Source organism: Pelophylax lessonae (genome assembly GCF_965119305.1).
Source record: "Pelophylax lessonae genome assembly, chromosome: 4".
Taxonomy (NCBI): domain Eukaryota; kingdom Metazoa; phylum Chordata; class Amphibia; order Anura; family Ranidae; genus Pelophylax; species Pelophylax lessonae.
In genome coordinates, this window is record NC_138771.1 from 497,682,215 (window position 1) to 498,141,802 (window position 459,588).

The 459,588-nt window shown below is 46.9% G+C and overlaps 1 protein-coding gene across 1 annotated transcript; it reads left to right on the forward strand.

Moving 5' to 3' along the window:
* Nucleotides 1-6,273: 6,273 nt before the first annotated feature.
* On the forward strand, nt 6,274-349,442 carry RAD52 (RAD52 homolog, DNA repair protein). The gene is made up of 11 exons (XM_082255747.1): nt 6,274-6,335; nt 8,365-8,466; nt 64,036-64,129; nt 147,481-147,548; nt 198,156-198,274; nt 199,052-199,127; nt 218,412-218,635; nt 263,269-263,426; nt 311,793-311,894; nt 327,759-327,977; nt 349,164-349,442. Exons 1-11 carry the CDS (start codon nt 6,279-6,281, stop codon nt 349,229-349,231), a joined length of 1,287 nt encoding a protein of 428 aa, XP_082111873.1. The 5' UTR covers nt 6,274-6,278; the 3' UTR covers nt 349,232-349,442.
* Nucleotides 349,443-459,588: the final 110,146 nt, after the last annotated feature.

Below are 459,588 nucleotides of genomic sequence, written 5' to 3' on the forward strand. Positions count from 1 at the left end.
CCGCTTTTATATTTATTAACCGAGATCAGGGAAGTGACAGGGGAAGGAGCGGACATGAGGCATGATGCAGAGGAGCTGTTATAATGTAACCGCCGCAAGTTAAACTACCGTGAGAAATCCATACCCTCCGGAAGTGACGAGGGTATGGTTTTCTCACGGGTATGGTTTTTTCACGGAACACCGGCTCCTAGATTTCAGGCAAATTTGTCAAGCCCTGAGATAGTCATTATTATTATTATCTGCTCTGTGTCCCATGATTTACGATAGAGAAAATTTGATTTTTTCTACAGCTTACCTGTAAAATCCTTTTCTTGGAATTCATCACAGGAAACAGAGGTTCCTCCCCTCTTTTTCTGGGATCTTCATTGCTTGCTTTAAAAACTGAGGTTCTTCCTGTATGGGAGGGGTTATATGGGAGGAACTTCCTGTCTATTGGTTGTCAGTGTCCATTCATCTAAAGGTAGCTTATAACCCAGATAGTCATTATTACCTGCTCTGTGTCCCGTGATGTACTCCAAGAAAAGGATTTTAGTAATGTTACTGGTCCCCTGAAAAGTGTCAAAAATGTCAGTTCGGCCCCTTTCACACAGGCGGATCCGTTCAGATCCGCCTGTAAGTTTTTTTTGGCGGATCTGAACGGTCACCCCATGCATCTCTTTCCCCTAGTTTGTAGATGCGATAACTTTTGCGCAAACCAAAATACGCTTATTGCGATTTTTTTTTTTAACAAAAATATGTAGCAGGATACAAATTGGCCTAAAATGATGAAACAATTTGATTTTTTTTTTTTTTGTAAAGTTATCTAGCAGAATGTGAAAAATATTTTTTTTTTTTTTTTTTTTTTCAGAATTGTCGCTTTTTTTTTTTTGTTTATAGCGCAAAAAATAAAAATAGCACAGGTGATGAAATACCACCAAAAGAAAACTCTATTTGCAGGAAAAAAAAAAGGACATCGATTTTATTCAGGTACAGCGTCGAACGACCACGCAATTGTCCGTTAAAGTAACGCAGTGCCGAATCTCAAAAAAATGGCTTGGTCATTAAGGGGGCAAATCCTTCTGGTCCAGAAGTGGTTAAAGCAGTGGTCCTAAGCCTTTTTTGGCACTGGGGACTAGCTGTATGGAAGAAAATTATACCAAGGCCCAGGGGGGTGATGGAAATGCAGTTTTTCACCAGCAATTTGTCGGGGCAATGGCTAGTGTTGGCGCATCAAGCCTCACGCCACTATGGTTGATATGGTGTCAGGATGATTGAAGTGCATTACTTCTATTATTACATTGTTTTATAAAATGAAACAGTTTAACGCACCATAATGCAGAATCAGTGGGAGCCCTGAGCGTGTCACCTGCCACCAGATGCAGACGGTTAGAGATGATGTCATCACTCTGCTTGCTTGCCCGTCTGGCGCACATGTGACAGAGAAGGACCGCCCTGCATGGTCCCCCGCTTTAAAGGAGGAGTTCACTTAAAATTTTTTTTTTTTAGGAGCTTGGAAAGCATTGAACCAGTGATCAACAGATAGTCAGTGTGAGCTGTCTATCCGTACATCGTATGGCCAGGCAGTTTCACACTGACACAGCACCTTGGTAGTTCATTGAGAACTACAAGCTGTCAGCCCCAAAGAATTTCGGGACTTGTAGCTCATTCATACACGAAACTCTGTGAATGAATGATGCGGCCGTGTGGGCGAGCCCAGCACAGCCATGCTGTATTGAAAAAGTTACAGCTTATATAGGGAGCTTCTCCCCATACTGCTGTCACAGGGAGAAAGGGCAGTTGGGAGAATGTTCCCAAAGGTGAACTTATCCTTTAAAGCTAATTTCCATGTATCCTGTCACTTTAAATAGTGCATTAGGCCTAAGCTGGTCCAAACAAACTGTTTCCTTCACTAAGTGATGCAGTGTCTCTTAAGCCCTGTGTGTACTGCATGTAACTAAAGCTATATGCAGTACACAGTGCTAGTTTCAGCTGTGAGACAGAGACTTACCGTTCCACACCCGAAGAAAACAGAGCTGGGCTGAGCAGCGTTCAGCCATTCATTTGCGGCTTTGTATTCTGTGAATGAATAAAAAGCTTCCTCTAATTGGCTTAGGTTGTAGGGGCGATCTAATTACATCATGCTATTCGACTAAAACAGCATTCGCACTTCGTACTGCAACCGGTACCTTTCCTGGATGGAGGGGAGAATTTTTCCCTGGTGTTGCTGCTTACGGGCTAGAGTTTCCTTCCAGAGTTTCCATTGGACAGAATCATACCACCCCAGCAGGACCTGCATTGACACTGGTCACCTGTGCTGAATCTGCATCTCTCGCAACCTTCTTCCGAATTCTTCTTCTTTCATGGCGGCTGGTATCTATATCTCTCCTCTTCTGCTCTCCGGACCCTGGATCCAGGTGGAGGTTTGGATGTCCCAGACTGCAGGAAGCATCCCACCGCTTGCAACCAATGTGACGGAACCGTCCCACACTCTTGAGCTTGAGTGCTTTAGTCAGTATACTGCTTTCACCAGTTTGAACATAGATATCAGATATAGCTGCACCATACAAGACTAGTCGACAAACAGCTTGTATGAAACTTTAACCGTTTATTGAACAAACTCACACAGAATTTAAATCCCCTCCTGATCATATTACCCTAACAATACAACCTGTAACCAGAAACCTAATTAACATGAGCTAATTAACTAGTCACCTAGACAGGGTTGTGATTAATCAGATATCCTCACTTCAGGTCTGACTTTCTGGCATCGAGCTCACAAAGTACACTAAACATTATTACAAGTAAAAACACATCCCCAATGTAGTTTGCTAGCAGACAATAAGTGAGGTAATTTGCACAAATAACAATACAAACAGTGATCTCCCTCCTCCTCAGACTAGTAGACAACAGACTATAGCAGGAGACCTACTTACAATAAACACATTATGGCAGGGGACCCCAGTGGTTTGAGTGAACTGAATTAACATCTACAGTCCTTGCTGGTTTGAGGCATACAGGCCCCAAATATGGATATGGAACCCCCAGTTCCCAGAGTCTGTGTGTTTTCGGGAGACATGAACTTAAATCAGAAACAATACCACTCTACGGATCCCCAAGTCATAAACCTTCCAAAGAGTAGTGTTCCCTTAAATACCAAGGCCCATAGTCAGTGGGTAAGAGGCTTGCTCCCAGTCCTCTCCAAAAGCCCTTGTTCCGGCTAGGTCATTCACACCCTTCTCCAGCAATGAGCTTTGAAGTCCACTCATTACTCCAAGTCCACCACTTTCCCTACTGATTCTTCTAAATTTCTATACTCCTTTTTGGCTATTGGGTGACCATTGGCGTTGTAACTCCTGCACATGCTGCATTCATTTATATCTGCCTTGCGTTCAGCTTTAAACCAAGCTTTTATTAGCTTCTGGAACTGCAGTGGAGTGATTCAACCTTGAAGTTCACAATAGGAGCACTGTCATTCAAGTCTGGTCTCAGCTCTATACCCACCTTTTTTCCTGTGCTCCTGCTCTGTTTTACATTAGAGACTACAAGGCTGGTCAACCAGCCTGCTGGCAAAAGTTTTTTGGCATTTTAAATGATTAAAACTCATCAAAAAGTATGTCAACGAAAATACTTGAATGTGTATTGAGGAGCGTTCTGATGTACATTGACATTCCAAAGGAAGTGCGTTACAACACATGATGCAAGTTCACATGAATTTACATGCGAGTATGTGTATTTTAATGCGTTTCCATAGATGTCAAGGGTGAATAGGCCTTAAAACCGTTTTGCTGTAAACTTTGAAGATGAATTAGTCCACAATGCCTGCAGCTACAGAGGTCTGCGAGGGCTTTTTTTTTTTTTTTTGTATAATCTTTATTTTAATTTCAAATGTAAACAAACGAAAAAATACATAAAATCCAAAGACAATGAGTACAATAGGAGACACAGGGGAGACAACCCCTCAGTGGCATTTTAACCAAATAGTAACGTGAGGCCACGGAAATCGGAGAACAGAAAAACCTTGTGCATAGCAACAAGCAAATGTGAGTAAGGGCCGTGGCCTTTACGTGCAACAACTAAACATATCTATCACCATGTAAAAGAAAAGGAGGTATATGGCGCTGCCTATAAGTCACTTACTAATAAATATGGTGAACACTACATAAAGTGCAATAGTGCCAAAAAACAATAAAAATTATATAACTCCTTGGAAAAATGCAATGATATAAATAGTGGTGGTGACCTGGGGATAAATAATTCCCAAAAAAAAGGTGTGCAATCAATAAACTGAATAATTGCACTCAATGTTATAGTGTGCTAGGTGCTCTAATCTTGGTCTAGTGACAGAAACTTGTGCAACCATTGATGGTGCTTAATGCAATTCTATAAATCACTACAATAAAAAAATCAACCTAATGTTCCAAAGTATGACCTATAACCCTGTGCAGTGGTTAAATATATAATATGAAAAAGGTGGGTATAAATAATTCTGCTAATATTATAAATATAGGTGACACAACTAAAATGATGAACTAGTATAGTACATAAAATGCATCAGAGGAAACACTATGTATATTAAATCCAAACCATGGATTGCTGAATAGAAAACAAAAATCTAAAATACACAGTATAAAATCCGCAGGGGAACCACGTATAGAAAAACATATAAAGGAGTTATATAATTTTTATTGTTTTTTGGCACTATTGCACTTTATGTAGTGTTCACCATATTTATTAGTAAGTGACTTATAGGCAGCGCCATATACCTCCTTTTCTTTTACATTTTCTACTATATATCTTTGGATTATAGTTATAGAGGTAGGCTGCAGCCGGTTGTATTTGAGTTCTATTATATCCTAAGCGCGGATTCATTTACATACTCATATCTATCACCATGGTACGTGCTCTACGCTCCAAGGTTAAGTCAGGCGAAGTCAGAAAGCCAGGGCCAGAAATGAAGGGACGGCCAGGTGAGGGGGAGAGGGAAAAAAGGGAGATGATGAAGAAGAGGGCAGGGAGGGGGGGGGGGGGGTGGAGCAGGATGGAAGTACAGGGGGGAAGAAAGGGTGAGTCCAGAGGTCACAAGGCAAAATCATAATAAACAGGTATGACAACAGTGCAACAGCGTCTCAATGCTGGCAGGGCCAGCATGGGTCTGTGGAGGTAGAGATATATATTTATTAATTTTTAGTGATTAAAATATATCACTTGGCACATTTTTACCACTTATATATTTAATTATTAATATTTTCACTTGGATATCTACATTTGCCATTTTACACTAGCACTGCCACCTAGTGTTTATATTATTTATTACACCAGTCACTTTAACTTCTTTCTATTTATTCAAGATTCACACATTTTTTATCACTGGAACCATTTGCACTATATTTATTGCTTTAAGGCACTGTTCATAGTTTATCAATTTTGTGTATTTTTATCTTATTTATTGAACAGTAATTATTCAGTAGTGTTAATTGTTTACCAATTATTGTTTGTGACACAATTGTGGCTTAATACCATTACTATTGGGGATTTATAAGGACCATTATCTCTCCCATTTATCTATATCATTGGCAGTGCTAACATACATTACTACCTTCTACCATTCATATTTACCTAGTTCATGTAAGACACACTGCTCTCTCGTACATTTAATATAAGTATTGGCAGTGCCAACTTACCCTACCAATTCCCTAATATCTAGATATAGTCTATACTATATTTTTGGGGTAGGCTGCAGCCAACCAATAACTTGCATCCATTTGCGCGGAATTCCCTCTATACTACTCTTCCTATATCGGCTAAGAGGGATGGATGGCACGTGCAGCAGGAAGTGTCGTGGGTTATCGGGGACATCCACATCCAAGATCGCCAGGATCTGCGCTCGGATGTCCGTCCAGAACGGCCGCAGGAGCGGGCACTCCCACCAAATGTGTAGGAATGTACCCCGGTCCCCGCAGCCGTCTGCGAGGGCTTTTAAGTGTTATGTACTGCATTGTAGAATACGTAAATACTTGCAAGCCGGGACACATGTCAACTTTAAATATTGCTTTGCTTTCTAATATTTATTAAACGGTTTGGTTGGAGTAAGTTTTTTTTTTTAATGGTTAAATGACTTTCAGAAATGGGTCTCATTGTTTTAAATGTTGCTTAAGAACAGCCAATAGAACACTCTCTTTACAGTGTAAAGGTAGACTCTTATTGAGTGCTAAAGCCAGCACAATTTCAGAAAAATTTGATCTTTTTCCTTGTTTGCTTTTTGTCAGAGCTGGTCATAGGAAGCTATGGAGACTGGAGACATGGTAAAGCCTGGGCAGGTAGGATCAAGTGGAAATGGACCTTCATCATTTGGACAGGTAGGAAATTTCTACCATTTTGTAGTAGTTTTGAGAATAATAATCATATGTCAGTATTTTTATCTCTTGTTTTTAGGGATTACTGTGCATGGTTTCTTCGCTTTTAGTTAGCCGTTCCTGTGTGTTTCTTAGGGCAGTGCCACAAAAGTATATATATATTTTTTTTTGTTACAATAGTTTTTTTTAATTAGATTTTTCTCCATTAAAAAAAAATACAAAAGTGATTTTTACTTGTATGAAAAGAAATATTTGCAATCAATGAAAGGTTCAGGTTGCATTAAATCCCTAAATCTGTTGCTGACTAGCAAACTTTTGGCAAGCTACAGAACTGCCAACAACAGAAAGCCGCATGGCACACTTGAAACCTGTTGCTGGCAACATTTTTATGTGTAGCACCTTTTGTTTTTTTATGTAGCTATGGATGAAGTGGCAAAGGGCTAGGACTAGAACCCCTGCCCAGTTTGTGTTAGTGTCTGATTTCATGTCATTTGAAGAGATTTTCTCTCTTCCTGTTGTGCTTCCAGGAGACATTTTTAACTATTCCCAACGCTATCCAAAAAATTTAAGTTTTTGTTTTAGATATTTTAAAGTTTATCTATAGTTTACCACTTCTGGACCAGAAGGATTTCCCCCCTTAATGACCAGGCCATTTTTTGCGATTCGGCACAGCGTTACTTTAACGGACCATTGTGTGGTCGTTCAATGCTGTACCTACAAAAAAATTATGTTCTTTTTTTCCCCACAAACAGAGCTTTCTTTTGGTGGTATTTGATCACCTGTGCGATTTTTATTTTTTGCACTATAAACAAAAAAAGTGTGACAATTCTGAAAAACAAAACAAAACAATATTTTGCTATATAACATTCCCCCCCCCCCCCCAAAAAAAAATTAAAAAATCAAAATTTTTCATCATTTTAGGCCAATTTGTATTCTCCTACATATTTTTGGTAAACAAAAATCGCAATAAGCGTATTTTGATTAGTTTGGGCAAAAGTTATCGCGTCTACAAACTAGGGGAAAGATTTTTGTCATTTTTATTTATTTATTTTTACTAGTAATGGCGGTGATCTATGATTTTTAGCGGGACTGCGACACCTGGTCAGACAGATCGGACCCCTAACTGACATTTTTGACACTTTTGGGGGGGATCAGTGACATTACTACAGTAATCAGTGCTAAAAAATATGCACTGTTACTGTAATAATGACACTGGCAGGAAAGGGGTTAACCCACGGGTGATCAAAGAGTTAAGTGTATGCCTAGGGGAGTGTTTTCTAACCGTATGGGGGAGGGCCTTGTGGAATGAACATAGAGACCTGTGATCCTGTATAGGATGGATCACAGGCACTCTGTGATAATTTCAGAGCGAACAACGGTCTGCTGTGTTTACAACAGCTGACAGTTGTTCTCTCTCAGCAGGAAGCGATTGCGGGTGGCCGACAGCAGTCAGTGCTGCCGGTCCTGTGGATCAGCATCCCCGCTGCCTATTCCCCCCAGGACTGCTCCCATAGAATGTCGTAAAGGTACGGCGATTCGCGCAGCCGCGCCAGCCTGCCGCAGTATAAATGCGGCAGGCCGTCGGCAAACGGTTAAAACATTTTATTTTTTTTTTTTATTCCTGTCTTTGTCCTTGTTGGAGAGATTCACACTGTTTGTCCTGGTGACAGAGAGTAATAGTGAATTCAAAATTTTCACCACAACAGCAGATGCTTTGGAGTGATTTATTTTAACTTCCTGTTGAATCGCATTCAGTCTGGTTCCCATTCAGTCCCATTGGGACACTGGGGGCAAGAAATATGACATGAGAGTTTAACCCCCAATTTTAATTTCCACTCTATTTAAAACTAAAAAAAATGGTTATACATGCACATAAAAGGTAGCAGTAGACTTGCTTGTCTCCCCAAGGATGCAGGTTTTATAATGGTAATTGAGAAGCTTATTATGTCTACACCCAGCATTCAGTGTTTCCTTTATGGATTTTAAGCCGTCTGTCTGACATATTGATAGGTTTTGTTTTTTCATGTTACAGCACAAGTACACAGCGGAGGAGTACCAGGCTATCCAGAATGCTCTGCGGCAGAAGCTGGGACCAGAGTATATCAGCAGCAGACAGGCAGGAGGCGGACAGAAGGTACACACATCCTGTTACTGTGTCTTGCTGACATGTGTGGTGCTCACAATACCTACTGAATCCAAGACTGCCACATGAACCTAGATCATAGGTTTGGTCCATGTGTTGAAGCTGATTGCTATAGTCCTGTTGACAGCTAAACCTCTTGTACTTGTATGACAAACTCAGTTTTTCTATTTCACAGAAAAGATTCTTAGGCTCCATGTACACGGGATGTTGTAAATGGCCTTTTAGGAGCAGTTGGGCGTTTTTTTCAGAAGCCCCTGAACCCACCTGCATGTTATCTTATCTGTCCATGTACACAGGGTCGTTTACAGTCATTTACAGGCAGTTGAGTTCAGGGACTTTTTTTGGAACGCAATTATTTGCGTTCGAACGTGTGTTTCCCGGCGTTTCAAACGCAAAAACGGGACCGAACGCGATCGAACGTGATGAAGTACATTCAGCCACGTTATACGTTTTTTTTTCTTCCATTCAAAATCAATGGTTCCCTATGGGAGCCTATTGATTTGAATGGAAGTCGCACCGCAAGTCGGATCAGGATGATCCGACTTGCCGCGCGACTTGCGCTGTGAGAATCTTGAGGGGGAACTCCACGCCAAAAATGGGAAAAAAAACTGCGTGGGGGTCCCCCCCCAGGTTCCAAACCAGGCCCTTCGGGTCTGGTATGGAATTTGAGGGTAGCCCCACGCTGAAAAAACGGCGTGGGGCCCCCCCAAAATCTATACCAGACCCTTATCCGAGCACACAGCCCGGTAGGGCAGGAAGGGGGAGGGGACGAGTGAGCGGCCCCACCCCCCCCTGGACCATACCAGGCCACATGCCCTCAACATGGGGGGAGTGTTGGTGCTTTGGGGCAGGGGGGGCTCTGCACCCCCACCTCAAAGCACCTTGCCCCCGTGTTGATGGGGACAAGGGCCTCATCCCCACAACCTGCGGGCAGGGGGCTCATCGGAATCTGGAAGCCCCCTTTAACAAGGGTGGCCCCCCAGATCCCGGACCCCCTCCCTATGTGAATGGGTATGGAGTACACTGTACCCCTACCCATTCACCCCATAAAAGGCAGTGTATGTAAATAACGACAGTAGCCGTTTTGGAAAGTTTATTAAAAATCTTCATCCGGACTTCTCCACTCTGGTCTTCTCCCCTCTGCTCTTCTTGTCTTCTGCTGTCCGCTCTTCTGCTCTTTTTCCCTCGGCTCTTCTTCTTCTTCCTCTGGTCCTCCTCCGACGCTGTCCCCGGTGATTATGCCGGTCTCCGGTCTCTGCAGCTTGTTATATAGCCATTGTGGGCGTGGCCTCCCAATGATGTCATCGGAGGCCCCACCCCCTCATGTCACAGATGACGTCATCTGTGACATGAGGGGGCAGGGCCTCCCAATGACGTCGGGAGGCCACGCCCACAATGGCTATATAACAAGCTGCAGAGACCGGAGACCGACATAATCACCGGGGACAGCGTCGGAGGAGGACCAGAGGAAGAAGAAGAGCCGAGGGCAAAAGAGCAGAAGAGCGGACAGCAAAAGAGCAGAAGAGCGGACAGCAAAAGAGCAGAAGGCAAGAAAAGCGGAGAGGGAGAAGACAAGAGCAGAGAAGTCCGGATGAAGATTTTTAATAAACTTTCCAAAACGTCTCCTGTCGTTATTTACATACACTGCCTTTTATGGGGTGAATGGGTAGGGGTACAGTGTACCCCATACCCATTCACATAGGGAGGGGGTCCGGGATCTGGGGGGCCCCCTTGTTCAAGGGGGCTTCCAGATACCGATGAGCCCCCTGCCCGCAGACCCCCACAACCACCGGCCAGGGTTGTGGGGATGAGGCCCTTGTCCCCATCAACATGGGGGCAAGGTGCTTTGAGGTGGGGGGTGAAGAGCCCCCCCTGCGCCAAAGCACCAACACCCCCCCATGTTGAGGGCATGTGGCCTGGTATGGTCCAGGGGGGGTGGGGCTGCTCGCTCGTCCCCTCCCCCTTCCTGCCCTACCGGGCTGCGTGCTCGGATGAGGGTCTGGTATGAATTTTGGGGGGGACCCCACACCGTTTTTTTGGGCTGGGGCTACCCTCAAATTCCATACCAGACCCGAAGGGCATGGTTTGGAACCTGGGGGGGACCCCCCCACGCAGTTTTTTTCCCATTTGTGGCGTGGAGTTCCCCCTCAAGATTCTCACAGCGCAAGTCGGATCATCCTGATCCGACTTGCGGTGCGACTTCCATTCAAATCAATAGGCTCCCATAGGGAACCATTGATTTTGAATGGAGGCAGAAAAAACGCTGCTAAAAGCAACGTGGTGAAACGTGCAATAACGCCAATGGAAAAAGCTACTGAAAGCACGTTTTAACAGCTGCTTTTTCCCGGCGTCAGAACTAGCTTTGCAGCACGTTTTTTTCTAGCGTCCCGTGTACATGGAGCCTTAGTTGTACAGTACAGGAAAACAGGCTTCTGTATGTCTTAACCATGGGTTGTATGCTGCCACTTTCAGGCGAGGACACTGGCAAACAAAGTTGTTAGGACAGCCTACATAACCCCTCCCACTCCCACTTTCACCCTCTTTATTCCCAGATCAATTTTCAACTTTCAGTGCTCTCGCATTTTGAATGATAATTACTCAGTCATGCTACACTTTACCCAAATTAAATGTTTGTCATTTTGTTCACACAAACAGAGCTTTCATATGGTGTTTTTTTTTCACCACTGGGTTTTTTATTTTTTGCGATTTAAGGGAAAAAAGTGCAAACATTTAGAAAAAAAAAACATTATTTCTTTTACGTCCTCTAACAGTTGCAGCCTGTTCAGTATGCCTTCACCATTGGGTAATGGTGCTCTCTGCAGGAGTAAGCTAGGCAGTGAAAGGATTTAGCAAAAACTTTACACCAAGACACACCTCTAGGGGGCTGTCCCTCAGACATTACCCTGAACTAGTGATAGACCGATATCGGTTTTTCGTTGCCGATACCGATATTTCGCTGATTGCATATCGGTATTGGCCGATATTTTCACACATGTAAAATTTTCCAAAAGAAGCAAAAATTTTGACACTAATCTCAAACTGCATAAAAACTGATAGGAAAACTTAAATTGCAATAGTTGGACATTAGCATTTCACATCATCTGATGGTGCATTAGTGTATAATAAAGTGCTGCAGTAGTGGACTCACTCACTCACTGCAATATAAAAATTTAAATTCACTGCTGCAGTGCAGTCAGTGCAAAACTGCTAGGAAAAAAACTAGGCGGGAACAACAACAGCTACACAATAAAATACACATATACACTACACAACTGCTATAAAAAGAGCAGGGCAACAGCTACACATGTCACAGTGGATTGGACTGGACTGGACTCTGAGTCAGTGGAGGACTACCTCTGTGTGCACTGCAGTATGGCACTCACTGCAACTACTGCAGTGCAGTCAGTGCAATACTGCTAGAAGAAAAACAAGGCAATTAGGCAACAGCTACACAATGTCACAGTGGATTGGACTGGAGTCAGTGGACGACTATCTGCACTACAGTATGGCACTCACTGCAACTACTGCAGTCAGTGCAATACTGCTAGAAGAAAAGCAAGGCAACAGCTACACATGTCACAGTGGATTGGACTGGAGTCAGTGGAGGACTATCTGTCTGCAGTATGGCACTCACTCCAGCTACTGCAGTCAGTGCAATAATGCTAGAAGAAAAGCAAGGCAACAGCTACACAGTGGATTGGACTGTGTACTACCGCTGCAGTAGGGTACTCACTGGAATAATTTTAAATCACTACTGCAGTAATGATTTAAAATTATGTCAGCAGTGAGTGGCGTTCTACTGCAGCAGTAGTCCACTGGCACTGACTCCAATCCACTGTCTGTCTATTTTTTTACTAGCACTTTTGCACTGATGGCAGCGCAGTCAGTGCAAAACTGTTAGAAAAAAAATAGATAGACACAAGCTAGACAGAGGATTGGACATACTCAGTGGACTGGTGGACAGACACTACTATAGACTAGCTATTACACTTTCAAATCAATGCTCCCAGTTAAGTAGAACAATATTATAGTGCAGAAAGCATAACATTTCAGCATGTTCACCAGTTAAACGGCTTCTTTTCTTTTCATAAATTGCTGCCACTTCACTAAAAAACACGCTCAGTTGGTACTGAGGAAGGAGGAGCAGAAAAGTATCTTCTAGCATGGGAAGCAAGTCTTTTGTAGCATGCCTCATTTTCTTTCCACCACTGAAGAGGATCACTTCTTCTGTCAACTACTGGTTCCTTCAAATAGTGATGAAGTTCATCATCCAGGCTCATTATTGGTGATTCTGATGAATCCTCTGCATGAGGCCCCAATAAAACACTGAACAGTGCATCTAGTTGACCACAATGAATTTTCTCTCCTCACCTTTCCAGGACGGCCCAACATGAGAGATGATAGGCTCCTCCCTACCGGAAACACAATCAATTAAGCACATTTAAAAGGCCCCACCCTTCCCCTCTAGCCCCAGTTTAGATTGTGTTTCTTCCTACCAAAGAAATGCAGCACAAAGACTTACCTGCAGACTCGTAGGAGTCGACGAAGGTACCCTGTGAGCCAGGTTCGGCAGAAAGCCACGGGCTCCCCTCGCTGAAACTCTCTGGAGTGGAGGGGGACACCTTACGAGCGGAGCAGTCCCTGCACTCCCGTCCGAGGGAACTCACAGGTCGCCCATTGGCAAGCCCTCGGTCACTTCCTAGTGGTTCCAGGTCTTGTTCTCCGGCACTAGCAGCTCTCCTCCTATTTGAAGATTTGAATTTCCCGCCGCCGCAATCAAGAGGACGGGCGTTCCAGACCTCGCTATCAAACCGGAACTTCCGGCGCAGACGTCAGAGGAGCGCGACATGGGAAGGAAAAGAAGCATGGAGGAGACGCCGGAACCGCTAGACAGCAGTAAAGCAGATTCCAAGACTTCCACAGCTAGGATTCCTGCTTCGGAAATGAGGTCCTCCAAGACTCAACCTCCGGGGAAGGAGGAGGAGAGACAGTCCCAGGTGGCGGCAGCTAAGAACCAGGTCGGACAAGGTAAGTGATATTTCGTATCCTTACTGACCTAGGGAAAGCCTGCTAGTAGCCGACATGTGCCTGGAACTATTTCATTTCCTTGACCCTAGTAGTTTGTTTTACCTTCATGCTATGGTCCCTACTTTTTGATGTTATTTTAGGAAGGGTGATACTTAAATGTTTATTGTATCCTGTCTTCCAGAGTCCCAGGGCGGTTCACAAGAGGCTACTTCAGTACCTGCTGTGCATAAGAGATGTGGTTATTGTTCAGATAAGTTACCCAGTTCCCACACTAGACCATTCTGCTATAAGTGTATTCATAAATTGTCAGGAAGGGAAACTTCAGACTTTATGAAAGACTTTTTTATAGTATGCAAGAACAAATGCTTTCTACTATGTCAGCAGTGCGGTCTAGTTTAGTTACAGCTATCAGAGTGGAACAGGTAGATCCTTCAGCAAAAGCAGGGACTTCTCATCAGGAAAACCCTCTCAGTATAGCAGGGCCACTACAACAGCTAGTTGTCTTCCATCAGCACAGGTGGAAGATGAAGATAGTATATTCCCAGAAGATAACCGCTCAAATTCCCCATCCTGTTCAGAGGATGGAGATAATAGGGACTCAGATACCTCTCAGGAGATAGAGTCTACCAAAAACCTTTTTGGATTAGAAAACATGCAGAGTCTTCTTCAAGCTATATATGCTACAGAAGAGATTCCTGATTTACCTAAGGAGGTCTCAGCACAGGACAAGCTCTACAAGGGGATAGGAAGAAACCCTTCTAGGGTTTTTCACATTCATCATTCCCTAAAGAGTCTAATCCTTCACCAATGGCAAGTGCCTGAAAACAGGTTAAGCAAAGGGAATTCTTGGAAAAGAAGATTTCCCTTTAAAGATGAGGATGCAGATAAATTCCTTAAAAGGCCAAAAATAGATGCCCCCCTAGCACAGGTCTCCAGGAAATCAGACCTTTCCTTTCTTGATGCAGGTAGTATCAAAGATACTATGAATAGGAAAGTAGAGACATTGCTGGGAAAAGCTTGGGATTCCAATGCTAAAGCAATGGGGACAGCCCTAGCAGCTTCCTGTGTCGCTAGAAATGCCTTTTCCTGGGTAGAGAAATTAAATAGAAGTTTTACTCAACTAAAAGCCCAGGATATCCAAGACGCCCTGGCAACAATTGCCAAGGCAGTAGCATATCTAGCAGACGCCGGAGTAGACTCAGTAGAAGCCGCTGCAAAGACAGGGGCACTTATGAACTCGGCCAGAAGGGCCATTTGGCTTAAGGAATGGGAAGGAGACATCACGTCCAAGACCAAGCTCTGTGGTCTTCCATTCGAGGGATCTCTCTTGTTTGGTTCAGGGCTTGATGAAGTCCTTTCTAGATCCTCAGAAAAAGGGGTTAAATTTCCCACAAAAACAAAACAAACCAATAAAACGTTTTTTCGTGGCCCTAGGGATAATAAGCAGCCAAACAGGAGAAAAGCTACAAAAAATTGGAGCTTCCGGAGGGATAAGACAAGAAATTTTCCTTCTTCCTCCAACGCAGCTATTAGGGACAAAAAATGACTTGTCAGTCATAAGAAGGGTTGGACTGGATCCCTTTTTTCTAACAAAAAGAGTGACAACCTCCCTTTTCTCCCCCAACTCCCTGCAAACAGACTACAATCCAAAAACTGCTCTTATAGTCCCTCTAACGATCCCTATACACATTACCAAAAGAAAGGCAAGGGAAAAACCCAGGATGCTTCCAAGGATTCAAAGACTGGGGAAGTTACTGGTGCGCATACCAGCACCAAAAGCCCGGTGTTTCCGAGGGCCTTGTTCCCACTTCCTGGTGGCATCAAGACCCATGGAAAAACACTACCAGATCAAAACTCAAAAGAATACAGGAAGCATCCCGGCCACTTCAGGGGATCAACCCCTGACAGGAAAACTAAGATCCTTCCAAAAACGCCTCTGGGCAAGAAGGATAAAAACCTTGCACAAGGAACCCATCTTCCTTCCACAGGCCCAGAACTCTCTGAAGTGGGGGTCCAACCATGTCAGAAACAGACAGAGGCTACGCAAACCAGCCAATGTCTTCCCTCCTCTGATACCCTTTCCAGAAAGAATCCACAAGTGGACCGGGGATCAAGGACGGAATTTAATTCGGTCCACTCCCAGACCTCTCCAAAGAGCAGGATCCCTATCCCATGAGGTAATGCCCATGGCTCGCCAGTGGCATCTACCAGTTCCCTCGGACCTTACATCCCAGAGTCTAGTACAACATCAGTACCCAGAGTTCCGTCCTGTGACTCCTTGGTTACTGAAAGAAAAATACTCAAGGCAAAGGGATGCTCAGATAGAGTGATAGATACACTCTTACTGAGTAGAAAAACGGTAACCAGAAAAATCTACACTAAAATTTGGAAGAGATTCGGTACCTGGCGGAAACAAAATAATTTTGCTTCCACCTCTACTCCAATTATTTTAGAGTTTTTGCAAGATGGAGTAGATAAGGGTGTGGCAGTTAACACCCTCAAGGTGCAAATCGCAGCTCTTTCCGTTTTCCTTGACACCAGTTTGGCAAAAGATCCACTGGTTAAGAGATTTTTGTTAGCCAGGAGTAGAGTTACTCCTATTATAAAAGACAGGTTCCCTCCCTGGAACCTAAATAAGGTCTTAGAGACATTATCTAAAGATCCTTTTGAACCAATAAAAGAAATTTCTCTAAAGTTTCTATCCTTAAAAATAACCTTTTTGTTAGCTATCACTACAGCTAGAAGAATAGGTGATTTACAGGCTCTGTCTATTAAAGAGCCTTTTATGTTGGTTTTCCCAGATAGGATAGTCCTAAAACCAGATCCCTTATACTTACCTAAGGTAGCATCCTCCTTTCATAGGACGCAGGAGATAAATCTACCTTCCTTCTGTGATAGACCAAAAAATGACAAGGAAAAAACTTTCCATTGTATTGATGTGAGAAGAGCTCTCCTCTACTGGTCCTTCATTCAGGGCCTAGGAAGGGTTTGCAGGCTTCAAAGCCTTCACTAGCAAGGTGGATTAGGCAAACAATTACCACTTCTTATGAATTGTCAGGCCTTCCTGCTCCAACCAAGATAAAAGCGCACTCAACAAGAGCCGTCGCCACATCCTGGGCTGAGAAGGCAGGAGCCTCATGGGAACAAATCCGCACGGCAGCCACCTGGTCCAGTCATGACACCTTCCTGAAACATTACCGCATTGACATACTGTCTCAACAAGACCTAGCCTTTGGCCAAAAAGTCTTGCAGGCAGTGGTCCCACCCTAAGGTAGGCAGGTCTCTATTATCCTCTCATGTTGGGCCGTCCTGGAAAGGTGAGGAGAGAAAACCTACCGTTAGTTCACCGGTAACGGTCTTTTCTTACGAGCCTTTCCAGGACAGCCCGCCTACCCACCCTATTTAAAGGGGTGCATAATGTTATGCATGACTGTAGGTGATAAATGCCTATAATATTGTCTAAAACATTTCCCTCAATTAAATTTCGGTTGTTGGAAGTTACTCTATTACAACTGGGGCTAGAGGGGAAGGGTTGGGCTTTTTAAATGTGCTTAATTGATTGTGTTTCCGGTAGGGAGGAGCCTATCATCTCTCATGTTGGGCCGTCCTGGAAAGGCTCGTAAGAAAAGACCGTTACCGGTGAACTAACGGTAGGTTTTCTCTTCTGTCTGTGGTCTTTTGGGACATTTTTCTCCTGCATCCTGCTCTTAAACATCAGAAACCTTCTCTTCTTGTCCTTGACTTTTTTTTTTCTTCAGGAGGAACCTCCTGCACCTTCTGTTGAATATCTTCCGTAAGCCATTGCTTTGCCTTGGCCAATACATCATCAGAAGAGAGAGGATGGTTCTTGTATCGGGTATCCAAAAGACATGCAAGCACAACAGTTTTATTCTCCTCATGCTTTTCAAACCTTTTGGCGAGGCTGTCCCTCATGGCCTGCCTACATGCTTTGATGCCACGTGTGTTGGGTCCTTCATTCTGTTAAAGAAGCATCTTCAGGACTCTCACACATGGGATCACGGAGGAAACAGATGAGTCGTAATGACTCACCTCCAGTGTCACTTCCTCAATGGGTACGAGCGTCTCTATAATGTTGGCTACTATGTCCCACTGATCTGCAGTACGGCAAGAATGTCCTCTAAGTCCATATTCACCAGAATATATGGTGAGAGCTCGCTTCTGCTCCAGCATCCTCTGTAACATGTGTAGCGTTGAGTTGCATCGTGTTGGAACAGCCTGTATCAGGTTGTTTTTGGGTAGGCCAAGGTCTTCCTGAATGCACCTCAGTCGCTGCTTGGCAAGAACAGAATGGTGGAAATGGCCTGCGCACTTCTTCAGCATGGTAATAATGTCAAGCAAAGCTTTCTGGTTTGACAGACCATCATTTACCACCACTTGGAGGGTGTGTGCTGTGCAACTGAGGTATGACACTTTAGCAAGTCTCACACCTTTAACCATGTTCGCTCCACTGTCTCGCAGCACAAGCATCACTCGGTGTTTGCTGATTCCCCATTCTTCTAGCATGCCGAGAAACTTTTCTTTAATGTACTACCCAGTGTGGGATCCTTGCATCACTTTTGTATTCAACACCAAATGCCTTCTTGTCCACCCGCTGTCAATGTAGTGGCATGTAAATCCAATTAGTGACTCTGTTTGTCCTGACCAGCAGTCCGTCGTGAATGAGAGTTGGTTGCCAGCATTCTCTGGTTGCAGCATAGTCTTAACTTTGTCAACAACCTTTTGGTGAATCTTTTAACGCATTTCAGTTCGATAAAACTTGTGACTCTTCAGTGTGTACCTTGGCTTAACTATGGACATTAACCACTTAAATCCAGAGTCAGACACTATTGTAAATGGCTGGTTATCAGTGACCATCATCTCAGTGATTACTCGGTCCAGTAGTTGTGATCTTCCATCAGATTTTAGCCACCTGTTTTTTTTTCTGAAACATATCTGTTATTGTTGCCTGGGATGGTGATTATTCACCTTGTGATTAATTTAGTTTTTTCTGTGCAGCATTATACAATTCAAGATGATGAACTCTTAGATGGGCCCAAAGATTAGATGTATTTTTGTTTTTTGCAGCTATTGATCCCATGCTCACATTGTTTTTGCATGTGTTGTTGCACAGTGCTGCTGATTTTCCTGGAGATGAAGAAGAGAAATACTCCCAGACCACACTTCAATTTTTCTATCTCCATCCATCTCCATTGAAACAAGAAAGAGTAAGACACTAATATAGGCTTACACAAAATGGCTGGCTGGCACCCTGTGGTGGCTGTCTGGCACCCTGTTGTGGGTGGCTGTCTGGCTGGCAGGCATTGTGTGGTGGGTGGCTGGCTGGCACCCTGTGGTGTGTGGGTGGGTGGCTGGCTTGCACCCTGTGGTGGGTGGGTGGTTGGCTGTTTGACTGGCACCCTGTGGTGAGTGGCTGTCTGGCTGGCACCCTGTGGTAGGTGGCTGGCTGGCTTGCTGGCACCCTGTGGTGGGTGGCTGGCTTGCACCCTGTGGTGGGTGGGTGGCTGGGTGGCACCCTGTGGTGGGTTGGTGGCTGGCTGGCTTGCACCCTGTGGTGGGTGGCTGGCTGGCTTGCACCCTGTGGTGGGTGGCTGGCTGGCTTGCACCCTGTGGAGCGTGCGTGGCTGGCTTGCACCCTGTGGTGGGTGGGTGGCTGGCTTGAACCCTGTGGTGGGTGGGTGGCTGGCTGTCTGGCACCCTGTGGTGGCTGTCTGGCTGCCACCCTGTGGTGGGTGACTGTCTGGCTGGCATCCGGTGGTGGGTGGCTGGCTTGCTGGCACCCTGTGGTGGGTGGCTGGCTGGCTTGCACCTTGTGGTGGGGCACCCTGTGGTGGATGGCTGTCTGGCTTGCACTCTGTGGTGGGTGGCTGGCTTGCTGGCACCCTGTGGTGGGTGGCTGTCTGGCTAGCATCCTGTGGTGGGTGGGTGGGTGGCTGGCTGGCACCCTTTCGTGGCTGGCTGGCTGGCACCGGGTAGGTTGCTGGCTGTCATCAAGCTTTGGTGACTGGCTGGCACCCTTTTGTGGCTGGCTGGCACCTTTTTGTGTGGCTGGCTGGCACCCTGTGTGGTGGCTGGCCTGGCACGTACAGGCCCAGGGCCTGTGGCTGGAGAGCTGGTACAGTCAGGAGGAGGACTCAGGCAGGGCCTGTGGCTGGCTGGCTGGTACACTACACTGTGGACTGTGTGGGACTGGGTTGCTGGCTGGCACCGGGCAGCTGTGGGTGGTGGGGGCATAGCCGTGGCGGCTGTGTTACAGAACAGATACAGAACGTGTGAGAGAGAGAGTGTTTTTTGTTGGTCACTGTTATCAATTAACACAGAACGGATACAGAACGTGTGTCATACTGTTGGTCACTGCACTCACTAGATGTAGAAGAACTCTGTCCCGACCGACCGCCTGTGCCGCATGCAGACTCCAGTGTGGCAGTGGTGGGTAAAAGACACTGTAAGAAGGCGGCCTAAGAGCTGTCCAGTGCACGGAGGCGCGTGGCGCAACATACGCGATGACGTCACGAATATCAGTAATATCGGTAAATCCAAAGGCCGATTCCGATATATCGGGGAAAGTGCATAGCGGCCCCCGATATATCGGTTTTGCCGATAATCGGTCGATCTCTACCCTGAACTATTCATTACTGTTCTCCAGTTTCTTGCTGCCTAGCGTCGGGAGTAGGTTTAGGTTTCCCAGCTGGGACCTTTGTCTCAGATTTTTTTCTTTTTCTTTGAAATATTTTTTATTTTTTTTTTCCTCACTCACTATCGCTAGTTAGTCAGGGGGATCCTCCTGGAGGACTACAAGCGACAGCCGGGCTGGGCCTCGCACTGGATAATATAGATCTTTATGGTGTCCCAGCCTGCCAATGAGCCCGTGCAGGTTAATTGGTACACCCAGGCCTCGCCACGACGGTGCCCCTGTGGATGGGGACGAGCCTGCTGAGTGCCTTTCTTCACCGGGGTGTCTCAACTCCGGAACGCCCTGTGCTGTAGCATCCCTTCATGGCAGACGGTACCCCCACTCAGGGTGGGAGGAGTTCCGTATCGGAGCGGAGTCCACGATCCGTGCTATGGTGAGTGATGCTAACCCCATGCCCCAGTCGCCTCTGGGGGAGTCATGTGGGCCCACTCCTAGGGGAAGGCAGAATTTGCGGCCTCTGTAGTGTCCCCCCTGGCCGCTATGGACGGCCCCTACCTCCCTGCCCCTTTCAGGGCGCTCTGCGGTGAACACTGCCTGGTGGGGGGTGTAGGGGCTTATTACCTTATCCTGGGGGACTCTCTGAGGGATGCCCACGGTGGCCAGCTCCTGGGTTTCCTGACTTTTGGCACCGTTCGATTCGGCCGCCATTTTGGGTCTCTGAGGGCAGCAGCCATTTTCTGGTATATGGCACCTGATCCAGCGCCATCTTGGCTGTGGGCAGCCACCTAGTAAGGGCAGCAGCCATTTTGCGAGTGCTTTTGTTTCCATTGAATCTAATAGGCATCCATATTGCTGTGACTCAGGGCGCTACATTGGCCTCTAGTGCTTTTTACTTCTTCCTCCTCCTGCAGCAGCTTGTGAGAGGGTCTGGTAATTAACACTGTGGGGCTTTTATTCAGTTTTTTTCGGCCATTCTACCTTAAAACTGTGCTTTCCCTGTTTCTACATCATTAAAAGGGGGACTCCGGCGGTGCAGATTTGTGGTGCGAGCCCCGGGAATCGCAGATTTAAAGAGCCAGTGTCCAAAAATTGGTATTTTCACAAAATGGAGTCCCAAGATAGCAAATTCAGCACAGACCTGGTTGTTGCTTCGGGTACTCCTGAAACAATGTCCATGGCCTCCTTATCTGCTGCTCTTGTGACCTTGGCATCAAAGGTTGATCTGCTGATGTCTGAACGTACTGTTCAAAAACGGCCGATGCCCTCTCAGTCTTCTGACTCAGAGCCTGATTTGGTTGCTACGGACTTTGTCCCCCCTGCTGGGTCCCAATCTTTACATTCTGAAGGGGAGGAGAAGGAGTCCTCCTCCGCTGCGGCGTGGAAACGCGCTCTGGTAGAAGCACTTATTCACTCCGTCAGGGAGACTTTGCATGTTGATGATGAGCCCACCCAGTCAGGTAAACGGGTTTCCTTCGGGTCCCGCAAAGCCCGGAAGTCGGGTCAGGTTTTCCCCTGCCCGAGGAGTTTCACGAGATCATGAACGAACAATGGCGTCGCATCAAGCACATGCTGGTTGTGCCTAAGCGGTTTCAATGCCTCTTTCCCTTTGGGGACCAGGTCAACACTCGTTTGACGGTGTCGCCTAAGGTGGACCACACTGTTTCCCGGTTGAATTAATCCACGGTGATGCCCGTTGAGGACTCCCCGGTGTTAAGAGACCCGGTGGATAGGCACGTGTAAACGCTTTCTCGCAACATGTATTTTGCGGGCTCTCTACTCAAGCCTGTGTTCGCTTCTGTGATGGTTTCACAAACGGTCACTAAATGGTTCAAGGTGCTTAGGCACACCTTGGTGGCGGAGTCGGTCCCTCCAACTGCCCTTGACCTGGGGGATTAAATGGCCCAGGCCATGGTGTCACAGACTTAGGAGGCTTTTGGGAGAGGACTGCAAGCTAGACTTCTGGCCACTGTCTGTGTGTGTGGAGTAATCCTTATTGGTAATCTCATCAACTCAAGCCCAGTCCTCCTCCGCCTGAAGGGACGCCCTCACCATTTCCAGGGGTGGGGGGACTTCTGCGTTGCTTTCGAGAGCCTTGGCTGTCCCCAATCCGGGACAGGTGGGTTCACAAACTGATTCGCTCAGGGTACAAGGTCGAGTTTCGTTCTCGCCCTGCAGACAGGTTCTTTCCATAAAATCTCCATCTGTCTCCCGATCGTTTGCAGGATCTAACGGGGGCTATACAAGATCTTCTTGCCCAAGAAGTCATTGTACCTGTCCCTCGGCGGAACAGGTTTCAAGGGTTCTATTCCAACCTGTTCACGGTGCCCAGAAAAGAGGGAAAAGTGCGTCGGATTCTGGACCTCAAGTCTCTGAACCGCTTTGTGCGGGTGCAGAATTTCCCGGATGGAATCCATCCTGCCGGTGGTGGCGTCTTTAAGTCAGGGGGATTTTCTGGCCTCCATCGACTTAAAGGATGCGTATCTGCACATCTCTATCTACGAAGGTCATCAGCGGTATGGCCACCTCGCTGTGGCACAGGACCATTTTCAATTTGTGGCATTACTCTTTGGTCTAGCTTCGGCTCCCAGGTTATTCACCAAGGTTTTGGCCCCAGTGCTAGCTCTGCTGCGCAAGAGGGGGATTGCGGTCCTCTGTTATCTGGACGATCTCCTGTTGAGGGCGAGCTTGTGTGCCAATCTGTCAAGCGATCTGACAGTCCCGGTTCAGACGCTCCAGGAGTTCGGGTGGACCATCAACTTCCAGAAGTCGGCACTAACCCCGTCAGTGCGTCTCAGTTACTTGGGGATGGTCCTGGACTCCACTCAAGCAAAGGTTTTTCTCCCGGAGGAAAAACTTCTAACCTTTAAGGGCGAGATCAGGTCTCTCAGGGACAATGATCTTTCTTCTCTACGGACCTGCATGCGGTCCCTGGGTCTGATGGTTTCGGCCTTTGAAGCCATCCCATTTGCTCAGTTTCACACGAACACTCTGCAAGCAGAAATTCTTGCCAGGTGGAACAAGGATCCTCAGTCTTTGGACAGAAGGATATGTTTGAGTCATCTCACGAGGACGGACCTTTTCGTGGTGGCTCCTGTCACCCGCTCTGTGTGCCCAGGGGACGTGGTTGGCAGCGGAATCCTCCTTGCCGATTTATGTCTTGAAGCTCCGGGCGATCAAGCTATGCTTGTTCCATTGGTCGAATCGGCTGCACGGTCACCCGGTTCGTGTTCATACGGCCAACGCCACGGCGGTGGCTTACATCAATCACCAAGGGGGCACCAAGAGTGCCCAAGCGGTCAGGGAAGTGGCCGAGATCCTGTCTTGGGCCGAGGCGCATGTTCCAGCGCTTTCGACTGTTCACATTCCGGGAGTGGAAAACTGTCAGGCGGACTATCTGAGTCATCAGTCCTTGGATCAGGGGGAATAGTGCCTGCATCCGGGGGTGTTTCATCTCCTGTGTGCCCAGTGGGGGCCCCCGGATGTGGATCTGTTCACGTCCCGGCTCAACAAAAAGATGGGAAGGTTCGTGGCAAGAGCCCGCGATCCTCTGGCGAATGCCACGGACGTGTTGCTGGTGCTCTGGCACAGGTACCAGCTGATTTATGCCTTCCCTCTGATTCAACGATTGTCCAGGTTCCTCCGCAGGTTGGCAATCGAAGCAGGTGCAAGTCATTCTGGTCGCTCCAGACTGGCCTCGTCGGTCTTGGTCGTCAAGCCTCCCTGGCGGCTTCCGCTGAGAGACGATCTGCTGTCTCAAGGGCCAATCTTCCATCCTGCTTTACAGTCTATGGCTTTAATGGCGTGGCTGTTGAAAGCCAAGTGTTGAGAGACAAGGGTCTCTCGGCTGCTGTCATTCCTACCTTGCTGAAGGCTCAGAAGACTACCTCCAGGAAGATTTACCATCGTACCTGGAAGGCGTATATTACTTGGTGTGAGTCGCAAGGGTTTCATGCACGCTCCTTTTCAGTGGCGAGGGTTTTGGCCTTCCTGCAGGAAGGTGTGGACCAGCGTTTGGCACTGGGCACGATCAAAGTTCAGTTGTCGACCTTAGCCATTTTCTTTCAGCGTCCCTTGGCAACTAATTCCTTGATTCGCACCTTTGTTCAAGGGGTGCGTCATTTGGCTCCACCGCGGAGGGCTCCTTTAGCTCCGTATGACCTGAATTTGGTCTTGTCCGTTTTACAACAGCCCCCCTTTGAGAACATCAGAGAAATAGCTCTGCCTGTGTTGTCCTAGAAGGTGGCCTTTCTGGTGGCCATCACTTCTGCTCGCAGAGTGTCGGAACTGGCGGTTCTGTCTTGCCGCTCACCTTATCTGATGATTCATCGGGATAAAGTGGTCTTGCGACCTAATCCGTCTTTTGTCCCCAAGGTGTTGTCGGATTTCCAACTTACCGAGCATATTGTGTTGCCTTCACTTTGCGCGAAGCCCAAGCATCCAAAAGAATTTGCCTTACATTCTTTAGATGTGGTCCGGGCGATAAGGGTTTACCTGTCAGCCACGGAGTCCTTCCGTAAGTCTGTTTCACTGTTTGTCCTTCCCGAGGGACCTCGGAAGGGTTCGGCTGCATCCGCTGCAACCATTTCCAAATGGATCAGACAGACTATTGTTCAGGCCTATTCTCTTAAGGGTCAGGTGCCTCCTTTCCCTGTGAGGGCACACCCTACTAGAGCTGTTAGTGTCTTTTGGGCTTTTCCCCATCAGGCTTCTGTGGCTCAGGTATGCAAAGGGGCAACTTGGTCGTCTGTGCACACTTTCACAAAATTCTACAGAATTGATGTAATGGCATCCTCGTATGCTTCCTTTGGCCGCAAAGTTTGAAGAGCCGCAGTTGTTTGAGGAGACGGGTTGTTCTGTCTCTTCTTGGGGTGAATTTTGTATTGGGGTTGGCTCCTGTTGAGCTTCTGTTGCCCTGTTGACTCAGTTTTGTCTCTGGCCTTATCGACACGTTGCCTTTTTTCTTTGGTTGTGTATTTCCGACCCCTCACACCTGCACTGCTTTGGGAAATCCCAATGGTGAAGGCATACTGAACGGGCTGCGACTGTCAGAGGACGTAAGAGAAAATAGAGTTTTTGTAAGAACTTACCGTAAAACTCTTTACTCTGAGTCCTCTGACAGTCGCAGCCCCCGCCCCTCTATTTTTGGGGTTGATTGTCTTCCTGTACTGCTTGCTACGAAACTGGAGAACAGTACTGAATGGTTCAGGGTAATGTCTGAGGGACAGCCCCCCTAGAGATGTGTCTTGGTGTAAAGCTTTTTGCTAAATCTTTTCACTGCCTAGCTTACTCCTGCAGAGGGCGACATTACCCAATGGTGAAGGCATACTGAACGGGCTGCGACTGTCAGAGGACTTGGAGAAAAGAGTTTTACTGTAAGTTCTTACAAAAACTCTATTTTTCTACTTTCTGTTTCAAAAGAAATCGAATTAAATCTAATTTCGTCACACATTAAAGTGGAGTTCCACCCTAATTTTATACTTCCCTCCATCTTCTCGCTCCGGGTCACTTGAAAAACAAATGGATAATCGCAATTTTTTTTTTTTTATTTACTTACCTTGTAGAGAAAATATACTTACCTTACTTCCTTCTTCCTCCCCTCGGCGGCCGCGGCGATTCGTCACTTCCTGGCTTTTGCAATGATTCCTGGGCGCGTCATTCCCTTCTAAACAGCTTCTGGGCATGCCCAGAAGCTGTGGAGGGATGACGCGCGCGCACCGGAAGTGACGTCGGGGCCGGTGCAGTGCATCGTGGGACCGAAGAAGAAGGAAGAGGACGCCGAAGAGGATCGCGCTGGCTTCAAGCTGCCCACACCTGAGATGGCAGCGCTGGAGAATACTTTTTCAAGGTAAGTATTTCTCCTAAAAGGTAAGTGCAACCCGGGACAGATCAGAGGCTAGCCATTGTGGAATGTACTAGCCCTGACTGTCCCGGGGGTATTTTTTTTTTTTTAAAAATGTGCACTGGGTGGAACTCCGCTTTAAGACCAGAATGTACTTTGCTATATGTCTTTGGTAAAAAAAAAAATCCTGATGAGTGTATTATAATAGGTTTGTGTGAAAGGCTAGGCTACGTATCATTGAAAATTGATCAGTCTTGATGTACTGACTACCTATCTTATTTCTTGAGGCCCAAAAATGTAAGGACAGTACAAATACCCCCCAAATTACCCCTTTTTGTAAAGATGACAGTCCAAGGTATTTTTTTTCCCACAAAATTGTCATATTAAGTTATTTCTTACACGTGACATAGATAAACTTGCAGTTACATCCCAAAATCTTTTCTGCTACTCCTCTTGAGTATGGCAATACCACATATGTGAGACTTTTCCACAGCCTGGTCACATACAAAGGCTCAACATCTAAGTAGCGTTCTAAAGGCATAAATTACACATTTCATTTCCTTACTACATATCACCAGGACAATGGAATTACCCACAAAATGACCCAATTTTGGAAAGCAAACACCCAAATGTATATTCTACGAGGCATAATGAGTCTTTTGAACATGCTTTCTACTGGCTCATACTCACTACCTGAATGTGACAGATAGAGTTCCCTGCTACTCTCGTCCGACATACTCTGAGGTATATGGAAAGCCTCCTCTCTGCTAAATAATTTTTTAGCCATGTGGACAGATGTGCGCAGGTGATTCCTGGGGCAGGTGTGTCAGATGTGTTACACATGTTGATCACTGGGATGTGGAACATGTTCGCTGGGATCGATGTGGCAGATGTTCACTGGGACAGATGTGGCAGATGTGTGCCAGATGATCGCAGACAGATGTGGCAGATGATCACAGAAAGATTTGGCAGATCAGACAGATGTGGCAGATGATTACGGACAGGTGTGGCCGATGATTACAGGCAGGTGTGGTAGATGATGTGCGCCAGATGATTACGGACAGGTGTGGCAGATGATGTGCGCCAGATAATTACGGACAGGTGTGGCAGATGATGTGTGCCAGATGATTACGGGCAGGTGTGACAGATGATGTGCGCCAGATGATTACGGACAGGTGTGGCAGATGATGTGCGCCAGATGATTACGGACAGGTGTGGCAGATGATGTGCGCAAGATGATTACAGACAGGTGTGGCAGATGATGTGCGCCAGACTGTAACAGATTATTTTTTAGATGTGTTACAGGTGTTTTCACTGTTTTGGGGGACACTAGCTGGGTGATCAGTGTGTAAAAAGCAGTAAATAGCTCAAAACTCACTGATCCCCGGTTGACAGCACAGATCTGCTCTCCTTCTCCTTACTGACAGGCTCTGTGTGAGGAGAAGCAGAGCCGATCGCCGTTACAACGGCTGTGTTTACATTACATTACGGCTGTGACTGGACACAAAATATGTGCAAAGTGAGGGCTATGAATCTGTAACAAAAGCCACTAGCACGAAAAAAGATGAATATATAACCTTCTCATAAATGTATACAAAAATACGTGCAGTGCTATTGATATACAGTGGGTACGGAAAGTATTCAGACCCCCTTAAATTTTTCACTCTTTGTTATATTGCAGCCATTTGCTAAAATCATTTAGGTTCATTCTTCTTCCTCATGAATGTACACATAGCACCCCATATTGATGGAAAAACACAGAATTGTTGACATTGTTGCAGATTTATTAAAAAAGAAAAAAACTGAAATATCACATGGTCCTAAGTATTCAGACCCTTTGCTCAGTATTTAGTAGAAGCCCCCTTTTGATCTAATACAGCCAGGAGTCTTTTTGGGAAAGATGCAACAAGTCTTTCACACCTGGATTTGGGGATCCTCTGCCATTCCTCCTTGCAGATCCTCTCCAGTTCTGTCAGGTTGGATGGTAAACGTTGGTGGACAGCCATTTTTAGGTCTCTCCAGAGATGCTCAATTGGGTTTAAGTCAGGGCTCTGGCTGGGCCATTCAAGAACAGTCACGGAGTTGTTGTGAAGCCACTCCTTCGTTATTTTAGCTGTGTTCTTAGGGTCATTGTCTTGTTAGAAGGTAAACCTTCGGCCCAGTCTGAGGTCCAGAGCACTCTGGAGAAGGTTTTTGTCCAGGATATCCCTGTACTTGGCCGCATTGATCTTTCCCTCAATTGCAACCAGTCGTCCTGTCCCTGCAGCTGAAAAACACCCCCACAGCATGATGCTGCCACCACCATGCTTCACTGTTGGGACTGCATTGGACAGGTGATGAGCAGTGCCTGGTTTTCTCTACACATACCGCTTAGAATTAAGGCCAAAAAGTTCTATTTTGGTCTCATCAGACCAGAGAATCTTATTTCTCACCATCTTGGAGTCCTTCAGGTGTTTTTTTAGCAAACTCCATGCGGGTTTTCAAGTGTCTTACACTGAGGAGAGGCTTCTGTCGGGCCACTCTGCCATAAAGCCCCGACTGGTGGAGGGCTGCAGTGATGGTTGACTTTCTACAACTTTCTCCCATCTCCTGACTGCATCTCTGGAGCTCAGCCACAGTGATCTTTGGGTTCTTCTTTACCTCTCTCACCAAGGCTCTTCTCCCCTGATAGCTCAGTTTGGCCGGACGGCCAGCTCTAGGAAGGGTTCTGGTCGTCCCAAACGTCTTCCATTTGAGGATTATGGAGGCCACTGTGCTCTTAGGAACCTTAAGTGCAGCAGAAATCTTTTTGTAACCTTGGCCAGATCTGTGCCTTGCCACAATTCTGTCTCTGAGCTCTTCAGGCAGTTCCTTTGATCTCATGATTCTCATTTGCTCTGACATGCATTGTGATCTGGAAGGTCTTATATAGACAGGTGTGTGGCTTTCCTAATCAAGTCCAATCAGTATTATCAAACACAGCTGGACTCAAATGAAGGTGTAGAACCATCTCAAGGATGATCAGAAGAAATGGAAAGCACCTGTGTTAAATATATGAGTGTCACAGCAAAGGGTCTGAATACTTAGGACCATGTGATATTTCAGTTTTTCTTTTTTAATAAATCTGCAACAATATATAATATGACAGCTTAAATGCCCAACGAAAACCAAATAAAGGTATAAGCTATCCCAAGCGCTTCAAATGAGGCGTGGAGCCTGGACATCATCTCCCGAAGGGCATCCCTCCCCTATTCGTGACTGTTTTTTTGCGTTTGATGACATACAAGACATGTGAGTGTGTTACCTTATGTTTTATTTTTATTTAATAAAACCCTTTTAAACTGTATCACGCTATTGGGATTATGTTCTCTCCTCCCCATATGCTGCTGAGCTTTTTTTGACTGCGCTGGTGCGATTCCTGTTGTGGATACTCTGGACCAGTGACCATCATTATAAGCCTGAATGCTCAAACACGAAAGTGGGTTGGGCCACAGCATCTGGTGAGTGGGCAATTCTCCTCCCCCCTTGGAGCACGGTGGTGGTGGTGATCCTTTTGAGAAACACGTCTCCGTACATTATCATCCCAGGAGATAGAGTGAAGGATTATGGACTGTTTGAGTCATTTCTGAACTTTTTCCTGCTGCCTATGTGACATCTATTGCATTTCGGACTTTTGTGCAGTGGGCACAGTATTTTTTTGGCACTTGCTTCTTGACAAGTTTGCGCTACTATATATATATAGGGATATTGCTGAGTATCTATCTATTATATATCTTTCTCCAAATCTGCAACAATGTCAACAATTCTGTGTTTTTCTGTCAGTATGAGGAAGAAGAATGCACCTAAATGATTTTAGCAAATGGCTGCAATATAACAAAGAGTGAAAAATTTAAGGGGGTCTGAATACTTTCCGTACCCACTGTATATATATATATATATATATATATATATATATATATATATATATATATATGCAGTAGTGAAGTGATAAACACAATGTGCTTTATCCGTGATCCAAATCAATAGTTTCGTATTTCGTATACAAACACATTTTCACAGTGATCTGCCTATCACTGGCATCAAGTACTCACTGAAATTAAATAGCCAGAGACCCGGATACTGATCTGATTGCCGCCGGAAGTAGTCACACTGCCATTTTGTGGGAGACCGGAAGTAGTTCGGACGCCATCCTAATGATGACCGGAAATAGCAACAGCGCCATGATGTCATGGACCAGAAATGTGTCCATACAACCGCAGGATAAACAAATGATGTCACTAGTGTAAATCAAAACCGACCGGCTTAATGGGAAGCAAAAAAATGAATCAAACCAAATTAAATTAAATCAGAAAGCCTATGGGTAGGTCGGTATTAAATCGAAAATTGACACGACTGAAAAGTGTATCACTTAAAGTTATGAATCATCTCTTTAGCTGCAATCGGGGCATTTGTGTCTCTGGGTATCAAACATAAACATAAAATATGTACATACAATTTACATATTTAATTAATCCTCTAATTAGGAGGTTAATTATCTGAAGAAGTAAATTCCCTTTTCCACATAACCATCACAATCATAATGCAGTTAGATAAGGAGGTATACATAGTAACAACAATACCCAAGAAACGACATCATAAATTGATGCGTATATGCACCACCCTTAAAAGAGTATTAATATATGGGTATCTGTTAAATGGGCATATATTAGAGCCGGTTCACACTTGTGCGGTTGCGGTGATCGCATGTAATTCGGAGCGCACTGCTCCTAAATTACATGCGATCTGATGTGTGGTGCGAATTTCAGCCATACACTTTGTATGGCTGAATTCGCACTGTATCCGCACCAAACACGCACATGAGGCATTTTTTGAGCCGCATCAGAATCGGATCGCACAGTGGTTCACACTTGTGCGATCCGATTCTGTGCGAACTGTAAGATCACACTGCGATATGCGATCAAACTGGGGGTGTCAACATTTAATTGACACCCCCTGCGTATCGCATATGGCAGTGTGAACTGCCAGATGTGCGGATGCGATGCGGGATCACGCTGCATATTCGCAGCGTTCCCGCATCGCACAAATGTGAACCGAGCCTTAATATTTATATGTGTATGTGACAGGGAGATTCTGTTGCTCTAAGGTGGAATGGGGAAGGGGAAACCTTAGGGAACCAGGCAGTTGGTGCTAACTGTTATCCAGAAAGCAGTTGATATCTAGGTCTACATTGAGACCTCTTGGCACCAAACAGCCTATCTCATGTATCCATTCTGTTTCCCTCCTGGAGACATCCCTTTCCTTGTTATTGCCTCTCCAATGATGTTCCTCCTATATCAATAGCAACAAACTTAAGTATGCTCCACTCTCCTGAAATGGGCAGACAAATGATGGTCCCTAAAACCTCTTTATGTTGTATACATGTTCCCTTACAGACGGACGAGAAGACGCCTGATAGTTCTCCCTATATATTGCTTCCAGCAGAGACATTCCAAAATGTATACAACATATCTGATTTAGCACCCTCCTAGGTAGGTGCTAGGAAAACACATTTGGTGGCTCTCTTCTGCTTATCAGGAGAGCCAGATCTGTTAGTTTAGCCTGTCCCATGTTTCCAGGTGTGATTTATTGGGTCTAAGGGAAACTCCCCACAGTATCAAATAAGGGAGGTTGTTGGACAGTGGTGGAAACCTAACCAATAGTGCACCAGGGTTTATGGCTGTCTCAGTGAGTGGGCATTGCTGCAATGCATCCAGGGATTGGTTATAAATCTGGAGGGAGCACTTGACAGGGTGTCTTTTGGCGGGAGCAAAGTCCCAGGAGGACTGCTGAAGTGAGAAAGGTGGTTCGGGCAGTGGGTCTATGGAACCAGGTGTGGAGCTGGGCTGCAGAGGATCCAGTGTGCTGACCAGTGGAGCTGTTGGGCAGAAGACTTTGGGAAAAACGTGAGTACTAAGGGAACTGCTCAAGGGTCTGCCTAGAAAAGGAGACCACTCCAGAGAAGTCAGGGATTCAAGGAGCCAGCTCACACAGATTGTTACCGGAAAGGGGGTGCCAAGTAGTTAACCCTGAAGATCAGGGACAAAGGGGGTACCGGGAAGGGCCCTGAAGTTGTTTTGCAGTACAGTTTACCTCAGGATTCAGTTTACCTCAGAAAGTTCATTCAGTCCTGCGCCACAGCCTGTGACAGACTGAAGCAGCGGCCTAGCCGTGACTAGCTATATTCAGCAATGCTCAGCGTTGTACAGCATTAATCAGCGCTATTCAGTTCTATTCAAGTTTTCCCAGCCTATTGTGCATAGTTCTTTAAGTTGGAGTATCCCACTCATTCCCTTCTCCTATCCAAGTTCCAAATAAAAACCTAAAAACCAAAGATACTGGACTGCTTCTTGTCTGAGGTAAAACACTTGGAAAAATGCCAGACTGTTCTGTTGTTGCTAATGGTAACCCAGGGGAACCCACACACAGCAGCTCCCATGGGAGTAGTGCTACGCTTGTATTACAGGCGATGAAGGTGTTTACAGGGTAGATTTCATGTGTGGTATTGGAGTGGAGTGACGTACATTTACGTGTGGTAGTTCTAGTTTCTCTGCAGATAACACACTTTCTGCAGGGGAAAAAAACATTTCATGTCCGTGAAGAATGAAGTTCTAGTAGGGGGATCAACTATATTTGGCGCCAACTCTTCCCTTAAGGTTGGGACCTTCCTGAACACCACCTGGCAGGGTTCGTACGGTCATGAAAATCCTGGAAAAGTCATGGGATTTTGACATGACACTTTCCAGGCCTGGAAAAGTCATGGAAAATGAGTAAACCCCACTAAGTTTTGGAAAAGTCATGGAATTTTGTGCAACTATTTAATTTAGAAAATATTTGTCTCCGGGCCCCCTGTATTCTGTGGGAGCGGGGGACAGTAAGTGGACTATTTTCTCTGTTTCGGGTTTAGGCGGATTAATCTGCCGTAGCGTGCTGCACAGCTGAAGCCTGGTAACCGGCCTCTTCAATATGAATAGACCGTGAGAAGCAGTGCTCTTTAGCCCCCCCTCAGTGCTAACCCCTCAGTGATATTACCCCCCCAGTGCTCTTTAGCCCCCCCAGTGCTCTTTAGCCCCCCCAGTGTTCCTAACCCCCCCATGCTCTTAGCCCCCCCCGGTGCTCTTCAGCTCCCCACAGTGCTTTTCATCTCCCCCCCCCCATGCCTCCCCCTGTGCTCCCTGGCTCCCCCCTCAGTGATTTCCAGTTCCTCCCCAGAGAGTGCTCTCCAGTGCCCCCCCTACCCCCAGTGCTCTCCATCCCCCTGCGCCTTCCAACCCCCCTGCAATGCTTTCCAAACCCCCCCTTAATTCTCTCCAGTCCCCCCCCCCCGTGCCCTTCATCTCCTCCTGTGCTTTCTGCTTCCCCTGTGCTCTCCGGCCCCCCTAGTGCTCTTCTATCTTCTATCATGTCCGCAGTCTCTTACCTTCTCTTGTATCATGTCCGCAGTCTCTGACCATCTCTTGTATCATGTCCGCAGTCTCTGACCATCTCTTGTATCATGTCCGCAGTCTCTGACCATCTCTTGTATCATGTCCGCAGTCTCTGACCATCTCATGTGTGGTATTGGAGTGGAGTGACGTACATTTACGTGTGGTAGTTCTAGTTTCTCTGCAGATAACACACTTTCTACAAGGGAAAAAAACATTTCATGTCCGTGAAGAATGAAGTTCTAGTAGTGGAATGAACTATATTTGGTGCCAACTCTTCCCTTAAGGTTGGGACCTTCCTGAACACCACCTGGCAGGGTTCGTACGGTCATGAAAATCCTGGAAAAGTCATGGGATTTTGACATGACACTTTCCAGGCCTGGAAAAGTCATGGAAAATGAGTAAACCCCACTAAGTTTTGGAAAAGTCATGGAATTTTGTGCAACTATTTAATTTAGAAAATATATGTCTCCGGGCCCCCTGTATTCTGTGGGAGTGGGGGACAGTAAGTGGACTATTTTCTCTGTTTCGGGTTTAGGCGGATTAATCTGCCGTAGCGTGCTGCACAGCTGAAGCCTGGTAACCGGCCTCTTCAATATGAATAGACCGTGAGAAGCAGTGCTCTTTAGCCCCCCCCCTCAGTGCTATTAACCTCCCCCCTCAGTGCTATTAACCCCCCCAGTGCTATTAACCACCCCCTCAGTGCTATTAACCACCCCCTCAGTGCTATTAACCCCCCCAGTGCTATTAACCCCACCCCCCAGTGCTATTACCCCCCCAGTGCTCTTTAGCCCCCCCAGTGCTCTTTAGCCCCCCCCCAGTGTTCCTAACCCCCCATACTCTTAGCCCCCCCCCCCGGTGCTCTTCAGCTCCCCACAGTACTTTTCATCTCCCCCCCCATGGCTCCCCCTGTGCTCCCTGGCTCCCCCCTCAGTGATTTCCAGTTCCCCCCTCCCCCCAGTGCTCTCCATCCCCCTGCGCCTTCCAACCCCCCTGCAATGCTTTCCAAACCCCCCCTTAATTCTCTCCAGCCCCCCCCCGTGTCCTTCATCTCCTCCAGTGCTCTCTGCTTCCCCTGTGCTCTCCGGCCCCCCTAGTGCTCTTCTATCTTCTATCATGTCCACAGTCTCTGACCTCCTCTTGTATCATGTCCGCAGTCTCTGACCATCTCTTGTATCATGTCCGCTAGGGCTGTGCATCTTCACTTACCTCACGATTCGATGCGATTACGATTATTAGGGTCGCGATTCGATACGATTCGATTCCGCGATGCATCACGATGCATCACGATTACTGCCCAATGCCCATGCCCAGCCCACTGCCCAATGGTTTTCAAAACTTTATAAAAAAAAACAAACAATCAAGCAGTCACAAATAAAAGAATCCTTTTTATTTTAATTTGCTTCAAAGGACACTTTCCTGGACCCTGTCATGGCCTGCAAGCCCTGCATACTTTAGTGCACTTGCACTGCAAACATATAGGAAGGTCTGAAAATGCAAACAGCATAGCAGAGACAGACAACAACACTAGTATTTTACTAGAAGTAACAGTAAAATTATTAAAAAACTGTAGTAGTGCAGTTTACTGCTTCATAAAAGAAAATATTAATATAAGCCAGGCCTACCACCATTTAAAGTACAACTAAAGGCCAAACTTTTTGGATTTTGGATAGTTTGGCCTATAGTTGTACTTTAAGGCAAGCCAAGATAGAAGAAGCCAGCAAGCCAAGCTAATATTCTTGTGAAAATGGTCATCATAAATTCCCACAAAACATTATATATAAATCCTGTTATGTGAATATGCATTGCAATAAATTCCAGGTGTGCCATAACCTGTCCTCTACAAAACAGAGTACTTCCTGACTAGTAGCAAACATCAAGGGTGAACCTGGCAATAGTGCACTACTGCATAACTTCCATGGTTACCGTGATGTTTGTTTCCCTCTGCAACTGCCAGTCAACTCAAGTGAGTTGATGGATTGGCTGCTAGAGGGGAGTTACAAATATAAGCTTTAAGCTTATCAATTCACTTATGTCACTTTTATGTCACTTACTTTACAGAAAACATTACCTGTCCTGCAGACAGTCTCTGTCTCTACCACGATTAAACCCAACTGAAGCCAAGCCAAAGCCACCATTAGAGGAAGGAAAACCCTTGACAGAGTAAATCATCAACTAAAGCTTAAACCTTGAGTAAATCTTCATGGGATCACAAAAAAACACACAACACGATTGTCTGCATCAGAATCATGAGAACTGAAGAAAGGTTTGGCATTGCCACACTGGTACAACTCAAGGCATATAGGTTAGGTTAGGTCAGGTTTGTGTGTATTTGTGATCCAGTAAAGATTTAATCAAGGTTTTACGCTTCAATGTATGATTGATTTAATCTTTCAAGGATGTCCTTTCCTGTACCGTGGCTGCCTGGCTTGCCTTCAGTTGTCTAGATACACTTTTACCTTTAGTATTTGTTTGGTTGAGGGAACCCCCTACACTTGCTATTGCTACAGAGTACAACAGACCAGCAGACAGACATGCATTGCAATAATTTCCAGGTGTGTGCCATAACCTGTCCTCTACAAAACAGAGCACTTCCTGACTAGTAGCAAATATCAAAGGTGAACCTGGCAATAGTGCACTGCTGCATAACTTCCATGTTCACCGTGATGTTTGTTTCCCCCTGCAACTGCCAGTCAACTCAAGTGAAGTGAGTTGATGGCTGCTAGAGGGGAGTTATACAAATATAAGCTTAAGCTTAAATAATTATCAATTCACTTATGTGAATGGACCATTTTTGAAAACAAGCCATTCTCCATCTCTCCAGTGCTAGAAAAGCTGTAAAAAATATAAAATGTTCCAGGTTCACTGCGATTGTGTTTGCCCCTGCCATTGCCAGTCAACTAAACACAGTGTGTGTGTGTGTGTGTGTCATGACTACTCAAAAGCTTATACGCAGCCTCATCAGCATCAACTCAACACACACACACTCTGTGTGTGTGTGTGTTGAGTTAATGCTAGAGCTGCGTTATAAGCTCTTGAATTGTCACGACAGTCAGTCAGTCAGTCATGTTACAGAAAGAAAACTTTACCTGCACTGCACTGAGCAGCACTCTACCATGTCGATTACATCTGTAACTGAAGCCAAGCTAGCCAACAAGCCACCATTAGAGGAAGGAAAATCCTTGAGAGAATAAATTGTAAACTGAAGCTTAACCTTGAGGAAATCCTATGGGGGTCACATTCACAAACTCACAAATATAGTATATTACACAAGAATCCACAATTGGTGTTTGTAATCCAATAAGATAAGATTTACTCGAGGTTAAGCTTCAAATGTACAAGTTATTTCTCTCAATGATTTTCCTTCCTATAATGCTGCACCGTGGCTGGCTTGGTGTCAGTTGTCTAGAAGAAAATACACTTTAATATTATTTATTTGGTTGAGGGTTAAATGAACCCCTAGTACTTGCCTAGACACTTTTAGTGTGAAGCAACGGAACGGATTATGGATTGGAAATGGACACATTGGACAGGACAATCTTCAAAAACAAACCATCAGTGCTATAAAGCTATAAAACAAGACTGGTGATGTGACTGACTGGTGACTGGCGGCAGACTGAATTAGTAATTACTAATTCATTAAAAACATGAATTAGTAATTATTTCAGTGCTTAGCATTTGGGAACATGTAGGTTTTTCTGTAAGAACACTAGATGATCCACATGCTCAGGTTTAAGACTGCTTCTTTTCGCTGTTATAACATCTCCTGCAGTAGAGAAAACCCGCTCTGCAGATACACTTGTACCTGGGATACACAAGTATTGCTTTGACAGCTGAGAGAGGAGGGGGAATATGACCTCATGCTCACGCCACCATTTTAAAGGGTCCTCAGTGAGAGGCAGAGGTGGGGCTTTACAATATTTTTCCATTTCGTCTTCTGCCTTGGCATAGGGGGTCTTAGGTTCTATTGCACCATCAGTGAAAGACTGCCCCAGCAAAGTCATGAGCAGCGATGTTGTGGCCTTTTTTTTTGGGAGGAGAATGGCTGTCCTCAATGGGTGTTGTTTCTTCTTCCACAGTTGCTTTTTCCCTAGGCACTTCATCCACATTTGTCCTTCTATTAGATGTAATCTGTGTGTTTGAACAAAAGATAATAGTATAAGAAGAGCTGAACTGACTAAGAGTGTGATTCATTGATGAGGTGTGGGAAACTGCACGGTAATCCATACCATACAGTTCCACTTCCCACACCGCATCAGTGAATCAGGGCATGTTATTACACAACACAATGTAGCTGAGCTTCTAGCTGTCTGGCAGGAAACATGATGAAATTCTAATTACCTCCAAAGATGCAGCCTCCTCAGTCACTCCTCTGTATATCTCCGATCTCTCCTCCTCTGTAAGAATAAAAGGCAGTCCTTTAAAGCGAGGATCCAGAGCAGAGGCTGTATGAAGGATCTTCTTCTCTGCCTCACTACTGTACCTCTTCAGGAGATCTGTTTTGATTGCATTCTTGATCTCATGGGTCATGGCTGTGTCTCCCATGGTGTCTGTCATGCTCTGGAGCAGTTGTGCATTTAGAGGGGCAATGAGAGACACTGTTGGGTTGCGCTCTTCTGACATCAGCAAGGTTGCATCCTTCATTGGCTTTAATGCACTCACAGCATCCTCTGCATTTGACACATCTGTTTCCTTGAGAGTGCAGAGATCAGACTCTCCTTTTCTGACTTCTGGAGACAGCAAGGTGGCACAAACTGCAGGTTGTTCTAAGAACCTCTCGACCATGTCATATGCGCTGTTCCATCTTGTTGGCACATCAGTTATTAGCTTATGATTCTTCAGGCCCAGACATTTCTGTTTCTCTTTTAGACAGTGGCTTGCTCTAGTGCTGCGATGGAAGAATGTGGATATTCGTCGCACTCTGGCGAGAAGCCTGGAGAGCGTGGCCCCTTTCAGTGCCCGCTGACATGCAAGATTGAGTGTATGGGCAAAACATTTAACATGAGGAAATTTACCAACTTGAGCTGCAACTATCATGTTCGCCGCGTTGTCGGTCACAAGCACTACAGATTTATCAGACAGCTGCCATTCTTCCACAACATGAGACAGTAGCTCTGCCAGATGAGCACCTGTGTGAGACTCATAAATGGCTCTTATTTGCAACACATGTGACAAGACCTGCCAGTCCTTAGTAACGTAATGTGCTGTTATTGTAACATAGGACTCCGTTGTGACTGACGTCCATGAATCACACGTTATTGCGACTCGACTGGCTTGGTTCATTGACGCAAGTACCTGAGCTTTGGTGTCGTGGTAGAGTGCAGGTATAACGTTTTCTGTAAAGTGCCTGCGTGATGGGATCTTATAACGTGGCTCTAGCGTATTCACAAGGTAGCGAAACCCGGCGTTGTCCACAACTGAGTAAGGCCGTAGGTCCTTGGCGATGAAAGCTGCCACAGCTTTGGTTAGTTTCTTCCCTTTTTCTGAGTTGGGCGGATAAGTTGACAGTATGGCATCAATTCTTGGCTGATCTGGGTCTAGCAGTCTTTCCTTGGCAGTGGTGGCACTGCTGGTGGCGACAGGTGTTACTAACTCAGAGTGAAAACGGCTAACATGGTTTCTCAAGTTCGTAGTATTCCCTAGGTATTTAATTTTTGTGTGACAGGCTTTACATACGGCGTGTGTCTTGTCCAACTCACGCTTCCCTGTGTGTTCGTAAAATCCGAAATGTGCCCAGATGTTTGCTCTTAAAACGCTAGGTGCATTTTTTATCTCTCGATCTTTTTCTCCTTCTGCCATATTTACCACCATACTACCACGTATGTGACGGAGACGGATGACGTAAGTTGCCAAACTCTGTCAGTGTTTAAAAAAAAAAAAAACTTGTAAACTAAGCCGCAACAAATCAACCAAGCAACATCTTTCATAAAATATGACTGTCTGTCTGTCTGTCAGACTCCCTTCCTTGCATGCACTGAGCCAAAACCCCCGGGGCCCCCCCTTACCCCACAGCTGCCTGTGACAGTGACACTGACAGAGACCCCCCTCCCCCCACAGCTGAGCTGACTGCAGCCTGACACACTGACAGAGACCTGGAAGTCCCACACCTTCACCAATCCCCCACAGCACTGACAAACACTTGAGTGAGAGTGAGTCCCCCCCCCTTGCCCAGACCCCCACACTGACAGAGACCTGGATGTCCCCCACACCTTCCCCAATCCCCCACAGCACTGACAAACACTGAGTGAGTCCCCCCTTGCCCAGACCCCCATAGCTGACTGACACTGACAGAGACCCCCAGGCCCCCACTGACACTGACTGACCCCCCTGGCTGCCAGACTGCCACAGCAGAACAGTACCCCCGGGCCCCGACCGACCGTCCCCTGTCCCAGGCCCCCCCCCCATCACAGACATCCCCCAGAGATACAGACGAGAGACCCCCATGAATGATTACACAATTATTTGTTCGGACATACCTGCTGTGTGACTGTGTGGGTTGTTGTGCACTGCATTGCAGAGGAGGACAGGTGCTGTGCTGCTCTCTGGGCTCTGTGGCGGGCGGCTGGCGTCACTGGCAGTGGCGTGGCGGTTGGGCCTCCAGGGCCTGTCGGCTACGGTGAGGTGAGGCTGGCGGCGCTGGCTGGCTGCGATGGGGACGCACTTGGGGCTCCTCGCTCCTGTGTGTGGACTCACTGGACTGGCGGCTTCTGGCTTGGATGGCTGGCTGGCTGGCTTCTAGGCCGCAGGTGGGACGCCTATACACGCGGGGGATGTCTTGCTACGCCTCGGCCCGGGTCAAAGAGGCGGAAGGGGAGGGGCGGAGCCTTTTTATTAAGCTCCCGCCACTAACCCACCAATCAGCTGCCGATCTTGTGATTTTTTATTTTTTTTCCCTTGCGCGATAGGGCGTGGCCGCGGCTGATGACGTCATTTCGTATAATCGATTATGCCGGCAGCCCGCATCGATGCAGAATCGCGAAGGGTCAAATCGCGATGCATCGATCTTTCGATTATATTCCCCAGCCCTAATGTCCGCAGTCTCTGACCATCTCTTATATCATGTCCGCAGTCTCTGACCATCTCTTGTATCATGTCCTCAGTCTCTGACCATCTCTTGTATCATGTCCGCAGTCTCTGACCATCTCTTGTATCATGTCCGCAGTCTCTGACCATCTCTTCTACCATGTCTGCAGCCTTTGACCATCTCCTGTACCATGTCTGCAGCCTTTGACCACCTCCTGTATCATGTCCGCAGCCTCTAACCACCTCCTTTACCATGTCCATAACCTTTGAAAATCTCCTGTACCATGTCCGCATCCTCTGACCACCTCCTGTATCATTTATTTATAGGTATGGTTCCTGCGCTAACACAGAGAGAGGTCACAAATCACCCTAATGCTGCATATACTTAAACTAAACTTTTCACTACAGTGAAAAATGTGTAGGGGGTTGTATTGCGCTTCAGTTTTTAAACCAAAACTTCTTGCTCATACGTTCACTTTTCTTCTAGTCACAAATAGTGTATAAACGCTATATTATATATATCTTCATAATAAAACGATCAATAATATATATTATTTAAAGTGCTGGTGTGCTTCTATAAAGATTTATATTACAGATGAAGAGGGGTATTGTGTTTAAATAACTAGAAAATGCTTTTCTCTTACGTCCTCCTACAGTCGCCGCCCACTCATACAGTCTTCACCAATGGGGTATTGACTTAATCTCCGCAGGAGTAACTAGGCATACGACTTGTTAAAAAACAAAGCATTTACATAGACACACCTATGGGGGCTGTCCCACTGGTCCAATACCCCCCTGCGATCAGCCATCCCAACTCAGTTTGTCTTCTGCCTAGTTAAGGAGTAAGATAGGCTTCCCTGTGCTGGGGCTTCAGTCTCAGCCTTCTTCCTTTTTTTATGATTTTATTTGCTGCAAATGTGTTTTTTCTTGCACTACTAGCTGTTTATTTTGTCAGCGTTAGTTAGTCGGATCTTCGGATGAAGACGGCGTTTTTTTGCAGAGCTGGGAGTCGGACTGGTCGTCCTGGTTTTCCAGGACAGAGGGCCTTATGGAATCCCAGCCCGCCATTGAGCGTTTAGCAGGCTATGTGTTCGCCCTGGCCTCGCAAACGACCCATCCCTGTCCTCAGGGATGCAGCCTGCGAGGTGGCTACCTCGTCTGGACGCCTCATCCACGGTTCTCCGTACACGGTTGGCGTCCTGCGTTTTTTGGCTGATGGCACCCCTGCCATCTGAGGGTGGGCGGTTTCCCGTCTATGAGAGGCACCCCACGCCATCGAGTACAGGTAAGTACATTCTGTGTGGGGCCTCTGTCTGGGGCTGGCAGTCCTGTGTGTCTGTGTTATCCCTTCATGTCTGTTCGTTTTTGGGCTCCCTGATCCCGGTCCCTGCGGGGGTTCCTCTCACAGCCAGTGCGCTGTGTGGGTTTATAGGGGTCCCTCTCCTGTGTCACTTTAGGGTGTGTTTTGGAGGTACAGACACGTGTAGCGACTGCTGCAGGGTTAAACACCGCCGGTCCGCCATTTTAGGTGTGGGCAGCATGTCTGGCTTCACTGTGGGCTCTAATACAGCATGTATGTGGTGTGTTTTTGGCGCCTTGCGGCGCCATCTTGTGTGTGGCACAACATTCGTTCCGAGCACATGTCGGCGGCCATCTTCCCGAAGCCTCCCATTACTTTCTATAGGCAACCATTTTTCCTTGGCCTGCAGTCTCAGTTCAGTCTCTTGCGGTGACATCACTTCCTCCCTCTGTTCAGAAGAAATCGACTGCAGTGGTAACACTTGTGGTGGTCTGTCTGCTGTCCTTTTTTTGTGTGCTAATACTTCTGTTTTGTCACAGTCTTGTAGTGGTGTGCTGCGGGGGTCTGTGGCGCGCTTAAAGGGCCTGTACCTTAAAAAAAAAAAAAAAAAATTACTATGGAATCCCAGGACAGCAAATTTCCCTTAGTGGGGGATTCAGGTTCCTCTGAATCTTCTGCTCTGTCTACTCTGTCTGTTGCAGTGGCGACTTTGGTGTCCAAAGTGGATATTCTGATGACTGAACGTGCTGACAGAAAAAGGCCTCGCTTTTCCTTGTCTTCTGATTCTGAATTGGATATGGTTGCCATAGGTGGCGTGCCCCTTGAAGGGTCTCGCTCTTCTCTGTCTGAGGGGGAGGCGGAGGTTGCAGGGGTGGATGATTCCCCCCCTGGGACGGCCGGGGACAGCCGAGGACCGCGCAGCTATGGATGCGCTAATTCTTGCCATCAAGGAAACACTACATTTAGAGGATGAGCCCAATCCTCCGGGCATTGTGTCCTCTTTTGGTACACACAGAACCCACAAGGCGGCGCAGGCGTTCCCTTGCCCCGCTGAGTTTCACGCTACTGTGAATGATCAATGGCGTCATTTAAAACACACCTTTGTGGTGCCTAAGAGGTTTCAACTCCTTTATCCCTTTGTGTCTCCTACGGATTCGCGCTGGTGTGTGGCCCCTCAGGTGGATCACACTGTGGCCAGATTAAACAAGGCCACTCTGGTACCCACCGAATATTCTCCGGTGTTTAGGGATCCTACGGATAGGAGGATGGGATCCCTTGCCCGCCATGCCTTGGTGGCGGGTTCCCTGCTAAAGCCTATTTTTGCCTCTGTCATGGCAGCTCAGGCTGTGGCTGATTCTGCTCCCTCTACTACTGTGGCAATGGTGGACCAGATCTATCAGGGTGTCATGTATTTGTGCGATGCGGCCCTGAATGAGGCCCCTTTAGCTGCGCGCCTGTCCAGTGTTGCGGGGATTAACCGTCGCCTGATATGGTTGAAAAGCTGGTCGGCTGACCAGACTTCAAGGAAAACAGTGGCTGACATCCCCTATGCGGGGTCTCGCCTGTTTGGGGAATCCCTGGATGAATTGGTTAAAGGGGTCACTGGGGGCAAGAGCACTCTGCTGCCCCAGAATTCTAAGGGCAAGTTTTTCCGCGGTAAGCGGGGCCCTTCCTTTAAACCAAATCAGGGGTCCTTTCGTGCCTTCAAGGCACAGAACAAGGGGAAACCCTTCAAGGGCCAGGGTGGCCAGAGAAAGCCCTGGGCAGGCAAACCTAAATCCAGCCAAGCTGGTGCGGCGGCCCAGTCCACCTCTGCCTGATGGGGCGCCCTCACCCATTTCAGGGGTGGGGGGACGTTTGCGTGGTTTCCTCCAACCTTGGCTGCTCCGAATTCCGGACAGGTGGGTTCAGGAAATCATTAGATCAGGTTACAAGATCGAATTCCTTTCGCGTCCGGTGGACAGATTATTTCCCTCAAATCTTAATTTGACCCCAGGGCGGTTACAGGATCTGCATCAGGCGGTGTAAGATCTCCTCGCCCAGGGGGTGATCGTCCTGGTGACTCCTAGGGACAGGTTTCGGGGGTTTTACTCAAATCTGTTCACTGTGCCCAGAAAGGAGGGCAAGGTGCGTCCTATTCTGGACTTAAAAGCTCTGAACCGCTTTGTACGCGTTCGGAAGTTCCGCATGGAATCGCTCGGTGGTAGCCTCCCTGAGTCCAGGCGAGTTCCTGGCCTCAAACAGAATAAAATAGAGATAATTGCGCTAACTTTAAAAAATGTAAGCAGCTGACATCAATCACTGAACTAAGGAGGGTGATAAATCAATAAATACAAAAATATGTGCAGCGCTAGAAGAAAAAAATTCCCAACAAAATAAATTGTCCAATCGCAGGAAACATTCCACAAGTAACGTAAACAATTGATGGTGAGAAAAAGTCCAATATATAATGGTGCAAATCATATATAAGTGCAGCAAATCCCGTCACCAGTGAAGGTAGAAATATATTGCGCTCACCAGATGGATGGGACCCCAAAACACCTTATAGTGTAGGAGTCAAACAGGCTTAAAAATGATGGAGTGTCCCCACAGATTTTTCACCGATTCCAACGGCAACCATGCAAATCTCCGGTAGATGGAATAGTTCAGAGATTCCCCTTCCACATGGTGGGTGGTAAAACCGAAAAAAATGGAGGGACATATAGCGTAATATTGCTAAAATCAATTTAATATCAATAAAGCTGATACACTTACAGACATCCGTGAAAGACAGGCATATAAGATGTAAAACAGCTGGGCTGACCAAGTCCTCTTTACATGTTTCGGCATAAATGCCTTTTTCAAAAGATAAAGTCAGCAGGTAGCCAGTGTTCATATATATATAGAGGTAGAATTGATTGGGTACACCTGTAGGAAGTAGGCGGTGGACTGCATGGAAACCGGAAGTAAAACCGGCGTGCGTTCCAAGCCTCACTATGGTATAGCGCCAAAAATGAAGTCTATTAAATCATAAGGGGAAACAGGAAGTGATGAAATGCCTGGAGGGGATGGCATTAGCCATCGTACATCCCAAGCCTCTTTCTGAATTGTAAGACAGGAAGTGCTGACATCACATCCGGGAATAGGCGGAAGTGATGTCAGCGTCAAAACATCCAGGGGGGACGGCATTTAACCATCATCAACCCCAAGCCTCCATCTGAAGTGTAAGACCGGATATGCCGACATCACATCCGGGATTGGGCGGAAGTGATGTCAGCACGGCAAGGCGGACCGCCTTACCGGAAGTTGGAGCATATCAATGCACCAGGTCAACAAAACAGAAATGGAGACAGCTCAGATTGGCCGATTCAGCGAGTAGTGAATATCGCCAATAAGAGAACAAAAAAAGGGGGAGAATAAAAAGATGACGTTATAGTTAAACAGCGCCAACAAAAAGGGGAGAGGAAAAAATCGGTTTAGTTATCTAAACCATAATATATCAACATAGTGGGCTCATTTATTGAGAAACCAGTATATTGAAAAAAACAAAAATGTCAATTGTCCACAGTTAAAGGGACATAATAACAAATTTTGTCTATATACAGTCCATAGTCTATCTCCATATTAGGTGACCCTTAATACAGGATATCTATAACAAAAAAATTTTTTATTACATAACTACATGATGTATACAGCCAAAAGACAAATATAATAAAAATATTTTAAAAAATATCGTGAATAAAAATAATAAAATCACATAAAAGAACGAATGAGGATAAAGGGAACATATAAGGCTAAAGATAGCCAGAAAGGCAGATGGGAGTGGGATATTTAGTACGCTAAGCTGTGTTTATAAAGGCGTTTATATCCCACTCTATATTCAACCCAAAAGGATGGTAGGACTTCAAAGTATAGATCCAGTATGTCTCTCTCCTAGAGACACCACGAATTTTTGAGCCACCCCTCCAGGGAGGTACATACTGGTCTATGACCTGAAATAAAGTGCCAGTGGGATCTTTATGGTGATAAAGAAGGTAATGTTTACCTACAGTATGCTTATCCTTGCCTGTGAGAATGCTCGTAATATGTTCATTAACACGCACATTAAAGGACCTTATAGTGCGTCCCACGTACTGCTTTTTACAGGGGCACGTTAACAAATAAACAATATGAGTAGTTATGCAAGTGGCGAAAAATTTGATATGGTGAAGACTCCCTGTGACAGAAGATTGAAAGGATGTAAATTTCCTTCTTTTATCACAATTATATTCGCACACTCTGCACTTCCGGCAGGGATAAAAACCAATAAGATCAGCAAAAAATTTTTTTGGTTTAATTGGTTCATCCGGTACATTGGGAGCTAATTGTCCTCTTAATGCAGGTGCACCTCTGAAAGTGACCGAGGGTCGTACAGGTAAAACGGTACCCAAAATGGGGTCATTTCTAAGTACATCCCAATGTTTGGATATAATTCTCTTGATGGAATTATGCTGAATAGAAAAATTGGTAAAAAAGGACCATTTAGCAAAATCAGACTGGTTTTTTGTTTTATTTCTATTTTTAGACCCAGAAAGTAATTGTGCTCTATCAATCTGGGTTACTTCCCTTATAGTGGACTCAAGAGCATCAGAATTATAACCCTTAACTAAGAACCTATCCTTTAGCAGCTGGGCTTGTTGGAGGAATTCATGTTCATGAGTACAATTCCTCCTAAGTCTGATGAATTGACTCTTAGGTATTCCACCCAACCAAGCCTTGTGATGACAGCTGTCAACAGGCAGGTACGAGTTACGGTCTGTGTCCTTGAAAAAAGTACTGGTGACAAACTGATTGTCCACTATGGAAATATTGAGGTCTAGGAAATGGATATTGGTGGAACTATATTCAAAAGACAAATGAATACCTCTCGTGTTATCATTCAAGAATGACATGAATGTCTCGAGAGATGAGGTGTCCCCTTTCCACAGGAGGAGGATGTCGTCTATATAACGCACCCAGAGAACCAGCTCGGGTGCGTCATAAGGAAAGACGACATCCTCCTCCCATTTGGCCATAAAGAGGTTGGCCAAACTAGGGGCGAACTTCGCCCCCATGGCCACACCCCTTTGTTGTAAAAAGTATTGGTGATTGAACCAAAAGTAATTCCTCCCGGTGGCAAATATCAACAGATCTAGAATGAAATCTCGATGTGAAGAAGAGATAGATTTATCTGTCTTTAAGAAATGGTCAACAGCATTTAAACCCTGATCATGAGGGATACAAGTATAAAGAGAGGTGACATCTGCAGTCACCATCAGATGTTCACCTTCTAACTTGATATTTTTCAGCCTGTTGATAACATCACAGGTATCCTTAATGAAGGAAGGAGTTTCAATAACCAGCGGTTGTAGATAGAAATCAATGTATTTGCCAATACGTGATGTAATAGAATTGATGCCGCTAATAATAGGGCGACCAGGAGGATTTACCGGGTTTTTATGTACTTTCGGTAAATAGTACATGACTGGGATGCGAGGGGCTGTGGGAACCAAAAAAGACCTTTCTTTCTTGTTTATTAAGTTCCTTTCATAGCCTTTCTCCACCAGTCTCACCAATTCCTTCTTAAAAGAAGTAGTAGGGTTATTTTGTATTTTAATATAGGTGTCCTGATCGCCTAGGATTCTACCCATTTCATCATAGTAGTCCTGTTTATCAAGGACGACGATGCCGCCGCCCTTGTCTGCAGGGCGCACTATGAGGTCTTTCTGTTCACACAGAGATTTTAGACCCTTTTTCAGTTGAGGCTGTATATAGGGTTTCTTAACAGCTAACTCAGCCAGATCTTTAAACACCAAATCTTTAAACACCGCCACTGATGGAGCAACCGGACCAGGGGGGTTAAATAAAGATGGATTTGATAATCCGGAATGTTTAATAGAAGAGGTATATTCATGTGGTACTTCTGTTCTGGGTTTTGACAGAATGTACCTTTGTACATTTATTTTGCGTACATATTTGTGGACATCGATAAATGTACTAAATTTGTTAATGGGTTTGGGTGGAGCGAACTTCAAACCTCTATCCAAGGTGTATAGCTCATCAGGACTGAGTTCCACCTTGCTAAGGTTGAAGATACCGGATCCAATCAAGTTTTTATTCTTTTTTCTTTGGATCCGCCACCCCCCTCTGGTACCTCGCTTGAGTTCCTGGCCTCTATCGACCTGAAGGAAGCGTATCTACACATCCCCATTTTCGAGGGTCATCAGAGGTACCTCCGATTCGCTATCGCGGAGGAACGTTATCAGTTTGTGGCGTTACCTTTCGGTCTCGCTTCGGCTCCAAGGGTATTTACCAAAGTGCTGGCTCCCGTTCTGGGCCTGTTACGGGCACAGGGCATTGCGGTCTTGGGATATCTGTACGATCTCCTGTTAAGATCGAGTGCCAGTCAGAGCCTGCTGCGCGATCTGTCCACTACAGTTCAGACGCTTCAGGAGTTCAGATGGACCATCAACGTGCAGAAGTCGACCTTGTCTCCTTCGGTTCGCCTCCCATATTTGGGAATGGTTCTGTACTCTGCTCAAGCGAAGGTGTTCCTGCCGGAGGACAAGCTCCGGACCCTACAGAACGAGGTCAGGCCCTCAGGGACAACTAATCCTCGTCACTCAGGACCTGTATGCGGTCACTGGGGTTGATGGTGTCAGCCTTCGAGGCGATACCGTTTGCACAGTTTCACACGAGGTCTCTCCAAACGGAGATCCTCGCCAGATGGGGCAGGCTCCCTCAGTCCTTGGATCTGAGTGTCTCTGAGTCACCAAACCAGAATGGATCTTCTGTGGTGGCTTCAGTCCCCGGCTGTGGCGGACGGAAAATCCTTCCGGCCGTTGCTGTGGACAGTTCTTACCACGGATGCCAGCCTGTCGGGCTGGGGTGGAGTCCTGGGCAACTTGTCTGCTCAGGGCACTTGGTCGGTGGAGGAATCCTCACTCCCAATAAACATATTGGAATTGAGAGCGATCAGGCTGTGCCTGCTCCATTGGTCGGATTGTCTTCAGGGCCGCCCTGTACGGGTGCAGAAGGACAATGCCACTACAGTGGCTTACATCAATCACCAAGGGGGCACCAGGAGTGCCCGGGCGGCTCAGGAAGTGACCAGTATTCTGTCTTGGGCCGAGACTCATGTCCCGGCAATATCGGCAGTTCACATTCCGGGTGTAGAGAGTTGCCAGGCCGATTATCTGAGCCGCCAGACCCTGGACCAGGGGGAATGGTCCCTGCACCCGAAGGTATTTCAAATGCTGTGTGCGAAATGGGGATCCACAGATGTGGATCTGTTCGCGTCTCGGCTAAACCACAAGGTGGAAAGGTTCGTGGCAAGAACGCGCGATCCTCTGGCAGACGCCTCGGATGCGCTGGTGGTGCCTTGGCATCAGTATAATCTGATATATGCCTTTCCTCCGATTCAGTTGTTGTCCAGGTTCCTTCGCAGGTTGGCCTCGGAACCAACATTGGTGATTCTGGTGGCGCCGGACTGGCCACGCCGGTCCTGGTACGCGGACATCGTTCACCTGGCCGTCGAGCCTCCATGGCGGCTACCAATGCGAGAAGATCTGCTGTCTCAGGGACCAATCTTCCATCCTGCTTTACAGTCGCTGGCATTAACGGCATGGCTGTTGAAAGCCAGGTCCTGAGAGACAGGGGTCTCTCCTCAGAGGTCATTCCTACCTTACTCAAGGCTAGAAAAGCCTCGTCTGTTAAGATTTATTACCGTACATGGAAAGCTTATTTTGCCTGGTGTGAGTCCAGGGGTCTCTCTCCTCGTTCATACTCGGTGGCGAGAGTGTTGGCTTTCCTTCAGTCTGGTGTGGACCAGCGCCTTGCACTGGCCACGATTAAGGTCCAGGTATCTGCACTGGCTGTTCTTTTCCAGCGCCCCGTGGCATCTGATTCCTTGATTTGCACCTTCATTCAAGGTGTGCGTCACTTGGCCCCTCCTCGTAGGGAGCCCTTACCTCCATGGGACTTGAACTTGGTTCTGTCCGTGTTACAACGTTCCCTGTTTGAAAACATCAGGGAAATCTCGTTAACTCTGCTGTCTAAAAAGGTTGCCTTTCTTGTGGCGATCACTTCTGCTCGCAGAGTGTCGGAGTTGGCGGCCTTGTCTTGCCGCTCCCCTTACCTGGTGGTTCATAGGGATAAGGTGGTCTTGCGACCTAACCTATCCTTTCTTCCAAAGGTGGTTTCTGATTTTCACCTTAATGAGGACATTGTTTTGCCTTCGCTCTGTGCGAATCCTAAGCTTTACCCAAAAAAAGAGCAACAATTCTGGAAGAAATCAATATTTTTCACATGCTATATAACATTCCCTAAAAAAAAAAAAAAAATGTAAAAATCAAAATTTTTTAACATCTTCTTAGGCCAGTTTGTTTTCTGCTACATATTTTTGGTAAAAAAAAATCGCAATAAGCGTATTTTGATTGGTTTGCGCAAAAGTTATTGCATCTACTAACTACGGGAAAGATTTATGTAATTTTTATTGTTTTTTTTTTTTTTTTTACTAGTAATGGCGGAGATCTGCGATTTTTTTTTTTTTGCGGGACTGCGACATTGCGGCGTACAGATCAGACCCCTGACTGACATTTTTGACACTTTTGGGGGAACCAGTGACATTACTACAGTAATCAGAGCTAAAAATATGCACTTTTACTGTAATAATGACACTGGCAGGGAAGGGGTTAACATTGTGGATGATCAAGGAGTTAAATGTGAGCCTAGGGGAGTGATTCTAACTGTGGGGGGGGGCGTGGCTTGTGAAATGACCATAGAGACCTGTGTTTCTATATAGAAGGATCACAGGGGCTCTAAGATCATTCCAGGGAGAAGATTGGTCAGTTTCCCTGCTAATGAGCGGGGGCAGGAGCGCGCCAGCGCGTGCTCACCCCCTAGCCTCCTGCTCGCGACCACCGTACAGTTACGGCAGTTTGCGCAGGAGCGGCTGCCTGCATCCGCGGTGGGCGTACATCTGCGGTGGGCGGTTGTGAAGAGGTTAACCACTTTGGATGGTGACAACTATTAGATGGGATATACCCATTCCTGTCTGTGGGTTTGAAAAAGGACTTGGTGCTAATGAATGAACCCATGTTCATTAAGGTAAGATCCAAAAAATTAATTTCCACCTGACTACAGATGTAATTTATTTTTATGTTGGGTATGCTATTGTTTAAGGTACTCATAAAGTTGTTTAATGAAAATGTATCCCCCTGCCATAGGAGGAGGACATCATCAATGTACCTACGGTAGAACATGAGTTCCGGCCAGTCCCTGGCATAGATGATGTCCTCTTCCCATCTGGCCATAAAAAGATTGGCCAAGCCGGGGGCAAACATGGCCCCCATAGCTACTCCTTTGATTTGGAGGAAAAACTTACTATTGAACCAAAAGTAATTATGCAACATCGCAAAATCCAACAGTTCAATAAGGAACACTTTGCTCTACTGGAATATCCTCTGTCCTGTCTAAATAAAACCTGATTGCTTCCAAACCATCATGGTGAGCAATATTACCATATAAAGCAGCCATGTCTGCTGTGACCATATAGGTGGATGCATTGATCACTACATGCTTTAAATCATTAAGGACTTGTTTTGTGTCCTTAAGAAACGAAGGAGTGGAGAATACCAAAGGTTGAAGAAAGAAATCCAAATTTCTGCCAACTCTAGAGAGTAGGGAATTAATACCACTATTGGTCTGCCAGTAGGTTGTGTTAGACTTATGACTCTTGGGCAGACAATAAACAGCAGTAATCTGGGTGCTGATGGGCAAAGAACATCCCTTTCTTTTTTATTAAGGATCCCTCTTTCATACCCTGCACTAATCAGTTGTTTTAAATTAAGTTTGTATCTTTTGGTAGGATCATGGAGGAGCTGTGAGCCAATCACAGAGCCCTCCTGCCGAGTGGTGTTGCTCTGTGTCTGGGGGACACAGGCACACCGGGATCGCACAGTAAATTTTACTATGCTAAGCGTTTACGGGTTACCATTTTATATTTACACAGGAGGTCTGTTGCTTGAATTACTGCCCAAGATCTGATGTTTGCGGTGATTCCCTTACATGTGTGGGATGATCAGTGTTTGCGTGCATGAGAGACAGACGTGTGTGTGGGGGCACTTTATTTTTTCAATTATTTATTTTTACTCTGTTGCTTTATTATTTTTTTATCACTTTTATTGCTGTCACAATGAATGTAAACATCCTTTGTGACAGGTACTCTTTATGGAGAGATATGGGCACTATAAGACCCCAAATGCCTCATCACTAGTCGTCAAGTTAAAAAAAAAACCTCGCTCCCCCTCAGTTGTTTTGTGTTTCCGACCATCCAGGAATACACTTTGTCATGTTTGTTTCGCTCCCCCTGGCTTTTATAGCTGTGGTTGTCGGGCTCCCTCAGGTGACTAGATCCTGGGGTGCCTGTGTTCCTGATCAAATTGCTACCTGAAGAATTTTTCTCTAAAGACGTGCTGGACCTTGCCGCTTGACTGATTCAGGCAACTTCAGCAGCCCTTTGCTTTTTTTTTAGCCTGTTCATCCTGATGCGATAATGGCACTGGTGGTCATCGGTCCCCCTGTGGTGTTTCTTCCGCTTTTTGTCTCTGGGCAGTTCCCCTGTATGGTAGGTCAAGGAGGACTAAGATGACGCCGGTTCTGTTCTGGAACCAGATGATGACACACTTCCCAGTGCGCAGGATGTGTACTTCCTCCCGGCCGCTTAAGGTATAGGTGTCCACACCCTGGCGCCTTTCTATTCCAGGCTCTGATTGCCGAGAGGGACTGACATCAGAGCGGCATTGGGCCAGTGAATACTACAGGCCTCAAGTGTTAATTTTGGCAGCAAATTTTGATTTAGTTTTAGTTCTAGTCTTTTGACTAAAATTCCATTTTAGTTTTAGTCATATTTTAGTCATCTGAATTGTTTTAGTCATATTTTAGTCGACTAAAATCCCCAGTACATTTTAGTTGACTAAAAATCTCATACATTTTAGTCAACTTAAAATGGAATAGGTTTAGGTTAATTGTAATGCATTATTTAAACATTTCTCTAGCATTTTTAAAACGAATTGTATACTCCTGGAGTAAAAATCGAATAATCTAATATTATTTATGATATTAAGGTTTTAACACGTACTACAGGCACAGATTTAGCCATTGTGATATATAACATCTTTATAAATAAAACCGAGTTTCATAAACAAACAAAAATATTGCTTTTTGACAAACAGAAGTACAACTTTAAAATACAAAAACCCCCAAAACTGTAAACTATTGGCTGTAATGCCATTGCACATATTACCTGAATATATTACCAACTTTAAATGTTAAGAAAAAAATATAAGAAAAGCCTTTTTCTTAATTTTTTTCTCTTTCAGCAGCTTAGGAGATGCCCCTAAGGAGATGCTTTATGCGGTGGTGCTATACATGTTTAAACTTTAATGTGCTATTATTACAGGCGCTGGATGGAATTGTGTAACCGATTTAGAAATGGCCAGCAGAGGAGTGTTCATTTTTATGTCAATTTTCAATTTAGCTTTAGGGCTCTTTCACACGGGCGGTCCGATCAGATCCGCCTATCAGTTTTTTAGGCGGATCTGATCGGATCCTCCATGCAGCTCTATGGGGCAGCGGGTGTCAGCGGAGGTCACCTCCGCTGACACCCGCTGCCATCCGCATCCGATCCTGTGCTGAAATCTGGACGGATGGAAACCCTATTTTTCCATCCGTTCAGTAATCGGATCGGAGGGGATCTGATGAGAGCGGACAAGCGGTCCGCTCTCCTCCGATCCCCCATAGAGGGCAGCGGGTGCTGAGACACCTCCCTCTCCGCTCTGCAAGCGGAGACGGAGCTGTCATCCGCCCGGCTCAGCGGGGATCGCGGATCGATCCCCGCTGAGCAACACGGATCCGCCTGCGGAGGCGGACCGTGTGAAAGAGCCCTTAGTTATAGTCTTATGGCTAAAATGCCATTTTAGTTTGTTGTATTTTAGTCTTATGACTAAAATGCCATTTTTGTTTCAGTCGTATTTTAGTCATCTGAATTGTTTTAGTTTTAGTCGTATTTTAGTCAACTAAAATTGGGTTAATTTAGTCAAGGAAAACATCTTGGAGGTGTGTTTGGCGTCGTTATCGTGTTGGAATACTGCCCTGCGGCCCAGTCTCTGAAAGGAAGGAAATCCTGCTCTGCTTCAGTATGTCACAGTACATGTTGGCATTCATGGGTCCCTCAATGATCTGTAGCTCCCCAGTGCCGGCAGCACTCTTGCAGCCCCAGACCATGACACTCCCACCACCATGCTTGACTGTAGGCAAGACACACTTGTCCTTATACTCCTTACCTGGTTGCCGCCACACACGCTTGACACCATCTGAACCAAATAAGTTTATCTTGGTCTCTTTAGACCACAGGACATGGTTCCAGTAATCCATGTCCTCAATCTGCTTGTCTTCAGAAAACTGTTTGCGGACTTTTTTGTGCATCATCTTTAGAAGAGGCTTCCTTCTGGGACAACAGCTATGCAGACCAATTTGATGCAGTGTGCGGCGTATGGTCTGAACACTGACAGGCTGAACTTCCACCCCTTCAACCTTTGCAGCAATGCTAGCAGCACTCATACATCTATTTCCCAAAGCCAACCACTGGATATGACGCTTAGCACGTGCACTCAGCTTCTTTGGTCAACTATGGCGATTGACAAGGCCTGTTCTGAGTGGAACCCGTCCTTTTAAACCGCTGTATGGTCTTGGCCACCGTGCTGCAGCTCAGTTTCAGGGTCTTGGCAATCTTCTTATAGCCTAGGCAATCTTTATGTAGAGCAACCATCCTTTTTTTTTCAGATCCTCAGAGTTCTTTGCCATGAGGTGCCTTGTTCAACTTCCAGTGACCAGTATGAAAGAGTGAGAGCGATGACACCAAATTTAACAAACCTGCTCCCCATTCACTCCTGAGACCTTGTAACGCTAACGAGTCACATGACTCCAGGATGGGAAAATGGCTAATTGGGCCCAATTTGGACATTTTCACTTAGGGGTGTACTCACTTTTGTTGCCAGACTGGGCCCCAGGACAGTATTCCAACATGATAACCCCAAACACACCTCCAAGACAACCACTGCCTTGCCAAAGAAGCTGAGGGTAAAGGTGATGGACTGGCCAAGCATGTCTCCAGACCTGAACCCTATTGAGCATCTGTGGGGCAAATGGAAGGTGGGGGAGCGCAAGGTCTCTAACATTCACCAGCTCCGTGATGTCGTCATGGAGGAGTGGAAGAGGACTCCAGTGGCAACCTGTGAAGCTCTGGTGAACTCCATGCTCAAGAGGGTTAACGCAGTGCTGGAAAATAATTGTGGCCACACAAAATTTTGACGCTTTGGGCCCAATTTGGATGTTTTCACTTACGGGTGTACTCACTTTTGTTGCTAGTGGTTATTTTGAGGGAACAGCAAATTCACACTGTTGCAGGGATGCAGCCGTGAGGTGGCTACCTCACAGGACTCGTCTGCGATGCTGCAGCGTCATGTCCCTGGCTCACGGCACTCCCTGTCAGATGAGGACAGAGGTTTATCCGTGCATAGAGGCTCCCCCACGCCATCTGGTACAGGTAAGTACTTTTCTGTGTGGGGCCTCTGTCTGGGGTGGCAGTCTGTGTTGCTGTTTGTCCCCATGTCTGTGCCTGTGTGACTCCCTGTGCGATCCCTGCGGGGTTCGCTTGTGCAGATCTGTATGTTTGCCGGGGGTCCCTGTCCCTGTGTCACCTTAGGTGCATGTTTGGGGGTGCAGACGTCTGTGCTGGTGCGGCGACCGCTGTGGGTCAATTTCGCGCGGTCCGCCATCTTTACTGTGGGCACACGTGTATAGCTCCTCTGGGGCGATTGTACATGTCATTTTGGCGCCATCCGCCGCCATTTTGTGGGCGGTGGAACGATCGGTCCGACCGCATGTCGGCGGCCATTTTGGCGTAGCCTCCAATACATTCCTATGGGGCAGCCATTTTCCCGGGGTCTGGCTTATAGTCCAGCCCTCTCCAGCAGCACTTCCTTTCCATCAGCAGCAAGGACACTGGTAGCAACGCTCTGCGGGCTCTGCAGGTTATCACTCTCAATTTCCCTGTGTATATCGCTTCTGGCTCAGTTTCTTTTCGCCTTTGGGGGTCTTTCATAGCTGTGACAGTAGCGGTGGGCTGCGCACACCGCAGTGCTCTTAAAGGGGACAGTACACAGTTTTTTGCACTGTAGTTTATTTTGATAACTTGAGCCATGGATTCTCAGGATAGCAAGTTTCCTCCAGCTTTAGTGGGGGGCCCCAGTTCTCCTGTTGTCCCGCTGCGACCTGATCTGGCTGCTGTAGTAGCAACCTTGGTGGCAAATATGGAAATGCTGATGGCTGAACGGGCTGCGAGAAAGAGGCCCAGGTTGTGTCTCTCTTCTGATTCAGATGGGGATTTGGCTGCTGCTGCGAGCGTGCCCTTCTCAGGGTCCCGCTCATCCTTGGACCCCCCGGGGTCTGAGGGGGAGGCTGAACTGGAGGGTGTTGATACATCCTCCCCAGGGTCACCTGAAGAACGGGCGACCATGGATGAGTTGATTGTTTCTGTAAAAGAAACCTTACATTTGGAGGATGAGCCCAGTCCTCCGGGCGCTGTGTCCTCATTTGGAACGCACAGGACCCGCAAGTCTGCGCAGGTTTTTCCCTGCCCAGTGGAATTTCATTACACTGTTAATGAAGTGTGGCGCACGTTAAAACGTCCATTCCTGGTACCTAGTCGGTTCAAATTGCTTTATCCTTTTGCGCCGGCTACGGAATCACGATGGTGTGTGCCTCCACAGGTAGATCACACTGTGGCCGTGTTGAACAAGGCTACCTTGGTTCCTACTGAGGATACCCCAGTTTTCCGGGATCCCACGGACCGGCGGTTGGAGTCTTCAGCCCGCCATTCCTATACGGTGGCGGGTTTGTTGCTCAAACCCATTTTCGCGTCCGTTCTGGTGGCTCAGGCGGTGGCTGATTGGACTAAGATGCTTAGGAGCAATCTCGTGTCTGATGGTGTTCCGCCTGCCCGGCTGGAAATGGTGGATCAAATCCACCAAGGAGTCATGTATTTGTGTGATGCAGCCTTGAATGAGGCCCCCTTGGTGGCTCGCCTCTCTAGTGTCGCGGTACTTAACCGGCGACTGATATGGCTGAAGAGCTGGTCGGCCGACCAGTCCTCACGGAAAACAGTTGCTGATTTTCCCTATGCTGGCTCTCGCCTTTTTGGCGAGGCGTTGGATACCCTGGTGAAGGGCGTCACGGGGGGCAAGAGCACCATGCTGCCCCAGAACCCGAAGAACAAGTCTTTCCGAGGCAAGCGGGGTTCTGCGCCTAGATCCACTCAGGGGTCCTTTCGTGCCTTTCGGAACCAATCCAAGGGCAAGCCCTTCAAGGCCCAGGGCAACCAGAAGTAGCCCAGGGCGGGTAAGCAGAAGGCCGGCAATGCCGGCTCGGCGGGACAATCCGCCTCTGCCTGAAGGGGCGCCCTCACCCATTTCCGGGGTGGGGGGACGTCTGCGCGGTTTCCTCCAACCTTGGCTGCTCTGGATATCGGACAGGTGGGTTCAGGAAATCGTTCGATCAGGTTACAAGATCGAATTCCTTTCCCGGCCGGCGGACAGATTTTTTTCCCTCCAATCTCCATCTGCTTCCGGGGCGTCTGCAGGACTTGCATCAAGCGGTGCAGGACCTGCTTGCCCAGGGAGTGATTGTCTCGGTACCTCATCAGGACAGGTTTTAGGGGTTTTATTCAAATCTGTTCACTGTGCCCAGGAAGGAGGGCAAAGTGCGTCCTATTCTGGACCTAAAAGCGCTGAACTGCTTCGTGCGTGTTCGGAAATTTCTAATGGAGTCCCTCCGTTCGGTGGTGGCCTCCTTGAGCCCAGGAGAATTCCTGGCTTCGATAGATCTGAAGGATGCGTACCTGCACATCCCTTTCTTCGAGGGTCATCAGCGGTACCTTCGGTTTGCTATCGCAGAGGACCACTACCAGTTTGTGGCGTTACCTTTCGGTCTCGCTTCGGCACACAGGGTGTTTACCAAGGTGTTGGCACCGGTCCTGGGCCTACTGCGGGTCCAGGGCATTGCGGTCCTGGGTTACCTGGACGATCTGCTTCTGAGATCGCGTGCCAGTCAGGACCTTGTGCGCTACCTGTCCATCACGGTACAGACGCTCCAGGAGTTCGGATGGACCATCAACGTTCAAAAATCATCGTTGTCTACGTCGCTTTGCCTTCCCTATCTGGGAATGGTTCTGGACTCTGCTCAGGCAAAGGTGTTCTTGCCGGAGGACAAGCTCCGGGACTTTGCGGGACGAACTCAGGTCCCTCAGGGACAATCCGTCCTCGTCACTCAGGACCTGTATGCGGGGCCTGGGGTTGATGGTGTCGGCCTTCGAGGCGATCCCCTTTGATCAGTTCCACACGCGGGCTCTCCAGACGGAGATCCTGGCCAGGTGGGACAGACTTCCTCAGTCCTTGGATCTGGATGTGTCCCTGAGTCGCCAGACCTGATTGGCTCTTCTATGGTGGATCCAGTCCCCGTCGGTGGCGGAAGGCAAGTCCTTCCGTCCGTTGGTGTGGACAGTGGTTACCACGGATGCCAGCCTGTCGGGCTGGGGTGGGGTCCTGGGCAACCTGTCTGCCCAGGGCACTTGGGCGGAGGAGGAGTCCTCTCTCCCGATGAATGTACTGGAGCTACGAGCGATAAAACTCTGTCTCTTCTAGTGGTCGGAACGTCTCCAGGGCCTGCCTGTTCGCGTACAGACGGACAATGCTACCGCGGTGGCTTACATCAACCACCAGGGGGGCACCAAGAGTGCTCGTGCGGCCAGGGAGGTGTCCGACATTCTGTCTTGGGCCGAGACTCGGCAGTTCACATTCCGGGTGTGGAAAATTGGCAGGCCGACTATCTGAGCCGCCAGACCCTGGACCAGGGGGAATGGTCCCTACACCCGGAGGTCTTTCAGATGCTGTGTGCGAGGTGGGGATCCCCAGATGTGGATCTGTTCGCATCTCAGCTAAATCAAAAGGTGGAAAGGTTCGTGGCAAGAACGCGCGATCCGTTGGCGGACACCTCGGATGCGTTGGTGGCCCCTTGGCATCGGTATCGTCTGATGTACGCCTTTCCTCCAATTCAGTTGCTATCCCGGTTCCTGCGCAGATTGGCCTTGGAACCGCACATGGTGATTCTGGTGGCACTGGACTGGCCACGCCGGTCCTGGTACGCCGACGTTGTTCACCTGGCAGTGGCACCTTCGTGGCGCCTGCCTCTGCGGGAAGATCTCCTGTCTCAAGGTCAGATCTTCCATCCTGCTTTACAGTCGCTGGCTTTAACGGCCCGGCTGTTGAGACCCAGGTCTTGAAGGACAAGGGTCTATCCCCTGAGGTTATCCTTACCCTGATCAAGGCTAGGAAATCCTCCTCTGGTAAGATCTATTACCGTACCTGGAAAGCCTATTTCGCCTGGTGTGAGTCCAGGGGGTTCTCCCCTCGTTCTTACTCGGTGTCGAGAATCTTGGCTTTCCTCCAGTCTGGAGTGGATCAGCGCCTGGCGCTGGCCACGATAAAGGGACAGGTGTCCGCACTGGCTGTCCTTTTCCAACGCCCTGTGGCGTCTCATTCCTTGGTGCGCACCTTCATTCAAGGTGTGCGACATTTGGCTCCTCCCAGGAGGGAGCCCTTACCTCCGTGGGACTTGAACTTGGTTCTGTCCGCGTTGCAGCGTGCTCCCTTTGAATATATCAGGGAGATATCTTTGCCTCTGCTGTCGAAGAAGGTTGCCTTTCTGGTGGCGATCACTTCGGCTCGCAGGGTGTCGGAGCTGGCGGCGTTGTCTTTCCGCTCCCCTTACTTGATAATTCACAAGGATAAGGTGGTTTTGCGACCACCCCCATCCTTCCTTCCCAAGGTGATCTCTGAATATCACCTTAATGAGGACATTGTCCTGCCTTCGCTTTGTACGAAGCCTAAACATCCTAAGGAGATTGCTTTGCATTCCTTGGATGTTGTCAGGGCGATCAGAGTTTACCTGTCGTCTACATAGTCCTTTCGGAAGACAGACTCCCTCTTTGTCCTTCCTGAGGGACCTCGGAAGGGCATGGCTGCGTCCGCAGCGACTATTGCCAAATGGATCAGACAGACCATTGAGCAGGCTTACGCCTTGAAGGAACGGGTTCCGCCCTTCCCTGTTAAGGCGCACTCTACCAGGTCTTTGAGTACTTCCTGGGCCTATTGGCATCGGGCCTCGGTGGCCCAGGTGTGCAAGGCGGCGACTTGGTCGTCGGTGCACACTTTTTCCAAGTTCTACAAAGTAGACGTTCTGGCATCAGCTGATGCTTCTTTTGGCCGCAAAGTTCTCAGTGCGGCTGTGCCATGATGGACCCTTGAATTTTTCTCTGGGTCCCTGGCTGTTGGCATTTGCTTTCCTGGGCTCTTGCTCCTGTTGAGCATTGTTTTTTTCTGTTGCCCAGTTCTTACGGTGCATGTAAGATTCCTTTCTCTGATGTGGGTAATGCGTTGCCTTTTCTACGGTTGCGTCTCCCACCCCTCATGTCTATACTGCTTTGGGACATCCCAATAGTGATGACTTAGAGGAGGCGGCGACTGTCGGAGGACGTAAGAGAAAACTGAATTTTTGTAAAATCTTACCTGTAAAATTCCTTTCTCTGAGTCCTCCGACAGTCGCCGCCCCGCCCCTCTTTTGGGGTTCTTATTACCTACTGCTATGCTACCAAACTGAGTTGGGAGTGGTGATGCAGGGGGGGTATTGACCGGATGGGACAGCCCCCATGGGTGTGTATATGCTAATGCCTTTTGTCTTTGGACTATGTCTATATGCCTAGCTATTCCTATGGATAGGAAGACAATACCCAATAGTGATGACTTAGAGGAGGCGGCGACTGTCGGAGGACTCAGAGAAAGGAATTTTACTGGTAAGATTTTACAAAAATTCCATCTTCCAGCATGGTAAGCCTTTGTGATTGCTTTAACCTGCATCTAATCCAATGTCTTCTAACTACCATTTAGTCTTCACCAGACTGGAAGTCCCAGGAATTGTGGGACTTGTAGTTTCTTCACAGTTTTTAGCCTACAGATAGCGACCATGCATTACCTTGTACAGTGCCATGATGCTTGGCATATGTTTTAAAGAAAAATAAACATCTGACACTGGAATGTGAAGATTTATTCTACTATAGACTGTCTTAACAGACAAATTACCCCATAAATCTACATGGTCATTGTACATCTTAGTTGAAAAGCTGGTAGATTCATAATGCCTTTATGCGGGGATTCAGGTTAGGCTTTGCTTTTTCTCAATATCTTTGCTACCCCTAGTCATCAGGAAAATCATCCAAGACAGAGCAGAACGAATTTTGATAGCTCCATGGGTCCAAAAATAAGCTGGGTCTCAGCTCTGAAGTCTTTGGTAGTCGGTTCTCTCTGGATTCTACAGAATTGTCTGTATTTTTTATCGCAGGATCCGATGTGCCATCTGAATTCTTGGCTCTTCCACCTGAGGCCTGGAGACAGATAGCTGATAGCGGTGAAGTGAATACCAGGTACCTATACACTAAAATTTGGAAGACATTTTTTATTCCTGGCAAAAAAAAAAACCAAAACAAATTGGCATGTAGTCCTATTCAATTCCTACAGTTCTTGGTTAACTCTAGGAAGGACTTAAAAAGGGTTTGTTGCCCAATACCCTTAACCTCTTGGAGCTGGCGCCTCTGGCCATTTTAAGGAGTTTAGGGTCTCAGGAGGCGGGGTCTATGATTACGTGACCGCCGTGATTGGCTGTCACGACGGTCACATGATTGAAAAGCGCCTGATCGCAGGCAGCAATCGTGAACTTTCCTCTAGCCACCGGTTACTGTGCCAGGAGCGTGCAGGGCGCGCTCTCTTGGCACAGCTGCATTCCTCCAAATCACGCAGGGCCCACCCGCCCAGAGGCCGCATATTTACCTGCGGCCGGCACCAATGGGTTAAGGTGCAGGTGGTGGCCCTGGGTCTGCTGGAAATAAGATTGACAAAAATCTATCCAACTTCTAGTCTTATATAGTGTTCCCATCTAGGACTCAGTGCCTCCTAGAGTACCATGGTCTGATGGATTACAGATAATATTTCAGCATTCATCAGTTGTAACCAGTTATTACCTGCTAGCATTACACCTTGCTCCTCAAGGTCAATGGCCCCATCAGGAGCATGGAGGGCAGGCGATTCAAGGGAAGAAATCTCTACTGAGACAAGATATTCTGGCCTGATATTCTGATCTCTCTGAAAGATTGAAGACTAAGATTGGTTCTTCTGCCCCCTACTGCAGCAGTAGAATTGTACTGTCTGGACTGGTCAAGAAAACCATGGCCTAGTGTGTGCCACTTTCCACTTGCTAAGGATATTTTGGTGCAACCCCTGTAACATATTTCACAGCAACCTGTTTCTGTGTGTATAGTCATGCCATTTGTAGGAGGTAACACAGGTTTCATCCTGGCTCCAGGCGCCATCTTGAGCACATTGCTTTGTTACTTGCATGAACATTGCAGCTCCAGCAGCTGCCCTGCTTCAAATTTGGCACATATCTCTGCATCAGCCTTTAATAGGTTATCCAGCAGCCTTTAGTCGTGGGACAGAGATTCAGCCATTTCCTGCCTCAACAAATCCCTTGTGATTCTGATGGAGGATGTTTCAGTCTTCAGAGGCACAGTGGACAAAGTTTTTGGCCCTCCTCAAATCGCTTTTTGCCTTGTCGGGCTCAACCATGCAAGCATATGGTGCGCAACCCCAGAATGATTCTGACTAATTCAAAAATTGCAGCTCCTCCCAGTAGCTATGGGCTACTGTGTATAAATTCTTACCTGACTCTTAAGTCAGTTCATATGTGCATGATTCTCTAGTTGCAGAACTATTTTGAAAGTCTAAGAAATGGTCTGGAAAGGATTCTTTTTGATGGAGAATGACTCTTTGGAGAGTCCTTAGACAGCTTTCACAGGCTGAAAGTCTTCACAATGAGGGGTGTTCCCACTCTTGCAAGTGGGGAGGCTATCTGTTGGCCTTTTCTGCTGCTCTTACTCAGGTCGTTTGGAATCTAGGGGTCCGTGAAATGGTGTCCAAGGGATACATTAGTGGAATATAGTCTTTTGCGGTGTTTAATCTCTCAAGGCATTTTATTATTCACGTGACTCCTCCCAGGAGCCAGCCTATTGCTTGCATCAAGGCTGAGAGCTTTTGAGAGGGTTACTGAGCCCCACCCACCAGCCATGATCTGCATTTATTACATAGAGAAGCACATTGACCTGGGTGATTGAAATAAAAAGGTTTTAAATAAAAATAAAAGGTTTTATTTAAAAATGTATTTGGCTTTTGATGGACAGGAGGGAGGGCAAACTAGGGAAGGCATACTGTAAGCAGATTAAACTGTACTGACTGCTGTACTATTTTGTCTGTTCCATGGCAAAGAAAAAAAAGTAGTTCATAAAGAACTTCCTGCAAGGGAAGTATTACCTGAAATGCAGAGATATTTGACTTCTCTTTAATTCCGTTACAAAATCTCCCAGAGAGTACCCATGACTCATGACTAATTATTCTGTTTGTCAGGTTTGCTGGGGTGGGGGGAGTTAGATTTGCATATTAAGAAGTTAACAAGTTGGAACCTACCACTGCTGACCACCTGAAGATGCCAGTTGCCAGTCTTTAATGCTGATCTACTAAGTTCAAAACACAAATCACTGACCTTGAACAAGTATCTAGATCAGGAGTGTCAGAGAGCAGTTTGCAATCCTTATGTGCATGCTTTTTCCTTGAGAGTAACTCAGAATATATTGCTATAACAGGGTCAGTATGACATCCAGGCAACTATTGACAGTTTTTTTTGTGCTGACAGGTTCCCTTTATCTTACAGCCTTGTGGTGTTTTATTGTATCACAGTATAATTTGCTCTTTACATTTCCCAGAACAATCAATTGCTGTGTATGGAAGGTGACTAGGGAAGGTCAGTAGGGTTCCAATATGTAAGCAAACCACCTAATGTTGTGTGGAATATTGCACATGAAGGGAGGGGTTTCAAATTAATTTGATTTGTCATTGTGTGTAATGGCAAGGTATAGATCTAAGCACTAAAGAGCAGGATGTTGCAGAAATTCAAACAAAAGCTTCACTTAGAATGTGTGTTTTTCTAGGATCAGGTTTTTTTTTCAGTTGTGCTCCCTGAACACAAGAGGATGCATTATCAGCGTATCTTTCTCTCTTGTAAGGTCTGTTATATCGAAGGTCACCGAGTAATCAGCTTGGCGAATGAGATGTTTGGGTACAATGGCTGGTCGCACTCCATTACTCAGCAGAATGTGGGTGAGTTGCAACAACATAAAATGAAGATTGGACATGTTTTTAGATTTAAGAACTATACCCTGGTTATAGTTCCAGGAACCTTTTTCTATAGCGCTTAAACTTTTGTCAAACTTTGAATAAAGCCCAATGCAACAACAGAAATTTTCTTTGAAAGCTGGACTTTGAGACACCCACCTTATCAGCAGGTTGCTGTGCCTAAAGCGGATCTGGCCTATAATTGACATCTATGAGTTGTCTTGTTGGGTGTTAACTGCTTAAATCTGCAGTACAGTATAACTCTAACCCACTCCGAGAGTCCTCAGAATTTTGCTATTGTCCTAAGGTGATGGATCATTTCACTCCTACAGAAAAATCACTTAGCTTTTAAGTGTAACTAAAGGAAAACTTTTTTTTTTCTTAGGATGGAGTAGGGGGGGGGGGGTTTATAACGCTTAATTTCCTGTCCTGTAGCCAAAACAGGAAGTCAGAAGAAATCCCTCCAAAATATAAGTATCCCCGTGTGTTACCAGAATCATCAGAACTAGCATCCCCGTTGAAAGATTTCCCTTCTAGTAGTGTTCTGATTTCAACCCAAAATTTGGAGTTTTCTGTTACTTTAATTTTCTTTGATCATGGTAAACAGGACAAATAGAGTAAATCACCCTAAGGAGGGCACAGACACCGATACAAACTGACAGGTGTTCTAGTCCCTCTCCACTCTGTTCAAAAATGAAACAGAAGTTTTGCCTTTTGTTACATCTTAAAAAATGTATTATTTTCCAATTCTTTGATTGAAGAATTTGACTCTTGAATGGGCTTCACTGTCTACAATAATTTAACAACTGTATAAAACAGTAGAAGCAGTGCATCCAGATTGATGCAATCTTAATAAAACCTTGGAAACTGTACCTGGACCCCATTCTGTGGGCATGGCCTGTAATGTTGCTTTGGGGACTGGATCCTGCATGGGCGCTCATGCGTGTAGTTATCCGTAGGGTATTATACAGGTCCATTCCTATGGAACCCAGACCCTGATGACCCCATTCAGAGGTATGCACAAAGTGATGGCCAAAGCCTGGACCCTATATAGAGACCGGCAATGTGGACAGGTAATACAGGGTCTCCCTCTATCTGACCGTTGCTGTGTTTGGAATGTATTCACTTTACAGTGTAAACTTTGCAAACTTGGCACTAACACTCGGAGCTTGGTTTAAGAGCTTGAGGGTATCAACTCTGGGCACAGTTCCCATACCCACACCCAAAAATAGATAGGAACTAGAGAAATGACACAAGCATGCAATCACATAGTCCTAGGACCCAGTCGTGATGCTGCCTAGTTAAAGGACTTTTAAGGGTATGAGGCTGTCAAAATAAAGGTGAGCATGTATATAAAAGAATACATTTTATTGAGGTACAAATTACTTAAAAACAATATTCATCAATGACATTGGAAATTACATCATAATCACAGACTAGTATGAACTGTAAATGGTGACGTAAAAAGCCGGTTCAACGCGTTTTGCAAATTGGTATAACCAATGGCTGCTTTATGGAACACAAAGAAAGACGGCCATATAATCTATGCAGATTTAGAGAAAACAAAAAAAAAAAGAAAAAATCACAATAAATATAAATTATATAATGTAGAAAATATGTGTTGTATATAACTAAACATACAAACATACATGTATGCTCACCATATTTAAGACTTAAAAACATATATGAAGTAGTGATTCAGTCAGGTGTTCTCCAGACGCCCATACGGAAGTCATAGTCCCCGATTGTCTTCACAGGAGGCGTAAAAATACACCAACCATAAGGACACATGTAATTGGTATGGACTGGACCATGCCTCAACAGAGCAATAGGAAAAAGCAGGCAACAGACACTGTGGATCCTATAGATGGTGACCTCCAGGAAATATATGCAGCGTCTGGGTAAATGGATAATACCGAATGTTACTTTAAATTTGGCCAGAAAAAAAGGCATATATATATATATATATATATATACAGTGGGTACGGAAAGTATTCAGACCCCCTTAAATTTTTCACTCTTTGTTATATTGCAGCCATTTGCTAAAATCATTTAAGTTCATTCTTCTTCCTCATGAATGTACACATAGCACCCCATACTGACAGAAAAACACAGAATTGTTGACATTGTTGCAGATTTATTAAAAAAGAAAAACTGAAATATAACATGGTCCTAAGTATTCAGACCCTTTGCTGTGACACTCATATATTTAACTCAGGTGCTTTCCATTTCTTCTGATCATCCTTGAGATGGTTCTACACCTTCATTTGAGTCCAGCTGTGTTTGATTATACTGATTGGACTTGATTAGGAAAGCCACACACCTGTCTATATAAGACCTTCCAGATCACAATGCATGTCAGAGCAAATGAGAATCGTGAGGTCAAAGGAACTGCCTGAAGAGCTCAGAGACAGAATTGTGGCAAGGCACAGATCTGGCCAAGGTTACAAAAAGATTTCTGCTGCACTTAAGGTTCCTAAGAGCACAGTGGCCTCCATAATCCTCAAATGGAAGACGTTTGGGACGACCAGAACCCTTCCTAGAGCTGGCCGTCCGGCCAAACTGAGCTATCGGGGGAGAAGAGCCTTGGTGAGAGAGGTAAAGAAGAACCCAAAGATCACTGTGGCTGAGCTCCAGAGATGCAGTCAGGAGATGGGAGAAAGTTGTAGAAAGTCAGCCATCACTGCAGCCCTCCACCAGTCGGGGCTTTATGGCAGAGTGGCCCGACGGAAGCCTCTCCTCAGTGTAAGACACATGAAAGCCCGCATGGAGTTTGCTAAAAAACACCTGAAGGACTCCAAGATGGTGAGAAATAAGGTTCTCTGGTCTGATGAGACCAAAATAGAACTTTTTGGCCTTAATTCTAAGCGTGGAGAAAACCAGGCATTGCTCATCACCTGTCCAATGCAGTCCCAACAGTGAAGCATGGTGGTGGCAGCATCATGCTGTGGGGGTGTTTTTCAGCTGCAGGGACAGGACGACTGGTTGCAATCGAGGGAAAGATTAATGCGGCCAAGTACAGGGATATTCTGGACAAAAACCTTCTCCAGAGTGCTCTGGACCTCAGACTGGGCCGAAGGTTTACCTTCCAACAAGACAATGACCCTAAGCACACAGCTAAAATAACGAAGGAGTGGCTTCACAACAACTCCGTGACTGTTCTTGAATGGCCCAGCCAGAGCCCTGACTTAAACCCAATTGAGCATCTCTGGAGAGACCTAAAAATGGCTGTCCACCAACGTTTACCATCCAACCTGACAGAACTGGAGAGGATCTGCAAGGAGGAATGGCAGAGGATCCCCAAATCCAGGTGTGAAAGACTTGTTGCATCTTTCCCAAAAAGACTCCTGGCTGTATTAGATCAAAAGGGGCTTCTACTAAATACTGAGCAAAGGGTCTGAATACTTAGGACCATGTAATATTTCAGTTTTTCTTTTTTAATAAATCTGCAACAATGTCAACAATTCTGTGTTTTTCTGTCAGTATGGGGTGCTATGTGTACATTCATGAGGAAGAAGAATGAACTTAAACGATTTTAGCAAATGGCTGCAATATAACAAAGAGTGAAAAATTTAAGGGGGTCTGAATACTTTCCGTACCCACTGTATATGTATATATATATATATATATATATATATATATATATATATATATATATATATATATATATATATATATATAAACATATGAGCATCAAAGTAACCCCCACATGTTGAATATAGCTATCTTTATAATTATAAAAGGGGGCCGGAGAAAAAATATCCCAAACGATTAACTATGGGGGACAGAGTGATGACAACATGCATAAGTTAAATTACCATCCACTCACAGTTACCACCATTGTGAGTAGGGATGAGATAGTAGTGGTCAAAGATTAGAATGCTCTCAACTCAGAAGCAAGAGTCCAATAAATAGATAAGAGTATCCTCTCTAGGGGAGATATGAGTAATCTCTCAAACCCACCAAGGGACCTTACCTGCCGCTTGTAAATCACTCTGTTCCAGTGGCGCACAGAGAGGAGCCGACTGCCAGCGTCCTCTCCACGCTCGCCACTAAAGAGTCGGTCCTACCGGAAGCAACTGGACGTTGCCAGCCCCCTGTGTCACTTCCGGTGCGGGCGCAATGCGACTGCTCTCGCACCCGAAGCATAGCGAGCCACAAGAGAGACTCCCTGATCGTGACGCCGCGCAGTCCCGATCCCGGACTGGATCGAGAAGGGACACAGGCTAGAGACTACACTCCAAACCCTGTCCCTGCTTTGTGCCCGAATCCACAGCCATGTGAGCTGATGACTAACCGGGCAAGGCACACCTGGCTGAAAACGCAACAAACCAAAAACAACAGCAAACACCAATAGCTGAAAATATATCATATATTCTATGCATAGACATTTATCACTACTAACATTAACATCCATGTTGGAAAAAAAAAAGATATGTCAAATAAATATGTACACACCTATAAAAAGGGTTTGAAGGACATGACAGTGTTCAAGCCAGGCCATGATGTGGCTTGCAAGTTATATATTCATTTTGCCTCCTCTTAGGGGTGACTTTGATAACCGTATTTTACAAAAAGAGGCAAAATGAATATATACCTTGCAAGCCACATCATGGCCTGGCTTGAACACTGCCATGTCCTTCAAACCCTTTTTATAGGTGTGTACATATTTGACATATTTTTTTCAGTCAGATGGACAATATTTCTCTCTCCGTTCTCCCCCCCCCCTTTTTTTTTTTCCAATATGAATGTTAATGTTAGTAGTGATAAATGTACCCCTGAAGAATATGATTTTGTATCTTTTTATACATACATACATGATATTCTGTTTCCATCACTTGTCTACTAGTTACTTAATTGTTGGCCGATAAAGTCCCCTTTTTCAGAGGTCCCCTCTTGGTGGACAGCGAGGTGTGTCCTCCCAGGTTTTCCCATAAACCTGCTACCATATACTGCCAGCACTCTCTTCAGCCCAGGTACCTGAGTGGGGTTAAGATTGGAGTTTATCTGGAGGTCTGGGTCTACCTCCCTGGTGTCAGCTAGCAGGTCTAGAAGTGGATCAGCCTTCTCAGGCTCCGGCTAGTTGCAGACCAGTATGACATAGGCGGTGCCCTCATGATGGACTTTGATCATGTTCACATGAAAGGCCTTCTGCTGTCTACTCCCTTATCCCAACCTGACCAAGTAGGTGGTATCAGTCAGACGCTGGGTGATGATGTATGGGCCCTCCCGTGCTTCTTGGAGTTTGTTCTGCCGCAGGGGAAGCAGAACATAAATCTCCTGACCAGTGTTATATGTCCGCTCCTAGCATTACGGTCATACTAACGTTTCTGCCTGGTCTGACCTATGTCTTGTTTTCCCGTACAATATCAACCAGCATCTCCATTTTGTCTCTGAATTTTAGGATGTAATCCACAACAGAGACCTCTGGGTCAACAATTTTGCCCTTCCAGGTCTCACGGATTAGGTCCAGGAGCCCTCTTACATTCCGTCCGTACAGAAGTTCAGACGGCGAAAAGACTGTGGACTCCTGGGGCAGCTCTCTGTACGAAAACAGCAGATGAGGCAGATATCATTCCCAGTTCTTTCCTTGGGAATCCACAAAGGTGCACAACATTTGTTTTAGGGTACCATTGAAATGCTCGCACAAGCTGTTTGTAGATGATAAGGACTGGCCATTATATGCGTTATCTGTATTTTTTGACAGCTTGCTTCAAGTCTGTCACAAACTGGGGGCCTAGATAGCTAATGAGCTCAACCAGAAATCCCACTCTTGTGAAGATCCCCAGCAGGGCACCAGCGACCTTGTCTGCCCGAAGTCAGGAGAGAGCTACAGCCTCTGGATAATGCAAGGCATAGTCAACGACTGTCAGGATATAATGTTTGCCTAAACTGCTAAGGATGCCTAGAGATGGCTAGAGGCCCAACGATATCCACTTTCACCCTCTCAAAAGGTTAATCAATCACAGGCAAAGGTTGTAGTGGAGCCCTGTGTACATCTCCTACCTTGCCAACTCGCTGGCAGGTAACACAGAACCGACAGTAGACAGCTATGTCAGTAAGCATGGTAGGCCAATAAAAGTTGTATGTCAACCACCCCTGGGTCTTAGTGATCCCCAAGTGCCCTGTTAGGGGAATCCCATGAGCCACTTTCAGCAGCTGTCCCCTAAATTGACTGGGTACAACAAACTGCCTCCCACCTTTGTCAGTCTCATTCCCTTCTGCAGGAAAACCCTCTCTGTACAGTTTTAATTTGTCCCAGTAGACCTTTTGTTTGTCATTCTCTGCAGGGGGGCAATCAGCTACACTCCTGAGCTGCTCTAGTGTTTGGTCTGTCTGCAGTGCTGTCTCAAAGGCAGAACAAGTCCCAGCAAGCAGTCCTGTGGCACACAAAAACAGCTGCTGAGGCTCAGCAAAGGAGGAGAGACCTCCTCCTGCTGTTCTGCGACCAGGGCCTGCATCTCAGCTGCCTTTGCAGCACTGCAAGTTACCAGCACTATTGGCAATGCATCATCATCACATTTACATTTACAGTTGAAGCCTAATTGAAACCTACACCGTCACAGGCAAGGGGGTCTCCTCTTCTTCCTTGGAAGGAGGAGGACCTTGTACTTCCATTCCACCCTTCCCAGGTTGCCCAGATGTTAAACTTGCATCTTTACACAGTACCTTGGGAAGTCCAGAGGGTTCCGTGGGGGTGTCCTCAGAAGGGGAATAATATGAGACAAGGGTCCCTAAATCAGCACCCAACAACACAGCAAGTGGGGATTTCCTCAGAGACTCCCACCTCTCTCATCCCACTTTCTGCAACCCATTCAGTGAACACATATGCAGGGTGTATGCGGGAAAGGGTACCCCCCAACTCCAGTGAGGGTAAGAAACTTCTCTGGGATGATGTCTGTTTCGTCTATCACCTCTGATCTGACCAATGTGACTTCAGCTCTGGTATCACAAAAACCAGTTACAGTCCGGTTGCCTATGGTGTCTGGCTGTAAGTTGGTGTTGGTTCCCTGAGGTTTCCCACTGACGAACAGCACAGCACAAGGGTTGCTGGCCGGCTGGCCAGATGCTGCTTAGGGCACTGTTTCCTGAGATGGACGAGTTTTCCACAGGTGTAACATCTGCGGGTTGTCAGTCAGGAATGGCTTGGCACCTGGAACTGCAGGTTTGCAGGAACTGCAGGTTGTCAGTCAGGAATGGCTTGGCACTAGAACTTGCAGGCGGAGGAAGGGTTGCCATTGGTAATTTCCTTCCTTTCAAGCCATTCAGAGGAGCCTTGCGATGGTCAGATACCCGAGTGTTGATATACAGTGTCTCCAAAAAGTGAGTACACCCTCACGTTTTTGTAAATTATTTTATATTTTTTCATGTGACCGCACGGAAGAAATTACACTTTGCTACAATGTAAAGTAGTGAGTATACAGCTTGTAAAACCATGTAAATTTGCTGTCCTCTCAAAATAACTCAACACAAAGCCATTATTGTCTAAACTGCTGGCAACAAAAGTGAGTACACCCCTAAGTGATAATGTTCAAATTGGGCCCAAAGTGTCTATTTTGTGTGGCTACCATTATTTTCCAGCACTGCCTTAACCGTCTGGGACATGGAGTTCACCAGAGCTTCACAGGTTGCCACTGGAGTCCTCTTCCACTCCTCCATGACGACATCACAAAGCTGGTGGTTGTTAGAGACCTTACACTCCTCCGCCTTCCGTTTTAGGATGCCCCACAGATGCTCAATAGGGTTTAGGTCTGGAGACATGCCTGGCCAGTCCATCACCTTTACCCTCCGCTTCTTTAGCAAGGCAGTGGTTGTCTTGGAGGTGTGTTTGGTGTGGTTATCATGTTGGAATACTGCCCTGTGGCCCAGTCCCTGAAGGGAGAGGATCATGCTCTGCTTCAGAATGTCACAGTACATGTTGGCATTCATGGTTCCCTCAGTGAACTGTAGCTCCCCATTTGGCGGCAGCACTCATGAGGCCCCAGGCCATGGCACTCCCACCACCATGCAATTGCAGAGTTTTGCCCATTGGAACTTTAGATGAAGCGCCACTCAACCAGTAATAAAAACATAGTACAAGTCTATTAAATATATGCCAGCAATGAAACTGGGAAAGGGTGTCATAATGCCAAACAGTTGGCCAAAGTATACAAATCCATTACATTGGTACATACAGTAATCAAATAGTACATAGTAAATGTGTCGTAGCATCTTTGGTTGACTGTAGGCAAGACACACTTGTCTGTGTACTCCTCACCTGGTTGCCGTCACACACACTTGACACCATCTGAACCAAATAAGTTTATCTTGGTCTTATCAGACCACAGGACATGGTTCCAGTAATCCATGTCCTTAGTCTGCTTGTCTTCAGCAAACTGTTTGCAGGCTTTCTTGAGCATCATCTTTAGCAGAGGCTTCCTTCTGGGACAATAGCCATGCAGACCAGTTTGAGGCAGTGTGTGGCGTATGGTCTGAGCACTGACAGGCTGACCCCCCACCCCTTTAACCTCTGCAGCAATGCTGTCAGCACTCATACGTCTATTTCCCAAAGACAACCTCTGGATATGATGCTGAGCATGTGCACTCAACTTCTTTGGTTGAACATAGCGAGGCCTTTTCTGAGTGTAACCTGTCCTGTTAAACCGTTGCATGGTCTTGGCCACGTGCTGCAGCTCAGTTTCAGGGTCTTGGCAATCTTCTTATAGCCTAGGCCATCTTTATGTAGAGCAACAATTCTTTTTTTCAGATCCTCAGAGAGTTCTGTGCCATGAGGTGTCTTGTTGAACTTCCAGTGACCAGTATGAGAGAGTGAGAGCGATAACACCAAATTTACCATACCTGCTCCCTATTCACACCTGAGACCTTGTAACACTAACTAAGTCACATGACACCGGGGAGAGAAAATGGCTAATTGGGCACAATGTGAAAATGTTCACTTAGGGGTGTACTCACTTTTGTTGCCAACGGTTTAGACATTAATGGCTGTGTGTTGAGTTATTTTGAAGGGGCAATAAATTTACACTGTTATTCAAGCTTTACACTCACTACTTTACCTTGCAGCAAAGTATCATTCATTTGTCACATGAAAATATATAATAAAATATTTACAAAAATGTGAGGGTTGTACTCACTTTTGTGAGATACTGTAGGTATCTGCCAGTTCTGCTGCTGCTTTGGTAGAAGCTGGCTTCTGCTTTCACACAAACTGTCTGAGATCTGAAGGACAGATTTGCAAAAGTTGATCTTTAATCATAAGATCTTCTAGGGACTCAAAAGAATCAGCATCCAAGCCTCTAGTCCACTGCCGGAATGTGGTGCATAAGCTACTTACTACATCCATATATGAGTCCCCAGGCCCCTTTTGCAAGGACCTGAATCGCTTCCGGTACACTTCCAGGGTTAACTGATACTTTTGGATGAATATAAAAGGTGATATCACGCTACAATAAGGTGCTAATAGAAAAGATAGCAAAAATAGAAAAGAAAGAAGTTGCATAGAAGGCTCAAACAAAGGTATATGGTGTATAAAATTGCGTACTTTATTGAAACAGATAAAAACTGCAAAGGCAAAAAAATGATAACAAGATACACAGTACAAAAAGCTATTGGACATTGGATAAAACCATAGAATAAGAGGTCCGCCTCTAAGATGACACAGATACCCCACTATAGCTCCACCCACCACCCAGACCACACTGGGCCATCCAGATAATCCACCACCCCAGGACCCCAAAAGGACACCTTCCCCCTTCAAATCCACAGATAGAGGGTGAACTTGATAGTAACCCGGTCAGGAGTACGGATATAGAGCTTCACAGAAAGAACAAGCTATTAATGATGTTGGTGCCGGTTAAACTATGTAAAGTTCATCCAGGAGAAGGGAGGCAAACTTCATGATGAAGACTTCACAGAGGGGCGGGGGGGATCGGGCTAAATGTCACGGATTGAGAAGAACCAGTGTTCCAACCACCAAATCAAAAACAGAGGGCTTTATTTCTCCACAGCATCACATTCTGGTTTGGAGCACTTGTTTGTAATGAGACATTTCTGAATAGACACCTTGTAGTAATAAAAAAAAACGGAAATAATGGCAATGCAGGAAATTTTCAGCAGCATAACATGTAGCAGATGGCAATGCAGGCAATGCAGGAAATTTTCAGCAGCATAACATGTAGCAAATGGCAATGCAGGAAATTTTCAGCAGTATAACATGTAGCAGACAAACTGGCAGGATTTCACCAGCATAGCATATAGCGGACAAACCAACACTGTTCAAGCAGCATAACATATAGCAGACATAACAGTGTGAGTTCAAGCAGCATGTGATGCTCTACTACTCTCTACGCTCTTGGGTCAAGTGATTGGGAGGTACTGATCCACCTTTATATGGGAGCCATGACCAGGGTCCTCCTGAGTTCATTGAGGAAAATGCAGGTTGCCTGATATAGTATAGGCGGTATAGTGAGAAATAAGATTCTCTGTTCTGATGAGACCAAAATAGAACTTTTTGGCCTTAATTCTAAGCGGTATGTGTGGAGAAAACCAGGCACTGCTCATCACCTGTCCAATACAGTCCCAACAGTGAAGCATGGTGGTGGCAGCATCATGCTGTGGGGGTGTTTTTCAGCTGCAGGGACAGGACGACTGGTTGCAATCGAGGGAAAGATGAATGCGGCCAAGTACAGGGATATCCTGGACAAAAACCTTCTCCAGAGTGCTCTGGACCTCAGACTGGGCCAAAGGTTTATCTTCCAACAAGACAATGACCCTAAGCACACAGCTAAAATAACGAAGGAGTGGCTTCACAACAACTCCGTGACTGTTCTTGAATGGCCCAGCCAGAGCCCTGACTTAAACCCAATTGAGCATCTCTGGAGATACCTAAAAATGGCTGTCCACCAACGTTTACCATCCAACCTGACAGAACTGGAGATGATCTGCAAGGAGGAATGGCAGAGGATCCCCAAATCCAGGTGTGAAAGACTTGTTGCATCTTTCCCAAAAAGACTCCTGGCTGTATTAGATCAAAAGGGGGCTTCTACTAAATACTGAGCAAAGGGTCTGAATACTTAGGACCATGTGATATTTCAGTTTTTCTTTTTTAATAAATCTGCAACAATGTCAACAATTCTGTGTTTTTCTGTCAGTATGGGGTGCTATGTGTACATTCATGAGGAAGAAGAATGAACTTAAATGATTTTAGCAAATGGCTGCAATATAACAAAGAGTGAAAAATGTAAGGGGGTCTGAATACTTTCCGTACCCACTGTAAATAACATGTAAATATCAGCTGAATCGCCAGATATAAAAAGTGCAGTTACTACTGTGTCAATACATAACATGAATCACTCACAGCAGCGCTAAACCAAAAGCAATCCACTCTGAGTCACTACAGGTAAAAAATAATTAATCCTCTAAATGAATGCAAGTGTCCATGTGATATAACAAGCAGTCTCTACTAATCATAAGTGCAGTGTTTGGTAGCAGAGTGACATGGGGGTCCGTGGTATTAGATCGAAACAACAGTGGTACTTCAATCAAATGAAAAAACGATGGGTCCACCACCACACCTCCAGTGCTCCCCTCCAGATTTAACACTCACCAGATCAACATAGATCAGAAGCCTCTATATCACTGCCTTTCAGTTGTCTTTCAAAGCCCCTGGTTAAGCGATAGCGGTCACTGCAGACTGTAGCTTCCTGTTTCTCTAACCCAGACTTTCCAATAGCATGTAATCAGATCCACCAATGGGAAAAGACAAGAGTAGGGCTCGGATAGTGTGATATCGTTTTAACTTTTATTGCTCAATACCAATACATCCGTCCCCCCCTTTTAAAAATGCTTACACTCAAATGAAAAGTATTCAGCGTGTAAACAAATGGAGTACCGCCAGTGTGCTGCCCGATGCAGCCGCTCTGTCCGATCCCCGCAGGTATCCAACCTCTGCTAAGGAATACTCGGCTTTACGGTGAGGACATCCGGCTTCTGGCGTCTCCACAGTAGCGGCGTGCTGGCGTTCTGACGCTTTTCGTCGTAAGCGACTTCAACTGAGGACGTCAGCACGCTCCCCTGACGTCCAATTTATCCGCCCACAAGTCCAGCCTCCCAGACTCGATAGCCAATACGCATGTCAGGGCGGCACCTCGCAGTCTCCGTCTTGACATGTAGTAAAATAGACGGCATTGCAATGTACAACCACATACACTGCAATATCCACATGCAATCTTCGTTTATTCGTATTGCATTTTCTCGCAATTTCTTACTCTAGACATACTCCTGCATGGTACCGCACATGCATATATGTCCCTATGTAAGCCAATTACTAATTAATAGTTTATACGCTCAATAAACACATATAACATATCAGACAAATGTACAATAATTCCAATATTTACACTAATATTTAAAAAACACATAAGATAAATGAATAATATTAAAATGAAATACTGAGCTATATGCTCCTAAACACTCAATAAATATGTAAAATTTATATAAAAATAGCTATAATTGGTTACATATCCATATTAATTATCAGGAAGAAAAAGGAAGGGCTATTCCACTAAAAGCAATTAGTTAATTATCAACTGTTTAAAATATTAAAATATTGAAATATTAAAATATTAAAATATTAAAACATGACAATTAATAATTACTTAAAAAACAATTATGATCCAGATCTATGTTCAACCCATTAGGTGTAAGAGCATTTGTTAGATAGATCCACTGAGTTTCTTTTTTGTATAGCTCCCTCATTCTGTTTGCTCCTCGCCATGAGTGGGGCATCTTCTCTATCCCCCAAAACTTCAAACCCCATGGGTCCCTATTGTGTTTCTCTCTAAAGTGCAATGGTACACTGTGCTCTTTGAAACCTGTGGTAATCTTATAAATATGCTCTGAAATACGTTTTCCCAATCTCCTTTTCGTTTGGCCAATATATATAAGACCGCATGGGCATTCCATGCCATATACCACGTGGGTTGATGTACAAGAGGTACATAGACGACCTTTTTTTCATATGGGCGGGGACTGAATCATCCCTAAAAGAATTTGCCGAATGTTTGAATTCCAATGGGCAGAATATTCGGTTAGATTTTTCCTGGAGTCGGGACACGATCAATTATTTGGATGTGTGTATCAACTTAATAGATAAACAAATAACAACTAAAGCCTATTTTAAACCAACAGATAGGAATGGTTTTCTTCCTATTCAAAGTGGTCACCATCCAAGTTGGTTGAGGAACATACCCAAGGGACAAATGCTCAGAATTCTACGGAATTGTACAACGAATGAGGATTTCATTACTCAGTCAACGATCATAAAAAACAGATTCGTGGAGAAAGGGTATAGGCCAGATGTTATTGACCAAACGGTTGAAGAGGTATATGCTATATCACAGGATACCTGTCTGTTAACAACCAATAAAACATCTAATGATGGACACCAATGGGGGTTTATTACGGACTTTAATGTCCAATACAAAGACTTTGAGGATGTTGTTAAAAAACATTGGAATATCTTAAGATTGGATAAAACCTTGGGACCAGTATTGCCTGAACAACCTCGGTTTATATATCGCAAAGCACCATCTATCGGGTATAGAATAGTTAAAAAAGTGCTTGATCCTCCTAAGTTGCCTAAGATCTTTTGGAACATGACAGGCTTCCATGCGTGTAGAAGATGTAAGGCATGCCGGCAAGTGAATACCCATTATCGAGGACTTACATTCTTTACATCAAATGCAAATGGGAGAACTTTTGAGATTAAGGAATTCATTTCCTGCTTGTCAACCCACGTGGTAAATGGCATGGAATGCCCATGCGGTCTTATATATATTGGCCGAACGAAAAGGAGATTGGGAAAACGTATTTCAGAGCATATTTAAAAGATTACCACAGGTTTCAAAGAGCACAGTGTACCATTGCACTTTAGAGAGAAACACAATAGGGATCCAACGGGTTTGAAGTTTTGGGGGATAGAGAAGATGCCCCACTCATGGCGAGGAGCAAACAGAGTGAGGGAGCTATCCAAAAAAAACTCAGTGGATCTATCTAACAAATGCTCTTACACCTAATGGGTTGAACATAGATCTGGATCTTAATTGTTTTTTAAGTAATTATTAATTGTCATGGTTTAATATTTTAAACAGTTCATAATTAACTAATTGCTTTTAGTGGAATAGCCCTTCCTTTTTCTACCTGATAATTAGTATGGATATGTAACCAATTATAGCTATTTTTATATCAATTTTATAATTTTACATATTTATTGAGTGTTTAGGAGCATATAGCTCAGTATTTCATTTTAATATTATTCATTTATCTTATGTGTATTTTAAATATTAGTGTAAATATTGGAATTATTGTACATTTGTCTGATATGTTATATGTGTTGAGCGTATAAACTATTAATTAGTAATTGGCTTACATAGGGACATATATGCATGTGTGGTACCATGCAGGAGTATGTCTAGAGTAAGAAATTGCCAGAAAATGCAATACGAATAAACGAAGATTGCTTGCGGATATTGCAGTGTATGTGGTTGTACATTGCAATGCCGTCTATTTTACTACATGTCGGGACGGAGACTGCGAGGTGCCGCCCTGACATGCGTATTGGCTATCGAGTCTGGGAGGCTGGACTTGTGGGCGGATAAATTGGACGTCAGGGGAGCGTGCTGACGTCCTCAGTTGAAGTCGCTTACGACGAAACGCGTCAGGACGCCAGCACGCCGCTACTGTGGAGATGCCAGAAGCCGGATGTCCTCACCATAAAGCCGAGTCTTCCTTAGCAGAGGTTGGATACCTGCGGGGTGTAACGCTCCTGCGTTTTACGTATGATGTGGATTTTCAGCTGCAGAAATATTCCACTTCAGTAGTCATGTAGAGAAACGCTGAGACACCAATCCCAACTCTCAATGACTCATCATGTGTGGATGATCTCAATTCAGCAAGTAAATACACACACTCAATAAGATGTTTCCTAGAGTGACTTATGTATATAGTAACACAGCGATGATAGGCTGAAGAGACAGGTTGGGTAGAGATGGTAGATGACAGACACTTGAAAGGAAATGTTCTTGAAAGTAAGATAGTAGCAGATGGGATGCAGATAGGTTTAGCAATCATGTATGGTAGTAGATGACAGAGTAGCAGGTGGACATACAAGAGAGATCAACCCAGTGCAAGAACAGGTGGTAGTAGGCTCAAGAGCTAGCAATCTTAGATAATGCAGATGTAGTAATAGTCCTTAGTATGCAGAGCTAGATAGTGTAAGCTTTAGTATAAAGGTTATAGAGGTTTCCCCTGTGGGGTACTTATCACTAATAGCAATGTAGCAGAGGAGAGGTTCGGCAAGAGCGGATGATCCGGTAGCGGGATACAGGGATCAGCGCAGCGTGGTTCCGACAGCGAGGTATGCTTGCAAGCATGAGAGCTTCAAGTCAGGTTAGCATCAAGGCACAAAGCAGTTTGAACGAACACATGTGAGTGAGAGCCGGCGATCTAAATAGCCATCCAGTCCGGCGCTCAGTGATGACAGCATCAGTCTTAAAGGTGTATGCGCACCTTACCAAAAGAGAATGGTGGGGTGCATACACTTATGAAAGAGTAATTAGGGTACCCAAAGGTACCAGAAGATTACAGTACCCCCCCCTTAAGGCCGGCTCCTGAAGGCCTCTGGAGCTGGTTTGTCTGGGTACTTCGCATACAAATTGCGAATTAATCTAGAGGCATGTATGTCAGAGGTGTTTAGCCAGGTGTCGTCTTGGGGCCCATAGTTCTTCCATCGAACCAAGTACTGAAGTCTTCCTCTGTGGATACGAGAATCCAGAATCTCTTTTATCTCATATTCTTCTCCACCTTCAACTTGTACAGGAGGAGGAGGTGGGATAGTAGGCCTTATTCCTTGGTCAGGAACATGGGGCTTCAGTAGTGACACATGGAAAATGGGATGTATTTTGAGGTCTATTGGCAATGTAAGCTGTACTGCAGCTTTTCCAATAAGTTTCTTGATTGGGAAAGGTCCCAAGAACAGAGGTCCAAGCTTTTTGCTAGGGATTTTCAGTCTTAAATTTTTTGTTGAGAGCCAAACGAGGTCCCCGATAGCGTACTGAGGAGAAGGTCTTCTGCGAAGATCATAGTACTTCTTTTGTTGACTATGAGCGTGTGCAATGGTAGTATTAAGCAAACCCAGAGAGTCCTTTATTTGGGTAAGATAGTCTGAAGCTACTGGGTTATTTGAAGGAAGGATGCGTGGTGGAAGAATAGAGGGATGAAACCCATAGTTCAAGTAGAACGGACTCTGCTTGGTCGTACTGTGGGTTGCGTTGTTGTAGGCAAATTCTGCCAGAGGGAGAAGATCCACCCAATCATCCTGTTGGTAAGAAGTGTAACAACGTAAATATTGCTCGATGCATTGGTTGACTCTTTCAGTCTGTCCGTTGGTCTGCGGATGGTAAGGAGAAGTGAGCTTCCGCTCGATCCGTAGTATGTGACATAGTTCTTGCCAGAACTTGGAAATAAATTTTGATCCACGGTCAGACAGAGTTTTTGGGATACCATGTAACTTAAAGACATGTTTCATCAGGAGTTCTGCCGTTTGTTTAGACGAAGGTAGTCTGCGAATAGCAATGAAATGTGCCATTTTTGTCAGATGGTCCACTGACACTAAGATGGTATTAAATCCTTTGGAAGGAGGCAATTCCACTATAAAGTCCAAGGACACAACTTCCCATGGAGTTTGGGGTATTGGTAGACTGCATAGTAGACCGGATGGTCTCGTAGTGTCAATTTTGGACCTGGCACAGACATTGCATGAAGAGACGAATTTTTGTATAGATGTTTTCATGTCAGGCCACCAGAATTGCCTGGTAATCAGATTAAGAGTCTTTGTCATACCCATATGTCCTGCCATAGGCACATCATGCGATAATTCCAAGATCTTGGTGCGTATGGTAGGTGGTATGTAAAGTTTGTCGTCGTAGTAGAGGAAGCCTTCTGCATCAGTATTTAGTTGTGGTGGGGGTGAATCCAAACTTATACCATGCAAAACCTCTTCCTTCAAGGAACGGACAACTCCAATAATGCGTTTGTGAGGTTTTATAGGAACGGAAGGGATTTTGAAGTAGTTTTCTTCAGTTAGTCGTGATAGTGCATCCGCCTTTTTGTTCTTATCTGCAGGTGTGTAGGTCACTAGGAAGTTAAACCTTAGAAAGAATAGTGACCATCGTACCTGTCGGTGTGAGAGAGTTTTGTTAGTCTGAAGATATTGGAGATTTTTATGGTCCGTGTATATAAGTATTGGTAATTGGGTGCCTTCGAGTAGATGTCGCCAATTCTCCAGAGCCAATTTTATAGCAAGCAGTTCCTTTTCACCCACGGGGTAATTTATCTCTGGACTGCTTAGGGATTTAGAAAAAAAGGCGACTGGATGAAGTGGTGAAGTGTGAGTTGGTCGTTGGGAGAGTATTGCTCCTACTGCCATGTTTGACGCATCTACTTCCAGAATGTATTGGAGGGATGGGTCTGGATGGCGTAGTATGGGAGCAGAAGTAAACCTTGTCTTTAACAGGTGAAAAGCTTTATTTGCTTCATCTGACCATTTAAATGGTTTTTTAATGCTAGTGAGCTGTGTGAGGGGTCTCACAATGGCAGAGAAGTTTCTAATGAACTTCCTGTAGAAATTCGAAAATCCAAGGAATCGCTGTAGCGCTTTGCGTGTGGTTGGTGTAGGCCAATCCTGAATGCAGGATATCTTACTCATGTCCATCTCGATTCCTGTTTTGGATATGATGTAGCCTAGAAACAGTACCTCTTCTTTATGAAACAAGCATTTTTTCAGTTTCACATAAAGGTTGTGTGCAAGCAATCTCGATAATACTAGTCTTACATGTCTTATGTGTTCAGACAGGGATTGTGAATATATAAGTATATCGTCCAGATATACCACAACACAGACATCTAGTAAGTCTCTGAAAATATCGTTTATAAATCGTTGAAAAACTGCAGGGGCGTTGCATAGCCCGAATGGCATTACAAGATATTCGAACAATCCGTATCTGGTTCTGAATGCAGTCTTCCACTCGTGTCCATCACGGATTCGAATGAGATTGTATGCTCCTTTCAGGTCCAATTTTGAAAAATAGGTAGCTCCACGCACCTGCTCAATGAGCTCAGGGATAAGCGGTAGAGGATAGCGATCTTTTATTGTAATAGCATTCAATTGCCTATAGTCGATGATAGGCCTGAGACTTGAGTCCTTATTGCGGACAAAAAAGAGTCCTGCTGCTGTGGAAGAAGTGGAAGGTCTAATAAAACCTTTTTCCAAATTCTCATCCAAATAGTCTTTGAGATGGGAAAGTTCATCCTGTGAAAGAGGATAAACATGACCGAACGGCAATTTGCTATTTGGGAGTAGATCAATGCTACAATCATAGTCTCGATGGGGAGGTAGTGCTTGAGCATTTTTCTCAAGAAAAACCTCAGAGAGATCCTGATAACATAGTGGTGCAATCTCATCTGTCACCACAGACAGGATCTTCCCGAAAGACGGGAGGTTACACGTACCCTCGCAATAGCAAGAGAGGAAGGTCAGGGTCCGTTCCTTCCAATCTATGGTTGGTTGATGTGTGTGCAACCAGGGAAGTCCCAAAACAATGGGAAAGTGGGGTGAAGGTATTAGATCGAAGGTAGTGGTCTCCATATGAGACCCGTTAGTAGTGACTAGGAGTGCCTGTGTCTGATCAGTGATCGGACCAGAGGATAAAGGAACACCGTTAATAAGACTCACTGAGACAGGTTTAAGTTTAGAAATAATAGGAACTTTATTTAAAGCAGCAAAACGTATGTCAATATAATTTCCACAAGATCCTGTGTCAATCATGGCCTTAGTAGTAATCCTGTTCTGGTCCCACTGTAATGTTAAGCAAACAGAAAGATAAGGGTTAGTGATTGAAGTTGTCAATCCCCCTAGGAGGACATGTGAACACTCACCCTTCTTTTTGTAGACTAGGGGACAGACGTTTATCTTGTGATCCGGGGATGCACAGTACAAGCAGAGATTACCAGATCGTCTTCTGGCTCTTTCCATAATTGATAGAGGTGGGCGTATGGTTCCTACCTCCATAGGAACGGGGTCAACGGCCGAAATCCGAGAAGAACTGGATAATGGCATTCCCATTTTCTCAGCCTTTCTTTCTCGTAGTCTTCTATCTATGGTGATACTGAGTTGTATCAATGCATCCAGGGTTTTTGGCAGATCCGCTCCGGCGAGCTTGTCTTTAACGGCCTCTGATAGGCCAAGCCTAAATTGGGTTTTCAGAGATGCATCATTCCATTCTGAATCAAGGGTCCATCTCTTGAATTCTGCGACAAAGTCTTCTACAGGTCTCCCACTTTGTTTCAAGGATCTTAATTGAAGATCGGCAGTACTCTGCCTATTGGGATCATCATATAGGCTAGTGAGTTCTGCTAGGAACAAGGCATAGGAGGTGAGAAGCTGATCGCTTTTCTCAAAAAGAGAGTCTGCCCAGGCCCGAGGATCGCCTGTTAGGTAAGAAATAATAGTACAAACCTTAATGTGATCAGTAAGGTAGGTACGGGGTTTTAGCAAGAAAAGTAATTCACATGCGTTTTTAAATTCGCGAAATTTTTTGCGATCGCCTGTAAATACCAAAGGAGGATTTATTTTGGGTTCAGGGGACTGAGCAGTGGTAAGTTGTGTCAGTCTAATTACCTGCTGCGACAGAGCCTGATTGTGTTCTTTTAATTCAGCAAGTGCGTGTATTAACGCAGTTACTTGCTGTTTTAATTGTGTCATCTGAGTGGTTATTTCTGCTGAATCCATTTGTGGGTCGTTCAATCTGTAACGCTCCTGCATTTTACGTATGATGTGGATTTTCAGCTGCAGAAATATTCCACTTCAGTAGTCATGTAGAGCAGTGTTTCTCAACTCTGGTCCTCAGGGCACACTAACAGGCCAGATTTTAGGTATTACCTTGGGGAGATGCAGACTAGAATACTTCAATCACTGAGCAGCAAGTGATATCACCTGTGATGTATTTCAGTTTTCTTGCAAACCTGGCCTGTTAGTGTGCCCTGAGGACCGGAGTTGAGAAACCCTGATGTAGAGAAACGCTGAGACACCAATCCCAACTCTCAATGACTCATCATGTGTGGATGATCTCAATTCAGCAAGTAAATACACACACTCAATAAGATGTTTCCTAGAGTGACTTATGTATATAGTAACACAGAGATGATAGGCTGAAGAGACAGGTTGGGTAGAGATGGTAGATGACAGACACTTGAAAGGAAATGTTCTTGAAAGTAAGATAGTAGCAGATGGGATGCAGATAGGTTTAGCAATCATGTATGGTAGTAGATGACAGAGTAGCAGGTGGACATACAAGAGAGATCAACCCAGTGCAAGAACAGGTGGTAGTAGGCTCAAGAGCTAGCAATCTTAGATAATGCAGATGTAGTAATAGTCCTTAGTATGCAGAGCTAGATAGTGTAAGCTTTAGTATAAAGGTTATAGAGGTTTCCCCTGTGGGGTACTTATCACTAATAGCAATGTAGCAGAGGAGAGGTTCGGCAAGAGCGGATGATCCGGTAGCGGGATACAGGGATCAGCGCAGCGTGGTTCCGACAGCGAGGTATGCTTGCAAGCATGAGAGCTTCAAGACAGGTTAGCATCAAGGCACAAAGCAGTTTGAACGAACACATGTGAGTGAGAGCCGGCAATCTAAATAGCCATCCAGTCCGGCGCTCAGTGATGACAGCATCAGTCTTAAAGGTGTATGCGCACCTTACCAAAAGAGAATGGTGGGGCGCATACACTTATGAAAGAGTAATTAGGGTACCCAAAGGTACCAGAACATTACACGGGGATCGGACGGAGCGGCGGCATCGGGCAGCACACTGGCGGTACTCCATTTGTTTATACGCTGAATACTTTTCATTTGAATGTAAGCATTTTTAAACGGGGGGGGGGGGGCAGATGTATTGGTATTGAGCAATAAAAGTTAAAACTATATCACACTATCCGAGCCCTACTCTTGTCTTTTCCCATTGGTGGATCTGATCACATGCTATTGGAAAGTCTGGGCTAGAGAAACAGGAAGCTACAGTCTGCAGTGACCGCTATCGCTTAACCAAGGGCTTTGAAAGACAACTGAAAGGCAGTGATATAGAGGCTTCTGATCTTTGTTGATCTGGTGAGTGTTAAATCTGGAGGGGAGCACTGGAGGTGTGGTGGTGGACCCATCGTTTTTCCATTTGATTGAGGTACCACTGTTTCGATCTAATACCACGGACCCCCATGTCACTCTGCTAGCAAACACTGCACTTGGGATTAGTAGAGACTGCTTGTTATATCACATGGACACTTGCATTCATTTAACCACTTCCATACAGAGCAGTTAGACACCCTTCCTGGCCAGGCCAATTTTCAGCTTTCAGCACTCTCACACTTTGAATGACAATTGCTCAGTCATGCTACACTGTAACCAAACAAAATTTTTATCATTTTTTTCACACAAATAGAGCTTTCTTTTGGTGGTATTTGATCACAACTGGGGGTTTTTTTTTTCGTGATATATGCAAAAAAAGAGCAAAAATTTTGAAAAAAAAACACTTTTTTTTTAGTTTCAATTATAAAATTTTGCAAAAAATTAATTTTTCTTCATACATTTGGGCCAAAATGTATACTGCTACATGTCTCTAGTAAAATTAACCCAAATTAGTGTATATTATTTAGTCTGTGTGAAAGTTATTGAGTCTAGAAGCTATGGTACCAATTACTGAAAATTGATCACACCAGATGTACTGACGGCCTATCTCCTTTCTTGAGGCCCTGAAATGTCAGGACAGTACAAATACCGCCTAAATGACCCCTTTTTGTAAAGTAGACAGTCCAAGGTATTTAGTAAGAGGCATGGTGGGTTTTTTGAAGTTGTAATTTTTTCCCACAATTCTTGGGAAAATGAAGAAAAAAAATTTTTTTTCTTTTTTTTCCCACAAAGTTGTCAATTTATAAGCTATTTCTAACACATAGCATGTACACAGCAAAAATTACACACAAAAATACATTCTGCTACTCCTTCCGAGTATGGCGATACCACGTGTGAGACTTTTACACAGCCTGGCCACAAAAAGAGACTCCACGTCCAAGAAGCACCTTCAGGCGTTCTAGGAGCATAAATACACATAAAACTTTCTTACTACCTATCATACTTTTCAAGGCCCTAGAGCACCAATACAATGGAAAAGTCCACAAAATGACCCCATTTTGGAAAGCAAACACTCCAGCGTATATTCTATGAGGCATTATGGGTCGTTTGAACATATTTTTTTCCACAGGTTTTTGGAAAATGTGGGAAAAAAATGAAAACTTTTTTTTTTTACACAAAGTTGTCAATTTATAGGATATTCCTAACACATAGCATGTACACAGCAAAAATGACACCCCAAAATACATTCTGCTACTCCTCCTGAGTATGGCAATACCACATGTGTGAGACTTTTTCACAGCCTAGCCATATAGAGGGGCCCATCATCCAAGGCGCACCATCATGCATCCTAGCCACTTGCCTAGGCCTATTTTTGACATTTGGTGTTTACAAGCTAAAATCAGTTGTTTTGCTAGAAAACTGCTTAGAACCCCCAAACATTATATATATATTTTTTTTAGCAGAGACCCTAGAGAATAAAATGGAGATTATTGCAATATTTTTTATCACACCGTATTTGCGCAGCGGTCTTCCAAACATAATTTTTTTGGAAAAAATTCACTTTTTTTTATTAAAAAATAAGAAACCAGTAAAGTTAGCCCAGTTTTTTCCATAATGTGAAAGATAATGTTATGCCGAGTAAATAGATACCCAACATGTCATGTTTCAAAATTGCGCACGCTCACGGAATGGCGACAAACTTTGGTACTTAAAAATCCCCATAGGCGACAATTTAAAAATTTCTACAGGTTGCCATCTTTGAGTTACAGAGGAGGTCTAGGGCTCAAATTATTTCCCTTGCTCTAACGATCGCGACGATACCTCACATGTGTGGTTTGAACACCGTTTACATATGTGGGCGGGGTTTCTGTATGCGTTCGCTTCTGCGCGCGAGCTCACGGGGACAGGGCGCTTTAATTTTTTTTTTTACTATTTATTTTATTTATTATTTTTTATTTTTACACCGTTTAAAAAAAAAAAAAAAAAAAAAAAATGATCATTTTTATTTCTATTAAAAGGAATGTAAACATTCCTCGTAATAGAAATAGGCACGACAGGACCTCTTTTTTGTGAGATCTGGGGTCAAAAAGTCCTCAGATCTCACAAGTACACTAAAAGATAGAAAAAAAAAAATAAAAAATATTATATAAAATGAAAAAGAAAAAAAAAGGACCTTTAAACCGGTTGCTAGGCAACAACATTTTCCGTAGCTCCGGTCCTCCAAGACCATAGAGTCAAGTGAGGGCAAGCTTGCCCTCACTCGACATCCTGTCTGTGAGGATCTGGGACCGGATCGTTTTCCCCGCTGCCGGCGGGTCCGGTAAGCGGGGAAGAGGACCGAAACGTGGCGGGAGGGGGGGGGGCGCCTCTTCCGCCATCCCGGAAGGGTGATCCCACGGCGAATCCGCCGCTGGGACCACCCTTATCGGAAAGCCAACCGTCCACCGTTTAAAAAAATACCAGGGTTATGGCAGCTATCTGCTGCCATAACACCGGTATTTAGGTTTAAACGGAGGACGTATATAAACCTTTTTGGACTTGGACATGGTGGCTGTATGAAGGGTGATAGGTACTCGGGTACTTTGTTGGGCAGGTGACAGGTACTCTGGTACTGATGAGCAGGTGGCAGGTACTCGAGTACTCCGATAGGCAGGTGACAGGTACTCAGATACTCTGATGGGCAGGTGACAGGCAGGTAATAAGTACTGATGAGTAGTACTGATACTGATAGGTGATACTGTACTGATGGGTACTGATGATCAGTACTGATACGTGATAGGTACTGATGAGTAGTGATGGGTACTGATGAGCAGGCGGCAAGTACTCGGGTACTTCAGGCGTCAGGTACTCTGATGAGCAGGTGGAAGGTACTCGGGTACTCTGATGGGTAGGTGACAGGTACTCAGGTACTCTGATGACGGGTACTCCGTTGACAGGTACTCAAAGTACCCGAGTACCTGTCATCAGAGTACCCGAGTACCCGTCATCAGAGTACCCGAGTACCCGTCATCAGAGTACCCGAGTACCCGTCATCAGAGTACCCGAGTACCTGTCATCAGAGTACCCGAGTACCTGTCATCTGAGTACCCGCGTACCTGTCATCTGAGTACCTGATGGGCTGGTGACAGGTACTCGGGTACTTTGATGGGCTAGTGACAGGTGCTCTTTATTGGGGGGGGGGGGCAATCAGTGTGTTTGGGGTGCACTATGATTTGTAACTAGCTGTTACCACACTCTTCCTCACACAGAATCAGTGTGTGAGGAGGAGAACACGGTGACAGCTGGTTACCGTGTTCTCTGTTGACATTTGTGACCGGCTGTGATTGGACACAGCCGGTCACGTGGTAAAGAGCCAATTTCATTGGCTCTTTACCTAGATCGGGGATCGACTCTGTCCGAGGGACGAGCCTCGTCCCCGATCGCTGCTCTGTGCGCCCCAGGGGGCGCGCATTGCAGAGAGAACGAGCGGCTCGTGCTGGAGCCGCTCATGTGATCGGCTGTGATTGACAGACGATCACGTGGTAAACAGCTAATTTCTATTGGCTGTTTACCTTGATCAGGGATGGGCTATGTCCGAGGGACGAGCCTCACCCCCGATCGCCGCGCTGCGCGCCCTCGGGGGCGCGCAGTAGAGGGGAGATCCGGGCGACGTCATATGACGGCGGCCCGGATCCTCACAACCACTTTGCCGACGTCATTTTACATGACGCGGTATGGAAGTGGTTAAAGGATTATTTTTTACCTGTAGTGACTCAGAGTGGATTGCTTTGGGTTTAGAGCTGCTGAGTGTGATTCATGTTGTGTATTGACACAGTAGTAACTGCACTTTTTATATCTGGTTGTTTTACTCACAGCGGCTGCTAATTAGGTATTATATTTATATATATTTATTTATATTCATTGTTGCATCCAAATTGTTTTGCACATAATTGTATGAAGAATATATTTAATATTTCATAGTGACCACCAGCGCTGGGCGTGTCTTTTGACAGATATTGTATCATCAACCACAATTTTCCATACATCAGCTGAATCGCGTCAATTAAAATAGAAGTGATAAAATAAATAAAAAGTGCAGAGTGCTAGTCCATGAGGTGATTTTCAGTGTATAAACAGTCTCTAAGGTGCCAAAATGGGTGCAGCTGCCGCAATGGATCATTCAGGTTCTCACGATCCCACCACCAGTGAAGGATGGCCTCTCACCTTATAATTTGACCAGTGTTTTACCACTAGGTCAAAAACAGCTTTATAATATCCTCAGGTAAGTGGGTAGACTCGATCCTCTCATTAGGTCCTGAGTGCTCCCTGGTTGCTGCACAGATAATTAGGGTGGCTCTGTCCTCACTCTATTGCCCCAGTCTCAGTCATAAAACGGGAATAAATGGAAAAAATCTAGTGCTCTCTGTATGTAAAGTATTTATTAAATAATCCAAATAGTTAAACTCACATTCGTAGGCACATAAGTTGTGCGGGCTAGGTGAGGCGTTGAATCGGTTTGTTTGACGCAGGAAAGGTTTGTCCTGTAGCTGGATCTCGCCCGTGGTATCGCGTGTCGTCAGGCGCTAATGGGCGTGTGACTTCCTCAGTAGGGGTGTGGACCATACAGACTGACGGATCTAAATAACTAATTTCCTCTCATTGACACGCCCACTCGGCTGTGTCCCCTCGGCTGTGTCCCCAATCAACCAATTTCTGCTATTGCCATGATCGAATATTACCAATATTAATCGGTTTTTAAAAAAGATAAAATTAAGGAGCATTACACTGGGCTTTATCCAGCCATCCATCCCCGATGCATTGCCTCAAATTAAAATAAATGCATAAATACAATACAATAACAATAGATACCATTAATAACCAGTTAAAAAGACAAAATATAAAATGAAATCAAAAATATAAAAAATATATACAAAAAATATATATTAACCGGAGGAATTAGTCATATACAGTTGATTTATAGACGATCTTCTGATTGTATGGAAAGGGAGCCGTACCTCATTGGATCGATTCATTACACCTATGAATTCCAACCAGAAGAGCATAGTACTTACATGGAACATTAGTGATACATAGTTACATAGTTACATAGTTAGTGAGGTTGAAAAAAGACACAAGTCCATCCAGTTCAACCCATGATGCGTGTGTGTTTGCTTTTAACCGTACATTGTGTACCCCTGTATGTTGTGGTCTTTAAGGTGTACATCTAATAGTTTTTTGAAACTATCTATGCTCCCCGCTGATACGACTGCTTGTGGAAGAGAATTCCACATCCTTACCGCTCTTACAGTGAAGAACCCCTTACGCACTTTAAGGTTAAACCGCCTTTCCTCAAGTTTTAGTGAGTGGCCACGTGTCTTATTGTATTCCCTTTCTCTGAATAGTTTGTTCCTTATGCTAGGGTCGCCAGTACAGTATTTGTACATTGATATCATATCCCCCCTCAATCGTCTCTTCTCCAGAGAGAATAGGTTCAGTGCTTGTAGTCTTTCCTCATAGCCGATGTCCTCCATTCCCCTAATTATTTTTGTTGCCCTCCTCTGGACTTTCTCCAGTTCCAGCACATCCTTCCTGCGGACCGGTGCCCAGAACTGGACAGCATACTCCAGATGTGGCCGGACCAGAGTCTTGTAGAGCGGGAGAATAATCTCTTTATTTCTGGAGTGAATCCCCCTTTTTATACATCCCAGTATTCTGTTGGCTTTGCTTGCGGCGGCTTGGCATTGCATGCCACTGCCAAGCCTGTTGTCTACCAGTACCCCCAAGTCCTTTTCCATCCTAGACTCACCCAGAGGTTCACCCCCTAGTGAATAGCTTGCTTTCTGGTTTCTGGCACCCAAGTGCATTACTTTACATTTTTCTACATTAAACCTCATCTGCCATGTAGTTGCCCACCCCGTTATTTTGTTCAGGTCTGCTTGCAAGATTTCCACATCCTGCATAGAAGATATTGGCATGCCTAATTTAGTATCATCTGCAAATACTGAGATTGTACTAGATATCCCCTCCTCTAGATCATTTATGAATAAATTAAACAGGATTGGTCCCAGGACAGAACCCTGGGGGACCCCACTTTCCACACCCGCCCAATCCGAGTACTCCCCATTAATCACCACCCTCTGGACTCTCCCCTGGAGCCAGGTCTCTATCCAGGTACTCACCTTATGATCCATACCTACCTTCCTTAGTTTGTACAGTAAGCGTTTGTGAGGAACGGTGTCAAAGGCCTTTGCGAAGTCCAGATACACCACATCCACAGGCTTACCTTTATCTAGGTGGCAGCTCACTTCATCGTAGAAGGTTAACAGATTGGTTTGGCACGAACGATTTTTCATGAATCCATGCTGATTTCTACTTATAATACCATTTTCATTACTAAAGTCTTGTATGTGGTCCCTTATCATCCCCTCCAAAATTTTGCAGACTACTGATGTTAGGCTGACCGGCCTATAGTTACCCGGGATATATCTCGGCCCCTTTTTAAATATTGGTACCACGTTGGCTTTTTTCCAATCAGCTGGCACCATACCCGTCTGTAAACTATCCTTAAAGATCAAGAATAATGGTCTGGCAATCACCTGGCTGAGCTCATTAAGAACCCTCGGGTGCAAGCCATCCGGTCCCGGGGATTTATTTATGTTAAGTTTCTCTAGTTTAGCTCTAAGTCTATCCTCTGTTAGCCATGGCGGCACTTCCTGAGGTGTATTATTTAGTTCGGCCTTACAAGCGGGTTTCGTGTAGCCCCCCGATTCCTTTGTGAAGACTGAAGAAAAGAAATTATTTAACACTTCCGCCTTTTCTCTGTCCTCAGTGGCCATTTTTCCTTTATCATCTTTTATGGGGCCAATGTGCTCTGGCCTGGCTTTCTTACTGTTTATATACTTAAAGAACTTCTTGGGGTTCTTTTTGCTCTCCTCCGCTATATGTCTCTCGTGTTCTATTTTAGCCGCCCTGATTTCATCTTTACATTTCTTATTACACTCTTTGTAGTGCTTAAATGCTGCCAATGACCCCTCAGTCTTGTATTTTTTGAAGGCCTTTTCTTTAGCTCTAATATACATTTTAATGTTGGAGTTTAGCCACCCAGGGTTTAGTTTTGCTCTTTTAAATTTATTTCCCTGTGGAATGCACTGGCCCACTCCCTTGTTAAGTATGCTCTTGAAGCACTCCCATTTTTCCTCCGTGTTCTTTGTTCCCAGGGTTCTATCCCATTTGATATTTTCTAGCAGCGAGCGCAGTTTAGGGAAATTGGCTCTTGACAAAGGTCAATTTTTTAGATCTAGAAATCCACAATGAGATGGGAAAATTGGCAACCCAAAATCATTTCAAACCCACCGACCACAATGCTTATTTGCCGGTGTATAGTTGCCATCACAAAAACTGGCTTAAAAACATACCCAAAGGACAATTCATACAGATACGGAGGAATTGTTACACCATACCTGATTTTGTAGAACAGTCAGAGGTCCTGGTGAGGAGGTTTGATGAAAAGGGTTACAATATAGAGGAGGTGTATCATGTTCGAGATAAAGTGTCATTAATGGATAGAAACTTGCTTCTTAAGGATCGAACTAGAAATACCAATGGATTTGAACAAGGATTAGGCCTCAAAGTCCAGCTGAACTACAATGTTCAGCACAAACAAATTGAACACATTTTTAAAAAACATTGGAATTTACTACAAAGAGACAAAGTATTAAGACCACATATACCAACTACTCCGAAATTTATATACAAGAAAGCACCATCATTGAAGGAGAAAATTTCATCGGGTGCAATTGATGCCCCATTACCTATAAAGAACAATATGCTTAAATTCTTAAAAGTTTTTCATGCATGTGGAAAATGTTCTGCCTGTAAACACAGCAAGTGAATAGCCGTAAAATTACAAAATTCACAGCCACTACCACAGGAAAACAATACACCATTACAGAATTAATCACCTGCAGTACTATTGGTGTGGTGTACATGCTTGAATGTGGATGTGGCCTCCAAAATGTGGGGCCTACATCCAGAGAACTCAGAGTGAGACTAAGAGAGCATGTACTCAATATAAAAAAAGGGAAAAATACCCATAATGTCTCTAAACATTTTAAACTTGTGCACCACAAAGACCCCAGTTCATTGAAATTTTTGGGGGTAGAAGTAGTCAGACCACATTGGAGGGGAGGAAATTTTATTAGAGCCTTGAGCAGACGGGAGACAGTTTGGATTTATGAGACTAATGGGCCATACACACTATAAGATTTTCTGAAGACTTTTTCCTTTAGACTTACCAAAATCATATAATATGAGGTCAAACCTAAACACTTTCAATTTGTATGCAATCTGGTAGGCCCTTGCACTACATAGAAAAGGTAAATCTGAAGGAAATCTAACCACAAAAGTTGGATAGTGTGTATCCAGCTTAAGGTATTAGCGCCTAGAGCAGGGGTGTCAAACTCAATTTCATCGCGGGCCGCATTAGCATTATGGTTGCCCTCAAAGGGCCGGTTATATTTGTAAGATTAGATGTTCAGAGCACCCCACGCCCCCTTACACCCTTACATGAGATGTCAAGAGCCCCCCCACCATCAGAAGTCAAGAGTCACCCACCCTTCCTTACGTCACAATGCACTCCCTTACCTTGTGCTGCTGCCAGGAAGAAGATGCGGGTGGATCTGGGAGGAAGAAAGTACAGGGCCTGGAGGACCAGAGGAGGGCTGGAATCAGCTTCCAGAGTCTGCTGAATGCTGAGACCAGGGGAGGCAGAGACAAGGTGGTGCTGCGGCTGCACAGAGAGGTGCAGGATCTGTAGGAGTAGTTCTGCCCTCCTCTCTGCTGCGGACTGCTGAGAAGGGGGAGGGGTGGGCAAAGATGAGCCTTTCTGCAGCTGTACAGAAGAAAAGAAGCACTGGATCTGGCAAAGGAGTTCTGTCCTCTCTGCTGCCGACTACTGAGACAAGGTGGGGGCAGAGACAAGAGGTGTGCTGCAGCTTCAGGAGAGGTGCGAGGGCCACATGAAATGGCCTGGGGGGCCATATTCGGCCCGCGGGCCTTGTGTTTGACACCTGTGGCCTAGAGCAGTGGTCCTCAACCCTGGCCTACAGGGCCCACTAACAGGCCAGATTTGCAAGATAACTGAAATACATCCCAGGTGATATCATTTGCTGCTCAGTGATTGCAGTACTCTAGTCTGCATCTCCCCAAGGTAATACTTAAAATCTGGCCTGTTAGTGGGACCTGAGGACCGGAGTTGAGGACCACTGGCCTAGAGGATTGAATATAGAGGTTGATATCAACTGTTTTATTAGTGATAGATGAATAATGAATAGGTTTTTTTTTTTATATCTCTGCCATTTTACATGAAATATCTTGTATATAGATTTTTATCTTATACAATTATCTGGCAAATGTAGACCAGTAAACTAGGATATTACCCTGGTTATTTTAAATATTTTTTTTTTCTTTTTTGTTATATATTTTTTATATTTTTGTATTTTTCATTATATTTTGTCTTTCTAACTGGTTATTAATGGTATCTATTGTTGTTTTGTATTGATGTATCTATTTTAATGTGAGGCAATGCATCGGGGATTGATGGCTAGATCAAGTGTATTGATGGCTGGATCAATCAGTGTAATGCTTCTTAATTTGATCTTTTTTAAAAAACGATTAATATTGGTATTAATCGATCATGGCGATAGCAGAAATTGGTCGATTGGGGACACAGCCGAGGGGACACAGCCGAGTGGGCATGTCAATGATGGGAAATTAGTTATTTAGATCCGTCCGTCCGTATAGTCCACACCCCTACTGAGGAAGTCACACGGCCATCAGCGCCTGACGACACGCGCCTAGGGGGCGGAGATACCATGGGCGAGATCCAGCTACAGGACAAACCTTTCCTGCATCTCCTAAACCGATTCAACGCCTCACCTAGCCCGCACAATTTATGAATGTGAGTTTAACTATTTGGATTATTTAATAAATACTTTACATACAGAGAGCACTAGGTTTTTTCCATTTATTCCCGTTTTATGACTGAGACTGGGGCAATACAGTGAGGACAGAGCCACCCTAATTATCTGTGCAGCAACCAGGGAGCACTCAGGACCTAATGAGAGGATCGAGTCTACCCACTTACCTGAGGATATTATAAAGCTGTTTTTGACCTAGTGGTAAAACACTGGTCAAATCATAAGGTGAGAGGCCATCCTTCACTGGTGGTGGGATCGTGAGCACCTGAATGATCCATTGCGGCAGCTGCACCCATTTTGGCACCTTAGAGACTGTTTATACACTGAAAATCACCTCATGGACTAGCACTCTGCACTTTTTATTTATTTTATCACTTCTATTTTAATTGATGCGATTCAGCTGATATTGACATGTTATTTAAGTATTTTATGTGAAGGAATCATATGGACACATATGTATTTTGTTGATTTATTTTTTGATAAATTCAGTAATTTCTTTAACCCTTTAAATTATTGCACCTTTGCACAGCACTTGTGTTGTTCGATTAGAACAGCAATCTTTTCTATTAGCACCTTATTGTAGCGCGATATCACCTTATATATTTATTAATTTTATGTGTAGTGATTCACCACTTTGATATTGCAGCCACATTGGTTTTTGATACTTTTATTGATTTAGTTGCGCTGATATACATTACACCTCTTCGATACTTTTGGATGATTGCAGCCTTCATGGCCTCATAATCGTCATCCTGCTTCGCTGGCAAATCGACATACGCTGCCGTTCAAAAGTTTAGGGTCACACAGACAATTTCATGTTTTCCATGAAAACTCACACTTTTATTCATCAAATGAGTTGCAAAATGAATAGAAAATATAGTCAAGACATTGACGAGGTTAAAAATAATGATTTTTATTTGAAATAATAATTTTGTCCTCCAAACTTTGCTTTCATCAAATAATTCTCCATTTGAAGCAATTACAGCCTTGCAGACCTTTGTCATTTCAGCTGTCAATTTGTTGAGGTAATCTGAAGAAATTTCATCCCACGCTTCCTGAAGCACCTCCCACAAGTTGGATTGGCTTGATGGGCACTTCTTACATACCATACAGTCAAGCTGCTCCCGCAACAGCTCAATAGGGTTGAGATCTGATGACTGCACTGGTCACTCCATTACAGACAGAATACCAGCTGACTGCTTATTCCCTAAATAGTTCTTGCATAGTTTGGAGGTGTGCTTTGGATTGTTGTCCTGTTATAGTAGGAAATTGGCTCCAATCAAGGACTGTCTACAGGGTATGGCATGGCGTGGCAAAATGGAGTGATAGCCTTCCTTATTGCACCCCCAGACCATCACATTACCTTTACTATGCTTGACAGATAACGTCAGGCACTCCTCCAGCATCTGTTCACTTGTTCTGCGTCTCACAAATGTTCTTCTGTGTGATCCAAACACCTCAAACTTAGATTAGTCTGTCCATAACCCTTTTTTCCAATCTTCCTCTGTCCAGTGTCTGTGTTCTTTTGTCCATCTTTATCTTTTCCTTTTATTGGCCAGTCTCCGATATGGCTTTTTCTTTGCCACTCGTCCTAGAAGGCCAGCATCCCGGAGTCGCATATCTTCACTGTGGACGTTGAGAGTGGCGTTTTTGGGGGTACCATTTAATGAAGCTGCCAGTTGAGGACCTGTGAGGCGTCTATTTCTGAAACTAGAGACTCTAATGTACTTGTCCTCCTACTTAGTTGTGCACCGGGGGCCTCTAACTTCTCTTTCTATTCTGGTTAGAGCCCGTTTGTGCTGTTCTCTGAATGGAGAAGTACACACCATTGTAGGAAATCTTCAGTGCCTTGGCAATTTCTTGCATGGAACAGCCTTCATTTGTCAGAACAAGAATAGACTGTTGAGTTTCAGAAGTAAGTTCTCCTTTTCTGGCCGTTTTGAGAGTATAATCGAACCCACAAATGCTGATGCTCCAGGTACTCAACTAGCTCAAAGAAAGGCCAGTTTCATAGCTTCTCTAATCAGCACAACAGTTTTCAGCTGTGCTAACATAATTGCACAAGGGTTTTGTAATTAGCCTTTTAACACTATTAGCTAACACAATGTACCATTAGAACACAGGAGTGATGGTTGCTGGAAATTGGTCTCTGTACACGTATGTAGATATTCCTTTTTAAATCAGCCGTTTCCTGCTAGAATAGTCATTTACCACATTAACAATGTCTAGATTGTATTTCTGATTATTTAATGCTATCTTTATTGAAAAAAAACAGTGCTTTTCTATAAAAAATAAGGACATTTCTAAGTGACCCCAAACTTTTGAACGGTAGTGTAAGCATCTAGGGCTTTGCCTTGCAGCCCTGACATCAGGTACCGGGCCCATTGTGCTTGGTGATTCCTGATGACGTCATGCGTTTGATGACGAAACGCGTCGGATCCCGTGCTACGCCCCTACGTCACTTGCGGTTTCTGGAACGCAGCCGGAGCGAAAACCGGCTAATGCGCTGCTTCATTGAATCAGCTGTTCCTTCTTTACTGAAATGTAAGTGACTACTGTTTAATTACATTTTGGATTCATACATACTACACCATGAGCTTCCTTGCTTTTTTCATGGCATATTGAGACCACCATACTCTCGAACGGGGTACAGACTGGAATCCTACCCAGCCCTCTTCCAAATCTAAAGCAGGCATTCCCGGACACACTTTCAGCGGGGAGATGCAAGTCTGACAGAAACACTGGGAATCTTATAAAGAGACCATTTACCCACGCTAGACCCCAAGGGGTCGTCTGGTAAGTGGGCTGAATGCTTGGTGACGGATTCCTTCCCCTATATTGCATGAAGAAATGCACTTTTACTGAACACGAAGCACTTAAAAACAATCATTCAGATTTGATTGCTGCACCTTTTGCACTTGCACTTTGAAGGCACATGGACTGTATATGCAATATAATTTAAATAATTTATTATAAGCACAATCACTTTAAGGTTTGAAGCACTTTAGGGGGAACCTAATGGTTCATTCAATTGTGTTTTTGTAGTTTGTGTTTTATATTCACTTAGAAGTGATTGATTTGAATTTAACTTACATCTAAGGAATCAAATAGATTATTATTTGAGCGCTGTCCTTCTATTTGCACAATTTTCACAACCCACTGTTGTTTTTGACTAGCTGCTCATTTTTCTTAGTTTATTTACTTATATATATTTCTTCACTAATATTGATCAAATACCCAGGCGCGATCACGTGAGCATTTAAAACTCGCATCTTTTTTACAGATGGTACTGATGGCAAGTTTTTTTCAAATGACAGTAGATAGATGTCAATGTCACTGTCCTTTTTCATACCTGGAAATTTGGCTGCCTGGCTCACAGGCAGAGAGGTGTCCCTGTGCTCTAGGAATCCTAGGTTCTGAGTATGTTGCTGCTGCTGGAGCCTTGCCATCTCCAGTGCGTGCCGACGATTAGCCTCCCTCTGTGCAGTCTCTCTCTCAGCCGCAGCCCGGCATTCTACAGCCTCTCTCTCAGCCTGTTGCTCAAGAAAGTTCAGGTAAACCATAGAATCCATCTCCTTGATGCGTTGTAGTGTTTCCTGCATTTGAGGAGAGTCTATGCTGGTTGCAAGTAATCTGGGGCTGGCCTGCTGTGATGCTTTGGCTTGGAGGTGATATTCAGTGATACTCCAGTGTCAGGCTCTGCTTGCCTATTCTGCAAGCTGTCTCTGAACAACTGGGCTCTGAAGTAGCGGAAACCCTTTCAGGTTCAGGTTCCCCCAGATTTTGGTCTGCCTGGATATCATACTCCTTCCTCTAGGGCATGAATCATGCCTTCACGATTTTTGCACCGACGTCAATTCCTCTTAATGCACATCCAGCAGTCAGGTAATTTTTGTTAGAACAGATAGAACAGAAAGCAGAGATAGGAAGGAGCTGTTGGATGTAGCTGTTGCTGTATGTCTCTTTAAAAACAAAAAATATGTACCGGCTTGTCTCTAAGGACTGTTTCCACAAAGATTACAATCCTTCAGTGCAGAGATAATTCCTAACAATGGGCTGAATGCTCTAATGCAAAACTCTCCCACTTACGCTGCCAGCCAATATGTGACAGAGGCGGGTATCAGATCCCTACCCTTCTCACTAACTCGCGACAAAGGGCCATCCAATCTCACACCACGCTGTCATTTACGTAACAGTGCCAATCTCAGCTGCACCCTGCACAAAGATTTTCCAGCTCACAGGACCACAATTTGGGTACAAGCAGCCTGAGAGCGATTGTCACTGGGCTAATCAAGCAATTAACCCTTTAACTGCCACCACCCCCTTTGGGGAAACTCGTAATTGTAGCAATACCAATTATGAATTTAGAATAATCGTCTGTAACCCACATTGTCACCACAGACAGGTTTGTTCATAGGATTTATCCTATTCAGTAACACTCTTCAAGAGACAAGTTCTTTTTTTTTTTAGCTTGCATTAAGAGCTTAGGGACAAGGTTTTAACCACTTTAAGACCGGAAGGATTTTCCCCCTTAATGACCAGGACATATTTTGCGATTTGGCACTGTGTTACTTTAACGGACAATTGCTCTGTCGTGCGATGCTGTACCTAAATAAAATTGATGTCCTTTTTTCCCCACAAATAGAGCTTTCTTTTGGTGGTATTTGATCACCTGTGCGATTTTCTATTTTTTGCGCTTTAAACAAAACAAAAGCCGATCGATCCGTGGGTAGGCACGAGGGGGGTCCCCTTTTGGCGCAGTGGACCGCGTGGGCCGCCATTTTTCAGCGGGGCCACCATTTTCTTGTAGCCTACATGCGCTCTGCATGGCGGCGGCCATCTTGGTACACCCGGCTCATATGTCAGTGATTGGGTTCATTGTATGGGAGTTCCTGGAGGCGTGCAGAGCCCCTCCCCAGAACCGGGCACAATACTCTGCGGCAGGATCGCTGCTGATCTCCCCAGACCCAGGCGCAATACTCTGCAGCAGGATCGCTGCTGACCTCCCCAGACCCAGGCGCAATGCTCTGCAGCAGGATCGCTGCTGACCTCCCCAGATCCGGGCGCAATAATCTGCAGCGTGCTGCTGCGACAATCTGGGCCTTCTGGTGCATCTGGCTGTGGGTTGGTGAGCCTTGGGGGTCTCTCTCTCTCTTTGCGGGGGGGGGGGTCTCTTGTGAACGCTGCCTGGCCACTTGGGGGCGCTATAGAGCGGCGGGACGTTCAAAAAAAAAACAAAAAAACTTTTTTTCTCCAACTTTGCTAACGGGTCCCCCTAGTGTAAAATGGACCCTGCTGAACTTGAGTCCCTACCTGACCCCCTCGAGGTGGCCGCAGGGCTCCCAGCTTGCTATAGATGCACTTCGGTGGTCCTGGATTCATTCGTGTCCTGGCTGGGGGTGGCCTTTAAAGGACAAGGTGCTAATAAACACCCTCCGCCTACCCCTTCCTCATCTGATGCCTCAGACTCTGGGTCTGCATCAGTCGCTGCTGACACGGGTCTCCCTGTCGGGTCTTCTGTCCCCTTTTTGCCTTCACTGCCTCACAAGCCTAGGCGCTGGTGAACGCACTGTTGTGTCTGTGCGTGATACTGTTAGATGGAGGACGCGGCTGCGACTGAGGTGCAGGCTACATTGTTGCTCACGTGCCTTCCAGAGCAGCAAAGGTTTTTCCTGTGTACTTGGCAATATGCTCAAACAAAAGTGGGACCATCCAAAACGTTCCTCTGGGGTTTGGACACTGCTCCCAGCCTGAGGAGGTGCTAGACGCTATCTTTTTGCAGGGTCCCTCATTGCATAGTGGTCTGTGCCACTTACGGTGGATCCGCCGGTATGCAGACTGTATGGACCTGCTGTGATCCCGGTGGAGGTTCCCCCATCCTGTGCGGCTCCGGTGGATCAGAGGGCGGGATCTGTGTCCCGCACTGTGTTCTCTCTGGCGGGGCCTGCTTAAGACTGGTGTTGCTGGGTGCCCTGGTGTCACACACATTGGCTGCATGGGCTACACTACTATGCCGTGACCTGGAGGGGAGGCTGCTCCCCCTTGCTGTTTCAGAGCTGCTGGACCAACTGGTGCAAGGGCTGCAGTTGTTTGTGCTCCTGCATTGGTCACTGCTCCCATGCTAGGCTGTTGTCCTTTTTGGGCAGTGGTCCTCTGGCGCATGTTGTGGCTGAAGTGTTGGTCTGCGGATCAGCCTTGGATGCTTGCTTCCCTGATCTTTCCCTCTGGGGATCGTCTGTTTTGGACTTCCTTGGCTGACTTTTTTCAAGTCTCACTGGGGGTAAAGTACCTTTCTCCTGTAGTCTACTAAGGGTGTGGACCCCCGTCGCTGGTGAGGACCCTTCCTTTCAGCACACAGGGAGTTCTCGCGTCCTTCAGGGTCAGTCTATGGGGCAAAGTCCTTCAAGGCTCCCTCGGGGGGTTGCAAGCGACCCTGGTCTGGAAGAACGAGAATCAGTTCTCTCCAGACCTGCAGACATGGCCGCTTCGGTCTGAAGGATACCCCCACCCATATCTGGGGTGGGGGAATGTCTTTGCCGGTTCCCGGCCCCGTGGCTCTCCTCGATTCAAGACAGCGTCCTATACTGGACTTAAGGAGATGAACTGGTTCGTGCTGGTTCAAAGTTTCATGACGGAACCCATCACAAGGTGTTGGCCTCCCTGCATTGGTCTTCTGGCCTCCATGGCTGTCGATGAAGCCTTCACATCCTCTATGCGCAGGACATTGTTTTTTCTGCGCTTTGCAGTGGGAGTGGCCCATTATCTATTTGTGGCGTTACCCTTTGGTCTCGCTTCTGCTCCTCAGGTCTTCACATAGGTGGTTGGCTCTGGTTCTGGCGCTTTTGTGACTGCGGGGACTGTCTGCGCCCTTAGCCAGGGTGCTTCTTCCTTCGCACGCACTCCACGAGCTTCGGACTGCAATCAGCTGTTGCTGCCCAGCAAATGGTCGTCCCTTCGGGCCGGTATGTGTGTTCTGGGACTGCTGGTGTTGTCCTTCGCGGCGGCCCTTTTTCGCTCATTCCACATGAGAATCCTCCAGCAGGACACCCTTTTTGAGTGGAACAATTATCACATTTCCTTGGACAAATCCAATTCACTTGAGCCTGGTGCCCAGGGAGTCACTGATATGGTGGCTTCAGCCCCTGCTGCTTCTCCAGGGAAGTCCCTCCTTTTCTATGGTCTATGTTACCACGGATGTTGGTCTATCCGGGTGTGGGAAAATGGTCCCTGGAAGTGTCCAGGTTGGCCTCTTTCTGTGCTGGCACTGGGAGCGATCAGGCTTGCCTGTTTTGCTGGACCGCTCGTCTTTGGGATTGTCCAGTGCGCTTTCAATCGAACTATGCCACGGCCGTGGCTTGTGTCAATTGCTGAGGGGGTACCTTAATTGCCCCTGCGGCCTTGGAAGTGGCCGACATCCTCCGATGGGCGGAACGCTTGTTCCAGCCTTCTCCGCTGTTCCCTTTTCAAGAGTGGGAAATGGGCTGGCGGATTTCCTCGGTCGACGGACCTTGGATCTAGGAGAATGGTCTCTCCATCCGGAGGTGTTCCACCAGTTGTGCCCAAGTTGGGGTACTCCAGATGGGGCTCTGTTGGCGTCTCGTATCAACAGTGATGTACAGCGGATTGTGACCCGCTCCTGGGATTCTCAGGTAGACGCCGATGACGCGCTGGTGGGCCCGTGGGGTCTGTATCAGCTGCTGTATGCCTTTACTCCTCTCAGGTTACTACTGTGACTGCTTGCGGGATAGAGGTGGAAGGGATTCCGATCATTCTTGCGGTTCCAGACTGGTCTCGTTTGGTACGCCGACCTGGTTGGGCTGGTTGCGGACGCTCCCTGGGGAATTCCTCTCAGGGAGAACCTGCTGTCAGGGACCAAATCTTCCATCCTGTTTTATGGTTGATGGCTTTGATTGCTTGGCTGTTTATAGCCGGGTGTTGAAGAAAAGGGGATTGTCTACTTCAGTCATCCCTACTCTGCTCACACTACGGAAAGCGACTTCTGGAACGATGGATTATCGTACGTGGAAGTCATTTATTGTGTGGTGTGCGTCTTTTGGGGTTCCCCCAAGCTCTTGCTCTGTGGCTCGATTGTTTGCCTTCTTTCCACGGGGAGTTTTCTCAAGGTTGGCCTTCCGTATATCGAGGGTCATGTCTCGGCCTTGGCAATATTATTCCTCAGGCTATTGGCCATTTTTTTCCCTGGTGCATACTTCATCCAGGAGGTGCGACACCTGCAATCTCCGGTGCGACCTCCGTTACCACCTTGGGACCTTACTGGGTGATGTCGGTTCTTCAGACCCCTCCCTTTGCAAATTTTCAGGGAATTCCCCTGCTCACTTTGTCCCTGAAGGTGGCTTTTTTCTTTGTGGCTGTTACTGCTGCACACAGGGTGTTGGTACTGACAGCGTTGTCCTGTCGTTCTTCCTATCTGATGGTGCATAGGGATACAGGATGCTTCGTATGCTTTGCATGAAGTCGTCTTATTTGCCTCCTTATGTCCTCAGCCTACACATCCGAAGACTTGCATACATGCTTTGGTTGTGGTTCGGGCATTTTGGGTGTACCTGGCAACTGTTGATTTTTTTTTCGCAAGTCAGATTCCTTTTTTGTGCTCACGGATGGCCCTGGGAAAGGGTTGCCTGCGTCTGCTGCTACTGTTTCCAGAATGGGTCAGGCAGACTGTGGTACAGGATGGTTCAATAAGGGTGTGTTGTGCTGGCATCTGCAGATGCCTCTTTTTGCCGCAAAGTTTGCAGGCTGCTGTTTAAGGGGGCCCTTAGTCTCCCTTAAGGGGTTCTGTTTCTCAGATGGGTCTCGATGAGTCCTGTTTTACCTGGTGGGCTATGTTTAGCCTTGTGGATTTGTTTCTGCTGTCCCACCCCATTTATGGCACTGCTTTGGGCCGTCCCTACTGATATTAATCAAGAAGTCTGCGTCTGTCAATGAGCGACAGAGAAAACTGGATTTTTTAATTACCGTAAAATCCTTTTCTCTTAAGCTCATTGACAGACGCAGTACCCGCCCCTCTGTTTTTTTGAGTTGGGTTGGTATGATTTCTCTGACACTGCTTTGTTACAGAACTGGCATACTATAGCAGGAAGTGAAAGGGTATACCCCCTGGGACTGCCCATAGGTGTAGCCAGAACTTTTTTTCTGCCTAGTGTCCTACTCCTGTAGGGGGCAGTATAACCCTACTGATATTAATCAAGAAGTCTGCGTCTGTCAATGAGCTTAAGAGAGTGTCCCACTCCTGTAGGGGGCAGTATAACCCTACTGATATTAATCAAGAACTCTGCGTCTGTCAATGAGCTTAAGAGAAAAGGATTTTACGGTAAGTCAAAAATCCAGTTTTTTCACATTCTGCTATATACAGTCAGGTCCATAAATATTGTGACATCAACACCATTCTAATCTTTTTGGCTCTATACACCACACAATGGATTTGAAATGAAACAAACAAGATGTGCTTTAACCACTTACCGCATACTAACGTAGATCTACGTCTGCAGATTTTGCGGTAGTATACCGGGATGATGCCTCTAGCTAGAGACACCATCCCGGTACCGTGGTTTAGAGCCGACGGTCGGCTTTCCGTCGGTAACGACCGATGCGGCTCGGGAGCCACTCGATCGTTACCCGGGTGAGCGTGACTTTGCTCGGGGCTCCTGTCCCACAAGGAGCCCCGAGCACCCAGCCGACACGTCCGCCGGCTGGATGGAGTCCCGATCAAAGCCGGAAACGGCTTCGATCGGGTCTCTGATGACGTAACACGGAGGCGGCGTCCATGACGTCACTTCCGGGTTACTGTGCTGCAAAAGGCGGCAAATTTAAAAAACGGCTGTATGCAAAAACGCAGTTTTCGGCGTTTTGCATACATGGAAGTGTAGTGGAGGGGTCTAGGGTCTTTTAGACCCTCAATCCCTCCATAAAGAGTACCTGTCACTGCATATTGGTGTCACAAGGGATGTTTACATTGCTTGTGACAGCAATAAAAGTGATCAGATTTTTTTTTTTTTTAAAAAAACCTGTAATAAAGTAAAAAAAAAAAAATAAATAGGAAAAAAAAATAAAAATGTTAGCCGTCACCGTTAGCTCACGCACAAAAAAAAAAAACGTATACGGAAGTCGAGCCACAAATTAAATCGCTGTTCAAACCACACATGTGAGGTATCGCCGCGATCACCAGAGCGTGGGCAATAATAAAAAAAAGAGCTACACTCTAACTCTAAACTGGTAACCGTTAAATAAATTTAAAGCGTCGCCTATTGAGATCTCTATTGACCACAGTTTGTCGCCATCCCACGGGGGGGGGGGGGGGGGGTGTGCGCAATTTTAAACCATAACATGTTGGGTATCTATTTACTCGGCGTGACATCATCTTTCTCAATATACAAAAAAAATGGGCTAACTTTACTGTTTAGTATTTTTTTTAAATGCAGTGAAATGTGATTTTTCAAAATTTTCCCCAAAAAAATGGCGTTTTAAAGACCGCTGCGCAAATACCGCGTGACAAAAAATATTGCAATGACCAACATTTTATTCTCCAGAGTCTTTGCTAAAAAATATATATAATGTTTGGGGGTTCTAAGTAGTTTTCTTGGAAAAAATACTGGTTTTAACTTGTAAACAAAAAGTGTCCGAAATAGGGCTGGGGCTTAAGTGGTTAACTGCAGACTTTCAGCTTTAATTTGAGGGTATTTACATCCAAATCCTGTGAAAGGTGTAGGAATTACAACAGTTTGTATATGTGCCTCCCATTTTTTAAGGGATCAAAAGTAATGGGACAATTGGCTGCTCAGTTGTTCCATGGCCAGGTGTATGTTATTCCCTCCTTATCCAATTTACAAGGAGCAGATAAAAGGTCCAGAGTTCATTTCAAGTGTGCTATTTGCATTTTGAATCTGTTGCGGTCAACTCTCAATATGAGATCCAAAGAGCTGTCACTATCAGTGAAGCAAGCCATCATTAGGCTGAAAAAACAAAACAAACCCATCAGAGAGATAGCAAAAACATTAGGTGTGGCCAAATCAACTGTTTGGAACATCCTTAAAAAGTAAGAACGCACCGGTGAGCTCAGCAACACCAAAAGACCCGGAAGACCACGGAAAACAACTGTAATACAGCATTACTACAGCATTACTGCTTTTTACATTGCCTTCTAACCACCGTTTATTTGTGTAGAAGAAGAAAAATTGGGAGGTTTGGGACTTTAAATGAGAGACATTGCAAGGCTGGTTGGACAGAAGATAAAAACATTTATTGATACATACATACATGATTGGTAACGTAAGATACAGGATAATAAAATAATAAAGAAAACGGGTAAGTGGTCCCCAAATCCCAGTACATCTCAATCAACAAGGCAGAGATTCCAGAAGGTAAAAAAATTATTATACAAATCATGACATCATGGGACTCTACGCGTTTCGTGGACTTTGTGTATGCCACTTCTTCAGGAGTAGATGTGTGATATGTATCTAAAAAATAAATAAATATAAGGAAAATTGCAACTATGATGATGAAGGGAACTGGAAAGGGGAAGGAGGGAAAGGGGGAGGGACAAAGCCCCCAAAAATTCCAAACTTACATAGAAGTTCTCATAGCACCAGCATTGGATGTGAAGACACGACCATGGGTGCCTCCCATGGGAGCTGAGGGGACACAGGGCAGGCAGGCAGGGTGAGATGCCACATATGTGGTGAGTCTGGGTGATTCAGTAGTGTTGACAGTAGTAGCATCATAATATCTAATAACGATGAGGTGTATAAAATATATAAAGTGCATATGGATAAAAACATGATGTTGCTTTCAAGCAAGTGCATATTAGATGAATGAAAATGAGGTGGGTGATAAGGGAGAATGTGGTTTGTAAGAGAGAAGATAAAGAAGTCTAGCCCAATCCAAGGAGAGTGAATGAAAGCCCTTGTGGAAAAATCATGAGCCACTCATGATAGAGAAACCAGAAAAGGAAGGTGGGGGGGGGGGTGGACAAATTATATGAGAGTGTGGGACCTAGAGTGAACCAGAGTCCAGGTATCCCCAGGGGAAGTAACCAGTGGGGCATAGCCGTAGTGAAAGACAGAAGGCAAGTTACCAAGGGAAGTGTTGATCCCAGAACTCAGACCACACAGTGCCCAGAACATCGCAAACCGCCTCCAATCACTGTGTTCCCAGCGTCACGTCGGTGTAACATGGTAAGGAAGCCGCGGGAGCGGAGGAGACAGTAGCAGCACCGTCCCATGGGCCACCTATTGTACACTGTGATGGACAAACAGCCGTCAACGATTGGCGCCAAAATGACGTCAGACGTCGGCGCAGGACGTGGCGCCGATGCGCAGCGGGACCGCCCACCAACCAACCCACACCAGGAGGGCGGGGGGAGAGAAGGAGGACACCCGCTGCGCATCGCAGCTCCCGGGTGAGACATCATGCGGTAAGTCAAAACAGACAGTGCATGTCCAGGTGCACTGTAATAAATAGTTGGAAACATGAAAATTAATTCATGATGGTAAAAGTATCATTATTGTGCTGTATGTACATTCTGGTTGTAAATTGTAAAAAAGAGTATACACAATCCCCAAACTGTCTATGGGAAATATGTGAAACATCATGTGGGGCTGGGATATGTAGGCCATCACATGCGGTAACATAATGACTGTTTTATCAACCAATCGGCCAGAGCAATGTCTCTCCATCCCTATATTGCGTAGCAAAAGCAAAAGGGGGAAAGGTTTGGGACTTTGAGTGAGATGCACGAAGGGGCCTTGTATCGTGCAACTCCATCCCTATTCGTTTAGAAGAAGAAAAATTGGGAGGTTTGGGACTTTAAATGAGAGACATTGCAAGGCTGGTTGGACAGAAGATAAAAACATTTATTGATACATACATACATGATTGGTAACGTAAGATACAGGATAATAAAATAATAAAGAAAACGGGTAAGTGGTCCCCAAATCCCAGTACATCTCAATCAACAAGGCAGAGATTCCAGAAGGTAAAAAAATTATTATACAAATCATGACATCATGGGACTCTACGCGTTTCGTGGACTTTGTGTATGCCACTTCTTCAGGAGTAGATGTGTGATATGTATCTAAAAAATAAATAAATATAAGGAAAATTGCAACTATGATGATGAAGGGAACTGGAAAGGGGAAGGAGGGAAAGGGGGAGGGACAAAGCCCCCAAAAATTCCAAACTTACATAGAAGTTCTCATAGCACCAGCATTGGATGTGAAGACACGACCATGGGTGCCTCCCATGGGAGCTGAGGGGACACAGGGCAGGCAGGCAGGGTGAGATGCCACATATGTGGTGAGTCTGGGTGATTCAGTAGTGTTGACAGTAGTAGCATCATAATATCTAATAACGATGAGGTGTATAAAATATATAAAGTGCATATGGATAAAAACATGATGTTGCTTTCAAGCAAGTGCATATTAGATGAATGAAAATGAGGTGGGTGATAAGGGAGAATGTGGTTTGTAAGAGAGAAGATAAAGAAGTCTAGCCCAATCCAAGGAGAGTGAATGAAAGCCCTTGTGGAAAAATCATGAGCCACTCATGATAGAGAAACCAGAAAAGGAAGGTGGGGGGGGGGGTGGACAAATTATATGAGAGTGTGGGACCTAGAGTGAACCAGAGTCCAGGTATCCCCAGGGGAAGTAACCAGTGGGGCATAGCCGTAGTGAAAGACAGAAGGCAAGTTACCAAGGGAAGTGTTGATCCCAGAACTCAGACCACACAGTGCCCAGAACATCGCAAACCGCCTCCAATCACTGTGTTCCCAGCGTCACGTCGGTGTAACATGGTAAGGAAGCCGCGGGAGCGGAGGAGACAGTAGCAGCACCGTCCCATGGGCCACCTATTGTACACTGTGATGGACAAACAGCCGTCAACGATTGGCGCCAAAATGACGTCAGACGTCGGCGCAGGACGTGGCGGAATAAGGAATTTTCCTTATATTTATTTATTTTTTAGATACATATCACACATCTACTCCTGAAGAAGTGGCATACACAAAGTCCACGAAACGCGTAGAGTCCCATGATGTCATGATTTGTATAATAATTTTTTTACCTTCTGGAATCTCTGCCTTGTTGATTGAGATGTACTGGGATTTGGGGACCACTTACCCGTTTTCTTTATTATTTTATTATCCTGTATCTTACGTTACCAATCATGTATGTATGTATCAATAAATGTTTTTATCTTCTGTCCAACCAGCCTTGCAATGTCTCTCATTTAAAGTCCCAAACCTCCCAATTTTTCTTCTTCTAAACGAATAGGGATGGAGTTGCACGATACAAGGCCCCTTCGTGCATCTCACTCAAAGTCCCAAACCTTTCCCCCTTTTGCTTTTGCTACGCAATATAGGGATGGAGAGACATTGCTCTGGCCGATTGGTTGATAAAACAGTCATTATGTTACCGCATGTGATGGCCTACATATCCCAGCCCCACATGATGTTTCACATATTTCCCATAGACAGTTTGGGGATTGTGTATACTCTTTTTTACAATTTACAACCAGAATGTACATACAGCACAATAATGATACTTTTACCATCATGAATTAATTTTCATGTTTCCAACTATTTATTACAGTGCACCTGGACATGCACTGTCTGTTTTGACTGACCGCATGATGTCTCACCCGGGAGCTGCGATGCGCAGCGGGTGTCCTCCTTCTCTCCCCCCGCCCTCCTGGTGTGGGTTGGTTGGTGGGCGGTCCCGCTGCGCATCGGCGCCACGTCCTGCGCCGACGTCTGACGTCATTTTGGCGCCAATCGTTGACGGCTGTTTGTCCATCACAGTGTACAATAGGTGGCCCATGGGACGGTGCTGCTACTGTCTCCTCCGCTCCCGCAGCTTCCTTACCATGTTACACCGACGTGACGCTGGGAACACAGTGATTGGAGGCGGTTTGCGATGTTCTGGGCACTGTGTGGTCTGAGTTCTGGGATCAACACTTCCCTTGGTAACTTGCCTTCTGTCTTTCACTACGGCTATGCCCCACTGGTTACTTCCCCTGGGGATACCTGGACTCTGGTTCACTCTAGGTCCCACACTCTCATATAATTTGTCCACCCCCCCCCCCCACCTTCCTTTTCTGGTTTCTCTATCATGAGTGGCTCATGATTTTTCCACAAGGGCTTTCATTCACTCTCCTTGGATTGGGCTAGACTTCTTTATCTTCTCTCTTACAAACCACATTCTCCCTTATCACCCACCTCATTTTCATTCATCTAATATGCACTTGCTTGAAAGCAACATCATGTTTTTATCCATATGCACTTTATATATTTTATACACCTCATCGTTATTAGATATTATGATGCTACTACTGTCAACACTACTGAATCACCCAGACTCACCACATATGTGGCATCTCACCCTGCCTGCCTGCCCTGTGTCCCCTCAGCTCCCATGGGAGGCACCCATGGTCGTGTCTTCACATCCAATGCTGGTGCTATGAGAACTTCTATGTAAGTTTGGAATTTTTGGGGGCTTTGTCCCTCCCCCTTTCCCTCCTTCCCCTTTCCAGTTCCCTTCATCATCATAGTTGCAATTTTCCTTATATTTATTTATTTTTTAGATACATATCACACATCTACTCCTGAAGAAGTGGCATACACAAAGTCCACGAAACGCGTAGAGTCCCATGATGTCATGATTTGTATAATAATTTTTTTACCTTCTGGAATCTCTGCCTTGTTGATTGAGATGTACTGGGATTTGGGGACCACTTACCCGTTTTCTTTATTATTTTATTATCCTGTATCTTACGTTACCAATCATGTATGTATGTATCAATAAATGTTTTTATCTTCTGTCCAACCAGCCTTGCAATGTCTCTCATTTAAAGTCCCAAACCTCCCAATTTTTCTTCTTCTAAACGAATAGGGATGGAGTTGCACGATACAAGGCCCCTTCGTGCATCTCACTCAAAGTCCCAAACCTTTCCCCCTTTTGCTTTTGCTACGCAATATAGGGATGGAGAGACATTGCTCTGGCCGATTGGTTGATAAAACAGTCATTATGTTACCGCATGTGATGGCCTACATATCCCAGCCCCACATGATGTTTCACATATTTCCCATAGACAGTTTGGGGATTGTGTATACTCTTTTTTACAATTTACAACCAGAATGTACATACAGCACAATAATGATACTTTTACCATCATGAATTAATTTTCATGTTTCCAACTATTTATTACAGTGCACCTGGACATGCACTGTCTGTTTTGACTGACCGCATGATGTCTCACCCGGGAGCTGCGATGCGCAGCGGGTGTCCTCCTTCTCTCCCCCCGCCCTCCTGGTGTGGGTTGGTTGGTGGGCGGTCCCGCTGCGCATCGGCGCCACGTCCTGCGCCGACGTCTGACGTCATTTTGGCGCCAATCGTTGACGGCTGTTTGTCCATCACAGTGTACAATAGGTGGCCCATGGGACGGTGCTGCTACTGTCTCCTCCGCTCCCGCGGCTTCCTTACCATGTTACACCGACGTGACGCTGGGAACACAGTGATTGGAGGCGGTTTGCGATGTTCTGGGCACTGTGTGGTCTGAGTTCTGGGATCAACACTTCCCTTGGTAACTTGCCTTCTGTCTTTCACTACGGCTATGCCCCACTGGTTACTTCCCCTGGGGATACCTGGACTCTGGTTCACTCTAGGTCCCACACTCTCATATAATTTGTCCACCCCCCCCCCCACCTTCCTTTTCTGGTTTCTCTATCATGAGTGGCTCATGATTTTTCCACAAGGGCTTTCATTCACTCTCCTTGGATTGGGCTAGACTTCTTTATCTTCTCTCTTACAAACCACATTCTCCCTTATCACCCACCTCATTTTCATTCATCTAATATGCACTTGCTTGAAAGCAACATCATGTTTTTATCCATATGCACTTTATATATTTTATACACCTCATCGTTATTAGATATTATGATGCTACTACTGTCAACACTACTGAATCACCCAGACTCACCACATATGTGGCATCTCACCCTGCCTGCCTGCCCTGTGTCCCCTCAGCTCCCATGGGAGGCACCCATGGTCGTGTCTTCACATCCAATGCTGGTGCTATGAGAACTTCTATGTAAGTTTGGAATTTTTGGGGGCTTTGTCCCTCCCCCTTTCCCTCCTTCCCCTTTCCAGTTCCCTTCATCATCATAGTTGCAATTTTCCTTATATTTATTTATTTTTTAGATACATATCACACATCTACTCCTGAAGAAGTGGCATACACAAAGTCCACGAAACGCGTAGAGTCCCATGATGTCATGATTTGTATAATAATTTTTTTACCTTCTGGAATCTCTGCCTTGTTGATTGAGATGTACTGGGATTTGGGGACCACTTACCCGTTTTCTTTATTATTTTATTATCCTGTATCTTACGTTACCAATCATGTATGTATGTATCAATAAATGTTTTTATCTTCTGTCCAACCAGCCTTGCAATGTCTCTCATTTAAAGTCCCAAACCTCCCAATTTTTCTTCTTCTAAACGAATAGGGATGGAGTTGCACGATACAAGGCCCCTTCGTGCATCTCACTCAAAGTCCCAAACCTTTCCCCCTTTTGCTTTTGCTCCGTTTATTTGTGAGTACATTTTCAATAAAATTATATTTATTCTTGACGGTACTACACTATACGAGCACTTCTTCTCCCATATGCATACTCGGAAAATCCCTGGATTCTGAGGGGCCACGCTATCTGAGGAAATAAGACCCTGACGAGCTATACCTGCTGCCTAAGGGGACAGAACCCACATTGACCATAACATCCAGAGGAGCCGAGGGATAGGATTTGAGGACCATAGGAGACCATACACATCACAGATTACAGGCTTGTTACCCCTGTAGGGGTGATTATTTCTGGTAAGTGCGGTCCTGGGAGTGAGGGTAGCACCATTGACCCACCACACCGGCCACACTTTGAGAATTTTCGTTTACCTGCACTAAAGTCACCTTTGGTTGAGATACAACACGGAGACACACCGTCTTATCTTTGCACTAGGACACTTTAATGTGCGATTTGGACCATTTAACGACAGTACTGTATGCAACTCATTGTTGAGGATTGTACTCCATTTTTTGTGCGAATAGGACACTCTGTTTTTGAGCACTTTTTGCTGTGCGACTTGAATTTTTCCACTTTTTTGCATTTATGCTTATGCGACTTTGGATTTCAAATCGCATTTATTACCAAAAAATTTTGCAACACTTAGTTGCTTGTGGAATGATGTATATATATTAATTTTTTTCACCTAGTACTTTAGCTTATATCTACCTCTGATCTTTACACTTCATTCGAATATCTTTCACGCCCATTTGGGCCTATTTATTGGTCGTCATCACTTTATAGCACTTTTTATGCGCGATTTCAATTTGATTTAATATTTTGTCTGCACTTTCTGCTGATGCAATATTGGGATAATCATACCTACCTTTTGCAACAAGTAATTGCTTGTTGATTAACTGATTCTTACTCAGCACTTTATGTTTATACTTGTTCACTTGGTTTAGTTTACCCCACACACCTTAGTGGGCTTATTTGCCCTTTCCTGTATTTCTTCTACACGGTCACTGAAGCACTTTAGTCATAATTTTTTGATTTTAGTTTTTAATTTTAGTGGTGACCTTCACCACACTTCTGCAGCACCTGTCTCACAGTCACCTTATACCTTATACTTCACCAATTTATATATATATATATATAATATTGTTTATGATGAATATATGTTCCTGATATCTAGTATTTATTACTAAGTCATTTTTACTGTGTGTTTATGATATCGTGTCTGGTTTTTAACACTGTGAACTTTTTCACCTACACTGCAATTTTACATCTTTATTAGGCAGCGCCATTTAAGTCTCCCCTAATCACTTCATATGTAAAACCTTTATCTAAAAAAAAAAAACTGTTGCTGTAAGTGATTTTAATGACATTTAAAGTCCAAAGAGACACCCGTCTGTGGTATTCTCCATGAGCATTCTAGGTCATTTAAATCCTCTCCAACAGCATTTGTTTTGGCATGGAACAAGCATTCTGTTTTTCATGACCTACCCATGTTTCTTTCCAGCCAAGCAAGGAAATCCCTAGCTTGGTGGTGGATCTACAGCCCAGCCTTAAAAATGGGGAAGTCTTTATTTCCTTCCTTCTCACTGGACCTTTATATTGGCAAAAGCCAGTCTTTCAAGTAAAGGAGTATTCCAGTCTCACACAATTCAAGGAACATGGTGATCAGTGGAAGCCAAGCTACCCATTAACATCCTGGAGCTTGGAGCAATAAGGATAACCCTGCAACACTGGACTGCAAGGACACCCAATCAGTATGCAATCACACAACGCCACAGCTCTGGCCTTTATCAACCACCAAGGGGGCACCAGGAGTCATGCAGTCTTGAGGGAAGCAAGCCAGATAATCTCTTGGATGCAGAAACATTGTCCAGCGATATCTGCACTTCGTTTCCCATAAGTGAACACCTGGAAGCCGGATTACCTCAATCATCAATGCCTGGACCAAGGGGAATGGGCCCTTCACTGCGACATCTTTAACCCAATCTGTTGCTGATAGGGGACTTTGGACATGGGTATCTTGGCCTCCATATTCAACAAGTTACCTCTCTATGTGGCCATGATCAAGGATACTAGCGGATGTCATGATAATTGCTTAATCTCTAGTTAGGCTGATCTATGCTTTCCTTCCCATGGAAGGCACAAAATATAGAGCACGAAAAGAAACTTACTATCTTCATTGCATCAAACTGATCCAGAAGACCTTGATACATAAGACATACTTAGACGACTAGGAGACAACTCCTTGCCTCTTCCCAACAGCTCCCTAACCTCTTCCATCACGCTCTTCTGTCACTAGCTGTAATAGCATGGCTTTTAAAGCCTATGTTTTGAGGGAAAGCGAGATCCCTGAGTGTGTTGCTTCTACTTCTCCAAAACCAAGTAGAGCCCCTTCCAGAAAGGTCTACTATCGAACCTGGATATTCTTCTTTTGCCCGGTGTGAGCACAGTCACTTTAATCCAGAGATTACACTGTACCTCGCGATTTGGCCTTCCTAAAATCAGGACTTAACCTAAAGCACTCTGATAGGACAGCTTGTACAATTAGTTTTCAAGAATTCCTGATCTCGATACCCCTATTCAAAACCTATTATTTCTCTATCGTGCATCGACAGACGCAGCTCCGCTTAATCATAGACTATAGGGTTATGCTGCTCCTACTAGGGGTAGGCACTAGGCATAAAAAAAAACGTGTCCATGCCTATAGGGGCTGCACCCGTAGGCATAACCCCTCAGGCTCTGCTATACTCACAGTTCTGCGTAATGACAGGGATAGGACCTAGTTCCCTGCTGGGACTTCGGTCTCAGCTGTAACTGGAAAAGTTTTGTGAATTTTTATTTTCTAGTTAGTTCCCGAGGACCAAGATCCAGAGGAACTACAAGCAACAGCCAGCTGGTATTCACACTGAATAATCTAGATTCTTAAGGTCTCCAAGCCTGGCCTGCGAGCGTGAGCAGGTTATAGTCCAGAACTAGGCCTCGCCACAACAGTGCCCCTATGGATGGGGACGAGTCTGCGAGTGGATCATCTCTCCAGGATGTAGACGACCTGGAACGCCCTGAGTCGCAGCATCCCCTTGGCTAACAGCGACCCCATTCTGGGTGTGAGGTGATCTGTTTCGGAGTGACGCTCACCTTGTACCGTTGTATGGTGAGTAACATGTCCCCCCAAAACCCCTGGAGGTCGCAGGGTGGGCGCGGACCCCTCCCTGGAATGTTCGGACCTTAGGGGCTCCCTCGGTTCCCTGCCACCCCGGAAGCCTAATCTGGTATACCCCTTGCTTCTTCCTCCCCTAGTGGGTTTTCACCTTGGGGGGGCGTAATAATTCGGTTTTCGGCACTTTTGTGAGGGCGATGGATCGTCTGGTGGGGGTTCTTAAATGGGGACCCTTAGTTGCCTTTTGTTCTGGGACCCCTTTTGGGGTTCCGGAGACCGCATGGCGTGCATGGGGGCCCACCATTTTGCCGTGGTTCATGACCTCTGTGTTCCCATTCGTTTGTATGGGCAGCCATTTTCTAGGATTCCCCATTGAGAATGTATAGCAGGCATTTTCTTTTGGTTTTGGGTGGGACTGGCATGCAGCACTTTTTTTTTTATCTTTGCTTGAGGCAGAGTTGCTTCTTCTTCCTACTCCTCTGTGTTATTTTTTGACACTTTTTATATGGCCTCTGGTAATGTTTCTGGGGGTCCCCTGTAGGCTTTTCCTCTCCTGCTTTGCTATATTTATACATTGCTCAGGTTTTGGGGGTCCGCAGTAATAACCGGGAGACCGCGTTTTTCGTGGTCCAAAAGGGACATTGCAAACAAATTTTTTTTAATTGCAAAAGGAGTCCCAGGATAAAATATCACCTGCAAGCCCCCTGGAACTGATTGCGGGACCCTCCAGCTCGCAGTTGCAGCCAGAGATTGCGGTTTTTCTGCAAAGCCTGATGTCAAAAGTGTTCGGTTTGTTCTGGTGCTGCTAGCCGCAAAGGTCCCTTGTCCTCCCCTCCATCTGCAGGATCTTCGGATTCTGACACAGATATGGTTGCTGCAGACGCAGACCACCCTGAGGGGTCGGTGTTTTCACATTCTGACGGTGAAGAGGACTTGTTCTCCTCCGCTGCTGGGCGAGCACGCGTCTTGGTGAAAAATTAAATAGTTTCTATGCGCAAAACTCTTAAAATTGCTGATGAATCCACAGAGTCAGGTATGCAGGTGTCTTTTGGCTCCTGCAAATATCGCAAATTGGGTAAAGTATTCACTTGTGCTGACTTTTCACTCTAATGTGGATCAACAATGGCGACGCATTAAGCACATGGTGGTGGTGGTGTCTAAGCGTTTTGCACGCCGTTCTCCCTTTGCAGGGGTGGTGGATACCAGGTGGGCTGTACCACCGAAAGTGGATTCCCCGGTGGCCAGGTTGAATAAAGCGACTCTGGTGCCGGTGGAAGAATCGTCGACCTTTTCAGATTCCGTGGATAGACGGGTGGAATCCTTATCCCGCCATGTACATGTGGTAACAGGTCACATGTTAAAAGTTAACTTTGTGAATGTTCTTATAGCATAGACTGCTACTGAATGGGTGAAGTTGCGGAAGAGCAACTTGGAAACGACACATAATCCCCCTGCGGTTTTGGAACTGTTAGACCAGTTGGTTGACGCCCTAGTGTTCATGTGTGATACGTCCTTGGACTTGGCCTTATTGGTGGCCAGGATATCAGCAGTGGGAGTTGCTATTAGACGCCTGATATGGCTGAAATGCTGGTTGCTGACCAGGCTTCTAAAAAAGCCATTGCTGATCTCCCTTTTACAGGAGAGAAGCTATTTGGAGCCTCTCTAGGGGTACCTGGACAGTGAAAGAGTCAAAACTTCCGATCAATGTTTTGGAACTCAAAACTTTGACTGAGTCATTGGACGACTCGCCTACGTGGTTGTCTGGTTCGGGTTCAATCAGACAACACCATGGCTCTGGCTTACACCAATCACCAGGGGTGCACCAGGAGTGTCCTGGCGGCCAAGGAGGTGGCCGAGATTCTGACTTGTGCAGAAAGATTTGTTCCAGCCCTCTCTGCTGTGCACATCCCAGGTATGGAAAACTGGCAGGCGGATTACCTGAGTCGTCAGGTGTTGGATCAAGAGGAGTGGTCCCTACACCCAGAGGTGTTTCACATACTGTGTGTTCGGTGAGGGCCCCCTGAGGACGATCTGTTTGCCTCTCCTCTCAACAAGAAGGTGCAGAGATTTGAAGCCAGGTCTCGAGATCCTCTGGCCGACGCCACAGATGCCCTGATGGCTCCTTGGGATCAGTATCGGCTGATTTATGCATTTCCCTCGTTGAAACTTCTGCCGCGTCTTCTGCGCAGCATAGAGGTGGAAAACATTCCGGTCATTCTGGTGGCTCCAGACTGTTCTCCTCGGTTTTGGTACACAGACCTCATAAGATTGGCCACCGGTACCCCTTGGAGACTTCCTCTCAGGGAAGTTCTGTTTTCTCAAGGTCCGATCTTCAATCCTGCTTTACAGTCGCTGTCTTTAATGGCATGGCCGTTGAAAGTCAGGTGTTGAGAGATAGAGGTCTCTCTGAGTCTGTAATTCCCACTCTCTTGAAGACCAGGAAGTCAACTTCTAGAAAAATCTATCATCGTACGTGGAAATCGTACATTCCATGGTGCGAATTGCTGAAAGTGCACCCTCGCTTGTTTTCTATCGCCAGGGTTTTTCTGCAGAAAGGGGTTAAACAGCGGTTGGCTTTAGGTACTATCAAAGACCAAGTTTCGGTTTTGGCTATCTATTTTCAATGCCCATTTGCTATGCACACCCTTATCCGGACGTTTATTCAAGGTTTGCGCCATTTGGCGCCTCTGCGGCGATCCCCGTTACCGCCATGGGATCTCAATTTGCTGCTGTCTGTTCTTCAAAAGCCTCCTTTTGAGAAAATTCGGGAGATTTTGCTGCTTGCTTTGTCTCAGAAGGTTGCCTTCTTGGTTGCGATCACTTTTGCCCGCAGAGTATCTGAATTGGCGGCGTTGTCTTTCCGCTCACCTTATCTGGTGGTTCACAGAGATAAAGGGGTACTTCGACCCAATCAGTCATTCCTTCCTAAGGTGGTTTCTGATTTTCATTTAAATGAAGACATTGTACTGCCTTCCCTTTGTCTTAAACCTCAGCATCCTAAGGAGTATGCCTTACATTCTTTGGATGTGGTCGGGGCTATCAGGGTTTACTTGGAGACCACTGCGTCCTTAAAAAAATTGGACGCTCTTTTTGTCCTTACGGATGGACCTTGTAAGGGACTGGCTGCATATGCTGCCACATTTCCAGATGGATCAAACAGACAGTGGTACAGGCCTATTCACTGAAGGTTCAGGTGCCTCCTTTTCCAGTGAAGGCGCATTCTTTTAGAGCGCTGAGTGCCTCCTGGGCTTTTCACCATCAGGCGTCGGTGCTACAAGTTTGCAAGGCGGCAACTTGGTCGTCTGTGCATACATTCACTAAATTCTACAAGGTCGTGTTGGCATGAGCGGATGCTTCTTTTGGCCGCAAGGTTTTGCAGGCTGCAGTTTAAGTGAGAACCCCCTTTTCTGGTTTCTCTTTGAGGCTTCATTGTTTCGGGGGACCTCCAGTTGTTTCTGGTTGTGCTCTGTTTTGCCTGGTTGGCTACGCTGGCCATTGGGGCATTCAGGTTTTTTGTTCCCAACCCTCATGTTTTTACTGCTTTGGGACATCAGTCTGATTAAGCAGAGCTGCGTCTGTCGATAAATGGTAGAGAAAAATGGATTTTTTGTAAGCACTTACCATAAAATCCTTTTCTCTGAAGTTCATTGTCAGACGCAGCACCCACCCCTCTACTTTTTGAGGTATGGGGTCTGTCACTGCTTGCAACACAACTGTTTGAGTATATACAGTGCCTTGCGAAAGTATTCGGCCCCCTTGAACTTTGCGACCTTTTGCCACATTTCAGACTTCAAACATAAAGATATAAAACTGTAATTTTTTGTGAAGAATCAACAACAAGTGGGACACAATCATTAAGTGGAACAAAATTTATTGGATATTTCAAACTTTTTTAACAAATAAAAAACTAAAAAATTGGTCGTGCAAAATTATTCAGCCCCCTTAAGTTAATGCTTTGTAGCGCCACCTTTTGCTGCGATTACAGCTGTAAGTCGCTTGGGGTATGTCTCCATCAGTTTTGCACATTGAGAGACTGAAATTTTTGCCCATTCCTCCTTGCAAAACAGCTCGAGCTCAGTGAGGTTGGATGGAGAGCGTTTGTGAACAGCAGTTTTCAGTTCTTTCCACAGATTCTCGATTGGATTCAGGTCTGGACTTTGACTTGGCCATTCTAACACCTGGATATGTTTATTTGTGAACCATTCCATTGTAGATTTTGCTTTGTTTTGGATCATTGTCCTGTTGGAAGACAAATCTTTGTCCCAGTCTCAGGTCTTTTGCAGACTCCATTAGGTTTTCTTCCAGAATGGTCCTGTATTTGGCTCCATCCATCTTCCCATCAATTTTAACCGTCTTCCCTGTCCCTGATGAAGAAAAGCAGGCCCAAACAATGATGCTGCCACCGCCATGTTTGACAGTGGGGATGGTGTGTTCAGGGTGATGAGCTGTGTTGCTTTTACGCCAAACATAACGTTTTGCATTGTTGCCAAAAAGTTTGATTTTGGTTTCATCTGACCAGAGCACCTTCTTCCACATGTTTGGTGTGTCTCCCAAGTGGCTTGTGGCAAACTTTAAACAACACTTTTTATGGATATCTTTAAGAAATGGCTTTCTTCTTGCCACTCTTCCATAAAGGCCAGATTTGTGCAGTATACGACTGATTGTTGTCCTATGGACAGAGTCTCCCACCTCAGCTGTAGATCTCTGCAGTTCATCCAGAGTGATCATGGGCCTCTTGGCGCTGCATCTCTGATCAGTCTTCTCCTTGTATGAGCTGAAAGTTTAGAGGGACGGCCAGGTCTTCGTAGATTTGCAGTGGTCTGATACTCCTTCCATTTCAATATTATCACTTGCACAGTGCTCCTTGGGATGTTTAAAGCTTGTGAAATCTTTTTGTATCCAAATCCGGCTTTAAACTTCTCCACAACAGTATCTGGGACCTGCCTGGTGTGTTCCTTGTTCTTTATGATGCTCTCTGCGCTTTAAACTGACTTCTGAGACTATCACAGTGCAGGTGCATTTATACGGAGACTTGATTACACACAGGTGGATTCTATTTATCATCATTAGTCATTTAGGTCAACATTGGATCATTCAGAGATCCTCACTGAACTTCTGGAGAGAGTTTGCTGCACTGATAGTAAAGGGGCTGAATAATTTTGCACGCCCAATTTTTCAGTTTTTTATTTGTTAACAAAGTCTGAAATATCCAATAAATTTCGTTCCACTTCATGATTGTGTCCCACTTGTTGATTCTTCACAAAAAATTACAGTTTTATACCTTTATGTTTGAAGCCTGAAATGTGGCAAAAGGTCGCAAAGTTCAAGGGGGCCGAATACTTTCGCAAGGCACTGTAGCAGAGCCTGAGGGGTTATGCCTGCTGGGACAGCCCCTATAGGCATGGACACGTTTTTTTTATCCTAGTGCCTATCCCTAGTGGGAGGAGCATAACCCTATAGTATATGATTAAGCAGAGCTGCGTCTGTCGATGAACTTCAGAGAAAATAATTTTACGGTAAGTTCTTACAAAAATCCAGTTTTAGGGCGTATCTCGGATCAGCCCCCCTTTTCGGCACCCTGTGCTTTGTTAGATCCTCAGTCTGGTTCTCCTTGTTTTGAGGAAACCACTCTTTGAACCCATCAAGGGGATCCCCTTAGATAATCTCTCCTGCAAGACAGCCTTTTTTTTGTTTTCAAATAATTCAGACATGTCTTGAGTAGGCAGCTGTTTCTTGTAAGCTGCTTGTAACGTAATTCAGAAGTAGAAGGTATAAGATGAGGCTCCACTCAGAAGGTAGCACAGAAGTTATTGTATCATGTCATAAAGCCATTCGCCTTAGCACTAGCAATTTTGAATTGGAAGTACCATATACATATATATGCTTAGAGAAAAGTGTCAGACTATTCAGAGTTTAGTCCAGCGATGGACAGAGAGAAACTCATAGCTGCAGATCTCTCTAGAAGATTGGAAGGTGCTTAGATATGCAGTTCATATGGGTTGTGTGCTACTTTCTGTACACTGGGACTCCCCTTTCCCCCCACTTTGTAAACCCTTTCCTGTGGGAGCCACTTGCAGCCAGAACCTGTGCGGGCCCAAGACTGAAGCCAGACCCCGAGGATACTTTGACCCAGGAGCCTCTTCCTGGTGCCGTTTGGCCCTCACATCCTTCTTTGCCTCTACTGATGTTTGCCCATCTACCCAGTGAACCTGATGCTGCAGGGAGGTCAACCCAAACCTCCATTTTTTTTTTTTTTGACACCGCAACCTTCCCCAGCCAGACAATGGCTGTCATTCTTTAGATCACCTCGCTCTTTGGTCTGTGACCCTTGTGCTGCCCTTCTGCCTGGGTGCACTGCAAGCTGCAGCTGGATACTCATGACCTGCCCTGTCCGCTTCCCTGGATCCAGGAGTCTCCTGTGCCTTCTCTGACCCTTCACCTGCTGTTGGGCCCTCCATGATTGTCAGAAGCCACTAGTGTGAGTAGCCCCCTCTAATTCTTTATGATTCCTTCCTTGTGATCCATTTGCCTTTGATTGCTGCCTTGTGATCTGCTGTGGTGTGGCTACTATCCTGGGCTGACTGACCTGCATTCCTGCTGCTTGTTCCTCCCTAGATCGCCCCTTGTAAACTTGGACTTTTTGATTGATGTCATATTGCTGCTCAGAATTTACACTCTGCTGTGCATTATTGCTTTCCCATAATCCTTCTGTTTCTCCCATTGTGCCTTTCCTGGTTACCTGTGGACTCACCAATATGTTGTTACATCCCAGAGCTTGACAAACCCCAGGTGCTAGGTCAGCCCATTCACTGCAGAGAGGCACAAATTATATTGCCCAACATCCAGGACATGCAGATCCGGGCGACAGACAGGTATTTTTTGGTAACATTTAGCCCACGTTACTCAAAACTGGCTTGTGTAGATAGTAGGCAATTATGGGTTGAGGTGCTTGACACTTATGTTGGCACAGTTATCTCTTTGAGAGACAAAATGATACAAATATGATATTTACATCAAATGTATTATACGCCGTAACGTCTTTCAAATGGTAAATGTGACACTGCCACGTGTCATAAATGTCAAACTAGCGGGGGATCGTTTTTTCATATGGTTTGGGAGTGTGCTAAAATTAGGCATTTGTGGTCAAGGGTGACGGAATTTATAGCCGACATATTTAATTTACCAAACATATGTAGCCCGTTGTTCTTCCTTTTAGGGGTACTTGAAGATGAAACAATGGACACTAGTACTAGGCTTTTTTCTCTTACGTCCTCCGACAGTCGCCGCCTCTTCATATTCGTCACTATGGGGTTATTGACCTTTGCTCCGTAGGAGTAGCTAGGCAACAGAATATGTTAATATCAAAGCTTTTAGCATACCCCACCCCTAGGGGGTGGTCCCCTCAGTCAATACCATCCTGCTTCCTGCATTCCTACCCCAGTTTCTATTGTCTAGCTTAGGAGTTAGCAGGCTTATCCTGTGCTGGGATTTTCAGTCTCAGCCTCTATTCTATCTTTGATTTTATTTCAAGTGTTTTCTCTTTCTTTACTTAGCTGTTATTTTTCAGCACTAGTTTAGTTTCTTCGGATGAAGATGATCGTGCGGAGCTGGGTCTCGGGCTGGCCTCCCTGGTTATCCGGGGTTCAGGGCCAGTGGCTTCCCAGTCTGCCATCGAGCGTTCAGCTCAGGTTTTCCTGGCATGTATGAACGACCCATCCCTGTTCGCTGCAGGGATGCTGCGGTGAGGTGGCTACCTCACCGGACGCCATTTGCGGTTTCGCACCGCAGTTCCACTGCGTCCTGGCTGCGACTCTCCCTGTCCTTAGTGCAGCGGTTTGATTGCTTGTGCGGGCTCCCAAAGCCATCCGGATGGTAATTGTATTCTGTGTGGGGACCTGTCTGTTTTGGGTGTCAGTCTGGGACTGTGGGACCCTGCATGTCTGTGTAAAAATCGTTGAGCTCCCTGTCAATAGCTGCCTTTCTGTGGGCTGCAAGGGGGGGGGGGGCTCTCCTACTCTGCTCTGTGTGACAGGCTGTGTTTTCTGTGAGACATGCTGTATGCTGTGTGTGACATGCTTGTCCGACATGTTTGGGCATACTGTGCGGCGACCGCTGCTGCGGTCCGCCATTTTTTTACAGCAAGCTTATGCTGTCCGGTCCTGTGTGGAAAGAGCGGCGTTTTGGCACCAAGCGCCACCATTTTGGCGGCGATCGCTCAGGCCACATGTCAGCGCTATTCTATATCTGCCTATGGAGTCCTCAGCCAGCGGCCATGTTTGTGTAGCCTTACATAGGCTTTACAGGGGCGGTCAGTCATTGCATCACTTCCTTTTGCCCTGAGGACAGCGATCGGTGCAGCGGCCTATGTGATCTCTCCAGGTTTTACCTTTCTATATTCCTGTATTCCTTGCCTAGTATTCTTATCCCCGTGGGGGTCAGTGTATTCAGTGGGTGCGGTGGGCTACGCTCGCCGCGATCTTAAAGGGGCAGTACTCCTTTTTTTCCTACAACTACTGGGGCATGGATTCTCAGGAAAGCAAGTTTCCTCTCACCTTGGTGGGGGGCCAAGGGGCCGCTGCTTCCCCCGAGGGGACTGATTTGGCTGCTATTGTGGCAAATCTAGCTGCTCAGGTGCAGATGCTAGTGGCTGACCGATCCACAAAACGGCCCAGAGTGTATATTTCCTCTGATTCAGAGGACGATGGGGCTGCTATGGCTGGGGTGCCCTTCTCAGGGTCCCGTTCGTCTCTAGACCTTGTGGGGTCTGAGGGGGAGGCTGAGGTAGAAGGGGTTGATAATTCCCCCCCCTGGCTCGTCTGAAGAGCTTGCACTCATGGATGAGTTGGTTGCTGCTATCAAGCAAACACTGCATTTGCAGGATGAACCATGTCCTCCTGCTTTACTGTCCTCTTATGGGACGCAGAGGAAACGCAAAACATCGCAGGTTTTTCCTTGCTCTGCGGAGTTTCAGCGCGCTGTTGATGAACAATGGCGCAATTTAAAGAAACCTTTTGCTGTGCCGAGTAGGTTCAAGCTGCGTTATCCCTTTACGCCCGCTACTGATGAGCGTTGGTGTGTGCCGCCTCCGGTGGATCACGCGGTGGCTGTTTTGAATAAGTCTACTGCGATTCCGGCGGAGGATACCCCGGTGTTCCGGGACCCCACGGACAGGAGGTTAGAGTCTCTTGCCCGCCATACTTATAAGGTTACTGGTTCAATGCTGAAACCTATTTTTGCTTCCCTTATGGCTGTCGCGGATTGGACGCAGGTGCTCAGGCGCATCCTGGTGGCTGACTCTGCCCCGCCGACAACATTGGCTATGGTGGATCAAATTCATCAGGGTGTCATGTATTTGTCTGATGCGGACTTGGATTTACAGGGATTGCAGAATTATTAGGCAAATGAGTATTTTGACCACATCATCCTCTTTATGCATGTTGTCTTACTCCAAGCTGTATAGGCTCGAAAGCCTACTACCAATTAAGCATATTAGGTGATGTGCATCTCTGTAATGAGAAGGGGTGTGGTCTAATGACATCAACACCCTATATCAGGTGTGCATAATTATTAGGCAACTTCCTTTCCTTGGGCAAAATGGGTCAAAAGAAGGACTTGACAGCCTCAGAAAAGTCAAAAATAGTGAGATATCTTGCAGAGGGATGCAGCACTCTTAAAATTGCAAAGCTTCTGAAGCGTGATCATCGAACAATCAAGCATTTCATTCAAAATAGTCAACAGGGTCGCAAGAAGCGTGTGGAAAAACCAAGGCGCAAAATAACAGCCCATGAACTGAGAAAAGTCAAGCGTGCAGCTGCCAAGATGCCACTTGCCACCAGTTTGGCCATATTTCAGAGCTGCAACATCACTGGAGTGCCCAAAAGCACAAGGTGTGCAATACTCAGAGACATGGCCAAGGTAAGAAAGGCTGAAAGACGACCACCACTGAACAAGACACACAAGCTGAAACGTCAAGACTGGGCCAAGAAATATTTCAAGACTGATTTTTCAAAGGTTTTATGGACTGATGAAATGAGAGTGAGTCTTGATGGGCCAGATGGATGGGCTTGTGGCTGGATTGGTAAAGGGCAGAGAGCTCCAGTCCGACTCAGACGCCAGCAAGGTGGAGGTGGAGTACTGGTTTGGGCTGGTATCATCAAAGATGAGCTTGTGGGGCCTTTTCGGGTTGAGGATGGAGTCAAGCTCAACTCCCAGTCCTACTGCCAGTTTCTGGAAGACACCACCTTCAAGCAGTGGTACAGGAAGAAGTCTGCATCCTTCAAGAAAAACATGATTTTCATGCAGGACAATGCTCCATCACACGCGTCCAAGAACTCCACAGCGTGGCTGGCAAGAAAGGGTATAAAAGAAGATAAGCTAATGACATGGCCTCCTTGTTCACCTGATCTGAATCCCATTGAGAACCTGTGGTCCATCATCAAATGTGAGATTTACAAGGAGGGAAAACAGTACACCTCTCTGAACAGTGTCTGGGAGGCTGTGGTTGCTGCTGCACGCAATGTTGATGGTGAACAGATCAAAACACTGACAGAATCCATGGATGGCAGGCTTTTGAGTGTCCTTGCAAAGAAAGGTGGCTATATTGGTCACTGATTTGTTTTTGTTTTGTTTTTGATTGTCAGAAATGTATATTTGTGAATGTTGAGATGTTATATTATTTTCACTGGTAAAAATAATTGAAATGGGTATACTGTATATTTGATTTTTGTTAAGTTGCCTAATAATTATGCACAGTAATAGTCACCTGCACACACAGATATCCCCCTAAAATAGCTAAAACTAAAAACTACTTCCAAAAATTGTCAGCTTTGATATTAATGAGTTTTTTGGGTTCATTGAGAACATGGTTGTTGTTCAATAATAAAATTAATCCTCAAAAATACTCATTTGCCTAATAATTCTGCACTCCCTGTAGTACCTTTTGACTGTGTGCGTCCAAAGTGTGGCGGTGTTGACACGCCGTCTGATATGGCTGAAATGTTGGTCTGTTGACCTGTCATGGTCTTACCTTCTTGCTGTTCTCCTTCGTTTGACATGTGCTGGCGGCCATCTTGGTTTCTGGGTTTCTTGTAGCCTCCCACCCTGCGGCTCCTCCTTCCCACTGGGAGGAGCTGGATACCTAGCTCATATATATAGGAGGTCTGTGGCTTCAGTTCCCTGCTTGGTCCTCCTGTGTTCACATGCTACTAAGACTGCTGCTACTTCTGGTTCCTGTTCCTGGCTTCGTCTGACTACCCTGCTGGTTCCTGATCCTGGCTTCGTCTGACTACCCTGCTGGTTCCTGATCCTGGCTTCGTCTGACTACCCTGCTGGTTCCTGACCCCTGGCTTCGCAAAGACTCTGCATCGGTTTCGCCATCCGTTTGGACTTTTGCTTTATAGCTTGTTTTTCAATAAAGCTTTCTTATTTTCACTTATCTGTTGTTGTACGTCTGGTTCATGGTTCCGTGACATTAGGACCAAGCCATGAATTCTGACGGTACAGGGCCATCCTCGCTACCCACGCTGGTTGCCAGACTTGATCAGCAGGATCACCTGTTGGGTCGGTTCGCCGTGGTGTTGCAAACCCTGCTTGAACGCACGGTACCACAGGCCACGAATTCTGACGGTGCAGGGCCATCCTCACTACCCACGCTGGTTGCCAGACTTGATCAGCAGGATCACCTGTTGGGTCAGTTCGCCGTGGCGTTGCAAACCCTGCTTGAACGCACGGTTCATTTCGCTCCCGTTGCCGATGGGTCGGTTGTCGCTCCTGGGTCCGCTCCTACTGCCGCTCCGGTTGTTGCGCCAGAGTCTACCCCGACACCTGTTGTTGCGCCTGCGGTGTTTCGGGGTATGTCCGGTTCTGCCCCCCTTCCACAGCGCTTTGGGGGAGAGCCAACTCAGTGCCGAGGTTTCCTTAACCAGGTGGGCATTTATTTCGAGTTGCTGCCACATGCCTTTCCTACTGAGGGATCAAAGGTGGGCTTCTTAATCTCGCTGCTCTCGGACAAGGCCTTGGCCTGGGCCAGCCCTTTATGGGAGAACAACAATCCGGTGGTTGCCGAGTTTTCCGGTTTTGTTGCTTCTCTTCGGAAGGTATTCGATGTGCCGGCTCGTGCTGCCTCTGCTGCGAAGCTCCTTATGTCCATCAGACAGGGTTCACGATCCGTAGCTGAATACGCCATTGAGTTTCGTACCCTGGCAGCAGAGGTGGGCTGGAATAATGAGGCTCTGGTCGCTGCTTTCTCTCATGGTCTCTCGGATGCCTTGAAGGATGAGGTTGCAGCTAAGGACCTACCAGTGGAGCTCGAGTCTCTTATTTCTTTCCTGATTTTGATTGACACCAGACTCAGGGAGAGACCTTCCTTTAAGGAGAGTCTGCGGAGGCCTCCTAACAGATTGGCGCCTACCTTTGTTGTCCCACCCGTGCCTCCCTCTCCTCCCACGCCTCCTGGGGATGACTTGTCTGGGGGTGAACCCATGCAGCTGGGGTTTGCTCGCCTGTCCGAGGGGGAGAGGGTACTCCGGAGACGCGAGGGCCGATGCATGTACTGTGGTCTCGGTGGGCATTTTCGGTTGGCATGTCCGAACCGTCCAGGGAAACGCTCGCACCTGAGATCCTGTCGGGGGCAGATCTTGGGTGGAGTCTCCTCGTCCCCGGTTTCCCGTGTTGACAAACCACTGATCACTGTTGTCCTTTCCTGGGTCGGGGGCTCGGTGACGACCCAGGCGTTGGTGGACTCTGGTGCTGGTGGTTTGTTCATTGATAGTGTGTTCGCTGCCGCCAATTCCATTCCTCTGCAGGCTCGAGGTTCTCCTCTGGCTCTTGAGGCGATAGACGGCAGACCCCTTCTGCCGCCACACGTGACTCATGAGACCCTTCCAGTGGGGTTAGCCATTGGTGCCGTCCACAGAGAGTCGGTCTGCTTCCAGGTTATTTCGTCTCCACACTACTCGGTGGTCTTGGGGTACCCCTGGCTCCAGAAGCATAATCCGATTTTCGATTGGAGATCGGCCGAGATCCTCTCGTGGTCACCGCAGTGTGGGGCTAGTTGCATCCATGGGCCTGTCAAGTTGCTGTGTACTTCCTCGGACTCTCTGTTGCCCCCTGAATACGAGGAGTACCGGGATGTATTCGATAAGGTGCGCGCGGTTGCCCTACCTCCGCACCGCCCATACGATTGTGCCATCGAGTTACAATCTGGTGCCGTTCCTCCTCGTGGCAAAGTCTATCCACTGTCGGTAGCGGAGAATGAGGCCATGGAGGAGTACGTGAGGGAGGCGCTTTCACGTGGACACATTCGCAAATCCTCGTCCCCGGCAGGGGCTGGATTTTTCTTTGTGAAAAAGAAGGGCGGTGAGTTGAGGCCTTGCATCGATTACAGGGGTCTCAATCGCATCACGATCAAGAACGCTTACCCGATACCCTTGATTTCCGAGCTGTTCGATCGCCTTAAAGGGGCCACGGTCTTTACCAAACTCGACCTGAGGGCGGCATATAACTTCGTAAGGATCAAGGCGGGCGATGAGTGGAAGACCGCGTTTAACACCAGGACCGGTCATTATGAATCCTTGGTTATGCCCTTTGGGCTGTGCAATGCGCCCGCAGTCTTTCAGGAATTCATCAACGATGTTTTCCGTGACCTGTTGCAGCAGTGTGTGGTGGTCTACCTGGATGACATCTTGGTATATTCTGAGTCCATGGAGACCCACATTCTGGATGTCAAACGAGTGTTGCAACGGTTACGAGAGAACAAGCTGTTCGGTAAGCTTGAGAAATGCGAATTTCACCGATCCCAGGTAACCTTCTTAGGTTACATCATTTCCGCTGAGGGGTTCTCCATGGATCCTGAGAAGGTTTCGGCTGTCTTACAGTGGCCCCAGCCCAGTGGTCTTCGCTCCCTGCAGCGCTTTTTGGGCTTCGCCAATTATTATCGGAAGTTCATCAGGGACTTTTCCATGCTAGCCAAGCCTCTCACGGATCTGACCAGGAAGGGCAGTAATTCCCAGGTCTGGCCGCCCGAGGCCATCCGAGCTTTTGAGGCTCTAAAGTCCGCCTTTGTGTCGGCTCCGATTCTGTCGCATCCCAACCCTGGGTTGCCCTTTGTCCTCGAGGTGGACGCGTCTGAGACGGGAGTAGGCGCCCTTCTGTCTCAGCGTAGAACACCAGAGGGTCCTCTGCTTCCTTGTGGGTTTTACTCCCGGAAACTGTCTTCCGCGGAGTGCAACTACCAGATTGGTGACAGGGAGTTATTGGCCATCGTGCAGGCTCTTAAAGAATGGAGGCACTTGCTCGAGGGTTCGGTGGTTCCGGTCCTCATCCTGACGGACCACAAGAATCTGACCTACCTCTCTGAGGCCAAGAGATTGACACCACGTCAGGCCAGATGGGCTCTGTTCTTGTCACGTTTTAATTACGTGGTCTCCTACCTACCCGGTTCCAAGAACATCAGGGCTGATGCCTTATCACGGCAGTACTCCGACCTGTCCAGGGAGGAGTCGATTCCGACTTCGGTCATACCTCCGAATCAGATCCTGGCTGCCATTCGCACCAGCCTGACCTCTCCCCTGGGTGAGCAGATTTTGGCGGCTCAATCTGGTGCTCCCTCTGGGAGACCCAACGGCAGATGTTTTGTGCCTGAGGAGTTGCGCACTCGGTTGTTGCGAACCTACCATAACTCCAAGACCGCGGGGCATCCTGGAAAGAATCAGCTGTCCTGGGCTATTTCACGTCTGTTCTGGTGGCCTTCCCTACGTTCCGACATCGCCGCATATGTAGCGGCATGCTCCATTTGTGCCCAGAGTAAGTCCCCTCGGCACCTTCCGTTGGGCCTTCTGCAACCCTTAGCCACCGGGGAGCGCCCATGGTCACACCTGGGGATGGATTTCATTGTGGACCTCCCTGCATCCCGAGGCCATACGGTCATTCTCATGATTGTGGATCGGTTTTCCAAAATGTGTCACTGTGTTCCTCTCAAGAAGTTACCCTCTGCACAGGAGTTGGCCACGATTTTTGCCAGGGAGGTCTTCCGGTTGCACGGTTTGCCCAAGGAGATTGTGTCGGATCGGGGGAGTCAGTTTGTGTCCAGGTTCTGGCGCGCCTTTTGCTCCCAGTTGGGGATTCATCTCTCCTTCTCCTCGGCCTACCACCCTCAGTCCAATGGGGCCGCAGAACGTTCCAATCAGGCCTTGGAGCAATTCCTTCGTTGCTATGTCTCCGATCACCAAGACAATTGGGTTGACCTCCTGCCTTGGGCTGAGTTTGCCAGGAACACGGCGGTGAACTCTTCCTCTGGGACGTCTCCCTTCATGGCCAACTATGGGTTCCAACCTGCCGTGTTACCGGAGGTATTCTCTCCCCAGGATATTCCGGCTGTGGAGGATCACCTTTCCGTCCTACGTGCTTCTTGGGTACAGATCCAGAAGTCCCTTGAGGTCTCTGCGCAGCGCCAGAGACTCCAGGCTGATCGCAGACGAGCGCCTGCTCCTTCCTACCAGGCCGGAGACCGTGTATGGTTGTCCACCCGCAACCTCAACCTTCGAGTGCCCACTCCCAAGCTGGCGCCTCGCTTTGTTGGTCCCTTCCGAGTGCTTCGCAGGGTAAACCCGGTAGCCTATGCCCTTGCGCTTCCTCCTGGCATGCGGATCTCCAACGTGTTTCATGTCTCCCTGTTGAAGCCTCTGGTGTGTAATCGTTTCACTTCCTCGGTTCCTCGGCCTCGTCCGGTCCGAGTGGGCAATCGTGAGGAGTATGAGGTGAGCAATATCCTGGTCTCACGCCTGGTCCGCGGTCGGGTGCAGTTTTTGGTTCATTGGCGTGGTTATGGTCCAGAGGAGCGTTCCTGGGTTCCCTCCGCAGATGTCCATGCTCCTGCCTTGCTCCGAGCCTTCCACGCACGCTTCCCTCAGAAACCGTTCTTTACTCCGCGGAGGAGGGGCCCTTGAGGGGGAGGTACTGTCATGGTCTTACCTTCTTGCTGTTCTCCTTCGTTTGACATGTGCTGGCGGCCATCTTGGTTTCTGGGTTTCTTGTAGCCTCCCACCCTGCGGCTCCTCCTTCCCACTGGGAGGAGCTGGATACCTAGCTCATATATATAGGAGGTCTGTGGCTTCAGTTCCCTGCTTGGTCCTCCTGTGTTCACATGCTACTAAGACTGCTGCTACTTCTGGTTCCTGATCCTGGCTTCGTCTGACTACCCTGCTGGTTCCTGATCCTGGCTTCGTCTGACTACCCTGCTGGTTCCTGATCCTGGCTTCGTCTGACTACCCTGCTGGTTCCTGACCCCTGGCTTCGCAAAGACTCTGCATCGGTTTCGCCATCCGTTTGGACTTTTGCTTTATAGCTTGTTTTTCAATAAAGCTTTCTTATTTTCACTTATCTGTTGTTGTACGTCTGGTTCATGGTTCCGTGACATGACCAAGCTTCTCGCAAGACTTTAACTAATTTACCCTATGCGGGATCTCGCCTTTTTGGCGACTCTTTGGATACTCTGATAAAGGGTATTTCCGGGGGTAAGAGCACGCTCTTGCCCCAGACTCACAAGTCTACAGTTGTTCGTGGTAAGAAGACTGCCTCATTTAGACCCTCTCAGGGGTCCTTTCGTGCCTTTCGGTCGCACTACAAGGGCAAGCCCTTCAAAGGCCAAGGCTCCCAGAAGAAGCCGTGGACAGGTAAGCAGAAGTCCGGCCAGTCTGGGTCCGCTGCCCATAACAATGCGGCCTGAAGGGGCGTCCTCACCCAGTTCTGGGTGGGGGGACGTTTGCTCGGTTTTCTTCAACCCTGGCTGGACCGCATTCGGGACAGGTGGGTTCAGGAAATCGTTCGATCTGGATACAAGATCGAGTTTCTCTCTCGGCCGGCGAGCAGATTTTTTCCCTCAAATCTTCAGCTGTCTCCGGAGCGCTTGCGGGATCTGCACCTGGCGGTGCGGGACCTGCGGGCTCAGGGAGTGGTGGTTCCGGTGCCTCATCGGGACAGATTTCGGGGGTTCTATTCCAATCTGTTCATTGTGCCCAGAAAGGAGGGCAAGGTACGTCCAATTCTGGACTTGAAAGCTCTGAACCGCTTTGTGCGGGTTCGCAAGTTCCGCATGGAATCCCTGCGATCAGTGGTGGCTGCCCTGGTTCCGGGGGAATTCATGGCGTCCATCGATCTGAAGGATGCGTATCTTCACATCCCCATTTTCGAGGGTCACCAGAGGTACCTTCGATTCGCCATTGCGGAGGATCATTACCAATTAGTGGCGTTACCCTTTGGTCTCGCTTCGGCTCCGCGTGTTTTCACCAAGGTGCTTGCGCCGGTCCTGGCTTTGAGAGCCCAGTGCGTTTCTGTCTTGGGGTATCTGGACGATATCCTGATTCGGTCTGCGACCAGTCAGGGCCTGGTGAACGACCTGTCCGTCACGATGCAGACTCTACAGGAGTTTGGTTGGACGATAAATTTTCCGAAATCGACGCTGTGTCCGTCGGTTCGTCTTCCCTACCTGGGAATGATCCTGGACTCTGTTCAGGCAAAGGTCTTCCTGTCGGAAGACAAGCTCAGGATGCTTCAGGAAGAAGTCAGGTCCCTCAGGGACGTTCAGTGTTCGTCCCTCCGGACGTGCATGAGGTGTCTGGGATTCATGGTCTCGGCTTTCGAGGCGATTCCCTTCGCCCAGTTTCACACGCGGGGTCTCCAAAGGGAGATTCTGACCAGGTGGGACAGGCGACCGCAATCTCTGGATCTCCAGATTTCATTGAGCCATCGCACCAGAAGGGACCTTCTGTGGTGGCTCCAGTCCCCGGCGGTGTCGGGGGGCAAGTCCTTTCGCCCTTTCTCGTGGACGGTGATCACCACGGATGCCAGCCTGTCGGGCTGGGTTGGTGTTCTGGGCGTTCTGTCCGCCCAGGGTACTTGGTCGGAGGAGGAATCCTCCCTTCCGATCAACATTCTGGAATTGCGAGCGATAAATCTCTGCCTTCGGCGTTGGACGGATAGGCTGCAGGGCCGTCCGGTTCGGGTGCAGACAGACAATGCCACAGCGGTGGCCTACATCAACCACCAAGGGGGCACCAGGAGTGCCCGAGCGGCTCGGGAAGTGGCCGACATTCTGTCTTGGGCCGAGACGCACGTCCCGGCGATAACGGCGGTTCACATTCTGGGGGTGGAGAACTGGCAGGCAGATTAGCTGAGTCGCCAGGCCCTGGACCAGGGGGAATGGTCCCTTCACCCGGATGTCTTCCAGATGTTGTGCGCGAAGTGGGGTTCACCAGATGTGGACCTGTTCGCGTCTCGTCTAAACAACAAGGTGGTATGGTTCGTGGCAAGGTCCCGCGATCCTCGGGCAGACGCGTCAGACGCGTTAGTGGCTCCCTGGCATCAGTATCGTCTGATGTATGCCTTTCCACCGATTCAGCTACTATCCAGGTTCCTTCGCAGGTTGGCCTCGGAACCGCACACGGTGATTCTGGTGGCGCCAGACTGGCCTCGCCGGTCTTGGTACGCAGATCTCGTGAATCTGGCGGTCGACGCTCCGTGGCGTCTGCCTCTTCGAGATGATCTCCTGTTTCAAGGGCCGATATTCCATCCTGCTTTGCAGTCGCTGGCTTTGACGGCCTGGCTGTTGAAACCGAGGTCCTGAAGGATAGGGGTCTCTCCCCTGAGGTCATTCACACTTTGATCAAGGCTGGAAAGACCTCTTCGGGGAAGGTTTACTACCGTACTTGGAAGGCCTATTTTGCCTGGTGTGAGTCCAGGGGGTATTCCCCTCGCTCATACTCGGTATCAAGAGTGTTGGCTTTCCTTCAAACGGGCGTGGACCAGCGTTTGGCGTTGGCCACGATTAAGGGTTAGATTTCTGCGCTGGCCGTTCTCTTTCAACGCCCTGTGGCATCTAATTCTTTGGTTAGCACCTTTGTTCAAGGGGTGCGGCATCTGGTCCCTCCTAGGAGGGAGCCTTTACCTCCATGGGACTTGAACCTTGTTCTGTCCGTGTTGCAACATGCTCCTTTTGAAAAGATCAGGGAGATCTCGTTGTCTATGTTGTCCAGGAAGGTCGCGTTTTTGGTGGCGATCACTTCGGCTCGCAGAGTGTCGGAGCTGGCAGCTTTGTCCTGCAGATCTCCGCATTTGGTGGTTCATTTGGATAAGGTGGTCTTGCGACCTAACCCATCTTTCCTTCCGAAAAGGGTTTCGGAATTTCACCTCAATGAGGACATTGTCTTGCCTTCGCTTTGCGCGAAGCCTAAACATCCAAAGGAGGTGGCTTTGCATTCCTTGGATGTTGTTCGGGCGATCAGGGTTTACCTGTCATCTCTATTTGTCCTTCCAGAGGGGCCTCGGAAGGGCATGGCGGCGTCGGCTTCTACCATCGCCAAATGGATCAGACAGACCATTGAACAGGCCTATGCTTTGAAGGGAAAAGTTCCCCCCATGCCTGTGAAGGCGCACTCTACCAGATCTCTGAGTACGTCTTGGGCCTGTCATCATCGGGCTTCTGTGGCCCAGGTGAGTAAGGCGGCGACTTGGTCGTCCGTTCACACCTTCTCAAAATTCTACAAAGTGGATGTTCAGGCATCGGCAGATGCTTCCTTTGGCCGCAAGGTTCTTAGTGTGGCAGTGCCTTAGGGTTCCTTGTTTTTTGGACCCTTGGCTGTTGGGATGTTTTTATCCCTAGGTTATTTGTTTTCCTGGGTTGTTGCTCCTGTTGAGCAAGTTTTTTTCATGTTGCCCAGTTGGTTTCCTTCCTTTGGTAAGGTTCCTTTTTTCTGATGTGGGTTCTGCGTTGCCTTGGGCGCGGCTGCGTTTTTTCTCCCACCCCTCATGTCTACACTGCTTTGGGACGTCCCCATAGTGACGAATATGAAGAGGCGGCGACTGTCGGAGGACGTAAGAGAAAACAGAATTTTTGTAAAATCTTACCTGTAAAATTCCTTTCTCTGAGTCCTCCGACAGTCGCCGCCCCCGCCCCTCTTTTGGGGTTTGTTTATGTACTCTACTACTATGCTACTGAAACTGAGGTAGGAATGCAGGAAGCAGGAGGGTATTGACTGAGGGGACCACCACCTAGGGGTGGGGTATGCTAAAAGCTTTGATATTAACATATTCTGTTGCTTAGCTACTCCTACGGAGCAAAGGTCAATAACCCCATAGTGACGAATATGAAGAGGCGGCGACTGTCGGAGGACTCAGAGAAAGGAATTTTACAGGTAAGATTTTACAAAAATTCAGTTTTTTGAGGCTCTTGTTCTTCTATGTAAGAAAATTGATAGCATTGAACTGGGTGCGCACTGATACTCTGGAATTAGCAGCCTGGGTAAAATTGGTTAATTCAACTATCACACTTTACAAGAAGACTTATGAGGCTAGAGGATGCCCATGGCTATTAATTAATATAAAATGGTAGAGTCAATATTGCGGGTGCAGTGGTATGGAAATATATAACTAGTGGAGTGTTCTGCATGTTTCATAGGGTATATATGGGGTCAGGTCTTGAATTTATAGGGGGTGGTATGACTCTGGATCAGACAGTAGTTAGGGTGGATGGGGGGGGGGGGGTTTCTTTTTTTATATTGTTCATTCTGCCCTGAGGTGTGCATTTGAGGCTGGGTGGACAGTTTTTCACTTTCTGTCTTATACTTTTCTTTCTTGTTTATGGATAATCACACTAAAAAGCTATATGTGCTGGAGATAGTTTAGTTAATCCCTAAGGGGTGGCAATGTGGATAATGTAGGGGCTATATGTGCAGTTACCTATTGTAAGTATGTTTATTTTTCTTATCCAATGTATAGTGGTCATATGCTTTGAACTATGTAATTCCTTTTTTTTTTTTTTTTTCAAATGTTCTGTTGTATATCTACTTACATATGGCAATAAAAACCTTTTAAAAAATGATTAGCCCTACTCTGGGTAAGCATACGCCATGCATCTCAGGCTCCGCTTGCCCATCAGCAGGCCCAGGATCAACATAGCGAGTGCCGCCAGGTAGAGTGGTGGGAGGAAATTGGACACACATTCGCTCTCCTCCCTATCTTGTTCCTGATCGGGAAGCAACATGTATGACGTCACTTCCAGATCCCCGTTGTCAGTGTCCCCGGCCATTGAGGCCAGGAAAGAAATATAATGCAATGCAATCTGTACTGCATTACATTCAGTGGAGCATAGGGAGACCCTGGACGTCTCATTAAAAAGAACCTGTCTCCAAAAAATCATCACATAGGGGACTTTTTGACCCCTTTGTGATTGGAAAAGAAAAATTGTAATGAAAAAGAATGTTACAGCACATAAAATCTCCCCCCGAAAAAAAAAAATGGAAGCCCCCTCCACGTATACAAATATACAAACGTAAACTCTCGCGTTGGGGGCGACTACCCATGAAAACAGATTGCGATACACATGTTATATTAGAGACAAAAGGATGGTTTGGGACTTTGAGTGAGGTGTATGCATCAAACATGACCATATAGCATTGGAGTAAAAATACATGCAAAATAAACCAATACACATACGATAAAATAAAGAATGTGGGCCAATTTAATTGTATGCAAAATTTGGTAAAACATATATAATGTAGACATTGGATGCATTCAATGTGGTCAAAATTGACCAAATCATGTTAAAAAATATGCAATAATAGATGACAATGCAAGAACAAAAAATAAAATAGAATATATTAACAAAAAATACATAATCCATAGAGATTGTATCCATATATGCACATATGCTCTACGCGTTTCGTGTTTTGTACACTTCCTCAGGAGCTGGCACAATCGACAATCTACAAAAAGAGTATATGTAAAAGTAACAATAGTAATAACAAGTGTCAAAGCCTGTTGGGGCAATGTCTATCATAATTAATGCTTACAAATTAGTCCAGGCTGTTTCCTCATGGGACCTGCGCTGGAGGGTACTCTAGAACCGTCTAGCCCGGGAGCTGAGGGAGCCATATCAAGCGCACATGGGGTTAAAGGATAAAAAGGCAGTATAGAACCCATTGTCACTGGCAGGACAACAGTCCCCTCAATTGCCCATCCAATATTGTTTCTACAAATAAAGTAAGATTGGTATAATAATATATACAACAAAAAGATATATAATATATAGTAGTAAGACAATGACAGGTGTTGGAAGACTGAAGTAAGATCCCAAAGCCAGCAATGAAGACGAGAGAAAGACATAGCGAGTGCTACATTGTAAGTGCATAGGTGAGCAGTGATTTGAAAAAAAAAAAGAAAGGAAAAACAGTGAATAGGGGCTGGATGTGGACACAAAAAGTGTGAGTAAAGGCAAAAGAAAATGAGCCAAGATAAATAAAAATGGAGATAAGGAGAAAATGTTAGAAAAGAAAGTGGCCTGAATTGAAGGCAAGCCACTGGGGTAGAAAAGTAAAATACACCAGGTTGTGTTGAAAAAGTGAACATCCAAAAACAAAGCAAAAAAAAACTCTGGCACTCTTCACCCCCCCCTCCCCCCCAAAGACCCGCTTCCGCTGTGTGGAAAGGCTGCTTCACACTCCACCTTCCCTCTCGGCACCAGCCAATCTGCGCACTGTGGTCTATCCCTCCCCTTCCTCGCTAGTCCCCTCCCCCCCCCCCCCCCCCCGTGGGTGGCACGAGAGACAAGCAGGGAGGTGAGCAGAGTCAAACCCACACAGCATGCTACACACCACAACACACACCAAAGTTCCACCACAACAACCCTAAGTGTGAATTTCCCAAACCCCAGAGAGCCCCAAAGGGACATGCATCCCCTGAAACCACACCGTGAGAAAGCTGTCCCAACCAACAGCATCGCAACCGAATGTGACAGCCACCCGGCCCCAAAATAAATCAAAATTTTATTTTTTATCTGTTGAAAGGTGGCTTCTAACTATTTTAGCTGGCTGTTAGATTTAAAACAAATTTGTCAAGCCCTGTTGCACCTTGTTTTCCTTCTGTGGTCATGCTGAGTCTCTCTGGCCATACCTTACTGTTATCTTGCACTTTTTCAGTACACCAGAATACCCCAATGATTACTCTGTATTTTGGGTCCCTTTTGATTTGCCTCAGTATGATCTCTCTGCACTCCTAGTTCATCACCGAGCCACTCCTCGTTCTTCAAAAAGAAAGGTAGTCTTATGCCCAAGACCACCTTTTCATCCTAAATTGGTATCTTTCTTCCACCTTAATGAAGACCAAGTCCTGCCATTCTTGTGCCCTGCTCCTAAACACCCAAGGAAGTTGGTCTTTACTGCCTGGATATAGTCAGAGCGAATCAGTTTACTTCAAAACAATAGCTTCTATGAAAAGACAGACTCGCTATTTCTCCTACCCTCAGGACTTAACAAGGGTATCTTGCTTCCAAGTCGACCATTGCTAGATGGATAAGACAGCTCATCACCAGTGCTTTCAAGCCAAAAGACAAAGCTATTCCCCTAAGCTTTTTCACGCCCAATCCACCAGGTCAGTGGATATTTACTGGGCATTCCGGTATAAGTTTTGCAAGGCCACCACCAGGTCCTCTGTTCATACAGTATCTCAAAAAAGTGAGTACACCCCTCACATTTATGTAAATATTTTATTATATCTTTTCATGTGACAACACTGAAGAAATGACACTTTGCTACAATGTAAAGTAGTGAGTGTACAGCTTGTATAACAGTGTAAATTTGCTATCAAAAAGGTGTATAATGAGAAACGGAGGAAGCTCATATACACTAGCAGCGCTAATTATATTAACTTATGTAAACAATACCTCAAAAAAAAGGTTATAAAATTAAGGAGATCGTCGCATGCTGCAGTAGTAGACTGCAGTGTGAAGAAGAGAGGAAGACTCTGACTCGGTCACTTAGAGGAGCGAGCAAGCTAGACACCCACCCTGATTGAGGGTCCCTGTGTGTGTGAGTGAGGAAGGAGAGTCCCAGATCTGAGGTGTCTGGTGCAGTCTATGCTGAACGGAAGTCCTGATTATATATCAGATTTTGGTTAATCCGGAGAGGTATTACCTGGAATTCGTTTACCACATTGTGGAATACATCCCATATAAGGCGTCCCTTTTGCCATCCTGTGGTGTCTGGTGCAGTCTATGCTGAACGGAAGTCCTGATTATATATCAGATTTTGGTTAATCCGGAGAGGTATTACCTGGAATTCGTTTACCACATTGTGAAATACATCCCATATAAGGCGTCCCTTTTGCCATCCTGTGGTGAGTTTTTACTACCTAGGGGGGCACTTACTTTGAGGTGTGGTGACGGTGGTCCACCTTAACAGGAAGCACCATTGGGTGTTCATGGGCTTGCACTCCAGGAACCCACTCAGTATATGAACTGTATCACCTAACATTTACGGACAATACTCACTTTGCATGGACATCATATACAGAGAATTAATTGTTTTGATGTTTAATTTTATAACCTTTTTTTTGAGGTATTGTTTACATAAGTTAATATAATTAGCGCTGCTAGTGTATATGAGCTTCCTCCGTTTCTCATTATACACCTTTTTGATATCATTTGATTTTTATAGCGGCTGCTTTGTTTTTAGAATTTCTATTATATTAGCGCTGGGTTGAGTGGGTTTTTATATTCTTACTCCTATTATTTACAGTGTAAATTTGCTGTCCCCTCAAAATAACTCAACACACAGCCATTGATGTCTAAACCGCGAGCAACAAAAGTGAGTACACCCCTAAGTGCAAATTTGGCCCAATTAGCCATTTTCCCTCCCCAGTGTCATGTGACTCGTTAGTGTTACAAGGTCTCAGGTGTGAATGGGGAGCAGGTGTGTTAAATTTGTTGTTATCGCTCTCACTCTCTCATACTGGTCGCTGAAAGTTCAACATGGCACCTTATGGCAAATAACTCTGAGGATTTGAAAAAAAGAATTTTTGCTCTACATGAAGATGGCCTAGACTAGGGCTGAACGATAGTCGATGTGATATCGACTATCGTTCTGCGGGGGTGGGCGATATTCATATCGCCGAAGACGTGATATTTAGCATAGGCAGGGAGAAGTTGGGACTCGGGGGGAGGAGGAGGACCCACAGTGCTGGCAGCCGACACATCCGTTTTGCTTTCGGCTGTGATCGGAACTCCGCCCCTCCAGCCCAATGCAATCCAGCCCTCCCCGCTCTGCCTCTAGTATCCAGCCGACCATTACTCCGCCCTGCTCCGTCCATTGTCTCTCCTGGCTGCATCGGGGGCGGGATCAGGCTGTAATATTTTGTAAATAGATTCAATGGAGAGACAATGGGCGGAGCAGGGCGGAGTAATGGTCAGCTGGAGACTGAGGCAGAGCTGGATTGCATGGCGGCGGAGAGGCTGCAGAATGCTACAGTGCAAAGCAGCAGGAGAGGGGGGGAGAGACGTCCGGAGCATGGCGGAGGAGCACCAGGGGACAAAGGCTGCTACCGTACTACTGCTGGGGGGACACTTCACTCAGCCCGCTTCCTCTACACTCCGGCTCCGACACAAGGCTTGGGCTGTCCGGGCGGGAGAAGTTCTACAAGTGTGGCGGATCCCCTGGTGGAGAGCTGAGCTCTGCTCACTGATCGCTCCTCTGGAGACTGTCCGGGAGAAATATTGCGATATATATCAGTAAAAACAAAATATCGCAATGTACTTTTTTCCCCAATATCGTGCAGCCCTAGCCTAGACTATAAGAAGATTGCCAAGACCCTGAAACTGAGCTGCAGCACGGTGGCCAAGACCATACAGCGGTTTAACAGGACAGGTTCCTCTCAGAACAGGCCTTGCCAAGGTCGACCAAAGAAGTTGAGTGCACATGCTCAGCGTCATATGTAGAGGTTGTCTTTGGGAAATAGACGTATTTGTGCTGCCACAGGGTTGAAGGGGTGGGGGGGGTCAGGCTGTCAGTGCTCAGACCATACGCCGTACACTGCATCAAATTGGTCTGCATGACTGTCGTCCCAGAAGGAAGCCTCTTCTAAAGATGATGCACAAGAAAGCCCGCAAACAGTTTGCTGAAGACGAGCAGACTAAGGACATGGATTACTAGAACCATGTCCTGTGGTCTGATGAGACCAAGATAAAACGTATTTGGTTCAGATGGTGTCAAGCGTGTGTGGTGGCAACCAGATGAGGAGTTCAAAGACAAGTGTGTCACCTCCAAGACGTCGACCACTGCCTTGCTAAAGAAGCTGAGAGTAAAGGTGATGAACTAGCCAAGCATGTCTTCAGACTTAAACCCTATTGAGAAATTGTGGGGCATCCTCAAGCGGAAGGTGGAGGAGCGCAAGGTCTCTAACATCTACCAGCTCTGTGATGTCATCATGGAGGAGTGGAAGAGGACTCCAGTGGCAACCTGTGAAGCTCTGGTGAACGGCAATGCCCAAGAGGATTAAGGCAGTGCTGGAAAATAATGGTGGCCACACAAAATATTGGTAATTTGGGCCCATTTTGGACATTTCACTTTAGCGGTGTACTCACTTTTGTTGCCAGCAGTTTAGACATTAATGGCTGTGTGTTGAGTTATTTTGAGAGGACAGCAAATTTACACTGTTATACAAGCTGTACACTCACTACTTAACATTGTAGCAAAGTGTAATTTCTTCAGTGTTGTCACATGAAAAGATATAATAAAATATTTACAAAAATGTGAGGGGTGTATTCACTTTTGTGAGATACTGTATCTTTTCAAAGTTTTATCAGGTAGAATTCCAGTCACCTGTGATTGCAGCTTTCAGATGCAAGGTTCTAGCTGTGGCAATTTGAAGTTGGGGTTTGTTGACCCTTGTTTTTGTTGTTGGGCCCTTTGGCACAGTTTTGTTTGCCTGGTTTTTGCACACCCCTCTCATTTTCTGCGTTGGAATGTCCCCGGCTCTATGAATATTCAGCCTGTGTCCTGTACTCTACAATTAGAATAAGAATTTTGACTTACCTGTAAATTCCATATTTTGCAGTAGAGAACTGTAAGGTCACCTTTCCTTCTAATCCTGGGTTACTGTGTGCTGCTTGATACAAAACTGAGGACTCGCAGAATGGTGTAGACTTATATGGAGGATGCTTAGCGGGCCTTGTCTCCAAAAGCTGTGCCAGTGTCCAATCACCTGAAAGCATAAGCTTATAACCAAGGGTCTATGAATATTTAGCCTGTGTTTTGAACTGTACTCTAAGATATGGAATTCACAGGCAAGTCAAATATCATCCTATTGTTTAGGTTACAGTGGGTGATCGTCTGATAGCTGCATATATGCTGACCTGACTCCCCAAACATCTGCACCAAGGACCCTAGCTGTTTGATATCTCACCAAATATGCCTGTAATATCTTTTAGTTTTATACATTGGTTTATTATCGTCAAAAATGGGCTGCTTAGGTTTCATTCACACCACCGTAAAAAGCGCATATACAAGTTTTTTGTTAATTATGGATCTTAATGCAGCTTTATTATTTTCAATGAAGTCATTCACACAGGTGCCCAAGCATACACCGCATTCAGACCTGTAATACAGAATGACAAAAATCTGTGTCTAAGAACATGCCCCCTATGCGTATAAACTTATGCATACGCATTTGTAAGCGCGTAAAATAAATGTCTAAATCAGGGGTACTCAAATATAAAATTGAAAGGTCCACTTACCAATTTTCCATTCAGTTCGAGGTCCGGAAAAGTGACCATCAAATTCCAAATACAGAAAGCCAACAACAAAAAAAAGGCATTCCCCAAAACTTTTGAACTATACACAAATTTGGTAGACCTTAGTGTGAAAGGTGACACCTTTGTTAGACAGGGAGCTGTGCCATACCAAGCTGACCAAGATTTAAAATTGAGGCCAATGTTAAAAACTGGGAGTAGTGATATACCAAGCTGACCAAGATTTCTCATTGAGGCCAATGTTAAAAATCGGGACTACTGCCATACCAAGCTGTCCATAGTAGCGAATGTACGTAAATGCCTCTGTACTGCACCTCTTCCCTGCTGCTACAACCTCTGCAACACACACACCTCTCCTCTGCCCTCATCTTCCCCAAAGGTCCCCCATCTTCCACATGATTACCTTTCTAAAATACCTTTCTGTTGCTGGCTGCCATATCTTCCTTCTCCTTCTTCCCTATGCACGTGTTGCTTAACACAGGGGGCGGGTCTGGGTAGCAGTCCCACCCATTCCCGACATCACAGCTTGAATTTGATAGGTGCAGTCTCTCATTGTGGCTACACAGTGCCCTGAGTAGATGTCTCTTCACCGCCTGCCGCCGAAGCCCGGCTTCCCTCAGCTACATGTGTCCACAGACTACTACGGGGGAATTCAACTCCCGGAATGAAGCGCGGCGGGGTTGCTTAGACGCAAGGAGGAATACGTTCCTCCTTTGCTGTGAATGCTGGGCGGCGGGCGTGTGATGCCACTGGTTGCTAGACGCCGGGCGGCCGGTGATCTAGCAAGCAGTGATAAAAGGAATAGGCAGCTTCAGCACAGACCACCCTGGTCCAGATCTAAGTGCGTCTGGGTCCAGATGCGACCCAGAGTCCGCCTATTGATGACCCGGGGTCTAAATCATCATTCTGAACGCATACGCGTTTTAACGTATCTATAGGTAAGTATCATAGAGCAGGAATGTTTCTCCTAGAAACACATGGGTAATAACCTGAATGAAGCCTTAAAGAGGAAGTAAAGTCGAAAAAAAAAAATGAGAAAAAAAAGCCCTGTAAAGAGAAAGGCATAATGAGCTAGTATGCATCGCATACTAGCTCATTATGTAGTACTTACCTTAAAACGAAGCCCCCGCCGTGCCGCCACCTCAGCGACAGGACGGCGACATGTCCTGCTTCCGGGTTCGCGTCCTCCGGCCATTTGATGGGCCGGAGGCGCGATTACATCACTCCCGCGCATGGGCGCGGGAGCCGCCGTTCACGGCACTGAGCTCTGAAGGAACGGCACGGGTGGCCGTTCCCTCAGAGCGCCTGCGCCGATGACGTCATCGGCAGTTTGCACTGTAAATATCTCCTAAACGGTGCAAGTTTGGGAGATATTTATAGCACCTATAGGTAAGCCTTAATATAGGCTTACCTATAGGTAAAAGTTATACAAGTGGGTTTACAACCTCTTTAAGCTTGGTACACACTATAAATTTTTTTCACGGTCAACCAGCAGGCTGAACGAAAAAACTGACAGATTGTTGTACTAACACAAGCGATGTTAGTAAAGCGATCTCCCCTGCAGTGCAATTGTGTTCTGACAGAGGGACTGCCCTGCCAGGTTACACCAATCAGCCCTGGCAGCCATTGTCTGCCAGCGCTGATTGGATGCCGGTTTTCTAGCTTGCCCGTTTGACAGTAGCTGGTTGTGAGACCGACTTCTGTCAGACAGAGAGCTGCACAAATGGGGCCGAAAGTCAGACAGTTCCTGCCGAACTGGAAGTTTATGGCCAATTTTGGACCCTTGTGTACCCCTCATTATAGTCGGCTGGATGGCCACTTTCATGTTCTGTGTTCATAAGTAATTGACTCAATTCCATATTCTTATTAGTGCTAAGTAAATTGAGTTTATAAATGATGCTCTTACTTGGCCTAGCGACGGCTTCCATCCAGTGCTGCCAGTTGACATTGCATTACTCCTGAGAAATAGCCGCTCTGAGAGGGACACTTATCTGGCAAATTAGTGGCAAAACTAGATGCACATTTATTGAAAATCGTGCTGCCTAATGATTAGCAACAGTTTTTTGTGCGTGTATTTATGATCCCAGTTCTGGATAGGGAGCCACGACAGTTTAACAGATTTGGTATATGGTAGATGATAAATTTTATCTCAAACGTGCCTAATTCTAAAACTGCTTCGGTCCTAATTCACACATGGGTGATTTTTTTTTTTTTTTTTTTTTTTTTTTTTTTTATTGTCACATCCATTTTACAGCTATTTTAGAACAGCAACAGAGAAATTTCAAATCAAACTGTTTGATTCATTTATATTATTAATTTATTATATTTATTATAATACGTGATTATTAGATATCAGTCTAATAATCATTTGCAATGCTTCTTCTGAGCATCACCTTGCTGTAAAACTGAAGTAAAAAAATGTCTTCCATTGTGTTTAATTATGTAGAGTAGGGATGCACCGAAATGAAATTCTTGGCCGAAGCCGAATAATAATAAAATGTTTGGCCTAAGGCCGAATACCGAACGCGGTGTTTTGAATTTTTTCCATTTATTTTGCCAATTTTTTGTCCTCTCTCTTGTCCTCTCGTGTCTCTCTCTCTCTCTCTCTCTCTCTCTTGTCCTCTCACTCTCTCTTGTCCTCTCATGTCTCTCTCTCTCCCTAAATGTTACTGTAGGGAATGGGATTCAGTGCACACTGCAGCCTTGTACCATAGGGTTAATGTTAGTGACACTGTAGGGATTTGGAAGGATGCTGGGAATGGAAATCAGGAAGCATGCAGGCAGCATTGTAAATTTTAATTGCAGATACAGGGCACTGGGCAGGTCAGGGTTAATGTGGTAACATCAATTACTCAGTGACAGTCAGTCAGTGTCAGTGTGGACTCGATCAGATTATACAGTGACAGACAGTCTCTCATAGTGGTGGTAGTAGGAGGCTGGAGGTGGACTAGTAGTAGCCTGGAAAGGAGCACAGCCGCATACATACATTACTCACTCGTGCACTGCAGCCCGCCCCACACATTCAGTGAGTCTTACTCTCCTCCCTAGTTTTTTCAATGGCACATTCAGGAAGCCAATCACGCCGTGAGTAGCGGCACAGCGGAACCAATCAGTTGTGCAGGCACGCGTGATTGGTTCGCTGTGCAGCTAATCATGCCGAATGTGCCATTGAAAAAACTAGGGAGGAGAGTAAGACTCACTGAATGTGTGGGGCGGGCTGCAGTGCACGAGTGAGTAATGTATGTATGCTCACCGCTGAAGTGTCCCGGCTTCCCCTGCCTAACACGGAAGTCTGTGAGTCCTCCTGTCCTCCTCCGAGTCCCTTCCCCCTGTAAATATCGCCTACGGCCACAGAACGATAGTCAATATCATATCGACTATCGTTCAGCCCTATTATTCGGCACAAAATTATTCGGCCTTTTGACTTATTCGGCCGAACACCGAAAGTGCTATTTTTTCTATTTTCGGCCGAATAATGTTCGGCCGCCGATTATTCGGTGCATCCCTAATGTAGAGATTTGCTTTTTTCCAGATGTAGCACCACTTCTGCAAGTTAGAGGATGGCATCTTCCAGTACTGGATGGGAACCTCAGCTGTGACCAAAACCAGCTGTCCTGTCAGCTTCTGTAAAAGGGTTAAGACTGTTAGCTTCCATTTGCTAATAACATGAAAATACAACAGAATAGATATGCATGTACTGCAAAAGACAATGCCATTTGCACATAGTAGAATGCTTTCAGCTTTATTGAACCATTGAAACATAACCCTGTTGTAGTGCTAAATAATTCAAAGCGAGAGCATAGATCTTTTGCACTAATTTATGTTTTCTTTTCAGATTTTGTGGACCTGAGTAATGGAAAGTTCTATGTTGGAGTGTGTGCATTTGTCAAAGTCCAGCTAAAGGTAGTTCATTTCCATGATCAGACCAAGCTTGTACCTTGTCCTGTTTTGTTTTTATTTTATTTTTTTAGGCACTGTTCATATTAACTCCAGGCACAATATTTTCTCTTTCTCTTACGTCCTCTGACAGACGCAGCCTCTTCCAAGTTTCATCACTATTGGGTAATGGCACCCTATGCAGGAGCAGGCTAGGTAGTGAAACTTCATTAAAAAGCTTTAACTAGACACACCTTAGGGCTGTCCCTCTAGACCTTACCCTCAGACACTTAGAGCTTACTAATCAGTTTTCTCGCTGCCTAGCTCATGAGTAGGACCTAGAATACCTTGCTGGGACTCCGGTCTAAGTTTTTAATTTTTTCTTTGAAAATGTTTTCTTTTATTTTCTCACTCAGCAACGCTAGCTAGTCAGGGGGATCCTCCTTGAGAACTACAAGCGACAGACGTGCTGGGCTTCGCACTGGATAATCTAGATCCTTATGGTACCCCAGCCTGACCAACTAGCGTGCGCAGGTTGTGGTCCGCCCATGCCTCGCCACAACGATGCCCCGATGGATGGGGACGAGCCTTCGGGGAATTTTTTTCTTCGCCGGGACGCATCAACCCTGGATCACCTTCACTAGCTTATTTTATCTGCAGCCATTGAAACTTTGGGGTCCAAAGTTGATCTCATGATGTCACAAGGTAATGTTCAAAAACGGCGATGCTCTCTGTCTTTTGATTCAGAGCCTGACATGGTTGCCACGGACATTGCCCTCCCTGAGGGATCCATGTCTGCACACTCAGATGGGGAGAAGGAGGAGTCATCCTCCTCTGCAGGGTGGGCACGCGCTTTGGTTGAAGCACTTGTTCTCTGCGTTAGGGAGACTTTCAATATTGATGATGAGCCCACCCTGTCAGGTAAGCTGGTTTCCTTCGGGTTCCGCAAAGCCCAGAAGTCTGGTCAGGTTTTCCCCTGCCTCAAGGAGTTTCACAATATCATGAACGAACAGTGGCGTTGCATTAACCACTTAAGCCCCAGCCCTATTTTAAATTATTGCCCACTCTCTGGCGATCGCGGCGATACCTCACATGTGGGGTTTGAACAGCGATTTCATTCGCGGCTCGACTTCCGTATACATTTTTTTTTGTGTGCGAGCTAACGGTGACGGGGGCGGCTAAAATTATTATTTTTTTTTCCTATTTATTTTATTTTTTTAACTTTATTACAGGTTTAAAAAAAAAAAAAAAAAATCTGATCACTTTTATTGCTGTCACAAGCAATGTAAACATACATCCCTTGTGACACCAATAAGTAGTGACAGGTACTCTTTATGGAGGGATCGAGGGTCACTTCCATGTATGCAAAACGACGAAAACGGCGTTTTTGCATACAGCCGTTTTTTAAATTTGCCGCTTTTTGCAGCACAGTAACCCGGAAGTGACGTCATGGATGCCGCCTCCGTGTTACGTCATCGAAGACCCGATCAAAGCCGTTTCTGCCATTAATCGGGACTCCATCCAGCCGGCGGACATGCCATCTGGGTGCTCGGGGCTCCCGGTGGGACGGGAGCCCCGAGCAAAGTCACGGAAGGCGGCGGGAGGGGGGGGGGACGTCCTCTCCCGCTCACCCGGGTAACGATCGAGCAGCTCCCGAGCCGCATCGGTCATTACCGACGGAAAGCCGACCATTTCCTGTTAACCACAGTACCGAGATGGTGCCTCTAGCTAGAGGCATCATGCCGGTATTCCCCCGCAAAGTCTGCCGACGTAAATATACGTCGATATGCGGTAAGTGGTTAAGCATGTGCTGGCGGTGCCTAAGCGTTTTCAGCGCCGTTACCCCTTTGCGGACCCTGTTTCCAATCGCTGAACGGTGTCACCCAAAGTGGACCACACTGTTTCCAGGTTGAATAAATCCACGTGGTTCCAGTGGAGGACTCCCCGGTGTTTTAAGACCCGATGGATAGGTGCGTGGAGTCACTTTCCCGCCACCAAGTACTTGGTGGCGGGTTTACTCCTCGAGCCAGTGTTCGCTTCCGCGCTGGTCTCTCAGATGGTTACGGAATGGATTAAGGTGCTTAGGCGCAACTTGGTGGCTGAGTCGGTTCCTCCGAATCTCATTGAGCTCACGGACCAAATGGCCCAGGCCATGGTGTATCTGTGTGACGCGGCCCTGGACGAGGCTCCCCTGGTCGCAAGATTGTCTGCGGTGGGGGATTCCCTCTGCCGCATGGTGTGGCTAAAGAGCTGGTCGGCAGGCCATGCCTCTAAAAAGGCCATTTCTGATATCCCCTATTTAGGGGAACGTCTTTTTGGGGACTCCTTGGATGAGATTGTCAAGGGTCTCACAGGAGGTAAGAGTACCCTCCTGCCCCAATCCACAAAGTGGTAAATCGCCCCGCACGCGGCGGGGTCCTTCCTTCAAGGCTCATCAGGGGCCCTTTCCTTCCTCAGGGGCGCAGGAAAAAGGAAAATCCTTCAAGGCCTCCGGCGGTCACAAGAAGCCCTAGTCTGGTAAGCCCAAGGCCGGTCAGTCTGGTGCTGTCGCCCAGTCTTCTTCCGAATGAAAGGACGCCCTCACCCGTTTAAGGGGTGGGGGGATGTCTGCGTTACTTTCAGGAACCCTGGTTGTCCCTAATTAAGGACAAATGGGTTCACAAAATGATTCGTTCAGTTTACAAGATCGAATTTCGACCTCGCCCCGCAGACAGGTTCTTTCCATCAAATCTCCATCTGTCTCCCGATCGCCTGACAGCTCTCAAGGGGGCAGTACAAGATCATCTTGCGCATGGCATTATTGTCCCGGTTCCACAGCGGGAGAGATTTTGCTGGTTTTATTCAAATCTGTTCACAGTGCCCAGGAAGGAGGGCAAGGTTCGTCCGATTCTGGACCTCAAGTCACTGAACCGCTTTGTGTGGGTGCAGAAGTTTTGGATGGAATCCATCCGGTCGGTGGTGGCGTCTTTAAGTTAAGGGGATTTTCTGGCCTCCATCGATTTAACCACTTAAGCCCCGGAAGATTTTACCCCCTTCCTGACCAGGGGGTTTTTTGCGATTTTTTACTGCGTGACTTTGACGGACAATTGCGCGGTCGTGCGATGCTGTACCTAAACGAGTTTCACGTCCTTTTTTTCCCACAAACAGAGCTTTCTTTTGGTGGTATTTGATCACCTGTGCGATTTTTTGATCATGCGCTATAAACAAAAAAAGCGTAATTTTTGCAAAAATAACAATATTTTTCACTTTTTTTATATGAAATTCCCCCAAAAAAATGTAAAAATCTAAATTTTTTAACAATTTCGGCCAAATTGTTTTACGCTACATATGTTTGGTAAAAAAAATCGCATAAAGCGTATTTTGATTGGTTTGCGCAAAAGTTATCGAGTTTACTAACAAAGGGAAAGATTTTTGTCATTTTTGGTGTTTTTTTTTTAACGAGTAATGGCGGCGATCTGCTATTTTTTTTGCGGTACTGCGACATTGCGGCGGACAGATCGGACCCTTGACTGACATTTTTGACACTTTTGGGGGTACCAGTGACATTACTGCAGTAATCAGTGCTATATATATGCACTGTTACTGCAAAAATGACACTGGCAGGGAAGGGGTTAACTGTATTGGACAGGGAGGGGTTAAGTGTGTCCTAGGGGCGTGATTCTAACTGTAGGGGGACAGGTCTCCTAGTGTAAAAACAAAGATCAACGGTTCTACATAGTAGAACCGTCTGATCTTCATTTTTACACAGGGGAGAATGACAGGCGGCTTGTTTACATAAGCCGCTCTGTCTTTCTCCCGCTGTACCGGCGATCGTAGTGTGACCGGCGGACATTGGGTCCGCTGGTCACACGCCCGCACTCCTCTGTGAACGAGCCTCAGCGGGCGCGCGCCTCAGCGGGCGCGCGCTCGCCCGCTATTGGCTCTAAAAGGAGTGACAGGCGAGCGACGTAGACCTACGTCACTCTGCCTGGGCGGGGCTGACTGCCGCAGTAAATATACTGTGAGCAGTCGGCAACCGGTTAAAGGTTGCGTATCTGCACATCCCTGTCTACGAAGGTCATCAGCGGTATCTCCGCTTCGCAGTGGCAGAGGAGCACTTTCAATTGGTGGCATTACCCTTTGGTCTAGGTTCAGCTTCCAGGGTCTTCACCAAGGTTTTGGCCCCAATACTGGCTCTGCTGTGCAAGAAGGGGATTGCGGTCCTCGGTTATCTGGATGATCTCTTGTTGAGGGCGAGCTCGTGTGCCTCTCTGTCGGGCGATCTGACGGTCACGGTTCAGACGCTCTAGGAGTTCGGGTGGACCATCAACTTCCAGAAGTCGGCACTGACTCCGTCAGTACGTCTGCAATATCTGGGAATGGTCCTGGACTCCGCTCAAGAGAAGGTTTTTCTTCCGGAGGAACAACTTTGGACTTTGCAGGGCGAGATCAGGTCCCTCAGGTACAACGATCTCTCCTTCCTGCAGACCTGCATGAGGTCCCTGGGGCTGATGGTTTCGTCTTTCGAGGCAATCCTGTTTGCCCAGTTTCACCCAAGGACTCTGCAAGCAGAGATTTTTGTCAAATGGAACAGGGATCCCCAGTCCTTGGACAGGATGGTGTGTTTGAGCCGTCTCACGAGGACGGAGCTTTCCTGGTGGCTTCTGTCACCCACTCTGAACCAGGGCAAGTCCTTTCTGCCTCTGTTGTGGACTGTGATCACCACGGATGCCAGCCCGACGGGCTGGGATGGAGTACTGGACACTCTTTGTGCCCAGGGGATGTGGTTGTCGGAGGAATCCTTGCCGATAAATGTCCTGGAGCTCAGGGCGATAAAGCTTTGTCTGCTCCATTGGGCGACTCAGTTGCGCGGTCACCCGGTTCGGGTTCAATCCGACAATGCCACAGCTGTGGCTTACATAATGACCAAGGGGGCACCAGGAGTGCCCGGGCGGCCAAGGAAATGGCCGAGATTCTGTCTTGGGCCGAGGAGCCTGTTCCAGCTATCTCTGCTGTTAACATTCCTGGAGTGGAGAACTGGCAGGTGGACTATCTTAGTTGTCTGTCCTTGGATCAGGGGGAATGGTCCCTGCATCCGGAGGCGTTTTCGGGTCCTGTGTGCCCGGTGGGGGACTCCGGAACGTGGATCTGTTCACGTCTCGTCTCAACAAAAAAGGAGGAAAGGTTCGTGGCCAGGGCTCGAGATCCTCTGGCAGACGCCTTGGACGTGTTGGTGCCTTGACACCAGTATCAGCTGATTTATGCCTTTCCCCCGATTCAACTATTGTCCAGGTTCCTCCGCAGGTTAGCGCTGGAACAGGTTCAAGTGATTCTGGTGGCCCCAGACTGGCCTCGTCGGTCTTGGTACGCAGACCTCGTCAAGATGATCGTCGAGCCTCCCTGGCGGCAACCTCTGAGAGAGGATCTCTTTTCTCAAGGGCTGATCTTCCACCCTGCCTTACGGTCTCTGGCTTTAACGGCATGGCGGTTGAAGGCCAGGTGTTGAGAGACAGAGGTCTCTCTGATGCTGTTATTCCTATCTTGCTGAGAGCTCGGAAGGCTACCTCCAGGAACATTTTTCATCGTACCTGGAAGGCGTACATTGCCTGGAGTCAAAAGGGTTGCATCCTCGCTCCTTTTCAGGGGCGAGGGTCCTAGCCTTCTTGCAGAAAGGTGTGGAACAGCATTTGGCGCTGGGCATGATTAAAGGTCAGGTGTCGGCCTTGGCCATTTTCTTCCAGCGTCCCTTGGCGACTAATTCCCTGATTCGCACCTTTATTCAAGTGGTGCATCAATTGGCTCCTCCATGGAGGGCTCCTTTGCCTCTGTGGGATTTGAATCTGGTTTTGTCCGTTTTGCAACGACCTCCCTTTGAAAACATCAGAGACATACTTCTGCCTGTGTTGTCCCAGAAAGTTGCTTTTCTGGTGGCTATCACTTCTGCTCACAGAGTGTCTGAATTGGCGGCTCTGTCCTGCTGTTCGCCTTACCTGGTTGTTCATAGGGATAAGGTTGTTCTGCGACCCAACAAGTCTTTTCTCCCTAAGGGTGTGTGCCTTCCACCTCAATGAAATATTGTTTTGCCCTCGCTTTGTGCAAAGCCTAAACATCCAAAGTAATTTATAAAAAGAGGTACACTAGATAAAACATCAAATAAAATAAAAAGTCCAATATGTCCAATAGATTGGAGGAGGAAAAGTGGAGACAAGACCCCAATTCCCAGTTGTGCAGGTGAAAAGGAGCCAACACCCAGTCGTGATATATACACCATCTGCTTACCAGATACTGATAAATAGGGGGCGATGATTAGACTCAAACTGTATAACCAGGAAGTGATAAGCCACAAGGTTTGTTTCATAAAATCATGACTCCAATGCACCTGGACAAAAAAGGAGGACAATAGTACAGATTGCATGGATCAACATTTATTAGATCAAAAGAATCGTACTCACAGAGTTGCGAATAAAATCGAGCATATCAATGGTAGAAAACTGCGGTGTATGAGGCGTGCTGCTGGTTCCCAGGTCGCCTGACGCGTATGGTCAGAGTAATTGACATCATCAGAGGCGGACCTGGCTAGAACAACAGCACGCATATAAATGATTTGACCGGAAGTGATGAAAGCGGAACAACCCGCTTATGCGTTCCATTCGACCCTATCCATAAACCGGATGTTCCGAGATAGTAAACAAACACAGGTAGATCCCGGAAACCAGAAATAGATGCAATCCAGGCGCACCTCTGTCTGCATCCAAACACCGGATATCCTGCGGACCACCATTAACAAATGAACATCCCAGGAACCCGGACATAAAGATCGAGCGGAACACATAGCACACCACCGTCATAGAACCTATATTAAATTGCAAAAAAGTATAAAACCAACCATACCAATGCATATTAAATATAGACATATAAACAACTTAACATAACATAAAAATTGATAATTAAGAGTCAGATGTCATCACTGTCAGCAAGGACGGATTCATAGCTAAAACTGACACAGGGGACACTAAAACCTAACTTCATAAAAAATGTCAACACAATATGTGCAATTTAAAATACACATACCTATACACGAATATTGAAATATATAAATATTTTAAAAGATGTATCACTAAAACCTCAAATCAACTATTGTTATTGTAGCAGTTCACATCCCATTCAATATTCATTCCCCATGGAGCGTAAGTCTTCATGTTAAAAATCCATCGGGTTTCCAAACGGGAAATCTCACGGTGAATATGGCTACCTCTCCAATGGGGAGTGAATTTGTCAATTCCCCAAATTTTTGTACCAACAGGACTTTTATCATGACAATTAGCATAATGTCTCGAAACACTATGGTTGGGGAAACCCTTCCTAATGTTTTTAATATCCTCTTTGTGCGGCCAATGTACTGGCGGACATTGCAGAAGGTAAACCACATTTGTTGGAAGAACAGCCAATGAAGGGTTTAATGGGATGTATTTTAGAAGTGGCTGTAGTTGAAACTTCACAAAATTTTCTACCAATATGGGAATTAACCTTACATACTGAACACCTTCTACATGGGTAGAAGCCTGTTAGAGTATGGAAAAAAGGTAACTGTTCTGGTTTATCCAAAACGTTCGGAGCAATCTGAAGACGCAAAGGTTCTACCCCTCTGAAAACCACCGGGGGAACATCAGGGAGCTGGGGACCCAGCACTTTATCATTTTGGAGAACCTTCCAATGCTTCCTGAAAATACGCTTAACATCCCCAAACTGCTTTGAATACGTGGTGATAAAGGAAAAACCAAAACGATTAGGGTCTGCCTGTACCTTAGGTTTCTTCTGTAGTAGAGTAGACCTATCAATGTTCCCCACTTCATGAAGCACCACATTAAAATTTGCCTCGAAATATCCCTTATCAAGGAACTTGTCCTTCAGTGTTAGAGAGCCTGACTAAGGTAGTTATCCTTGTTGGTGCAGTTGCGGCGGAGGCGCAAGAACTGACTCCTAGGTACCAAGCTCAACCAGGAGGGGTGATGGCAGCTCCCCTGCTCGATGTACCCATTACAGTCAGTAGGTTTGAAGAAAGTGCTCGTCACAACTGCACCATCCTTGATTTCAATTGTTAGATCAAGAAAATTGATTTTTTCGTCACTAGCTTCATGTTGAAGGACAATTCCCAACGAATTAGAATTAAGATCGTTAATGAAACAATCAAGAGACAACCTGTCGCCATCCCACAGGAGGACGACGTCATCTATGTAACGCCGCCAAAGAACCAATTCGGGTCTTGGCCGGCTATAGATGACGTCCTCCTCCCATTTGGCCATAAACACATTGGCCATGCTCGGTGCATATTTGGCACCCATGGCGACTCCTCTCTTTTGCAAGAAAAAGGAGCCGCCGAACCAGAAATAATTGTGTCGCATGGCAAAAGTGAGCAGAGAAAGGATAAACTCCCTTTGTATCGAAACAAGGGAGCTATCTCTGTCTAAAAAAAGTTTGAACAGCATGATGTCCATGCTCATGCGAGATAATTGTATAGAGCGAAGTGACATCCGCTGTAGCCAGCAAATATCCCTCCTTCCACGCTATCTGGTCCAATAAGTTCAAAACCTGCGTGGAATCCCTCAGGTAAGATGGGGTATTGGTGACAAGTGGTTGTAGGTACCCGTCTATATACCTCCCAATTCTACTAGTAACGGAGTCTATTCCGCTTACTATCGGACGCCCCTGTGGATTGAGGGGATCCTTATGTACCTTTGGGAGATAATATAGAACGGGCTCCCTTGGAGCAACTGGAACCAGAAACGATCTCTCCTTCTTATTAAGGATGTGATCCTGATAGCCTTGATCAATCAAGGCAGTCAAATCCTTTTTAAACTTGGTGGTGGGATTATAAGGGAGTGGGCTGTAGGTGTCAGCGTCCGAGAGCAACCTGGTCATCTTCGTATAGTAAGAAGACTTATCCAGGACGACAATCCCCCCCCCCTTATCAGCGGGTCTGACTACAATATTGTTTCTTTTTTTGAGGGATTTTAGGCCCTCATTGAACCGTAGCTCATTTCTGTCCTTCCTAATCTGCAAAGCCTCTACATCCTTAAGGACTAATTCTTTAAAAACCCCAATAGAGGGGGCCACAAAACCAGGAGGGTTGAAAAGTGAGGCATTAGAAAGTCCAGAAAGTCTAATGCCGCTATTGACAAGTCAATTGTCTCTGATGGGATTAGACATAACGTACCATTTTATATTTATTTTACGGATGTACTTGTGCACATCCATAAAAAAAACAAACCTATCCAAAGGTTTGGTAGGGGCATATTTTAAGCCATGTCCAAGGACCAACTTTTCATTATCAGTGAGGGTGGCAGAACTAAGGTTAAAAATCCCTGTATCCCTCAGTGCATTTTTCTTTTTTTGCCTGGTCCTCTTCCCCCCTCTGGTCCCTCTCTTTGTCTTCTGTCCTGTTTTGGTCGGGATTGTGAAAATCCCCTTGCGTTCTTTGTTGTTGAAACCCCCGTCCACCACCATTCCATTGGTTAGTGTACTGTGGGTGATTAGTGATATATCTTTCATCATAATAATCATTTTCCCGATCTAAAGGGGCAAAACGATTATATGATGATCTGTCTTCCCTTCGTGGTGAGCCTTAATTATTATGGCCCTGGTGATAATCACCATGGTCCTGATGGTAACCATTATGTTGATAACCTGAATATTGGGGATTATTGGGAGGTCTAGCACCTTTTCCCCTTTTTGCTTTACCACGTCCTCTACCCCTCCCTGAGACTTGTGTCCATTCACGCTGAATAGATGTACGGGGTGTACGGGGTGATGAAACAGTGGGAAATGCAGACTGGGAAAGAGAAACAGGGACCGATGCAGTTGGTTGACTCAATGCTTCCGTCTGAACCAGGTCCTGTTTTTTCTGCCACTTAAAGACAAGGTTAGACTTATAGTCACCCAAGTCCCTAAGATATTTCTTTTTCTTTTTTGCTTTTTGATCCAATTCTTCCTTTTCAAGGACCTTTTTTAGGGCATTGGATCTATTAACAAATTCTAAACTCTCAGTTGAAGAGGCCATAGAGGTTTTGAGAGCTGAAATCTCCTCGTCCAATCTGATAAGTTTGACTTTTTTTCTACTAATTCAAAATCTAAGCATATTTAGTCCAGCATCATTGAAGTATTTGGCCCAGACAGAAACATCCTTTTCGTCCTCCTGTGGGCTAATTTCCCACCTGAGGCTACGAGGGACCATACCCAATTCGAGATATTTATCAAGAAGGGCAATGTCCCATTTTGTATGAATCTCAGACGTCATGATGTTCTTCACTCTAAGGAAGGTCCCCCCCCAAGTCCGTCACGGAAGGCTCTTCCAAATCATTGAAGACATCACTGGCATCAATGACATATTTACTCCTATAGGAGAAGATGTCCATTGCAACGTCCAGCAGCAGATATAAGTAATCAGACAACAGTAGGTAAAAAAAGGGGGATATTATCTGCGCTCGGACAGCTAAACACAATATACAATCAATAAAAACATGTATAAATACATAAATATGAATATATTAGTGAAGGCAGCCAACTAGATAGTGGATTACAAACTTGGTAGACCTTGGATGGATGGATTTTTAACATGAAGACTTAAGCTCCATGGGGAATGAATATTGAATGGGATGTGAACTGCTACATTAACAATAGTTGATTTGAGGTTTTAGTGATATATCTTTTAATATATTTATATATTTCAATATTCGTGTATAGGTATGTACCGTATTTATCGGCGTATAACACGCGCCGGCGTATAACACGCACTTCAATATTTGGAGAGAAATTTCAGGAAAAAATCTTAAATTTAAAATAAACCGCTTTGAACATTTTTTTTTTTAAATCAAATTACATCTCACCAGTGCCCATGAATGCAGCCTCATCAGCAGTGTCCATATATTCAGCCTCATCAGCAATGTCTGTCCCAATATGCAGCCTCATCAGCAGTGTCTGTCCCTATATGCAGCCTCATCCGCAGTGTCTGTCCCTATATGCAGCCTCATCAGCAGTGTCTGTCCAAATATGCAGCCTCATCAGCAGTGTCTGTCCCTATATGCAGCCTCATCAGCAGTGTCTGTCCCTATATGCAGCCTCATCAGCAGTGTCTGTCCATATATGCAGCCTCAAAAGCAGTGTCTGTCCCAATATGCAGCCTCATCAGCAGTGTCTGTCCCTATATGCAGCCTCATCAGCAGTGTCTGTCCCTATATGCAGCCTCATCAGCAGTGTCTGTCCAAATATGCAGCCTCATCAGCAGTGTCTGTCCCTATATGCAGCCTCATCAGCAGTGTCTGTCCAAATATGCAGCCTCATCAGCAGTGTCTGTCCAAATATGCAGCCTCCTCAGCAGTGTCTGTCCCTATATGCAGCCTCCTCAGCAGTGTCTGTCCCTATATGCAGCCTCATCAGCAGTGTCTGTCCATATATGCAGCCTCAAAAGCAGTGTCTGTCCCAATATGCAGCCTCATCAGCAGTGTCTGTCCCTATATGCAGCCTCATCAGCAGTGTCTGTCCCTATATGCAGCCTCATCAGCAGTGTCTGTCCCTATATGCAGCCTCATCAGCAGTGTCTGTCCCTATATGCAGCCTCATCAGCAGTGTCTGTCCCTATATGCAGCCTCATCAGCAGTGTCTCTCCAAATATGCAGCCTCATCAGCAGTGTCTGTCCAAATATGCAGCCTCATCAGCAGTGTCTGTCCCTATATGCAGCCTCATCAGCAGTGTCTGTCCCTATATGCAGCCTCATCAGCAGTGTCTGTCCCTATATGCAGCCTCATCAGCAGTGTCTGTCCCTATATGCAGCCTCATCAGCAGTGTCTGTCCCTATATGCAGCCTCATCAGCAGTGTCTGTCCCTATATGCAGCCTCATCAGCAGTGTCTGTCCCTATATGCAGCTTTATCAGCAGTGTCTGTCCCTATATGCAGCCTCATCAGCAGTGTCTGTCCCTATATGCAGCCTCATCAGCAGTGTCTGTCCATATATTATGCAGCCTCATCAGCAGTGAACTATCCGAATCTGTTTTTAAAAAAATCCGGGAAGCAGCACCGAGAGCAGAAGGGGCGGGCCGACCGAGGAGAAGGAAGGACGAGCTGTCATAAGAGCAGAAGGGGGCGGGCCGGGCCGAGGAGAAGGGAGAACGAGCGAGCGCAGTCATCGGAAGTCCCGCCTCCTCTGCCGAGACGTTTGACGTCTGTCATAGGCGGGACTTCCGATGACTGCGCTCGCTCGTTCTCCCTTCTCCTCGGCCCGGCCAGCCCCCTTCTCCTCTTATGACAGCTCGTCCTTCCTTCTCCTCGGCCGGCCCGCCCCTTCTGCTCTCGGCGCTGCTTCCTGGTGTTTTTTTTTTTTCATATCGGCGTATAACACGCACTGCTGCTTTTTCCTCCTTTTTTAGGAGGAATAAGTGCGTGTTATACGCAGATAAATACGGTATATTTAAATTGCACATATTGTGTTGACATTTTTATGAAGTTAGGTTTTAGTGTCCCCTGTGTCAGTTTTAGCTATGAATCCGTCCTTGCTGACAGTGATGACATCTGACTCTTAATTATCAATTTTTATGTTATGTTAAGTTCGCTCTTCGCTCTATATACAATTATCTCGCATGAGCATGGACATCATGCTGTTCAAACTTTTTTAGAGAGAGACAGCTCCCTTGTTTCGATACAAAGGGAGTTTATCCTTTCTCTGCTCACTTTTGCCATGCGACACAATTATTTCTGGTTCGGCGGCTCCTTTTTCTTGCAAAAGAGAAAAGTCGCCATGGGTGCCAAATATGCACCGAGCATGGCCAATTTGTTTATGGCCAAATGGGAGGAGGACGTCATCTATAGCTGGCCAAGACCCGAATTGGTTCTTTGGCGGCGTTACATAGATGACGTCCTCCTCCTGTGGGATGGCGACAGGTTGTCTCTTGATTGTTTCATTAACGATCTTAATTCTAATTCGTTGGGAATTGTCCTTCAACATGAAGCTAGTGACGAAAAAATCAATTTCTCTTACGTCCTCCGACAGTCGCCGCCTCCTCTAAGTCATCACTATTGGGTATTGTCCACCTATCCGTAGGAATAGCTAGGCATATAGACTTAGTCAAAAGACAAAAGGCATTAGCATATACACAACCACGGGGGCTGTCCCATCTGGTCAATACCCCCCCTGCATCACCACTCCCAACTCAGTTTTAGTTTTCCTAGCATCAGGAATAGTTCAGGCTACCTTGTGCTGGGGCTTCAGTCTCAGCCTTTCTAAATCTTTTATTTGATTTTCTTTTTAAATGTCAGTTTTTTTCTCTCACTTTACTAGCTGTTTATTTTGTCAGCTTTAGTGTTAGTTTATTCTTCGGATGAAGATGGATCATGCGGTGCTGGGATTCGGACTGACCGCCCTGGTTCCCCAGGGCACAGAGGGTCAGATGGACCCCCAGCCCGCCATTGAGCGTTCAGCTATGGTTCGCCCTGGCATTAAGAACGACCCGTCCCTGTTCACTGCAGGGATGCAGCCGTGAGGTGGCTACCTCACAGGACTCGTCTGCGGGGCTGCAGCGTCATGTCCCTGGCTCACGGCACTCCCTGTCAGAGGAGGACAGAGGTTTATCCGTGCATGGAGGCTCCCCACGCCATCGGGTACAGGTAAGTACTTTTCTGTGTGGGGCCTCTGTCTGGGGTGGCAGTCTGTGTTGCTGTGTGTCCTCATGTCTGTGCCTGTGTGACTCCCTGTGCGATCGTTTTGTGCAGATATGTATGTTTGCTGGGGGTCCCTGTCCCTGTGTCACCTTAGGTGCATGTTTGGGGGTACAGACTTGTGTGTTGTGCGGCGACCGCTGCGGGGGAAAATTTGCGCGGTCCGCCATGTTTCTGCTATGCACACTGTATGGCCCCTCTGGGGCGAGTATACAGATCGCTTTGGCGCTATCCGCCGCCATTTTAGGGGCGATAGAACGATCGGTTCGTCCGCATGTCGGCGGCCATCTTGGTGAAGCATCCCTATGGGGCAGCCATTTTCCCTGGGGTCTGGCTTAGGGCCAGCCCCCTCCAGCAGCATTTCCTTTTCCTCTCAAGCAGCAAGGACACAGGTAGCAACGATCTGCGGGCTCTGCAGTTCATCTCTCTCAGTCTCCTTCTGTATACTGCTTCTGGCTCAGTTTCTTTCTCCTTTTGGGGGTCTTCATAGCTGTGACAGTAGCGGTGGGCTGCGCACTCCGCAGCGCTATTTAAGGGGACAGTACACTACTTATTTGCACTGTAGTTTTTTTATATCTTGAGCCATGGATTCTCAGGAAAGCAAGTTTCCTCCAGCTTTAGTGGGGAGCCCCAGTTCTCCTGTGGCCCCGCTGCGACCTGATCTGGCTGCTGTAGTTGCGACTTTAGTGGCAAATATGGAAATGCTGATGTCTGAACGGGCTGCGAGAAAACGGCCCAGGCTGTCTCTCTTTTCTGATTCAGATGGGGATATGGCTGCTGCTGCTGCGGTTGCTGCTGCTGCGAGCGTGCCCTTTTCAGGGTCCCGCTCATCCTTAGACCCCCCGGCTTCTGAGGGGGAGGCTGAGGTGGAGGGTGTTGATACATCCTCCCCGGGGTCACCTGAAGAACGGGCGACCATGGATGAGCTGATTATTTCGGTTAAGGATATCTTACATTTGGAGGATGAGCCCAATCCTCCGGGCGTTGTGTCCTCATTTGGGACGCACAGAGCCCGCAAGTCTGTGCAGGTTTTTCCCTGCCCAGCTGAATTTCATTACACTGTTAATGAAATGTGGCGCACGTTAAAACGTCCATTCCTGGTACCTAGTCGGTTCAAATTGCTTTATCCTTTTGCGCCAGCTACGGAATCGCGATGGTGTGTGCCTCCACAGGTAGATCACACTGTGGCCGTGCTGAACAAGGCTACCTTGGTTCCTACTGAGGATACCCCGGTTTTCCGGGATCCCACGGATCGGCGGTTGGAGTCTCTAGCCCGCCATTCCTATACGGTGGCGGGTTCGTTGCTCAAACCCGTTTTCGCGTCCGTTATGGTGGTTCAGGCGGTGACTGACTGGATTAAGGTGCTTAGAAGCAACCTAGTGTCTGATGACGTGCCGCCTGCCCGCCTGGAAATGGTGGATCAGATCCACCAAGGGGTCATGTATTTGTGTGATGCTGCCCTGAATGAGGCTCCCTTGGTGGCTCGCCTCTCGAGTGTCGCGGTACTTAACCGGCGACTGATATGGCTGAAGAGCTGGTCGGCCGACCAGTCCTCGCGGAAAACTGTTGCTGATTTTCCCTATGCTGGCTCTCGCCTTTTTGGCGAGGCGTTGGATACCCTGGTGAAAGGCGTCACGGGGGGCAAGAGCACTATGCTACCCCAGAACCCGAAGAACAAGTCTTTCCGAGGCAAGCGGGGTTCTGCGCCTAGATCCACTCAGGGGTCCTTTCATGCCTTTCGGAACCTATCCAAGGGCAAGCCCTTCAAGGCCCAGGGCAACCAGAAGAAACCCTGGGCGGGTAAGCAGAAGACCGGCACTGCCGGCTCGGCGGGACACTCCGCCTCTGCCTGAAGGGGCGCCCTCACCCGTTTCTGAGGTGGGGGGACGTTTGCGTGGTTTCCTCCAGCCTTGGCTGCTCCGGATCTCGGACAGGTGGGTCCAGGAAATTGTTCGATCAGGTTACAAGATCGAATTCCTTTCCAGGCCGGCGGACAGATTCTTTCCCTCCAATCTTCATCTGCTTCCGGGGCGTTTGCAGGACTTGCACCAAGCGGTGCAGGACCTTCTTGCTCAGGGGGTGATTGTCCCGGTGCCTCATCGGGACAGATTTCAGGGGTTTTATTCGAATCCGTTCACTGTGCCCAGAAAGGAGGGCAAAGTGCGCCCTATTCTGGACCTGAAAGCGCTGAACCGCTTCGTGCGGGTTCTGAAGTTCTGTATGGAGTCTCTCCGTTCGGTGGTGGTTTCCTTAAGTCCAGGGGAATTCCTGGTCTCGATAGATCTGAAGGATGCGTACCTGCACATCCCCATTTTCGAGGGTCATCAGCGGTACCTTCGGTTTGCTATCGCAGACGATCACTACCAGTTTGTGGCGTTACCTTTCGGTCTCGCTTCGGCACCAAGGGTGTTTACCAGAGTGCTGGCGCTGGTTCTGGGCTTACTGAGGGCTCAGGGCATTGCGGTCTTGGGTTACCTGGACGATCTGCTTCTGAGATCGCGTGCCAGCCAGGACCTAGTGTGCGATCTGTCCATCACGGTACAGACGCTTCAGGAGTTCGGATGGACTATCAACGTTCAGAAATCGACGTTGTCTCCATCGCTGCGTCTTCCCTATCTGGGAATGATTCTGGACTCCGCTCAGGCGAAGGTGTTCTTGCCGGAGGACATGCTCCGGACTTTGCGGGACGAACTCAGGTCCCTCAGGGACAATCCGTCCTCGTCACTCAGGACCTGTATGCGGGGCCTGGGGTTGATGGTATCGGCCTTCGAGGCGATTCCCTTTGCTCAGTTCCACACGCGGGCTCTCCAGACGGAGATTCTGGCCAGGTGGGACAGACTGCCTCAGTCCTTGGTCGCCAGACCAGATTGACTCTTCTTTGGTGGATTCAGTCCCAGTCGGTGACTGAGGGCAAGTCCTTCCGTCCGTTGGTGTGGACAGTGGTTACCACGGATGCCAGCCTGTCTGGCTGGGATGGAGTCCTGGGCAACCTGTCTTCCCAGGGCACTTGGGCGGAGGAGGAGTTTTCCCTCCCGATAAATGTACTGGAGCTACGAGCGATAAAAATCTGTCTCTTCCAGTGGTCGGAACGTCTCCAGGGCTTGCCTGTTCACGTACAGACGGACAATGCTACCGCGGTGGCTTACATCAACCACCAGGGGGGCACCAGGAGTGCTCGTGCGGCCCGGGAGGTGTCCGACATTCTGTCTTGGGCCGAGACTCATGTCCTGGCGATCTCGGCAGTTCACGTTCCGGGTGTGGAAAATTGGCAGGCCGACTATCTGAGCCGCCAGACCCTGGACCAGGGGGAATGGTCCCTTCACCCGGAGGTCTTTCAGCTGCTGTGTGCGAAATGGGGATCCCCAGATGTGGATCTGTTCGCATCCCGGCTAAACCGAAAGGTGGAAAGCTTTGTGGCAAGAACGCGCGATCCGTTGGCGGACGCCTCTGATGCGTTGGTGGCCCCTTGGCATCAGTATCGTCTGATGTACGCCTTTCCTCCGATTCAGTTACTATCCCGGTTCCTTCGCAGGTTGGCCATGGAACCGCACATGGTGATTCTGGTGGCACCGGACTGCCCACGCCGGTCCTGGTACACCGACGTTGTTCACCTGGCAGTGGCACCTTCGTGGCACCTGCCTCTGCGGGAAGATCTCCTGTCTCAGGGTCCGATCTTCCATCCTGCTTTACAGTCGCTGGCTTTAACGGCCTGGCTGTTGAGACCCAGGTCTTGAAGGACAAGGGTCTATCCTCTGAGGTTATCCCTACCCTGATCAAGGCTAGGAAATCCTCCTCTGGTAAGATCTATTACCGTACCTGGAAAGCCTATTTCACCTGGTGTGAGTCCAGGGGATTTTCCCCTCGTTCTTACTCTGTGTCGAGAATCTTGGCTTTCCTCCAGTCTGGAGTGGATCAGCGCCTGGCGCTGGCCACAATAAAGGGCCAGGTGTCAGCACTGGCGGTCCTTTTCCAACGCCCTGTGTCGTCTCATTCCTTGGTGCGCACCTTCATTCAAGGTGTGTGACATTTGGCTCCTCCCAGGAAGGAGCCTTTACCTCCATGGGACTTGAACTTGGTCCTGTCCGCTTTGCAGTGTGCTCCCTTTGAAAATATCAGGGAGATATCGTTGCCTCTGCTGTCGAAAAAGGTTGCTTTTCTGGTGGCGATCACTTCGGCTCGCAGAGTGTCGGAGTTGGCGGCGTTGTCTTGCCGCTCCCCTTACTTGGTAATTCACAAGGATAAGGTGGTTTTGCGACCACCCCCTTCCTTTCTTCCCAAGGTGATCTCTGAATTTCACCTTAATGAGGACATTGTCCTGCCTTCGCTTTGTACGAAGCCTAAGCATCCAAAGGAGATTGCTTTGCATTCCTTGGATGTTGTCAGGGCGATCAGGGTTTACCTGAAGTCTACGGAATCCTTTCGGAAGACGGATTCTTTTTGTCCTTCCTGAGGGACCTCGGAAGGGCATGGCTGCATCCGCAGCGACTATTGCCAAGTGGATCAGACAGACCATTGAGCAGGCTTACGCCTTGAAGGAACGGGTTCCGCCCTTCCCTGTTAAGGCGCACTCTACCAGGTCTTTGAGTACTTCCTCGGCCTGTTGGCATCGGGCCTCAGTGGCTCCGGTGTGCAAGGCGGTGACTTGGTCGTCGGTGCACACTTTTTCCAAGTTCTATAAAGTAGACGTTCTGGCATCAGCTGATGCTTCTTTTGGCCGCAAAGTTCTCAGTGCAGCTGTGCCATGATGGACCCTTGAATTTTTCTCTGGGTCCCTGGCTGTTGGCATTTGCTTTCCTGGGCTGTTGCTCCTGTTGAGCATTGTTTTTTTCTGTTGCCCAGTTGGTTCTTACGGTGCATGTAAGATTCCTTTCTCTGATGTGGGTACTGCGTTGCCTTTTCTACAGTTGCGTCTCCCACCCCTCATGTCTATACTGCTTTGGGACATCCCAATAGTGATGACTTAGAGGAGGCGGCGACTGTCGGAGGACGTAAGAGAAAACTGAATTTTTGTAAAATCTTACCTGTAAAATTCCTTTCTCTGAGTCCTCCGACAGTCGCCGCCCCCGCCCCTCTTTTGGGGTTCTTAGTACCTACTGCGATGCTACCAAACTGAGTTGGGAGTGGGGATGCAGGGGGGGTATTGACCAAATGGGACAGCCCCCGTGGGTGTGTATATGCTAATGCCTTTTGTCTTTTGACTAAGTCTATATGCCTAGCTATTCCTACGGATAGGTGGACAATACCCAATAGTGATGACTTAGAGGAGGCGGCGACTGTCGGAGGACTCAGAAAAAGGAATTTTACAGGTAAGATTTTACAAAAATTTAGTTTTTCTTGATCTAACGATTGAAATCAAGGATGGTGCAGTTGTGACGAGCACTTTCTTCAAACCTACTGACCGTAATGGGTACATCGAGCAGGGGAGCTGCCATTACCCCTCCTGGTTGAGCTCGGTACCCAGGAGTCAGTTCTTGCGCCTCCGCCGCAACTGCACCAACAAGGATAACTACCTTAGTCAGGCTCTCTAACATTGAAGGACAAGTTCCTTGATAAGGGATATGATGAGGCCAATTTTAATGTGGTGCTTCATGAAGTGGGGAATATTGATAGGTCTACTCTACTACAGAAGCAACCTAAGGTACAGGCAGACCCTAATCATTTTGTTTTTTCCTTTATCACCATGTATTCAAAGCAGTTTGGGGATGTTAAGCGTATTTTCAGGAAGCATTGGAAGGTTCTCCAAAATGATAAAGTGCTGGGTCCCCAGCTCCCTGATGTTCCCCCGGTGGTTTTCAGAGGGGTAGAACCTTTGCGTCTTCAGATTGCTCCGAACGTTTTAGATAAACCAGAACAGTTACCTTTTTTCCATACTCTAACAGGCTTCTACCCATGTAGAAGGTGTTCGGTATGTAAGGTTAATTCCCTTATTGGTAGAAAATTTTGTGAAGTTTCATCTACAGCCACTTCTAAAATACATCCCATTAAACCCTTCATTGGCTGTTCTTCCACCAATGTGGTTTACCTTCTGCATTGGCCGCACAAAGAGGACTTTAACGGTAAGGGTGAGGGAACACATTAAAAACATTAGGAAGGGTTTCCCCAACCATAGTGTTTCGAGACATTATGCTAATTGTCATGATAAAAGTCCTGCTGGTACAAAAATTTGGGGAATTGACAAATTCACTCCCCATTGGAGAGGTAGCCATATTCACCGTGAGATTTCCCGTTTGGAAACCCGATGGATTTTTAACATGAAGACTTACGCTCCATGGGGAATGAATATTGAATGGGATGTGAACTGCTACATTAACAATAGTTGATTTGAGGTTTTAGTGATATATCTTTTAATATATTTATATATTTCAATATTCGTGTATAGGTATGTGTATTTTAACCACTTGCCTACAGTGCACTTTCACCCCCTTCCTGCCCAGACTGATTTTCAGCTTTCAGCGCTCTCACAATTTGAATGACAATTACTCAGTCATGCAACACTGTACCCATAAAAAATTTGTGTCCTTTTTTTCACACAAATAGAGCTTTCTTATGATGGTATTTAATCACTACTGGGTTCTTTATTTTTTGTGCTCTAAATAAAAAAAGACTGAAAATATTGTGAAAAAACGCAATTTTCTTTGTTTCTGTCATAAAATTTAGCAAATGAGTAATTTTTCTTCACAAATTTTGGCCAAAATTTATACTGCTACTTATCTTTGGTAAAAATAACCCAAATAAGTGTATATTATTTGGTCTTTGTGAAAGTTAGAGAGTCCACAAGTTATGGTGCTAATCATTAAAATTGATCACACTTGACCACACCTAATGTACTGAAGGCCTATCTCATTTCTTGAGACACTAAAAAGTCAGGAAAGTACAAATACCCCCCAAATGACCCCTTTTTGGAAAGTAGACATTCCAAGGTATTTAATAAGGGGCATGGTGAGTTTTTTGAAGTTGTATTTTTTTCCCACAACTCTTTGCAAAATGAAGATTTTTTTTTTTTTTTTTACAAATTGACGTATTAACAGGTTATTTCTCTCACACAGCATATGTATACTTGCAACTACACCCCAAAACACATTCTACTACTCCTCCTAAGTATGGCGATACCACATGTGTGAGACTTTTTCACAGCCTGGCCACATACAGAGGCCTAACATCCAAGTAGTACCGTCCGGCATTCTAGGAGCACAAATTACACATATAATTTCCTGACAACCTATCGCACTTTTGAAGGCTCTGGAGCACCAGGACAATGGAAACCCCCATAAAATGACTCCATTTTGGAAAGCAAACAGCCCAACGTATAATTTTTGAGGCATAATGAGTCTTTTGAACTTTGTCATTTTTTTCCACAAGTTTTTGGAAAATGTGGAAAGAAAATGAAAACACATTTTTTTTACACAAAGCTGTCCATTTATGCAATATTTCTAACACCTAGCATGTACATAGCAAAAATTGCACCCCAAAATACATTCTGCTATTCCTCCTGAGTATGGCGATACCACATGTGTAACACTTTTACACAGCCTAGCCACATACAGACGCCTAACATCCAAGTAGCACTTTTCACAAAGTTGTCCATTTATCCACTTTAACCACTTGCCGACCGCCGCACGCCGATCTACGTCGGCGGTCAGCCCCTCACAGGCAAAGTGACGTAGGGCTACGTCACTAGCTTGTGAGGGTCTAGGGAGCGAGCGCGCGCCGCCGGAGGCGCGCTCCCGCGTGGTCACGGACCCCCCCGCGCGTGTGACTGGCGGACCCGATGTCCGCCGGCCACTCTGCGATCGGCGGGGGAGAGGGAGAAAGTCAGGCAGCTTGTGTAAACAAGCTGCCTGTCATTCTCCCCTCTGTATGAGAGCTGATCATATGGATCTACTATGTAGATCCGTTGATCACTCTGCATACAGCTGAAGCCACAGCCAATCACAGTAAAATCACACCCCTAGGGACACACACAGCCCCTCCCTCTCAAATAAAGTTAACCCCTTCACTGCCAGTGTATTTTTACAGTAACAGTGCATATATATAGCACTGATTACTGTAGAAATGTCACTGGTAACCCCAAAAGTGTCAAAAATGTCAGTCAAGGGTCCGATCTGTCCGCCCCAATGTCGCAGTACCGCAAAAAAAATCGCAGATCGCCGCCATTACGCGTTAAAAAAAAAACCAACAAAAATGACAAAAATCTTTCCCTTAGTCAGTAAACGCCATAACTTTTGCGCAAACCAATCAAAATACGCTTTTTGCGATTTCTTTTTTTACCAAACATAGGTAGCATAAAACAAATTGGCCGAAAATTTTAAAAAATTTTGATTTTTACATTTTTTTGGGGGGGAATTTCATATAAAAAAAAGGGAAAAATATTGCTATTTTTGCAAAATTAACGCTCTTTTTTTGTTTATAGCGCGTGATCAAAAAATCGCACAGGTGATCAAATACCGCCAAAAGAAAGCTCTGTTTGTGGGAAAAAAAGGACGCCAAATTCGTTTAGGTACAGCGTCGCACGACCGCGCAATTGTCCGTTAAAGTCACGCAGTGCCGAATCGCAAAATACCCCCTGGTCGTTTAGCAGCCAAATCCTCCGGGGCTTAAGTGGTTAAGACTGGGCCTATTTTTGACACTTGGTGTTTACAAGCTAAAATCATTTTTTTTGCTAGAAAACTACTTAGAACCCCCAAACATTATATATTTTTTTTTAGCAGAGACCCTAGAAAATAAAATGAGATCGTTGCAATATTTCTTATCACACCATATTTGCGCAGCAGTCTTCCAAATGCGATTCTTTTGAAAAAAATTCACTTTTTTGAACTAAAAAATAAGAAAACAGTAAATTTAGCCCAATTCCATAATGTGAAAGATAAAGTTACGAGTAATTAGATACCCAACATGTCATGCTTCAAAATTGCGCATGCTCACAGAATGGCGCCAAACATTGGTACTTAAAAATCCCCATAGGCAACATTTTAAAAATTTCTGCAGGTTACTAGCTTAGAGTTACAGAGGAGGTCTAGGGCTCAAATTATTGCTCTCGCTCTAACGATCGCGTAGATACCTCACATGTATGGTTTGAACACCGTTTACATATGTGGGCGGGACTTGCGTATGCGTTTGCTTCTGCGCGCGAGCTAACGGGGACAGGGCGCTTTAATTTTTTTTTTTCCTATTTATTTTATTTATTATTTTTTTATTTTTACACAGTTAAAAAAAATCATTTTTGATCATTTTTATTCCTATTATGAGGAATGTAAACATCCCTTGTAATAGAAATAGGCATGACAGGTCCTCTTTATTGTGAGATCTGGGGTCAAAAAGTCCTCACACCTCACAACTACACTAAAAAAGAAAAAAAAAAAAAATTGTTGAAAAAGGAAAAAAAAAAAAAAAAGCGGCCCTTTAAACCGGTTGCTAGGCAACGTCTTTTGACGTAGCTCCGGTCCTCCAAGACCATAGAGTCGAGTGAGGGCCATCTTGCCCTCACTCGACTTCCTGTCTCTGAGGATCCGGGAGCGGATAGTTTTCCCCGCTGCCGGCGGGTCCGGTAAGCTGGGAAAACGTCTGGGACGCGGCAGGAGGGGGGGGGGCACCTCTTCCCCTGCACCGTAAGGGTAATTCCGCGGCGAATCCGCCACTGGGACCACCCTTATCTGAAAGCCGACCGCCCGCCGTTTCAAAAAATACCAGGGTTATGGCAGCTATCTGCTGCCATAACCCCAGTATTTAGCTTTTAATGGCCGACGCATATAGTCGTTAGTCGGTCAGTAAGTGATTGCATGCATATGGCAAACAGGTGACGATGACTGATGGGGTGACAGGTGACGATGACTGATGGGGGGACAGGTGACGATGACTGATGGGGTGACAGGTGACGATGACTGATGGGGGTGACAGGTGATGATGACTGATGGGGGTGACAGGTGACGATGATTGATGAGGTGATAGGTGACGATGATTGAGGTTACAAGTGACAATGATTGATGGGGTGACAGATGACAATCGCTGACAGGGTGACCAGTGACGATCACTGATGGGGTGACAAGTGACGATCACTGATGGGGTGACAAGTGACGATGATTGATAGGGTGACAGATGACGATGACTGATGGGGTGACAGGTGACGGTGATTGATGGGTTGACAGGTGACGGGCGATGGTCACTGATGGGTGACAGGTGACGGGCGATGGGGCACGGCGGTACTGATTGCAGTCTCTGGTGACCGGTGAACTTTAGGCTACGTTCACATGTGAGCGTAGCGATCGCTAGCAGAATCACTGCGATTCTGCCCGCGATCTAGAAATCATTGCAAATGACGGGATGCCTGTGCGTTGCCCGTGATTTGCAATAGCACCCCAAACGCTGTGCGATGTTGCTGCGATTTCCGCCTGCCGAATCGAGGTAACATCACCCAAACAACGCATGACGCCTCAAAGAAACTCTTGTACCTTTTTTGGGCATCATGCGTTGTTTGCGCGATGTTACCGCGATTCGGCAGGTGGAAATTGCGGCATCGCACAGCGTTTGGGGTGCTATTGCAAATCACGGGCAACGCACAGGCGTCCCGCAATTTGCAATGATTTCCGGATCAAGCTCAAATGTGAACGTAGCCTTATGGGTGTCAATTTCTGGGCACTGATGAGGTGACTGTTGGGTGACAGGTGCAATTGGGGGGGGGGCTGAGGACTGTGTGGGGACATTTATTTGTGTGATTTTTACTTTTACAGGTGTACAGAGCAGTAACTCACTGTTTCTAGCTCTGCTCTCCTCACACTGGAAACTGTGTGAGGGGAGAAGAGCTAGTAACAGTGAGTTACTGCTCTTTGTTTACATTTTGTGATCGGCTGTGAATAGATTCACAGCCGATCACTTAGTAAACAGTCACTGTCAGTGACTGTTTACTACTGCCGGTGACAGCTGTGTTCCTACGGAACACAGCGCCACCGACATGACCGCGCTGCGCGCTCCCGATCGCGCATGCGCGGTCATCTTCCGGGCTCCTCCATTGTGATCGGCTGTGTCATTGGAACGCAGCCGATCACGTGGGAAACAGCCACGCCCACTGGCTGTTTCCCCCCTGCCGGTGACGGGGGGTGTCCCGGGGACATCCCGACACCTGCAGTGCAGGGCGGCGCACACGCGCCTGCCCTGTTTTCTGGGATCACGTCATATGACGTCTTCCCAGAATAATGGTCGCACCGCTCCGCCGTCAATTGACGGCGGGCGGGCGGCAAGTGGTTAAATTGCACATATTGTGTTGACATTTTTATGAAGTTAGGTTTTAGTGTCCCCTGTGTCAGTTTAAGCTATGAATCCGTCCTTGCTGACAGTGATGACATCTGACTCTTGATTATCAATTTTTATGTTATGTTAAGTTGTTATGTCTATATTTAATATGCATTGGTATGGTTTGTTTTATACTTTTTTGCAATTTAATATAGGTTCTATGACGGTGGTGTGCTATGTGTTCCGCTCGCTCTTTATGTCCGGGTTCCTGGGATGTTCATTTGTTAATGGTGGTCCGCGGGATATCCAGTGTGTGGATGCAGACAGAGGTGCGCCTGGATTGCATCTATTTCCGGTTTCCGGGATCTACCTATGTTTGTTTACTATCTCGGAACATCCGGTTTCTGGATAGGGTCGAATGGAACGCATAAGCGGGTTGTTCCGCCTTCGTCACTTCCGGTCAAGTCATTTATATGCGTGCTGTTGTTCTAGCCATGTCCGCCACTGATGATATCAATTACTCTGACGACACGCGTCAGGCGACCTGGGAACAAGCAGCACGCCATATACACCGCGGTTTTCTACCATTGATATGCTTGATTTTATTCGCAACTCTGTGAGTACGATTCTTTTGATCTAATAAATGTTGATCCATGCATTCTGCACTATTGTCCTCCTTTTTTTGTCCAGGTGCATTGGAGTCATGATTTTATGAAACAAACCTTGTGGCTTATCACTTCCTGGTTATACAGTTTGAGTCTAACCATCGCCCCCTATTTATCAGTATCTGGTAAGCAGATAGTGTATATATCACAACTGGGTGTTGGCTCCTTTTCACCTGCACAACTGGGAATTGGGATCTTGTCTCCACTCTTCCTCCTCCAATCTATTGGACATATTGGACTTTTTATGGACACTTTTATTTGATGTTCTATCTAGTGTTTGGCGCTACTATACCTCTTTTTATATGTCTACCAAGTTTGTAATCCACTATCTAGTTGGCTGCCTTCACTAATATATTCATATTTATGTATTTATACATGTTTTTATTGATTGTATATTGTGTTTAGCTGTCTGAGCGCAGATAATATCCCCCCTTTTCTTATCCAAAGTAATTTGCCTTGCATTCGTTGGATGTGGTTCGGGTGATCAGGGTTTACCTGTCGGCCACGGAATCCTTTAGGAAGTCTGATTCCCTATTTGTCCTTCCTGAGGGACCTCCGCTGCAACCATTACTAAATGGATCAGGCAGACTATTGTTAAGGCCTATTCACTCAAGGGTCAGGTTCCTCCTTTCCCTGTGAGAGCACATTCTACGAGAGCCATGAGTGCCTCTTGGGCTTTTCGCCATCAGGCTTCTGTGGCTCAGGTGTGTAAATCGGCGACCTTGTCGTCTGTGTACACTTTTACCAAATTCTACAAGATTGACATGATGGCATCCTCGGGTGCTTCTTTTGGCCACAAAGTTTTGAGCGCTGCGGTTTGTTGAAGAGACATGTTTTCTCTTCTTGGGGTGAATTTGTTTTTCTGTGGGTAGCTCCTGTTGGTTGAGCTTTTGTTGCCCTGTTGTCCACGTTTTGTTCTGGCCTTGTTGGCACGTTACCGTTCTGTTGGTTGCGTCTTTTCCCACCCCTAACACCTGCACTGCTTTGGGACCTCCCAATAGTGATGAAACTTAGAAGAGGCTGCGTCTGTCAGAGGACGTAAGAGAAAATAGAATTTTTGTAAGAACTTACCGTCCTCTGACAGACGCAGCCCCCGCCCCTCTATTTTGTGGTTGTTTGTCTTCCTGTACTGCTTGCTACGAATCTGATTAATAAGCTCTAAGTTTCTGAGGGTAATGTCGAGAGGGACAGCCCCTAAGGTGTGTCTAGTTAAAGCTTTTTAATGAAGTTTCACTACCTAGCCTGCCCCTGCAGAGGGTGCCATTACCCGATAGTGATGAAACTTGGAAGAGGCTGTGTCTGTCAGAGGCCTCAGAGAAAATAGTTTTATGGTAAGTTCTTACAAAAAGTTCTATTTTCGTTCATTGACGGACACGGCTCCTGATCTTCTTAACCATTGGGTTATACTGCACCCTTCAGGAGTAGGACACTAGGGAGAAAAAAAAGTATGGCTACGCCTATGGGCAGTCCCGGGGGGTCTCTCTCTGCTATAGGTACTCAGTGTTTTTCTGCCTAGTCAGGAGTGAGGATGTAGTTCCTTGCTGGGATCTCTGGTTCTGGCAATTTTTTCTTTTTAGATAGAAAATGTTCTCCTGTTTCTTTCCTGTGAGATCTACAATCAACTGCCGGACTGGACAACAAGCTGGATAATCTAGATCCAGTGGTTAACCCAGTCTGGCCAGGGAGTGTGCGCAGACCTCAGCTCCGCACTAGGTCGGTCGTGACATAGCCCTACTGGACAGGGGCTGACCTGCGAGTTAAATGCCTTGCAAGGTCGCATGCGACCAGGTCTCGGCCGGAGTTGCAGAGTTCCTCCTGGCCGACAGCCCCCCATTTCGATGGAGAGGGGTTTTGTCTGGAGCGGTGCCCGCCTGGTTCCTGGTATGATGAGTAGATGTCCCCCCTCTCCCCCTGGAGGGTTTTGGGGTGGATGTGGGCCCCTCCTTGAGATGGCCGGACCCCCGGGTTCCCCTTCTTCTTGTCAGGCACCCCCCTTCATGTGTCTCTGCTGGGATGGGCGCAGGGTGCTATGCTGGCAATGGAAGGGAGGTGTGCCGAAGACAACCGGAAGATCGGCTTGTGTAGGGTGGGGTTGTACCTGGTGGGGGCTCCTGCCAGGGCTCCCTTTCCTGCCTGGGCCTGTCATTGAGGCCTAAGGATCCCTCCTTGGTCCCTGGGAGTCTTGTGCTGCAGCCTGTGTGCATTGTGGCCATGTTTGTGTAGTCCGGTGGCCATTTTGCGGTGGTTAGTCATTGAAAACAGCCGCAGCCATGACTGTGGAACCCTGTGGGTGGCAATTTTGTTTCTGCACGTGGAGTACAGGTGCCTGTTTCTGCTAGGTGGTGAGTCTGGTGGGGTCTTCTCCCTCTCTGCTGAGGATTGCTTGGTGCTTTGTGCCTGGCGACCAGGTGGTGCTGCCTGCGCGGTGGCGGTTGTCCCTTTGTTTTACACTTTTTGTGGGGTTCCCCTGGTGAATCATGAAGTCTTTGGAGCACATCTCCCCACCTGATCCCCTCTCTGAGGCTGCGGGTCCCTCCGGATCCCAACCATCCATCGATGCACTGACAACGGTCCTAGAGTTTCTCTTACGTCCTCTGACAGTCGCCGCCCACTCATACAGTCTTCACCAATGGGTATTGACCTCTTATCCACAGAAGCAAGCTAGGCATAAGATTTGTTAAAAACAAAGCAATTTACATAGACACACCTGTAGGGGGCTGTCCCTCTGGTCCAATACCCCCCTGCTATCAGCCTTCCCAACTCAGTTTGTCTTCTGCCTAGTTAAGGAGTAGGATAGGCTATCCCTGTGCTGGGGCTACATGTCTCAGCCTTTCTTCTGTTTTATTACTTTTATTTTCTGCAAATGTGTTTTTCTTTGCACTACTGCTTTTTATTTGTTTCTGCACTTAGTTAGTCGGATCTTCGGAAGACTACAGCGTTTGCGGAGCTGGGAATCGGACTGGTCATCCTGGCACTCCAGGACAGAGGATCTTATGGAATCCCAGCCCGCCATCGAGCGTTTAGCAGGCTATGCGTGCGCCCTGGCCTAGCAAACGACCTGCCCCTGTCCTCAGGGGCAAAAGCCTGCGAGGTGGCTACCTCGCCGGGATGCCTCAACATGTGGTTTTGACCGTGCGACGCATCCTATTTCGGCTGACGGCTCCCCCGCCATCTGGAGTGGGGGGTTCCCACGATATTGAGGCGCCCACACCATATGGAGCGGTAAGTAACTTCTGTGTGGGGCCTCTGTTTGGGGATGACAGTCTGCATGTGTCTGTGCTCTCCCCTCATGTCTGTGTCCGGGGCTCGCCTCCCTCCCGGCCCCTGCGGGGGCTTCTATGCGCAGGTATCGCCGTGTGGGGGTCCCTATCCCTGTCCGATCTATTAGTGTGTTTGGGGGTGCAGACATGGTGGTGCGGACCGCTGCGGTGCAAAAAAACGCGGGTCCGCCATTTTGGGTATGGGCAGCTGCTCTGGCCTCACTGTGGGCACTTTCTGCAGCTCTCTATGTAGTGTTTTTTGGCTCCTTCGGGCGCCATCTTGTGTGTGGCAAGGTGTTCTTCTTTGCACTTGTTTGGTGGCCATTTTCCCGGAGCCTCCCATTCAGATGCATTGGCAACCATTTTCCCTTAGACCAGTTCCTGTTCAGCCTCTAGCGGGTGACATCACTTCCTGTCCTGTATGCAGAGATCGTTTCCAGCAGCGTGGTAACACTTCTGGGGGCTCTTTTTGCTGGTTTTGGGGAATATTATTCTGTTTTCAGTGCCTTTCCCATCTCAGGGGGGTACCTTAGTGTGATCCCTATTGCGGCGCATTGCGGTGGGTCGCTGCAATCGCGTCTTAAAGGGCCAGCGCCATAGTATTTTTTCTCATGGAGTCCCAGGACTGCAAATTCCCCCCAGCCTTGGTGAAGGTTCATGGCAAGAACGCGCGATCCTCTGGCAGTCGCCTCGGATGCGCTGGTGGTGCCTTGGAATCAGTATCGCCTGATTTATGCCTTCCCTCCGATTCAGTTGTTGTCCTGGTTCCTTCGCAGGTTGGTCTCGGAACCGAAGTTGGTGATTCTGGTGGCCCCAGACTGGCCGCGCCGGTCTTGGTACGCGGGCATCGTACAACTGGTCGTCGAGCCTCCGTGGCGGCTCCCATTACGAGACGATCTGCTGTCTCAGGGGCCGATCTTCTATCCTGCTTTACGGTCGCTGGCTTTAACGGCGTGGCTGTTGAAAGGTCTTGAGAGATCGGGGTCTCTCGTCGGCGGTCATTCCTACCCTGCTCAAGGCTAGGAAGGCCTCATCCGGTAAGATTTATGAATCCAGGGGCATTCATCCTCGCTCCTTTTCGGTGGCGAGGGTGTAAGCCTTCCTGCAATCTGGTGTGGTGCATTGACCACGTTTAAGGGCCAGTTATCTGCACTGGCGATCCTTTTTTTAGCGCCCCTTGGCGTCAAATTCTTTGATACGCACCTTTGTTCAAGGTGTGCGTCATTTGGCTCCTCCTCGGAGAGGACCTTTATCTCCTTGGGACTTGAACTTGGTTCTGTCCGTTTTGCAACGTCCTCCCTTTGAAAACATCAGGGAAATTTCTCTGCCTCTGCTGTCACGAAAGGTTGACTTTCTGGTGGCGATCACATCTGCCCGCAGAGTGTCGGAGTTGGCGGCCCTGTCTTGCCGCTCCCCTTACCTGGTGGTTCATAGGGATAAGGTGGTCGTGCGACCTAACCAATCCTTCCTTCCTAAGGTGGTTTCTGATTTTCACCTTAATGAGGATATTGTCTTACCTTCGCTGTGTGCGAATCCTAAGCATCCTAAGGAGTTTGCCTTACATTCCTTGGATGTAGTCCGGGCGATCAGGGTTTACCTGTCGTCCACTGAATCCTTCAGAAAGTCGGATTCTCTTTTTGTCCTTCCTGAGGGACCTCAGAAGGGTACGGCTGCGTCTGCAGCAAGCATTTCAAGATGGATCAGACAGACGATTGTCTGGTGCCTGCCTCCAAAGACGCCCAAAAAATGCCCGATAAACGCCAAGGTGGAGCGGAGCCCCATCCCTGTGCTACTAAAATTTCTAAGAAAAATTATCTTTTTTTCTGATTCTGGACATGCTACAGAGCTGAAACTTCACAGGTACACTTTTTAGGACCCCCCCAGACACTAAATCCAAAAAAAGTCATGCCTGCCTCCAAAGACGCCCAAAAAATGCCCGATAAACGCCTGCAACAAAAACGCCCAGGTGGAGCGGAGCCCCATCCCTGTGCTACTAAAAATTCTAAGAAAAATTATATTTTTTTCTGCTTCTGGACATGCTACAGAGCTGAAACTTCACAGGTACACTTTTTAGACCCCCCCAGACACTAAATCCAAAGAAATCTCATTTTTTTTTTTTTCAATAATTTTTTAAATAATTGGCTCTCTATCAAAAACGACAATTTTTAAGAACTTTTTTTTGTGTGATTGAGCATGACCCAGAACCATCATATTCTGATTGGCCAAATAAAAAGTCGCCTATCATACAAGTCGCGCTGAATTCGCTGAAAGTCGCGCTAACAAGTCGCCCCTTATGAGGCGACTTTCTGGTCGCGGCAGTGTGAATGGGGTCTAAAAGTACACTAATATTATTAGGAAATAAACACAGCAAAACGTACAAAATTCCTGCTACATTGCTACAAAATCAAAAAGCTGAAACTGTATCAAGTTAATCAATAAATATTTGTACATTTTAATTTTTTCCTTTAGAGCCGGTTCACACTGAGGCGACACGACTTCGGGGGGCGACCTGTGAAGTCGCGTGCACCGCGACTTCGGCGCGACTTGCAGGGACCTCACATAATGGAAGTCTATGCAAGTCGCTCCGAGGTCGCCCCAAAGTAGTACAGGACCCTTTTTCTAAGTCGGAGCGACTTGTGTCGCTCCTATTAGAACGGGTCCTGTACTACTCAATGGACCGCGACTTGTCAGGCTGACAAGTCGCCTGACAAGTCGCGGCAGTGTGAATGGGCTCTTATGCTGCTGGAGCTGCATATAGACAGCCTCTGTTATTTTAGGAGGGTTCAGCCTCTGTACAAACACAGCCACAGGTCCTAATTCAACAGGTACATGGGAGCGGGTACCTGGCCTTGAACATAAACAATGTTCATTTGTGGTTGCTTACTTATACCCGCGCCTGCACACCTGTCAATTTAGGACCTCTTTATTTTTTTTAACAACCCCAAACTTCTCCTTTAATATTGCCAGAACACAATATGTCCTCTGAAAGCAGAAGACCCGTAGAATAAAAAGATGGTTGTTGCAATATGTTATGTCGCACGATGTTTGCACAACTGTTTATTAAACGCTTATTTTAAGGAGAAAATATAATAAAATGAATTATAGTGCAAACACACACCATGTAATGCCCAATTTTTTGGCAAGGCCTCAGGCACAGTGGATGTTTTCCAAACTCTCACGTTTGGTGAGATTGAAGTTTACATAAATGTATGACCCTGGGCGTGCATTTGCTTTTGATGGTGTGTAGGGTAGTGGTATATCCCACTGGGGTGCATGGCAGGAGGTTGGGTAACCTGTTTCCCTAATTCCCCCAGGCAAAACAGGGTGTTGTTGTGGGGAGTCTGGGCTGTGTTTGCCTGTGGCTGTCTCCCAGGTGGCCCTCGTCCATACCCCCCACCCCCAGATAGGTAGGCGGCCCCCTGGTCTAGGTCGGAGAAGGTCCATTGGTACCTGGTTGGTACTGCTGCTTGTGCGCCTTGCTCCCTCATTTCCCCCTCCTTCTCGGGTTAATTGAGAACTAGAAGGCTGAGGCAGGCCATGTGGGGAAGATAGCCAAAACTGTACCCTTTGGATGGACCCAGGATAATCGATGGTTGGGATGGTCCCGGCTCCCCTTCTTGCTTGGGGACTTTGTGTTGACCCCCCCCCCCTGCGGGTGTGTGCACTACATGTTTGGGCTGCCTACAGCCTTCAACTGTGGCCTTTTTGCTTATAGACAGTCGATCCTTTTGGTGTGTCGTCACCACTGGTAGGCCTACCTCCTTCCTCTAGACAGGCAGTGCTATGGGTGCAGACTCTGGGGAGGGTGGTTATGACTGCCATTTTACTTTAGTGCATTTGCCCTTTCTCTCCCACCACCTCTGCTGCACTCTTTTCCTGGGGGAGGGGATGGCTGAGGTAAGTAGAGGTTTCCCTAGGAGACTGAAGGTCAGTTTGCAGTTCAGAAGGGGCGATTCCCTGAGTTGGCCGTTGGCTGCAGCTGCTTTCTATCTTGGCTCAGCTGCTGCGGTTGGTTGGGGTCCCCCAGTGCCAGTGGCCACGCGAGCGCAGATGGATTCCATGCCCAGTTCATGGATGGATGTCCTTCCCAATGCTGCTTTTAGGTTGCATGCTCTGCGTTAGGGGTTGAGCGAATGCAGTCTAAGGCGTCAGATGGGGGGGTCACTGTGTTTTTACCCCCCAGACATTCCTGTATTTTCAGGATGATGTTAAAATATTCCTTTGCGGAAGAAAATGAGTCCCCTGCCTATGTTGCCACCCAAAAATTGGCGCTGGTAGCTGCGTGTTTGCTTTGGTGTGGGGTACATTAAAAATCGAACATACCTCACATGCTACCGGTACTGTAGCTGTCCCCTTTTGATATGCATAGACCTGCTTGGTGGCTATGGTTTCCTTATCCCATCTATTTGAAATATTAGTTTTGAAAGATTGGGAATGTTGGAAGCACTGCTTTGTGGTTTTGATGAAGTGTTTTCCGGTATGTTTCCCTTTTCAGGAGGCCCTTCTAAAATTGTGAATCTCTTCTCCTATAGTGGATCCCCCCATTTCTAGGTTGCTAATGGCAACCATGATAGTGGAGGAATCTCCTTCCTTTAAGATCCTCTGGACTGTAAGGCAGACTTGGTTGCCCTAAACTATGTTTACCATTCTTATTATAATGGATGCCACGCTATTTCCCAGCACTTATACACCTGCATTAAATCTCAGTTTTACCACAATTCATGTAATTGTAAATAAAATCCTTGTGCATAAGGGCTTTTTCACACACACTGTCCGTCGGACGGACTCCGTTTTTCTCAGCGGGGGATCGATCCGCCGATCCCCCGCTAAGCAGAACGATGACAGCTGTGTCTCCACGCTGTGTGCGGAGACACAGCTGTCAGTTCCCCATTCATCTCTATGGGGGAAATCGGATGGGAACGGACCATCGGATCTCATCCGATCCAATCCGCTGGACGGATGGAAAATAGGGTTTCCATCCGTCCAGATTTGACGGATCGGATGTCAGCACACATGTCTCCGCTGACATCCGATGCCCCATAGGAATGCACGGGGGGACCGTTCAGATCCGCCGAAAAAACTGACAGGCGGATCTGAATGGTCCGCCTGTGTGAAAGGGGCCTTAGACCCCGTTCACACTGGGGCGACCTGTCAGGCGACCTGGTCGCCTGACAGGTCGCTCGCCATAGAGAAGCTATGGACCCGTTCTAATAGGAGCGACACAAGTCGCTCCGACTTTGAAAAAGGGTTCGGAGCTTCTTTGGGGCGACCCGGAGCGACCTGCATAGACTTCAATGTTATGAAGTCCGTGCCGGCCACTCCGAGGTCGCGGTGCGAGCAGCGTGCCGCGACCTATGAGGTCGCCCCGGCAAGTCGGATCGCCCCAGTGTGAACGGGGCCTTAGTCTCTGTGTCTTATTTACAAATATCCGAATTAAATCACAATTCAACGTTTTTTTTTTACCATGTGCATCAATATCAAACATTCAATATAGACAATTAAAGTCCCATCTTATATGCAATGAAAACCATATACAGTATAATGTGTGTGTATATATACAGTATCTCACAAAAGTGAGTACACCCCTCACATTTTTGTAAATATTTTCATGTGACAGCACTGAAGAAATTACACTTTGCTATAATGTAAAGTAGTAAGTGTACAACTTATATAACAGTATAAATTTGCTGTCCTCTCAAAATAACTCAACACAGATTCACTTTTGTGAGATACTGTATATTGTGATCTAGGGTAGCTCCGGAATGGCCACCAGCCAGTTTGGTTAAAAGCAAAACCGTTAAATTATTTGAGTCACAGATAAACAAAAGGGTCTCTTCAGTGCTACTTTGGATGACATCATCAAGCACCGTCTTCCCACAGCCCAAACAGGGTGAAGGAATCGTGTTGTAAGCATGGTCCTTCTTTCTCTGCACGCTATAGTTTTTGTAGTGTTTTTTTTTTTTTTTTATTTCATTTTTCTGGCTTTTCAGACAAAAACTTCAACTCCTTCAAGGCATTTGTGGGTGATGCCAAGCATTTCTGGCCTCATATGGCCCCAAAGCGTGCAGACAAGTCCACCTCAATGTGAAGGTTTGTCCCCACCCATTTTCTGGGTGGGAGGTCGTCTTTACTGGTTTGCGGGCCCGTGGACTTGTCTGATAACTGACCCATAAACTGACTGTGTCTGGCTTCAAAACGGAATTGTTATTCTTATCCTCTAGAGAAATTATTTCTGTCAAAGCTTTATCTCGCCTGTGAAAAATATACAAAGAAAATTCCGCGATCCAAGTGTAAAGTAATAAAGTTCAAAGTAAGGCTGCCACAAATTCTGATATTGACAATTCAGATCAAGCATAAAAGTGTGTGAGGTTGCAGCGCTCAAATAACAGTCCGTGTTGATGATAGGGATTGTCCAGCCTGCTTACCAGATGGAAAATCAAAATGAGCCTGTCATCAAGTGAAGATGGTGTTGAATCTCTCTTTTCCAAATTAGCTCAGTCCACTCGGCGGAGACAGCAAGGTATATGTAAAATGACTGGCTGTAGCGGTGAATGCCTCCGCCTTCTTTTGCCTGATTAGCTGCTGAGGTTAAGGCCCCCGCTCCTCACATACGAGCTACGTCTCCGCTCTGCAGCTATTTTCAGTGACCACAGAGGGAAGATGATTCTAACAGCTGTTGAATAGGTTTAAGGCGTCCCTGATTGCTGGCATTATATAATGCTTGTCTATGCTGTAGGAGGGTACCTCAGACGACGGCTGATTGGCCGAAACGTGCCAGGTGACCCTCCTGCAGTTCCTGGGACACCCTATCTTGATTTTACACCGCTTTTATCCTTTGTGCACCTGCTGTTTTTACTGGTCTTATATGTAAGTGACTACAATAAATGTGAGTTTGTTTATATGTACTGCACCATGAGCCTCTTTCCTCTTTTTGGGTATCGAAATTTATCAGTGGTTAACCCCTCTGGTGGATTGGTTCATCTGGATATTGGATCACCCTTCATATGAGACCCCCTTTTTACCATTAAGGATCTACCTGGACCCCTGTGACTTGTATTCATGCAAACACATGAAGTGTCTTGTAAGCAGCCCATTTATTCACATACACAGAAGATTGCTTAAAGCTCACAGGGATCTTGGTGGTGGTTTCTCACTAGATGTTATCCTGGTGTCCAAACATACCACACTATGTTTATTCCTTTATGTTTTGAGTTTGTTCTACATCTTTGAGACCTGATTTCTGGAGTGTTTCTGCTATCGGACGTGGAGGGGAGTTACTACCTGCGTACAATTGTGTATTTCCCATCAGAGTCTGGTAAGCAGCTTGTTTGACTATCAGTGTGTGTTGATCTTTGAGGGATCCTGGTGACGGTCTCCTTTTGAATACATCACCTAAATCTATACATTTCTGGTGAGCGGCCTATCTAATTATGGGATAGTGTTGCACAGCAGGGGTTCTTGGTGGTGGACCTGTTCTTAACTTTTGAATAGTTGGAATATACTGCACCATGAGATCTCTTTTTGTTTGTTTACATATACCTTGCTGTCTCCGCCGACTGAGCTAATTTGGAAAAGAGATTCAACACCATTTTTACTTGCTGACAGGCTAATTTTGATTTTCCATCTGGTATGCAGGGTGGACTATCCCTATCATCAACACGGACTGTTATTTGAGCGCGGCAACCTCACATACTTTTATCTCGCCTGTCCCTGCCTGTACGGGCTGGTGTAGGATTTGCTGGTGCAGGATTTGCTACTCCAGGAAGTAATTGTCCCAGAGCTGGAGCGGTTTAGTTTTTTTTTTACTTCAACCTGTTTATGGTTCCAATGGTGGATGGTGTTCACCCAATTATGGTCCTCCAGGTGCTGGCCTTGGTACTGGCGTTTCTGGGACAAAGGGGGATCACCGGAATGGCTATCCTTCACTGCTGGCAGAGACTTATTCTGCACTTATGGACCACATGATAATCATGATGTACTCTGCACGGATTTGGATTGATCCTGAATTTCAAAAAATTCACCCTGACTGACCAGAAGGCTGGAGTGTCTGGGTCTGATCTTTGACTCAGTGATGGCCTTAGTGTTTCTCCCAATGTAAATGTTCCAGACGCTTTGGAAAGTGGTCCTGCTGCTCGTCCTGCGGACTGTTTTCACTGTGGTCTTGTATGCAGGTCCTGGACCCTATGATGTCCACTTTTGAAGTAGTCCTATATGTGTAGTTTAATGCAACGGTTCTGCAGAGAATTCCTAGTCAGTGGGACAAATCTTCTGTTTCCCTGGTCAGCCAGCTTCGTCTGAGCCAGTTAGCCAGGGCCTCTCTCCTCTGGTGGCTTTGGTCTCCCCTCCAGGGTTGTTGTACACCAAAGGTGGTTTGGCTGTCTATCCATGTCCTGGAGCTATATGCAGTCTGGCTGGGTCTGGATCCATACGTATCCTTTGGTCGGCAGACCTCTCCACCGTGTATGTTCCAGGTGTTTGAAACTGGCAGGCGGATTACCCTACACCCGGAAGTGTTCTGCCCGATCTGCTTCTGGTGAGGCATTCAAGATGTGAATCTTCTGTTGCCTTGCCTCAACAGGAAGGTGCCGGGATTTGGGGGGAGAGTGAGGTGCCCCCTAGTGGATGCAATAGGAGCACCACGGTGGTGCCATGGGGTCAGTATTGTGTCATTTTTGCGTTCCTCCTCTCAAGCTCCCTCCTTTGTTGGCTTTTCAGGATAGAGACGAAGGAATTCCTGTTAATTTATTGGCTGGCTGGACGCGAAAGCTTTCCGGCGGCTGCCTGTTTGTGAAGATGTCAAGGATAAATCTTCCTATCAATCTGTGCCAAGGATAACTCTTCGCCTGGATTACTATCTCTGGCTTTATTAACAGAAGTTTATTTGTTGGGTGTGTATAGGGGAGGGTGTCATCCTTGATAATACTTTTAACAAGGACGACACCCTCCACTGGAACATATTTAGTCGAAAACCTCCCTTATACACAGCCAACAAAAACACTTTAATATGCTACATGGTTTTACCCACCCAACCAAATTCCTTATTGTTGGAGGGGGAGGTATTGTCTATTTTTGAGTGTTTCATAGGTTAACAATAAATATCAAGTGTATATGGTTATCCTAGTGTCAAAATCATGATGGATTACAGTGGTGCTGTTTGGCAAGACCACATGCTAAAAATAAAATCTCAAATCCTTGGAGAAAGCTTAGAAACCAGTGTAACATCAGTCATCCTTTTCCAACTTTGAAGAATTACTGGAACACAAGTCACGTTCTCTCTGGCATAAAAACTATTTTCATTATTATTATTGTTATTCTTTCCAGACTAAACAAGTCTACTGTGGTTCTGGTGGAGAAGTCCCTGGTATTTACAGATCCCATGGATAGACGGATTGAGTCTCTGTCCCACCATTTGCATGTGATAGCGGGCTCAATACTGAAACCGGTCTGTGTGATCACTCTAGGGTCACAGACCATAACGGAATGAGCAAAATTGCTGAATGGTGACTTGGAAATGGAGCAGCTCTCATCGGGCCTGATAGAGCTAACGGACCAAATGGTCCAAGCCCTTTTGTATATATGCGATGCGTCGATGGATGCGGCTCCACTGGTAGCCAGAGTATCTACTGTGGGGGTTGCTATTAGAGGCATGGTGTGGCTAAAAAGCTAGTCTGCGGACCAGGCTTCCAAAAAGGCTCTTTCTGACCTTCCCTTTACGGGCTACAGGTTGTTTGGATCTTCCCTGGATGAGTTGATCAAAGGCCACACGCGTGGAAAGAGTATTCTTCTTCCCCAATCCACCAAAGGCAGGGCACCATGTAATAGAGGGGGGCCTTTATTTACTGCTCATAGGTGGCCCCTTTAATACGTCCAGGTCGCAGGAGAAAGGAGCTTAGCCATTCAGGTCTTCTGGGGGTTCCAAGAAGACATGGTCGGGTAAGCCGAGAGCAGGCCAATCCGGATCTGCGGACAAATCCTCATCTGCATGAAGGGACACCCTCACCCGTTTCTGGGGTGGGGGGGATGCCTTCTTTCCAGGACCATGGACTTCCTTAATTCATGACAAATGTGTTAACAAACTAATCCGAAAGGTTCATCCTGTCCAATCTCCGCCTATCTCCAGATCGGTTAACGGACTTATGAGAGGCGGTGCAAGATCTGCTGTCACAGGGAGTGATTATGCCGGTTCACTCTCGGGAACGTTTTTAGGGGTTTTATTCAAACCCGTTTAAATAAATAAAATAAATGAGCACTAAATTCAAAATAGTCTACATAAAAGCACCATAAAACCTAATTCGCAAAAATAGATATAATAAATCAAAAATTTCATGCGCGTAGCTCTCCGCAATCGCGGGACACAGATAAAATATGAACTTCCGGGTACCCTTGATAAAGTCACGGGGTGGTGTGACGCAACGCATCGGTAGGAGCGTCGGTAGGAGCCTGGTGATGTCACTTCCTGGTCTACGGCCGTGACCGGAAATTAATTTTTTTATCTGTGTCCCTCGATTGCGGAGAGCTACATCCTTGTCTGTTATGTAAGTTACTATTTTTTTCAATAAAACGTTTAAAATACTGCACCATGGGGCCCCTTCTTGTTCTATTCCTGTGAGGGAGAGTGACGAGCGGATCCTTTGGCCCATCTCTACCGTCCACCTTCCTGATTTCCTGATTGGAGCCATATAGGAGATTTGGTCTCCATACTAGCGTGTGCTGGCAGTCTTCCCCAGTGTATTGATAGTTTCATCCAACACATTGCGAATTAATCCAATCCCTCTGAAGCTGCGAGTAGGTCAGACTGGGATTTTAAATGTCCCTGAAATCCCAAATAACGTTCACTTCTATGATTAGTACCGAGGAAATGGCATATCCACAGACAATCAGATTTTAAGTTACGACACTTATGATGGCTCAAAGACAGAGGGGAAGAAATTCTTTAAGGAGGCCGAAACCCAACGCAACGGCTCCTTGGTGATTGTGAATGTCACAATGGAATTTCAGTATAAATACACCTTTTCTATCCTGGCAAATGGAATTCAAAATTAGGCGGTGATCCTGGTGGTGGATTGATTCATATTGAGCTGCCGCTGACCCTGGGAAATTATTTATACAGCCCCTGAACTGGTGTGCTGGATACGTGCTATATTGCCAGAGTTCTGGTAAGTTTATGACTTTAAGGGAGTGGTGGCACTTTCTCACGCGGTGTGGTGGACGTCAGTTTTCATCAAGTGTTTTCCGGATTAGATTTTATTATGTGAACTTTCTTGAACTGTTGATTTTCCACTTGTTATACCTCACCAACACTGGGTTATTTATGCGCTGCATGTCTTTCTCATCCCTGGGAGTTGGACTATTTTATATATTCTTTGGATGGTGTTCGGGCAATTAGGGTTTACTTGGCGGCTACTGAATCTTTCAGGAAATCAGATTCTCTTGTTGTCCTTACGGAAGGACCTAGAAAGGGATTAGTTGCGTCTGCTGTGACCATTTCTAGGAGGATTAGGCGGACAGTGGTTCAGGCTTATTCACTGAAAGGTCAGGTTACACCTTTCTCTGTGAAGGCGCATTCTACTAGGGCGCTTGGGCTTTTCGCCATCAGGCGTCAGTGATATAAGTTTGCAAGGCAGCAAATTGGTCGTCTGTTTGTCCAGATGAGCTCCTGGTTGAACTCTATATTCTCTGGTTGGCTAAAGTTTTAGCCTTGTTGGGAATTACGTTCTTTTTCTGCGTTTTTTCTACCCCCTCATGCAAATACTGCTTTGGGACGTCCCAATGCTCAAGAATTATATGGAGCTGCGTCTGTCAATGTACACCACTTAGCTGAGGTGGTTGAGTAGAAGAGAACGATAATATATAGCAAATGGATACACCTATTTATTGAATCTAAAAATATTGTTTTTTCAGTCCTATTTTTTATTTCTATTATCCTTTACCTTACATTTCTATTATCCATATGGTAGGGTTCTCTAGCCAGCCTGTGGGGATTTTTTCCATCATTTCCCAACTACCATTGTTTGTGGAGTCTAGACTTGTTGCAGCTGCGATTTGGATTGTCGCTTCCGGTTTGCGTTACACTTTGGAACGCTTTACCCACCGGAAGTGATGTCCCTCGAGTTGTAACTTCCGGCACACACCGGGATAATGCGGTTTTATCCACGTCATTCCCTGCACTCACCCCTGCCCAGCATACACGGGGACTCATGTCCCCATCAACCCTTTTTCCAGGGCATACCTTACCCCATTTCCATCAGGAGCCATCCCACTGCTATCGAGCCTAGCCTGGGACCATTGTATTGGTCCCAGCCTGACTGCTATGGGTGGCCTCCAGAGGTGATCACCTCCCCAGGTGGGGAATAAATATATATATATATACATACAGGCAGGTTTGGACGCCTCTCTTACTATCACATTTAGTGGTTGCTCAAGTGTTCTTCCACACACAGGTAAGCATTTCTCACTGCAGCATTTGCCATGCTATCATTTATGGAAAGGAGTCACTCTTAGATTATTTTACATTTAGCCTTTTTTACCACCATTCTATTTCTTTCTTCTATGACACTTGCTCACCCTTTACTTATTGATTTATCTATGTTATTGAGTTTATTTCACAGTTCTGTTTTTGTTTTTCACTCACATATAACCTTACAAACAGGTGCTCACAAACCTGTTCGTTTTTCACCTGTCAGGTCTTATATCTCAAGCTTACCTATCCACACCTGTTAAACCATCATTGTACTTCATTGCGTCATTATACACCCTCATTTACAAACCTCTCTCATAGGGATGCACCGAAATGAAATTCTTGGCCGAAGCCGAATAATAATGAAATGCTTGGCCGAAGGCCGAATACCGAACGCGGTGTTTCGCATTTTTTCCATTTATTTTGCCAATTTTTTGTCCTCTCTCTTGTCCTCTCGTGTCTCTCTCTCTTGTCCTCTCACTCTCTATCTTGTCCTCTCATGTCTCTCTCTCTCTCTCTCTTGTCCTCTCATGTCTCTCTCTCTCTCTCTCTCGTCCTCTCACTCTCTCTTGTCCTCTCACTCTCTCTCTCTCTTGTCCTCTCATGTCTCTCTCTCTCTTGTCCTCTCTCTCTCTTGTCCTCTCACTCTCTCTCTCTTGTCCTCTCATGTCTCTCTCTCTCTTGTCCTCTCATGTCTCTCTCTCTTGTCCTCTCACTCTCTCTCTTGTCCTCTCATGTCTCTCTCTCTATCTCTCTTGTCCTCTCAGGTCTCTCTCTCTCTCTCTCTCTCTCGTCCTCTCATGTCTCTCTCTCTCTCTCTTGTCCTCTCATGTCTCTCTCTCTCTCTCTCTCTTGTCCTCTCTCTCTTGTCCTCTCTCTCTCTCTCTTGTCCTCTCATGTCTCTCTTGTCCTCTCATGTCTCTCTCTCTCTCTCTTGTCCTCCCATGTCTCTCTCTCTCTCTTGTCCTCTCATGTCTCTCTCTCTCTCTTGTCCTCTCATGTCTCTCTCTCTCTTGTCCTCTCATGTCTCTCTCTCTCTTGTCCTCTCTCTCTCTCTCTCTCTCTCTCTCTTGTCCTCTCACTCTCTCTCTCTTGTCCTCTCTCTCTCTCTCTCTTGTCCTCTCATGTCTCTCTCTCTTGCTTGTCCTCTCACTCTCTCTCTCTCTTGTCCTCTCACTCTCTCTTTCTCTCTTGTCCTCTCACTCTCTCTCTCTCTCTTGTCCTCTCACGTCTCTCTCTCTCTCTCTTGTCCTCTCATGTCTCTCTCTCTTGTCCTCTCATGTCTCTTTCTCTCTCTCTTGTCCTCTCTTGTCCTCTCATGTCTCTCTCTTGTCCTCTCATGTCTCTCTCTCTCTCTCTCTTGTCCTCTCATGTCTCTCTCTCTTGTCCTCTCTCTTGTCCTCTCACTCTCTCTCTTGTCCTCTCACTCTCTCTCTTGTCCTCTCGTGTCTCTCTCTCTTGTCCTCTCGTGTCTCTCTCTCTTGTCCTCTCGTGTCTCTGTCCTCTCATGTCTCTCCTTACCTCCCTCCCTCCCTCCCATCTGCAGAGTCGATGTTTGCTGTATGGCTCCTGTGCCCTGTCACAGGCGGAGGCGGAGTACATTTGGTATCACTCCGCCTGTGACAGAAGCCGGCGCTAAGCGGCTATACAGGAAGCATCCGCTCTGCTTCCTGTAGTGCCTCCGGCTATGTTTACAGTGATGCTCGGGGATGGCGGGTCGCCGGTTGGGGACCCGCAATCTGGGCTTACCGACCCACCATCCGCGTCATTAAAAACGTCATTGTTCGGCACAAATTTATTCGGCCTTTTTACTTATTCGGGTGAACACCGAAAGTGCTTTTTTTGCTATTTTCGGCCGAATAATTTCGGTTGCCGAACATTCGGTGCATCCCTACTCTCTCACCCTTTAACACAATTTAAAATTTTTAATCTATCAGCCAGCTCTCATCATATTCTCCTTTATTTATTATATATTTTTTACATCCTCTATAGACCTTTACTCTGGGGATGATCACTCTCCCATTGGCCGGCGAGACCTTTACCAACACCACATGGTTTCCCACTATCATATCTCTGTATCGGCAGCTGAAAAATATATATTATACATGCATGAAATCATTCTGGAAAAAAGTAGAATATTTATATACCTGTATATTGTTCTCCTTTCCTCTCCACCACAAGCTTCTCTTCGGGGATAGATATCCTGTACCTTTCTAACTTAATGATTATTATAAACAAATTATATTTCTTGATGATTTGTAACTCATACATATGTTTCCTTTGTCTTTAGAATATATTTATTTGGTCATGTGCACTTATTTGAGAGAGAGGAGGTCCTGAGGAAGCAGTGTTTTCCGCAAAACGCGTCAACCTAAGCTCTCTCTTTCAGCCAATAACCATGCATATTTGCATTGGACAATGTTTGTTGGTATTATTATGACATTTGATATGGGTTTTTAGACATCCTATTGTCCGAAATAAAATGTTGTATGTTTCTATATATGAATGTATCTGCGTGTTTCCTGGAGGGGTATTTAAAGTCCTACCTTATACATTTCTGGCTTTAACAGCCAAGTTCTCATAATCGGGGGTTACCAGGTTCGGTAATCCCGACTATGTTAAGGCGTGCAGGTCTACTTCTTGGGAAATGTATTATTGCACTTGGAAGGCTTACATCACCTGGTGCGAGATTCTAGGTGTCGGATTTTGGACTTTTTGAAGGGAGCGTTGGAACAAAAGCTGCCTTGAGTACCGTTAGGGCCAGGTTTTCTCCCTGTGATCTTTCTATGACCCTTGACCACACTCTACTTTGATTTGTACCTTCATCCAAGTGGTTGGCCAGGTGGTGCCTTCTGTGTGCTTCCTGTTACCGCTGGGGGACCTGAAATTGGTTCTTTCAGTCCCCCGAAAGCCTCCTTTTGAGAGTATTCAGGATATTCCCCTACTTATGCTGTCTCAGGGAGTTTTCTTTTTGGTTGTCTTCAATTCTGCATGGTGGGTGTCAGGGCTAGCCTTATCTTGTATGTGATTCCTCTGTGGTCTTACACAGGGGTAAGAGGGTTCCCTCCTCTCTTCCGAAGTTAGTATGGAATTTCCATCAGGGGGGGGACTGATTGTTTGGGTGTTTGGCATGTTTCCCTAGTTGCCCAATCTTTTTGATTTGCCCCGTACACATTGAGGCACTACTTTGGGATATACCAATGGTAAAAAACAGGAGAGCTGTGTCAGTAATTAAACATAAGGGAAAATTCGATTTTTTCTTTTGCTACTCTCTCTAAATACCATATTTATTTCATTCATTGACAGACAAAGCTTCAGATCTTCATAACTTTTGGGTTTTACTGCCCCCTACAGGAGTAGCAAACTAGGCAGAAAAAAAACTCTGGCTACACCCATGGGTAGTCCCAGGGGGTATACTGCTTCTCTCTGTTATAGGCACTTCTTTTTCTGCCTAGTCAAGAGTAAGGACCAAGTGTTACCCCAGTCTGGCCGGCCGCGGCTTAGCCCCACTGGCCAGGGCCCTCCATCCCTCCTGGGTCCCTGTAAGCCTGGTGGTGACGCCATTTTGTTTTGTAGCCTGTGTGTTTCTATACACATCGGCCATTTTGCGTTGGTTTGCCATTGAAAATAGCAGCAGCCATGGCAGTGGAGCCCTGTGGGGGGCGATTTTTGTGGTGGGAGCCCCTCCTCATCCCCTAATGCTGACTCCTGGATCCTTTCACTTCCTGATCGCTGCACATGGAGTGCAGATTATCCTGGTGGCTGCAGGTGCCTGTTTCTACTGGGTGGTGATTCTGGTGGGGGTTCTCTCCCTCTCTGTTGAGGGTGGCTTGGGGCTTGTGCCTGGCGACTGGGTGGTGCTGCCAGCTTGGTGGGGGTCATCATTTGCAGTGTTTTACACTTTTTATGGGGTCCCCCTGGCGACTCATGGAGTCTTTGGAGCACATCTCCCCACCTGATCCCCTCTCTGAGGCTGCAGGGCCCTCCGGGTCCCAACCATCCATCGATGCACTGACGGCGGTCCTGGAGTCCTTTGTGTCTCAGGCGGAGGTGGTCTTCGGGCGATAGACTATCAAAAAGTGCCTCCTGCCTTCCCCTGCCTCATCTGTCTCATCAGATCCTGAATCTGATTCGGCTGCCGCGGACGTGGGTCACCCTGCTGGGTCTGCGAACATGCGCCCAAAATCTCAGATAGTGAGGATGGATTCCTCCATGTCTGCAACCACGCACGAAAAGGCACTGGTGGAAGCACTGATTGTATCTGTGTGTGAGACCTTGAAAATGGAGGCGTAGGTTCCCTTTGCCACTCACAAGCCGTCCAGAGCGGCAAAGGTGTTTTCCCGCCTCTTGTGATAGAATTTTTGCTAAGGAGTAGGGACTACCAAAGCGTTCCCATGGGGTCCCTAAGCGGTTTTCTAGGCGTTACCTCTATGAGGAATCCCTTCTCTTACCACTTGCCAACCGCCCGCTGTGGATTTACTGCGGCAGGCTGGCTCAGCTGTGTGAAACGAGGTAGAACTACGTTGGGTTTTGGGAGGCGAGCGCGCGCCCCCGGGCACCCGCGATCGCTCCTCGTTGCGTCAGCTGTTGTAAACACAGCTGAACGTTCTTCCCTCTGAAATGAAAACAGAACGCCTGTGATCCTTGTATATAGGATCACAGATCTCTGTGGTCATTTCACAAGCCAATCCCCCCCACAGTTAGAAAACACTCCCCTAGGCACACATTTAACCCTTTGATCACCACTGTGTTAACCCATTCCCTGCCAATGTCATTATTACAGTAACAGTGCATATTTTTAGCACTGATTACTGTAGTAATGTCACTGGTCCCCCCAAAAATGTCAGTTAAGGGTCCGATCTGTCCGCCGTAATGTCGCAGTCCCGATAAAAATCGCAGATCGCGGCCATTACTAGGTAAAAAAAAAAAAGACATAAATATTTCAACTAGTTTGTAGATGTGATAACTTTTGCGCAAGCCAATCAATATATGCTTATTGCGATTTTTCTTTTTTTTTTTTAATACCAAAAATATGTAGCAGAATACAAATTGGCCTAAAAGGATGAAAAATCTTGATTTTTAAATTTTTTTTTTTTGGGAATGTTCTATAGCAGAATGTGGAAAATGTTGTTTTTTTTCCAGAATTGTCGCTCCTTTTTTGTTTATAGCGCAATAAATAAAAATCAGAGTTGATCAAATACCACCAAAAGAAAGCTCTATTTGTGGGGAAAAAAATGGACATAAATTTTATTTCGGTACAGTGTCGCACGACCGTGCAATTTCCCGTTAAATTAACGCAGTGCCGAATCGCAAAAAATGGCCTGGTTATTCAGGGGGTAAATCCTTCCGGTCCAGAACTGGTTAAGAAGTTGGCTGTTCCACCGGTGGTGGACCCTCCGGTCTCCAGGTTGAACAAGGCAACCATGATTCCGGTTGAAGAGTCCCCGGCCTTTAAGGTTCTGGCTGACAGGAAAGCGGAGGCTTTGGCCTGCAATATGTACACACTGGCTGGTTCGGCACTGAGGCCGGTATTCACCATTACCCTGGTGTCGCAGACTCTGACCAAGTGGGCTAGGCTTTTATGCCGTGACCTGGAGGGAGAAGAGCTCCCCTCTGCCTTTGCTGAGCTGGGGGACCATTGGCTGCAGTTTATCTGTGATACCTCTTTGGATGCGGCTCCCCTAGTGTCTCGGCTCCCTGTCTTGGCAGTGGTCCTTCAGTGTGTGTTTTGGCTCAAATGCTGGTCTGTGGACTAGACTTCTAAAAAGGCCTTGAGTGATCTTCCCTTTCAAGGAGATCACCTGTTTTGAGCTACCCTGGATGACATCATAAAAGGTCACACATGGGGGAAGAGAACCTTTCTTCCACAGGCTACTAAAGGCAAGGAACCTCGTCGTAGACGTGGGCCTTCCTTTTTGGCTCATAAGAAGATTTTTCGTCCCTCAGGGTCATCTGAAACGGGCTCAACGCCTTATAAGGCCTCCTTAGGAGGATCCAAATGAACCTGGTCTGGCAAGCTGAGAACAGGCTTCTTCAGACCCATGGACAAGGCTTCCATCAGTATGAAGGTGCACCCTCACCTGTATTGGGGGTGGCTGGAGGGCTTCGCTGGTTTCTGGACCTGTGGGCTTTCCTGGTGCAAGACAAGTGGGTCCACAAAATCATTCGGTCCGGCTACAAGATCGAATTTCGCTCTTGTCCCCCGGCAAGGTTCTTTTCTTCCAACTTGCGCCTGTCCCTGGACCACCTACAGGGTCTGTTTGCAGCAGTGCAAGACCTTTTACATCAAGGGGTGATTGTCCCGGTTCTGACTTCGGAACGTTTTCAGGGTTTTTACTCAAACCTGTTTACAGGTCCCAGGAAGGAAGGCAAAGTGCGTCCAATCCTGGACCTCAAGGCACTGAACTGCTTTTTCTGCGGGTGCAGAAGTTCAGAATGGAGTCCATTCGCACGGTGGTGGCATCCCTGCGTCAAAGGGAATTGTTTGCACAGTTCCATACGAGGTACCTGCAAAGGGAAATTCTGACCAAATGGGACAAGACTCCGCAGTCTCTGGACAATCAGATCCGGCTGAGTCAAGGAACAAAGGAGTCCCTTTTATGGTGGCTTCATTCTCCGGCGCTCCGGCTGGACAAATCCTTCCTCCTCTTGTATTCGACAGTGGTCACCATGGATGCCAGCCCGTCCAGCTGGGGAGGCGTCCTCAGCAAGCATTCTGCTCAGGGGATCTGGACACTGAAAGAGTCCAGACTACCGATCAATGTCTTGGAACTATGAGCAATCAGACTGTGTCTGGGTCATTGGACAGATTGTCTTCAGGGTAGTCCAGCACGCATTCAATTAAACATTGCCATGGTCGTGGCTTATGTCAATCACCAAGGGGGCACAAAAAGTGTCCTGGTGGCTCTGGAGGTAGCCGGCATGCTAAGGTGGGCATAATGGTTCGTTCCAGCCCTCTCCGCCATCCACAACTGGCAGGCGGATTACCTCAGTCAGCAGGAGTTGGACCAAGGGGAGTAATCCCTTCATCCAAATGTGTTTCATCAGTTGTTTTTGTGTTGGGGAAACCCGAGGTAGATCTGTTGGCACCTCGGCTCAACAGAAAGGTGCAGAGTTTTGTGGCTCGGTCAAGGGATCCTCTGGCGGATGCCACAGACGCACTGGTGGCCCCATTGGGTCAGTATCATCTGATTTTTGCCTTCCCTCCTCTCAAGCTTCTGCCAAGAATTATACGCAGGATTGAAGCACAAGGGATTCAGGTCAACTTAGTGGCTCCAGACTGGCCTTGCCGTGCTTGGTACGCCAATCAGGTGCGGCTAGTTGATGATGTTCCTTGGAAGCTTCCTCTTAGGGAGAATCAGCTGTCCCAAGGACTGATCTTCCATCCTGCTTTACAATCGCTGGCTTTGACTTGTTTGCTGTTGAACGCCAGTTGCTGAAGGATAAAGGTTTGTCTGTGTCGGTGATTTCTACATGGTTAAAAACTAGGAAATCTACTTTGAGGAGGATCTACCATCGTACGTGGAAGATGTACATTGTGTGGTGTGGGTCTCTCTTGGGGTTCATAGTCGCTCTTTCTAGGTGGCTCGGATCTTGACCTTCCTTCAACTAGGGGGGTTGAACAGAAATTTGCCTTGAGTACCATCAAGGGCCAGCTGTCGGCTTTGTTAGTCTTCTTCCAATGACCCTTGGCCACACACTCCCTGGTGCGTACCTTTCTTTAGGGTGTCCGACATTTGGTTCCTCAAGTGTGGGCTCCATTGCTGCCTTGGGACCCCCCTTCGAGAATCTTTGGGAGATTCTCCTGCTTACGCTGTCCCAGTATGTGGCCTTTTTGGTGGCTATCACCTATGCGCGCAGGGTGTTGGAACTGGCTGCATTATCCTGTCGTTTACCATACCTGGTGATTCACAGAGATAAGGTGGTTCTTCGCCCCTGTCCGTCGTTCCTTCCAAAGGTTGTCTCTGATTTTCATTTGAATGAAGACATTGTGTTGCCTTCCCTGTGTCCAAGGCCTAAACATCCGAAGGAAATTGCCTTGCATGCCTTGGTTGTGGTCCAGGCAATTAGGGTGTACCTGGCAGCCACTGAGTCTTTCAGAATGTCAGACTCTTTGTGCTCACGGATGAACTTCGTAAAGGCTTGTCCGCTTCCTCTGCGACAATTTCTAGATGGATCAGACGAACAGTGATTCAGGCCTATTCCATCAAGGGTCAGGTTCCTCCTTTCCCTGTTAAGGTGCACACTTAGTGCCTCTTGGGCTTTCCGTCATCAGGCGTCAGTGACTCAGGTTTGCAAGGCGGCCACCTGGTTGTCGGTGCACACTTTCACAAAGTTTTATAAAGTGAATGTGTTGGCATCTGCGGATGCTTCTTTTGGTCGCAAGGTTTTGCAGGCTGCTGTTGAGAGCACCAGATCCTCTTTGAGGGTGTATTGTTTTTTTCAGGTGGGCTCCAGTTCTTTTGGTTGAGCTCCTGTTTCCTGGTTGGCTACTGTTTAGCCTTGGGAAATTTTTTTTGCTATTCCCACCCCTCATGTTTAACAATACTTTGGGACGTCCCAACGGTAATGAAGATCTGTAGCTGTGTCTGTCAATGAACAAAAGACAAAATGGGATTTTTTTACTTACCGTAAAATCCATTTCTCTGATGTTCATTGGCGGACACAGCACCCACCCCTTTATGGAGTTGTAATTCTTCTGACACTGCTTGTAACTAAACTGAGTGCCTATAGCAGAGAGAGGGAGTATAACCACAGGGACCACCTATGGGCATAGCTAGACCTTTTTTCTGCCTAGTGTTCTACTCTTGTAGGGGGCAGTATAATCCAATGGTTATGAAGATCTGCAGTTGCGTCCAATGATGAACATCAGAAAAATGGATTTTACGATAAGTCAAAAATCTAATTTTTCTGGGTTTTACAGATACAGCACCAAACAGTACTTTTTCTCCCTAGTGTCCTACTCCTGTAGGTGGTGCTATAGCCCTGTGGTCAAGGATTGAAGAGCTGTGTACATCAATTAACTCAGAGAAAGGGATTTTACAATGAGTAGCCAAAAATCCAGTTTTTATTGTTTATTGTTAACAAAACCCCATGTGATAGCATTGAGAAAGTAAAATTACACTCTATGGTTAGTCTCCCCTGCCCTCCATACTCGTTTTGCATTTAGTGTAGGGACCACACAAGCCTGTTGGATGTAACCACAGCCAGAGTCGCATCTCCACCCCCTTTATCTCTAGTACAGTACATATAGGAACCATAGTGTTGGATTGCTTTGATTTTAGTACATTTGCTATATTGTCTCACAAAAGTTTTCACATTTTTCTTCTCTATACCCCAACCAGGATGGCTCGTACCATGAAGATGTTGGCTACGGTGTTAGCGAGGGACTGAAATCTAAGGCTTTATCCTTGGAAAAGGCTCGCAAGGAGGCTGTCACTGATGGATTAAAGAGAGCGCTCAAGTAAGAGAGACACCTGAGTTGTGTGCTTAAGCCACACTTCTGAATTTACCAGCTGTTCTGTTTTACTGCGCTATCTAAGCAATGTTTAGCGTGCTTATATACATCAGTACATATGATATGCAGATATTTTAAAGAAAACATGATGTGAGGGGTGTGCCTATTCTGCTACTTTCTTTCTGAAAATGTTATTTGTGTGCTATCACATTTACCATGTCCAAATATCAGAAATTATGACTCGGCTGACTGCGGGCATGTTCAAGGCCATTGAATTGGAAATTAGTGAAGCCTGGGAACAGAAATTTTAGAAAGCTGTTTGCAATGGCAGATCACATTATATACTTTAATGTTTTGGATAGCAAAAGAAAGTGCTAAAACCCCTGTCAGGTATTTATTTCTATTGGATTTATGTGTTGATCGAATGCTGGTTTTCCAGCAGGACTGTTCAACAGAAGGCAGTCTAACCACTAGGTTCTGTTGAAAAGAGATGGGTAGACATGTACCCTAATTCGGCTGGTTCCTGTTGAGTACATGTGAAATGTAGCCAGCTTTAACCCATAGCTTGATGAATTTTAGGATCCCAGCAGCCATTATCACAGCTGGTCCTTTCATTTTAGAAGCCTTATTTTTGTTTTCTATGGAACACCTGTGCCAGGGTAAACCACATACATTTTTTTCATATCTGAATTCATCTAAATGTTTTTTTTTTTTTGGTCACTGCTTTATAAAAGGTTATCTCTTTAAAAACTAGTTATTATCCCCTTTCAATTTTGGTTCTAGGTGTTTTGGAAACTCTCTTGGCAACTGCATCCTGGACAAAGATTATCTTCGAGCCGTCAACAAGCTGCCCAAATTGGTCAGTCATAATCAAGATTGGTATTGTACCTGCTAATATGGCTCCTGTTCTTTTCTGAATCCCAAGTCTGTACCCATTCCTTGAATGCCCCTATATCAATTACTTTCAATTTGAATTTGGAGGTGGATGGGCAATAGGCAGTTAATGAGAGTCTAATAGAATTGATCACACATTTTAAAATGTGATTATACAATCTTCTAAAGTTAAAGTAGAACTATAGACAAAACGCTTTCATCAATTTGGATAGAGTAAGGGAAGGTTATAACCCCTGTCCCATTGCAGAGCTTTCCCTTCACTTGCTGTCCCATTGCAGAGCTTTCCCTTCACTTCCTGTCCCTTAGCCAAACAGGAAGTGAGAGGAAAACCCTGCAAATTAAGGGAATTCCTCAGGGACATTCAAAATCTGGAAACAAATATCAATCAGCGCAATCTAAAAACAAATAGGTATGAAGTGTATACTGTATAAATATCCGGCTGCCAACACTGTATGTGTAAACCACTTCACATAGACATAATGAATAAATATCAAATAGTGATGCGCCAGAAAAAACAGCAAAAAGTGCTAATAATTCAACAAAAATGGCATCAAATATTAATCGCATCTAAAATAATTGCATCAAATATTAATAAAGTGAAGAAATAGTCCATAAAGTGCAAAAAAATTGAAGGTTCTAGCAATAAAGATATTATTAAATACCATGAAAAATATTACAATAATGTGCAAAAAATAGTCCATAAAATCTCAGTTTGTGATACTCCAGTGCAAAAATCCATAAAGTGCTCTGTGCTTCTCCACCACCCTTATGGATGAGCCTCTCTCCTTACTATCTGACCCCTGTTTCACCAGCAGGTCAGATAAAGCAGTTCCCCAAGGAAAACGATCCATATATAAGTCAGAAAGAAAGAAATCGAGTGCTCTCTGTCATTTAGGAATCACCATGCAGTTTATTAAAAGCAGTGTATATTCACAAAATGGGCAGAAGCAGCTGTGCGGGTTTTACAGACTTTCAATGGCTACCATGGCCACAGTTTGAAATAGACAAACAGCCTCTGCCTCCCCTACTATGTGCAATGCATGTAGTCTTCCGCAGAGTTCTATACAAGTCCAGGGCAGTTGGCCATCCCTATGACACCCAGACCCTTCAGGGGGTATGCTCACCGTGATGCGTGAAGCTTGGAATTTATTTAGGGCCCAGCATCAGGGTCAAGTAAGACATGATCACTTTGTATCTCTGCCCATAACATGGGGATTATTAATTCACGGTACATTGTAAACTTTTCAAACTTGGCGCTAAAACTTAGCCACTTAGAGCTTTGTCTCAGGTGGATGACCAGGAGTTGCATCACACCACAAGTTGCACATTTTAACGCCAGTTTCACCTAGAGCCTTTTTACCATACTCAGGTGCTTCCACCCACCCATAAGTACCTCTCAAGGAAAAATACCCTCATCTGTAGCTATGGAGGAAGCCAGGGCAAAAACTCAGGCAAACATTTTCTCTGCTGAAAGCATGCCTCCCTTACACCAATGCAGGACAATTTTAATGCCAGTCTCTGCACCCGACTCAAGTTCTATTTAGGCATGTAACAAGCAGCTTACCTGACAAAGACATATTTTCTCTATCGTTCATTGATGGACACAGTTCTCTCTGATCTATATCATTAGGGTTATACTGCCCACTACAGGAGTAGGACAACTAGGCAGAAAAAAGTTATGGCTACGCCTATGGGCAGTCCTGGAGGGTACACCCTCTCTCTTCCTGCATAGGATGTCAGTTTTAATCTGCCTAGTCAGGAGTAAGGACCTAGTTCTTTGCTGGGATCTTTGGTCCTGGCATAACAGTGAGATCTTCAAGCAACTATGCCAGGCTGGGTGACGGGCTGGATCCCTATATCCAGTGGTCACCCCAGTCTGGCCAGCGAGCGCGTGCAGGCCTTAGCTCTGCGCTGGGTCGGCCGCGACATAGTCCCACTGGACGGGGACTGGCCTTGCGAGTTAAACGTCTCGCCAGGGCGCATATGACAGGGTCTAGGCTGATGTCTCAACGTTCCTATTTTGCCGACAGCCCCCCCACCCGGTGGCGTGGGGTCCTGTCAGGAGATGGTGCCCGCCTGTGTTCCTGGTATGGTGAGTAAAGGTTCCCCCCCCCCTCCCCTCCCTGACAGATTTTGGGTGGTCACGGCCTTCCTCCCTGGGATGGTCGGACCCTCACACTCCTGGGTTTCCATCTATCCTGTTGAGTGAGCCGGATTCCTGGCTCACTCCTTTCTCTGAGCTACAGCTGGGACCCTCCTATGGGGTGAGTGAATCTGATTGCTATCTGGGGACAGTGAGTTGCTGAGGGTAGTCTCTCTCTCTCTTTGGGGGGGTTAATTAGCGTGTTCCTGACCTCTGGGGTCAGCACTGTGGGGCTGCATCTTTAAAAAAAAAAAAAAATTTGATTTTTTTGCTGGTAGGTTCTTCAGGTTCCGTATGGACCCTGCAGGACATGTGTCCCCACCTGACCCTCTCACGAAGGCCGGAGAGCTTTCCGGATCTCCACTGTCCATCAATGCATTTTCCGCGGTTCGGGAATCATTTGGGCCCGGGTGAAGGTGGGAGGTGCGCTGAAACGTTTCCCCACCTACCCCTGCCTCATCTGATGTCTCGGATTCTGAGTCCGACTCAGCTGCCGCAGGCGTGGGCCTCCCTGCCAGGTCTGGTACCTCGCGCCCTGTCTCCTTGGATGATGAGGATGAAATTCCTACCTCCGCTGCCGCGCACGATCAGGCGCTGGTGGATGCATTGGTTGTTTCAGTGTGTGACACCCTGCATTTTGGAGGTCGCAGCGGCGGCTGCGCCTAGGGCGCAGGTAGCATCTGGCACTCACATGCCATCCGAAGCAGATTATTTTGCTAGCATGCTCATGTAGGATGGGACCGTCTGAGACGTTCCCCTGGGGTGTCTAAGCGGCTGCTAGATGTTACCCTTTTGAGGAGTCTCTGGTACAGTGGACTGTTCTAGAGATCGACCGATTATCGGCAACACCGATATATCGAGGGCCGATATGCACTTTCCCCGATATATCGGAATTGGCCTATGGATTTACCGATATTGCTGATATTTTCGTGATGTCTTTGCGTATGTTGCGCGCACACGTTCTGACTTCTAGCACCGTCTCCCATGCCTGCGCGGCCCATACGTGACGTCATTTCACTGTGCGCTGCACACGTTCTCTGCCTTAAGACCGCCTCCCACAGCCTCGTGTGCAGCCAGCTACAGTCCAGTCCGGTCACTGTGCCAGCCATCCACCCACAAGCCCTGACCTCAGCCACTCACTACAGGGTGCCAGCCGCCAGTCATCCGACCCACAACAGAACAGGGTGACAGCCGGACAGCATCCAGCCACAAGCCAGCCACCCGCCACCGTGACCAGTGACCACACCGTTTTCCAGCAAGCCAGCCACCCACAACAGGCCAGGGTGAGTGAGTGACACCAAGCCAGGCACCCACACAACAGGGAGACCCCAAGCCAGCCACCCACCACAGTTTTCCAGCAAGCCAGCCATCCACAACAGGGTGACACCAAGCCAGCCAGTCACCCACAACAGGGTGACACCAAGCCAGCCACCCACCACAGTGTTCCAGCAAGCCAGCCACCCACCACAGTGTTCCTGCAAGCCAGCCACCCACAACAGGTTGACACCAAGCCAGCTAGCCACCCACAACAGGGTGACACCAAGCCAGCCACCCACCACAGTGTTCCAACAAGCCAGCCACCCACAACAGGGTGACACCAGGCCAGCCACCCACCACAATGTTCCTGCAAGCCAGCCACCCACAACAGGGTGACACCAAGCCAGCCACCCACCCACCACAGTGTTCCTGCAAGTCAGCCACTCACCACAGGGTGACACCAAGCCAGACACCCACCACAGTGTTCCTGCAAGCCAGCCACCCATCACAGGGTGACACCAAGCCAGCCACCCACCCACCACAGTGTTCCAGCAAACCAGCCACCCACAATAGGGTGACACCAAGCCAGCCACCCACCACAGTGTTCCAGCAAGCCAGCCACCCACTACAGGGTGACTCCGAGCCAGCCAACAACCACAGTGTTCCTGCAAGCCAGCCACCCACAACAGGGTGACAGCAAGCAAGCCACCCACACTGCCAGGCGTCAGCCACCAACCCACAACAGGGTGCCAGCAAGCAACCCACACTGCCAGGCATCAGCCACCAACCCACAACAGGGTGCCAGCCACCCAAACCGCCAGGTGTCAGCCACCGACCCACAAGGGTGCCAGCTGTTCAGCAAGCCACCCACACTGCCAGGCGTCAGCCACCGACTCACAACAGGGTGACAGTAGCCAGCCACCCCACAACAGGATGCCAGCAAGCAAGCCACCCACACTGCCAGGCGTGAGCCACCAACCCACAACAGGGTGCCAGCAAGCAAGCCACCCACACTGCCAGGCGTCAGCCACCAACCCACAACAGGGTGCCAGCAAGCAAGCCACCCACACTGCCAGGCGTCAGCCACCGACCCACAACAGGGTGACAGCAAGCAAGCCACCCACACTGCCAGGCATCAGCCACCAACCCACAACAAGGTGCCAGCAAGCAACCCACACTGCCAGGTATCAGCCACCGACCCACAACAGGGTGCCAGCCACCCACCCAAACTGCCAGGCTTCAGCCACCGACCCACAAGGGTGCCAGCAACTCAGCAAGCCACCCACACTGCCAGGCGTCAGCCACCGACTCACAACAGGGTGACAGTAGCCAGCCACCCCACAACAGGATGCCAGCAAGCAAGCCACCCACACTGCCAGGCGTCAGCCACCAACCCACAACAGGGTGCCAGCAAGCAAGCCACCCACACTGCCAGGCGTCAACCACCGACCTACAACAGGGTGACAGCAAGCAAGCCACCCTAACTGCCAGGCATCAGCCACCAACCCACAACAAGGTGCCAGGAAGCAACCCACACTGCCAGGCGTCAGCCACCAACCCACAACAGAATGCCAGCCACCCACCCACCCAAACTGCCCTGCGTCAGCCACCGAGCCACAAGGGTGCCAGCAACTCAGCAAGCCACCCACACTGCCAGGCGTCAGCCACCGACCCACAACAGGGTGACAGCAGCCAGCCACCCCACAATAGGGTGCCAGCAAGCAAGCCACCCACACTGCCAGGCGTCAGCCACCGACCCACAACAGGGTGACAACAAGCAAGCCACCCACACTGCCATGCGTCAGCCACCAACCCACAACATTGTGCCAGCATTGCCAGCAACTTCAGCAAGCCATTTTTGTAATCTTTTTTGTTTCTTTCAAATTGAAATGGAGGTGGATGAGGAGAGAAAAAGTAAAAGTGTGGTCTGGGACTATTTCTCGTCTCATCCTTCTCCAGGAAAAGCAGCAGTGTGCAACACATGTACAAACAACATAAGCATGGGATCAGTAACTGTAAAAAACAAAAATACGTCATCAAATCTTTGGGCCCATCTAAGAGTTCATCATATTGATTTATATCATGCAGCACAGAAAAAAAAAATGAATATCAATGTGATTTTGAAATACCTCCTCCAATATCCCAGGCAACAATAACAGATATGCAAAACATGTGTCACTGTCTAGATTCAGATGGAAGATCCCAACTGCTGGACAGTGTAATCACAGACAGGATTGTCACTGATAACCAGCCATTTACGATGGTGTCTGACTCAGGATTTAAGCGGTTGATGTCCATACTTGAGTCAAGCTACACACTGAAGAGTGAGAAGTATTATCGAACAGAAATGCTGGGAAGGATTCACCAAAAGGTCGTTTACAAAGTAAAGGCTATGCTGCAACCAGAGAATGCTGGCAACTCAGAAGAGTGCTTTTCTTCCACAGGCTAACAAGGGTAAGGGCCTTCGTCGCGGACAGGGTCCCTCCCTTTCAGCTCACAACAGTTTCTTCGTCCCTCTGGGACAGTCGATGTGGCGAAGTCCTTCGAGACTTCCTCGGATGGTTCCAAACGACCCTAGTCTAGCGAACAAGAGATCGGTATTTTCCAGACCTGCAGACAGGTGCGTCCTCACCCATCTGTGGGGTGGGGGGTCGTCCTTGCCGGTCTCGGACCTACGGCTGGCCCGGATCCCAGGCAGCTGGGTTCAGGAGTTCATGCAGTTCAGTTGCAAGATCGAGTTTCGATCCATTTTTTCTGGTGAGGTTTTTCTCTTCCAATTTACGGCTGTCCCCGTTTGCTTGCAGGGGCTCTGTGGGGCAGTTCAGGCTCTGGTTCAACGAGCTGGACCTTCTGGCCCTTTTGATGATTCCGTGTGGATCAAATCTTCAAGGCGGTATCGGTTCGCATGATGGTGGCTTCCCTACATCAGGGGGATTCCTGGCCTCCATAGACATCAAGATGCCTACATTCACATCCCGTTGTGTTTAGGACACCAACGGGTTCTTCGTTTATTCCGTGGGGAAGGATCTCTATCGGTTTGTGGCGTTACTCCTTGGTCTCGCTTCTGCTACTCGGGTCTTCACAGACGTGTTGGCTCCAGTCCTGGCGCTGTTGCGGCAGCAAGGCGCATTGGTCCGGGTCACCTGGCCGATCCGCTTCTCTGTGTGGAGTTCCCTACGGTGCTGACAAACGAATTTGGAAGTCACAATGAGAACTCTGGAGGAGTCCAGGTGGGTTCTGAGCCTTCAGAAGTAATCCCTGGTACCTTTCCGTTAGACTGGACTGTCTGGGCCTGACTTTGGACTGTTAGGTCCTCAGTCAGGGGGTTTCCTCTTCCGGGGAAAGAACTCTTGGAACTTCAGACTGCGGTTCAACTGTTACTGTCCAGCACATGGCTGTCCCTTCGGATCTGCATGCAAGTGCTGGGACTGGTGGTGTCATCTTTCGAGATGGTCCTTTTCGCTCAATCCCTCTTCTGGATCCCCCTGAAGGCAATCCTTCTTGAATGGGACTAGAATCTGACTCTCTGGTCATTTGGATCCGGCTGAGCCGGGTGACCAGGGAGTTTTGATCTGGAATCCTTCTTCCCCTTTTTACTGGACGATTGTCACCGTGGTTCCAAGCCTGTCCGGATTGGGAGGAGTCCTCGGCAAGTTCTCATCTTCGGGAGTATAGTCCCTGGAGGATCCAGGTTACCGATCAATGTCCTGGAACTGAGAGAGATCCGGCTTTGCCTAGTTCACTGGATCGGGCACCTACAGCTGTCCAGTGCACATTCAATCTACTACGCCACAACCGTGGCTTATGTCATTCACCAAGGGGGCATCATGGCACCATGGGTGTCCTTGCAGCTTTGGAAGTGACAGGCATTCTTCGTTCGGCGAAACGCCTTATTCCAGCTCTCTCCGCTGTTCCCTTTCCAAGTGTGAAAAATTGTCAGGCCTAAGTCGACAGGCTTTGAATGCAGGGGAATGATTGCTATATCTGGAAGTTTTACAGCATTTGTTTCTTTGTTGGGGCACTCCAGACGTGAACCTGTTGTCGCATCTACTGAATAGTGCAGAAGTTTTTGGCCCGCTCCCAGGACCCTCTGGAGGATGCAATGGTGGCACCATGGGTTGTCATCGGCAGAACATTCGCTAAGTTCAACATGAACGATGCAGAGAAGTTTAGCATGGTTGCCTGTGCAAGGCTGACGCCGGCGTGGTCGTGTGAGAGTGCTCACGGATGGGCCAAGGTCAGTATCAGCTGCTGTCTGCCTTCCCTCCTCTCTAGTTGCTGCCAAGAATTCTTTGCAGGATTGAGGTGGAAGGGATTCTGGTCATTCTCGTGGCTCCGGTCTGGCCTCGCCGAGCTTGTACGCCGTCGTAGTCAGGTTTGCCGCCGACGCTTCTTGGAGGCTTCCTCTCAGGGAGGATTTATTGGAAGCCAGGTGCTGAAGGACAGGGGATTGTCTGCTTCGGTTATTCCCACCCTGCTTAAAGCGTGGGAAGCGACTTCTAGGATGATTTTTTCTTCATACGAGGAAGTCGTATATTGCGTGGTGTGAGTCTCTTTGGGTTCCCCCTCGCTCTTACTCGGTTGTCCGGATCTTGGCTTCCTTCAACAAGGAGTTGCTCACAAGTTTGCCTTGAGTACTGTCAGGGGTCAGGTTTTCGGCTTTGGCAATTTTTTTCCAAAGGCCGTGGTGGCCTGTTCCCTGGTGCGTTACTTCTTCCAGGGGGTGCGATACTTGGCATCTCCGATGTGACCTCCGTCGCCAACTGGGGCCCTTGATGGTGCAGTCGGTTCTTCCAGAACCTCCTTTTGCAAGTATTCAAGGGTGTTCCCTGCCTACCTTTTACAGAAGGTGGCCTTCTGGTTGCTTTCACTCTGTGTGCAGGGTGTCGGCACTGGTGACATTGTCCTGTCGTTCTCCCTATATGTTGGTTAATTGAGACAAGCAGTACTTCGTCCGGATCCGCCCTCCCCTCCGAGAGTGTTTTCTAGTGTTCACTTGATACCATTTTGTGTCCTAAGACCTTACATCCTGCGGAATGTGCATTGCATTCTCTGGATAGAGTTCGGGCATTCAAGGTGTACATGGCAACTACTGAGTCTTTTCATAAGTCAGGCTCGCTCTCTGTACTTATGGATGGCAAATGAACGGGACTGCCTGTGTCTGCGGCCACTGTTCCCAGATGGCTTAGACAGACGGTGGTGCAGGCTTATTTAATCAAGGGTCAGGTCCTGCCTTTCCCTGTTTCGGCGTGTTCTACTTGGGTGCCTAGTGCTCCTGGGCTTTTTTGCCATACTGGCATCTGTGCTCCAGGTTGCAAGACGGCTACCCGGTTGTCTGTTCACACCTTTGCCACATTTTATAAGGTTAATGTGCTGGCATCTGCAGGTGCCTCTTTTGGCCGCAAATTTTTTTGCTGGCTGCTCTCTGGATGGCTTTTGGCCTTCCTTGAGGGTGTTTACTGTTTGTTTCAGGTGGGCCTCCTCTTTTGTTCTGCTGAGTCCTATGTTGCCTGGTTGGCTATGTTTAGCCTTGGGGAATTGTTCTTTTCTGCTGTTCCCACCCCTCATTTTATGGCACTGCTTTGGGACATCCCTACTGATATGGATCAGAGAGAACTGCGTCCGTCAATAAACGATAGAGAAAACTGGATTTTTGACTTACCGTAAAATCATTTTCTCTTAAGTTCATTGACGGACGCAGTACCCGCCCCTCTTTTTTGAGTTGGGTTGGTATTACTTTCTGACACTGCTTTGATACAAAACTGACATCCTATGCAGGAAGAGATAGGGTGTACCCTCCGGGACTGCCCATAGACTTAGCCAGAACTTTATTCTGCCTAGTGTTCTACTCCTGTAGGGGGCAGTATAACCCTACTAATAGGGATCAGAGAGAACTACGTCCGTCAATGAACTTAAAGCGGAGTTCCACCCTGGATTTTTTTTTTTTTTTTTTTTTTAATACCCCCGGGACAGTCAGGGCTAGTGCATTCCACAATGGCTAGCCTCTGATCTGTCCCGGGTTGCACTTACCTGTTAGGACAAATACTTACCTTGCAAACGTCTTGTCCAGCGCTGCCATCTCAGATGTGGGCAGCTTGAAGCCAGCGCGTCCTCTTCGGCGTCTTCTTCCGCCTTCTTTGCTCCCACGATGCTCTGCGCCGGCCCCGACGTCACTTCCAGGTCGCGCGCGTCATCCCTCCACAGCTTCTGGGCATGCCCAGAAGCTGTTTAGAAGGGGATGACGCGCGCGACCCGGAACTGACGTCGGGGCCGGTGCAGGCGCAATGATTCCTGGGAGCTATGACGTCCAGCTCCCAGGAATCATTGCAGAGCCAGGAAGTGACGACGGGCCGCGGCCGAGGAAGGAGGAAGAAGGAAGTAAGGTAAGTATATTTTCTTCGCTACGAGGTAAGTAAAAAAAAAAAAAATATGCGATTATCCATTTCTTTTTCAGGTGACCCGGAGCGAGAAGATGGAGGTAAGTATAAAAATAGGGTGGAACTCCACTTTAAGAGAAAAGGATTTTACGGTAAGTTAAAAATCCAGTTTCTCTTACGTCCTCCGACAGTCGCCGTCACCTCTAAGTCATCACTATTGGGTATTGACTTCCGCTCCGCAGGAGTAGCTAGGCATAAGTCATAGTCAAAAGAACAAAGCATTTAGCATAGACACACCCATGGGGGCTGTCCCACTGGTCAATACCCCCCTGCAGTGATCCCTCCCAACTCAGTTTGTCTCTGCCTAGCATCAGGATTAGTCAGGCTTCCCTGTGCTGGGGCTTTCAGTCTCAGCCTTCTAATCTTTTCTTTTGATTTTTAGTTTTAAAATGTCAGTTTTTTCTTTGCTTTACTAGCTGTTTATTTTGTCAGCTTAGTTTAGTCGGATCTTCGGATGAAGATGGATTCTACGGAGCTGGGAATCGGACTGACCACCCTGGTTCTCCAGGGCAGAGGGTCAGAGGGATCCCCAGCCTGCCATCGAGCGTTCGGCCATGTGTTCGTCCTGGCATTATGAACGACCCATCCCTGCTTGCAGCAGGGATGCAGCGTGTGAGGTGGCTACCTCATTGGACACATCTGCGGTGCTGCAGTGTCCTTTGCTTGGCTAACGGCATTCCCTGTCAGATGAGGACAGCGGCTTTCCGTTCATAGAGGCACCCCACGCCCTCTGGTACAGGTAAGTACTTCTGTGTGGGGCCTCTGTCTGGGGTGGCAGTCCTGTGTTGCTGTGTGTTCCCCATGTCTGTGCCTGTGTGGGGCTCCCTGATGCGATCCCTGTGGGGGTTGCTTGTACATGCGCTGCGGTGCTGTGTGTTTTTGGGGCCCCTTCCCCTGTGTTACTTTGGTGATTTTAGGGGTGCAGACTGCGTGTGCGGCGGCCGCAGCGGGTGAAAACCGCGCGGTCCGCCATTTTTAGTATGGGCAAGCATGTCTGGCTTCACTATGGGCTTATCTGCATGCTGTTTTGGCACCATCCGGCGCCATCTTGTGGGTGGCAGAACGATCGTTCCGAGCACATGTTCGGCGGCCATCTTGCCAAAGCCTCCCATTCTGTTCTATGAGTAGCCACTTTCCCTGGGTCTTGCAGCTTATAGTTAAGCCTCTGATGACCTCACTTCCTTTTCCTGTGAAGCAGCGATCGATGTGATAGCACTCTGTGGGGGCTCTGCAGACTGTCTCTTCCATAACTCTGTTTTGTCCTTCCTGGCTCAGTTTCTTCTCCTTTTGGGGGTCTTTGGTCACTGTACATATAGCGGTGGGCTGCGCACTCCGCAACGATTTTAAAGGGCCAGTACCTTTTATTGCGCTGTTTTTTTCTAACTTGGGCAATGGAATCTCAGGACAGAAAATTCCCCCCAGCCCTGGTGGGGGACCCCAGTCCTGCTGTGGCCCCTGTTATACCTGATTTGGCCACCGTAGTGGCGTCTTTAGTGTCCAAAATGGAGGTGCTGATGGCTGAACGTGCTGCTAGGAAAAGGCCCAGATTATCTATCTCCTCTGATTCAGATGGTGATGTGGCTGCTGCGGCGGGCGTGCCCTTTTTAGGGTCTCGCTCATCTCTGGACCCTGTGGGGTCTGAGGGGGAGGTGGAGGGGGTTTATGATTCTCCCCCGGGGTCGCCTGAAGAACGCGCGACCATGGATGAGTTGATTTCTTCTGTGAAAGAAACACTACACTTGGAGGATGAGCCCAGTCCTCCGGGCATTGTGTCCTCTTTTGGTACACACAGGACCCGCAAGTCGGCGCAGGTTTTTCCCTGCCCCGCTGAGTTTCATTACACTGTGAATGAACTGTGGCGCACTTTAAAACGTCCATTCATGGTACCTAGTCGGTTTAAGTTGCTTTATCCCTTTGCGCCGGCTACGGAATCGCGATGGTGTGTGCCTCCACAGGTGGATCACACTGTGGCCGTGTTAAACAAAGCTACCTTGATTCCTACTGAGGAGACCCCGGTGTTCTGGGATCCCACGGATAGGAGGTTGGAGTCTCTTGCCCGCCATTCCTACACGGTGGCGGGTTCCTTGCTCAAACCTGTTTTCGCGTCTGTTCTGGTGGCTCAGGCGGTGGCTGATTGGACTAAGGTGCTTAGACGCAACCTCGCGTCTGATTCTGCTCCACCTGCCACTCTGGCTATGGTGAATCAAATTCTTCAAGGAGTCATGTATTTGTGCGATGCGACCTTAAATGAGACCCCTTTGGTAGCACGCCTATCTAGTGTTGCGGTGCTTAACAGTCGACTGATCTGTCTGAAGAGCTGGTCGGCTGACCAGACATCACAGTTGCTGATTTTCCCTATGCTGGTTCTCGCCTTTTCCGCGAGGCGTTGGATACCTTGGTAAAAGGCGTCACGGGGGGCAAGAGCACCATGCTGCCCCAGAACCCGAAGAACAAGTCCTTTCGTGGCAAGCGGGGTTCCGCCTCTCGACCCAATCAGGGGTCCTTTCGTGCCTTTAGGAATCAAACCACGGGCAAGCCCTTCAAGGGCCAAGGTAGCCAGAAGAAGCCCTGGGCGGGCAAGCAGAAGTCGGGCAATGCCGGTGCGGCGGGTCAATCCGCCTCTGCCTGAAGGGGCGCCCTCACCCATTTCAGGGGTGGGGGGATGTTTGCACGGTTTCTTCCAACCTTGGCTGCTCCGAATTCCGGACAGGTGGGTTCAGGAAATCATTCGATCAGGGTACAAGATCGAATTCCTTTCCCGGCCGGCAGACAGATTTTTTCCCTCAAATCTTCATTTGACCCCAGGGCGCCTGCAGGACCTGCATCAAGCGGTGCAGGACCTCCTTGCCCAGGGGGTGATTGTCCCGGTGCCCCATCGGGACAGGTTTCAGGGGTTTTATTCCAATCTGTTCACTGTGCCCAGAAAGGAGGGCAAGGTGCGTCCTATTCTGGACTTGAAAGCGCTGAACCGCAACGTTCGCGTTCGAAATTTCCATATGGAATCCCTCCGCTCGGTGGTGGCCTCCCTGAGTCCAGGGGAATTTCTGGCCTCTATAGACCTGAGGGATGCATACCTACACATCCCCATTTTCGAGGGTCACCAGAGGTACCTTCGATTCGCAATAGCGGAGGTCCACTATCAGTTTGTGGCGTTACCTTGCGGTCTCGCTTCGGCTCCAAGTCTTTACCAAAGTGTTGGCGCCTGTTCTGGGCCTGCTAAGGGCTCAGGGCATTGTGGTCTTGGGATATCTCGACGATGTCCTCTTAAGATCGAGTGCCAGCCAGGACCTACTGCGCGATCTGTCCACTACGGTACAGACGCTCCAGGAGTTCGGATGGACCATCAACGTACAGAAGTCGACCTTGTCTCCTTCGGTTCGTCTTCCCTATCTGGGAATGGTTCTGGATTCTGCTCAAAGGTGTTCTTGCCGGAGTACAAGCTCCGGACCTTGCAGGACGAGATCAGGTCCCTCTGGGACAAGCCATCCTCGTCACTCAGGACCCTAGGGTTGATGGTATCGGCCTTTGAGGCGATACCCTTTGCTCAGTTTCACACACGGTCTCTTCAAGCGGAGATCCTGGCCAGGTGGGACAGACTACCTCAGTCCTTGGATCTGAGTGTATCATTGAGTCGCCGGACCAGAATGGATCTTCTGTGGTGGCTTCAGTCCCCGGCTGTGTCAGAAGGAAAATCCTTCCGTCCGTTGCTGTGGATGGTGATTACCACGGATGCCAGCCTGTCGGGCTGGGGTGGAGTCCTGGGCAATCTGTCTGCCCAGGGCACTTGGTCGGGGAGGAATCCTCCCTTCCGATCAACATTGGAATTGACAGCGATCAAACTCTGTCTCTTCCAGTGGTCGGATCGACTTCGGGGCTGTCCTGTTTGGGTACAGACGGACAATGCTACCGCGGGGGCTTACATCAAGCACCAAGGGGGCACCAGGAGTGCCCGGGCGGCCCGGGAAGTGATTGACATTCTGTCTTGGGCCGAGACTCATGTCTCGGCAATTTCAGCAGTTCATATTCCGGGTGTGGAGAATTGGCAGGCCGACTATCTGAGCCGCCAGACCCTGGACCAGGGGGAATGGTCCCTACACCCGGAGGTCTTCCAAATGATGTGTGCGAAGTGGGGATCCCTGTACGTGGACAGGTTCATCTCCAGGCTTTTGCACTCTTTATGGGCACATCTCCTGATTGCACTTTTATGCACCCACTCCAACAGGTTGATGGGAGTTTCCTGGACATTCTGGCACTTGGCCTCTGTAGCCCAGCTTTGTAAGACCGCCACCTGGTCTTCCGTTTATACCTTTTACCAGGTGGTCGTCTGTGGATGCAACCTTTGGATGCAAGGTTCTTGCAGGAACATTCTTAAGTTGGGTCTCTTGACTCTTGTTATTGGGCCTGTTGGCACAGTTCTTGTTTGCCTAGTTTTTGACCACCCTTCTCAATCATTTCTTTGGGATATCCCTGGGTCTGTGAATACTCAGCCTGTGTCCTATACTGTGCGATTTAAGATAAGAACATTTTTGAATTACCTGTAATTTCCATATCTTGTAGTATAGTACGGGACACAGTCCACCCTCTCTTCTATTCCCGAGATACTCTGCAATTCTTGATAGAAACCGGAGTACATAAGGTACCTGCTCCCTCTTCCCATTTCTTCGCCTAGACGAGGATGATGTCTGCTCGGTCTGCACTCCCTTCTTCCCCCTGTTACTCTTGCTCACAGTCTTTTGGGATACATGACACATCCCAGGTGGCTTCAGGATAGTGTCCTCCAATCTTGCACATGTGCAGTGGGGAGATAACTGTGCCAACTTCCAAATCCAAGATTGCAGTTTGAGCCTAAAGACATCTCTATTGATATCAGGATGTACAAAGACCGCTCTGGACTCCATGGCCAGGTAGGCACCTGTTTTGTAAAAGTCAGAAGCTACGGTAATTGTAGCTATTAACCTTTACTTTTGCATACACAGCTGAAGTTCCTGTTTTAAAGGTTAACTGCTTCCTGCTAGCCTATAGTCAAATGACAGCTGAGTGGAGCTCGTCCATCCTGGGTGGATATCATATGTCATCCTCACAGGATTGCACCTCACGTGCCCCCTAGGTGATCACCACTGTTATAAGCAATCATAGGGGTTGACTTACTCAAACTGGAGAGTGCAACTCTGCTTAGAAACCAATCCAATTCCACGTTTTATTGTCAAAGTTTAATTGACACCGGGTTTTGAGTGCTCCAGAAAACAAAATCCTGATTACCGCTCTAGTCAAAGTATGTAAAAAAAAAAAGCATTAGAAAAATTTAGAAAAATTATCATTTCTCTTTCGTTCATTGACAGACACAGCTCCATATCTTCTTGACCATTGGGTTATGCAGCCCCCTTTAGGAGTAGGACAGCTTTACCATGCCTATGGGGCTGTCCCTGCAGGCATAACCCCACACACTCTGCTACAGCCATCAGTTTGTTTCTGCCTAGTTTAGGAGTAGGACCTAGTTCCCTGCTGGGACTTCGGTCTTAGTTATTTAATAGGGAAACTTTTGTTATATGTATTTTTTTATTTACTTGTTAGAGTTCCTAGAGAACTACAAGCAACAGCCGGCTGTGTTCCAGACTGGATAATCTGGATCCTTAAGGTCTCCAAGCCTGGCCAGCGTACGTGAGCAGGTTATAGTCCAACACTAGGCCTTACCACGCCAGAGCCCCAATGGCAGGGGACAAGCCTGCAAGTGGACCATCTCGCTGGGACGCGATCGACCTGGAATGCCCTTAGTTGCAGCGTACCCTCGACTGACAGCACCCCCATCCTGGGTGGGAGGGAGATAGTCTGTCTGGAGTGGCGCCCATCTGATTCCATGGTGTGGTGAGTAAAACGGTCACCCCAACTCTCTGGGAGTCTCGGAGTGTAGGTGGGCCCCCTCCATGGAATAGTCAAACCCTGCGGCATCCCTCCGTTCCCCTGGCCTCTTGGATATACCAGGGCCCCCTCAGCAGGTTTTCTCCCCTTCCCACAGTAGGTCCGGGAGACCGCATGGTATGCCGTGGGGGCAACCATTTTGCTGTAGATTCATGCTCATTCTTTTCCCATTGAAAATGCATTGGCAGCCATTTTTTGTTAGTTCCCCATAGGAATGCATGGGGCGCCCATTTTTTTGTAGTCCACGATCGCTGGACAAGCAAAAGGCATGACACTAAAAATCTAGCAATGACCCAGGCATTTTTCTATTTCCTATGTCAGGTCATTTTTTACTTTGTTACACAGAATGTTACAGCAAGCCTCCTGAGTGATTTGGTAATGTTTTTGGGATTCCCTGTAGGTTTTCCTCACTCACTCTCCTAACAGATTGTGCTTGATTGGGACTTGCAATACCGCTAGTGCAGCGGTGAGATCGCGTCTTTGCAACTTCTAAAGTGACACTGCATTATTTTATGTTCAGTGTAAATGGAGTCCCAGGACAAATTTTCACCTCCAGACCCCCTTGGTGCAGCTGCGGGAGCCTCTGGGTCGCAGCCCCTGTCTGCTTTTACAGCAGTTTTGGAAAGCCTGGTGTCCAAAGGGTGTTACTGCCGGTTCCCTCTCAAGAACGCTTTCAAGGGTTTTATTAAAACCTGTTTATTGTGCCCAGAAAAAGAAGGCAAGGTGCGTCATATCCTTGACCTCAAGGCTCTGTGTGCGGGTACAGACGTTTTGAATGGAATCCATTCGAACGGTAGTGGCGTCCTTACACCAGGGAGACTTTTTGGCCTCCATAGATATCAAGGATGCATATCTACACATCCCTTTCTAAGCTGGACACCAGCGGTTTCTTCACTTTGCTATAGCAGAGGAGCATTATCAATTTGTGGTGTTACCCTTTGGTCTCGCCTCAGCCCCCGGGGTTTTTACCAAGGTGCTGGCCCCGGTGTTGGCATTACTATGCCAACAGGAGATTTCGGTACTAGGGTATCTGGACGATCTCCTCTTGAGAGCGGCCTCTCATTCAGCCCTGCTGGACGACTTGACAATCACTGTCCGAACCCTGCAAGAGTTCGGTTGGAACATCAATTTCAAGAAATCCACCCCGATACCTTCCTTGAGACTGGATTATCTGGGCCTGACTCTGGATTCGGCTTTGGCGAGGGTCTTTCTTCCCCCTGACAAGCTGCAAAAGTTCCGGTTGCTGTTGGCAAACCATCTGTCCTTTCTGCGGATTTCCTTTCGGGCCTTGGGTCTGATGGTATCAACTTTCGAGGCGGTACCATTTGCTCAGTTGTATACAAGACCTTTGCAAAGGGAGATTCTTGACAAATGGAACAAGAATCCGAAGTCCTTGGACACTTTGATTCAGTTGAGTCACACCACAAAGTCTGCTTTATTGTGGTGGCTTCATTCACCAGCACTATGCCAGGCCAAGTCCTTCCTTCCATTGTTTTGGATGGTGGTAACCACGGACACCAGCCTTTCGGGCTAGGGAGGGGTGCTGGGGAAGCTCTGTGCCCAGGGAACCTGGATAGTAGAAGAGTCCAAACTGCCAATAAGTGTTTTGGAGCTCAAAGCAATAAAGCTTTTTCTGAGCCACTGGTCGACTCGTCTGCATGATTGTCCGGTTCAAATTCAATCGGACAATGCCATGGCTGTGGCTTACATCAATCACCAGGGGGGGCACCAAGAGTATCTTGGCGGCCAGGAAGGTGGCTGAGATTCTGGCCTGGGCCGAAAAGTTTGTTCCAGCTCTCTCTGCTGTGCACATCCCAGGTGTGGAAAACTGGCAAGCAGATTACCTGAGTCGTCAGGTGTTGGATCAAGGGGAGTGGTCCCTACACCCAGAGGTGTTTCATCTCCTGTGTGTTTGGTGGGGGACACCCAATGTCGATCTCTTTGCTTCTTGTCTCAACAAGAAAGTTCACAAGTTCATAGCCAGGTCTCGGGATCCTCTGGCTGACGCCAAAGACGCACTGGTGGCTCCTTGGGGTCAGTATCGGCTGATCCATGCATTTTAGCCTTTGGGGAATTGCGTTCTTCTTTGCATTGTTTTCCCACCCCTCATGCAAATACTGATTTGGGACATCCCAATGGTCACGAAGATATGGAGCTCTGTGAAAGAACGATAGAGAAAATTGGATTTTTGTACTTACCGTAAAATCCTTTTCTCTGAAGTTCATTGACAGATGCAGCACCCGCCCCTCTATTTATGGGTGGAATGTTTTTTTTTTTTTCCCTTCTAAACACTGCTTGCAACCAAACTGAGGGGTGTAGCAGAGTGTGTGGGGTTATGCCTGCATGTACAGCCCCATAGGCATGGTAAAGCTTTTTTATGCCTAGTGTCCTACTCCTGTAGGGGGCAGCATAACACAATTGTCAAGGAGATATGGTAGTTCCGCAACAGCTGGAGGGCCGAAGTTTGATGATCCCTGGCCTAAGCCTTTCATGCAGCTAAGCTACCTTGACTTTTAAAGTGCAATTTTCCAGATGGCCAGTAGATGTCAGAATAATATAAGAAATTGAATACGAAGTTGAACACCTACAAGCATATTCCAGGTTTAGCCAAAATTATTCTTTTGTATTGCTGATGGTATGCACAGGGACTGCCACATCAGTTCCACATTAAAGAGAACTTATCAGGAAATAAAATGTAGACTCTTTCCTTGTTAACCTTTTGAATGTGCTTCCTTTGGAGCTGTCATCTTGATACTGCCTTTGCTTCCGAGCGAGTCACTAACCTACTGTAGAACAGGTTAGCAGGATAGGATTTCAGATTTCAATTTCAGTGACTAATTAAACCAGGATCAGAATAACAGCTCCAGAACATGCATTTTTTTATTACAAGTCAGCAGCAACCGCTCCCATAATTCTGTATCCACTTCTAATCTTTTAAATGCTTTTAATCTGATACTTTATTGATTTCAGTTGCAGTGAGTTGTTTGTTTTTCACTTGTTGTGTGCAATAAAGATGAAAGTTAGTCCTGTTAAAGTGCTTGTAAACCCTCACATATACTCAGTGAAGTGACTAGCCTCAAATGATACACAGAGATGAAACAAATTTCCCTACATAAGATTTACAGGTATATCTGCTGTCTTTCCATTTGTACACTCTTTGGAAAGTTCAGATCGTGTTAGAAATCTTTCTTCCTCTTTCAGCAGTGGGTGGGGAGTCTGGGCTTACACTGTGTGAGAGCTGATCGGAGGGAAGGCACACACGCCCCTTCCACATAAGCAGAGAAATTAAAGCTCCCTCCTGACACAAATTTTCAGCTGCGGTTATCTCACGTGTCTGAGAATTTGTCAGAGGAACGAAGCATCAGAGAGAAATGACAGAGCTTTGGAGAGAGATAAGTAAACACTACAGATATGTACTTAGGTCAAATTTCATAAATGGGGTTTACAAACACTTTAAGCTTTTCAGTCACACTAATAACATGCCAATGCTTTTCAGCCTCGTCCGGATCTTGATGGGGCACAAACAAAGCGACAGGACTTTGATGCTTCCCTGGAAAAGGCTCGATATAACAGCCTGCTACAGCAGCAGAAAGACATAAACCAAAATCATCCAGAAATGGCTGAGTTGCAGCTGACATCATCATGTGAACAGTCTCCTCCCAAATTGCACCAAGGGGACAGTAAAAAGACTAGCCCGAGACCCAACATCTGTGGTTCTAGGTATGTGATTCTATCCTCTACTGTTTTTGTACATGGTTTGCATGGAATTGTTGCATGGCTGCTATATTAAAATCTGACTCTTCTGGATTTGCATGATCCAACATATTGTAAAATGTATCATCTTCCAGGACAGCAAACTGAGGAATGATTGGTTACTTCTTCTACAGAAAACACAAGCCAAAACAGTAAAAAAAATGTTCCACCCTCCTCCCCCCTCAGTTTAGATTGTGCTTCCTATAGTCCAGGAGCAGTGGCTGTTAGGTCAGCAGTCCCCCTCTTAACGCGTATCTGCCTAATTTGTCTTACCCCGGCCTTTTGCCTGGATCAGAGGGTTCCTTTTTTTTCTTTTCAAGATCTTGGCCCTCATGTGGCTTTAGGGGGTGGACTCCTGAAACTCCTGGCTGGTAAGCCCTGTCCCCCTTATTCCCTTTTTAAGGGCATTTGAGAGAGGCCAATGATGTGTCCTGGGAATAGGTAGAGTTTCGGGGCTTGTGGCCTAGTGGGCACATGTGGGCTAAACCTTCAGTTTCAAGTTGAATGTTGTCATGTCTGGCTGCCTGGAGTGACCCTTCTGGTTTCGCTGGGACTAGATCACCAAGGCCATGACAGTGGGGGGGGGGGGGGGGCTGTTAACCATCCAAAATGGAGAGATAGCATGGAGAGGGCTTTAAAGCTTAAACATTTTAGTTAAATGCTTTTGTGGTTAGATCCAGGACCCCCATCCTCTTATTTCTCACTGTTTTGAGGGAGGGGGTTACCCTGCGAGTGAGTTCTCCTACCTATATGCAGACTCCTCTTTTCTCAAGAGTCGGAAATGTTTATCAACAACATTGCTCAGCGCTGAAAGAGAGATAAAAAGAAACATATCTTTCTCTTATGTCCTCCGACAGTCGCCGCCCACTCACAAGTCTTCAACAATGGGTATTGACCTTTGCTCCGCAGGAGTAGCTAGGCAACAAGATTTGTTAATAACAAAAGCTTTTAGCATAGACACACCCCTAGGGGCTGTCCCCTCAGTCAATACCTCCCTGCACCAGCATTCCCAACTCAGTTTGATCTTGCCTAGCTTAGGAGTAGCAGGCTTTCCTGTGCTGGGGCTTCAGTCTCAGCCTTCTACCCTTTTTTGATTTTATTTCAAGTATTTTTCTTTCTTTACTAGCTGTTATTTTGTCAGCTTTAGTTTAGGGTTCTTTGGATGAAGATGTTCATGCGGAGCTGGGTCTCGGACTGGCCGCTCTGGATCCCAGGGCTGAGGGCCAGATGGATCCCCAGCCTGCCATCGAGCGTTCAGCTATGGTTTGCCCTGGCGCAATGAACGACCCATCCCTGTTCGTTGCAGGGATGCTGCCTGTGAGGTGGCTACCTCACTGGATGCCATTGCTGCGGTCTTGTGCTGCAGTCCACTGCGTCCTGGCTGCGGCACTTCCTGTCATCCTGATAGCGGTTTGTCGCTTGAGACGGCTCCCCACGCCATCCGGTACGGTAAGCACCTTCTGTGTGGGGACCATCTGTGTGGGTGTCAGTCTGTGGCTGTGTGTACCCCCATGTCTGTGTGCTATGCGGGCTCCCTGTCAGATCCCTGGATGGATGCATGCCTTTGGGGCTGCGAGGGGGGGGGGGGCCTCCCGCTCTGCTGTGAATTTCTGTTGGGCAGAATAGACAGACATGCTTGGGCGGCGACCGCTATTGCGGCCCGCCAATTTTTTGCAGAAATTGCTATGACCGGCCCTGTCCCTATACAGCGCTGTGTTTTGGCACCAATCGCCGCCATTTTGGCGGGCCGCGCTCGTTTGTGCACATGTCGGCGCCATTTTCTTGTAGCCTCGATCCCTCAGCCGAGCGGCCATGTTTGCGGAGCCTTCATAGGCTATATCAGTCAGCCGGTTATTGCATCACTTCCTCTTTCTCTGGGACAGCGATCGGTGGCAGCAGCCTGTTTGTGCTCTCTCCAGGTTTTTCCTTCATTGTCCTGTCATTCCTTGCTCAGTGTTCTCTATCCCTGCGGGATCGGTGCATACAGTAGTGTACGGTGGGCTGCGCTCGCCGTGGTGTTAAAGGGACAGTAACCTTTTTTTCCTTTCATTGCTGTGGGCATGGATTCTCAGGATAGCAAGTTTCCCCCCACCCTGGTGGGGGACCAGGGGGCTGCTGCACCCCCCGAGGGGGCTGATCTGGCCACTGTAGTGGCATCCTTAGTGTCTCAGGTGCATATGCTGATGGCTGACCATTCCGCAAAAAGGGCCAAGTTATCCATTTCCTCTGATTCAGAGGGTGATGTGGCTGCTGTGGCTGGCGTGCCCTTCTCAGGGTCTCGCTCATCTCTGGACCTCATGGGGTCTAAGGGGGAGGCGGAGGTGGAAGGGGTTGATGCTTCTCCCCCTGGCTCGCCTGAAGAGCTTGCACTCATGGATGAGCTGATCGCCTCCATTAAAGATACCTTGCACTTGGAGGATGAGCCCACTCCTCCTGCTAGGGTGTCTTCCTTTGGGACGCAAAGGACCCGCAAATCAGCGCAGGTTTTTCCCTGCCCTGCTAAATTTCACCATACTGTTAATGAGCAGTGGCGCAATTTAAAGAAGCCCTTTACAGTGCCGAATAAGTTTAAACTGCTTTATCCATTTGCGCCATCCACCGACGAGCGTTGGTGTGTGGCGCCTCAGGTGGATCACGCGGTAGCCGTCTTAAACAAAGCTACTGCGATTCCTTCTGAGGATACCCCGGTTTTCCGGGACCCTACGGAGAGGAGATTGGAGTCTCTTGCCCATCATGCCTATATGGTTGCTGGTTCTATGCTGAACCCAATTTTTGCTTCGGTTATGGCGGCCCAGGCGGTTGCCGATTGGACGAAGGTGCTCAGGCGCACCCTGGTGGCTGACTCGACTCCGCCTACCACGTTGGCCATGGTGGATCAGATCCACCAAGGTGTCATGTACTTGTGTGATGCGGACTTGAATTTAGCTCCGTTGGCTGCACGCCTGTCTGGCGTGGCGGTGCTCAACCGTCGCTTGATTTGGCTGAAGAATTGGTTGGTGGACCAATCCTCTCGCAAAACGTTGGCAGATTTTCCCTACGTGGGTTCTCGCCTTTTTTGGCGAGGCCTTGGATACTCTGATTAAGGGTGTTACGGGGGGCAAGAGTACTCTCTTACCCCAGAATCCCAAGCACAAATCCTTCCGTGGCAAACGGAATTCCTCGTTTAGGCCCTCCCAGGGGTCCTTTCGTGCCTTTCGGTCACAATCCAAGGGCAAGCCCTTCAAGGGCCAGGGCTCCCAGAAGAAGCCGTGGGCGGTTAAGCAAAAATCCGGCCAGTCTGGTTCGACGACCCACGCCAGTTCCGCCTGAAGGGGCGCCCTCACCCGTTCCTGGGGTGGGGGGACGTCTGCGCGGTTTCCTCCAACCTTGGCTGCTCCGCTTTCAGGACAGATGGGTTCAGGAAATCGTTCGATCTGGTTACAAGATCGAATTTCTCTCTCGGCCGGCGGGCAGATTTTTCCCCTCAAATCTTCAGCTGTCTCCGGAGCGTCTGCGGGATCTGCACCTGGCGGTGCGGGACCTGCGGGCCCAAGGAGTAGTGGTTCCGGTGCCTCATCGGGACAGATTTCGGGGGTTTTACTCCAATCTGTTCACTGTGCCCAGAAAGGAGGGCAAGGTGCGTCCGATTCTGGATTTGAAAGCTCTGAACCGCTTTGTGCGGGTTCGCAAGTTCCGCATGGAATCCCTGCGCTCAGTGGTGGCTGCCCTGAGTCCGGGGGAGTTCATGGCCTCCATCGATCTGAAGGATGCGTACCTACACATCCCCATCTTCGATGGTCATCAACGGTACCTTCGATTCGCCATTGCGGAGGAACACTACCAATTCGTGGCGTTGCCTTTCGGTCTCTCTTCGTCTCCGCGGGTTTTTACCAAGGTGCTGGCACCGGTCCTGGCCCTGTTGCGGGCACAGGGCATTGCGGTCTTGGGGTATCTGGACGATCTCCTCATACGGTCAAATGCCAGCCAGAGCCTGATGACCGACCTGTCCACCATGGTGCAGACGCTGCAGGAGTTCGGTTGGACCATAAACTTTCCGAAGTCGACTCTGTGTCCTTTGGTTCGCCTTCCCTATTTGGGGATGGTTCTGGACTCTGTTCAGGCGAAGGTTTTCCTTCCAGAGGACAAACTCCGGACGCTTCAGGAAGAGGTCAGGGCCCTCAGGGACAACCGCAGCTCGTCCCTCCGGACATGCATGCGATGTCTGGGGTTGATAGTCTCGGCCTTCGAGGCGATCCCCTTTGCCCAGTTTCACACGCGGGGTCTCCAGGCGGAGATTCTGGCCGAGTGGGACGGGCGTCCGCAGTCCTTGGATCTGCGTATCTCGTTGAGTCACCGCACCAGAGTCTTCTGTGGTGGCTCCAGTCCCCGGCGGTGTCGGGGGGCAAGTCTTTCCGTCCGTAGTTGTGGACGGTGGTCACCACGGATGCCAACCTGTCGAGCTGGGGTGGTGTCCTGGGCGTTCTGTCCGCCCAGGGAACTTGGTCGGAGGAGGAGTCCTCCTTTCCGATCAACATTCTGGAATTGCGAGTGATAAAGCTTTGCCTTCTGCATTGGTCGGAACGGCTTCAGGGCCGTCCGGTTCGGGTTCAGACGGACAATGCCACCGCGGTGGCATACATCAACCATCAAGGGGGCACCAGGAGTGCCCGAGCGGCTCGGGAAGTGACCGACATTCTGTCTTGGGCCGAGACGCACGTCCCGGCGATAACGGCAGTTCACATTCCGGGGGTGGAGAACTGGCAGGCGGATTATCTGAGTCGCCAGACCCTGGACCAGGGGGAATGGTCCCTTCACCCGGATGTCTTCCAGATGTTGTGCGCGAAGTGGGGTTCCCCAGATGTGGACCTGTTCGCGTCTCGTCTAAACAACAAGGTGGAAAGGTTCGTAGCAAGGACGCGCGACCCTCAGGCAGACGCCTCAGAAGCGTTAGTGGCGCCCTGGCATCAGTATCGTCTGATGTATGCCTTTCCACCGATTCAGCTGCTGTCCAGGCTCCTTCGCAGGTTGGCCTCGGAACCGCACACGGTGATTCTGGTGGCACCGGACTGGCCTCGCCGGTCTTGGTACGCAGACCTCGTCAATCTGGCGGTCGACGCTCCGTGGCGCCTGCCGCTTCGAGAAGACCTTCTGTCTCAAGGGCCGATATTCCATACTGCTTTACAGTCGCTGGCTTTAACGGCCTGGCTGTTGAAAGCCAGGTCCTGAAGGACAGGGGTCTCTCCCCTGAGGTCATTCCCTCTTTGATCAAGGCTAGAAAAGCCTCTTCGGGTAAGATTTACTACCGTACTTGGAAAGCATACTTTGCCTGGTGTGAGTCCAGGGGGTATTCCCCTCGCTCATACTCGGTGTCGAGAGTGTTTGCTTTCCTCCAAACTGGAGTGGACCAGCGTTTGGCGCTGGCCACGATTAAGGGCCAGATTTCTGCGTTGGTTGTTCTTTTTCAGCGCCCTGTGGCGTCAAATTCCTTGATTCGCACCTTCGTTCAGGGGGTACGACATTTAGCCCCTCCTAGGAGGGAGCCTTTGCCTCCATGGGACTTGAACCTAGTTCTGTCCGTGTTACAACAGGCTCCCTTTGAAAAGATCAGGGAGATCTCGTTGCCTCTGTTGTCTAAAAAGGTGGCTTTTTTGGTGGCGATCACTTCGGCTCGCAGGGTGTCGGAGCTGGCGGCTTTGTCCTGCAGCTCTCCCTACCTGGTGATTCACAAGGATAAGGTGGTCTTGCGACCTGTTCCGTCCTTTCTTCCGAAAGTGGTCTCGGATTTTCACCTCAATGAAGACATTGTCTTGCCTTCGCTCTGCGCGAAACCGAAGCATCCGAAGGAGGTTGCCTTGCATTCCTTGGATGTTGTCCGGGCGATCTGGGTTTACCTGTCGTCCACAAAGTCTTTTCGTAAGTCGGACTCCCTCTTTGTCCTTCCTGAGGGTCCTCGGAAGGGCATGGCGGCGTCGGCTGCGACCATCGCCAAATGGATTAGACAAACCATTGTGCAAGCCTATGCCTTGAAGGAGAGGGTTCCACCCTTCCCTGTGAAAGCGCACTCTACCAGGTCTTTGAGTACGTATTGGGCCTACCGGCATCAGGCTTCTGTGGCCCAGGTGTGTAAGGCGGCGACTTGGTCGTCCATTCACACCTTCTCCAAGTTTTATAAGGTGGATGTTCAGGCATCGGCCGATGCCTCCTTTGGCCGTAAAGTTCTCAGTGCGGCAGTGCCTTAGAGACCCTTGTTTTTGGGTCCTTGGCTGTTGGGGTGTTTTACCCCTGGGTTACTTGTTTTCCTGGGTTGTTGCTCCTGTTGAGCACGTTTTCCTGTTGCCCAGTTGGTTCTCTTACTATGGTAAGGTTCCTTTCTCTGATGTGGGTACTGCGTTGCTTGATATGCGGCTGCGTCTCCCACCCCTCATGTCTACACTGCTTTGGGACATCCCATTGGTGAAGACTTGTGAGTGGGCGGCGACTGTCGGAGGACGTAAGAGAAAACTGAATTTTTGTAAAATCTTACCGTAAAATTCCTTTCTCTGAGTCCTCCGACAGTCGCCGCCCCCCGCCCCTCTTTTGGGGTTTTTTTGTGTACTCTTACTGCTATGCTACCAAACTGAGTTGGGAATGCTGGTGCAGGGAGGTATTGACTGAGGGGACAGCCCCTAGGGGTGTGTCTATGCTAAAAGCTTTTGTTATTAACAAATCTTGTTGCCTAGCTACTCCTGCGGAGCAAAGGTCAATACCCATTGGTGGAGACTTGTGAGTGGGCGGCGACTGTCGGAGGACTCAGAGAAAGGAATTTTACGGTAAGATTTTACAAAAATTCAGTTTTCTGTTCATTTACAGATCAAAGGGCGAAACCTAGGTCTGAAAATAAAGTCACTTTAAAGCAACCTTGTTTTTGTTTTGGTTTTTATTAACCCTTTTCGCTGCCAGGCCCTGTGCTCCACTTTTAAACTTGGCTGGCCAGACCATTTTTACAATTTTTCCTTTGCTTTTTTATTTTTTCACTTATAGCTTTCAGAATTTGTAAAAGACCCCCCAAACCATATATTTTCTGAAAGCACATGACCAGTATAATAAAAAGAAGGTGCTTCTGATTTTTAAGGTCCCAAAATATTTGCAAAAATATTTAATAAAACAATATTTTTGCTAAAAATCCACTAAAATCATTTTTAGTAGGTAAAAACACAGCAAATTTGACTAAATTCTTACTAAATATAAAAGCTTAACCTGTATTGAGTTAATAAATAATAATTTCTCTTACGTCCTCTGACAGTCGCCGCCCACTCATACAGTCTGTACTTCTGGGAATTGGTCTCATCCACAGGAGTAAGCTAGGCATAACATTTTGTTAGAAAACATTCACAAAACCTTTGTATAGACACACCTACAGGGGGCTGTCCCTCTGGTCCAATACCCCCAGCTAGCAGCATTCCCAAATCAGTTTGTCTTTGCCTAGCATAGGAGTAGGCTGGCATTTCCCTGGCTGGGGCTGCAGTCTCAGCCTTTTTACTTCTTATTATTTTTTCTCTCTGAGAAAGTGATTTTTCTTTACAATAATAGCTTTTTATTTGTTCCTGCGCTTAGTTAGTCGGACTTCGGAAGACTACAGCGTTTGCGGGCTGGGAATTGCACTGGTTAAACTAGGGCCTTATGGAATCCCAGCCTGCCATTGAGCGTTAGCAGGCTATGCGTACGCCCAGGCCTCGCAAACGACCATGTCCCTGTCCTCCGGGACGAGCCTGCGAAGTGGCTACTTTGCTGGGATGTCTTAACTGCGGTACGCCTCGTGTTGCTAGCGTCCTTTTCGGCTGATGGCACCACCACCCAGAGTGGGAGGCTTCCTGTCACAGAGCGGTACCCACATTTCGCTGAACCGGTGAGTACCATGCTACCCCTCTGTTTATGGGGATGGCAGTGCACATGGATCTGTGATATCCCCCTCATGTCTGTCAGTTCGGTCCCTGTGTGTCCCTTCCCGGTCCCTGTGGGGGAGCTGTGGCCGTTCTACCGCTGTGTGGGGGGTTGCGGGGGTCCCTGATGTCCCTTAGGTTCTGCGACAAAGTTTTAGGGGTACAGGCATGGTGTGTGGGGGCAGCAATCAGTGTAAAACCGCGGGGCCGCCATTTTAGGTGTGGGCAGGCTGTTTGGCCTCATTGTGAGGGCAGCAGCCATTTTCTGCAATTCTGTTGGCGCCCTTCGGGCGCCATCTTTAGTGTGGGCACTATGTTCTTTATGTGAACAGCGGCCATTTTCCCAGAGCCTTCTCCATAGACTTGTATTGGCAACCATTTTCTTGTGGCTCAGAGCTGTGTTCTGCCTCTAGTGGCGTAAGGTCACTTCCTTTCTTCTCACATGCAGATCGAACTGGCAGCGTGTGGCAAGTGTAAGCACACTTTTTGGGGATTTTATGGTGTTTCCTGGGCTGCATTCCTGCTGGCATTCATTCTATTGCAGTTTTTAGTAGCACAGGGTTAGTTCCTCATTGTGGTGCATTTGCGGTGGGAACCGCGGTAATCACCGATTTAAAGGGCCAGCGCCATTTAAATTCTGAAGTGCTATATGGAGTCCCAGGATAGCAAATTCCCCCCTGCTCTGGTGGAGGGTTTAGGTACCCCTGAATCCTCTGCTATAGTCTCATTACTGCTGCGCTTGCGACTTTAACGTCTAAAGTGGATTTGTTAATGTCTGACCGGGCTTCTAGGAAAAGGCCCAGGCTGTCTCAGTCTTCTGATTCAGAGCCAGATATGGTTGCCACGGACAGTGTACCCCCTGAGGGGTCTCATTCCTCTCGGTCGGATATGGAGGAGGAGGATTCCACCTCCGGTTCAGCAAGAGAACGCGCTGCAATGTCTGCGCTTATTAGCTCTGTAAAAGACACGCTGAATTTAGATGATGAGCCCCACCTGTCGGGTAAGCGGTCTTCCTTTGGGACCCACAAAGCCCAGAAGTCGGGTCAAGTTTTTCCCTGCCCCGCTGAGTTTCACGAGACCGTGAATGACCAATGACACAATTTAAAGTGCAATTTTGTGGTGCCCAAGCAAATTCAGTACCGTTATCCCTTTGCGGCTCCGGTGGATTTGCGCTGGACTGTGGCTCCTAAGGTGGACCACACTGTGTTCAGGTTAAATAAAGCCACTTTAATGCCCGCGGAGGATTCTCCGGTGTTTAAACCCCCTGCAGATAGGTGGGTGGAAACTCTAACCCGCCACATCTACATGGTAGCCGGTTCCTTAACGAAACCCGTGTTCGCTTCCGTAATGGTCTCTCAGGCTGTTGTGGAGTGGGCCAAGGTGCTTAAACGCACCCTTATTGCTGACTCCGCCCCTCCTGCTACTCTGGAGATGGTGGATCAAATTATTCAGGCTGTTTTATACCTGTGTGACGCGGCCTTGGATGAGGCCCCTTTAGTCTCACGCCTGTCTGCAGTTGCAGTGACGATTCTTCGCATTGTTTGGTTGAAAAGCTGGTCGGCCGACCAGTCTTCCAAGAAGACAGTGTCTGACATCCCTTATGCGGGGAGTCGTTTTTTGGGGACTCTCTGGATGAACTGGTGAAGGGGGTCACTGGGTGTAAGAGCACGCTGCTGCCCCAGGTGTCCAGGGGAAGATCCTTCTGCGGTAAGCGGTGCCCTTCATTTAAACCTAACCAGGGGTCCTTTCGTGCCTTCAAGGCACAAGACAAGGGTAAGTCCTTCAAGGCCTCTGGTGGACAGAAGAAGCCTTGGGCGGGTAAGCCTAAAGCCGCCCACACGGGCACGGTGGCCCAGTCCGCCTCGACCTTAAGGGGCGCCCTCACCCATTTCATGGGTGTTGGGACGTCTGCGCTGTTTTCCCGAACCTTGGCTGGACAAGATTCAGGACAGGAGGGTTCAAGAAATAATTTGGTCAGGGTACAAGATCCAGTTTCGATCACGCCCAGCAGACAGATTCTTTCCCTCAAATCTTCATTTGACCCCAGATAATTTCCGAGCTCTCCATCGGGCGGTTCAGGATCTCCTCGCACAGGGGGTGGTTGTCCCGGTGCCACATCGGGACAGGTTTCAGGGTTTTTACTCAAATCTTTTCACAGTGCCCAGAAAAGAGGGCAAGGTGCGTCCGATTCTGGACTTAGTTTCTGAACCGTTTTGTGCGGGTCCAGAAATTCCAGATATAGTCCCTCCGGTCGGTGGTGGCACCCCTGAGTCCAGGGGATTTCCTGGCTTTCATCGACCTCAAGGATGCGTATCTACACATCCCTATATACAAGGGTCATCAGAGGTACCTCTGATTTGCAATTGCGGTGGAGCACTATCAGTTCATGGCTTTCCCTTTCGGCCTCGCTTCGGCTCCAAGGGTTTTTTTTTACCAAAGTGTTGGCTCCTGTTCTAGCCTTGTTGCGGGTACAGGGGATGGCCATCCTTTGGTACCTGGACGATCTCCTTTTAAGGTCGAGCTCTAGTGCCACTCTGTTGCGCGATCTGTCCACCACTGTTCAGACGCTCCAGGAGTTCAGGTGGACCATCAATTTTCAGAAGTCGACATTGTCCCCTTCTGTTCGTCTCCCTTACCTGGGGATGATTCTGGACTCCGCCCAGGCGAAAGTCTTTCTTCCGGAGGACAAACTCCGGACTCTGCAGGATGAGGTCAAGTCCCTCAGGGACAACGAGTTCTCTTCGCTCCGAACCTGCATGCATGCATGGTGTCGGCTTTCGAGGAGATACCATTTGCACAGTTCCACTCACGATCTCTGCAAGTGGAGATTCTGACCAGGTGGGACAGGCATCCTCACTCCTTGGAAAGGAGGATCTCTTTGAGCCCCCAAGTCAGATCGGATCTTCTGTGGTGGCTCCAGTCTCTGGCTCTGAAGGAAGGAAAATCTTTTCGACCGTTGCTATGGACTGTGGTAACCACGGACGCTAGCCTGTCAGGCTGGGGTGGCGTTCTGGGCAATTTCTCTGCCCAGGGCACTTGGTCGGAGGGGGAATCCTCCCTTCCGATAAATGTCTTGGAACTGCGAGCAATCAGGCTCTGTGTGCTCCGTTGGTCGGATCATCTTCAGGACCGCCCTGTGCGTGTGCAGACGGACAACGCAACTGCGGTGGCTTACATCAATCACCAAGGGGGCACCAGGACTGCCCGGGCAGCCAAGGAAGTGGCCGAGATTCTATATTGGGCCGAGACGCAGGTCCCGGCGATTTCGGCAGTTCACATTCCAGGTGTGAAGAACTGGCAGGCGGACTATCTGATTCGCCAGACCCTGGACCAGGGGGTCCCTACACCCGGAGGTGTTTCGAATTCCTTGGTCCGCACTTTCATTCAAGGGGTGCGTCATCTGGCTCCCCCTAGGAGGGCACCCTTGCCTCCTTGGGACCTGAATTTGGTTTTGTCCGTTTTGCAACGTCCTCCCTTTGAGAACATCCGGGAGATTCCTCTGCCGGTGCTGTCACGGAAAGTTGCCTTTCTGGTGGCGATCACATCTGCTCGCAGAGTGTCGGAGTTGGCGGCCCTGTCGTGCCACTCCCCCTATCTGGTTGTTCATAGGGACAAAGTGGTCTTGCGACCTCATCAGTCCTTTCTTCCGAAAGTGGTTTCGGATTTCCATCTCAACAAGGACATTGTCTTGCCTTCGCTGTGTGCAAAGCCTAAGCATCCTAAGGAGTTTGCCTTGCATTCCTTGGATGTGGTGAGGGCGATCAGTTGCGGCGCATTTGTCGGCAAAAAAAGGTTAAAACAAGCAGTGATGAGGCATTGCATCGCTTCCTTCACCGCCTGTCAGTAGCCTCTGGAGCAAAACTTTGGGGGGTCAGAGGCAGGGGCAATTTAGACGCCCGTCCTAATCTACCCTTAGGGCCCTTTCACACGGGCTGTCCGATCAGGTTCGCCTGTCAGTTTTTCAGACAGACTTGATCGGACCCTCCAGTCTCCCAGATGTCAGCAGTAACATGCCGCTATCCGATCCTGCCCGCAAAAAACTGATGGATGGTGGTCCTATTTTCCATCCATGTGGCGGATCGGATAGGGGGCGGATAAAAATGTACAGGCGATCCGTTTTCACCCGATCTTCCCATAGAGGAGAGCGGGACTGTGTCCGTCTCCCCTCCACACAGCGGAGCAGTGACAGACCTGTCGTTCACGGGGGATTAGCAGACCGATCCCCCGCTGATTCCATCCTATGGAGGTGCCTGTGTGAAAGTGGCCCTACTGTGATTTTTATTTTATTTTTTTTACAATTCTTTTTTTAGCCGATACAATTATTATACTTTTTTTTTTTTTTTTTTTCCTGTTATGTGCCTCCCCTGCAACAAATAAGCCGGCAGGAGGGCAGAGGTGGGAAGCCGCAAGCTGCAGGGGAGGATCGTGGTGCGGGGGGTTTGGTGTACAGCTAGTGAGAGGTGCTGCAGGAATTGATTAGGTGGGGAAGAGGTGTAAAGCAGGGAGAAGTGTTAGCATAGCAGCAGCGGCAGCCACGGGGGCACCTTTTTGGGGTTATAGCGGATTGTCATCTGCTTATCAGAGCTAAGGTTTTGTTCAGCAGAGTCTGGTGAACGATTCTGATATAAGCTCATGGTCACTAAAGTGACCATGAGCTTATAACACAAGGCGGAATGAGGTCCGTTCGGCGTACGGAGCTGGCCAGCTGCAAGCAGTTCTGTAGGTCCGTTCGCCATACGGACCTGGCAGTAGAAGGGTTAATTTTTTTTCTGTTTAACCCCTTATTGACCCTTAATTTACTCTAATCAGCCTTATTATTCTCCATCTCCATTTAATAATTATTTTCCTGCTGATTTTTTTTAGATTTACTTTTATTTTATAAACCATTAAGGCTCGGTTCACACTGATGCGATGCGGGAAGGCTGCGAATTCGCAGCCTGTTCCCGCATCGCACACGCACCCCCGGCAGTTCACACTGCCATATGCGATCCGCTGGGGGTGTCAATGTAATCTTAACAACACCCCCAGTTTGATCGCTTATGGCAGTGCGATCGTGCAGTTCGCACAGGATCGGATCGCACAAGTGTGAACCGCTGTGCGATCCGATCCTGATGCGGCAGCAAAAATGCCTCCTGTGCGTGTTTGCTGCGGGTGCGATGCGAATTTAGCCATACAAACTGTATGGCTAAACTCGCACCGCACAGCTGATTGCATGTCATGTCGGAGCAGTGCGCTCCGACATGACATGCGAACCCCGCACACGCAGTAGTGTGAACCGGGGCTTAGGGTCCTTTCACACGGCCGCTCCGTGTGTCCGCAAATCATCCAATCCGTTTGCGGATGATTTGCGGACATAATGTAAGTGAATGGCACTGCGGGTGTCAGCGGAATACCATCCGCTGACACCCGATTTTCCTCCTGTCAGTTCTGTTCCGTTTTTACGAATGGAACAGAACCCCATTTTTCCTTCCGTGTAAAAAACGGAAAGGAAGGAAAATCGGATGTCAGCGGTGTCATCCGCTGATATCCGCAGTGCCATATACTTACATTATGTCCGCATATCATCCGCAAACGGATGGGATGATATGCGGGCACACGGATCGGATGACAGAAATGTCATCCGCTCCGTGGAAAAAAAAAAAAAAAAGTCCCGCAGCGGACCTTTCACACGGAGCGGCCGTGTGAAAGGAGCCTAAAACTTTTTTTTTTCTTGTTTGTTCAATAATATTTTTACACCTTCAGCCCCCGTTCACACTAAGGCGACCTGGTCGCCTCACAGGTCGCCGTAGGTCGCCTCCCATAGGGAAGCTGCGGACCCGTTCTAATAGGAGCGACACAAGTCGCTCCGACTTAGAAAAAGGGTCCGAAGCTTCTTTGGGGCGACCAGGAGGCGACCGCCATAGACTTCAATGTTATGAAGTCCGTGGCGGCTGCTCCGAGGTCGCAGCCGAAGTCGGATCCCTTGCATGTGAACGGGGGCTTAGACATAAAAAAATCAATTTAGAAGGCGCATGCACGTGGCGGACGCATTCTGAGCCGGCTCAGTCGCGCCTTACTCAATCCGGCTGCATCCTGCTGATCAGAGGACCCAGGAATTCCAAAATTCATCCACAGCCCTCCATCACCTACCCAGCCACATTTATGTGGCAAATGGGAAGCCTAAAAACACTCTGGAAGAACCACAGGACATTGTGAAGCAGCCGCCCGGATCCACCAATATGGCGTCGCTGCCGGCACACAAGGCCTTACACCAGGGGGGCTATCTTGCAGCTCCCTAGACATCAGAACACTCCACAGACATAGAGGACTGCTCCGCCACTCCAGCAATCCTTTGTACTCCACGGGATGGTGATTTATCCGGTGGTGAGTCGACGTTTTTATCCAGCTCCTCATTAGACAAGGCCATCACTAGTCAGAACAGCCTTCAGGCCTCTCAGGAATTCCTCAGCCCCCAACCCATACACCACCAGCCTGCCTACTCGGGGGACGCTATAATCCTGGCAAGATTCTCTGCATTACTAGAACAGGGCCTAGAAAAAACTAGCAAGAGAATTACAGGGGATCTGAAACAGGAATTCCAGGAACTGGGTGCTTGGATCAATGCAAATGAAAATAAGCTCGATGCCACGGTGGGCAGAATAAATCAAAATACGGATTGCATCTGTGATCTTGAAGCGCGCCTTGAAGAGGCACTGTCCAAAATTGATGATTTGGAGGATTGGTTCCGCAGATACAATTTCCGCATCAGATGTCTACCAGAATCAATAACAGATGTCCAAGAGGCTACCACCACTTTACTAGAAAAATTTGGGCAGTTTTGGGACTTTAGATGAGACACCGGCGAGCACTGCTCAGCATCTCCATCCCTGTATATAACAAAACTGAAGAGAAAAAGGGGATTAAAGAAGGTGTGTGTGTGTGTGTGTGTGTGTGTGTGTGTGTGTGTGTGTGTGTAAACCAACACACATTTGCAAACGCATGTATAAGCTGCAGGCCACTCCACCTCACCCTGTGTATCCTGCAGTCCTAACAATACTCAAACTGAGTGTCTCAAACATGGAAATACATGAATGCTAATGGATGGATGGGAAACAGGTGAGCTTGGAGATGGCCCAATCCTCCCCCAACCTGCTCCCCTCCATGACTGGTATTGAAAAACTAATGGCTATGTAAAAGCCATAGGGTGCAAACTAAAAAATGACCAGCTGGGAAACATACACCCCCATCCCAATAGTATAGATGGTAAAGGCAAATTGGGACTTTAGATGAGACACCAGCCTGTAAAGCAAGCGTCTCCATCCCTGATAACATAGAAAAATGTGGGCAGTTTTGGGACTTTAGATGAGACACCGGCAAGCACTGCTCAGCGTCTCCATCCCTGTATATAACAAAACTGAAGAGAAAAAGGGGATTAAAGAAGGTGTGTGTGTGTGTGTGTGTGTGTGTGGAAACCAACCGGCTCTTAGTTTGCTATACTTACCCACCAGTCTGCTGACAAATCAAATAAACCTGTCTAACATAATAGGTTTAAAACAGGGGTTTAATTAACACACATTTGCAAACGCATGTATAAGCTGCAGGCCACTCCACCACTTTACTGACCTCACTGCTTCCAGATACTCCTGTCAGTAAATTAGATCTGGGCCGTGCTCAGAGAGCCCTTACAGCCCTGCGTCCTGATGGGCTCCCAAGGGACATTATTGTAAAGCCTCATTACTACATGGTGAAGGAAAGCATTATGCAAAAGGCCAGAGAGCCACCCCCAATCCAGCTGCTAGGCCACGAGGTGCAAATATTTGCTGGCATTTCACCTGCAACAGTGCAAAAACACCAGTCCTTTAAACCAATGCTCCAACCTTTACAACAAAAGGGTATTCAGTATCGATGGTCATTTCCATTTCGCCTTATGTTTCCCTACAAGGGCAAATCCTACTCGTTCTCCAGCTTCTCGGATGGAGAAACTTTACTGAAACGCCTGGGTCTCATCACCTCACCTCCCCCATCACCAGATTCTCATGCTTCTTCTACTTTTGGACGTAGCAGGAATGACTGAGGCCACCCAGTCTCACCTTTGTGGACATCTCCTAGAAATACCAGAAGTCTCACACGCCGCCAGTCCAGACCGCCATGAAAAGTTGTTGAGTAACTATCTGTGAATCACTCTTCAGAGAAATTTCTCTGCGGTTCCCTCTTCATATCCTGGGTTCGTCATACACAGTTGCTGAACGTTTGTTTTTAGGTGGTGTTTTCAACTTCCTCCACTGGAGGTCATTAGTCTACCACTGTTGCTTACACAAGCTCTATATTCCTAATGCTTTAGGTATAAACATGCTAATAGTCAGGACATATACTAGGTATTTAACATTCATTCATCGTTGACATTATGGTAATATTTAGCTTGGATTGGGTCGTTGAGTAATGCACCTCACCTATATTCTCACATGAGGCAAGAGCACCTTGCTTCTGCAGGTTAAAAAAAGCAGAGAGCCTCGCTGCAAACGTGGCTCTGTGTTCTCGGCCCACAAACGGCCCTTTCGTCCCCCAAGGTCACAGGACAAGGGTTCTCAGGAGGTTCTAAGAGACCCTGGGTTGGTAATTCAAAAATGGGCTCCGTTGGCCCCGCAGACAAGTCCTCCTCTGACTGAAGGGGCGCCCTCACCCGTACATGGGTTGGGGGAAGTCTTTGCTTCTTTCCGGACCCGTGGAACTTTTTCATTCAAGACAGATGGGTCCGCGAGTTGATCTGGTCTGGTGCAATATCAAGTTTTGGTCCTTGCACCCGGAAAGGTTTTTTCCTTCCAACCTGCGCCTGTCCCCGTATCTGCTTCAGGGCCTTCTCGGGGCGGTTCAGGATCTGTTATCACAAGGAGTCATTGTACCAGTCCCAGAGTCTGAAGGTTTTCAGGGCTTTATTCAAACCTATTTACTGTTCCCACGAAAGAGGGCAAGGTCCATCCAATCTTGGACCTAAAGGCCCTGAACCTCTCAGGCAGAGGGGAATAGCGGTGATGGGTTACCTGGACGATCTCCTTCTGTGTTTCCGTCTGTCATGAAGGACGATCTGGACATCCTGGTGTGAACTCTGCAAGAGTTTGGCTGGACTCTGAATTTTCAGAAATCAGCTCTAACTCCATCCAACAAGCTGGACTACCTGGGTCTGACTCTGAAATCAGCCTCAGCCTGGGTGTTTCTTCCATAAACAAAACTGCTGAAATTGTAGCATGCGAGTCAGCTACTGTTATCCAAACTCTGGTCATCTCTCAGGACTTGCATGCAAGTGCTGGGCCTGATGGTCTCCACCTTCCAAGCAGTTCCATTTGCTCAGTTCCATACCAAACCTCTGCAAAAAGAGATTCTAGCCAAATGGGACAAGAGTCCACGGTCCCTAGACAATCTGATCTTGTGAGCCGGGGTACGAGGGGAATCTCTAATTCGGTGGCTTCGCTCTCCAGTGCTTTGACAGGGAAAGTTCTTTCTTCCCCTGTACTGGATGGTGGTCTCCATTAACTCCAGCCTGTCTGGATGGGGAGATGTCCTGGGCACCGAATCAGCCCAGTGAGTCTGGTCTCAGAAAGAGTCCAGTCTCCCGATCATCCTGGAAATTCAGGCGATTAGGCTTTGCCTCTCCCAGTGGACGGATCGTCTGCAGGGGTGTCCTGTAAGGATTCAGTCGGACAACGCCACAGCCTTGGCATATGTCAGTCATCAAGGGGGCACCAAAAGTGCCCTAGCAGACAAAGAACGATTTGTTCCAGCCCTCTCTGCTATGCATCTTCTAGGGGTGGAAAATTGGCAGGCACATTACCTCAGTCGGCAGGCCCTGAGTCGAGGTTAATGGTCCCTTCACCCGGAGGTGAATTAACAACTGCATCTCCGGTGGGGGACCCTGATGTGGACCTGTTAGCCTCGCGCATGAACTGGAAGGTTCCCAGGTTTGTGACAAGGTCCCGAGACCCTCTAGCAGACCCCGCAGATGCTCTGGTGGCTCCTTGGGGCTAGTATCGTCTAATATATGCCTTTCCTCCGTTACAGCTTCTGCCAAGACTTCTGTGCAGAGTCGAAGCAGAAGGGATTCCAGTAATTCTGGTGGCCCCAGACTGGCCTCGACAGTTTTGGTACGCAAGCCTGGTAGGAGTGGTAGCCGTGCTCCGTGGCAACTCCCTCTCAGAGAAGATCTCTTGGCTCAAGGACCAATCTTCCACCCTGCTTTACAGTCACTGGCTTTAACGGCCTGGCTATTGAAAGGAAATCTACTTCTTGGAAAATTCCCCATCGCGTTTGGAAGGCATACATTGCTTGGTGTGAGTCTCGGGGGTGTGTTTCCCCCGTTCCTTTTCGGTGTCACATCTGCTGGAGTTTCTAGAAAGAGGTGTAGATCAACGTTTGGCCCTGCGCACCATCAAGGGCCAGATTTCAGCCTTGGCAATTTTCTTCCAAAGGCCGTTGGTCACAAATTCCTTGGTTCACACCTTCTTGCAGGGGGTTTGCCACCTGGCTCCTCCAGTATGGTCCCTTGTTCCCCCGTGGGATCCTAATCTAGTACTGTACTCTACTACTGGTACTGTACTACTACAGTAGCTGGCTAAGTTTAGCCCTTTTGAGAAATATGTTTATTGCTGTGTTTTTTCCCACCCCTCATGCTGACACTGCTTTAGGACGTCCCATCGGTCAAAGAAGATATGAAGCCTTGTCTGTCAATGAACGAAAAAGAAAACTGGATTTATGTCTTACTGTAAAATCCTTTTCTCTGATGTTCATCTCCAGACACAGCACCCACCCCTCTGTGGAGTTGGGTTATGTATTCTTCTGACACTGCTTGTTACAAAACTGAGATCCTATAGCAGGAAGTGGGAGTATACCCCCTGGGACTGCCCTATAGGCGTAGTCAAGCATTTTTAACTCTTTTCCGCCTAGTGTCCTACTCCTCAGGAGAGCAGCATAACCCATCTGTCAAAGAAGATATGAAGCTGTGTCCGTCAATGAACATCAGAGAAAAGGATTTTACAGTAAGACAAAAATCCAGTTATTTTATTTGTAAAAAAAAAAACTTTTCAATGCTTTGTACCAGAGAAGTTTAAACAAAAAAGTTGCGGTAGGTATCCATATTTGCTATCGGCAAGTAAGACCCTAAAATAACTTGTCATTTTTTTATTTCTTTACACATTACATTATAACAGTATTAGGTCTTATTTTATTGCCATCTTGTTTGATAACCTTTTCAAGGATTGTAAATCTTTAAAATAAAAAATTTCTTCAAAATATTGAGAGATTTGTGATCATTATTCTAAGCAAAACAATGTGATCTTTATTCTAAGCAAAACAAATTGCGATTCTCATATCCAGAATCGTGCAGCTCTAGGTTGCAGCCTTCTGCATCCAAAACATCTGTACACTTGTGTACAAGTTGTAATATCCAAGGGCGACTAGCTAGATTTTCTATCTCTACCTTTGCCTTGTTTCAGGTTGTTCTACTACCAGCCATACTCTGCCTAGCGACCTTCTGGCATAACTCTTCTCTCCAGGAGGTAGTGTCTTTATTCCACAATGGAAAAAGGTTTACATGTTTTTTTAGACCTTTTCACAGTTTCCTTAGCAGATGGGGGCTTGCGGCCATTCTGATTTTAGATTCACTTTGTCTGCATGTGCATGCCAAGATTTAATCTATGCCATAGCCTCCATCTGGGGGACCTCTTTTGGCCCTCAGTCATCAGGGATAGTTACAAACATTCCCTTCTTTCTGGCACATCTATGCTATCTGCTTTTCTGTGGACACTAAGCATTCCTGTCTGTTGTCCTTCAGTTAAGTCTATCCATTACATCTCAAACATTTCCTGTGGTGCTAGCCTGGCTACGGCCAAAGGACATTCCGAGATGACCACCTGCTAAGGAAGTGGTTGGCAATACTTTTCCAGATCCTGCGTAACAAACTGTTCAGGTTTTTAGAGATTTGTTTGCTGAAGGAATTGCTGTTTTGAAATTGTTCCTCCACTTGGAGTATTTCGGTCTCTGACCGTAATTCTTTCTTTTACGAGATAGCTCCTGACTCTCTGCTCCCATATCAGACTTGCAGTCCACAGACTGTCCAATCTTCTGTTTTTACTTGACAAGTATGGGTTTGTTGGTTGCCTCCCTTGAGGCAGTTTCGTATACGTCAATTCCACTTTGGATTGTTGAAACTCAACATTCTAGCAGAAGCCACAATCTCTGGGCTTGATATCCAGAACCAGGTTTCTTGCCTGGTTGTCTCAGGAATACGCCCCAGAAGCTGAAGTGGAAATCCTTCCTTCCATCAGTCTGGTAAGTTTTCACAATCGATGCCAGCCTGTTTGGCTAGTCCGAGGCTCTTCTTTTGTGCAAGAGATTCTGCTGGTCTCTGCTGAAAGCTCATTTCCACTTTCTACATTTTGATTGGGCATTCCTTTTCAGCGCTGGATCTTTTGACTACAGGTCACCTGATCAGGATTTTTTTTCCAATATTTTTTTTTATTGAAATTTTTGAAAAAGCGTACAAAAAGTTTGAAATTTGAACATTTATCAAAAAAGGGATTAGCGTCAGCAAAGTGTAACCGTAGTAAAATCAATTATTGGATTTCAAAAAATGATGTATACTAGGGATGCACCGAAATGAAATTCTTGGCCGAAGCCGAATAATAATGAAATGCTTGGCCGAAGGCCGAATACCGAATGCGGTGCTTCGCATTTTTTTCCATTTATTTTGCCAATTTTTTCACCATTACAATAATTAAATGGTAAAAATTAGCTTTTTACTATTTTGTGTTGCTTTTCAGATAAATAAATCAAATAACAAAAATACAATTTTAAAATATTCTGTAAATGGTAGCGGTGGCCAGCGAACCTCTCCATGTGGTCACTATGCAGCTGCTCAGGCACTGGACCCAGAAGACTGCGGTGATCAGTGGAGGAGGGGCATTTCCAGCTTCCCCAGGGATCCGTCAGGTATGTACACTGTGCCAGTCTGGACCAATACAAATCATACCCACATGTCGGCTTCAATGTTATTTATTCCTAACCGGAGTGTACTAGTATTACACACAGCGATCACTGTACACATGGAGCACACAGGGGCTCATACACAGTATCTGTGCTCCCTCTTACCAGGCTCCCCCTCGTCCTCCCACAACACATGCGCACACTGCATGCTCCGCTCTTCTCCAGCAGCTCTCTCTGCTCCTGGGGACTCAGCTGGGAGATGCCGAACCAGCAGCGTCCTTCCAACCTCCTCCCCCCCGCATCCATCTCTCTATCACTCTCAGGCTACAAACACAACTTCCGCCCAAACAGAAAGGGTTTCTTCAGGAAACATCGCAAGACTTGAGCCGTCCTCTGTTGTGTATAGAAGAGAGCAACCGGAAGTGACGAGGATATGTGGCGAAGTTTAACTGCCTGGTAAAGCCTGAGGTGTGCACTGTCGTCCTAGTGGTAAAAAGAAATAATTTACTACAGAACTTCATTGTTCGGCAAAATTTATTCGGCCTATTTACTTATTCGGCCGAACACCGGAAGTGCTTTTTTTGGCTATTTTCGGCCGAATAATTTCGGTTGCCGAACATTCGGTGCATCGCTAATGTATACAAATCTAAACATATAGCAATATGCATCTTATAACAGTATCTAGAATTAGCAATCACCAACAATATACATGTATCACATCAGTATGTTAAAAGTCAACTGGAGCCAATCTATCGTTTCCATACTGAACTATCCTGTTCAAGTAATACTCGGAATAACTAAGGAAGAATGAAAGAAAAAGAAAGAAGAGAAATAGGAATAGAGAGAGAGAAAAGAACAAATCAGATCTTGTCCCCCCAGACCCGTCACCTATCACAATTACCTCTCGACACTCAGATAGCCTGAAGATATGCTACCCAGGGCTTCCATACTTTCTCAAACTTAGTTTGACTATCTTTACGGATACTAGACAATTTTTCATTAATCATGATCCAGGAGATTTTATGTTTGACCATCACAATATGTAGCACCGGTGATTTCCATGAACGGGCTATGGTTATTTTAGCTGTTAGGAGGATAAAGAAGATGAGAGTAAGGAAATATCTGGGGGTCTCCTCCGCGAGGTCAGCAAACACCGCCCTGGGAATATTTTGCCCTGTCACCAAATGGATCATGTTGAACACCCTTATCCAAAAGCGCCGGACCCTCAGACAGGACTACCAGACATGATACATATAGCCCACCTGTCCACATCCCCTAAAACACAGGGACTAGGTGCCAGAATACAGCTTCGCCAATCTGGACGGAACCAGATCCCAGCGAGACATCACTTTGTAATTTGCTTTCACTAGGGAGGTGTTAAGTATTCCTCTGTGCACCATATTTGATCATTTTGTCCACTCCTCCTCTTCAAATATTTCGCCCCAGATCCGATTCCCACGCCTTTTGGTATATAAGTTTGTGACTTTGATCATTAAATAAGGCATATAGTGCCGTTATTCCCCCCACCCGGTTCTGACCCATGCAAACACCTGTTCTCGAAAAAAGCTTTCGTGGTTATATCAAACTGATCTTTCACTAAAGTTCGCAGGAAATGAGTAATTTGGTATTAGGTTTCCTAAGGGGGCATCTGTAGTGTTTCTCTAAAATAGCTGTGTGGTCTAATCCCCTTATTATCCAAAAAGTGAGCAATCCTATAAAGACCTTTGTCAGTCCACCAGGTGAACCGACAAGGCCGTTGACCTAGAGGAAAATGAGGATTGTTAAAGGGAGGGGCCGCAGGAGTATGAGGGGATTTTAGAGGGTACAATTTACATGCTATGTCCCAAAGCCGTAGGGAGTGGAACAAAGATGGACACATGACCGCTTTCCGTTCTCTCAGGGATAGCCATAGCAAGATTTGTCCCCAATGACCATGAAATAAAAGTACAACTTTATTTTACATCATCATTAAAAAAGATTTTAAAAAATCAAAGACAAAACCAGCTGGTAGTAACAATACATGCTTGGATAACATGCAAGCATTTACCCACAGATAGCTCCAAAGGAGGGAAGAATAACAATGATATATCATGCATACAGATTACTTAGTGGTGCAAACATAAACTACGCATTTTAAAAAATACTTATTTTCCCTCGTCCTCAAGGGTGTGCAGAGACAATTGAATCTGTTGAGTAGTCCCAATTAATGTTGACATACAGTATAAATAACACTGTGAAGCCTGGTGTATTTTCAAACGCTGTGACAATAAACGCTTAACACATGCATAAAAGAACATCCATGGACTAGAGGTCACCACTAAAAGAATCCCAGCATGTAGCATATAAAACTACAAATAGGGCAGACATGTATTAATGAAGGCCACAAAAGGGAACCCAGGCCGAGAGGCAAACCAGAGAGTCTAAAATAGTACCAAAAACAGGAGAGTAGTAAATAAAAATAACGATAGATTATGAAACCCTACCGTAGGGGGCAGCAACCCATCGATCGCGATCTTCTGGTCAACCGTGGCCAGATAAAGGGTAGATCGCGCCTCTGCAGTGCCAATCCTGGACAAAACCTCTCCTCCCCAGTGCTGTCAGAGTGAGAGCTGGGTGGAACAGAGTGAGAAGTTCCAGTGCCGGGTGGGTCATGTGGGGAGGAAACTTGCCCTGCCCATGCTGTAGGGGGCCTGTTTTGCCTCCCTGTCACACTCCCCATGCAAAATGCCGGAGTTAGACTTGGATCCCGCAGTGTCCCTCCATCTTGTGTCCCGCAACCGAGTGGTGGAATGCTTGCTCCTCTACTCAGCTTGCACCTTGTCTTTGGTTCCACGCTCCTCTGCTCTCAATTGGCTGGGACGAAGTTTTGAGTTTTTTGTGCGCTAAAGAGCAGAGTGGAAGAATGGGGTGAGAGCAGCCTGGGAATGTGGTGAGAATGGTTTGTGCTGACAATCGGGCGGAATGGACACTGAACTGTCACAGGGCTATGTGAGGCAGGAGGTGGAGAGCGCCGCCTGGTAGCCAAGACTGCTGTCACTGGTAAGGAAAGAAGCTGGTCGGGCCTGTGCCACTTATTAGGGACACTTATTAGGGACCCTCTGTACCCTCCACCCTGCTCACAACACTGATAGCTGGGAACAGAGACCCATTGCCCCCCATCCTTCTTCATAAGACACACTGACAGAAAAATCCTCAAAAAATGACTAGGATTGGGGGGGATCTGGATGAGTGAATCTGTCATTACCGGGAAGTAGAGCCTCCCTTTTTACATTAGGGTATTTGTTACTAGGGGGGTCATTTGTCATAACTGGGGGGGGGGCATTGCTCATGTGCCCTGGTTGCTGCCATCCCCATGCTCCAGGTGGCATGTGCTTCATTTTCTTCCTACAGCCACTGAAAGCCAATTTCTCCTCCTCTCCCTTGCTACATTAAGCAGCTGCAGGGGGAAAATACAGCCAGACGGTTCTAGTAGATGCCGCCCCTCCTCTCTTTCTGCCCCCCCCTTCCCTGTGTCCCCCCCCCCCCAATCCCTGCAGCGCTGCTGCCTTCCCTCTTCTCCCGCCGACTGCTGATTCTTCAGTTTGTGAACTAATAAGAAGCCGCTGGGCCCAGAGCACTTTCCATTCATTCACTGTCCAGTGCAGCTGTGGCTGCAGAGAAGGTGACTTGGGGAATCTCTGTCCTCACTCCCTGTCTCTCAAAATTAAAAATGTTTAGATCCCTGATATTTCACCAAAGCCCCCAATGGTGTTCCTAAAAAAATTGTAAAAAAAAATAAAATTATAATAAAAACTACTGACACCGTCCACTGCCCTACTGACACTTTCTATTGCCCTACTGACTGACACTGTCCACTTTTAGGGTAGGCTAAATTTATTTCTCTTTCCTCCATTGATTGACACAGCTCCTGATTCTTCTTAACCATTGGGTTATGCTGCCCCCTACAGGAGTAGGACACTAGGCAGGAAAAAGCTTGACTACGCCTATGGGCAGTCCCAGGGGTATACACCCACTCTCAGCTGTAGGCACTCTGTTTTTTTCTGCCTAGTCTGGAATAAGTAAACCAAAAAGTAGTGTTGCGCCAGTCATGTGCACACATAGTGTAATAAAACTCAAAATCAGTGTCCACTATATAAGACAGTTGAGTAGAAGAGAATCCTTTTGGGTGTACGAGACCAAAGTATTGTCTCAACATCGACTTCAACCTCAACTGCTTTATTAGTAATAAAGCATTCTGGTATTGTTTTAGACATCATTTTTTATTGATAGCTTTTTATCTGTATTTTTAATGATGATCTTCTGGTTCTGCAAGATTTGATGTATTTCTGTTTTAGTCATGGGGATTTTTCTGATATATGCATTTTATTGTTTTTTGCATTTATTGTTTTTTAATGCGTTTTAAAAGTTGATGCGTTTTTAGATTACAATATATGCACCTTTATAGATTTAATGCATTTTTAATCAATTAGAAGTTTTATCATGTATTTATATATTTATTATGAATTATCATTTAATAAAGTGTAATATTGGTAAAAGATCGGTATATACTAGGAAGAGATGAGCTCCGGCATGCAGTCTCTGATAAATGTAAAGCGATAGATGCATTGCATCTGCTCTATTCTCTATTCAATCCGGTATAGCGATGTGGCACCAGGGAATGAATGTGAATATTCTTATTTCCGGGGTCCTGAACTGCATAGAAGGCACAGGGAGGGCAATATGTAAATAGATCCAATCAGCTTCATGTGAGGGGATCCAGCCCGGCCACTTAAGGCGCAGCACACCATGCAGTCTCCACCCCTACCGAGGAAGTCAACGCCTGTGGTTGGGCTTCGACGTCACGCATATAGGGGACAGAGCCTGCGTGCTGGAAGCTGTCTCTTCCTAGATACCGTTTATGCTGATTGCTATGTGCTTTGGAAGCGCCACCTTTGTGAGTACTATTCCTTTTACTCAATAAAGCGGTTTACTGCAACCATACAAAGAGAACTAGATCTCTTCCTTTGTTCCCCCTTTATGTTTATCGGTGAGAATCCCTCTGGAGGTGATAGGCTATCCATAGCCTTTACTATCTGAAGGTCCCTGTGTATATACAACGCTGTGATTGACCCAGCAGTGGGTCTATAGTGGAGGTGAGAGACCAATTCACCTGGTGGTGGGATTGCACTAATCACGAAAGCACTAATTAAGTTTTGCACAAGATTCTTTTGGACACGTGGATTCACCGTTTATTTGATTGATTGTATGGACATTGGAACATGTATGGACACTGATTTTGAGTTTTATTACACTATGTGTGCACATGACTGGCGCAACACTACTTTTTGGTTTATTTAGTTTACATTGTGTGGTTTAGACACTTTTAGTGTGTGCAGCCAGTCTTTACATCATTTGATTATTGCACCATTCACTATTGATATTTTTTTGCTTTTGCATTTTTTTGTTATATAGTCTGGAATAAGGACCTAGTTCCTTGCTGGGATCTCTGATACTGGCATTTTTTTCATTTTAAACTGAATGTTTTTCCTCTTCTTATTTTGTACCTGTGAGAACTACAATCAAGTGCCGGACTGGGCGACTAACTGGATAATATAGGTCCTTAGGGTCGCCCAAGACCGGCCATCGAGCACGTGTAGACCATAGCTCTGCGCTAGGTTGGCCACGACATATCCCTACTGGACAGGGGCTGGCCTGCGGGTTTAACGTCTCGCGAGGACGCATACGAACTGGGTTCGGCCTGAGTCGCAGCGTTTCCTTCTGGACGACAGAACCCACATTACAATGGAGCGGTGTCCTGTCCAGAGCGGTGCCCATCCTGTTCCTTGTGTGGTAAGTAGCTGTCCCCCCCCCCACTACCGCTGAAAGGTTTTGGGAAGGTACGTGGGCCCCTGCCCCCTCCCCCCCCCCCCCCAGCTCTTCTAAAATTTCGGTCACTGTGGGTCTTTACGCCCTTAAAAATAGAGGCCGCAAACTACTAGTCCATGTGGCCGAGTCGGGCGTCGCCGTTGGGGGGTAGCCCCAATGTGCATAGCTGAAGCCCCCACTCTTTCTTTGATCTTCCGCCAGGCTGAGGATCCATGCAATTGCGGCTGGGCCCCTACAAAAAATTAAGCCATGGTTTGAGGCCTGCTGGGCCATATGATCAGCTTGGCACCTCCCTTGGACTGGGTGGTGCTGCGAGGGCGCTTTATTTTTATGACAGTCTTACCGCCATTATTGTGTGGGGCACCTGCCTTGTTTTAGCGAAGGCAAACGCCCCCCTTTTAACGGGGCTATGCCCTAATATGTTCTCTATGGAGTGCTCGGAGGGCGACCCCCTTGTTTTTTGTGGGGTCCAATAGGTGATCCATTTGTGGACCCTTGGCTGGCGTCCCCTTTGCGGGATCACAGTCCGCAGCTCAGTATATAGCTCCCCCCGAGGAAGACATGTGGTCCCTGTGTCGTCACGCGTAGGAGAAGGGCAAGGACGGACGGAGCACTGCACCGAAGCTCGGTGAGACTGATGGCATCCAGCGTGCGCTGTGTATCTAAGGCGGTGCTGATCGGTCTCCCCCGTTATACCACCACGATTTCCATCATCTCTAAAGGCGATTGTATATGTGCATGCTATGCACCTGCTAATGTGAGTGAGACCATTATATATCTTTTTCAATAAATGCTTGTTTGAAGGATTTCATGCACTATTGCAAGTCTCTGTTTCCATAATATGTCACATTGAATGATACTGCAAGCCGGTTCTCAGCTGTGGATAAGAGGAGTTTTAAAGTTACACTGAATGATATTGCAAGCCGGATCTCAGCTGTGGATAAGAGGAGTCTTAAAGATGCGGATGGTTGTCTCATAGGATCTTTTTACTCATGCGTTTTTTATAAAGAGCTGAGGTGAGCGTCCATTCACAAGGGGGTGCACGGTTGTGGCTGTCTACTGTGACACTCTGGTCACACATCTTTGGGAGCACAGATCACTTTTATGATTGTTTGGACTATATCCATTTATTAATTTTCAGCACGTTTATTTATCCTATGGTTGTCTCATAGGATCTTTTTACTCATACGTTTTTTATAAAGAGCTGAGGTGAGCACCCATTCACAAGGGGGTGCACGGTTGTGACTGTCTACTGTGACACTCTGGTCACATATCTTTGGGAGCACAGATCACTTTTATGATTGTTTGGACTATATCCATTTATTAAATTTCAGCACGTTTATTTATTATTTCACACTGGACTTTTTTACATCTTTTTCACTTTTATATACTTACCTTTATTTATATATATTTATTGGCACTATTTAGCACTTTAATATTGCATATTACACACGGATCTGATATATGTAGTGCAATTTATGATTATATATCCGTGCAGCACTGTTTATTTACTTAACGCCAATGCTCCTTGGCTTTAATGGCTTGGCTGTTGAACGCCAGGTGCCGAAAGTTTGAAAGGTGTGTTTGAATCAGTGATTCCTATGCAAATAAAAGCTTGGAAATCTGCCTCTAGGAAGACCATCATACGTGGAAGACATACATTGCGTGGTGTGAGTCTTTTGGAGTTCATCCTCGCTCCTTCTCGGTGGATCAGATCTTAACCTTTCTTTTATGGAGGGTTGAACAAAAATTGACTTTGAGTACCATCAAAGGCCAGGTATCGGGTTTTGGTGTTTTTTTTTTCCAACAACCTTTTTCCACACACTCCCTGGTGCGTACCTTTTCTTCAGGGTGTCTGACCTTTGGTTCCTTCAGTGCTGGCTCCGTTGCCACCCTGGAATCCTAATTTGGTGCTTTCAGCTCTACTAAAGCTTCTCTTTTAAAATATTTGGGAGGTTTCCTTGCTTACGTTGCCCCAGAAGGTGGCCTTCTTTGGGAGCTATCATCTCTGCATGCAGGGTGTTGGCACTGACGGCGTTATCCTGTCGTTCACCTTATGGTGCTTCACAAGAATAGGATGGTGCTTGCCTCTGTCCGTCATTCCTTCCCAAGGTGGTCTCTGACTGTCATTTGAATGAAGACATTGTATTGCCTTCCCTGTGTCCCAGGCCTTAACATCTGAAGGAAATTGCCTTGCATGTCTTGAATGTGGTCTGGGCAATTAGGGTGTACCTGGCAGCTATGGAGTCTGTTAGGAAGTCAGACTCTATTTGCACTCACAGACGGACCTCACAAAGGGTTGTCTGCTTCTTCTGCGACCACATCCAGACGCATCAGACAGACGGTGGTTCATGCCTATTGCATCAGAAGTCAGGTCCCTCTTTTCCCTGTTTAGGCACACTCTACTAGGGTGCTTAGTGTCTCCTGGGCTTCCCGTCTTCAAGCGTCAGTGACGCAGGTTTTGCAAAATGTCCACCTGGTCGTCGGTGAACACTTTTACAAATTTTTTTGTAACGTGGTTGTGTTGGCACCTGCGGATGCTTCTTTTGGCCGCAAGATTTTGCTGGGTGCTGTTTAGAGGACCTGGTCCTCTTTGAGGGTATATTGTTCTCCAGTTGTTTATGGTTGAAGTCTATTTTACCTGATTGGCTATGGTTAGCCTTGGGAATTTTTTTCTGATGTTTTCCCAACCCTCATGTTTAACACTGCTTTGGGACGACCCAATGGTTAAGAAGAATCAGGAGCTATGTTCGTAAATGAACGAAAGAAAAAATGGGATTTCTTCATCGTACATCACGGGACACAGAGCAGGTAATAATGACTATCTGGGTTATAAACGCTACCTTTAGGTGAATGGACACTGGCAACCAATAGACAGGAAGTTCCTCCCATATAACCCCTCCCATACAGGAAGAATCTCCGTTTTTTCCCCAGTATCTTGAAGGTGGTGGTCATGGCTGTTAAAGCTCTTCAATCCTAAGAATGATGTCCCAGCTTAGGGGCATTCTGATCGGATCCATTAGAATGGCTAAGCACTAAAAAGATGGTACCCGAGCCTCGGCTAAGAAGACCCAAGGTTTTCCCTGTAATGTGACCCATCTGGGCGCTGGACCCTCATAAATGGAACCCTGGTTATTTATTATCTCAAGGAGTTTACCAGCAGGGTGCTTTACAGGTCCAAGGGTGTGGACCCCATTAAAAAAAGAGGACTCGGTCCTTGAAGGTCCAATGACTGACAAAGCCCGCCATGATGGTTGAAGTTTGGGACCTCTAAGTATCCTGCGGCGGGACTGGTAAGTTTTTCCCTCTCTTTTAAAAAAAAAAAAAAAGAGAGATCTGTCGTTTTGTCTTTCTCCCAGTGGCCACTAAGGGCAGTGTACTGTTCATGTATTGTGTACTTCTCAGGAGTATTTGACGTGTCTCCTCCAGCCACTAGAGGGCGCAGGTTCATTCAGTATGTCCTACTCCTGTATAGACAGGAAGTAGGACGGCCATTTTTGATGAACCATGTGGGCTGAAGGATCAGCAAGGCATCTGAGACATAACTTCAACCCATGGATACATTTCTATGGGAGAGCTAGGTGACCAGTCAAGGCATAAAGGTATATTTGTATACTTCTGCTTAATCCGGTTGGCTTGTACAACTGTCGGTCGATACACCCCTGTACGGGTATCAGTGCACTTTAAGGAGTTATGTCCCCAGAATAGCGTGCATTTGGTCTGCAGGAACTTATTTTTAGGCTGTTTTTAAGCAGCATTAAGGCTGTATTGGCGGAAGAGGAGATTTTCTGGCTTCCATAGATATCAAGGATGCATACCTCCATGTACCAATTTTCTAGGCTCCCTTAGAGGTTCCGTGGTTTGCAGTAGGACAGTGACATTTCCAGTTTGTAGCTCTACCATTCGGTCTGGCTACAGCTCTCCGGGTGTTGACAAAAGTCTTGGCCCCGGTGTTAGCCTTTCTAAGGCCCCAATGCATCTTTGTCATCGGTTACCTGGACGACCTTCTGTTAAAGAATCGTTCAAGCTTAGGGCTAACAAAAGACGTGTCCCTAACGGATCAAGTGCCTAGAGGATTTGGGTTGGATTATCAATCTAGAGAAATCGACCTTAAAGCCTGTTCCAGTCTTGGAATATCTGGGTCTGGTTCTCGACACAGTTCAGGCAAAAGTTTTTTTTTTTTTTGCTGTCAAAAAAGGTTGTAGCCCTAAGAAGTCTGGTTTGGTTCGTAGGGAGGAAAAAGTTTCCCTCCATAAGACTATGCATGATACTATTGGGCAAAATGGTGGCCTCTTTCGAGGCAGTCCCTTATGCTCAATTCCACTCCTAAATGTTTCAGTACAGTATTCTCTCTGCTTTGAACAAGAAGGTCCAAGCGTTGGATTCCTCTATGTCTCTTGCTCCAGGGGTCAAGCAGGATCTGTCTTGGTGGATGGTTCTCATCAACCTAAGCAAAGGAAAATCTTTTTCGCCAGTAACCTGGCAGGTTGTAACCACAGACGCCAGCCTTATCAACTGGGACTGTTTTGGAGGGTCTTTCTGTTCAAGGGACTTTGTCTCAGGTAGAGACTCTTGCCCATCAACATCTTGGAAACCAGGGCAGCCCATATGGCGCTGTGTCATTGGACAACCAGGTTGCAGGGGTGTCCTGTCAGACTTCAGTCCGACAATGTGACCCTGGTGGCTTATATCAGCCATCAGGGGGGCACCAGGAGCCAATTGGTTCAAAAAGAGGTGAACCATATAATGACATGGGCAGAGAGGTATGTTCCATGTTTGTCAGCAGTATTCATCCCGGGTGCAGACTTTCTAAGTCAGCAATTGTGTCCAGGAGAATGGTCCTTGCATCCTGAGGTGTTTCAGCTGATCTGTCAACATTGGGGTACTCCCAACGTGGATCTATTGGCATCCAGGTTCAACAACAAGCTGGACAGTTTTGTGTCCAGAACCATGGATCCAATCGCTATCGGAACAGATACCTTGGTGAGCCCTTGGTCACAATTCACCCTGATATATGCATTTCCTCCGATCCAACTTCTGCCACGGTTGTTGAACAGAATTCAGGTGGAAGAGAAGCCAGTGGCTCCTGTGTGACCCAGGAGGCCTTGGTTCTCAGAGGTTGTGAGGTTTAGCAGTAGGGGAGCCATGGTTGCTTCCATGTCATTCAGATCTGCTCTCCCTAGATCCCATATTCCATCCTGCTTATGGTCGCTGAATTTGAAGGCCTGTGTATTGAAACCAGAATCTTGAAGGATCGGGGGATCTTGGGCTCTGATTTGGCTACATTAATTAATGCCAGTAAACCCGTCTCTAGGAGAATCTATTATAGAGTTTGGAAATCCTATATCACTTGGTGTGAATCCAAGAAATGGCATCCTTGTAAGAATGTAATTTTTGAAATTTTTGCTTTTCTTCAGGTAGGGGTGCTCCTAAAATTGGCATTAGGGACCATTAAAGGTCAAGTCTCAGCCTGGTCGTTTTTTTTTTCCAGAGACCTTTAGCGACGCACACTTTAGTGCGAACATTTTTACAAGGTGTGATTTGCATGGTTCAGCCAATTAAGCCACCCCTGTGTTCTTGGGATCTGAATCTTGTACTCTCTGCGCTGCACAGACAGCCCTTTGAACCTATCAGGCAGATTCCCTTGGTATTATTCTTAAGGAAATTGGTCTTTTTGGTTGCTATAACCTCGGCCAGGAGGGTCTCAGAGTTAACGGCTCTTTCTTGTAGAGAGCCATTTTTGATCCTTTATCAGGATAAAGTGGTCTTTTGGCCTCATCCATCCTTTTCGCCTAAAGTAATACTGTATCAGGTTTTCAGCTACCCAGGATATGGGGAGATCTAACTTGTCTGCCTTCCTTTTTTTCAAAATCCTCACACTCCAGAGGAAAGATTGTTGCATTCACTAGATGTGGTTCATGCAGTTAAAGTCTATTTGAAGTCATCTGCACTAATCCGTAATACCGATGCCTTTTTTGTATTGCCGGAAGGGCCTAGGAAAGGCCAAGTGGCAACTACTTCCACTATCTCTAGGTGGATTCGTCAAGTCATTCTTCAAGCTTATAGCTTAAAGGGAAAGATTCCGCCTTTTAGGTTAAAATCACATTTTACCAGGAGGGTGAGTGCTTCTTGGGCAGTACATCATCAAGTATCTATGGCTCAGATTTGCAAAGCTGCTACTTGGTCTTCAGTTCATACATTCACAAGGTTTTATCAAGTGGATGTTAGAGCTGGAGAAGGGGCTCAGCTTGGTATAAGCATTTTAAAAGCAGCACTATAAGTTCCTATTGTTCTTTGCCCAGGGGTGGTTAGGGGATTCTGTGTCCCCTCCCCTTAAGGGCATTGCTTTAGGACATCCCAGATAGTCATTTATACCTACTCTGTGTCCAGTGATGTACGATAAAGAAAATAGGATTTTTCCTACAGCTTACCTGTAAAATCCTTTTCTTGGAGTACTTCACGGGACACAGAGGTCCCTCCCCTCTTTTTTCTGGGATCTCCATTGCTTGCTTCAATAACAGAGGTTCTTCCTTTATGGGAGGGGTTATATGGAAGGAACTTCATGTCTATTGGTTGTCAGTGTCCATTCACCTAAAGGTAACGTATAACCCAGATAGTCATTACTACCTGCTCTGTGTCCTGTAATGTACGATAAAGAAATATGTACTGTTACTGTAATAATGACATTGGCAGGGAAGGGGTAAACCTAGGGGTGATCAAAGGGTTAAGTGTGAGCCTAGGGGAGTGTTTACTAACTGTAAAAGGGATGGGCTAGTGCTCTGTGTCCCATGATGTACTCCAAGAAAAGGATTTTACAGGTAAACTGTAGGAAAAATCCTATTTTCTTAACTTACCGTTAAATCCATTTCTCTGTTGTTCATTGACGGACACAGCACCCACCCCTCTGTGGAGTTGGCTTTCTTCTGACACTGCTTGTAACAAAACTTAGTGCCTATAGCTGAGAGTGGGTGTTTACCCCCTGGGACTGCCCATAGGTGTAGTCAAGCCTTTTCCTGCCAAGTGTCCTAATCCTGTAGGGGGCAGTATAACCCAATGGTTAAGAAGAATCAGGAGCTGTGTCCATCAATAAACATTGGAGAAATGGATTTTATGGTAAGTCAAAAATCCTATTATTTTTACAATGACATTTATTTTATTATATTTTTCTAAATTTTTCTTGCTATCTACTCAGGCCTTGCTAGCTAATTTCCTAAAAAAGAAAAGGCCACCAAACCCTGGTGATCTTTGAAGGCTGCTGAAACACGCAGGTGCCCGCCCCCGGATGAATAGACGTCGGGAAAGCATAGGGAGGCCCTCACATTCACCAAGAAAACCACAACCAAACTCAGGAGCCCCTTAAGCAGGAGCCACAAAAGAAGTACTCAGGGCTTCAATATCCCTACTGGTCAGTTTGAAAAAGGCAGACAAGTTAGATCTCAAACTAGGGTAGGAGAAAACATCAGATTTTTTTCTTAGGGTAGTGTAGTCAAATAGAGTAGGCTCGTCCACACTTATCAGGAAAGCATACAAATCAATTAGATTCCTGGTATATAATCAGGATAAAATCGTTCGGCAAAGTTGATGGATTCATTCGGCTCCAAAACGGCCATAAGACCTTACACAGCCTTAGACTTAGCCTCAGTCAACCCTGTTTTCTGATGAGTGTTCTTTTTTGGCATGTAATCCCTTCTTAAGCAATAACTTCCAGGCAAATAGATGTAAATCTTTGATAGTCTCAAATTTGTACAAATAATTGGTTGGACAAAAATTGACACCCCAGGACAACAAATGCATTTCATCCTGGGTCAATATGTGTAAAGACAAATTGACTATATTCTGCTATCTCTGTGCCTGGTTTCTTCATGTATGTGTCTATGCCTTTCCCCAGTCGGTGTTAATGTGTCTGAACGGGCGTTGCTTAAAAAAGTCCCCTGCTTGGGTTTAGGAGTAGCCCCCTAATCTTTAACTGCAACCAAGTTGTGCCTGTCCTGAGAGTGATCAGAACCAACACCTGAAGAATAGGAAAGAAAAATACCCATCACCTCACATCATGCAATACCTGCCCCTACCTGTTGAGGAGTGTCCTTAGAGTGCAGATTAACATGCATGGGTGGTCCAGATGTGGGCTTCTTATGTCGTTGTCTTGGATTTGCACTTGCCCCTAGAATATTTGCATCGAATCTGGGAGGGCATAGACACAGATGAAGATCCAGAGAGAGAATCGAGGGATAGATAATTAAGCTTTTTTTCTAAATGTGGAACTGTCCAATCCCTAGTCTTGTTCCTATGTTGTTGATTAAACGATTTACAGCCTTTTCCCTCTTGAAAAGCTGTATAATCCTGCCAAAGCAGAACACTGTTTGAGGTTTTTCTTCCATTCCTTTTTTAACCACTTCCTGCCCACCATATAAGAGAATAACGACCTAAGTGGTTAAACTATCCTGACTGGTCGTCATATGATGTCCAGCAGGAAGAGCAGCTAATTCGAGCCCCGGGGGTGCGCATTGCGACGATCGGGGATAACAGCCTATCCCTGATCAGGGTAAACAGCCAATGAAATTGTCTGTTTACCACGTGATTGGCTGTGTCCAACATTACTGTGCACCACCACCCCCCCCCCCCCCACCACCAATAAAGAGAACCTGTCATCATCTGGATCTGTCACAACACATCTGGATTGGTCACAGACCATCTGGATCTGTCAAAATCTGTCACACAGGCCCACCATCAGTGACCAAATCTGGATCTGTCACACAGGCCTGCCATTAGTGACCTGCCACATAGTACCGCCATCAGTAATAATATACACTAATTTGGGCTAATTTTGCCAAAGATATGTAGCAGTATAAAGTTTGGCCCAAATTTATGAAGAAAAATTACTTATTGGCAACATTTTATAATATAAACTAAAAAACAGTTTTGTTTTGTTTTTTTTTCAAAATGTTCGCTCTTTTTTTGCCTATATCGCAAAAAATAAAAAACCCAGCGGTGAAATACCACCAAAAGAAAGCTCTATTTCTGTGGAAAAAAATGGACTGGAATCCTGAACCTCAAGGCACTAAACTGCTTTGTGCGGGTGCATAAGTTCAGAATGGAGTTTATTCGCTCGGTGGTGGCTTTCCTGCATCAGGGGGATTTTCTTGGCTCTATCGACATCAAGGATGCTTACCTTCACACTCCCAATATGTGCCTGTCACCAGTGCTTCCTACACTTTGCCGTGGGAGAGGAGCATTATCAGTTTGTGGCGTTACCCTGCTCCTCGGGTCTTCACAAAGTGTTAGCACCAGTGCTAGCATTGGTGCACCAATGGGGGATTGCAGTACTGGGCTACTTGGATGACCTCCTTCTGCGAGCGGAGTCTCCTACTGCTTTGGTGGAAAACCTGGAGATCAACGTACGAACTCTGAGGGAGTTCGGCTGGATTCTGAATTTTCAGAACTCTGCTCTGGTTCCGTCCACAAAGCTGGACTATCTGGATCTGACTCTGGACTCAGCCTTAGCCAAAGCGCTCCTTTCTCTGGACAAACTTCAAAAACTGCAGGCTGCAATTCGTCTTCTGCTCTCTAGCACATGGTCATCCCTCTGGACTTGCATGCACGTGCTGGGCCTGATGGTGTCTACCTTTGAAGCGGTTCCGTTTGCACAGTTCCATTGAAGGTCCCTGCAAAGGGAGATTCTGGGCAAATGGGACAAGAATCTGAAGTTTCTGGACAATCAGATCCGGCTGAGGCGGAGAACGAAAGAGTCCCTGATATGGTGACTTCGGCTCGGCAATTCCTTCCTCCCCTTGTATTGAATAGTGCTCACCATGGATGCCAGCCTGTCCGGCTGGGGATGCATCCTCAGCAAAAATTCTGCTCAGGGGGTCTGGAACATTGGAGGAGTCCAGACTACCGATCAATGTCTTGGAACTCCGAGCGATCAAACTGTGTCTGGAACATTGGAACGATCGTCTTCAGGGTTGTCCAGTGTGCATTCAGTCGGACAATGCCATGGCCGTGACTTATGTGAATCACCAGGGGGGCACAAGAAGTATCCTGGCAGCTCTGGAGGTAGCCGTCGTTCTAAAGTGGGCAGAACGGTTCATTCCAGTTCTCTCCACTGTACACATTCCCGGGGGGGAAAACTGGCAGGCAGACTACCTTAGTCGGCAGGTGTTTGACCAAGGGGAGTGGTCCTTTCATCGGGAGGTGTTTCATCGGTTGTGTCTTTGTTGGGGCATCCCCGAGGTAGATCTGTTTGCGTCTCGGCTCAACAGAAAGGTGCAGAGGTTTTTGGTTCGGTAACGGCATCCTCTGGCGGACGCCACTGACGCGCTGGTGGCCCCGTAGGGTCAGTATCGTCTGATTTATGCCTTCCCTCCTCTCAAGCTTCTACCAAGACTTCTACGCAGGATGGAGGAAGAAGGGATTCCGGTCATCTTAGTGGCTCTGGACTGGCCTCGGCAGGCTTGGTAAGCCGATCTGGTGCAGCTGGTCACCGACGTTCCTTGGAAGTTTCCTCTCAGGGAGGATCTGGTGTCCCAAGAACCAATCTTACATCCTGCTTTACAGTCGCTGGCTTTGACGGCTTGGCTGTTGAACGCCAGGTGCTGATGGACAGAGGTTTGTCTGAGTCGGTGATTCCAACGCTGTTAGAAGCTAGGAAATCTACTTCTAGAAAGATCTACCATCGTACATGGAAGACATACATTGCTTGGTGTGAGTCTCTTGGGGTTCATCCTCACTCTTTTTCGGTGGCTCGCATCTTGACCTTCCTTCAACAAGGAGTTGAGCAAAAGCTGACCTTGAGTACTATCAAGGGCCAGGTGTTGGCCTTAGCGGTCTTTTTTTTCAATGGCCGTTGGCCACACACTCTCTGGTGCACACTTTTCTAAAGGGATTTAGGTACTTGGACCCTCCAGTGCGTCCTCTGTTACCACCTTGGGACCTCAATTTGGTGCTCTCAGTTCTCCAGAAGCCTCCTTTTAAGAATCTTCAGGAAATTCCCCTGCTTGCGCTGTCCCAGAAGCTGGCCTTTTTGGTGGCTATTGCCTCTGCGCGCAGAGTGTCAGAATTGGCGGCGTTATCCTGTCGTTCACCTTACTTGGTGGTTCTTCGCCCGGTCCATCATTCCTTCCAAAGGATGTCTCTGATTTTCATTTGAATTAAGACATTGTGTTTCCTTCCCTATGTCCCAGGCTAAAATATGCAAAGGAAATTGCCTTGCATGCCTTGGATGTGGTCCAGGCAATTAGGGTGTACCTAGTAGCTACAGAGTCTTTTAGGAAGTCAGACTCACTGTTTGTGCTCACAGATGGGCCTCAGAAAGGGTTGTCCGCTTCCTCTGCGACCATTTCCAGATTGATCAGACAGACGGTGAATCAGGTATTGTCTTGTCAACCTTATCTGGTGGTTCAAAGAGATAAGGTGGTTCTTCGTCCCTGTCCGTCATTCCTTCCTAAGGTCGTCCCTGATTTTCATTTGAATTAAGACATTGTGTTGCCTTCCCTATGTTCCAGGCCTAACATCCTAAGAACATTTCCTTGTGGATCGGGGCAATCAGGGTGTACCTGGCAGCTACAGAGTCTTTTCGGAAGTCAGACTCACTATTTATACTCACGGATGGGCCTCAAAAAGGGTTGGCTGCTTCTGCTGTGACCGTTTCCAGATGGATCAGACAGACAATGTCAGGTTCCTCCTTTTCCCTGTCAAGGCACACTCTACTTGAGCGCTCAGTGCCTTCTGGGCATACCACCATCAGGCGTCAGTGACGCAGGTTTACAGGGCGACCACCTGGTTGTTGGTGAACGCTTTCACAAAGTTCTATAAAGTAGATGTGTTGTGTTCTGGACATTTTATAGATAGGCAACTCCTATCCTCATATTGATTAGTGGTTCCAAATAATAACTACCGCAGCAGGGAACAGACACAAAAAGATACACTCCGCATTTTTCCAAAATAACTGTTCTTTTATTTGACGCAGTTGAAGGCTTTTATACACATAATTACGTAGGTATCACATTAATATTGCAATGTAAGACATGTCCTTGCTATTGATGAAGGAGCGCCGCTGCACATGTCATCGCAGCCAGCCAGCTCGGAAACACGTCACGCATAGTGACGGCACTTTCTCCTCCAGGACGGTGTTTGCGATCCAGGCCGCAATATCAGCTTGTCCTCCTACCAGCCAACATCTATTGGGAAGTCCCTGCTATCGATTCAGCCGGCGATTCTATCACAGAGCACGGACTCCCTCCCTCGTCCTCCACCGGTGCCTGAGGAAATCGGACGCTTCACACTGGACATCTATTACAGGCTTACTTACTCCTCTACATTTGTGAGTGGTTTTCTGCTTATTTTCTTTTTTCTTTTTTTTTATGTGCACCATTTTGAGGGTGTAGTGTTCTTTTCAGGTGGGCTCCAGTTTTTTTGGTTGAGCTCCTGTTTACCTGGTTGGCTATAGTTTAGCCTTGGGAATTTATTTTTCGCTGTTCCCACCCCTCATGTTTAACACTGCTTTTGGACATCCCAGTGGTTAAGATAATCAGGTGTTGTGTCCGTCAATGAACGAAAGAGAAAATGGGATTTTTGGCTTACCGTAAAATCCATTTCTCTGATGTTCATTGACGGACACAGCACCCACTCCTCTGAGGAGTTGTAATTCTTCTGACACTGCTTGTAACAAAACTGAGTACCTATAGTACCCAATGTTTAAGAATATCAGGAGCTGTGTCCGTCAATGAACATCAGAGAAATGGATTTTACAGTAAGTCAAAAATCCCATTTCTCTTTCGTTCATTGACAGACACAGCTCCTTATTTTCCTAACAGTTTGTCTGTGATGCCTCTTTGGATGCGGCTCCCTTGATTTTGAGACTGTCTCTGCAGTGGTCCTTTGGCATATTATCTGACTGAAATGCTGGTCTGCGGATTAGACTTCTAAAAAGGCCTTATCTGATCTCCCATTTGTGGGGGATAGCCTGTTTGGAACCTCCTTGGATGACATCATTAAGAGCCTCACTGGGGGGAAGAGTACTCTTCCTCCGCAGGCTTCCAAGGGCAAGGAGCCCCGTCCTAGATGGGGCCATTCTTCTCAGCTCATGAGAGGCCTTTTCGTCCCTCAGGGTCTCTAGACAAGGGTTATAAGCCCTTCAGGGCCTCTGCCACGGGTTCCAAGAGGACCTGGTCTGGCAAGTCATGAGCAGGGTCTTGCAGACCTGCGGACAAGGCTTCCTCTGCATGAAGGGGCACCCTCACCCATATCTAGGGTGAGGGGACGTTTTCGCTGGTTTCTGGATCCGTGGACCTCTCTAGTAAAAGACAAGTGGGTACACAAAGTAATTCGGTCCAGCTACAAGATCGCGTTATATCTTCCGGAAAAGTTCCTCCCTTTCAACCTGCGCTTGTCCCCTGATCGCTTACGGGGTCTTTTTGAGGCGGTGCAAGGCTTGTTACTTCAAGGGGTGATTGTTCCAGTTCCGACTTTGGAATGTTTTCAGGGGCATTACTCAAACCTGTTTACAGTTCCCAGGAAGTAAGGCAAGGTACGTCCAATTCTGGACTTCAAGGCGCTAAACTGCTTTGTGCGGGTACAGAAGTTCCAAATTGAGTCCATTCGCATGATATTGGCATCTGTACATCAGGGGGATTTTCTATCAACATCAAGGACGCCTACCTTCACATTCCAATATGTGGCGGTCATCAGCGCTTTCTCTATGTTGCCATGTGCAAGGAGCATTATCAGTTAGTGGCATTACCCTTTGGTCTCGCCTCTGCTCCTTGGTTTTTCACGAAAGTGTTTACCCCGGCACTAGCATTGTTGCGTCAATGGGGGATCGTTTCACTAGGGTACCTGGACGATCTTCTTCTGCGAGCGGAGTTTCCGACTGCTCTGATGGACAACCTCGAGATTACTCAGCAAACTCTTGAGGGAGTTGGGTTGGATTCTGAACCTTCAGAAGTATGCTCTGGTTCCTTTCACGAGACTGGACTATCTGGGTCTGACTCTGGACTCGGCCTCAGCCAGAGTGTGTCTTTCTCTGGAAAAACTCCAGAAATTGCAGGAGGCAATCTAGCTTCTGTTGTCCAGCAGATGGTCATCCCTCTAGGCTTCCATGCGGGTGCTGGGCCTGATAGTGTCCACCTTTTGAGGCGGTTCCGTTTGCACAGTTCCAAACGAGATCTCTGGAAAATTTGGACAAGAATCCTCAGTCTCTAGACAATCTGATCCCGTTGAGCCGGGGTATGAGAGTGTCCTTGATCTGGTGGCTTCGTTCTCTGGCACTTCGACAGGGAAAATCCTTTCTTCCCCTGTACTGGATGGTTGTCACCACGGATGCCAGTTTGTCCAGGTGGGGAGGTGTCCTCGGCACAGATTGTGTTCGGGAGGTCTGGACTCTTGCAGAGTCCAGACTGCAGATCATTGTGCTGGAACCCCGAGCGATCAGACTTTGTTTGGATCATTGGACAGTTCGCATTCAGGGGTGCATTGAATCGGACAATGTTATGGCCGTGGCCTAGGTCAATCACCAAAGGGGCACAAGAAGTGCCCTGGCAGCTTGGGAGGTAGCTGGTATTCTAAGGTGGGCAGAACGATTTGTTCCAGCTGTCTCTGCTGTACACATTTCAGGGGTGGAAAATTGGCAAGCAGATTAACTAATTTGACAGACTTTGGACCAGGGGAATGGTCGATTCATCCAGAGGGGTTTCATCATCCCGTCTCAACAGGAAGGTACAGAGGTTTGTGCCACGGGTTTGGGATCCTATAGCTGACGCCACAGAGACCTTAGTGGCTTCTTAGAGCCGGAATCGCCTGATTTACGCCTTCCCCTCTCTCAAACTTCTGCCAAGACTCCTGCGCCGGATCGGGGGAGAAGGGATTCCGGTCATTCTAGTGGCTCCAGATTGGCCTTGGCGGTTTTGGTGAGTCTTGCGCTGTTAAAGGCTAGAAAATCTACCTCTAGGAAGATCTACCATTGTTCTTGGACGACGTGTGTGAGTCTCTTGAGGTTCACCCCCGTTCCTTTTCGGTGGCTCTGATATTGGCTTTCCTCCAATGGGGGGGTTGTGCAGCGACTGGCCTTGAATACCATCAAGGGCCAGGTTTCGGCCTTAGCGGTTTTCTTTCAACGTCCATTGACCACACATTCCTTGGTGCACACCTTTAGCCAGGGAGTTTGACACTTGGCTCCTCCAGTGCGGTCTCCATTGCCACCGTGGAACCTCAATTTGGTGCTGTCTGTTCTTCAGAAGCCTCCTTTTGAAAGTCTTCGGGAGGTTCCCCTGCTTACGTTGTTCCAGAAGGTGGCCTTTTTGGTGGCTATTACTTCTCCGCGCAGGGTGTCTTGTTGACCACCTTATCTGGTGGTTCACAGAGTTAAGGTGGTCCTTTTTCCCTGTCCGTCGTTCTTTCCAAAGGTCATGTCTGATTTTCATTTGAATGAAGACATTGTGTTGCCTTCCCTATATTCCAGGCCTAACATCCTAATGAAATTTCCTTGTGGTTCAGGCAATCGGGTGTACCTGGCAGCTTCACTATTTTTGCTCTCGGATGGGCCTCAAAGGGTTGGTTGCTTCTGCTGTGACCATTACCAGATGGATCAGACAGACGATGATTCAGGCCTATTCAATTAGGGGTCTGGTTCCTCCTTTCCCTGTTAAGGCGTACTCTACTCGGGTGATTAGTGCCTCCTGGGCCTTCCGTAATCATACATCAGTACTGCAGGTTTGCAAGGTGGCCACCTGGTCACCTGTGCACACTTTCACAAAGTTTAATAAGGTGGATGTGTTGGCATTTGTCAATGCTTCTTTTGGCCGCAAGGTTTTGCAGGCTGCTATTAAGAGGAACTGGTCTTCTTTGAGGGTGTATAGTTTTTTTAGGTTTTTTTATAGGTTAGCGCCAGTTGTTTTGGTTGAACTCCATGGTACCCGGTTGGCTATGGTTTAGCCTTGGGAATTTTTTCTTGGTGTCCCCCCCCCCCCCATATTTGACACTGCTTCGGGACGTCTCAACTGTCAAGAAGATCAGGAGCTGTGTCCATCAATGAACGAAAGAGAAAATGGGATTTTTGACTTACGGTAAAATCCATTTCTCTGATGTTCATTGACGGACACAGCACCCACCCCTCTGTGGAATTGGTTTTCTTATGACACTGCTTGTAACAAAACTGAGTGCCTATAGCAGAGAGTGGGAGTATACCCCCTGGGACTGCCCCATAGGCGTAGTCAAGCTTTTTCCCTGCCTAGTTTCCTACTCCTGTAGGGGGCAGCATAATCCAACTATCAAGAAGATAAGGAGCTGTGTCTGTCAATGAACGAAAGAGAAATGGATTTTACGTTAAGTCAAAAATCCCATTTTTTTTTTTTTTTGCTAGAAAATTACTCAGAAGCCCCAAACATTATATATGTTTTAGCAAAGACCTTAGGGAATAAAATGGCTGTCATTGCAACGTTTTAGGTCACACAGTATTTGCGCAGCAATTTTTCAAATATGTTTTCATGAATTTAAAAAAACCAAAACAATTTTTTTTTTTTTAATAATGTGAAAGATATTATCCCGAGTAAATAGATACCCAACATGTCACGCTTTAAAATTGCACACGCTCGTGGAATGACACCAAGCTCCAGTACCTACAAATCTCTAACATTTTTTACAGGTTACCTGTTTAGAGTTACAGAGGAGGAATTGTTGCTCTCGGGCTAACGTTCGCGGCAATACCTCACATGTGTGGATTGAACGCTGTTTACGTATGTGGGGGCAACATACGTATGCCTTCACTTCTGCGTGCAAGCATGCGGGGACGGGGGGCACTTTACTATTTTTTTTTTTATGTAAATGCATGACAGGTCCTCTTTATGGAGAGATCTGGGATCAATAACACCTCAGATCTCTCCTACAGACTGTAAAGCCTGAGATAAAAAAAAAAATATATATAGATCTCGGCTATCTAGCTGAGATCACGGCAGTATTTACAACTGCCTGGCCGGATGTGACGTCATAACATCTGCCGACTTCCTTGAATAAATGGGTTTTCAAGGATCGCTTAAAGGTAGACAGGGTAAGAGGTAACCGGATATATTGGAGTAGGGAGTTCCAGAGGATGGGAGAGGTTCTGGAGAAGACCTGAATGTGTGTATGGGAGGAGGTACCGAGGGAGCTAGAGAGCAAGATTTCTTGGGAGGAGCGAAGTGGACAATTTGGGCGATATTTGGAGATGAAGTTGGTGATGTAGCTGGGGGCAGTGGTTTACACTGGGCTACTGTAAACCAGTGAAAGGATTGGCAGGGAGGAACAGTAGCCATGGAACAATTAATAAGGTGTATAAGTGTAGCAGAAGCATTCATGACAGACTGAAGGGGGAATAGCCTGTGTAAAGGTAGGCCAGCAAAAAGGGAGTTGCAGTAGTCAATGCAGGAGATATTCAGGAGTAAATAATTTGTTTTGTAGTGTCATTAGTTAAGAAGGGGCAAATTCTGGAAATGTTACAGAGGTTAAGGCAGCAAGATATACCCAGTGTTGTGGATGTGGGGCTTGAAGGAGAGGTCAGAGTCTAGTATTACTCCTAGCACCCTGGCGTGTGTGGAGGGATCAATAGCTGTGCTTTTGATTTCAATGGTAAAGTCACGAGGGGGTGACCAGGAAGGGGGATATATTACAAGCTTGGTTTTGTGACTGAGTTTGAGGAAATGGTGTAATATCATGTTATGTTGCTCAGCAAAATTTGTCATACGTGAGGAGATCAAGGGGGTGTGCTTGGGAGTGGAGAGACTGATCTGGGTGTCATCGGCGTATAGGTGGTGTTGGAAACCATAGCCTTGGAAACCTTTACTAAGAAGGGGAAATTTTGAGAATTGGAAGCTACGGTCATTTTTAGTTATACAAGGTGCTTTATTTTATTCTTTTCAGCTCCAGTTTTGGCTCGTCCCTTTCAGTTCTTCAGCCAGAGATGGACGCCACCTATCAACGCAAATTGCGGCAAAAGCAGCTGCAGCAGAGATTCCGTGAAGAGATGGAGAAGAAACAGAACCCGAGTGCTTCAACATCTCTAGATGCAGGACACAGAGGTGAGAAATGCCAAACTGACTGTTGCGGGGAAAACTGAAGGCTCATTTTCCTATTGATATAAAAGAAATAACTAATTGGTAAAGCCTTTTCTTGAAATCTGTTTGAGGGACACAAAAAATCTTTACCTTTGGTTAATATTGCCACCTACAGATGTATTGGACACTGGCAAATTATTTGATTTTTGTTATTTACCTGTAAAATGGTTTTTAATGCTATAATCATGACCATTTGGATTATGTACCACCTGTAGGTGAAAGGACACTGGCAGACCAAAAACAGACAAGAAGCCCTTCCCTACATAACCCCTCCCATACAGGAAGCACTTCACTTTTGTTGCAAGCAGTGAACCCCATGAAAGAAGGGAGGGACCTCTGTGTCCCATGATGTACCTCAAGAAATAGATTTTACAGGTAAATACAAAAAAATCTAACTTTCTTTATCATACATCATGGGACACAGAGCAGGCTATAATCATGACCATCTGGGATGTCCCAAAGCAATGACCCTTAGGGAAGGGGGGCATAGAAGAAAACTACTTTCAGGCCCAAGGAAACTATTCTGCAGCCCGCAACACACACAGGCGCAGTATTGTCTGCGGCTCTTACATCCACTTGGTTAAACTTGTAAAGGTATGTACCGAAGACCAGGTTGCAGCCCTGCAGACGTGAGCCACTGAGGCCTGATGCCGGACAGCCCAGAAAGCTCCTACACTCCTAGTAGAGTGCATGTTTATCTGAAAAAGCCAGGCCTTACCCTTCAGGCCATAAGCCTAGGTAATCAACTGGCGAATCCATCATGAAATTGTCACTTTTGATGCCGCTTGTCCTTTCCAAAGACCTTCCGGCAGAAGAAACAATGAGTCTGACTGCTTGATTCCTGCTGATGAGCTTATTATAGCCGGACAACCCGAACAACCCGAACAACATCCAAACTGCTCTCCTGCCTAGTGTGGTGAGTTTTTAATAGGAAAGTAAGGTGACTGGCAGGAACACGAGGGATTTAATATAAAGGAAGTAATACAAAGAGAACAGGATACTTTGTCATACAAGTACTGTACATAGTACAGCAACCACATATCAGGAAAATGAAGTGTTGGGGTAGCAAATGCTTTAAATTGAAACTGTTGATCATGTACAAAAATCTACTACAAACCAGATACCAGTTATATGCAAGACCTTTTTCCTTATAAAATTTTTCTTTGCTCACACTTTCTCTCCCTGAACTGTGCACATCCTGCAGATTTTTTAAAATCTTGCTATGAACATGGTTGCACTTTACATTTCCACTACAATGACTGTGCCAGAATATTACACATTGGCACAGCTGCTAAAGTCCAACTTGAGTACACACAAGTAAGGACAGTCTAGAGACATATACAACAAAATTTTAGTTTAAATGTTTGGGTTCAGACACCCTCCAAACCATTGAAATTAGGTTTACCATTCCAAATGTGAATATAATATTACTGTCAATAATAAAACTTCAGTTATTTTATTTCTATTTTTGTTTCAGAATCGGCTTAATCATAGAAAAACTATTTCCCGCCTTTTTCCACAATATTGTTGCAAGTCAGTGGAGTTCCCCCAAACACAATATCAGGATCCCTAAGCATTTTGCTAGAAGGTATGCTTTTGCAGAGTACCTGCTAAAGAAACTGACAGTACCACCGGTGGTAGACTCTCAGGTTTCCAGGTTGAATAAAGCCACCCTTCTTCTAGTGGAGGACTCTCCGTTCTTTAAGAACCCTTTTGACAAGAGCTGAATCTCTAGTCCAATACCTTTTTACCATGGCCGGATACATTCTGCGGCCGGTTTTCACCATAACCTTGGTTTCCCAGACCTTAACGGAATGGGCTAAGCTCCTGCGCCAACCTCCTCCTGACCTGGTGGAGCTGGCCGACTAGTTGGTCCAGGGGTTGCAGTACATTTGTGATGCCTCTCCAGATGCGGCACCCCTAGCCTGTAGGGTGTCTGTGACAGCGGTGGCTGAAATACTAGTCTCCGGACCAGGCTTCCAAGAAGGTATTGACGGGTATCCCTTTTGTAAGAGACCGCTTGTTCAGAGCTTCCATGGAAGAGATCATTAAAGGTCTTACTTGGAGGTAAGAGTACTCTGCTTCCGCAGTCTGCCAGGAGTAAAGAGGCTCGTCGCAAGCGTGGCCCTTTCTTCTCAGCCCATAAGCGGTCCTTTCGTCCCACGGGATCTAAGGATCAAAATCCACCCATAACCGAGCAGTGGGTTCAAAGAGGTCCTGGCCTGGTAAGTCAAGAGCGGACCCATCTGGGTCCGCAGACAAACCCACTTCTGCCTTAAGGGGCGCCCTCAAACGTATCTGGGGTGGGGGGACGTCTTTGATTATTTCTGGATCTGTGGACCTCCTGGATTCAAGACAATTGGGTCCACGAGTTGATTCGGTCCAGTTACAAGATCGAGTTTTGGTCCTTGCCTCCGGTAAGGAAAATTCACTCCTGTAAGAGTTCTCATTGGAAAAAGGTATCCCCGCTGAAGCTTTATCACCAATCCTTGTTTCTACAACAACCCAAAATATTCAAAATACAGTTGTCATAGGGACAGAAAGTGAGGTGAAACCTTCTGAACAGGGGTACAGACAGCAAAACAAATGGTACAGGGGTGGTAACCCTTCCCTATGCTATCCTATAAACTTAAAAATTATTCTTTTGGCTGAAGCTAAACTTAAAAAATTTACCTGTACCGCCTGTAGTGGCATCCTTTTATCAAGAGGATTTCCTGGCCTCTATTGATATCAAGGACGCTTACCTTCATATCCCAATAGATGTCGGGTATCAGCGTTTCCTTCGTTTTGCCGTGGGTGAGGAGGATTATTAATTAATGGCATTACCCTTTGGTCTGGCCTCTGCTCCTCGGGTGTTTACAAAAGTTTTGGCCCCAGTGTTGGCATTACTAAGGCAGAAGAGGATTGCGGTGCTGGGGTACCTGGATGATCTTCTTATGCGAGCAGAGTCTCTGAATGCCTTGAAAGACCATCTGGACATTTTGGTGCGAACCTTGCAAGGGTTTGGATGAAAACTGAATTTCCAAAAATGTGTTCTGGTCCTGTCCACCAAACTGGACTATCTGGGCCTGACCCTGGACACGACCTCAACCAGGGTGTTTCTTCCTGAGGTGAAACTCCCGAAGTGGCAGGATGTGGTTCGGCTCCTGTTGTCAGACCGGCGATCATCCCTCAGGGCTTGCATGCAAGTGCTGGGCCTGATGATTTCCACCTTCGAGGTGATTCCATGTTCTCAGTTCCTTATCAGGTCTCTACAGAAGGAGATTCTTGCCAAATGGAACAAGAATCCACAGTCTCTAGACAATCCGATCCTGTTGAGCCAGGGTACAAGAGGGTCTCTGATCTGGTGGCTCCGCTCTCTGGCGCTTCGACAGGGAAAATCCTTTCTCCCCCTGTACTGGACTGGTCACCACAGATGCCAGCCTGTCCGGGTGGGGAGGTGTCATGGGCACGCATCCGGCTCAGGGGGTTTGGACTCTGAAGGAGTCCAGTCTGTCAATCAATATCCTGGAAATTTGGGTGATCGTCTGCAGGGGTGCCCGGTAAGGATTAAATCGGGCAATGCCACGGCCGTGGCATATGTCAATCATCAAGGGGGCACCAAAAGTGCCCTAGCGGCCTGGGAAGTAGCCAGCATTCTAAGGTGGGCAGAACGCTTTGTTCCAGCCATCTCTGCCGTACATATTCCAGGGGTGGAAAATTGGCAGGCAGACTACCTCAGTCGGCAGACGTTGGATCAGAGAGAATGGTCTCTCCACCAGAAGGAGTTTCATCAATTGTGTGTTTGGTGGGGGGACTCCCAATGTGGACCTGTTGGTCTCTCGTCTCAACAGGAAGGTGAGGAGGTTTGTAGCAAGGTCTCGGGATCCTCTGGCCAACGCTACAGACGCTCTGTTGGCTCCTTGCTGCCAGTATCATCTGATGTACGCTATACCTCTGCTGACTCTTCTGCTGAGACTTCTGCGCAGAATTGAGGCAAGAGGGATTCTGGTCATCCTAGTGGTCCCAGACTGGCCTCTCAGGTTCTGGTATGCAGACTTAGTACGGCTGGTCACCGATGTCCCTTGGAGACTCCCTCTCAGAGAAGATCTGTTAACTCAAGGACCGATCTTCCATCCTGCTTTACAGTCACTGGTTATAACAGAGGGGTGTCTGAATCAGTGATTCCTACACTGTTAAAAGCTAGAAAATCGACTTCTAGGAAGATATACCATAGAGTCTGGAGGGCGTACATTACTTGGTGTTAGTCTGGGAGGGGGGGGGGTTCCCCTCGCTCCTTCTCGGTGTCTCGTGTTTTGGCGTTTCTTCAAAGAGGTGTAGATCAGCGTTTGCCTTGGGTACAATCAAAGGCCAGATATCGGCCCTGGCAATTTTCTTTTAATGCCCGTTGGCCACAAATTCTTGGTTCACACCTTTATTCATGGGGTCCGCCACCTGGCTCCCCCTGGTGAGGTCTCCGTTGCCTCCGTGGGACCTCAATTTGGTGTTGTCGGTTCTTCAGTAACCGCCTTTTGAAAATATTTGTGAGATTCCTCTGCTGACTTTGACACAGAAGGTAGCTTTCTTGGTGGCTATTACTTCTGAGCGCAGGGTGTTGGAGCTGGCTGCGTTGTCCTGTCTGCGTTGTCCTCTCGTTCACCCTACCTAGTGGTTCTCAGAGACAAAGTGGTGCTATGTATCTGCCAGTCATTCCTTCCTAAGGTCGTCTCTGGTTTCCATTTAAATAAAGACATTATGTTGCCTTCTTTGTGTCCTACGCCTAAGCATCCTAAAGAGATTGCCTTACATTCTTTGGATGTGGTTCGGGCAATCAGGGTGTACCTGGCGGTGACTGAGTCGTTCTGAAAGCCGGATTCTCTATTTGTCCTTACAGAAGGACCCCGTAAGGGGATGGCCGTGTGTGCTGCGACCATTTCTAGATGGATCAGGCAGACAGTGGTGCAGGCGTATGCCATTAAGGGTCAGGATCCTCCTTTCCCTGGTAAGGGCGCTTAGTGCCTCCTGGGCCTAAGCTGTTGGAGAGGTTAGTCCTCTTTAACCACCTCCCACCCGGCCACTGTACAAATACGGCCGGGTGGGAGTCTCGTCCTTCTGATCGGATGTTCCGGAAAGTCCTTCAGAAGAAGCGAGATTGCACCGCCGCAGGCACGCGCAGTGGTGCGATCTCGATGTGCCTGTGTCCCTCGGACACAGAGCAACAAGTTGCGGCATGAGGGCCCTGTGATTGGCCCTCCTGATCACATGACAGCTGTGTCCAATCACAGTCGTCATGTAATGTAAACACAGCCGTTGTAACGGCTTTGATCTCTTCTCCTCCTGACAGATCCTGTCAGTGAGGAGAAGAAGAGAGGATCTGTACTGCAGCCGGGGGGATCAGTGAGTATTTCTAATTACTCATTCATCACAGGGGGGGTCTGTGCTGGTAATCAGAACATTGATTACCAGTGCAGCCCTGGGGGGGGGGGTGCCACTAGAGCCACCAGGGATGCTCACCCATGACCACCAGGGATGCCCACCATGGCCACTAGAGATGGCAAACAGGGCTCAGAGAGCCTGCCAGTGGTGCCCTCCCTATCAGTGCTGCCCACCAATGCCCATTATTGCCATCTATCAGTGCCGCCCACCAGTGCCCATTATTGCCCACCAGTGCTGCCCATCAGTGCCCATAATTGCCGCCCATCAGTGCCTATAATTGCCGCCCATCAGTGCCGATCAGTGCCACCTATCAGTGCCCATCAGTGCTGCCTATCAGTGCCCACCAATGCTGCATATCAGTGCTATCTATCAGTGCCACATATCAGTGCCCATCAGTGCTGCATATCAGTGCTACCTATCAGTGCTGCATATCAGTGCCACCCCATCAGTGTCTCCTCATCAATGCCTGTCAGTGCGGCATCATCAGTGCAGGAAAAAACGTATCTATTTACAAAATTTTATAACCTAAACAAAAAAAAAGTTTTTTGTTTTTTTTTTCCAAACTTTTCGGCCTTTTTTTATTTGTGCACCAAAAAAGAAAAAACCTGGCGGTGATCAAATACCACCAAAAGAAATCTCTATTTATGGAGAAAAAATGACATAAATTTGGTGTAGGTACAGTGTTGCATGACCGCGCAAATGTCATTCAAAATGCAACAGCGCTAAAAGCTTAAAATCGGTCTGGGAAGGAAGGGGTTTAAGTGCCCAGTATTGAGGTAGTTAAGGATGTATTGCAGGTGAGCTCCAGTTATTCCTGATTAAGCTCCTGTTTTGCCTGGTTGGCTATGTTTAGCCTTTGGGGAGAGTGTTTTCTTGCTGTGTTCTTCCCACCCCTCATATTGACACTGCTTTGGGACATCCCATCAGTCAAGAAGATCTGGATTGACAATGTGAGCCTCACATTGTCATTCTTTATCTTTTTGGTTACCCAAATTGATGGCAGCCGCATCTATATTATTATTCACATAATACACACATGTTGCACATACCATAGGGAGGTGCCATTTTTTTAGGTTTTTATATTGCAAGAAGATCTGCAGCTGTGTCTGTCAATGAACGAAAGAGAAAACTGGATTTCTCTTACGTCCTCCGACAGTCGCCGCCACCTCTAAGTCATCACTGTTGGGGTATTGACTTCCCATCCGCAGGAATAGCTAGGCATATAGACTTAGTCCAAAGACAAAAGGCATTAGCATATACACACGCATGGGGGCTGTCCCATCTGGTCAATACCCCCCCTGCATCACCACTCCCAACTCAGTTTTAATCTGCCTAGCGTCAGGAATAGTCAGGCTTCCCTTGTGCTGGGGCTTCAGTCTCAGCCTTCCTAATCTTTTATTTGATTTTCTTTGAAAATTTCAGTTTTTTCTCTTACTTTACTAGCTGTTTATTTTCTCAGCTTCTAGTGTTAGTCTTCTCTTCGGATGAAGATGGATCATGCGGTGCTGGGATTCGGACTGGCCGCCCTGGTTCTCCAGAGCAAAAGGGTCAGATGGACCCCCAGCCTGCCATCGAGCGTTCAGCTATGGTTCGCCCTGGCATTACAAACGACCCATCCCTGTTCGCTACAGGGATGCAGCTGTGAGGTGGCTACCTCACAGGACTCGTCTGCGGTGCTGCAGCGTCATGTCCCTGGCTCACGGCACTCCCTGTCAGAAGAGGACAGAGGTTTTCCGTGCATAGAGGCTCCCCACGCCATCTGGTACAGGTAAGTACTTCTGTGTGGGGCCTCTGTCTGGGGTAGCAGTCTGTGTTGCTGTGTGTTCCCCATGTCTGTGCCTGTGTGACTCCCTGTGCGATCTCTTTGGGGATCGCTTGTGCAGATACTATGTGTTGCCTGGGGGTCCCTGTCCCTGTGTCACTTAGGTGCATTGTTGGGGGTGCAGACGTTTCTGGTTATGCGGAGACCACAGCGGTGCATTTTCACGCGGTCCGCCATCTTAACTATGGGCATACATGTGTAGCTCCTCTGGGGCGATCCTGCATGTTCTTTTGGCGCCATCCGCCGCCATTTTGTGGGCGGTGGAACGATCGGTCCAGCCGCATGTCGGCGGCCATTTTGGCGTAGCCTCCAATGCATCCCTATGGGGCAGCCATTTTCCCAGGGTCTGGCATATAGTCCAGCCTACTCCAGCAGCACTTCCTTCCCATCAGCAGCAGGACATCGGTAGCAACGCTCTGCGAGCTCTGCAGGTTATCACTCTTAATTTCCCTCTGTGCTATCGCTTCTGGCTCAATTTCTTTTCTCCTTTGGGGGTCTTTTATCACTGTAGCAGTAGCGGTGGGCTGCGCACACCGCAGCGTTTTTAAAGGGGACAGTACATTGTTTTTGCACTGTAGTTTGTTCTGATAACTTGAGCAATGGATTCTCAGGAAAGCAAGTTTCCTCCAGCTTTAGTGGGGGGCCCCAGTTCTCCTGTGGCTCCGCTGCGACCCGATCTGGCTGCTGTGGTGGCGACTTTAGTGGCAAATATGGAAATGCTGATGTCTGAACGGGCTGCAAGGAAGAGGCCCAGGTTGTCTCTCTCTTCTGATTCAGATGGGGATATGGCTGCTGCTGCGAGCGTGCTCTTTTCAGGGTCCCGCTCATCCTTGGACCCCCCGGGGTCTGAGGGGGAGGCTGAGATGGAGGGGGTTGATACCTCCTCCCCGGGGTCGCCTGAAGAACAGGCGACCATGAATGAGTTGATTGTGTCTGTAAAGGACACCTTACATTTAGAGGATGAGCCCTGTCCTCCGGGCGTTGTGTCCTCGTTTGGGACGCACAGGACCCGCAAGTCTGCGCAGGTTTTCCCCTGCCCAGAGGAATTCCATTACACTGTTAATGAAATGTGGCGCACGTTGAAACGTCCATTCCTGGTACCTAGTCGGTTCAAATTGCTTTATCCTTTTGCACCGGCTACGGAATCTCGATGGTGTGTGCCTCCACAGGTAGATCACACTGTGGCCGTGTTGAACAAGGCTACCTTGGTTCCTACTGAGGATACCCCGGTTTTCCGGGATCCCACGGACCGGCGGTTGGAGTCTCTAGCTCGCCATTCCTATACGGTGGCGGGTTCGTTGCTCAAACCCGTTTTCGCGTCCGTTCTGGTGGCTCAGGCGGTGGCTGATTGGACTAAGATGCTTAGGAGCAATCTCGTGTCTGATGGTGTTCTGCCTGCCCGGTTGGAAAAATGTGGATCAGATCCACCAAGGAGTCATGTACTTGTGTGATGCAGCCTTGAATGAGGCCCCCTTGGTGGCTCGCCTCTCTAGTGTCACGGTACTTAACCGGCGACTGATATGGCTGAAGAGCTGGTCGGCCGACCAGTCCTCAAGGAAAACTGTTGCTGATTTTTCCTATGCTGGCTCTCGCCTTTTTGGCGAGGCGTTGGACACCCTGGTGAAAGGCGTCACGGGGGGCAAGAGCACTATGCTGCCCCAGAACCCGAAGAACAAGTCTTTACGAGGCAAGCGGGGTTCTGCGCCAAGATCCAATCAGGGGTCCTTTCGTGCCTTTCGGAACCAATCCAAAGGCAAGCCCTTCAAGGCCCAGGGCAGCCAGAAGAAGCCCTGGGCGGGTAAGCAGAAGCCCGGCAATGCGCCGGGTCAATCCGCCTCTGCCTGAAGGGACGCCCTCACCCATTTCAGGGGTGGGGGGACGTTTGCGCGGTTTCCTCCAACCTTGGCTGCTCCGGATATCGGACAGGTGGGTTCAGGAAATCGTTCGATCGGGTTACAAGATCAAATTCCTTTCCTGGCCGGCGGACAGATTCTTTCCCTCCAATCTTCATCTGCTTCCGGGGCGTCTGCAGGACTTGCATCAAGCGGTGCAGGACCTGCTTGCTCAGGGGGTGATTGTCCCGGTACCTCATCGGGACAGGTTTCGGGGGTTTTATTCGAATCTGTTCACTGTGCCCAGGAAGGAGGGCAAAGTGCGTCCTATTCTGGACCTGAAAGCACTGAACCGCTTCGTGCGTGTTCGGAAGTTTCGAATGGAGTCTCTCCGTTCGGTGGTGGCCTCCTTGAGTCCAGGAGAATTCCTGGCTTCGATAGATCTGAAGGACGCGTACCTGCACGTCCTCATTTTCGAGGGTCATCAGCGGTACCTTCGGTTTGCTATCGCAGAGGACCACTACCAGTTTGTGGCGTTACCTTTTGGACTCGCTTCAGCACCAAGGGTGTTTACCAAAGTGTTGGCGCCGGTTCTGGGCCTGCTGAGGGCCCAGGGCATTGCGGTCCTGGGTTACCTGGACGATCTGCTTCTGAGATCACGTGCCAGCCAGGACCTTGTGCGCGATCTGTCCATCACGGTACAGACGCTCCAGGAGTTCGGGTGGACCATCAACGTTCAAAAATCGGCGTTGTCTCCATCGCTTGGCCTTCCCTACCTTGGAATGGTTCTGGACTCTGCTCAGGCAAAGGTGTTCTTGCCGGAGGACAAGCTCCGGACTTTGCGGGACAAGCTCAGGTCCCTCAGGGACAACCCGTCCTCGTCACTCAGGACCTGTATGCGGGGCCTGGGGTTGATGGTTTCGGCCTTCGGGGCAATACCCTTTGCTCAGTTCCACACGCGGGCTCTCCAGGCGGAGATCCTGGCCAGGTGGGACAGACTGCCTCAGTCCTTGGATCTGGATGTCTCCTTGAGTCGTCAGACCAGATTGGCTCTTCTGTGGTGGCTCCAGTCCCCGTCGGTGGCGGAAGGCAAGTCCTTCCGTCCGTTGGTGTGGACGGTGGTTACCACGGACGCCAGCCTGTCGGGCTGGGGTGGAGTTCTGGGCAACCTGTCTGCCCAGGGCACTTGGTCGGAGGAGGAGTCGTCCCTCCCGATAAATGTACTGGAATTACGAGCGATCAAACTCTGTCTTTTCCAGTGGTCGGACCGTCTCCGGGGCCTGCCTGTCCGCGTACAGACAGAAAATGCTACCGCGGTGGCCTACATCAACCACCAGGGGGGCACCAGGAGTGCTCAAGCGGCCCGGGAGGTGACCGACATTCTGTCTTGGGCCGAGACTCATTTCCCGGCGATTTCAGCTGTTCACATTCCGGGTGTGGAAAATTGGCAGGCCGACTATCTGAGCCGCCAGACCCTGGACCAGGGGGAATGGTCCCTTCACCCAGAGGTCTTTCAGATGCTGTGTGCGAGGTGGGTATCCCCGGACGTGGATCTGTCGCATCCCGGCTAAATCAAAAGGTGGAAAGGTTCGTGGCAAGAACGCGCGATCCGTTGGCGGACGCCTCGGATGCGTTGGTGGCCCCTTGGCATCAGTATCGTCTGATGTACGCCTTTCCTCTGATTCAGCTACTATCCCGGTTCCTCTGCCGTTTGGTTTCGGAACCGCACATGGTGATTCTGGTGGCTCCGGACTGGCCGTGTCGGTCCTGGTACGCCGACGTTGTTCACCTGGCAGTGGCGCCTCCGTGGCGTCTGCCTCTACGGGAAGATCTCCTGTCTCAGGGTCCGATCTGCCATCCTGCTTTACAGTCGCTGGCTTTAATAGCCTGGCTGTTGAGACCCAGGTCTTGAAGGACAAGGGTCTCTCCCCGGAGGTTATCCCTACCCTAATCAAGGCTAGGAAATCCTCCTCTGGTAAAATCTATTACCGTACCTGGAAGGCTTATTTCGCCTGGTGTGAGTCCAGGGGGTTCTCCCCTCGCTCGTACTCGGTGTCCAGAGTGTTGGCCTTCCTCCAGTCTGGGGTGGACCAGCGCCGGGCGCTGGCCACAATCAAAGGCCAGGTGTCCGCACTGGCTATTCTTTTTCAACGCCCTGTGGCATCTCACTCTCTGGTTCGCACCTTCATTCAAGGTGTGCGACATTTGGCTCCTCCCAGGAAGGAGCCTTTACCTCCATGGGACTTGAACTTGGTTCTGTCCGTCTTACAGCGTGCTCCCTTTGAAAACATTCGGGAAATATCGTTGCCTCTGCTGTCTAAGAAGGTTGCCTTTTTGGTGGCGATCACTTCGGCTCGCAGGGTGTCTAAACTGGCAGGGTTATCTTGCCGTTCTCCGTACTTGGTGATTCACCGGGATAAGGTGGTTTTGCGTCCGCATCCCTCCTTTCTTCCTAAGGTGGTCTCTGAGTTCCACATTAATGAGGACATTGTCCTGCCTTCGCTTTGTACGAAGCCTAAACATCCTAAGAAGGTTGCTCTGCATTCCTTGGATGTTGTCAGGGCGATCAGGGTTTACCTGTCGTCTACGGAGTCCTTTCGGAAGACGGATTCCCTCTTTGTCCTTCCTGAGGGACCTCGGAAGGGCATGGCTGCTTCTGCAGCCACTATTGCCAAATGGATCAGACAGACCATTGAACAGGCTTACGCCTTGAAGGAACGGGTTCCACCCTTCCCTGTTAAGGCGCACTCTACCAGATGTGTGAGTGCGTCCTGGGCCTATTGGCATAGGGCCTCGGTGGCCCAGGTGTGCAAGGCTGCGACTTGGTCGTCGGTGCACACTTTTTCCAAATTCTACAAAGTAGACGTTCGGGCATCGGCTGATGCTTCCTTTGGCCGTAAAGTTCTCAGTGCGGCAGTGCCATGATGGACCCTTGTGTTTTTTCTGGGTCCCTGGCTGTTGGCATTTGCTTTCCTGGGCTGTTGTTCCTGTTGAGCATTGTTTTTTCTGTTGCCCAGTTGGTTCTCTTACGGTGCATGTAAGATTTCTTTCTCTGATGTGGGTACTGCGTTGCCTTTTCTACGGTTGCGTCTCCCACCCCTCATGTCTATACTGCTTTGGGACATCCCAGCAGTGATGACTTAGAGGTGGCGGCGACTGTCGGAGGACGTAAGAGAAAACGGAATTTTTGTAAAATCTTACCTGTAAAATTCCTTTCTCTGAGTCCTGCGACAGTCGCCGCCCCCGCCCCTCTTTTGGGGTTCTTATTACCTACTGCTATGCTACCAAACTGAGTTTGGAGTGGTGATGCAGGGGGGTATTGACCAGATGGGACAGCCCCCATGGGTGTGTATATGCTAATGCCTTTTGTCTTTGGACTAAGTCTATATGCCTAGCTATTCCTGCGGATGGGAAGTCAATACCCCAACAGTGATGACTTAGAGGTGGCGGCGACTGTCGGAGGACTCAGAGAAAGGAATTTTACAGGTAAGATTTTACAAAAATTCGGTTTTTTGTCTTACCATAAAATCCTTTTCTCTGATGTTCATTGACGGACACAGCACCCGCCCCTCTAATTGAGGTGGGCTTTATGTTCTTCTGACGCTGCTTGTTACAAAACTGAAGCCCTACAGCAGGAAGTGGGTGTGTACCCCCTGGGACTGCCCTATAGGCGTAGTCAAATCTTTTTCCGCCTAGTGTCCTACTCCTGTAGGGGGCAGCATAAACCCATCGGTCAAGAAGATCTGGAGCTGTGTCCATCAATGAACATCAGAGAAAAGGATTTTACGGTAAGACAAAAATCCAGTTTCTCTTACGTCCTTCGACAGTCGCCGCCCATTCACACAGTCTTCACTTATGGGTATTGACTTCATCTCCACAGGAGTTTCTAGGCATAAGACTTGTAAAAGAACAATAAATCTACATAGTCACACCCATGGGGGCTGTCCTTCTAGTGCAATAGCCATCCCAATTCAGTTTGTCTTCTGCCTAGCTTCAGGAGTGGATAGGCTTCCCTGTGCTGAGGCTAGAGTCTCAGCCTTTCTTCTTTTTCTTTTATGATTTATTTTCAAAAGCTGTCATTTTTTCTTTACATTGCTAGCTGTTTGTTTTATCAGCACTAGTTAGTGGATCTTCGGATGAAGACTGCGTCTGCGGAGCCGGGAATCGGACTGACCGTCCTGGTTCTCCAGGACAGAAGGTCAGATGGAATCCCTGCCCGCCATCGAGCGTTCCGCAGGCTATGTGTTCGCCCTGGCCTCACAAACGACCCATCCCTGTCCATCAGGGATACAGCCGGGTGAGGTGGCTACCTCACTGGACACAGCATAGGTTCGTCCGTGCACTACTAGTGTCCTGCGTTTTTGGCTGGCGGCACTCCCCTGCCATCTGAGGGTGGGCAGTTTACCGCTTGATATGAGGCACCCCACGCCATCGGGATACAGGTAAGTACATTCTGTGTGGGGCCTCTGTCTGGGGTCAGCAGTCCATGTGTGTCTGTGGTGTCCCCTGTGTCTGTGCGTTTTGGGCTCCCTGGTCCCGATCCCTGCGGAGGTTTTTATTCTCTCACAGCAGCGCTGTGTAGGGTTTTGGGGGTCCCTCTCCTAAAGTCACTTTAGGGTGCTTGGGGATGCAGACATGTGTGGCAACTGCTGCGGGGTTATAAACCGCCGGTCCGCCATTTTAAGTGTGGGCAGCATGTCTGGCTTCACCGTGGGCGCTCATACAGCATGCTATGTAGTGTATTTTCGCGCCTTGCGGCGCCATCTTGTGTGTGGCAAACGATCGTTCCGAGCACATGTCGGCGGCCTTCTTGCCGAAGCCTCCCATTAGTTTCCATAGGCATCCAACTGCTACCCACTGAGGACTCCCCGGTGTTTAGGGATCCGACTGATAGGAGACTGGAGTCTCTTGCCCGTCATTCCTACATGGTGGCGGGTTCCATGCTCAAGCCTATTTTTGCCTCTGTGATGGTGGCTCACGCTGTGGCGGATTGGACCAAGGTGCTCAAACGCACCCTCGTGGCCGACTCTGCCCCTCCCACTACAGTGGAAATGGTGGAGCAGTTTCATCGTGGGGTCATTTTTTTTTGTGCGATTCGGCTCTGAATGAGGCCCCCTTGGCAAAACACCTGTCCAGTGTCGCTGTGGTTAACCGTCGCTTAATACGGTTAAAATTCTGGTCTGCTGACCAAAAATCCAGGAAGACGGTGGCTGACATCCCCTATGCAGGGTCTCGCCTTTTTGGGGAATCCTTGGACGAATTGGTTAAAGGAGTCACGGGGGGTAAGAGCACTCTGCTGCCGCAGAATCCTAAAGGCAAGTTTTTCCGCGGTAAGCGGGGCCCATCCTTTAAACCTACTCAAGGGTCCTTTCGTGCCTTCAAGGCGCAGAACAAGGGCAAACCCTTCAAGTGCCAAGGTGGCCAGAAAAAGCCCTGGTTTGGCACACATAAATCCGGCCAGGCCGGTGCGGTGGCTCAGTCCGCCTCTGCCTGATGGGGCGCCCTCACCCATTACAGGGGTGGGGGGAATGTTTGCGCGGTTTCCACTAACCTTGGCTGCTCCGAATCACGGACAGGTGGGTTCAGGAAATCATTCGGTCCGGGTACAAGATCGAATTTCTTTCACGGCCGGCGAACAGATTCTTTCCCTCAAATCTTCATTTGACCCCAGGGCGGTTGCAGGACCTACATCAGGCGGTGCAGGATCTTCTCACTCAGGGGGTGATTGTCCCGGTGCCTCATCGGGACAGGTTTCGGGTTTTCTATTCGAATCTGTTCACTGTGCCCAGAAAGGAGGGCAAAGTGCGTCCGATTCTGGACTTAAAAGCGCTGAACCGCTTTGTGCGCGTTCAAAAGTTTTGCATGGAATCACTCAGCTCGGTGGTGGCCTCCCTGAATCCCGGGAGAGTTCCTGGCCTCCATAGACCTGAAGGATATCTGCACATCCCCATTTTCGAGGGTCATCAGAGGTACCTCCGATTCGCGGAGGATCATTGCCAGTTTGTGGCGTTACCTTTCGATCTCGCTTCGGCTCCAAGGGTCTTTACCAAGTGATCTGCTGTTACGATCGAGTGCCAGTCAAAGCCTGTTGCGCGATCTGTCCACTATGGTCCAGACGCTTCAGGAGTTCGGTTGGACGATCAACATTCAGAAGTCGACCTTGTCACCTTCCGTTCGTCTCCAGTATCTGGGAATGGTTCTGGACTCTGCTCAAGCAAAGGTGTTCTTGCCGGAGGACAAGCTCCGGACCCTACAGAACGAGGGCAGGTTCCTCAGGGACAACGAATCCTCGTCACTCCGGACCTGTATGCAGTCCCTGGGTTTGATGGTGTCGGCCTTCGAGGCGATACCATTTGCAGTTTCACACGCGGGCTCTCCAAGCAGAGATCCTCGCCAGGTGGGACAGACTGCCTCAGTCCTTGGACCTGAGGGTATCTGAGTCACCAGACCAGAATGGATCTATTGTGGTGGCTTCAGCCCCCGGCAGTGTCGGACGGGAAATCCTTCTGGCCAATTCTGTTGTCGGTGATCACCACGGATGCCAGCCTGTCGGGCTGGGGTGGCGTTCTGGGCAACCTGTCTGCCCAGGGCACTTGGTCGGTGGAGGAATCCTCCCTTCCGATTAAACATTTTGGAATTGAGAACGATCAGGCTGTGCCTGCTCCATTGGTCGGATCGTCTTCAGGGCCGTCCTGTACGGGTGCAGACGGACCATGCCACTGCGGTGGCTTACATCAACCACCCCGGGCGGCCCAGGAAGTGACCGGTATTCTGTCTTGGGCTGAGACTCATGTCCCGGCGATATCGGCAGTTCACATTCCGGGTGTGGAGAATTGGCAGGCCGACTATCTGAGCCGCCAGACCCTAGATCAGGGGGAATGGTCCCTGCACCCGGAGGTGTTTCAGATGCTGTGTGCGAAGGGGGGATCCCCGGATGTGGATCTGTTCGCGTCTCGGCTAAACCACAAGGTGGAAAGATTCGTGGCAAGAACGCGCGATCCTCGGATGCGCTGGTGGTGCCTTGGCGTCAGTATCGACTGATCTATGCCTTTCCTCCGATTCAGTTGTTGTCCAGGTTCCTTCGCAGGTTGGCCTCGGAACAAACACTGGTGATTCTGGTGGCGCCGGACTGGCCTCGCCGGTCCAGGTACGCGGACATCGTTCACCTGGCCATAGAGCCTCTGTGGCGGCTGCCAATGCGAGAAGATCTGCTGTCCCAGGGAACCGATCTTCCATCCTGCTTTACAGTCCCTGGCTTTAACGGCCTGGCTGTTGAAAGCCAGGTCCTGAGAGACAGGGGTCTCTCCTCAGAGGTCATTCCTACTTTGATCAAGGCTAGAAAAGCCTCTTCTGGTAAGATTTATTACCGTACATGGAAAGCTTTTTTTGCCTGGTGTGAGTCCAGGGGTTTCTCTCCTCGTTCCTACTCGGTGTCGAGGGTGTTGGCTTTCCTCCAGACTGGTGTGGACCAGCGCCTTGAGTCCTCTTACGTCCTCCGACAGTCGCCGCCCACTTCATATTCATCACCAATGGGGTTATGTCCTTTATTCCGTAGGAGTAGCTAGGCAATAGAATATGTTAGTACAAAGACTTTTAACATATCCCACCCCCAGGGGGTGGTCCCCTCAGTACATAACCCTCCACTTCCTGTATCCAACTCAGTTTCATTTGTCTAGCTGTCAGGAGTAGCTGGAAGTTTCTGTGCTGGGGCACCTTGTCTCAGCTCTCTTTCCTTTCTTTGGATTTTATTTGAGTTTTTTTTTCTCTCTTTCTTGTTAGCTGTTATTTTACCAGCGTTAGTTAGTTCTTCTGATGAAGAGGATCATGCGGGCTGCGTCTCGGGCTGACCCCCCTGGTAGCAGGCTGTGGGTCAGTGGCTTCTCAGCCCGCCATCGAGCGTTCAGTCAGGTATCGCTCCTGAGTTATCTGAACGACCCATCCCTGTTCCGTGCAGGGATGCTAGGTGAGGTGGCTACCTCACTGGACGCTGTGCGGTTTCTCAACCCACCTTCTGCTGCGTCCTGGATGCGACTCTCCCTGCCTCATGTGCAGCGGTTTGTTCGCCTGTGCGGGTCCCCCACGCCATGTGAGAGGTAAGTGCATTTATGTGGGGACCTGTCTGTCTGGGGGGTGTCAGTCTGGGACTGTGTACCTTGCCCTGTGTTCACACTATTACGTTTTCCCTATCTCTCACATTGCAAGCTGTGGGCTGCAGGAGGGGGGGCTGGCTGCACTCTGTGTCAGTTTTCTGTTTGTGTGAACGGCTGTGTGCTGTGGGGCTTGAGTTTCTCATGCTTGGGGCACATTACAGCGCCGCTGCGGCGGTTTACCATGTTCCTTTTTTGGGCAGATGGTGTGTTTTACTTCTCCTTCATGGGGTGTGGGAGCGGCAGTTTTGGCGCCAAACGGCGCCATTTTGACTGCGATCGCTCCGGCCGCATGTTTTACATGCATGGCGGCCATTTTCTTGTAGCCTCCATAGGCTTTCATAGAGCGCCCTGTATGCCAGCATTTCCTTTCCTTCAGGAGCACCGCAGGCAGCAGCAGCAGCACCGATCTCTCCAGGTTCATTTCTTTTTATTCCCTGTATCCTGCCTTGGTATACTTGTCCCTGTGGGGGTCCCTTGTGTGGGATGCTTAGTGTGAGTGGGCTACGATCGCAGCGCTCTCTTAAAGGGGCGGTCACCCATTTATTTTTGCTGCTACTAGGGCATGGATTTTCAGGAATACTAGTTTCCTGCCAATTTAGGGGGAAGCCAGGGGACTGCGGTTTCCCCCCCCCCCCGGGGGGGGATTTGGCTGCGATTGTGGCTAGCCTTGCGACTCAGGTGTAAATGCTGGTGGTTGCTCAATCCTCTAAAAGGCCCAGAGTTTTCAATTTCCTCTGTTTCAAGAGGGTGATGGTACTGGGGCTGCTGGGGCAGAGATCTCCTTATCGGGGTCTCGTTCCTCCCGGGACCTTATAGGGTCAGTAATGGAGGCTGAGGTAGAGGGGGTTGATAATTCTCCCCCTGGCTTGTCTGAAGAGCTTGCGCTCATGGATGAATTGGTTGCTTCTATCAAGCAAACTCTGCGTTTGGAGGAGGAAACATGTCCTCCTGCTGCCTTGGCGGCTTATGGGACGCAGAAAAGGCGCATATCATCGCAGATGTTTCCATGCACTGATGATTTTCAGCGCGCTGTGAAAGAACGATGGCGTAATATACGCAAACCTTTTGCTGTGCCAAGTAGGTTTAAGCTGCGCTATCCTTTTACGCCCGCTACTGATGGGCGTTGGTGTGTCCCACCTCCGGTGGACCAGGCGTTAGCAGTTTTGAACACGTCCACTGCGATTCCTGCTGCGGACACCCCGGTGTTCCGGGATGCCGCGGACAAGAGGATGGAGTCCTTTGCCCGTCGTACCTATTCTATTATGGGTTCTATGTTGAAAGCTTTATTGCTTCACTTATGGCGGCCCAGGCGGTCGCGAACTGGACGCAGGTGCTTAGGCGTGTCCTGGGGGCTGATTCTGCCCCCCAGGCGACTTTGGATATGGTGGATCAAATCCACCAGGGTGTCATGTATTTGTGTGATGCGGACCTGGATATGGTTCCGTTGGCTGCACGTGTACACAGTGTGGCGGTGTTATCTCGCCGCCTGGTTTGGTTGAAGTGTTGGTCTGTGGATCAATCTTCACGTAGGACCTTGGCCAATCTGCCGTTTGATGGTTCTCGCCTTTTTGGCGAATCCCTGGATGCCCTAATTAAAGGGGTCATGGGGGGTAAGAGCACGCTCTTACCTCAATCCCACTAGACTAAGACGGCTCCTGGAAAACAGAATGATTTCTTTCGGCCCCCTCAGGGGTCCTTTCGTGCCTTTCGGTCACATTTTTGGGACAAGCTGTCCAAGGGTCAAGGCTCCCGCAAGAAGCCGTGGGCAGGTAAACAAAGGTCCGGCCAATCCGGTTCTGCGGCCCACTACAGTGCGGCCTGAAGGGGCGCCCTCACCCACTTCACAGGAAATCGTTCGATCTGGCCACTAGATCGAGTTTCTCTCTCGGCCGGAGAGCAGATTTTTTCCCTCAAGTCTTCTGTTATCCCCGGAGCGTTTGCGGGACCTGCATCTAGCGGTGCAGGACCTGAGGGCTCAGGGAGTGGTGGTCCCGGTGTCTCATCGGGACAGATTTCGGGGGTTCTATTCCACTCTGCTCACCGTGCCCAGGAAGGAGGGCAAGGTGCGTCCGATTCTGGACTTGAAGGCGCTGTACCGCCTTGTGCGGGTGCGCAAGTTCCGCATGGAATCCCTGCGGTCGGTGGTGGCTGCCCTGGTTCCGGGGGAGTTCATGGCTTCCATCGACTTGCAAGATGCGTATCTTCACATCCCGATTTTCGAGGGTCACCAGAGGTACCTTCGATTCGCCATAGCGGAAGATCATTACCGATTTGTGGCGTTGCCTTTTGGTCTCGCCTCTGCTCCAAGGGTGTTCACCAGAGTGCTGGCACCGGTTCTGGCTTTGTTGAGGGCCCAGGGCATTTCGGTTCTGGGGTATCTGGACGATATTCTGGTTCGGTCTGCGACCAGCCAGAGTCTGGAGAAGGATCTGTCCGTCACGTTGCAGACTCTGCAGGAGTTTGGTTGGACGATCAATTTTCCAAAGTCGACATTGTGCCCATCGGTTCGGATTTCTTACCTGGGTATGATTCTGGACTCTGTCCAGGCGTAGGTCTTCCTGCCGGAAGAAAAACTCGCAGCTCTTCAGGAGGCAGTCAGGTCCCTCAGGGACGTTCCATCTTCGTCCTTTCGGACGTGCATGCGGTGTCTGGGATTGATGGTCTTGGCTTTCGAGGCGATTTCCCTTCGCCCAGTTTCACACGCGGGATCTCCAAGCGGAGATATTGTCCAGGTGGGACGGGCGTCCGCAGTCTCTGGATCTCCAGATGTCATTGAGTTCTCAGACCAGAAGGGATCTTCTGTGGTGGCTTCTATCCCCCTCAGTATCGGGGGGCAAGTCTTTTCGTCCCCTTTCGTGGACGGTGATCACCACGGACGCCAGCCTGTCGGGCTGGGGTGGTGTTCTGGGCGTTCTGTCCACCCAGGGTGTTTGGTCGACGGAGGAATCCTCCCTTCCGATCAACGTTCTGGAACTGCGAGCGATACTCCTCTGTCTTCGTCGTTGGAACCCGGTTCGGGTGCAGACGGACAATGCCACGGCGGTGACTTACATCAATCACCAAGGGGGCACCAGGAGTGCCCGGGCGGCTCGAGAAGTGGCCGCGATTCTGTCTTGGGCCGAGACGCATGTCCCGGCAATATCGGCAGGTCACATTCCGGGGGTGAAAATTTGGCAGGCGGATTTTCTGAGCCGTCGAACCCTGGACCAGGGAGAATGGTCCCTTCACCCGGCTGTCTTCCAGATGTTGTGCGCGAGGTGGGGTCTTCCGGAGGTAGACCTGTTCGCGTCTCGTCTGAACTACAAAGTACCACGGTTCGTGGCAAGGAGTGCGATCCTCGGGCAGACGCGTCGGACGCGTTGGTTGCCCCGTGGCATCAGTACCAACTGATGTATGCGTTCCCGCCGATTCAATTGCTGTCCAGGTTCCTTCGCGGAACCGACCATGGTGATTCTTGTGGCACCGGACTGGCCTCGCCGGTCCTGGGACGCAGACCTCGTAAATCTGGCAATCGACGCCCCGTGGCGTCTGCCTCTTCGAGAAGATCTTCTGTCGCAAGGACCGGTCTTCCATCCTGCTTTACAGTCGCTGGCCTTGACGGCCTGGCGGTTAAAACCGAGGTCCTGAAGAACAGGGGTCTTTCCCCTGAGTTCATTCACACCTTAATAAATGCGAGGAAGTCTTCCTCGGAAGGTTTATTACCGTACTTGGAAGGCGTATTTTGCCTGGTGCGTATCCAGGGGTTTCTCTCCTGACACTTATTCGGTGTCTAGGGTGTTGCCCTTCCTTCAGACGGGTGTTGACCAGCGTCTGGCGCTGGCCACGATCAAGGGTCAGGTGTCTGCTTTGGCCGTTCTTTTTCGACGACCTGTGGCATCTGATTCTTTGGTTAGCACTTTTGTGCGGGGGGTACGTCATCTGATCCCTCCTAGGAGGGGAACCTCTTACCCCTTGGGACTTGAATCTAGTTCTATCAGTGTTGCAGCGTGCTCCTTTTGAAAGGTTCAGGGAGATCTCGCTGTCTTTGTTATCCAGGAAGGTCGCCTTTTTGGTGGCTATCACCTCGACTCGACGAGTGTCGGGGCTGGCAGCCTTGTCCTACAAGTCTCCGTGTCTGGTTGTGCATTTGGACAAGGTGGTCTTGCGACCTAACCCTTCTTTTCTTCCAAAAAGGGTTTCGGACTTTCATCTCAATGTGGACATTGTCAAACCTTCGCTTTGCGCGAAGCCGAAGCATCCGACGGAGGTGTTGCTTCACTCCTTGGATGTTGTCCGGGCGATTAGAGTCTATTTCACATCGACTGAGTCTTCTCGCAAGTCGGATGCCTTGTTTGTCCTTCCGGGAGGTCCTCGGAAGGGCATGGCGGCGTCGGCTTCTACAATCGCCAAATGGATCAGACGGACCATTGATCAGGCCTATGCTTTGAGGGGGAAAGTTCCCCCTGTACCTGTGAAGGCGCACTCTACCAGATCTCTGAGTACGTCTTGGGCCTGTCGTCATGGGGCCTCTGTGGCCCAGGTGTGTGAGGCGGCGACTTGGTCGACCGTACACACTTTCACGATATTCTACAGAGTAGATGTTCAGGCATCGGCTGATGCTTCCTTTGGCCGCAAGGTTCTTAGTGCGGCAGTTCCCTAGAGCCCTTGTTACGGGTTCTTTGGCTTTTTGGGATTTTTGTTTTTTCCCTGGGTTTTCTTGCTCCTGTTGAGCGAGTGTTTTGTTCTTATGCCCAACTGGTTTCCTTCCTTTGGTAAGGTTCCTTTCTCTGATGGGGAGACGGCGTTGCCTTGGGCGCGGCTGTGTTCTTCCCACCCCTCATGTTTACACTGCTTTGGGACATCCCCATTGGTGATGAATATGAAGTGGGCGGCGACTGTCGGAGGACGTAAGAGAAAACGGAATTTTTGTAAAATCTTACCTGTAAAATTCCTTTCTCTGAGTCCTCCGACAGTCGCCGCCCCCGCCCCTCTTTTGGGGTTTTGATGTACTCTCTACTGCTATTCCACTGAAACTGAGTTGGATACAGGAAGTGGAGGGTTATGTACTGAGGGGACCACCCCCTGGGGGTGGGATATGTTAAAAGTCTTTGTACTAACATATTCTATTGCCTAGCTACTCCTACGGAATAAAGGACATAACCCCATTGGTGATGAATATGAAGTGGGCGGCGACTGTCGGAGGACTCAGAGAAAGGAATTTTACAGGTAAGATTTTACAAAAATTCCGTTTTTGCCTGGTGTGAGTCCAGGGGTTTCTCTCCTCGTTCCTACTCGGTGTCGAGGGTGTTGGCTTTCCTCCAGACCGGTGTGGACCAGCGCCTTGAGTTGGCCACGATTAAAGGCCAGGTATCTGCCCTGGCTGTTCTTTTCCAGCGCCCTGTGGCATCTCATTCCTTAATTCGCACCTTTATCCAAGGTGTGCGTCACTTGGCCCCTCCTAGAAGGGAGCCCTTACCTCCATGGGACTTGAACTTGGTTCTGTCCGTGTTGCAGCGTTCCCCGTTTGAAAACATCAGGGACATCTCGTTGCCTATGCTATCTAAAAATTTGGTTTTCTTGGTAGCGATCACTTCTGCTCGCAGAGTGTTGGAGTTGGCGGTGTTGTCTTGCCGCTCCCCTTACCTGGTGATTCATAGGGATAAGGTGGTCTTGCGACCTAATCCGTCCTTTTTGCCAAAGGTGGTTTCGGACTTCCACCTGAATGAGGACATTGTTTTGCCTGCGCTTTGTGCGAATCCAAAGGAGGTTGCCTTACATTCCTTGGATGTTGTCCAGGCGATCAGGGTTTACCTGTCGTCGACTGAATCCTTTCGAAAATCAGATTCTCTATTTGTCCTTCCTGAGGGAACTCGGAAGGGTATGGCTGCGTCTGCAGCAACCATTGCCAAATGGATCAGACCGACCATTGTACAGGCCTATTCGTTGCAGGAACGGGTTCCTCCCTTCCCTGTCAAGTCGCACTCTACCAGGTCGGTGAGTGCATCCTGGGCCTATCCGCTTCAGGCTTCGGTGGCCCAGGTGTGCAAGGCTGCGACTTGGTCTTCGGTGCACACTTTCTCTAAGTTCTACAAAATTGATGTTCTGGCATCAGCTGATGCATCCTTGGGCCGCAAAGTTCTCTGTGCGGCAGTTCCATAGGGAACCCTGGGTTTGTACGGGTCCCTAGCTGTTGGGGGTGTTTTTCCCCTTGGTTATTTGTTTTCCTGGGTTGTAGCTCATGTTGAGCCCTTTTTTGTTACCCAGAAGGTTACCTTCTTGTACATGTGAGGTTCCTTTCTCTGATGTGGGTACTGCGTTGCTTTTCTCGCGGTTGCGTTGCCCACCCCTCATGTCTACACTGCTTTGGGACATCCCCATAAGTGAAGACTGTGTGAATGGGCGACGACTGTCGGAGGACGTAAGAGAAAACGGAATTTTTGTAAAATCTTACCGTAAAATTCCTTTCTCTGAGTCCTCCGACAGTCGCCGCCCCCGCCCCTCTTTTTTGGGGTCTTTTTTATACACTTTCACTGCTTGCGACCAAACTGAATTGGGATGGCTATTGCAGGGGGGTATTGGACTAGAAGGACAGCCCCCATGGGTGTGACTATGTAGATTTATTGTTCTTTTACAAGTCTTATGCCTAGAAACTCCTGTTAATACCCATAAGTGAAGACTGTGTGAATGGGCGGCGACTGTCGGAGGACTCAGAAAAAGGAATTTTAAGGTAAGATTTTACAAAAATTAAGTTTTTTTCTTTAACATAGGCACAGGGACACTTATTGTTACATTACAGAAGGGATGGAATGATTTTATATCGGTGGCTTAACAACCACTTTAATGAGCTCATATCCTTTAAATAAATTAAAACCACATAGGTTTTCATTGTTAAGCTACACTTCTTTAACCGCTTGCCGACCGCCGCAAGTACATATACTGCGGCGGTCAGCCCCATGCAGGCAAAGTGACGTATGGGTATGTCACTTGCATGTGAGCCAATAGGGGGGAGCGCGCGCCGCCGAAGGCCCGCTCCCGCTCGTTAACGGACACCTCCGCGGGAGTGACCGGCGGACCCAATGTCCGCCGATCACTCGCGATCGTCAGTTACAGAGGGAGAAAGGCAGGCGGCTAATGTAAACAAAGCCGCCTGTCATTCTCCCTTGTGTAACAGCAGAGATCATACGGTCCTGCTATGTAGGATCGTAGATCTCTGCGGTTACACGAAAAGCCACATTCCTGCACAGTAAGAAGCACGCCCCTAGGGACACACTTAGCCACTGCATCACTAATAAAGTTAACCCCCTTCCCTGCCAGTGTCATTTTTACAGTAACAGTGCATATGTATAGTACTGATTACTGTAGTAATGTAACTGGTACCCCCAAAAGTGTCAGAAATGTAATTCAAGGGTCCGATCTGTCCGCCGCAATGTCACAGTCCCGCAAAAAAAATCGCAGATCGCCGCCATTACTCGTTAAAAAAAACAAACAACAAAAATGACAAAAATCTTTCGCTTACTTAGTAAACGCAATAACTTTTGCGCATACCAATCAAAATACGTCTATTGCGATTTTTTTTTACCAAACATATGTAGCAGAAACCAAATTGGCCAAAAATGTTCAAAAATTTTGATTTTTAAATTTTTTTGGGGGATTTTCATATAAAAAAATGTGAAAAATATTGTTATTTTTGCAAAATTGTCGCATTTTTTTTTTTTATAGCGCATGATCAAAAAATTGCACAGGTGATCAAATACCACCAAAAGAAAGCTCTGTTTGTGGGGAAAAAAAGGACATAAAATTTGTTTAGGTACAGCGTCGCACGACCGCGCCAATGTCCGTTAAAGTCACGCAGTGCCGAATCGCAAAACAGGGCCTGGTCAGGAAGGGGGTAAAATCTTCCGGGGCTTAAGTGGTTAAAGGATGTCCACTAAAAGTTGTCACCAATTCACCATGGTTAACTTGACATTCAAAATAACATTTATAGTTTATTTATCACATTTGTGCACAATAATTATATATCACCAATCACCATATTGATATTGGTTTATTATCTCATCCTCTCACCCAACTATACAGATGTTGGAATTTCTTTAACTTCTAAGAACATGTCTGAGTCCTCTTGAGTTAATGAGAACATTTTAAAAACCATTAGTGTTATATTTCAGAATGAAAAAGAAGCAAAGGTTGTGGGACTTTAAATGAGGTTAGTCATTAGAAAATATTGGAAGTAATTTGAAATGTCAAAGAAATAAATGTTTTATTCCAGATTTCATAGAGGGTACAATATTATACATATAAATAACCACATATCAGAAAGTTTTTTTGTTGGCACACATAACAACTTGCTCCATTCTTATATTTTGCTTGTTTTACAAAATATATTTTTGATTATCCAATATTGTTCTCTCTTTTACTTTTACAGTCCTTACTTATTTATATACTATTTTTTGATAACTATCAACATCTTATTTATTTAGGGAGGTCCCCTTTCCCCCCCAGCCTGCCTACTCCCGGGGTTGCGATGCGCGGTTCTGACGTACCCTCCCCCGCCCCGTCTCTGTTTACATCCGGGATGGTGGTGGGGTGCGTCATAGGTTGCATCGGCGCCATGCTCAGTAGCCCCACCCCACTCCCCTTTGGCAGCGGGTTGCTGGGGCAACCCTTTGTTTCCATCTTGACGCCTGGCTGGGTGTGTGTGTCTCCTCCCCGGCGCTGTGCGCCGGATATGAGATCATACCTCCCCGACCCATTTAATGGCGTCCTCACATGGTGTTGGCGGTTACACATGCCTTTGTTAGTGGGTTTAGGAGCTGAGAGGAGCTATCACGCCACTTGCTGTGTTTTCTGTGGGTGGTTTTTGTTCCAGTATCCACTTGCACAACATCTTTTCACTTTTTCAAGCTGTTGGTAAGATGTCCATTATACACTCTTCACTCTTTATTCTTTTTCATTCACAATTTGGATATTTGCTTTGCTGGATCATATTTGTATTTTCTGTCTGCGGCTGACTATGTTTCAATTTCTCTCTGGTACACAGTATTCATGCTATATTCACTTGAGACACTATGGGTATCTATGTCCTAATATCCCTTATCTTCTCCCTCTTTTTTATCTATGCTTTGGTATCTTGGAATTACCTCATTTCTAATTTTATTCACCCTGGTTATCTACCTATATCTTTTTTGTATTTTGGCAGTTCATTTGCTCGACCCGGACACATATGACTATATCTATTATCATATATATCACTTTTTATTCTTTCTTCTTAATTGATTATACATTTTATATAATCACATGAAATATGATGAATATACAGCTAAATTATTACTCTATATTTTCAACAATTTTTTTCAGACTATTTTGGTCATGATGTGCTCCCTTTACCATTGCCGACCTGGGCAATGTTTCTACCTACCCTCTCTATGGGTCTATTCCAGCTCCCCCCCCCCCCCCTCCATCCCCTTATTCTGACCTCGGCCAAAGTACCCGCCTCAGCCCCGGGGGTGACACACGCTGTGTGGTGGTGACCTCCTTAGTTTTTTGGAATCTTTTCTTTTTGGGCCACCTTAGTAAGTAGCTGTTTTTATTGGAGCAATGGTTATTTTTCCTACATACATTTTACATTCTAACGTTAATGTACATTTACAGACTCAAAATTTTAAAATTAGCTCCTGATGAGTGGACGTAGAGCCACGAAACACATAGAGCCTATAAGATATGAAGATAGACCATTTGAAGACTGATTACATGTTGTTTATATATACAATGTATTGACGGATTTATGTATTCATTGATTGATTATTATGTAAATATATATGTTTTTATGAATTTATATACTTCATGTTCAGTTTGTGATATGTGGTTATTTATATGTATAATACTGTACCCTCTATGAAATCTGGAATAAAATATTTATTTCTTTGACATTTTAAATTACTTCCAATATTTTCTAATGACTAACCTCATTTAAAGTCCCACAACCTTTGCTTCTTTTTCACATGTAAACCAGGGATGGAGGTTCAGTCATTAGTCACACCTTAGATCATTATATATATATATATATATATATATATATATATATATACACAAACCAGTACATACAGTAATCTATATATATATATATATATACACAAACCAGTACATACAGTGTGTGTGTGTGTGTATATATATATATATATATATATATATATATATATATATATATATTAGTACATACAGTACACATACCAGTATATATATATATATATATATAGATATATATATATACACACATACATACATACACCCACAAACACACATACATACATACATACATACAATATATACATATATTTTTTAATATTCATTTTTAACCCACTGGTGCTGATATATAGGAAGAAAGAAGTCTTCTTCCTCTAATCACACAGCTTCTCCCCCTGATTCTCTTCCTCTGAGCTGGAGAATCTGGAATGGAGATATTTCAGAGAAACGGCTGGGAGATCTTCAGATCTCTCTTTTCTAAACTGGCCGTTTGTGACAGAACGGTCATGTACTGTGATGAGAAGAGAAGAACATGTTCTCTGCTCCTCATCTCAGCTAACTAAACCGTTACACACCAGAGATCAGTCGTGATCCTGAGGATCACGGCTTTTCTCTGTTTATTAAAAGTACACCTGGTCCTCCTTCTCTTCCTCTTCACATCTCCCGAGTTCTAAGATGGTATTGAGTGGACTGCTGTGATCCGCTATATTGGACACATACAAGGGGCATCCATTATCTGGTACTGATGAGATCGCTGTGGTGATTGCTTAACATCTACTGCAATCATCCCAGAGGCATCTGGTAAGTGGGCTGTGCATGTGGTGTTGGTGGAGGAGTGCACAAACCCACAATTGAAGTAGTGGCCTTGAGTTAAGGGGACCCACCACACTCAGTTCTAGGAGTTGTCTGGCACTAATATTTGTGGACACAATATTTATTTAATTTATTATTCACAATTTTTATCCTATTGGATTTATTGGTTTTGAGCGCGGTCTTTATCACCTTTGGACATGGTTCCATTTTGAGACTGGTGTTTGCTATCACCATAGTATCCCAGACCTTAATGGAATGGGCTAAGATTTTGCACCAGGATCTGGAGGGAACACCCTTCTGAGCTGGCGGACCTGGCGGATTAGTTTATCCAAGGGTTACAGTATATTTGTGATGCATCCCTAGATCCGGCCCTCTTGGCCAGCAGGGTTTTTGTGACGGCGGTGATCCTTCACTTCATGATCTGGTTAAAGTACTGGTCGGTTGACCAGGCTTCTAAAAAGGTGCTGACTGACCTTCCTTTTGTAGGTGACCGTTCGGTGCCTCTATGGAAGAGATCATTAAGGGTCTAACGGGGGGGTAAGAGTACTTTACTTCCTCAGGTTACTAAGGGCAAGGAAACTCGCTGTATGCGGGGTCCCTTCTTTTCGGCTCACAAGCGGCCCTTTCGTCCATCTGGATGCAGGAAAAGGGTTAGAGATCAACCTGTAACTTTGCGAGAGGCTCCAAGAGACCCTGGAATGGTAAGTCCAAAGTGGGCACTTACAGTAGTAGCTTTCCTTCATCAAGGATATCTGCTGGCTTCTATCGATCTCAAGGACACTTACCTTCATATTCCAATATATGTTGGGCATCAGCATTTTCTTCCTTTTGCCGTGGGCAAGGAGCACTTTCAATTTGTGGTGTTACCCTTTGGTCTCGCCTCAGCTCCTCGGGTGTTCTCAAAGGTTTTGGCCCCAGTGTTGGCCTTGTTATGGCAGAAGGGGATTGTGATACTAGGTTACCTGGACGATCTGCTTCTGCATGCCGAGCCTTCCTCGGCTCTAGAAGCCAACTTGGATGTTACAGTGCACACGCTGCAGGAGTTCAGGTGGACACTGAATTTTCAGAAATCAATACTGTCTCTGTCCACAAAGCTGGACTACTTGGGTTTGACGTCAGCACCAGCTCGGGTGTTTCTTCCTCAGACAAAACTTCTGAAGCTACAGGATGCTTTTCGACTCCTGTTGTCCAACCATCGATCATCACTCCAGACTTGCATGCAAGTGCTGAGGCTGATGGTCTCCAACTTCGAGGCGGTTCCGTTTGCGCAGTTCCACACCAGACCCTTACAAAGGGAGATTCTGATAAAATGGAACAATTATCCGCTGTCATTGGACAATCTGATCCTGTTGAGTCGGGGTTCGAGGGAGTCTCTCCTATGTTGGCTCCGCTCCCTGGCTCTAAGTCTGGGAAAATATTTTCTTCCCATGTATTGGACTGTAATCACCACGGATGCCAATCTGTCGGGATGGAGAGGTGTCTTGGGAGTATGTTCGGCCCAAGGTGTCTGAACTCGGGAGAAGTCCAGGTTGTCAATCAACATCCTGGAAATTCAGGCGATTAAACTTTGTCTGTCTCAAGGGACGGATTGTCTACAGGGACGCCCTGTGCGGATTCAATCGGACAATGCTACGGCTATAGCATGTGTCAATCATCAAGGGGGCACAAGAAGTGTCCTGGTAGCCCAGGAGGTGGGCAGAATTATATTTTCCAGCCCTCTCTGCTGTGCACATTCCGGGGGCAGAGAATTGGCCAGCGCACTATCTCAGTCGGCAGAAGTTGGATCCGGGAGAATGGTCTCTTCACCCGGAGGTATTTCATCAACTGTGTCTCAACAGGAAGGTGCAGAAATTCGTGTCAAGGTCTCTGAATCCTCTGGCTGACACTGCATACGTTCTTGTGGCTCCTTGAGGGCGGTTTCGTCTGATTTACGCCTTTCCTCCAATACAACTTCTGTTGAGACTGCTACGCAGAATCGAAGTAGAAGGAATTCCAGTCATTCTGATGGCACCAGACTAGCATCGCTGGTCTTGGTACGCAGGCCTGGTAAGGCTGGTAGCAGACGTCCCTTGGAAACTTCCTCTCAGGGAAGATCTTCTGTCTCAGGGACCAATCCTCTATCCTGCTTTACACTCAGAAGGCTAGGAAATGTACTTCCAGGAAGGTTTATCATCGAGTTTGGAAGACGTACATTACTTGGTGTAAGTTGTGCGAGGTTCCTGCCCGCTTCTTTTCTGTGTCTTGCCTGTTGGAGTTTCTACAATTGGGTGTAGATCAACGTTTTGGCTCTGGGCACCATCAAGGGCCAGATTTCCACCTTGGCTATTTTTTTCCAAAGCCCGTTGGCGGCAAAGTCCTTGGTTCACACTTTTACGCAGGTAGTTTTGTCATCTGGCTCCTCCGGTGCGATCCCTGGTACCTCCGTGGGATCTCAATTTGGTTTTGTCGGTGCTTTAAAAGCCTCCTTTTGAAAATATTTGAGAAATTCCTTGACTCACTCTGTCGCAGAAGGTGGCTTTCTTAGTGTCTATTACTTCGGCACGTCGTGTATCGGAGTTGGCTGCGTTGTCCTGTTGGTCACCTTACTTGGTGATTCAAAAGGAACAAAGTGGTGTTGCGACCCTGTTAGGCGTTCCTTCCTAAGGTTTTCTTGGGATTTAATTTGAACGAAGGGATTGTGCTACCGTCCCTATGTCCTAAGCCCAAACATCCTAAGGAAATTGCCTTACATTCCTTAGATGTGGTAAGGGGGGATACGGGTGTACCTGGCTGTGACTGAAACGATTATAAAATCTTGTTCTTTGTTTGTTCTTACGGATGGACCTTGCAAGAGGCAGGCCGCATCTGCTGCAACCATTTCCAAGTGGATCAGGCAGACGGTGATGCAGGCCCACTTCATTACCCACTTAAGCCCCGGGAAGATTTTACCCCCTTCCTGACCAGGGCCTATTTTGCAATTCGGCACTGCGTGACTTTAACGGACAATTGCGCGGTCGTGCGATGCTGTACCCAAACTAAATTGACGTCCTTTTTTTCCCACAAACAGAGCTTTCTTTTGGCGGTATTTGATCACCTGTGCGATTTTTTGATCATGCGCTATAAACAAAAAAGAGCGTCAATTTTGCAAACATAACAATATTTTTCACATTTTTTTATATGACATTCCCCAAAAAAAAAAAATGTAAAAATCTAAATTTTTTAACATTTTCCACCAATTTGTTTTATGCTACATATGTTTGGTAAAAAAAAAAAATCGCAAAAAGCGTATTTTGATTGGTTTGCATAAAAGTTATCGCGTTTACTAACAAAAGGGAAAGATTTTTGTCATTTTTGTTGTTTTTTTTTTAACGTGTAATGGCGGCGATCTGCGATTTTTTTTTTTTTTTTTTGCTGTACTGCGACATTGCGGCGGACAGATCGGACCCTTGACTGACATTTTTGAAACTTTTGGGGTTACCAGTGACATTTCTACAGTAATCAGTGCTATACATATGCACTGTTACTGTAAAATTACACTTTTTTTGAGAGGGAGGGGTTATGTGTGTCTCTAGGGGCGTGATTCTAACTGTGATTGGCTGTGGCTTGAGGTGTAGGAACAGTGATCAACGGTCCTACATAGTAGAACCGTATGATCACTGTTTCTACACAGGGGAGAATGACAGGCTGCTTGTTTACATCAACCGCCTGCCTTTCTCCCTCTGCACCGACGATCGCCGAGTGACCGGCGGATATCGGGACCGCCGGTCACACGCGGGGGGGGGGGGTCCGTGACCGCGCGGGAGTGCGCCTCTCGGGGCGCTCCCGCTCCCTAGACCCTCACAGGCTAGCGACGTAGTACTACGTCGCTCTGCCTGTGAGGGGCTGACTGCCGACGTAAATAGTCGTGCGGCAGTCGGCAAGTGGTTAAAAGTCAGGTTCCTCCTTTCCCTGTTAAAGCGCATTCTACAAGGGTGCTTAGTGCCTCCTGAGCCTTCCGTCATCAGGTGTCAGTGGTTCAGGTGTGCAAGGCGGCTACGTGGTCGTCTGTACACACATTCACAACATTTTATAAGTTGGATGTACTTTTGTCCTACCGTAAAATCCTTTCTCTTACGTCCTCTGACAGACGCAGCCTCTTCCAAGTTTCATCACTATTGGGTAATGGCGCTCTCTGCCGGAGCAAACTAGGTAGTGAAACTTTATTAAAAAGCTTTAACTAAACACACCTTAGGGGCTGCCCCTCTCGACATTACCCTCAGACACTTAAAGCTTACTAATCAGGTTTCTTGCTGCCTAGCTCAGGAGTAGGACCTAGGATATCCTGCTGGGATTCCAGTCTCAGTTTTTTTGTTTTTTCTTTGAAAAATTTTTATTTTATTTTCTTCACTCGCTATCGCTAGCTAGTCAGGGGGGTATCCTCCTGGAGAACTACAAGCGACAGCCGGGCTGGGCTTCACACTGGATAATCTAGATCCTTATGGTACCCCAGCCTGGCCTACGAGCGTGCGCAGGTTGTGGTCCGCCCAGGCCTCGCCACGACTGTGTCCCGACGGATGGGGACGAGCCTGCGGAGAAACTCTTCGCCTGGACGCATCAACCTTGAACGCCCTGTGTTGCAGCGTCCCCTCTTGGCTGACGGCACCCCCATTCAGGGTGGGAGGCGAGCTGTATCGGAGTGGTGCCCGCAGTCCTTGGTATGGTGAGTGATGTTACCCCCCATGTCCCTGGGACAGTATTCTGGGGGGTTGATGTGGGCCCATTCCTGCGTGGGGTGTAGGGCTCCTACCTTGTCCTGGGGGCTTCCTGTAGTGGATTCCTGCGGTGGCCAGGGTTCCTGGGCTCCTGACTGTCGGCGCCGTTTTCAGCCACCATTTTGGGTGAGGGCAAGCCTGGCTTCATCAGTGTATGGGCAGCAGCCATTTTTTGCATTAAGATGTGCCTTTGGCACCGTTTTCGGCGCCATCTTGGATGTGGGCAACAGCATTGTAAGGGCGGCGGCCATTTTCCCTGTTTTTTCCGATATCTTTTCTATTGGCATCCATGTTTGTGGGGCTCAGGGCACTTTTCGGCCTTTAGTGAATTCGGTCACTTCCTCCACCTTGTCTTGGGGGCTTCCTGTAGTGGATTCCCGCGGTGGCCAGGGTTCCTGGGCTCCTGACTGTCGGCGCAGTTTTCAGCCAACATTTTGGTTGAGGGCAAGCCTGGCTTCATCAGTGTATGGGCAGCAGCCGTTTTTTGCAATAAGATGTGCTTTTGGCACCGTTTTCTGCGCCATCTTGGATGTGGGCAGCAGCTATGTTAAGGGCGGTGGTCATTTTCCCTGTTTTTTCCCATATCTTTTCTATTGGCATCCATGCTTGTGTGGCTCAGGGCACTTTTCGGCCTCTACTGAATTTGGTCATTTCCTCCAGCCATCTTTCACTTGCTGCAGAAGAAGCGTGGAGAGTGGTTTGTTTTTCTCTCTCTCAGGAACTATCAGGGGTTTTATTGCTTTTTGGGCATTTTTCCTTAGTCACATTCCTTACTCAGTTATCTGGCAATATAAAGGGGGACTCCAGCAGCAGCGCGGGATTGCGGTGCGGACCGCAATCAGCGATTTAAAGGGCCAGTGTTCTTTTTTTTTGTATTTCTGCCAAAATGGAGTCCCAGGGTGACAATTTCCCCACTGATCTTGTTTGTGCATCCGGGACATCCGGATCACCTTCCCTAGCTTGTTTATCTGCAGCCCTTGAAACTTTGGCGTTCAAAGTTGATTTTATGATGCCACAAGGTAATGTTCAAAAACGGCCAATGCCTTCTCATTCTTTTGATTCAGAGCCTGATATGGTTGCCATGGACACTGCCCTCCCTGAGGAATCCTTGTCCACAAACACTCAGACGGGGAGGAGAAGGAGTCCTCCACTGCTGCAGCGCGGGAACGTGCTTTGGTTAAAGCACTTGTTCGCTCCGTTAGGGAGACTTTGAACATTGATGATGAGCCTACCCTGTCAGGTAAGCAGGTTTCCTTCGGGTCCCCCAAAGCCCAGAAGTCGAGTCAGGTTTTCCCTTGCCCAGAGGAGTTTCACGATATCTTGAACGAACAGTGGCGTCGCGTTAAGCATGTGCTGGCGGCGCCTAAGCGTTTTTAACGCCGTTACCCCTTTGCGGACCCTATTTCCAATTGCTGGATGATGTCACCTAAAGTGGACTACTCCGTTTCCAGGTTGAATAAATCCATGGTGGTTCCCATGGAGCAGTGGTCTTCAAACTTTTAGGTATTACCTTGGGGAGATGCAGACTAGAGTACTGCAATCACTGAGCAGCAAATTATATCACCTGGGATGTATTTCAGTTCTCTTGCAAACCTGGCCTGTTAGTGGGCCCTGAGGACCAGGGTTGAGGACCACTGCCATGGAGGACTCCGCGGTGTTTAAAGACCCGTTGGATAGGCGCGTGGAGTCACTTTCCCCTCCATTTACTTGGTGGCGGGCTCACTCCTTCACTTTCGTGCCGGTCCCTCAGACGGTTACGGAATGGATTAAGGTGCTTAGGCGCAATTTGGTGGCTGAGTCGGTTCCTCCGAATCTCATTGAGCTCACGGACCAAATGGCCCAGGCCATCTGTGTGATGCGGCCCTGGATGAGGCTCCCCTGGTCGCAAGATTGTCTGCGGTGGGGATTGCACTCCGCCGCATGGTGTGGTTGACGAGCTGGTCGGCAGACCATGCCTCTAAGAAGGCCATGTCTGATATCCCCTATTTGGGGAAAACGACTCCTTGGATGAGATTGTCAAGGGTCTCACAGGGGGTTAGAGTACCCTCCTGCCCCAATCCGTGAAGATTTAATAGCCCCACACGCAGCTGGGTCCTTCCTTCAAGGCTCATCGGGGCCCTGTCGTGCCTCGGGGGGGGGGGGGGGACGTCTGCGTTACTTTCAGACACCCTGGTTGTCCCTGATTCAGGACAAATGGGTTAACAAAATGATTCATTCAGGGTACAAGATCGAATTTCGATCTCTCCCCGCAGACAGGTTCTTTCCCTCAAATCTTCGTCTGTCTCCCGATCGCCTGACGGCTCTCAAGGGGGCAGTGCAAGATCTTGCTCATAGCATTATTGTCCCGGTTCCACAGCGGGAGAGATTTTGCGGGTTTTATTTAAACCTGTTCACAGTGCCCAGGAAGGAGGGCAAGGTTCATCCGATTCTGAACCTCAAGTCACCGAACCGCTTTGTGCGGGTGCAGAAGTTCCGAATGGAATCCATCCGGTCGGTGGTGGCGTCTTTCAGGGGATTTTCTGGCCTCCATTAATTTAAAGGATGCGTATCTGCACATCCCTATCTACGAAGGTCAACAAGGTTTTGGCCCTGGTGCTGGCTCTGCTGCGAAAGAAGGGGATGCGGTCCTCGGTTATCTGGACGATCTCTTGTTGAGGGCGAGCCCGTGTGCCACTCTGTCCGGCGATCCGACGGTCACAGTTCAGGCGCTCCAGGAGTTCGGGTGGACCCTCAACTTCCAGAAGTTGACACTGACTCCGTCAGTTCATCTGCAATATCTGGGAATGGTCCTGGACTCCACTCAGGTGAAGGTTTTTCTCCTGGGGGAAAAACTTCAGACTTTGCAGGATGAGATCAGGTCCCTCAGGGACAACAATCTCTCTTCCCTGCGGATCTGCTTGAGGTCCCTGGGGCTGATGGTTTCAGCTTTCGAGGTGATCCCATTTGCCCGGTTTCCAACAAGGACTCTGCAAGCAGAGATTCTTGCCAATTGGAACAGGGATCCCCAGTCCTTGGACAGGATGGTGTGTTTGAGCCGTCTCACGAGAATGGAGCTTTCCTGGTGGCTTCTTTCACCCACTCTGAACCAGGGCAAGTCCTTTCTGCCCCTGTTGTGGACGGTGATCACCATGGATGCCTGCCTGACGGGCTGGGGTGGAGTACTGGACACTCTTTGTGCCCAGGGGACGTGGTCATCGAAGGCATCCTTGCCGAGAAATGTTCTGGAGCTCAGAGTGATAAAACTTTGCCTGCTCCATTGGGGGACACGATTGCGCGGTCGCCCGGTTCGGGTTCAAACCGACAATGCCACAGCTGTGGCTTACATCAATCGCCAAGGGGGCACCAGTAGTGCACGGGCGGCCAGGGAAGTGGCCGAGATTCTGTCTTGGGCTGAGGCACACGTTCCAGCTATCTCTGCTTTTGACATTCCTGGTATGGAGAACTGGCAGGCGGACTATCTGCTTCGTCAGTCCTTGGATCAGGAGGAATGGTCCCTGCATCCGGAGGTGTTTCGGCTCCTGTGTGTTCGGTGGGGGACTCCGGACGTGGATCTGTTCGTTTCTTGTCTCAACAAAAAGGGGGAAAGGTTTGTGGCCAGAGCTCAAGATCCTCTGGCAGACCCCTCGGACGCTTTGATGGTGCCTTGGCACCAGTATCAGCTGATTTACGCCTTTCCCCCGATTTAACTGTTGTCCAGGTTCCTCCGTAGGTTAGTGCTTGAACAGGTACAAGTGGTTCTGGTGGCCCCAGACTGGCCTCGTCGGTCTTGGTGCGCAGACCTTGTCAAGATGGTCGTCGAGCCTCCCTGGCGGCTACCTCTGAGACAAGATCTGTTGTGTCAGGGGCCGATCTTCCACCCTGCTTTACGGTCTCTGGCTTTAACGGCATGAAGGCCAGATGTTGAGAGACAGAGGTCTCTCTGATGCTGTTATTCCTACCTTGCTGAGAGCTCGGAAGGCTAACTCCAGGAAGATTTATCATCGTACCTGGAAGGCGTACATTACCTGAGAAATGTGGTGGAGGAGGAAAGTGGCTCTTAAAACATATATTTTGTTGGCACCTCCCCTCAAAAGCAAAAATTGTATGTAGGGGGTATGGGCCTATGCTGGTCTGCACACCAAAGGAGTACAATCCAAAGCATTAAGCCTAGGGGTTTGAGTGTGCCACGAATACCAATATGAAAAATAAGAATACTTCCACACTTCCAGAAGGTATAAAAATGAAAAAAATATATAAGTTTATTCAAAGTTCATTTACATAGTTTAGGGATATATAGAATTAGGTAGACAATACAAAAATTACACATGACAATACATATTACATTTCAAAAGACCAACAGAGAAAATGGTGCAAAAAGATCATTAATTTTTACGAGCTTTACAATATGGAAGAGAAAAAGCTGGAACTACGCGTTTCGCAAAATATGCTTCTTCAGGCTCCAGCAAGTTAAGGATATAGGTACTTCTATGAAATAAACAATATATGTATTATTTTATAATAGAAATACATGCTCTTACAATATAACACATCTAATCAAAACATACATAATTACCAAAAATTAAAAAATGTATGGTTATTTACCAATATTGTTCAGTATTAGATATTCATAAATATTCAGATATTGAATGTTCATTTAAAAACACAAATTAATTCATTTTAGCCAGTGTTAGATGAATATATATTTATTGTATATTCCTTAGATTTTAAAGCTAGGGATGACTTAGCGGATATTATCTTATCTGACATTTAATTATATAGAATGACAAAAGAAGAGAAAACAAAAAAAAAAAAAAAAAAAAGGAGAAGGGGGTATATCAAGTAATCCATCAGAGAAGCTTGAGGGGGGGGCGTTTAGGCCAAAACCCTAAACAATCCCTGGATGGAAAGTCCAGGGTATGTCTGGGAAAGGGCCAGACATGAAGGGAAGTGATTGGCAAATATATGAGGAAAATCAGTATTATACAAGTGGCAGAGAAAGCTTACCTATGATCTTGTTTTGACGTTGTTTTTTACTGGATATATATATCTGGTCAATTGCTTGAGTATATGTCTTTTCCGTATGGTCACATAATAGGAAGAAGGGAAGGGGGAAATTGGAAAGAATAGGGATGGAAAAAGATTTTGTATATATTTGGGACCTATAAATAAGAAAATAATGTTGCCAGGGATTAAAAAAAAAGAAAAAAAAAAAAAATAATAATTTTTTTAAGAGTGATTAGCACAGAGTGTAATTATAAAGAGGATTGTGCCTCAAGGATAGTGTGATGTGATTGTTTTCCCAATCGAGTTATAAGGTGAAAAAATTGATATTACAGGTAGTGAGTAAGGTAACAAGAGCCAGAGAAGGGTAATTAGTATTTATGAATAAATAAATAATTAGCATAAAAACCAAATGTGATAAGAAGGGAAGGAAAAGGGAATATAGATGGGAGTGTGTGTGGTGCTAGTAAAGATAGATGCCGATATGTAGATAAGGGATATGATTGTTTAAGAAAGAAACTTACCCTAATTGGATGGAATGGAGTCTTTTGATTTGTTATTTATGTCTCTCAGCATAAAAGAGGCATCAAAAAAATATTCATTAATATGGCCTGGATAAAAAGAGAGAGGCCCATAGGGGAGGATAAAAAATAGGGATATAAATAACAGATGACTCAATCATATCTCTCAAAAGCGCTGTTTGTCGATATTATTGACTGAAAAGTCAATTGCAGTTGTCCAATCTCTAGAAAAAAGAGAGATCATAAAGATGGTTTATTAACCTTATCTATACAGAAAAAAACGGTCAAAAGTGACCAAGAGTACAATCTATAAGAAAAAATAGAAATAAAATAAAGTTTGTATTTAAAGTCTTTAAGGACTTTTACCTTATTCCATCAGCGCTCAAATGAGAGAGTACGAAAAGATTGAGAAATCTGGGAAGTTCAGATATGTGTGTCCGCATCAGTTTGGCTGGCAGTATCAATCTGCACATTTGTTTGGTACTTAAATAGGTGTAAGTTTGGCGCCAAAACAGTTCCCCTGCGTCTCCCGCCCCCCACGTCCGCCCGCCAATTGTCCGTAGAGGACTTGCGGGAGGACGTTCCTGCATCACCATCGCTAACGTCCGCTTCCGGTCGTATGGACCGGAAGCGACGATAGCGTGCCACCTGTAGTGTCAGCAGAGGAGGTAACTCTCAAGAATAGAATAACAGAGATGTATAAAAATAACATAGAAATGGGTAATCTCAGCAATAGATTATAGAAATAATAACATTTAGTTTCCTTCTTAATATAAGATAATAAAAGATTTCGCCAAAGCAGCCAACAAAGAAGAAGAAATATAACTAAGGAATACAATTTAAAGAGAATATATTTTTCAGAATAGCGGGAAATTAGATATATATATAAGTATCGCACATCCAAGAGTTACTGATTTTGAAGAGTATAATGTTTCTGGATTCGACTTTTCACTATTATTCGTGGTAATTAAATAAAGGATTATAGAATAATCCCATAAACATGATAGAGGCTCATGAATAAAATAGTGTATCCAGCCGTCAATAATTGATATGCGACTAATTATCTATATTTTCAATTTTCATTCATCTATATATTTACAGAACCCTTGCTCATAGATAGATTATTTATAGACTTACTACATGTTAGGTGGAGTTGAGGATAACAGGACAAAAGGTCCCCTGATGGTTAAATGATAAACAAACCAAGGAAAAAAAAAAAAAAAAAACAACCGGGGGGGAGAGATAAAAGAGGAGGAAAAGGGGAAAGAAGATAAGGAAAGAGGGGGAAAAAGGGATGAATGTTCCCAGGAACATCATGACTGACAGAAAAATGTTCCACATGTGGCGTTAAAAAGATGGGGTTTAAACCATCTACCGTTAAAGGTGGTTAGCCTCTCAAAAAAACCCCAGATAAGGGAGGACAATGTTATTTTTCCAAGAATGGAGCATAGCTTAGTTGCTCATTTAAGCCTGGAGGAGTGCAGGCATTTAAATTGAAAATCCAGCGAGATTCTCTCTGAAGAATAACATTGTCAAAGGGTCCACCCCTGGGGCCTGGGTGGATTCTTTCTAAAGCAAAGAAACTGAACTTTGGTCGTTTATATTTGTGTATATAGGCTATATGGCGGGCTATTGGGCTTTCAAGATCCCCTCCTTTTGTATATGTCACATGATCCTTGATGCGTTCCCAAAAGTGGCGTTTAGTTTTGCCTATATAGAAGGCTGGACATTCGCATTTCCACAGATAAACTACACCAATTGTTTCACATGTGACAAAATGTCTTGAAATGAAAATTTTTCCATTTGGCAGTTTTTGTTGCGATTTCGTGGCAATGAATTGGCAATATGCACAGGAGCGACAGGGAAAGGTGCCATGTGGTAATTTTTCACAGGGGTCCTTTTTTTTAATTCTCTCATAGTGACTCGCTGTAACTAAATCACCAACGGATTTATTTCTTCTAAATATAAGGTTAGGTTTGGTTTCTACAAAGTTGTTTAAGACCTTATCCTCTGTCAAGAGATGCCAATGTTTTGTTAGGATTTTTTTCAACTGGTCTGATTGAGAGCAAAATTTGGTTATTAACTTGGTTTTATTAGTATTGGCCAAGGGCTCCCCTTGAAATAGGAGAAGATCACGTGGGCTATCTTTGGCCTTTTTATAGGCCCTTTTTGTGCTTTTTTTACTATAACCTCTATTCAAAAATCTTGTTTGGAGTTGTTTAGCCTCTTGTTCGAATCTGGCATCTTCTGAGCAATTACGTTTGATTCTATAGTATTGTCCTGTGGGTATGCCCTCTATAACATGTTTGGGGTGGCTACTATCCGCGTGCAAAAGGGAATTAGTCGCTGTAGGTTTCCTAAATAATGTTGTAGCAATTATATCATTGGGATCTCTATAGATTTCGAGATCTAGAAAGGGAATTTTGTTTTGATCAAAGATATATGTAAAATGCAGATTAAAGATGTTATTGTTTAACATTTCAGTGAAATCCCTCAATTTGTCAAGGGGACCCGACCACAGAACGAAAATATCATCAATATAACGCTACGCGTACATTACCTGGTGTGAGTCTCAAGGGTTGCATCCTCGCTCCTTTTCGGTGGCGAGGGCCCCGGCTTTCTTGCAGAATGGTGTGGAACAGCGACTAATTCCCTGATTCGCACCTTTATTCAAGGGGTGCTTCATCTGGCTCCCCCGCGGAGGGCCCCTTTGAATGTGGTTTTGTCCGTTTTGCAACAACCTTCCTTTGAAAACATCAGAGAAATACCTCTGCCTGTGTTGTCCCAGAGAGTTTCTTTCCTGGTGGCTATCACTTCTGTTCGCAGAGTGTCTGAATTGGCGGCTCTGTCCTGCCGTTCGCCTTACCTGGTCGTTTATAGGGATAAGGTTGTTCTGCGACCCAACTAGTCTTTTCTCCCTAAGGTGTTGTCTGCCTTCCACCTCAATGAAGATATTGTTTTGCCTTCGCTTTGTGCGAAGCCTAAGCATTCCAAGGAATTTGCCTTGCATTCGTTGGATGTGGTTCAGGTGATCAGGGTTTACCTGTCGGCCACGGAATCTTTTAGGAAGTCTGATTCCCTGTTTGTCCTGAGTGACCTCGGAAGGGTTTTCGGCTGCGTCCGCTGCAACCATTTCTAAATGGATCAGACAGACTATTGTTAAGGCCTATTCACTCAAGGGTCAGGTTCCTCCTTTCCCTGTGAGGGCACATTCTACTAGAGCCGTGAGTGCCTCTTGGGCTTTTCGCCATCAGGCTTCTGTGGCTCAGTTGTGTAAAGCGGCGACCTGATCGTCTCTGCGTACTTTTACCAAATTCTACAAGATTGACGTGATGGCATCCTCGGATGCTTCCTTTGGCCGCAAAGTGTTGATCGCTGCGGTTTGTTGAAGAGACATGTTTTCTCTTCTTGGGGTGAATTTGTTCTTCTGGGGTAAGCTCCTGTTGGTTGATCTTTTGTTGCCCTGTTGGCCACGCTTTGTTCTGGCCTGTTGGCACATTACCGTTCTGTTGGTTGCGTCTTTTCCCACCCCTCACACCTGCACTGCTTTTGGACATCCCAATAGTGATGAAACTTGGAAGAGGCTGCATCTGTCAGAGGACGTAAGAAAAAACAGAATTTTTGTAAGAACTTATCGTAAAATTCTTTTCTCTGAGTCCTCTGACAGACGCAGCCCCCACCCCTCTATTTTGGGGTTGTTTGTCTTCCTGTACTGCTTGCTACGAAACTGATTAGTCAGCTCTAAGTGTCTGAGGGTAATGTTGAGAGGGACAGCCCCTAAGGTGTGTCTAGTTAGCCTGGAAAATCTTCCGGTCCAGAAGTGGTTAAGGGCATCGTAGGTCTAAATCTGGTACTTTTGTCTCTGCAGGCTCCTCCCTTTGAAATTGTTAAGGCTATTTCCTGGCTGACCTTACTCACAATAGTGGCTTTTCGGATCGCTATCACCTCTGGCAGGGAGGGTGTTAATGCTGGCTGCCAAATCTTGTAAGGAGCATTTTCTACTTGTTCACAAGGATAAGGATAAGGTCATCCTTCAGCCCAAGGGCCGCTCTTTTGCCTGATGTATTCTTTTCACCTTAATCAAAAGATAGTTTGTCCATCCTTTTGTCCTGGTCTAAAACACCTTTGGGAGGTGGCACTTCACACTCTAGATGTGGTTTATGCTGTTTGTCTACATTACATCTATACCCTTAGTGGTTCGAATCTACTTAACGAATTATAGAGTTCCTCCTTTCTGGTGAAGGTTCATTGTACTAAATGCATTCTGGGTATTTTAGCAACAATCTTCTGCTTTGCAAATTTGTAAGGCTGCTACCTGGTCTTCGAGTTCACGTGTTTACCAAGTTGTACTGGGTCGATGTTCTGGCCTCAGCTGATGCTGTTTTGAGCCGCAAGGTGCTCCAAGCTGCTGTTTAAATCTGTCCTGACCCCCTTTTTTTGTGATGGATATGTAGGCTGGTTTTTGTTTCCTTTTACTCTTGTCTCATTGGTGTTGCTTGGGGACCACCCAGACACAGGGGCTTTTCAGGATAGGTGTATTTTATTTATACTGACGACATGTGACAGATCATGTGACACTTTGATTGCACACAGTTGTACCTTATGGAACTTGAAATGAATTAGTTTGACCACATCCCAATTACAGGTTTCATAGCAAAATGCACACTCCATTTTTTTTTTTTTTTATTAAATTGGTTATGTCACTATAAAAAATATTTGGAACCTTCATATTCATAGGCATGCTGTGTACATCACATGGTGAAAAGTCCCAAAAATACATTTTAATTCCAAGTTATAATGCAAAGAAACAGGAACACCAAAGAGTGAATATTTTTGCAAGGCGCTATATAGGCTCCGGTTAGAAGGCAAAGGCACTCACAAAACTCACACAGCTGTTGGTAGATGAGGGTCAGATGGACAAAGATAACCAAAGTCACTGTAGGTGGACAGCAGGAATGAAATGAACATTGAGATTTCATGTGGCTCTTTGTAGCTGGAGATTCCTTCTTGATGCTATATAGCAGGAAAAAGAGAGCACACTTACATGAGACTCCTCCCTGTAAATGACATCAGTTCTTGGTCTCAAAGTGATAATCCACCCACAGCAAAACCGATGGGAAATAAGGAATAAAGGTGTCAAGCGACTTATGTAAATGAGGTAGCTCCAGTGCTTGGCCTGTTTACTCACTGAGTCTTTACATACCGGGCAATGCCAGAGGCTCTGGACCTGGAAAGAGATCTGGAGCTAAGTTTTACCCAAGTGGCGTCTGAAAAGCACCTTATAAAGTACCTAGTGCCCAAAAGTCAATGCCAAAATGTATCCAGAGTGCAGATGAAGTACTTCAAAAGTCATGCTGAGGATGGCAGCTACAGATAGCTGCAGAAAGAATACTCTAGCAGTGATGTAGTTACAGTGCATTGCGAAAGTATTCAGCCCCCTTGAACTTTTCGAACTTTTGCCACATTTCAGGTTTTAAACTTAAAGATATAAAACTGTAATTTTTTGTGAAGAATCAACAACAAGGGGGACACAATCATGAAGATATTTCAAACTTTAACAAATAAAAAAATGAAAAATTGGGCGTGCTAAATTATTCAGCCCCTTTACTTTCAGTGCAGCAAACTCTCTCCAGAAGTTCAGTGAGGATCTCTGAATGATCCAATGTTGACCTAAATGACTAATGATGATAAATAGAATCCACCTGTGTGTAATCAAGTCTCCGTATAAATGCACCTGCACTGTGATAGTCTCAGAGGTCCGTTTAAAGCACAGAGAGCATCATGAAGAACAAGGAACACACCAGGCAGGTCCGAGATACTGTTGTGGAGAAGTTTAAAGCCGGATTTGGATACAAAAAGATTTCCCAAGCTTTAAACATCCCAAGGAGCACTATGCAAGCGATAATATTGAAATGGAAGGAGTATCAGACCACTGCAAATCTATGAAGACCTGGCCATCCCTCTAAACTTTCAGCTCATACAAGGAGAAGACTGATCAGAGATGCAGCCAAGAGGCCCATGATCCCTCTGGATGAACTGCAGAGATCTACTGAACTGCAGAGATCTGCTGAGGTGGGAGACTCTGTCCATAGGACAACAATCAGTCGTATACTGCACAAATCTGGCCTTTATGGAAGAGTGGCAAGAAGAAAGCCATTTCTTAAAGATATTCATAAAAAGTGTTGTTTAAAGTTTGCCACAAGCCACCTGGGAGACACACCAAACATGTGGAAGAAGGTGCTCTGGTCAGATGAAACCAAAATCGAACTTTTTGGCAACAATGAAAAACGTTATGTTTGGCGTAAAAGCAACACAGCTCATCACCCTGAACACACCATCCCCACTGTCAAACATGGTGGTGGCAGCATAATGGTTTGGGCCTGCTTTTCTTCAGCAGGGACAGGGAAGATGGTTAAAATTGATGGGAAGATGGATGGAGCCAAATACAGGACCATTCTGGAAGAAAACCTGATGGAGTCTGCAAAAGACCTGAGACTGGGACGGAGATTTGTCTTCCAACAAGACAATGATCCAAAACATAAAGCAAAATCTACAATGTAATGGTTCACAAATAAATATATCCAGGTGTTAGAATGGCCAAGTCAATGTCCAGACCTGAATCCAATCGAGAATCTGTGGAAAGAACTGAAAACTGCTGTTCACAAACGCTCTCCATCCAACCTCACTGAGCTCTAGCTGTTTTGCAAGGAGGAATGGGCAAAAAATTCAGTCTCTCGATGTGCAAAACTGATAGAGACATACCCCAAGCAACTTACCGCTGTAATCGCAGCAAAAGGTGGCGCTACAAAGTATTAACTTAAGGGGGCTGAATAATTTTGCAGGCCCAATTTTTCAGTTTTTTATTTGTTAAAAAAGTTTGAAATATCCAATAAATTTCGTTCCACTTCATGATTGTGTCCCACTTGTTGTTGATTCTTCACAAAAAATTACAGTTTTATATCTTTATATTTGATGCCTGAAATGTGGCAAAAGGTCAAAGTTCAAGGGGGCCGAATATGTTCGCAATGCACTGTAAATGTCTTGTTTGAAAAAAAAAAATCAAAAAACAATGCTATCTAAAAAGGTTAGTCTTTACCACAACAGAGCTGTTAAAAACCTAGGGCACTAGGTTTTAAAAAAAAAAAAAAAACTAAGGCATGTGGTAGTGCGAGGGGTTATCTTGGGGCTGGCTTTCAGTTTCCTAAAGTGATTGTAAAGTCTTGATTTTTTTTCTTAAAATATCAAACATGTTATACTTACCTGCTCTGTGGAATGGTTTTGCCCCAATCTTTCTCTGCTGTGGTCCCCTGCCGGCACTCCTGGCTTCTCCTTTTCTCTGTGTGCCCCCACAGCAATCCTCTTGCTATGGGGGCATACGTATGGGCTCGCTCCAGAACGGAGCTGCCTGTGTTCATAAACATAGATAGCGCTACAGTGCCCTGCCCCTCTGGTCCCCCCCTCACAGCATTTGATAGCAGCAGGAGCCAATGGTTCCTGCTACTGCCCAAGTCCCTGTTAGAAATAGGGGGGAGAGAAGTTAGAGGGGAGGATAGTTAATGCAGGTTTTTTTACCTTCATGCAGGGAATGCATTTGGGTAAAAAAAACACCCAGCCTTTAGAACCACTTTAATTTGTCAGTGTCTTATTCTCCTGTAGGCGGCAGTATAACTTTATTCTGGACAGCATAGTGTTGTAGGGGTTAGCACTTTTGCCTAGCAGCAAAAGGGTTGCTTGTACGAATTCCAGCCACGACACTACCTGCCTGGAGTTTGCATGTTCTCCCTGAGCCTGCGTGGGTTTCCACCGGTTACTCCAGTTTCCTTCCACACCCCAAAAACATGCTGGTAGGTTAATTGGCTCCGGTCTAAATTGGCCCTAGTACAGTGGGTACGGAAAGTATTCAGACCCCCTTAAATTTTTCACTCTTTGTTATATTGCAGGCATTTGCTAAAATCATTTGAGTTAATTCTTCTTCCTCATGAATGTACACATAGCACCCCATACTGACAGAAAAACACAGAATTGTTGACTTTGTTGCAGATTTATTAAAAAAGAAAAACTGAAATATCACATGGTCCTAAGTATTCAGACCCTTTGCTGTGACACTCATATATTTAACTCAGGTGCTTTCCATTTCTTCTGATCATCCTTGAGATGGTTCTACACCTTCATTTGAGTCCAGCTGTGTTTGATTATACTGATTGGACTTGATTAGGAAAGCCACACACCTGTCTATATAAGATCTTCCAGATCACAATGCATGTCAGAGCAAATGAGAATCATGAGGTCAAAGGAACTGCCTGAAGAGCTCAGAGACAGAATTGTGGCAAGGCACAGATCTGGCCAAGGTTACAAAAAGATTTCTGCTGCACTTAAGGTTCCTAAGAGCACAGTGGCCTCCATAATCCTCAAATGGAAGACGTTTGGGATGACCAGAACCCTTCCTAGAGCTGGCCGTCCGGCCAAACTGAGCTATCGGGGGAGAAGAGCCTTGGTGAGAGAGGTAAAGAAGAACCCAAAGATCACTGTGGCTGAGCTCCAGAGATGCAGTCAGGAGATGGTAGAAAGTTGTAGAAAGTCAACCATCACTGCAGCCCTCCACCAGTCGGGGCTTTATGGCAGAGTGGCCCGACGGAAGCCTCTCCTCAGTGTAAGACACATGAAAGCCCGCATGGAGTTTGCTAAAAAAACACCTGAAGGACTCCAAGATGGTGAGAAATAAGATTCTCTGGTCTGATGAGACCAAAATAGAACTTTTTGGCCTTAATTCTAAGCGGTATGTGTGGAGAAAACCAGGCACTGCTCATCACCTGTCCAATACAGTCCCAACAGTGAAGCATGGTGGTGGCAGCATCATGCTGTGGGGGTGTTTTTCAGCTGCAGGGACAGAACGACTGGTTGCAATCGAGGGAAAGATGAATGCGGCCAAGTACAGGGATATCCTGGACAAAAGCCTTCTCCAGAGTGCTCTGGACCTCAGACTGGGCCAAAGGTTTACCTTACAACAAGACAATGACCCTAAGCACACAGCTAAAATAACGAAGGAGTGGCTTCACAACAACTCCGTGACTGTTCTTGAATGGCCCAGCCAGAGCCCTGACTTAAACCCAATTGAGCATCTCTGGAGAGACCTAAAAATGGCTGTCCACCAACGTTTACCATCCAACCTGACAGAACTGGAGAGGATCTGCAAGGAGGAATGGCAGAGGATCCCCAAATCCAGGTGTGAAAGACTTGTTGCATCTTTCCTAAAAAGACTCCTGGCTGTATTAGATCAAAAGGGGGCTTCTACTAAATACTGAGCAAAGGGTCTGAATACTTAGGACCATGTGATATTTCAGTTTTTCTTTTTTAATAAATCTGCAACAATGTCAACAATTCTGTGTTTTTCTGTCAGTATGGGGTGCTATGTGTACATTCATGAGGAAGAAGAATGAACTTAAATGATTTTAGCAAATGGCTGCAATATAACAAAGAGTGAAAAATTTAAGGGGGTCTGAATACTTTCCGTACCCACTGTATGTGTATATATGAATGTGAGTTAGGGACCTTAGATTGTAAGCTCCTTGAGGGTAGTGACTGATGTGAATGTACAATGTATATGTAAATTGCTGCGTAAATTGACGGCACTATACAAGTACCTAAAACAAATAAATAAATTAAATAAAATATTCTGTGAAGGGGTTTTGAAAACGTGAAAAACGGTCTCAGGCTTTGAAATTATTTTACATTTTAGCTCCAGGTTTAGTTAAAAAAAATTGCTGTCATTCAGCCTACTTCCTGTGAGCCCAGGCTGTCATAGGCATGCCCCCTGAGTTTGCATATTCATGTAGCCTGTGATCCCAATGCTAGCCAGTCAATGAGGAAAAAATGCCCACCACTGAGAAAGAAGGACCCATGTTGTCACTGGACCAGCCTGCAGGAAAAAAAGGTATGCACAATGTTTAAATTTTTTGGAAGGAAGGAGGACTTCAAAGATTGAGGACTTGAATTCTGGCTTTCCACTTTAACTTTCGATCATGGGTTTTAAACTGTTACCTCTAGCCATTCTAATATGTCTCATTTCAGGAGCATCAAATGCTACCAAACTCCCTCCTTTGGATCACAGCACTCCCACTGTTGCAGGATCTGCACAGGTTATGGCAGCCCTGGAAGTTGAATACCTGGCAGGTGAGACTTTGCCATGGGAGACTTTACGGTCCTGAGCTGTTCGTGTCCTCTAATTTTGTATTTATGTATGACCTTGTAAAGCACAGAACTTTATTATTGCTTTATTGTCTGTTCTTACTCAGTAAATACTTTTAGCACACATTTTATGCAATTTCAGATGTTTCTTTGTGAAAACTTTGCTTTATTCAGCAGCTATTCTTGCTTTTTTAAAGTGATTGTAAAGGTTTATTTTTATTTTTAATAGAAATAACAAAACCTGTCTTTACTAACCTGCTCTGTGCATTAGAATTGCACAGAGCGGCTGCAAACCTCCTCTTTTCAGGTCCCCTGTTGGCGCTCCTGGCCCCTCTCCTCTGTCCAGTGCCCCTATGGGAAGCTGTTTCCCATGAGGGCACTCGTACGTGCTCACACCCAAGCCCTGCTGCAGCGTCCATTAACACAGACAGAGAGACTTGGCCCTGCTTCTCGTCACTTTCTTTGATTGACAGCAGTTGGAGCCAATGGCTCCCGGTGCCCCAGCAAAGCAAGCAAGACCCAGAAGTGAGGGAAAAGAAGAGCTGCAAACGTGCACAAGGCTTGATCGAATGAGGGCTCAGGTAAGTAAAAAAAGGGGGGGTGAGGGGGATGCTGACATCTAAACGTTTTTTACCTTAATGCCAGGAATGCACTAAGGTAAAAAATGTTTAGGCTTTACAACCACTTTCAGTGGTTTCATATTGTTCCTCTGTAGAGTTAGAAGACCCCTTTCAGGTTTAATTTTTTTTTTAATTTCAGTCTTTTTCCTTCCTGTCCCAAAGGCACAGCAGGAATGGGGAGAAAATTTCCTTTTAGACAGTTGTCATCAGAACAAGTGTGCAAGATTTCTTCCCTCCCTTTCTCTTTGGAGTTTCCATCTATCTCTGTCTCGATTTTTGTTTACCAGGACAAATAGAGCGGGTGAAGACACAGCAATAAAACTTGACAGGGGGTTTAAACTTTCCACACTCCAACAATAGATATAAAAATAGATGCACCTCCTTATAAAGATTTGCATATGTAATCACCTCTGCCATTGTGATTATATACACAAATCTTTTTTAGGTGCTGCATCTATTTTTATATTTTTGGATGAGAGTTTTGCTCATTGACTTTCTTTTGCTAGCAGCCTATAGATATCCTTTAACTCTTTATTAACAAATGTCTTATGTGAAACAAATAGGCATCAAAGTCCTGAAAATCAAAGGCACAATCTCAAAATAGTTGATAAACACCTCTTTATGGACCTCCCTTTTTTATTATTCGTCTCCCTGGAAAATGATGCTGAACTTTATACAGGTTCACATATACAGTGGGTATAGAAAAGAATCACCCGCCTTTAAAATAATCACATTTTGTTGCTTTGCAGCCTGAAAAAAAGACAGACATAGTTTTTTGTTGTATCCAGCTGTATTTACTCTACTTGTGTCAGTATTTTGTTGAATCACCTTTTTGAATTACAGCCTTTATTCTGTTGGAATATGTCTTTACTAATTTTACACATCTAGACTGCAATATTTGCCCACTCTTCTTTACAGAACTACTCAAGTTCAGTTAAATTTGATGGTGATCGTTTGTGGACTGTAGTCATTCCACAGATTTTCAATGGGGTTTAGGTCTTGTCTCTGACTAGGCCATGCAAGGGCATTCATCTTTTTCTCTTTCAATCACTGTGTGGTCATTTTTGCTGTGTGCTTTGGGTCATTGTCATGTTGGAAGGTAAACATTGTTCCCATTGACAACTTTTGACACAGGGCAGAAGATTTGTTTATTGTTTTTCTTTTTTCAAACAACGAGAAAAATAAACCAAGTCCTTCCTGAAGAAATTGGCAGTGAGTGCTCCAGTCCCTGCTGCAGAGAAACACCCCCATAACAGGATATTACCACCCCCATGCTTTACTATAGGAATGGTGTTTTTTGAATGGTGAGCTGTTGGATTTCTGCCAGACATATCGTTTGGTGTTGAGGCCAAAGAATTCAGTTTTAGTCTCATCTGACCATAACACCTTTTTCCATGTGGCCTCTTCAAGGTGCATGCAAGTCATGACTGCATATATCCTTTCTTGAGGAGTGGCTTTTTTCTTGCCACCCTCCCATACAAGCCACATTTGTGGAGAATTTGGGATATTGTTGTCACATGCACACAATGACCACTCTTTGTCATAAACTCCTGCTTCAGAGTTGCTGCAGTCCTCTTGATAGCCTCTCTGACCAGTTTTCCCCTGTCTCTTTAATGCAGTTTGGAGTGATATCCTGATTCAGGGAGTGTCTGTATTGCACCAAATACCTTCTACTTCTTAATAATAGACTTCACTGTGCTTCTAAGAATTGATAAAGCCTTTGACATTTTTTGCATTTATCTCCTGACTTGTGTCTGTCCACAACTTTATCCCTAAGATCTTTTGACAGTGCTTCACCACTTATAGTTGATTGTTTGTTTTCTTTAGTTGCAAACTGAACTGAGATGCTCCAGGAAAGCTCTTTTCATGCTGAGCTAATCAAAATGGCCACAGCTGAGCACAGTTGAAAGTCGAATGGCTTTGTAAAAAACAAGTTAATTTTAGGAGGGGTGATCCTTTTTCCAACTCAGTGATTCTGTTTTTTATATATATATATATATATATATATATATATATATATATATATATATATAAATTTTTTTTACATGTTGGTGTTATATCTTTAACTTGGATGTTCTAAGAAGTAGCACTGAGTAAATACAGCTGGATAAAACAAAAAATGTCTGTCTTAATTTCAGGCTGCCAAGCAGCACAATGTGATTATTTTAGAGGGGGGTGATTCTTTTCTATACCCACTGTATGTGTGAGCAGAAGATGACATTTCTTAGTAACTCGTAAGAATGTTGTCAGTTGCAATATGTATGTTAAAGAAGACTCCAGGCATAGTAACATTTAAAAAAAAAAAAAAACTTTTAAGGGGGGGGGGTTTTAAGTCCAACGAGGTGTATACCATTTTTGCTGTGCGGTGTTAGTTGCACTACCGCCATACTCAAGATGGATTGTATACGGATGGTTCCAGGCGCTCAGTAAAAATGTAAATCATAAATAAGAGACAAGTCCACCAGGTGGTATATTAGCCAACAGCTTTTTTTTTTAAATTGCTGAAATTCCTGAAGTTCTTCTTTAACCACCTGACTTCCAGAAGATTTACCTCCCCCCTTCATGACCAAGCCATTTTTTGCGATAAGGCACTGCATAAGGGTCAGTTATTCAGGTGGGCCTGATCGCATGCTCCATGCACCCCTATGGGGCAGCGGATGTCAGCGGTGACATGTCCGCTGACACCCACTGCTATCCTATCCTCTTCGTTATATCCAGATGGATGGTAATAACCCTATTTTCTATCCGTCTGGAGGATCGAATGAAAACAGACAGGCGGTCCATTTTCATCCGATCTCTCATAGAGGAGAGCGGGGATCTGACAGGTCTGTCTTTGCAAAGTAAGCAGAGACGGATCTGTCATCCACCTGCTCAGCGGGAATCGGCGGATCGATCCCAGCTGAGGAAAACGGAGTCCGCCGGGCAGAAAGCCCATGTTAAAGGGCCCTTAACCGCTTTACCACCGCCCACAGTAATATTACTGCGGCAGAGTGGCTCGTTATCGTCTGACGACGTAGTACTACGTCGTCAGACACTCCCCCTTCTGGGCGGCGCTTGCGTGCCGCCGGAGGCTCGCTCCCACTGTTTTCATTCACAGCGGGAGTCGGGCCAGGGGAGGAGCAGCGGCGATCGCCGCTGCTCTGCCCCGATCGCCGGGGATCTAGTGTGGAGATCCGCCCGCCTGTGTAAACACAAGCGGGCGGATCTCCATAGTGACAGGGAGTGACAGATCGGAGTGTTCAGCATAGCTGGACATCCGATCTGTCCATGACTCACTCAGTCACCTCCCCCCCTACACGTCAGTAAGCACCAGGCATACATTAACCCCTCCCTCTCCAATAAAATTAACCCCTTCCCTGCCAGTGTCATTTTTACAGTAACAGTGCATATATATAGCACTGATTACTGCAGTAATGTCACTGGTACCCCCAAAAGTGTCAAAAATGTCAGTCAAGGGTCCGATCTGTCTGCCGCAATGTCGCAGTCCCGCAAAGAAAATCGCAGATCGCCGCCATTACACGTTAAAAAAAAAACACCAAAAATGACAGAAATCTTTCCCTTAGTTAGTAAACGCAATAACTTTTGCGCAAACCAATCAAAATACGCTTATTGCGATTTTTTTTTTACCAAACATATGTAGCAGAAAACAAATTGGCCAAAAATTTTTAAAAAAATTGTTTTTTACATCTTTTTTGGGGGGAATTTCATATAAAAAAAATGTTAAAAATATTGTTATTTTTTCAAAATAAACGCTATTTTTTTGTTTATAGCGCAAAAAGTAAAAATCGCACAGGTGATCAAATACCACCAAAAGAAAGCTCTGTTTGTGGGAAAAAAAGGACTTAAATTTCGTTTGGGTACGGCGTCGCACGACCGCACAATTGTCAGTTGAAGTCGCACAGCGCCGAATCGCAAAAAGTGGCCTGGACGGAAGACCGCAAAATCCTCCGGTGGTAAAGTGGTTAAACTGAAAATTGCACGGTCATGCAATGCTATACCCAAATAAAATCGGTCATTTTTCTCACAAATAGAGCTTTCGTTTTGTGGTATATGATCACCACTGCGTTTTTTATTTTTGTACTATAAACAAAGAACAATATTAATTAAAAGACAAAAAAAAAAAAACAACAATTTTTTACATTCTGCTATAAAAATCCAATACATTTAAAAAAAAAATCTAATTTCTTCATATATTTAGGCCAATATGTTCTCTGCTACATATTTTTGGTAAAACAAAAACTCAATAAGCGTATATTGATTGGCTTGCGCAAAAGTTATAGTGTCTACAAACTTTGGTATATGTACTGGAAATTTTGTTTATTTTTATACTAGCAATGGCAGGGGTAAGCGATTTTTAGTGGGACTGCGATATGGCAGCCTACAATCAGACACTAACTGACACTTTTGACACTTTGTGGAAACCAGTGACACTAATACAGTGATCAGTGTTAAAAAATATGCACTGTCATTGTCCTAATGACGCTGGCTGGGAAGAGGGTGATCAAAGGGTTAACTGTGTGAGTAACCATTGTTTTTGTGTAAAATGTGTGCTGCTTTTACTAAAGGAGGTGATGGATTTTATTCCCTGTCCCTTTGCAGGGACACAAAATTCATCGCTTTCCGCAGAGCTCTGTTCTGTTTCTCTGCCCGACGATCGGTGGATGCACACAGATGTCCATTACCCCAATTTGTTTGGAAAATGTGAAAGATGATTTTACCCAGAGTAAATAGATACCTAATATGTCACGCTTTAAAATTGTGCACGCTCGTGGAATGGCGACAAACTATGCTATTTAAAAATCTCCATAGGCAATGTTTTAAATGCCTTTACAGGTTACCTGTTTAGAGTTACAGAGGGAGGTCTAGCGCTAGAATTATTGCTCCCAATCTAACGTTCTCGCCGATACCTCACGTATGGTGTGAATACCATTTACATATGCGTGCGTGACTTGCATATGTGCTCGCTTCTGCGCACGAGCATGGAGGAATGGGGGCACTTCAGTTTTTATTTATTTTTACACTGTCCCTTTAATTTTGTTTGTTTCAATCACTTATATTCCTATTCCAAGGAATGTAAGCCTCCCTTCTAATAGCAATAAGGATGATGGGTCCTCTTTATGGAGAGATCTGGGGTCAAAAAGACCCCAAATCTCTTCTTTACCTTTTTAAAGGCAAAAGATAAAAAAAGTATCTTTTGCTTTAAAATAAATAAATAGGTGGTGTCTTGACATTGCTCCAGTCCTCCAAGGCCATAGAGGTGATCAAAGAGGATCTACTCTGATTGCCTTTGGGAACAGCTGGCCACACTGTTGGATGGGTAAGGAAGGTTAAGCACGAGACACACCAGCGGGAAGGGGGGCGTTTCCCCTCCTGCGGCTTTGGAAAGCGTTCCAACAACTCATGAGCCGCTTGGACCAGTTTTATAGGCAAGCCAGCCGCTGGCTGCAACAAAAATATGCCTTAGTTATGATATCTCTTTAGCCATAATCCCGGTGTTACCAGTGCAGCCAGCCAGTGTCCCTGATCACTAGCCACCCCAATACAGTGTCACCATATCAGTGCATTCAGCCACAATGTCCCTGATCGCTAGCCACCCCAGTGCATGTCACCATACCATACCAGACCTGTGCAACTAGCCACAATGTCCCTGCTTTATTCCCTCCTAGTTTAGTGTCACCAGACCAATGCAGCCAGCAACAGTGTTCCTGATTGCCACCACACCAGAACCAGTATAACAGCAACAGTGTTCCTGATTGGTAGCCACACCAGTTTGAGTGTCACTAGACCAGTACAAGCCAGCAACAGTATTCCTGATTGCTGTCACACTAGTCCCAGTGTCCCCAGACCAGTGCAGCCAGTAACAGCATTCCTTATTATTGCCACACCAGTGCAGCCAGAAACCATGTTCCTGTTTGTTAGCCACACCAGTGCCAATGTCACCAGAGGCAATGCAAGCATCCACATTGTCCCTGTTTACTGCCACATCATTACAGTGTCACCAGAACCAGTGCAGCCAGCAACAGTATTCCTGATCACTGCCACACTAGTGCAGTGTCACCTCTGCTTGCAGCTTCTACTGACTCTGGTCTGTTTACTGACCACGTCTCTGCTGGCTGCCTGAACTGACTCAACTGCACATCCCATTGACTACTACATCTACATTCATGGAGCCACAGGAACTCTTTTGTTTGGCTTCCTGTACTACCTGTTCAGTGAACATAGCATTCTTGGTGGCAGACACATACCAGTAGGCTGGGTTTGTCTGGCTTATAGTAAAGGGGCCTGCTATAGGTAACGGCACAACTAACTCAATCCAAAAAAATCTCACTCGTGGCATTTTAGGGCATTCAGTATCAGGATTGATACATTTCAAATTTACATACCATAGTTTGTAGAATCTATAACATTTACACATTCTAAATATCATTCATCTATTTAGTTATGTTTTTAGCCATGGAAATGTAGCAGAATACATTTTGGTCTAAATTTAGACTAGGTTTACACATGCCCATTGTGAATTTCCTGTCCGTTCAGCTGTGATTTAGATTTGGTTCATATGCAAATGTTTGGAGCCAGTGGCCACTGGCATCTTTAACAATAGCTGATTGTTAAGGAGCGGACCGGGAAGCCGGCCGCCTCTTCCTTAACAACGGATTACCCAGCCCTTGAATGTAAAATAAATCCGGCAATCGCCGGCAATAAAAAGTCCCCCCCTCACCTGAACCATACCAAGCCACATGCCCTCAACATCGGGGAGATGCTCTTGGGCAGAGGGGCTCTGTTGTCAACATGGGGACAAGGGCCTCTTCCCCACAACCCTGGCCAGTCGGGTCTGCAGGATGCTTATCGGAATCTGGAAGCCCCCTTTAACAAGTTGGCCCCCAGATCCCCCCCCCCCCCCAATGTGAATAAGTATGGGGTACATTGTACTTCTTGATCAAAAAACTTGTCAAAAAGAAAAAAAAATAGTTTCTCTTACGTCCTCCGACAGTCGCCGCCTCCTCTAAGTCATCACTATTGGGTATTGTCATCTCCTCCGCAGGAGTAGCTAGGCATATAGACTTAGTTAAAAACAAAAGGCATTTGCATGTATACACCCCTGGGGGCTGTCCCATCTGGTCAATACCCCTCTGCAGTGTCCACTCCCAACTCAGTTTTAATTTGCCTAGCATCAGGAGTAGTTAGGCTTTCCCTGTGCTGGGGCTTCGGTCTCAGCCTATCTTCTTTTTATTTGATTTTCTTGGAAAATGTCAGTTTTTCTTTCTTTACTAGCTGTTTATTTTGTCAGCTTTAGTTTTTAGTTGACTCTTCGGACGAAGATGGACATGCGGTGCTGGGATTCGGACTGGCCGCCCTGGTTCCCAGGGCACAGAGGGTCAGATGGACCCCCAGCCCGCCATCGAGCGTTCAGCTCTGGTTCGCCCTGGCATTATGAATGACCCATCCCTGTTAGCTACAGGGATGCAGCTGTGAGATGGCTACCTTACTGGACGCATCTGCGACTTAGCAATGCAATGTCCCTAGCAAACGGCATTCCCTGTCAGATGAGGACAGCGGCTTTCCGTTCTGTGAGGCTCCCCACGCCATCGGGTACAGGTAAGTGCTTTTGTGTGGGGCCTCTGTGTGGGGTGGCAGTCCTGGTTACTGTGTGTTCCCCATGTCTGTGCCTTGTGTGACCCCCTGCTGCGATCCCTGCGGGGTTCGCTTATACATGCGCTGCGGCGCTGGGTGTGTGTTTGAGGGGTCCCCTTCCCTGGGTCACTTAGGTGTTTGGGGGTGTAGACTGTGTATGGACCACGGCGGGGTGCCACCGCACGGTCCGCCATTTTTTCTACACACTGGGCAAGCATGTGAGCTTCTCTATGGGCAAATCTACATGCTGAATTGGCGCCAATCGCCGCCATTTTTGCGGTGGCCGATCGATCGGTCCGGGCGTTCCTATGGGGCAGCCATTTTCCCTGGGTCATGCAGCAGAATAGTTCAGCCTACTTTCACAGCACTTCCTCTTTCCTCTGAAGCAGGACAGAGGTGGCAACACTCTGCGGGGGCTCTGCAGGTTATTGCTTGTACTGTCGTTTCTGGCTCAGTTTTGTCTCCTTCCTGTTTGGGGGTCTCTTTTCTATCTTTATAGCTGGAGCGGTGGGCTGTGCTCTCGCAGCGCTTTTAAGGGGACAGCACCTACTTTTTGCACTGTCCTTATTTTTCTCACTTGAGCATGGATTCTCAGGATAGCAAATTTCCACCAGCCCTGGTGGGGGCCCCCAGTTCTCCTGTGCCCCCTCTGAGACCTGATTTGGCCGCGGTAGTGGCAACTTTGGTGTCAAATATGGAAATGTTGATGGCTGAACGTGCTGCTCGTAAGAGGCCCAGATTATCCTTCTCCTCTGATTCAGATGGTGATATGGCTGCTGCTGCTGCGAGCGTGCCCTTTTCAGGGTCCCGCTCATCCTTGGACCTGCAGGGGTCTGAGGGGGAGGCGGAGGTAGAGGGGGTTGATACCTCCTCTCCGGGGTCGCCCGAGGAATGGGCGACCATGGATGAATTAATTATTTCTGTAAAGGACACTTTACATTTGGAGGATGAGCCCAGTCCTCCGGGCGTTGTGTCTTCTTTTGGGACACACAGGACCCGCAAGTCGGCACAGGTTTTTTCCCTGTCCCGCTGAGTTTCATTACACTGTTAATGAAGTATGGTGCACGTTAAAGCGTCCGTTCGTGGTGCCTAGTAGGTTCAAATTGCTTTATCCCTTTGCACCGGCTACGGAATCGCGCTGGTGTGTACCGCCACAGGTGGATCACACGGTCGCAGCGTTGAATAAGGCTACCTTGGTTCCTACGGAGGATTCCCCGGTTTTCCGGGACCCTACGGACCGGCGTTTGGAGTCTTTGGCCCGCCATTCCTATACGGTGGCGGGCTCTCTGCTCAAACTGGTTTTCGCGTCCGTATTAGTGGCGCAGGCAGTTGCTGACTGGTCTAAGGTGCTTAGGGACAACCTAGTGACTGATGGTGTCCCGCCTGCCCGGCTGCAAATGGTGGACCAGATCCACCAGGGAATCATGTATCTGTGTGATGCGGCCTTGAATGAGGCCTCTCTAGTGTCGCGGTGCTTAATCGACGCCTAATATGGCTGAAGAGCTGGTCGGCTGACCAGTCTTCGCGGAAAACGGTTGCGGATTTTCCCTATGCTGGCTCTCGCCTTTTTGGCGAGGCGTTGGATACCCTGGTAAAAGGCGTCACGGGGGGCAAGAGTACTATGCTGCCCCAGAACCCGAAGCACAAGCCCTTCCGGGGCAAGAGGAGTTCTGCGCCTAGATCCAGTCAGGGTTCCTTTCGTGCCTTTCGGAACCAGTCCAAGGGCAAGCCCTTCAAGTCCCAGGGCGGACAGAAGAAGCCCTGGGCGGGTAAGCAGAAGTCAGGCAATACCGCTACGACGAGCCAGTCCACTTCTGCCTGAAGGCGCGCCCTCACCCGTCTCTGGGGTGGGGGGACGTTTGCGCGGTTTCCTTCAACCTTGGCTGCTCCAGATTTCGGACAGGTGGGTTCAGGAAATCGTTCGGTCGGGATAAAAGATCAAGTTTCTTTCCCGGCCAGCGGACAGATTCTTCCCCTCGAATCTTCATTTACCTCCGGGGCGTCTTCAGGACTTGCACCGTACGGTTCAGGACCTCCTTGCTCAGGGGGTGATCGTCCCGGCGCCTCACCAGGACAGGTTTCGGGGCTTTTATTCCAATCTGTTCACTGTGCCCAGAAAGGAGGGCAAGGTGCGTCCAATCCTGGACCTGAAAGCCCTGAACCGCTTTGTGAGAGTTTGGAAATTCCGTATGGAGTCTCTCCGATCGGTGGCTTCTCTGAGCCCAGGAGAGTTCCTGGCTTCAATAGACCTCAAGGATGCGTACCTGCATGTCCCCATCTTCGAGGGTCATCAGCGGTACCTTCGTTTTGCCGTCGCGGAAGACCATTACCAGTTTGTGGCGTTACCTTTCGGTCTCTCTTCGGCTCCCAGGGTCTTTACCAAGGTTCTGGCGCCGGTTCTGGGCCTACTGAGGGCTCAGGGCATTGCGATCTTGGGGTATCTGGACGAACTCCTCGTCAGATCGAGTGTCAGTCACGACCTGGTGCGCGATCTGTCCATCACGGTCCGGATGCTTCAGGAGTTCGGATGGACCATCAACATTCAGAAGTCATTGTTGTCCCCTTCGGTTCGTCTTCCCTACCTGGGAATTATTCTGGACTCTGCTCAGGCGAAGGTGTTCCTGCCGGAGGACAAGCTCCGAGCATTGCGGGACGAGATCGGGTCCCTTAGGGACGTTCCAGCATCGTCACTCAGGACCTGTATGCGGGTCCTGGGGTTAATGGTGTCGACCTTCGAGGCGATACCCTTTGCTTAGTTCCACACGCGGGCTCTCCAAGCGGAGATCCTGGCCAACTGGGATGGACAGGCTCAGTCCCTGGATCTGCATATCTCCTTGAGTCGTCAGACAAGATTGGCTCTTCTGTGGTGGCTCCAGTCCCCTTCGGTAACGGGGGGCAAGTCGTTCCGTCCGTTGGTTTGGACGGTGATCACCACGGATGCCAGCCTGTTGGGCTGGGGTGGGGTCCTGGTCACCCTGTCTGCCCAGGGCACTTGGTCGGAGGAGGAGTCCTCCCTTCCGATCAACGTCCTGGAATTGCGAGCGATCAAGCTCTGCCTTCAGTGGTCGGACCGTCTACGGGGTCGTCCTGTCTGGGTTCAGACTGACAATGCTACCGCGGTGGCTTACATCAACCACCAAGGGGGCACCAGGAGTGCTCAGGCGGCCCGGGAGGTGTCCGACATTCTGGCTTGGGCCGAGATTCATGTCCCGGCAATCTCAGCAGTTCACATTCCGGGTGTGGAAAATTGGCAGGCGGACTACCTGAGTCGCCAGGCCCTGGACCAGGGAGAATGGTCCTTACACCCGGTGGTCTTCCAAATGCTGTGTGCGAAGTGGGGATCCCCGGACGTGGATCTGTTCGCGTCTCGGCTAAATCGAAAGGTGGGAAGGTTCATGGCAAGAACGCATGATCCGTTGGCGGACGCCTCGGATGCGTTAGTGGCCCCTTGGCATCAGTATCGTCTGATGTATGCCTTTCCTCCGATTCAGTTGCTGTCCAGGTTCCTCCGCAGACTAGCCTCGGAGCCGCACCTGGTGATTCTGGTAGCGCCGGACTGGCCTCGCCGGTCCTGGTACGCCGACGTGGTTCACCTGGCAGTGGCACCTCCGTGGCGACTGCCCATGCGGGAAGATCTTCTGTCTCAAGGACCGATCTTCCATCCTGCTTTACAGTCGCTGGCTTTAACGGCCTGGCTGCTGAGACCCAGGTCCTGAGGGACAAGGGTCTCTCCCCTGAGGTTATCCCTACGCTGATCAAGGCTAGGAAATCCTCTTCTGGTAAGATCTATTACCGTACTTGGAAGGCTTATTTTGCCTGGTGTGAGTCCAGGGGGTTTTCCCCTCACTCGTACTCGGTGTCAAGAGTGTTGGCTTTCCTCCAGTCTGGAGTGGATCAGAGATTAGCGCTGGCCACAATAAAGGGTCAGGTGTCTGCCCTGGCTATCCTTTTCCAACGCCCGGTGGCGTCTAATTCTTTGGTCCGCACCTTTATCCATGGGACTTAAACTTGGTTCTGTCCGTGTTACAGCGTGCTCCCTTTGAGAATATTAGGGAGATCTCTTTGCCTCTGCTGTCAAAGAAGGTCGCCTTTTTGGTGGCGATCACTTCGGCTCGCAGGGTGTCGGAGCTGGCGGCGTTGTCTTGCCGCTCCCCTTACTTGGTGATCCATAGGGATAAGGTGGTGTTGAGGACACTTCCGTCTTTTCTTCCCAAGGTGGTCACTGAATTTCACCTTAATGAGGAAATTGTTCTGCCTTCGCTTTGCACGAAGCCTAAGCATCCGAAGGAGATTGCCTTGCATTCTTTGGATTTTGTTCGGGTGATCAGGGTTTACCTGTCGTCCACTGAATCCTTTCGTAAAACGGATTCCCTGTTTGTTCTTCCTGAGGGATCTCGGAAGGGCATGGCTGCGTCCGCAGCAACTATTGCCAAATGGATCAGACAGACCATTGAACAGGCTTATGCTTTGAAGGAACGGGTTCCACCCTTCCCTGTTAAGGCGCACTCTACTAGATCTGTGAGTACGTCCTGGGCTTGTTGGCATAGGGCCTCGGTGGCCCAGGTGTGCAAGGCTGCGACTTGGTCGTCGGTGCACACTTTCTCAAAATTCTACAAAGTAGACGTTCTGGCATCAGCTGATGCTTCCTTTGGCCGCAAAGTTCTCAGTGCGGCTGTGACATGAAGGACCCTTGTTTTTTTGTGGGTCCCTGGCTGTTGGTGTTTGCTTTTCTGGGCGGTTGCTCCTGTTGAGCATTGGGTTTTTTTCTGTTGCCCAGTGGGTTCTCTTACAGTGTATGTAAGGTTCCTTTCTCTGATTTGGGTACGGCGTTGCCTCTTCTACGCTTGCGTCTCCCACCCCTCATGTCTATACTGCTTTAGGACATCCCAATAGTGATGACTTAGAGGAGGCGGCGACTGTCGGAGGACATAAGAGAAAACTGAATTTTTGTAAAATCTTACCTGTAAAATTCCTTTCTCTGAGTCCTCCGACAGTCGCCGCCCCTCTATGGGGTTCTTGTTCTTACTGCTATGCTACCAAACTGAGTTGGGAGTGGACACTGCAGGGGAGTATTGACCAGATGGGACAGCCCCCAGGGGTGTATACATGTATACATGCAAATGCCTTTTGTTTTTAACTAAGTCTATATGCCTAGCTACTCCTGCGGAGCAGATGACAATACCCAATAGTGATGACTTAGAGGAGGCGGCGACTGCCGGAGGACTCAGAGAAAGGAGTTTTACAGGTAAGATTTTGCAAAAATTCCGTTTTTTGACAATACCTTTATTAAAAAAAAAACCTCCACACCTGTCACTGGCTTCTGCTATCTGCCCGTTCCGCCGGCTGACAGTACTTAAATAGCTAAGTAGCGGGGCCACCCGGTGATGTTGCTTTGTGGCCCCACCCCTATTTAAGAACTGGCAGGCGACGGGTGCAGAGTTTTTTTTTTTTTTTTTTTCAGGGCAGCGTTCGCCGTGATTGGCGCTGGATTTACACTGGGGGGGGGTGGAGCACTGTTTTTTTAAATAAAGAAATTGTCAAAAACGGTGTTTTTATTTCTTCTATGACACTTTTTATGGTGAATAAGTAGGGGTACCCCTTCCTCATTCATATAGGGGGGGCTGTGGAATCTGGGGGGGGGGGCCCTGTGCCCCAAAGCACCCCCCCATGTTGAGGGCATGTAGCCTGGTATAGTTCAGGAGGCCTTTCCTGGTCTGCCAAGCTACATGATCGGATAAGGGTCTGATATAAATTTGGGGGGGGGATACGCCATCTTTTTTTTAGTTTGGTGTAGGGGTTCCCCATAAAATCCATATCAGTCCTAAGGGTCTGGTATAGATTTAGGGGGGGGGGGGGGACACCCAGCACATTTTTTTCTCTTATTGAATTTGTGTTCAAAACTGATGATGTGCGATTCAGATGCGTCTTCATAGAAGGCAATGAGCCTGGAATTTTTATCTGAATCGCACCGCAGTGCTCAGAAAACCCACTGAACTCTTTTTAAATTCACAGTGAATTTGCACTACCGTGCATCACATATATTTGAATTGGCTTCATAGAAAGCCGGTTTGGTTCTCATGTCATGCGAATTAGATGCAGTTCAAAAGGCATCTAATTCGCATCTATGCGAATTGTGTCTTATGAAGAAAGATTATTTATTAGCAAAAGCACAAACTAACAGATATAGTAAGGGAAAAAAAAAAGCCCAGTGGTAACCCAGTGCTGGTGTACTGGCCACTGCTTCCCTGGGTATTACAGGCTCAGACTGTACACCACATCTCCACTGCTGTCCAAGTCAACACTAAGGTGTACGTGTATGAAACTGAGAATTTTTTTCTCAGTTCACTTCTCGGCAGTTCTCCGATGAAAATTATCTCCTCTGGCACCCTGTTTATGAAGTGGAGATCTTCAGTTCTCACAGGGAGAACAGAAGAGCGGCCGAGATCTGTGTACAAGTGAATGGGCCGCCTGTAATCTGGTGAGACAAAGCGAGATTACAGTACGAGAAAATCACTGGTGCACGTTTATTAAGCAGTTACTGCTGAGTACACGTGCATTCGATCCCCACTAATGTTAATAAAATAGTTAGTCCCCCTATATAAATATATATATATATACACTGTATACACATACATTATATATATATATATATATATATATATATATATATATATATATATTAAACACACATTATATATACATATATGTGTGTGTGTGTATATATATATATATATATATATATATATATATATATATATATTTATATACACACACATAAATATGGCAGGGGGACATGTTTACTGTGTTGGGGGGTCTGATCGAGGAAGAAGGAAGTCCGTAATCTTCCTTCTTCCCCCTCAGTCCCCCCCTTATTCTGTCTTCTCTCCCCGATTCACCACCTCCAGGATGGTGAATCTGGGAGTGTGAATTCTGGCACAGATCGCCAGTGAAGTGCGGAGATCGCAGCTTCATAAACTGGCCGTTTCTGTTTCAGTCAATAACAGATTCTCCTTGTGCGGAGATGATCAGCAGAGAACATTTTCTCCCGCAATCATCTCTGTTTCATAAATCGATAATGATCCGAGATGAGCTGGGATCAGCAGGATCGCTGCTCATCTCCGTTTCTTAAACGCCCCTTCCATTTAAGTCTATTGCCACAAACACAGTGGCCCTGCTACTTGACATAAGTAGTAAAGGCAGAGGTTAGTGGCAGGAGGGTATAGACCTTGGTGACAACCTGAACAGAAGGAAAGTCCCTATATACAGTCCAGGCCTGAAATCCTGGAATTTTTTTTCAGCCCAATAAAATTTAATATCAGTAGAAGTTGTACTTGATGATGGTATAGGTACTAATTCTGGAACAAATTAGAAAGCTCTGTGGGGGGTAACACACCTGCTCGCAACACATACACCGACTAGGCGTCCTTCCCGATTGGGACCAGAGAATGGTCTATGCAGCCCAGGATTCCTAGTGAAAGGCAGATACTGATTGTCTGAATTAGAAAATAAAATTTGTCCTTGCACGCTTTTATACACAACAAAATTTGTGCAGTGTTTGGTGTGGTATCTAGTTATCTTGTCCGGTGTTTGGCTACAGACGACCCTGAGCTCTGGGATATCCCACTGGATGCTGTAGAAGTGGAAAATTGCTCTAATGGTGGCGCCCAGTCTGCTCCCTCCTTGGCCACGCCCCTTGGGCATCATCAGATGATGACACGCAGCAAGACTCCTCAGCGCTCAGCTAACCAGCGGCAGCCTATGCGACAGACCTCTTGGAACCAATCGCACGGAAACCTGACAGCACAGCAAAAAGCAGGTAATATAAATGTGTATTCCTGACAAAAATGAATAAACCACAATGGTGCCACACTGTTAATGCATATAACTGACTATATCTCAACCTACGTTTGTGTATTAAAACATAATATAACGAATATCACACAGATAAATAATATACTTATGTGAAAGTCGCCACTTAATTACAGTGCTACAGCAATCCTTAAAATAAACCTGGACACTCTCCTCAAGGACTCTACTCAGGTATATAGTCATATATGTGCTCAAATATAGTTTAACAATCCTGATAATAATCAAAGATTATTCCCTTGTTGGTCAACTATGTTACTACAACTTCATGGCGGCACTCCAATCACGAGTACTCCACCTCAGTGTAAGTAGTGCCCTCACCTTCAACACATGATCCACATCACACATTAACGTATTCAGGAAGATGGTTCTAGAAGATTTGGATAACATTAATGTAAAGAAAGGGATGGATCCTAGTGAAATAAAGAAAGGAATTGGGAGTCTTGAATAAAAAAAAAATAAATTGTGGTGCAACCAGCAGATAAGAATGAGGGAATTGTGGGTTTATCAAAAGAAGCTTAAAACAATGAGGTAACAATATTACTTAGTGATATAGATACTTACCAAACACTAACAGGAAATACCACAATAACATACAAAAAAATTATTGGAGAAAGTGGTGGTGAGATGCAAGAGGAAGAAAACTTTAAGTGCTAAGGAAGCTACCAGCCTCATGTAGGGTACCAATCCTTTACATTGTACCAAACATGCATAAAGATAAAATAAATCCCCCTTAAAGGCCCATAGTAAATAAGATTGAGTCTTTCACAGCCAGGATGGGCCAGTACATTGACTGGCATTTAAAGCCCATAGTACAACAAATTCTAATTTCTCTTTCGTTCATTGACGGACACAGCTCCTTATCTTTCTGACCATTGGGTTATACTGCCCCCTACAGGAGTAGGACACTAGGCAGGAAAAAGCTTGGCTACGCCTATGGGGCAGTCCCAGGGGGTATACTCCCACTCTCAGCTATAGACACTAAGTTTGTGTCTGCCTATTCATGAACAAGGATCTAGTTCCTTGCTGGTATCTCTTATCCTGGCAATTTTTTTTTCTTTTAAATTTAACTTTTTTCCTATCTTTGTTATTTTTTTCCTGTGAAAATCCATAATCAACTGCCGGACTGGGCGATGGACTGGATAAACTAGATTCAGAGGGTCCCCCCAGTCTGGCCAGCGAGCGCGTGCAGGCCTCAGCTCCATGCAAGGTTGGCCCCGACATGGACGGGGACTGGCCTGTGAGTAAAACACATCGCGAGGGCGCAAACAACCTGGCCTCGGCCTAAAACGCAGCGTTCCTCCTAGCCGACAGCCCCTCCATTCCGATAGAGAGGTGGTCTGTCTTGAGTGGTGCCCACCCTGTTTCCTGGTATGGTAAGTAGCTGTCCCCCCTCTTTCCCTGGAGGGTTTTGGGGTGGACATGGGCCCCGGGACATTGGGACACCCCAGGTTCCCCTCCTTCCCCCCAGCCCCTCTAAAATTTTTGGGGGGGGGGTCACTGTGGGTCTTCCCCCCTCCCCCCGGGTGAGGTTATGGGCTGACTTTTGTCACGTGCTCTTAAGGGGGGCTTGTTTGAGCCACACCGGAGGTTGGATGTCCTCTGGGCTCCCTGCTGCAGTTGTTGGGCTGGAGGAGCAGATGGTTTAGTACCCGTGGGTCCGTGCCTCACGTGGCTGGATCCGGCCAAAAGTTTAGGCCGTGGCTTTGCAGACTACTGGTCAGGAGCTATGTGGGCAGCTCCAGCCACTACCCTCCGTTTGGGCATCTCCGCTGCCCCAGGGTAGTCGGCTCAGCTGGGGCTCGCGCCCAAGCGGCTGGACGTCCACAAAAATCTAGGCCGCGACCTACTAGGCCATGCGGCCACGTCGGGTGCCTCTGTTGGGGGGGGGGGGCGGCGGCCACAGTAGAGTTAGCTGAAGCCCTTGCTCTTCCTTTGGGCATCTTCCTGGCTTGGATCCGTGCACTTGAGGCTGGGCCTCCACAAAAGTTTAGGCCGCGGTTGTGGCCTACTTGGCCATGCAGCCATCTTGGTGCCTCCCTTGGAAGGGGTGGCGCTATGGGGGTGGTTTATTTTTTGATGGCAGCCATGGCACCATTATTGTGTAGGGCATCTGCCCTTTTTTTAGCGTTGCAGGACCATTAGGGTACCCTGCCTGTGTGTCTGCGTCACGGTGGGCGGCCCCCTTTTCAAGGGGGCTATTTCCTATTATGTGGGCCTCTATGAAGGGGCTTGGAGGGGACCCCCTTGTGTTTTTGCGGGGTCCAGTAGGTGGTTTATTCCTGGGCCCTTAGTCGGCGTCCCTTTTGCGGGATCGAGCTTAGTATATAGCGCTCCCCTGCCTCCTCTGTCTCATCAGATCCTAATTCGGATTCGGCCGCCGTGAACGTGAGTCACCCTACTGGATCTGCGTCCACGCACCCTGAGTGCTCAGATAGTGAGGATGATTCCTCTGCTCCTCTAGCCAGGCATGAAAAGGCGCTGTTCTATGCACTTATTGTGTCAGTGCGTGAAACTTTAAAACTTGAGGATGCTGTGTCGGAGGCGCCGGTCCCTTTTGGCACCCACAGGCCCTCCAAAGCGGTGAGGGTGTTCCCCTTTCCCGCTTACTTTGATAACATTGTCACAAAACAGTGGGGTTGTCCAAAACGCACTCTTGTGGTCCCTAAGCGTTTTGCTATACGGTATCCTTATGAGGATTTCCTGCTTAAAAAGTGGACGGTCCCACCTGTAGTGGACTCTCTAGTTTCCAGGTTAAATAAAGCTACCCTAATTCCAGTTGAGGAGTCCCTGGCCTTTAAAGATCAGCCTGACAGGAGGGCAGAGGCTCTGGCCCACCATATGTTCACTGTGGCTGATTCGGCACTTAGGCTGGTATTTACTATTGCCCTGGTGTCGCAAACTCTGACCGAGTGGGCGAAACTTTACACCAGGACCTGAAGGGGAAACCGGTTCCCCCTGCCTTTGCGGAGCTGGCGGATCAGTTTGTTCAGGTACTACAGTTTATTTGTGATGCCTCTTTAGATGCGACTCCTTTGATTTTTAGGCTGTCTGTATCAGCAGTGGTCCTTCGGCGTATTATCTGGCTGAAATGCTGATCTGCGGACCAGACTCCTAAGAAGGCCTTATCTGATCTCTCCTTTGTAGGAGATCGCCTGTTTGGAGCTTCCTTGAATGACATTATTGAGAGTCTCACAGGGGGGAAAAGTACTCTTCTTCCGCAGGCTACCAAGGGCAAGGAGCCCCGCTGTAGACGTGGGCCATTCTTCTCAGCTCATAAGAGGCCTTTTTGTCCCTCAGGGTCTCAGCAGGGTTCATACGGTCCTGGAAATCCTGGAAAAGTTTTGGAAGTTTTAGATGACACTTTCCAGGCCTGGAAAGGTCATGGAAAATTAGGAAACAGTTTTGGAAAAGTCATGGAATTAAATTACTGTGGAGGAGCGGGGAGCGGATGCATAATTATTTTATAATTATATTGCCACATACTGTATTTACATTTCGCTGTATTAGTGTCCTTCCGAGTCCGCGGTATGCGCGTGCTGTCATTGGCCAGCAGCAGCCGTAGAGATGACCCAATCAGGCAGCGGGGAGGGTCGGCCGCGGTTTGCCTGGAGACACTGACTGGCTAGCAGCAGCAATAACAGCCGGGAGATTATCAACCAATGAGGCAGCGGAAGTGTCACTGGAGGGCGGGCCGGCCGCATGAACGTGATGATGGCGCGGAAGGGGGCGGTAACAGTTTCGGTTACCGCACCCCCGTGTCTTCACGTTCATGCGGCCGGCCCGCCCTCCAGCGACGCTTCCGCTGCCTCATTCACTGCTGCTGCTAGCCAGTCAGTGTCTCCAGGCAAACCACGGCCGGCCCTCCCCGCTGCCTGATTGGGTCATCTCCTCGGCTGCTGCTGCTGCTGGCCAGTGACTGACAGTAAGGGCAAACTGCGGACCCGGAAGGACACCTACCTGTACCAGTGCTATACGCTGAATGTAAAAATGCCCCCCCCTCAGTGCTCCTTAACCCCCCCCCCCTGTGTTCTTTAGCCCCCCCGTGTTCTTTAGCCCCCCCGTGTTCTTTAGCCCCCCCCCTCCCAGTGCTCTTGGTCCCCCCAGTGCCCTTAAGCCCCCCCTGGTGCTCTTCAGCTCCCCACAGTGCTTTTCATCTCTCTCCCCCCCATGCTTTCTGGCTCCCCCAGTGCTCTCCAGCTCCCTAGCTCTCCCCTCAGTGATTTCCAGTTCCCCTAGACAGTGCTCTCCAGTCCCCCCCCCCTCTCCCCCTGTGCTCTCCATCCCCCTGGTTTTCCATGCCCCCCCCGCGCCTTCCAACCCCCCTGCAATGCTTTCCAAACCCCCCCTTAATTCTCCCCAGTACCCCCCCCGTGCCCTTCAGCTCCTCCAGTGCTCTCTGCTTCCCCTGTGCTCTTCTATCTTCTATCATGTCTGCAATCTCTGACCTTCTCTTGTATCATGTCCGCAGCCTCTGACTACCTCCTGTATCCTGTCCGCAGCCTCTGACCACCTCCTGTATCATGTCCGCAGCCTCTGACCACCTCCTGTATCATGTCCGCAGCCTCTGACCACCTCCTGTATCATGTCTGCTAAATGTACAGTGTTTGTCGTAAAACGTTTGACATTTCGAACATGGGAGAGGCAGCGCTGTCTAGCCACGCTAAAGCACCAGTCTGCAGCTGCGTGCTTGACAGCTTCCAATCCAATCGCTGGCTTTTTAACCCTGTGCGCTGGCTTTTTAACCCTGTGCGCCTGACGTGACACCAGCTCCCAGCTGTGGCAGCGGTGTTTCCATCTCATCCACTGTAAAACAAGGGACCATTTTGAGTCACGCTGTATCCAGAAACTAAACCCTAACTGCAGAGGTACTGTACACTACAAAGATTGTCATTTATTTTAGTAAAAATATGCTGGGTGTAACATGGATTTTCTTCTTATTTAACATGTATACATAGACATTTAATGAAACATTAGGTCATGAATATTTACGTGAAGTCATGGAAAAGTCATGGAATTTTGTTGGTGAAAATGTGTATGAACCCTGTCTCAGTCATTCGGTCTAGATACAAGATCGAGTTTTGATCTGATCCTCCAGAATGGGTCTTCCCTTCCAACTGGCACTTGTCCCCAGATTGCTTACGGGGTCTCTCTGGGGCAGTGCAAGACTTGTTACTTCAAAGGGTAATTGTCCCGGTTCCAACTTAGGAAAGTTTTCAGAGGTTTTACTCAACCCTGTTTCCAGTTTCCAGGAAGGAAGCCAAGGTACGTCCAATTTTGGACCTCAAGGTGCTAAACTGCTTTGAGCGGGTACAGAAGTTCTGAATGGAGTCCATTCGCAAGGTAGTGGCATCCCTACCTCAGGGATTTTATTGCTTCTATCGACATCAAGGACGCCTACCTTCACATTCCAATATGTGCCAGTCACCAGCGCTTCCTCCACTTTGCCGTGGGTGAGGAGCATTATCAGTTTGTGGCGTTATCCTTTGGTCTCCCTTTCGCTCCTCGGTTCTTCACAAACATGTTGGCCCCAGTGCTATCATTGTTGCGTCAGCGGGGGATCGCAGGAACAGGGGTACCTGGATGATCTTTTGTGAGCCGGCTGCTCTGAGGGACAACTTGGAGATTACCCTGCGAACTCTGAGGGTTGGAATCTTCAGAAGTCTGCTATGGTTCCGTCCACAAAACTAGACTATCTAGTTGTGACTCTGAGCTCGGCCTCGGTCTCAGCCAGAGTGTATCTTGTTCTGAAAAAACTCCAGAAATTGCAGGAGGCAATTAAACTTCTGTTGTCCAGCAGACGCTCATCCCTCCGGGCTTGCAAGCGGGTGCTGGGCCTGAAGGTGTCTACCTTCTGAGGTGGTTACGTTTGCACAGTTCCACACGAGATCTCTGCAAAAAGAGAATCTAGTGAAATGGGACAAGAATCCACAGTCTCTAAACAATCTGATCCTGTTAAGCCGGGGTACGAGAGGGTCTCTGATCTGGTGGCTTCATTCTCCGGCACTTTTACAGGTAACATCCTTCTCCCCCTTTTCCAGACAGTTGTTACCATGGATGCCAGCCTGTGGGGAGGTGTCCTCGACACAGATTGTGCTCAGGGAGGTCTGGACATTTTCCAGAGTCCAGACTACCGATCAATGTACTGGAACTCCGAGCAATCAGGCTTTGTCTGGATCATTGGACAATTTGTCTTCAGGGGTGTCCGGTACGAATTCAATTGGATAGTGCCACAGCCGTGGCTTATGTCAATCACCAAGGGGGCAAAAGAAGGGTCCTGGCGGCTCCGGAAGTAGCTGGTGTTCTAAGGTGGGCAGAACAATTAGTTCCAGCCCTCTCTGTTGTACACATTCCAGGGGTGGAAAATTGGCAAGCGGATTACCTTAGTCAACAGGCGTTGAACCAGGGGGAATAGTCACTTCATCTGGAGGTGTTTCATCAGTTGTACCCCCGAGGTGAACCTGTTGGCCTCTCATCTCAACAGGAAGGTACAGATTTGTGGCACGGTCTTGGAATCCTCTGGCCGACGCCAGACACATTAGTGGCTTCTTGGAGTTAGTATCTTCTGATTTACACCTTCCCCCCTCTCAAACTTCTGCCAAGACTCCTGTGCAGGATCAAGGCAGAAGGGATCCTGGTTATTCTAGTGGCTCCAGACTGGCCTCCCCGGTCCTGGTACTCCGATCTGGTACGGCTGGTCACCAATGCTCCTTGTAGACTTCCTCTTAGGGAAGATCTGCGGTCCCAAGGGCCAATCTCCCATCCTGCTTTTCAAACGCTGGCTTTAACGGCATGGCTGTTAAAAGCCAGGTGCTGAAGGATAGAAGTTTGTCTGAATCAGTGATTCCTACACTGTGAAATGCTAGAAAATCTGCCTCTAGGAAGATCTACCATCATACGGTGAAGACGTACATTGCGTGGTGCGAGTCTCTTTGGGTTATCCTTCGCTCTTTTTCGGTGTCTCGGATCTTGGCTTTCCTCCAACAGGGGGGCAGAGCAGCGCCTGGCATTGAGTACCATCAAGGGCCAGGTTTTGGCCTTGTCGGTTTTGTTTCAACATCCATTGGCCAAACATTCCATGGTGCATACCTTTATCCAGGGAGTTTGACACTTCGCGCCTCCAGTGCGGTCTTCATTGCCGCCATGCGACCTCGATTTGGTGTTCTCTGTTCTCCAGAAACTTCCCTTCAAAAATATTCGGGAGGTTCCCCTGCTTACGTTGTCCCAGAAGGTGGCCTTTTTGGTGGCTATTACTCCTGCTTGCAGGGTGTCGGAGCTGGCGGTATTGTCTTGTCGTTCACCTTGCCTGGTGGTTCACAGAGATAAGGTGGTTCTTCGTCCCTGTCCGTCGTTCCTTCCAAAGGTCATCTGATTATCTTTTGAATGACGACATTGTGTTGCCTTACCTATGTTGCAGGCCTAACATCCTAAGAAAATAGCCTTACATTCCCTGGATGTGGTTCGGAAAATCAGGGTGTATCTGGCAGCTACAGAGTCTTTTAGGAAGTCAGACTCACTATTTGTCCTCACGGATGGACCTTGCAAAGGGTTGGCTGCTTCTGCTGCGACCATTTCCAGATGGATCAGAGAGACTGTGGTTCAGGCTTATTCCATTAAGGGTCAGGTTCTTCCTTTCCCTGTTAAGAGCGCTTAGTGCCTCCTGGTCCTTCCGTAATGGGGCGTCAGTGATGCAGGTTTGCAAGGCGGCTACCTGGGCGTCTGCACACTTTCACAGTTTTATAAGGTGGATGTGTTGGCATCTACGGATGCTTCCTTCGGCCGCAAGGTTTTGCAGGCTTTGTTCTCTTTGACGGTGTTTTAATGTTTTTCAGGTGAGCTCCAGTTGTTTTTATAGTTGAGCTCCATGTTTACCTGGTTGGCTATGTTTAGCCTTGGGAAGTATTTTTTTCTTGGTGTTCCCACCCCTCATGTTTGACACTGCTTTGGGACGTCCCATGTAGTCAAGAACATGAGGAGCTGTGTCCGTCAATGAATGAAAGAGAAAATGGGATTTTTGACTAACCATAAAATCCATTTCTCTGATGTTCATTGATGGACACAGCACCTACCCCTCTATGGAGTTTGGGTTTTTTCTTCTCACACTGCTTGTAACAAAACTGAGTACCTATACCAGAGAGTGGGAGTATATCCCCTGGGACTGCCCCATAGGCGTAGTCAAGTTTTTCCTGCCTATTGTCCTACTCCTGTAGGGGGCAGCATAACCCGCGTAGTCAAGAAGATGAGGAGCTGTGTCCATCAATAAACACCAAAGAAATGGATTTTACGGTAAGTCAAAAATTCAATTTTCTTCTGCTGGCTTACTTTGCATTTTGTAAATTGATAAAAATCAACAATTAAATCATATATTTTTTTAAGCAGTCTTAGTTTACAACATTTTTTCACACCAGACCTAAACTTTTGCACATTACCGTACATATAGTATATATTTTTTTTTCATCCTGTGAACTGAATGGAAATAAATAATTAGTCCGCATTGCATAGCATGCACGGAGGAATCTATCTCCCACTGCGGCTCTTGTATTTTGAAAGGTTACTTCACTGATTTAAATGCAGCTTCTGTTTGGCTGAAAAATTTTCAGGAGAGACAGATTGATTTTTGCCACCCAGTGAGCAAATTTTATCTGGTTCCTTAGGAACTGCTAGAGCATTGGGGGCCGTCATCAGGGCTAGCGAAGGATCAGGTAAATAAAAAGGAATTTTTATTTACCTGTAAATTCGATATCCGAGTACAGTATAGGGCACAGGCTTGATATTCATGATTGGACAATGGCAAAGCGTTTGAGGACATGCCCCTGGGTTTCCCCCTGTAACCCTACCCCACTCCATGAGTCTTAATTTTCTTTTGGAAATAAAGCAGAGTAACACAAGAACAGAGGAGAGGGTGTCCTGTGTACTGTATTGTACTCAAAGGTAGTGAATTTACAGGTAAGTCAAAATTCCTTTTATCTTAAGCATACAATACAGGGCATAGCCTCGATGTTTATAGACCCGGTTATGTCTCCAAGCAATTTTATGAAAAGGGTGGGCAACGAGGAAAACAGAAATGTGCCAACAGGCCCAACAATAACAAGAGTCAATTGATCCAACTCAGTGCTGCTGCTAGAATCTTACCGTCATAAGCTGCATCTACCGAGGATTGGATGTCCACCTGGTAGCACTTGTAAGCTGGGCTCGATGTTGGCATGCCCAGGAAACTCCTACTGACCTAGTGGTGTGGCATCATACTTGTTCAGGAGGTGTCTGGGTGCCTAGGGAAGAGGGCAGAAGGAAAGAAGGACTATGTTTTTGTTGAGGGGGAAGGCTGACACTACCTTATAAAGGAAGGAGAATTTGGGGTGCAAGTCTACTTTTTCCTTATGAGAAATGGCTCCTAACAAGAGAGAGAATACTTTAGAGACATGTCTGATGATGTGAAAGCAACCAAAAAGGTGATCTTGCAGAAGAGATAATCCAAAGGGATTTCTGTGATGGGTTCAGTGGGTATCAAATTGGGGTCCCAAAGAAGGACAGGATGTTGTAAGGGTGGTTTAATCTCAGAAACACCTTGAATAAAGTTGTTAAAAGGGAACGCAAAGCCAGGTTTTTTTTTTTTTTTTTCTTCGTTTTTTGGAAAAGAATGGACATGGCTGAAATGTGTCCCTTAAGAGTACTTAAAGCAGTAATATACTCCGCTTTTTAACTTTAACCTACAGGTAAGCCTATAATAAGACTTACCTGTAGGTAAAATTAATATCTCTTAAACCTGCACAGTTTAGGAGATATCCGCCCTGCATGCAGCCGTTGACACCAGTGGCGCATGCGCTCTGAAGGTCAGGCAGACCTTCAGACCTCCTTGCCGGAAAGTGAACTCCCGCGCGCATGCGTGGGAGTGATGTCATCGCAGCTCCGGCCACCCACAGCGGTGGAGCCGCTGAACCTGGAAGAGACGCGGAGGGAAGATGTCAGCTGCCTCAGCGGTGTCCTGGCGACCGTGTCAGGGCTTCGTTCTAAGGTAAGTATTTAGTAATAAGCTAGTATGCGATGCATAGATACCCAACATGTTACGGTTTAAAATTGCGCCCCCCCCCAGGGATGGCGACAAACTACGGTCAATAGAGATCTCAATCGGTGACGTTTTAAATTTATTTAACGGTTACCAGTTTAGAGTTAGAGTGTAGCTCTTTTTTTTTAATTATTGCCCACGCTCTGGCGATCGCGGCGATACCTCACATGTGTGGTTTGAACAGCGATTTCATTTGCGGCTCGACTTGCGTATACGTTTTATTTTGTGCGCGAGCTAACGGTGACGGGGGCGGCTAAATTTTTTTTTTTTCCTATTTATTTTTTCTTTTTTTTTAACTTTATTACAGGTTTTTTTAAAAAAAAAAATCTGATCACTTTTATTGCTGTCACAAGCAATGTAAACATCCCTTGTGACACCAATATATAGTGACAGGTACACTTTATGGAGGGATCGAGGGTCTAAAAGACCCTAGACCCCTCCACTAAGTAACCCGGAAGTGACGTCATGGACGCCGCCTCCGGGTTACGTCATCGGAGACCCGATCGATGCCGTTTCCGGCATTCATCGGGACTCCATCCAGCAGGCGGATGTCCCGGCTGGGTGCTCAGGGCTCCCGGTGGGACGGGAGACCCGAGCAAAGCCACGGAAGGCGGCGGGAGGAGGGGGACGTCCCCTCCCGCTCACCTGGGTAACGATCGAGCGGCTCCCGAGCCGCATCGGTCGTTACCGATGGAAAGCCGACCGTCGGCTTCAAACCACGGTGCCGGGATGATGCCTCTAGCTATAGGCATCATCCCAGTCCGGTATAACCCCGCAAAGTTACCCGACGTACGGGTACGTTAGTATGCGGTAAGTGGTTAACATGATCTCTGAACTGTGTGGAACTGGAACATTTCCCCCCAGCCTGCCAGACAGAGAGGCTAGCATCTGTTATCTTCAACTGGTATAGTAGAAACAACCTCCCTATCAAGGCTGGATTCGACATCCACCAAGCTAGGAAATTTCTTGCTTGGCTGGATAGAGGCATTGGAGGTCAAGACAGGGAGTGAGTTTGTTCCATGCTAACAAGATGTTATGTTGGAGAGGCCTTGAATGAAATTTGGTGAATGAGACCGCCTTGAAGGGAGCCACCCTGAGGTCCACAACTGTTATGAAGATTCTCTGAGAGATGTCTCTTTGACCTTGAAGGCCTAAACATTGAATCTGAAAGAGACCAGTTTTTCTGGAAGAAACACTTAGGCTGTGCCTAGAATGATACCCAAGTATTCCAGGCGAAGTAAGTTCGGAGAGCAGATTTTTGATAAGGAATCACACTTACATGAATGGAAAAAATTTGGACAGGTGACAGATGTTCGCGGCCGCTCTGCAGCGCGGTCCGCAAGTAGTGATAGCGTGGCTTCTCCACCCGACGCCCCTTAAGAAGGCGTCCACTGGGATTGGAGGGGGTCACTCCAATCCCAGTGGACGCCTTCGTAAGGGGAAACTTGTCGGGTGGAGAAGCCGCGCTATCACTACTTGCAGACTGCGCTGCAGAGGGTCCGCGAACATCTGTCACCTGTCCAAATTTTTTCCATTCATGTAAATGTGATTCCTTTAATAAATTCCTTATCAAGAAGATAATGCACTATTGCCAGCTTATATTTTCTTGTCATATGGGGAGCTATCCTGCGGGCACCTTTGGGAGGCTATTCTAAGGAAGAGGTCCCTATGCTCAATATAAAGAGGCAGGATCGTTTAAGGAACACCAATTCCTGGACAGCGGGGGATTCTAGACGTCCATCTTCAACCCTTCATCCAAGCGATTGTTCATGTGACATCTGGTAAGAGTCCATTTACATTTCTTGCACTGGGTGAAGGATTTTGGTTTGAAGATTCCTTGCTGTATCCCATGGGTTCATGACATCTTTCATGCGTGCTCAAACTGTCAGTTGATAAGGGTACCTCTTCCTCCTTCATATTTTGGTGATATGAGAGATCTGTGTATTCAGCATCTGCGCCTTGGTTTATGAGCGCTTCAACACTAAGTAAGAATATTTATCTGCACCAGTTTTTGGAACTTTATTTGGAAGTCTTGCATTGTACATGTCACATCTGGTTATTTATTTGTGTTTATTTTTGTGAATATTTACACATCTTTAGAGTGTACTTTAGTTAGTACACGCTTCATATTAAGCGCACCTTATTCTTTTTCCATGTTACACGTGGGTATCAATGACAAAGTCAGAGGGGGATGGAGAGTCCTAAAAAAACGATTTCAGGGACTTAAACGCTAAATTGAGGAGTAGGACCTCTAAGGTAGTATTTTCAGAAATACTACCTGTACCTCGAGCCACGCCAGAGAGGCAGCGGGACATTAGGGAAGTAAACAAGTGGCTGAGGAGCTGGTGTAGTAAGGAGGGTTTCAGGTTCCTGGAGAACTGGGCCGACTTCTCAATTGGCTACCGGCTCTTTAGTAGGGACAGATTACACCTAAATGGGGAGGGTGCAGCCGTACTGGGTGAGAAGATGGCCAACAAGTTAGAGGGGTTTTTAAACTAGGTGATGGGGGGAGGGTACAGATGTAGAATTAGCCAGCGGGGAGCAAGGTTCAGCGGGCACAAATGGGGACATTAGCGGTAGGGTGTTAAGAGTTCCTAAACCCAAGGTGGGTATGGGGAAAAATTCCAAGAGCAGCCTAAAAGCATCAAACGATGATATAGTATGCAACCGGACAAAATTACGAGGTTTGTATACCAATGCTAGAAGCCTAGCCAACAAGATGTGAGAGCTGGAGCTGCTAATGTATGAGGAGGACTTTGATTTTTGTGGGGATTTCAGAGACTTGGTTTGACAGGTCATATGATTGGCTGGCAACCATTCAGGTTTATACCCTATATCGCAGAGATAGAGAAGGTAAAAAAGGGGGAGGGGTATGTCTGTATATTAGGAATAGCGTACAGGTAAATATGAGGGACAATAGTAAGAATGGAGCTAAGAAGGAGGTAGAATCCCTGAACTTTAAAGGGAAGGCACTATGGGGAAAGTAATATTGAACGTATGCTATAGGCCCCCAAACCAGAGAGAGGAGGGGGAGGCGGACCTCCTTTAACAGCTTGGAATGGCAGCAAGGATGGGAAATGTAATTATAATGGGGGACTTAAATTATCCAGATATAGACTGGGCAGAAGGAACCGCACATTCATCCAAGACTCAGCAGTTCCTAAATGTTTTGCAGGACAATTTCATGGGTTAGATAGTGAACGCACCGACAAGAAACAATGCAGTACTAGACCTACTGATTACCAACAATACGGACCTGATCACGGATATAGAAATACGGGACAACTTAGGAAACAGTGACCATAGGTCAATTAGTTTCAGTATAAATCATAGTAATAGGAAACACAAGGGTAATATAAGGACACTGAATTTAAAAAGAGCCAACTTCCCTAAACTGCGCTCTTTGCTAGACAATATCAAATGGGATAGAACCCTGGGAACAAAGAACACAAAGGAAAAATTGAAGTGCTTCAAGAACATACTAAACAAAGGGACTGGCCAGTGCACCAGTGCATTCCAAAGGGGAATACATTTAAAACAGCAAAAATAAACCCAGTGTGGCTAAACTCCAACATAAAAATGCATATTAATACTAAAGAAAAGGCCTTTAAAAAATACAAGGCTGAGGGGTTATTGGCAGCATTCCAACATTACAAAGAGTGCAATAAGAAATGTAAAGGCGAAATCAAGGCGGCTTAAATAGAACACGAAAGACATATAGCGGAAGAGAGTAAAAAAAAACCCCAAGAAATTATTTTAAGTATATAAATAGTAAGAAAGCGATACCAGAACACATTGTCCCCAAAAAAAGATGACGAAGGGAATCTGGCCACAGAGGACAGAGAGAAGATGAAAGTGCCAAATAATTTCTTCTCTTCAGTCTTCACAAAAGAATTGGGGGGCTACCCTAACCCAGCTTGTAATGTTAAATTAAATAATACACCTCAGGAAGTACCCCCATGGTTAAAAGAAGATAGACTTAGAACGAAACTAGAGAAATTTAACATAAATAAATCACCGGGACCGGATGGCTTGCACCCAAGGGTTCTTAAAGAACTCAGCCAGGTGATAGCCAGACCGTTATTCTTGATTTTTACAGATAGTCTACAGATGGGTATGGTTCCAGCTGACTGGAAAAAAGCCAACTTGGTACCAATATTTAAAAAAGGGCCGAGATATATCCTGGGTAACTATAGACCAGTCAGCCTAACATCAGTAGTCTAAACGATTGTGGAGGGGATGTTAAGGGACCATATACAAGACATTAGTAATGAAAACGGTATTAGTAGTAATCAGCATGGATTCATGAAAAATTGTTCTTGCTAGACCAATCTATTATCATAAGTGATCGAGAGGAGGGGATATCTGGCACAATCTCGGTATTTGCGGATGACACTAAACTAGGCAGGGCAATAACTTCTATGCCAAACGTGGTAACCTTACAAGCAGACCTGAACAAAATAATCGGATGGGCAAATACAGTACATGGCAGATGAGGTTTAATGTTGAAAAATGTAAGGTAATGCACTTGGGCGTCAGAAACATGAACGCAAGCTACTCGCTAGGGGGGGAACCTCTGGGTGAATCTAAGATGGAAAAGGACCTGGGGGTCCTAGTCGATAACAGGCTTGGCAGTGGCATGCAAAGCCAACAGAATACTGTCATGTATTCACTTCAGAAATAAAGAGATTCTCCCACTTTACAAGACTCTGGTCCGGCCACATCTGAAGTATGCCGTCCAGTTCTGGGCACCGGTCCTCAGTAAGGATGTGCTGGAACTGGAGAGAGTCCAGAGAAGGGGAATGGAGGACATCAGCTATGAGGAAAGACTACAAGCATTGAACTTATTCTCTCTGGAGAAGAGACGCTTGAGAAGGGATATGATATCAATGTACAAATACTGTACTGGTGACCATAGCGTAAGGAACAAACTTTTCAGAGAAAGGGAATACAATAGGACACGTGGCCACTCACTAAAACTAGGGGGAAAACGGTTTAACCTTAAACTACGTAAGGAGTTCTTTACTGTCAGAGCAGTAAGGATGTGAAATTCTCTTCCACAAGCAGTGGTATCAGCAGGGAGCATCGATAGTTTAAAAAAACTATTAGATGGGCATCTTAAAGACCACAACATAAAGGGGTATACAATGTACGGTTAACAGCAAACACACACACATCATAGGTTGAACTGGATGAACTAATGTCTTTTTTTCAACCTCACTAACTACAGTGCCTTGCGAAAGTATTCGGCCCCTTGAACTTTGCGACCTTTTGCCACATTTCAGGCTTCAAACATAAAGATATGAAACTGTAATTTTTTGTGAAGAATCAACAACAAGTGGGACACAATCATGAAGTGGAATGAAATTTATTGGATATTTCAAACTTTGTTAACAAATAGAAAACTGAAAAATTGGGCGTGCAAAATTATTTAGCCCCTTTACTTTCAGTGCAGCAAACTATCTCCAGAAGTTCAGTGAGGATCTCTGAATGATCCAATGTTGACCTAAATGACTAATGATGATAAATAGAATCCACCTTTGTGTAATCAAGTCTCCGTATAAATGCACCTGCACTGTGATAGTCTCAGAGGTCTGTTTAAAGCGCAGAGAGGATCATGAAGAACAAGGAACACACCAGGCAGGTCCGAGATACTGTTGTGGAGAAGTTTTAAGCCGGATTTGGATACAAAAAGATTTCCCAAGCTTTAAACATCCCAAGGAGCAAGTGATAATATTGAAATGGAAGGAGTATCAGACCACTGCAAATCTACGAAGACCTGGCCGTTCCTCTAAACTTTCAGCTCATACAAGGAGAAGACTGATCAGAGATGCAGCCAAGAGGCCCATGATCACTGGATGAACTGCAGAGATCTACAGCTGAGGTGGGAGACTCTGTCCATAGGACAACAATCAGTCGTATACTGCACAAATCTGGCCTTTATGGAAGAGTGGCAAGAAGAAAGCCATTTCTTAAAGATATCCATAAAAAGTATAGTTTGAAGTTTGCCACAAGCCACCTGGGAGACACACCAAACATGTGGAAGAAGGTGCTCTGGTCAGATGAAACCAAAATTGAACTTTTTGGCAACAATGCAAAACATTATGTTTGGCGTAAAAGCAACACAGCTCATCACCCTGAACACACCATCCCCACTGTCAAACATGGTGGTGGCAGCATCATGGTTTGGGCTTGATTTTCTTTAGCAGGGACAGGGAAGATGGTTAAAATTGATGGGAAGATGGATGGGGCCAAATACAGGACCATTCTGAAAGAAAACCTGATGGAGTCTGCAAAAGACCTGAGACTGGGATGGAGATTTGTCTTCCAACAAGACAATGATCCAAAACATAAAGCAAAATCTACAATGGAATGGTTCACAAATAAACATATCCAGGTGTTAGAATGGCCAAGTCAAAGTCCAGACCTGAATCCAATCGAGAATCTGTGGAAAGAACTGAAAACTGCTGTTCACAAACGCTCTCCATCCAACCTCACTGAGCTCGAGCTGTTTTGCAAGGAGGAATGGGCAAAAATTTCAGTCTCTCGATGTGCATAACTGATAGAGACATACCCCAAGTGACTTACAGCTGTAATCACAGCAAAAGATGGCGCTACAAAGTATTAACTTAAGGGGGCTGAATAATTTTGCAGGCCCAATTTTTCAGTTTTTTATTTGTTAAAAAAGTTTGAAATATCCAATAAATTTCGTTCCACTTCATGATTGTGTCCCACTTGTTGTTGATTCTTCGCAAAAAATTACAGTTTTATATCTTTAAGTTTGAAGCCTGAAATGTGGCAAAAGGTCGTTCAAGGGGGCCGAATACTTTCGCAAGGCACTGTATGTAACTATGACCCCCATCGTCATAAATTGCCCATTTTATCTGTTTATCATTGGGGAATGTCTTTTTAGATAACAGGTATCTTAGTACATAAAGTTGCATGGTAGGACCAAGGAGAATGAAGTTTGTCCATGCTATGGCTTTTACACACTCAAGGTTTAGATGAAAACAATGATTTTCTTTATTCCTCGAAAAATATTTGCAGACAGACAGTGTACAGGAACAGACGTGTCCAGTAGGTTGACACGTTTCACGACATAAAACGTCGCTTACTCATAACCACACTGAATGATGGCAGAGATCGGCTGATATTAGTAGATGGGCAGACAAACGGAAGCTAATAAGTGTGATCACTCGCAGGTTGTGCCCTTTGGTTTGATGAATCCTAGGAGGAAGCCGGTCAATCTGCGATCAAACAGCTGGGACAATCAGTGACACATGAAAAACCCACTAGGGGGTATAAGACAAGAAACATTTAAAAATTGTGTATATACATATGAAGCACAAGACTAAAAAATGTATATAGTGGAGTGAAATCATGTATGCGCAAATGGAACATCATAGAGGCAAAAGGTTCTATATAATAAACTAAATTGAATGTCAGATCACCAAAAAATTGTGTATACGGGTGCAACAATGTTGCTGGATTTGCTGTGTTTAAATAGATATATCCAGACACATAAATTAAATAAAGGAGATAATCTCCTGTCATATGGGAAAATTGTGTTGTTGGATATAATGTAGTGTAAAAATTCACCATATAAAAAAAAAAAAAAAAAATGTAATAATAAAATAATAATAAATACAATATATATATATGGAGATTATTCAGAAGTGACAAAGAGATGTGTTTTGTGTGTATGAAAATAATCAAAATTGGGAATTAAGTGAACAATTGGGATGTAAAAATTAGGATGTGCAAATCAAAATAAAAATAATAAAATTGTAAAAATATAAGTATAAAAAAGTGTGAAAATTGTAAAAATATAAATCAGTGATCTGTTTGGATATGTAACAATGTATAATATATACAATGAGTGTCATATATTAGTGTTAGAAGAAACGTGTATCAAAATATAATAAGCACTGAATATAAAGTGTATATGTTTTTGGTGTATCTGCTGAGAACGATTTAAGGGGACCACTGGGGATCTGAAGCAAGTGCCTGTATATAAATGTGTTCCATTGGCGCAATATGTCTTATATCATTGGGGGTCGGTCTCAAAACAAGGCAGATCAAAAACGAATCTAACAAGATCGCCACTGTGGACTAGAGTAAATATATGGATGCTCATTGGCTGAACGAAGAGTATGTGTATATGCGCAAAAGGTACTCTACTTTAATAAGATATAATTGATGTAATATCAAAAAAGACACAAAATGTGAAAGTATGAGCATAACACATGTTCAGGAGCAACAAGGCAAACCAATGCCTTGACAAAAAAGTATATACGTGTAATAACGAGTATATCGTAGGTCCACGGCATTTAGAAAATGTGAGACCGACAACCAAGATACAAAAGATGGAAAACCCTCTTCTTATTAGACGTGAATGACAATATTTTAAGTAATATTGTAAGCAATATTTTATATATTTTAAATATTTTAAGCGACCAAAAGATGGCTCTATAAATGGAACATAATATACAGTAAATGACACAAGATTTCCATAGAGCCAAATTTTGACAGACAAGGGAACTGGACAAGAAACGAGAAAAGTGCATGGACACATACACCGACATTACCAGAGACATATCGGTCCGTAAGACAGACTGTGCCGGAAAAAGGACAAAACCTAAAGAGACATAGTAAGGACCATAAATGTGCAAAGCTTTTTGGGTGTCGGTCTCACATTTTCTAAATGCCGTGGACCTACGATATACTCGTTATTACACATATATACTTTTTTGCCAAGGCATTGGTTTGCCTCGGTTTGCCTTGTTGCTCCTGAACATGTGTTGTTATGCTCATACTTTCACATTTTGTGTCTTTTTTGATATTACATCAATTATATCTTATTAAAGTAGACTACCTTTTGCGCATATACACATAGTCTTCGTTCAGCCAATGAGCATCCATATATTTACTCTAGTCCACAGTGGCGATCTTGTTAGATTCGTTTTTGAACTGCCTTGTTTTGAGACCGACCCCCAATGATATAAGACATATTGCGCCAATGGAACACATTTATATACAGGCACTTGCTTCGGATCCCCAGTGGTCCCCTTAAATCGTTCTCAGCAGATACACCAAAAACATATACACTTTATATTCAGTGCTTATTATATTTTGATACACGTTTCTTCTAACACTAATATATGACACTCATTGTTTATATTATACATTGTTACATATCCAAACAGATCACTGATTTATATTTTTACAATTTTCACACTTTTTTATACTTATATTTTTACAATTTTATTATTTTGATTTTGATTTGCACATCCTAATTTTTACATCCCAATTGTTCACTTAATTCCCAATTTTAAATATTTTCATACACACAAAACACATCTCTTTGTCACTTCTGAATAATCTCCATATATATATTGTTTTTATTATTATTTTATTATTACATTTTTTTTTTTTTTTTATATGGTGAATTTTTACACTACATTATATCCAACAACACAATTTTCCCATATGACAGGAGATTATCTCCTTTATTTAATTTATGTGTCTGGATATATCTATTTAAACACAGCAAATCCAGCAACATTGTTGCACCCGTATACAGAATTTTTTGGTGATCTGACATTCAATTTAGTTTATTATATAGAACCTTTTGCCTCTATGATGTTCCATTTGCGCATACATGATTTTACTCCACTATATACATTTTTTAGTCTTGTGCTTCATATGTATATACACAATTTTTAAATGTTTCTTGTCTTATACCCCCTAGTGGGTTTTTCATGTGTCACTGATTGTCCCAGCTGTTTGATCGCAGATTGACCGGCTTCCTCTTAGGATTCATCAAACCAATGGGCACAACCTGTGAGTGATCACACTTATTAGCTTCCGTTTGTCTGCCCATCTACTAATATCAGCTGATCTCTGCCATCATTCAGTGTGGTTATGAGCAAGCGACGTTTTATGTCGTGAAACGCGTCAACCTACTGGACACGTCTGTTCCTGTACACTGTCTGTCTGCAAATATTTTTCGAGGAATAAAGAAAATCATTGTTTTCATCTAAACCTTGAGTGCGGTCTCACACTTCAAATTGCACGTTCCTGGATGGCGGATCTGACCAGCACCGGGTTCTGACACATGCACCTGAGCGGCTCTCCCTTGTCTCTTCTATGGCTTTTACACACAACAGAAAGGAGCATATCAACACTGGCAAGCATATTGCATAAAGCCATTGCATCAGGTGATAGGAGCCTGGCGGTAGGAAATTCGTGACATTCTTTAAAACCACTGGGTCCTCTTAATTTTCCTCACTGTCTGTGTCTTCTAGAGGGGGCATTTGACTTTCTGTCTCTGGTAGAGAGACTGTGTGGGAGGGGAAGGAGCCTTATGCTTTCAAGCCCTTGACAATGATAGTTGTATTTAAAGCTGTTGTGCAAGAATATTTGGCAAGACTGCAAAACAATCTGCCACTCGTTACACAATTTTCGTGTCTAATTTATTGACGATTTAAATAGTTGTTTAGGTTTTACCTCATATGGTTTTTGGTACATATAAAGGAAAATTGTATAATGTGTGGCCAGCCTTAATCAGGGTGATCACTTGCTGCATTCCTGAAAACAGAGAATTGGATGCCAAGACCAGTGATAAAATAGGATCTGGCTGTGGTGCAAGGGAAGCAGCAACACTCTGAGCAGTTCAAGTCTTGCAGACCTTCAACAGTTTACCTGAAGTTTTGTCCAGGTTTCCTTGTACCTAGTATCTTCAATTGCTATCAGTGAGGGTATTGCCTTTTGGAGTATTTAGGAGTAGGGTGGGGAAATGGACAGGCGTATCCATGGAAGAATACACATGAAATCTATGTGTCCACCATCCTTTTAGCGAAGTCTACTTACACTACAAAATTTCGCCTGGATGTCTAGATATACAGTAACCTCTGGGGGGGTTGAAGTCTACTAGCCAAAAAATGTTTTTAGGTTTCGAAAAGAGTGGCGAAAGGCTGTTTCAGATTTTCATTACTGACTCTTGCCCCATGTGAAAGACTTTCCATCACTGTGTGTCGTCTAACATAACATTCTATCTCTGTCTTTGTGTAGATAAAAGCCCTTGTGGACTAAACCACACTGGTCTTGTCATGAAAAAGAGGAGACTGGAGCCATCTTGATCCAGACCTTCATCGCTCATCCTCCTCCCTCCTTAAAGCCTTGGACTCCCCTATGAAATGCTGGATTATGACCCGCTCATCGTAAACCCATTTATCAAAATGTTTCATGCACAAGCGCATTTCTTTTATTCAGTCAGCCAAGACAGTTTTATAATAATTATATCTATATAATTCATTTTATGTCCAATAAAACATTTTATTCTTTTTTATCCATGATAACTGTTATTTGTTTCACTCTGGTTGTGGCCCTGTATTTGGTACAGCCTTTTCTTGGTGTGCGTTACTGATACAACAAGCTTCACTGTTAAGTGAGAGTCTAGTAGTTAAACCCCAGCTCTGGCTAACTTTTTAGTTTTGGATGAAGTGGAGAAGAGCTAAATATATATATATATATATATATATATATATATATATATATATATATATATTTCTCTATCGCTCATTGACAGACGTAGTCCTCGGTGATACAGCACCTTCGGGTTATGTTGCCTCCACAGGAGTAGGACTAGACAGGAAATAAAATGCTCTGGCCACACCCCAGGGGCAGTCCCAGAGGGTATATCCTCTCTCTCTCTGCCTCAGCAAATCAGTTTTTTTCTGTCTAGTCAGGAGTAAGGACCTAGATACCTTGCTGGGATCTTCGGTCCTGGCAGGATTTTTTTCTTAGAAAATAATTTTTTAAGACAGCTTTTTTTCTCCAGTGTTCCTGTGAGATCTTCAAGCAAGAAAGCTGAACTGGGCGACGGGCTGGATGTTGAGATCCAGTGGTCACCCCAGTTCAGCCTACGAGCGCGTGCAGGCCAAAGCTCCGCGCTGGGTCGGCCGCGACATAGTCCCACTGGACGGGGACTGACCCTGCGAGTTAAACGTCTCGCTGAAACGCCAAAGACCATGAGTCACGGCGCCCGTAATGGTCGACAGCCCTCCTACCTCGGTGGAGAGGGGTACTGTCAGGAGTTGGCGCCCGCCTGGTTCCGGTATGGTGAGTAGTATGTTCCCCCTTTCCCCCTGACGGGTCTTGTGGTGAACGCGGGCCCCTCTCTGTAATGGTAAGGATGGGTTCCCCTCTATCCTACAACATGTCACAGATCCCCCTAATTGAGTGTGATTTTTGTGTACAAGAAGCCAGGAGGCTTGGTTTGGGAGCTGACAATCTAATTGTAAAGATGTGTAAATGATTGTAGTCAGTGGCAGTACTAGAACTTTACTGTGATAGTATAAGGTATCCTACCTGTCAGTAGCCACAGGGCGATGTCTATACATGTATACTGCATTCCAGATCATTCCTCCAGCTAAGCAGCGGACCGCATACGGCCCGCTAGGGTCCGGTACCTCCGACCACGCTGACCACCATGAGGGTGAAGGGTTGTGAGGCCGAGATCCTTCTGCAGACATGCCGCTATTCTGTGCAGGCCGCCGCCATTGTCTGGTAGATCGCACGAGGCCGCCATTTTGGTGTAGCCTCGTGTCTTCAGCATGGGGGCGGCCATGTTTGAGGTGACTCAAACACCTCATGGAGCCAGGGGGAGGAGCCGGCAGGCGTGTTAAGGGGCGGAGCCGCCTCTTTTACCCAGGAAATAGGGCCAAAGACTTCCTGTCTGTAACAAGACAAGCACTGAGCAAGCTGATGAAAACTTCTGTGCATCAGGGATGAGCCTTGGGGTCTGTCTCTCTCTCTGTGGGGTCCAAAAAGGCAGGTAACACTGAGGGGCGCTGTTGCGACTGGGGGACACAAAAAAAAAAAAGTTTTTTACTTTGTCATTTTTTGTCGCTGGCAAGTGTCTTGTATAATCATTGACCCTGCCGCATAGGTATCCCCACCTGATCCCCTCAAGGTGGCCGCAGGACCCTCCAGTACCCCACTTGTTTTTAATGCAATTTTGGAGTCTTTGGTATCCTGGGTGGAGGTGGCCTGTCAGGGACGGGGGTCAAGTAGCGACCCCCGCCTACCCCTATTGTTTATCAGATACTTCAGATACGGATTCGGAACTGGTCAATGCAGTTGCAGGTCCCTCTTAGGGGGCTGTTGTCTCAGGTAATATCTCCTCAGCAGTGAGGAGCATGTTTCTGCCTCCGCCATAGCACAAGAGTGGTGGATGCACTAGTTGTGTCCATCCGGGAAACCTTTAGTCTTGAGGTTACACCGGCAGAGGTAGCTGAGACTGAGATTCCTTTTTGGTACTTGTTAGCCTACCAAAAGGGCGAAGGATTTTCCTTTACCCAAATGGGGTCGTTTTGAAACGAACCCCTGTTATTTCCAAACGCATGGCTAGGTGCTATCCGTTTGAGGAATTCCTCTTTATAGGATAGACGGTACCATCTGCTGTCTTGCCACAGACTGTTAGGATAAAAAGACCTCGTAACTAACGAGGACCTTCCTTTTCTGCTCATATAGAGTTGTTCATTCCGCGAGGGCGGGTGATAAGGCGAAACCCTCCAAAGCCCCTTTAGAGGGGTTTCAAAGGGCTCTGGTCGGGTAAACAAAGAGTCCGGCTCAGCCAAGCCTGAAGAATATAGCCTGATGCGCCCCTACCCATCTCTGGGGTGGGGGGGGATGTCTTCACCGGTTTCTGGAGCACACAGGATCGAGTTTCGATCACTTCCAACGGTGCGATTCTGCCCTTCTAACATTGAACGGTTTGAGGGGTTCTATTCGAACCTATTCACAATGCCCAGGAAAGAGGGCAAGGTGCGTCCAAATCTGGACTTGGGAAGAAATAGAGTCCATCCGTACATTGGTGGCCTCCCTGCATAAAAGAGATTTCCTGGCGTCCATAGACATATAGGATGCCTATCTTTATATCCCCATCATCGCAGGACATCAGCGTTTTTTCGCTTTCCCAAAGATCATCCCTGGTTCCCACCAGGAGACTGAACTATCTGGGCCTAAGGTTGGATACATCCTGGGCAAGAGAGTTTCTCCTTGCTGGGAAACTCCAGAAGGTTCAGTCAACGATTCGGATGTTGCTGTCCGTCAATTGGCTGGGACTGATGGTGGCCTTCTTAGAGGCAGTACCGTATACCCAGTCTCATACCCGAATTCTCCTGAAGGAGATTCTTTTTTAATGGAATCAGAATTCCGATTCGCTGGACAATCGGATCCGGTTGAGCGAGCGGACCAGGAAGTCTCCGATGCTCAACCAGGGGAAGTCATTTCTTCCGATAGTATCCAGATTACCAATAAGGGTATCGGAACTGAGAGCGATCAGATTTTGTCTGATTTACTGGATCAAGCAGCTCTAGAGCAGCCCGATTCGGATCCAATCGCATATGGCCTCTTCATCCAGAGGTTTTTTCCCTAGCTGTCCCTTCATTGGGACATCCCGGATGTGGATCTGTTGGCACCTTGGCCTAACAGGAAGGTGCGGAGGTTTGTAGCTCGCGCCACGATCCTCTAGCGGACGCAGCAGAAACGCTGATCGCCCCGTGGGGGGCAGTATCAGCTACAGCATGCCTTCCATCCTCTCAAGTTGCTGCGGGAACTTCTTCGCAGGATAGAGGTGGAGGGAATTCCAGTTATTCTGGAAATTCTGGATTGACCTCGTCAAGCCTGGTACGCTGACTTGGCGAGGCTTGTCGCGGACGCTCCTTGGAGACTTCCTCTCAGGGAGGATTTGCGGTCTCAGGGACCAATCTTCCATCTTGCTTTACAGTCGCTGGCTTAATGGCCTGGCCATTGAGACCCAGGTACTGAAGGACAAGGGAGTGTCAGCTTCAGTTATTCCTACCTCCAGTTAAAGCAAGGAAAGCGACTTCCAGCACATGGAAGTCTTATATTGCATGGTGTGAATCTATTGGATTTCCCCCACAGACCTATTCGGTGACCCGAATTTTGGTCTGTCTGCAACAAGGGGTTGAGCAGAAACTATCCTTGAGCACGATCAAGGGTCAGGTTTTCGGCGTTAGCAATCTTCTTTCAAGAAACCTTTGGCTAATCATTCCTTGGTGCGGAATTTCATCCAGGGGGTGCGACATCTGGCTCCGCCAGTGCGCGCACCCTTACCGCCTGGTATCTTAATTTAGTGTGGTCGGTTCTTCAGAAACTTCTCTTTGAAGATATTAGGGAGATTCCCTTGCTTACATTCCCAGAAGGTGGCCTTCTTGGTGGCCATTACTTCTCTACGCAGGGTGTCAGAACTGGCCGCATTATCCTGTCGTTCCCCAGATCTGGTGGTTCATAGGGATAAGGTGGTTCTTCTTCCGAATCCATCCTTCCTTCCTAAAGTGGTTTTCGTAAGACGGACACACTTTTTGTGATCACGGATAGCCCTTGAAGGGGGTTGCCTGTGTCTGCCGCGACCATATCTACATGGATCAGTCAGACGGTGGTACAGGCTTATTCTATTAAGGGTCGGAATCCTCCGTTCCCTGTTAGGGCGCACTTCACTCGAGCGCTCAGTACTTCCTGGGCCTTTCGCCATCAGGCGTCAGTGGTCCAGGTATGTAAAGCGGCCACCTGGTCGTCGGTACATACCTTTACAAAATTTTATAAAATTGATGTGATGGCATCGGCGGATGCCTCATTTGGCCGCAAGGTTTTGCAGGCCGCAATTTGAGGAGACCGGTGGTCTACCTCGAGGGTTTTTTTCTGTTTGAAAATTTTTTTGTTGAGTCTCATCATTAAGGATGAGCATTGTAAACTTCTAGTTGGCACCGGTTGGGCCTTCTAGATTTGGATTTGATTTCCATTTTCCCACCCCTCATTTGTGATACTGCTCTGGGACTTCCCGAAGGTGCTGTATCACCGAGGACTACGTCTGTCAATGAGCGATAGAGAAAAATGGATTTTTGTAAAATCTTACCGTAAAATCCTTTTCTCTTAGCTCATTGACAGACGTAGTACCCGCCCCTCTGTTTTTTTGAGTTGGGTTGGGTTAAATTCTCTAAAGACTGCTTTTATGACATAACTGATTTGCTGAGGCAGAGAGAGAGAGGATATACCCTCTGGGACTGCCCCTGGGGTGTGGCCAGAGCATTTTATTTCCTGTCTAGTCCTACTCCTGTGGAGGCAACATAACCCGAAGGTGCTGTATCACCGAGGACTACGTCTGTCAATGAGCTAAGAGAAAAGGATTTTACGGTAAGATTTTACAAAAATCCATTTATATATATCTCACAAATGCGGTGAGCAGCACTACAGCATTGTTTCCATTGAGAGTATACAAGTCTTTGTATGTTAGATGCTTTAGATGTGTTTCTGTCTGAGGAAGGGCGTCATCCTACTTTAACGTTGAAATACACTGCAATTGTACTGGTATGTACTATTTGGATGTTTTTCCAATAAAATAAACTATTATGTGCAGCAATCCCTGTGGACTTTATTCTATATATGTAGCTAGTGGGATGGCTTGATTGCTTTGCACAAAAATCAATGGAAACAATGCTGTAGTGCTGCTCACAGCTTTTTTGTTATTTATATATATATATATATATATATATATATATATATATATATATATATATATATATATATATATATATAAGCCTATGTGAATGTGCACCAGCAGAATTTGAAATCTACAAACAAGATATGGCTACAAGTGGATCTTTTTCCTATACGGAAGCTGATGCTTCATGGATCTTTACTGCTACATTGGGCCAGAGAGACTTCTTAACACAAACCTCAACTGTACAGGTAGAGCTGAAATTGGAGAAGTTGAATTAGAAGGCCTTGTCGATGGAACTGCATGAAGTAACACTGGCTGAATATTATAAACTCCAATTTATTCCAAGAGGTTTGAGAGTGCGTCTGGTCCCAATTTTATTTTCACAAAACACGGACTAAGTTTACTCAAATTATTAATAAATGTTCTTTTGATATTATGACACTGACGGTGCAATTTCTCCAAGAGGAACGTATATCTCTGACACAACAGATTGCTGTGGAGAAACAACTGAATGACCTTGCCTCTCAGGAGGATTTCCTAAAAACGAAACAGGCTCATGATGAAAAAATAGCCTCCTTTAGGAAAAACATAGAGGTGCGCAAACGATCAAAATTAGAACATGATCGGGAGGATTATGCAAATAATCGGGTTTACAATTGGGCAGATACAAATTTTTATTGTTCTAAACCCTTTAAGAGGGGACAACGGAACTAACAATTCTCTACATCCTCATCTTCTGTGGCCTCCACAGGATCCTCTGTGAGTGTATCAAATCCTGCTTTTTTACCTACAACCACAGGTCAAGGACCAGGAGAAGGGGAGGTAAACGATACCGGAGATCAAAGATCCCACGGTGTGGCAACGAGATTGAGGAATTGGCCAAAGAGATAAAGGACGATGTGGTATATAATATTTCATCTGTTTCCTTGTCTAAACCTGAGATAGAGGTTTTAAATAATGGTCTAGGTTTTTGCCCGAAAGAAAGAATGAATACATTTGTGTTAAGACAGGACATGTATTGCTTTTATCGTCAATTGCGTTTAAAGGCATATTATTCTATGAAGCCTGATATGAAGAGTGTGCAGCCATTCCGGTTATTTATTAAAAATGTGAATCTGTATGTCAAGTAAAATTACCCCACCAACCTCATGTACAGCAGTGGAGGTATTTTTTTTTACCAATAGGATGAAATAAACTGGATATTACTAATTGTTTTGGGGAAAGGATTCAACACTTGTAACCTTATCTCAGTCTTCTTAACCACTTGCCGACCGCCGCAAGTAAATTTACTGCGGCGGTCAGCCCCGGCCAGGCAGAGTGACGTTAATTAACGTCACTAGCCTGGGAGGGTCTGGGGAGCGAGCGCGCTCCCGTGCGGTCACGGACCCCCCCCCGCGCGTGTGACCGGCGGACCCGATGTCCGCCGGTCACTCGGCGATCGTCGGGGGAGAGGGAGAAAGTCAGGCGACTTGTGTAAACAAGCCACCTGTCTTTCTCCTCGGTGTAAAAACACTGATCACACGGTTCTACTATGTAGAACCGTTGATCAGTGTCCTTACACCTCAAGCCACAGCCAATCACAGTAAGAATCACGCCCCTAGGGACACACACAGCCCCTCCCTCTCAAATAAAGTTAACCCCTTCACTACCAGTGTATTTTTACAGTAACAGTGCATATGTATAGCACTGATTACTGTAGAAATGTCACTGGTAACCCCAAAAATGTCAGTCAAGGGTCCGATCTGTCCGCCACAATGTCGCAGTACCGCAAAAAAATCGCAGATCACCGCCATTACGCGTTAAAAAAAAAAACAACAAAAATGACAAAAATCTTTCCCTTTGTTAGTAAACACGATAACTTTTGCGCAAACCAATAAAAATACGCTTTTTGCGATTTTTTTTTTACCAAACATATGTAGCATAAAACAAATTGGCCGAAAATGTTAAAAAATTTTGATTTTTACATTTTTTTTGGGGAATTTCATATAAAAAATGTGAAAAATATTGTTATTTTTGCAAAATTTACGCTCTTTTTTTGTTTATAGCGCAAAAAGTAAAAAGCACACAGGTGATCAAATACCACCAAAAGAAAGCTCTGTTTGTGGGAAAAAAAGGACGTCAAATTTGTTTAGGTACAGCGTCGCATGACCGCGCAATTGTCCGTTAAAGTCACGCAGTGCCGAATCGCAAAATACACCCTGGTCGTTTAGCAGCCAAATCCTCCGGGGCTTAAGTGGTTAATGGCTGATTGGAGACACTTATTTAAATTAATTAATGAGTGATGACTCAGTGGATTCCTGATTGATGTTAAGAGTATATGTCTTTGTATGTGTTAGATGCTTTAGATGTGTTTCTGGAAGGGCGTCATCCTACTAGCCCGAAACTGTAACAATGAAATACACTCAACACACAGCCAATAATGTCTAAACCGCTGGCAACAAAAGTGAGTACACCCCTAAGTGAAAATGTCCAAATTGGCCCAGTGTCAATATTTTGTGTGGCCACCATTTTTTTCCAGCAGTGCCTTAACCCTCTTGGGCATGGAGTTCACCAGAGCTTCACAGGTTGCCACTGAAGTCCTCTTCCACTCCTTCATGGTGACCTCATGGAGCTGACGGATGTAAGAGACCTTGCGCGCCTCCAAATTCCGTTTGAGGATGCCCCACAGATGCTCAAGAGGATTAAGGTCTGGAGCTATCCTTGGCCAGTCCGTCACCTTTACCCTCAGCTTCTTTAACAAGGCAGTGGTCGTCTTGGAGGTGTGCTTTGGGTCGTTATGTTGGAATACTGCCCTATGGCCCAGTCCCTGAAGAGACAGGATCATGCTCTGCTTCAGTATGTCACAGTACATGTAATTTCATGGTTCCTCTCATTGAACTGTAACCCCCCCAGTGCAGGCAGCACTCATGCAGCTCCAGACCATGACACTCCCAACGCCGTGCTTGACTGTAGGCAAGATACACTTGTCTATGTACTCCCCACCTGGTTGCCGCCACACACGCTTGACACCATCTGAACCAAATAAGTTTATCTTGGGCTCATCGGACCACAGGACATGGTTCCAGTAATTCATGTCCTTAGTCTGCTTGTCTTCAGCAAACTGTTTGCAGGCTTTCTTGTGCATCATCTTTAGAAGAGGCTTCCTTCTGGGATGACAGCCATGGAGACCAATTTGATGCAATGTGCGGCGTATGGTCTAAGCACTGACAGGCTGACCCCCCACCCCTTCAACCTCTGCAGCAATGCTGGCAGCACTCATAAGTCTATTTCCCAAAGACAACCTCTGGATATGACACTGAGCACTTGCAAGAAACCTCTTTGGTCGACCATGGCGAGGTCTGTTCGGAGTTGAATCTGTCCTGTTAAACCGCTGTATGGTCTTGGACACCATGCTGAAGCTCAGTTTCAGGGTCTTGGCAATCTTCCTATAGCCTAGGTCATCTTTATGAAGAGCAACAATTATTTTTTTTCCAGATCCTCAGAGGGTTCTTTGCCATGAGGTGCCATGTTGAACATCCAGTGACCAGTGTGAGAGTGATAACACCAAATTTAACACACCTGCTCCCCATTCACACCTAAGACCTTATAATACTAACGAGTCACATGACACCGGGGTGGGAAAATGGCTAATTGGGCCCAATTTAGACATTTTCAATTAGGGATGTACTCACTTTTGTTGCCAGCGGTTTAGACATTAATGGCTGTGTGTTGAGTTATTTTGAGGGAACAGCAAATTTACACTGTTAAATAAGCTGTACATGCACTACTTTACATTGTAGCAAAGTGTAATTTCTTCAGTGTTGTCACATGAAAAGATATAATAAAATATTTACTCACTTTTGTGAGATACTGTATATATACATTGAGGGACACACAAAGTCCTACATCTTCAGGTTAGACTGCTGCTCACATTAGCACACAAGAAACTAGGCCAGCCCAGGATAATCTCTCCCAGTTACCAGCATGCCTTTTTTTTTTTTCAAATGTTCCAGTTAGATGGATATAATTTTCTTAAGTGATATTTAACTATAGTCCATCTGATCTGTGGACAGACCCAATTTATTTGTTGCCTAGGACTTGGTTGACCCTGGCTGGGTGGTTTTAGAATCCAGCTCTAGAACTGAAATTCTTCCATGAAGGGTAACTCTACCTCCACAGCAGTATGTACTCCAATATGTCAGCCTCAATAGCCCAGGTTCCTGCAAACATCCAAAGGATACAATTTGATAAAAGACCTGGAATCTGACAATGACCCTTCACAATGCTTTATTCATTAAAAGACAAATGTTCTCGTACATCCAAACAAACCCAGTGAAGCCCTTACTCCCAATTTAAGCTCCAGCTGAAATGCATTAGCGCTTTGCTGGGTTTGTTGGGATGTACCAGACTGCTTGTCTTTTTGAATAAAGCATTGTGAAGAAATGTAGTTGGACTCCAGCTCTTTAAATTGGATCCTCACAATAGATGCCAGCTTGTTGAGCTGGGGCAGAGTCTTACGCGCGCTGTCACTGCAGGAGACTTGGTTGTCACAGGGGTGTTGTCTCCAGTTTAACATCTTTGAACTTCAGGCAGTTTGGTTGTCTGCAGAGTAAACTGTCCTGCATTCAGTCCGATAAAACCATTGTGGCATTTATCAGGAAGGAAGCAGAAGTCTCAACACAGAGATAGATCGGATCCTTTGTTAGGCAGAATTTTGTGTTCCAGCCTTGTTGGCCATGTACATTTTCTTAGCTGGCAGCGCTTGGATCCAGGGCAATGAATCCCTCACCTGGAGATGTTCCAGGAATTTTTGTATGTAGGTGATGCTGGATATGGACCTCCTGGCCTCCAGATTCGGCAACAATCTGGGCAGCTTTAACTCACATTGGAATCACTGGACTCTGTTTGCTTTGTAGGATTAGTATACCCTAATGTGTGCTTTTCCTTTTCTGAAACTTTTTCCTTGTCTGCTTCTCCTATTGAGACAGAGGGCATTCCATTGTTTATTAATGCTCAGCAATGGCCCAGGAGGATGTGGCATGTTGACCTGGTAAGACTCCTGGCAGATGCTACATGAGACCTGCTGTACAAAAGTGAGAAGCAGTTCAGACCCAGCTGCAGGTAGGGGAGAATGTTTCCCTCAGAAAAACTCCTGGGGTGGAAACCCAAAGACTCACAAGTTCCTTCCTAGCTTTTAACATAGTAGAAATTGCAGAGCCAGAGATGCCCTTTAGAGCCTGGGCTTTAATCAGTGACTGTAAAGCAGGATGGCAGAGCCCACAGCCTGTCTTGTCAGGTCAGCATACCACACAGACTGCCTCACAAGTGGCATTTTCAGACTATGTGGACTATTTCCTACAGCTCATTGTATCCTCACTATCCCCCTATATCAAGGATACTGGTCACGTTCTCGATTCTCTCCAGAAGTACACATGGCAAGAAGACTGCCTTTGGTTATTGCTAGATGTCTCAGCACTATATACTATATCCCTCATCATCCCTGCCCTTCAGTATTTGTAGGCCAGCAGTAACAATCCTAACAGTGCCCAAGCAGACTTCATAGAATGGGCTGCCCAATTTATCCTCCATCACAACTATTTTATATTTCTTTTCAATGGTTTTTATTGAAAATTTTTAAAGCATCAACATTAGAAACAATGACAGAAAGCATCATTCAGTGGTGAAACCATCACCGCAACAAGCAGGAAGAACCCCCAGGGCCAACAAAGAAATTACAGTAATTCCCCATATAAAAATTGAACAGAAGTCTAAGAAAAAAAGACAATACAGGCGTAGTCCCCTGAGGTAATAAAAACATATGTGTGTGCAGCAATCAGCCACTACGAAGTAGACCCAATAACTAGAAAAACTTCCATGAGATGACGAAGAGGAAAGGGAGAGAGAAAAGGAAATGTGAAAAAGAAAAGAAAAAAAAAAGGAAAAGAGAAGTGATATAAATGAGTAAAGAATAAACCCAACTCCGCGCCCCGCCCCCGTCCGATGGACAGCCCTCAGGTTGGCCCTGTTAGATAGTTGATCCATGTTTCCCACACTCTATCGAATTTGTGCATTTTGCTGTCTAGTTGTGCCAACAGGCTTTCATTCACCATGATCCAGGACAATTTATGCCTCTGTTGCTCAAACTGTAGGACAGGAGACCTCCATGACCTGTTAATTGTAATTTTTGCTGTAGTAAAGATGAAAGTTATAAGCCGCCTCTGTGCCTTCGTGGCCGCATCCACCTTCTGGCCCAAAAGGGCCTGCTGTGGAGATTTGGTCAGATTAATCTGCGTTAAGGTGTAAACAAAGTTATACACCCTAATCCAAAAACGTCGCACCTTGGGGCATTGCCACCAAACGTGGAACATGGTACCCTCCTGACCGCAACCCTGAAAACAAAGAGGAGACGCTCCCGGAACAAAAGATGCAATCCTAGCCGGCACCATGTACCAGCGTAGCAGTACCTTATAAATAGCTTCTATGATTGAGGTGTTAATCAATGACCTGGAGGCCTCCTGAGCCATGACGTGCCAGTCCGCCAAGTCAAAAGTGTCCTGGACATCAGTTTCCCAGCGGTCCATATAAGGAAGTTTAACAGGCGAGTCAGATAACACATTATAAATCATGGAGAACTATTTTATATTATAAGATACAAATTATCTACAAACTAAGGGCACAGCAATGGGGGCCAGTTTTGCCCCCAGTTATACTAACACCTTTACGGGCTACTTGGAGGATTTGTTCATCTAGTCTAAAAACCCCTTTGCCAGACATTTGGTCTTATTTAGCCATTGCATCGATGACCTCCTTATAATCTGGCAGGGGGACCTCCGCTCCATTTCCCAGTTTGTCCATTATGGTAATGACAACTTATTTGGGATACAATTTGCTCGGTGGTGGAAAGACACCTTCATCTTCCTTGATGTCGAATTAGATCATGATAACTCAGGAGGTGTCTTTTCCAGAACCCACTTCAACCCGACATTGGAGAACTCCAGGCCAGTTGGCATCTACTGAGTTGGATGAACAACATACAATACGGCCGATTCTGTAGATTACATCATAAATGTTCCACCTTGGTTGATTATGACACACAGAGCAACACACTGGTTTAGAAGTTTTGTGTGAATGGATACTCGCAAAGTTCCATCACCTTAGCCAGAACAGATACCGGCAACAATATTTGGTGAAAGATTACATTGATGAGAAATGAAGTAAACAATAAAGACCCCCCTCTTCATTACACAGTTTAATGGAGGCTATCTACCCATAAAGAGAATAGTCAAGAATCACTGGCCAATTCTTAAGAATAAGCCCAAACTGGCCTCTTGATTTCCTGAAACCCAAACGTTGTCTTCTGGATACTCAGAAATATCAGGAACGTGATTTCTCCCAGTAAAATCCAGAATCCTTGTGTCAAGAGAATCGAGAATATCCTTAGCTTTGCTTCCATTGTTGGCATGTATTGTTGCAAAAAGCTGAAATGTCTTTCAGCGATTCCAAATAACGAGTCTACACCATCAAACTGTCAGGCTTATTTGGGGAGGTTAAATTTAAAAAAAAAAAAAAGGAATGAAATGTTATATTTTGTTCTATATAGAAATTTGAAGCAATGACATCCATTTTTGTTAGGTTACTGAAAGGTTAAATATCCTTTAACAAAAAAGTGCCTATTCAACAGGTTTACCCAAGACATGCTGTGTTGACCTAAGGTAATAAATAAATAGTCTGTTGACTTTCCTTAGATAAAGTCTAAAACGCTATACAAAGGTAATCTTATCTGTGTGGTAATCATAAACCTTAGTCGGTATTTTCTGTGTTTTAGACCCATTTAAAAATAAGATTTACAGATACGTTATAATCTTATATGTAATAGAATATTAACAATGAAATATATATATATAACTAACATACATAGATATGTAGAAAACCGTTCTATATTATAATTGTTTCATTCTTGATAACTGATATTGATGACTCATCTCTGTATGTCAAGAGAGGCTTCAGTAAACATTTGTAAATTGTAAGTTGTAGAAAGCATCATAAAATTTTGTTTAACCTTGCCAGACTCTAGAAGGTCTGAGATTGTAAGCTCTTTGTCAATATAAGGGGCAAAGTTTATTTGAAGATAAATAATGCTGCTATATTGCTGTAGGCTGAAGTTAAGAGCAACACAATACTGCCATCTCTGGTGACTGACTACTACTAATTGAAGTCTTAGGTTAAAAAGTCATTTCCAAAATATATAGATATACAGTACAGACCAAAAGTTTGGACACACCTTCTCATTCAAAGAGTTTTCTTTATTTTCAGGACTATGAAAATTGTAGAGTCACGCTTCAAGAGGTAGTCATCTGAAATGGTCTTCCAGCAGTCTTGGAGTTCCCAGAGATGCTTAGCACTTGTTGGCCCTTTTGCCTTCACTCTGCGGTCCAGCTCACCCCAAACAATCTCGATTGGGTTCAGGTCCAGTGACTGTAGAGGCCAGGTCATCTGGCGCAGCACCCCATCACTCTCCTTCTTGGTCAAATGGCCCTTACACAGCCTGGAGGTGTGTTTGGGGTCATTGTCCTGTTGAAAAATAAATGATGGTCCAACTAAACGCAAACCGGATGGAATAGCATGCCGCTGCAAGATGCTGTGGTAGCCATGCTGGTTCAGTATGCCTTCAATTTTGAATAAATCCCCAACAGTGTCACCAGCAAAGCACCCCCACACCATCACACCTCCTCCTCCATGCTTTACGGTGGGAACCAGGCCTGTAGAGTCCATCCGTTCACCTTTTCTGCGTCGCACAAAGAAACGGTGGTGGAACCAAAGATCTCAAATTTGGACTCATCAGACCAAAACACAGATTTCCACTGGTCTAATGTCCATTCCTTGTGTTCTTTAACCCAAACCAGTCTCTTCTGCTTGTTGCCTTTCTTTAGTAGTGATTTCCTAGCAGATATTCTACTATGAAGGCCTGATTCACACAGTCTCCTCTTAACAGTTGTTCTAGAGATGTGTCTGCTGCTAGAACTCCGTGTGCCATTGACCTGGTCTCTAATCTGAGCTGCTGTTAACCTGCGATTTCTGAGGCTGGTGACTCGGATGAACTTATCCTCCGCAGCAGAGGTGACTCTTGGTCTTCCTTTCCTGGGGAGGTCCGCATGTGAGCCAGTTTCTTTGTAGCGCTTGATGGTTTTTGTGACTGCACTTGGGGACACTTTCCCAATTTTTCGGACTGACTGACCTTCATTTCTTAAAGTAATGATGGCCACTCGTTTTCCTGTACTTAGCTGCTTTTTTCTTGCCATAATACAAATTCTAACAGTCTATTCAGTAGGACTATCAGCTGTGTATCCACCTGACTTCTGCACAACACAACTGATGGTCCCAACCCCATTTATAAGGCAAGGAATCACACTTATTAAACCTGACAGGGCACACCTGTGAAGTGAAAACCATTTCAGGTGACTACCTCTTGAAGTGGGACTCTACAATTTTCATAGTCATGAAAATAAAGAAAACTCTTTGAATGAGAAGGTGTGTCCAAACTTTTGGTCTGTACTGTATATATATTAATAATATATTATGGTGTTACCAGATTTAATCTTTATTTAGATACAATGTGGATATTAAATGGACATGTAATAGATGAGAGTATGGATAAATTATTATGTTGTTTTATGATAGTCTTAAATGGAGAAATCATATAGTTTTAATATCTGTATACTGGTCAACCAAGAGGTGTCACCCAATGACCTCACCAGTTAATGAATAAGATGTTCCAACCAATGGGGATCATGTTACTCCCTCTGGGTTTAACTTATGGTCATTTTAATAGTCCTTTGTTATATACCATATAAAAAGGAAAACTCAGATGAGAGAGGGACGCATGACATTTGCCCAACATACATCACACATACAACACACAAGCTACTACAGCCATGCTTAGACTCATCTACACAGACTCCATTTTGCTCCATCATGTATCTGAACCTTTGAGGGATGCCAAACGAAACTCCTCCCTAATTGGCCACCATCTTGGAAAGGCAGCCATTTTAAGGACTCTGGTAATGACCATTTTAAGCTAGCAGCCATTTTAAATATGGTAAATATGCCTTGCTGTTTATTTGATCATTATTTAATATTGTTTATGTACTTTCTTAAATGTTACATTGCGTATTCAAGGGTAACAAGATTACAATCCCAGCCGTATAAACCATATGTAGATTTTTCTCTAAAAAGCTGATTTTTGTTTTATAACATTTTTATTAATATCAGATTTAGCGCATATTGGCGTATTAGTCTCACGTTTTGCATAGCCTATTCTCGCTTCATCTGTAGTGGAGTGACTATCAGGCTGCGCATTGTGCAGACAATTGTGGTCTGATTATATAGAACATTCATTTATGGTTTATACTATACCTGGAGAAAATGTAATCTTGCTTTATTTTTACTTTCATTATTGAGCTACACATCACATTGCATTTATTGTTTGAAGTTCATATTTTATGTAAAGTTCTCTTTTTGTGTCATCTCAAGTTTGATCATTTATCGTGATTACATGTCTCGTGAATAAATATTTTATATATTCCATACTGTAGACTGTTTTCACTAAGATTGGTATATGCTTTTAACCACTTGCCGACTGCCTAACGCCGATCTACGTCGGCAGTCAGCCCCTCACAGGCAAAGTGACGTAGGGCTACGTCACTAGCTTGTGAGGGTCTAGGGAGCGAGCGCGCGCCCCCGGAGGCGCGCTCCCGCGTGGTCACGGACCCCCCCCCGCGCGTGTGACCGGCGGACCCGATGTCCGCCGGTCACTCGGCGATCGGCGGGGGAGAGGGAGAATGTCAGGCAGCTTGTGTAAACAAGCCACCTGTCATTCTCCTTGCTGTTAGGATACTGATCACTCGGATCTAGTATGTAGATCCGTTGATCAGTGTTCATACAGCTCAAGCCCCAGCCAATCACAGTAGAAAGCACGCCCCTAGGGATACACACAGCCCCTCCCTCCCAAATAAAGTTAACCCCTTCACTACCAGTGTATTTTTACAGTAACAGTGCATATATATAGCACTGATTACTGTAGAAATGTCACTGGTAACCCCAAAAGTGTCAAAAATGTCAGTCAAGGGTCCGATCTCTCCGCCCCAATGTCGCAGTACCGCAAAAAAAATCGCAGATCGCGCCATTACACGTTAAAAAAAAAAACAACAAAAATGACAGAAATCTTTCCCTTTGTTAGTAAACGCGATAACTTTTGCGCAAACCAATCAAAATACGCTTTTTGCGATTTTTTTTACCAAACATAGGTAGCATAAAACAAATTGGCCGAAAAAGTAAAAAAAATTTGATTTTTTAATTTTTTTGGGGGGGAATTTCATATAAAAAAATGTGAAAAATATTGCTATTTTTGCAAAATTGACGCTATTTTTTTGTTTATAGCGCGTGATCAAAAAATCGCACAGGTGATCAAATACCACCAAAAGAAAGCTCTGTTTGTGGGAAAAAAAGGACGCCAAATTCGTTTAGGTACAGCGTCGCACGACCGCGCAATTGTCCGTTAAAGTCACGCAGTGCCGAATCGCAAAATACCCCCTGGTCGGAATGGGGGTAAAATCTTCCGGGGCTTAAGTGGTTAAAAAGAAATTAATCAATAAAAAGAATTCGCTACATATTGATTTGTGGAAATAAGTTGAGATTCTCCTTCCGCACAGATCTTTGCTTATTGACATAATAGACACTGTTATATTCAGAGCAGTATAAACATTCTGACATAATGGAGGTGGCCCAGCGAGATCTTATTCATTTCTTACATATGCCAATCATAATTATGATCATGGTGACATAATTCATAATTTAAAAAAAAAAATTTAAAATTTTTTTAATTAATTGTGATGTTGATAGAAATGCCCTAAACATGTCTACAGAAGGTAAGGTTCACGCTGCCAACTGTAGCAAGGTGTCAGTCCCTAGTGGTAATGCCACAACCTCAGTAGATTCGGTACAGATCAAAAATATGTGGAAACACCTCTCTGAGTCTGAAATTGTGGAATATGTAAATGCTGGTTAGAGTCATATATCAAAATCCTCAGAAGTCAGGCCAATAATGGGCATCTGACACTTGGGTAGAGGAAAACCCACTTTATGAACTCACCAATAGCTTATCTAACACCAAAGACGTCAGGAAGCGTGATCACATACTTTTAGAGTCATGGCCAATCTTACTGTATTTCTGTGAGGACCTGCACCAGAAGGCTCAGCAAAAAGGAATTTAGTAAAGTTCCAATCTCCACTCCAAATAAAGGGAAGTGAGATAAGGAATCTCCTTGAGCAGGTGAAGGAAACCTCTATTGGGACACATAAGTTAACAGAATGTAGCGTGAAACTGCAGAAAAAAGTAGAACTGTGGCAGAAGTTTTGTTCAGAAAGCTGTAAAATAAGCAACCATTTGAAAGAGCATTGTAAACGATTAATGCAATAAGTAGGAAGTTTTGAGCAAGGAAAAATGTTTTCTAGCGGAAGTTACCGAGTAACCAGCAGTGGAAAATTTAGTTGCCGAGTAACCAGCAGTGGAAAAAAAAAAAAGTGTAACAGTTCAAGTCAGGACAGGAACTCATCAGTAAATAAATAGGAGAGTTACAAAAGGTTATGGTGTCCATGCAAAAGGGTAATGCTTATCAGTCCTGCATTAAAAATTAATGAAATATTTAAATAGACCCAGATATGACTCCCAGTCTGATGGTTATGACCCAGACAAGGGGGGGGGAGTCAGGCAGAGAGTCCACGTCCTACCTCAGCCATCTTCTAAACATAGGAGGGCAGAAATTGGGCAGCCATGCATAAATGGGTATGAGTCATATCAAGGTCACTGCAAAAAGACTAGCACCCCTAAAAAGATACCTGGCACCTTCAGAATTTATACGTTTTAAAAAAGAGTACTGTTCCGATTTTTTGTTAAGAAAGGGTCCTTAGACATCATTGATCATCTTGAGTCCTATGAAAACAGCCTTTCTGTGTTGTGCCTCAAGGATGTAATTTAAAAGTCAGCCCATACAACAACCTTACCGCTGCTAGAGCTGCTATCTACAATCTAAAATGTACACAGCACCAAAGCCCATTGAATTATTGGCTGTACTCAAAAGTGCCTAACACCCTTCAATGAAGGAGCCTGAGTACAACCACCCATAATTTAAATCCCTGTGCTTTGAGGCATTGCCTAAGTACATAATAATAGGTTTGGCAAGGGACTACAAGTTGGGGTGTTCACTGGAATAGTTGGTGAAAGAGAGTGACGATTTGTACACAGGGCCGGATTAACATAGGGGCTATTGGAGCTGCAGCTCCAGGCCCCTCCCTGAATATAGGCCTATGCCAGTGGCTTATCGACAGTGGCGTACCAATGGGGGGGGGGCGGCCCGCCCCGGGTGCCACTCACTCGGGGGTGTCAGCCGGTGTGTTCAGACAGATCCCGCAGTGTGAAGGCAGCTGCAGTGGCAGCTCCTTCAGTCCGTGCGGAGCCGCGGGGGGGAATAAGAGGGCGGAGCCGCGGCGGGAAGAAGGGGGCGGAGCCTCGGCGGGAAGAAGGGGCGGAGCCTCGGCGGGAAGAAGGGGCGGAGCCTCGGCGGGAAGAAGGTGAGTGCCCATTGCAATTTGCAAAAGTGTGTGCTGGATAGGGGGATGGGGCTGCTGCATATAGAGGAATTCATCTTTCTCTATTCTTCCTGCAGCTTCCTGCTGAATAACTGATTCTCCTCCTCTCCCTCCTGCAGGAAGAATAGGGAAAGATCAATTCATCTATATGCAGCTGCCCCATCCCCCTCCTATACAACTTCTTTTGCTGGCCCCCCAAAGTTCTTAACCTCCTCCAGTGCTCCTAATCCCTCCCTCAGTGCTTTTAGCCCCACCCCCAGTGCACTAGACCCCCCCTGTTCTTTAGCCCCCCCCCCATGCTCTTCAGCTCCCCACAGTGCTTTCTCCCTCCCCCCAAGTGCTCCCTGTCCCCCCCCCAGTGCTCTCCACCCCCCTGGTTTTCCCTGCCCGCCCCCAAGTGCTCCCTGTCCCCCACCCAGTGCTCCCTGTCCCCCCCCTGTGCTCTCCACCCCCTGGTTTTCCCTGCCCGCCCCCCAAGTGCTCCCTGTCCCCCCCCCCCAGTGCTCTCCACCCCCTGGATTTCCTTGCCCGCCCCCCAAGTGCTCCCTGTCCGCCCCCCAGTGCTCTCCACCCCCCTGGTTTTCCCTGCTCGCCCCCCAAGTGCTCCCTGTCCCCCCCAGTGCAATCCACCCCTGCACCTTCCAACCCCCCTACAATGCTTTCCAAACCCCCTCTTAATTCTCTCCAGTCCCCCCCCCCCACCGTGCCCTTCAGCTCCTCCAGTGCTCTCTGCTTCGTCTGTGCTCTCCGGCCCCCCTAGTGCTCTTCTATCTTCTATCATGTCCTCAGTCTCTGAGCATCTCCTGTATCATGTCTGTAGTCTCTGACCATCTCTTGTATCATGTCTGCAGTCTCTGACCATCTACTGTATCATGTCTTCAGTCTCTGATCATCTACTGTTTAATGTCCTCAGTCTCTGACCATCTCCTGTATCATGTCTGCAGTCTCTGAGCATCTCCTGTATCATGTCTGCAGTCTCTGGCCATCTTCTGAATCACGTCTGCAGTCTCTGACCATCTCCTGTATCACGTCTGCAGTCTCTGACCATCTACTGTATCATGACCTCAGTCTCTAACCACCTACTTTATCATGTCTGCAGTCTCTGAGCATCTCCTGTATCCTGTCTGCAGTCTCTGACCATCTACTGTATCCTGTCTGCAGCCTCTGACCATCTCTTGTATCATGACTGTAGTCTCTGACCATCTCTTGTATCATGACTGTAGTCTCTGACCATCTCCTGTATCATGTCTGTAGTCTCTGAATATCTCCTTTAGCAAGTCTCCAATCTCTTACTCAAACTTAAACACATTGCTAATATTAGCTATCTATCTATGCTGAAGGTAGGACTGTGCAGGGGAGGCAGAGAGTGCAAAAGGGGGAACTGTGATTAGAGAGACGGAGGGCAGACCGCAAGGGGCACTGTGATGGGGGGCTGTGAAATTTGTGCAAAAAATATTCTTGAAAACATTACATTTTTTTGTGGGTGTTTTTACATTTTAAAGTGGGGGGGGGGGGGGGTGCCAGATATAGGATCCGCCCCGGGTGCCAAATGCTCTAGGTACGCCACTGCTTATCGATAGCTATGTGTGCTGTCTTGAAGAAGGAGAGAAGTCTCAGCTGCTGTTCCTGCCGATGCTTGGCTCCTATGACAGGATCTCTTACACTCACACAGATCCTCAGTGTAAAGAAGATGCAGGCAGCTGTCTGGGGGAGGGGTGCTGGTGTCATCCTAACCAGCAGAAGCCCGGGAGAAAGGAAATATTTCATGCTGCTCAGATGAGGTTAGTAAACTTATTAGGGAGAGAGGATTGTGCAAAAACTCTCCTGGGGGCTGTGATGATTGTGGGAGAGACTGCTGCTTCCCCCCATGTAATGTGTTCCCTTTTGCCCACAATGTAATGTGTTATGCCATACAGTGCCCACCATGTCATATGCTGTGCCATGCAGTGCCTGCCATGTAATATGCAGTGCCCACCATGTAATGTACTGTGCCATGCAGTGTCCACCATGTAATGTGCTGTGCCATGCAGTGTCCACCATGTAATGTGCTGTGTCATGCAGTGTCCACCATGTAATGTGCTGTGCCATGCAGTGTCCACCATGTAATGTACTGTGCCATGCAGTGTCCACCATGTAATGTGCTGTGCCATGCAGTGTCCACCATGTAATGTACTGTGCCATGCAGTGTCCACCATGTAATGTGCTGTGCCATGCAGTGTCCACCATGTAATGTGCTGTGCCATGCAGTGTCCACCATGTAATGTACTGTGCCATGCAGTGTCCACCATGTAATGTAATGTGCTGTGCCATGCAGTGTCCACCATGTAATGTACTGTGCCATGCAGTGTCCACCATGTAATGTGCTGTGCCATGCAGTGTCCACCATGTAATGTACTGTGCCATGCAGTGTCCACCATGTAATGTACTGTGCCATGCAGGGTCCACCATGTAATGTGCTGTGCCATGCAGTGTTCACCATGTAATGTACTGTGCCATGCAGGGCCTACCATGTAATGTGCAGTGCCCATCATGCTATGTGCTGTGCCATGCAGTGGCCACCATGTCACGTGCAATGCCCACCATGTCATGTGCAGTTCCCACCATGTCATGTGCTGTGCCATGCAGTGGCCACCATGTCATGTGCAGTTCCCACCATGTCATGTGCTGTGCCATGCAGTTCCCACCATGTCATGTGCTGTGCCCACCATGTCATGTACTGTGCCCAGCATGCAATGTGTTTTGCCCACTGTGTAATATGCTATGCAGCAGTGCCCACCATGTAATGTGCTGTGCCCAGCATGCTATGCGTTGTGCCCACCCTGTAATGTGCTGTGCAGCAGTGCCTACCATGTCATATACAGTTCCCACCATGTAATGTGCTGTGCACTGCCCACCATGTCATGTGTATTGCTCACCATGTAATGTGCTATGCCATGAAGGCCTCCCATGTCAATTGCTGTTCAGTGCCCACCATGTCATGTGCTGTGTTGTGCCTACCTTGTCATGTGCTGCACGATGCAATGCCTACCATGTAATGTGCTGTACCCACCATGTAATGTGCCGTGCAGTACCCACTATAAAATGTGCTGTGCCATGCAGTGCTCACCATGTCATGTGCTTTGCCCACCATGTAATGTGCTGTGTTGTGCAGTGCCCACCATGTCATGAGCAGTGCTCACCATGAAATGTGCTGCACCCACAATGTAATGTGGTGCTGTGGAGTGCCCCAGGTAATGTGCTGTCCAGTGCCCACCATGCCATGTGCAGTACCCACCATATATTGTGCTGTGCCCACCATATGATGTGCAGTGCCCACTTGTAATGTGCAGTGCCCAACATGTAATGTGCTCAGGTGTGCCAGCCATGTCATGTGCTGTGCCCACCATATAAGGTGATGTGCCCACCATGTGCTGTGTTGTGCCCACCATGTAATGTGCTGTGCAGTGCCCACTACGTCATGTGTTGTGCCCACCATGTAATGTGCTGTATCCATGTATCGACCATTTAGTGTGCTGTGCCCACCATGTAATGTACTTTGCTATTACCCCCATGTATTGTACTATACTGTGACCCCCACAGACTCACCTCCCCTCTATCCTTTCTCTCTCTCTCACCCCCTTAACCCCCTCCTACCACCCTCTCACTTACTACTCTCTCTCTTTCCCCCCACTCTCTATCCCCATTTTTCTCACCCCCTCTTTCTCTCTTTCTTTCTTTCTTTCTCTTACCCCCTTCTCTCTCTCTCAACCCATCTCTCACTCTCTTTAATTTATTTTAACAAAAAAATGTTTGCGTTTTCATTTTATTTATTTATTTCACAGACCAGTGAATACAAAGAAAGGCGTAAACCTGTCACCAAAATTGTGGCAGAAACACACCTTTCTCCTCAAACCCTCACTTAAAAAAAAAAAGGAGCAAGATTTTATACCGGATACCTCAAGGAGGACACCCCACCAATAAGGAGGGGGGAATAGAGGCCATTTCAGGATTTCCCTCCAAGGGGACAGGGCCCAAGGTTTAAAAGAATTTCTAGGGAGTATCCCCAAAGAGCCCAATTCACCCTTGAGGAGGGAAACCCTAGCTATGCCCAATATCCTCAATAAGGGGGGGAACCCCAGAAATAAATAGGGATTTGCCCACCTTAGGGCTCCCAAAAATCCTCGGGAAGATCGAGAGACATTAAGGTCCAGATTCCACGCCAGAACCATTTAAATGGTTCTGATAGGGATCTGTCCCATCTGTCTGTACCCGAGAGACATAGGCACCGCAGGAGGCAGAGCCAATAATACAATACTGAAGAGGTTTTCAGCAGAGTAGATGCCAAGTTGGATCGGATGATCACTTGGTTCACTCAGGACGCTGTAGCCCAGAATTAAAATAATTCCTCTTTATGAACAAATCCTGTGGCCAGCCAAAGGCCACAAAATCTTTAAATGCCCAAGTGGCAGGAATCAGAGGGACACACTGAATAAAGGCATAGGAGACAGGGGTTCTAACACCATTTTATCCCCAGGTGACAGTATTGAGGATCCTGAAATCCCTGCCAGGGGATCTTGGTTGTTAGATACTAACTACCCTCCTATTTTTCAGTGGTCACTTCATCCCTCTGACTCAAACAGGTCGCTCAAAGCGGGCACATTTTGAAAAATCACCAATGACGGTGATACCAAGGAGGATCAAACCCTAATGACGTAATGAAGTCAAGAGGTTAAAGGTTGTATACGGTAACCAAGAAGGAATCCTCAATGTCAGGTAGTTTTGTTGCCTACAATAAATTGCATTAATGCCCCAAAGGGGGAGATATATATTTTTCCTCCCAAGTAGTAGGTAAATTTTAAACAAAATATTGTATCATTGTACAATTGTTCAATGTGTGGTATCCATGGCGATGAATACATCCCCATGTTAATGAGCCCCAGAAGTCAGTATCCCCTAGGAAAGGTTGCATACATAGTCTCGCATTCCATGGTGGTCAGATAAAAGACTGATCCCACAATGGAATAAAGGAGAACTCTGAGAAAGCTTAGATTACCACCCTCACATTGAAATGTCAATTGATGAGAATATATGAATACTGTATATTTCATCCAATAGAGGGAGAATAACCTTCCATGCCAGGTCGTTGATTGGTACAGACGATGATGTTTACCATAAACGCAGCAATCGGATGGGTCATCTTACTCCTTGGAGCCCAGCTCAGGACGGAAACCCCTCATTGAATCGGGTCCTTCTTCAGGAATCATGCTGCGAGACGCCCAAGATTCTTGTTGACGGAGAGGAAGATTTGTTTTAAAAGATCTTTATGCATTTGATCCGAGGATAACCATTGAGAGGAATCGCACTACCTCCTGTTTTCAATTGAAGGAGATGTGAGAATGGTGCATTGCACATGTGAGCAACACTCAGTCTAGGTGTATGACACTCTAGACCTTGCTGAGACCATTCATTGTTCAATCCACGTTCAAAGAGATTTTTCGGATTCCTGTTTGCCAACATTGTTTTACTGCGTTTTGAATGGTAGTTGCTAATACCATCGCAGTGGTTAATCTCTATATTTATCAAAACTTTGCAAGCTGAAGTTGGAGATTTCAAGGAAAATTTGAGTTTCTTTACTAAGAGATTGAAATTCAAAAGACTAACAAGGAACAGTTGTGACATAGCTAACAATAGCAAAGTCACTACGAGCTGATACTTGGAACTGCTTTTTCATTTCATCGCCTTGCTTGAAAGTTATGATAAACAATCCCCAATATGAACTACTCTCTTATAAAAAGAGGACAATACATTTTTCTTTTCTTTCTTTGGGGAGGTTAAATTAAAAAAAAAAAAAAAGAAATGAAATGTTATATTTTGTTCTATATAGAAATATGAAACAATGACATCCATTTTTGTTAGGTTACTGAAAGGTTAAATATCCTTTTAACAAAAAAGTGCCTATTCAACAGGTTTACCCAAGACATGCTGTGTTGACCTAAGGTAATAAATAAATAGTCTGTTGACTTTCCTTAGATAAAGTCTAAAACGCTATACAAAGGTAATCTTATCTGTGTGGTAATCATAAACCTTAGTCGGTATTTTCTGTGTTTTAGACCCATTTAAAAATAAGATTTACAGATACGTTATAATCTTATATGTAATAGAATATTAACAATGAAATATATTTATAACTAACATACATAGATATGTAGAAAACCGTTATATATTATAATTGTTTCATTCTTGATAACTGATATTGATGACTCATCTCTGTATGTCGAGAGGCTTCAGTAAACATTTGTAAGTTGTAGAAAGCATCATAAAATGTTGTTTAACCTTGCCAGACTCGAGAAGGTCTGAGATTGTAAGCTCTTTGTCAATATAAGGTGCAAAGTTTATTTGAAGATAAATAATGCTGCTATATTGCTGTATGCTGAAGTTAAGAGCAACACAATACTACCATCTCTGGTGACTGACTACTACTAATTGAAGTCTTAGGTTAAAAAGTAATTTCCAAAATATATAGATATATATATATTAATAATATATTATGGTGTTACCAGATTTAATCTTTATTTAGATACAATGTGGATATTAAATGGTCATGTAATAGATGAGAGTATGGATAAATTATTATGTTGTTTTATGATAGTCTTAAATGGAGAAATCATATAGTTTTAATATCCATATACTGGTCAACCAAGAGGTGTCACCCAATGACCTCACCAGTTAATGAATAAGATGTTCCAACCAATGGGGATCATGTTACTCCCTCTGGGTTTAACTTATGGTAATTTTAATAGTCCTTTGTTCTATACCATATAAAAAGGAAAACTCAGATGAGAGAGGGACACATGACATTTGCCCAACATACATCACACATACAACACACAAGCGACTACAGCCATGCATAGACTCATCTACACAGACTCCATTTTGCTCCATCATGTATCTGAACCTTTGAGGGATGCCAAACGAAACTCCTCCCTAATTGGCCACCATCTTGGAAAGGCAGCCATCTTAAGGACTCTGGTAAAGACCATTTTAAGCTAGCAGCCATTTTAAATATGGTAAATATGCCTTGCTGTTTATTTGATCATTATTTAATATTGTTTATGTACTTTCTTAAATGTTTTACATTGTGTATTCAAGGGTAACAAGATTACAATCCCAGCCGTATAAACCATATGTAGATTTTTCTCTAAAAAGCTGATTTTTGTTTTATAACATTTTTATTAATATCAGATTTAGCGTATATTGGCGTATTAGTCTCACGTTTTGCATAGCCTATTCTCGCTTCATCTGCAGTGGAGTGACCATCAGACTACGCATTGCACAGACAATTGTGGTCTGATTATATAGAACATTCATTTATGGTTTATACTATACCTGGAGAAAATGTAATCTTGCTTTATTTTTACTTTCATTATTGAGTTACACATCATATTGCATTTATTGTTTGAAGTTCATATTTTATGTAAAGTTCTCTTTTTGTGTCATCTCAAGTTTGATCATTTATCATGATTACATGTCTCGTGAATAAATATTTTATATATTCCATACTGTAGACTGTTTTCACTAAGATTGGTATATGCTTTTAAAAAGAAATTAATCAATAAAAAGAATTCGCTACATATTGATTTGTGGAAATAAGTTGAGATTCTCCTTCCGCACAGATCTTTGCTTATTGACATAAATAGACACTGTTATATTCAGAGCAGTATAAACATTCTGACAAAACAGTTTCTGACCTGTTCCTCTATCTAAGTGCTATACTGTCTAACTTGCCCCTGCAGGTTACGGTATAGAGATAGAACCATAAGAACCTTCAGGATCAGGGTTGTTGAACACAGGAGGAGTATTAAGCAAGGTTCTCCCAAATATAGAGTGGCCAGACACATCCGTACACACCACAACAAAGACCCCCAACTACTGCAAGCTATTACCATCCAATCTATCCCTCCCTTTCTGCCTGAAGGATAAACTTTCAACAAATTATGCACACAGGAAACCTTTTGGTTTTTCCAACTGGATAGCCTCTTCCCTGGGGTTAGAGTGAGGAGTTGGATGTACACACTTTCCTTTAGTTGTTCCATCTCAGCCTTACTAGGTTCATTGATGTGTCTGTTTTCCTTATCCTTGAATAATCACATGGTCCCCCACCCAAACATCACACTGCTACAGGCTTCCGCTACACCACACTTATATTGAGGGGTGCCCTTTTATCAAGAGTATTGCGCGGTGGCCAGCTTCTTTCTTTACTGCCCACAGGGCCTTTATAATTTCAGTGAATACACTCGTGCCAAGAAATGTGTAAATAAATAACACTGTGGAGCTGCTGCTGCTGCAAGCCACTGGTGTGCCTATGTTTTGTAATATATTACCACAAGGAGAGTGTGCTCTATGCGGTCAACAGCGCTAGCTCTTTCTAAATATTTTAAATACACAAAATAACCACATGGATTCACTGTGGCTATTGCAAAAATATTATGTGACATATATACCTTTAAAGTTCTAGTAAAATTATATTCTTCTCATATAAGGTGAATAAAGAATTCGTCCCTTTACATCCACTGTGCTCATAAGTAAAAACATATGATAAATATACTAAAGATCATATAAAAACATATAAAAAGCATATGAAAAATTAATTACTTAAAGTCCAGTGAAAAAAGCCCAACAATAATCATATGTTAAATCCTTTCCTGATTTTCACCCAAATGTGCGCAATCTTCCTGCCAAAAGGCCTGATGCGTAGTGAAAAAAAATAGTGAAGAAATGTCTTGAATATAGTGATGGTGACACCCTCCGTGCAAAAAATATGGAAGAAATTCCCACTCACTAGACGGTGTTGATCACTCTTACTATATGGCAAATGAGATCAAAGTAGGCTCCGTGACCTGGATGTATGTCTCCTGGTAATCCTTCCAATAGGGTTCTTCTGCAGGGTAAGTGTCACCATCACTATATTCAAGACATTCCTTCACTATTCTTTTCACCACTTTTTCACTATGCATCAGGCCTTTTGGCAGGAAGATTGCGCACATTTGGGTGAAAATCAGGAAAAGATTAAACATATGATCATTGTTGGACTGTTTTCACTGGACTTTAAGTAGGGATGCACCGAAATGAAATTCTTGGCCGAAGCCGAAGCCGAATAATAATGAAATGCTTGGCCGAAGGCCGAATACCGAATGCGGAGTTTCGCATTTTTTCCATTTATTTTGCCAATTTTTAGGGGGCACGCTGATGGGCACATTTTATGTTAGGGGGCACGCTGATGGGCAAAACAAAACATTTAAATCAGCGTTGCTCTTAACATAAAATATGCCCATTAGCGTGCCCCTTAAAATAAAATATGCCCATCAGAGTGCCCCTTAAAATAAAATATGCCCATCAGAGTGCCCCTTAACATAAAATATGCTCATCAGCATGTCCCTTAGCATAAAATAAGGGGCACGCTGATGGCCACATTTTATGTCAAGGGAGCACTCTGTTGGGCACATTTTTTTTCTTTTTTTTTTTTTTTAAGGGGCACTTTATAGGGCACTCTAATGTAATGAGCATGGCAAGTGGCAACAACATATGGCAGTCTGCACACTAATGCTTGTGCAGCTGCCAGCTACCGTATTCTCCCCCAAATGTGCTCAGCTCCACATCACATACCTGAACTGCAGCCAGAGCCAAAAGCCGCGAACAGGGGGGCGGGGCGTGGACCTAGTGTGAAGGAGCCGCAGTCAGGAGCAGGGGGCGGGACGCGCGCGTGACGTCACGCCCCCTACTCGCGGCCGGACAGGACACCGGCGGCGTGTGAGAAGGGAGCCGCGAGCCGCAATGAGGAAGGTGAGCGGTCAGGGCGGAAGCTGACATTGTTCGGCTCAAAATTATTCGGCCTTTTGACTTATTCGGCCGAATGCCGAAAGTGCTATTTTCTCTATTTTCGGCCGAATAATGTTCGGCCGCCGAATATTCGGTGCATCCCTAACTTTAAGTAATTTTTGCATATGATTGTCATATGCTTTTTATGTTTTTCTATGATCTTTAGTATATTTGTCATATGTTTTTACTTATGAGCACAGTGGGTGTAAGGGGACAACTTCTTTATTCACCTTATATGAGCACAATATAATTTTACTAGGACTTTAAGGTATATATGTCACATAATATTTTTTGCAATAGCCACGGGGAATCCATGTGGTTATTTTGTGTATTATTTAGAAAGAGCTAGCGCTATTGACCGCATAGACCACAGACCCTTTGCAGTACCCCTTCTGAACCAGATGGTCCTCCATTCTCCAAGTGGTATCAGGAATCCTAGTCTCTCATTTTTCACACCCTCCATTCAGTTCTTACCCTCTACCCCTCTATGGCAGTATTTAATATTTATTCTATCCATTGACTTTCACATCCTATTGTGGTAATTTCATGTGGCCATTTTTAATGTTGTTCTTTAATTTTTTTTTTCCTCCTTTACAAATGGGGGGTTTGACTCAACATCATTATTACTTCCATCTTAGCTAGCTCATTAACTGACACTTTTTGTTCATTTTCTATTATTTAATCATGGCTGATTTCACATTTTCTGTAATTCTTTGGCATTTTCATGTCATGTTTCATGCATTTTTATCTACCGTATATTTATGGGTATATTCATCCTACAAATCACAATGAGTAACATCAAATATAGCTCTTTTATAATATATTATATTGTATATAATATATTATAAATATATATATTTATAATATATATAAATGATATATAATTTTGTACATTAGGGAGCTGTTCCAGAACCAAGATAGTATACACTCATCGTACAACTACTGTATAAACAAATAACCAAGTTCAAAAGGCTGGACTACTGAATCACCAAACTCATTAGTAAGTCATAAGTAAATAACCAAGTGAGTAAGTATGTACCACTGTGGTCAAGAGGTGCAAAGAGCAGCGGCGTCAAGAAAGAAAGAAAGGGGAGGCGAGAGTGGCCGGGCCCCCCCCCCCAAAGTGGCCCCCAGTGGGAACATATATGCCACGGGGAGGAGCACCGGTCCACCCCCGAACCCCCAAATCTACAAGTAAAGGACTGTTTCGAACCTATCTAGGAGCATATTTCCAATCGTCGTCAAATTTGGAGAGGGTCAGAGCGTTGACTGCCAACGCCCGTTCACACAGGTAGTTCTCGTTAACTAGTTTAATCAGATCTGTGAAGCACGGGATCACCAGGGATCTCCAATTCCTGAGCAGCAGCGTCCTGGAAGCAAGCAAAATGTGTGTGACCATGCTGCGATAACACTTGGGATAATCGTCAATGTAAATGTTCAGCAGGGCCATAGCTTTCCTGGGTGGGTGGAGGATGCCCGTACAGTCCGCTATACAACGAAACACCCTGGACCAGTAACTTGTGAGTGAGGGGCATTCCCAAAGTATGTGGGTCAGCGTGCCTGTACCACCACACTCTCGCCAGCACTGATCAGAGACCCCAGGAAAAATCCTCGAGAGCCTAATGGGGGTATAGTACCACCTATTAGCAATCTTGAGCGACTGTTCCCAGTGCGAGGTACAGTGAGAGTATCTGTAGGATGCCAGAAATGCTCGGGACCACTGCTCAGGAGTAAACGTGCAGTCCAGATCCCTCTCCCAGCGTAGCATAGAAGTCATTTTGGGGGGAGTGGGCCCTCCCAAAAGGCATTTGTAAAAGAGTGATATGCCCTTGCCTCGATTGATCTCATTGAGCAGATAGTCCCATATACCCTGGGGAAGGAGTCTTGTCGTCATGGGGTGCTTGGACAGGAAGCTGTGGACCCGGATAATCGTGAACGTCTCTGTGTCAGGAATCTGGTAGGACCGCATCAAGGAGGATGGGGAGCGGAGGGAGCCCGACTGGAAGAAGTGGGATAGCATCGTCAATCCTTTCAGTTTCAATTGCGACAGGGTGAGGGAAGGTAGGTGAGCCTTCAGGATATCCAACGGAAGGGAAGTGGATTCATAGGGAACAAGTCCCACCTTGTCTCCCTGAGACGCTCCCAGCCTACGCCATGCCATAAGGGAGGCCCACATAGGAGGGGAGAGTCCAGAGAGACTCCAGGGAGTCCAGAGGTCCCCCAGAAGGAGGAGGCGGAGGTTCCCAGTCGGCGCTAGATGCCTCTCAATCTGCGTCCAGGGGAAGTCAGTAGCGTCGTGAAACCAGGGCCTGAGCTGGTCGACCAATAGTAGAGAGAGATGTCAGGCAACTTCGCTCCACCCAGACACTTAGGTTGTGTCAGGACAGAGGTGGCTACCCGAGCCCTCTTTCTGCACCAGATAAACTGACGCATCTCCCTAGTTAAGGCGTCCAGGCATTCCTTAGGAAAAATCAGGGGCACCGCCCTAAAGATGTACAGGATTTGGGGGAGTATTGACATCTTATACGCCACCATCCTTCCACTCCAAGACAGTTCAACCTTGGCAATGGAAGCCATCTCCTTGGTAGTTTACTTGAGGAGGGCATCGACGTTTACCGAGAGGAGCGACGTTATTCGGGGGGGTAATGTTGATTCCCAAGTACGGGATGTATTCGTTCGTCCATTGGTAAGGGAAAGAGGACTTGAGATGCGCAAGCGTGCGGGCATCTATTCCTAAGTTGAGCGCCAGGGACTTAGTCGTATTGACCTTGTGGTCGGAGACCATCCCATATTCAACCAGAATACGGTGTACTACTGGGAGGGACTGCAAGGGTTTGGTGAGGATCACTACAATGTCGTCCGCAAAGAGATTCACCGTGTGCGTCACGTCGCCAACTCGGAAGCCCTCCACCCCGCTATGTGACCTAATGGCCTCCGCCAGGGGTTCAATCATCAAATTGAAGATCGAGGGGGAAAGGGGACACCCCTGGCGGGTGCCATTGGAGATATGAAACGGAACCGAGGTCGTACCCGACGTGAGAACCTGAGCAGAAGGACAGGAATACAAGGCTAGGATCGAGGAGAGAGACGAGCCAGAAAAGCCGAACTTCTCCAGCGTCATCCTCATGAACAGCCAGTTGACCCTATCGAACGCCTTCTCCTTATCCAAAGTGAGGAGCAGAGAAGGCGTTCGGGAGGCCCCTGCCAAGTGAACAAGATTAATGATCCTCCTGGTGGCGTCGGACGTCTGATGACCAGGCATGAAGCCCATCTGGTCCTTGTTGATGAGGTGGGGGAGAATAGGCTGGAGACGGGCCGCCAGTATTCTAGCATAGATCTTGACATCACTATTAAGGAGGGATATGGGCCGATAGTTAGCAGGTGAACTGGGGTCCTTTCCTGGCTTGGGAATGGTGGTTATGTATGCAGACAACATGTCAGGGGGAAACCGCGACGTCGACGCCGCTTTGTTAAAAACGTCCGCTAGGGTAGGGCTAAGGAGGGGGGCAAACAATTTGTAATAGTCGTTACAGAGACCATCGGGTCCAGGGGACTTCCCGGAGGGGAGGGATCTGATGGCCTTGGAGATATCCTCCGGCGTAAAGGGGGAGGATAAAGAAGATATGTGGGATTCGGACAAAACAGGCAGACTAAGCTTGTCCAAGAACGCTCGGACAAGCTCCGGGGTGGGGTGCAACGTGCTGGGGTCCTGGGCCAAATTGTATAGGGAGCTATAAAAATCCGCGAACTCATTGGCTATATCGCAAGGGTGTGACAAACGTGCGCCTGTAATTTTGTGGGAAAGGTAGGAGATGCGGGAATTAACTCTACGTTGTTTAATGCGAAGGGCCAGGGCCTTACCGGCTCTGTTAGCATTGGCGTAAAACTTAAGCTTAAGTTTCTTGAGGTGGCGATCGTAACGCGACATTAGATGGGATTTCAGGGATTCCCGTTTTTGGGATAGTTGTAAGAGCACAGTCTGTGTGGGCGAGGCCTTGTGCAAAGCTTCAAGGTCCTTGATGTCCGCTAGAAGGGTAGTCAGCGTCTTATTGTAGAGTTTCCTCATCCTTGCAGACTGCTGGATGCAGACACCGGGAATAAACGCCTTGTGTGCACCCCACAGAATCCAAGGGTCTGAAACAGAGGGGGCATTAAGTTCAAAGTAAGAGGACAATTGGTCCCTAATGAATTTACCCGAAGAGGAGTCCTGCAATACCCTAGCATCACATCTCCAAATTGATGTCCGTTCCCTGGGTCCGGACTCCTCCAGCACCATTTCAACTGCCGCATGATCGGACCAGGTAATATTCCGAATGACGGAGGAGGAGACCTTACCCAAAAAAGGGAGATCTGTCAAGAACATGTCAATTCGCGAGTACGAACCATGTCTGTGGGAGTAATAGGAATAGTCCCTTTCAGAGCCATGAAGGCACCGCCAAACATCAAATAACTGTTCTCTCAATAAAAGGGACTGGAGGGAGAGTTGTCGGCCGCGGGCTGGCGCCGAAGCATCAAGCCCGGGGTCGACCACCATGTTCAAGTCCCCACATACAACCAAATTACCATAGACATTAGAAGTAACCTGTTTCAAAAGTCTGTGGAGAAAGCGCTTCTGGTGGCTGTTTGGAGCGTAAACCGCCACAAGGGTCAGGGGAGTGGAGTTAAAGTCACCTTGAAGAATAAGGAACCGTCCATCAGGCTCCGGGGTAAGCAAGTGAAGCCGGAACGCCACAGTGTCCCTTATAGCGATCATAACCCCTCTCTTTTTTTCAGGAGCATCAGCGAAAAACAGAGCTGGGAAGTTCCTGTGGGAGAAGGTCGGATGACTGCCAGATTTGAAGTGGGTCTCTTGGATAGAGATAACGTCCGCCTTGCCGTTGCAAAGTTCAGTCCACAAGGAGAACCTCTTGGCCGGGTGGTTGAGGCCGTTGACATTTAGGGATAAGAACTTGATGGTCATGGTGGGTATCTGGAAAAATCCGGAGGCTGTCGAAACCGTGAGCCAGTAGACAGAGATGCCTTGAGAAGGAGATCAGTAGCCCAAGAAAACTGGAACAAAAGGGGAGCTCTGGAACAGCGAAACAGGGAGAAAGTCAAGGTACAGGGTGCGCCAAGCGCAGGGTAAACTATAAGAAACAGTCCAAGGGCAGGCAATGCCCGCAACAGAAACACAGGGGCCATATAGGTCAGGGACACTATCTAGGACAGGGACACAGGCAGTGCCAGCGGGGTGTCCTTCCCAGCCCCAGGAGGAAAGCCCCTGTCTTTGGCTCTCTTGCGTGAGATGACTTGCCAATCTCCAGAAGATGCTGTGGCGGGCAAGGGAGTCCCAGGAGAGGCAACATGGTCCACAAGGATTCCCCATCTGGTCAGTAGAGACATACCCTCTTCCAGGGAGGAGATGGTCACCGTGGAATTCTGGTGGGTGATGGTGAGCAGGGCAGGGTGCTTCCACTTGTGAGGAATGCGGTGGTTGCGTAGGGCCTTGGTAATTGTGGCCAGGTTTCTACGCTTCTGCAGTGTATGCCGAGAAAGATCCGGTAAGACTTGGATGTTGGGGTAGTCACCAGGCATAACTTGAAGTTGACGGGCAGCCTGAAGGATCCTATCCTTCACCTGAAAAAAGTGCACCCGAAGTAGGACATCCCTGGGCAGTTCAGGGGCTATGAAGCCCGGCTTGGGGATTCTGTGGATCCGATCAATCTCCAAGTCAGAGGCTGAAAGGGAAGGGATCAAGGCAGAGAAGAGAGCAGTAGCCACTTGCCTGAGATGCTGAGGCTGAACTGTCTCGGGGATCCCCCTCAACTTCAAATTGTTCCGACGGGATCTATCCTCGAGGTCAGCCACCTTGTCCCTCAGCCACGCGATGTCCTCAGCGTGACCATTGTGAGCAGCCACCATAGTGTTGAACGAGAGAGAGCATTTTTCCATGGAGGTTTCCACCCTCTCCACCCTAGTTTCCAGATGCTTCACCTCCTTTTTGGTCTGTGTGAGCCCCTGGAAGAGGTCTGAGTGAAGAGAGGACCACAGGGATCGCATCATGTCCTTTAGTAAAGAGGCAGACACTGGCTGGTCTCCTGCAGGGAAGGCAGCGAAGGGATCCATAGATGGCTGCGCAGGGCCCGCGCCATGTTGTGGAGAGGCTGCTGATTGCTCCATCCCGCACGCCTGTTCAGGGTCCGGTGGCGGGGAGCTCCAACGTGGCTTCTGCTTTGCGGGGCTCCTGGCTGAGGGAGAGGGAGGAGTGGAGGATCCGAAAGAATTTCCACTGTCCGGATTAGCTACCTGTCGGACAGGCTGGCCGCGATGCTCCCGCTCGCCGGAGTAGTGAGAGGTGTGCTGATGCGGCCTACCCGCGCCATGCTGGCGGAGGCCGGTGGCGGACGAGATGAGGAAACCATCCAGCCGATTCGCCTGTGCCGAGCCCTTCTTCCCCTTCATCCTGCCAGGGAGCTACGGAGGCGTCGGAGAGGCAAGAACACCCGCTGTGTGGGCTGTAGTAGGCTAAAGTCCCGGATGGCCGAGCGGAGCTGCTGGTCTAAGCGTCCATCTTGCAGCACCGCAGGCCACGCCCCCCACTTTATTCATGATTAATCAATTGATTTATTAAGCATAGAATCCACCTGACATAATTATATTTATTCAGTATTTTTTAGTTATCCGTACCAATTAATTATACTGTGCTATGGATAGCTGCTCCTTCAATGGTGTTACAAACTTTTTTTCACGATTCTAGTAAATACTTAATATGTCCTATTTTAATATTACCACCACCACGTATTAACCACCAATTAATGTATTTATTTTCTTTTCAATGATTTTTATTGAAAGTTTTCGGAAAACAAAAGAAGGTATCAAACATAGCAAACAGCAGTACAACAATCCCAATAGTCATTCAAGATAGCATGTCATAAGAAAAATATACCAAAGACAATTTACTTAATGTATTTATTTTATTAAATTTATATATATATATATATATAATAATATATATATATATATATATATATATATATATATACAGTAAAACCTTGGATTGTGTGCATAATTTTTTCCCGAAAACATACTTGTAATCCCAAGCACTCTTATATCAAAGCAAATTTCCCAATAAGAAATAATGGAAACTCCGATGATTCGTTCTACAACCATTTATTCATAACTCCTTCAGTTTATAGCCCACATAAGAGGCACATTTAAAGCATGAGACGTATAGTTCCCTGCGCCTTGCATTTGTTCTGGACAGCCAAGCTGCGTGCGACTGTGCAGTGTGACGACATGAGTAGGACGGAGCATCCTGGCTGGGGGCATCTTGGAAACTCTCATGTGCACAGAAAGAGCACCTTAGCAGCCTTAGGCAGCAGCTGAGAATGAATTGGAGTACACAGCCTTAGTGGTATAGTGGGAAAAACAAGTAGGAGGAGGACTACTGGTCACAGCAGTGTTTCTGCTGCTGCATGCACAGAGAAGGTTTTTTTTTTTACCTTAAAGTGGAGTTCCGGCCTCAAATACCTTTTTTAACTAAAAATACAACTATAATACGAATCCATCGCCCTTTACAGAACCGCTATTCTCATACTTACAAGGTGTACAGTATTGGATTTTAGTCAAAATCGTACTTTTAAAAATGCTGTCTGGGTGCGGCCATCTTAGACGTGGGCATCTGAAGCCGCAGTGTAATCTGCTGTGTCCTTCTTCCTGATTCCAGGGAGTTTTCTGGGAGTTCTTCCTGATTCCAGCCTCCTGGGAGTGATGACAAACAGCTCCCAGGATGCAATGCAAAGGCGGAAGTGATGTCGGTGGCCGTGGCCACAGAGGGGGGAGAAGGAGGAAGTAAAATCAAAAATGCCCTGAAAATAAGGTAAGGGACCTTTTTTTAAAAATGCCCAATTGTTGATCAGCATAGCGAGCACTCCAGGAATCACTAAAGTTGCAAAATAGACCAGAACTCCGCTTTAATGCAGAGCATGCATAAAAAAAAAATCCTGGAGTCTTTAGAACCACTGTACGTATGTTCTGTATGCGGAGTGGGCTCTCCCTGAAAAATAATTTGGCCTGCCAAAAGGTTCACTTAGCAATATCCCATGGAGAGTGAGTTCACTAAGAAAGCCTTCAGTAAATCTAGTAGAGTAAAGAGATGGCACCACTCAGTGAAGCAGTAATAACAAATATATTAAGCTCATATCAAGACTTACATAAAAGCAAAAAGTGGAGCGTCATGACCCGGCGTCCTTCCTAATTCACCGTATACCCGCTGTGGAAGCTGTCAGCAGCCTAAATCAATCCGGGTGCTGAATCAGAGTGAGGCTGCGGCGAGCCGCATACCTCACAGAAGGACCGTGTGGCTGTAGACAAGGAATGGGCGGTTACCCGTTTTTGGAGCATGCTCACAACAGCTCCTTCTTCAGACCAATAGAATACACGGCCAGACGCAGGACGCTTAGGAGTGCTGGCTGGAAGTATCAATTAACAAAGGGGAAACAGGAAATGGAACCAATAAGCCGTGGACATCCGAATCAAGAGTACTCCAGCTCCAATGTTGTTATATGAAACATACAAAGCATAACAAATCAATTTATTATTAAATATTTAATTAAATTTATTATTAAATTATTAAATTGATTTGTTATGCTTTGTATGTTTCATATACCAACATTGGGGCTGGAGTCCTCCTGATTCAGGTGTCCCCGGCATATTGGCTCCATTTCCTGTTTCCCCTTTGTTAATTGATACTTCCGACCAGCACTCTTAAGTGTCCTGCGTCTGGCCGTGTATTCTATTGGTCTGAAGAAGGAGCTGCTGTGAGCATGCTCCGAAACTGGTAACCGCCTATTCCACTGCCCATTCCTTGTCTACAGCCGCACGGTCCTTCTGTGAGGTATGCGGCTCGCCGCAGCCTCACTCTGATTCAGCCCCCGGATTTATTTAGGCTGCTGGTAGCTTCCACAACGGGTACACAGTGAATTAGGAAGGACGCCGGGTCATGACGCTCCACTGTTTGCTTTTATGTAAGTCTTGATATGAGCTTAATAAATTTGTTATTACTGCTTCATTGAGTGGTGCCTTCTCTTTACTCTGCTTACATGTGGGATCTCGCTTCGGCCCTGTAAGAGCTGCCCTCGATGATAGCACTAACACTGTGCTTTTGGAACATTCACCATCAGTCTGGTTAACATCTAACCCTATCAAGACTGTCTGGAACAAAGGACCCATCCCCCCAGCAAGAGCACCCATTCATTTTCCATTTTCAGTAAATCCTAGAGGCTTCTTATCTCATTATGAATCTTTGGTTCCCAGTGGACGATGTCCTTGTATCTAAGGATACTTTGGACAAATGTCTGGAGGCTTTATTTAAAGCTTAATGTGGGTGGGTGTTGTCCCTGCAGGGTGAATATTGCTAGCAACTAGAACTGCTGGCAATAATCACATTCTTAAAATCCAACAAGCTGGTTGTACCCTAATCAATCGACTTGGGTACAATCAGCCTGCCCATAACATGGTTTGTATCTCGGCTGGTTCAACAGGGCCAGCCGAGATTCAAACTCTCTATGGCTGGCTTTAGTAGCTGATTTGCTCTTCCACAGCCTGCTCAGTTTCTAGCTGCCTATACTGCCACTATCCACTTTCCAACCTCCCCTCTCCAAGCCTGCTTCCTTCCTGAATCTAGCTGTGTTCACAGCCTCTTCTTCCACAACCTTCTCCATGCATATTCATATCTCCACCAGCCTTTACAGTTCTGTTGTCTCCCTCCATAATGTGCTCCTATCCTACTTGCCTCATTTCTTAGCTGCATCTCCCCCAGATTGCTACTCTTAATAATCATGCTCTGTTTCTAGCTATCTACACTACAGTCTATTCCTATCATCCACTTGTCCAACATGATCCTTTCCTTGCAGCCTGCTCTGTTCTTTGCAATTCCCTCTGCAGCTTCTTACCTGACCTAAAAAAAAAAAAATATATATTTTTTTTTAGGTTTACTGTCCTGCCTCCTGCTCGGCATTCTGCCTGCTTTCTTTTGTGCACTAATCTTCTAGCCTGCACTGTTTCTGGCTACAACTGTTCCTTTCTTGTTTTGTCCCCTGTCACATTTGTCCTCAATCATCCTGCACTAGAGCTGCGCTGGACGATTCTAGATAAAATGAGAATTATGATTTTTTTTTTTTTTTGCTTACGGATGACGATCGGCATAGCATCATCCTTTACATTCTACACAGCTCATAGAAAAATTAGAGGAAAACACATCAGATCTCAATAGGGAAAATATCATGCTATACTGCTATCATGCTATATATGCTATACTGATATGGACTGGGCAATGTGTTGGGAACAAAAGCATGCCACGTCATTTGATGGAAATGAAAATTATCAACCTACAGAGGGCTGCATTCAAAGACACCCCAAAAATCTTAAGTGCAAAAATGATGCAGCAGGCAAGTCCATTTCGCAGAAATGTCATTGCTGCAACTTAAAATGATACTCAGTAGTTTGTATGGCCCCCTCGTGCTTGTATGCATGCCTGACAATGTCGAGGCATGCTCCTAATAAGATGACAGATGGTGTATTTCCTCCCAGATCTGGACCAGGGCGTCACTGAGTTCCTGAACCGACTGAGGTGCAACCTGGCGCTGTGGGATGGACCGACACATAATGTCCAAGAGTTGTTCCATTGGATTTAGGTCAGGCAAGCATGGGGCCATTTAATGGTACCAATTCCTTCATCCTCCAGGAACTGGCTGCATAATCTCGCCACATGAGGCCGGTCATTGTGGTGCACCAGGAGGAACCCAGGATCCACTGCACCAGCGTAGGGTCTCACAATGGGCCCAAGGATTTCAAACTGATACCATATGGATATGCCTCCCAGACCTTTATTGACCCACCACCAAAAAGGTCATGCTGAACAATGTTACAGCATAACATCTTCTCCAGACCCTTTCACGTCTCTTACATGTGCTCAGGGTGAACCTGCTCATCTGTGAAAAGCACACAGCGCCAGTGGCGGATCTTCCAATTCTGGTGTTCAATAGAAAATGCCAGTGGAGTTCTATGGTACCGGACATTGAGCACAGGACCTCTATAGGGTCCAGGTATCGCCTCTTGCTACCAGTAGTGACACTGACCTTAGCCAAATGCAAGACTAGTGAAAAACAGTCAGAAAAGATGAGTAGGGAAAAAAACTGGATGACTTACCGTAAAATCCTTTTCTCTGAAGTTCATTGACAGCCGCAGCTCCACATTCTTATTGACCATTGGTTTATGCTGCCCCCTACAGGAGTAGGACACTAGGTAGGAAAAAAACTTTACCACACCTATGGGGCAGTGCCTGCAGGCATACACCCACACACTCTGCTATAGCCTTCAGTTTTGTTGCAAGCGGTGTTTAGAAGAAAAAAAAACCCAACCCACCCATAATTAGAGGGGCAGGTGCTGCGTCTGTCAATGCATTTCAAAGAAAAGGATTTTACGGTCAGGTCAAAAATCCATTTTTTTATATTGTTTGACAGATGCAGCTCCACATTCTTCTTGACCATTGGGATGTCCCAAAGCAGTATTTGCATAAGGGGTGGGAAAAACAACGCAGAGAAAGAACACAATTCCCCAAAGGATAAACTTAGCCAACCAGGTAACATAGAGCTCAACCAGGAACAACTGGAGCTCACCTAGAAACAACATACACCCTCAAAGAGAATATTTTCTCTTTTAAACAGCAGCCTGCAAAAGCTTGCAGCTAAAAGAAGCATCCGAGGATGCCAACACATCTACTTTGTAGAATTTTGTGAACGTGTGCACAGATGACCAAGTTGCCGCCTTGCAAACTTACTGATGCCTGATAGCGAAAAGCCCAGGAAGCACTAAGCGCCCTAGTAGAATGCACTTTCACAGGGAAAGGTGGAACCTGACACTTCAGAGAATAAGACTGTACCACCGTCTGCCTGCTTCATTTGTATATGGTTGCAGCAGACGCAGCCAATCCCTTTTGAGGTCCTTCGGTGAGGACAAAGAGAGAGAGATTTATAGAAAGATTCAATAGCCGCCAGGTAAACTCTAATTGCCCGAACCACATTCAAAGAATGCAAAGCAACTTCCTTGGGATGCTTGGGCTTAGGACAGAGTGAAAGTAGCACAATGTCTTCATTCAGATGAAAATCAGAAACCACCTTAGGAAGAAACGACTGATCAGGTCGAAGTAACACTTTATCTCTGTGGACCACCAGATAAGTTGAACGGGAGGGTAGCGCCACCAATTCAGATACTCTGCGGGCAGAAGTAATAACCACCAAAAAGGCAACCTTCTGAGATAGTGTAAGCAGAGGGATCTCCCTAATGTTCTCAAAAGGAGGTTTTTGAAGAACACACAACACCAAATTAAGATCCCGCAGAGGTAACGGGGATCGCCTCAGAGGAGCCATTTGGCGAACGCCTTGTAGAAAAGTGCGACTCAAGGCATTCGTAGCTAAAGGGAGTTGGAAAAACACAGCCAAAGCTGACACTTGGCCTTTAATAGTGCCCAACCGCTGTTAAACCCCTATTTGAAGAGAGTTCAAAATCCTAGCCACTGAAAAGAGGCGAGGATGCACCTTCAGCGATTCACACCACGAGATGTATGATTTCCACGTACGATGATAGATCTTCCTAGAAGTAGACTTTCTGGCCTTCAACAGAGTCGGAATCACTGATTCCGAAAGACCTCTATCCTTCAACACCTGGCTTTCAACAGCCACACCATAAAGCCAGCAACTGTAAAGCAGGATATATCGGCCCTTGAGACAGCAGATCTTCTCTCAGAGGAAGTCTTCAAGGAGCATCGACGAACAACCTTACCAGATCTGCATACCAAGACCGGCGAGGCCGGTCTGGGGCCACTAGAATGAGCGGAATCCCTTTCCACCTCTATTCTGCACAGAAGCCTCGGCAGGAGTTTCCGAGTTGGGAACGCATAGATCAGCCGATATTGACCCCAAGGAGCCACCAGTGCGTATGTGGCGTCAGCCAGAGGATCCGGTGACCTGGCTACAAACCTCTGAACCTTCTTGTTGAGTCGAGAAGCATCTGGCGACCTGGCTACAAACCTCTGAACCTTCTTGTTGAGTCGAGAAGCAAACAGGTCAACATCGGGTGTCCCCCACCGTACACACAGGAGGTGAAACACCTCCAGGTTTCAGGGACCATTCCCCCTGATCCAACACCTGATGACTCAGGTAATCCACCTGCCAGTTTTCCACACCTAGGATGTGCACTGCAGAAAGGGCTGAAACAATTTTTTCCGCCCATTTCAGGATCTCAAACACCTCCTGGGCTGCCAAAACACTCATGGTGCCCCCTTGATGATTGATTTAAGCCACGGCCGTGGCATTGCCCGATTGAATCCGAACTGGACAACCCTGTAAACGATTTCTCCAGTGACTCAGGCAAAGCTTTATTGCTCTGAGTTCCAGAATATTTATCAGAAGTCTGGACTCTTCTACTGTCCAGGACCTCTGGACACACAGCTTCCCCAGCACTCCTCCCCAGCTGGACAGGCTGGCGTCTGTGGTTACCACAGTCCAATACAGTGGGAGGAAGGACTTGCCCTGGCATAATGCTAACCAGTGAAGCCACCATATTAGAGCAGTCCTTGTGTTGTGATTTAATCAATCATAGTGTCCAAGACTTTGGATCTTTGTTCCATTTGACAAGAATCTCCCTTTGTAAAGGGTCTCGTGTGGAATTGAGCAAACGGAACCATCAGACCCAAGGCCCGCATGCAAGTCTGCAGAGAGGACAGATTGCTGGCTAACAGAAAATGAATCGCCCCCTGCAACTTTTGCAGCTTGCCGGGGGAAGAAAAACCCTCACCGAAGCAGAGTCCAGAGTCAGGCCCAGATAACCAAGTTTTAAGGATCGTACCAGGGTAGATGTTCTAGCCGAACTCTTGCAGAGTCCGTACAGTAATTGTCAAGTCGCCCAACAGGGCTCAATGTGAGTCTGCTCTTAAGAGGAGATCGTCCAGGTACCCCAGTACCGTAATCCCCCGTTGTTGCAGTATGCCAACACCAGAGCCAACACTTTGGTGAAGACCCTGGGGTGGAGGCGAGACCAAAGGGTAATGCCACAAATTGATAATGCTCTTCTCCTACAGCAAAGAGAAGAAAACGCTGGTGTCCAGTGTAAATACGGATGTGTAGATATGCATCCTTGATATCTATGGAGGCCAAAAAGTCTCCTTGGTGTAGAGACACCACTACCGTGCCAATGGACTCTATTCAAAACTTCTGTACCCGCACAAAGCGGTTCAGAGCCTTGAGGTCCAGGATTGGACATACTTTCCCTTCTTCCCTGGGAACAGTGAACAGGTTTGAATAGAACCCTGAAAGTGTTCCCGAGAAGGAACCGACACAATCACCCCTTGTGACAGCAGCTCTTGTACCCCCTCTCGTAGATCCCCTAACCCAGTGGTCCTCAAACTTTTTAAACAGGGGGCCAGTTCACGGTCCCTCAGACACTGTTGGGGGCTGGACTATAGTTTGAAAAAAAACATGAACGAATTCCAATGCGCATATTTTATTTGTAGTGCACAAAAAAACAGGAAAAACAATAAAATATTGATTGTTATATATATATATATATATATATATATGACCACAGCGTGCCCCCTTTCAATGCAGAGTGACCACAGCATGCCCCCTTTCAATGCAGAGTGACCACAGCGTGCCCCCCTTCAATGCAGAGTGACCACAGCGTGCCCCCCTTCAATGCAGAGTGACCACAGCGTGCCCCCCTTCAATGCAGAGTGACCACAGCCTGCCCCCTTCAATGCAGAGTGACCACAGCGTGCCCCCATCAATGCAGAGTGACCACAGCGTGCCCCCATCAATGCAGAGTGACCACAGCGTGCCCCCTTTCAATGCAGAGTGACCACAGCGTGCCCCCTTTCAATGCAGAGTGACCACAGTGTGCCCCCTTTCAATGCAGAGTGACCACAGCATGCCCCCTTTCAATGCAGAGTGACCACAGCGTGCCCCCTTTCAATGCAGAGTGACCAGCGTGCCCCCTTTTAATGCAGAGTGACCACAGCATGCAGTGCCCCCTTTGATGCAGAGTGAACACAGCGTGCCCCCTTTCAATGCAGAGTGATCACTGAGTGCCGTGTCCCCTTCAATGCAGAGACCAGTGCACTTACCTGCAGCGGCGGCCTCTCCTCGGTCCCCCGCGTCTTCTCGAGTCCTCCCGCCTCCTCCTCGGCCAATGGCATGGGTTCGCCTTTCGGCCAATCGGGAAGCGGGTCTTGACCCGCTTCCTGATTGGCCAGGAGGAGGATCCGTGTGACAATAGCGAATTTTCATTCGCTATTATCACACAAATGGGTGGGCTAGGGCGCAGTGCTCTGCACCCCGGGTCCACCCTTTTCTGAAGCGAATTAGAGTGACAGGCAGTCAGCCCTATGCCAATCCCGGCCGGGGGGCCAGGTTCAGGACCCTGGCGGGCCGCATGCAGCCTGGGGGCCGTAGTTTGAGGACCCCTGCCCTAGATAGGCGTAGATTGGACAGGAAGACCCTATCCGACGATCGAGACTGGAATTCGATCTTGTAACCTGATCAGATCAGTTCGTGGACCCATTTGTCCTGAATCAAGGAAGTCCATGGTTCCAGAAAGAAGCTAAGACGTGCCCCCCCACCCCAGAAACGGTGAGGGCGTTCCTTCATGCAGACGAGGATTTCTACGCAGATCCAGATTAGACTGTTCTCAGGTTACCTGACCATGTCTTCTTGGAACACCCAGAAGACCTGAATGGCTTAGCTCCTTTCTCCTGGGACCCGGAGGTACGAAAGGGCTGCCTATGAGCAGTAAATGAAGGCCCCTGTCTATTACGCGGTGCCTTGCCCTTGGTGGATTGGGGTAGAAGACTACTCTTCCCACTTGTAAGGCCTTTGATCAACTCATCCAGGGAGGATCCATACAATCTGTCCCCCGTAAAGGGAAGGTCAGAAAGAGTCTTTTTGGAAGCCTGGTCTGCAGACCAGCTTTTAAGCCACACCGTGCGTCTGAAAGAAATCCTCACTGCAGACACTCTGGCTACCAGTGGAGCCGCATTCTGCGACACATCACATATATACAAAAGGGCTTGGACCATTTGTTCTGTTAGCTCTATCAGGCCCGGTGAGAGCTGCTCCATTTCCAAGTCACTATTCCTTAACTTCGCCCATTCTGTGATGGTCTGTGCCAACAGAGTGATCACAAAGACCGGTTTTAGTATTAAGCCTGCTAATACATGCAAATGGCGTAACAGACACTCAATCCGTCTATCCACGGGGTCTGTAAATACCGGGGACTCCTCCACCGGAAACCGCAGTTGACTTGTTTAGTCTGGAAACCGGATGATCCACCTTTGATGGTACAGTCCATCTAGCGGATACCGTGTCCACGAAGGGGTAGCGCCTTTTAAAGTGTTTAGGTACCACTAACACTTGTTTAATGCACCCCCCATTGTTCATTGACAATGTTGTCAAAAAGTTCTGGACAGGGAAACACCTTGCCCGACTTCTGGGATTTGCGGGTGCCAAAAGACACTCGCGTTCCTGACACTGTAGAATCATCTGCCATTTTTAAGGTTTCCCTCACTGACACTATAAGTGCCTCTACCAGCGCGCTTTCCCGCACGGCTGCTGATGAGGAGGATAAATCCTCCTCGCCGTCAGAATGCGAAGACACAGATCCACCAGGATGGTATGCGTCCGCGGTGACCATATCTACCTCAGAATCTGAGGATACTAGAGAAGCAGGGGAAGGCATAGAGCGCTTTCTGCTAGTGGCATTTTTTAAAAACTAAATCTACTTTTGACACCAGGTTTTCTAAAACTGCTGTAAATGCAGACAGGGCTGCGACCCGTGGGTCCCGCAACCACACTGATGGGGTCTGTAGGTGAGATTTGGTCCTGGGACGCCATATTTACTACAAAAAAAAGTGTCACTTTAAGAAAAATTGCAAAAAACTTGATCCGCACCGCTGCACTAGCGGCACCACAAGTCCCAGCCCTAGAACAGCCTGCAGCAGGGTGAGTGAGAAATACCTACAGGGACCCCAGTAACATACCACCAAAATTATAAGGAGGGATACAGGAACGTTCTGTGCAGAGAGAAAAAAAAAACAATCTGACACAGGAACAGGAAAAACCTGGGTCTTGTACTAGACTCACCCTAGCTTCTCCCTTGCTGTCCAGCGATCGTGGACTCCAAGAAAATGGCTGCTCCATGCATTCCTATGGGGGAACTACCAAAACATGGCCGCGCATGCATTCCAATGAGAAATCTTTACATTGATGCAGAGCGAAAACTAGGCCATGCGGTCTCCAGGACCCTCCCAGGGGGCTCTTTAGACAGTGGCATCAGGGGACCCCACCAGAACACAAAACTCCCCCCCCCCCCGCAGAACTGCCACAGTGGCTGCAATCATCCGCCCCCCTGAGGTAGGAATCTGCTTGTGTGGTGGGGGGAAGCCTAAGGGGGGCCTGGTATCACCGAGAGGCCAGGAGAATCGAGGGATACCAGAGGGCCCGACTTTCCCAGGGAGGGGCCCACGTCCACCCCGAGACCGCCAGAGAAATGGGGGGACACTTTACTCACCATACCAACGGCATCAGGTGGGCACCACTCCAAACAGACTACCTCTCTGCCCAGGGTGGGGGTGCTGACGGTCAGGGGATATGCTGCGACTCAGGGCATCCCAGGTCGTGTGCATCCCAGCAAAGTGTTTCACTTGCAGGTCAGCCCCCGTCCATCAGGGCTCTGTCATGGCGAGGCCTAGTGCTGGACTATAACCTGCGCACGCTCGCTGGCCGGGCTGGGAGACCTTAAGGATCTAGCATATCTAGTCCAAAACCCAGCCAGCTGTTGCTTGTAGTTCTCTCAGGTTCAAATAACTAAATAATAAAGTCTTACAAAAAGGTTCCCAAAAAAAAAAAAACAGCTAAGACCGAAGTCCCAGCAGGGAAATAGGTCCTACTCCTAAACTAGGCAGAAACAAACTTAAGGCTACAGCAGAGTGTGTGGGTGTTGTCAGAATGTTTATACTGCTCTGATATAACAGTGTCTGTTTATGCAAATAAGCAAAGATCTGTAAGTAGGAGATTCTGAACTTATTTCCATAAATCAACAAAATGCAAGATCGTTTTAAGTGACACTAAACTGAAGATAGGGGTCATACAATTTCTGTGCAAAAATATATATATATTTATTGAATACTTAAGTGCAAGATAAAATGTCAAATATAATTGGTGATAAACACAAAATTAGAATAAAATACAATGAAACAAATCACACAAGTAATATGAGAATAAAACCAAAGAATTTTGTCTCAGAATAATAAAATGATCATAACCAAAGATTTTTAGAAAATGATTAATAGTCTACCAGGAAGACATAAAATATGGCAACCAACATGACAGATGTGACACGTGACTTTTCTCTCATCTAACAGATGCTCAATTCCTATGTTTTAAATAAAGTTGCATGGATCAACATTGTTGTACCACGCCTCAAAAATCCCGATTAGTTTTGGTAAAATATGTTTCTATTTAGTTAATCTACCATAAAGAATACATCACAACTGAACCATATACTAAAGCCAAAATTGCTTGCAATTTCAAGAAAAGAAAATCAAACCAATCATACTGCAGTTAGAATGGTCCCAAATTCAAATCTTGATACTAACAGTTTCAATGATGGATTAGTTAGGTGCATCTAATTAAAGCAGATCAAACTGTTTGTAGGAAAAATAGGAATATACTTTACCAGCCAAGTCTATTATCTGAGATGTCACGCTGTCTTGCCTTACAGGGTCAAATGTCACCCTCAGTGTCTCAAAGCATCTGACTTTTCTTACGATCTCTCCAGTCCTCCCTTCCTCCCCCCTCTATCTGACAAGAACCTTTTATGCCCCCAGCAGTGTGGGTGGGGATCTCATTATCATATAAATTCTACGTCACTAGAAGGATCTGATTTCTATAATCAATGACTGCAGTATTGCATTACTCTCATATTCAGTATGTAGAATATAACATTTAAACTTTGAACCTTATGTTGACCTATGTTGAGCCTATAATCCCCGACCTTCTAGACCAGACTTAAGGCAAGGCCAAAAACAGTTTTATGATATTTTACCAATTACGAAAGTTTACTGAAATCTTTCTATCCTGCAGTGATGAGTCATCAAAATCAGTTGATGAAACAAATTATCATATTTAGTATTTTCCTACACATTTATCTACCTTATTCATATATATATATTTTATTGTTAATATTTTTTTTTACCTAGGATTATAATATATGTCTTTAAATCTTATTGTAAAATGAATTTAAACACAGAATACCTGACCAGTGTTTTATGATTACCACATAGACAAGATTATCCTGGTATAGCGTCAGCTAGTCTTTGTCTGAAGAAAGTCAACAGACTATTGTCAGCTGGACTTTATCTTAAAGTAAGTCAAACAGACTATTTTATTTATTAGCTTAGGTTAACACAACAAGGCTGGGGTAAACCTGTGTGTAAGAATGTCCTGAACAGGCATTTTTCTGTTAAAGGAGATTTAACTGTTTGGTAACCTGACAAAAATGGATTTCACTGCTTCATTTCTATGTAGATCAAAATATGACATTTCATTTCTATTTGTTACATTTAACGTCCCCAAATAACCCTGACAGTGTATTCCTGCAAGGACTGCCCCATAGGCGTGGTAATGTTTTTACCTGCCTAGTGTCCTACTCCTGTAGGGGGCAGCATGAATGGTAAAGAAGAATGTGGAGCTGCATCTGTCAATGAACGATAGAGAAAAATGTAATTTGCTTCCACCTGTAAAACCATTCCCGTTTTGGAGGTTGTCTCGATGTTGCCAATCTAGTGCACCTGTTTTTAATTTTATTAACACCAAAGCAGCTGAAACTGAAATACAAACCCCTCGGCTACTTAACTGACCAGTTCAATGTCCCAGGATATTAATTGACTTGAAGCTATAGGCTTATTAAAAAGTGTTCCTTTAATTTTATTGAGAAGCGTACAAAAAATTGGGCTAACTTTTACCGTTTAGTTTTTATTAATTCATCGAAGTGTATATTTTCCCAAAAAATTGGATTTTTAACTTACTGTAAAATCCATTTCTCTGGTGTTCATTGATGGACACCGCTCCTGATCTTCTTGATCATTGGATTATACTGCCCCCTACAGGAGTAGGACACTAGTCAGAAAAAGAACTTGGCTACACCTATGGGCAGTCCCAGGAGGTATAGTCCCCCTCTCTGCTATAGGTACTCAGTTTTGTTACAAGCAGTGTCAGAAGTAATGCAACTTCACAGGGGGGTGGGTGCTGTGTCCATCAATGAACATCAGAGAAATGGATGTTACGGTAGGTCAAAATTTCCATTTCTTTATCGTTCATCGACAGACGCAGCTCCATATTTTCTTTAGACCATTGGGTTATGCTCCTCCCATCAGGAATAGGACACTAGGCAGAAAAAAGCTTTACCAGGCCTATGGGGGCTGTCCCTGCTGGCATAACCCCACACATACTCCTACAGCATCTAGTTTGTTTCTGCCTAGTTTAGGAATAGGACCTAGTTCCCTGCTGGGGCTTCGTCTTAGCTATTAATAGAGAAATTTGTTTTTTTGTGATTTTTTTTTTTTATTCTTCACTAGTTAGAGTTCCTGGAGAACTACAAGCAACAGCCGGCTGTGGTTTTGGACTGGATATTCTAGATCCTTATGGTCTCCCAGCCTGACCAGCGAGTGTGAGCAGGTTATAGTCCAGAACTAGGCCTCGCCATGACAGAGCCCCGATGGATGTGGACAAGCCTGCGAGTGGAAAAGTCTTGCTAGGACACTATCGACGTGAAACGCCCTGAGTGGCAGCGTACCCCCTGGCTGGCAGCACCCCCACCCCGGGTGGGAGGTGAACTGTTTGGCGCCCACCTGGTACCATAGTATGGAGTAATACTGTCCCCCTAATCCTCTGGCAGTCTCGGGGTGGACGTGGTTCCCCTCCCTCGAATAGTTGGCTCCCTTGGTCTCCCTGGCCTGTGGGATGTTAGGCCTACCCCCTCCAAGTATTTTCGCCTAACCATAGCAGGTCCTACCTCTGGGGGGTGGAAATATTGCGGCCGCTGCGTGTTTCTGCAGGGGTGGCCTTGTCCTGGTGGGGTCCCTTCCTAGGGACCCTCTGATGCCTCATCTGGGGTCCGGGAGACCGCATTGGCACGCCGTGGGGGCTGCCATTTTGCTGTCGATTCATGCTTTCTATTCTCCCATTGAAATGCATGGGCAGCCATTTTTTTAAAAATTCCCCATAGGAATGCATGGGGCGGCCATTTTCTTGTAGTCCACAATTGCTGGACAGGCGAACGGCATGTAACACAAACATCTAGCTACGACAGGCTGTGCTTGTCATTTCCTGTGGAACGTTTTACTTTCTATTTCACAAGAACGTGCTGGCAGTCTCTGGAGCAGTTTCGTAACGTTTCTGGGGTCCCCTGTATGTTTTCCTCACCCACTCTGCTATCAGATTGTTTTGGAATGGGACTAGGTATCCTGCTAAGTTAGCGGTGGGATCGCGATTTAGCGACTTTTAACCGCTTGCCGACCGCCGCACGACTATTTACTGCGGCATTCAGCCCCCTACAGGCAAAACGACGTAGGGCTACGTCGCTCGCCTACGAGCCTCTAGGGGGCGAGCTCCCGGCCCCGCTCGTTCACTAACATCCCCACGCGAGTGACTGGCAGCTCCGATGTCCGCCGGTCACTCGCGATCTCCCGCTAGAGATGGAGAAAGGCAGGCGGCTAATGTAAACAAAGCCGCCTGTCATTCTCCCTGGTGTAACTGCAGAGATCATACGATACTGCTATGTAGGATCGTATGTCTCTGTGGTTACATCACAAGTCACGCCCCCCCCACAGTTAGAATCACGCCCCTAGGGATACATTTAACCCACTGATCACCAATAAAGTTAACCCCTTCCCTGCCAGTGTTATTTTTACAGTAACAGTGCATATTTATAGCACTGATTACTGTAGTAATGTCACTGATACCCCCAAAAGTGTCAAAAATGTCAGTCAAGGGTTCGATCTGTCTGCCACAATGTCGCAGTCCCACAAAAAAAAATGCAGATCGCCGCCATTACTAGTAAAAAAAAAAAAAAATGACATAAATCTTTCCCATAGTTAGTAGACGCAATAACTTTTGAGCAAACCAATCAAAAAACGCTTATTGAGATTTTTTTTACCAAACATGTAGCAGAAAACAAATTGGCCTAAAATGTTAAAAAATTTTGATTTTTACATTTTTTTGGGGAATTTCATATAAAAAAAAATGTCAATATTGTTATTTTTTCAAAATTGTTGCTCTTTTTTTTTTTTTATAGTGCAAAAAGTAAAAATCGCACAGGTGATGAAATACCACCAAAAGAAAGCTCTGTTTGTGGGAAAAAAGGACGTAAATTTCACATGGGTACAGCAATGCACGACCGCCCAATTGTCTGTTAAAGTCACGCAGTGCCAAATCGCAAAATAGGCCCTGGTCTTTGAGCAGCCAAATCCTCCGGGGCTTAAGTGGTTAAAGTAAAGAAGAAAGGAAAAATCGGCGCACGTTCCTGGTACAGATGGATAATGCAATATTCTAATGATGTACAGATGGATAAATGTGCACAATTTGTAGAATGGGGATCAAAAGGATAAAGAACTCGTTGTATTCAAATAGAGTAGTAGTGTAGCTGTACAGAATGCAGATAAATCAATGTGATGTATAAGGTGGTATAGATGGATAAATGCACAAGACAAATCTTCAAACAAAAAACAAATACAGTGAAGAACCCTGTAGTGCACATAGATGATGATTTAGTGCAGAAAGTGAACAAAGGCACTATAGCAAAGTGCAGTCAGCAAATGCTGGCATAAAACGGTACAGATGGATAAGTTTAAACAAACAAATCCTGAAATGAGTCAGTGAAGTGAAGGACTCTCAATAAATGTGAAGTGCTATATTAAATAACAGTGCACATGAAATGAATACCAAAGTGGCTCAGTGCAATAAAAGTGCTGACGTGCAGTGAATCACATTAAAAAATGAAAAAATAAATAAAACATAAATGAGTCTCAATAAATAAATGCAACAGATGAACAGTTCATCAAAATTAAGGTAAATGGTGGTGAATCAAAATATATGGTGACTTCCAAAAAAATATAAAGTGAGTCACAAATATGTGACAAGTGACATCCGTGGAAGAAATGAAACGTGTTGTCTGATGACAGTGATGCACCACTCCAGTGAGCTACAGAAATATGTGCAATGGCCGCTCACCTCCATGCACACTCAAATGAGCATCTTTGTATTATATAACAGCCTCTCCTTCTACGGATGGATGGATGGGCTCCACTTGACAGAATCCTTTATTTCTTTACTGTATAACTTAACTCTCCTCTGTACGGATTACTCCAGAAGGATGTACCAGTATTAACCCCAAAACACTTATCTGCTATGTCTCTAGTAGATGGGGAACGTTTGTGAAACCAGAGACTTAAAAATCCAGGTCGCTCTCTAGGATATCCTCACCATCCATGTGGCAGGGTCAAGGTGATTGACTTATGAGAAGCCATACTTATGGTCCCCAAATATAGGGAGGGCTGAAAACCTGCTGTATTCTATATTTCCCCTGTCTTTTGGGATACTTCCTGGAACTTTGTTTCTCTGTTTTTCCTTCCACGTCTTGTTCATTTTTTTCTTCCGTTTTGGTGCTGTTTGCTGCCCTTTGAGTTTTTTGAAGATTTGACAGGGGAATCCTGTCTTGAGAAAGTGACACTGCTTTATTTTCATCTCAGTGTAAAATGGAGTCCCAGGGTACTATTTCACCTACAGACCCCCTAGGAGTGGCTGCGGAACCTTCTGGGTTGCAGCCCCTGCCTGTGATTACAGCAGTCTTGGAAAGCCTAGTGTCAAAGGTAGATTTTGTATGTAAGAGTGTTGCTAGCTGCAAATGCCTTCTTGCCTTCGCCTCCCTCGGTAGTTTCCTCAGATTCTAAGTCAGATATGGCCGCCGCAGATGCCCCCCACCCTGAGTGGTCGGTGTCTTTGCATTCTGATGGTGAAAAGGACCTGTCCTCATCAGCCGCCGCGCGTGAACCCGTATTGGTGGAAGCATTTATAGTTTCAGTGCGGGAAACTCTAAAATTGAGAGATGAATCTACAGCGTCAGGTTCGCAGATGTCTTTTGGTTCCCGAAAATTGGGCAAGGTGTTTCCTTGTCCAGAGCTTTTTGACAATATTGTCAATGAACAATGGTGGCACATCAAACACATGCTAGTGGTGCCTATGTGCTTTAAACACCGTTATCCTTTTGCAGATGCAGTTTCCACTAGGTGGACCATGCCACCAAAGGTAGATCACTTGGTTTCCAGGCTGAATAAGTCTACTGTGGTTCTGGTGGAAGAATCCCCGGCCTTCGCGGAGCCTGTGGATAGACGGGTGGAGTCTCTGTCCCGCCATCTACAGGTGCTAGCGGGTTCCAAATTGAAACCAATATTTGTGAATGTTATGGTGTCACAGACGGTGACTGAATGGGTGAAGTTACTAAAGGGCAACTTGGAAGCTGAGAAGCTCCCCCCTGCAGTGCTGGAACTAATGGATGGACCAGATGGCTCAAGCCCTGGTGTTCATGTGTGTTGCGACTTCCCTGGTGGCCATAGTGTCAGCAGTGGGGATTGCGATTAGACGCATGGTGTGGTTGAAAAGCTGGTCTATTGACCAGGCTTCCAAAAAGGCTTTGATAGATCTTCCCTTTATGGGGGAGAGGTTGTTTGGATCCTCTTTACGGGGGGGAGCGTTTACTCTTCTTCCTAAGTCTTCTAAGGGCAAGGTGCCACATCATAGACGGGGACATTCCTTCACTGCTCATAAGCTGCTTTTTCTTACCTCCGGGTCACAAGAAAAAGGGAAGCCGTTCAGGTCTGGGAGTTCCAAGAAGCCATGGTCAGGTAAATCAAAGACCCGCCAGTCCGGATCTGCAGACAAATCCTCGTCTGCATGAAGGGGCGCCCTCACCCACTTCTGGGGTGGGGGGACATCTTTGCTTCTTTCCGGGACCTTGGAATTCCTTGATTCAAGACAAATGGGTTCACAAACTGATCCAAGCAGGATACAAGATCGAATTCTGGTCTTGTCTGTGGGACAGATTCTTCCCGTCCAATCTGCGACTATCTACAGGCCAATTAAAGAATCTACGAGAGGCGGTACAAGATCTGCTGTCGCAAGGGGTGATTGTGCCATTTCCCTCTCAGAAACGCTTTCAGGAGTTTTATTCAAACCTGTTTACTGTGCCCAAAAAAGAAGGCAAAGTGCATCCAATTCTGGACGTCAAGGCTCTGAATCGTTTCGTCACTACACTAGGGGGACTTTTTGGCCTCTATAGATATCAAGGACGCATATCTACACATCCCTATCTATGCTGGTCACCAGCGGTTCCTTCGCTTTGCCGCAGCAGAAGAGCATTATCAGTTTGTGGCGTTACCCTTTGGCCTCGTTTCCGCTCCCAGGGTGTTTTCCAAAGTATTGGGCCCGGTGTTGGCTTTGTTGCGCCAACGGGAGTTTGTGGTACTGGGGTATCTGGACAATCTCCTATTGAGAGCAGACTCTCATTCAGCCCTGATGAGCGACCTGACAATCACTGTCAGCTTCTTGCAGGAGTTCGGGTAGAACATAAATTTCAAGAAGTCTGCCCTGATACCTTTCTTGAGACTAGATTATCTGGGCCTGACTCTAGATTCAGCTTTGGCGTGGGTCTTTCTCCCCCCATACAAGCTGCAGAAGTTGCAGGGGACGATCCGGTTGTTGTTGGCAAATATTCTGTCCTCTTGCATGCGGGCTTTGGGTTTGATGGTATCAACCTTCGAGGCAGTTCTGTTTGCTCAGTTCCATACCAGACCTTTGCAAAGGCAGATTCTTGTCAAATGGAACAAGGATCCAAAGTCCATGGACACTTTGATTCAGTAGAGCCGCAACACAAGATCTGCTATATTATGGTGGCTTCATTCTCCAGGGCAAGTCCTTCCTCCCGTTGTTTTGGACAGTGGTAACCAGGGATGCCAGCCTGTAGGGCTGGGGCGGGGTACTGGGGAAGCTCTGTGCAAAGGGAACCTGGACAGTAGAAGAGTCCAAACTGCCTATAAATGTTTTGGAGCTCAGAGCAATAAAGCTTTGTCTGAGCCACTGGACGACTCGTCTGCAAGATTGTCCAGTTCAGAGTCAATCGAAAAATGCCAAGGCTGTGGCTTACACCAATCACCAGGAGGACACCAAGAATGTCTTGGTGGCCGAGATTCTGGCCTGGCAGGAAAAGTTTTGTTCCAGCCCTCTCTGCTGTGCACAGCTGTTGTGGAAATTTTATTAATATTTATGTGGACATTTCTTTAGGATGTATTTTTGGTTAATTTGCCATTATGTCTCCAGTGTCAGTTTACCGGTAATCGCTATGCACAGTGAATATTGCTTTAACTGGCATTAAGGAAAGACCCTTTAGTGGAAATCTTCCATTAGATGGGATTGCACAAATACTTGTAGCCTGATTTATGGCAGCGCAAGGAGAAATCCATTGCACAGATATATATACCCGCAATCCAGGGCCCCGGCTATTTACTGTGGAGATATGTTTGTGGTGTGGAATTCTTATAGTTTTACCAGGATAATTGGCTGGCATATTTCTATCATATTTGATCCATATGGCTGAAATAATGCTGCTATTGTCCTTTGCAGATATAATAAAGTCCCATTCACAGGAACAAATAGCATGATCACTATAAAATGCGGTTTTAATTAAACCAGATTTAATAGGATCCACTAACAGGTAATGAGTCCATGTTTGTGAATGATGGCAGCCATGTTGCTTTGTTCACCAGGCAGTTCATCTCTGCACATGGCTGTGTTCCTACATAAACACTGACTTTTTGTTTCTATTGTACTTTTTGAATGTATACATGTTCTGTGATTGGATGTCTTGAAACCACTGCCTGTAACCCCCCTTTTTTCACTTGCTGTAAAGAAAGCTAGCCCTGCTCTGGGACGGGGGGGCTCAAACACAGACATTCACAGAAGAACACAGAGACTTTCACAGACTACACTCATGCACGCACGCACGCAGACACACACAGAGGGACCCGGCAGATGGCATCGATATGACCCAGTGTCCTGTTTCTTTCTTATCACCTAATGCGATGGCCTAGCCTTGTACAAAAGAGCGGTACATTGTATTTGCAGTACAAGGGATTTATGGCGTCTGGCGTGTATTAATATCCACAAGTGCGCTTTTCAGCGCAGCAAAGTCTTCAGTGCATCGAGTGAATTTCTATGAGCCAAGCTCTATTAATTTCCACAACAGTAATGGCGAGCCAGGAAGTTCTAACAGAACGTTTCTAAACGTCACAGTGGAAAAAAGGAGGGGAGTGAGTCGGATCTGGTTCTACAATGGCCGGCCGTGTGGTAAGAAAATGTATTGTTTAAAACCAAAGCTTACTTTCTTTATCCGCTGTGGAAGTTAGAAACACAGCTTAGCAAAGGACCTTTTCATTTGCAGCGTTCGTTCTTTTGTATAACAATGGGGTGTTTTATATTAATATTTGTGGCTGGGGATTAGGTCTATTAATTGCGGGTGAAACATGTATATCAGTCCTCTACAAAGTTCTCAGTTAATACAACCTGGGAATGTGATATGTGTTAAATATTACCTTCTTGCATCTATGTTGTTATATCAATTTTGTTAGATAGGATAGCAATAGATTATCAGTCTGTGTTGGTTTTGGAGGCAGATTAGTTTGTGTATGTGCTGGAATTGTTTTTTAGCGGGAACTCGTTTATTAGTGAAACTGGTGGTTGTTTTAGACGCTGACGTTTGAGTTGAGCATAGAGCAGACGGTTTTGGACTGAGTTTCTGTTTTAGGTGGCAGATTGTGTTGCGCAGCTTAAAATCAGCATTCCATGAGGATAGCTATTGTCTACACCAGTGTTTCTCAACTCCGGTCCTCAGGGCACACTAACAGGCCAGGTTTGCAAGAAAACTGAAATACATCACAGGTGATATCATTTGCTGCTCAGTGATTGCAGTGTTCTAGTCTGCATCTCCCCAAGGTAATACTTTAAATCTGGCCTGTTAGTGTGCCCTGAGGACCGGAGTTGAGAAACACCGGTCTACACTATATTTTGAATACGGCTGATCCTAAATCCTGTATTTCCTGTTTTTAGTATCTTTTGTTTTATACCAAGAAACACGTTTGCTCAACCTCTTTGTTTTGTGGCTCGTGGGTTCTCAGTGCCACCATTTTGTGTCGACCATGTACTTGGCGGCCATCTTATCCCATGTGTGGCAGCCATCTTGGATTCCCACACCCTCATTTTGTTTAATGGTGTTAAAACCCATGTGGCTGAGAGTCTATTTTGAGTTTTAACAAACATTTGCCTCTGTTTCTGTTTAAACATTTTTCTGTTTTTGTTTTTAAGAGCAACTTTGTTAACCCCTTCCCTACCGCGCCATTATAAAATGACGTCAGCAGGAATCCTTTCTCGATCCGGGCGGACGTCATATGACGGCGCCCGGATCTCCCCATCAATGAAATTGGCTCTTTACCACGTGACCGGCTGTGTCCAATCACAGCCGGTCACAAATGTCAACAGAGAACACGGTAACTAGCTGTCACCGTGTTCTCCTCCTCACACACTGTTCCTGTGTGAGGAGGAGATTGTGGTAACAGCTAGTTACCAAGTACAGTGCACCCCAAACACACTGATTGCCCCCCCCCCCCAATAAAAAGCACCTGTCACTAGCCCATCAAAGTACCCGAGTACCTGTCACCAGCCCATCAGGTACTCTGATGACAGGTACTCGGGTACTCTGATGGGCTGGTGACAGGTACTCGGGTACTCTGATGACAGGTACTCGGGTACTCTGATGACAGGTACTCGGGTACTCTGATGACAGGTACTCGGGTACTCTGATGGGCTGGTGACAGGTACTTGGGTACTCTGATGACAGGTACTCGGGTACACTGATGACAGGTACTCGGGTACTCTGATGACAGGTACTCGGGTACTCTGATGATGGGTACTCGGGTACTCTGATGATGGGTACTCGGGTACTCTGATGACAGGTACTCGGGTACTCGGATGACAGGTACTCTGGTACTTTGAGTACCCATCACCGGAGTACCCGAGTACCCATCATCGGAGTACCTGTCACCTACCCATCTGAGTACCCGAGTACCTGTCACCTACCCATCAGAGTACCCGAGTACCTTCCACCTGCTCATCAGAGTACCTGACACCTGAAGTACCCGAGTACTTGCCACCTGCTCATCAGTACCCATCACTACTCATCAGTACTCATCAGTACCCATCAGTACCTATCACCTATCAGTATCAGTACTGATCATCTGTACCCATCAGTACAGTATCCGTATCACCTATCAGTATCAGTACTACTCATCAGTACCCATCACCTGCCCATAAGAGTACCCGAGTACCTGTCACCTGCCTATCGGAGTACTCGAGTACCTGCCACTTGCTCATCACTACCCGAGTACCTGTCACCCTTCATACAGCCACCATGTCTAAGTCCAAAAAGGTTTATATACGTCCTCCGTTTAAACCTAAATACCGGTGTTATGGCAGCAGATAGCTGCCATAACCCTGGTATTTTTTTTACACGGTGGACGGTTGGCTTTCCGCTAAGGGTGGTCCCAGCGGCGGATTCGCCGTGGGATCACCCTTCCGGGGTGGCGGAAAAGGTGCCCCCCCCCCTCCCGCCGCATTCTGGTCCTTTTCCCCGCTTACCGGACCCGCCGGCAGCGAGGAAAACGATCCGGTCCCGGATCCTCACAGACAGGATGTCGTGTGAGGGCAAGCTTTCCCTCACTCGACTCTATGGTCTTGGAGGATCGGAGCTACGGCAAACGTCGTTGCCTAGCAACCAGTTTAAAGGTCCATTTCTTTTTTTTCATTTTATTTAACCGCTTGCCGACTGCTCACAGTATATTTACTGCGGCAGTCAGCCCCTCACAGGCAGAGCGACGTAGGTCTACGTCGCTAGCCTGTGAGGCTCTGGGGAGCGAGCGCGCGCCCGTGCGGTCACGGACCCCCCCCGCGCGTGTGACCGGCGGACCCGATGTCCGCCGGTCACTCGGCGATCGTCGGGGGAGAGGGAGAAAGTCAGGCGACTTGTGTAAACAAGCCACCTGTCATTCTCCTCAGTGTAAAAACCCTGATCACACGGTTCTACTATGTAGAACCGTTGATCAGTGTCCTTACAGCTCAAGCCACAGCCAATCACAGTAAGAATCACGCCCCTAGGGACACACACAGCCCCTCCCTCTCAAATAAAGTTAACCCCTTCACTACCAGTGTATTTTTACAGTAACAGTGCATATGTATAGCACTGATTACTGTAGAAATGTCACTGGTAACCCCAAAAGTGTCAAAAATGTCAGTCAAGGGTCCGATCTGTCCGCCCGAATGTCGCAGTACCGCAAAAAAAATCGCAGATCGCCGCCATTACGCGTAAAAAAAAAAACAACAAAAATGACAAAAATCTTTCCCTTTGTTAGTAAACGTGATAACTTTTGCGCAAACCAATAAAAATACGCTTTTTGCAATTTTTTTTTTACCAAACGTATGTAGCATAAAACAAATTGGCCGACAATGTTAAAAAATTTAGATTTTTACATTTTTTTGGGGGGGAATTTCATATAAAAAAATGTGAAAAATATTGTTATTTTTGCAAAATTTACGCTCTTTTTTTGTTTATAGCGCAAAAAGTAACAAGCGCACAGGTGATCAAATACCACCAAAAGAAAGCTCTGTTTGTGGGAAAAAAAGGACGTCAAATTCGTTTAGGTACAGCGTCGCACGACCGCGCAATTGTCCGTTAAAGTCACGCAGTGCCGAATCGCAAAATACCCCCTGGTATTTTTATTTTTTCTATCTTTTAGTGTACTTGTGAGATCTGAGGACTTTTTGACCCCAGATCTCACAAAAAAGAGGTCCTGTCGTGCCTTTTTCTATTACAAGTAATGTTTACATTTCTTGTAATAGAAATAAAAATGATCAATTTTTTTTAAAAAAAAATACAGTGTAAAAATAATAAATAAAATAAATAGTAAAAAAAAAAAAATTAAAGCTCCCTGTCCCCGTGAGCTCGCGCGCAGAAGCGAACGCATACGGAAACCCTGCCCCCACATATGTAAACAGTGTTCAAACTACACATGTGAGGTATCGTCGCGATCGTTAGAGCAATAATTTGAGCCCTAGACCTCCTCTGTAACTCTAAGATAGCAACCTGTAGAAATTTTTAAAGTGTCGCCTATGGGGATTTTTAAGTACCAAAGTTTGTCACCATTCTGTGAGCGTGCGCAATTTTGAAGCATGACATGTTGGGCATCTATTTACTCGGCGTAACATTATCTTTCACATTATGGAAAAAAATTGGGCTAACTTTACTGGTTTCTTATTTTTTTATTCAAAAAAGTGAATTTTTTCCCAAAAAAATTGCGTTTGGAAGACCGCTGCGCAAATACGGTGTGATAAAAAATATTGCAATAATCTCCATTTTATTCTCTAGGGTCTCTGCTAAAAAAAAATATATATCTTTATCATTCCATTCCGGAACCGGAAGTGTGTGTTCGTGTGGCAAGGGAGAGAGGAGGAAGGAAGAGGAGCTGCGGGGACACGTGCGGGAGAAGCCGCACAAGGGGTGCGGGTGCACCGTGCAGGGACCAGCAACTGAGCGGCGGTGGAGGACGGGAGCCGAGGCAGAGAGCGGCGGTGGAGGTCGGAACCCGCCTTCCTTTGTGCCTGGAAGAAGAGGAGGAGGACCGTCCGTGCCCAGTGAGGAGGAGGAGGAGGAGGAGACATCCGTCCCAGTGTGTGTGTGTGTGTGTGTGGCAGCAGCTGCAAACAGGGGGAAAGCTGTGTGACTGAGCTCTGTGAGAAATCAATAGCTGTTTGTCTGTGCTGCGACTGACTGCTGTGTGACTGTCTCTGCAACTGAGTACTTGGGAAGTCTGGTAAGTATCCTTGCGACTGGTAAGTATCTTGCGACTGGTGTGTATCCTTGCGACTGGTGAGTATCCTTGCGACTGGTAAGTATCTTGCGACTGGTGAGTGTCCTTGCGACTGGTGAGTATCCTTGCGACTGGAAGTATCTTGCGACTGGTGAGTGTCCTTGCGACTGGTGAGTATCTTTGCGACAGGTGAGTATCTTTGCGACTGGTGAGTATCCTTGCGACTGGTGAGTATCATTGCGACTGGTGAGTATCATTGCAACTGGTGAGTATCTTTGCGACTGGTGAGTATCCTTGCGACTGGTGAGTATCCTTGCGACTGGTGAGTATCTTGTGACTGGTGAGTATTTTGTGACTGGTGAGTATCTTTGTGACTGGTGAGTGTCTTGCGACTGGTGAGTATCTTTGCGACTGGTGAGTATCTTTGCGACTGGTGAGTATCTTTGCGACGGGTGAGTATCCTTGCGACGGGTGAGTATCCTTGCGACGGGTGAGTATCCTTGCGACTGGTGAGTGTCTTTGCGACTGGTGAGTATCCTTGCGACTGGTGAGTATCTTAGTGACTGGTTAGTACACTAGCGACTGGTGGGTACCCCAGGTTTGGAACCAGGGGAGTTAGAGGTAGTGTAGGTAAGGAAGAGCAGGTCGTTAATATTATCCCCATAGAGTAGTGGGTAATAATGTCCGACAGGATTGGGGATGCCACTCAGTGCGCTTCTTGCGGCATGTATGAGTTTCTTGATGAACCAATCGAGGACGAATACTGCTGTGCAAGATGCGAGCGACTTGTTGCTCTGGAAGCCCACATCGTGGATCTAGAGAACACAGTGACAAGACTGCGTGGCATCTACAACCTGGAAAGGAGCTTGGACATTACCCATCAGGCGCTGGCAGGGGCCAGCATAGAGGAGGGAGGAGAAGAGGAGACGCAAGCAGCAGAGGTACGCAGCTGGGTGACCGTTAGGAATGTTAGTGGGAGGAGAGTCAGGGAGGCCAGTCCTGAGTTGATAGACCCTAACATATCTGCCGAGTTGCAGGTTGAGGGGGATATCAACTCAGGGGTGGCAGTGCTGGAGCATGCGCCCTCCCCCAGCTGCCAGGGGAGGGACGGCTCCAGGAAGAAGGGGGGCCGTAACTCAGGAAAGGTTAGAAAGGTTGTGGTAGTGGGGGACTCAATTATCAAGAGGACAGAGAGGGCAATCTGTAAAAAAGATCTCGGGAACCGAACAGTTTGTTGTCTACCGGGCGCCCGCGTTCGGCATATCGCAGATCTGGCAGACAGATTGTTGTGTGGGGCTGGGGATGACCCAGCGGTCATGGTGCATGTGGGCACTAATGACAAAGTTAAAGGTAGGTGGAGGATCCTAAAGAACGATTTCAGGGACTTAGGTACTAGATTGAGGAAAAGGACCTCCAAGGTGGTTTTCTCTGAAATACTGCCGGTACCTCGAGCCACACAGGAGAGGCAGAAGGAGATTAGGGAACTTAACAAGTGGCTGAGGAATTGGTGTAGGAAGGAGGGGTTTGGGTTCCTGGAGAACTGGGCTGACTTCTCAGTCGGCTACCGGCTCTTTAGTAAGGATGGGCTGCACCTTAATGGGGACGGTACAGCTCTTTTGGGGAGGAAGATGGCCACCAAGTTGGAGGGTCTTTTAAACTAGGAGACGGGGGGGTGGGCTCAGAAGTAGAGTCAGTCAGGAGGGAGCAAAGGACTAAAGGCAGTTGTAGGGTCAGCAGCGACAGTAGGTCCACAACGTCAATCGGCAGGTCTGTGCGGGAAAACCTGAGACCGAACAGGAATAAACATAACCAATCAACGTCCGTAAAACTAAGAGGGGTATATGCTAATGCCAGGAGTCTAGCTAATAAAATAGATGAGTTGGAAATGTTAGTTCATGAAGAGGACATAGACCTTGTGGGAATAGCGGAGACTTGGTTCGACCCCTCACATGACTGGCTGGCAAATATCCAAGGGTATTCGGTGTACCGGAAGGACAGGGTAGGAAAAAGAGGGGGAGGAGTATGTCTCTACGTCAAGAACAATATAAAGGTGATAGAAAGGAGTGACATTACGGAAGGGATGAGTACGGAGTTAGAATCCGTATGGGTAGAACTCCTTAGGGAAGGAGAAAAGGGAAAAGTAATTGTGGGGGTTTGCTATAGGCCACCTAAACAAGGGGAGGAGGTAGAGCTGGAATTTTTAGCACTGTTGGGTAAAGTGGCAAAGCTAGGATCTGTCATCATATTGGGGGACTTCAATTATCCCGACATTGACTGGGGAGAGGGGACTACACACTCACAGAAGGCCCGTCTATTCACGGAAACCTTACAGGACAACTACATGTCACAGTTGGTGGACTCTCCGACTAGAGAAAATGCAGTCCTGGATCTATTGATCACTAATGACCCAGACATAATCTCGGAGGTAGGAGTCAAGGACAACCTGGGCTCTAGCGATCACAGGATGATCACATTCAGTGTAAATAACAATAGAACAAGGCAAGTGGGGAACATAAGAACCCTTAACTTCAGAAGGGCAAACTTTCCAAAATTGTTCTTATTGATGGAAAGGGTAAACTGGGACCGAACCCTAGGATCCCTGACCACAGAGGAAAAATGGGAATGCTTTAGAAACATATTAAGCAAAGGCATCTTGCAGTGCATTCCTATGGGAAATAAATTTAGACGAGACAAAGCCAAACCTGGCTGGCTAAACCGTAGCGTTAAAAACCTTATTAGGGGAAAAAAATTGGCTTTCAGGTAATATAAATCAGAAGGCACAGTATTGGCTTTCGACCAATACAAGGAGGCAAATAAGAAGTGTAAACACGAAATCAAGATGGCTAAAATAGACTTTGAGAGACAAATAGCGGAGGATAGTAAAAAAAACCCAAAGAAATTCTTTAAGTATATCAATAGCAAAAAAACTAGGGCAGAGCATATTGCACACATAATTAACAATGATGGGAGGATGGTTACAGAGGACACTGAAAAAGCAACCGTGCTGAATGCTTTTTTCTCGTCAGTATTTACACAGGAAACGGAGGGGTACACTGACCATGACTGTATGGTTAGTAGTAACACACAGGACTTGCCATTATGGCTAACAGAGGGGGAAATCAGGGAAAGGCTGGATAAACTTAACACAAGCAAATGACCAGGCCCGGATGGCATGCATCCGAGAGTACTCAAGGAACTCAGTAAGGTTATATCCAGACCACTGTTCCTGATCTTTGCGGACAGTATTAGGACAGGAGAAGTACCAGGAGATTGGAGGAAAGCTAATGTGATTCCGATATTCAAAAAGGGTCAGAGGCATGTCCCGGGAAATTATAGGCCTGTCAGTTTGACATCGATAGTATGTAAACTTCTGGAGGGGATGATAAGGGACTATATCTTAGAGTTTGCTAAAGACAACAGCATCATCAGTAATAACCAGCACGGGTTTACAAATGGGCGTTCTTGTCAAACCAATCTATTAGCACTCTACGAGGAGGTGAGCTGTGAGCTAGATAGGGGCAGACCAGTGGATGTGGTGTACCTAGATTTCGCTAAGGCATTTGATACAGTTCCCCATAAGCGCTTAATTTATAAAATAAGGTCTGCAGGTATCGACAGCAGGGTGTGCTTTTGGATATGGAACTGGCTTAAAGGGCGTGTCCAAAGGGTGGTAATAAACAGCGCATACTCAGACTGGTCTGAGGTAGTAAGCGGGGTGCCCCAGGGCTCAGTCCTGGGACCAACCTTGTTCAATTTATTCATAAACAACATTGAGGTCGGGGTCAGTAGTTCAATAGCAGTTTTTGCAGATGACACAAAATTGGGCAGGGCAATAACCGCACAGCATGAAGCAGATATACTACAGAATGACCTGGACAAAATAACGGAGTGGGCAACGACTTGGCAAATGAGGTATAATGTAGAGAAGTGTAAGGTTTTGCACTTGGGGACTAGAAACATAAAAGCACAATACACGTTAGGAGGGGAACCCTTGGGGGAGTCAAAAATGGAGAAGGATCTGGGAGTCTTGGTTGATGATAGACTAGGCAACAGCATGCAATGTCAGGCGGCAGCTGCCAAAGCTAGCAGAATAATAGCATGCATAAAGAAAGGGATGTATTCCAGAGATAAGACTATAATCCTTCCACTTTATAAAACTCTGGTGCGACCGCATCTGGAGTATTCTGTCCAGTTCTGGTCGCCAGTCCTCAGGAGGGATGTGTTGGAGCTGGAGAGAGTCCAGAGAAGGGCAACTAAACTAATTAGGGGATTGGAGGACCTTGATTATGAAGAGTGTCTGCAATCGCTTGATTTATTCTCCCTGGAGAAGAGACGCCTGAGGGGGGACATGATAGCAATGTTTAAATATCTCAATGGGGATCTCCGCTTAGAAAAAAAGCTGTTTAGTCGAAGGGATTGCATGAGGACTCGGGGGCATACAATGCGATTAGAGGAGAAGCGTTTTAACCTCAGGCAACGTGGGGGGTTCTTTACTGTTAGGGCTACAAGATTGTGGAATTCTCTACCACAAGAGGTGGATTCTGCGGGTAGTATGGTGGCTTTCAAAAGACTATTGGACGTGCATCTCAAGGATCAGAACATTCAGAGGTATGAGAGATGATTACTGCCACACACACCTAATCACAGGTTGAACTGGATGGACTATTGTCTTTATTCAACCTCACCTACTATGTAACTATGTAACTATAATGTTTTGGGGTTCTAAGAAGTTTTCTAGCAAAAACAACTGATTTTAGCTTGTAAACACCAAATGTCAAAAATAGGCCTAGGCAAGTGGCTAGGATGCATGATGATGCTCCTTGGATGTTGGGCCCCTCTATATGGCTAGGCTGTGAAAAAGTCTCACACATGTGGTATTGCCATACTCAGGAGGAGTGGCAGAATGTATTTTGGGGTGTCATTTTTGCTATGTACATGCTATGTGTTAGGAATATCCTATAAATTGACAACTTTGTTTAAAAAAAAAAAAAGTTTTTATTTTTTTCCCACATTTTCCAAAAACTTGTGGAAAAAAATGACATGTTCAAGGGACTCATAATGCCTCATAGAATATACGTTGGAGTGTTTGCTTTCCAAAATGGGGTCATTTTGTGGACTTTTCCATTGTATTGGTGCTCTATGGCCTTGAAAAGTGTGATAGGTAGTAAGAAAGTTTTATGTGTATTTATGCTCCTAAAACGCCTTATGGTGCTACTTGGATGTGGAGTCTCTTTTTGTGGCCAGGCTGTGTAAAAGTCTCACACATGTGGTATCCCCATACTCAGAAGGAGTAGCAGAATGAATTTTGGGGTGTCATTTTTGCTGTGTACATGCTATGTGTTAGAAATAGCTTATAAATTGACAACGTTTTGGGAAAAAAAAGAAAAAAAATTTTTTTCTTCATTTTCCCAAGAATTGTGGGAAAAAAAATTGATTTTTGTAAAATCTTACCGTAAAATCCTTTTCTCTTAAGCTCATTGACAGACGCAGTCCTCTTGATTAATATCAAATTGGGTTATACTGCCCTCTACAGGAGTAGGACACTAGGCAGAAGGAAAACGTTCTGGCCACACCTTAGGGGCAGTCCCAGAGGGTATATCCTCTCTCTCCCTGCTACAGGATGTCAGTTATGTCACAAAGCAGTGTCAGAGAATTTAACCCATCCCAACTCAAAAGTAGAGGGGCGGGTACTGCGTCTGTCAATGAGCTTAAGAGAAAAGGATTTTACGGTAAGATTTTACAAAAATCCATTTTTCTCTGTCGCTCATTGACAGACGCAGTCCTCTTGATTAATATCAAATCGGGACGTCACAAAGCAGTGCCACAAATGAGGGGTGGGACAACAGAAATCAAAATTTAAATCCAGAAGGCCCAACCGGTGCCGACTAGAAGTCTTAAAGGCTCATCAAACCAAAGGATGAGACTCAACTGAAAATCCCACAGAAATATTGCGGCCTGCAGAACCTTGCGGCCAAAAGAGGCATCCGCCGATGCCATCACATCAACTTTATAAAATTTTGTAAAGGTATGAACCGACGACCAGGTAGCCGCCTTGCAAACCTGGACCACTGACGCCTGATGGTGGAAGGCCCAGGAAGCACTAAGCGCCCGAGTGGAGTGCGCCTTAACAGGGAACGGAGGATTCCGACCCTTAATAGAATAAGCCTGTACCACCGTCTGTCTGATCCATTTGGAGATAGTCGCGGCAGATGCAGGCAACCCCTTTTTGGGGCCATCCGTGATCACAAAAAGTGAATCCGTTTTACAAAACGAGTCCGTAGTTTTCAGGTATACCCTGATTGCCCGAACCACATCCAAGGAATGTAACGCACACTCCCGAGGATGACTGGGCTTAGGACATAGGGAAGGCAATACAATGTCCTCATTCAGATGAAACTCTGAAACCACTTTAGGAAGGAAGGATGGATTCGGACGAAGAACCACCTTATCCCTATGAACCACCAGATATGGGGAACGACAAGATAATGCGGCCAGTTCTGACACCCTGCGTGCAGAAGTAATGGCCACCAAGAGGGCCACCTTCTGGGATAAAGTAAGCAAGGGAATCTCCCTGATATTTTCAAAGGGAGGTTTCTGAAGAACCGACAACACTAAATTAAGATCCCAGGGCAAAATTAGCTCATTGAATTAGTAAGTTATATCCTAAGGTACCACATCCCTAGTTCTAATGCAAAGAGTATCGAGTGTTGGGGCATAGGTTGGGATTTTAAGGGTACCGTTTTGACAATCAATATATCACAAAGAAATGTGTGATTTATAGTTTCTCTAAAAATGTAACTTTATTGTATACAAACATTTCCCGACAATGGGGTACATAAATCATAAATCAAACAAACATGGTAACAAACAATATATAAAATGTGCCATGATGGCAAACATCACAATGTCAACGTATGGTCAAATCCTTAATTAGGTGGGTGGACTCCTCAAAGGTCAGTACCGGCTTGGACGACCATAGCCAGTATGTAGACCTCTAGTGAATCCAACTTCCACTACCCGACATGTTTCGCGGTATGTACCGCTTTCTCAGGGGTATAAGGGATAGAGCTTAACAATGACCAACTAGAAGAGTAACAGGAAAATATAAATATATTATGATAGGTCATACAGTTTACACTTTGTCATCATATGATTGTGTTATTACGAATATCAGTATGTGTCAAGAATGGAGTCTTGGGCCGTGGCCCCTCCACCTTCTGACACTTAAACGTCATGTATTCGATCATAATTACCGCAATTACTTACATAGATAACAAGAAAGTTCATTTACACTGGCATACAGGCCGAGGCATATGCGATGTTCCCAAGTGATGAGACTGGTGTATCACAAACATCCGAGATACAAGTGCTGGGTGCCAACTAACGTCTCCCAGGCGGGCATGGACGACCACAAAGGAAGGCAGCCTTGCCTAAAATGGTAGAGGGTACATGATGTACTGATAAGTCGGTACAATAAATGCTAGTGGATATAAAATTGAACATTTATCCACACATCATTAAGTGCCTATGAATAGCCTGTATGCTATTGCTTTTAATTAAAAAATCTTTATGGTGGTTAAAGAGAGTGATAAAAATATAAATGTCTCCATACCTACCACAATATAGGCCAAAAAATAGCACACTGGTCAGACGATTACGCCGGTAACTAGGCACATTGGTCTGCACCACAAATTCAATAATACTGTAGTGTCATTCCAAGTCCTTGAGGTCATACCCCCCGATCCACGGGGTGGGGACTGGGACAGACGGATTTTACAGGCCGAGACTCTTTGGATCGAGAGACTGAATGCTCTCGATCCTCCAGGACTCAATGAGATGCACACCTTTTAAAGCATTTCTATAATAATACAATACAGGTAGATCTGTTTCTGACGTTGCATCCGATTGATGGATCCTGGTAATGGTACTTTTTTCTTTAGTTTACCTGGTGTGGATAAATGTTCAATTTCATACATTATACTTGGCTAATGTATGGAATACTTAACAGGATCCACTAGCATTTATTGTACCGACTTATCAGTACATCATGTACCCTCTACCATTTTAGGCAAGGCTGCCTTCCTTTGTGGTCGTCCATGCCCGCCTGGGGGACGTTAGTTGGCACCCAGCACTTGTATCTCGGATGTTTGTGATACACCAGTCTCATCACTTGGGAACATCGCATATGCCTCGGCCTGTATGCCAGTGTAAATGAACTTTCTTGTTATCTATGTAAGTAATTGCGGTAATTATGATCGAATACATGACGTTTAAGTGTCAGAAGGTGGAGGGGCCACGGCCCAAGACTCCATTCTTGACACATACTGATATTCGTAATAACACAATCATATGATGACAAAGTGTAAACTGTATGACCTATCATAATAATTTTATATTTTCCTGTTACTCTTCTAGTTGGTCATTGTTAAGCTCTATCCCTTATACCCCTGAGAAAGCGGTACATACCGCGAAACATGTCGGGTAGTGGAAGTTGGATTCACTAGAGGTCTACATACTGGCTATGGTCGTCCAAGCCGGTACTGACCTTTGAGGAGTCCACCCACTTAATTAAGGATTTGACCATACGTTGACATTGTGATGTTTGCAATCATGGCACATTTTATATATTGTTTGTTACCATGTTTGTTTGATTTATGATTTATGTACCCCATTGTCGGGAAATGTTTGCATACAATAAAGTTACATTTTTAGAGAAACTCTAAATCACACATTTCTTTGTGATATATTGGTTGTCAAAACGGTACCTTTAAAATCCCAACCTATGCCCCAACACTCGATACTCTAAGATCCCAGGGCGGTAAGGGCGCGCGCACTGGCGGAGCCAGGTGCCGCACCCCCTGGATGAAATTCCGCACCAAGGAATGAGTAGCCAAAGGTTTCTGAAAGAAGATTGCTAACGCTGAAACCTGACCCTTGATAGTACTCAAGGCCAGCTTCTGCTCAACTCCTTGTTGCAGAAAAGCCAAGATTCGGGTCACCGAATAGGCCCGTGGAGGAAATCAAAAGGATTCACACCACGCAATGTAAGACTTCCATGTGCGATGATAGACTTTTCTTTAATTAAAGTAGGAATAACTGAAGTTGACAATCCCTTGTCCTTCAGCACCTGAGTCTCAATAGCCAGGCCGTTAAAGCCAGCGATTGTAAAGCAGGATGGAAGATCGGTCCCTGAGACCGCAGATCCTCCCTGAGAGGAAGTCTCTAGGGAGCGTCCGCGACCAGCATGACGAAGTCGGCGTACTCGGGTTGACAAGGTCAGTCCGGAACTGCCAGGATAACTGGAATTCCTTCCACCTCTATCCTGCGAAGAAGCTTCAGCAGCAACTTGAGAGGAGGGAAGACATACAGTAGCTGATACTGTCCCCACGGGGCGACCAGCGCGTCTGCTGTGTTCGTTCGCGGATCTCGGGAGCGGGTTACAAAACTTCGCGCCTTCCTGTTGAGCCGAGCTGCCAACAGATCCACCTCCAGGGTGCCCCAATGAAGGCACCGCTGGTGAAATATCTCTGGATGAAAAGGCCATATCCCTTTAAAGGAGCCTACGGCTGACATAATCTGTCTGCCGATTTTCCACCCCCGGAGTGCATACTGCGGGGAGAGCCGGAACAAACCGTTCCGCCCAATGAAGAATGCTGGCCACCTCTATGGCCGCCAGGGCACTCTTGGTGCCCCCTTGGTGATTGACATAAGCCACGGCCGTGGCCTTGTCCAACTGAATCCAAACCGGGTTGCCCTGAAGCTACTCGGTCCAGAAAATCAGACAAAGTCTGATCGCTCTCAGTTCCAATACATTTATCGGTAACCTGGATTCTGTCGGAAGAAATTACTTCTCCTGGCTGAGCATCGGAGACCGAAGCTACCAGACCAGAGACTCTCTGGTCCACTCGCTCAACCGGATCCGATTGTCCAGAGAATCGGGATTCCGATTCCATCTGAAAAGAATCTCCTTTTGTGATCTTTTGCAAAAGTGAAGAAAACGTTCTGTTCAAGGAGCGGGAACTGCCGCTCCCTGTTGCATCAAGTCTATTACTGCTCCCCGCAAAGCTTTTAAGCGATCTGGGGATAGTCGAATGTTGGAAGGGAAGAATCGCACCGGTAGAAGTGATCGAAACTTGATCTTGTATCCCGACCGCATGACCTCGCAAACCCCTTTGTCCGGGATTCTGGAAAGCCATGGATCCGGAAACCGGTGAAGACGTCCCCCCACCCCAGAGATGGGTGGGGGCGCACCTTCAGGCTGTCTTATCTTCAGGTTTGGCTGAGTCGGGCTTTTGTTTACCCGACCAGCGCCCTCTGAAACCCCCTGCAGGGGCTTTGGAGGACTTCCCCTTATCGCCCGCCCCAGCGGAGCGAACAAACTTTTTATGAGCGGAAAAGGAAGGTCCTCGCCTGTTACGAGGTCCTTTACCTTTAGCTGTCTGTGGTAAAAAAGTGCTCTTACCCCCAGTGAGATCCTTTATAATCTCATCCAAGGTGGCCCCAAACAGGCGATCCCCCTGAAAGGGAAGATTAGCCAAAGTCTTTTTGGAACCTTGATCAGCCGACCAGCACTTTAACCATAACACGCGTCTGAGGACCACTGCTGAAACAGATGCACGCCCTAGCAAGGGAGTGGCGTCCAGGGCGGCGTCACAGATGAACTGTAGCCCTTGTATAATCTGCTCCAGCAAATTTGATACTGCCGGGGGGATACTTCTCCCCTTTATGTCACGCAGTGGCGTAGCGTGGGTTGTCAGCGCCCGGGGCAAGGCAAGCAATTTGCGCCCCCTAACCTGCAGACTTTTAGTACTCCCTGAGTCTCTTCCTACAATAGTACTGACCAGCCTGATTCCTACACTGACCACTACACTAACCTACCTGATTCCTACACTGACCTACCTGTCCACTTCACTAACCTACCGGATTCCTATACTGGCAACTGGACTGACCTCTACACTGTCCACTACACTGACCACTGCACTGACCTACCTGATTCCTAAACTGACCACAACAGGAACCTACCTGATACCTAAACTGACCACTAAACTGACCTACCTGTCCACTACACTACACTGTCCAGGCTGGTCAGTGTAGTGTAGTGGTCAGTGTAGTGCAGTGGTCAGTGTAGTGTAATGGTCAGTGTAGTGCAATGCTCAGTGTAGTGCAATGGTCAGTGTAGTGCAATGGTCAGTGTAGTGCAATGGTCAGTGTAGTGGTCAGTGTAGTGTAGTGGTCAGTGTAGTGTAGTGTAGTGGTCACTACACTGACCACTACACTGTCCACTACACTACACTGCCCACTACACTACACTGACCACTACACTACACTGACCACTACATAACACTGTCCACTACACTATACTGTCCACTACACTACACTGATCACTACACTATACTGTCCACTACACTAAACTGACCACTACACTCCCCTTTCCCCTCTACACTACACTGTCCACTACACTACCCACTACACTATACTGTCCACTACACTACCCACTACACTATACTGTCCACTACACTACCCACTACACTATACTGTCCACTACACTACACTATACTGTCCACTACACTACACTGTCCACTACACTACCCACTGCACTATACTGTCCACTACACTACACTACCCACTACACTATACTGTCCACTTCTCTACACTACCCACTACACTACACTACACTGTCCACTACACTACACTGTCCACTACACTACCCACTGCACTATACTGTCCACTACACTACACTACCCACTACACTACACTGTCCACTACACTACACTACCCACTACACTACACTACCCTGTCCACTACACTACCCTGTCCACTACACTACACTGTCCACTACACTACACTACCCACTACACTTCACTACACTGTCTACTACACTACACTGTCCACTACACTACCCACTGCACTATACTGTCCACTACACTACCCACTACACTACACTGTCCACTACACTACACTACCCACTACACTACACTACCCTGTCCACTACACTACACTACCCACTACACTATACTGTCCACTACACTACACTACCCACTACACTACCCTGTCCACTACACTACCCACTACACTATACTGTCCTCTACACTACACTACCCACTACACTACACTACACTACCCACTACACTACACTACCCACTACACTATACTGTCCACTACACTACACTACCCACTACACTACCCTACCCACTACACTATACTGTCCTCTACACTACACTACCCACTACACTACACTACCCACTACACTACACTACACTACCCACTACACTACACTACCCACTGCACTACACTACACTACACTACCCACTACGCTACACTGTCCACTACACTACACTACCCACTACACTACACTACCCTGTCCACTACACTACCCACTACACTATACTGTCCACTACACTACACTACCCACTACACTACCCACTACACTACACTACCCTACCCACTACACTATACTGTCCTCTACACTACACTACCCACTACACTACACTACCCACTGCACTACACTACACTACACTACACTACCCACTGCACTACACTACACTACACTACCCACTACACTACACTACACACTACGCTATACTGTCCACTACACTACACTACCCACTACACTACACTACCCTGTCCACTACACTACCCACTACACTATACTGTCCTCTACACTACACTACCCACTACACTACCCACTACACTATACTGTCCACTACACTACCCACTACACTACACTACCCTGTCCACTACACTACCCACTACACTATACTGTCCTCTACACTACACTACCCACTACACTACCCACTACACTATACTGTCCACTACACTACACTACCCACTACACTACCCACTACACTACACTGTCCTCTACACTACCCACTACACTACACTACCCACTGCACTACACTACACTACCCACTACACTACACTACACTACACTACCCACTACACTACCCACTACGCTATACTGTCCACTACACTACCCACTACACTACACTACCCACTACACTATACTGTCCACTACACTACACTACCCTGTCCACTACACTACCCACTACACTATACTGTCCTCTACACTACACTACCCACTACACTACACTACCCACTACACTATACTGTCCTCTACACTACACTACCCACTGCACTACACTACCCACTACACTACCCTGTCCACTACACTACACTACACTGACCACTACATTATACTACCCACTACACTACCCAATACACTATACTACACTATCCACTACATTGTCCAGTACACTGACAACTACACTACACTGTCCTACCTACAGTATTCCTATACTGATCACTACACAGCGTGACCCTAACTGCTCTGTCCTAACTCACCTTAACTCTGACCCTAACTCACTCTGTCTATCTTTCTGGCTGCTGCGGCTGCCTCTGACACACTGCTAGACTGTAAAAGGACGTACCTGAGATCCAGCAGAGGAGGAGGAGAAGATTGTGTGGTGGAAGTTCACAGTCCGGAGGCGGGACTCCCATGCGCGCCACATGATGTGCCACCCGGAGGCGAGGAGAGGAGAAGGAGAAGATGCTGGAGGTGCCGAGGCGGGACTCCCGTGCGCATCTGACATCTGATCACAGACAAGCCAGCCCCGCCCCCCCCCCCCTGCTGCACGTGACCCTATTCGCCTAATAACAGGGCGCAGCGGAACATGGCTGTCTGGGGACACTGTAATAAAATTAAGAGAACAGGCAGGAGTGACACACGGGCGTGGGATTGCGCCCCCCTAAATATTGCGCCCGGTGCGGCCGGCCCCCCCTGCACCCCCCACGCTACGCCACTGATGTCACGGCGTAACAATTTGGTCCATTCTGTCAATGTTTGTGAAACTAAACCAATGGCAATCACTGGCCTAAATGTTGACCCTATCAGGGAAAAAATGGAGCGGGATTCGGCTTCCACTTTTCGATCCACCGGATCCCTAAAGGACGGAGCGTCCTCCAACGGGATAACAGTGGCTTTATTTAGTCCGGAAATTGGTGGGTCCACCACTGGTGGTACCGTCCATTTCTTAAGGAGGGATTCCTCAAACGGATAGCGCCTAGCAATGCGTTTGGAAATAGCAGGGGTTCGTTTTGGATGATCCCATTCTTCCTTAATTAGGTTACCAAAACATTTGGGCAAGGGAAAAACCTTCGCCATTTTGGTAGGCTTGCTGGTACCAAAGGGAATTTCAGTGTCATCTACCTCTGCCAGTGTAACCTCAAGGTTTCCCGGACAGACATGACTAGTGTGTTCACGAACGCTTCTTCTTGCGCTATGGTGGAGGCAGAAACGTCCTCCTCACTGTCTGAGGAGACCGTACCCGAGACAGCAGCCCCAGCAGAGGGACCTGCAGCTGCAGTGACCAGCTCAGAATCCGTATCTGAAGTATCAGATGAATTAGGGGTAGACGGAGGTCGCTTCCTTGACCCCCGTCCATGACAGGCTACCTCCACCCGGGATACCAAAGACTCCAAAACTACTGATAATGCATCAATCACAAGTAGGGTACTGGAGGGTCCTGCGGCCACCTCGAGGGGATCAGGTGGGGATACATGTGTGGCAGGGTCCATGATTATACAAGACACTTGCCAGCAAACAAAAAAATAATTTCAAAGAAAAAAACTTTTTTTTTTCTTAGTCCCCCAGCGCAACAGCGCCCCTCAGTGTTACCTGCTTGGACCCCACAGAGAGAGAAAGAGAGACCCCAAGGCTCACCACCTGATGCACAGAAGTTTCTATCAACCTGCTCCCAGCACTGTCTGTTACAGACAGGAAGTCTTTGGCTTGCTTTCCCGGGTAAAGGAGGCGGCTCCGCCCCTTTACATGCCTTCCGGCGCCTCCCAATTACTCCTCGAGGTGTTTGGTCATCTCAAACATGGCCGCCCCCATGCTGGAGACACGAGGCTACGCCAAGATGGCGGCCCCGCGCGACCTGCGGGAAAATGGCGGCGGCCTGTGGAGGATGGCAGCGGCTTGTGGCAAGATAGCAGCGGCCTGCGGGAGGTAGTCATTGGCCTGTGCGGCCTGCGGGAGGTGTACGGCCTGTGGGAGGATGGCGGCCTGCGGATGGCGGTATTCCAGGCACAGGCATCGGCCTGTATTGCACCTTATGTATCAGGTAAGATGCTATCACCCTCTTACATGGCCATCCTAACAGTAATGCCAGCCACTGACTTCAGTCATGGTCCCTTACAGTGCCCCTCATACAGTGACTTTCGATTGTCAGCTCCCAAACCAAGCCTTCTGGTTCCTATTCACTAAATCACCCTCAAGAGGGGGATCTGTGACACCTGTTATAGGATAGAGGGGGGATCCAGGATTATAAAGGCCCGGTCATCCCAGGGAGGGGCACGCGTCCACCCACAAACCCGACAGGGGGAGAGGGGGAACATCTTACTCACCATACCGGAACCGGCGGGGGCCACTCCTGACAGAACCCTTCTCCACCGAGGTTGGGGGGCTGTCGACCAATACGGACGCCGTGACTCAGTTTACAACTGGTCGTCGGCGACCAGGCGAGACGTTTAACTCACAGGGTCAGTCCCCGTCCAGTGGGGCTATGTCGCGGCCGACCCAGCGCGGAGCTAGGGCCTGCATGCGCTCGTAGGCTGACTGGGGTGACCACTGGATCTTAACATCCAGCCCGTTGCCCAGTTTCAGCATACTTGCTTGAAGATCTCACAGGAACAACTGGAGAAAAAAGCTGCCAAAAAAAGTTTTTCTAAAAAAATCTTGCCAGGACCAAAGATCCCAGCAAGGAACTTAGGTCCTTACTCCTAACTAGACAGAAAAAAACTGACATCCTGTAGCAGGGAGAGAGAGGATATACCCTCTGGGACTGCCCCTAAGGTGTGGCCAGAACGTTTTCCTTCTCCTGTAGAGGGCAGTATAACCCGATTTGATATTAATCAAGAGGACTGCGACTGTCAATGAGCGACAGAGAAATTATAACTTCAAAAAACTCACCATGCCTCTTACTAAATACCTTGGACTGTCTACTTTACAAAAAGGGGTCATTTGGGGGGTATTTGTACTATCCTGACATTTCAGGGCCTCAAGAAAGGAGATAGGCCATCAGTACATCTGGTGTGATCAATTTTCAGTAATTGGTACCATAGCTTCTAGACTCAATAACTTTCACACAGACTAAATAATATACACTAATTTGGGTTAATTTTACCAGAGATATGTAGCAGTATAAATTTTGGCCCAAATGTATGAAGAAAGAATAATTTTTCTCTGTCGCTCATTGACAGACGTAGTCCTCGTTGATACTAACAACTCGGGTTATGCTGCCCTCTACAGGAGTAGGACTAGACAGGAAAGAAAACATTCTGGCCACACCTTAGGGGCAGTCCCAGAGGGTATATCCTCTCTCTCCCTGCTACAGCAAATCAGTTTTTTTCTGTCTAGTTAGGAGTAAGGACCTAGATGCCTTGCTAGGATCTTCGGTCCTGGCAGGATTTTTTTCCTTAGAAAGATTTTTTAGACAGCTTTTTTCTCCAGTGTTCCTGTGAGATCTTCAAGCAAGAAAGCTGTAACTGGGCGACGGCTGGATGTTGAAATCCAGTGGTCACCCCAGTTCAGCCTATGAGCGCGTGCAGGCCATAGCTCCGTGCTGGGTCGGCTGCGACATAGTCCCACTGGACGGGGACTGACCCTGCGAGTTAAACGTCTCGCTTAAACGCCAATGACCATGAGTCACGGCGTCCGTATTGGTCGACAGCCCTCCCACCCCGGTGGAGAGGGGTACTGTCAGGAGTTGGCGCCCGCCTGGTTCCGGTATGGTGAGTAGTATGTTCCCCCTTTTCCCCCTGACGGGTTTGTGGTGAACGTGGGCCCCTCTCTGAAATGGTAAGGATGGGTCTCCCCTCTATCCTATAACATGTCACAGATCCCCCTATTTGAGTGTGATTTTTGTGAACAAAAAACCAGGAGGCTTGGTTTGGGAGCTGACAATCTAATGTCATTATAAAACTGTAAAGATGACTGAAGTCAGTGGCAGTACTAGAATATTACTGTGGTAGCATAAGGTATCCTACCTGTCAGAGGTGTTCACAGGGCGATGTCTATGCATGTATAACTGCAGTCCAGATCGCATTCCTCCAGCAAGGGCAGGCTGCCTTCCGACGGCCCACGGACCGCATGCGGCCCGCCAGGGTCCGGTACCGCCGGCCAGGCTGATCACCATTAGGGTGAAGGTTTGTGGGGCTGAGATACTCCCGCAGGCCGCCAGACACGCCGTTATCCTGTACAGGCCGCCGCCATTGTCTGGCAGATCGCACGAGGCCGCCATATTGGCGCAGCCTCGTGTCTCCAGCATGGGGGCGGCCATGTTTGAGGTGACCAAAACACCTCGTGGAGCTAGGGGAGATGCCGGAAGGCGTGCAAAGGGGCGGAGCCGCCTCCTTTTTACCCGGGAAGCTAGCCAAAGACTTCCTGTCTGTTATAGACAGTGCTGAAACAAGTTGCATTTGAAACTCTGAGCATCAAGTGGTGAGCCTTGGGGTCTATCTCTCTCTCTCGCTCTGCAGGGGTCCCTAAGCAGGTAACACTGAGGGGCATTGTGGCGCTGGGGGTCTGAAAAAAAAAAAAAAAAAGGTTTTATTTTTTTTTGGCAATTGATATTTTTCCGGGTAGTGTCTGGAATTATCATGGACCCTGCCACACAGGTACCCCCACCTGTTTCCCTCGAGGTGGCCGCGGGACCCGCCAGTGCACAGAGTATGGATGCATTTACAGCAGTTTTAGAGTTTTTGGTGGCTCGGGTGGAGACGGCCTGTCAGGAACGGGGGTCAAGAAAGCGACCCCCGCCTACCCCTATATCATCTGATACTTCAGATTCTGAGATGGTCATTGCAGCTGCAGGTCCCTCTGCAGGGGCTGTTGTCTCAGGTAAAGTTCCCTCAGACAGTGAGGAGGACGTTCTTGCTTCCGCCATAGCACAAGAAGAAGCATTGGTGGACGCACTAGTTGTGGCGGTTCGGGAAACCTTAAGACTTGAGGTTTTACCGGCAGAGGCAACTGAAATGAAAATTCCCTTTGGTACTAGCAAACCTACCAAGACGGTGAAGGTTTTTCCTTTACCCAAATGTTTTGGTAATAAGATTAAAGAGGAATGGGATCATTCAAAGCGTACCTTTACTATTTCCAAGCGCATTGCTAGACGCTATCCGTTTGAGGAATCCCTCATTAAGAAATGGACAGTACCACCAGTGGTGGATCCACCTATTTCCAGACTGAATAAAGCCACGGTTATTCCGGTGGAGGACGCTTCGTCCTTTAAGGATTCGGTGGATCGGAAGATAGAAGCGGAGTCCCGCACTATCTTTTCCCTGATAGGGTCAGCCTTTAGACCAGTAATTGTCATTGGTCTAGTTTCTCAGACATTAACGGAATGGGCGAGATTGGTGCGCCAGGACCTGAAGGGGAAAGGTATCCCCCAGGCAACATCTGATTTGATGGAACAGATTATACAAGGACTACAGTTTGTCTGTGACGCAGCCTTGGATGCCACCCCCCTATTAGGGCATGCATCTATGTCAGCGGTAATACTCAGACGTGTGCTGTGGTTAAAATGCTGGTCAGCGGACCTAGGTTCCAAAATGACCTTGGCGAATCTCCCCTTTCAGGGGAATCTCCTATTTGGGGCCACCCTAGATGAGATCATTAAGGATGTCACTGGGGGCAAAAGCACTTTTTTGCCACAGGCTGCTAAAGCTAAAGGACCTCGTAACAAGCGTGGACCTTTCTTTGCCGCTCATAAAGGGTTCGTTCGCTCTGCTGGAGCGAGCGGGAAAGGCAAAACCGCTCTAGGAGGGTTCTGGTCGGACAAACAAAAAACCGACTCAGCCAAACCTGAAGCTAAGGCTTACACAGCCTGAAGGTGCGCCCCCACCCGGCTTGAGGGTGGGGGGACGTCTTCACCGGTATTCAGAGCACTAGATCGAGCATCGATCACTGCTACCGGTGCGATTCTTCCCTTCCAACATTTAAGTACTACAGGGAGCGGTAGTTACCGTTCCCTGAACAGATCATTTTCTTTACCTTTTCCAAAGATTAGTCTCAGTTCCCCACAGGAATCGGATCCGGTTGAGCAGACAGACCAAGGAGCCTCTAGCCGGGTGACTTCGGTCTCTAATGTTCAACCAGGAGAAATCATCACTCCTGATAGGAACCAGGTGTCTGATAAATGTGTGGGAACAGAAAACGATCAGACTTTGTCGGATTGCCTGGGCCAGGTAGCTCTAGGGCAGCCTGGTTCGGATCCAGTCAGACAAAATCAGGGTGATGACTTAAGTCGATCACCAAGGATTTCACCATCTGTGTCTTCTTCAGAGCATCCCGGAGGCGCGGAGATTGGTAACACGCGCCCACGATCCTCCAGCGGACGCAGCAGACGCGCTGAACGGCCTGTTAAGGCAGTGTCAGCTATTAGAGGTATTCCCTCCCCTCAGATTGCTGCTGAGATTTCTCCGCAGGATGGAGATGGAGGGAACTCCAGTTATCCTGGAAATTCTAGGCTAGCCTCGTCAAGCCGGTCAGGCCGACTTGGACATGCTAGTCGCGAACGCTCCTTGGAGACTTCCTCTCAGGGAGGGTCTGCGGTCTCAAGGACCGATCTTCCATTGTGCTTTACAGTCGCTGGTTTTAATGGCCTGGCCATTGAGACCCAGGTACTGAAGGACAGAGGGTTGTCAGCTTCAGTTATTCCTACTCTAATTAAGGCAAGGAAAGCGACTTCCAGCAAGGTCTATTATCGCACATGGAAGACTTATATCGCGTGGTGTGAATCTTTGGGATTTCCTCCACGTACCTATTCGGTGACCCGGATCTTGGCTTTTCTGCAAAAGGGGGTTGAGCAGAAACTATCCTTGAGCACCATCAAGGGTCAGGTTTCAGCATTAGCAATCTTCTTTCAGAAGCCCTTGGCGACTCATTCCTTGGTGCGGAATTTCATTCAGGGGGTGCGGCACCTGGCTCCACCAGTCCGCGCGCCCTTACCGCCCTGGGATCTTAATTTGGTTTTGTCGGTTCTGCAGAAACCTCCCTTTGAAAACATCAGGGAGATTCCCTTGCTTACTTTATCCCAGAAGGTGGCCTTCTTGGTGGCTATCACTTCTGCACCCAGGGTGTCAGAACTGGCTGCATTATCATGCCAGTCCCCATATTTAGTGGTTCATAGGGATAAGGTAGTTCTTCATCCAAAGCCATCCTTTCTTCCAAAGGTGGTTTCAGATTTTCATCTGAATGAAGATATTGTGCTACCTTCCTTGTGTCCTCAGCCCAATCATCATCATCGGGAACATGCGTTGCATTCCTTGGATGTGGTTCGGGCAATCAGGGTATACCTGAAGGCTACGGAATCGTTCCGTAAAACTGATTCACTTTTTGTGATAACGGATGGCCCCAGAAAGGGGTTGCCTGCATCTGCCGCGACTATCTCCAAATGGATTAGACAGACGGTGGTACAGGCTTATTCTATTAAGGGTCGGAATCCTCCGTTCCCTGTTAAGGCGCACTCCACTCGAGCGCTCAGTACTTCCTGGGCCTACCGCCATCAGGCGTCAGTGGTCCAGGTGTGTAAGGCGGCCACCTGGTCGTCGGTACATACCTTTACAAAATTTTATAAAATTGATGTGATGGCATCGGCGGATGCCTCATTTGGCCGCAAGGTTTTGCAGGCCGCAATTTGAGGAGACCGGTGGTCTACCTCGAGGGTTTTTTTCCTTTGGAATTTCTGTTGAGTCTCATCTTTGATTGATGAGCCTTTAGAACTTCTAGTTGGCACCGGTTGGGCCTTCTAGATTGGATTTTGATTTCCATTTTCCCACCCCTCATTTGTGGTACTGCTTTGGGACGTCCCGAGTTGTTAGTATCAACGAGGACTACGTCTGTCAATGAGCGACAGAGAAAAATTGATTTTTGTAAAATCTTACCGTAAAATCCTTTTCTCTTAAGCTCATTGACAGATGTAGTACCCGCCCCTCTGTTTTTGAGTTGGGTTGGGTTAAATTCTCTAAACACTGCTTTGTGACATAACTGATTTGCTGTAGCAGAGAGAGAGAGGATATACCCTCTGGGACTGCCCCTAAGGTGTGGCCAGAATGTTTTCTTTCCTGTCTAGTCCTACTCCTGTAGAGGGCAGCATAACCCGAGTTGTTAGTATCAACGAGGACTACGTCTGTCAATGAGCTTAAGAGAAAAGGATTTTACGGTAATCCATTTTTTGCAAAATTTTATAATAGAAACTAAAAAAAAGTGTTTTTTTTTTCAAAATTTTTGCTCTTTTTTTGCTTATATCACGAAAAAAAAACCCCCAGTTGTGATCAAATACCACCAAAAGAAAGCTCTATTTGTGTGAAAAAAATGATAAAAATTTTGTTTGGTTACAGTGTAGCATGACTGAGCAATTGTCATTCAAAGTGTGAGAGTGCTGAAAGCTGAAAATTGGTCTGGGCAGGAAGGGGGTCTAACTGCTCTGTATGGAAGCGGTTAAAGAGCTATTATGTGATCTTGTTGTACTGTATTTCAGTTTAAAGTGGTGTTTCTTCATTTAATTGACATTCAGCATTTAGGAAGATTTTTACAGGATCATTGCAGTTGTTTTTCTAGCTAGCTTTGTTCGTCTTTTTGTTCATATTTAGCATATACATATCCAACCCATCTGTTTTTAGTGGTAACTGTTTTTGCATCTGTGCCCCCCCCCCCGGGAGTAGAGATGCATTCTTTGTTAAAAAAAAAAGCAAGAGAGCAGGAGGAAAGGAATCAGCTTCTAAGTACAGAGCAATTCCTACATGGGTCTGTTCTAGGTACTGGAAACCCATGGCAGAGGAATTCATTAAATATGCAGCTCCAAGCTATCCAGACCTTGGTACAGAACTTGGTATGCAGGTTTTGCAGTAGTGGTTGTTTCTCACAGAGGTAGTTTTCGGTACTGCAGGTTGGGTTTTAGGTAGAGAGGTTATACCTTCCAGTGTGCAATCAGTAATCGGCATCTCAATTTAATCTTTGGCTGAATGGGTTAGGTCGAAACAAACGTGCGTACTTTGAGCCGTCTACGTGAAACGGGTGATAGCGACACGCTTGTTTCATCCTTCAACGTGTGAGGAGTAGATACCGAAACCCGTCCCACATTTGGCCGTGTAAAATAAGCTGGGGAGCTAGTGGGGGGGTCGATGAGCTGTATAGCCGTACGAAGCCACCGGGTTGAGGTCTTCTAGCTGACTGGCGGAGGGCCGTGTAAAATAGTCGGAGTACGGAAGCAAGCCAACACTGTAAACGTTGGCACCTGGAAGTGTTGCTCCTAAACCAGGTGCAAAGGAGTGATTCTAATCGTCACAGGCAATGGTTTCGTCCGTGCAAGGGGGGGGGGGGGGGGGAAACAGGCCCCCTAATTTAGCCAAACTAATTTTGCGGTACATGAAGTCTGAGTTTGGGGCTCGGGCCATGAGACACCTCAGGAAGTGGCATAACCAAGGGAAACAGTTGGTGCATCCCTTTGGAAGGTGTTTTTGATGTCTGGAGAAAAGAGGAGTTCATTATTGAATTTAGGACTAGGCTCCAGGCAACAAAGATGCTAGGCGTAGCGCAATTGTGGCTTCAGAGATCTATTATGGTCAATCAGCAAGGCGTGCATGAAGCGGTTTCAGTCTGGAAGAACTGCATTATGGACACTTGGTCTGATGAGATAGCCGAGTCCAGCGATCTGGTGAGAGAAGTGGAGGAAGCTCTTTCTGGGCTAACTTTACTGAGACGAGCCAGATCCGCTAACACTGAACACACTGTCTCTCCTGATTCACGGCTTGTTATTGACTCTATTGTCTCTGCACTTTAGTCTCTGTTTACTTCAGCTTACGGTGCAGACCTCCATACTGTTAACACCCTCCCACCTCACACTGTCTCTATCTCTCAACAGCCTGTCATAACAGCTGAACCCTCTCCTTCTAACTCTGTGGCAAACTATGAGTTATTTTAAGATGTCTGCTATGGATGTGGAAAGTAAGGGCACATCACGCATAATTGTCCAACCAACCCGGCTGGTCGTGGGGTAAGTGGCAATTTATTCCGGAGGATCCAGAAACTTCAAAGGTAGGTATGGTCGGAAACAACTATGACTTATCATAGGGCATTGGTAAACCGGTGTCAGCCCACATCCTAGCGGAAGTAAAATATCCCCTCCCTTGCCTCATCGACACCGATGCAGCCAAAACGGTTCTAAGATCTCAAGACCCTAGAGGCAAGGCTCCCCTTCCAGGGGAGACAACTCCCACTGTAGGTCTCCCGGGGCCAGTCAGTGTCTTTACGAATGACTGAACCTCTCTATTGCAGGCTAGGCCAGTTCTGCAAGGAGAAGCTTGTTTTTTTTTTTTTTTTTTAGGTCATTGCATTTCTCAGGGTACCCAACATCTAACCACTCAGAGAATACAGACAATGAAGGACCCCCAAAGACCTCGTAACTTTAAACGATGCACTATTTTTGAACCAGTGTGTCTCTTCTTTCTGTTAAGGAGGAAGAGAAGGGGGGAGAAGGTAGTGCGGAAAATGGTAATTTTCAAAACTTTATCTCTCTCTCTCGCTCTCCCTTTCTCTCTCTCCCTCTCTTTCTCTCTCTCCCTCTCTTTCTCTATCTCCCTCTCTTTCTCTCTCCCATCAATTTCCAACTTTAGTAGGAACAACACGATTGCCTTTCTTTGATGGAGTAGGAATCAGCGGCTGTCAGTCCGGTGAAGGAGACCCCCATTCCAGACGCTAACCTTTTAGTCGATGGTTCCAGGTACTACACCCCAGATGGTAAGACCGAGATCAGAGGATCAATCTGTATACATATTTGAGATATGCTTTTTGGGCTGGCACATGATTGTGGTCCTGTCTGGAAGGCAGGAGGGTTCTTGACTGGTTTGGGGAGGTCGGTGAAACGTGTGGGGTTAATAGAGCTGTTCATTGCCTTTTGCTTGCCACAAAAGATAGCCATTCTGAAGGTAAAGGCTCATACTCTTGAGACGACTAAGGAAGCCAATGTAAATGCCTTGGCAGATAGAGCTGCTAAGGAAGGTGCTCTGAGTCCTGGAGCAGAGACCCTGATACTAGCCATCCCCTCTGACGTGTCGCTAGAGGAATTTAGGAAACTGTAGTTCAAAGTGGAAATGCAGGAAAAGGGGATGGACAGCTTTTGGGGCTACACAGGGTCCAGACCACATCTGGGGTCTTGATGGTAAATGGTGTCCACCCAGATCTGTTTTTCCAATGATGGCCTACTCGGCTCATTACCCTGGGCTTCAGTCAAAGATGGTTATGTGTGCATAGGTGGAGGAGCATTGGATTGGCCCTGGCTTTACTACCCCAGCTGAAAACGGTAACGGTACTGAGAAGGCACTCACAAACCGAAATATCCCTTTCAGCACATTAAGCTAGACTATATCACTTTGCTAAAGAACGGAACGCACAAGCATGTCTTGGTCTGTCTGGATGTTTTCTGGGTGGCCAGAGGCTTGGCCCATTCACAATGCCATTGCCACTGCCACCACGAAAAGATCCTGTCTGAGATAGTTTGTTGCAGGGGGGCTGCCTAGAACAATCGAGTCGGATCGCGGATCACACTTCACAGGTCAGATCTTTGCGGAGGTATGTAAGGCGCTCAGGGACTCAAAGTAGCGGTAAGGTTGAACGGCTGAATAGAAAAAGCCATTTTTTGAATGTTTTTCCATTGCTCTTTACCTTCCTCAGCAGCGGTCATCTTTACATTCTCAGCTATTGGGGTAGGTGAAGTCCCGGCAAAGGGAGCTCCAAAAGGTCTATCATAGGGTTCGGGAGTCTCTCCCGGACCCTGACACGATAACCGTTGTACATTCTATTCAACCAGAGTCGTCGCGAGGAAACATCAACGGACGGGATTGGAGCGGAGGTATTCCGAGCCATACCAGGTTCAGCTGACAACGCCGACTTCCTTGAAGCTCTGGATCCATGCCAGCCACTGCAAAAAGCTGCTTAACTCCATCCAAGAATAATAATGAGGAGTATTGTATTTATTTACATATTTAGCTTAGTGTATTTTAGCAAGGGTAATGCATTTTCAGCTGGCCAAGGCTGCACACAGGTCTAATTGCTGGGTGTGCTCCAAACCCCCACCTAGCTATTACACCCCAGCAATGGCAGACGTTCGTATTATCATGAAGACAACCAAGAGAAACTTGTCCACAGAATTTAATGACACATTCCTATAGGGTAACATCAGTTATAGTTTTAATGTTAGCTCTGGCTCCTGTTCTTTTGCTGGTGAATCCAAGTTGTGATGTACAGACTAAGGGAGCAATCCCACAGTCTATTATGCTAATGTTTAGTGCCCGTGACCGACAGGAAGATTCTTCTTGTATGGTGTTGACAGGTCCCTGTTACTTTTTGTGTTGTTCTGCGGCTTACAAGGTAGTGCCCCCTAATGCGAAAGGTTTGTGTGCTTTAGTGAAGCTCGTACCCTCATCATGCATTGCTGCTGACCGTGAGGAGACTGTTAAGGAGGGCAGGGGTGCAGGACAGGACTCGCAGAGAGCTGTTTTTGTCTCCCGATCAGGCATGGGCATGGTTCCCAGCTTGAACTGGGTGGGGGATCGAGCTGATGAAATTGTTGAATGATTTCTCGTCCATTGTGGATGAGATGTTCAATGAAACTGTTGAAGCTGTAGGGAAACTACTCAAGAGCAGAGACAAATGAAGACTTTAGTACTGTAGGAGAAAATGGCACTAGATTTTTGTTTTAGCTTCCAAGGGGGGTTTCTGTGAATTCATAGAAGACTGCTGTACCTGGATAACAGACACCAGTGATAAGGTCCAGGCCCATATGGATAAGGTAACTTCATTGCAAGGCAGAGCCAGAGCTATAAGCTAGCGAGGGTTGCCATCCTTTTAAGGTTTTGAGAGATTTTTTTGTTCTCCATTGGATCGTGGTTGAAGGAAATAGGTACATATACTTATGTTGTTCTTGTTTCTATTCCTCCTATACGATCCTGTTGTCTGGACGACCGAGTCATCTAAGCCCGAGCAGATGACCTCGTCCTGATCGCTGAGACAAGATGCCACAAGATCCTGCCCCTGCTTCCAACGCCAAGGACCCCAGCCTGACCGCTGATCAACGCATCCCCTCATCTCATGTCCTCCCTCTGAAGTCACCTCCTGAAGAGCGGAACCGAAGTGTCGTTTCCTTTCGATGGATTGTTTTTACCCGTTATCTTTTTATAAACTGATTGTTTTTATCGTGAGAAGAACTGTTCTGTTTATTTGGAAGAAGAAGATTCGTCAAAGGACACATGGGAGCATATGAAAAAGAGGAGGGGCTGTTGTGGAAATTTTATTAATATTTATGTGGACATTTCTTTAGGATGTATTTTTGGTTAATTTGCCATTATGTCTCCCAATGTCAGCTTACCGGTAATCGCTATATGCACAGCGAATATTGCTTTAACTGGCATTGAGGAAAGACCTTTTAGTGGAAATCTTCCATTAGATCAGATTGCACAATACTTGTAGCCTGATTTATGGCAGTGCATGGATATATATATATATACCTGCCATCCGGGCCCCGGCTATTCACTGGGGAGATGTGTTTGTGATGTGGATTCCGTCATATTTGATCCATATAGCTGAAATACTGCTGCTATTGTCTTTTGCAGATATAATAAAGTCCCATTCACTGGAACAAATAGCATGATCACTATCAAATACGGTTTTTATGAAACCAGATTTAATAGGATCCACTAACAGGTAATGAGTACATGTTTGTGAATGAGCGCAGCCAAGTCCATAAGATGGCAGCCATGTTGGTTTGTTCACCCAGCAGTTCATCTCTGCACATAGCTGTGTTCCTACATAAACACTGACTTTTTGTTTCTATTGTACTTTTTGAGTGTATACATGTTCTGTGATTGGTGGTCTTGGAGCCACTCCCTGTAACCTCCTTTTGTTAACTTGCTGTAAATAAAGCTAGCCCTGCTCTGGGACAGGGGAGGAAGCTCACACACAGACATTCACAGAAGAACACAGAGACTCTCACAGACCACTCACGCACGCAGACACACAAGGGACCCAGCAGACGGCATTGATATGACCCAGCGTCCTGTTTCTTTCTTATCACCTAGTGCGATGGCCTAGCCTTATACAAAAGAGCGGTACATTGTACTTTTCAGTACAAGGGATTAATTGCGTTTAATATCCAGAAGTGCACTTTTCAGCGCATCAAGTGAATTTCTATGAGCCAAGCTCTATTAATTTCCACAACACATCCCAGGTGTGGAAAACTGGCAAGTGGATTGGCCGAGTCATCAGGTGTTGGATCAAGGGGAGTGGTCCCTACACCCAGAGGTGTTTCATTTCCTGTGTGTTCGGTGGGGGACACCCCGAGGTCTATCTGTTTGCTTCCCGTCTCGACAAGAAGGTGCAGAGGTTCATAGCCAGGCCGACGCCACAGACGTGCTGGTGGCTCCTTGGGGTCAGTATCGCCTGATTTATGCCTTTCCTCCGCTGAAACTCCTGCTGAGGCTTCTACGCAGGATAGAGGTGGAAGGGATTCCGGTTATTCTGGTGGCGCCAGACTGGCCTCGCCGGTCTTGGTATGCAGACCTTGTTAGGTTTCTCGCCAATGCTCCTTGGAGCCTTCCTCTCAGGGAAGATCTGCTGTCTCAAGGTCCAATCTTCCATCCTGCTTTACAGTCACTGGCTTTAACGGCAAGGCTGTTGAAAACCAGGTGTTGAGGGATAGAGGTTTTTCTGACTCTGATTCCTACCCTATTGAAGGGCTAGGAAGTCAATTCCCAGGAAGATATATCATCGTACAGGGAAATTGTGCATTTCATGGTGTGAACCGCTGAAGGTGCACCTCGCTTGTCTTAAGTAGCTAGGGTTTTGACCTTTCTGCAAAAAAAAAGGGTTGAACAGCGGTTGGCTTTGGGCACTATCAAAGGCCAAGTGTCGGCTTTGGCTATATATTTTTAACGCCTATTAGCTACGCATGCTTTGATTCGTACTTTCATTCAGGGAGTGCGCCATATGGCTCCTCCGAGACAGTCCCCGCTACCTCCGTGGGATCTGAATATGGTATTCTCTGTTCTTCAAAAAACCTCCTTTTGAGAACATTCGGGAGATTCCTCTGCTTTCATGGTCTCAGAAGGTTGCCTTTTTGGTTGCCATCACTTCTACCCGCAGAGTATCTGAATTAGTGGCATTGTCACGCCGCTTACCTTATTTGGTGGTCCACAGAGATAAAGTGGTGCTCTGACCAAATCAATCTTTTCTCCCTAAGGTGGTTTCTGGTTTTCATTTGAATGAAGGCATTGTGCTGCCTTCACTCTGGCCAAAGCCTAAGCATCCCAAGGAAATTGCCTTGCATTCTTTGGATGTGGTTTGGGCGATCAGGGTTTACCTGGCGGCCACTGAATCTTTCAGACAATCATATGCTCTATTTGTCCTTACAGAGGGTCCTCGTAAGGGATTGGCTGCGTCTGCTGCGACCATATCTAGATGGATCAGGCAGACGGTTGTTCAGGCTTTTTCCTTGAAGGGTCGATTCCTCCATTCCCTGTGAAGGCACATCATCATAGAGCGCTGAGTGCCTCGTGGGCTTTTCGCCATCAGGCGTCAATGATGCAAGTTTGCAAGGCGGCAACTCGTCTGTGCATACATTCACCAAATTCTACAAAGCTGATGTGTTGGTATCTTCGAATGCCTCTTTTGGCCACAAGGTTTTGCAGGCTGCTGTTTAAGAGTATCTTTTTTGTTCTCTTTAACCGCTTGCCGACCATCGCAAGTACATATACTGCGGCGATCAGCCCTGTGCAGGCAAAGTGACGTACCCGTACGTCACTCGCCTGCGAGCCAATAGGGGGCACTCCCGCTCCCACCCGCTCACTGGGATCCCCGCACGTTTGACTGGCGGACCCGATGTCCGCCAGTCACTAGCGATCGTCAGTTACAGAGGGAGAAAGGCAGGCGGCTAATGTAAACAAAGCCACCTGTACAGCAGAGATCAATACGGTCCTGCTATGTAGGATCGTAGATCTCTGCTGTTACATGAAAAGCCACGCCCCTAGGGACACACTTAACCCCTCCTTCTCCAATAAAGTTAACCCCTTCCCTGCCAGTGTCATTTTTACAGTAACAGTGCATATGTATAGCACTGATTACTGTAGTAATGTCACTGGTACCCCCAAAAATGTCAGTCAAGGGTCCGATCTCTCTGCCGCAATGTCGCAGTCCCACAAAAAAAAAAAATAGCAGATCGCCGCCATTACTCGTTAAAAAATAAATAAATAAAAGTGACAAAAATCTTTCCCTTAGTTAGTAAACGCAATAACTTTGGTAAAAAAAATCCCAATAAGCGTATTTTGATTGGTTTGCGCAAAACATATGTAGCAGAAAACAAATTGGCCTACAATGGTAAAAAATTTTGATTTTACATTTTTTTTGGGGAATTTCATATAAAAAAAAAATGTGAAAAATATTGTTATTTTTGCAAAACTGACGCTCTTTTTTTGTTTATAGCGCATGATCAAAAAAAAAAAAATCGCACAGGTGATCAAATACTACCAAAAGAAAGCTCTGTGGGGAAAAAAAGGACGTCAATTTAATTGGGTACAGCGTCGCACGACCGTGCAATTGTCCGTTAAAGTCACGCAGTGCCGAATCGCAAAATACCCCCTGGTGAGGAAGGGGGTAAAATCTTCCGGGGCTTAAGTGGTTAAAGGTTGTATGTTTTTTTTTTTCTGGTTGAGCTCCATGGTACCTGGTTGGCTACGTTGAGCCTTTGGGGAGTTGCGTTCTTCTTTGCGTTGTCTTCCCACCCCCCATAAAAATACTGTTTTGCCAATGGTCTAAAGAAGATATGAAGCTGCGCCTGTCGAACGATAGAGAGAATTGGATTTTTGTACTTACCGTAAAAGTTCGACAGACATAGCACCCACCCCTCTTCTTCTAAGTGAATGGGGTTTTTCATCTTCTAAACACTGCTTGCATGGAAACTAGATGCTGTAGCAGAGTGTGTGGGGTTATGCCTGCAGGGACAGCCTCCTTAGACGTGGTAAAGCTTTTTCTTGGCTAGTGTCCTATTTCTGATGGGAGGAGCATAACCCAATTTCAGAAGATATGGAGCCGCGTCTGTCGATGAACTTCAGAGAAAAGGATTTTATCCTTTTTATTCCCGTTTTCCTCTATTGTTCATTGATGTACACACAGCTCCTGATCTTCTTGACCACTGGGATGTCCCAAAGCAGTGTCAAACATGAGGGGTTGGAACAGCAAGAAAAAAAAAAACTCCCAAGGCTAAAAAACCATAGCCAACAAGGTAACAGGAGCTCAACCAAAACTGGAGCCCACCTGAAAAACATTACATCCCCAAAGAGAGAATGAGCCCCCTAAACAGCAGCCTGCAAAGCCTTGCGGCCAAAAGAAGCATCTGCAGATGCCAACACACCCATTTCATAAAATTTTATGAAAGTGTGAACAGATGGCCAAGTAGCCACCTTGCACACCTGCGTTACTGATGCCTGATGGACAAAAGACCCAAGAAGCACTGAGCACCTGTGTAAAGTGCGCCTTCACAGGGAAAGGAGGAACCTTTAATTGAATAAGCCTGAGTCGCCGTCTGTCTGATCCATCTTGAAATGGTCGCAGACAAAGCAGATAGTCCTTTTCGAGGGCCCATCCATAAGCACAAATATTGAGTTTGACTTCCTAAAAGACTCCATAGCTGCCAGGTACACCCGAATAGCCCAAACCACCACATCCAGGCAATGCAATGCAATTTCCTTAGGATGTTTTGGCCTGGGACACAGAAAAGGGAACACAATGTCCTCATTCAAATGGAAATCAGAGACCTCCTTTGAAAGGAGCGACAGACAGGGATGAAGAACTAGCTGATCTTTGTGGACCATCAAGACAACGCCGCCAATTCCGACACCATGCGCACAGAGGTGATAGCCACCAAAAAGGCCACCTTCTGGGATAGCATAAGCAGGGGAATCTCCTGAATTTTTTCAAATGGAGGCTTTGGTAGAGCTGAAAGCACTAAGTTGAGATCCCAAGGCGGTAGTGGGGACTGGCATCAGTGGGGTCAAATGTCGAACCCCCCCTGAAAAAGTATGCACCGGGGACTGCATGGCCAGGGGTCGTTGATAGAAGATCGCCAAGGCCGACACCTTACCCTTAATGGTACTCAAGGCCAATTTCTGCTCAACCCCCCCCCCCGTTGAAAAAAGGTCAAGACCTGAGCCACCGAAAAAGAGCGAGGGTAAACAGCAAGCGACTGACACCACGAAACAAACGCTTTCCACGTACGATGGTAGATCTTACTAGAAGTAGCCTTCCTAGCCTTCAGTAGTGTGGAAATCACCAACCCAGACAAACTCTATCCTTCAGCACCTGGCTTTCAACAGCAAAGCCGTCAAAGTCAGCGACTGTAAAGGCCCGTACACACGTACCGATCGTCGTCATACAAACATCGGCGGACGAAAGATCTGCCGATTGTACGCTTGTTAGTATGGTGCCTCCGACAGCTGTCTGCGCACATTCTGCGGACAAGAGTCTTTCTTGCAAACATAAAAATTTTTGTATGCCGACACCAGAACGGACGATTGTTCGCCAGTCAGTACAGAAATCAGCCGACAGACCGCAGATTTGCAAGACTGGGCATGCTCAGAAAAGAAAAAACACAGGGAAAGTTAACCATTACATGACATCACTTCTGCAGTCAGCTGAAGTCGGCGGACAAAATTCTTGTGCTGTCTTTGCACTTTTCAACAGACATAGACATCCCGGGGAGAAAAGACGAACGTTTGTATGACGAAGATCGGTACGTGTGTACGGGGCTTAAAGGAGGATGGATGATTGGCCCTTAGGACAGCAGATCCTCCCTGAGAGGCAGTCTCCAAGGGGTGTCAGCGACCAGCCGCATCAGGTCAGTGTACCAAGACCGGCGAGACCGATCCGGGGCCACTAGAATGATCGGAATACCTTCTGCCTCGATCCTGCGCAATCGTCTGGGCAGAAGCTTGAGTGAAGTGAAAGCGTAAATCAGATGATACCGGCCACAGGAGGCCACCAGTGCGTCTGTGGCATCTGCTAACTTATCTTGTGACTGTACCACAGGTCCAACGCCTGCCGACTGAGATAATCCGCCTGCCAATTTTCCACCCCTGGAATGTGTATGGCGGAGAGGGCCGGAACAAAACCTCCTGCCCACCGAAGAATGGCGGCTACCTCTAGAGCTGCCAATACACTTCCACCCTGGTGATCGACTTAAGCCACGACCATGGCATTGTCCAACTGGATTTGCACCGGACACCCCTGAAGGCAATCTGTCCAGTGATTCAGGCACAGCCTGATTGGAAGAATCCAGACTCCCGATCAATGTCCTGGAAATCGGAGCAGTGTCCAAGCTCCCTGAGCAGAGTGCCGATCCAGGGCACCTCCCCACCCGGACAGACTGGCATCCGTGGTGACCAAATACAGTGGTCACCAGGAGAAGATATTTGCCCTGGCGAAGAGCTGGAGAGCGAAGACACCAGATCAGAGACATTTTTATTTTTTGGTTCAGCCGGATCCTCTTATCCAGAGACTTCGGACACTTGTCCCATTTGGCCAAGATCTCCCTTTGCAGGGACCTCGTATAGAACTGTGCAAACGGGACCTCCTCGAAGGAAGAAACCATTAGGCCCAGCACCCTCATGCAAGTCCAGAGGGAAGACCACCTGCTCGACAGCATGCAATTTCTGGAGTTTGTCCAGAGGAAGGAATACTCTGGCTAGAGCCGAGTCCAGAGTCCGACCCAGATAGTCCAGTTTCATGGAAGGAACCAGAGCAGACTTAGAGGAAGTTCAGCTGGCTTCTGAATTTTCCGAAGTCTGTATAGTGATGTCCACGTTGTCCATCAGAGCAGTAGGAGACTCTGCTTGCAAGAGAAGGTCATCCAGCACTGCAATTCCTCACTGCCGTAACAACGCCAACACCTTTGTGAAGACCCGAGGCTTGACCAAAGGGTAATGCCACAAACTGATAATGCTCCTCTCCCACAGCAAAGTGGAGGAAGCATTGGTGACAGACACATATTGGAATGTGTAAATGTCCTTGATTTCAATAGAGGCAAGGAAATCCACCTGATGCAAGGATGCCACCACCGTATGAACAGACTCCATTCTAAACTTCTGTACCCGCACAAAGTAGTTCAGGGCCTTGAGATCCAGAATTGGACGCACCTTGCCTTCTTTCTTCTGAACATTTTCAGGGGTTTTATTCAAACCCGTTCACATTCCTGGAGTTGGAAAAATTACCCCTTGAAGTAACCGGTCCTGCACCGCCGCAAACAGGGCATGCAATTGGTCCAGTGACAGACGCACATTGGAAGGAAAGAACCTCTCCGGAGGGTAAAAACGAAACTCCATCTTGTACCTGGATTGTATTCACCTCGTGGACCCACTTGTCTTGCACCAAGGAGATCCAGGGGTCCGGAAACCAGCGAAGATGCCCCCCTCCCCAGGCAAGGGTGAGGGTGCACCTTCATGCAGAAGGAGCCTTGTCTGCGGGTCTGGAGAACCCCGCTTTGGACTGGCCAGACCAAGTTTGCTTGGGTCCTCCCAAAGATGCCTTGAAAGGTTTTGAACCCTTGTCAGCAGACCCCGAGGGTCAAAAAAAAAAAAAAAAAAATCCTGCGACGAGGTTCCTTACCCTTACTAGCATGCGGATGAAAGGTGCTCTCCCCCCCCCCCCCCTTGTGAGACTCTTAACCACTTGCCGACTGCCTAACGCCGATCTACGTCGGCAGTCAGCCCCTCACAGTCGCTCGCTTGTGAGGGTCTAGGTAGCGAGCGCGCGCTCCCGCGTGGTCACGGACCCCCCCCCCCCGCGCGTGTGACCGACGGACCCGATGTCCGCCGGTCACTCGGCGATCGGCGGGGGAGAGCGAGAAAGTCAGGCGGCTTGTGTAGCCACCTGTCATTCTCCTCGGTGTAAAAACACTGATCACACGGATCTACTATGTAGATCCGTTGATCAGTGTCCTTACAGCTCAAGCCACAGCCAATCACAGTAGAAAGCACGCCCCTAGGGACACACACAGCCCCTCCCTCCCAAATAAAGTTAACCCCTTCACTACCAGTGTATTTTTACAGTAACAGTGCATATGTATAGCACTGATTACTGTAGAAATGTCACTGGTAACCCCAAAAGTGTCAAAAAATGTCAGTCAAGGGTCCGATCTGTCCGCCCCAATGTCGCAGTACCGCAAAAAAAAAAAAATCGCAGATCGCCGCCATTACGCGTTAAAAAAAAAAACAACAAAAATGACAAAAATCTTTCCCTTTGTTAGTAAACGCAATAACTTTTGCGCAAACCAATCAAAATACGCTTTTTGCGATTTTTTTTTTACCAAACATAGGTAGCATAAAACAAATTGGCCGAAAATGTTAAAAAATTTTGATTTTTACATTTTTTTTGGGGGGAATTTCATATAAAAAAATGTGAAAAATATTGCTATTTTTGCAAAATTGACGCTTTTTTTTGTTTATAGCGCGTGATCAAATCGCACAGGTGATCAAATCCCACCAAAAGAAAGCTCTGTTTGTGAGAAAAAAAGGACGCCAAATTTGTTTAGGTACAGCGTCGCACGACCGCGCAATTGTCCGTTAAAGTCATGCAGTGCCGAATCGCAAAATACCCCCTGGTCGGAATGGGGGTAAAATCTTCCGGGGCTTAAGTGGTTAATGATGTCATCCAGGGTAGCTCCAAACAGGCGATCTCCTTGAAAAAGAAGATCAGTTAAGACTTTTTTTTTTTTTTTTTTTATAGAGGTCTGGTCCGCAGACCTACATTTGAGCCACAAAACAAGCCTAAGGACCAATGCCGAAACAGACAGTCTAGAAATCAGGGGAGGCGCATCCAAAGAGGCATCACAGATAAACTGCAGACCCTGGACTAACTGGTCCGCCGGCTCCACAAAGGCAGGGGGAGCTGCTCACCCTCCAGGTCACTGCGTAAAAGCTTCGCCCACTCGGCCAGAGTTTGTGACACCAGGGCAATGGTGAAAACCGGTCTAAGTGGCAAGCCGGCCACAGCTTCAACCTGGAAACTGGGTGATCCACCACCGGTGGAACAGGCCCCTTCTTTAAAGAGGAACCACAAAGGAACTTTTTTCGATGTTCCCACTCTTTTACGACAATTCTGTCAAAATAGCAAGCAAACGGAAACACCTTCGCCGCTCTAGACGGCTTGTAAGTGCCAAACAGAACCAGTGCCTCCGCCGCAGCTTTAGCTGCGTCCTCCATTTTTAAAGTCTCACACACAGACACAATAAGTGAGTCCACCAGCGCCTTTTCGTGCGCAGCTACAGGAGTGGAGGAATCATCCTCACTATCTGAAAAACTCAGGGAGCGAGACCCCCAGACCCCTCAGGGCGGGCCCTGTCTGTGGCGGCCAGATCAGATTCAGAATCTGAGGATACAAATGAAGCGGAAGGTGGAGGGTGCTTTTCACTACCCTGCCGCTCAAAAGCCACTTTGACCTGGGACACAAGGACTCCAGGACTGCCGTCAGTGCATTAATGGATGTTTGGAACCCGGAGGGCCCCGCAGGCTCTGAGATGGGGTCAGGTGGGGAAATATGCTCCAAGGACTCCATGAGGAATAAGGGTACCCCACAAAAGTGCAAAAAAGACACTGCTAAGGGACACCCCTCATCGCGCTGGTAACGCCACCTGGTCACCAGCCACAGAGCACCACTGATCCTGCAGCAGAGAGAGGGACAGGACCCCACCAGGCAGTCACCAGCTGCACCAGAATCAAAGCACTGCACGTGTGGGGTCCAGGAAGGAAAGATGCAGGAGTCAGCACCAGGAGATAAGGAGGGGGTCCCACAGCTAAAATGGATGCCCAGAAGGCTCCACAGTAATGGCTGCCATTCAATGCCGGACTAATGCAAATGGCCGCTGTGGCTACACAAACACGGCCACCAGCCTATGCAGAAAATAAGCTACAACAAAATGGCAGCCCCATGCGGCTCCTAGGAGGGATCCCTGAGCCCAGGCAAGCCCCCCCCCCACCACCAGGTACAGCCGATCGCTGGCGGCGTGCCCCCAGCGCCAATATAGCACCCAGCCCCAGGACTTAGCCAGACCACCATACAACCCCAGTATAGATGGAGGGAGGAATTAATGACACACCGGACCATCAGACTCAAGGGGGACATAATGGGAAGGAGGGGAACCCGGGGGTCCGACCATCCCAGGGAGGGGCCCGTGTCTACCCCAAAACTCTCCAGGGGGGATAGCTACTCACCATACCAGGAACCAGGCGGGCACCGCTCCAGACAGAACCTCCTCACCAACTAAATGGGGGGCTGTTGGCCAGGAGGAACGCTGTGACGCAGGCCGAGACCCGGTCATATGCGACCTCGCGAGGAGTTTACCTCGCTGGCCAGCCCCCCGTCCAGTGGGGCTATGTCACGGGCGACCTAGCATGGAGCTGAGATCTGCACACGCTCGCTGGCAAGACTGGGGTGACCATTGGATCTAGATTATTCTGCCAGTCGCTGTCAGTTGATTGTAGATCTCACAGGGAAAAACCAGGAGAATCTAAAAAGAAATAATTGCCAGGACCAGAGATTCCAGCATGGAACTAGGTCCTTATTCCGGTATAGGCAGGAAAAAAAACTTAGTATCTATAGCAGAGAGAGGGAGTATACCTCCTGGTAATGCCTATAGGCGTAGCCAAGTTCTTTTTCTGCCTTGTGTCCTACTCCTGTAGGGGGGGCAGTATAACCCAATGGTCAAGAAGATCAGAAGCTGTGTCCGTCAATGAACAAAAGAGAAAATTGCTTTTGAAGGACCAATGCGCAAGTACAGTGTGACATCAAATATTGCAACGACCAGAATTTTATTCTCTAGGGTTTCTGCTGAAACAAAATAAATAAAAATGGATTTTTGTAAAATCTTACCGTAAAATCCTTTTCTCTTAAGCTCATTGACAGACGTAGTCCTCCTTGATTAATATCAACTCGGGTTATACTGCCCTCTACAGGAGTAGGACTAGACAGGAAAGAAAACGTTCTGGCCACACCCTAGGGGCAGTCCCAGAGGGTATATCCTCTCACTTCCTGCTACAGCAAATCAGTTATGTCACAAAGCAGTGTTTAGAGAATTTAACCCAACCCAACAACAGAGGGGCGGGTACTACGTCTGTCAATGAGCTTAAGAGAAAAGGATTTTACGGTAAGATTTTACAAAAATCCATTTTTCTCTGTCGCTCATTGACAGACGTAGTCCTCCTTGATTAATATCAACTCGGGACGTCCCAAAGCAGTACCACAAATGAGGGGTGGGAAAATGGAAATCAAAATCCAATCTAGAAGGCCCAACCGGTGCCAACTAGAAGTTTAAAAGGCTCATCAATCAAAAGATGAGACTCAACAGAAATTCCAACGGAAAAAAACCCTCGAGGTAGACCGCCGGTCTCCTCAAATTGCGGTCTGCAAAACCTTGCGGCCAAATGAGGCATCCACCGATGCCATCACATCAACTTTATAAAACCTTGTAAAGGTATGCACCGACTACTAGGTAGCCGCCTTGCACACCTGGACCACTGACGCCTGATGGCAGTAGGCCCAGGAAGTACTGAGCGCTCGAGTGGAGTGCGCCTTAACAGGGAACGGAGGATTCCGACCCTTAATAGAATAAGCCCGTACCACCGTCTGTCTAATCCATCTGGAGATAGTCGCGGCAGATGCAGGCAACCCCTTTCTGGGGCCATCCGTGATCACAAAAAGTGAATCCGTCTTACGGAATGATTCCGTAGTCTTCAGGTATACCCTGATTGCCCGCACCACATCCAAGGAATGCAACGCACATTCCCGAGGATGACTGGGCTTAGGACACAAGGAAGGTAGCACAATATCTTCATTCAGATGAAAGTCTGAAAACCACCTTAGGGAAAAAAAAGATGACTTCGGATGAAGAACTACCTTATCCCTATGAATCCCCAGATCTGGGGAACGACAAGATAATGCAGCCAGTTCTGACACCCTGCGTGCAGAAGTGATAGCCACCAAGAAGGCCACCTTCTGGGATAATGTAAGCAAGGGAATCTCCCTGATATTTTCAAAGGGAGGTTTCTGAAGAACCGACAACACCAAATTAAGATCCCAGGGTGGTAAGGGCGCGCGCACTGGCGAAGCCAAGTGCTGCACCTCCTGGATGAAATTCCGCACCAAGGAATGAGTAGCCAGAGGCTTCTGGAAGAAGATTGCTAACGCTGAAACCTGACCCTTGATAGTGCTCAAGGATAGTTTCTGCTCAACCCCCTTTTGCAGAAAAAAACAAGATTCGGGTCACCGAATAGGTACGTGGGGGAAAACTCCTACGATTCACACCACGCAATGTAAGCCTTCCATGTGCGATAATAGACTTTGCTGGAAGTCGCTTTTCTTGCTTTAATTAGAGTAGGAATAACTGAAGCTGACAATTCCTTGTCCTTAAGTACCTGGGTCTCAATGGCCAGGCCGTTAAAGCCAGCGACTGTAAAGCACGATGGAAGATCGGTCCTTGAGACCGCAGATCCTCCCTGAGAAGAAGTCTCCAAGGAGCGTCCGCGACTAGTCTTGCCCAAGTCGGCGTACCCGGCTTGACGAGGCTAGCCCGGAATACCGGGATAACTGGAGTTCCCTCCACCTCTATCCTGCGGAGAAATCTCAGCAGTAACTTGAGAAGGGGGAAGACATACAGTAGCTGATACTTCCCCTACGGGGCGCTCAGCGCGTCTGCTGCGTCCGCTAGAGGATCGCGGGCGCGAGCCCTGTTGAGCCAACCTGCCAACAGATCCATCTCCGGGGTGCCCCAATGAAGGGACAGCTGGTGAAATACCTCTGGATGAAGAGACCATTCCTCTTGATCCAGAATCTGACGGCTGAAATAATCTGCCTGTTCACCCCCGTGATAAATATCGCGGAGAGAACTGGAACAACTGTTCCCCCAATAGGAATGTTGGCCACTTCTATGGCCTCCAGGGCACTCTTGGTGCCCCTTGGTGATCGACATAAGTCATGACCGAGGCATAGTCCGATTGGATCCAAACCGGGCTGCCCTGGAGCTGCTCGGTCCAGTAAATCAGACAAAGTCTGATAGCTCCCAGTTCCAACACATTTATCGGTAACCTGGAATTTATCAGAAGAAATGACTTCCCCTGGCTAAGCATCGGAGACCGAAGCCACCAGACCAGAGCCTCCCTGGTCCGCTCACTCAATCGGATCCGATTGTCCAGGGAATCGGGATTCCGATTCCATATGAGAAGAATCTCCTCTTTGGAGAATTCGGGTATGAGACTGGGCAAACGGTACTGCCTCTAAAGAGGCGACCATCAATCCCAGCCAGTTGACGGACAGCAACATCCGAATCATTGACTGAATCTTCTGGAGTTTCTCCGCATGGAGAAACACTCTTGCCAAGGATGTATCCAAAATTAGGCCCAGATAGTTCAGTCTCCTGGTGGGAACCAGGGATGATCTTTGGGAAAAGCAACAAAAACGCTGATGTCCTGCGAAGATGGGGATATGAAGATAGGCATCCTAAATGTCTATGGACGCCAGGAAATCCCCCTGATGCAGGGAGGCCACCACTGTATGGATGGACTCCATCTCTTCCAAGACCAGAATTGGACGCACCTAGCCCTTTTTCCTGGGCATTGTGAACAGGTTCGACTAGAACACCTCCAAGGAATGGGAACTACCACTGCTTGTTGCATCAAGCTGTCCCCCGCAAAGCTTTTTAAGCGACCTGGGGATGTAGAATATTGGAAGGGAAGAATCGCACCGGTGGAAGTGATCGAAACTCGATCTTGTATCCCGACCATATGACCTTGCGAACCCCTTTATCCGGGATTCTGGAAAGCCCTGAATCCGGTGAAGACGTCCCCCCACCCTAGAGATGGGTGGGGCCCATTCTGTCAATCCAACGGGATAACAGTGGCTTTATTTAGTCTGGAAATCGGTGAGTCCACTATTGGTGGTACCGTCCATCTTTGTAATGAGGGATTCCTCAAAATGATAGCGCCTAGCAATGCGTTTGGAAATAGCAGGGCTCATTTACGGACGACCCTATTTGGGCAAAGGAAACCCTTCACCATTTTGGTAGGCTTGCTAGTACCAAAAAAGGAATATGAGTCTCAGCTACCTCTGCCGGTGTAACCTCAAGATTTAAGGTTTCCCAGACAGACACAACTAGTGCTTCCACCAACGCTTCTTGTGCTAAGGCGGAGGCAGAAGCGTCCTCCTCACTGTCTGAGGAGACCGTACCTGAGACAACAACCCCAGAAAAGGGGCTGCAATGACCAGCTCAGAATCCGTATCTGAAGTATCAGATGACATAGGGGTAGGCGGGGGTCGCTCTTCTTGACCCCCGTCCCTGACAGGCTACCTCCACCCGGGATACCAAAGACTCCAAAACTGCTGATAATGCATCATCACAAATGGGGTACTGGAGGGTCCTGCGGCCACCCCGAGGGGATCAGGTGGGGATACATGTGTGGCAGGGTTCATGTAACAAGACACTTGCCAGCAAACACAAAAAAATTAATTGCAAGAAAAAAAACATTTTTTTTTTTTTAAACTTAGTCCCCCAGCGCAATAGCGCCCCTCAGTCTACCTGCTTGGACCCCTCAGAAAGAGAGAGAGAGAGACCCCAAGGCTCACCTGATGCACAGAAGTTTCTTATCAACTTGCTTCCAGCACTGTCTGTTACAGACAGGAAGTCTTTGGCTTGCTTTCCCTGGGACAAGGAGGCGGCTCCGCCCCTTTACACGCCTTCCGGCACCTCCCAATTACTCCACGAGGTGTTTGGTCACCTCAAACATGGCCACCCCCATGCTGGAGACACGAGGCTACGCAAATATGGCGGCCTTGTGCGATCTGCAAGAAAAAATGGCGGCGGTCTGTATAGGATAGCGGCGGCTTGCAAACTAGCAGCGGCCTGCGGGAGGTGCGCATTCGGCCTGTGCGGCCTACGGGAATGCCTCGGCCTGCGGGAGGCTGTGCGGCCTGTGGAAGTGACCGGCTTTCTGGAGGGATAGCGATCTATGGCTGCAGTACTCAGGCATAGGCATCGGCCTGTGTACACACTATGACAGGTAGGATACCTCTATCTTCATGGTAATGCCTTTTAGTAGTCTGCCACTGACTTCAGTCACCCTTACAGTCATATAGTGACTTTAGATCGTCAGCTCCCAAACCAAGCCTCCTGGTTTCTATTCACAAAATCACACTCAAAATTGGGGGATCTGTGACCTGTTATAGGATAGAGGGGAGACCCAGAAACTGAGTGTCCGACCATCCCAGAGAGGGGCCCGCGTCCACCAACAAACCCGACAGGGGGAGAGGGGGAAAATTCTACTCACCATACCGGAACCAGGCAGGCGCCAACTCCTGACAGAACCCCTCTCCACCGGGGTGGGGCGGTCGACCAATACGGACGCCGTGACTCTGCTGGTCATTGGCGTCCAGGCGAGACGTTTAACTCGCAGGGTCAGTCCCCGTCCAGTGGGACTATGTCGCGGCCAACCCAGCGCGGAGCTATGGCCTGCACGCGCTCGTAGGCTGAACTGGGGGTGACCACTGGATCTCAACATCCAGCCCGTCGCCCAGTTTCAGCGTACTTGCTTGAAGATCTCACAGGAACACTGGAGGAAAAAAAGCTGTCTAAAAAAAATCCTGCCAGGACCGAAGATCCTAGCAAGGAATCTAGGTCCTTACTCCTAACTAGACAGAAAAAACGGAATTTTTGTAAAATCTTACCTGTAAAATTCCTTTCTCTGAGTCCTCCGACAGTCGCCGCCTCTTCATATTCGTCACATATGGGGTATTAGACTTTGCTCCGAAGGAGTAGCTAGGCAACAGAATATGTTAACAATAAAGCTTTAACATATCCCACCCTCAAGGGGTGGTCCCCTCAGTCAATACCCTCCTACTTCCTGCAACCATATCTCAGTTTTAGTGGAATAGCAGTAGAGTATACATTCAAACCCCAAAAGAGGGGCGGGGGCGGCGACTGTCGGAGGACTCAGAGAAAGGAATTTTACAGGTAAGATTTTACAAAAATTCCGTTTTCTCTTACGTCCTCCGACAGTCGCCGCCTCTTCATATTCGTCACATATGGGGACGTCCCAAAGCAGTGCAAACATGAGGGGTGGGAAACGCATCCGCGCCGAAAGGCAACGCAGTCTCCACATCAAAGAAAGGAACCTTACCAAAGGAAGGAAACCAGCTGGGCAACAGCAAAAATAAGTGCTCAACAGGAGCAACAACCCAGGAAAAGACAAAAAACCCAGGGGATACAAAAAACTATCCCAACAGCCAGGAGTCCCCACAAGGGACCCTAGGGAACAGCCGCACTAAGAACCTTGCGGCCAAAGGAAGCATCCGCCGATGCCTGAACATCTACTTTGTAGAATTTTGTGAAAGTGTGCACGGTCGACCAAGTCGCCGCCTTACACACCTGGGCTACAGAAGCCCCATGACGGCAGGCCCAAGACGTACTCAGAGATCTAGTAGAGTGCGCCTTCACAGGCACAGGGGGAACCTTCCCCTGCAAGGCATAGGCCTGTTCAATGGTCTGCCTGATCCATTTGGCGATGGTAGAGGCCGAAGCCGCCATGCCCTTCCGAGGACCCTCTGGAAGAACAAACAAGGAGTCCGTCTTACGAAAAGACTCAGTCGATTTAAGGTAAACCCTTATCGCCCGAACAACATCCAGAGAGTGCAATCTCATCTCCTTTGGATGTTTAGGCTTCGTGCACAACGAAGGCAAAACAATATCCTCGTTAAGATGGAATTCCGAAACTCGTTTCGGCAGAAAAGAAGGATTAGGTCGCAAGACCACCTTATCCAAATGAACAACCAGGTACGGAGACTTGCAGGACAAAGCCGCCAGTTCCGACACTCTGCGAGCCGAAGTGATCGCCACCAAAAAGGCGACCTTTTTGGACAACATAGACAACGAGATCTCCCTGATCTGTTCAAAAGGAGCACGTTGTAACACAGATAGAACGAGATTCAAGTCCCAAGGGGGCAAAGGATCCCTCCTAGGAGGAACCAGATGCCGCACACCCTGAATAAAGGTGCCAACCAAGGAGTTGGAAGCCACGGGACGTTGAAACAGAACGGCCAGCGCAGACACCTGACCCTTTATCGTAGCCAGCGCCAAACGCTGATCAACACCCGTCTGAAGGAAAGACAGCACACGGGAAACCGAGTACGTGCGGGGTGAAAACCCCCTGGACTCACACCAGGCAAAATATGCCTTCCAAGTACGGTAATAAACCTTCCCCGAGGAAGACTTCCTCGCGTTGATCAAAGTATGAACGACCTCTGGAGAGAGACCCTTCTCCTTCAGGACCTCGGTCTCAACAGCCAGGCCGTCAAAGCCAGCGACTGTAAAGCAGGATGGTAAATCGGTCCTTGAGACAGTAGATCGTCTCGAAGAGGCAGACGCCAAGGGGCGTCGACCGCCAGATTCACGAGGTCTGCGTACCAGGACCGGCGAGGCCAGTCCGGTGCCACAAGAATCACCGTGCTGCGTTCCGAGTGTAACCTGCGAAGGAACCTGGACAGCAACTGAATCGGTGGAAACGCGTACATCAGCCTGTACTGATGCCACGGGGCCACTAACGCGTCCGACGCGTCTGCCCGAGGGTCGCGCGTCCTTGCCACGAACCTCTTCACCTTGTAGTTGAGGCGAGACGCGAACAGGTCCACATCTGGAAGACCCCACTTCGCGCACAACATCTGGAAGACAGCCGGGTGGAGAGACCATTCCCCCTGATCCAGGGTCTGGCGACTCAGATAGTCCGCCTGCCAGTTCTCCACTCCCGGAATGTGAACCGCCGTTATCGCCGGGACATGAGTCTCGGCCCAAGATAGAATGTCGGCCACTTCTCGAGCCGCTCGGGCACTCCTGGTGCCCCCTTGGTGGTTGATGTAGGCCACCGCCGTGGCATTGTCCGTCTGCACCCGAACCGGGCAGCCCTGCAGCCGGTCCTTCCAGCGATGAAGACAGAGCCGTATCGCACGCAATTCCAGAATGTTGATCGGGAGGGAAGACTCCCCCTCCGACCAGGTCCCCTGGGCGGACAGAACGCCCAGAACACCACCCCAGCCCGACAGGCTGGCATCCGTGGTGATTACCGTCCACGAGATCGGACGAAACGACTTGCCCCCGGACACCAACGGGGACTGGAGCCACCACAGAAGGTTTTCCCTGGTGCGATGACTCAACGAGATCTGAAGATCCGGAGATTGAGGTCGCCCGTCCCACCTGGACAGGATCTCCGCTTGGAGACCCCGCGTGTGAAACTGCGCGAAAGGAATCGCCTCGAAGGCCGAGACCATCAATCCCAGACATCTCATACACGTCCGCAGAGACGAGTGTGGAACGTCCCTGAGGGACCTGACTTCCTCCTGAAGAGTCCTGAGTTTGTCTTCCGGCAGGAAGACCTTCGCCTGCACCGAGTCCAGTATCATTCCCAGATAGGGGAGACGAACCGACGGACTCAGTGTCGACTTTGGAACATTTATCGTCCAACCAAACTCCTGCAGAGTTTGCATTGTGACAGACAGGTCCTCCTCCAGACCCTGTCTGGTCGCAGACCGAACCAGAATGTCGTCCAGATACCCCAGGACAGAAATGCCCTGGGCCCTCAATAATGCCAGAACCGGTGCAAGCACCTTGGTGAAGACCCGCGGAGCCGAGGCGAGACCAAAGGGCAACGCCACGAACTGGTAGTGATCCTCCGCAATGGCAAATCGAAGGTATCTCTGATGACCCTCGAATATGGGGATGTGAAGGTACGCATCCTTCAAATCGATGGAGGCCATGAATTCCCCCGGAACGAGGACAGCCACCACCGAGCGCAGGGATTCCATGCGGAACTTGCGAACCCGCACAGAGCGGTTCAGAGCCTTCAAGTCCAGAATCGGACGAACCTTGCCCTTCTTCCTGGGCACGGTGAACAGATTGGAATAAAACCCCCCGAAATCTGTCCCGATGAGGCACAAGGTAACGCCACAAACTGGTAGTGGTCCTCTGCGATAGCAAACCGAAGGTACCGCTGATGACCCTCGAAAATGAGGACGTGCAGGTACGCGTCCTTCAGATCTATCGAAGCCAGGAATTCTCCTGGACTCAAGGAGGCCACCACCGAACGGAGAGACTCCATTCGAAACTTCCAAACACGCACGAAGCGGTTCAGTGCTTTCAGGTCCAGAATAGGACGCACCTTGCCCTCCTTCCTGGGCACGGTGAACAGATTGGAATAAAACCCCCGAAATCTGTCCCGATGAGGCACCGGAACCACCACTCCCTGAGCCCTCAGGTCCCGCACCGCCAGGTGCAGATCCCGCAGGCGCTCTGGAGACAGTTGAAGATTTGAGGGAAAAAATCTGCTCTCCGGCCGAGAGAGAAACTCGATCTTGTAACCAGATCGAACGATTTCCAGAACCCATCTGTCCCGCACACGGGCCAACCAGGGCTGAAGAAAACCGAGCAAGCGTCCCCCCACCCCAAAACTGGGTGAGGGCGCCCCTTCAGGCCGAACTGTTATGGGCTGCAGGTCCGGATTGGCCGGACTTCTGTTTCCCAGACCAGGGCTTCTTCTGAGAGCCTTGGCCTTTGAACGGTTTGCCCTTGTAGTGCGGCCGAAAGGCACGAAAGGACCCCTGAGGGGGCCGAAAATTAGCATGCTTCTTCCCAGAAGCCCCCTTAGCCTTGGGGAAATGGGGCAAGAGAGTGCTCTTACCCCCGGTGATCCCCTTAATCAACACATCCAGGGACTCCCCCAAAAAGGCGAGACCCATCATAAGGCAGATTGGCTAAGGTCTTACGTGAAGATTGGTCCACCGACCAACATTTCAACCAAACCAGACGGCGAGACAACACCGCCACGCTGTGCACACGTGCAGCCAACGGAATCAGGTCCAGGTCCGCATCACACAGATACATGACACCCTGGTGGATCTGATCCACCATATCCAGGGTCGCCGCCGAGGCCGAATCGGCCACTAGGACGCGCCTAAGCATCTGCGTCCAACTTGCGATCGCCTGGGCCGCCATGAGAGAAGCAAACAGAGCCTTAAGCATAGAACCCGTAACAGAATAAGTATGACGGGCAAGAGACTCCAGTCTCCTATCCGTGGCATCACGGAAAACAGGGGAACCCTCTGCAGGGATCGCAGTGGCTTTGTTCAAAACCGCAATTGCATGATCCACTGGCGGAGGCACACACCACCGTTCATCAGTGGCAGGCGAGAAAGGATAACGCAGCTTGAATTTACTTGGTACCGCAAAAGGCTTGCGCAGATCGCGCCATTGATCCTTAACAGCGCGCTGAAAATCAGCATTGCAGGGAAAAACCTGCGGCGTCCTGCGTTTCCTCTGCGTCCCATAAGCCGCCAAGGCAGCGGGGGGACACACTTCGTCCTGCAAACGTAGCGTCTGCTTAATGGAAGCAATCAACTCATCCATGATTGCAAGCTCTTCAGGCGAGCCAGGGGGAGAATTATCAACCCCCTCAACTTCAGCCTCTACCTCAGACCCCACTAGATCAAGAGAGGAGCGGGACCCCGATAAGGAGGTCCCTGCCAGAACAGCCCCATCACCTTCACCCTCAGAATCAGAGGACAGAGCAACTCTGGGCCGTTTAGTAGATTGAGCAGCCACCAGCATTTGCACCTGGGCAGCAAGGCCAGCCACAATAGCGGCTAAATCCCCCCCTGGGGGGGAAACAGCGGTCCCCTGGCTTTCCACCAATACTGTAGGAAACTTGCCCTCCTGAGAATCCATTGCCCCTGTAATGCCAGACAACCAAGGGTTAACTGCCCCCTTTTAGCAAGCGCGGCAAGCGCAGCCCACCGCACCACACTCAGGCACAATGAGACCCCCACAGGGAATATACAAACTGAATACAGGCAATGGATAGCAAGAACAGAAGGATAAAACCTGAGGAGACCCCGCTGCTGCTGCTGCCTCGATCGGTGTTCCTGGAAAGAGGAAGTGATGCTGCCAGGGCGCTCTATGTAAGCCTATGGAGGCTACAAGAAAATGGCCACCGTGCATGTAAACCATGCGGCCGGAGCGGGCGTCGTTTGGCGCCGAAAACGCCGCTCCACAGTGCATAAAAACACACACATTACATCCCAATATAAGGATACATGTTAGATCGCCGCAGCGATCGCTGTATATGCCCAAACATGCCAAGAAAAAACATGCCCCACAGCACACAGCTTCTCACACTGCCCAGCCTGACACACACAGTGTCATACAGCTCCCCCCCCCCTTGCAGCCCACAGCATGCAGCCGAGAGATAGGGAGACAAGCAGTGTGATTAAAGGCAGGTTACACAGTCCCAGACTGAGACCCTCCCAGACAGACAGGTCCCCACATAAATACACTTACCTCACATGGCGTGGGGAACCCGCACAGGCAAACAAGCCGCTGCACATGAGGCAGGGAGAGTCGCAATTCAAGACGCACACAATGGAGGTTAAGAAACCGCACAGCGTCCGGTGAGGTAGCCACCTCACCAATCATCCCTGCACCGAACAGGGATGGGTCGTTCACTGTGCCAGGAGCGTTACCTGGCTGAACGCTCGATGGCAGACTGGGAAGCCACTGACCCACGACCTGCGACCAGGGGGATCAGCCCGAGACCCAGTCCGCATGATCCTCTTCGTCCGAAGAACTAACTAATGCTGACAAAAATAACAGCTAAGTAAAGATAGAGAGAAAACTCAAACAAAATATTAAAAAGAAGAAAGAGTCTGGGACAGAAAGTCCCAGCACAGAGAGAGCCAGCCACTCCTGACAAGCTAGACATTAAAACTGAGATATGGTTGCAGGAAGTAGGAGGGTATTGACTGAGGGGACCACCCCTTGAGGGTGGGATATGTTAAAGCTTTATTGTTAACATATTCTGTTGCCTAGCTACTCCTTCGGAGCAAAGTCTAATACCCCATATGTGACGAATATGAAGAGGCGGCGACTGTCGGAGGACGTAAGAGAAAAACTGATTTGCTGTAGCAGGAAGTGAGAGGATATACCCTCTGGGACTGCCCCTAGGGTGTGGCCAGAACGTTTTCTTTCCTGTTTAGTCCTACTCCTGTAGAGGGCAGTATAACCCGAGTTGATATTAATCAAGGAGGACTACGTCTGTCAATGAGCGACAGAGAAATAAATATTTTTATATATATATATATATATATAATGTTCTGGGGGTTCCTAGTAATTTTCTAGCAAAAAATACAAATTTTAACTTATAAGCAACAAGTGTCATAAAAAGACAGTCTAAGTTATTAAACCGCCCTCAATTGCAGACCGAAGTTCATTCCTTTGATCTAAAAGAACCAAAATGATACAATTTTTAAAATCCAAAACTGGACAAATACTGTCCTTTTAAACAGTAAAGAGATTGGAATAGAAGCTCCTAAAATTATTGGAGGGTGGAACTGGGGCTTACTTCCTGCTATAGAACTGAATGGCAAGTTGTAAGTGGGCTATACATTTGGGAGAGGCACAGAATGGAAGGGGGGTGCGGGAAGCAATCTGACAGGATTGGAATTCTGTCTTGTAGCTGCAGGAGACAGATAACCTCCAGAACCTATTTATCTGAGACATGGAAACGCCAGAAGTTTATATACAAAAAATTAGAAACTGGGAATGGCTGTATCTTTTTTAAACTGTTGTGTTTTCACCTTCCCTGGATTAAATATTGGGTTGTAGGCACAATATTTAATCCAGAGGAGGAGAAAACACATAGTACAAAAAACCCCCCTCAAGGTTATGACACCTAGCTAGTAGCTCGCAAATAGCAAAGAACGTTTCCACCCACCTTGAGATGAAGTGGGGGTAATCACTTCACACAGACGAGGGCTTCTCTGAGGGCTTAGAAGTCATGGGCTGCCAGGGACGCTTAGATCCAGAGGAAGGGGATGGTTTGAAGGACTTCTCTTTGGCCATGAAAAAGGAGTTTGTGGGCTGAAAAGGGGAAACCAGACTACAGGTAGTGAAGACCTTGGACCGCCAATTCCACAGAAGTAGGGGACACTTGTTCAGAAACCAAACCCTAGCATAGAATCCTAGCCCATTTGTTTAAGGTCTGAGAGACTATGGCAGAGGCAATTACTGGTTTAAATAAAACTGTATTTAACTTCAAAACCAAAAATGTTATATATATATATATATATATATATATATATATATATATATATATATATACACATACATACATACACACATATACAAACATTATATATATATATATATATATACATACATACATACACACACACTAACACTGAATTGAAGCCAAACTCAAGCTTACACTTTATCCTAAAAGGAAAAAAACTGTTTGCTGTAACTGAATATAAAGGTTTG

Coding starts and splice junctions, on each gene's coding strand:
- RAD52 (XM_082255747.1), top strand. CDS start 6,279: ATGGTAAAGCCTGGGCAGGTAGGATCAAGTGGAAATGGACCTTCATCA. Junction 147,549..198,155: donor TTGTCAAAGTCCAGCTAAAG/GTAGTTCATTTC, acceptor TACCCCAACCAG/GATGGCTCGTACCATGAAGA. Junction 199,128..218,411: donor TCAACAAGCTGCCCAAATTG/GTCAGTCATAAT, acceptor AATGCTTTTCAG/CCTCGTCCGGATCTTGATGG.